Source organism: Bos taurus, chromosome 20 (genome assembly GCF_002263795.3).
Source record: "Bos taurus isolate L1 Dominette 01449 registration number 42190680 breed Hereford chromosome 20, ARS-UCD2.0, whole genome shotgun sequence".
Taxonomy (NCBI): domain Eukaryota; kingdom Metazoa; phylum Chordata; class Mammalia; order Artiodactyla; family Bovidae; genus Bos; species Bos taurus.
The window spans coordinates 23430159-23900751 of record NC_037347.1 but is presented as its reverse complement, the minus strand read 5'-3'; the positions used below and the strand labels follow the sequence as shown (position 1 = coordinate 23900751).

Sequence of the window (470593 nt, the reverse complement as noted above, 5' to 3'; positions counted from 1 at the left end):
TTAGGTTTTAGATCATTAACTTCTGACCCTCTGCCCCTGGAGGCCCAATCTTTCTTGGTTATAACGTGCTTCCCGTTTCTTCTCCTTCAAAATGGAAGTTTTCTTTGAGGAAGCTTCCTTCAGAAGCTTAGAGAAGAACTGAGGTTGGGGAGGCTAGGAGCGTCCTGGCGAGAAAGACTGGATTAGACGGCAGCTTCTTGTCCTGGTAGAGAGGACAGTGCTTCTCTGGCCTGAGTGAATCTTCTTAAGGGGCTCAGATCCTTTGGGACAAGAGGCACAAATAGCATCTAGTCAGCCTTACAGGCATCTCCCAGTGGCAGAAAGCCTGCATACCCTCTGGCTGATGAATTTTGCAGTGCTTCAAGAGATGAGTTACTAGGTGCTGTATTGAGAGCAGATTCTGCCATTTTCATTCCAGAAGAAAGCTAACAGATATATGTAATCAAGGTGTAAATCCTTGTTCCCAGAAATATGTGGGGTGATGTCTTCTAGAGATTCAGGTAAAAGAAAAGGGACAGGTTTCAGGTTCTGGTCAGTGTTACTCCTATTTCCTAGCAAGGTCTTTAGTCTTCAGACCTAAATAGTGTCATTTATAACATGAGAGATTAGTTAAGACTTGCATTTCAAAATGCAGATGCCAGGCCTCCTTGTCTCCTCTCAGGCTGTTGTTGGGGAATCTTTTTTAGAAGGAGCAATTAAATCTTTGGAGAGGAGTCAGGTATCAGACTTCTTCTTTGAGAGGGTGTCTAGGAGAAGAGGAAGAACATAAAGATTCTGATTCTTTACATTGGCCCAGATGGCCATGTGGTACGGGGGGAAGAGCACATGGTCCTAGGGTCAAAATGGTTGCTCCCGTTTATTGGTCATCTTGGAGCAGTTGCTTACCTTCTCAGAGCCTCTGTTTCCCCATCTGTTAGATGTGGGTATTAATACTTGCCTTAAAAGTCAAGTGAGGAATTCCCTGGTGGTCCAGTGGTTAGGACTCTGCTGTTGTTCTGCTGGGGTCCTGGGTTCAATCCCTGGTCAGGGAACTAAAATCACGCAAGTCATGTGATGTCACAAAAAAAGAAAAAGAAAAGAAAGAAAAACAAAAACATTTGAGACTTTCCTGGTGGTCCAGTGGTTAAGACTTCACCTTCTAATGCAGGTGCGGGTTCAATCCCTGGTCAGGGAACTAAGATCCCAAAGGCTCTGCAGCCAGAAAACTGAAACCAAAACAATATTGTAACAAATTCAATAAAGACTTTACAAGGGGTCCACATAAACAAACAAACAAACAAACAAACACAACAACAACTGACAAAAAAGAGTCAAGTGAAAAAGGTGAGAAAACGCAGTCCTTTTTTGAATATAAAATAGTAGGGTCATCTTAAAACTGTCCTTGGGGAGTCAGTACTATCACACTGGCAATACTCTGAAAAGCAGTACCACCATTTTATCCACCTGAGGACATGAGATTAATGGTACCTGTTGAAATGCTTTGTCCTCCTAGAGAGTTTGCCTGTTATTAGAGTTAACTGGTAATAGGGGGTGCCTGAGCTTTGGCCTGATGGCTGTACTCCTCAGGCCATGCCTGCCTGCCAGGCATGTATTTGTGGGATACCTGCCATGCCTGGTCCAAAACAGTGAGCAAGGCTGCCCAGGCCCTGCCCTCACAGATTTCACACTCCATCTGGGTAACAAAACCACTTGTCTTCTTTTAAAATTACTAAAGTGTAGTAAGGGTGACATTTGAGGATCGCCTGCGTGTGAGGTGGACAGATGAAATACAGGACTCCCAGTTAAATTCGAATGTCAGATGAATAAATGTGTAGTGTGTCTCAAATATTGCATTGTACATAGTTATATTGAGAAATTGTTCGTTCTTTATCCAAAATCCAAATATTGCATGGGGTTTACTTATGCTAGAAGAGTATTTGTTGTTTAACTGACATTCAATTTTAACCGGACCTTCTAACCTCTGGCAGTCCTGCCTGGAGCTGTGGAAGCCCATGGTAGAAAAAACTGGTCTGGACTGGAAAGGTTTCCCAAAGCAAGTGGTGGTTAGGCAAAGATAGAAGGATGCGGGTGGAAAGAAGATAGAAGGGAGATTTGGCCGCAAGTATTTCAAATAGAGAAGCAGGATGTGGGAAGGTCTGGAAGAATGATTCTGGAGACATTCTCAGGCCTATCAGATGCAGAATGGCTGGAACACAGAGTTGGGGGGAAGGGAAGAGAATAGGGGAGATAAGAGATAGTAGCTAATATTTATATAAAACTTTTTATGTGCCAGGTACTGTGTTGTGTGCATGCTCTCTCTCTGTATCTATCTATCTATATATGCATATATAATACTTACTCTTCAAAACGCTATGAGATAGAGTATATTATTATCCTCATTTTACAGAGAAGAAAAACTGAAGCATAGACAGAAAGGATCATGAAGATAGTAAATGGCAGAACTAGGATTCAAATGGAGACAGCCTAACTCTTTGCTCCGTAATCACAATGCTCTACTCCTTCAATGGGCTTCCCTGGTGGTAAACAATCCGCCTGCAGTGCAGGAGAGACGGGTTTGATCCCTGGGTTGGAAAGATCCCCTGGAAATGCCAAGGAAATGGCAAGGCACTCTAGTATTCTTGCCTGGGAAATCCCATGGACAGAGGAATCCTGGCAGGCTACAGTCCACAGGGTTATAAAAGAGCCAGACACGACTTCGCAACTAAACAACTACAACTTCAATAGCAAGATCATGCAATTCCTTGTAGTCTACGTTAAATGTTTAGACTTTACCTGGAGCGAAGCCACTGAAGGTGCTTGACCAAGGAAGAGACATGATCTGCCTTTTGTTTTAGAAAAATATTATTCTGATGTGTGGGAAATGGATTGGAGGAAGCGAAACTGGAGGCCTTTAGGTACAGTAATTGTAGTTCAAGCTGAGGGTGTTCTATTTTTCCTATGAAGAGTCTCTAAAATTAATTTCTGCTTGTTAATCTTTCTGGGACCTGGGCCCAGTACATCTTAAGGGCATTAGGTAAATCTAAATTACTTTAAAAACGTAAAACCTAATTAAACCCAGGCTGCTATGATGAAAACTGCTTAGCCAAGATTTGACCCTGCTTATTTTCAGGTGTTGTTTATGAAATTTGCAAGTGAGTATTAATATAATGGAACCAATCTTATCTTTTTTTTTTTCATTTTAGCTTCCATCAAAGCCCCTAACCTCACACTGCCCCAGGTCTAGGATGGGAGACTGAAGGGGGAAGATGGCATTTCCTGGCAATACCTTGTTTCAGCAAACAAAGCAAGTGGGTTGCTACTTAGATATGGACAACTTTGTTAGCACCTCACATGAATCTTAAACTCAGTTTTGATGTCACTAAAAATATTCTCCAGGCAAGAATACTGGAGAGGGTTGCCATTTCCTTTTCCAGGGGATCTTCCTGACCCAGGGATCGAACCCATGTCTCTCATGTCTCCTGAGTTGGCAGGTAGGTTCTTCACCACTAGCACCACCTGGAAAACCTTAAAAATATTGGCTTAAGACTATTTTCTATTCATGTATGTAAGTGCCCAAATTGAGAAGTATTTAAGGTACTTGAAACCAGACAAGTTTTGCTGGTATTTAGTAAACAAAGGGCAGGAATTTTCAGCACCTTTTAAAAAATCCAGACATTTTACTAACACGTCTAAATGTCCACACCTGTTACCTGCCTTCTTGGTGCTTTGCCAGTTACCAGTTCATTAAGGGTTTAGTACACATGCTCAAGTGCTTCTTTCCTCGTGCATGCATGTACTCTTTCTCCCAATTCACATCCATCTGTGGCAATCGGCCCGGCACAGGTGGTAGCATATAATGGTTAATAGCTTTTGATTCTGGAGTCCAACTCGTTGGATTTGAAGCCTTGGTATGCAGTGCACAAACTCTGTAAAGAGGGGCAAGTTATTCAAAACCTCTTTATTCCTCAGCTTCCACAGCTGTTAAAAAACAATGAGGTAGTCAATTCTAGTGTGATTTCAATTCTTTTAAATGTTGGGATTTATTTTGTGGCCGGAATGTGATCTATCTTAGTATGTATTCTATGGGAATTTGAAAATAATGTGTATTTTGCTGTTATTGGTTTTATTGTTCTATCAATGTAGATTCTGTGTTTGATGGTGTTATGGAATTCTATATCCTTGCTTATTTTCTAATTGTTTTATCATTTGGTAATGAAATGTTAAAGTCTCTTAAAAAAAAGTGGTAGTAAGAGTATCCCAATACTTAAGTTCAATACTGTGGCCACTTGATGCAAAGAGCCAACTCACTTAAAAAGACCCTGATGTGAAAGACTGAAGGCAAACGGAGAAGAGGGTGGCAGAGGATGAGACGATTAGAGCATCACTGACTCAATGGACATGAATTTGAGCAAACTCTGGGAGATAGTGGAGGACACACAAGTCTGGTTTTTCACAGTTCTTGAGGCCACAGAGTCGTACACAACTTAGCGACTGAACAACAGTATGTATTAATACTACATTCTTTTGTTCCATCATTATCATTAAAAATAAATGGCATGACATTTGCCACTTAAATAATTTTAAGCATTAAAAAAATTGTTGTGAGGATGAGATAAAGCATATAATGTGCTCATTTAGTGCTCAATATGAGTTACCTGCTGGTATAATTATGAATTTTCCTAGCTAAAGTATGTGGGTTATTTTGCCATCCAGGTTGGCTGAAGAAAATAAAACATGTCATTCAGTGTGTTGATACATATATGTATTACATATATATACTATCTCATATATAGCTGACCTATATGTTGATGTATGTTTATAGTTGCAAGGGGCAAGGAGGCTGCTATTCATATTACAGTTCCACTGGACTGCATTTGAAATCTGAGGCTGATCTTTGAAGTGCTGAATTAGAGATATAACCCTCTAAATAAGCATCACCTTGGATAACATTTAAGAAGTTTTCTTCTGTAAAGTGTATGTCATTTTGCCACATACGAGAAGGAAGATGTAATATTGAGGTGGGTGGTCTCTAGCAGCAGCCTGTGCTTGCAGGACCTGAGTCAGAAGTGGGCATTGAGAACAACTGAAAGAGTAGTATAAATCTGTTTTTTAAATGGCATTTTTCATACACAGATGAATGGAAAGTTACAAAGCGGGGCCCTTAGGAGAGGCCTGAAAGGTGGCGATAGCTGTCATATGTGGACATTAGACAAGAGCGGGTAAGAATAAGACAAGGCCTGGGTATTCTGGGAGCAAAGTTGTATTGCTTCATATCTGGGGCTTTTGTTTTGGATCTTGGATTATATCAGCAAACAGAACCGACAGACATCCCTGCCTTTGTGGAGCTTATACAGGATGGCGGTGCAAGGAGAGACAAACGGTATAGGGACGGGGCATTAAGAGTTGCAGGATTAAACAAGTTGGTCACGTAAAGCTCATTGGGAGGCTTGGAGCAGAGACCTCTAAGAAGTGGGTGGTCGGTCAGAGGGGAATGGAGGGGAAAGCACCCTAGCCAGATAGGATAGCTGGTGCAAAAGGCCCTGAGGTATGAGCAAGTCCCACGTGAGGAGGATTAGCGAAGAGCCCAGTGTAACTGGAGTTGGGGTGAGGGGATGAGCAGGTGAAGTAAAACTGGGAATAGAGCCACGTCCTGTAAGACCCTGTTATTGCCAACATGCACTGAGTTCTCATGCTTTGTTAGGTTGAACTTCTATTTGTTGTAGCATTTAACCATTGCCTGAACTGTATGAGCTAGGTACAGTTCCTGTCCCCGTTTTCCAGATGAGAGAATCTTTAGAGAGGTTAAGGAGCTTGCTTAAAGATTCACAACTAGTAATGGAATACCAGGCCTTAAACCCAAGTCTGCGACTCTAGATTGGACATTCATCCTGATGCTGTTCTATATTTATTTATTGTTTGTTTCCTTATTTGTTTTAAAGATTTTTTTGATGTGGACCATTTTTTTTAAAGTCTCTATTAAATTTGTTACATTATTGCTTCTGTTTTGTGTTTTGGTGGTGGTTTGTTTTTGGCCACAAGGCTTGTGGGATCTTAGCTCTCTAACTGTGGTCGAACCCGCACCCCCTCATTGGAAGGCAAAATCTCAACTCCTGGACTGCCAGGGAACTCCCTGTTCTATATTTACTAAGCACTAAGGGAGAACTTAGAGCAAACTCTGGGAGATAGGAAAGGATAGGGAAGCCTGCTGTGCTGCAGGGCACGGGGTCGCAAAGACACAGCTTGGCGACTGAACAACAATAAGGGAGAACTAGGAGAAGGCAATGGCACCCCACTCCAGTACTCTTGCCTGGGAAATCTCATGAACGGAGGAGTCTGGTAGGCTACAGTCCATGGGATCTCGAAGAGTCGGACTCAACTGAGCGACTTCACTTTCACTTTTCACTTTCATGCATTGGGGAAGAAAATGGCAACCCACTCCAGTATTGTTGCCTGGAGAATCCCAGGGACAGGAGCCTAGTGGGCTGCGGTCTATGGGGTTGCACAGAGTCAGACACGACTGATGTGACTTAGCAGCAGCAGCAGGGCTTCCTAGGTGGCTCAGTGATAAAGAATTGACCTGCCAATGCAGAAGACACAGGTTCAATCCCCGAGTTGGGAAAGTCTCCTGGAGAAGAAAATGTCAATCCACTCCAGTATTCTTACCTGGAAAATCCCATGGACAGAGAAGCCTGGTGGGTTATAATCAGCGAGGTCACAAAAGAGTTGGACATGACTGAGCGAAAAAACAACAACAAATGAAGAACTAAGAGAAGACTTTGAATGCACCCTGGGCCGCTGCTCTAAAGGAGAGCTTCCTTCTCTCCAGTGGGGCATCCTGTGTTAACATAAGCTCAGGTTTCTCTGTTGGATAGGGCAGATCTATCATATCTCTTCTTTCTCTACCACACAGAAAACAAAGAGGGTAGCAATTAGTGTCTTCAGTCCCTGGAGAAACAACCACCTGTCCCAAAAGTAAAGCAAAGCTGGTCCTGTTGAAAAGCAACAAAGAGGAAGGCTGAAGGGCACAGTATGCAGTGCACCTACTTGGATGTCAAATCACAGGCTGCAGATCGAAACAGAGCAGCTGGTGAAGGCCACCTCATCACATGTTTCTCAGAATTTATGAGAAAAGGCACCGAGGGCCTGCAGGTAACAAAGGCACTCAGCGTGCAGCAGGTTAGGCTGCCCTGTTGGGAGCACCGGCCAGTCTCTGAGTGAGTTCAGCTATGCAGATTTGAAATGAATGGACCACATGGATGGATTTTCTCCCCATGTGGCAGGTCTGGGTGTAAAAGTTATATCCCTCAGGAAAAATGTTTTCTACTACTTTTGGTGAGACTGACAAATTTTCATTTTTATTTGGCATTATAATCTGCATTTCTGTATGTTGATTTTGTCTGCTGTTTATGTATCAGCTTCGAGGTATACACGTGTGAATCATTTGTGGAAAATCTGGCTTTTGTTCCGGACATTGTGCTCTCAATGTGTTCCAGACATTTTGTCTGCAGACGTTGTGTCCTATATAGTAACATCAGCTTGTAACTTGAGGATAAACAACAAGGTCCTAATGTATAGCACAGGGAATCATACTCAGGATCCTGTGATAAACCATAATGGAAAAGAATATTTAAAAAGAATGTATATGTGTAAAAAAATTTGTAATGCAAAGACCAGTTAGAGGTTGTCTTTTTGGTGATATGTTCAATACAAGTTTCACATAGAACTGTGAAAACTGTTTTTCTCCAAAGTAACATGTTTAGAGAACTTGCCTAACTTATTTTGGAGATATACAGTCATTCTTAAGTAGCTAGGTTTTCCAGGAAGAGGAGAGACAGTAGCATGTACTCTTTCCTCTAATATGGCTGATACTGACCAGAAATGCTTTTCAGCTCATCTCCCAGTGTTCATTCAGTGTATGCCCTGAGCCTGGCCTCATGCTTTCTCATTAATAACACTTATTATGTGCTTCTGATTAGAAAAGTAATGCATGTTTATTGCAGTACAATTAGAAAAATCTCATAATGAATAGAGAATTTTATGATTACAATTTTATAAGAGAAAACACTGACATTACAGTATATATCTTTCAGTTACTTGTGTGTAAACATCTAAACACATACATACAATACATAATATGTTTTTATATGTACTTTTTATTAACAAAATCAAGCTCTTCATACATATATGTGTGTGTATATATATACACACACACTAGGATATACTATGTCAGTAAAGTTCAGTCGCTCAGTTGTATCCAACTCTTTGTGACCCCATGAACCACAGCACAAGGGGCCTCCCTGTCCATCATCAACTCCGGGAGTCCACCCAAACCCATGTCCATTGAGTCGGTGATGCCATCCAGCCATCTCATCCTCTGTTGTCCCCTTCTCCTCCTGCCCTCAATCTTTCCCAGCATCAGAGTCTTTTCAAATGACTCAGCTCTTCGCATCAGGTGGCCAAAGGAATGGAGTTTCAGCTTCAACATCAGTCCTTCCAATGAACACCCAGGACTGATCTCCTTTAGAATGGACTGGTTGGATCTCCTTGCAGTCCAGAGGACTCTCAAGAGTCTTCTCCAACACCACAGTTCAAAAGTATCAGTTCTTCGGCACTCAGTTTTGTTTATAGTCCAACTCTCACATCCATACATGACCACTGGAAAAACCATAGCCTTGACTAGACGGACCTTTGTTGACAAAATAATGTCTCTGCTTTTCATATATATATATATAGAGAGAGAGAGAGAGAGAGAGAGAGATTTCAATGTTGACCATCTGGTGATGTCTATGTATAGAGTCTTCTCTAATGTTGTTGGAAGAGGCTGTTTGTTAAGACCAGTGCATTTTCTTGGCAAAACTCTATTAGTCTTTGCCCTGCTGCATTGCGTATTCCAAGGCCAAATTTGCCTGTTACTCCAGGTGTTTCTTGACTTCCTACTTTTGCATTCCAGTCCCCTATAATGAAAAGGACATCTTTTTTGGGTGTTAGTTCTAAAAGGTCTTGTAGGTCTTCATAGAACCGTTCAACTTCAGCTTCTTCAGCGTTACTGGTTGGGGCATAGACTTGGATTACTGTGATATTGAATGGTTTGCCTTGGAAACGAACAGAGATCATTCTGTCGTTTTTGAGATTGCATCCAGGTACTGCATTTCGGACTCTTTTGTTGACCATGATGGCCACTCCATTTCTTCTGAGGGATTCCTGCCCGCAGTAGTAGACATAATGGTCATCTGAGTTAAATTCACCCATTCCAGTCCATTTCAGTTCGCTGATTCCTAGACTGTCGACATTCATTCTTGCCATCTCTTGTTTGACCACTTCCAATTTGCCTTGCTTCATGGACCTGACATTCCAGGTTCCTATGCAATATTGCTCTTTACAGCATCGGACCTTGCTTCTATCACCAGTCACATCCACAGCTGGGTATTGTTTTTGCTTTGGCTCCATCCCTTCATTCTTTCTGGAGTTATTTCTCCACTGATCTCCAGTAGCATATTGGGCACCTACTGACCTGGGGAGTTCCTCTTTCAGTATCCTATCATTTTGTCTTTTCATACTGTTCATGGGGTTCTCAAGGCAAGAATACTGAAGTGGTTTGCCATTCCCTTCTCCAGTGGACCACATTCTGTCAAATCTCTCCACCATGACCCGCCTGTCTTGGGTTGCCCCACGGGCATGGCTTAGTTTCATTGAGTTAGACAAGGCTGTGGTCCTAGTGTGATTAGATTGACTAGTTTTCTGTGAGTATGGTTTCAGTGTGTTTGCCCTCTGTTGCCCTCTTGCAACACCTACCGTCTTACTTGGGTTTCTCTTACTTTGGGCATGGGTATCTCTTCACGGCTGCTCCAGCAAAGCGCAGCTATTGCTCCTTACCTTGGACGAGGGGTATCTCCTCACCGTGGCCCTTCCTGACTTTCAATGTGGGATAGCTCTTCTAGGCCCTCCTGCGCTGGCGCAGCCATGGCTCCTTGGACGTGGGGTTGGTCCTCCCAGCCACCACCCTTGGCCTCGGGCTTAGGGGCGTGGGGTAGCTCCTCCCAGCCGGAGCTGACTGTGGCTCAGACCATGAACTCCTTATTGCCAAATTCAGACTTATATTGAAGAAAGTAGGGAAAACCACTAGACCATTCAGGTATGACCTAAATCAAATCCCTTATGATTATACAGTGGAAGTGAGACATAGATTTAAGGGCCTAGATCTGATAGATAGAGTGCCTGATGAACTATGGAATGAGGTTCGTGACATTGTACAGGAGACAGGGATCAAGACCATTCCCATAGAAAAGAAATGCAAAAAAGCAAAATGGCTGTCTGGGGAGGCCTTACAAATAGCTGTGAAAAGAAGAGAAGCGAAAAGCAAAGGAGCAAAGGAAAGATATAAGCATCTGAATTCAGAGTTCCAAAGAATAGCAAGAAGAGATAAGAAAGCCTTCCTCAGTGATCAATGCAAAGAAATAGAGGAAAACAACAGAATGGGAAAGACTAGGGATCTCTTCAAGAAAATCAGAGATACCAAAGGAATATTTCATGCAAAGATGAGCTCAATAAAGGACAGAAATGGTATGGACCTAACAGAAGCAGAAGATATTAAGAAGAGTTGGCAAGAATACAGCGAAGAACTGTACAAAAAAGATCTTCACGACCCAGATAATCACGATGGTGTGATCACCCACCTAGAGCCAGACATCCTGGAATGTGAAGTCAAGTGGGCCTTAGGAAGCATCACTACGAACAAAGCTAGTGGAGGTGATGGAATTACAGGTGAGCTATTCCAAATCCTGAAAGATGATGCTGTGAAAGTGCTTCACTCAATATGCCAGCAAATTTGGAAAACTCAGCAGTGGCCACAGGACTGGAAAAGGTCAGTTTTCATTCCAATCCCAAAGAAAGGCAATACCAAAGAATGCTCAAACTTTGGCATTGTTTGAGCTGCACAATTGCACTCATCTCATATGCTAGTAAAGTAATGCTCAAAATTCTCCAAGCCAGGCTTCAGCAATATGTGAACCGTGAATTTCCAGATGTTCAAACTGGTTTTAGAAAAGGCAGAGGAACCAGAGATCAAATTGGCAACATCCACTGGATCATGGAAAAAGCAAGAGAGTTCCAGAAAAAACATCTCTTTCTGCTTTATTGACTATGCAAAGCCTTTGACTGTGTGGATCACAATAAACTGTGGAAAATTCTGAAAGAGATGGGAATACCAGAACACCTGATCTGCCTCTTGAGAAATCTGTATGCAGGTCAGGAAGCAACAGTTAGAACTGGACATGGAACAACAGACTGGTTCCAAATAGGAAAAGGAGTTCATCAAGGCTGTATATTGTCACCCTGTTTACTTAACTTCTATGCAGAGTACATCATGAGAAACGCTGGACTGGAAGAAGCACAAGCTGGAATCAAGATTGCCAGGAGAAATATCAATAACCTCAGATATGCAGATGATACCACCCTTATGGCAGAAAGTGAAGAGGAACTAAAAAGCCTCTTGATGAAAGTGAAAGTGGAGAGTGAAAAAGTTGGCTTAAAGCTCAACATTCAGAAAATGAAGATCATGGCATCCGGTCCCACCACTTCATGGGAAATAGATGGGGAAACAGTGGAAACAGTGTCAGACTTTATTTTTCTGGGCTCCAAAATCACTGCAGATGGTGACTGCAGCCATGAAATTAAAAGACGCTTACTCCTTGGAAGGAAAGTTATGACCAACCTAGATAGCATATTGAAAAGCAGAGACATTACTTTGCCAACAAAGGTTCGTCTAGTCAAGGCTATGGTTTTTCCTGTGGTCATGTATGGATGTGAGAGTTGGACTGTGAAGAAGGCTGAGCGCCGAAGAATTGATGCTTTTGCACTGTGGTGTTGGAGAAGACTCTTGAGAGTCCCTTGGACTGCAAGGAGATCCAACCAATCCATTCTGAAGGAGATCAGCCCTGGGATTTCTTTGGAAGGAATGATGCTGAAGCTGAAAGTCCAGTACTTTGGCCACCTCATGCGAAGAGTTGACTCATTGGAAAAGACTCTGATGCTGGGAGGGATTGGGGGCAGGAGGAGAAGGGGACGACAGAGGATGAGATGGCTGGATGGCATCACTGACTCAATGGACGTGAGTCTCAGTGAACTCCGGGAGTTGGTGATGGACAGGGAGGCCTGGCGTGCTGCGACTCATGGGGTCGCAGAGTCGGACACAACTGAGCGACTGATCTGATCTGAGAGAGAGAGAGAGAGAGAGCTTGGTATCCTAATGTATTCATTGTCCTAACAACTAAATCTGCTCTTAATGACTTAACAGAAAAAAGCTTAGCTTCTTGCTTTTAGCATAGTCCTTACAGATCAGGCAGCTGTTCTGGTCAGCTTTCCTCCAACCCTATAGTACAGATAGATTGATCAGAGCTGCTTCTGCTTTGCCAGACACCATCTCTGGAGCTCTGTGCTTCCAGCCATGTGTTTAGGAGAGTGAGCTTAACAAATTTGCAGTGGTTTTTTACTGCCTAAGACTAGAATGTGATGCATCATTTTGGCTCAAATTTCCACTGATGAGAAATCTAATCATATGATCCCAACCTAACCCAAAGGAGGCTGGTCTATAAGCTCTTTCTTTGTAAGCTCGGAAAAAGGAAGCAGTGCAGCCCACATATATTGTCTGTGTCCCATCACATAACATGGTGTCATGGCATTTTCCTCCAAATCATGAAATATTCATCAAGATCATGATTTTTAATGGCCTTAGAGTTTCCCTTCAAATGGATATAGCATTCTTCACTTAGTTAAGCATTCCAGGATGTTGCGTGTACAATGACATACAGCTCTCACTCCAAAGTGATTTCCTGAAACCAACTAACCTTAGGTTTTGGACATTTAGTGTGTTGGCATTTATTTAGATAAGATACTCATGTTAGAGATGCAAAAGAAAATTTCTCTCTACCTTAGCACAAACTATACAGTTCAAAACCGTAAACAGAAGGGCAAAGCTACTTTCTATATCCCCAAGTGTCCCATCTCTTCTGTGTATAGAGTGTTGCCTTACACCCTCCCATTTTCCTCTACTATCATTTCTCTTCATTCACACCCTTTTATTTTCTTCTTTCATATGCAAATTTCCACCCCCCACCCCCCCACCCCCGCCAACCCCACTCCCCAAACCAACTCAAGGGGCTTCCCTGGTGGCTCAGACAGTAAAAAGTCATCCTGTAATGCAGACCAGGATCAATCCGATCCCTGGGTTGGGAAGATCCCCCTAGAAAAGGGAATGGCAACCCACTCCAGTATTCTTGCCTTGAAAATCCCATGAATAGAGGAGCCTGGTGGGCTATAGTCAATGAGGTCACGAAGAGTCAGACACGACTAAGCGACTGAGCACACATGCCAGATCAACTCATCTTAAGTTATGCTGCTTGATGTTCCCCCTTTTGTGCTATATTTCATCTCCCTCCCCAATCCCTCTCAACCCTCTTCCCCTCCAGGGATGCCAGGGCTCTGCCCAACAGTATTACCACTCCCCTTATGCCTTTGTCCACAGGGACTTAGGATGAAGGGATATAATGTTAACTAGCTGAGAAAGAGAAAGGACTTGTGTAACCAAGCAAAATTGGACTTGCTTAATACCTCTCAACAGACTGTGGTTTGAGGTAAATTAATAATTCTATTTTACAATTAAATGTGAAATATGTGGGTCTCCACCAGTCTCTAAATTCTTATACATAGAAATTAAGGAGCCCCTGTGACCTTTTAGTAAGATATTGATCATTTGTTTTGGAATACTTTATCTCATAATGACTGTATGCCAAAATCCATACAGCTTTTGAATATATTAAATTGGCCTACTAAAAGGTGTCAATTGAAAGAAAGGCACAACCCAGAAGTTGAGAATTATGTTTTATTCAGGGATGTTACTGAGGAATATAGCCCAGAAACAGCCTCTCAGATAGCTCTGAGGAATTGTTTTAAAGACGTATGGAAAGAGCCAGGAGTTTTTGCTTCACAGAAAAACATGTAGTCTAATATATAAAAAGATGACTGCTAATTACAAAAGAACACATATCTCAAATTAATAATTTTAGTGCTTTTCTGTGTATCTCTCTCTCTCTTCAGTTGCTAAGTTGTGTTTGACTCTTGCAACCCCACGGACTGTAGCCTGCCAGGCTCCTCTGTCCATGGGATTCTCCAGGCAAGAATACTGGAGTGAGTTTTCATTTCCCTCTCTGTTTCTATGTATGGGAAGATGCAAGAGTTTGAGCTCATTGAAATTGTTCCTTTGATAGCCATCGTAACCATCTAGGGCCAGTATCCCGTTTTTCTCCATCCTAAACTCCCTTCAGGGTACACTGAGGAGGGCAGTAAGGCAGTTGGGGTGGGGCTGCAGCAGCTGATGGCTTGATGGCGCAACACTCCTTGTTTTCTGAAATAGCAGACAACATTTTCTTTTTGTCCACATAGGAAAACCCAGTGGATGGACATGGACAGACAATCCTGATTCTGTCTGGCTTTTACTTCAGAGGGTCCAGATACCCGCATTGGACCCACAGTTGCCACACTCACCTGACCCTTTTCTCTTCTGTTATCTAGAGGCTAGAATAGAATCTTTTACAAACATACCAACTAGAAAACTGAGGGGAAAATATATACAGAGAATTGATGTTGTGAAACTAGGAACAGATGCATTTACACAGCACTGATTCCTTCTTCTACAGATTCTAGTCTAAAGCTCTACTACTGACTATTTGTGTGACTTTGTCTTGACCTGGTTTTGGGGACTCTTGACTGGATAGAAATTTAATTTGGTACCATTGTTTAGTAAAATTCCAATTTACTCCTAGATTATATCTTAGTGTTTTCCAGGTATGTGAGGTCTCTACGCTAGACTGAATTTTACTTGTTAGCTACCATACCCATGAATACTGTTGTATAGCAATTCTCTTTCTATATGGCCTCAGAAATTCACAACCTGAATATCAGGGCTACCCAAACCTAACTTTAAAATCTCTTTCCTTACTCCTTTCAATAGTTCTTTACGACTGTCACCCCAGAAGCCCTGCCCTTACTGGTGGACCTATTTTCCTTGGCCTTGTGTGTGGTTTGTCTAAATTAATATGACTGTGACAGTAACGAATCTGCCTGCAATGTAGGAGACCTGGGTTCAGTTTCTGGGTCGGGAAGATCCCCTGGAGAAGGGAATGGCTACCCACTCCAGTATTCTTGCCTGGAGAATTCCATGGATGGAGGAGCCTGGTGGGCTACAGTCCATGGGATTGCAAAGAGTTGGACACAACTGAACAACTAACACTTTCACTTTCACCAGCTAGTTCTTAAGGGTGGTACTTTGGTGAAGTTGTTCTCTGTATGTCTGATTCTTACTTGACGCTTGGATTGGTCTCTCTAGTGCCTGAGTGGCATGGGCTGAGTTGACCGGGCTCTGTTCATTGGAATCTGCCTTTTGTATGTTGTTGTTGTTCAGTTGCTAAGTCATGTAGGACTCTTTTTGACTCCATGAACTGCAGCATGCCAGGCTTTGGGGTCCTTCATATCTCCTGGAGTTTGCTCAAACTCGTCCTTTGAGGCACTGATGCCATCCAGCTATCTCATCTCCTGTTGCCCCCTTCTTTTCTGGCCCTCAGTCTTTCCCAGCATCAGGGTCGTTTCCAATGAGTCCGCTCTTCACATCTGATGGCCAAAGTATTGGAGCTTCAACTTCAGCATCAGTCCTTCCATTGGATATCCAGAGTTGAATTCCTTTAGAATTGACTGGCTTGATCTCCTTGTAGTCCAAGGGACTCTCAAGAGTTTTCTCCAACACCACAGTTCCAAAGCATCAATTCTTCAGTGCTCAGACTTCATTATGGTCCCGCTCTCACATGCTTACATGACTACTGGAAAAATCATAGCTTTGACTATAAGGACCTTTGTTGGCAAAGTGATGTCTCTGCTTTTTAATATGCTGTCTAGGTTTGTCATAGCTTTTCTTCCAAGGAGCAAGTGTCTTTTAATTTCAGGGCTGCAATCTCTGTCTACAGTTGATTTTGGAGCCCAAGAAAGTAAAGTCTGTCACTGTTTCCATTTTTTCCCCATCTATTTGCCATGAAGTGATGGGTCCAGATGCCATGATCTTAGTTTCCTGAATGTTGAGTTTTAAGCTAGCTTTTTCACTTTCCTCTTTTACCTTCATCAAGAGGCTCTTTAGTTCCTCTTTGCTTTCTGACATTTGGGTGGTGGTATCTGCATATCTGAGGTTATTGATATTTCTCCTGGCAGTCTTGATTGCAGCTTGTGCTTCATCCAGTCTGGCATTTCACATGATGTACTCTGCATATAAGTTAAATAAGCAGGGTGACAGCATATAGCCTTGACATACCCCTTTCTCAATTTGGAAGCCATCTTTTGTTCCATGTCTGGTTCTAACTGTTGCTTCTTGACCTGCATATAGGTTTCTCAGGAGGCAGGAAACGTGGTCTGGTATTCCCATCTCTTGAAGAATTTTCCACAGTTTGTTGTGATCCACACAGTCAAAAGCTTTAGTGTAGTCAATGAAGCAGAAGTATATGTTCTTCTGGTATTCCCTTGCTTCATCTTCATCTCTGTGTTCCTGCCATGTTGATTGTTTGGCCTGAGGCATTCCAGCACAGGAGCCTACAGGCTGTGGGGTGGGGCCAGTCTTGGCCTCAGATGACTAGGACAGTTCACACCAATGAATACTCCCTAGTACCTCTGTCACCGGTGTCCTTGCCCAAACAGTGAGTCACAGCTGCCTCCTGCTTCCCCAAGAGACCCTCCAAGATCAGCAGGTAGGTCTGGTCCAGGCTGCTATGCACTGTTTTTTTCCCCCCAGGTCCTGGTGTTGATAGGAGCTTGTGTGCATCCTCCAAGAGTGGAGTCTCTGTTTTCCCCAGTCCTGTGGAGTTCTTGTGATCAAATCCTGCTGGCCTTCAAAGCCAGATGCTCTGGGGGCTCTTCTTCCCAGTGTCAGACCCCCAGACTGGGGAACCTGATGTGTGTGGCCCCAGACTTTCACTCCTGTGGGAGAACCTCTGCGATATAATTGTTTTCCACAAAGTCCTGTGGATCTTAAAAGTTCTCATCATAAGAAAGAACAAAAAGGGATAAAAAAAGAAAAAAAAGGAAAACAATTTTTATAGCCATAGTGATAAATATTAACAAGACTTATTGTGGTGATCATTTTGCAGTGTGCAGTTGACCCTTCAGCATTGTAGGGTTGGGGCACCAACCCTTCCCCTTCCTGCCATGCTACTGAAAATCATAGATAACTTTACTAATAGCCCACTGTTGATTGGAAGCCTTATTGATGATGTCAACAATCGATTAACATATTTTGTATGTTATATGTATTATATACTATATTTTTACAATAAAACAAGATAACAAAAATGTTCTTAAGAAAGCCATAAAGAAGACAAAATAGATTTAGAGTCTGTTTCACTCTAAGATCCCAAGGTCGTGTGTATATATGCATGCTCAGTTGTGTCTCTTTGAGATCCTATGGACAGCCATGAAATTAAGATGCTTGCTCCTTGGAAGAAAATCTATGACAGACCTAGACAGCATATTAAAAAGGAGAGACATTACTTCGCCAACAAAGGTTCGTCTAGTCAAAGCTATGGTTTTTACAGTAGTCATGTATGGATGTCAGAGTTGGACCATAAAGAAGGTTGAATACCAAAGAATTGTTGCTTTTGAACTGTGGTGTTGGAGAAGACTCTTGAGAGTCCCTTGGACTGCAAGGAGATCAAACCAGTCAATCCTAAAGGAAATCAGTCCTGAATATGCATTGGAAGGATTGATGCTGAAGCTGAAGCCCTAATACTTTGGCCACCTGATGCAAAGAACTGACTCATTGGAAAGACCCTGATGCTGGAAAGGATTGAAGGCAGGAGGAGAAGGGGACGACAGGATGAGATGGTTGGATGACATCACCGACTCAATGGACGAGTTTGAGCAAGCTCTGGCAGTTGGTGATGGACAGAGAAGCCTGGCATGCTGCAGTCCATGGAGTCACAAAGAGCTGGACATGACTTAGCAACTGAACTGACTGGACTGTAGCCCACCAGGCTCCTCTGTCCATGGAATTTTCCAGGCCAAGAATACTGGAGTGGGTTGCCGTTTCCTCCTCCAGCAGACCTTCCTGACCTAGAGATTGAACTAGCATCTCTTGCGTCTTTTGCATTGGCAGGCAGATTCTTTACCACTGAGCCACCTGGGAAGCCCAACACCAAGGTCACTTGAATGCGAAAAAACCTTTTATTAACTTAAGTTGCTTATCTCCTCAAGTCCCTAAGCATTTCTGTGTAGGTTAAGCCAAAAAGCTTTTTCAAGTTGTTCTCTATATTCTTCTTTAGTTCTTTCTTGGGCTCCTTCCAATGGTAATATTATCCTCAACCTCAGCTAGTTATTTATCTGCAAATCAGTGAAGGTCTTCTTTTATCCTAAAGTATCTCATTCTTCAACCTCTTAGGCTTTCTGTTTCTTCATCACATCTGTAAGGAGTATTTTTCATTTGGTGCCCTACCTTTTAGTTTGTAATCATTCTCTAAAAATCCTTTGTGGGAATGGATTTGGTAGCTTTGTGACTGTGCAGGCAAGAGTTTTGAACACAGCAGTCCTGGGGTTACTGTCTTTAGAAGGGTCTGTTTGCAGGGCTGGCTCTTGGCTGGAGCCTGAGAATTTGGTTTTTGAAAAGTTGCTTGCATTTCAGATAACGCTTTTTTTCTGCTTGAGGCACTGAATGCCTGCTTTCCTTCTGGGAGTCTGGAATTTTGATAGTTATGATTTTGGTCTTTGTGCCTGTAACCAGCCCTCAGTAAAATCCTTGGACTTTGAGTCTCCAACAAACTTCTCTGGGCAGAGACATTGCACAACACGGAGAAAGCCTTTTGGTAGATTCCTCCAGACTCCCTGTGAAGTGTCTTCCCCTGGCTGATCCTATTGTATCTTTCTCTATCACAGTAGTCCTGCAAGTACCTTTAGCAAACCACTGAATGTGTAGGTGGCTGTGGGACCTCTCAGTGTCCTTCCTTGCCAGCCTTAATTCAAACACTGCTCTCAAAAGCGGGACCTGCTTATGAAATCTGGAAGTCTTTTCTTAGTCCATAACGTCTGTTGACAATACCCTTGCTTCCCAGAAACTCCTTCCTGGACTTTGGCAAGAATGCCTGATGCTGCCCCTCCTCATACCTCATTCATCTTCAGCAGACATTTATTGAATGCCTGTATGTGCCACAGCCAGTATACAGTAGCACGGGAAAGCAGTCAAATGCAGTCTGTGGTCCTGTGGGAGAAGACAGAAGGCAGATGGTACCTTCTGAGGAGAGTATGTGTGTTGAGTGATTAAAAGGGGGAGCTACACTTCAGCAGGGTCATCAGTGAGGAAGTCAGTAGGGTGGTATGTGAAGATAGCAAAGGAGCAGGATAGTCTGTGTGGTAAAGAACCAGAACAAAGAACATGTATATATAATTAAAAAGCAACTTGGCATCTTCTGGGATTCCGAAGGAGCCTGGTGTGGCTGGAGCACTGCAAGAAGAGGTAGAGAGGAGAGGAGTTGGAAGGTAGCGAGATCCAAATCACTTAAAGCTTTGTAGGCATGTTTTGAAGTTCATACTTTAAGGGCAGTGGGAGGCCAAGCAAGGGTTGAATCAGCCAAGCAACAGATAACTTTTTCAAAAGATCATTCTTACAGTTGCAGGGAAGATGGATTAGAGAGAGGTAAGAAGGGGAGGGCCAAATTTGTAGATTACTAGTGATGTAGGTGAAAGATGATGGTGATGTGGGTCTGCGTTATGGCTGAGGAGATGGAAAGGAGTGAGTGGATTTTGAAATATGTTCTGTAAGATTTTAACATCACTTATCTTCTATCTGCTCTCTCCTTTGGTGGTTATCTTCTTCATTCCCACATTGTTAACTATCACCTCTGTGTGAAAAACTCTAACTCTATGATCCTAATCCTGATGTGAGCCACTGTTTTCACATTTTCCAAGGAATGGTTACATTTCAGAAATGTAAATGGCTTCAGAGCCATAATGCTTCTGCCTCTTACTATCAGCCTGATCTTGGACCAGTTATTTCACTTCCTCAGGCCTGTTTCCTCATCTGTAAAATGCAGATAATGCACTACCTACCTCATAGGGCTGTTGTGGAGATTCAATAAGTGAGTATACAAAGAACATTTGGGCACTAGCATGCACACACAAAGTAGTCTATTAACGTTAGTTCCACCAGCACAACTTCACAATTTCTATGTCCTTGTATTTCACAAGTTGAACTGCCTCCAGCACCCTATCTAGCTCTTCCATTTAACATTTTCATTTCTATTAATGGCACTGGAGAGGGATTCCTAACCAGTCACATTTGACTCCTTGCTGTCAATTCACTTCTCACACTGCAAGCAGAAACCTAAAATGAGAGATTGCTACTATTTTTACTTTCATCTGCACATAAAGTGAAAGTTACAGCTTCTTTTATTCATTCATCAACAAATGCACTTGCCCTTTGGCCAACATAGGTCTGAACTGTGTGGGTTCACTTACAGAGATTTTTTTCAATAAATATATTGGAAAATTTTTTGACATTTGTGACAATTTTAAAAACCTGCTGATAAGCCATGAAGCCTATAAGTATTTTTTTAAAAATTAAGAAAAAGTTAGGTATGTCATGAATGTATAAAATGTATGTTAGATAGAACATAGAAAAGTGAAAGTGAAAAGCGTTCAGTCGTGTCTGACTCTTTGTGACCCCATAGACTATACAGTCCATGCAATTCTCCAGTTTGACTCTTTGTGACCCCATGGACTATACACAGAGTACTGGAGTGGGTAGCTGGTCCCTTCTCCAGGGGATCTTCCCAACCCAGGTCTCCTGCATTGCAGGCAGATTCTTTACCAGCTAAGCCACCAGGGAAGCCCTGATAGAAAATACATGTTAATCAGCTGTATGGCTTCTGGGCAACAGTAGGCTAGAAGTTAAGTTTTGGGGGAGTCAAAAGTTACACACAAATTTTTGACTGCGTGGAGGGTTGGTACCACTGTATGGACAGTCAACTATAGTCACTAAGTACCTACTCAATTCTAATCTTTTGTCCTTCAGATACAATTTTTGCCATTTGGTCTACACAAAAATATATCTGAAGTTCCTAGAAGAACTGTACAAAAAAGAGCTTCACAACTAAGATAATCATGATGGTGTGATCACTCACCTAGAGCCAGATATCCTGGAATGTGAAGTCAAGTGGGCCTTAGAAAGCATCACTATGAACAAAGCTAGTGGAGGTGATGGTATTCCAGTTGAGCTATTTCAAATCCTGAAAGATGATGCTGTGAAAGTGCTGCACTAAATATGCAGGCAAATTTGGAAAACTCAGCAGTGGCCACAAGACTGGAAAAGGTCAGTTTTCCAAACCATTCCAATCCCAAAGAAAGGCAATGCCAAAGAATGCTCAAACTACTGCACAACTGCACTCATCTCACACGCTAGTAAAGTAATGCTCAAAATTCTCCAAGCCAGGCTTCAGCAATAAATGAACTACGAACTTCCAGATGTTCAAGCTGGTTTTAGAAAAGGCAGAGGAACCAGAGATCAAATTGCCAACATCCGCTGGATCATGGAAAAAGCAAGAGAGTTCCAGAAAAACATCTATTTCTGCTTTATTGACTATGCCAAAGCCTTTGACTGTGTGGATCACAATAAACTGTGGAAAATTCTGAAAGAGATGGGAATACCAGAACACCTGACCTGCCTCTTGAGAAACCTATATGCAGGTCAGGAAGCAACAGTTAGAACTGGACATGGAACAACAGACTGGTTCCAAATAGGAAAAGGAATACGTCAAGGCTGTATGTTGTCACCCTGCTTATTTAACTTCTATGCAGAGTACATCATGAGAAATGCTGGGCTGGAAAAAGCACAAGCTGGAATCAAGATTGCTGGGAGAAATATCAATAACCTCAGATATGCAGATGACACCACCCTTATGGCAGAAAGTGAAGAAGAACTAAAAAGCCTCTTGAGGAAAGTGAAAGAGGAGAGCGAAAAAGTTGGCTTAAAGCTCAACATTTCGAAAATGAAGATCATGGCATCTGGTCCCATCACTTCATGGGAAATAGATGGGGAAACAGTGGAAACGGTGTCAGACTTTATTTTTTTGGGCTCCAAAATCACTGCAGATGGTGACTGCAGCCATGAAATTAAAAGATGCTTACTCCTTGGAAGGAAAGTTATGACCAACCTAGATAGCATATTGAAAAGCAGAGACATTACTTTGCCAACAAAGGTTCGTCTAGTCAAGGCTATGGTTTTTCCTGTGGTCATTTATGGATGTGAGAGTTGGACTGTGAAGAAGGCTGAGCGCCAAAGAATTGATGCTTTTGCACTGTGGTGTTGGAGAAGACTCTTGAGAGTCCCTTGGACTGCAAGGAGATCCAGTCAGTCCATTCTAAAGGAGATTAGTCCTGGGTGTTCATTGGAAGGACTGATGCTGAAGCTGAAACTCCAATACTTTGGCTACCTCATGGGAAGAGTTGACTCAGTGGAAAAGACCCCAATGCTGGGAGGGATTGGGGGCAGGAGAAGGGGACGACAGAGGATGAGATGGCTGGATGACATCACTGACTCGATGGACATGAGTTTGAGTGAAGTCCAGGAGTTGGTGATGGACAGGGAGGCCTGGCGTGCTGTGATTCATGGGGTCGCAAGGAGTCGGACACAACTGAGTGACTGAACTGATCTGAAACAATCTTGACAGAAAATGGAAAATTCCTCAACATAATCAAGACGGAGTTTCAAAAATCGTAAGTGAAACAAAGAAAACCACTGAAAAATATCTAAGTATGCTTTAGTGTCTTAAAGTTACTGACCTTATCAATTCTATTATCGGTACAAAAAAGATTCAAGAGCAGTGATATCAAAGCTTATGACTGAGGAAAATGGTGCAAATGGTGTCACCTGTGTTGACTGTAGCATTATCCATTGCTGCCTATCCTCCTACAGTACTCTGTCTGTGCTTTAGTGAATGCTGCTGATACAGATGGCAGCCATTAATAATGTATACCTTATTTAGATTTTGACTTTTCCTATCAAGTATTAAACAACTCAAGTTGTATGTTTTTGTGAAAATTTAATTACCACTGGTTTTGGAGCTCATTTTCTCCTCTGGGAGAAAGACCTTTAGACCTTTTCCTCCTCAAGGTTTGAACTCTCTAGACATCAAGGACTGATAAGAGGATGAGGTGGGTCCACAGGGAATCACAGTAGTAGGTTACGATACTACAGACACAGGCTTTGCCCGTAAGGCACATGATGATGAATACCACATGGATGATACCAAAGAATTTATTGTAAATATAGTGGCAAATACACTGAGAATAGCTATCATTAAAAAGAAATTAGAAAATTACACGTTTAAAGTATGTGCTTTTTTTCCACCACCTTTACATTATATGACTAGTACCAACATTTAAGTACTGAAATACTTAATGGGATGGTCCATTTTCACATAATTTCATGACTCTCTTCAAAGCAGTGGATCATGAATTGCAGTTTCAATTATTATTCTCTGTTTTTATCAATTCAGTAATGATCTGGAGAATCTTGTCATCTGGATGGAAGAAGAAAAAACCAATGAATAAATTCATCACTGACTAATTTTTCAGTGTATACACATGTAAACCACAGGTATACTTCATTAAAAGATTCTTTTAAATTAGAATACAGAGTTAACACCAGCAATATTCACTTATAAAACTAGAGATGCCTCTATTATTTCTTAAAAATTCTATTCAGTGTATTTCCTAACTTTTTCACCTAGTTCAAGTCTACTTTTTGACTCATCCATGCACTTCAGAATTAGCCAGGATGCCAACAGTATGGGCAAGGAATAAAGCACTCTTTATCTGTTTTTCCATGTATAGTTCAAAGGAAACAAAAAATTTACCAGGGAAGTGCACTAGGAGAAGTGTGGATGGCAAAGTGACAGACCGCTCTACATAACAAGGGAATCAAACACCAATTAATTGGACAAACAGACTAAACAGGGGCTACGTTATTTGTTAGAGGTTTTCACAGCTGCCTCTGCTTTTAATCAGTTGGTCTGATATTGTGACTTCATAACTACTTTCTGAATAGTTGTAATTATCAGGACTCCAAGACTGAAATTCTTATCTTATTAGACACTTCAATAAGAAAATGGTCTACGTTTCAATGACTGCAATGGAGAAGTCTGATAACTGGGCCCATGGCCTGACACTCAGGCTCTTGGAGGCTATAGTGGCGTTAAATAAAAAGGAGTGAGGGAAGAAAGTTCACTGGCTGCAAGGCGAACATGACAGGTCTAGAAAGAACTATGATTTTCAGTCTGAGGAACAGTATAGTAGAAAATACAAGAGCAACTTCAGTTATTTCTTTTTCAAAAGCTTGGTGTCCCTTAGATCCCAACTTCTCTTACTCTAAAGTCCAGAAAGAGAGGACACTAATGTACTTCATCCTCCCAGAAGTCAAAAATACATGCCTCATCAGAGGGCAGGTTCCACTTTTCCTGTTATGGCAAAGATAAACATTGAAAGCATTTTAAAATTGATTTTTCTTTATTTAAAAGTTGAGGGTCAACCTGTCCTTAATATAATGTATTTTTTGTTGTTGTTGTTTTAGGCTGTTTTGTAGTGCACAGAGTTCCTCAAGGGAAGAGCCCACTTCTCTTAATATGTCAAGACCTGATTTAAGTTTCCAGCAGTACAGGAAAACTAACACAGTTAAATGCTTATTCATTCACCTTCAGTTATAGAAATTAATAAAGTGTGAGACTTCAGGGCAGTAGCACTAGACCAGCAGCTCCCCAACTTGCCTACCTACTAGAATTAATTGGGATATTTGTTAAATATAATCACATTGAACAAATTGATCAATTCTTATCATTAAAAACAAGAAAATGAAACTGATGTGATGAAATGGGAAGGATATAGCACCAACCAAAAAATATTCTTTTCCTAAAAACCAGATTCTAATCAAGTCATTAGATATACTACTAGTTTTCAGGAAATATAGAGAATGTGTATGTATGTTAGTTGCTCAGTCATGTCCAACTCTTTATGACCCCATGGACTGTAGCCCACTAAGCTCCTCTGTCCATGGAATTTTCCAGGCAAGAAGACTGAAGGGGGCTGCCATGCCCTTCTCCAGGGGATCTTCCCGACCGAGGGATCAAACCCATGTTTGCAGAAAATATAGGGAACAGAGAAACATTAAATCAAAGCATGAAGATGCAACTGCCCAAATCCTAAATGTAAGAAATTCTACCAGAAAAACAACCTAGTTTATTAAAAATAATTGCATTTAAAAATGGGGATGGTAGTACAGGGGAAGTGTTACAGATGAAAGGATTATAAAACAGCAATATGGCCACAGGCTTCTCCCATAGAGGAGATTCAGTATGCCTGAGGTAGGTCTTTGGACCATATTTATATATATTTAACAGCTGCCAGGATAACTCTGATGATTTGGCAAGTCTGGGAAACACTATACCAGACTACCCTGGAGGAGGGCATGGCAACCCACTCCAATGTTCTTGCCTGGAGAATCCCCATGGACAGAGCAACCTGGTGGGTTACAGTCTACGGGGTTGCAGAGAGTCAGACACGACTGAGTGACTAAGCACAGCAAAGCACATACCAGACTAAGTGGCAACTCAGGTGTCCCCTGCAGATTTCTGTTGAAGGATTACAGACTAACAGCTCTACATTTGGGAGACTGGTAGAGAAAACATATTGAGAACCTCAGAGAAAGTTTCTCTTTCTTAGAGTCAGACACTTACTTTCAAGAGACATCTTAGGGTTTTCAAGTTTTTTTCTTAAAACAGAATCAATGAGAACTCGTAGCTGCTTGAAAATGACAGCTATCTTAACAGGTGCCTGTTGAGAGATGACAAATTGAACATTAATCCCAGGAGTGTGAATGCGTTTAGAAAAAATCAAGGTAAGCATATATGCCTTACAATGTGCTTTAACACATATTGACTTAAATATAAAATGTTATGGGAAAAATAAATTACCTTCTGCAGCTAAGAGACATAAACTTCAATTTCCTTATTAAGTACCCATAAACTTGATACCTCTTTCCAGAGTATAGCAACCATTTTGCAATTGTTTTCTTCTCTTGTATCAACTCTATGGGAGTGAAGACTACAGTTTTGTTTTTGTGCTTTTTGATTTTATTGCTCAAAAATGCTTCATTTTTTAATTAGCTTTCTGACTCTGTGCTTGTGCTTTCAACAATTTCACAACGATCTTCTGCTCCTCGATAAGGAAAGCACGCTTATCCTGTCGTGGACACATTTAGCACATACAGAACCATCATAGGCCCAGCTGATTGTGTTTTTTCATTTTAGACAACCTCATAAGAACTTCAGGTCTCACAGCATGAACTCCTTGAAATCGGCCTGGGCACAGCCCACATGTGGATTCTGGTGCTTTCCCAACCTTCTCGGTATAAAGGCAAATAATACCATTACCAGGGATTTGGGACAGCCTGGTTTTGTTAGAGGCTGTATTGTAGGACGGCCTCCGACGGTAGGTCAGACACTGGACCATCCTGAATACCTCTAGATATCGTCCCCGGAAGAGGAAGAAAGAGGACTACAGGTTTTAAAATGTAATTTTTAAAATAGCTTTACTAAGGAATAATTTATAGATCATAAAAATTTACTGTGTACAACTCAATGATTTTTAATGAACTTATAGAGTTGTACAGCCATCACCACAATCCAGTTATAGAACACTATCACCATCTCCCCCTCTTTGTGAGAAGTGCACATATTTTTTAAACTGCCTTTAAAATTTACATCTCCAGTCTTAGACAAACAGCTATCATGGTATATCAGAGCAGAATGTATTAGATTTGCTTAAAGTGGTCAATGTTGATAAGTTATAGAGACATAAACTTATTGTTGGTAGCACACTGGTTGGTCTAATTTTTCCAGAGGAGAATTTTAACAGTATGAATTAAATGAATTTGTGTCTTTTTATAGGTGGCATGATATAGCAGAAGGAGCACAAGTCTGAGGATCATATAGTTCTAGGTTTAAACCTTGCTCTACCATTAACAATCCATGTAAGCTATTTAACTCTAACTCAGCTTAAGTGCCTCGTCAATAGAAAGAAATCATCTAACAAGGTTGTTAGGGTATTAAATTAGGATGATCCATGTAAAATTAACTACTGAAGTCCACCACATGGCAAATCATTATTACTGACAATAAATGCAATATGCAATTAGGAATATAGTTTGATTTTAAAATTAAGCAGGTTTAAAACCATACAGGCAAGATAAAATATGGACGTCTTCTATTTAAGTCAAACCATAGGAAGAAATTACGCAAACTCCAATTAAAAAAAAAAAAGAAAAAAAAAATCTATCTCAATGATATTGGCAGTAAAATTTTAAGATCAGTTGTAGCATGTACCTGAAAATAGATCCAGCCATCAACAGAGATAAGGCGTTCCCGATGCTGAACTTCTATATCACCACCAAAAAGTAAAACTGGAAAAGGGGTTATTAGGGTAGTTTCCCTCAAATACACTCGGGCATATCGTATCTGTATTAAAAAAAAACAAAAAAGACACTTCATAGCCTAAAAAAATAAAAAATTCATTTTCTGTTTCATGTAAGCATTTTTCTATAATTTGCTACTATTTTAAATTGTTTTATAAAGCTACATGTCTACATTATGTTGCACAATCTCTTTTATAATAATCACAGTCACCACCTGTGTATTTATACTATTAAAAGGATTTCAAACATTAATTGTAAGGCTGAATTGTATACCTTGAACATAAAGTATGAAAAAGTAGTGTTATGCTAATACTGTTAAATAATTAGTGGAAAGATAAAAATTATGATTAAGTTTCAAAGTGCCTGGTTTCTACAGCAAGGTTTAGCAATGACCATTAGTCAGGAATTTGTCATGTTTTACATATTTAAGTTTGCTGACAGCTGGGATTTACTCAAGCCAGTGCTTGAAATTATGGATCTTTATTAATTTAATGAGCTATGATTCAAAAGGTTGACTGTTTTAATCTACAAATATTTGCTATTAAGTCATCTTAGGTTGCATTGTGTCTCAGACTGCTGTAACATCACGTTTAGTTCTATCCCATTCCATATCCCCCTTATTTGGAGATGTAGAAAAAAGACATGTTTATATTTTTGTTGAGAAACCATGAACATCTTGATTTCAAATATGAACAAACATGAACAACTCAGTTTAAGAACCAAATATACTATTTGGTAGGCATCCAAATTTGTTATGACTGACTTCTAGAATAATGTCCTGAATACTGGAATTTAAGAATGAGCACTTTACCTTCTCCTGGTATAAAAGCCATCCATAAATCTGCAAATCTCGATTAACTGAGGATGGATGTACTTGTGCTTTGCCTTGGGCTGTCTCCACAATGCAAGCCAATTTTTCTGTAATATCAACTGATTTTGTGTAGATTATCTTTCCCACATTGTCATACAGTCCAGCAGTAAGTACAGCTTTAAGAAGGGCAATTTCTTGGAAGGAAAGGGTCTGTGTGGCTCTGTTTCCTTCGAAGCTATTAGAAGTCGTAGATGATAAAAATCCTGCTGCTTTAACCAACTTGATTAACTCCTGCTTTACATCCTAGATTGGTTTGTTAAAAAGAGACACGATCATAATCAGTTAAAGAAGGTGCCAACCTTGTACTTTATATTACTGTTTCCTATCAAAATGGACAGGATTCCAAAAAGCTAAAAAGAGAATTACCACATAATCTAGCAATCTCAATCCCGGGCATATATCCAGAAAAAAATGAAAACACTAATTCAAAAAGATACATGAACTCCAATGTTCACAGATGTTTACAATAGCCAAGACATGAAAGAAACCCAAATGTCCATCAACAGACAAATGGAGAAAGATGATAATACACACACACACACGCACACACAATGGGATATTATTCAGCACAAAAAGAATGAATTTTTGCCTTTTGCTACAAAGTAGATGGACCTGGAGGGCATTATGCTAAGTGAAATAAATCAGACAGACAAAGAAAAATACTATATGTTATCACTTATATGTGGACTCTAAAAAAAATAAAATTAGTGAATATAACACAAAAAAGAAACACAAACATAGAGAACACATTAGTGGCCACCAGTAGGGAGAGGGAAGGAGCGAGGGGCAAGGTAGGGATAGGTGGCTGAGAGGTACAATCTACTATGTGTAAAATAATTAAGTTACAAGGATATGTTGCCAGCACATGGAATATACCCAATAAAACCCAATATTCTGCAGTTAACCATAATGGACTATCATCTTTAAAATTTGTGAATCACTATGTATATACCTGAAATTAATATTATAAACCAACTACATGCCAATTAAAAAAAACTTGCGGAATTTGGCATGCTAAAATGTTTCATTTCTAACCTTATTATATTAACATTTGTCAAATATTTTCCTAATCCATCATGTTACTAAGTAAAACCAGCAGCATGAAGTATATATCTCTGTGCGTTCTTGTTTTGTTTTTTTTTTTTATATTTTTTTGGCCACATCTCATGGAATGTGGGGTCTTAGTTCCCTGACCAGGGATCAAATCCATGACCCCTGCGTTGGAAGCACAGAATGCCAACCACTGGACTGCCAGGGAAGTCCTTGTGCATTATTCTTTGAATAAATAATACTTTATTAGTTTAGCAAACTCTTTAGGCATTTCATTAACGTATCAGTTTATTTTCAGTTTAACACAGCCAATACTTTGAGGAAATGTTTTAATATATTACTATTCCTCAAGTTCCATAAATATATAATAAAACTTTAGTAAAAATGAAAAAAAAACCTGCCACTTGCAGCAACGGTGATGGACTGACAGTATGCTAGTGAAGTGAGGCAGAGAAAGACAAACACTGTGTGCTATCACTGAACTGTGGGACCTGAAATAAACAAACGCATACAGCAAAACAGAAACGGCCGCACAGATAGAACAAACAAGTGGCACCACTGGAGGAAGGCAAAGGGGGCGGAGCAAGACAGGGATATGGAATTAAGCGGCACACACCAGTCTGTATAAAACAGACAGGCAACTAGGATATATTGTACATCACAGGAATTATAGTCAGTATTTTACAATCACTTCTAATGGAGTATAATCTAGAAAATTATTGAATCACTGTGCTGTATGCCTATTATATTATAAATCAACCATATTTCAATTAACATACGAATGTCTAATAAGTGAAAGCAATAAAAATGTGCCTGAATGCATTTTCATTCAGTATATCTACTTTAACAGTAGCTCTGCTTTCAATAGTTTTACTCAATAAGGATGGGCTCATAGAGACACTGAGGAAGAACTACAGAGGACTCTGATCCTAGACTGCGAGAACCTTCTTCACTTGTCTCTGGGAAACAATTTCCTGAAGAACTCTGACCATGTTTATTAATGGCAACCATCTAAACTTGTTGCTTAAAATCTTTTTCTACCTTTAGTAATGCCAATCAGCTAAAATACCACAGGGAGGATGAGTATTTTTTTTAAAAAATCCAATTTTATTTTTTTGCCTTTTTTTTAAAATTGGAGGCTAATTACTTTACATGGGTTTGGGTGGACTCCGGGAGTTGGTGATGGACAGGGAGGCCTGGTGTGCCGCAGTGCTGCAGTTCATGGGGTCGCAAAGAGTCAGACATGACTGAGCGACTGAACTGAACTGAACTGAATTACTTCACAATATTGTGGTGGTTTTTGCCATATATTCACATGAATCAGCCATGGGTGTACATGTGTTCCCCATCCTGACCCTCCCTCCTACCTCCCTCCCCATCCCATCCCTAAGGGTCATCCTGGTGTACCAGCCCTGAGCGCCCTGTCTCATGCATCAAGCCTGGACTGGCGATCTATTTCACATATGATAATATACATGTTTCAATGCTATTCTCTCAAATCATCCCACCCTTGCCTTCTCCCACAGAGTCCAAAAGTCTGTTCTTTATATCTGTGTCTCTTTTGCTGTCTCACAAGGATGAGCATTTTTAAAGTAGACAGGATACAAGTGATTAAAAGATGAAGTTTACATTTAGGATTTCCTTGAGTTTTCTGGTTTGGGACTTAAGGGACTTCAATTCCAGGAGAAGAAAAATCAGACAGACAGTTGCTATAATACCACCAGACTGGTAAAGAACTGAAAACCCTGTAGCCTAGGGGAGGTGAAGACAAGGCTGATAGAAGGAAGGGAGTGGGGGGCAACTTGAAGGTCTGGAGGAAGTGGAGTGCAGACAAAGGAGCGTTGCTTATCTCTCCATATCTTGAACCCAAGCCAGACAACCTTTTAAAATATGAGCATAGAATAGGGGAATTATGTGAGAGGTTAAGTTTATTTTCTGAATGCTTTTATAGCACGTCTGCTCTAAACACCATTTCCCTTTAAATGCTGTACTACACTTGAGACGTATCAACCGATTTTAACGTGTGGACCTTGTGTGGATCATGATTTGAACTAGCTGTAAAAAAAAAAATATGAAAAATCAGGGATATTTACACACTGTATAGTTGACGATATAAAGGAATTATTTTTCAAGGCATGATAATGCTAAAGAAAAAAACAAGTCCTATACTTCAGAGATATATAACAACCTGACATCTGGGATTTGCTTCAAGATCATCTAGAGGGCAGAGAGTGGATTAAGGGGAGTATAAGTAAAACAAGACTGAGCACATGTTGGTAACTATGAAGTGTGAAGTAAGTACACAGGAGTTCACTATACTATTGTCACGTTTATGTATAGTTGAAAATTTCCATGATAATTCAAAGTAACAACTGATTTTCAGAGCTGAGAAAAACTGTAGCATATCCCCAATTCAATTTCTTTTTTTAAAATGAGAAACTGAGACTAAATTAACCTTCTCCAAGCTTGAGCTGTTGAATAGACAACTATCCTAATTCCCAAACTAGTTATTTCTATGAAATCATATTGCATCTTTGACCACTTCCTGAATATAATATGATTGTTAAACACTATTTTGGAAGCAAAGTTTTAACCACTGAACAGCCAAGGAAGTCCCTGTTAAATACTATTTTGAATAACCATGTAATACAGGTTACCTGTTGTGGTAAACAAAACAAAAAAATCACAAATTTATTAATTTAGCAAATGTTTATTAAACACTATGTGTCAAGCACTATCCTAGGCATTTCTTTTCCCAACATAATCCCACTGGTCCACCATATGACCCTAAATTAAGACAGCTGCATTAAGACTTACCTCTAGGGTTAACAGTGATGTTCTATTAAGAAAGTTCTTCCGGCAATATGCTATTTCAGAACGATAGCCTCCTTCCTGCCGTGCTTTTTTCCATCTACGTAAGAAAAATGACCAAAGTTTAATGTTTCCAAACTCTCACTTTCAGAGGTACTAACCATAGCTTTAATTATATTATAATCATGTAAAATGAGGAAGGGCCTTGCCTGTTTTAAGAGCTAGCCAATTTCAACTACAATACAGGTATTTTTTGCTTATGTATAACAGTAAATTAATAACTTCAAATATAAGGTAATATACACATAGTAATACAAAGTACATTGTTCTTAAAGTTTAGGATTATAAAAATACAAATCTCTAAAATAATTATACCTGACAGATGAAGTAACTAATACTAAATTTAAACCTTAAATGTATCTTTTTAATAAAAGTCAAAGATAAATTTTTTAAATAGTTAATACCTCCAGGTTTGACCTACTGACAAAACCCAGATTATTTCTTTACCCCAGGTATGCATTGTAGATCGTCAGATGATCTGAATCTGCCATGGCCAAGGCTGATTTTGCAAGATCTGCTTCATCTTTTCGACCAATTGGTGTGATAAAAGGAGACTTCTCTGTCATAACTGCAGCTAATGTTGCCTGCCCATAAATAAACAAAAAAATTTAACCTTAAAGAGGTACACACTGAAAGCTGATTTGTATTGTAATAGAAAGCAAATCATAAAACAACTGCACTTTCAAGTTGCATGCTTCTTCTTTTGAATTTACTGTGTTCTATAATAGCTAGCATTTTCGTTTTAGTTAGTTACTTTTAGTTTCATTTTATGGAATTTAAAAAATCTATCATTTACTTTTATATTATCTTTGTGAGACAGGGAAGTAATAGCAACAGAATCAGGATTTTAAAAAATGAGTATTTGTGCAAGAGACTGATAGTCTGTCACACAGTTAAAAGAAATTCCTTAATCACAGATCAGAGATCTTGACTCTGAGTCTGAATTTCCATTGCCTACAATGCTCCTTAAATATTAAATTCTTAAATAATCTGGACTATATATCAACCCATTTGTTGTTGCTGCAGCTTTTCAGATCAACTATCATGGCAGTAGATATTTCTTGGACTCAACACAATTCTGGTATATATTTCTGATACTAGGGGAAAAAAAAAAGACTAGAGTAAGTTATACTCTCCCCATTTTGATTTCAAACAGCCTTATTTGTAGTCCCAGAAAAGGCTACAACTTGATAAAGTTGGAATGGCAAAGCAGGCAAGAGATTCAGAGAGAGGCAAAAAGTTTGTTAATTCTGAGATAATTTGAGAAAACAGAATTGCTGGTAATTGCTAGCTCAGAGAAAACCCAGAAAAAGGGAAGGAAGTTTTGATTCTAAAGTGTGGAGTTCAAAACTGTCAATGAATCCATCTACTATATGAATCATCTACTATATACATACACACACACACACACACACACACACACACACAGAAAGAATTAAGTAAATATTTCAAGTGGGATGTTTGATAGCAGAAGTCTACAAGCCAAAACCCTTTTACAAAATAATACCCACAATACACAAGAGTATATGGGTGAAGATACTTTCTTGTATATAAATATAAAAAGTTAAATATTCAAAAATTTTCATTAAGCATTCAGATTTTCTGGCTTTAATGTTAGTATGCTGCTGCTGCTGCTAAGTTGCTTCAGTCGTGTCCGACTCTGAGTGACGCCATAGATGGCAGCCCACCAGGCTTCTCCGTCCCTGGGATTCTCCAGGCAAGAACACTGGAGTGGGTTGCCATGTCCTTCTCCAATGCATGAAAGTGAAAAGTGAAAGGGAAGTCGCTCAGTCGTGCCCGACCCTTCACATCCCCATGGACTGCAGCCTACCAGGCTCCTCCGTCCATGGGATTTTCCAGGCAAGAGTACTGGAGTAGGGTGCCATTGCCTTCTCTGTAATGTTAGTATAGACACTCTATTTAGTTAAAAATTTTTTCCCAACTTAATACCTCCCCAAGCAAAATGATATTTACAGTGAAGAAGCAGCAGTGTTGCTTGTCTTACCACTGGATCCAGGCAGCCAAAAATGGCGCCAAAAATAAGCATCTTGCCAATCTTGACATTCACAGGCAGAGCTGCAAGGTGCTGGCCCAGTGGGGTCAGTTTAGGCTCGTTTAGTTCACAAGCTCCAATTTTTCGGAGTAAATTCATTGCATTGCTGATTACTTGAAGCTGAGGAGGATCTAAAGCTTTGGAGAGGAAATCTTCAGGAGAACCAAGATTGCATTTCTGCAGATTGAAAAAGTGATAAATTTGGATGTGATCAGAAAAAATTTAAAAAAAGATGGTCAAACTGGAACTAAATTTAAGTAAAATTTTAAGCAAAGAGGAGATTTTTCCAGTTGCATATTTTTAGTTTCTTCATTCCTGATTTTTATAGAACCAAAAAATCTAAGAACTGAAGGATATTTTAGATCTTTCATACCAGGAAGCCTTTGGTCTAGTTCAGGACTTTTCAAGACCAGCTCTGTTGTTAGTGGGCCCAGATAATTCTTTGTTTTAGGGGACTGTGCTGTTCACTGTAGAGTGTTCAGCAGCATCCGTGGTCTTGACCCACTAGATGTCCATAGCATGGTCTCCCTCTCCCCTCAGTTCTGACAACTAAAAATGTCTCCTGACATTCCAGGCTTTCCCTGGTAAGCAATATTATCCCCAGTTGAGAACCAGGTTCTGGGCTATGAGTCTGTATTTTAATTTCTTAAAGTATGAGTGCCTATGGCAGATTTAAAGCACAGTGAGTTACTTACAAAATATGGGGGAAGGGGGAATTTCTTAGAGCAGAGTAAATAAAATACTTGAAAATCTAGTGCAACAGAAGGTAAGATAAATTTAGGTCTTCTTTTTTCTTTTTTCTTAGAAAGGGGTGGAGAACAAAAGTTCATCTAAATTCCCTTGGGATTACCATAATATGAAGACATAATTCCTCCAAAGGCACACGCAAGATTTCAGGGACAGAATAGTCCATAAAGCCTTCAAATCTGAAAAATAAGGTAATATAATCCTAAACACATATTATCAGAAATGCCACGCTGGTTTGTGTGTTTTTAATCTCCAGGCTATGCCATACCTTTCTCTTGTGTACATGCGGAAACAGAAGCCATCTCTGACCCGCCCAGCTCTCCCCTGGCGCTGCAGAGCACTGGCTTTGCTGACAAATGTCTCAACCAAAGAACTCATCTGACTGCTCTCATGGTACCTAGAAAAATGTTTTAGGAGATAATATGTAGATAACCGACTTAAATCAAAATCTAAAAACAAAAAGGGAAGTATTTGATTCTAAAGTTGAAGATTAGAATGCCTATTAATTATGCAATAAGAATTCTTTGAAAAAGTGAGAAATTCTGCTGTGAACATCACAATTCAAAGCACCTTTCACAAAATACAGTTCAACCCTGAAAACACTTCCTCTAAAGGTACAGTTAAAAAAAATCAGGAGTATATTTTGTACTGGACAGTCATACTCATTTCCAAATATTGCTAAAGTTTTCTAAGATTAGGGACAGTGTATATAGATTAGAATAGACCACAAAGATGATCTCCCTTATTTGTTAAATATAAACATCAAAACATTTATAAAGCAATAATCTTTCTGTTAAAGTTATTTAACAGTTAAAGTCATCTACTATGCTCCAATTACTGTACTACGTACTTTCAATTTATGAAATTTTAATTTTCCCACTTACATATGAGGAGAATACTGATAATTATAACTGATGTCATATTACTTGCTCAAGACTATAGATCAGAGATTTATAATCTAACTCTGATTCTAAAACCCATGCTTTTTTATAATCCCACAAATAATGCTTTTGTAAAACAATTTATTTTACAAACTAACTGATAAGTATTTATGTCTGAACGTTTTCTTAGCACTTTCCTATCAGTAGCAGTACACTGATATTACTTATGGGAAAACCGATGACATCAATTTTGACATTTATTCTCAGACATTTAAAACTTCCCTACAGCTTCTCTGAAACCTTTTGTTTTGGACAGAATTAGGACATTTGAGATGTTCCCCATGTGATTCTGAGATCTAGTGCTTGTTTTGGCAGTACATGTACTGACTGGGATGGTTCTGTGATGTCTCCTAACAATTCAAGAGTCCCAAGCCCTTTTCAAGTTAAATATGTTTTGATTTGGGAGGAAAATGCAAACTTACTTATTTTCTTTCGTTCTTCCAGTATCAATTACAAATACAACATCTGGAATAGTGATACCTGTCTCTGCAATATTTGTTGCCAAAACAATCTGAAAACACAAAGCCAAAACATTTAGGTAACAACTTTCAGCCATGTGCCATCACTTAAAAATTCTTTAGTTTAGCCAATGCATTTTAAAAAGTGAATTCCAATTATTCTTTACAAAAATTCACAATCTAATTGCTATTGCTGTGTAACTTAAATTTGCTCTAATTAATTTTATCACCTCATTAATTATTAAAGTATTTCCAACAGAAATACTTTTAGTCCCTTAATTCTAGTCAGTCATTTTAAAAATGATACACATAGAATGGGAAAGTGGGTCAGAGAATGGAGACTGCTCAGCAGAAACTTTACAATTATTAGGGAATACTTTCTTTAGTAAGGAGAACTGGTGGGTTGTTGCCCCGGCTCTGCTACTTATTAGCTTTGCGACCTGGGCAAGTCATTTTACCTCTCTGGTCTCAAATTAGGAGGTAGAAATATATTTCTTAGGTCCCTTTCTAGCTCAAAAGTTCTTAATGGTGATGGCTGAATAGCCCATCTTCTTGTGTGTGTGTTTTTTTCTTCTGTTGAGTCTTTGGAGGTGAAACATTTAGGAAACTCTAGGTCAGTTCACTATGTTATCACTCTATCTCAATACTGAATGCTTGCTTATCCTTCATCCTAGGAAAGAGAACCCAGATTATTAAGACTTAGATAGGACCTAGGTGATCAAAGTGTTTAGAGGTGGTGGAATTCTTTTCTTCAGACAAAATCTTTCAGAGAAGCCCAAATGTTACAGATCAGAGCATAACCTATGAACCCCTGGATTTTTCAGAGCACAGTTAGAAAATCATAAATTTAATTCAACCCCTTTTAAAGATGAGAAAGTAAGGCTGAGTAGGTTGTCAAAGGCCACAGACATGGCAGCAGCTTTGGGACAAGAATCTGAGAAACTTTTTCCAAGTATCTCTTCATTCAGAATCCTGAAGACAGGAGACAATGAAAATACCTTAAGATTGTTTCCTAACCTAATGTTCTCTGTGTTGCAAAAATGATCAGGGATGAATAGATTATAGAGAACAAAAAAAAAGAATCCTCCCAGGGTTTAAGTAGCTTCTGACATCAAACATCCTTTGTGTTCTCTTCTTGAAGGAATAGTAGTGACTTTTTCTTCTCAAAAGCAACAATAATGCCATGTTTTTAAACTGCTGCTGCTGCTGCTAAGTCGCTTCAGTCGTGTCCGACTCTGTGCGACACCATAGACGTCTGGCAGCCCACCAGGTTCCCCCGTCCCTGGGATTCTCCAGGCAAGAACACTGGAGTGGGTTGCCATTTCCTTCTCCAGTGCATGAAAGTGAAAAGTGAAAGTGAAGTCGCTCAGTCGTGTCCGACTCTCAGCGACCTCATGGACTGCAGCCTTCCAGGCTCCTCCATCCATGGGATTTTCCAGGCAAGAGTACTGGAGTGGGGTGCCATTGCCTTCTCCTACCACTCCTCTAAAGTTATTGATAACACATAATATAAACACCTAACATAATATAAATATAAATTGAATTTTAATATTGGGTTCATTTTTGATGATATTAGACTGTGGAGCATCTAGAATCTGCCATGTATAGGGCACTTAATAACTGTCTTTGATGATAGGGAGTCATTTTCATGAACTGTTCTCAGGTGGATCACATATAAATTTGATGTACTGAGTTTTACCTTCCTGACTCCTTGAGGAGGAAGTGTGAATGCTGCAGCTTGATCTTGAGTTGAAAGAATAGAATGCAGAGCTATCACTTTATATCTGAAAGTTAAAATCATAGTTCTTAGCAAGAGTTTCTCTTTAGAAGACACTGCAAAGAATAACAAAATTTATTTGCAAATAGGAAGCAATTTAAAAATGTTTTATTATGAAAAATTTTAAACACACACAAAAGTTCTGAGAATAATATATATATACTCATTGATGAGAAAAAATTTAATATGAATTATATGAATGTAGGGTTTAAAGAATTTTAAAAAATATATTCTGATGCCAAAGTGATAATGATAACAGCAGTAATAAACTATATGAAAACAAACACAGTAAAGAGCCAGCTCAGTCTGTGTGGATGATAAGCTGCAGTGCTGTTGGGGTTTTGCACCGTCCCACGGGGTGGGGAGGGGAGTCACCATCTTATTCTTAACTATAAGTTTCCCTCTGCTAAATCATATTAAAAAAATAAAACAAATGTAGAAAAAGTACCTAAAATTTTTAGTAGATAAAATGCTATAACAGAAAGTTAAAATAAGAATTGCTTTGTCATGGACAATTTTAAATAAAGGTGAAAAGACTTTGAAAGCTCTGATCAAGAATTTTAATGTACAAAACACTGCTCTATTTTAAAACTACCAGGAATATAATGAAGATCTGTAGTTACCGTTCTGAAAAAAATCTTCTGTCAGTTGATAAGAGATCATACAACTGTTGAATGTGAGCAAGGCCTGGTAAAAAGATCAGTACTGCTCCTTCAACATTTTTGAACTGAGGACTTCTGTCTGAAATTTTTTGAAAGATACAGTATTCAAAAATAAGGAACAGCATATAAAATATTAATAAAACATCTCCAGTTAGTAGAAAAGTTTTATCAAAACAAATGGAGACACATTAGAAATAGGTACATACCTAAATATGTAAGAAGTTCCAAAATGAGATCCAGGTTGATTTTATGAGGATTCATGTAGAGGATAGCATGCTGTGTGCGACTGCTATACTTTTGGTAAAATGGATTTAAATCAGCACTTGTTCCAGTCTGAACTGGGATGTATTCCTAAAAGAAACATAATAGGAAAAACCTGAACAAAAATATGAAGTAAAGACAAGGAAGGAAAAAACGAGCTACTTGCGTTTATTTAAATCTATATTTTTCTGTCACCATTATTTCATTAAAATATAGCAAGAATACAATTTTTAACAGTATTAAAGTATGATAAAATTTCATCTCTATCCTATTAATTTCACCCAGCCCCCTGAAGTACAGCAAAACTTTTAATCTTGGCATGTAAACACTTAAAGAAATGAAGAAAAACAGAATAATGGCTGCACTGTTCTGTGGCAACTGAAAAGCAGGCCAAGAGTTCGTGATAACTTTACTAAGTAATTTACACCTGCCTCATTCTAGATTCTACTTTGGTTGCTGAGTTCCAACTATCTCCTTTGAAATACTACCTTTAATTTTTTGACGTCTTTCTTTTGTTTCTAATCTCTGTTTCTACAGTTTTAAGAAGATTTTAGTTTTTGCTTCCTTGATTTATCTGCTTAATTAAAAGATTGACTAAATTTGTCCATTAGATGAATGAAATATTGTAGATACAGTGAAAACATGTAAATAGTACCACTGGTCAAAATGCAGGAGCATAGCTTTTGTGATATTCCTAAAATTATGTCATTCAGACTAAACTAACTCTCTATGAAGAACTGTGCTTCCCTGGATGGCTAATGCCAGCACAAAGGCTCTTAAGAAAACCAGTGGCAGGGATCTAGACTCTGGGCCTGCGCCAGCCAATTTAAGGTGTTGAGATAAAGCAAATATCATAAACCAAACAGTAAGTAAAAACAGTAAAAGAGTCAATAAAACAAAGATTAAAGAAATTATCTTTAAAATTTGCTCATAATCGTATCTGTTATTCCTCTAACAAAATGTATTTGAATGCACTGTGCCAGCCACATGACTTTAAAACTCTTATGGTAGTTTGTGCCTTGGATATCATCATCAGATGTCTTTTAAAATGTTTTCTTCTTACCTGATACTTTTTTATTCCCCCTGCTTTGGTTGTAACATTAATGGTTATTTCTTCTTCCTCCTCCAGAAATTTCTGACAATATTCTGAGTCTTTCTCCAGTACAAAGCCTGTTTCCTCTATTATATCTTCAAGATGAAAAACCTGCACAGATGAAGGCATATCAACAGTGAGCTCAAATTCATTTCAGTAAATATCATCTTAAAGAGAACAAGGGATTGCTAGCTTCCTGAATGTTACCACATGCTAATTAGAATATTATGAAAAAAACAATTTTTCTGCATTATTTGGGAATGAAGAACTTGCCTGATATAGATGTGTATCTGTCCCTAGCAGTTCTAGGACAAAGTACATTATGATGTATATTTTTTACATGTGAAAATCAATTTAAAGATTGTTTATCAGCTGAACCAAAAGGGCAAACATTGAGAATAGAAGAAAGCTTCAAAGACAAATCCCCCTCAATTTGAGGGATGGGTGGAAAGTTCAGTTCAGTTGCATCCAACTCTTGGCGACCCCACGGACTGCAGTACGCCAGAATTCCCTGTCCATCACCAACTCTTGAAGCTTACTCAAACTCATGTCCATCGAGTCGGTGATGCCATCCAACCATCTCATCCTCGTTTGTCCCATTCTCCTCCCGCCTTCAGTCTTACCCAGCATCAGGGTCTTTTCCAATGAGTCAGTTCTTCACATCAGGTGGACAAAGTGCTGGAATTTCAGCTTCAGCATCAGTCCTTCCAATTAATATTCAGGACTGATTTCCTTTAGGATGGACTGGTTGGATGTCCTTGCAGTCCAAGGGACTCTCAAGAGTCTTCTCCAACACCACAGTTCAAAAGCATCAATTCTTCAGCGCTCAGCCGTCTTTATACTCCAACTCTCATATCCGACTTCCACATGGTGGAAAAGCAGTTCCTTATTGTTAGGCAGTGACCCCAATCTGGATGTAGATTTGGCTTTGCTATAGAACTGTGTTTTATGCTGTGTACCTGAGGTATGTCATTCAGCACAATCCTTCCAGTCCACCCAAGCTTAGTCAAGGCAGCTCAACTATCTGATTCCCAAGGCCAGCTCCAGGTCCTCTCTTGGCTTGCATTACCTTAGGAATAGTTCTAGGCTCAGACTTAAGGGGGAGAAGGCAATGGCACCCCACTCCAGTACTCTTGCCTGGAAAATCCCATGGACAGAGGAGCCTGGTAGGCTGCAGTCCATGGGGTTGCTAGGAGTTGGACACGACTGAGCGACTTCCCTTTCACTTTCATGCATTGGAGAAGGCAATGGCAACCCACTCCAGTGTTCTTGCCTGGAGGATCCCAGGGATGGGGGAGCCTGCTGGGCTGCCATCTATGGGGTTGCACAGAGTCAGACACGACTGAAGCGACTTAGCAGCAGCAGCAAACTTAAGGGCCTATCTTCTGGGGACACTCACTGGTGGGCACGTAGTTTCTGTTTACATAGGCATTATTAAAAAAACTTACCTCAACAGGATAACTTCTTCCGGAAATTCTCAGAATAGGGCAGTGTGTGAAATAGGTAGAAAACTTTTCACAGTCTACAGTGGCACTCATGAGAATCAAATGTAAATCAGAACGTTTCTGTAAAATTTCCTTCAAGATAATTAGTAGGAAGTCTGACTGGACACTTCTCTCATGAACCTAGTATAAAGAGAATAAAAAAAAACAGTCATATATAAGGTCTGTGTGTGTTATTTGCTCAGTCGTGTTCAACTCTTTGCAACCCCATGGGCTGTAGCCCACCAGGCTCCTCTGTCCATGGAATTCTCCAGGCAAAAATACTGGAGGGGTTGCCATTTCCTTCTCCAGGGAATCTTTCCAACCAAAGGATCATCCTCAGGTCTCCTGCATTGCAGGCAGATTCTTTAACATTTGAGCCACCAGGGAAGCCCTTACATAATAAGGTCTATTAAGAAGTTAAAACAATCAGACCTTCAAATCTACTAAAAGTTAATCAATATTTACATACAGTCAATACATAGAGAAGGTGAGAGAAGCTGTGTTTCAAATGAGGTAGATCTTCCAAATTGAAAATAAAGTCACCCTCTTTAAAACTGAAGTCAGTAAAAATCAGCATATAATGAACAAGATTAGCTATGATAGTAAGACTCTTACCTTAGGAGATAGTCTATAACTGTTCAGCTGATAAGATTAAAGTATCTCCCAAATTTCACTCAGAAGCCAGTGTAATGCTTAAAAGCTCTGCCACTAATATATAATTGAACAGACACAAAACTGCAGCAAGACAGATCGTTTATACACTTTTCTGCAAAGGGGGAATTATTTTAGTATGAATCTGACAGGTTCTATCAACTGCCTAAAAAATGGGTTTTATGCTTTTCGAACAGATGCATTTTAGGGATGAGCACTGTAAACTTGCTAAAGAGCATTAAAACATGGGATGTTGTCAGAACTTAGTATCTGCTGGATGTACTAGTCTATATTGCCATTTGCTGTACTGGATTTATTTCTACCCCATTTTATTTCTTGAGATTTAAAGCAGCATACAAAAGATAGAATACATTGAGATAACAAAAACTAAAACAGGTTTGATCAACAAAAATTAAAATAGGTTTGATCATTTTGCGTGGAAGGGAGGCAATAGTGGTTAAATGTTCAGACTCTGGAATTGCTTGCTTAGGCTTAATTCTTCTTGGCTTGATCAATTAAAATATGACTTTGGGAAAGTTATTCAAATATCCCTGGGCCTATTTCTTCTTCTATAAAACAATACAAATTTCATAGAGTGATTGGCTATCAGAGGAGATCAACAAATAGTACTCAGCATTGTGCTAGATGCTGGGGAATAATGACTGAAATAGTCATTTCAGAGTTTATAGCCTTATAATTGGATTCTGTATAGAATGGCTTGAAATTATATATGAAGGGCAACTATTTTGGTTTTTTTTCAGTCTAATATTCTTTTTTGGTTTTGTTTTATATATATATATTTTATATATGTTTATATATATATATTTTTTATTGGAGTTATAGTTGATTTACAATGTTGTATTAGTTCCTGCTGTACAGCAACGGGTAGCTAATTCAGGTGGTCAGGAAGGCTGCTAAGAGGGAATTGATATCTATGCTGAGAACTGAAATGAGTTTTTAAAAAAGGAGGAAAGAACAGTATGAAAAAGGGAGAGAAGTGGTCATGGGACATAACTTGTGCAAAATCATGGAGGACAGTGGGATCATACTACATTTCAAGAAATGATGCAACAAAAATAATGCCTTGAGCATGAGATGAGGAATGGGCAAGAGACAGAGAGGGTGAGGTGCTCAGTAATCTGTTCATATGAGGTCTCGTAAACTCTGTTAAGAAGCTGAGACTTTATCCTAATGAGTCAGGATAGTGAGTAAGATATTTTAAAGTAGGGGCATCATGTGGTTTGAACTTTGTTTTAAAAAAGGTAACTCTAGCTATAATGTGAAGAATGTAGAAGAGAACAAAACAGAAAGTAGGCAGTTTAATTAGAAGCTTATTAAGTAATTAAATAACATAATGGTAGCATATATGAGGGCAATGCCAGTAAATACAGAGAGAAGTATATGAATGAGAGAAGTATTCAAAAAAATTCAACAAAGTCCAGGTGACCTGATTTAGAGGATATGCAAGAAAGAAGGAATAATTTTGGATATTTTTACTTTACTGGTTTGATCAGGATATTATCTGAAGCTTGAGAGAAATATTTTCTGATAGATGAAACAGATCTGGGGAACCTCCTCAAATAGATGGTAATTCATACAGGTATCATTTTTTAAAATTTATTTTTTGCTACACTGCTCTGCATGTGGGAACTTAGTTCCTCAAGCAGGGATTGAACCTGTGTCCCTGCAGTGGAAGCATGGAGTCTTAATCACTGGATTGCCAGGGAAGTCCCCAAATATTGATTTTTTAAAAAAGAAAATTTTAAATGAGGATAAGACATAAAATGTATACTTTATTAAGTACATTTTAGAGAGGTGGGCAAAAAGATTGGCTGTAAACATAACAGCTGCCAGAGGAAAAGCTGCATAACTCTCACACTGACCATAAACTAAAACAAATCACACAACTATTCCTAATAAGAAAGTCAGAGTATCATCCTAAACATCTTCATAAAGAAGCTCCTGAATAATATAACGAGTTCTGTCCCAGCATCTCTTTCATCATTATATTTAACATGATAATGAATTTCACTGGGTTTTCTCTTATTGTACTGTTCAGTAAGAGGCTGAGAGTATCACACTGAAGCACAGTTCAGTAAATCAGGTCTACAGACTGCTATTAATAATACAAAACCATCAAAGAACAGCTCCCTGCAGTTGGTCTAACTTTTAAATTAGGATTCATTCTGATATATATTTACTAAACAAACTTCCCTGGTGATTCAGACAGTAAAGAATCTGCCTGCAATGAGGGAGACCTGGATTTGATCTCTGGATTGGGAAGATCTCCTGGAGAAGGGAATGGCAACCCACTCCAGTACTCTGGCCTGGAGAATTCCATGGACAGAGGAGCCTGGCGGGCTACAGCTCATGGGGTCTCAAAGAGTTGGACACAACTGAGTGACTCACACATACACAGTTTTTTAATAATTTGGAGTTCCCAGAAAAACTACTGGCTGATGCAAATATTTCATCTTAACTAACAGAAAAAAATTCTCATTATAAACAGACAAATTAGCATTGTAAGTTGATTCTTGACGATACTGCTAAAATCCAGGTATTAACAAACATGGCTACACCCATCACTGCCAGGAGCAGTTACCCACGCTAAGTCACTTCCGTTGTGTCCGACTCTGTGTGACCCCATAGACGGCAGCCCACCAGGCTTCCCCATCCCTGGGATTCTCCAGGCAAGAACACTGGAGTGGGTTGCCATTTCCTTCTCCAATGAATGAAAGTGAAAAGAGAAAGTGAAGTCGCTCAGTTGTGTCCGACTCTTAGCGACCCCATGGACTGAAGCCTACCAGGCTCCTCCATCCATGGGATTTTCCAGGCAAGAGTACTGGAGTGGGGTGCCATTGCCTTCTCCGAAGTTACCCATGGGCATGCTCAATCGAGCTGCCATACATCCTCTTTCTTTCTCTTGAATTTCTATCACTTACCTATTACCGAAATATTGTATTTAAAAACATCTTAAGCTGAACTAGTACAACAACAGGAAAATGGTTAAATAAATTATGGGATATCCAAATAACACACTTCTATAAAGCTATTAAAAAATGGTATTTTTGCAGACTAATGATGTGAGAGAATTATAAAGTGAATATACAAACTATAAAAAAATACATATATAAATGTACAAATGGCAACATTAATTTTTTTCTGAATCATGAGACTACAGATAATTTTTATTTTCATTTTTGTATCTCTCTATACTTCTAATACTTACTAACCAAAAGGAGGAAAATAACCCAGTAATCTATATTTAATATATTAATTAAAAATCTGTTAATTAAATCTATTAATTAAAAATCAAAGAATGAACTTTCACTAATGCCTTCTGAACTTGGTGAATTAAATTCATAAAAACTTTACATCAGGGAAAATTGAAAAAAAATTTTAAATAACTAAAATGCTATATATATAATTTCTTCAAAAAATTATGTACAAAGCAAATCAGTTTAACACACACTAACTGATAAGAGATGTCTGCAGCCAGCTTCCCTAGGCTTGAACTCCTAGCTACAGAACTTACTGACTGTATGAACTTGAGTAAGCTATATAAACTCTGTGTGCCTCAGTTTCCTCAACTTTAAAATAGGGATAATAATATCTATTTCTTTTGATTAAATGAAGGATTGCTGGAAGGATTAAATGAAGTTGTATACATGAAGTCCTTAGAATAGCCCCTGGCATACAGCAAATGTTCTACAGTATTTGTTAAATGTATCAATTAGCATGAGACCTGTTTGTTAGAGGAAATTAACTAATTACATGTAAAGTGCTTGGCATTTAGTAAAAATGAAGAAAATGTTACCTAGTATTAGAAGTAACATCTTTTTAACACAAAAATGTTCAGAATCATTTCCTGAACATACAGCGATAGAATCTACTCACCTCATCTACAATAACATGAGACACATTTGTTAGGAGACCATCTTCTTGAAGTTTTCTTAGCAGAACCCCTGTTGTACAATAGAGTAACCTGGTAGATTCACTAGCACGAGACTCCATCCGGATCTGATATCCACACAAAGAATTCTGAAGGGAAAACACAGAGCCAAGACTGGATTCTCACAAATGATCTGGGAAATAAGCTTTAGAGACTGAAGTACAGGTGCTGGCCCTGCTCCTATATGGAGCAGTCTAAGTAAATCTGTTTAGTGCCATTTATTACTTTCCTATGTTTTCAATTATACCAAACTATAAAATTTGTTTTGGCAACTTAAACAAGAAAAAACTTTTTTCAGAATTTTGAAACAAAAAGCTGTTCTCCTGCTTTGAGTACCATTAACATGATTATGGAAATATTAATAGATTTAATCAATTTCTTATGAAATTATCTTGGAGCAAAATATTGAGGTGCTCAGGAACAGAATTTTAGATCTGCTCCTACAACTTAAGTCTACTCTTCTATCAAGATCTCATAAAAGCTGCAACCATTAAAAACCAGTGGTGCCTGATGAGAATCCTGAAGTCACTTCTATTTCCATCACATTTTCTTTCTTACTCCTTCAGTCATTCCTTTGCTGTGTTTGTAAACATGTCTGTCATCCCCTTAATTTAAATTCCTTATAAGACAGAAATTGTGCCCTTTGTCCCCTTACATGTCATAAGAGAATCCAGAAAAATTTGCACATAAAATTTTAATGAAGGGTTATCTAACTTAAAGATAAACAAAAATGTTAAGTACCTATCTAGAAAGAACAATTCAAAGCATAATTAAATTGAATTACATGAACTTGTAATTCATTATATTTGGTTCTAAACCAATTTTATTAATTTCTACATTTTGCAGTCACTCTGGTTAAGGTTTGGCCAGTTTTGTGTACACTTTTATCCCCAAACACAGGACAACAGGTATTTTAAGTTCCTTTTTCTATTTTTTTTTTATATATAGGATTTGAAAATAGTCTGATATAGTCTTCTATATTGTTTTTTTGCTTCTGTTCATTGAGCTAATGAAAATCATTCAGGAATATATCCTACAGAAAAGATTTCCAGATACTGAGATATCTGGTATTACAATTTACCTGTATGTATTTATATTCTTTGAATGGTCAACTTAGTAACGTAATATATTGGAGTACTCAATTATTAAAGTGAATATATTTTTCCTTTTACATGAGAATTTTAATGATAATTACTTACAATCCTTTTCCTATAAAGGAGAGTGGCATATCATACCTATCAAAGAAAACATGAAAAGCACTTGAGATGTGCTATTGAACAAACAGTATTGGTCAAAATTCATATATGGTACAGGTTCCATTTGGATCCCAAGAGCACAGGTAAGTAATGTCATATCACCATTCTCTGAGGTAGAGTTGAACATTTTACCTTTCCTCCAGGTCCATTTTCACAGCCCAATTCATCACACACTCTTGTGGCTAGACTCACTGCTGAGATTCTTCGGGGCTGGGTGCAGACGATGTTACATTTAGTTGTTCCCCACTCATTCAGGAGCAGATCTTCTAAGAGAAAATGTGGCACTTGAGTACTTTTACCACTCCCTGTTTCACCTGCCACCACCACAACCCGGTGCCTTTTAAGAGTTTCAACAACTGAACTCCTGTGTTTAAACACAGGTAACTGTTGCCTTTCCTTTAGAAGTCTCTGGTACTTAGGTGTGCTTTGCAACTTTCTAAAGAGGTTTCTAACAGGTTCCAAATCTTCCACCTTTTCTGATTCCAAGGACAGTGCAGAAAAATCCTCATCAGAAACTAAATTTTCCCAAGATTCCTCAGGATCTTCAGAGTTTTCTCTCTTATTTTCAGAATGCTGTTGTTGCTGTTGCTGCTGCTGTTTCAGTTTATTCAGAAGTTTGGCAATAAAAAGGTCACGTGGTTTATTGGTTTCCATTTTATTTAATTCTTCCTTTTTCTTTTCCGCATCACTCCATTCTAGCCAAACATCTCGGTAAGTAGGAGGAAGCAACTGATGAACTGACTATAAAGGAAAAAAATAGTAATACGTTGTGTTGACTAATTACTGGATACCAAAATTCAATAGGTTAGAAATGAAAAGAATAGCTATTGCTTCTTAAAATAGCTCTTAAACTAGTAGGTTACTACCGTATTTTAATAAAAGATATACAGCATATCTGGAGTAGGAAATGGTAACCTGCTCCAGTATTTTTGCTTGGAAAATTCTATGGCCAGAGGAGGCTAGTGGGCTATATATAGTCCATGGGGTCACAAAGAGTAGACATGACTGAGCGCACACATACATGCATATGATGCAAATCTATAAACAGCATATATATTCAGGCTTCTGGACTTACTAGCTGTGTGACCTTGGGCAAGTAACAACTTCTTGGTGTCTTAGTTTCTAAATTTGTAAAATGGGGCTAATAATTATACCTCCTTTATATGCATACTCTGAGGTAAACTTTCAGTTAATCAAACACAATGCTTATTCTATGCTATGCTAAATCACTTCAGTCGTGTCCAACTCTGTGCGACCCCATAGACAGCAGCCCACCAGGCTCCGTCTGTAGCCTACCTGGCTCCTCCCTCCACGGGATTCTCCAGGCAAGAACACTAGAGTGGGTTGCCATTTCCTTCTCCAATGCATGAAAGTGAAAAGTGAAAGTGAAGTCGCTCAGTCGTGTCCGACTCTTAGCAACCCCATGGATTGCAGCCTAACAGGCTCCTCCGTTCATGGGATTTTCCAAGCAAGAGTACTGGAGTGGGGTGCCATTGCCTTCTCCGAGTGCTTATTCTCGAACACAATAAACTATTAAACACATGTTTATTATTTATTCCTATAGTGGTGCTATTTCCCTGGTGGCTCAGAGGTTAAAGCGTCTGCCGGGAATGTGGGAGACCTGGGTTCGATCCCTGGGTCGGGAAGATCCCCTGGAGAAGGAAATGGCAACCCACTCCAGTACTCTTGCCTGGAGAATCCCATGGAGGGAGGAGCCAGGTAGGCTACAGTCCATGGGGTCACAAAGAGTCAGACACGACTGAGTCACTTCACTTCACTTCATAGTGGTGCTATTTAAATATGTAGATGATCCACAAAGCATTTCTCAAAGTCCCCGCTGAGATTCTATTTGTATATTACAAGTCAAAGTATTTTACTTTGAACTCCATTGGATGGAATCTAAGTTATCCTGCCTCTGTTTTATTAAGAGCCCACAATTATTTTTGAAACATTGACAGTCATTTCCATCAATTAAGCTTACCTTATGATACCTTATTTTGCAAAACAAGGGAAATAAAGACATTAAGAACTTTTACTGAGAGAAAATGGAAAAGAATTATTATTTGGAATTCCACTTAATCAGTGTCTAAATTTTCAGTAGTTCTAATTCACCAGGAAGAAAGATATACACGTTTATTACAAAGAGAAAATGTTGACAATACTCCCAACCAAAAAAAAAGAGCATAGTGTTCTCTTAAAAGTGCTCTCTTCAGTAATACTTATTTTCATCCTTCCTTAAACTGGAAGCTTTAGTCGATATAACCTAAAAGTGAAAACTGGAACCAATGTCTTATATTTTAAAGTCGAGAGACAATATAACGTTAAAGGAAAACAATTGTTTAAAAACTCTCCTTAATTCAATCACTCTAGCACAGTTTTTTAATCTTTAAATCAGTGTAGCTTGCAAAGCTGGACCAAATGGTTCAGTGCCTCTGGTCCAAGGAGAGAAAGCTTGAACTATGTTTGGAGATGAGACAAAGTCAAAATTATAAATAAGCAAGAAACAAGGACTACTCAGAAGCAGCATTCAGTGAAGAGAAAACTGGCACAAAGGGCCACGATTAAATACTCCCTTCCACATGCAGATAGTTTTATGTTGACAAAATACACCCATTACTCCACAAATGAATTTTGAGACACTTGGATCTATAAAAACTTACCTGCCCTTTCACTAAACGATAAAGAGCTAAAGTAGCTCCCAGGTGCTGAGCCTGCATACCGTCCTCTGTTAAGATCGTAGGGCACACGACCAGGACATCATCTTCAGACTTGATTACCCTCACCCTAAAAGAAGCCAAAGACATTTTAAAATAAAATTGATGAAGTAAAAATGGTCAGAATCCCATTAACACTGAACTGTAGTTTACGTTATTTATATTAAATATTCTCACAGAAAACACTATATTAATACTAGCTAATGATTTATAGGCACTATCAACCTAGAGACGTGGAACCAGCTTCCTGAACACCTACTTAACTCATAAGAAAAAAAGTATCTTCATCTTAGATTTTTCTAAAAGTTCACTCAGTTAACCAAAAACATACCTACATTTCCAGTATCTACCTACTGCAACTTTTTCAAAGGAAGGATTTGGACTCTTGGGAAGATTCTTCCTGACCCAATCGATCAGAAACTGTTTGGGAGATTTTCCAGTCCAGCTTCGAGCAGTATAGTCAAAATTTCTTACATCATGAGGTTCTTTCTTTTTCTCTAAAATGACAAAGATTGGTTCTTTAAAAATGCTTATGTAGTAATACAGAATATCTTTTGAAGGATTAAAGTTCTCTCACTTTTGGGAACAGATTTTTTTTAAGAGAATAGGTGAGAAAAGGACGGACAGACCTGATTCGAGCAAGGGAAAGGCTGGCCTAAAAGGAGATAATAGGATGAGCAAAGTCATGGAGCCATGAAACAATATATGTTTTAAGAATGATACAGCTGTAGTACATAGCTGGGAGAATAAGGTGGAAAGGCAGACTGTGGCAGAATGCAAAGGATCGTCAGTGCCATAATAGAAGGTTTGAACTTGTTAACTGATTAACATTTTTAACCAGAAACTCATATTTTGATCTGTGTTACAGAAAGATAATTCTGGCAGGAGTCTGAACTGGAGAGAGATGAGGCTGAAGCCAGATGTTGGTAATCACAAAATGCTAAACAAATTATTATAATTATTACTTTTCCAAGAAAGTATGTGGAAGTGTAACTTTACTGCCATCTTTTGTAGTTTGTTGGAATACAAAGTTAATACAATTTCTCAATTATATAGTCCTTGATGTTTTACTATTTACAAATTACACTTTGGAACACTCTCCCTTCATTTTACCTTTTTCTTCTTCAGGAGCAGCTGCAGACTTTTCAAATAAATTAAAGTTCAAAGCACTTTCTCCTTCTGTGACTACAGGAGGCTTCTTTCTTTCATTCTGTTGGTATGAAATCTTTATGGCTGGATTGAATACTGGATGATCTTCTAAAGTTTCCATTTCTACCAAAAAAAATGATGCTTATTTTGTTTTTATTCATATTTGTTTTTCATGCCTTTTTACTCTGCAATTTTTTTTAAAAAACATTGCTTCTTTTTCCTTCCTACTAGGAATTTGTGCTAGAAGTTCAAGGCAATTTATTTTCACATTATATATTAACATTTTTAGAACAAATCACTTAACAGATGTAGAAGGCCAGGAAAAACATCTTCACTAAAAGTAAATTCTCATGGAATTATATTCACCTCTCCTTCTTGAGTGGAGATAGTGTTTTATGGTGTACACTTCAGGTTAACTAACTATGGCTGTAGGCCAAATCCAGCCCCGCTACCTATTTCCATATGGTCTGTGAGCTAAGGATGATTTTTACATCTTTAACTGGTTGAAAAAGATAAAAGGAAGAAATATTTGGTGCCATGTGAAAATTATATGAAATTTCAGCATCCATAGACTTTTGTGAAAACATAACCATTTGCTTATGTCTTGTATATGGCTGCTTTTATGCTGTGGTAGCAGAGTTGAGTAATCATAACAACCTGTAAAACTTAAATTTACTATTTGGCTTGTTGCAAAAGTTTGCCAACCCCAAGTGTAAACTGTTAGGAAAGAGAAGACATACAAAAAAGAGGCAACTACCATCCTAGGAAAGCCAATAAAAAAGACATATTAATACATCTAAGAATTTTAAAGTGTTTACCTCTTTGAAATTTCCTTATTTTCTCTTGAGCCTCTTTTTGGCCTTGCTTGTTCTTTTCTAGTTTAAAGGCAGCTGCTTGCTCTTTTGCATCCAGAAGTTTAGCTGCAAGGTGCAAGTACCTTTCATTCTGGTGTTCCAAATAAGATGATGACAAAGAAACGAAGAGCAAGATTAGTTTATCTACTGGCAATGTATTGTATCAAAACCTGTTATCTTTTGATCTTATTCTTCAGTCCAACAAATCTTTTAGCAATTTTTCATAGAGAAATAATACAAACGCGCAAATCTGTAGGTACACAGATGTTCACTGCAGTACTGATTGAAAAGGAAAACTGGAAATCAAGGGTGGTATGCTCTACAGAGAAAACTAGTCATTGGGGGGAAAAGTCAAGAAGCAATAGAATGAGGGTAATGCAAAGAACTGACTCACTAGAAAAGACCCTGATGCTGGGAAAGATTGAAGGTGGGAAGAGAAGGGGACGACAGAGGATGAGATGGTTGGTTGGTATCACTGACTCAATGGACATGAGTTTGAGTAAGCTTTGGGAGTTGGTGATGGGACAGGGAAGCCTGGCGTGTTGCAGTCCACAGGGTTGCAAAGAGTCGGACATGATGAGCAACTGAACTGAATTGAATCCAAATGGAGAAACTTACTTGACATGTTAAATAAAATAAGCAAACTATGGAATAAAATGTAAGTATGAGCTCACTTCTGTAAAAAGAAAAGTTACTTTTACACGTTTTATAAATATATGGATTTAAAGGACTGCATATGCAATAGTACAAGACACTCGCAGCCATAAAACCAAAATAAAACCGAAGCAACGTTGTAACAAATTCAATAAAGACTTTATATAAAAAACAAAAATACACTTTTCTGAAAGCTGCTGCTGCTAAGTCACTTCAGTCGTATCTGACTCTGTGCGACCCCATAGATGGCAGCCCACCAGGCTCCTCCGTCCATGGGATTTTCCAGGCAAGAACACTGGAGTGGGTTGCCATTGCCTTCTCCATTTCTGAAAGCTACCTTCCTATAATCTCTATCTTATGGAAGACAGTCAGGGACATTACAAAAAAAAAAGGCCTCTGGAGAAAATGTGTATTATAAAATTTAACTCTGCTGAGCAAAAACCAAACAGAGAGCTAACCTCAAATTACTGGTTTTTCCTTTAGGTTAGGTTAATAAGAGATGGGAAGCATCAAAGCTCTGGGTAGAGAAGAGGGCATTAGCAGTGCTGCTATGAGACACAACCACTGAGTCGAGGGGAAAAGACACAACTAAGGAAGCACAATTCTGGGACCATTCTGTGTAGAAGCCGTCAGCAATAGAGTATAACAGACAGAAGGATTGGCTATCACCTCAATTTCACCCAAACCACACTCATTCTTTCAATCTTTCCTATCTGTGGCACTGATACCACCATCCCTCTGTTTACGAATCTCTTGCAGTCTTTGGCTTCTTAATTTATGTTCAGTAAATCAGCAATTTCTATTGATTCTTCCTTTAAATGTTTCTCTTCTAAGTTCCAATTTGGGGACCTCCCTGGTTGTCCAGGGGCTTCCCTGGTAGCTCAGTTGGTAAAGAATCTGCCTGCAAATCAGGAAACCCCAGTTCAATTTCTGGGTTGGGATGATCCCCTAGAGAAGGAATAAGCTACCCACTCCAGTATTCTTGGGCTTGAGACTGGGTTCGATCCCTGGCTTGGGCAGATCCCCATGGCAGCCCACTCCAGTATTCTTGCCTGGAGAATTCCATGAATAGAGGAGCCTGGCAGGCTACACTCCATGGTGTCGCGGAGAGTCGGTCACAACTGAGCGACTTTGACTTCATTGGCTGTGCAGAGGCTAGGACTCTGCACTTCTGCAGCAGGGGGCACAGGCTCAATCCTGGTCAGGGAAGCTCTGCATGCTGTGCAGTGTGCTCCCACCTCTCCCCCCAAAACTATACAAATTCCACTTTGGGACTTTATTATTTCACACCTGAGCAAGTGCAAGACTTAGCAAATGGCCTCCCTACCCTTTGCAAATCACATTAATCACTACTAAATTCGACCTAGAAAGTCAAATTCTTGTGGGTTACCTGCCTCCACACAGTTAGCGAGCCTTCATAATTAATAGGGAAAGTTATTTTTTTTTTTTTTTTTTAATTTTATTTATTTATTTGGCTGCTCCGGGTCCCAGTTGCAGCATGTGGGATCCAGCTCCCTGACCAGGGATTGAACCTGGGCCCCCTGCACTGAGAGCTCAGAGTCTTAGCCACTGGACCACCAGGGAAGTCCAGGAAAGTTCTTGAATTCATTTTCTGGGCATCAAAATTTTCTAGTCTCAGTTGAACTCACCTGTTTACTCCTATTTGCTAGTACTCACACATTTTATCCTGATTATGGTTTAATATGCAAAGGTCCTTTGCACAATTCCACTTCTGTACCCTTATTCACACTATTTCACCCATCTGGGCCATTTTCCCATTCCTTGTTGCCTATGCATACTTCATGCATCCTTCAAATCCCACTTCTTTTCAGTAAGGCTGACCAAATGCTCCAATTAGAAGAGACCTCTTTTTCTGAACCTCAAAATAACGTGTACTATCATAAATTGTTTTTGTTTTGTTACTTTAATACAGGCACATGCTTAAAAAAAAAACTCAAGAGGATACAGAAGAGTATAACCCACCCACTAATCCCAGCCCTACTCACTAGTAATAGCTTCTTGTGTATTTCTCCAGATGTCTCCTTTGCATACAAAAGGATGCAAATATATGTGTGTGTGAGTGTGTGTATGTATTCTTTTACTCAGCTGAGTTCATCATACTACACATCCTGTTGTACAACTTCCTTTCTTCCATTCTTAATCAACTTTATAAAGGTATTGAAAACATACCCATTTTAAGTGAATAAGTGAATGTGTTTGATAAATTTATAAATCCACATAACCATTATCATAAAGACATAAATCACTGCCATCATCCCCAAAAGTTTCCCCATCATGCCTAACAGTCAATCTCCTTCCTCCATCCGTGGGCTCAGACAACCACTGATCTGGTTTCCCTTACTAGAGATTGATTTTGCATAGATGACTTTTCTAGAATTTAATATAATGAAATTGTTCAGCATGTACTTATTTGTGAGTTTCCTTCTTATATAATGATTTCTAAAGCTGCTTACAGTGTTTGGCTGTTATTAATAAAACTGCTATGAATATTTGTGTACAAGCTTTTTTTTTTTTATGACATTTTCATTTTTATTGAGTAAATACCTAGGAATGAAATTGTTAGGTCATATGGTAAATGTATGGCTAACTTCATAAGAAAGTGACAGTTTTCCAAAGTAGTTGTACTCCTACAATCAGCGTAGGAGTGTTCGGTTGCTTCATATCCTCCCAACACTTGTTATTGCTGCTTCTGCTGTTAAGTCACTTCAGTCGTGTCCAACTCTGTGCAACCCCACAGACGGCAGCCCATCAGGCTCCGCCGTCCCTGGGATTCTCCAGGCAAGAACACTGGAGTGGGTTGCCATTTCCTTCTCCACTGAATGAAAGTGAAAAGTGAAAGTGAAGTCGCTCACTTAGAAGTCGTGTCCGACTCCTAGCGACCCCATGGATTGTAGCCTACCAGGTTCCTCCGTCCATGGGACTTTCCAGGCAAGAGTACTGGAGTGGGGTGCCATCGCCTTCTCCGACACTTCGTATTACTGATCTTTTAATTTTAGCCATTTTGATAGATGTATAGTAGTATTTCACTGCAGTTTTCATTTTCATTTTTCCCACAACTAGCAATGTTGAAGTTATTTTTACATGTTTATTGGACATCCAAATATCTGCTTTTATAAAATGCCTGTTGTCCTTTTACAACTTCTTTATAAATTCTAGATAGAAGTCTTTAATCAGATATATATATATTGTTATTTTCTTCCTACAACTTGATTTTTTTCACTTAATCTAATATTTTTAGTTTATCTTATGTAGGTTTTCTCTGTCCAGGCAAAGGCTTTCCTTTATAAAATAATGTGCTTTTTAAATTATCTGAATAATTTAGCATACTCTTAACACTTAATCATTTAAAAATATTTGGCGACTGTCTCTTTAGACGTGGGAGTGATGCAATAACATTTATTGAATGGTTATTTTGTGTCGTGTTTTCCCCTAAGTGTTGCATTATTTAACTCTCACATAAACCCTTAGAGATAACTATTTCTTCAATTTACAAATGAGGAAACTAAGTATTAGAAAACTTAAATATTTTGCGAGGAACATCCAACTAGAAGATCAATGCAAATTTCTACTCACAGGGTCAAATTTTTCCTCTTCTAAACTTTTAGAAGTCTCACTCTTTTCTTCATTTTGTTGTTCAGCATATCGCAAAATCCATTCTTTCATATTTACTTCCAATTTTTTTTCATCCTTTTTTGGCTAGAAAAAAAAAACAACAAATATCTGAAAAATCAAAATTAGAAAAAGATGTCAAAACTATCATCAAGTGTCACTGCTTTTATAATTTCTTTACACTCAGAAACAGTAGACACGTAAGTCTCAAAAATCATAGTGAAGGACAAATGAGTGGAACTCAACACTACTTTGTAAGTCTAAACTTACATAGTTCAAAGAATCCATTTACATAAAGAGGCAAAAAACTGACAGAACTGTGAAAAACCTGTATTATTCCTTAACAGTGGTTTTGTGCAGATGCTGTTTCCACAAATTTTTTTTTTAAGCTTTACTGAGGTCTGATACATTAACAATTGTACATATTATTGTGATTTAAACTATTTTATATATATATATATATATATATATATATATATACCCTCATCATTTTGATGAGTTTGGACATATGCTTATATCATGGATGCTAAAGCTGAAGCTCCAATACTTTGGCCACCTGATGTGAAGAACTGACTCATTGGAAAAGACCCTAATGCTGGGAAAGACTGAAGGCGGGAGAAGGGGATGACAGATGATGAGATGGATGGATGGCATCACCGACTCAAAGGACATGAGTTTGAGCAAGCTCTGGAAGTTGGTGATGGACAAGGAAGCCTGTTGTGCTGCAGTCCATGGGGTTGCAAAGAGCTGGACATGACTAAGCGACTGAACTGACTGATACACCCATGATACCATTACTACAACCAAGGTACTAAATGTACCTGTTACTTTCAAAAATTCTTGAGCGTTCCTCTGTGTGTGTGTGTGTGTGTGTGTGTGTGTGTGTGTGTGTGTGTATTGCTGTGGGGAGAGGCATGGTTGTGGTAAGAAAGCTTAACAAGAGATCTATCCTCTTAACATTTTAAAGTACACAATACTGTTCTGTTGACTACAGGCACTATGTTGAACAGCAGATATCTAGAATTTATTGATATTGCATAACTGAAAATTACCATTATGCAACATTTCCCCATTTGCCCCTTCTCCATTTAGCCCCTGGTAACTACCATTCTGTTTCTATGAACATGACTATTTTAGGTACTTCATGTAAGTGACATCATGTAATATTTGTCTTTCTGTGACTGGCTTATTTAACTCAGCATAATGTTCTCTAGGTTCACCCAGGTTCATAGATGTTTCATGATATGCACAGTATTTGTGTGTAATGCCCTAAGGAAGTACACCTTCCAGTATTAATGCCTTTCTGTAACCCCCTTCCACGAAGATTTTGAATTGGCCACATGACTTGCTTCAGCCAATGTGACATCAGCAACAGTGATACAAGCAGAGGCTTGATAAAAATTTGTACACTGGTGTTTACTATCTTGAGATACTTGCTCTTGGAAGCCAGATGTCAAGTAAGAAGTCTGACCATTCTAATATCAAAATGTAAGGGGAAACCTAAACTAATCATGTGGAGAGAGAGATGCCTTGCTAGCAAGATCCCAGCTGAGGCTCTAGTCATGTGAGTAAATAAACCATTTTGGATCTTCTAGCCTGAGGAGATACCTCTTGGATCAGACAAACTGCCTAGCTGAGCTCAGTCCAAACTGCAAAATCATAAGGAATAAAATGTTGGTTTAAGTCACTTCATTTTCGGGTGGTTTGTTATGTAGCAATAGATAACTGAAATGACAATGCTAATGAATTTGCCAAACCCATTAGACATTTTCAATGAGTAAAAACATAACGGCAACCTAATACTTATACTCTTATGAACTGTTACACATTTCACTCGATTTTATACTTTAAATGTTGAATTCTTAAATTACCATGATCTTAGGATCTTCTTCCCGCTTTTTGGTTTTAGGTTGCAATGGAGGTGAAATAGTGGCTTGCGTTTGAGGATACTGGAATTTTGGCCTACTTTTAGGTTGTTGCTCTTCAAATTCCTGACTGAATCCTTCAGGAAGCGCATCTTAAGAGAAATTGGGATAAAAATAATGTACATGATACAGAAAACATACAAATACTTATTAAACACATGCATAAAACCTGTCTAGACAAAGAGCACTTAACTTTCTTCTACTGTTCATCTTCTAGGAATAGAAATCCTACAATGAAAGTTGTTTTATTATCAAACCAGTGGGAACACTCTCTAGACGATAACCAGCCCACCTCAGTTTGGCCATTGCACCCTCAAAGTGCTAGACGCCTAAATTTTCATAAGAAAATCTTAACTCTCCCCTCCTCCTTGGTTGCATGTGGTTGCAGCCTTAATCAGTCATAGAAGCAATTCACATTCCAGGATCTTGCCAAAGATTACAGCCTGAACCCTGTGCTTAATTAAATATTATTTACCCAAAGCAAGATAGCCCTAATTTCTAAACCAAAACCAGGTACACAGCCTGACAGGTTATAGACAGTTAAGAATATGCTGTATAATGTGCACTGTAAAATGGCCATTAACAACTGAAAGCAACACATACAAAAATAATTTTTTCTTGCACAGACTATAATCCCTAAGAAGAATATACCAAAAAGACCAGAAAAAGGGTAAGAATATTTTAAAAATAATTATAACACAGTGAAAAAAAATTTAAGTGCAAACCAAAAGCTTGCTACAAATATCATAAACACAAATTATTTCAAAAGGTTTTATAAACTGAAAGAATGTTATGATAATACTGCTTACCATCTGAAAGGTTTAAACAGAGCCAATCCAAGGCAGAATGAAGATCACCACCATGTAAGAGTGTGTTAGTCATGGCATCTTCAATGTCCTTAGTTTTAAACGAAAATGCTTGTAAAGCCATGTATAAATCCTATGGAAGGGAAATGTGAAAAAGCCATTCTGTCAATTTTCTGTTTTTTCATTACTAAGTGTATTCTCCCATTCATTTTAAAACAGAAATTCTGACACAAATTATAACTTCAAAAGTATCTTTTTCTCTTTTTTTCCAGTTTGAAGAATTATTTTATTTGAGAACTAGAGAATTTGAGAACTACAGAAAAATAAAAAATGACCAGGAGAAATTGCTCATATTCTCTCTATCCAAAGATACTGTCTGCAATGCAATGTGGGTCCTTCAGTCATTTTTTTGTGATTTTTTAAAAAACAAATTTCATTTAACATTGTAACTAAGCATCTTCCCAAATTATTAGAAATTGTTCATCACTTGTAATAGTTACAGAATATTCCACTGGATAGATATACCATAATCTTGAGAGTCCCCTGGATTGCAAGGAGATCCAACTAGTCCATTTTGAAGGAGATCAGCACTGGGATTTGTTTGGAAGGAATGATGCTAAAGCTGAAACTCCAGTACTTTGGCCACCTCATGCGAAAAGTTGACTCATTGGAAAAGACTCTGATGCTGGGAGGGATTGGGGGCAGGAGAAGGGGACGACAGAAGATGAGATGGCTGGATGGCATCACTGACTCGATGGACGTGAGTCTCAGTGAACTCCGGGAGTTGGTGATGGACAGGGAGACCTGGTGTGCTGCGATTTACGGGGTCGAAAAGAGTAGGACACGACTGAATGACTGAACTGAACTATACATTTTCCTACTGGTGCTCACTTGGAATGTTTTCTTTTTCTTAAATCATAAGCCGTGCTTCAATGAACGTGTTCATATAAAAAGTAAAGCTTTTTAATGTACTTTCTAACACATTTTTAGATCTGGGCAAGACTGGGTTGAAATTCAGACTTTTTATTTTGAAAGTGAAAAGTGAAAAGCTCAGTCGTGTCCAACTCTTTTTGACCCCATAGATTATAGCCCATGGAATTTTCCAGGCAAGAGTACTGGAGTGAGTTGCCATTTCCTTCTCCAGGGATCAAAACCAGGTCTCCCACATTGCAGGCAGAGGCTTTACGTCTAAGCCACCAGGGAAGCCCTTTTTACTTTGCTAGTAATTAACAACCTCAGGCTATAATTTATATAATCCTTCTAAGCCTCAATTTCTTCATTTGAAAAATGGGGCAAAATACCTTCCAGCATTGGTGTGTCAGAGAAAATGTAAGCAAAGTGCCCACTACAAGTCCAACAGCATTTGGGGGATGTAATTTTCACATCACTATTTTAATGTGTACGCTTACATTTGGCACTTCTTCCTCATTTTTGCAGATGGAACTAATCTACATGAAATTTCAATGGAAGTTGAAAAGTCAAGGGAACACTCTTACATTGCTGGTGGGAATGTAAACTGAAACAGCCACTATGGAAGATGGTATGCAGACTCCTTAAAAAGCTAGGATAAGACCACCATATGACCCAGCAATCCTACTCTTAGGCATATACCCTGAGGAAAACAAAACTGAAAAAGACACATGTATCCCAGTGTTCACTGCAGCACTATTTACAACAGCTAGAACACGGAAACAACCTTGATGTCCACTGACAGAAGAATGGATAAAGAAGCTGTTACATATATACAATGGAATACTACTCAGCCATAAAAAGGAATGCATTTTAATCTGTTCTAATGAGGTGGATGAAACTAGAGCCCATTATACAGAGCAAAGTAAGTCAGAGAAATATAAATATCGTTACTGACACATATATATGGAATCTGAAGAGATGGCACCGATGAATTTATTTTCAGGGCAGCAAAGGAGAAAGAGACAAAGAGAATGGACCTATGGACAAGGTGGAAGGAGAGGAGGGAAAAGGTGAGATATATGGAGAGAGTAACACAGAAATTTACAATATCATGTGTAAAACAAATAGAAAATGGGAATTTGCTGTATGACTCAGGGAACTCAAACAGGGGCTCTGTCACAGGCTGAAGGGCGGAGTCGGGAGGGAAATGGGAGGGAGGTCTGGGAGAGAGGGGACATGGGTGTATCTATGGCTGATTCTTGTTGATGTATGACAGAAAACCACAAAATTCTGTAAAGCAATTATCCTTCAATTAAAAAAAAATTTTTTTTAAATGCTCCACTAAAAATAAGTAACTTTAAAAAAAGGTTTGCAAAATACCTGTAATTTTTTGGCAGTAAGTCTTCCAGAAATCACTCCCTTGTTATTATTTTGCTTTTTGTGTTCATTTATCACTCCAATAATTTTTTGCTCTAGTTTGTTATTAATTACCACCTATTGAGACCAAAAAGATAGCATCAATTAGAAGATGAATTACTAAATAACATTTAATAATTAAATAATTAGAAGGAATCCGTTTTCTATATCCCAGAATTTCAGCTGAAATCAGATACAGCAATTATACTGGAATACCATTCATTGGATCACATTCCTATCACATATTTTAAGAAAAAATGAGGTATGGTAAAAACAACATCTGGCAAGACAAAAATCCTTTTACAAAGCCTCTTTAAGCCATGTATCTCATGACACTGTCCTTGGACCACCCTTATGTTGCCACCACAGAGACAGATTCCTAAGCCTTATTAAACATACTGAATCTGAATCCTTGGGGAAAGAACCCAGAAATGTGCCTTAATATAAAGCAACCTAAGCACATCTGCCTGAAAGAATGGATGCGACGCTAAAAAAGGGGCAAATCAATTAAAGTAAAAACTTGTATTAACATAAATTGTACTATTAGATTACACAAACTATTTTCGCTTCTACTGTTTGTCTTCAATTTTTTTCCTACTTGCCATTCTATCTTCTGTTGTTTCCATATACTTAACCTAAGATTACGTAACAATCTACCCTCAAATATATCTTCCTTTGGTCACATCTTTAATGAATGCTCACTATGAGCAATGCACAAAAACATACTTTAGGAATTCAGTCTAGCACAAGAAACATATAGAAAAAGAAACTGTAACCCAGCATGTCATTATTAAGAAGACATAAGAAGGGGAAGTAGAGCTTTCTAGCCAGAGAGCCTATGGACAAAAGTCTGGAGTCATAAAATCGTATGGGATTTAGGGGAACAATGAGATGTGAACTGAAATTTTAAGTGGAGCAGAGTAATGGAGAAGGCTGGAAAGGTATTCCAAGTCAGATCTGAAGGGATGTGTATGCTAGACTTAGAAGTTTGGACCTTACCCAGCTCTTCCTTAATTTCTTAGAGGCTCTCAACAGATGATTTAATTTTATCATAAAAGTACTTTTATCATTTACTTTTTACCATAAAAAGTATGATTTACTTTTTATTTTGTATAGATGAATAATTATTGTACTGTTTACAAAACTTAAAATATCCCATCATTTACTTACATTTAAGAGTACAGATTTTTTTTTTTAAGTAACATTTCTTGGAATGACTCAAAACATGGGTACTCACTTTCAAAATAGATTTATCCAGATTTGCAGGACCACCAGAATCATTTGCAGAATTAAAACTGTAAATTTTCGGACCTATACATAACAGACAATAAACAGGTAATTTAATGATCAATATCCATTACACTATTTTAATTTTTGTCTAAAGATCACTAAATATTAAATATTTGATCTCAACTCTTTCTTTTCCACTTTACCAAATAACCCAATACAGAAGTCAGCAATACTGCTCAATTTTTGAAAACATTTTACTGTTTAGCATTCTCTAGGTTAACTAGTTTCTCACAGAGTGCAATGCTTCAGCACTTAGCTGAAGGAAGACCTCTTAGAGGATATTTGATTCCTGGCAGAGAAGATGGGTAACTTTGAAGAGAAAAAGGAAGTGGGAGCACCTATCATGTCTCCTGCTGAGTACAAGGTTGCTGTATCAGTGTCCAAGGCTGCTGAAACAAATCATCATGGACTTGGTGGCTGAATACACAAACATTCACTCACAATTCTGGATGCCAGAAGTCCAAAATCAAGGTGTTGGTAGGACCATACTTCATCTGATGGCCCTACATAACTCTTTTTTCTTGCTTCTTCTGGCGATCCCAGGTGTTTCCTGGCTTGTCTGTCTTGCTCCTAAAATGGGCCTTCACATGGCCTTATTCCTTTTGTCTGTGTCCAAATCTTCCTCTCCTTTCTCTGGACCCTAGTCACTGGGCTTAGGGCTCTCCCTAAATCCAGGATGATTTCATCTTGAGATCCTTAACCATTACATCTGCAATGATCTTCTTTCCAAAAAAGATCATATTCTGAGGTTCCAGGTAGACGTGAGCGTTTGGGTGAATACTACTGAATCCACTATAGTTGTCAAATCTGTTCCAGTCAATAAAAATACTATATGTTATCAGTCTTCTAACAATGACTAACCAGGAGAGAATAAATTTTATTTTCAAACTTTGGTCTCATGACCTCCTTCTCTCTTAAAAATTACTGAAGATCCCAAGTACTTTTTGTTTATGTGGGTTATAATAGTGATATTTATCACATATTGATAAAAGAGAAAATTTTAAAAACATTAATTCATTGAAAATAAATTTTACTATGTGTTAAAATAAGTATTACTTTTATGAAAAGTTTTTTACTAGATTAAAAAAACTGTTTTCTACTTTTGCAAATCTCTTAATGTCTAGCTTCTGCATTTAATCTTCTGTAAAATCGCACATCAAGTAGTCACTGTACATTAGTGAGAAAATATAAATGAAAATGACAAATAACATTTTAGATTATGAATATAGTTTGATCTCATTAAGCCTCAGCTAGAAAGGTGTCAATAATTCCCCAGGATCCCCGAGCACACTTTTGAGAACCACAACTATATAAAAATCATCCTAGAATTGTACAAAACCTAGTTACTCTTTGTTTTCAGTTAGAGAAACCTAACATTTTTTCACTTAGAGAAACCTAACATTAAAGAGTTGCTTATTATAATTTTAAATTCAAGGATTTTAGTCTCTGTTGACTTACATTGGGTTGTTCATTTTAAGACACTAGTAAATATGTTAAAAGATAGTAAGAATTCTGGTATAGTATGGTTTTCCTCATCTTCTGGTCTCAGACTTTACCTTAATCCTAGTAACCTTGTTCATAAACTAATGTCAATGGTAATAAAGTACATATCAGCAGTCTTTAATCATTTCTGGGGGTCTTACCAGTTGTAGTAAATTCATTCACAAATTTAGCATACTAATCAATCCCTAAACCCATGCAAAGGCAATCCACCCCCCTCCCCCTACCACACACACACCCAACCATTAACCTTTTCTATAGATGGATGTTTCATTACCAAGAGAATACTGAGAAACAGTTCAAGGTTGACGTGTTACTGTCAGAGGTAAGACTGTAAATTCCTTTAGTAACTTTTGCTTTATTTTCTTTCTTGTTTTGGCAATGCCACACCACTTGCAGGATCTTAGTTTCCTCATCAGTAATTGAACTCTGCAGTGAAAATGCCAAGTTCTATTCACTGGACCATCAGGAGATTCTGGATTGGTTTTGTTTTTTAGTGAATTGAAGATTGCAGTCAGTTCTCATTTGTCTCCTCCAACCATTGCACCTAAAACATCCAATCATCACTTGCTTGAGGTCAGTTTATACTGCAAACTTCCAGAGGGCAAATAAAAGAAGATCTAAGTCCCCAGAACATCAAGAGGGGAATGAACATTCATACTGCTGTGCATTCCCTGAGTGTCAGTCAGGGTCTCTGAAAATGGTGTGCTTTCATTTTAATCAATACTCTGAGAAACTGAAGTAATAATGAGATCATGCCAGGGATAATACCAATTAAATCAAGTTAACCAGTAAGGCCCTTTCATTTTCAAATTCTTCCTAAAACATGCTAACAAATGTTTTTTAATCAATACGAATAAAAAGTCCAAAATTTGAGATGCATTTTAAAACAATCTGAAACAAGTCCTTCTAAAACGTATTTATACTTCCTGCCATAATACTACTACAATAAGCAAAATTCAAAGCATTTCATGATGTAATATTTATTATGAATATCTATTATTGTGCCAAGAGGCTTGCAGAGCCTACCCAATTCTCTGAGACTCTTAATTTGGTCTCCTCTCCTATCAGCCAGCCAACTTTCAGAATAGAAACCTAACAGCTCCCCAGTCCCAAATTCTGTTACCTAGGAAGGAGTGATGGCACCAGAAGAAAATAGATACCAAAACTTGGACATGAGTAAGCCTATTTTCAAATACAATCCTAAGTCAACAGGCCATGGAATAAAAATGGTCCCCATTCTTTTGCCAAGTAACCTGCATAAGATGTATGACAGTTACCTTTTTTGCTGTTTAGAAACCCTTCTCCAAGTTTTGGTTTTGTTTCAGAAGAAGGGAGTTACTGGAAATTTGACTAGAAATAAGGAAGTTAGTGTGCAGTACGTATCTTCAAGGCAAATGCACTAAGGATTTCAATTTATAATGACTACACGTGGACAATGGAACTTATGTAACTGGCTCTCAGAAATACTTATTAAAGCTGAAGCACAGAAAAACGAAGTAATTTCCTCAAGACGACTCAGTGAGGAAGAAGAGGCAACAGCCAGAATCAGTTTCCTGTTGCCCAATACTCTTAGAATATATTCCTTTTACACAGTATTGCATTTTACATCATACAGGGATTGTAACCATCTACCATCACTAAGACATTCACTGTGAGATGCTGATGCTAGTGATCGGTGGATTGAGGCACCCTGGCTCCCTTCTGCAAGAGCATCCAAATCAGCCAAGAGATGCAGTCAGGAATAAGACCCAGTCTTGTCCTCACAGTGCTTTTCTCATGAAGTAATTCAGCAACTAATTATCCAAGTAAGCTATAAAGAGGAACTACAGAGTATCTGGAGAATAAATGAGAGCTAGCTGACATAATCGAAGCAGTCAGGCTGTCTGAGGAAGTCCACAGAGCCACCGCTACCTGACTAATCCTAGCTAAGGTCTCTTCCCCATTTAATACCAACACCAGTCCCGGCTCTTTCACCCCACCCACACAGACTGTCTTCCTGCTTCATTTCAAGCTCCCATCTTAGGGCCTTCACCTTTGTTCCCTAAGCTCACTCTCTCCAGATGTAGCTGGTTGCTACAAATCATCTCAGCAGGTTTCCTCAGAAAAGCCATCTCTGTTCTAAATCAGACCGCACCACTGATTTATTCTTTACCAAGACACTGTTTTCTTTGATGGCACTTTTTCTGTTTTATTTTGGTGACCTTAAAAAATATTTATAATGGCTTTCAAGACATCAGTCCCCTTGTCTTATTTCCCTCTTAAGATTTGAAGTCTCAACTAGGTTTAATACTTTTCATAAACACAAGCCTTATGGTTGTAAGTAGCCTCCACCAACCTTCAGTGATATAAGCAGTAATCTCAGTTTGTTCTGTTCTTATGGTATCCTCTGTACCTCAAATCTTGCCTGGCACACAGCAGCTCTTCAAGAATTATTTGATGAACAAAAGAAATGAAAAAACAGAAGTGGAAGAACACCTAGAAGTGTGCCAAGAACCATGCTGTAGCACTAGTCAATTTCTACCTGTAGATGAGAGTTCAGTTTTGAGGACATATGCTATGTACAATTCTTCAAATTGTTTGAAAAGACAGAGAGAGATGGAAGGGGAGGAAAATACTAACATTTACATTAGGAACAAAAAAGAGTTTAGAGATAATTTTTTCTGTGTATTTTGTCACTTTTTCTTCCAAGTAAGCCTATTATATAAAAATATCCAAACAGAAAAAAGAAAACAAAATCATGTGGCAATCACATTTTATTTATCTGCTATATATACAGATATTGATTTATGGTTACATAAAATTCTCTACAAATTTGGTAGATAACCTCTCATGTTCTCTCGATTTCTTGGTCTTGATAATTTCTCTGATTTGTCCTTGTCACTTATCCAAGAAATTTTTTGGATGACTATATTCAGAACATTTAAGTAGAGATTGAGGGATATTAATACATATCCACGAAACAGTTCTTACCTCCTATAATTTTGTAGGACAGATAAAATATGTAATTCCTCAGATCTAAATATCAAAAAGAATGATTCAAACAATGATACACGAGCTGTGGAATAGGAAGAATTTTAATAGTAGTTGCTATCTGAGGTGGGTATTACAGGATTCTGGTAGATAGTGTTGGGGATAGAAGCCATTCCATAAGAGAAAATGGCAAGAATCAACACAAGGAGGCAGAAAGCCAACAGCTGAATTTGGGGCAGTGAAAACACAGAGAAAGTGTTACAGGTGAATACCAGAATTAGTTTCCCTCGTGGCTCAGTAGTAAAAAATCTGCCTGCAAAGCAGGAGATGCAGGAGACCTGGGTTCAGTCCTGGGTTGGGAAGATCTCCTGGAGGAGGAATGGCAACCCACTCCAGTATTCTTGCCTGAAAAATGCCATGGACAGAGAAGTCTGGTGGGCTATAGTCCACAGACTCACAAAGAGTTGGACATGACGGAGCATACACACACAATACAGGAACTAGTAAAAAGGCTAGAAAGGGTGGTCTTAGATACAAGCTGAATCGTTGGTACTTTATCACAATGTCAGTAAAAATGCTGTAGAACAACTTGGGAAGTGATATAACCAATGCAGTGATTCTGAAGATCAATCCAATACTTCATGCAGGACAGACTGGAGGAGGAAAAAAGAGCACAGCTAGGGAGATCCATTAGAAGGCTGTGCTCATACTCCACAAATTCATGAGTGCCTAAAATGAGGTGTGAATAGTATAAATCAAAAGTGAAAAGGGGCATACATGGAAGACAAATAAGCAAAGACTATATGGAGCTTGAGAACTGACTGGATGTGAAGAAGAAAGGAAGGCATTAAAATATAACTACTGACATTGAATAAAGAGGAATATGGAAGAACAGAAACAAAGAAGTCACAGGAGAAGCTAGTTTGGGAGGGAGTAATTAGCCATGTTATTAAATTTGACATGCTCACAAAATAGGGCCAGATCTCCAAATCAGTGTAGAAATGGCTGACTTAAGCTTGGAATAAAGACCACGACTGGACGTGCTGATTGAGGAGTCACCTACACAGGAGAAGATAGAAGTAACGGAAGTAGATGAGTTCTTCTGGAAGAGCTGGAGAGGGAATCATACTGTAAGACTGACACGTTCAGCAAGTGTCACATTTTGGGTTTGGGGGACTGGGAAGCCAAAGAACACAACAAATGACTGTTAGAAAGTTCAAAGAACTCAGAGCAATAGCACGAAAAGGAAGAGGCTGATTCACAGAGTAAAAGTGCCACAGAATCGTCCAGAAAAAATACTATGCATTTCTAATTGCAGGCATAGCAATTCTGTAGTTAAAATATTACGATAAGTTGCAGGACAAAGAATTATTATTCATCTTCTAAGTGAAAGTTTGTTACCTGCCTACTTCAGTCTCATCTCCTTTCCTCTTTAGGCAATGCTTACATTCTGAGTATCTCAAAGGCCCATGCTCTTTCCTGACTCAAGATCTTGGCATGTAGTGTTCCTTCCTGCACAGAAATACTATTCTCCCCATTTTTCATGGAGTTAATACCAATCCATCCCCCCAATACCATCACTTTCTCAAAGACACCATCCAATACTCCTCTTTTTTCCCAGTAAAAATCAGATTACCCTGTAAAATTCTCTTTCCTAGCGACACTTAACAATCACAAAGCAATGTTTGTGTAACTATTGCCATTACACTGGCAAGCTCCAAGAGTGGTGATTTATCTATTTTGCTCATCCCATACACGGAGGTTTTCAATACATATTTGTTGGACGAATATTTCTGCAAGAACAAGCAAATACGCTAAGCAGAAAAAAATAGCGTATTAATTGTCCATCTTTTGAAACCAGCTGTAAAAGAGGTCTGTTGATCTGCAGCCAGAACTGGCAATCTCCAAGATGAATTATCAAACCAAAATGCACAAGAAGCAAAAACGCATTGCTGCGATAAAGATCGCTGACAATTTTGACAGCAGATTATACCCATATGCATTGGAGAAGGAAATGGCAACCCACTCCAGTGTTCTTGCCTGGAGAATCCCAGGGACGGCGGAGCCTGGTGGACTGCCGTCTATGGGGTCGCACAGAGTTGGACACGACTGAAGCGACTTAGCAGTAGCAGTAGCAATACCCATATTCGGGGTGTAAGCGCTGAAATTCTTATTAAGTACTGACTTTTCCATAACACGTGGAAGCGCTACATCGTGGCTGAAAATGGTCTGAGAAGCAAGGAGAAAAAGGGTCTGGCTCTGGGAGGTTAACAACTCCACACACTACTCTCTGCATTCGCCTCGCTAGAGGGTGGCTCAGGACCGATCCCTGCAGAAACGAGAGCTAATGCAAATTTTTTTTTGTTTGTTTCTTCTCAAGGCAAATGGAGGTTAGGTGGGGGGACGCTACCGTCGGAACTCTGGAGGCCCGAACAGCCTACACTAATCTAAAACAAGGCTACCAGATGGGGAGACAGTAGCTCTGGGTGTGAAATAAATTTTAAGATCGAGGGTCTGCCCACGTGCTAAAGCTTCTCCCTCGAGACTGGCAGTTGAAGCTCCGGAGGAGTCCGGGGCCTGACCGTTCATACCTTGCTTGACCCGGGGCTCCCTGGTGCTGGCAGCGGCGGCTGGGGCCGGCCTGGACACAGGCTTCTTGTTTTGGGCCTCCCCGGTAGCTCCGGCCTCGGAGGATTTGGCTCTGGAAGCAGACACGGCAGCCCGGACCGCCGCGGCCCCCGGCGTCTTGTGTTTCTTGTTCTTGCCACCCATGTTGCAGCTGTGGCAGAAGACCTCTCCCTATCCAGCTACCGGCACCACTCCCGTACGGCCTCCAAAAGATCTTCACATTCCCCCTGTCCCAAGCCGCCACCTTGCGCCCTCAATCCGGGCTTCTCGGGCCTGGACGACCGCTGCTTCGTAATTGGTCGGGCTCGCCAAGATCCCGCCTCCTCTCCGCCCCAGGTGTCCGCGGCGTGCCGGGAATCCTGGCCGAGGTCCCTTCTTAGCCACGGATGTGTTCTTCCGCCAGTGGGAAAGGAAAGATCAGAGGAGAAAAAGGAAGCGGGGAAGAAGTCTCGGCGACTGCGTTACTCCACTAATTTTATCACCCGCGGGCCCCCGTTGAGGCTTCTCGCAGCCTCACTGTCGTCACTGTCGGTGCGGTCGCGGAGCATTGTGGGTAGGAAGGAAATTGGGTCTCGCCGCTACGAAAGATGGCTGACGCTTTCGGGGATGAGCTGTTCAGCGTGTTCGAGGACGACTCGACCACGGCTCCTGGAGCCAAAAAAGACAAGGAGAAGGGGAAGTGGAAGGGGCCTCCAGGGTCTGCAGAAAAGGCCGGGTAAGGAAGATGATCCCAGTGTTAAAGGAAGAAAATCGTACTGTCTTTTGAAGACCTCGAGAAGTGGGGTGGGTGTAGGGTGTTCATGATAGGAGTAGGGAAGTGAAGGGGGTTGAGAAAAATGAAGAGGAAGGAAGAATGTTGGTTTGAGGACGCTGGGTCTTGGCGTTTCCCGGTGACCGCAGGCAGCGTGGGCTCCTGGCCCTGCAATTCCCTGATGCCGGCATGAGGCCTGACTCTGCGCCTGCCTGAGTCTACCCGGGGGGTCGTGAAGGCATGGCAGCTTTTTCTTAGTTTCCGCACCCGCAGCACCAGCACCAACTGGGCACAGAGCCTTTAATACACGAAACGAACCACCAGTTGCGTAAAGGGTTAAGAGGCTTAGAAACTGTGACTTGGAGAGGACAGGGCAAATAGCAGCAGAAGGGAGAGAAATTCAGTCTCCAAGCTGGAGTTTTCTTGCCCATAATGAGATGATAGCGCCAATCACTAGGGTTTTGATGAAGATTAAATGAGATAGTATGTGTAAAGCGCCTAACAGTGCTTAGCATATATTGGATTCTTAGGTGCTGGCTTTCTTTGATTTCATTAAGAAAAACTAAAAAATTACTGGTCCCTGAAACGTCAATTAAAATAAGATGATTCCTTAGTAATGAACAAAATTTACTCTTGACATTGGAGGAAGATACCCAGTAGATGCTTGAGTTAAGTTAGACATAATTTTACTTTCAAGGAATTTTTATTTGAAGTAAGGAAGTGGAACAGATACATATTTTGAAGAGTAGGAGATTGGAATATAATAAGCTATTATGTACACTGAAGTGCTATTAAAGTTCAGAAAAGTGGTATCTGTTTGTGGTGTCCAGAGAGATTTACATGCAAGAAGCTATCCTAAGTTGAGGAAATGATTCCTTATTGATGCTGAGATTTTTTTTTTTCTTTTGGTAGCACGGGTTGGCCTAGAGGAAGTGTTTGCTTAGGACTACAAGAGATAAAGCAGAGGATATAAATTGGTTTTAGATTATGAGGAGCCTTGAATAACAGGCAGATGACTTTTGATTTTATTTTTAAAAAAACCCAGTGTGTGTGTGGGGGTGCGCCCATTGAACATGTAACTTGGTAACTGGAGAAGTAGAGTGTTAGTTTAGATAAATTAATTTGGTAGCATTTGTTGATATGTTTAAAGAGGAAAGGCACTGATAGTAAAAGTAAATTAAAAAGTATTTAAATTGTCTAATTATGAGATTATAAGGACTTCAGCTCAGGAGGTGACAGAAGGAAGGAAAAAGATATAAAATGTTGTAAAGGAAAAAATTGACAGACTTAATTTAAGGAGAACAATGGAAAGGGGGGTCAAAAGAGATGTTTTGAATTTGGATATCAGGAAGAAGAAAAATAGGGAAATTTATAGGTGATTTTGATTTGAAAATTAATTCGGCTCAAGGCAAAGTGAATTGATGATAGTGTATCCGTATTGAAGCAGTCCATTGGGCAGTTTTAATTTGGATTTGAAGTAATACCAGAACTGAAGGTATATATCTGGATGTTACTTGAATTGGAACTGTTTGAAGTGAAGATTTCTCTGGGAATGTGTAGTTTTCATACACATGACAGAGATTATAGGGACATCAGAACAATCAAAGAATGTAAAATGTCACATGTAAGAAAGAATGACAGAAAGGAGAAAAAAAATAGTCTTCCTCTGTCATTAAGTTAGAGGGTTTAGTAGTTTTGGATAACTTTTCAGGGAAAATGAGGAAGGACAGATTTTTGTTTTTTTCCAAACAGAAGTAATTAATTTCTGTAGTTTGAATGGGCAACTATGATGTTATGAAGATGCATGCATGCGTGCTCAGTTGCTAAGCAGTGTCCCACTCTTTGAGACCCAATGGACTATAGCCCGCCAGGCTCCTCTGTCCATGGGTGTCTCCAGGCAAGAATACTGAAGTGGGTTGCCCTGCTCTCCAGGGGATCTTCCCCACCCAGGGATTGACCCCACGTCACTTATGTCTCCTGGATTGGCAGGTGGGTTCTTTACCACTAGCACTGCCTGAGAGGCTCCTGTTATATCCCTAAAGTCCTTTATTTTACAAGTCTCTTTTTCCCTTATGCTGTTGATTGCTTCTGGAAGCGTAGATGAGAGGAGAATCCAGCTCATTTGTCCTGTATAGTTTTCCACATCCTGAAATTGCTCTTATACTACCATTTAACTAGCTTCTCTATCCTCAATTATTTACTACAAACTGTCCTTATATTTAGAGCTGAACTATCCAATGTATAGTAGTCCTCACCCCTTATCTGGAGGAGAAGGCCCCGACAGAGAGTGAGATGGTTGGATAGCATCACCGACTCAATGGACATGAGTTTGAGCAAACTCCAGGAGATGGTGAAGGACAGGGAAGCCTAGCATGCTGCAGTCCATGGGGACATGGCTTAGCAACTGAACAATCCCTTATCTGAGTGGGATAGGTTCCAAGAGCTCCAGAGGATGCCTGGAACCTTGGAGAGTACCAAAACATGTATGTAGTATTTTTTTTTTTAATGTAATACTATCTTTGAAAGCATAATTTATAAATTAGACATGATAAGAGATTAAAATTATTAATAATAAATTATATCAATCTATAAGTTGAAAACTTTCACCTTTTCACTTAAAGTAAGCACTTGACAGCTTCTCTTTGGCTCTCAAAATTGCCAACATCACTACTTTTGCAGCTTGGGGCCATTATTGAGTAAAACAAGAATTACTTAAACACAAGCACTGCCATGCCAGTTCAGTGATCTGAGAACTTAGACACTAAGTGACTACAAGCTGGATGCTGTGGGCATAGGGATGATTCGTGTCCCATGTGGGATGGAGCAGGAATGCACAAGATTTCAGCGTGCTGCTCAGAAAGGTGTCCAGTTTAAAACTTACAGATAATTTACCTCTGTAATTTTCCATTTAATATTTTTGGACCTCAGTTGACCCAGGGCAACTGAAGCCTTGGAAAGCAAAAACACAGATAAGGGGAGACTGCAGTAATAGCTACTACCTATCAGTAGCTGTTGAGCACTTAAATGTAGCTAATCAGAATTGAGATGTGTTGTAAATTGAAAATATACACTGTATTTTGATGACTTGATATAAAAAATATCCAGTAGTTCATTTTTATTTTTATATATTGAAATTTTAATATGTAGTATATTTGAAGTTAAATATATTAAAACTGGCTTCTTTTGAAGTTATTTTTATATGGTTACTAGAAATTTAAAGTTATGTCAGTAATTGCATGTATATATCTTAAACAGTACTGATGTAGAGACTTGATTAGCTTCAGATTCAGTTGTTTAGATAAGAATACAATATTAAAGAATAATAAAACTCTTCTGAAGGAAAATATTCCACCATGAAATTAGGTTTTAAACTTGTCAAAGTTATAGGAACTATATTTCTTTGTTTTATAGTTATCATCAACTGTTAGTAGGTTTTTATTACAATGGTTTGGTTGATGCTTACTAATTCAGACCGAATAATAAAATGTTAAAATTAGAGGAATCATAATTATCATTTAAATGTCTTCTTTTACTGAAAGCCAAAGATATTAATGGCTTGTCCAAAGGAGATTCATGTAAGTAATATGGGATAACTATGAATACCTATTCCACTAAATTGAGAGTGAGATGTTTTACGTATGTCAGGTTTTGCTAAGCATCAAAGAGTAAACTTCGTTATAGAAAGATTATAGCGTATAGATCAATACTAGTATTCATTGGTTCTTAAAAAAAAAAAAAAACTTTTCTATTGAAATAAAACATGTAAGAAAGGTGTGGAAGTCATGGGACAGATTTTTATAAAGTGAACATGCCAGTGTAACCCCATTTGGGATGAAAAGTAGAATATTGTAGAAATCCCTCCTCTTTTTCCCCCCAGAAAAGTGACTAACATGATAACCACATGTGTTACTTTTTTTTTTTCCTGTTTGTAGATATAATGTAAATGGATTCGTATATGTTATTTTGTGTCGAGCTTTTGCTCAGCATTGTAAAATTCTTAACTGTAGCTCCAGCAGTACTTTTCAAAGTATGATTAAGTTTTGATGTGGGGTCAGAGGAATATTCCCAGTTATCTGAAAAGTCTGCTCCTTTTCAACTACATCAGATTGGATTTTTCTTCATATACTTAAGCCAAAAACCATATCACAAGTTGAAATAGATGAGAGTCCAACTGTCTTCTATTAAGCTAGACATTAAAGGCACGTGGAGTAATAGAAAACATTACCATTATTCTCATTTAAATCTTTTTGGGGAAATACTTATTTTCTGTCAAAAATGTTATTTATGGTAACTTCTAATAGGTCAGTTATGCCTCAGCATTGCCTTGTGCTCAGTCTTATCCAACTCTTTGCGACCCCATGGACTGGAACCTTCCAGGCTCCTTTGTTGATGGGATTTTCCAGGCAAAAATACTGGAGTGGGTTGCCATTTCCTCCTCCAGGCGATCTTTCGCATCCAGGGATTGAACCCACGTCTCCTGTGTCTCTTTGCATTGCAGGCGGATTCCTTACCCACTGACCCATTGGGGAAGCCCTAACTTCTAATAGTTATTGGCCATTTTAAAATGAATAACTAAACTTAAAATTTTTTCAGTTTTAATAGTTAATATGGTAACTATCAATAGATATGACTACATAAACAAAATTCCTTTGAATACTGAATAACTTTTAGACTGGAAAAGGATTCTGAGATCAAAAATTTAAGAGTCTGTGATACTGTATAGTCTGATTTCCATTTTCCTGTAATTGTTTCTGAGCTTCTTTTCATATGCTTATTGGTGATTTGGATATCCTCTTATAAAGGGCCTGTTCTAGTCTTTTGCTCATTTTTAAATTGGGTTATCTTTTTAAATTTGTAGTCTTCCAGTACTTTAGATTTATTTGCCTTTTGTTATATGTGTGTTTTTTCCCACTTTGTCTTTCCTCTTTTTTTTAATTAATTTATTTTAATTGGAGGCTTATTACAGTATTGTAGTGGTTTTTGCCGTACATAGACATGAATCAGACATGGGTGTACATGTGTCCCCCATCCTGAGCCCCCCTCCCACCTCTCTCCCCACCTCTTTCCTCTCTTAATAGTACCTTTTGATTTACAGAAGCACTTAGTTTCAGTGCAGTCCATTTCATCAGAATTACGTTTTGATTAATAATTTTATGTCATTTAATAAAGCATAAAGATAGTTTTCTTGTTTTATCTTCTAGAGGCTTTGTTGTTTTTGCCTTTTACAACTAGATCTAGTATCTATATTGATTTTTGTGTAAATGAGCAGAAGGGTCAGATTGAATTACCCTATGGATGTCTAGTCTACCAAGCACTGTTGATTGTCACTACTTTTAACCGGTAAATCCAACCACATAAAAATTTTTTTCTCCAAAATACTGATATTATGCCATTAGAAAAACATTAAATGTTTATTGAAAGTGCTCATGTAAATGTATAACAATGTTTTATAACTTTTAAGAATATTGTGTTAGTAGTTATGTTAATGTGATAATGTGAGTTGCAAAATATTTTAAAAACAATTTCCAAGAAAATATGAAATGAAAAACGAGTAATGTTCAGTTTTATTAGTTAAAATTAGAGTATTCTGGGCTTTAGCCAGTTTTGGTTTGTAACATCTATTTATGTGACTTTTTCTGGTAATAGTGTATATATTTTACAAAGATAATATTTTATGGGAGTTGCTCTTAAAGTAACAAGTGCTGTTTCAGAATTCATTCTAACTTGTTTGCTTTTCAGAAGATGTTTTGATGGTAAATTACAATCAGAGTCAACTAATGTTGGAAAAAACAAGAGAGATGCAGACTTCGAGGGTGCTGATGAACCTATTTTTGGAAAGAAACCCAGAGTGGAAGAGTCAATAACTGAAGATTTAAGGTAGTATTTCCACTATCATAAATGTTGGTAACTCCGGATGGGTAGTTATTTGAAGTTTTGAAAGTTGCTTATATGTTGTTACTTCATGAATGTGTTTGTTGACATAGAGAAATAAAGGTAAATATTCTTTATATATTCAAATAGACATATAACTAGAATGTTTATCTGTGTTTGGGGAAATGGAAAACAGTATAGAAAAGAAAGATTTTTAATATTTTTGAATCCAATTTTAAGAAAGAGGATCACTGGAAGTGTGGGATAAAAGGAAAGAATAAAACTGACTTGAGAAGGAGTATTAGGAGGAATTAAATTTTCACTCTTGCATGCAGCAGTGGAGTGGCTATGAATCTTAAAACTGTCAATGAGGGAGACCCATGGGTATCTGAGGTTGAAATAGTTGATGTTTCTCTCATTTCAGAAGTTGAAACTTTCTAGATATTGATGCTAGTTTCTTAGATTGACCTGTTTCCTATTGTTATGATCATCCTGACTTTGCTTTTCCCTCCTTCTTTGCTGTATTCTAACTTGGCACTACAATGGAAAATTTACTCCAGTGGTTTTTTTGTTTGTTTGTTTTTTTAACCAGTTAGCTGTTGTTGTAACTAGCAAAAGTAGGTACTATAGATGGTGATAGATGTGTCCCTGAAACATTTAAGCTGCACTGTTTGTCCAAGCTAGTGGAATAGGTTACAAAATAATATTGACAATTTAAAATCATTGTTGCGTCTTGTAGTAACCCTTGAGTTTTACCCAAAGTATGATTATTGATTTAAAGTAAAAATCAAAAGTACAGTCAATGAGAGGATAATAAATCTTGTGCAGAAATACATCTATTTTTCTTTAATTTATTCACAGTCATGTCCTTTAAGAGTCTAAACAGAACCTAGATGAGTAAAACCTAGGATTCTGCTGAGACTAAGGAACACTTAAAAATTATAACAACATCTGTATTAGGCTAGTTTATTTTATACTTTCTATCATATAATGGTTTTTATAAGCATCTTTGTGTTTTGAAGTAATGATGATGCTTTGTAGAGGTACTTTTTATTTAAAATAGTCACTGGAACTAAGTTAACATAATTCTTTGAATAATTACGTGGAGTCTATTTGTTTTGTATTTGTAATAAGAGATGCTAGCTGATCATTTTGAATTCTCAGCCTATATAATTCTCAGTAATTTATCAATATTTTAATGTAATTTTAATAATTTTTTTTTTTAAGTTTGGCTGACCTGATGCCCAGAGTCAAGGTACAGTCAGTTGAAACTGTCGAAGGGTGTACACATGAGGTAAGCACAAACAGTGTGTGATTAAGTTGGTGGTGTAAGTGGGATTTTGCTTTGGATTATCTAGTCTGGTGAGCAAGGGGTTTAGCCTCAGGGCTTTGGAAACAATTAGTAGCTTTTCTGCAGAGTACATAGTCTAGTGGAAGGAGCTGGGGCTTTGTATTCAGATACTGACAGTGCTTTTCCTAACTGCTGCTGCTAAGTCGCTTCAGTCGTGTCCCACTCTGTACGACCCCGTAGACGGCAGCCCACCAGGCTCCCCGTCCCTGGGGTTCTCCAGGCAAGAACACTGGAGTGGGTTGCCATTTCCTTCTCCAGTGCATGAAAGTGAAAAGTGAAAGTGAAGTCGCTCAGTCGTGTCCAACTCTGTGCGACCTTATGGACTGCAGCCCACCAGGGCTCCTCTGTCCATGGGATTCTCCAGGCAAGAGTACTGGACTGCGGTGCTATTGCCTTCTCTGTTTCCTAACTACAGTCTTGGGTAAATTTCTTAACCTCTGATGTCAGTTTTCTAATTTGTAAATTTAGAATAATAAGATTTACATCATGGGGTTGTTCTGAAGATTATATAAGAAAATTAGGTAAGATACCCAGCACAGAGTATGTATTTAGTACATGTTCATTCCCATGCTCCTAAAGTCAAGTAACAGTGATGTTTTACAGGTCCTGTGCTTTTTTCATCTTGCTCTGACAACCGATACATTGCAGTTTCATGGTTTCGCCACTAGATGGTGGTCAAGGATAGCTTGTGGTAACCCTTTATCACTGAGAGTTTATGAACCGAAAGGACATGAGGAAACTGTAGCACTAGTTCTTCCTATTAAGCCCCCTTGCCTTTACCATGTAACCTGACGAGTTATTACTACAGATAGTTGGGAAATCTTACTAGAAGTCTTTATTGAATAAGCAAAATAATTCCAGATTAACAAAAATTGCTTTTGATGTAGATTTGGAGCCTTTTTTTTTTAATACTTATTTTTTTAATTGAAATTTGCTTACATTCCTTTAGAATAGCACTTAGTTTGGTGGGTATAATATTCATTAGATCATACATTTAACACTTACGTGAGACCCTCTTTGAAGCTGTGGTCTTAAAAAGATGGGAAAGAAAAGCCAAACACAAATTTAGCTCTCAGGAGGTCAAAGGTTCCTTCTGTCCTCCTTCATGATTATCCTCAAACCCCACATCCTGTTATCTCCTCTCACTTTTTTAGCCGGTCACCTTACCTTTCACTTTATCTAGGGGTTCAAAGATACCAAGTTGGAGTCACATCCAAGGAAAAGGCACTGCCCTGTTTAGGCTGAGGAGGGCTGCTCCGTCAGTGTTCTTGGTCGTATCTTATCCTGCCTCCACAAAGACTTGGATTACTCCATTTTCCCTTGATTGTTTTTAGTGTTTCCTTTTCTGTTTTCCTTTTCTTATCAGCATACGAATATTTAAAATCTTCTCTTTTGTTATATATTTTCCTTTTAACTACTGTGTTGTTTTCTTCATCACCGTTGTAGTTACTCGTTTAGTACCTATCTTTTGAACGCCAGGCACATTTTATTACTGACTGAATATAAAGAGAAACACCACACACACACACACAAATATATATATATGGAGTCCGTTTTTTTCAGAGGTGTTATTGATTGCTCTGCTTAGAAAATCCCTGCTCGACTTCCTAGCCTCCAGTCATCTTTTAGTCTACTGTAGTTAGGTTTCTTCTTTCTCCATGTCTTTCGAACTATTCTGGCAAAAATCGCCAGTAACTGATTGCTAAGTCTATTTGATTTTTTATTTTTCTGTTGGTTTTCTTTTTTTCTGACTCCTTAGTCCCTGTAGGTTTCTCCTCTCCCTATCTGTCTTATGTTAGTGTTACACTGTTTTCAGAGATTAAAAATAAAACTGATTCTTATACATGTGAAAACACAATTTGTTGTTGTTGCTATTAAATCTCAGAGATGTTAAAATCTTAATTGCTTTGTGTTAATGTTTTTTGTTCATGTCATATCGAGTATCAAGGAGAAATGTGAGGGAAGTGAAATTGGATCATACCATGATTGAGGATCTAGTCCCAAGATTTTCAGATTCAGAAATTTGATTTTGTCAGTGTGCCAGCGATTGTGCTCTTTAGAACAGTCACTTTGGTACTCATGGTATAGTGTAGCAAAAGAAGGACATTTCCTAAAATTAATGGATAAGTAATCCTCTTACTATCAAACTACCTGGGAATCAGAAGCTACTTAGAAGTTTCCTAGAGTCATAAAAGGAGAATATGTAGTCTTAAGGAAAAGATTGATGAAAACTATTCCTGTCCCCCAGAAAGGTTCATTCACTAATAAAAACACCTCTTGAATTTATCCTTTTGTAGTGTGTGCTGGATAAGCTTCCAAACTCTGCCCCTTTGTAGATTCCATTTAGAGTGTCACATTTCTTTTAATACATTCATTATATTAGATATTTTACATTAGGTTTCATAATTTATTGTTTCACTTAATTATAGTCAGGTTCCACTTACCGCTTTTTGAAATGCTGCACACATCATCTTGATTGCAATTGAATTGCACGTTTACCAACAACCTCTCAATATTTCTAAGACAGCTAATCTTATCTCATAATTGTTTGTTGAAATTTTGCTCTTAGAAATGATTTCTGACTTCTTTGTGTACCTTACTTTGCCCTTATTATTTATACACTACTTGGCTTAAGTCTTGGGAATTTAGGTATATTGTGAACTGCTCTGCAGATCTTAATCTTCACTAGAGGAAAATTAATTTCCTGTTCCAGGGAATACTTTATTCTATATAGTTTTCTTTCATATAGTGGCATCCCTTTTTATGTCCATTCAGCTTTTTTGAGTATTCATTAATGTCAAGAAGTACATTAGATACAGAATATACAAAGATAGCTGAGATAAGTCCTAGAACTTAATAAAGTTTCTTTTGGGAGGTAGACTTAAATGCTTTTGATTATATAACTATTAGGTAAACACTTTTTTGGAATGTTGTAACATTTGCATTTGCCTTGTTCTTGAAGATGGTTATTTAATTTTGTAGTGTCTAAGACTGTCAGCAACACTTTAGTTCATCACCTTTATTTTTCAAACCATCTTTAATTATGGTATGCTGAATACATCAATTCTTGAATGGTAAATTTTTTTTTTTAAACATCAGGTTGCACTTCCTGCAGATGAAGATTATCTACCACTTAAACCTCGAGTTGGAAAAGCTGCAAAGGTTTGTACCTTGAGCGGTACAGTTGGTACAGTTGTGTGAGTCTGTTTTCCTAAAAATCTTAAAGGTAAACTTTAAAATGAGATTTTTATATTTCTGTGTGTGTTTGTGTGTATGTGTATGTAGATACACACTCTGAAGCTTCCACTTGAAGTCAGATATGGTGAAAACCAAATCAGTAAACAACCATACTGAAAACCAAGCATCATGTGATAAGATTTTTAAGCATAATTCTCAGCCATTTCAAAGAATCTAATGAAAAGTATCAATCTTTCTCTAGAAAAAAATGCATATGTACAATATGTTTTGCATACAGTTCTGGAGCCTAACAAGCTTCTAATGAAACTTAAACTCTAATGCTGATACTAAATGTATTTTGAATCGCTGATAGACTATAAAAGAGTAGTGTAGGTTTTCCAAGTCATTTTCTTTAAGTAAAAATGGCAGTACTGTGCGGTAAACTTGAATTTTTAAAGTCTGATAGATATATTATTCTGCCTCTGATGAGTGAACTTCATTGAGGACTTGACTTTTCAGACTCTCAGTGTTCCCAGCTGGGAAAGAAAACTACACCTATGTTAGGAGTTGCTGTGGAGATTAATATGTGGGAAATGTGTTCCACAGTGCCTCCCATAAAGCATGTTCTTAATATATGGTAATAATCATGTTGTAATTAGTATATGTGTAAGCATAATAATTGAAAGATTAGACAGCAGAAATAACATATTCTGTCTGATTAAAGTTTTCTTTTTAATTCTTCCTAATTTTCTCTAGTGGACAGAATGTTTCCCAAGTAGACTCATAAATGCTTCCATAACGCTTCTGGGGGTAGCATCTCTTGGTTTTAAGTATGTTCTGATGTGGCAAGGTATCTTCATACATATATTAATTTTTTTTTATAGGAATATCCATTCATTCTTGATGCTTTTCAAAGAGAAGCCATTCAGTGTGTTGATAATAATCAGTCTGTTTTAGTATCTGCACATACATCAGCAGGAAAAACTGTTTGCGCTGAGTGAGTAGCTTTCTTTTTAAATGGGATTTTAGAACTGTTAATATTTGCTGGGTACATTTAGGTGCTCTTGTGTTGGGTGCATAAATGTCTATAAATACTATATCGTCTTGTTGGGCTGGCCCCTTTATCATTATGTCATGTCCTTCTTTGTATGTTGTTACAGTTTTAAAGTTAATTTTGTTTTATGTAAGTGTAGCTACCAAGACTTTCTTTTGGTTTCTGTTTTGCATGGAATATCTTTTTCCATTCCTTCATTTTTAAGACTGTGTGTCCTGCATCTGAAGTGAGTCTCCTATACGCAGCATATGAATGGCTCTTGTTTTTTTTAATCCATTCAACCATTCTGTCTTTTGATTGAAGAATTAGTCCATTTACATTTTATTATTGGTAAGTGTGTATGTACTGCCATTTTGCTAATTGTTTTCTGGCTGTTTTGCAGTTTCCCTCTGTTCCTTTTTTCTTCTCTTGCTCTCTTTGTAGTTTTAAAATAGAATCTTAAGATAGCTTTGTTTCTTACCATACTCTTTAAAAAGTTTAAATTTTCTCTATTTGGTTTCTGTAAGTAAATTTAGACTTTTCATTTCCTTTCTTATTACTCTGGGCTTTATTTGATCTTTTTCTAGTTTTTTAAAGAAAGCAGGTGAGGTCATTGATTTCAGACCTTTCCTTTTCTAATATAGACATTTAGTGCTGTAAATATCCCATCAGTCATGAATATTGGTCATGATTCACTAATTCTGTGTTCATTTTTTCTGTGTTTCATTTCAGGTCTTTTCTCATGCTCTATCTTCAGATTCATTAATCTTTGCTTCTGCATCACCTAATCTGTCCTTAATCCTTTTCAGTGAGACATGTATAGTTTTCTTTGTTAGAAGTTCATTTGTATGTGTGTTTAGTGTTTTCCACATGTCTACTTAACTTTCCTCCAGCTTCTTGAACAACAGAATACAGTTTAAAAACTGTTTAAATATTCCTTCTTACTATTACTTTCATCTGTGTTATTTCCTGATCTGTTTCAATTAATTGACTTTTCCCATCATTATAAATCAGTGTTTTCCTGCTGCTTTACATACTGCTCTGATGTGATGTTTGGCTGTTTTTAATTTCATCACTGACTTTTGGCAGTTTAATTATGACGTGCCTTTACATAATTCTTCTCATATTTCTTATGCTTGAATTTGTTTGGCTTCTCAGGTTGTAGGTTGGTTTGTTTTCATCAGATTTGGAAAAATTTCAACTACTTTTTGCTTAAAATAGTACCCTTTTTAGTACTCAGAGACCTCACTTAAACTTGTGTTAGTCATTTTAAGTTGTCTCAGAGCTCACTGATACTTATTATTTTTTGTTTATTCTCTGTGTTTCATTTTGGACAGCTTTAAGTTTATTCTTGTTTTTTTTTTGCAATGTCTAATTTGATTTTAATTCTATCAGTTTATTTCATCTCAGATTTAGATTTTTCGTGCTAAAATTTTGGTTCGTGTCTCTTAATATTTTTAGTATTTCTTTTAAGCATGCTATTTAATCTTTCCTCAGTTTTCTTGAATATATAAAATACAGTTATACTGTAATGGTAATTTTCTGTGTCCTCATTTACTGATTCTGTTTTCTCATTTTTGGATGCCTTTTCATTTATTTATTTTTACTTCTTATTTGTTATATTTGCCTCCTTATATTTTTTAATTCACAAGACATTGTGAATTTTACCTTCTTGGGTGATGACTATTTTTGCATTTCTATTAATATTCTTGAGCTTTGTTGTGGGATACAGTTACTTGGAGAAAAATATAGTTCTTCCAAGGCTTCTATGATTTTAGGCAGGACTAGAGAAGCATTTAACTTAAGGCTACTTTTCTCCACTTTTTAATATATTTCTTGATATTCTAGCCAGTATCTTATAAATTACGAATTTTTCCACCATGGCTAGTGGGAACCTGAGTTACTCCCAGCTCTGAAGATTGTATCATTTTTTTAGTTCCACTCCATTTGGTGGTTTTTTCCCATTGCTTCAAGTTGTTTCCTAACACTTATTCACTGATGATTACTTATTTAAAGACACCAGAATGTTCAGCAGATGTTCAGAGCTTTCCCTTTGTCTACCTCTTTCCTCTCTGGTTATTTTGAGCTGCAGTGTAGCTGCCATGGCTTCCCCAGACTCCCACTGTCCGCTTAACTTCCGAAAACCTTCAAGGTTCATCTCCTGAAACTGTGACTTGGAAACTCTGTGGACAATAATCTGAGATTATGTCATTTACTTCCCTCTTCTCAGGGATTACTCTGTGATTATTCAGTATGTGAAATCATTGTTTCACATATTTTATCCTATTTTGCAGTTGTTACAGGTGGGTAGGTAAACCCAGTCCTTGTTACTCCATGCTGAAAATAAGTAGATATTTTATGTATTATTTTTAATACATGGTCTCTATTACTATAGTAGTTCTCTTAGCTAATGTGTAAAATAAATATGTATTGTTTGTGTTTTAAGTTTTTTGATAGGTGTTATATTTTCTTCTAAAATGTATGTAAAGACCATTGTTCTAGAGTCTTACTACTTAAGAGTATGGTCCTAGACCAGATGCATGCATATCACCTACTAGCTAAATTAGGCAAAAATCTCACACCCCACCCTAGAACTGCTGAATCATAATCTGCATGTTAACAAGATCACCAGTTGATGCATACATCTGTTAAAGTTTGAGAGGAACTGGGCCATTCTGAAAGTGGGTTCTGCTCTTTAATGTGGATGGGATTTTGCAGTCTATTGCAGATAGACGTCTGTGGGTTAACTTGTTTTTCCTTAATATGTGCAACTGTCTCCAATATCTAGTTCATGGATGTCTTGACCACGTACCCATTAATCAGTCATTCCCCATTCCCTTAGCTCCAGTTTCTTTCAGCCACCAGTCTGCTTTCTGTTTGTATGAATTTACCTTTTCTGGGTATTTTATTTAAATAGAATCATATGATATATGGCTTTTTGTTTATGTTTTATTTCACTAAGGATGATGATTTTAAGATTCATCTGTGTTGTGGTATACATCAGAATTGAGTTCCTTTTTATGGCTAATATTTTGTGACTGATTAATTATATAGTATGATATACCACATTTTGTTTATCCATTCATCAGTTAATAGATGTATGAGTGTTTCCAATTTTTTGGCTATTATGAATGATGCTTTTAGAAATGTTTATGTACCAGTGTTTGTTTGAACACATCTTTTTCCTTATCTTCAGTATATACTTAGGAATGGAATTGGTCATGTTTGATTCTGTGTTTAACTTTTTGAGGGATCACCAAACTGTTTTCCATAGCAGCTGCATCGCTTTATTTTCCCATAGTTATATGAGGGTTTCAGTTTCTCCATGTCTTTGCCAACACTTGTTACTACCTTTTTAAAAAAATTGATTATGTAGTAAATTTATTTTATGATTGTTTTAAATAAAAACTTTTTAAATGTGGATTTTCAGCGTAATATAGGTTAGTCAGAATAATACAGAACATTCTGCAAGGTGAACTAGTTGGGTTTCTGAAAAGAATTCCAGAAACAAAAAAGCACAATAATGTTACTTGTTTCTAGATAAGATTAATGTTCTGTGGGTATTGGTAGTGATATAATCCTATATAGTGTTCACTATTCTAATTTCCAATATGTGAAGTTTATTTTTAAATAATTTTTCTTTCAGTTTTATTGAGATAGAACTGACACAAAGCACTGTATAAGTTCAAAGATTGCAGCATAATGATCTGACTTAACGTGCATCCTAAAATGACTATAATTAATGATGGCTTGGTAAACATCCATCATTTTGTATAGATACAGAACTAAATAGAAAACTTTTTTCTTGTGATGAGAAAAGAACTCATTTAACTTTTTTATATAACTCTTAGCAGTGTTAACTATGTTTATCATATTGTGCATTACATCTCTACTATTTAGAAATGGAAGTTTCTACCTTTTGACCATCTTCATCCCATTTCCCGCCTGCCCCCACATCTGGTAACCACGGATCTGATCTTTTTCTGTAAATTCATTTGTTTTGAAGTATAATTGACCTGAAACACTGTGTTATTTCCTATTACACAACATAGTGATTTGATATTCCTATACATTTCAAGATGGTCGCCATGGTAAGTCTGTTTACACTATGTCACCATAAAAAGATATATAATTATTAGACTAGATTCTCACACTATATCTTTCATACCTATGACTCATTTATTTTATGGCTGCAAGTTTATACCTCTTAAGGTTCCTCACCTGTTTTTTTCCTCCCCTCACTACCCTCCTCTCTGGTGATTACCTGTTGGTTTTCTGTATCTATAACTATTTCTGTTTTATGTTTGTTCATTTATTTTTTATATTCCACATATAAGTAAAACAATATAATATTTGTCTTTTTCTGACTTATTTCACTTAGCACAATGCTCTCTGAGGCCATCTGTGTTGTAGCAAATGGCAAGATTTCATTCTTTTTTATTACTTAATAATATTCCGCACATATACATATACCACATCCATTCATCTGTTGATGACACTTGGGTTACTTTTGTATTTTGACAATTGTAAATGATGCTGCAGTGAACATAGGGGCATGCATATTTTTTCTTACCAGTGTTTCTGTTTTCTTCGGATAAATACCCAGGAGTGGAATTGCTGGATCATATGACAGTTTTATTTTTAATATTTTGAGGAATCTCCATACTGTTTTCCATGTTGACTGCACCAGTATACATTCCTACCAGTAGAACACAAGGATTCCCTTTTCTCCACATCCTTACCAACACTTGTTACTTCTTGCCTTTTTGATAATAGTCATTCTGTTAGTTGTGAGTGTGATATCTCGTGTTTTGATTTGTATTTCCTTGATGACTAATGATACTGAGCGTTTTTTAGTATGCTCATTGGCCTTCTGAATGTCTTTGGAGGAGTGTCTGCTTAAGTCCTTTTTTACTTGCTCATTAGGTTGTTTGCCTTGTTTAGTTGTGATAGTTGTTTTGTATTCTGATACTAGTTCCTTGTCAGATATATGATTTGCAAACATTTTCTCTTTTTAAAGTATAAGTCATCCTTTTACTTTAAGCGTATTTTTTGAGGGACAAATGTCTTTAATTTGACCAAGTGCAATTTGTCTGTTTTCTTTTCATGTTATTTTAAAGAAAGCATTGCCTAATCCAAGACCACAAAGATTTATGCCTATATTTTCTTCTAAGAATTTTATAATTTTAGGTATTAGTTCTTTGGTCCTTTTTGAGGTTTTACATTTCTGTATAATTTATAAGGTAAAGGTTCAACTTCATTTTTTTCATGTGGCTATCCAGTTGCCTCAGAACCATTTGTTGAAAGACTGTTTTCTCCCCTCAATCTTGGCACCTTTTCAGAAGTCAGTTTTTGTTCACAGGTTAACTCTTAATAATTTATAATATATTTTATTTCTTCATCATGGAGAAATTACAGCTTTCCTGTTAAACAGCTGAATTAAGTGTTCTTAACAATGATCGCATGAAGAGTGAAGAAGATCATAAAGGAAAAAAAAGATAAAAATTGCACCAATCACCCTGTTCAGCAGTGCTTTTACTTTGGCATAGTGGTGGATATTTTTCATGAGTTTTGGAATATCGTCCTTCAGATAGTCAGAGCCTGAGTACTGTATATTAGTCTTTTTAGACCTTGGCTGAGGTGTAACTCAAAAGTTTTCTTTTTGTAGGGGAGTTAGAGGAGTGCAGCTTTGGATCTTAGATTATCATTGAAACAGTATCAGCCAATTGCAGAGTAGTCTAATCTGTTAGATTCAGACGCATTGTGGTCCAGTATTACCTAGTTCTGTCCAGTGGAATGGGACTGATTTTTTTTATTGTCCATTCCTTTTTAGAGGTACTGAAGTCAGAAGCTTGTTTCCTCCTAAGGCACAAATTATAGCTCTGACTATTTTTAGTTCAGTTATTTTATCTCACTTTGAGAAGTGTACAGGTGTATAGTAGTTGGTGCATTATCCATTTGAAGCCAGCATATACAGATGTTAGAATTCTGGGCATTAGTGTAACTTTGCTTTAGTTTTTGCTACTAAAGCATAGAGATTTTCAGTATAGGAAATTTTCCAGTGTATGTTAAAACCTGCTTTCGTAGTCTTGGTTTCACTTCAGTCCAGTCGCTCAGTCGTGTCTGACTCTCTGAGACACCATGGACTGCAGAATGCCAGGCTTCCCTGTCCATCACCAGCTCCTGAAGGATGCTCAAACTCATGTCCATTGAGTCAGTGATGCCATCCAACCACCTCATCCTCTGTCGTCCCCTTCTCCACCCACCTTCAGTTTTTCCCAGTATCAGGGTCTTTTCCAGTGAGTCAGTTCTTTGCATCAGGTGGCCAAAGTATTGGGAGTTTCAGCCTCAGCGTTAGTCCTTCCGTGAATATTTGGGACTGATTTCCTTTAGGACGGACTGGTTCGATCTCTTTGCAGTTCAAGGGACTCTCAAGAGTTTTCTCCAACACCACAATTCAAAAGCATCAATTCAGCTTTCTTTATAGTCCCAGCTCTCACATCCATACATGACAACTGGAAAAACCATGGCTTTGACTAGACGGACCTTTGTTGGCAAAGTAATGTCTCTGCTTTTTAATATGCTGTCTAGGTTGGTCATAGTTTTTATTGCAAGGAGCAAGCGTCTTTTAATTTCACGGCTCCAGTCACCATCTGCAGTGATTTTGGAGCCCAAGAAAGTAAAGTCTGTCACTGTTTCCATTGTTTCCCCATCTGTTAGCCATGAAGTGATGGGCCTGGATGCCATGATCTTAGTTTTCTGAATGTTGAATTTTAAGCCAACTTTTTCACTCCACTCTTTCACTTTCATGAAGAGGCTCTTTAGTTCCTCTTTGCTTTCTACCATAAGGGTGGTGTCATCTGCGTATCTGAGGTTATTAGTATTTCTCCAGGCAATCTTGATTCCAGCTAGTGCTTCATCCAGCCCAGCATTTCGCATGACGTACTCTGCATATAAGTTAAATAAGCAGGGTGACAATATTCAGCCTTGATGTACTCCTTTCCCAATTTGGAACCAGTCTGTTCCATGTCCACTTCTAACTGTTGCTTCTTGACCTGCATACAGATTTCTCAGGAGGCAGGTCAGGTGGTCTGGTATTCCTATCTCTCGAAGAATTTTCCACAGTTTGTTGTGATCCACACAGTCAGAGGCTTACTCTGAGTTAGGAGACTGTAAAGAGATTTTAAGAAATTCACCAGGGTTATAGACACTTTTGAAAGCTCTTGAGTCCTGCTGTGGAAAACAGTCTAGTAGGTGTTCAAAAAGATACTTATAGAATTACTGTACAACTCAGCAGTTCCACTCCTAGGCATATTATGCCAAAGAATTGAAAACAAATACACAGATGCTTATAGATGAAGGTTCACAGCAGTACTGTTCACAATAATGAAAAAAAAGGTAGAAACAACCCGAAGTCCATCAGTGGATGAATAGATAAATAAATCTGGTGTATCTGTACAATGAAATAGTACTCAGCTATGGCAGCATTGAGATACTGATGCATGCTACAGTGTGGATGAACCTCAGAAACGTTCTGCTGAGTAAAAGAAGCCAGACTCAGTAGGTCACATATTATTTGATTCCGTTTGTGTAGAATATTTCAGGTAAATTCTTAGAGAGAGAGCAGATTGGTGGAGGCCAGGGAATATTTAGAGGAGGGGAGCAGAAAGTAGCTGCTTAATGAATATGGGGTTTTTGGAGGGATGAGAATTATGTTAAGAATCAGATAGAGGTGGTAGTTGAACAGCGTAGTGAATGTGCTAAAATCCACTCAGTTGTGCACTTTAAAACAGTTTTAGGTTTTATGAATTTTACCTCAATAGAAACCTCCAATGAAGTGTATATTTGTATGTACGTACCAGATTTTGTGATTTCAGTGAGTGGTTCATGGATCTCAGATAAAGATTTCCCCTAGGAATTCAAGAACTCAGGGTAAACTCCAATGTTAGCTGATAAGTATAACAAGTACATTTTCATTTATAAGTCTGATGCTAGATTAATATATTGGGACCAGGTTGTTTACCTAGGTAATTGAGTAGCTTTCCTGACCCTGTTTATTTTTTTGTTCTATGTAAAGCTTTTTTTAAAAGCATTAGCTTTATTATTATATAATTTAAATATTATGAAATCCACCCATTTAATAAATTTGTACAGTTGTGCAACCCTCAGCAGTTTTAGGGTGCTGTCCCTAGTTTTCTTATGAGTGTGTGCATTCACCCTGCCTCCATCTCCAACGCTGGCGCTGATCCGCTTTGCCTAAGTAGTTTTGCCTTTTCTAGAAGTTTCATACAAATGAAATCATGTAATATGGAGTCTTTTGTGTCTTTTTCTGTTTAAAATAACACTTAGAGGTTCATTCATATTGCATATATCATTAGTTCTTTTCTTTTTATTGATGTCATGTTGCGTTTTATGGATACATGACGTTTTGTTTATTCCGTTGATAGAAATTTGAATTGTTTTGCATTTTTGACCATTCTAAGTAATTCTGACACGAACATACATATACAGGTCTTTATGTAGACACGTTTTTATTTCTCTTGGGTAGATAGATACTTAGATTAGATACTTAGTAATTGTTGGATTTTATGGCAAATGTATATTTAACGATTCAGTAAATGACCAGACTGTTTTCCAAAGTGGCTGTACCATTTTGTATTCCTGTCATAATGGATAAGGAATCTTATGTTTCTCTTATGTCCTGTTTCTCTTATGTCCTAACCACCTCTTGGCATAATCTTTTTTGATTATACCTGTTTTAGTGTGGATATCTAATGATGTTCCACAGTGGTTTTAAATTTCTTTGATGACTAATAAAATGTTAAGTATCATTTCATTTGCTTATCACCCATTTGTATATCTTAAATGAAATACCTATTTCAGTCTTTGCTGATTTTTAAAATTGAATTGTTTGTCTTATTGCATCATAAATAATTCTTTAAATTATCTTAATGGTATCATTTGTAGCACAAAAGATCTTAAATTTGATGGTCAACTTCTCGTATATTTTCTTTTATGGATTGATCATGCTTTTGATATCAATACTTAAGACATTTATGCCTATCCCAATATCACAAATATTTTCCCTTTTATTTTCTTCTTGAAGTTTATAGTATTAGCCATTCCACTTAAAGCTGTGATTTCCTTTGAATTAATTTTTATGTATGATGTGAGGTAAAGGTGGGGTTTAAATTAACCTTTTTGTATGTGGATAATTGTTCCAGTTGAAAAAAATGATGATTTTCCCACTGAATTGTCTTTGAATTGAATTGACTGTTGAAATCCTAGTGAACTGACCATAAATGTATAGGTTTGGCTTTGAACTTGCTGTTCTGTTTATTTCTGTGTCTATCCTTATACTAGTCCATGCTATCTTGATTACCATAGCTTTAAAGTATGTATAAAATTTAGGTAATTAGAGTCCTCTAACTTTATTCTTAAAATTGTTTGGGCTCTTCTAGGTCCTTTTTGTTCCTCAATAAAAATTTAAATTAGTGTATTAATTTCTACCCAAAACGACTACTTGCATTTTTATGCTGATTGTGTTGTATAGATTAATTTGGGGAGAATTTTCATTTTAACATTATTATAGACTCTTCCAGTCCATTAGCATGGTATATTATTTATTATTCACATCTTCTTTAATTTCTCTCAGCAATATTTTGTAGTTTGTGTACAGATTTTATATATCTTCCTCTTTTTTAACACATTTTTTCTTAAATCTCTAAGTATTTTATTGCTTTGTGCTGTTGCAAATGACATTCTTAAGTTCATATTTGGGTTGCTAATGGCTTGTGAAGTACAGTTTATTTTTATATGTTAGTATTTTATATTGTCACTTTGTTAATAAAGTGGCTTACTAACAAGTTATAGTAACTTTGCATATTCCATAAGATTTTCTACATAGTTGGTCATATTGTCTGTGAATAAAGACAGTTTTTTCTGCTTCTTGCTGATGTTTTATCCCATCTGTTTCATTTTCTTATTGCATTGGCAAAATCCAGTGGAAATCCTTGAATGTTCCTGATCTTAAATGAATAACATTCAGTGTTTCACCATGAAGTGTAATTTAACTAGCTTTTTCCTAGGTTCCTTTTATCAGGTTGAGTAAGTTCCTTTCTATTCTTAATTGGGAACAAATGAAAGAATTAAAAAAACACCCATTTGAATGGCTGTTACAAAAAGATAAGAGATAACGAGTGTTAGCAAGTATGTGAAGAACAGGAAACCCTTGTGCAATTTTGTGGAAATATAAATTGGTACAGTTACTGTGGAAAACAGGGTGGTGATTTCTTAAAAATTAAAAATAGAATATAATTCAGCAATCCCACTTCTGGGTATGTATCTAAAGGAAATGAAGCCAGTATCTTGAAGCAATGTCTGCATTCCCATTATTCACAATACCCAAGACAAGGAAAGCTTTGTCTATCAGCAGATGGGTGGATGAAGAAAATGTAGTTTCTGTCTGTCTATATCCATATACATACACACACACACAGAGTCAGTCACAATGGAATATTATTTAGCCATCAAAGAAGGAAATCCTGCTGTTTGTGACAGCATGAATGGACCTTGAGAGCATTATGTTAAGTCAGATAAGTCAGAGAAAGACAAACACTTGTGATCTCAGATGTGGAATCTAAAAAAGTTGAATTTATTGAAACAGAGTTGAATGGTAGTTTCCAGGGACTGAGATGGGCAGGGTGGGGGAAGTAGGAAGATGGTGGTGAAACGAAACAAACTTCTGGGTATAAGATGAGTAGTTCTGGGTATCTAACATAGAGCATGGTGATTACAGTTAACAGTACTGTATTATATACTTGAAAGTTCCTAAGAGGGTAGATCTTAAATGCTCTCACCAGAAAAAAAAAGGTAATTAATGAGGTGATAAGGATGTAAATTAAGCTTATTGAGGTAATCATTTCACAATATATATGTGTATCAAATTTTACAGTATATAGTTTAAACTTCCATAATGTTATAGATCATTAAATCTTAATAAAACTGGGGAAAATAAGTGTATTGAGGATTAAAAAAGAAGCATTGTATTTTATTAAATCCTTTTTCCATCTGTAGAGGCAAGGATATGGTGTTTGCTTTTTATTCTTTTAAAGTGGTACATTACAAATTTCCTGTTGTTAAACCATCCTTATATTCTCAGAAGAAACCTAGATGTTTATGGCAGTTGATCATTTTATATAATGTTGCCAGTTTCAGTTTACTCATATTTTGTTCTGGAATTTCTTTGAATCTTCATGAGAGATTTGGATATGTAGTTTTCGTTGTTTTTTTTTTTTTAACAAGATCTTTGTCTATTTTTTTTTTTTCATCTGAAATTCATATTTATCGGGGTATCTTGTATTTTTTTAATTAACTTATTTTAATTGGAGGCTAATTACTTTACAATATTGTAGTGGTTTTTGCCATACATTGACATGAATCAGCCATGGGTGTACATATGTCCCCCATCCTGAACCTCCTTCCCACCTCCCTCCCCATCCCATCCCTCAGGGTCATCCCAGTGCACCGGGCCTGAGCGCCCTGTCTCTTACATCAAACCTGGCCTGACAGTCTGTTTCACATGTGGTAATATACATGTTTCAAAGCTATTCTGTCAAATCACATCCCACCCTTGCCTTCTCCCACAGAGTTCAAAAATCTGTTCTTTACATCTGTGTCTCTTTTGCTGTCTCACATATAGGGTCATCGTTACCATCTTTCTGAATTCCATATGTATACGTTAATATACTGTATTGGTGTTTTACTTCACCCTGTATAATAGGCTCCAGTTTCTTCATTAGAACTGATTGAAATGCATTCTTTTTAATAGCTGAGTCTAGTTTTGATATCATGTTAATACTGACTTCGTAATATAAGTTGAGAAGTGACCCTCCTGGTCTGTTTTCTCTAAGAGTTTGTGTAGGTTTGGTATTTTCTCTTTAAATGTTTGACAGAACTTATTAATGAAGCCATCTGAACTACCTAGGCTTTTCTTTATGAGACAGTAAAAGTGAAAGTTGCTTAATCATGTCCGACTCTTTGCAGTCCCACGGACTGTAGCCTGCCATGCTCCTCTGTCCGTAGAAGTCTCCAGGCCAGTATACTGGAGTGATCAGCCATTCCCTTCTCCAGGGGATCTTCCTGACTCAGGGATCAGACCCAGGTCTCCCACATTGCAGGCAAATTCCTTACTGTCTGAGTCACTAAGGAAGCCCAAGAATACTGGAGTAGGTAGCCTGTCCCTTCTTCAGCAGTTCTTCCTGACCCATGACTCAAAGCAGGGTTTCCTGCATTGCAGGTGGATTCTTAACTAGCTGAGCTACCAGGAAAGCCCTTCTTTATGGGAAGATTTTTAAATTTCAAGCTCAGTTTCCTTTCTTGTTGAGTCAGTTTTGGTAATCTTTGTCTTCCAAAGAGTTTCTTGAGGTGGAATTAGATTGATTTTAGATTATTCTTCCTTTCTAATATTCATGTTTAAAACTTTAATTTTCCCTCTTATTACTGCTTTATATGCATCCTATAAATTTTGAGTTTTTAATTTAATTCATTCTTTAGTTTCTCTTTATTTCCTCTTATCTTTATCTTTCAAGTATTTGTTAGTTTTTCCATACATCTTTCTATTTTGGGGTTTCTAATTCAACTTCTTTGTGGTTGAAAAAGATACTTTATAATTTCAATAATTTGATTTAATGATTGATGTGGTTGTATTTATATTTGCCTTTTGTTTTTTAGTAATGTCTCGTGTTTTTACAGCCTTCTATTATATTTAACAAATATTTTTTAGTATACCATTTTAATTCCTTTAATTTTTTTTAACCTTTGAATTACATGTTTAGTGATTATTCTCACAGCCACAATCTCTATAAAATATTGGTAGCCTTATTTCTTCTTGTCTGTGCTATTTTTGCTACCTATATATTTCAGCTATATATGCTGTGTGTGCATGTGTGCTCACTCAGTCATGTCCAACTCGCAGCCTCATGGACTGTAAGCCCACTAGGCTCCTCTGTCCATGGAATTTTTCCAGTCAAGAGTACTGGAGCAGGTTGCCATTTCCTGCCCAGGGATCTTCTCAACCTAGGGATCAAACTTGAGTCTCCTATATTGCAGGTGGATTCTTTGCCACTGTGCTACCTGCTATAAATCCAGTATAATACAATGTTAAAATAATGTTTTTGCTTTAAATAATCTTTTATGTTTTAAAAAATACTAATTGAATAAAAGAGAAGTATGTAAAGTCTTACATTTACCCACATATTTATTATTTTAAGCTCTATTCTTTTCTCTGGATTCTGGTTAAAGAATTTTTTAAAAATATTTCTTGTATGGTTGATGTTTTAGCAGTGAATTCCCTCAATTTTTATTTGAAAATGTCTTTGTTTTGCTTTTATTTTTGAAAGGATAATGCCACTGAATATATAGTTCTTGACTGACAATTTTTTTCTTTTGAATATTGGATAGTCATTCTACTGTTTGACTATTGGATAGTCATTCTATTGTTTCATTCTACTCCATTTTTTCCCATCAGAAGTAAGCCTTAATTATGGTGGTGGTCTCTTGTATGTTTTGAGTTGTTTTTCTTTTGCTGCTTTGAAGACTTTCTTTTTGTCTTTGTCAGTCAGCAGTTTGTTTCTAGATGTGATTCCAAAGTTTTTCCTGCTTTGGTTCATTGTGTCCATTGGATCTATGAAGTGAAGTTGCTCAGTCGTGTCTGATTCTTTGTGACCCCATGGACTGTAGCCTAACAGGCTTCTCCATTCATGGGATTTTCCAGGCAAGAATACTGGAGTGGGTTGCCATTTCCTTCTCCAGGAGATCTTCCCAACCCAGGGATTGAACCCAGGTCTCCTGCGTTGTAGGCAGACGCTTTACCATCTGAGCCACCAGGGAAGGACCTGTAGATTAATATTTTTTAAAAAACAAGTTTAGAAGTTTTTTTATTGTTATTTTTTTTTAAAAATGTTTGTTTTGCCTCTTTCTCAGTTTGGTACTTCTGTTGAAACACACAGGGCTTCCCAGGTGGCACTAGTGGTAAAGAATCTGCCTGACAATGCAGGAGACACAGAGACGTGGGTTTGACCCCTGGGTTGGGACGATCCCCTGGAATAGGAAATGACAGCCCACTCAGGTGTTTTTGCCTGGAAAATTCCATGGGCATAGGATCCTGGCAGGCTACAGTCCATGGGGCCATAAAGAGTCAGACTCGACTGAGTGCACACACACACATACATTGGAACACTTGAGGTTGTCCCACTAATCTTTGACTGTCTGTTTGTTTTTCTTCTGTTTCTTTCTTTCTTTAGCTTTGATAATTTCTATTGATTTATCTTCATATTTACAAATTCTTTCTTCTGCCTTCTCATATCTGTTCTTGAGCCATCTAGTGGATTTTTCATTTCATAATTGTATATTATTTTACTTTTCATCTATAAAGTTTTCATTTGGTTTTGTTGTTGTAGTTTCAGTTCTCTATTGAGATTGCCCCTTTGAATCACTGTCCTGTGTCCTTTAATTCTTAGAACATGGTTTCCTTGCATTTTTTGGACATGTCTTTTACAGCTTCTTTGAAGTCTTTGTTTGATAAGTCCAACATCTGGGCCCACTCAGTTTCTCATGACTGCTTCTTTTTCTTAAGTGTTGATCACACTTTCCTGTTTCTCTTTATGACTTCTCGTTTTTTACAGCATCTGTATATTCTTTTCTCTTTGATGTATATTTCTTACTATTCATATTTCACCATGTTTGGACAACTTTTGATTTTTTAATTATTTCACTCTTTGGGGGCATGATCAGGATGAACATTGTTTTTGTCTCCTGAAATCTGTCATAAGCCTATTGTTGGTAGGAACTGTATCTTAAATAAGGAACATGTACCACAGTGCTAAGTTTAGTCCTGATTTCATGGTGTGTATTTAAATATTTAACTCAATTGAATTTTCTTTGAAAAAGAAAAACTATCTTGTAGTGCATTAATCTTTATGAAAGAACTATTGGAACTTGGTACAATTTCCAGTCAGGGACAGAGTTGATAACTAATATAAGTGCAAAGTGGATATATATGATTAACTTATTTGTGAAACTCAAAAACAACTCATTTTCCAGTGTTTATTAAATATTTATAGTCTTTAGGTAAAAACTGACAGGTAGAGGCTCTGTCACCCCACTCCAGTACTCTTGCCTGGAAAATTCCATGGACGGGGGAGCCTGGTAGGCTGCAGTCCATAGGGTCGTTGGGAGTTGGACACGACTGAGCGACACTTTCACTTTTCACTTTCCTGCATTGGAGAAGGAAATGGCAACCCACTCCAGTGTTCTTGCCTGGAGAATCCCAGGGACGGGGGAGCCTGGTGGGCTGCCGTCTATGGGGTCGCACAGAGTCAGACACGACTGAATCGACTTAGCAGCAGCAGCAGCAGCAGCAGAGGCTCTGTAAACTTTTAGAGGTCCATCTGCAGAGCCAAAGGTATTTTGCTTCCAAGAAATAGGGTAGCTATTAGTAATTCATTGATATTAGTAATTAAATTACATTAACTCCAAGACACCAGAGTTAAAAATGTTTTTTGTTCATTTAGACCACTGTTCTTCAGATTTGTCATGATTATTATTATAGTTTGTTGAAAGTGAATAGAATAAGACATTAATATTTTACAGAGTCTTTAGATAATGAGGAAAAATTTGGACACAATTTATAAATTAATATAATTTATAAAATCACATACTTCTAAAGAGTTTTTTGTAAACAGTTTATTCTTACTTATTTTCACATTTTTAGATATGCCATTGCATTGGCGCTAAGAGAAAAACAACGTGTAATATTTACTAGCCCAATTAAGGCCCTGAGTAACCAGAAATACCGTGAAATGTATGAAGAATTTCAAGATGTTGGTCTGATGACTGGAGATGTTACTATTAATCCTACAGCATCCTGTCTTGTTATGACCACAGAGGTAATTTATATGATGTCTCATCTAATTTTTCCTTTTTAATTTAATTAATGTGATTCATCAGTTAAAACAGCTAATGTTTTATTACTTGCTCTATACAGGTAAAAGGCAATACTTTCTGAGTATATTTACTTGAAAGGGGTAGTAGAGTTTATCTTACAACAAATTGTTTCAGTTTAGTGTAAATTTCCATTATTTCTGTCATCATATAATAAAGTTGCATAAAGTATTTTTAAAGGATATTGCCAGTGACATGATAATAGTTTGATGATTTTATATAGTTTCAATGATTGGAGTACATACCTTTGAATAAGTTGTGGGACCTTCTTTATTAATTTTTTTTTCTTTTGCATCTGAGTGTTGATACAAATAGATAAATAGCTTTTTAAAAAATGCCCAGTTATGTTTAGCTTCTTCCCATAATCACAGTTAAGTTTTGCATATACTTATGATGGACGTGAGTCTCAGTGAACTCCGGGAGTTGGTGATGGACAGGGAGGCCTGGCGTGCTGTGATTCATGGGGTCGCAGAGTCGGACACGACTGAGCGACTTATCTGATCTGATCTGATCTGATAGCATCTTACATTTTGGACACTTAGCTGTCTTTACTAAGTACTTTTCTACATGCTTGAATTACTAGAGAGCATAAATTAGCTTCTGGTTTTAGAGTCAGCCGAAAGCATTGCTCATGTTCATCTTGATCCCCAAGATAAGTTTATTTTCCATTTTCAAAACTTTCTTCCATCCATAGAAAAATTTCTTTAACTCAGAAATCTGAAGAACAGTTGCTAGGAAGTATTCATGTTGTTAAGATGAGGTAGAAAAAATCAGTAGCAGTATGAGATTCGTTGTGTTAGATAGAAGATGATTTTAAGTTACTTTTGTTTCCTAGCAAGTGTAGGTCTTGAGTGAAGTGCTTTACATAAAAAGGATGCAGCTTCATATTCAAGGTATATGGATATGGAGTTGATAGTAATTCTCTCCATGGATTATATATGATTACTAACTTGAGAAGCAAAGGAGTATTATATACTTAAGATATGTAACGGTCTAAAATTATTTTAATGTTTCTGTTAAAAAAGAATATACAAAATTTCTTGTTAGAAGAGTTTTTGGTATGTCAGAATCCTGCTAAATCTTCTACTTCTTTTTTAGATTTTGAGAAGTATGCTGTACAGAGGTTCTGAAGTTATGCGAGAAGTTGCCTGGGTCATTTTTGATGAAATTCATTACATGAGAGATTCAGGTATATTCTGTAGTGTTATTGAGATGTGTGCCATGTTATTTAGGAATGAAATTAGGAATTTTGAACAAGTTATCTTACTTATGGGTAGAGTTGTAGTAAACTAAATTGTGGATAACATGATATAGTTTTTCTGGTTGGACCTCATTCAGTTACAGCTTCTTGAATAGTAACAACTTCTGGGTGAGAAAATGCAACTTCAGATTTTAAAATGAAATTAAAATTAGTTTGCTTTTAATAGAGAGTTCTCTAATATATCTAATATTAAAGAATTTCCAAAACTGCTGGCCTACAGAGTTAACTTTCTTGATTTTTATCAATTTATTTTAGTTTTTTAAAAAAACTAAGAAATGCATGTTTATGATTTAAACAATGAGAATTATGAGATAAAAATGAACAACAACAAAAAAAATCTCTTAACCTGAACTATTGCACTACTATAATGGAAAAGTAAGTATACTTGGGATTTTAGGTAGAACGTGGCAGAAATTAACATATTTAAAAGTTAAATGTTTAATATGTACACACTTGAAGCTTAGTTTTTATTTGGCTAAAGCACTGAGTTAACCTGTATTTATAGGAAAAATAATACAATTTAAAGAAATCATTTACCCTTTGTAAAATTTTACTCTTACTAAATTCAAAAGATTAAATTATAAAGTTATTTTTGTTTTTAAATTATGAATCTTTTATTGATTTGTTCATTTGGAAGGAAATTCTCAAATGGATTTTCCTGTTTGTTTTTTACATTTTAATAAAAGTGACTTATAGTTTTGTTGTTTATCAGATCCTTTCATCTCTAGAAATCATGAGGGTAATTTAGATGAAAGGCACTGTGGTATAGTAATAGTGTTTCTTTGAAATCTGTTCTGTGACCTTCTGTAAGCCAATAACTTCTGCTTCTCTAAGTGAGATGGAAATACTGTTTCCATTGTCCTGGGATTCTTGTTAGACTGAACAGGATTCAATTTGGAGCTGCTTTTTTTGCAGGCCGTTATTTCAGAGTACACTGTGTTTATCGTGGTCTAGTCTACTAACTTTCTACTAGATGCAGTTCATGGTTAGAAAGTAGTTTACAGTAAGGATCTGTGGCTAAAAATATCTTTGCGTAAAGTGATCTGCATTTCTGATAATTGAGCATGAGAGAAAATGATAAAGTGACATTGAATTCCAAGGTATATTTGTATTTTTCAGAGCGTGGTGTCGTATGGGAAGAAACTATTATTTTGCTTCCTGATAACGTTCACTATGTCTTTCTTTCGGCTACTATTCCAAATGCCCGACAGTTTGCTGAGTGGATTTGCCACTTACATAAACAGGTATTTTCTTTGTCTTTTTTGATGTTTTCAATACTTAAATATTACAAGTTTGCCTTTCTTTTTTTTTTTTTAATTTTATTTTATTTTTAAACTTTACAATATTGTATTAGTTTTGCCAAATATTGAAATGAATCCGCCACAGGTATACCTGTGTTCCCCATCCTGAACCCTCCTCCCTCCTCCCTCCCCATACCCTCCCTCTGGGTCGTCCCAGTGCACCAGCCCTAAGCATCCAGTATCGTGTATTGAACCTGGACTGGCGACTCGTTTCATACATGATATTATACATGTTTCACTGCTATTCTCCCAAATCTCCCTACCCTCTCCCTCTCCCACAGAGTCCATAAGACTGATCTATACATCAGTGTCTCTTTTGCTGTCTCGTACACAAGGTTATTGTTACCATCTTTCTAAATTCCATATATATGCGTTAGTATACTGTATTGGTGTTTTTCTTTCTGGCTTACTTTGCCTTTCTATATCCTATACTTTGTTCCTAATGCTACCTAGAATAAATAAGACATTTTAATGTAAATCTACTTTTCAAAGCAAGCAAGCTTATCAAAATCAACTAAGTTTTTATACGTGTGAATTTCTGAATCCAACTCAAACCCAGTACATCAAAATCTCTGAGAGTAGGATCCTGGGTCATGAAATTTTTAACTTTCAGAAGCTCCCAAATTGATCCTGATGACTTGCCAGGTTTGTAAACTACTGCATCTCCTTATACAGGGAGCCATGAATACTAGTAGAAAATTTCCTCTAAGACCTTGGTACCAGAAGAAAAGCTGGGCCTCTCTTGAGAGTGTGGGCTTGCCTTGTGGCTCAGCTGGTAAAGAATCTGCCTGCAATGCGGGAGACCTGGGTTTGATCCCTGGGTTGGGAGGATCCCCTGGAGAAGGGAAAGGCTACCCACTCTAGTATTCTGGCCTGGAGAATTCCATGGACTATAGTCTATGGGGTCGCAAACAGTGGACAGGACTGAGCAACTTTGACTTCACTTCTTGAGAGTGTGATTTGATTTTTCTCATGTAAACGCAGACTTTTTATTGACTGCTTTTCCTTTTTGCTTTTCTAGTCCAATTTTAGGAGCATTAAAGGACCTTATGACAAGCATTTGTTCATGTATTCTTTATTTGATTTTTCTGCCCTTATTTTTCCTTTATACCAGAAGGTTCACAAATTTATTTTTATCCATTTATTACCTCTTTAGTGGTATTTTTGTAACACCCATGTTGCTCCTGTAGGATAGAATCTCAGTGAATCTTCTGGAATAGATCAACCTCTTGTTTTAGTAAAGCTGTAAAAAGTCTCTGTGGGGTCGAGAAGTCCCATTTTACCTCAGTACATTCTGTGTTGCCATACTGCTGCTGCTGCTGCTAAGTCACATCAGTCCTGTCCGATTCTGTGCGACTCCATAGACGGCAGCCCACCAGGCTCCTCCGTCCCTGGGAATAGAAGTCTTCCTTAATTACAGCATCATAGGTCTGAAGTATATGAAATCATTATGGAAACTCTAATCATGTATTTGTCCTTGATTTTAATTTTCTTTGTTTTTACAGCCTTGTCACGTAATTTACACAGATTATCGGCCTACTCCATTACAGCACTATATTTTTCCAGCCGGGGGAGATGGCCTGCACCTTGTGGTTGATGAAAATGTAAGGGAGTAATTATCATTCTTATTCTTTAATATCACATAACTGCTTATACCCGCTTTTCTTTAAACTAGAGAAGAACTGTTTTTTTTTCCCCTAGTTTTTATAGTCCAAAGTTATTGTTGATTTTCTTTGTATATGTATTTTTATTTCAAAAATTATATTTAAGATGTATATTTTTTAAATGCATGAATTAGATTCCCCTCCTTTTCCAGTATTTTTAAATGCCTTGAAAATAAGGGGCTCTGTACATGTTTCAGATATCTTATGGTTTTGCTTTTTCTAGTTTTATTATTAAATTATTTATTTGAGGAAGCTTTGTTTTGAGGTAAAAAAAAGTTTGGATTATGATTAAGTATTAGTGAAGTTATATAGAAAAATATTTGTGATGCTAGGGTGACTTCAGAGAAGATAATTTTAATACTGCAATGCAAGTACTTCGAGATGCTGGTGATTTGGCAAAAGGAGATCAGAAGGGGCGAAAAGGAGGAACAAAAGGTAACTTAGAACTTTGTTTTTGAGAATTTTACATGAAAATTGTATTTTCAAATTACATTTTTTAAATAACATTTTCCCCCCTCTGGAAGCTATATAGATGTCTAGATAGTATGTGATAAAATTGAATGAGTAGAAATTTATGTCTTTTCTACATGACATTTGTTGAGAGATAGTTCATTTTACAATTGACCTGTTAAATTATGCAATTCAGTGGTTATTAGTATAGTCAAAGAATTATGCAGCTGTCATCACAGTCAATTTTTTTAATTGAAATACAATTCACATACTATTGAAGTCACCATTTTTTAAGGGTGCAATTAAGTGGGTTTTAGTATAGTCAGAAAGTTCTGCAACTACTTTGTAATTCTAGAACATTTTCATTAACTCAGAAAGAAACCCCATACCCATTCGTGGTCATTGTTTATTTTCTCCCAACCTCTTCTCTACCCCTCAACCTTAAATAATCACTAATCTAGTTTCTATTTCTGTTTTCCTTTTGTAGACATTTCATATAAATGGAATCATGATATGTGCAGTCTTTTGCATCTGACTTCCTTCAGTTAGCTTTTTTTTTCCAAGTTTATCTATGTTATAGCATATATCAATACATCATTCCTTTTTATTGTCAAATAATATTCCATTTTATGATTTTATGACAAATATCTATTCAAATTTTTGATGCATTCAAAAATTAGATTTTCTTTTTGTTGTTGAATAGTAAGGATTCTTTATATATTCTGGATACTAGGCCTTTATCAGATATCTGATTTGTAAATATTTTCTCCCATTCTGTAAGTTAAGAGTATCTTTATTGCTGGTGTCTATTGAAGTACAAAAGTTTTAAATTTTGATGAAATCTAGTTATCTGATTTTTTTCCTTTTGTTGCTTGTGCTTTTGCTATCATATCTTAAGAATGCTTTGCCTTACCCAACATCATGAAGATTTACTCCCACATATATAGAAGAGTTTTGTAGTTTTACAATGAAGTCTGTGGTCCATTTTGAGTTAATTTTTCATCATAGTTTATGTACTTTTTTTGCAGGTCCATCAAACGTATTCAAGATTGTGAAGATGATTATGGAAAGAAATTTTCAACCTGTTATTATTTTCAGTTTTAGTAAGAAAGATTGTGAAGCTTATGCACTTCAAATGACCAAATTAGATTTCAACACAGGTACTGTATAATTTCAGTATTGCTTTGATGCCATGTGGAAGTGAATGTAAATATATTTCTGGTAAGACAGCAATTGTGTATTGCTGAGATTTGCAGTTCACCTCACAGTTACGGCAGTAATTCTATCACATTTGTAAAAGCTTTAAGGCTCAATTTACCATTTCTTTTCCTTTCTTCTGTCTTTTTTTGGAAGATAAGTATATATCTATATATAAAATATTTGTTCTACATGAAATCCAAAGAACCCTACTAAGAAGTATTAGACTCATGCTCATGCCTTCTTATACTTTATTGCCATAGCTCTTGGTTACTGTGGTTTTCTATCTGATTGCTTAAGGTTAGTCTCTTGGTCAGACTATCTTCTGTTATGTTTCATTCTTCTGGAAATCCAAACCAGGAAGACCTGCCCCTGTACCTAACTGTGGCATAATTTTTGAAAAAAGTAGAAAAACTGATAGCAAGTCAACTTATTATTCCCACATATTAACTGTAAATGTAACTACTTAAATATCCTAGGCAAAAATTGCTGCATGCTGAATATCAACCCAGTTGTCATTTACTTCAGCCTTTTACATATCTAATCCTATACTGCTAAGTCGCTTCAGTCGTGTCCGACTCTGTGCGACCCCATAGACGGCAGCCCACCAGGCTCCCCCATCCCTGGGATTCTCCAGGCGAGAACACTGCAGTGGGTTGCTATTTCCTTCTCCAATGCATGAAAGTGAAAAGTGAAAGTGAAGTCGCTCAGTCATGTCTGACTCTTAGCAACCCCATGGACTGCAGCCTACTAGGCTCCTCCATCCATGGGATTTTCCAAGCAAGAGTACTAGAGTGGGGTGCCATTGCCTTCTTCAATCCTATACAGTGAGAAGTAAATAATATTTTCAGTCATCCAAAATCAGCTTTCAGTTTTCTTGTTTTCTCTATCAAGGCGTAGAACTAATCCCATGTATTTTTAAAAATTGGCTGCACTGGATCTTCTTTCCTGCACATGGGCTTTTCTCTAGCTGTAGTGAGCAAGGGCTACTCTGTAGTTGGAGTGTTCAGGCTTCTCACTGCAGTTGCTCCTCTTGCTGTGGGTCGCAGGCTCTAGGCATTCGAGCTTCAGTAGTTGCGGCACACAGGCTTAGTTGCTCCGCAGCACATTGGCTCTTAGTTCACTGGGTGGATTCTTAACCACTGGACCACTAGGGAAGTCCCAATCCCATGCATTTTAAAGCTAATTTTTACTTATCCATGGGTAAAAATAACATGGCAGATAACCCATATGCCCACCTAAAGCCAATATTTTTTGTCTTTCTTACTGAGTCAGTTGCTCTACTTAGAAATATTTTCTTATCACTACCAGTGCTGCATGTGCTGTTGCAGGGTTTTGTATTGATTAAGTCAACAAATATTTTTTGGCTGTTAACTTAATAGTCACTGTAAAGAAGGCAGTATAAATGGTTAAGAGTATAGGCTTTGAAATTGTTGATCTAACAGTTAATACCAGTGCTCATTATTTGCTGTCTGTCTCACTTTTCTCAATAGTGAGTAATAATAATTCCCATGTCCTGCAGTTTTTTCACTTAAATATTGCATGTATATAGTTAGTGTAGTTATTGTTACTGCTTTTATAAGAAAGCACTTTTATTCATGGACTAGCTGCTACATCTGTTTTTAAAGGCAGTGAATTTTATTTAATAATTATGTGATAAATTTGATGTGCTTTTTCTTCTGTCTTAAATCCTGAGTCATTACTTTTACTCTTCATGACTCTGTTCTTTGCAGTGTGGAAATTTGGTATCACCAACTCACTTAGATGTTTATATACCGTTGAATTTTCTCTCCTAGATGAGGAAAAGAAGATGGTTGAAGAAGTTTTCAGTAATGCAATTGACTGCTTGTCTGATGAAGATAAAAAGCTCCCTCAGGTGTGTTTAATGTCATTAAGTAGAGTGTGGATATTAACAGATAGTATATATTCACTTTGTAGTTCATGGTTTTGTTACTGTGTTACATATTGCACTGTTTGCACACTTCAGTAAATATGTTGCATTGTGCACTGAAATGATACCTTAAGTTTTATTTTGAACTTCGAAGATGGTGACGGAAGGAAAGATTTGCTGCCTTGAAGAAACTTTTCTCTGAAAGCTAGCATGGTCTGGAAATTACTGCTTCTGTTCCTAATACTACAAAATTTTTAAATGCTAATTTTAAGTCAGTCAGTTTCTTAATTCATAAGGGTAGCAGACACAATAAAGTACACCTAATGAAAATCATATTTAGTGAAAAACTTGATTTCTGCTTTTCTTTGGTTAATTAAAGTGGTTTTTTCTTTTGGCTTCCCTGGTGGCTCAGATGGTAAGGAGTCTGTCTGCAGTGTGGGAGACCTGGGTTCAATCCCTGGGTCGGGAAGGTCCCCTGGAGAAGGAAATGGCAACCCACTCCAGTATCCTTGCCTGGAAAATCCCATGGACAGAGGAGCTTGGCAGGCTATACAGTTCATGGGGTCCCAAAGAGTCGGACACGACTGAGCGACTTCACTTTCACTTTTCTTTTGCCTGTAAGAATTGTCTTAGGAGTTCTAAAATATACTCATGCCTCGTTGCCACTCCAGAGTTTCTGATTTAATTATCTCGTGTGCCCTGATTATTAGAATCTTTCAGAAACTCTTGTTCTAATGTGCATCCAATCCTGAGAACTAATTTTTTAGTCCAACCTAATACTGTGTGAAAGTTTTATTTTGTGAAAAGAAAAATTGGAAGGTCATACTCTACAAATGATTGCTTTGATTTGTGTGGTCTTTACAATAAGACTGCACTGCTTGTTTGTTGGTATTTAAAATAGTATTTAACTTACAGAATCTTACTGTGATTTTTCTTTCCAGCTGAGTTAATAGTATCTAAGGGCTGAGCCATGTCTTTATATATCCTTGTCATTCTAGCACACTTCTTTTCTTGGTTTTATTTTGAGAGAAGAGCTCCTTTGGATTTATTATTAGTTAGAAACATAGAATATTGATGGCAGAGACCTCTGTGAAGTGTGTTGTCTGTTTTCTTGGGGAAGGACTGCCTGACAAGTAATGCCTTTGTGGAGTGGCCAACAGCCCTTGTCTGAAAAGGGCTTGGGCATCTTGGGGCACATGTGTGTGCCCATCGCAGCCTTCACTGATGAGTCACACTGGCCCGTGAAGTCTAATTAAAAAATTTAATGGCATTGAATAGTGTTAATGAGATGGACCTCTAGAGTAATTTATTTGTTTTAAGATAAAGTACAGGTGCTAGTGGTAAAGAGCCTGCTGCCCAAGCAGGAGACATGAGAGACATAGGTTTGATCCCTGGGTTGGGAAGATCCCCCGGAGGAGAGCATGGCAACCCACTCAAGTATTCTTGCCTAGAAAATCCCATGGACAGAGAAGCCTGGTAGACTACGGTCCATGGGGTCGTGAAGGAGTTGGACACGACTTCACGACTAACAACCAAATATTTATATTAAATATGCTTTATAGTTATTTATCCCCTTTTGGTTTGAGTTGGCCAGTATTTTTTGTTTATTTTGCACAGATACGCACTTTGCCATTTAATAACCATTAATTTTTTAGGAGGAGATGAAGTGATGCTGGAAAGTTTGAATGAGGAAGCAAAACATTTATAAAGTTTATTTAAAACATATTTATATTAAAGCTGTGGCAGAGTTACATTGTGTTTTGTATTTAATAATCTGGGAATATAGGTTTGGTTTTTGCTTTTTTCTGAAAAAGTTGTATAATGTTTCTTTTAACAGGATTCTTTCTTGATTACTTACTTTGCTTTACTTGGTTAGTTTCACATTTTAAAAGTTCTTTTCCTCACATCTTTTAAAAAATATAATTTAATCCAATTGTAGGTTGAAAATGTACTTCCTCTCTTGAAACGGGGGATTGGTATTCACCATGGTGGTTTACTTCCTATTTTGAAAGAAACTATAGAAATTCTCTTTTCTGAAGGATTAATAAAGGTATGATTTTATTTTTACTATTATGCCCTAAAGTTGTGTTTTGTGGGCAGTTTGAAAATTATCAAGAACACTGTTCATAGGCAACTTTGTTTTTGTTATTGTTGTTGTTTTTAAGTAAGTTGAATGGAATGACTTGGGTGATGAACTTGATTTTTGTGTGCAGTATTACGCTTCATAAGTTTGGGACTATATGTAGAAGTCATTTGTTTCATTTTCTAGTCTTTATTGATTTGGCCGCACTGGGTCTTAGCTGCCACATGAGGGATCTTTGGCTGTGGCATGTAGGGTCTCTTAGTTGCAGCAGGTGAAGTCTTGGTTGTGGCATGTTGGATCTAGAGTCTTAGCCACTGTGCCTGCCACCAGATAAGTCCCTCTTTTCCTAGTCTTAAAGTAAGAAATGGTATCATTACTGAATACAGTGTAGAATTTTCCAGGTGTTATTTAATGATCACACCTAGAGTTGATTCTGTAAGTGAACTCCTTTCTTTATACAGATTAAAAGGACTAGTTTAGAGAAAACAAGGAGAGTTGCCAGTTAGACTTGTCAAAGAGCTATTTAGGATGTTCTCATTCAAATTGAAGAGAGTGTAACTTAATTTTTAATATTATGTCAATACCTGTACCCAGTAACAGACTATTGAAAATGGAAAACAACTCCAAAATGTTGTCATAAACCTTTATATGACTCAAATTATTTTATGTTTAAAACTCAAATTAGAGATTTGTCATGAGAACTTTAGTACTAAATAGGATATTTAAAAGAAATTTATTCACCCTAAAAAGACCATACTTGAAGTATTTTAGATAAAGAATTGGTCACTATTTATAACTGGGTCCTGGTAAGGACCTGTTGATGTTCTTACATAGATTGCATATTTTGTTTAGGTCCATTTTAAGAAATCTTTTAAGTATAGTGTAGAAGTCAAATCGAGTAACTGTACATAAAGTAAAACATTAAAGACCCCCATTGCCCTTCACTTCCCAGAAATATCTACTAGGATACATAGAAATAATACTTGATTTAATTTTTATACAAAAGTGATTATATTACCTATATTATTCAATTTTGTCATATGCATTGCTTTTCATTCATTTTAATAATTGAATAGCATTCTGTTGAGTTGATGACATAAAGTTTTTTTTTTTTTATCTCGTTAGCTATTGATGACAGTTTAGATTATTTAATAGTACTTCAGTGACTTAATTTGTACACATACCTTAATTTCTACACATACCTTTGTGTGCTTTCTGTTGGTAAAGTCTTAAATGTGAACTGAAAGTGCCGCCAATTTTGAAAGGTGTCTCTAAAACCACTGAATCATCAAGGAAGAAGCCAGGAAATCTTAATATGCTTAGGAAAATATTGTACAGCCTAATAATGCCTTGTCCATTAGGCTGGTAATAGTCTCTCCAAGTTACCACCTCTGGAATTAAAGAAAGACTGTTTTCCCTGAATTAAAAATTTTGGGGGTGGGGGTGTAAGGTACATTAAATATAATATAAATTTATAGTAATATATATAATTATATGTAAATTTAATAATTTGAGTATAAAATACTAAAATATACCTGGAGTAGCATGTCTTATTTTTGTATCATTTCATTAGCAACTAATGGAGAAGGAAACAACAACCCACTCCAATATTCTTGCCTGGAGAATTTCATGGACAGAGGAGCCTGGCGGGCTATAGTCCATGGAGTTGCAAAGAGTTGGACACAACTGAGCAACTCACACACACACACACACACACACACACAAGCAACTAATTTTAAAAATTAATGATTTATTTATACTTGAATATGAGACTAGTTTTTCAAGTTTAAAATATGTGTTTAATTGTATAATTATTCATTCATTTAGGCCTTATTTGCCACTGAGACTTTTGCTATGGGGATTAACATGCCAGCTAGAACTGTTTTATTTACAAATGCCCGAAAATTTGATGGGAAGGATTTCCGATGGGTAAGTAAAATAATTCATATATTGAAGTAACTTGAAGGTGTTAAAAATCACCTAAGATGATTTTGGCTCACATAGCCTTTGAGATTTTCAGTTCTAAATACTTAAGAATTTGTATGTGAGCTAATAATTCATTAAGATTAAGTTTTCAAATTCATTCTATCACTGTTTTTTAGTCAAAAATTACTTTTGGTGAAAGAGTTTGGTGATAAGTGTACAAATGAGCCATGACTGTTGTAATGCATTTTAAATATATCTAGAATTTTTATTTCTTAAAGTTTGTTATTTAAAACACCTCTGCTATAGTAGATACAATTGTAGCTCACTGTTTGCACAAATGTCTTTTCTAAAGCAAAAGTTGGGATCATGAGTGAAATGGTGAATCTGAGTAAAAAATAAATCCTTAATTCAGAGGCAAGTAACCCCTTCTTACTAAACCTAAACTATGGGCTTAGAACTATGGTAAATGCTGAGGATGTTAAATTTAACACAAAACCAAACCAATTTCTACTGTGAAGTGACGTAGTGCAGGTGAAAGTTATTTCGTGGACCTTGAGAAGTACATACAGGAAGAATAAAACACAAGAAAACAGTCACTTGTATATAAGGGGTCAGGAAAGATTTCATAAAGAAGGCAATCCTAAAACTGAGCAACAAACAGCAGATGGGTATTTCCCAGGCAGTCAGTGGAGCATCACAAGAGTGAAAAGCAGGTGGAGGAAGAGAGATTTCTAGTTTTGAATATTTAATGCAAACCAAAAATTCATATAATGTGGCATTTGGAGCAAATTATTAGCTATTCCTTTAGTTATTAATGATTTTTTTCTGCTTAAAGAAATATCTGGCAGTAGTTGCTAATCACCAGTACACTGAAAAATCTCTTGGTAGATTTCTAAAGGCAAAGCATTTTTCTTGATTTGTTTTGAAGTGTGTTGGATGCTAAACAGAAGAGAAATGTAAGTATACGGAGTCAGTACCATTTCTTTTTAGAAATTTTTACATAGCGTTCAAAAGCTTTATGTAACTTGTGACTTTTTAAACTGAAAGAAGACTAATTCATGTAGAATACAATTTTTAATGGTAAAGTGGATAAAGTCTTCCATGTTTTATATTTTAAGTTACTATACATTTTTAAATTCTTCATAATTTATCGGTTTAAAAGTAGTTAGTTCTTTGAATAAAATTAATGCTACAAGAAAATAAATAAGTCTTTTGTTACTTTACATACTCCTTGGCCTCCATTGGACCCCAGAGAAGGATATGGAGTCATGAGGGTAGTTGAATTTTAAAAAGGGACTTTTTCTTGATGATTCAGGAACATAATTATAAAATCTAAAGAGCATAATTTTAGATTATGTAATGCCCTTTAGCCCTGTTGAGATTTATCAGACTGCCATTTTGAAGTGTTCTTTTCTAATCTTAAGGTTGGTCTCAAGTTGTTAGGTTTGTTTCTACTGCTATCAGTAATATGCCTTCTAGTAGTATAGTAGTTCATAACCCTTCCTGAGCCAAACATTTTTTGAAAGTCTGGAAATGCTGCACCCTTTGCACAGGAGAAGAGTATGTGTGCTTACAGATAAAACTGCCCGGTGTTCAGTTGGTTCAGTTTTACCCTGGCAGACTGTGTGTGGGAGACTTACTAACCTTTCTCCTTTAGGTAGTTCTTAGTGATGAATGGCCTCTTTTGGATGCCAGGGATATACCCTGAGAAAATAGAAATTGTGCTTTATGTGTGTGTTAATTTTTATATTAATCCCATTTGGAAATTAAGAACATTTATGATCAAGTCAGAATTGATACTTAGTAGATTTGGGGTCATTGTTTGCTTTCTTAAACTTTGCTGTTTTCCAGAATATCTAGCTTAAAGATATTTTTTGCACCAGTTAATTAACCAGTATTTCCTTACAGCCATTTGATCATTACGGAGCTAAAATTTTGCAACATTATTAAGTATTGCTTTTTTGTCTTTTTACATAAATCTTTCCTAAAAGTTCATGTTTTTAATCTTGTTTCTTTTCTTCAAATGTATAGCTTGTGCTTGTGTATTTTATGATAAGACAAATCTTAAGAATATGTTTTTTAGCAGATTTTCTCCTAAACTTTGATTATTTTCATTCAGATTTCCTCTGGTGAATATATTCAGATGTCTGGTCGTGCTGGAAGGAGGGGAATGGATGATAGAGGAATTGTAATTCTTATGGTAGATGAAAAGATGAGCCCAACGATTGGAAAACAACTACTTAAGGTAACAAAAGTTCGTCTAGTCAAGGCTATGGTTTTTCCTGTGGTCATGTATGGATGTGAGAGTTGGACTGTGAAGAAGGCTGAGCGCCGAAGAATTGATGCTTTTGAACTGTGGTGTTGGAGAAGGCTCTTGAGAGTCCCTTGGACTGCAAGGACATCCAACCAGTCCATTCTGAAGGAGATCAGCCCTGGGATTTCTTTGGAAAGAATGATGCTAAAGCTGAAACTCCAGTACTTTGGCCACCTCATGTGAAGAGCTGACTCACATTGGAAAAGACTGATGCTGGGAGAGATTGGGGGCAGGAGGAGAAGGGGACGACAGAGGATGAGATGGCTGGATGGCATCACTGACTCGATGGACATGAGTCTGAGTGAACTCTGGGAGTTGGTGATGGACAGGGAGGCCTGGCGTGCTGCAATTCATGGGGTCGCAAAAAGTCGGACACGACTGAGCGACTGAACTGAACTGATGCAGGATTTGTCGTTCCGTGATAGGCTTATTTCATTTAGCATAATGTTCTTAGAGTTCATCTGTGTTGTTGCATATTGCAGAATTTTCTTCCTTAAGTCTGAATAGTATTCTGTTAGGTGTATTTAATGACTGTATATATTTTACAGTCATCCTTGGTATTCTCAGGGGATTGGTTTTAAGGACCCCCCCCCCCCCATAGCAGAATACCAAAATCCAAGGATGTTCATGTCTCTTATAAATGTCATAGTATTTGCATATACCCTGTATACATCTTTTTCTTTAAATCATCTCTAGGTTTTAGTATGGAATACAGTGTTAATGTTATTTAAATAGCTGTAAATACAATGTAAATAGTTGTTGGTGCTGCATGGCACATTCAAGTATTACTTTTTGTAACTTTCTGCAATTTTTTTCCCAAGTATTTTCAATCCACAGTTGATTGACTCCTCAGATAGGGAACCTGAGGATACTGAGAGCAGGCTGTATAGCCATATTTTTTAGTATCCAAATTAGAATATTGTAATAGTGAAATAAGGGAGTATTAATGATTATGCCAATATATCATGTGTAAGTTGGGGTTATCCTGGGGTCACTGGATGCAGTGTTACAATGCTGCTCCTGCTAAGGCGCTTCAGTTGTGTCCGACTCTGGGACCCCATAGACAGCAGCCCACCAGGCTCCCCCGTCCCTGGGATTCTCCAGGCAAGAACACTGGAGTGGGTTGCCATTTCCTTCTCCAGTGCATGAAAGGGAAACGTGAAAGTGAAGTTGCTTAGTTGTGTCCGACTCTTAGCGACCCCATGGACTGCAGGCCTACCGGGCTCCTCTGTCCATGGGATTTTCCTGGCAAGAGTACTGGAGTGGTTTGCTATTGCCTTCTCTGGTTACAATGCTATGTTGAGTTTAATGTGATGGAGAATTCAGATAGGTGTATTCTGTAACAGCTGGAATATAAAAGAAGAGCTTGAGGTTGGAAATAATCTCTTATAATATTGAAGCATCAAATTTCTTAAAGGTAGTAAGAGTAAAAAAGAAAAAGAATAATAAAAAGTTGGGCTGTTTGCAAAATTACAAAGTAGATGGAAGTTGACTTTCATTCCTCTTTCTGAATAATGTGGTTTTCATATAATTCCACATTTCCCTTTGGCTCTATTTTCTAGGAAAGTGGATACAAGTTAAGGTTTTTAGGGACTTACTAACCCCCTACGGTAAATGGCTCTTGATTTTTCAGGAATTAAGGAATATGATCATTTGAGACTGTTGAAAGTTCAACTCCTTGTCATAAAATCCTGTATGCGTATATTTATAATTCTGAATGCAATAAGGCTGGCTTATGGATTGCAGTTTAAAAGTTCCCGAATACCTTAAGAGTATTTGCATATTTTGCTATGCCATTTAGGGATATGAATGTTTTGTGACACTTCTAAGTATTCTAGCGTGTGTCTTCAAGAAGTTGGTCATTTCTCCTATACAACTACATAATCATTTTCAATCTTAGAAAGTATTTGCATTTAGAAAATAATATTCCTGAAGAAACATTGTAAGAAAGGTTTAGATCTTTAGAAAGTATTTTGGATATAAACCATATTGCAAATTAAGGTCACACTATTTTGTGATAAATGTTTTATTTTGCCTGGCCCTTCTTTGGTAATAGCTACAGTTAGGGAGAGAAAGAGGAATTGTCAAAGTGTGGATAATGACCTATAAATTTGGGGGAAATACTAGAAAGTTTTATGTCATTCTAGGAAACTGAGAGTTTCAAGATAGCTCATTTTTATCCGAAATAAATATAGTATGCTCTGTCAACATAGGCTAGGCTATGCTACTATAACAAACCTAAATCTCAGTAACTTAAAGGTTTGTTTCTCTTAACCTGTTCATCGCAGGTTTACAAAGGAGACTCAGCTTATTATTGGTTATGGATTCAAGCTGATAGAGAAACCACTGTTTTGAATATTAGCAGTCACTGTGCCAGGAGGGAAAATACAGCTTTTCACACCATCAATTAAATATTTGGCCAGAAAGTGATGTATCACTACACTCGATTTGCCCTCCACACTGAGGGCAAAATGTGTAATCCTGTCAAGTGCCTAGAAGGCAGACAGCTAAATGTATTTGGCCAGTAGTATATTAACTAATACTGTCTTATTTAGTTATTTTTACCCCCCTTCACTTTCCCAAAAAGCTACTCTTTAACAACTTTGTATGGGTCATTTAAAAGAAGGAACTGAGTATGTTTCTATAGTATTCTTTAATGTAGACTAAATTATTAAGCAGTTTGAAGTTAAAATGTTTGTGTGAATTTATTTGAAAAACCTATAGCATTAACATGTTTTTTTCTCTCTTAGGGCTCAGCTGATCCTCTAAATAGTGCTTTCCATTTGACGTACAACATGGTTTTGAACTTACTACGAGTAGAAGAAATTAATCCTGAGTACATGTTGGAAAAATCCTTCTACCAGTTTCAGCATTATAGAGCAATTCCAGGAGTAGTAGAGAGTAAGTATAAAATTACTGTAATAGCTTTATTTAGCTAGGGGAGACTAAATAGCAAGGTTGATGTGTTGTTGACTGCTTTGGCCCTTGGTATTTTTCTGGTAAGCCAAGAATTGGTTCTTACATAAAAGTACAGTAATGTTCCACCTGGAAAATTTTGAAATGAAAGTAAGAAAACCCTGTCAGAACATGATGCTGGTGCTAATTCAAATGTAGTATACTTTATTGTTACAGACATATCACATGGTAACTCATTTGTGAATAATGATATCAAAAAATTAAGATAATGCTTTCTAAAGTCCAAAAGTAAGTGCTCTGTGGGTAATTATGTTCAAGCACAGTTCTGTGTTGAGTATTCTGTGTTGAGTGTTGATCCTTATTTTAGAAGATATGGCTGATCATCATTTAGAGCTGATTAAAATCTAAAATAGAAGAAAGATTTAAAATGCTGGTTTGGGTAAATCTTGTAAAAATAATGCGTAGTCATAAAGAAAAAAACACAAATTATGTAAAAGATACAAAGGCAATTGAAGCTCAGTTGTGATCTCACAGTCAGCCACACACAGCCAACTGTTAACACTTTGGGTTCTCCCTTTTTTTTTCAAACATATTTTTCATACTCTTTTTTAAAGTCAGATTTAACAATGCCTTGGTAATAACAGCAATGCTATTTATAATATCAATTGTTAAACATTTACCATATGCCTAGCATTTTGTTAAATGCTTTACATTCACTGACTCACTCATTCTGGCTTTTAAAAGTTAATTTCAAGTATCCTTTGAAAGTGTAGTTTTTAATGACTACATAATTTCACTTTGTAAATGTCCTGTGAGTTATTTAATAGGCAACAATACCTTTTCATCAAAAGTAGGTAGGACACTACCACTCAATTTTCATGTAGCTAAAAAGTAGACAAAAGTATAATAATGTGCCTTAAAAAAGTGAAGAAGACTCTGAACATTCAACTAAGTTAAATTCACATTTTTTTTTTTTACCCTTGCCTAGATGAGAGATCATAACTCCTCTTAATTTCTTACATCTTAATTAAGAGCAGCTTCTTCATTACAAACTATAGCTCTGGAACAAGCTTTGACATCATTTTACAGCTATAAAAGAAATAAGGCATAAGAGAAGTTATCAGTATATTAGGTTACACATTTGATTGGTGACAGTTTGAGATTAGAATCTTGGTCCTGTTCCTAACTAAGCCATGCTGTTTTTATTAAAGCATGGATTGTCCCTTTTTGATTATAAGAGTAGATGTTGTAACTTACCTCAGAGAAGGCAATGGCAACCCACTCCAGTACTCTTGCTTGGAAAATCCCATGGATGGAAGAGCCTGGTGGGCTGCAGTCCATGGGGTCGCTAAGAGTCGGACATGACTGAGCGACTTCACTTTCACTTTTCACTTTGATGCATTGGAGAAGGAAATGGCAACCCACTCCAGTACTCTTGCCTGGAAAATCCCATGGATGGAAGAGCCTGGTGGGCTGCCGTCTATGGGGTCACACAGAGTCGGACACGACTGAAGCGACTTAGCAGCAGCAGTAGCAGTAACTTACCTGCCAAACATGGATGAAAAAACACTTGACCTGACTTATTTTAAGAATTGTCTGTGTGTGTTGCTCGATCGTGTCCAACTCTTTGTGACCCTATGGACAATATAGCCCACGAGGCTCCTCTGTTCATGGGATTCTCCAGGCAAGAATACTGGAGTGGGTTGCCATTTCCTTTTCTAGCAGATCTTCCCAACCCAGGGATCGAACTTGGGTCTCCTGCATTGCAGGCAGATTCTTTACCATCTGAGCCACCAGGGAAGCCCTTTCTTAAATTTCCAGAAGCAAAGCCATTGACTGAATCTTTAAAACACATCATATAAAATTAATCACAAATATATAATTTTAGATCACTTTACATTTTATTGGGTTGGCCAGAAAGTTTGTTCAGTTTTCCATGAGACATTGCAGGAAAACTCAAATGAACTTTTTAGCCAATATTTTCTTGTTAAGTATTTAATACAGTTTGTCTTGATAATAAGCCACAGCCTTAGCAAGGAGAAAGGATGATTCTTGTATCAAAGAATTGTGATTTTAAAGGAGCTATAAATCTGCCTTCATGCAAAAAATAATATGTGATAATAGAATTAAAAAATCAACAGAATTTAAGTACAGCGTGGATTTGGGTTTAAATTAAGGAGGTATTGAAATTAGATTGATACTGAAGAAGGAAAGTCATTAATTTTACTTTAGTTTATAGAAATTTCACATGGCTGTTGTTGAATCAAGTATGTAGTTACAAGCCACCTTAAATATTTTCACTAAAAAGAATGAAACTTTAAAATACTCCTCCAAGGCAGTTGCCACTATCATTCATGATTAAGATAATTATGCATACACATACAGCCAGAAAGACTGAATAACCAAAAGAAATAGGGTGTACCTTGATGCACTTACTTTTGCTTTTTTCCCTTCTTTATAAAAATAGTGTATTTGAACAGTTATTAAATTACTTAAAAAAAATTGAAATATAGTTGATTTATATAATATTGTGTTAGTTTTAGGTGTACAGCAAAGTGATTTGGTTATACACACATGTATTTGTATAAATCTATATTCTTTTTTAAAAAATTCTTTTCCATTATAGTTTATTACAGGTTACTGAATATAGTTCCCTGTGCTATATAGTAAAACTCTGTTGTTTATTTTTTATATGGTAGTGTGCCTCTGTTAATCCCTTGCTCCCAATTTTTCCCTCCCCAACCCTTGCTATTTGGTAAAGTTTGGTAAATTACTTTCTAAACTTTACCTTCTATTATTCTTTTGTAATTCCATAGGAAATATCCCAGATATAGTAGAGGACAGTGGCAGAATTCTCCAAGTATTTTCTCAGTTATGTTGGTGGAAACGTAATTGTGGTTTTGCTTTGTTGAACTTTGCTGTTTGGTATTGGAATACATTCTTAAATAAATGTGGTTATTTATATTCCTAAATATTCAGATTTAATTTTAACCTTTTTGTTTATTCATTAATAGATAATGTTATGGTTAAATAGCAAGAGCTGTGGAGTTAGACCTGGGTTTAAATCCAGACTGCCTCAGCCTTGATGTTGTGTTGTGCTTAGTCACTTAGTTGTGTCTGACTCTTGTGACCCATGGACTGTAGCCCACCAGGCTCCTCTGTTCATGGGAGTCTCCAGGCAAGAATACTGGACTGGGTTGCCATTTCCTTCTCCAGGGGATCTTCCTGACCCAGGAATCGAACCTAGGTCTCCTGCTTTGCAGGCAGACTCTTTACCAATTGAGCTACCAGCCTTAGTTTGCTTTTTTATGCAATTAGAATAATACCTAGTTCATTCAACTCATGAAAATTAAATAAGATCATTTATGTTAAGTGCTCAGTAAATGCCTATTTTATTAGTGTTAGTAATGCCATAGATCAGTAAAGCCATTTAAACCTTTCATAAAATTTCCTCAGTACTGGGGGTAGCATTTCATTTCTCCATCTCTCACAGCTCCATCTATTGCACATTTTATATGATACAAATATGTATTTTTGGAACCACCATCTCTCTCCCTCAAAAGGGGAAAATTGGTTGGAAATTGTCCTAAGAGTTATGGGCATATCTCACATGCTGTTTCCTAAGATACTGAGGCTTTCTTATGGGAGTACACTGCAGGGAAACCAGCTTATACCCAGATTCCTCTACTTTTTGATTGGCTAGAAAGAGATAGTGTCCTTAATTCGGGAAAAAGCAGGCTGCACCTAAATTAACTTCCTAGAGTGATATGTAGCCGTAGTTAGAGTCCTGTGTACAAAACACATGTGATTTCTTAAAATGTCTCTCCAACTTTTGATTCCTTAGTTAAGTAGTCTGAGAACAGAAATGCTTTGGAGTGGAGGATGGGGGCCTCAGGCAGTCTTTGTGTGTGTCATCGTCCATAAACAACCCCTGTTGGTGCTTGTTAGTGTTCTACTGGTACCTGCAGTGTCACTTTGTAACTTTTGGTAGGGCAGCAAGATTAGCATCTCAGTGTATAGTTTTCCTTCTCATAGAACCTCTTATTGACTTCAGCCCACCAATTTTTTTAAATCATATCTTTTTCTGATTATGTTTACTGCTGTAACATGTGTTAAGAATAGCCTTCTATTCTCAAGTGAAAGGAACATGATTCTTGTAAGAAGTAGGGCAGTTCATTAAAAATAACCAGGATGATGCAGTATGCCTCAGAGGGTGTCAAAGACCAGAAGTTAGAGGTCGAAAGAAAAAAGAAAAGTAAAAAAAAATCCAAAGAGCATGTCTCAATACTTATGTAGACTTTTGCAGCATCTTGACTCTGGTATCACTAAAAATAAGCAATTAATAAAAATAAATAGGCTTAGAGGAGGAGGAAGTAGTCTTCAAACTCTGGGTCTCCTTACACATCTAGTCTCCAGCCCACTTTATAAATGTCTAAATGTGTTTTTCTTAAATTGTGGTGCTCGAAGGTAAATCGTATATTCTGCGTGGGGTCTGGCCAGGGACAATAGAAATGTTGTTACTGCTCTTTTTGATTTTTCTAAGAAAGAAGTCCAGTGCAAGAAGAACGATAGAGAAGAGTGTTGACCCAGGGATTAATTTTTGGCTATGCTGCGTCTGTTGCTACTCAGACTTGTTCTTTAGTTGTGGCAAGCAGGGGCTCCTCTTTGGTTGTGGTGCATGGGCTCTCATTGCTGTGGCTTCTCTTGTTGCAGAGATGGGCTTTAGGTGCATGGCTTCAGTAGTTGTGGCATGTGAGCTCAGTAGCTGTGGCTCGCAGGCTTTAGGGCACAGGCTCAGTAGTTGTAGCGTGTGTCATTAGTTGCTCTGCTGTATGTGGGATCTTCCTGGACCAGGGATCGAACCCGTGTCTTGTGCATTGGTAGGCGGATTCTTCACCACTTAACCACCAGGGAAGCCCCTGTGTCAGTTGACTTTTAACAAGTGCTGCTAGGACAGTAGGATAGCCACATGCAGTAAAGTGAATTTGGACCCCTACTCCACACCATAACTGAAAATGGATGGAAGTCTTGAATAGCTGAAACCTTAAAACTTTTGAAGAAAATATACGTATAAATCCTTATAAACTTCTGTTTCCCAGTGGATTCTTACATAAGACACCAGAAGTACAAACAACAAAAGAAAAATTGAATAAATAGGATTTTGTCTAAATTTTGAAACATTTGCACTTCAGCATACACCAGCAGTAATAGAAAGAAAACCCAAGAAGTAGAAGAAAATACTTGCAAATCATGCATCTGATAAGAGTCTGGTATGTAGAATATATAAAGAGCACTTAGAACTCAGCAACAAAAAGCAAATAATCTAATTTTCAAATGGACAAAAGATTTGAATAGACATTACTCCAATAAAAACACATAAGTACATGTAAAGATGCTCAACATTATTAGTCATTAAGGAAATGCATATAATAACCACATTGAGATACCACTTCACACTCACTAGGATGGGTTTTTTGTTGTTGTTGTTTTTTTAAGTAATTGACAAAATGGTGTGATCACTGTAGAAAATAGTTTAGCACTGGTTCGATCCCTGGGTTGAGAAGATCCCCTGGAGGAGGGCATGGCAACCCACTCCAGTATTCTTGCCTAGAGAATTCCCACGGACATAGGAACCTGGTGGGGTCACAAGGAATCAGACACGACTGAACAACTAAGCACAGCAGAGCAAGTTAAGTATAGAATTACCATAAGACCCAGTGGTGCCATCTACTCACGGGTATACATAAGCAAAAGAGTTGGAAATATGTTCAAACAAAAATTGGTGTGTGGAAGTTTATAGGAACATTACAGCCAAAAGGTAGAAATAGTCCAAATGCCCATCAACTGTGAAACAAAATGGTATACCCATACAGAGTGATGCTATTTCACCATTAAAGAGTGAAGTACTGATACATGCTACAACATGGATGATCTTTGAGAAAAGAAAGTGAAAGTGAAGTCGCTCAGTCGTGTCTGACTCTTTGCAACCCCCATGGACTGTAGCCTACAGGCTTCTCCATCCATGGGATTTTCCAGGCAAGAGTACTCGAGTAGATTGCTGTTTCCTTCTCCAGGGCATCTTCCCGACCCAGGGATTGAACCCAGCTCTCCCGCATTGTAGGCAGATGCATAACTGTCTAAGCCACCAGGGAAGTCAGATCTTTGAGAACATTATGCTAAGTTACGGAAGCCAAAGACAGAAGCCACACGATGTATGATTCCTTATATATAGAATATCTGGCCTAGGTAAATTCATGCAAACAGAAAGGTTGCTGGGGTCTAGGGGAAGGAGAGAATGAGTGTTTGCTAAAAGGGTATGGAATTTTCTTTTGGGGTAGTGAAAATATTCTAAAACTACTTGACAGTGATGGTTTCATATATTGTGAGTGACATACATGTCATTAATGGTAAATTTTATGTTATGTGTGTTTTATGCCAATAAAAATACTGTTTGTTCACAGTGGAAATGAGCAAGGAAGGTGGGGCTGCACTAGGTGAAAGATGGCATCATAGATGTTTAGATTAACTAAAAGAACAATTGCTGAAAGGCTAGTGTTTTAGCCACTGACTGAGTAGAGATAACTAGTTAAATTTGTTGTCTTCTGTTTTAGAGACGTAGTACCAGGTGATGGTGGAAGCCTAATGAAATTAGCAAAATGGATTTTTTGCAGAGTCAAAGCGCCATATTAAAAGATCCAAAATAGTGCTATTCAATATAACTTTCTGTGGAAATATTCTGTGCTATTCAAGTAGAGAAGTCAACACCCACATATAACTGTTGAGCATTCTAAATGGTACCAGTGCGACTGAAGGACTATTAAAGAGAAGGGAGAAACTAGGCAGCATGCTTTATGGGTGTTTCTGTATCTTTTCCTTAAAGCTTTTAATCTGTGCAATATGTAGTAGTACAGTCCCTACAATTATAGTAGTCAAAGATGTATCCTTGGTATAATCTACATAAGATGTATTTTTTGATACTGTATATGTGTTTTATTTATAGAGGTAAAGAACTCAGAAGAACAGTATAATAAAATAGTAATACCAAATGAAGAAAGTGTGGTCATCTACTACAAGATTAGACAGCAGCTTGCCAAATTGGGTAAAGAAATTGAAGAATACATTCACAAACCAAAATATTGCTTACCCTTTCTACAGCCAGGTCGTTTGGTAAAGGTATGTCATTTTTATTATAGAATTTTCAATATTTAGTATTTTTTAGATAAAGTAAAGTAGGTAGATGCTTCCTGCTACAGTAGTTGATCTGTATTAATTTTATTGTTTAACCTGTTTCACATGATACTGATTAAGGAAGGAGGGGTCATTTGAAGGCCTTTTAATCTCTACTGGTTTTCATTTGGGGGAGTATAAACTGAAGTAGACAGTTTGGGAATTAATATGAAATATTTCTAGTTAAGAAATGCTGTTCAAGAATAAGGCAGTTTTAAGACCTGGATGAATTCATTAGTTATCAAAGATTTCACATATATTCCAAACAAATATAAGATACCACTTTTTCAGTTTTTTGCCAACTGAAAGATTCCTGTTGCTTCCTGGAAAGCCTGTGAAATTTGGCAGTGATTTCTTTCTGTAGTGTCAGTGTCTTTTTTTTTTTTTTTTAATTTAACAGGGGTCTTTAAAAAAAATTCTATCAGGAAAACTGAGAATGTTTTATTAGCTATAATGTGGGCATGACATCTAAATTGCCTTTTAACATAAACACTCCTTTTGTACTTGCTTTACTTTCTTTTCAGGTGAAGAATGAAGGAGATGATTTTGGTTGGGGTGTAGTGGTGAATTTCTCAAAGAAATCAAATGTTAAGGTAAACTGTTGTCCTGAAAGTAGAATTGTATATAAATTTTTAGTGAAATGTTTTTTCAGGGTCAGAAAATCAATCAGATTAAAAATAGCATTACCTTAAGAGAAGCTATAATAAAGTCTATATAAAGTCTATATAAGGAATTAATTTTTCAATTAATCATAGATTTTATCCTTAAAGTGATATGGTTATCTTCCTAACACTACCACAAATTTTAATTTCATGACTGTTTTACATTTTTTCTCTGAGTTCACCAGTCCTTTTTTATACATTTCCTATAAATTGAATATTAGAAAAAATTAGCATCTGACACTGAAAATTAGAATTTCGATTTGGGTGTATATCAGAGACTAAAAAGCAAGACCTTAGGAAAGCTGGTCAATTTTAATTATTCTCTTTAATACATATGAAGGCAATAATAAAGTTGATTTTGGTCATTATTTATTTAAATACTTTGAAAATGTCACTTACACATAAAATCAAGGATAATTTTAATAATGTTAGAAGAATAATCACCTCAATTAAATCAGCCTTCCTGTCTATTATATTTTCTTTACTAGTTATAGGCACCGACTAAACAGGTGCCAGTAAGTGACCTCAGGCAAGACAGTTTGTATCTCCATGCCTATTTTTCCTTATTTTTAGAATGAAAGGTTTGCATAAGGTGACATTTACAGTGTTTTAAGGTTGAGCATTTCAAGAGTTTGTTATCATTAACTTATTAATCCCACCTTTGTGTAAAGGTAATTGAGAATTAAGTTTTGGAATTGAAAGTTAGTTCTGAAATATGTAAAGGGAATTTGAGATACTGATGCCATTTATTGTGGAGAAATAAAATTCCTAGTTTTGTGGTAGGTGTTCTGATTAATGGTCTATAGTTAATCCTACTGAATAGCTTCTTAAGGATATTTAGTTTACTAGTACCATCTTCATAGATTACTTTCATTAGCAATTATTAATTTACAAAAATTTTTTTCAAAGTATTGTCATACTCATCGTCTCATTTTATTCTAATTTATGAAGCATTCATTGACTACAGACACAGAATCCCTATACTTACTTATTTGGTGAACATAGCAAATAGTGAAAATAACATGGCAATATATGAAATAACTTCAGTAAAGACAGAAACAGAGTGCATTTAGAGCAGGAGGAGGAAGATATTTTGGGTGAGCTGTTTGAGATGGCACCTGAGGAGGAAGAGAATTTTTGAAGTTTTAAACAGAACCTTAAACACTGAGTAGAATATCATTTCATGGATATTCACTGGTGGAAGTAGTATGCAGCAGGGGCAGAAAACTTCAGATTAAGGGAAGGAGAAAAATCAAAGTATTGAGATTAATCACCAGAAGTACTTAAAATACAGATTTTAAGTATGTTGGGTCTGGATTTAAACATTTGAAGGCAGTAGCAGGGCATTGAAGGTTAATTGGTTGATTGATTTGCTTGGCTTTTTTTTTTCTTTCAGTTTTATTGAGATAGTTTATATATAGCATTATATAAATTTAAGGTGTACAACATAATGATTTGACTTACATACATCATGAAATGATTATCACAATACATTAAGTGAACACCCATCATCGCATGTTGAAACATTAAAAAAATTTTTAAACTTTTCCATGTGATGAGAATTCTTAGGATTTACTCTCAACTTTCATTTATAACCTATAGCACTGTTTATTATATATATCATGTTGTACATTATGTCCCTAATATTTATCTTACAACTATAAGTTTGTATTTTTTTATTACTGTCATCTCATTCCTCCTTCCCTCAACCTTGCCTCTGATAACCCAAAATCTGATTTCTTTCTCTGTGAGTTTGTTTTTGAAGCATAATTAACCCACAACACTATTAGTTCCTGTTACACAACATGATATATTTCTATACATTTCAAAGTGTTCACCTTGATACTTTTAGTTGTCACCATGAAAAGATATAGGCTGTATTGCCCACACTGTACAGTTCATGCCTATGAGTTATTTATTTTATAACTGAAAATTTGTATCTCTTAATCTCCCTCACCTACTTCTTTCCTCCCCCTCCTCCCCTGTCCTCTGACAACCATCTTCTCTCTGTATCAGTGACTTTGTTACCATTTGGTTATGTTTGTTGATTAGTTTTGTTTTTCATATTCCACAGTTAAGTGAAATCATCCCATATTTGTCATTCCCTACCTGGCGTATCTATCTCATTTAGCATAACTCCTTCCAGGTCCATCCATGTTGCTGCAAATGGGAAGACTCATTCTTTTTTGTGTTTGTGTGTGTGAGAGACATCTTTATCCTTTCCTCTATCAGTGGACTCTTGGCTTGCTTCTACATTTTGACTGTTGTAAGATATACAGTAATGCTGCAAAGAATGTAGGGGTGCATGCACATTTCCTTTTGGATAATGGTGTTTTTGTTTTCTTCAAATAAATACTCAGGAACAAAATTGCTGGGTCATTTGGTAGTTATATGTTTACCTTTTTGAGGAACTGTCATACTGTTTTCCATAGTGGCTGCACCAATTTACATTCCCACCAACAGTGCACAAGGGTTCCCTTTTTTCCACAAGTTCTTATTTCTTGCCAGTTTGATAATAGCTATTCTGTCAGATGTGAGATGATACCTCATTGTGGTTTTGATTTGCATTACCCTGATAATTAGTGATGTTGAGCATCTTTTCATGTACCCAATGGCCATGTGTATGTCGTCTTTGGAAAAATGTCTACTCAGCTCCTCTACCATTTTTTAGTTATATTTTTTGTTTGTTTGTTTTGATATCAAGTTGTACGTTCTTTAGTCACTAAGTTGTGTCTGACTCTGAGACCCCGTGGACTCGTGTGTAGTTCATCTCACTTGCATGTAGTTTGCTGGGCTCCTCTGTCCATAGCATTTCCCAAGCAAGAATACTAGAGTTGGTTGCTATTTCTTTCTCCAGGGGATCTTCCTGACCTAGGGATAGAATCTGCATCTCCTGCTTGGCAGGAGGATTCTTCATCATTTGCAGATATCTTTCACCATTCAGTAGGTGATCTTTAAGTTTTGTTGATAGTTTCCTTCACTGAGCAAAACCCTTTCAGTTTGATGTAGCCCCATTTAAAAAAATTTTTGCTTTTATTTCCCTTGCCTGAAGAGATAGGTCTGAAAAAATGTTACTAAGACCAGTGTTAAAGACTTCACTGCCTGTGTTTTATTCTGGCAGTTTTATGGTTTCATACCTTACATTTAAGTCTTTAACACATTTTGAGTTTATTTTTGTGCATAGTACAAGAAAGTAGTCTGGTTTGATTCTTCTACATATAGCTGTCCAGTTTTCCCAACACCATTTGTTGAGGAGACTGTCTTTCCCCTCATTGTATATTCTTGCCTCTTTTGTTGTAGATTAATTAATTGCCAGTATAAGTGTGGGTCCATTTCTGAACTCTCTTCTGTTCCATTGATCTGTGCCCTCCATGCTGTTTTGATGACTGTAGCTTTGTAGTATAGTTTTGAATCGGAGTGTGTAAGATTGTTTTAGTTATTTGGGGTCTTCTGTGTATCCATATGGCTCACATCGTAAAGAATCTGCCTGCAATGCAGGAAACCTGGGTTCTCTCCCTGAGTTGGGAAGATCCAAGGGCATGGCAACGCACTCCAGTATTCTTGCCTGGAGAATCTCATGGTCAGAAGAACCTGGCAGGCTACAGTCATGTCAGTTGTGTCTGACTCTTTGCAACCCCATGAACTATACAGTCCACGGAATTCTCCAGGCCAGAATACTGGAGTGGGTAGCTTTCCCTTCTCCAGGGGATCTTCCCAACCCAGGGGTCAAACCCAGGTCTCCTGCATTGCAGGCAGATTCTTTACCAGCTGAGCCACAAGGGAAGCCCTCACTTTACCAGGTAGGAAATAGCTAAAAGTGAAGTGAAAGTGTTATTCGCTCAGTCGGGTCTGACTCTGCCTGCCAGTCTTCTCTGTCCATGGAATCCTCTAGGCAAGACTACTGGAGTGGATTGCCATTCCCTTCTCCAGTAACTTCCCTGGTGGCTCAGTTGGTAAAGAATCTGCCTGCAATGTGGGAGACCTGGGTTTGATCCTTGGGTCAGGAAGATCCACTTGAGAAGGAAATGGCAACCCACTTCAGTATTCTTGCCTGGAAAATCCCATGGATGGAGGAGCCTGGCAGGCTACAGTCCATGGGGTCGCAAAGAGTCGGACACGACTGAGTGGCTTCACTTTCACTTTAATGAAGATAATGGTGACCTCCCTCAAAAGATCCCATGCATGTACTGCTACACTCAGTGCCCCCAACCCTGCAGCAGGCCACCACCTACCCACGCCTCTGCTGGAGACTCCCGGACACCCACAGGGAAGTCCAGGACAGTGTCTTGTGGGGTCATTGCTCCTTTCTCCTGGGCCCTTTCCTGTTGTTCAAGCTGGATTTAGAAAAGGCAGAGGAACCAGAGATCAAATTGCCAGCATCCGCTGGATCAAAAAAGCACGAGAGTTCCAGAAAAACATCTATTTCTGCTCTATTGACTACGCCAAAGCCTTTGACTGTGTGGATCACAGTAAACTGAAAAATTCTGAAAGAGATAAGAATACCAGACCACCTGACCTGCCTCTTGAGAAATCTGTATGCAGGTCAGGAAGCAACAGTTAGAACTGGACATGGAACAACAGACTGGTTCCAAATAGGAAAAGGAGTACGTCAAGGCTGTATATTGTCATCCTGCTTATTTAACTTATATGCAGAGTACATCATGAGAAACGCTGGGCTGGATGAAGCACAAGCTAGAATCAAGATTGCTGGGAGAAATATCAATAACCTCAGATATGCAGATGACACCACCCTTATGGCAGAAAGTGAAGAAGAACTAAAGAGCCTCTTGATGAAAGTGAAAGAGAATGAAAAAGTGGACTTAAAGCTCAACTTTCAGAAAACAAAGTTCATGGCATCCGATTCATCACTTCATGGCGAATAGATGGAGAAACAGTGGCAGACTTTATTTTCTTGGGCTCCAAAATTACTGCCAATGGTGACTGGAGCCATGAAATTAAAACACTTTCTCCTTGGAAGAAAAATTATGACCAACCTAGACAGCATATTAAAAAGCAGAGACGTTACTTTGCCAACAAAGGTTTGTCTAGTCAAGGCTGTGGTTTTTCCAGTTGTCATGTAGGGATGTGAGAGTTAGACTATAAAGAAAGCTGAGTGCTGAAGATTTGATGTTTTTGAACTGTAGTGTTAGAGAAGACTCTTGAGAGTCTCCTGGACAACAAGGAGATCCAACCAGTCCATTCTAAACGAGATTAGTCCTGGATGTTCATTGGAAGGACTGGTGTTGAAGCTGAAACTCTAATACTTTGGCCATCTGATGCGAAGAGTTCACTCATTTGAGAAGACCCTGATGCTGGGAAAGACTAAGGAGGGAGAAGGGGATGACACAGGATGAGATGGTTGGATGGCATCACCGACTCAATGGACATGAGTTTGAGTAAACTCCGGGAGTTGGTGATGGACAGGGAGGCCTCGCGTGCTGCAGTCCATGTGGTTGCAAAAAGTTGGACACAACTGAGCAACTGAACTGAACTGAGTCAGTTCAAGGAAAACAGCAAGCCCGTCTTCCACAACATTAACCAGTCCAATCTTACTGAGTGTCTTTTAACTGAGCAAAGTCTTCTTAGTGTCTTTCAATTGAGGGTAACCCACTCAGTGTCTAAAGTGAGTCAAAATCTTCCCAGTATCGTTCAGCTGAGTTTCAAACATAACCTACTCCTCCAAAGAAGAATTTATTACCAAATATCTTGACTCCAAGAAGGGAGACAGACCCAGTTGACCTCTGCTAGTACCAAGACTCTGGTTCTTCATGAAATTCAGACAAAGGAGAGAAGTCCTTTACTCCAAGTCTGTTTGTTGGTCACCAAAACTGCCATCAGGAAAAAACATGCATACCCTGCAAGTTGAGAATTATGTTTAATATGGCAGACTTACAGAGGACTTAAGGCAAAGAAACGACCTCAGATAGCTTTGAGGGATTGTTTTGAAGAGGGAAGGGTGGAGTCAGATACATAGAAAGTTTTTGTAAATGAAAACTAATTAGTCAGAGCTACTGCTGTTAATTAAAGAAAACCAGACACCTTCAGTTAATGAATTTAACACTTCTCTGTGTTTGGGAAGATGCAAGAGTCTGGGCTTATTCATATTGTTCCTTTGATATGCACCTTAACTGTCCTGTTTTTCTCTGTCCTGAATCCCCTCAGAGTGAACCATTGGGGTGGGGTGGCTGCAGAGGCTGATAGGTTGCTGGCTGACAGCCTGTTTTGTCTTAATCCTGAGTTCCCCTCAGGATCCACCATCAGGGGTGGCTGCAGTCGGTAATGGATGCACCGTTCTTGTTTTCTCATTTGGCTGGTGACATGACATTCTTTGTCCGCAGAGAGAAAATGCATACTTCAGAAGAAAATACTTTAAAGCATTTTAAGGAGATAAAAATGTATCATCAATATTTTGTGTTGTTTCTTTACATTCTACAATCTTGATTATCAAAAGTATATTTCTCTTATGTGAAGGATGATATTATAAATCTATCTTTATCAGATAGAAAACGTTTGCTGAGAAAAGCTTTATCATCTTAGGAAATAAATGTAACAGCAAGTTTTCATTTAATGCTGCAAAAAAGGGGGCTTGGAATGATTTTCCATACTCGTACTTGAGAATATCTCTGTAATGTTGTAAGTGGTTTTGGTAGCTCAGCATACCCTGTCTTTGCTTTGTATCTATACTACACTGAAAATTGTTTTAAAACTCCTTTAAAAATAATCATATTTGAAAAAAAAAACAAGCTGAGACAAAACTAGTTTCCCTTTTGAATTGGAAAACGGTTTATGCTTTCTTTGAAGAAATTTGTGCTCAGGTTTAATTGATTATGATTATACTTTTGATTTGTTTTGGAGATATATTTTACTGTTCTTAGGCAAATTCATAGGTTAGTACAGAAATAGGTTGTAGGCATGAATTAATGGGTATTTCTTGACAATTTTTGCATAAGTCTGTGCAGGAGGGATAGGAGGAGATTGAGTAATCACTTCTTTCCCTGTTCCCCTCTCAATCAAAGTAACTACCCCTTGTGGGGAAGCTACCTGTATTTTTGGTGGGAATGTAAATTTGTGCAGCCCCTGTGGAAGGCGGCATGGAGGTTCATCAAAAACTAAAAGCAGAGTTGCCATGTTGTGCTGTGCTTAGTCGCTCAGTTGTGTCCACCTCTTTGTGACCCCATGGACACATGGGAGCCCGCCAGGCTCCTCTCTCCATGGGGATTCTCTAGGCAAGAGTGCTGGAGTGAGTTGCCATGCCTCTCTCCAGTGGATCTTTCCAACCCAGGGATTGAATCAAGGTCTCCCACATTGGAGGCGGACTCTTTACCATCTGAGCCACCAGGAAAGCCCAAGAATACTGAATACCAAAGTTGCCATATGATCCAGCAATCTGACTCCCATCATATATCTGGACAAAGCTATAATTCCAAAAGATACATGCACCCCTGTGTTCATTATTCACAATAGCCAAGACTTAGAAACAGTCTAAATTTCCATCAACAAATAAATGAATAGAGAAGATGTGATACATGTATACTATGGAATACTGTTCAGCCATAAAAAGAATGAAATAATGCCCTTCACAGCAGCATGAATGGAACTAGAGATTATCATACTAATGAGTCAAAAAGAGAGAGACAAACATGATATCATTTATATGTGGAATCTAATATATGACCCAAGTTAATCTATCTAAAACAGATACAGACTCACAGAAATAGAGACCAGACTTGTAGTTGCCAAGAGGGAGAGAGGTAGAGGAGGGATGGAATGGCAGTTTGGGATTAGCAGGTGCAAGCTATTAATATAGAATGGATAAACAACAAGGTCCTACTATGTGGCACAGGGAACTATATCCAATATCTTGTGGTAAACCATGATGGAAAAGAATATAAAAAGAGTGCACTGTATGTATAACTGAATTGTTTAGCAGAAATGAATACAGCTTTGTAAATGTTGTAAACTGTGAAAGTGAAAGTTGCTCAGTCGTGTCTGACTCCTTGCAACCCCATGGACTGTAGCCTGCCAGGCACCTCTGTCCATGGAATTCTCTAGATAAGAATACTGGAGTAGGTAGCCATTCCCTTCTCCAGGGGATCTTCCCAACCCAGGGATCGAACCCAGGTTTCCTGCATTGCAGGTGGATTCTTTACCATCTGAGGCACCAGGGAAGCTATAAACTGTACTTCAATGAAAAAAATAACTTCTCTATTTACCTAATTTTATACAAAAGAGATTATTCAAATATTGAATCAAAAACTAAAATAATCTACTTTCATTGTATTTTTCATCTTGTTTAATTAGAATTATTTGAAGATACATATTTATTTTCTGATACTAATCATTCTTTTGGTTTCATTTTCTAATTCTAGCATAAATTGCGGAGAAGGCAATGGCACCCACTCCAGTACTCTTGCCTAGAAAATCCCATGGGCGGAGGAGCCTGGAAGGCTGCAGTCCATGGGGTCGCTGAGGGTCGGACACGACCGAGCGACTTCACTTTCACTTTTCACTTTCATGCATTGGAGAAGGAATGGCAACCCGCTCCAGTGTTCTTGCCTGGAGAATCCCAGGGATGGGGAGTCGGACACGACTGAAGTGACTTAGTAGCAGCAGCAGCATAAATTGAATTATAATAATAAGCTTATTATTATATCATTAGAAACTTAACAATGGCATATCAGGTGACAGTAATCATACTATTTAAATTCATATCAGGTAATTCCTCTGTTTTCTCATGCTCCATGTTGAAGAATGAAAAGAGACAGGCTTCATTTCATGAAGGAAACATTGTTTATATGCCAGTCATAGTGCTAAATGCAAGAACATAATTACTGTACACATGGAACTTGTAATTGTGTGCCAGTTTTTGAAAATTAATAAACTTTTATCCCGTTTTTTTTTCTAGCCTAATTCTGGTGAACTGGATCCGTTATATGTAGTAGAAGTACTTCTGCGCTGTAGCAAAGAGAGCTTGAAAAATTCAGCTACTGAGGCTGCAAAGCCAGCTAAACCTGATGAGAAAGGAGAGATGCAGGTTTGTACTTTACTTCATTTCTAGATTTCAGATATTTATAATCACTGGATTTCCTGAATGTGATTAGAATAAACACTCTCATGATTTCTAAATTGGAAGTTTTCAAGGTTTCTTAAAGCCATCTAAAAACCAGTAGGATGATTAATCCCTTTATCAAATTATGGCAGGATAATTAGTGACATAGTGAAGGATAAAGAGAATTTAATAATGAAGCTGGAATTTACCTGGGCTAAAAAGATGTTTATCATTAATTTGTGATTGTTTCATTTTACACTTTATTCCATCCATACTCTTTTTTTTTTGCATTCCTATGAAAATAATGACTGAAAATAGCCAGTCTTTTGAAAATAAGTTCTAAGTTTCCTTAAAATAATTTAATTTACATGTCCTTTTAATTAAGTGCAAAGCATTCAGTTTGCCACATTAGAAACCCATATTGAATGTCTCCTATTTTATTTTAAAATAAATAATATAGAGTAATTGTAAGTAAACCTAATTGAGGACTTTTCAAGTATCTTTTTGTAGACCAACATACTGAAATTTTGTTATTTTTAAACATTGCTTTAAGTACGTGGTACATTGGCTAGGTCTTTGAAGGAAGGTCATTGTAATGATACTTGTCATAATAGGCATTGGTTTGTGGAAAGTAAAATTGGCCACTGCAGCATCATAGTCTGCTGCTTTGGATTGATGAAATGAATGTGAGACTCAGAGTTGATAGTATTAGAAAGACTATACTGTTAAACATTTCAAAATAATCATTTAAAAGCCTAGTGTTATCTATAATTTTGAATACCAGCTAGGTTTTGGTCTTTGTTCCTTACTCTTATTTGTTCTCTAGAATTCCACCACCATTGAAACTTATATGATTTAGTTTTCCCTAACATTTATCAATTGACTGCTTGCCTAAAATTAGGCTAAAATTCTCCCAATCTAGCATATATTCATTGTAGCCAAAGGAATCTTTTAAGTTGCTGCAACTTGGAATGGCAAATATATGGCGTACATCCCAACATTCTCCTTCTCTCCTGGCATACACTGATAATAATTCATGGTTCCCTTTTACATTCAAAGCTTAGACTCTTTCTAAGAAAATGATCTGTTGAGTAATTCATTGGAGTTAGTATTTTAGGTGAAAACTGTTTGCTGTCTACTGTGTTCTAGGCCCATATTTTATTAAGCATGCACATGTGTACCTGTTTTACTTAAAGATAACGAGAAACTTTGCAGCTCTTAATAATACGATTTCATTCAGTTCAGTTGACAATCCCTACAGAAAAGCCTTCACTGAACCCTGGGCAAACTGAGTGTCTTTCCTCTGCTGAAAAAACATTTTCTATTCAGTTTACTTTAGCATGTCTTACTAAGGAAATTAAGGTGGACACGCGTAAGCATGAATTGCATCAGTACACGTAGTCTCTGACTTTAAGGGGTTTAGAGATACAGAGGGAGCATTTTGTGCTCAAAGAGGTGACTTATCGAAGGTGTGTGCATGTTGTAAGCTTATAAAAGAAGTAATGAAATTTAGGCAAATTTTTAGGAATGTTAGAACTTTTTAAAGATACATCTGCATTCCAAGATAGGAAGCAGCATGTGCAGAGCACAGAATAGCCCTCTTTAAAAATAACTCCTAGTTTTTCTGTCTGATGTGGTTGAATGACAGAGGCATAGAATGAAACAGGAAGGAAAAGTATACCTTAAGAAGTGGAATACATATATAATATTATTTGCTTTTGTAAATTATTATTTTCAGTAGGACTCCTGGATATAGGCAAATAATGCCATAGGCAGTTTGTAAGGAAATCTCATCTCTCAACTACAGTGATTGTGTAGCACTATTTAGGGTTGGTTTGAATCTATTTCCTTTACATGAAATATGAGGAGGAAATGGGATTTCCATAGTTAGCTTTCCCTTCTCTAATTTTAAGTGTATGTAATGCCAAATTTAACTTTTCATCAGCATTTGTGTAAGACTTTGTAAAGTGGCTATTTCTTTTGCCTGTGAAATAAATCTTGAATTTATTTTTCCAGGAAAAATAAGATGCCTTAGAATATAGCTAGCTTTGGATAGTAGTTGATTAGTAGAGGTTAACACTTTCAACAGTGTATTCTAAAAATTACTTTTATCACTGTTGCTTTGCCAGCTTCAGTGTGATGATGAGGGAAGGGTATTCTTGTCAGGAGAATGCATGGAGGAAGATTTGAAAATAGTTGGTTTTCAAGATTATGTCTAACAGAGTCATTCTGGCCCATCCAGAGATTACATGAATATTTCATGGCCATCTACACTTAAATAGTTTTCCCTTCATTTGTAGTGCTGTAGTACTTTTAGATATTAAAAAAGCACCAATTACTGAGGATGCAAAAATGAATGAAGTACGGATTCTGTTGAGGGAATCACTTATTTTTATGTACCATTTGTTAGCCTGTTTCTTAAAGCTTTGAATTTGTTTTTACGTCTTAAATATAGTTCTAGGGACTTCCCTGATAGTCCCGTGGCTGGGACTCTGGGCTTCCAGTGCAGGGGGCCCGTGTTTGATGCCTGGTCAGGAAACTGGATCCTACATGCTGTGACTAACAGCTGGTGCAGCCAAATAAATAAATATATTTAAAACAAAATAATAGTTTCTATTAAGGTATAAGCTTCCACAGTGGTTACTATCCACTTATTATACCTGCCACATAATGTAAATGCAGTTTTCTTATAAGGATTCAAAGTATATTTAAGAAATGGCAGAATTTGAAAATGTGCAGTGTTAATTGTTATATGTATATAACTTTTCTGTTGGTAGGTTGTTCCAGTTTTGGTGCATCTCCTGTCTGCTATCAGCAGTGTTAGACTTTACATCCCTAAAGACCTTCGACCACTGGACAATAGACAGAGTGTTCTAAAATCAATACAGGTATACACATTAATTTTATAAATTAAATATAAATTGTATGTAAATATATATAGATTGTATAACAAGGAAATTGATATGCTTTTAAATATATTGCTTTCTTTCAGAAAAACTATAAACACTGCCAATAGTGGCAGTTATTTTTAAGAAACATAGTGGCAGCAGATCTACATGTAGATTGCCCTCTCTTTGAATCTACCAACAAGTGAGTCTAAAGGAGGGCTCACAAAGTAGAACGTGACCACTGCTGTATGTTAAATACATTTTCTTTACTGGTTATGAATGAAAGTAACTATAGAGTGTGTTAAAAGTTTTTATATATAAAATTATGTGCCTGGACTTTTGATTAATACATGGATAAAATAGTCTTATGGAAAATTATTAGTTGGTTAGTAAATAAATATTTGAAGAGCATTTACTATGTAGCAAAGGCCATATACTAAAATCTGAGAAAACTGGATGCTTTTCGTGTAGAGTAGGAATTTTTAAGCTGTGGTCCATATGTGGGCTTCTTAAAATGAATAATTCTCTTAACAATTTTACAAAAAGTTTTGTGGGTAACCTTTTTTTTAAATTTCTAACTGACCAAATCCTATCTTACGTTTAAGGCCTATCTAAGACCCTGAAAGTCTTCCAATGGGATATCAGACTGTAATAACCTCTCTCTTCTCTGAATTCACATGTTCATTATATTTAATAGTTAAATCATGTTAGGGAAAAAAAGTGTAGCAATGAGGATCTGGATCCCTTAAAAAGTTTGTCTTTTTAAGTCTTTCGACTCAGTACCACGCTCCCTAAGAATCAGCCCAAAGAAGTAATCAGAAAATTGAAAAAAATTTACACTTGAGATGTTCAATTCAGGATTCTTTATAATGGCAGGAAGTTATAGCAGTAAATGTACAGGAATGGGTTTTATCAATAAGTTGTGCCACATCCAGAACTTAACTAAACTCTAAATATTAGAAGTATTGTGCATAGGAAAAACATAAAAGGAAATACTGATTTAGCTTAGTCTTAACTAATATTATCTGTGAGGTGAAAAATGAATTTTAAATATTTTGTTTCAGGAAGTTCAGAAACGTTTTCCTGATGGTGTTCCCTTATTAGACCCTATTGATGACATGGGCATTCAGGATCAAGGACTGAAAAAAGTTATCCAGAAAGTAGAGGCCTTTGAGCATCGAATGTATTCTCATCCTCTTCACAATGATCCAAATTTGGAAACTGTGTATACACTTTGTGAAAAAAAAGCACAGGTATGGCAGAAACATTTTTATCATAGAATTCTATGTATTTCACTATATGAGAGAGTATATATATTTTTTCATTTTATTTTTCTATTGGTTTCATCAGCTAAAGCAGGAGGATGTCTAGCTATCAATTCTTACTAGCAAAAAAAAAGTCGATCACTTTAATTGAGATATCATTCAAATAGCATAACATTCATCCCTTTAAAGCATACCATTTAGTGGTTGTTAGTGTATTCACAGTATGGTCTGCAACTATAACCACTATCTAACTGCAGAACATTCTCATTACCCACAAAAGAAACCTCATCCCTATTAGCAGTCACTCCCCATTTCCCTACCCTCCAGTCCCTGGCAGCTGCAGATCTCATTTTTGCCTTATGGATTTGCCTGTTGTGGAGCTTTCATGTAAATAATAAAATATGTGGCCTCTGTGTTTGCCTTCTTAGTTAACGTCTTCAAGATTCATCCATATTGTAGCATGAATTTGTATTTTATTCCTTTTTATAGCTGAAAAATATTGCCTTATATATGTTATACCACATTCTGTTTACCATTCGTCAGCTGATGAGCATTTGGAGTTTTTCCATTTCTTGGCTGCTATGAATAATAGTGCTATGAACATTTGTGTACAGTTTTTATGTGGACATATGTTTCCATTTCCCTTAGATGGAATTGGGTTGAATTGCTGGGTCCTAGAGGAGCTCTGTGTTTAACTTTTTGAGAAAGTGCCAAACTGTGTTCCAAAGTGCTGCACCATTTATGTTCTCAGCAGCAGTAAAGTCCAGTTTCTCCACATCCTCCCCAACATTTGTTATTGTCTGCATTTTTAATTATAGCTGGTCTAGTGCTATAAAGTAGTAGTTCACCTTTTTAGAGTAACTAGCTGTGTTCTCCAACCAGTTAAAGCATTCTTATAAGCCATTCTGAATAATGAATTCGGAAAAAGCTTGTTGAAGTGAACACATTTCTTTCCACTATCCACTTCTCTTCAACTAGAATCTCTTGTATATCCAAATAGCATTTTCTCCTTGAAGTTTATCACTCTTTGCTTTTGTGCTTTTTCAGCTTTTATCACATGCCACTCTTCCTGTGTTTGTCTTTCTGTCTCACAAACTAGATTTTAAGCTCCTTAGGCTCAGGTGTTTCATTTTAGCTTACTTATACTCTTTCATATCTCTCATAATGATCTGTTTTTATGAAGTAGGTGCCTGGTATTTATTCAATAAATAATGTGAGTAGAAACTTCTTTGCCTAATAAAGTAATGTATTCAGCTCATAGTTTTAACAGCACTGCCCCTTCCTAGCTTTTTGTGAACTAACATGATGTGGCCTGTGCTGTGTTGGGCACAGCAAGTATGTTCTCAGTGAACATGTAGCATATATACTATGCTGTGGCCCACCGTGAAGGTTTCCTCTCAAAATGAGGAAACTGAGACATTAAAAGCTTGAGCATGCTCAGAGTGTGCTAGTATGATCCCAGCCTACCCATCTCTCACCAGGACCTTGCAGCTCCCTCCCTGCGTCCAGTTACTCCCTACACCAGAGAATCAACTTTAATAGTTTGAACACAAGAACAAAGAGACCTGAGTTTGGTTGAGTGATAACTGAAGAGTATCTGTGGATAACGTGACTTGAAGCCCCAGAGAAAGGGATTATCTGAGCTACTCAAATATAACAAAAAGGCCCTAGTGTCTGGCTAAAAGTCTGGCTAAATGAACTTGTTATAAAGACTGCAGTACATGCAAAAAGTGCTTATGCGGGAGCATTAAGCTCTAGAAGTAAGACCTGAAACTGATGTGGGCTGTGTTTTTACTTTTGCTGAGTAGTGTCATACACCAGAAAAGACTGAAAGGAAAACCACAGCTTGTTGTGAGATTATAGTAGGTATCTCTCCTGTTCCCCCTTACTTATACTGCAAGAAAACTATGAAGAGTTAACAATTTTATGACGTTCTAGAGAGTGCAAGATAAACTTAACATTCCTTAGCCCTGCCTAGGAAGCCGTTCAGAATCTGACTGCTCAACTGTCAACATTTTAAGTCCTCCTACCCTCTGACCCAGCTTTCTACAAAGTGAGGCAATATGAGGATGTTCTTGTATCATTGTTTGAAAAAGCAAGTGAATATAAACCACCTCTGTGTTCATCAGTAGAAAGTTAGATACATGAATTATGAATATCCACACAGTGGGTATCAAAATGACCCTTAAAAAGAATGAGGTAACTGTATATGTACTTTTTGGAAAAGAAATCCTGATTGTATTAAGTGGGAAAGGAAGCTGATCACACTTTTGTGGGGAAAACTGCTGTACCTGTGTATTCATGTATTTACAGACATGGATAATCTATTCTGTGTTCTTTGAAGGTATGTAGAAAAAGATCTAGAACAGCATCATGCAGTATATAATACAAGCTTCTCACATAAAAGTCTTTAGTACACACTTTTTTTAAAAAATGAAAAACAGGTGAAATTAATTTTAATGAGATTTTTTTATTTAACTCAGTATATCCAGAATACATTTCAACATGTAATCAGTATAAAAATTACTGAGGTAAAAATCTTAAATAGTAGACTCTCTTCTACCAACCTGTAAGCTTTGTATGCCTCTGGGTATTTAGAACAGTCTTCTATGCTAATAACATAGGCACATCTTAAATTAAAGAAACTTCAGAAGATAATTTTTTTTTCTGATAGGCCTAATAAACATGCCAGGCGGCATAGAGGTAGCATGTTAGGTGACGTATAAAGCATTCCTTCTTATCCTCCTAGCACTGGGACATGTCAGTTCATAGCAATGTAAACAGTTGCTAAGAGTCCAAATGCCATCAATCCCAAGCTTGGGTTTGAATCCCATCTTTTATTACTCTCTCTCTCTCTGTGATCTTGACCAGTTTACTTGGTAATCTCTCTCTGCCTCAGTTTTCTCATTTGTAAAATGCACGTTTATGTCTGCTATAAGAATTAAATGAAATAATGTAAAGCACTTGAAGAATCAGGATTCATAGTTAGCTGTCAATAAATTCAATTACTGACCACCGTCGTTGCCTTTAACTTCTCCTCAGTTGAAGCTTAATAAAGCATCTGCAAAATACGAGTCTGAATTTCAGCTTCTCAGTTCCTAAACCTTCTATCAATGTTTTTCTGAACTTCAAGCCTCCACTTTAGGATCCCAGTGTTTTCTTGCTTTGTACTGTCAGCTCTGTCACAGTTGATGGGTATATAACATCTATGCTGCTGCTGCTAAGTCACTTCAGTCGTGTCCGACTCTGTGCAACCCCATAGACGGCAGCCCACCAGGCTCCCCCGTCCCTGGGATTCTCCAGGCAAGAACACTGGAGTGGGTTGCCATTTCCTTCTCCTATAATATCTATATATATTATTAATTCCATTAATCTACAGATTAATGGAATTTTAAAACACATTTAATCTAAAATATGACCTCAAAATAACATTTTCCTTTTAAGCTTTCATCTCTGTCTACAGAATAAAGACTTGTTTTCTTTGCTAAATCCTTTTCCAGCTTTTAGGCAGATTTTTATGCAATTTGAGGGCTTAAAAGAAATTGAGTTGCCCCTAATTCCGTAAGGATGAAAAGTTGGAGCTGATTTGATTGCTACCTCAGATAACATCATCATTCTTGTATAATATCCTGGAATAGTAAGAAACTGCTATGTTCCTCTCCACCCCTCCCCCAATATAATATTTTTTGATTCATTTCATGAGTAAATGTAATTTTTATTCTGTTTACTTTATCATTGAACTTCTTTTTACTTTTGTATGCCTTAGATTGCAATAGACATTAAATCCGCAAAGCGAGAACTAAAGAAAGCAAGAACTGTCCTACAAATGGATGAGCTCAAATGTCGCAAACGTGTTTTAAGGAGGTTGGGATTTGCTACATCTTCTGATGTCATAGAGATGAAAGGACGAGTAGCTTGTGAGATAAGCAGGTAATACCTGGTTGTTCTAGAAAACTGATTCTAAAGTAGAATACTGATTTTAAAAGAGGGCTGTTAATCTTTTGGAAAAAGAACTGTTTTATTAAAATACAGGTTTTGGCCATGAAGTTGAGAAATTAGGGAGAATAAAAATCTTGGATCTTACTAATTAATGCAGAAACCATTAGTATCTTCATGTTTCCTTTTTCTTTATTTTACAGCACTGTGGAATTTTTATGTAACTGTAGTCTTAGTTTACACATGAATTTTTATTTTAATTTTTTTGTAGTTACTAACAGTTTCCCACCTTGAAACTAAAATCATTGTCCTCTTTTATGTAAAGTTTTGGGCTAACGTAGCATATTATATGCCACAGCTTAAAATCAGATATAATCTTTTGTATATTAGATATCAGCTGTTTATTTTGGTAATCTTCTACCACATTACAAATGACCTTAAAGCTAAATGACTTAAAGCAGAAGTCATTTCATTCTCTCTGATTGTTTCTGTGGGTCAGAAATTCTAAGACTGGCCCATAAGATGGTTCTGGCTCAGGATCCCTTGTGACTGCCATCATTTTGAAGATATTTTGCCATAGTCAGTTATTCTCTGTGAGTCCATAAAAGACATCTCAAAATAGTTTTTATGTACTCACCAAGGCCCTAATGTATGGGGTCAGAAAATTACAAGCCTTTGTAAATGCTTTTGGACATTCCTGATGAAGACTTACTCATATCGTTCTTGTGGATCATCTAGTTCAGATACGACTTCAGATGTCTGCAGGGGCCAAGATTCTGTGGTAAACAGAACAGTTGTAGGCCACCAAAAGGAGGCAGCAACTACCCAACCCCAATTAGTTATTAAAAAATAATGTGATATCAGAGTCTAAGTTAGAAAAGTCAGATATCTAGTTTCTTTCTTTCTTTTTTTTTTTTTTTGGTGAAATCTCTTGATTTTTAAATGTTCACAAAATATTTCAGAATTATGTTTTTAGGTTCCTATGCAAGCTAAATATAAAACACTTCGTGTTAGATTTGGCCCACACGCTTGTATTGAATAGCTTTCCTTTAACCTTGATAAAATTAAGCTTTCCTGCTTTGTAATTAAAGAAACCTAGGCAGTATAAAGTTAATAATTTATGCAAGATTAAATTTAGACTATAACATCGATCTGCTTATTTAAATGCCGAGATTAATGTTATTGGAATTATTTCTTTGTGATGTTATATAGTACTCAATAATTATTAAATTGATAGCAATTTAATTTTATTTTAAATTATTAATATAAATTTAATATATTATTAAATAATTGATTTATTTCTCGGGTATCTGCAGCTAGATTTAGTCTTGGGAGAAAGAATATTTAGAGAGATAAAGATAAAAATATCACATATCAAAGCGCATTACTTTCCCCCTGCTTTGCCTCTCCTTCTGATCTGTCTTGGAGAATAAAATCACTGCAGGCAAAAGCTGAGGAGTCGTCCTAGATTCCTTCTCACCCTTCCTACTCTCTTTGCACATCTTCATGATTGTTTTCTCCTATCTCTGTGCTGTTTTAACTGTTCCCAGTAACTGAAGTGCATCCCTTTTATAAGTTTCTGCAACCCATCCTTTATTCTCTTGCTTTCAGAATTTTCTTTCCAAAGCATAAATCCTAGCATGTCATTCTTCGGTAAAAGTCTGTCAATGATTCTCTGTTGCTTTTAAAATAAATTCCATAATTGAGTATATTCTTGCCCTTTCCTGTGTATCCCTTCTGTTGCCACATCCCACACGTTTCTTTCATTTAGCATGACCTTTCCATCACTCCCCATTCCTACATGTTTTTTTCAAGATCTTCTGAAACTTGCTTTGCGTTTCTTCAGATTGATTTTAGTCTCAACTTTTTTTTTTTTTTTGCGTAATTGCCTATACAAACCTCTACTAAATTGCTGTCATGTGCTTATTATCTTTCCCATCTGCCTCTCCCACATTAGACTATAGAAGTAGTCTTATTTGTATTTTTGTCCTTTTGTTTTTTCTGTTAGGAACTTAACTCTGTTTATCATTAGGAACCCATATTTAGCTTTTGACTTTTGTTTTTGATTAGTTATTACCGTAAAGCTAGATGGTTTGTGACTTTTAGAAATCTTAGGAAGTTTGCAAAATGTGTGTCTGCTATGGATACATTCTAATTAAGATTTCTAATAAAGTTGTTTTTCATTTTCTATTTTTTAAAGTTATTTGTAAAAAATAATTCAAATTTAATTGAGCTACAAACAATGTAAAAGGTCCTTAAACCTAGGTAATAAATGCTAATAGCTAATTTTTATGGTATTTTGAGAGTCAAGAAAACATTATTTATTTACATGAATATCTGTTTTGGTGTTTGCTAGGATGAGCTCTTTATATGAGACACCCATTTCACATTTACTATTGATTTATTCATAAATATGAAGACCTGCCATTTCCTTAGTTAGACAAGTCTTAATTTAAAACTGTATCTTAAGGATGTGTGGCTATATATATGTGTTTTTGTATTCTGATATTTGGAGTTTCTTTTTTTTTTGTGGTGGTACAGTGCTGATGAGCTCCTTCTAACTGAGATGATGTTTAATGGCCTTTTCAATGACCTATCTGCAGAGCAAGCAACAGCACTACTGAGCTGCTTTGTGTTTCAAGAGAATGTGAGTTTATGTATTTAGCACATCTTATTTATTTGCATTTTATAGTTTAATTTTAATATTATGGATTTTTAAATTATAAAATGACTTTCATATTTTCATATTAATAGTTATATTATCAGAAAAGAATAAACTAGAATTTTATTTATAGACAATCATTGTTAGTCAGATTCTAAGTTATAAATTTGTTCCATAACCCAGTGCATTATTTGAAGGTCTGTGTTAGTCAGACAGTCCTAGAAGAAAAAATGAAAATTAGGCAAACTAGTGAAAATGAAGAGAGTGAGACTGAATTAATACGCCTCTTCTCAGTTTTGGAGAGTAACTATGAGGCAGCTGATTATATCAATAGTAACAGCTGAAATCTTTGATTTCATAGGCAAGATTTGAGGTAATGGCCATAAGATTCTCATCAATAATCTTTTCAAGTGAGTAGACTTTGAAGTTAGTTGACTTTCAGCAACTTTTAAGAAATAAAAATGAAGTGCTAGGTGGACCATGAGAACACTAATCATCCATTGTGCTCAGTCGCATCTGATTCTTTACAAACCAGTGGACTGTAGCCCACCAGGCTCCTCTGTCCATGGAATTTTCCAGGCAGGAATACTGGAGTGGGTTGCCATTTCCTACTTCAGAGGATCTTCTCGACCCCAGGGATCAAACCTGCGTCTCCTGCATCGGCAGGTAGAATCTTTACCACTGCATCACCTGGGAAGCCCCTTGAAGTGAAGTCAGTGAAGTGAAGTCGCTCAGTCGTGTCCGACTCTTTGCAATCCCATGGACTGTAGCCTACCAGGCTCCTCCGTCCCTGGGATTCTCCAGAAGCCCCTTACTTTAATTCAAAAGCCAGTGTTTGTTTAAAAGAGTAAAATACATGTTTCACATTTCAAATTCAAGATTTTATTCATTGTGTATAAAATTGATGAAGTAAGATTAAGACAAGGACATTCGCCTTCTAAAAATAATGTTATGTAAATTTTTAGATGACCTTTTATCATATATTTAAAATTTTATCATATATTTAAATTTTTTAAAAAGTAAATTGTGTAAGACAAATTTGTTTTTGCAATTCTGCCATTGATCTATTTATCCAGTAACTATTTCCTTATTAATCAGATCAGTTACATAACTTCTTGAAATAGGTGTGGGCACGTTTCTTTAAGCTCCCTGATTGCAGATTAGCATTACTACTATAGTGGCAATGACAACAAGTAGGACACTAATTGAAAAATGATTTATGCTCTCCTAAGAATGCTGTGCACTTATGAAGTAATTTAATCTGCCTGTGAGGAATGCATTTCTTTATGAAATATTATGTTAGGCTGTTTTCCTTAGGTTCAAAATCTTACTACATTAATTTCTGAGATAATTGTTAAGAACGTTTGTCAGGTTTTCTTTGAACAGATCTAAGGTTTACAGATTGTTTGGGGGTTGATGATCTTCTGCCATGGCAGACTTTGTCTTCTGGCTAATTTCTTATACTCTGTTGTGTTTTTTGTTTTTCATTTGGCACAACAAAAATCCTGTCTTTTGAGAGGCCAAGTGTGTTACCTCTTCACAGGAGTTGGGCTTCACCAAACCATAGTTTTTAAATCTTGGGGCAGGATGTCACTGTGTGTGGTAAAGATTTGTTCAGTGAAGCCACACTCTGCTGTATGTGCTGTCATCATGCTTCCCATGGTGCCGTCAACAGCAAAATGGATCATTGTGTTGAAAGTAACACGGAATGTCGTTGATACTTTTAAAAGTATTTTCTAGCCAGAGAAGAAGGTAAATATAGTAAGATATTGGTTATCAATGCTGATAATTTCTATTTTAAAATGTGTTATTTCTAAAACTGTGCCCTTATTTTTATATCATTAGAAGTAATATAGAATTACACAGTCTTTATAATGTAAATAACAAGTGTCTTTCAGATGCTTATTAATCACCCACTGCATGCACTGCAGAGACCAAGACCCGAGAGAGACAACAGAATTTTTTGCTTTCATGATACTTTCGTGTATGCTAGTCAATGAAGATAAAGAAATCAAGAACAGACATATTATGTCAGAAGGATGAGAGGTTTGGAGAAAAGTGAAGCAAAGGAGGCAAATAGAAATCATTTGGGGGGGCTGCATTTACTATTTTAAATAAGGTGATTAGAAAAAGCCTCACTGATAGAGTAAAATTTGAATCAAGACCTAAAGGAGAGACGGGGCAAACTGCATGTACCTGGTGGGAACGTGTTGGTAAAGTGAGAGACACTTAACTTACTTATATCATGACCAGTGCCTTCTGCTTATAATGACCAGGAGAGAGGAGAGCAGTAACTGGTGACCAGGGGATGGATGCAATATCAAAGATATTTACAGTCTTGCATACTTTTCACTAAACTGAGATACTGAGTTCATTCTGGCCATTTTGCTTTCTCATTACTTATCATAATTTTTTTGTTTTAATAGGAATAACACAGAACCTGGTTCATAATTTATTATATAATATATACCTGATACAAATCAAAACCAAGTCCTATATAAATACTGATGCTTAAAGGCAGATCTGTTACAACTAGCCTGTAGTTTGGTTTCTTACTTAATTTACCTATAATTACTTTAAATCCTGTCTCACACATATATACATAAATTTCTTGCAATAATTTTTTGTATAGTAAGTCTACCTTTGTCAAAATTAATTGTTCCTTAATATTAGATTAGTACAAAAGTAATTACCGTTTTGGACCCTGAATTTTAAATCATTATAACTAGGCTCAAGTTCATCTTTATTAACCAAAATAGGAACCATTACAATTAACATATTTGTGCCAATGAGAAATAAGTTTGTTTATTCCTGTAGCATAGAAATCCATGCTTTGGGATTTGATGAACTCATGGGAAGCATTTTTTGCATCTTGCTGGTTGTGGAAGCATTTTCCCTTCAAAAAGTTGTAGAGATGCTTGAAGAAGTGGTAGTGAGTTGGTGAGAGGTCAGGTGAATATGGCAGGTGAGGCCAAACTTCTTTCAGCTTTTGAAGCGTTGGTTGTGCAACATGCAGTCAAACGTGATTGTGGAGAAGAATTGGGCCCTTTCCGTTGACCAGTACCTGCTGCAGGCGTTGCAATTTTGGGTACACCAGATGTAATGGTTTCGCCAGGATTCAGAAAGCTCTCATGGATCACACGAACAGCAGACCACCAAACAGTGACCATGATCCTTTTCTTGGAGCAAGTTTGGGTTTGGGAAGTGCCTTAGAGCTTTTTCTACATCCACCCAGTGAGCTAGTTGTCTCTGACTGTCGTGTAAAATCCACTTTTCGTTGCACATCACAATCCAGTCGAGAAATGGTACATGGTTGTTGGGTAGACTAAGAGAAGATGACACCTCAAAATGACGAATATTTTGATTTTCGATCAGCTCATGAGGTACCCACTTATCGAGCTTGTTCACCCTTTCACTTTCCTTCAAGTGCCACATGAGCGTGGGATGGTCACTGTTGAGTTTTTGGGCAGCTTCTTGTGTAGGTGGAAGAGGGTCGGCTTCAGTGGTCCTCTCAGGTGGTTGTCGTCACTTCTGATGGTCAGTGGCTGCTCTCTTCATCTGCAGGGCTCTCGTCGTCTTTGCCAGACTTCCTGAACTAGCACTGCACTGTATGTTCATTAGCAGTTCCTGGGTGAAATGCATTGTTGATGTTGCGAGTTGTCTGCACTGCTTTATCACTCCTTTTGAACTTGAATAAGAAATTTGCTTGAATTTGCTTTTTGTCTAACATTATTTCCATAGTCTAAAATACAAATAAAATAAACAGCAAGTAATAATTCATTAGCAAAAAGCTTTATAAAGCAAGAAATGAGCATTAAAATGATGTATAACAGAACCACATTTGACTAGTATTCCAATATCAAATGGCATAATTCAACAATGCAAAACTGAAATTTCTTTTATACCAACCTAATAATATCTTTATACTAATCACAAGTCTGTAGGGTTTGAGTGCCTTAGAATGTTAAGAACGGAGAAGGCAATGGCACCCCACTCCAGTACTCTTGCCTGGAAAATCCCATGGACGGAGGAGCCTGGTGGGCTGCAGTCCATGGGGTCGCTAAGAGTTGGACATGACTGAGCGACTTCACTTTCACTTTCATGCACCAGAGAAGGAAATGGCAATCTACTCCAGTGTTCTTGCCTGTAGAATCCCAGGGACGGGGGAGCCTGGTGGGCTGCCGTCTATGGGGTCACATAGAGTCAGACACGACTGAAGTGACTTAGCAGCAGAGTGTTAAGAAACCAACACACAGAATTGAAGCAGCTTGTCCATGTTAATTTGATTGGTTAGTAATAGACCTTAAACTCTTAATTTTTCTAATTGAAAAATTGATGGACTTTGCAGTAATAGAAAGAGAACAGTAAGAACAGTGAAACTCATTTAAATTTTTGTCTTCAAACAGGCTTCCCTAGTGGCTCAGATGGGTAAAGAATCTGCCTGCAGTGCAGGAGACCTGGGTTCAGTCCCTGGGTTGGGAAAATCTCCTGAAGAAGGGAATGGCAACCCACTCCAGTGTTGTTTCCTGGAGAATTCCATGGACAGAGTAGCCTGGTGGGCTACAAGGCTACAGTCCCTGGGGTTGCAAAGAGTAGGACATGACTAAGCAGCTAACACTTTTCAAAGTGGTTAGAGAGTTAGAAATACCTAGGTAAGATTAAAATTGAAGGCATTACTTCCAATGTAGTTTATACAAGATTTTTAGTTTTCACAGGTTAAAAGTTGCCTAGAAGTCAAACTGTTTAAAAAATCAAAATATGATATAACAGTTTATAAATGTTGATGTAACTAAACTACTATGCATGTTTACAATATTTGCTCCTTCAGTTCCATTTATGGTCACAAAAAATAGCTAATTTAGCACACTTTGAAAATTTAGGAGTGTAGTATTTTCCTCTGAAATGTAAAAGAATAGTATAATTCAGGATGACATGAGTGATAATTTTGCTGACATAATTAAGTTAATTAGAAACTTTAAATGCTAATGACTGAGGTCTTATCATTTGAAATGAACAGAAATCATAAAAGCTTTGTTTTGTTTGTAGAAGTAAATAGTATATAATGCATTTTAAACTTGAGTTTTGTATATAATCTTCCCTTTCTTTTATAGTCTAGTGAGATGCCCAAATTAACAGAGCAGTTAGCAGGACCACTTCGTCAAATGCAGGTAAGATTTTTTTGAACTACGTATTTTAAGAATAGTATATTGTGAAATAAACATTTGTGACAGTCTAATCATAGACCACCTGACCGGCCTCTTGCGAAACCTATATGCAGGTCAGGAAGCAACAGTTAGAACTGGACATGGAACAACAGACTGGTTGCAAATAGGAAAAGGAGTATGTCAAGGCTATATGTTGTCACCCTGCTTATTTAACTTATATGCAGAGTACATCATGAGAAACGCTGGGCTGGAAGAAGCAAAAGCTGGAATCAAGATTGCCGGGAGAAATATCAATAACCTTAGGTATGCAGATGATACCACCCTTAAGGCAGAAAGTGAAGAGGAACTAAAAAGCCTCTTGATGAAAGTGAAAGTGGAGAGTGAAAAAGTTGGCTTAAAGCTCAACATTCAGAAAACGAAGATCATGGCATCTGGTCCCATCAGTTCCTGGGAAATAGATGGGGAAACAGTGTCAGACTTTATTTTTGGGGGCTCCAAAATCAACCAGATGGTGACTGCAGCCATGAAATTAAAAGACGCTTACTCCTTGGAAGGATAGTTATGACCAACCTAGATAGCATATTGAAAAGCAGAGACATTACCTTGTCAACAAAGGTCCATCTAGTCAAGGCTATGGTTTTTCCAGTAGTCATGTATGGATGTGAGAGTTGGACTGTGAAGAAAGCTGAGTGGCGAAGAATTGATGCTTTTGAACTGTGGTGTTGGAGAAGACTCTTGAGAGTCCCTTGGACTGCAAGGACGTCTTACCAGTCCATCCTAAAGGAGATCAGTCCTGGGTGTTCATTGGAAGGACTGATGCTGAGGCTGAAACTCCAGTACTTTGGCCACCTCATGCGAAGAGTTGACTCATTGGAAAAGACTCTGATGCTGGGAGGGATTGGGGGCAGGAGGAGAAGAGGACGACAGAGGATGAGATGGCTGGATGGCATTACGGACTCAATGGACATGAGTTTGTGTGAACTCCTAGAATTGGTGATGGACAGGGAGGCCAGGCGTGCTTCGATTCATGGGGTCGCAAAGAGTCGGACACGACTGAGCAACTGAACTGAACTGAACTGAACTGAATCATAGTACTTTTCATTCCACAGAGACAGCTTCCTTCCAATTAAATATATCATTTGATGTTAGTTTTGTCACTTAATACTATTTTGATAACATCATTTGTAATTTTTATTTTAAAAATGAAACCATCTCCCTCACCAAAATAATAAATTATATAGAGTTGCTTTGAGTACAGATTTACCATTGTATAATATAGATAAACTGTATCAGCAATTCAGTGCATGCACTGTTTTCCTTGATGTTAAGAATGGCATCTTGATAGATAGAGTTAGTTCAATTTGTTTTACATTTTTCTATCCTCGTTTATAATAAATTTTAAAATCAGGTTTTAAGATTATTTCTGGATCCTCAAAGGCATATGTTTTTGAAACCAGGGACCAGTTTTATGGAAGACAAATTTTTCACCATCAGAGTGAGGTGGGAAGATGGTTTGGGAATAATTTTACATTTAGTGTGCACTTTCAGTTCAGTTCAGTTGCTCAGTCATGTCCGACTCTTTGCGACCCCATGAATCGCAGCACGCCAGGCCTCCCTGTCCATCACCATCTCCCGGAGTTCACTCAAACTCACGTCCATCGAGTCCGTAATGCCATCCAGCCATCTCATCCTCTGTCGTCCTCTTCTCCTCCTGCCCCCAATCCCTCCCAGCATCAGAGTGTTTTCCAATGAGTCAGCTCTTTGCATGAGGTGGCCAAAGTATTGGAGTTTCAGCTTCAGCATCATTCCTTCCAAAGAACACCTAGGACTGATCTCCTTCAGAATGGACTGGTTGGATCTCCTTGCAGTCCAAGGGACTCTCAAGAGTCTTCTCCAACACCACAGTTCAAAAGCATCAATTCTATAGCACTCAGCCTTCTTCACAGTCCAACTCTTGCATCCATACATGACTACAGGAAAAACCATAGCCTTGACTAGACGGACCTTTGTTGGCAAAGTAATGTCTCTGCTTTTCAATATGCTATCTAGGTTGGTCATAACTTTTCTTCCAAGAAGCAAGCGTCTTTTAATTTAATGGCTGTGGTTACCATCTGCAGTGATTTTGGAGCCCCCCAAAATAAAGTCTGACACTGTTCCCACTGTTTCCCCATCTATTTGCCTTGAAGTGATGGGACCAGATGCCATGATCTTCGTTTTCTGAATGTTGAGCTTTAAGCCAACTTTTTCACTCTCCTCTTTCACTTTCATCAAGCAGATGATACCACCCTTATGGCAGAAAGTGTGCACTTTACTTCTGTTATTTTTAATCAGCTCCACCTCTTAGATCCCAGAGTTTGGGGACCCTTGGTTCATAATAATGAATTGGTATCTTTTATTATTTCTTAGGAGGAATGATTTTGTCTATCACTGTAAGACAGTGCAATAGAGGAATGAAGAGTGAATCATAAAAATGATCTCTTTAATGGAATATTTAGCACTTTTTCATGTTACTAAGAAGTTTAAACTCCAGAACTAGTGAAGTCTTCATAGGCCTGGGGGTTTTTGACCCTTTCAGTTACCAGGAGAAAAGAATGACTACCTTCTTATTGTTAGGAAAAGAAAATCTTAAAATGTACCTTTTTTAAAGCTTTGTTGCAGAAAAACATCATTTTGCCATAGGATTTTTGTTTCTCTAAGGCTGTTCTGTTAGGATTCTTGCCTAGAGAATCCTGTGGACGGAGGAGCCTGGTGGGCTTCTGTCCATAGGGTCGCACAGAGTCGGACACGACTGAAGCGACTTAGCACTTAGCAGCAAGGCTGTTTTGTTACTGTTGTCTTTGTTTTGTTAATGAAACACATTAGTTAAATGTCACTCTTGAATAGTTTTAATGAGTTTTGGTTATTGTACAAAAGGTATTACTGGGTGAAAATCATACTCTTGATTTGTTTTTTTCTAATATAGTGAGAAAGCTTTGCTGTTTGATTACTGAACAGTGGGTCAGGCAGTGTGGCTACTCAGAAGCAGAACATCCAGATTGTAGGCATATTACTACCAAGGAAGAAAAAGGAAACTTGTAGAATACCGGCTTTGGAAGCCTAAAAAGAAAGTGATATGGGAGATCATAAGTAAGAAATTTGAAGCATATCTTTTCTTTTCAAAGGAATGTGCTAAAAGAATTGCAAAAGTTTCAGCAGAAGCCAAATTGGAAATTGATGAGGAGACTTACCTAAGCTCATTTAAACCTCACTTGATGGATGTAGTGTACACCTGGGCGACCGGCGCCACATTTGCCCACATCTGCAAAATGACGGATGTCTTTGAAGGTGTGGTTGAGTTTTCTATATATATACTTCTTTCTGATATAAGAAATATACTTAGAATGACATTGACTTACCAAAAAGAATATTATATTATTTTTAATTTTGGATAATAAAAGGAAATCTTCTGCCCATGTAGGGGTTTCCCTGGTGGCTCAGTGGTAAAGAATCCACCTGCAATGCAGGAGACCTCTTGCAATGCAAGAGATGCAGGTTCAATCCCTGGGCTGGGAAGATCCCCTGGAAAAGGAAATGGCAACCTTCTCCAGTATCCTTGCCTGGGAAATCTCATGAACAGAGGAGCCTGGCGGGCTGCATGCAGTCCATGGGGTAACCAAAGAGTCTGATTCGGTTTAGTGACTAAACAACAACAACCTAATGGCTTGCTATATAATTCCACCAAATAATAGCATAGCTGAAAATGCTGTCCATTGCATACAAAATCAAATAGGTACTTAATTTAACTGAAGAAAAATTTTAAATGAAAAAGTAAAGGTAAAGGAAATACAAAAGGAGTAATTATAAGTGAATTATAAGAAGCAAATAATAGGCACAGTATATAAAGAAAGCCATATTTAGAAATTCTATAATCATTGCAAAAATATTAGCTTATGTAGATATATATAGTGGTAAATTCTGTATACATTGAACTTTCTTAAAAATGAAAATAAATGAGCTTGGACTTCATAGCAATTAATGTAAGATACTTAAAATATTATTATTTCTTATCTATTTATTTTGAGATAAATTATTTTTAACATACCCTGAATTATATGCTTTTCACCCGATATTATTGAAGACTGACTAATAGATTACTGAGTTTATGAATCAGTGATTTTTGTAATGCATAGATTAAACATCACAAAATCAGCTGTGAGCCTGTACTTCACTGCATTGAATTTTATGGGTTTTAAGGTTTTAAAGATGAAGATCCCCTGGAGAAGGGAAAAGCTACTCACTCCAGTATTCTGGCCTGGAGAATTCCACGGACTGTATAGTCCAGGGGATCACAAAGAGTCAGACACGACTGAGTGACCGTCACTTTCATTTTTAAATTAATTGTGTGCTGTTTTAGTCCTTTCCCTAAAGTTTATTTCTAAACTTCCATTAAATGGTCATTAGTATTATGGTCCCAGAATCTTTCTGTGAATACTGTACTCTGTTATGAGGATGGTGATTATTTATTAGGTAAACAGTGTGCCAGGCATTGTGCTATAATCAGCATTTTATATACTTTAAATCTAATCACCAGTGGCACATCTGAGTAGATACTATTTGCACTTTGCACAAGGAGACTGATTTAGAAAAGGTAAATAATTTGGCCAAGGTCGTGGAGGTGTACCACATGACGACAGTATGTTTGAATTCTGGACTCTGTGACTGCCCGCCACATGGTAGTTGATTACTTCATCTAAAAACCGTAATACCTCATCTTTGAGTTTTGGATCACCAAGAGGATTCTTAAATACTGCCTAGAATTGTGCCATCTCCATCCTCTGAAAATGCTGTAGGGATGGTCAGAAGGCCTGTCATAACTGATGGTGTGAGAAGAGGAACACGTGACACCCTCACCTCACTTAACCCACAGAAACCCAGGGGGTGTATGACAGCTTGTGTGTTTCAGAGATACAAAGGCAATCAGGTACAGGATCACCACTCTTCAGTATAACTTCTTTTTGGAAGATAGGAATGAAACCGTGACTGTTCTGTGCCCAGATTCTAGAATTACTAATATGCTAGCTCATATTTGTATATCTGCTTCTCTGAGAAGGTAGGCACAGCGGCATGAAACAGTAGTGGTGCATTGTGTGGTTTATTTGTTTAAGAGAAATGAAGGAACAGTAGACCTAGAAATAGAGGAAGCCTTGTAAAATTATCTTTATAGATTATTTTTCTATTCTTTGTACTTAAGTGGGAAAGTTATCACGGTATGGAAGATAAATTGTAAAGTGTTAAAATTGAAGGTAGTTTGTATTTCTGCCACCTATGAGTTGATGTTTTCCCCCACATATGAGCAATTCCTGAAATCAATATTTTTACCTCTTTTCAATTCCTTGGGGCTGTTTTGATGTCACAGTTTGCTCATGAAATCTAAGGTTGAAAATTAAGGGATTCATAACTATAAATTGAAATTGGGTCTAATATCAACACAGTTTTCATGGCACCATTATGTCAGCTCTACCTTTTCTTTCTAAAACTAGAATAGACTATATATTGGCTCATAAAATATGTAATTAAACAGCAAAAAAAAAAATACTGAGAACCTTGGGATATTAGGATATTATTTCCTTTCTCTGGCATACTGTGTCTCCTTGCCACAACCTTTTTTTTAAAAAAAACTGTGGTGGTGTTTACTTTATCCACTTCAGAATAGCCATTCTCTCCTCGTCTTGTTACGGCACATGCTTGATATAATTGGAAAAGTACTATAATCACAGCTCTACCCCTAGTATAGTGTGTCTTTACTTTTATAGGCAGAAAATGACTACATTGGAACTTTTCAGTGTGCTGCGGTCAAGTGTCCAATCATGTCATGAGCCTCAGAGGTAGTTTTAAGAACTTTTCAAACATTAGCTGGAGCTAGTTAACCTTGAATGGTGGGTACTATTTATTTGCCTGTACAAACGCGGTACGGTGCTCTTCCCTGTGTAGGACGGATTTGCTTTCCTTTAAGCACATGCCGTCAGGAAAGCTGCTGTGACAGATCATCATGGGAAACTGCTCGCTGCAGTGCTGACGTCTGTCAGGGGTTTCTAAGCAAATGCTCTTTTGTGCCTTCCCACTCTCTGCCCCGCCACAAGTTCTTTTCATGTGTCTTTCAACTAGCATAGCTTTACCCTTCCCTAGGAGAGGATACATCAGTGTCATAAGGGATTTTCCAGCTGGGTTGTTTTTTTTACATTTGCTAATAGAGTAGCATTTTATTAGTATGTATCTTTTCTCTATTTAACTTTTGGCACAATTTTAGTACTAAATGACTTAAGAATTAGCACCTGATTCTTACTCTTTTGATGAATAATTAACTGAGACCCTAGTGGGACCAGGAATTGTGCTGCGTGCAGTACAGGCAATAGTCTCTGCCCTCCCAGAATGTTTTCAGCCTGAGCTGGGATCTAATATGGTAAATGATTGCAGGAAAGTGTATTTATGATTCTAATCTCAGGCCTCAGTAACCACTTAGATAGGAGGTATTATATCAGATTTAGGGCATGAACTGGAGGAACCACTTTTGGGAATGCCAGCAAGTTGGAGGTAGAAATAAATACCTCTCCAGGTAAAGAAATGTGTTGATTTCTTCTATCCTCAACTAGAATGTTTTGTTCAAGAACCACATGAGCCTGATGTTTGTAAAACTGCCCTCACGCTTGTGTGCTCAAATGTCCTTCAATCGGGTGGATAGTTAAATTGTGTTTTATTCATACAGTGGAACAGTACTCAGCTAGAAAAAGGAGTGAAGGACTGATTCGTGATAGTATATGAACTTGAAACACTTTAAGCTTCTAAGTGAAAGGAGGCAGACACAGAAGCCACCTACTGGATAATTTCATTTATGTGAAATGTCCAGAATAGGCAAAGCTATAGAGAGACAGAAGTAGATTTGTGGTTACCATGGACTGGTGGTGGGTGTGACTGCTTAATGGACTTGGGTTTCTTTTGGGTTTGATAAAAAGATTCTAAAATTAAATAGTGGTTATGGTTGTACAACTCTGAATATACTAAAAACCACTGAATTTGTGCACTTATTTAAAAGGGTGAATTTGTGTTTGTATTGACTCTACCGGATCTTAGCTATGGACACTCGGGGGTCTTTGTTGAGTGGGGCGGGGGGATCTCTCATTGCAGCATATGGATTCTGAGTTGTGGCGCTTAGACTCTGTAGTCGTGGCCCTGGGACTCAGTAGTCGTGGCGCTGGGGCTCGGTAGTCGTGGCGCTGGGGCTCGGTAGTCGTGGTGTTGGGGCTCGGTAGTCGTGGTGTTGGGGCTTTGTTATAACCCTGGGGCTCAGTAGTTGCAGCTCATGAACTTAGTTGCTCTACAGCATATGTGATCTTAGTTCCCCCACCAGGGATCCAACCATGTCCCTTGACTACAAGGGAAGTCCCCAAAGGGTGAATTTTATGCCATGTGAATTATTATCTAAGTGTGCATTCTTCCAGAATGGTGATATAAACCTAAGTATAAAAAAGGGGTAGTGACGCTGGGGCACATGCTTTAAAGTGGTAGATTTTGTGTGTATTTTACTACAGTTTCATTACTATTAAGGATTCAGTTTTACTTTCCACTCGGGCAAAACCAGAAAAAAGGTTCGTAATAAACCATTTGGTTGTTAGTGTGTGTTTTTGTTTCTGGTCAGCTTCAGATAGCCTGGGAGGAAGGGTGATGGCCTTTTATCTCTTGTCTTACACTTAATCTAGGTGGTCATAATTGATGAGGCAGAAAGATTTCTAAAACTGGGAGTAAGGAGAAGCCTTGGATTACGGAGAACTGTAGTAGGTAGGAAGTGTACTGGGAGATTCACCTCTTTCCAGGAGTCTTCATGAGTCTCCATCAGGAATAAATAGCCCTTATGCTGCATGCAGCTGTGAACGGTGTGTGTGCACACAAGGTGATTTCTTGACAAGACTGAGGCCGACTGCCACAGCCATTGTATGTGCAACCCTGTGTCTCCTGGCCTCACTTCTTAATTGTTCTCATCTCATCTGAAACTGTCAGAACTCAGTTTTCCAGAAATTGAGTTGGCGTGAGCTATATCTGGCTATATCTGAAGTAAATATATATTTACTTCATATGTTTGGTCTCTGATAGCTTTTGCAGATTCTGGCTGTTAACATGCTGTTGCTGCTGCTGCTGCTGCTAAGTCGCTTCAGTCGTGTCCGACTCTGTGTGGCCCCATAGACGGCAGCCCACCAGGCTCCTCCATCCCTGGGATTCTCCAGGCAAGAGTAAAGGAATGGAGTGCCATTGCCTTCTCCACTATTAACATGAGTTTTTCAATTTGCAGAAATACGTAAACAATATCAGGTTATCTATGTTTCCTGGGACACATTTGAATTCAGTCAAAACAATATTTGTGAGCACAGGCAGCTGACTGGCAGCCTGCACAGCAAACATTTATGAAGGGCTCCATTTCAGTTCCAAATGGCCTGCGGAATCCATTCTTTGCTTTTTGAAGTGCTGTATATTTACATTTTTAACCATTACCTAATTTTATTTTCTTCAAATAGAAGTGTTGGCAAAACACACATTTACTGTCTAGTTGCACGGGTAATCTGATGTTCTTTACGTTCTCCGTTCCAGCCCCCCGACCCTTTAGACACCCAGTGCTATTGCGATTGGATTTCCTCTTTCAATGCAAAGCAGTACTAGAGCTCAGCATTCTTTGCACTGAGAACAGAAATAACAAATAGAGCCAGCATTTATTGAGTTCCTATTGTATTACTGCCACTTACTAAGCACCCTGCATACATTATTTCATTCATTTCTCATAATAACCCCATTTAGGTTTAAGAATTATTATTATCTCCACTTTATAGGTGAGTAAACTTGAAGATTTTCACAGGTTAATAGAGAAGATTTGAAAGGAAAAGAATGAATTCACTTTGTGAAACTGTTGAGTTTGAGGTGTCTGTAATATGTGTGGGTGATCAACTTTTTGTTGATCCAGTAATAGCATCTAGGTAGAATTAATAGCATTGTTTTGTTTTTGTAACAGCTGTTTTTTATAATTGTGGCCTAGAAGTGAGTAACTTTCACTTAAGTAAAAAATGTTACAGCAAAAATGAGTGACGTGCTAATGACTGAACTTCATGAAATAGTATCTTTAAAGCTAAAACTTAGGGTCCACAAATGATTATCCTGGTACAGAAATATCAGACCATCCAGAACCTTATGTTTGAATCAGGGCTGAAACAGACTCACCAGGGCTCCTATTGGCATTTGAATGAATGGTATTAGATTTGGGGGCAGTAGAGGAGCACTCTTCCTCCTGGGATGCAGGGGGTCAGGGATAGGCTCCTCACCTGCCCACAGGACTGCAGCCCTTGTTATTATGTTGCTTGTGCCTGCACTGGGGTGCCAGTAAAGGGCAGTAAGAGCTGAAACACACATCCAGGGGAAGAGATAAAAGTAGGTGCTGTCCATTTATCAAGTCATGAATTTACCAGTGGGTCTAGGGGATGCCACCTTCTGACCCCACAGTGGCTAGTGGCCAACCTGGCAGCTTCCTGTTCTTAGGGAATAGGCTAATACTCTTACCTGTATTTGTAAAGTGGTTGAAGGTCCGAGATTCTTCTTCCAGGAACTCTTAGCCTCACAGTTTAAAAGGGAAGCCATTGCTCTAAAGGGTGAACCTGAAAGTCATTAACCCCTCTAGGGTTTCTTGTTTGTTAAGATGGTGGTAGGATGTTGGAAGTAGCCAATGACATAGTCTCCTCCTACTTGGGAACATCTTTTGTGAAATCATTTTTGTTGTTGTTGTTAAAGGTTACTAGTAAAAGCAGCAGCAAGCCTGTTTTTCATTTGTTCAGTTAATTTTCAAAATCTTAATATAGCTTATTGGTGTTAGAATCAGTTGTCTCAGTAACAGAAAGTAAATGCCCAGGTAGGTATGCTTCCTCATTCTCTTGGAGACCTGCTATGAAGGGGCCCCACTACTGCTTAGAACTTCCCTTCTGAGCCACAGTTCTCTTTCTAGTCATGTAAAGAGAATTAGGATGCAACTGAGATTCTTGTGTTTCTGTCTACCATTATATGTACCTCCAGGTGGATCAGTCTAGTAATTCATTCTCTAATCCTGTACTTCAGTAGCAGAGTTCTCCTGGACAAAAATTGTATCATTTGGTGTCTTCAGAAGCCATAGTCTGTAACCTCAGGATCACATTAAACTTTCCTAGTAATAGATGTAGCCCCAGCAGAGGAGGAGGAGATTGTTGTGCACCAGCTGGGTATCTGACACTTGGAACATTCTGCCTCATTTAGTTTATAGTGTTTCCCTAGCTCGCTAATACAGTCCCTCAGGCAGTAGATGGCACATCTGAATCGTAATCCCTCGTCTTCCTCTCCAGAGACTGTGGTCTCTGGCTCTGAGGCTCGTCTTACAGGCGATTCCAGATCCTCACTGCTCTCCTTGCACACCTTCCTCACTTGTGCCAGCTTTGTGGATGATCACTTCTGCTTCAGAGGACAGGCAGGTGCCAGTAGGCTGTCTTAAGCTAGAAACTCATGTGCATATCTCTTGTCCCTTACTCTCTCCTCTTCGGTGGAAGTCGCTCTCGATTCCAGGGCCGCCTTCCACTCTTCTGCACCCTCTTCGTTTTGAATCCCATCCTTTCTGCTGCCACTTTGGTAGTTTGTATTTCTCATCCACATCTTCTCCAGTTACCAGCATAACATACCGTGTTTAAGAGCAAGAGCTTTAGGAGTTAAATCTCCATTGTTTTTCTCCCTTGGGCACATTGGACCATAATGTGGAGGGCATTAAAAGGTAAAAAGAGCCCTGAACACAGTACAATGAGTGTTTTACAAGATACATGTTAATAAATTATTCCAGTGTTACAAGGCACTGGCACCCCATTCCAGTTCTCTTGCCTGGAAAATCACATGGATGGAGGAGCCTGGTGGGCTGCCGTCCATGGGGCCGTTAAGAGTCAGACACGACTGAGCAACTTCACTTTCACTTTTCACTTTCATGCATTGGAGAAGGAAATGGCAACCCACTCCAGTGTTCTTGCCTGGAGAATCCCAGGGACAGGGGAGCCTGGTGGGCTGCCGTCTATGGGGTCGCACAGAGTCGGACACGACTGAAGCGATGTAGCAGTAGCAGTGTTACAAGGAGTTAAATAAGAACCTGAAGTGTGAGGTCACAGCTTGCATACCAGAGAGAACTGATACTCCTCTGTATTTCAGGCATTAAAACTAAAATCCAAGAGTTTTCAACTTAGGTAGTACTTAGAGAAAGAATCCAGAGGCTCCTCCTCGTGCAAGCCTGACGGAAGTGCAAGTGTGTTTACAACTTCACCTTTGATGCAAACACTTGTCTCGGGGAGTCAAATCCAAATGGGAAGGGACTGATCGCCTCTTCTATGCTTCATTGAGGATACACTGTGTGAGGAAATTATTGCTGAAAGAGCCTGTTTAAGGTCCAGAAGAATGATCGATTGCACCTTTAAAATGAAAATCTGCTTCTGTTATTCCCTTCCTTAAACATTCTCCATTGCGTTCTCTTCAGAGGGTAGTATCCAGAGGCCGTGGTAGGCCACGCCCAGGGCCCACTGTGGTCTGTTGGGCATTTCTGCATTGCCTTGGTGGTCTTGCCTTGTCACGGCCTGACAGTGACCTTATGCATAAAGGACCCAAATCATATGTCACCTTTGCTGCCCTTCACCCATGTTGTTCTGTCCTCTGTTCCCAGGGCATTTTGTGTACTTCTGTAAGAGCAAGTATCAACACATTATAATAAATTCACGCCTCTCTCTACCATTAGGCAAAGACGGGAATTAAACTCTTCATCCTTGTGGCCTTCCTGGTGCCTAGCAGTCACTAGTCAAGTTTACTACTGATTTACTGCAGTACAAGTTCCTCAGAGGACTGTTGGTTAATCATCCCATGTTCGCCTTCCTTGTGTCTTAACAAAAGTTCTGCTTTTCCTGATTATTTACACTTTACAAGTGATTTGTTTGCTTTTCTGTCCAGGCAGCATAATTCGTTGTATGAGGCGCCTGGAAGAACTACTTCGACAAATGTGTCAAGCAGCAAAAGCCATTGGAAACACTGAGCTGGAAAATAAATTTGCAGAAGGTCAGTATCCAGCCCATAAGGTTTTTCTAGTAATTTTTGCAAATCCTGTTGAGATTTGACCTCTTGACCACAACCTAGGAGAACATTTCCAGATATTCTTCACTGGATTGCCATGGCAGGCCACCTAGTAGCATTCAAAGAAAATATCAGTGTGTGTTGGAAACAGTTTGTAAATGAATATAGATAAAATCTCAAAATATTTATTGTGCACTTATTGTGTGCCAGGCATTGGTTTAAGCACCAGGGAATACAGCAGTGAACAAAAAAGAGACAAACCCCTGCCTTCATGGCGCTCACATTCTAGTGCAGGGGGTGGACAGTAAACAAGTCAACAATTAAAATACATCAGGTAGTGATACAAACGAAGGAAGAGACAACAGAGAATTGAGAGATGGATATGATGGCCTAGAGCCCCTCCATATATACTTGATGTACTGGAGCAACAGGCCTGTGTGGCTGGAGCACAGTGAACAATGAATCGAACAGCAGGGGTTGGAAGAAGAAAAGAATGGTCCTGTAGGCCCTAGCACTCAGCTTTTTCCTCTGAGGTGATCAGAGGTTTTGAGCACAGGAGTGGCGTGCTCGGGCATGGGTTTCACCAGGCAGTTCTTGCTGGTGCATTGTAGGCAAGTCTGTCGATTAGCTCGGTGGAAGCAGGAAGACCAACTCGGGAAAGGCTGGCTACATCATGGCGGTAGTGCCGGGGAGGCACACGCGCTTGCACATAACTTCACGCCATCTGTCTGCTGGCCGAGAAAAAGGACTGAAAGCACCAAGAATAGAGACACGGTGCTGCTCTGAGTTGGTTGACCACAGTCAAACCTACTGATTTTGCTATCTACTTAGTGTTCTAAGAAGTTTGCAGAAACTGGCTTACGTTATCAACATTGTTAAATAGAGCAGACCTATTGAATCACTGTGGGTTTAAGTCTAGTTTTGTAAACTTTCGAACAGTTTGTCCTGCCTTAGCCCAGAAAGAATTTCACATGGTAACTGAAATATAGTGCCTTCCATTGTAGGCTGAAAATTCATGCTTTGGGGTAACTAACTTCTTTTGACAGCTTATTCTTTCCAAGTCTTTAAAAATAATTTTGGACACCCCTAGCCCCGCCACACATGGGGTACTGTAGAGTCAGGATTCATAAGAACAGGGGTCTGGTTTCGAAGTTTCCCGTTTCTCAGAAATGGCTATGAACTCCTCCTCTAGGTGTCTTTCAGACCAGCAAGGTTTTGTATTTTCCGAATTGCCTTCTCCCCAATTTAATGTGAGTTGTTAAAAAACCCCAGTGGATGGGCATTACATTCTTTGTGGTCTTGAAAATTTACATCATATTTTCTTTTCCCTTAGGAATCACCAAAATCAAGAGAGATATTGTGTTTGCTGCCAGCCTCTACTTATAAACAGTCAGCTAAGGAATGTGGAATTATAAATTGGTCTCCACCTGTCTGATTACAATCAACTACAAATGCCTATAAGTATTGATTTGGTTTTCCCATCTCAAGACAGTTGTCCTGAAACATTTTAATATGTATTATATTTAAATCAAGCATCATTCTAAGAAAGCATATTACATACACATTTGTACATAAGCGTTACATTTTTTAATAAAACAATGTACAGGTGGGGCATTGTTTAGTGAAAGGCCGTTGAAATTTTTTAAAATGAACTTAGAGCTATTAGATAACCGTTGTGTTAACTGTAACTATATACACACAGGTAAAGTAGGCATCCAGGAGGTACAGTAGCAGCAGTCCCTTAAAGGCTTGTACACCGGGAAGAAAGACGCATCTTCTTGCCTTCTGGTTGCAATCATTTTTCTTTAGAAAGCAGGCCAGCTTCATCTGGGCACTGTGCCACCTTCAAGGCTGGTGACTGTTTCGATAGTGATTCCCCGTCGTTGGTGTTTCGTGTAGAGTTGTATGAGAATCCTCCTCTTTTCTTTCTTTAAAAGGAGAACTTCTCTTTTTGAAGAAATCTGATACATATACAGCCTATGTAGAACAGATAACATTTAGAATGGGGCAGAGTATCAAATGATAAAATTTTAAATAAGTTGAAAAACCATAACAAAAATTGCAATAAGCAGTGTTCAAAAAATAAAAGGATATGCATTACAGGGTAAAAGTTAAGGGTACTAATAAATTAGTGGCTGGGCTTCCCGGTGGCTCAGTGGTAAAGAACCTGCCTGCAAAGCAAGAGATGCAGGTCCACTCTCTGGGTCAGGAAGGGCCCATGAAGAAGGCAGTAGCTACTCAGGCCACTATTCTTGCCTGGGAAATCCCATGGACAAGAAGAGCCTGGCAGGCTAGAGTCCATGGGGTCACAGAGAGACGGACATGACTCAGTGACTGAGCAGCAACAACAAATTAGTAGCTAACAGGCATTTTTGTTAAAGACATTCTGAGAGTTGCTTTGTTATGTCTTGGGCAAAAAGCTTCACTCTGCCAGCCAGCCCTTAATGAAAAAAAAAAGTGTCGTTCTTCATGTAAATTATTTTCAATTTATACCAAAAAGAAAACTGTATACCCAGGGCTTTTTACTATTTAAAAAAAAAAAAAACTTAGTAAAATTTTTTAACAACTTCTGCAGAAAGTAAATAACCTAGGTATTATTTCCTGTCTGTCCTAAAATGACTTTTAATAACATTGGGGTCCTTACTCAGTAGCAATTATTGAGCCACATTCTCTGCCTTAACATAGTTTTCTCATTGGAACCTTTTTTTCTACTTATTTGTCCAAGTGTTTGTCAATTTCAAGATGTAGGCTGCTACCATGGATACTTACAACTAATATTGCAACCAGAGCTCCTTGAATGAGTCCAGTCAACACATCACTCCAGTGGTGTTTGTAATCAGAAACTCGAGAAAGGCCCACATAAATGGATGCAGCAACAAGACCAAATTGCAGTGTAGGGCGTAAAAGTCTTGCCCAGTCTCCCTTCATTCTGGCTTGAAGGTAAAGCTAATAGAAAAGATAGGGGGAAAAAAAGTTTAGTATACCAACCGAAGACTATATTTTATATTAAATATCACATTTCTAAAAGATTGATGTTTTAAATGATAGCATTAAGTATTAATGATCATTAATCAGTGTTATATATGGAAGAAGGCTTTAGGCAAGCATTCTTGTACTCATGAATACCTAAAAATTAGTCCCAAAATAAAACGAAAATACACATTGCCCTAGTAACAGTTTACAAGAATTTATTACCTGTCTAGTGCTCTAGTTAGACCACTCTCCAAATTATAAACAAGGTAAGCGTCTCTGTGTGTATAACCTAGGATTTCAGGGGCTGCTCCTTCCCTTCCATTTTGAGTTACAGTGGTCATTAATTCAGTCTTGGGATCAACTGCTACTGCTCTGAGCACAGGTTGCCTTACCCTGGGCCAGGCTACTGTATTTTCTGCCCAGCCTGTTTAGGAACTAAGTTTGCTTAATTCACCCAAACAATTTACCTGAGAGTTCTCTAGCCTCAAATTATTTAACATGAGTGACTGAGACTAAATAAGTATTCATAAGTAAATACAATAATCTGCCTAAGTAAATAATACAGTCTGTAGTTTAGTCCTGATCCAGTAAAAGTATTCTTTCAATAGCACCTGTACCCTTTAAAGTTCTATGATTTTTCCATACACTATCAGACCTGAGAATCTCCCCTTTGCTGTGTCAGCCTGCCCTTGACTTTGGTGCATCCCCAAAGACTGTAATAAAGAACAAATTTGGAATAGTTTCCTATGAACACCTTTCAGCAAATATGGTCTTTTTTTCCCCTAACTTCTATCTAATAATATAATTCTTAATATTCATTTTAAAAACTCTGTTCAATAATTTATGGCTTATCAGATCAGATCAGTCACTCAGTCGTGTCCGACTCTTCGCGACCCCATGAATCACAGCACTTACTTAAATGCAGTCTGCAGAAAACAATTTATGTGGCTGTGCCCACTGACCCTGCCTATTTAAAGTAGATAGATAAGTCCATTCCTAGTTCTCTGGGCACTGCTGTGCATGTTCAGTTCTTAGCACCTGGCAAAGACACAGAGGTGGTCTAACTTTATCAAGTACTTTATAGTATAAACATCTAATCCTAAAAGAGCATACCAGTTGTTTAACTGAGTTGAACTAATTAATAGGCTGAAGTGCTTTTGGCTTTCTGCAGAGCTCCTCTCCCCTTTTTGGTTTGCTGCTGTTGAAGCTATAAACAAGTACAGAGTAAGAGGCTTGTCTCAAGATTCTGGAGGTGGCTAGATACTTGGTTCTAGATGGGGCAAAGTTACTTAGCATGTGCTAGGCTGAAGCCAGTTAGGTACCACAGCCGTGCCAGATAAGATTCACCTCATTAGTTCTACCTGGAAATTTTTTGTTCATTTTAAGGAAAACAATTCTTTAACTAGGAGCCAAGTTTTATATGTTATTATCCAAAAGTTTAGTTGTCTCTCTTCTAGTTCCTGTTAAGCTATCTTTCCAGATGATGGTTAAAGGCATCAGCTATTTAGACTATAAAAACATGTACTTAGGAATTACAAATACTTGACACGAATGCAGACGTATTAGGGAGAACTGCACCCATCCCTGCTAGGAACACAGTTAAAAAACAACTCTCAAATGGACTTAGGGATTTATTTTATACTTCCAACATAAAGGAAACTCAGGACTTTCAAGGTTCTTCCTCAATTAGGATTCTAAAATCCCTCTGTTTCTTCCAAAGAATTCTGACTTTGACTTTAGGTAGCCCACACACATATGTTAAGTAAGTATTATTTTGCCCCAATCTCTTCCTCAACATCCCTGTGAAAATAACATTCGCTTATGGATCAATAACCAAACACACTGCAGTATACTCTAGGTGAGATCTTCCGCCTCTAAGTACCTAATTAAATAAGAGTCTGTGTTCATCTCTTGTGGGAACTAATGGCCATGGCTTGAGTAAAGGCTCTTGTTACAGAACAATTCTCAGCTCTTGAGTGAGACTGGCTAATTGAATGGGCTTCCTGTTTGCCTGTTTTGTTATCTCTGGGTCCAAGGCACTTGATGTAGCAAAAGCCAGGCACCACCTCTAGCCCTGCTCTTCCCTGTGAGGACTTTGGTTTCAGTAGACCCTCAAGAGGTAAACACACTGACTTTGTTGAAACTTGGGTCACCTGAGTTGCATGGTTGACATGCCCTGAACTCCAGACCTTGACAACTGACCTCCTGTGTTGCCAGCCGAAAGTCTGTCCTACATAAGCAGGTCCAAGAAAGCGTACAATGCTGACTTTCTGGGGGCTCCACTTCCTAAGCCTTTCTCAGGTTCCACAGTGCAGATCTTTTAAGCTCCCACCCTCGTGCAGATCTTTTAAGCTCCCACCCTCGAGAGGCACTAGAGATTCAGCTTCCTCCTACCACTCATTTAACGCTTTCCAAAATCTTTACCTCTTGCTTATTGTCTCCTTTTCCATTCTTTGACTTTGTGGATTTATATATCTTTTTCTATTCTACTCCTTGTCTTTTGACAGGGGAGAGGAAAGCATGTATGTTCCTTTAAAAACAAGTCTCTATTCCTCCATCTTTCTCTGTCTCCGAGAAACTGAATATCTGATATATCTCAGCACTGCTATATCAGAACTAGATAGGGGGACTGCTCATGCTTTAATGCCAGAGTTGAGAATAAAAAGGCTTTGTAACCTTTGTTGCCTTTGCAACCTCCACTCTTCCCCTTCTCCCTATACACGCATATGTTAATCACATATGTACTACAAGAAGGAAAGCATTCAATTGCTTATATCTTAAGATTTAGAACTTCCAGAACTCCATATCCAGTCTGTGTATGGTACCAGACTGGCTGGCTCAGTGGCAGCATCTACAATTTTCAAATTTCCCCAGTGGGGGAAACTGCCAATCCACAGACAAACCGAAGGGCACCACATAGCCCTGACTGTGAGAGGGCACACAGTATGACCTGCAGCAGACTTGGCCCGGAAATCTGCTGGGCTGCATCTGCTCTCGGGTTTATTTATGAAGGAACTGTTTAGTTTTCACAAGTTGTAGAAACGGTACCTAACAGATACATGATGGGCTGCTGGCAAACAAAAGCTATGGTTAGACAAGAACGAGCCATTTAATAGAAAATGGAGAAGAGTGGCAGCCACACTGGAAAAAACCAGGTGGCCAGGGAGACAAGTGGAAATTCAACTTCCTGGTGAAGTAGAAAGGTCACAACTAGAAATAAAAGACAAGCTTCTGGCAGGACAAAAGCAACCTGCAGCACTTCACTAAGGTGCTCCCCAGAAGCAGAGGCTTCACACTGTGATACTGCAGGTTCAGGAAGCCCCATGGCAGGACAGCAGAGGGACAGAGGATGAAACATGCAGCTACCAGTTCTGTCAGCAGAGCAACCCACAAAACTCCAGACAGCAAAGGAAGACTTGTTGACATAAAAAGGCAGGCTGAAAACGGGCTACCTGGAGAAGGAGATGGTGTCCACTCCACTCTTGCCTGGAAAATCCCATGGAGAGGAGCCTGGAGGGCTACAGTCCATGGCCATGAAGAATTGGAAACGATTTCGCAGCTAAACAACAACAACAAAACCTTGTTTTCTTTGGAATCCTAACTCTAATAATCAGAATTAAACCTGCTGTCATGCCTTCTGTGGCAGGTTGATACCCTACTACTGCTGTCATCAGTGGTATTTCTGATGCTGTTTTTCTTAAGTGACATGTTGAAACAAATAGCAGTCAAAGTTCCCTGGTGAAATGCCTTTGGGTCAAGATTTGGTCAGATCTTTGTTCTGGGCTCCAGGTGACTTCCCTGATGGCTCAGTTGGTAAAGAATCTGCAATGCAGGAGACACAAGAGATGGGGTTCCATCCCTGAGTTGGGAAGATCCCCTGGAGAAGGAAATGGCAACCCAGTATTTTTGCCTGGGAAATCTCATGGGCAGAGGAGCCTGGCAGACTGCAGTCCGTGGAGTCGGAAGGATCAGACACAATTTGGCAACTAACCCACCACAAGCACCACCAGGTGGCTAAGGAATGTAGGCAGGATCCCTTCCCACAACCGGTCAGCAGCCCCACTGTGTGAGCTGGTTAAAACTGTCTTGGGGGGACTTCCCTGGTGGTCCAGTGGCTAAGACGGAGTCAATCAAGAGCTCAGAGCCAATCTGGTACAGCCACTGCGTGTGCAGAGCCTAGTTCAGTCAGCAGAAACTAGTTAGAAGAGACCTTATGACTCGACCAGTATCCTCCATTAAAGGATCTAGTTATACAATCTCATTTTAAAAATTCAATTAAACTGCTGAATAAGGTATTTTTTGAAGCCAGTTTGTTTCTGCCTTTCCTCAATTGACTGTAACATGTAACTCCTAAATGCTGTTGCCTCATAAAGTCTCTTACTACAGGCACATCTGTATTAAGCCATACCTGGAGATGTGGCTTTGGTTTCAGACCACTGCAATAAAGTGAATATCATAGTAGCGCAAGTCTCATGAATTTTCTGGTTTCCCAATGTATATACAAGTTATGTTTACACTATGCTGTATAGTCCATTAATGTGCAGTGGCATTTTGTCTAAAAAAAAGTACATACCTTAATTTAAAAATATATTATTACTAAAAAGTACTAACAATCATCTGAGCCTTCAAGTAAGTTGCAATTCTTTTGCAACACTAATATGAAAGACCACAAATGACCATAACAAATAGAACAGTAATGAAAAAGTCTGAAATATTTTGAGAATTACCAAAATGTGACACAGAGACACAAAGTGAGCAAATGCTGTTGGAAAAATGGCTCCAATAGACTTCCCTGCAGGGTTGCCACAAACCTTCAATTTACATGATAAAGTGAAGCACAATAAAACGAGGTATTCCTATATTTTACTCTTAAAATAAGAGGGTCCCTCCACCCAAATTTCAACTAGAGTCAAGGGATTATTTTCACATTTTTAAACAGTTATTTGAAATGTGATCATATGGACCACAGTCTTGTCTAACTCAATGAAACTATGAGCCATGCTGCGTAGGGCCACCCAAGATGGATGGATCATGGTGGAGAGTTCTGAGAAAACGTGGTCCACTGGAGCAGGGAATAGCAAACCACCTCAGTATTCTTGCCTTGAGAACCCCACGGACAGTGTGAAAGGTCAAGAAGCAACAGTTAGAACTGGACGTGGAACAACAGACTGGTTCCAAATTGGGAAAGGAATACATCAAGGCTGTATATTGTCACCCTGCTTATTTAACTTATATGCAGAGTACATCATGTGAAATGCTGGGCTGGAAGAAGCACAAGCTGGAATCAAGATTGCCAGGAGAAATACCAATAACCTCTGATACAGGTAACACCACCCTTATGGCAGAAAGTGAAGAAGAACTAAAGAGCCTCTTGAAAGTAAGAGAGGAGAGTGAAAAAGCTGGTTGAAAACTCAACATTGAAAAAACTAAGATCATGGCCTCTGGTCCCATTACTTCATGGCGAATAGATGGGGAAACAATGGAAACAAAGACAATTTTTAGGGGCTCCAAAATCACTGCAGATGGTGACTGCACCCATGAAATTAAAAGATGCTTGTTCCTTGGGGGAAAAGTTATGACCAACCTAGACAGCATATTAAAAAGCAGGGACATTTACTTTGCCAACAAAGGTCTGTCTAGTCAAAGCTACAGTTTTTCCAGTAGTCATATATGGATGTGAGAGTTGGACTATAAAGAAAGCTGAGCACCGAAGAACTGATGCTTTTGAATTGGGGTGTTGGAGAAGACTCCTGCGAGTCCTTTGGACTGCAAGGAGATCCAATCAGTCCACCCTAAAGGAGATCATCAGTCCTGAATATTCACTGGAAGGCCTGATGCTGAAGCTGAAACCCCCAATACTTTGGCCACCTGATGCAAAGAACTGACTCATTTGAAAAGACCCTGATGCTGGGAAAGATTGAAGGCAGGAGGAGAAAGGATGACAGAAGATGAGATGGTTGGATGGCATCGACGACTCGATGGACATGGGTTTGGGCAAGCTCCAGGAGTTGGTGATGGACAGGGAGGCCTGGCGTGCTCCTGCCCATGGGGTGGCAAAGAGTCAGACACAACTGAGTGACTGAACTGACTGATTTGAAAAAAAAAAAATGCAGCTGAGATTGCACCTGGTTTACAGAGCCTAAATATTACATGACCTGTAACAAAAAATTTGCCAACCCCTGAACTAGACTAACAACAGCATGCTCAACACAAAGAAATACACCTTGGCCTAAGACCATGCCAAGTACACTGTTGTTCCACCTTCATGTGATGAGAGACCTGGCCAGAAGAGCACTGAAAGGCATGCCTTAGTTTTCTTTAGGATTCACAAAATTCCTAAAGTTAAACCTCAAATCCCTCCTTAAATTGGGCGGGTAAGCACTACCTGAGCACAGCGGGGGGCAAGGCCCAGATGTGAGGCAGTCTGACAGGGAGGGAAACCAAGCTGAAACATAACACACTGAGAGGTACTTCGGTTCCCACTGGAGTAATTTATACAGAAAGTTCATAACAGCAGTGATATAAATAACCGTAGTAATTTACAAACAAGCTTCTATAACAGCAGTGATATAAGCAATCTAGGGTGACAGTCTCCCTATGACAGTGCTGGGGAAAACTGTATATTCCTTACTGTACTGAAAAAAGTACGGTTTCAGCCCATGCCTGTTTTCCTGAACAATCAAGTAAATTTGGAATCTGGCATTTGGCAAAAGTCAAGGGAAGTTAAGAGTCAACTGCACATCAATTGACTATATGGAAAGAAGCCCTGCCCTTTGCTCCTACCAACCTAGGTGTTTTTCAGGGGGCTAACTCCTAGCACTGTAGGGTGTGCTAGAGAAGAACGATGGTCAGGTATTTTAAGGGACATTTTTAACTAGAAGTTAATTTCTGGGTATCAGGAATTGACAGGGAAGTTTTGGCTATCAAAGACTATCCTCAGGATTTAAATGACTACATCTTCCAAATCTGGGACTGACCCATGATGCCAAGATGCCTAGGAGAACAAGATGAGTCATTGCCTAAGGAATGTGTGTGTGGCAGGGGGCAGGAGGGTAGGTAGTGGTTAAGTGATGTATATAAATATGAAAGCTGGAAAGCAAGGAGACATCCATGTATTCAGGGGCTGAAATAAAAGCTAGAGCCTACATCTACATCAAGTCAGTATTTCCACTGCTCAGAGTCGGTGAAACCCGTGCGTGGCTGCTGTAGCCTGCCTGCTTCTCCAGAGTTCTTGGTCTATGATAGAATTTGTTGTTGCATTATACCTGTAAATCTAAATGGCTCATACAGATCCAATTACCAAACTAGAGTTGAGGTAATTTGCCCTCTGCTGTTGCTGCTGCTGCTGCTAAGTCGATTCAGTCGTGTCCGACTCTGTGCAACCCCATAGACGGCAGCCCACCAGCCTCCCCTGTCCCAGGGGATTCTCCAGGCAAGAACACTGGAGTGGGTTGCCATTTCCTTCTCCAATGCGTGAAAGTGAAGTCGCTCAGTCGTGTCCGACTCTTTGCGACCCCATGGACTGCAGCCTACCAGGCTCCTCCGTCCATGGGATTTTCCAGGCAAGAGTACTGGAGTGGGGTGCCATTGCCTTCTCCGAATTTGCACTCTGCATATATCTTTAATTTGCCTCTTCATTTGTTCCTGAGTGTCCACGGGGAAGGCTAGCCATCAAGGCCCTCTCTAGTTTTATCCTCCATACATTAATTTCATATTTCACAAAAAAAGCTCATTAAATGTTTCTGTTTGAGCAAATATTCAGATATTTTAAGGTCAAAGGAGCAAAGAAGAGCAAAAATAATTTTAAGGTCTAGAGTATGATACATCTGAGAATATTCTTTGAAATTAAAGAGTGGGTTGAAGTTACATGTTACATCTTACTTTCAGAGATCTGTATCACCTGACCTTCAAAATAACTGGACTAGGGTTCAGCTCAAGAAATCAACAAAGCAAGGGAGCCTGATTAACAAGAGATTCCCAGAGAGCTTATAGACCTTAGCAGCTCCTCCCAAGGCCCCTATTTCCCCATTTGTGAAAGGGGTGGCAGTCATCCCTCTTCTGTGTCATGGGGGCTATCAGAAAGACAAAACAGAGTAGTGTAAAAGCAAATCATCTTCAGTATCAACCAACCTCAGATTCTTAGGTCTCTCTCATGAAGAAGGACTTAAAGATAATGACACACGAGTGAATAACAAACCACAAAAGCAGCCCTGGTGGTGTCTGGCGCTGGGGCATACAAACATTCAAAAGCCAGTCACTGTAGTCACAAACTCTGCTTTAGGGAAAGTTCTCAGGATATGTTAATAGCTCCAGCCTTTCCCTTCTCCCCCTGGTCCCACGCCCTATTTAAAAAGAGAGAGAAAAAAAAAAAATGGTGGCTCCCTTTAGGAAAAATGGTAGCTTTTCCTAGTAAGATAAATGAACTGAACAGTATTTGTTGTTACTACCATCAAATAGCTCTTCCCTGATAGCTCAGTTGGTAAAGAATCTGCCTACAATGCAAGAGACCCTAGTTCGATTCCTGGATTGGGAAGATCCCCTGGAAAAGGGATAGGCTACCCACTCCAATATTCTTGGGCTTCCCTTGTGGCTCAGCTGGTAAAGAATCTGCCTGCAGTGCTGGAAGGTTGGGTTCAATCCCTGGGTTGGGAAGATCCCCTGGAGAAGGGAAAGGCTACCCACTCCAGTGGCCTAAAGAATTCCATGGACTGAACAGTCCATGGGGTCACAAAGGGTCGGACATGACTGAGCGACTTTCACTTTCGCCATCAAGTAAGTCACATTTCCCATGGCACAATTTCAAAAACATTTGGGTATTTTTTAAAAAGGAAGTTCTGAATTTTGTTGAATTGCTACAGTTTCTTCCTCACAAAATTAACACATGAGGAAAGCCTTGCAATTTCCAGAGATGTTGAAGAAGCCAAAAATTAGCATTATTGAAAAGGTTTTGAAGTTGTAGATTTGAATTTTATGTAACACATCTGTAATTTTTACATGTTATAAATTTTATGCTTTTAATTTCTGGAGTTTGGTTTTTTCAAATAAAAGTAAGATTCTGGTAAAACTGATACTAAATTCTTCCTAAATGAAACCAACCAACTTCCAGCGGGGAATCTTAACAATACACATCATGAATCTTTCCACATCATAGATTTAATTATTATACAGTACTTGTGATCTTACGGGAAAGGGTAACTGAAAACAGCCAGACAACAGCAAATTTACACAGCACAACTATATAAAAGTCCACTTACAAAGAAAAATTACAGCTGATCTGTAAGGATAGAGATCTCCTTTTCCCACCAAATTTTGATAATTTTATACATAAAGAGACAGAGGATTGATAAAAATAAGTCAGTTAAATTGACCTTTGAAAACCCCTTGTAGTGCCCTAAAGCCTGGTCTTCCACTAATTGCTCTCGATACACATTCATCTCTAGTTTTATATGCAAAATATGGGTGCCAGTCTTCTCTAACTCTTCACTGCTGACTTTGTATAATACAAGTGCAACTAAAATTGCTCCTGCAGGCTGTACTGATGACAAGCTCCTGAAGCTGAAACCTTTCTAGTCCATGGAAAGCAGTCTGGGCAATGTTTCCCCAAGTGGAAGGAAAATAAGACTTGCTCAGATGAGAGCAACAGAGCTGCCATCACATCCAATAATCACAATTCCTCACCCCAGCAGCCCCCCATGCAGGGAAAGCCAGGCCACTCAGCACCCACACTGTGCAAATGAGGCCAGGACTCCGGCTCAGGGAGAGGCTACAAGGAGCAGCAGCACCACCTTGGCTTGATTTCAGAGCAGTGACCTGCTGAGATGACACAGGAGCTGTCTGTATATTCCAGAAAACCTCTTCAGAAAACATGGCCCAGAGTAAGGGGACATGTCACCTAATTCTTAGCACCAGACTTGCAGACCTGATCTGTTTAGGATTCTACCACTGTCAGAAAAGTGACAAGTAGCTTTGACCACTTGTCTGCTTCAAGAGTAAAGATTCCCTCTTATCCTGAAGGTTGCCAATTTGCAGCTTGCTATACAATGCACCTGTCTGCTGCTTCTAGATGAAGGACAAAGTCATTTCAAACAATTTTAACTGGCCTTGGCAGAGTACAGGCAGCCATCCATTCCTCTTCTGAACTTAGTGCAACAAGCAGTGGCTTCCAGTTGACTTGGGCAGTTAGGCCAATGAGAATGTCAGAGGCATTCGCACAGGAGAAAACACCAAACCCGAATATATGAAGTGCCCGCACACATAACCCACCACCAACAGACCCAAAGTACTTACTGCCACGAACATCATGCAGTACATGGAGAATGAAGAGTGGCCCGAATAAAAGGAGAGTCTAGAAGAGAAAGAAGAGAAACATTAATCTTTCCTCCTAGAGACTGAGAATATTTTTTATTTCATAAATCTCACCTTCCCATTGTATATAGCTCCCTCCCCTTACCTTTGAGGGTGGGGCGGGAGGACAGTTAAACAGGAACTTTAAATGAGTCCTAGGAGGGTCTTGTGTGGATTACAATAAAACGTGGAAAATTCTGAAAGATGGGAATACCAGACCACCTGACCTGCCTCTTGAGAAACCTGTATGCAGGTCAGGAAGCAACAGTTAGAACTGGACATGGAACAACAGACTGGTTCCAAATAGGAAAAGGAGTACGTCAAGGCTGTATATTGTCACCTTGCTTATTTAACTTATATGCAGAGTGCATCATGAGAAATGCTGGGCTGGAAGAAGCACAAGCTGGAATCAAGATTGCCAGGAGAAATACCAATAACCTCAGATATGCAGATGACACCACCCTTATGGCAGAAAGTGAAGAGGAACTAAAAAGCCTCTTGATGAAAGTGAAAGAGGAGAGTGAGAAAGTTGGCTTAAAGCTCAACATTCAGAAAACGAAGATCATGGCATCTGGCCCCATCACTTCATGGGAAATAAATGGGGAAACAGTGGAAACAGTGTCAGACTTTATTTTTGGGGGCTCCAAAATCACTGCAGATGGTGACTGCAGCCATGAAATTAAAAGATGCTTACTCCTTGGAAAGTTATGACCAACCTAGATAGCATATTCAAAAGCAGAGACATTACTTTGCCAACAAAGGTCCATCTAGTCAAGGCTATAGTTTTTCCAGTAGTCATGTATGGATGTGAGAGTTGGACTGTGAAGAAAGCTGATTGCCGAAGAATTGATGCTTTTGAACTGTGGCGTTGGAGAAGACTCTTGAGAGTCCCTTGGACTGCAAGGAGATCCAACCAGTCCATTCTAGAGGAGATCAGTCCTGGGTGTTCTTTGGAAGGAATGATGCTAAAGCTGAAACTCCAATACTTTGGCCACCTCATGTAAAGAGTTGACTCATTGGAAAAGACTCTGATGCTGGGAGGGATTGGGGGCAGGAGGAGAAGGGGACGACAGAGGATGAGATGGCTGGATGGCATCACCGACTTGATAATCGTGAGTTTGAGTGAACTCCGGGAGTTGGTGATGGACAGGGAGGCCTGGCGTGCTGCGATTCATGGCGTTGCAAAGAGTCAGACACGACTGAGACTGAGCGACTGAACTGAACTGAGGAGGGTCTGAGGTCTGATTGCTACATGATATCATTTTATTGATACTTTCAGGACGCGTAGTGAGTCACTGACAAATTTGCCAAGCATTTCTAAAGGAAAACGTGACAAGCTATACCAGCATAAATGGCCTGAGTTTCTCACATAAAAACTTACATGACCATAATTTAAGTTTTATTTTCCACTTGAAGGGTGTGTCCCTGAATAGCAGTAATAAATACTTTCTTTGGAACACTCACAAGTTGAGTACTTTAAAAAATAATAATTTTAAAGTGATACTTTAGCATCTTGCCTTAGATTTCCCACAAGATTAAATGCTTTTGCTTGACATTTATTTTTAAATTGTGCACTGATAGTCCTGTACCAGATTAACCATGTCTTTCAACATTATATTCTATAAACATCTAGGTATCATCTTTCTACCTAAAAATGACAGAATGCTTACAAAATTTAATTTTATTGCACTTAAGAATAAAATCACAAGGAACAGGTTCTGAAGTATTTTACTTATTATGCCCTACTTGGTTCAAAAGGAATTTGTTTTCCCCAATACATAAAGGAGAAAAGACTCCTAAAACACATGCCAACTAAGATTTATGTAATCAAACTTGATAATTATTCTGGGTTTAATATACATAAAACAAAGAATATAAATCACTTTTAGCCTTCCCAACCACTTGGCTGTCAAGAGATCAATTATTTTCATATTTCATACAAAACTAATTGGTTAAGTCCCTAGGAGATACAGCATCTTATTATGTCCATAATTCACAAATGAACAAATAATTATATGGGCACTTTAATAAAATCCAAAGAGTAGTCAAAATGTACACTGTTTTCATCATAGTGACCTCAGCTGAAATTCTGTCCCTGGTCTAAGAACCTGCTTTGTTCTTGAGGTTTTAACCAATCTTAGACTCACTTTAATATAGCCAATCTGATGAAATTACCTAGTTCTCCATCAAAGTTTAGGAAAGACTTTTCAAAAAGAAAATTTACAGAGATAAGAATATATTCTGAAATGCAGCTGTTTTCATCAGCTCTGTGGCCTGGTCTACTAAACAATGAGCAAGTAGATTAGTCTTGACTACGTAACTTACTGTGAATGGGATTCTATTTCAAATGGCAAATTTAAGATGATTTTTTTCCTATATACGTCAGCCAGGTCATCCCTTTCTCCTGGGAGAGCTCATTAAACTTGGTCTAAACCTCAATATCATAGCCTTAAGAGCGTTCATTCACAGCCATCCACCCACCCCGCGCCCACAGGGTCTGAGTTCCTACTCCTCAATTCACCACTATTCCATCTCTGTATTTCAACAGTGACATCAGTGTTCAGCCTTATAAAATGCAAAGACAACCAAATCCAGCTTTTATCAGTCATCAGAAGCAATCAACTCACACAAGGTGCTTCTTAATTTTTTAATGGAATTTACTAAATATTCTGGGGCTCATGGGAAGACTAACTCACAAAGAATCTCCTCATCATCTCATGGCTCTTCCCCTACCACCTGACTTTCTTCCTCTCTTCTTCCTAAGTCACAAAACAATTACAACTTTGGTTATGCTTTCAGTTTGAAAATTTTTTGCGTTTGCATTACGCTTGAATGATGATACCTAACTACAGAATATCTAGGCTGATGACTTTTTTTCCTTATCCCTTTGAGTATATCATACTATCTTCTGGCTTCTACTTTTGCTTTAAAATATGAGCTGCCTTTCTGGGTTATGTGTCTTTTCTCTGTAATTGCTTCCTCTACTGCCAAAGTCTTCAATATTCTGCAGTTTTGCTATCATGTTTATAAGTATGAATTTCCTTTGATTTACCTGATTTAGTATTCGTTGGCTTCCTATGTCTGAGGATTTGTACACGTCACCAATTCTAGATCAGTCTCAGTTATTACACCTTTGAATTATGTATCCTCCATCCTATTTTCCAAGATTGCGATTCAACATCTTAGACATTTCCATTCTGTCCCTCCATATCTCTTAAACTTTTCTATTTTTAATCTTGGTCTCTTCAGGTTTATCTTCCCTCCCTTTACTGTGTCTAGTCGGTTAATCTGTTTTTTCATTCAAATTACTATGTGTGTATCATTTATAGGTCTTTTTGGATCATCTGCAAATCTGGTGAATTTTGGTTCTCATCATCCTGCATCATATTCTCAATCTTACTTGCTCCTATACAGCAGATATGTTGATTTATTTCCTATAGAGTAATTCTAGTATCTGAATCTTTGAGATAAACTCTAATACAGTTTGTTTATATAGTTTGTTTTTCTGCTGACTCTCATATTAGATAAGAGCTCATATTCTTGGGACTCTCAATCTGAGGACTCTTAAAAGTATTGGCTGAAAGAGCATTCTTCCAGATATATGTGTTCTCCTCTGCTAGATTCACTATCAGTCCACTTCAATTTTTTTCTCTAAGCCACACAGATAGTACGAATTCTGACTCCAGAAGAGTATGAGTGTGGTATTATGGTTAAGGATTCTTCTTGATGGGTTTCTTCTGGGAGGATGTTTCCCTTTGGGAATCCTTATATTATCCACAGTATATTATATTATATATAATCCTTATATTATCTGTCTTTCTTCACTGCTCAGCCTTTATCTCCTGTGCCATGTTCAGAGACTGTCACAATTCAGGCTTTAGGTGACCAGGAATTGGCAAGTACTTTCAGAGCACACTTCACATCTAAAGCATTAACTGACTCCAGCCTTATAAAAATTCCTTTACTCTTCCACCAGCTCAGCTATTTATTTAAAAGATTTCTATGTGTTTTAAATTTATATATTTTTAGTATATAAAGCAAACACGTGCATATGTATACTGTGACATATCATCTACATGTTTAGTGGCGGGCTTCCCGGGTGGCACTAGTGTTAAAGAATCCGCTTGCAAAGCAGGAGACACAAGAGACGTAGGTTTGATCCCCGGGTTGGGAATATCCCCTAGAAGAGGAAATGGCAACCCACTCCAGTATTCTTGCCTGGAAAATCCCATGGACAGAGAAGCCTGGTGGACTACAGGCGGCCACAAAGAACTGGACATGACTGAACACATGCATGTGTTTAGTTGAGTTGTATCAGTAAGCATTTCTAATCCTACATGTTGCCAGAAATAGAAGCAATCTTTTTTAAAATCTTTGTTTTTAAAACAAGACTTAGAACTAATAAAATGTTATCTAAAATAAACTGCTCTACTAGGAGAGACAACAGTTTGGCAACAGTTTGTTTTAATTTATAAACATTATAAAATTTAATTTACAAAATTAAATTATATCATTAATATAATTATTATTTATTAATAATAGTGATGTTATATTAATATTAATTATATATTAATATAAATATTATAATATGTTAATTTAATTTCTAAAAATTAATTTATTTGTTTTTAATTATAAAGTGGCCAGCATTCACAGAAGTTGCCAATTATTACTATTCTACCAGTTCACTGAGTATGCCAAAGTGACTCCATTGCAAATTAGGAGAACTTCCTTTTTTCTCCAAAAATCATCCTGAAATCAATTCCTAAAGCATTCGAAAGATGAAAGATTCTCAAAGACTGTTAATGGTTACAAGCCATTGAGTACCATCTATGTTCAGGTACTTATTAATACACAGTATTTCCACTCTACAAAAACACCGATAACAGGAACTATCAAACTATTTTACACACAGAGAAAACTGAACCTACCAGAAGTTCAACAACTAACTCAAAAGTCATATCACTTTGAGATTTAAATCTGAATCTTCCCAACTCTTTCCCACCATGCCATGATTCCACTCCCGTAAATGGCAGGCAAGCCAGCAGCAGCATTAATCCTGCCATCTCCAGGCAGTGAGCACCCATCAGAAGAAACAGGACTCCCTGCTTATACAAGGCAACACGTGTGAAGTAAAGTGACACTTACATGATCTGTGATAAAATAAATATTGTTTATGTGTAAATAATCATCTTAAGCAAATACTAATATGTGCTTTGTATGTTCTAAAGCTCAAATAAAAGTAAGTCAAATTGCAAAATGAGGCATTTTCTCCAAATAGTATTTCCTGATTATACAGTTTACATAACAACATATTATGGACATGCTTAGCTTGAAGGACATGTTAAATTTCCCTTCAGCGATAACCTTTAAACATGGACTGATCCTGTAAAACAGTTAAGCTATGTCCCAACCAAATACACATAGAAGGAATGGACTCTTAATGACCAATTTCCCCAGTATTTTATTTCTAAAGGGTTTTTTCCAACCAGTAACTTTTAATAAATGCTTAAGCAATGAGATATCAAGTTATTATCTTAAAAAAATTCACACCTAAGATACTTTGCCATTCAAGTGGGTTATGAAGGTAAAATGAGTACTTTTATATTGAATTGAAAAAGCTCACACTTGTTGGAGAGGGGTCTGGCAACATCTATCTAAATGTATCTATCTATATATAAAAGCAGCATATTTCTTGACCCAGTAATTCTACCTCAAGCCATCGCGGCATCCTAGAGAAACAGCAGGAGCACAAAGATGTCTGCTACAACACTGCTGGCGACTCAAGGACCCAAGAGAACAATCCTATCACTAATTTTCTGAACACAGATCAGCTAAAAAGTAACTATGTAAACCAACAAGAGTATTTTAAAGGGTCATTTATGTAAACCACATAAAACTGTATTTCACATTTAATATAAAACTACATAGAAAATGACAGAAAGGATACACAAACTGTTAACAGTGGCTCTGGGGAAAGTTATCACATGGAGACTGAAAAACAAAACCTTTTCTATTTTACAGTACACAACCTGTTATTATACGGATAACATATATATGAAAAATATTTTTTCAATGGTAATCAAAGTATCTTCGATGTGTATGCTATAAATTTCCTACAAACCTCTTCCCCACTACACACCCCCCCACCCCCAAACTCCTCTTCCTGATTAACAGTTTCGCTGAGAGCTGCTCTGCCAAGTGAGCTACTACTTGGAGAACAAAAGCGATCAGACTGTCCTACAGAGTATCTCGCCTCTAAAGTGTACAAAGACAAGGATAAAAGTAATAAATGGTGAAGGAACACAGATGATCCCAACCAAGCTTATTTTAAATAAAATACAACAAAAACTAATGTTAATTCATCTTATATCCTTGAAGCACCCAGACTGACAACTTATTTCGTGAGCAGTGAAAACCCTGTCATACATTCTTTGAATTATTTTTACAATGATTTTAATACATTTCTATATAAAGCTGTTGCTACATTATATGGAGTCAGTTTTAGCCAAGCCACTTTATGCATAAAAGTGATAGGCCTATCTGACATAAGTCACATGTGACTATTCAATTTTACTCAGTATTAAAGCATCAAATTGGAGAAGGCAATGGCACCCCACTCCAGTACTCTTGCCTGGAAAATCCCATGGACGGAGGAGCCTGGTAGGCTGCAATCCATGGGGTTGCTGAGAGTCAGACACGACTGAGCAACTTCACTTTCACTTTTCACTATCATGCATTGGAGAAGGAAATGGCAACCCACTCCAGTGTTTTTGCCTGGAGAATCCCAGGGACGGGGGAGCCTGGTGGCCTGCCATCTATGGGGTCGCAGAGAGTCAGATACAACTGAAGCGACTTAGCAACAGCAGCAGCAAAGCATCAAATACCACTGCCCAGCCACTAGCATCAGTTAATCATATACTGAACAATCAATATTATATCATGAACCTTAAAGGAGAGAAACTAGCAGGACCATGGAAAATGAAAAAGAGGGAGGAAAAAAGTAGGACACAATTGGTACACGTATAGGGTATTTTTAACTCTTGATTTAATGAACCATTTGATGACTAAAAACAAACAATCATGTGTCATGTGTTTAGGGAAGAATACTGCAAAAAGCAGGAGTCTGGACAGTAGGAAGTGGCTAAGAACCTCCAAGATAAAGGAATGCAGAACTGTGTGTGTCTTGAAAGTCAGATGATCGCAAGAGGTTCCAAACTCTCAGCAGGGAAATTGTGTGACTCAAGCAACACGAGGAGAGAGCAGGTGTGACAGAGGGCAAAACATGCATAGCTATACTAACTAGGGGAAGAGAGCTCACAAGTTTTCTTTGACATGGGGGAAAATTCATGACTACATGCAGAAAACTCCAAATTACCAAAGGCATCTTATATAAGACAGTTACAAAGGAAACAACAGGGAAGTGGTAGATTAAGCAAAGGAAACACTGAAGTTCACCAATGCAGCAACTAACAATGCCTTGCCTGCCAAGCCCATCTTTAGAGGGAGGTCACCATTATCTTCATTATCTCCACCATAGTTTGCTACTGCTGCTGCTGCTAAGTCGCTTCAGTCATGTCCAACTCTGTGCGACCCCATAGATGGCAGCCCACCAGGCTCCCCCATCCCTGGGATTCTCCAGGCAAGAACACTGGAGTGGGTTGCCATTTCCTTCTCCAATGCATGAAAGTGAAAAGTGAAAGGGAAGCCGCTCAGTCATTGGCCCCAGGTAAATAGAAGGGAGGGAACACAGCTCCACCCATCAACAGAAAATTGGATTAATGATTTACTGAGCATGGCCCCTCAGAACAAGACCCAGTATCCCCCTCAATCAGTCTCTCCAATCAGGAAGCTTTCATAAGCCTCTTATCCTTCTCCATCAGAGGGCAGACAGACTGAAAACCACAATCACAGAAAACTAAACAATCTAATCACATGGACACAGCCTTGTCTAACTCAATGAAACTATGAGCCATGCTGTGTAGGGCCACCCAAGGCGGATGGGTCATGGTGGAGTTCTGACAAAATGTGGTCCACTGGAGAAGGGAATGGCGAACCAATTCAGTTTTCTTGCCTTGAGAACCCCATGAACAGTATGAAAAGCCAAAAAGATAGGACACTGAAAGAGGAACTCCCTAGGAAGGTAGGTGCCCAATATGCTACTGGAGATCAGTGGAGAAATAACTCCAGAAAGAATAAAGAGAGGGAGCCAAAGCAAAAACAACACCCAGTTGTGGATGTGACTGGTGATGGAAGTCAGGTCCAATGCTGTAAAGAGCAATATTGCATAGGAACCTGGAATGTTAGGTCCATGAGTCAAAGCAAATTGGAAGTGATCAAACAGGAGATGGCAGGAGTAAACAGTGACATTTTAGGAATCAGCAAACTAAAATGGACTGGAACGGGCAAATTTAACTAAGATGACCATTATATCTACTACTGTGGGCAAGAATCTCAGAAGAAATAGAGTAGCCATCACAGTCAACAAAAGAGTCCAAAATGCACTACTTGGATGCAATCTCAAAACAACAGAGTGATCTCTGTTCATTTCCAAGGTAAACCATTCAATATCACAGTAATCCAAGTCTATGCCCCAACCAGTAATGCTGAAGAAGCTGAAGTTGAACAGTTCTATGAAGACCTAAAAGACCTTCTAGAATTAACACCCCAAAAAGATGTCCTTTTCATTATAGGGGACTGGATTGCAAAAGTAGGAAGTCAAGAAACACCTGGAGTAATAGGCAAATTTGGCCTTGGAGTACAAAATGAAGCAGGGCAAAGACTAATAGAGTTCTGCCAAGAGAATGTGCTGGTCATAGCAAACACCCTCTTCCAACAACACTAGAGAAAACTCTACACATGAATATCATCAGATGGTAAACACCAAAATCAGATTGATTATATTCTTTGCAGCCAAAGATGGAGAAGCTCTATACATTCAGCAAAAACAAGACCAGGAGCTGACTGTGGCTCAGATCACAAACTTCTAATTGCCAAATTCAGACTTAAATTGAAGAAAGAAGGGAAAACAACTAGACCTTTCAGGTATGACCCAAAATCCCTAACGATTATACAGTGAAAGTGAGAAATAGAATTAAGGGACTAGATCTGATAGACAGAGTGCGTAATGAACTATGGACAGAGGTTTGTGACACTGTATAGGAGACAGGGCTCAAGACCATCCCCAAGGAAAAAAAAAGCAAAAAAGCAAAATGGCTGTCTGAGGAGGCCTTACAAATAGCTGTGAAAAGAAAAGAAGCAAAAAGCAAAGGAGAACAGGAAAGATATACCCATTTGCATTCAGAGTTCCAAAGAATAGCAAGGAGAGATAAGAAAGCCTTCCTCAGCCATCAATGCAAAGAAATAGAGGAAAACAATAGAAAGGGAAAGACTAGAAAAATCTTCAAGAAAATCAGAGATACCAAGGAAACATTTCATGCAAAGACGGGATCAATAAAAGACAGAAATGGTATGGCCCTAATAGAAGCAGAAGATATTAAGAAGAGGTGGCAAGAATACACAGAAGAACTATACAAAAAAGATCTTTATAACCCAGATAATCACGATGGTGTGATCACTCACCTAGAGCCAGACATCCTGGAATGTGAAGTCAAGTGGGCCTTAGGATGCATCACTATGAACAAAGCTAGTGGAGGTGATGGAATTCCAGTTGAGCTATTCCACATCCTGAAATTTGATGCTGTGAAAGTGCTGCACTCAATATGCCAGCAAATTTGGAAAACTCAGCAGTGGCCACAGGATTGGAAAAGGTCAGTTTTCATTCTAATCCCAAAGAAAGGCAATGTCAAAGAATGCTCAAACTACCACACAAATGCACTCATCTCACACGCTAGTAAAGTAATGCTCAAAATTCTCCAAGCCAAGGCTTCAGCAGTACGTGAGTCGTGAACTTCCAGATGTTCAAGCTGGTTTTAGAAAAGGCAGAGATCAAAGTTCAAATTGCCAATATCCGTTGGTTCATAGAAAAAGCAAGAAAAACATCTACTTTTGCTTTATTGACTATGCCAAAGCCTTTGTGTGGATCAGAATAAACTGTGGAAAATTCTCAAAGAGATGGGAATACCAGACCACCTGACCTGCCTCCTGAGAAATCTGTATCCAGGTCAGGAAGCAACAGTTAGAACTGGACATGGAACAACAGACTAGTTCCAAATAAGAAAAGGTGTACGTCAAGGCTGTATACTGTCACCCTGCTTATTTAACTTATATGCAAAGTACATCATGAGAAATGCGGGGCTGGATGAAGTACAAGCTGGAATCAAGATTGCTGGGAGAAATATCAATAACCTCAGATATGCAGATGACACCACCCTTAAGGCAGAAAGTGAAGAGGAACTAAAGAGCCTCTTGATGAAAGTGAAAGAGGAGAGTGAAAATGTTGGCTTAAATCTCAACATTCATAAAACAAAGATCATGGCATCCAGTCCCATCACTTCATGGCAAATAGATGGGGAAACAGGGGAAACAGTGGCCGACTTTATTTTGAGGCTCCAAAATCACTGCAGATGGTGACTGCAGCCATGAAATTAAAAGACGCTTACTCCTTGGAAGGAAAGTTATGACCAACCTAGACAGCATATTGAAAAGCAGAGACATTACTTTGCCAACAAAGATTCATCTAGTCAAGGCTATGGTTTTTCCAGTAGTCACATATGGATGTGAGAGTTGAACTATACAGAAAGCTGAGTGCCAAAGAACTGATGCTTTTGAATTGTGGTGTTGGAGAAGACTCTTGAGAGTCCCTTGGACTGCAAGGAGATCAAACCAGTCCATCCTAAAGGAGATCAGTCCTGAATGTCCATTGGAAGGACTGATGCTGAAGCTGAAACTCCAATACCTTGGCCACCTGATGCAAAGAGCTGACTCATTTGAAAAGACCTTGATGCTGGCAAAGATTGAAGGCGAGAGGAGAAGGGGACAACAGAGGATGAGATGGTTGGATGGCATCACCGACTCGATGGACATGAGTTTGAGTAAACTCCAGGAGTTGGTGATGGAAAGGGAGGCCTGGCATGCTACAGTCTATGGGGTTGCAAAGAGATGGACATTACTCAGTGATTGAACTGAACTGCCAATCCCCTTTTTAAAACACGTTGAACAAGGATACCACTTGCTAAAAGGGAAAAGATCTCAGAGTAAGACGGTAGGAAGAGACACTTCTAAATCACTTTCAGTTGTTTATCTTTTTTAACAGGCAGGATTGCTACGTAGAGGCAAAATTTCTAGTTTAAGCCCTCTTCCCAAAAGACAACACCAAGGCCAAGAAAGTCTATTAGCACCTACCTAGTATGCTCCGCTTCCAACCCTAACACAGACCATGAAATCACCACTAACTCTTGGTCACCAGGGCCAAGAAGGACAAGTCTCAAGACATTAATAAAACTATCTTTAGGTTTGCACCAATGAAAACTTCAGATATGAGCTGAAGCAGACACTTTCAGCAGCAAGAGAAGTGGTAAAGGCCCACAAAGATGTAAAATTGTTAGACCCCAAAAGGAAGCTGGCCAGAGAGGTCACTCTTGGTGCTTTTAGATTAGACCTGATGATATCAGTAGAGCTCATGCTACAGGACTGGCAAGAGTTCCACTTACAGAAACCTTTCTACATAATGCAAAAAGCAGATAAGTCACATTTCCTTTAGTATTTCAAGTCCTTCTGCTGTTAAGAGAAAAGAAAATGATATCAGTTCCTATAATGCCCATTTTAGTGTATATTTAGATTAAGTGGAGGAATGCTAAATATTTTTTACAAGTATAAAAACAGAATTACTCTCCTGTTTCAAATCCTTCATGAGCACAAATTACTGAACATAGAATAACAGACCCTTCATAACCTCAGATATGCAGATGACACCACCCTTATGGCAGAAAGTGAAGAGGAACTCAAAAGCCTCTTGATGCAAGTGAAAGTGGAGAGTGAAAAAGTTGGCTTAAAGCTCAACATTCAGAAAATGAAGATCATGGCATCCGGTCCCACCACTTCATGGGAAATAGATGGGGAAACAGTGGAAACAGTGTCAGACTTTATTTTTTTGGGCTCCAAAATCACTACAGATGGTGACTGCAGCCATGAAATTAAAAGATGCTTACTCCTTGGAAGGAAAGTTATGACCAACCTGGATAGCATATTCAAAAGCAGAGACATTACTTTGCCAACAAAGGTTTGTCTAATCAAGGCTATGGTTTTTCCTGTGGTCATGTATGGATGTGAGAGTTGGACTGTGAAGAAGGCTGACTGCCGAAGAATTGATGCTTTTGAACTGTGGTGTTGGAGAAGACTCTTGAGAGTCTCTTGGACTGCAAGGAGATCCAACCAGTCCATTCTAAAGGAGATCAGCCCTGGGATTTCTTTGGAAGGAATGATGCTAAAGCTGAAACTCCAGTACTTTGGTCACCTCATGCAAAGAGTTGACTCACTGGAAAAGACTCTGATGCTGGGAGGGGTTGAGGGCAAGAGGAGAAGGGGATGACAGAGGATGAGATGGCTGGATGGCATCACTGACTCGATGGATGTGAGTCTGAGTGAACTCTGGGAGTTGGTGATGGACAGGGAGGGCTGGCGTGCTGTGATTCATGGGGTTGCAAAGAGTTGGACACAACTGATCGACTGATCTGATCTGATCTGATCTGATCATAAGCCCCACCAGTCTCTCATCTGCTACCAAAGTACTTAAAATTCCCAATGCACACCATGTTTCATGCTCTCTCTGCTTATTCATCCTCTGCCTGGAACAGGCTTCCCACTTTTCTTTAATAATTACTATATAAGAGCCACTCATTTCCTCCAAGAAACCTTTCTTAAACAGCTGCTGCTGCTGCTAAGTCGCTTCAGTCGTGTCCGACTCTGTGTGACCCCATAGATGGCAGCCCACCAGGCTCCCCTGTCCCTGAGATTCTCTAGGCAAGAACACTGGAGTGGGTTGCCATTTCCTTCTCCAATGCATGAAAGTGAAAAGTGAAGTCGCTAGTCTGTAGTTATTGCCCTTTCTTTCACCACAAAGAACCGACCAACAACACTCAATGAATAAATCTGTCTTAGCACCAACCTTCTTAGAGTAAAATCATCTATAACTATACCTTCTTCTTCTAATATAGTAGATGGGTAGAGGTGGAATAAGACATTTTAAATAGGAATTTTGTATTTTTTTATTACATAAGATACGTTCATAAAAATTCAGAAGGTACAGCTAAACAAAAGAAAAACTGCTGGCAAACTCCCATCCTCCCTGGCTGAGATCCCATCTTAATTCATCTTGTATCTCTAACATCCAACAGCAATATCAAGCACAGAATAAGTTCTCAATTTATTTTTTTAAGCTAAAGTAGAACTTAATTTCTTGAATAATCATTTTGATTTAGTTATCCCAGAAAATATTAAATTCACATACTTCATATTTTAAGGACTTCCCTGGTAGCTCAGATGATAAACCGTCTACTTACAATGCAGGAGACCTGGTTTCAATCCTTTGGTCGGGAAGATCTCCTGGGGAAGGAAATGGCAACCCACTCCAGTATTCTTGCCTGGAAAATCCCATGGGCGGAGGAGCCCGGTAGGCTACAGTCCATGGGGTCACAAAGAGTCAGATACATCTGAGCAACCGCACTTTCACTTTCTTTCGTATTTTAAACATTACATACAACTCCACCTTTTCTGCCCATCACCCCCCAACCCATCATGCACCAAGAATAAGGTATCACTTTAGTGGCTCCATTAAGAAGTATACTTTAACTATCTTGTGTTTTGACAGTTGTAAAATGCATAAAAATAAAACTAAGGAAAGTAAGTTATCTTTGCATGATAACTGTATCATGTAATTAAAAACTAAGCTTAGCGTGTGGGCTTCCCTGGTGCCACAGAAGTAAATCATCTGCCTGGCAATGCAGGAGATGCCCAAGACTCAGGTTAGATTCCTTGATTGGGAAGATCCCCTGGAGAAGGAAATGGCAACCTGCTCTGGTATTCTTGCCTGGAAAGTCCATGGAAGAGGAGCCTGGAGTGCTACAGTCATGGAATTCCAAAGAGCTGGACACGACTGAGTGCATGTGTGCGTGTGTACACACACAGCTTAGTCTATGCCAATAAACCGTGGCAAGCCACATGAGATAAATTATGATTTTTACAGCATGCCCTCTGCTGTGTTTTCCCTTATGGTGATTAGGATTCTGATCTTATCATCAATGTTCAGGAGAATTAGGAGTTTCAGTGTCAAAGTGTTATGAGTTTAAACATGCAGTACCTAATGCACGTTTCCCAACACATCTGGCAAAGATTTTAACAATGCATATAAAATGTCCAGAAACCTTTTTTACATTATGATCAAAGGCAATCAGATTAGCGGAGCAAATGATACCCACAATGATGAAGTGACAGGTATATTCTGTTGTAAATTAAAAAAAAAAAAAAATTAAGTTGTTTAAAAGCATTCTCAAAGCAAAAGTAAGTGGCCAAAGCCCAAAGCAAAATGACAAGGGATGACAAACAAGGGAAATGGTCTTAGGTATTGTCCGAATGCTACTTTCCATTACCTATATGAAGACTTTTCTCAGTTTTTAAAAGACTCATTTCTATCCTTCAATAAAACAAAATCTTGAACATTGCCCAACTTCTTCATAAGTTTCCAAACATTAACTCAAAAGCCAAACATTGCAGCTGCAATAGATTACATAAAAGAAAAAGAAAAATTTACCCAATCCTGTGATCTTTCTCTCTCAAGAAAAATGGTTTAAGCTCTTTTATTATACAAATGAATAGTAATAATATTATTAGATGTTATCTAGTATCTTTCCAAACCTCACTCTCCCAAAAGAGAATTTAAAAACCCACAGCAACACAACCATTTCTGTTTGCTTACTCAACAGAGAATGGTGTCATAAGGAAGTCAAGATCCAGGTACCTAGTGGTCATTTATTACTGACTGGTCCCCTGGTGGCTCAGATGGTAAAGCATCTGTCTATCAATGTGGGAGACCTGGGTTCGATTCCTAGGTCGGGAAGATTCCCTGGAGAAGGAAACAGCAACCCACTCCAGTACTCTTGCCTAGAAAATCCTATGGACGGAGGAGCCTGGTGCAGACCACTGTCCATGGGGTCGCAAAGAGTTGGACATGACTGAGCTATTTCACTTCACTTCACTTCAGTAACCTCTTAGGAAATTAGCTGGTCCAGGTGAGATGAGTTGCCATTTTGGTACAGCAGTCACAAGACAGAGCAAGGTTTGCTCCTAAAACTAATGTATGGAGGCATTACTTGGTGATCTTGTTCAAGATGGAGAATTTACAGGTAGGGCCAATGGTGGGATGCAAGATTCTGTTGTCTAACAAGCTCTCAGGTGATACCCAGTCTGCTAGTCAGAGCAGAGAACCACACTATGAATGGCAAAGGGAGAGAAATGTGAAGAAAAGTAATTCTGACCTTGAGTAGGAATACACTTGGGCTTCCCTGGTAGCTCAGATGGTAGAGAATCTGCCTGCAATGCAGAAGATCTGAGTCTGATCTCTGGGTTGAGAAGATCCCCTGGAGAGGGGAATGGCTACCCACTCCAGTATTCTTGCCTGGAGAATCTGATGGACAGAGGAGCCTTGGATGGCTTACAGACCATGGAGTTGCAAACGGTGGGACACAACTGAGCAACTAACATTTTCACATTTTTTTAGGAATACACTTAGGATTAAGTCAACAGTGTGGACACTTTATGAAGATAGCCACATCCAAGAGAATGATGATGCTTTTCGTGTTTTCCATCTTCTCATTACAAAAGTTACTTAAAATAGAAAAATACTTTGTTTTATTTAAAAAATCATCACTCTAATGCAGATTTCAATTCTTTGAATATGTAGCTAAAAAAAAAAAACCATACATTAGGCTCATTTTGCTGTTCACAAACTCAAATTCCTTCCTCTCAATAAAAATATTTATTTGCTATTAGACAAAAATATCCAAGGGTATTGTTCACATTTATTTTGAATGAAAACTTACACTTGATCACTTGATCCATGGGGTTTATCATTATATTTTAATCTGGAAAAACTTCTCACTAATACATCTATAAAACTGTTTTTCACATTTTAAATGGGGCAATGTGGCATTCAAGGGTTCTAAGGAAAAGGTACACAGCATCAACATGATGTAATCAGTTGATATGTTGATATGATTTAGTAGCCTTTTAACATTTAAGATAAAGCACTGGTTGATTTATTAAAACCCAAGGATATCTTTCATCTTAATATATCCACTGCTAAGACCTACATTCTAATTAAAAAACTGAGAAGAAAATCCAAGGGATAATTAAAAAACCACAAAAAGCTGAAGTATTTGTTAATACTAATTCTTTAAAAAGTCATTTAAAAGAGAGGAAGGGAATTCAATGAAATGTCAAACATCTAAAACTGAAGAGTATTTGCTAGTATGGTGTGTGGTGGGGAAAGGATTTTTGATTGTTTTTAAAATAACTTATGGTACACAAATATTCATCAATACGTACTGGCAGGATATCACAGAAAGTGAAGACAGGCTCTTATCTTTGCAAACTTGCACCTTAGCCAAAACAGATTCACACCTAGACTCAACTCACTCTGCCTCTCAGGAAAAAGAATCAAGCACCAAGTTAAATCTAAGGGGGGAGAATCTTTTGCTTTTATTGCCAAATTAAAATTATATGGAATGTATGAATGCAACACAGGCTAAATCAGAAGTTTGCATGAAATGTATGGAGTTATTTAATTAGGTATCAGTTATTAATTAGGGATCATTTTCATTTTCTAGAAAAGTTCAAGATCTCCTTTACAAAGTACCAAAGCACACCAAAAATGAAACAGATTATACCAAAAGTCTAATAAAACATGGCTTGTACACTCTTAAGTAGCCAGCCTTTAATCATGTTGCTCCCTGGGCCTGAGACATACTCCATCCCAATTCTACACATTCAAACCTTACTCATCCTCCAAAATGCCTTCTCTAGAAGAAGTATAACCCTCCTCTGATTTCATATAGCATTTTATTTTCACTCCTTTAAGACATGAATCACTTTCTATTACCCATAAAATCTCCAAACAAGTCTCAGCTCCTACGTAGTGGGTGCCACAAGAGCAACAGGCACACCTTATTAGTAGCTCCTACACTAACTAGGACTTAAGAGGAATAGGTATTAGTTCAATTTAGTACCTTCCTGTTATATATTGAAGCAGTGGTTCAGAGATCAGCAGCCAAGGCACCATCTGGGAACATTTTTTTAGAAGTGCCAATTCCTGGGCCCCACCCCAGACCCAATGAATGAATCAGAAACTCTGAGGGTGAGGCCTAGCAATCTGTATTTTAACAAACTGTCCACATGATTCCAATGTGGTTAATATGTGAGAAACATGGGGGCAAAAAGAGTCAGGGTGGTATGGGGGTGAAAAAGCGGTCACCGCTACAACCAAGACTATTAGGCACTGCTGTTCAGAACAGAGGAGGTGGAAACAGATATTGGTCTTGAAGTCATCCCCTATTAAATGCACTGATAGCTAAGGCCCTTATAGTGAAGGATCTTTTAAAATCATCCTTTCTTTCATTCTATATGTTGATATTTCCATACAGATATGACTAAAAAAAGGCTGTCTAGTTTACTGATACACACATGTATAAACAACACAGATCAGCTTGAATAGAATAAATGAATCATTTTGAAGGCATAAAGGCTTATCCAGTGATGTTTACAATTAGGCTACACAGAAGAAGTCATTCTCTCAAAATATAAGGCAGGTTTTACCAGGTACTCAGAGAAGGCAATGGCACCCCACTCCAGTACTCTTGCCTGGAGAATCCCGTGGACGGAGGAGCCTGGTAGGCTGCAGTCCATGGGGTCGATAGGAGTCGGACACGACTAAGCGACTTCACTTTCACTTTTCACTATCATGCATTGGAGAAGGAAATGGCAACCCACTCCAGTGTTCTTGCCTGGAGAATCCCAGGGATGGGGGAGCCTGGTGGGCTGCCATCTATGGGTTCGCACAGAGTCGGACACAACTGAAGCGACTTAGCAGCAGCAGCAGCAGTTACCAGGTACTTGGTACCACAGCCAATCAGTCTAGTTATAATTGTTTTTCACTATTATAGGAGGCACACCCTCCAACTTCAAGTTTATTTACTTGCATGCGGGCTGCATTAAAAAGAGAAAAGGAGATTTATTTCTCCCACTCGACCAAATATATTCCAATTAAACATCTAAGCAATAAAAGCTGCTGTAATTCAAGCAGAAATAACTTCGTATTGAATATCTGATTCATACAGCCAGAGATTAGACACTCAGAACTGATCAGGAACACTGAGCTTATGCTTAAACAAATGTAATTTAAATAAAAGCTAGAAAAAGAAAGTTGAATCTCTCAAAGAAGCCAATAGTTTCTATACTGTAATATCATAAATAGGCCTGCTCACCGTGCACATCTTACATTCACTCCACCTAACAGGGTAAATATCAGCTCTCACAACCTGAGATAGCAGGTGTCATACAAAGTCATATTCCCATATCCAAGTGACATAAAGCAGTCGTTCTCAAAGTGCAGTCCCAAGATCAACAGAAGCAGCAACAGCTGGGAACTTATTAGAAATACTAATTTTCAGACCCGATCCCAACCTTCTGAATCCAACACTTTGAAGATGAAGCCCCAGAAATCTGAGTTTTAAACAAACTTTCCAGGTGAATCTAATGAACCATTAATGTGAGGTGCCCATTGATTCTCCAAAGAGAATTCTGACCTGTGAGGGGAGCTACAGGTTTAAACTACCTGGGCTCATTAGGAATTTGTTTCAGAAACTGAGAGTAATGCTATTATCATTAACATAAGCAATGGAAATTAAATGTCCTACTGTTCCAAGTGTTAAGTCCCTTTTATTTCACAGTAAATTCACAGGTATTGATTTTAAACAGTGACTAAGACTCTCTGGCTATTACAACTAATAAATATTCTATTATAGGCCATTATGTTCTCACTTTTATGTTTAGGACCCAATGGCCACTGCAAATGAAGCCTAGTAAAAATCCTGAGACATGAGTGATATCAGAGAGCAAAAGAGCATACACATGAGCAGAAAGGGTGGAGGGAAGAAGAGAAAAAGAAACAAGAGAACAAATGGGGAAAAAAATCAAGACCAAAAACCAAAATTGCAAGAGGATACTCTCATCCTAAGATGTAATTCTGACTCATTTATAATCAACAAAAATGACTCATTCCGGGTGCCTGTTCCCTTCTCTCCGTCAAACATTATAATTAAAAACTTACATGGGGCAGGCTGTGGCGATAAATAAATTAAAAGAGCAGACTATACCATAATCTTAATAAACATATAGGCAATTCTAGACTGAAATGTTTTTCCATTCTTGGCATCCTGACTTTAAAATTCAAGAGAAACAGAATAGGAAAGTCTGTATCCAACCAAACTATGTTCCCCAACAGAATAGCAATGCAAGCCACAGTTATGTTCCAATGTTATACGGCTCTGAAACGATCAACAACCAATTCATTCTGGAAACACTGATGGAAATCACATTTTTCTCATAAGATATAGTCTTCTTAAAATTTCATCTATATGTCTGGTTTTCCCTTATCCTTGTTTCAGAATCTCAAAACTTACTAACAGAAGTTCTTCACTGAAAACTACAGATAATAATCATGTGTAATATACATAGCTTTGCAATTTGAGTTATCCAGATATTTATATTGTTTTGTAAGATGGCTTTCCTGACTCTTACATAACTGCATATGGGTTGATGTAGAAATGTTAAGTGATGATGGGTGAAAAACCCAAGTGTACTTAAGTCAAAAGTTCAATCAGAGTAACAGTACATGTTGGCCAATTTGGGTACACTAGAAAGAGACAGAGAGTATGACACATATGGGCTGGAAAATGTAGTTCTTTTTATACCATTTAAACTAATTATATTATTTCTAATTTTGCCCAAATGGTTGCGTAAGAAAGAAAAATTTCTCAGTAAGATAGGTCATAATCAAAGTTTGAGTTAAGATTTATATACCTGAACCTGAAAAACAATATATGTGTGAAGAATTTGTGTCCTTTAAGAGTCATTTACAGGCTTCCCTGGTGGTCCACGAATTAAGAATCTGCCTTGCAATGCAGGGGACACGAGTTCAATCCCTGGTCCAGGAAGATCACACATGCTACTGGGCAATTAAGCCCATGCCACAGCTACTGAGCCTGCGCTCTGGACTTGTGAGCCACAACAACTGAGCCCCCATGTTTTGACTACTGAAGCACCCTAGGGCCTGTGCTCCACAACAAGAGAAGCTACCACAATGAAAACCCCACGTACTGCAACTAAAGAGTAGCCTCTGCTCTCCACAACTAAACAAAGCCCAAAAAAAGCAATGAAGACTCAGCACAGCCAAAAATAAATAAAAACATTTTTTTAAAGAATCATTTACAAAAACATTTTCTGGAGAGCAAACCAGTCAATCCTAAAGAAAATCAACCCTGAATATTCACTGGAAGGACTGATGATGCAGCTGAAGCTTCAAAACTTTGGCCACCTGATGCAAAGAGCCAACTCATTGGAAAAGACCGTGACACTGGGAAAGACTGAGCACAGGAGAAGGGGATGATAGAGGATAAGATGGTTGGATGGCATCTCCGACTCAAAGGACATGAGTTTGAGAAACCTTGGGAGTTGGTGATGGACAGGGAGACCATCTGGGAGACAGTGGAGGACAGAGGAGCCTGGCGTGCTGCTGTCCAAGGGGTCACATGGACACGACTTGGCAACTGACCAACAACAGGAACAATCAAAAAGCAGGGATTCTTCACACTAGTTTATAAAGTATAAACTGACTTACATACTTTAAGTACCCAGCAAACACACTTTAAATTCAAGGATTCAAATGAACTGAATGTTTTATTTATGGAAAGTATATACTATCCAAACAATAAACAATATAGCCAGGAGACTGGCTATATATTATTATCAGACAAAATAGACTTAAAGCAAAGGATGTTTCTCGAAACAAAGAGAGACAGTTCATACGGAAAAGGGTACATACCATATGAAAAAAACAGAAATGTTATACACTGAACAACAGAATCACAAACATATGAAACAAAAGCTAACAAAAATGAAAGAACAAAAGCAATCAACAATTACAGTTAGAGATTTCAAATTCCTACGAATAACTGACAAAACATCTCCGCAGAAAATTCATACAGACATATATCAAAGGGTCAATTACAGACAGATATGCAAAGAGCTGACTCATTTGAAAAGACCCTGATGCTGAGAAAGATTGAAGGCAGGTGGAGAAGCGGACGACAGAGGATGAGATGGTTAGATGGTATCACCAACTCAATGGACAAGAGTTTGAGTAACCTTGGGAGTTGGTGATGGACAGGGAAGCCTCGAGTGCTGCAGTCCATGGGGTCGCAAAAAGTCAGACACGACTGAGCGACTGAACTGAACTGAAATAACTCACTGATCAAAGAGGAAAACACAAAAGAAATTAGAAAATAATTTTAGTTAAACAAAAATGAAGTTACAATATATAATAATCTGTGATATAGCTAATGATCTAGGTTTTTACCTTATGAAACTACAAAAAAAAAGAAGAGGAAATAAAACTGAAAGCAAGCAGAACACCAGAAATAGATGAAATCAAATACAGAAAAACGATAAAGTCAACGACCCCAAAAGAAACCAATAAAACTAATAAAAAGAGTAATAAAACTGATAAAACTTCTGGCCAGACCACTCAAGAAAAAAAGAGATTAAGACAAAAATTATCGATGACAGGAATGTAGGAAGGGTTAGCTCTACACTTCTTACAAACAATAAAAGGCAATAAGGAAAGAGAAACTGTAAACAACTTGATGTCAACAAACTTGATAATTTAGATAAAATTTACAAATCTCTTAAAAGACAAATGATGACAGTTCACCTAAGAAAGAGATAACTTGAATAATCCTCATCCACTTTAAAAAATAAAACCATAGTTTACAACATTCCTACAAAGAAAATTTCAAGTCTAAGTGTATTTAGTGGTGAATTCTACCTAACATTTAATACCAAATGTTGATACCAAATCTAGCCAAAAACTTCAAAAGAAAACTACAGACAAGTAATATTCATGAACACAGAAGTAAAAATCATTAACATAACATTAGCAAATTGAGTCCAGTTAATACAAAAAGTATAATATACCATGACCATGTGAAGTTTATCCCAGGAATGAAAAGTTGCTTTAATAGTCCAAGATGAAAAGGATACACTATTTTAAGAGAAAAAAGAAAAGCAGTATGACCTCAACAGCCATAGAAAAAGCATCTGATTAAACACACATTTATGACAAAAATCTAATAAAGCGCATCTACCAAAAACATACTGGTACTATATTTAATGGTGAAAGACTGAGTGCTTTCTACCTAAGGTCAGGAACAAGACAAGCATACCTTCTCTCACCACTTCTTTCAACATTGTATTAGCAGTCTTAGCCAGTATAATACAGTAAGGAAAAGAAATAAAAAGCAATATAGAAAAGGAAAAAGAGAAAAACAACACTGTTTATTCACAGACAATATTAAGAGGAACAGAGAAAATCTTGAGGAATCTATACAAGAAGTTACATTAGCAAGTTTAAAGGATAAAAGGCCAGATAAAACCATATAAAAGACTTTTTGTTTATTTTAAATACAACTAGAAATCAATTTAAATGTTTTTTTAAAAACCTTTCATAATCACATCAAGAAATCTTAAAAATTAGTGACACATTTAAGCAAAATGTATGCAAGACACGGACACCAAAATCTTAAAACTACTGCTAAGAGAAACAAAAGAACATCAAAAAAATGGGAAGATAATATCATATTCATGGATTAGAGGACTTAATATCAAAATGGCAATTCTTTACAAACTGTCAAATTAGAAGTAACCTCTATCAAAATAAAGGCTTCCCTCATAGTTCAGTCAGTAAAGAATCTGCCTGCAATTCAGGAGACCCAGCTTTGATTCCTGGGTTGGGAAGATCCCCTGCAGAAGGAAATGGCAACCCACTCCAGTAATCTTGCCTGCAGAATCCCATGGACAGAGAGTTCTGGCAGGCTATGTCCATGGCGTCACAAGAGTCAGACATGACTTAGCAACTAAAGTGAAAGCGAAAAGTGAAGTCACTCAGTCGTGTCCGACTCTTTGTGACCCCATGGACTGTAGCCTGCCAGGCTCCTCCGTCCATGGGATTTCCCAGGCAAGAATACTGGAGTGGGTTGCCATTTCCTTCTCCAATAGCGACTAAAGCATTACCATTAAAATAAGCTTCCTTTTCTCCAACCAAGCCACTTTATCCCTTCCAACCCAATTCCTTCACTGTATATTCTGGAATTCTATACTGTATGTGATATGTGTGTGTTGGGGGGAGGGGTTCCCTGTTGGCTCAGTGGTAAAGAATCTGCCTGTAATGCAGGAGATGCAAGTTTGATCCCTAAGTCAGGAAGATTCCTTGGAGGAGGGCATGGCAACCCACTCCAGTATTCTTGCCAAGACAGTTAAAGTTCTCTTTACTTCCTTATGTCTTCAAACTCTTCGCTGAAGCTCACTACATCTACTAGTCATCAAAGAGCCTTTCCCTAAGACAGTACTTGGCTCTACATCACTATCAAAGCAGAGAATGAGATATCCATATCCTATACCTTAAGAGTCCACTGTTGGTCTTGATTATCTTCATCTTTCTTCACAGCCATTACTGGACCAGTCTTTCCCTCTTATAAAAATAAAAAGGTTGCTTACCTAAGCTCAAATCAAAATACCACCTTCCACTATCTACTTCTCAACCAGTTTCCACTTAAGTCACTTTCCCCACTTCATTAAGACATTATACCCATATCAGTCCTCGTATCATCACCTCAGAGCCTGTCATTCAACAACCTGTTTATTCTTTGGCCTTGTTAACAACAGGGAGGTTCTCTTCCATTGTCAGTTCAGTTCAGTAGCTCAGTCATGTGTGACTCTTTGCGACTCCATGGACTACAGCACACCAGGCTTCCCTATCCATCACCAACCCCCAGAGCTTGCTCAAACTCATGTCCATTAAGTCAGTGATGCCATGCAACCATCTCATCCTCTGTTGTCCCCTTCTCCTCCCACCTTCAATCTTTCCCAGCATCAGGGTCTTTTCAAATGAGTCAGTTCTTTGCATCAGGTGACCAAAGTATTGGAGTTTCAGCTTCAGCATCAGTCCTTCCAATGAATATTCAGGACTGATTTCCTTTAGGATGGACTGGTTGGATCTCCTTGCAGTCCAAGGGACTCTCAAGAGTCTTCTCCAACACCACAGTTCAAAAGCATCAATTCTTTGGCACTCAGCTTTCTTTATAGTCCAATTCTCACATCCATAAATGATTACTGGAAAAACCATAGCTTTGACTATATGGACCTTTGTTGGCAAAGTAATGTCTTTGCTTTTTAATATGCTGTCTAGGTTGCTCATAGCTTTCTTCCAAGGAGCAAGGGTGTTTTAATTACATGGCTTCCATTGTCAATATTTGTTTATTGTAAATCTTTCCTGCTAGACTAAGCTCCATGAAGACAGAAATCAGAGCTGTCTTGTTCACTGCTGAATTCTAAGCACACAGCATAATGCATACTATTAAATAAAGTGTTTTTTCATCTCCATTAAATGGAAATATTGAGGACCACTAGCAAGCCTGTTTTGGAGAAGGAAATGGCACCCCACTCCAGTATTCTTGCCTAGAGAATCACATGGACAGAGGAGCCTGGTGGGCTGCTGTCCATAGGGTTGCACAGAGTCAGATACAACTGAAGCGACTTGGCACGCATGCATGCATTGGAGAAGGAAATGGCAATCCACTCCAGTGTTCTTGCCTGGAGAATCCCAGGGACAGAGGAGCCTGGTGGGCTGCCGTCTATGGGGTCGCACAGAGTCGGACACAACTGAAGCAACTTAGCAGCAGCAGGCCTGTTTGACTTACAAAGGAACTAACAAGGACAATAATGTGTCTGGGAATCATTTACAAAACACAATCAGAGGATGTTTTTCTGAGAGAAAGTATTTGTTGGATGAATAAATAAAGGAAAATGGTAATAGCTATCTTAAAATCAAGAAGATCAAACATAGAATAAGTAAGATTGACAATTCTGAGATTTGGGGTGAGGAACTGGCTCTGCTACTTATTAGTGGCTTTTTTGTCTTTTTAAAAGAATTTTATTATTGGAGTATTATTGCTTTGCAATGTTGTGTTAGTTTCTCCTATATAACAAAGTGAACCAGCTATATGGTACACATATAGCTATATGGTATATGTATAGCTGATCCCCTCCCTCTTGAGCTTCCCTCCCAACTGCCCACGCATCCCATAGAGCACCAAGCTGAGTTTCCTCTACTATAAAGTATCTTTACTCTAGTTAACTATTTTACACATAGTAGTGTATTTACATTAGTGCGGCTTTATTCAATGTTACTGGGCCTTTGTCTGCTCATCCATAAATTGAAGGCATTAGACCTTTTGGGTTCCAAATATTCTCTTTCATCCATGTCTAATAGCACTCCCAATGTAGAAAGTAGCCCAAGTGTGCAATAAGAAAGCAATCTGAGGTCCCAGATCTATCAATATATGAATGAAATTAACTTAAAAAAAAAAAACATACTCTAAGAATACTAAGAGATCTAGCAGAGCTCCATTACATAGTTGAACTAGATCAAAAGTTAGCAAACTATATAACCCATAGGGCGGCCACTATCTATGTAGTAAATAAAGTTTCATTGAAACATAGATACACTGGTTTGTTCAAGGACTGTCTATGATTCTTTTTTTCTGTTACAAAGGCAGAGTTGAACAGTAGCCAACCAATGGCCCACAAAGCCTAAAATATTTATTATCTGGCATCTTAAGAAAAAGTTTGCTGATCCTGGACCATCTGATCTAAAGGGTTCATTTTACATTATTATACACTGAAGATGAAAAGAATTGCATTAAAATGCTCTTAAACAGAGTACTGGGATAAAACAGGAAAAAAGAGTAAGTAGAGAAAATAGATCAAACATGATTTCAATTCACCTCCCAGTGATTATACTTACTAGCTTCTCTCTCTTTAAGCTACCGGATAGCTCATCTTCCAATCACTGAAACCTGGTATTTCAGGAATGCACAAGATAAAACAAGCATTAAAAATTTAACACGCACCTGCCCTCCTTCACTTTTTGTGCATTCCCTCGGCATATGTAGTTTTCAATGTAACCATCACTGCAGTTGATTTTTGACCAGTCTGGGTCACAAACATCCAAGAAGTGAGGCCGCAGTCTGCCTATCGAATACTTGGCAATATCAGTCAGGGACTGACTAGCAGCTGCACCAAATAAAAATGTTCCAATGGCTTTGTAAATAGTGGCTATGTAGTTATTCCTGATAAAGGAATTCGAGTGCAAGAGGCTAAAATAAACAGACAGGGTTTCTCCAACAATCATCTGAAAAAAAAAAAAAAAAACAGAAAAATAATGTTAAAGCAGCATCCAGGCACATCAAACAAAGTATAGAGAAGAAAATGGTAAATCACAATAAAATGTTTGTTTTAAAAATACCTCCCTCTCTTTTTCCTTTTCAAATGGAGAACTTAGGATTCCTAATTCTAGACCACAAAAAAGGTGTCCTCAATTGATACTGCTCACAGAGCATTGACAAAGCCTAAATAATTCCAAAGTCTGCCTTGAAACAATAAGGCCTTACTTCTTGTATTCAAATAAACCGAGCCTTAATAAGTAGACAATGATGTACCATGGAGTATAAAAACAATGGCTTTTCAAAGAATACAAACTTTCTGATTAGAATATCCCTTACATAAGCACTTTTACCTCAGAGTCTGCATTTGCATCAGACATTACTTTGAACCAAAAATATTCATCATGTTAAAAAAGGTAAAACATTTTTAAGAGAAAAAGCTAATCTAATAAAAGCAGGGATCTAACACTGAGGTTAAAGGGTACAGAGGGCAGAGATCAGCTGACAAGGTCTCCCAGTCCTGCCTCTCCAGGAAACCTTTAGGGCTGGCTTTCTTAACAAGTCTCATTAAAAGACCAAATACACACTTGATGTTCTCCTTCAAGAAAATATTTCAAGTGACTCCTTCCTCTTTATTTTTCACTGACTTTGTAAAATGGGAATCATAGCCTTCTCAGATACTAGTAGTGTGTGTAAGTGCAAACCAGTATAATGGGTTTAAAGGCATAAAATGGTTTTCAAGTACTTTACAAATTCACAGACCAATATCCTAAGAAATCTGAAAAAATACTGAATGGCAACCTTATAAAAAAAATAATAAGCCACACTCTAGCTACCTGAGACCAAAATAAACACTTAAAACAAAAAATTCTGCTTGCTAATTTATATTGGGCATGGATATAAATCACAAAGTTGTTTCACTTAAAGAGTTTCACTGCTTCATCTTAAATTTATATAAACAATTTTACAAAGCATTCAAACATTTCCATTTAGCAACTATTAATTGTCTTTGGGGGTGAGATAAATGGTTGTCTCCCGAAAAGGATTTCAAGAACCTGATATCAAAAATTCTTTCTTCATCTGGCTCAATGGCTCCTAGAATTCCATAATTACAATGTTGTAACTTTGACAACTAGACTATGAACTCTACAAAACCATGAATTTTTAGTTGAATAGAAAGCTACCACCACCACAGAGGCCTAAAACAGCTGGTGGTCAATACATTTCAATTCAAGGTGCTACCTCTTGGGTAAAAAGTAAACATTCTTAAATATATTAAACCCCATAGGAATATATTCCTCGTTATAATCCTTAATGTGGATGACTTAATCAAGCCTTTGCTGAGCACAGGTCTCACAGGAGAGAAAAACCACATTCACTTCTGGGGATACCATACCTCCACAAGTGTGCTTAGGGTACTCCCTGGTGACTGTCCTAGAGGCCTTGAATTAAAGTATATTACATCTCCTCAGGCCATTAAGGTGTTCCAGCAACTGCCTTGATAGATAAGCAGCAAGACAAGATATCTCTAATGTTTTGTTATGGAGATGACCTTCGATAATTTGAAATATATACCAAGTATACTAGTCAACCACAATTTGAGCAGTGAAACTTACACTTTTCAGCTGTCAGTTCTTCTTGTGTAAGCACTCAACTACTGGCTAAAAACAAATATTAATTTTTGTGAGTCTTCCTAGTCATAATGATCATTGTTTAGGGCCACCTAGACTCTGGTTCTTGCCACTGATGACTGAAAATCAATTCACTAGTAACATTCAGTGTACTGGACACAGATTAAAAGTTGACCTACAGATGTAGAACATGCTGAAACTTAACCCTTAACACTTAACCCTTAATTCTTAACCCTTAACCTTATTCTGAAACTTAACCCTTAACCTCAGAGGGACTCTAAATCTAACAAATGCTAGGTCAAAGTACATCATTTTTTTTTTTTATTATGTATGCCATCTATTGAGAGAAATAGATAACAGAGATATTCTAAATCAAATGCAGGGAGATGTCTGTGCCTTCCACCAACACATGACAGCCATATTTTCATTTCATTTTAAAACCTTATCTTGCCCTTTGAGCCATTTAGGCCAACTCAGCCTCTGGTGAAGTTCACACTTAAACTAACTGCTCTAATCGTAAAGCTGGGATTGCTTGTCAAACATTATTTAATCAGATTAAGGATAAATTATTAAAGTACTAAAGATGATGTTTGGGGGAGTAGAACAAAATACTTTTTAAGATCAAAGCTAGTAGCTATCTAAATCAGAAGGATTTAATCATTTAAAACCTATGTACCAGAGTATTTTCTCACCATCTTTATATCTCTGTCAACCAATATAATTTTATATGTCTCTACGCTGTCACTCTAGTTCTGTGTCTTCCACTCAGGACCCACCTTCCTAAAAGAATAGTCTAAAATCACTCACTGCCATACTTCCACTCCTTCCTAAATATCTCTAAATACCCCTAAACCCTTTATTCTACTGAACAGCTCTCCAAAAAGTCAAAATGGTCTCATCAGATCAAAGAGATTTTTATCAACCCAAATCTTAACTTCCCAGTAGTATATGACATCACTGACCATTTTGTCCTTATTGAACTTCTCCCTTGGCTTCTGTGATACTATATTAATTCTGATTCTTTACCAGGTTCCCTCAATCACTCATATATTTGTGGATCACTTGCAAGTCACATCAAAGGCCTGGTTTGAAGTCCCAATCATAGTCCTGATTTTTTTAAAGAAATGATTTACTTTCTAGAAAACAAAATTAAACATAAACAAGTCTAACCATGTGCTACCTGAAAGAAGTTGAGTTAGTGAATAATCTGAAATTATGTTAAATTAGTACATAAAACCACTGCCAGTGTGTGTCTTTGTTGATATAGTTGAAATGAAAAAAGTACTTGTACAGCACTTTTAAATAGTCTGTTCTTTTTACACTCAACTTAGACTTCCCTTGTAACTCAGTCAGTAAAGAATCTGCCTGCAATGCAGGAGCCCCGGGTTCGATCCTTGGGTTGGGAAGATCCACTGGAGAAGGAAATGGCAACCCATTCCAGTATTCTTGCCTAGAGAATCCCATGGATAGAGGAGCCTGGCAGACTACAGTCCATGGGGTTTCAAGAGTCAGACACAACATAAACCACCACCACACTCAACTTACTTGCTATTTTGTAAATATAAAGATAACCTTTTCACAGGTGACGGTGAAATAATCAAAACTTTCAAGTGAATAAAATATACATAACAAGTTTTTCCTAACTGAGTGTCTATGGATCCTGCACTTGCTATGCAGGCTGCACAGCACCCTGTCCTTTGGCAGGCCTCTGGTCTGTAGCAGATTTCTGTAGTTTTGCTCGGGCAGCATCCTTCTTACTGAGACACAAACAAAAGTAGAATTGAAAGACAAGTACATTTGTAGTAGCATTTGAGTACTTGAATCTTGTCTAAAATCAGCTATTATTTGCAGAAAAGTCCTGCTACAATTTTTATATGTAAAGAGCTGTTAATCTCTCAGAAATATACACTTAAAAAAGAGTCTACTCGTACTCCCTCTTTAATAGAAGGATCATAGGCTTTCTTTCTTTTCATATTAAAAACTTAGTGTAAAGATGTGTCTAGATTAAATGGGCCACTGATTTTTTAAAACTTCACTATATTGTAGGCGAGTCACCAATATTACTATATAATCACTCCAGTTTCATTCCAGCACCTAGGACATGCCAGTGTCCATGGCAACGGCAAGGATAACAAGATGAACAAGGCACCATCTCTGCCTTAAGGAGCTCACAGTGTTACAAAACAAACACTTGTATAGCAGAGATGTTCTTTTATTAATTATACACCACAAATTAGGAATTGATTAACTTTTAGTGCTAATAAGGAGCTGTGATTATTCTGCAATCAGACATTAAATTTCTAAATCCAGAAGTTTTGCTTTGTTTTTTAATAAACTTCAGAACAGACAAGATATATCTTTTTGGCTATTTATCTTTTTGGCCTATCTTCTGGATGAGACCATATTATCTGCTTTTAGCATAAATCTTATTTCTAAAATTACAAGATATATAGCATAAAATTAAAGTCATAGAATCTCTGAGTCAAGAGATAATAAAAATCATCTAGTCAAATCACTTGAAATCTTCTCCCCAACCAGAGCACATTCTCTAGACATTCTCACCTGAAATCCTAGAAAACAGTAATTATTAGTTTTAATACCAGTAAAAATGCTTTCATATTCACTGTTAATTATGTATAGAACTTAGGCTTTTCTCCCCTATTTCTGCCATTATCTAAAAATTCTTTAAATATGGGTTAAATGAAGCCTTTTAACATCTGTTAGTAATTTTTCTTTTCTAGAACTCAGTAACTAGAGTCAGTTCATAAACAGTCTCAATAAATCATAAAATAATATCCTAAGTATAAAGTATGCTAAAAATACATTGATACAGTATTCATCTATTGTATTATTACTCAAACAATAGCAAATTAGAGCTAAAAAAAAATCAGTGACTTGGAAAAGATTAGCATAAAACCATACGTATTTAGTAAGGTTCTTGTAATTATACACTGTTACTCTTTTAGCCCCACTTAAAATAGCTGAGATTATTTTGATCAAATAACATAAAAAGTTAAAACACATGTTTTAGAGGGTTATACATTTAATCATTAACAGCTAACATAAAATTAAAGCCAACTGCCCAAAAGTGATAAACTTGGAAAAGTGGATTTAACTTACAACGATAATACTGAATGGAATGATTATTCCACCTAATAACGGGTAAGGTATGGTGTCTTCTTTGTAAGGGTACTTGATGGACTCATCATTACAGAATAATCCTCGTTGGAAGGGGGTATGCCTTGAAGTAAGAATTGCAAAAGGCAATCCAGCTAGCAAAAGGAATAAATGAAAATATCATTAAAAAGGAATATCAAAACTAATTAATGGCAATAATTATCCCAGAGATCATCTTTAAAAATATGTTTGCCATGAAAACAGTAAGAGCACATGGAAAAAGAAAATGCAGCAACACATGCAACAGAAGTTAGAAAAATTACAGCTTAGGGTAAAGATTTTTTTTATACAAAAACAATGCCTTCAAGTCCTCTATTAAACCAGTTTAACCAAGAAAAACTTCTTCTCTTTGTTTCTACCCAAATACACTAACCTGATTTTAGAGGAAGTAAAATCTCTTCTCATGCTCTTGTTGTCATTTAATCAAAGGCTTTTCAACACTATTTTCAAACCACTTTGTCAGGATCTTTTCTTCCAAAAGAAAAGCAGCATTCTGACGTTCTCCAGTTTATCTTGATATTACTTGATATTACTACCATATCACAAGTCATGGTCACTGGCTAAGTTATCAGAGTATCTAAAGATTATCCGCTCATTTCTGTACTGTCTACGGCAAGTTTAGAACTGCTATGAAAAGGAGTGTGAACTTAAACCAGGTTTCTAAAGAAAAAATGGACAATGAAGTCAAGCGTAAAAGCACCTAAAAGAGCTCTCTCTTTTGTCTTCATCAAGATCATGCCTCACACTCATCACCTAAGATGTCTAAACTTTTACCTAAATGTGAACTTTAAGAATTCAGTCCTCCTTTATTTCATCACTGCATCGAGCATCCCGATTAAAACGGCAGCATACTGACTAGGACTGCTTTCTAAGAGAGCTTAGCAGAAACCCTCAGTGTGAGTTCTGCTTCAGGACTTTCCCAAGGATGGACCCATTCACCCAGCAGTAATACCATAACCATTTAGCTAACATACTCACTGGACATTCAAGTGTTCTTTCCATGAAGCACCAAGTCTTGACAACCATTTACAGTTCTCATCAACTCCGCTAAGCCCTAAAGACTCAAAGACAACCAAGCTTCTGACACTCTGCCTAATGCATAGACTACAAATATCAAATGAACTGCCTGATGCGTCGACTACAAACATCAAATGTGTTCAATCTTCAAGGGTCAAATGAAAAGGGGAAGCCTGTTCCTGGTTCTTTTTATTTATCTTTCTATTTTTCATTAAACTCTGAATATATGAACCAAAGTTTATTTCTTTGTGTTAACCAATTTGTCATGCTATTAACCCACTAGGAGTCTTTATGATGTGAGAAGTGACCAAGCAGGCAGAGTAGGAAGACCATAAGCTTGTGAGCTCCTTCTGCAGGCACAGCAAAATTACGATTATTTACAGAGCAACTACCCATAAGAGTGAACTGAAAATTATCAGGAAAGATCTTTTAAAGCTAAAGATATAAAGAAGAAATCACAAGATAAGCAGAAAGGGTGAAGTATGGTCATCACCCATATTTCCAGTGTATACAATCCACAAATGGGAGAATAAATTACAACTGCAGAAGTCCTCCCCAAGGAGCAAAGTGTCCTAGCTCCACATCAGGCCCCTCAGCCCAGGGGTCTGCACCAGAAAGAACTCCCCTCCCACTGCCCAGACTGTTTGGCTCTGAAAGCCAGTAGAGCTTCCTTTTTGGAGAATCAGAGAGTTGTGGGAAATAGAGACTTAAGTCTTAAGAGAGCACACACAAAATCTTATATGTTCCAAGATCCAGGGCAGAAGCAGTAATTTAAATGGAACTTGTGGAGGACCTACTTGCTCATCCTGAAGAGCCTCCCAGAGAGGCAGAAGGCAACTGAAACTCACTCTGAGAACAAAGATGCTGGCAGCAGCCATTCTGGAAAACTCATTCCACCACCAAGACACAGGTGTTGTTAAGGGTCACTTTAGAATCCTCCCTCTAACCAATCAGTGAGAGACCAGGCCTGTCTACCAAATAACACCAGCCCTGGGATGCACCAGGCCAGGCAGCTAGGTGGGCAGGATCACCAGCAGGCTGACACTATAGAGAACTCCCTGAGCCCCCAGCCAATTCAGGACATGACCCCACCCACTATAGGACCCAGGACCCAGCCCCACCTACAAGCGGGCCACCATAGCACTGGGACCACTGGAAACCACACACACACACACACACACACACAGAGCTAGTCATCTGACCCAGCCCCATCTACCAGTGAGCCAGCACTAGTCCCAGTCCTGGCTCACACACCGGGTGTCAGGCACCAGCCCCAAGATCTGTGAGACCCCAACTCCACCCACCTGTGGCAGACACCACCCTTGAGACACCCAAAGCCCTGCAGTCACAAACCCTGGGCCCAGGAATGCCCACAGAGGGGCCAACGCTAGCTGCAGAAACTTCAGGCCCCACAGCGAAAGACTCCAGGACCTCATTCTGCCCAACAGTGGGCCAGCACCAGCCCCATGTCCTTTTGGGCCCCCACACCAGCCACCAAGCCCCAGAACCACCACAACCCCCCACAGCAAGTTGTGTAAAGTCCTGGCCCACCCACTAGTAGTCTGGCACCACCCTGGACACCCAGGGCCCTGGTCCGCCCAACAGCAGGCCAACACCAGCTCCAGGACACCTTAAGCCTCTGAGCCAGCCATGTCAGGATCCAGCTCCAACCACCTGCAGGCCAATACCAGGACTGGAGGCCACATAGCCAGCCAAGCCATGACCCAGCCCCACTCACCACCCAACCTCACCCACCAGCAGCTGGTAGCCTTCTCATAAGACAGGGTCTGGCAATCAGTGTGACCAGGCCAACCACACACACCAGTAAGACAGCCACAGCTGTCAATAAGGCACAAGAAACAGCCCTATGCAGCCCACATAGAGGGTAGCATTAAACATACAGCTCTGGTGATTAGAGGGGAGTCCGCTGCTGGGCCGTGTAGGACATTTCCTACATAAAGCCACATCTCCAAGATCAGGAGATGTAACCAACCTACCAAATACACAAAAATATAAACAGTGAATTAGGCGAACTGAGGTGACAGAGAAATACATTCCAAATAAAGAAATAAGATAAAACCCTAGAAAAAGAACTAAGTGAAGATAAGCAATCTATACCCCCCACCCCCGCCAAAAAAAAGAATTTAAGGTAATGATCAGAAAGATGCTTGAAGTACTTGGGAGAAGAATGGAAGAACAGAATGAGAAGTTAGAAGTTTTTTTACAGAGTTGGAAATATAAGAACCAAACAGAGCTGAAAAATACAATAACTGAAATAAAAAATACTCTAGAAGTAATCAACTGTAGATTAGATGATACAGAGGAACTGGCAGACAGAATTATGGAAATCAGTGAAGGTGAACAGAAAGAAAAAAAAAAGAGGACAGTTTAAGAGACCTCTGGGAAAACATCCAAGTCCAGGAAGCACAGAGAGTCTCAAACAGGATCAACCTAAAAAGAATCACAACAAGAACATTATAATTAAAATGGTAAAAGTTAAAAATAAAGAGAGAAAATTGAAAGCACTATAGTAAAAGCAACAAGTTACATACAAGGGAACCCCCATACAGCTGTCAGCTAATGTCTCGGCAGAAACTCTACAGGCCAGAAGAGAGCGACATGATGTATTTAAAGTGATGAAAAGTAAAAACCTAAAACAAAGAATACTCTACCCAGCAAGGCTTTCACTCATATTTGAAACAGAGCTCAAAAGTTTTACAGACAACCAAAAGCTAAAAGAGTTCAACACGAAAAGAACTCAACTCAACATCAGTTTCTACAGGAAACCAACTTTACAAGAAATATTAAAGGGACTTCTATAAGTGGAAAAGAAAAAGCAACAATCAGAAAAATGAAAACTATGAAAGAAAAAGGGGCTTCCCCGATGGCTCAGTAGTAAAGAATCTGTCTGCAATGCAGGAGACGCAGATGAGGGTTCAATCCTTGGGTCAGGAAGGTACCATAGAAGAGGAAATGGCAACCTGCTCCAGTATTCTTGCCTGGAAAATTCATGGACAAAGGAGCAAACAGTTGGATACGACTGAGTGACTGAGCACACACGCATACATAAAAGGAAAATTCTCATTGGTAAAGGCAATATACAGTAAAGGTGGTAAATCAACCATGTTTATAAAGCTAGTAGGGAGGTTAAAAGACAAAAGTAGTGAAGTCATCTATAGCCAAGATAAGTAAAGGGATACACAAATCCGAAGAATATAAAATATGACATCACAAACGTTAAGGAGGTGGATAATAAAAATGAAGGTTGGTTAAAATGCATTCAAACTTAACAGATCAGCAACTTAATCCTGGTAACCACAAACCAAAAATATATAATAAATACACGAGAGAAAAGAGTCCAAATATAATACTACAGGTAGGCATCAAATCACGAGGAAAGAGAACTAAAGAAGAAAGAAACAAATAAGGACCACAAAAACAACACCCAAACAATTAACGGAATGTCAATAAGTACATGTGCTGCGTGTTAGTCGCTCAGTCATGTCTGACTGACTCTTTCTGACCCCATGGACTGTAGCCTGCCAGAATCCTCTCTCAATGGGGTTCTCCAGGCAAGAATACTTGAGTGGGTTGCCATTTCCTCCTCCAGGGGATCATCCTGACCCTGGGATCATCCTGACCCTGGGATCAAACCTACCTCACTTACCTCTCCTGTATTGCCAGGCAGGTTTTTTACCACTAGCACTACCTGGGAAGTCCAATAAGTACCCACATATCAATAATTACTTTAGATATAACTCCTTCAATCAATAGACAAACTATTGATACATAGTAAAAGAAGATCTATATATACACTGCCTACTCTTCAGATCTAAAGACACAGATTAAAAATGAAGACAGGCTCTTCAATACATGGTGCTGGGAAAACTGGATAGCTAAACTAAAAAGAATCAGTTCGGTTCAGTCGCTCAGTCGTGTCCGACTCTTTGTAGCCCCGTGAACTGCAGCATGCCAGGCCTCCCTGTCTATCAACAACTCCACAGAATGTGGTCCACTGGAAAAGGGAATGGCAAACCACTGCAGCATTCTTGCCTTGAGAACCCCATGAACAGTATGAAAAAGCAAAAAGACAGGACACTGAAAGATGAACTCCCCAGGTCAGTAGATGTTCAATATGCTACAGGAGATCAGTGGAGAAATAACTCCAGAAAGAATGAAGGGATGGAGCCAAAGCAAAACAACACCCAGCTGTGGATGTGACTGGTGATAGAAGCAAGGTTCGATGCTATAAAGAGCAATATTGCATAGGAACCTGGAATGTTAGGTCCATGAATCAAGGCAAATTGGAAGTGGTCAAACAGGCAATGGCAAGGGTGAACGTCGACATTCTAGGAATCAGCGAACTAAGATGGACTGGAATGAGTGAATTTAACTCCGATGACCATTATATCTACTACTGAGGGGAGGAATCCCTTAGAAGAAATGGAGTAGCCATCACAGTCAACAAGAGTTCAAAATGCAGTACTTGGATGCAATCTCAAAAACAACAGAATGATCTCTGTTCGTTTCCAAGGCAAACCATTCAATATCATGGTAATCCAAGTCTATGCCCTAACCAGTAACGCTGAAGAAGCTGAAGCTGAATGCTTCTATGAAGACCTACAAGACCTTTTAGAATTAACACCCCAAAAAGGTGTCCTTTTCATTATAGGGCACTGGAATGCAAAAGTAGGAAGTCAAGAAACACCTGGAGTAACAGGCAAATTTAGCCTTGCAGTACAAAATAAAGCAGAGCAAAGGCTAAGAGTTTTGCCAAGAAAACACACTGGTCATAGCAAACACCCTCTTCCAACAACACGAGAGAAGACTCTACATGTGGACATCACCAGATGGTCAACACCAAAATCAGATTAATTATATTCTTTGCAGCCAAAGATGGAGAAGCTCTATACAGTCAGCAAAAACAAGACTGGGAGCTGACTGTGGCTCAGATCATGAACTCCTTATTGTCAAATTCAGACTTAAATTGAAGAAAGTAGGGAAAACCACTAGACCATTCAGGTATGACCTAAATCAAATCCCTTATGATTATACAGTGGAAGTGAGAAATAGATTTAAGGGACTAGATCTGATAGGGTTCCTGATGAACTATGGATGGAGGTTCATGACACTGTACATGAGACAGGGATCAAGACCATCCCCAAGAAAAAGAAATGCAAAAAAGCAAAATGGCTATCTGAGGAGGCCTTACAAATAGCTGTGAAAAGAAGAGAAGCAAAAAGCAAAGGAGAAAAGGAAAGATATACCCATTTGAATGCAGAGTTCCAAAGAATAGCAAGGAGAGATAATAAAGCCTTCCTCGGTGATCAGTGCAAAGAAATAGAGCAAAACAACAGACTAAGAAAGACTAAAGATCTCTTCAAGAAAATTAGAGATACCAAGGGAACATTTCATGCAAAGATGGGCTCGATAAAGGACAGAAATGGTATGGACCTAACAGAAGCAGAAGATATTAAGAAGAGGTGGCAAGAATACACGGAAGAATTGTACAAAAAAGATCTTCACAACCCAGATAATCACAATGGTGTGATCACTCACCTAGAGCCAGACATTCTGGAATGTGAAGTCAAGTGGGCCTTAGGAAGTATCACTACAAACAAAACTAGTGGAGGTGATGGAATTCCAGTTGAGCTATTTCAAATCCTGAAAGATGATGCTGTGAAAGTGCTGTACTCAATATGCCAGCAAATTTGGAAAACTCAACAGTGGCCACAGGACTGGAAAAGGTCAGTTTTCATTCCAATCCCAAAGGAAGGCAATGCCAAAGAATGCTCAAACTACTGCACAACTGCACTCATCTTACACGCTAATCCCTGGAGAAGAAAATGGCAACCCACTCCAGTATTCTTGCCTGGAGAATCCCATGGATGGAGGAGCCTGGTAGGCTGCAGTCCATGGGGTTGCAAAGAGTCGGACATGACTGAGCGACTTCACTTTCACTTTACATGCTAGTAAAGCCATGCTCAAAATTCTCCAAGCCAGGCTTCAGCAATATGTGAACTGTGAACTTCCAGATGTTCAAGCTGGTTTTAGAAAAGGCAGAGGAACCAGAGATCAAATTGCCAACATTTTCACTTTCATGCATTGGAGAAGGAAATGGCAACCCACTCCAGTGTTCTTCCCTGGAGAATCCCAGGGACAGGGGAGCCTGGTGGGCTGCTGTCTATGGGGTCGCACAGAGTCGGACACAACTGAAGTGACGCAGCAGCAGCAGCAGCTGGATCACCGAAAAAGCAAGAGAGTTCCAGAAAAACATCTATTTCTGCTTTACTGGCTTGACTGTGTGGATCACAATAAACTGTGGAAAAAAGAATCAAACTCACACCAAAAGAATGCTCTCTCACACCATGCACAAAACAATAAAAATGGATTAAAGACTTAAGTGTCAGACCTGAAATCATAACACTTCTAGAAGAAAACATAGGCAGTAAGCTCTTTGACATCAGTCTTAGCAACATTTTTTTGGATATGTCTCCTCAGGCAAGGGAGACAAAAGCAAAAATAAATAGGACTACATAAAACTGAAAAGCTTTGCGTAACAAAGGAAACTATCAACAAACAAAAAGTCCACCTACCAAATGGGACAAGGTATTTGCAAATGCTATACCTGGTAAGGGGTTAATATATAAAGTATACAACGCAACATCAAAAAAAAAAAAAAATCTGATTTTAAAATGCCAGAGGATCTGAACAGACATTTTTCCAAAAGATGTATGGATGGCCAACAGACACACTGAAAAGATGCTCAACATCACTAATCATCTGAGAAATACAAATCAAAACCACAATGAGGACATTCTTCGTGGTACAGTGGATAAGAATCCGCCTGTAATGCAGAGGACATGGGTTCACTCCCTGGGAAATGGGTTCAATTCCCATTTTCCCATGGGAAAATTCCACATGCCTCGGAGCAACTGAGCCTGTGCACTGAGCCTGTGCACCACAACTACTGAAGCTAGCACACCTAGAGCACGTGCTCCTCAACAGGCGAAGTCACCACAGTGAAAGGCCACAGGGAAGAAGAGCCCCCACTTGCCTCAACTAGAAAAAGCCAATGCAAAAGCAATGAAGACACAGTGCAGCCAAAAATAAAATATATAAATAGAATTTTTTTTAAAGATGCTCACAAGGTTCCCAAAGCTATATTTCTAGTAAATGCAACATTAAAAAAAAAAATTAAACTAGAGCTGACTTTGCTAACCATCCCTTATACTACTTATCATATCTGAATTCAGGTTATACTCAGATTTACCAAATAGTCTGCATGCAGAGGGAGGGGTGAAATTCCCAAGTCTTTAATACAAATACCACAGTTTGCAGCATAAATTTTTGCACTTAACAGTACACACTATGGAGGTTAATACTTAGATCTATAATTTTAATTGCTGCCAGCTGTAAGTAATAATTAAATGCTCATCCTTCAACCAATAACCATACTCTTGGCTTAATAAGCAAATTTATTTCATATTTACAAAGAACCACCATTTCTAGAATTCATTTAACTTATACATAATAATGGAAACTTGCAATGTCTACAATGCATATTTCTGAATTGGTTGAAGGTTCAATTAGCATTTCTCTTAGAGGAAGAAATGATATGCAGTAAAGAAATTAAATCTATATGATTAAATGTCCAAAACTCAGTAGGCCTTATTTTGAAGAAAAATGTGTATTAATAGACCCAACTGTATTGAAATATGTTCTTAATCATATCCATTAACATTGTTTTTTTCCCTTGGACCATAAAAGAAATTATTCTTAGATGTAGAAAAAAAACTATGGCAAACAAAATCACAAACAAGTATAGTTAGTCCATTTTTAAAAACAGGAATATTCAAGTGGGCAAATATTAAGTGAATCTCTAGTGCAAGGAATTCTGTGAGAGGATACAAGGAATACAAAATTGAATAAGGCACAGTACATAATGTCAGCAGAGAATAAACAGATGCAAAGAGCTATGAAGTTTCAAAAGAGAACAAGAACTGGTGAAGCTCTAAGTGGTGATGTTCAAAAAGATGCTGGTTATCAGAGTCAGAATCTCAATAGAAGGCGTCTGGTATAGAGACAGAGATCTGGGAATATAAAGTATCCCTGAAGCCAAAAAAGAAAAAGAAACTGTGAAGACGGACATGAAATAAAAAGAACTGAAAAGGGAGGCATGAGGCAACAGCAATATTAAAGGGATGAGCATAGCAAGAGGATCCACTGAGGCAGCAGCCTTGGTGGGCTGGGAGGGAAAGTCAGGAGACAGCAGTATCATTGAGGCCAAGTCTGAAGGCTGCATTTCAGGAGGTAGTGATTGGTCCACAGTGTCCAATGGGTTTTCAATTGCCAAACTTAGTAAAAGTGGTTTCAATAAGGAAGAAGGGATGGAAACCAGATCACAGAGGTTTTAACGAGGAATAATTAAAAAAAAGAGCATGAATCTACCACAAATGCACACTATCCTTCTGAGAGTTTAAGAGACTATATTACAGAAGGCCTCAGAAATATTTTAAACTAATACTAATATTTGCAATCTCTCATATAAACCCATGAGATGTATTACAAAGTCACTTGTTTAGTCACTATGTCTGACTTTTGTGATTCCATGGACCATAGTCCACTAGGCTTCGGTCTGTGGGATTTCCTAGGCAAGAATAGTGGAGTGGGTTGTTATTTCCTTCTTCAGGAAATAACAGACACAGAGCTCAAACCTGCGTCTCCTGCACTAGCAGGCGGATTCTTTACCACCAAGCCACCAGTGAAGCCCAGATATGACAAAACCTAAGATTAAAAAAAAGCTTGTTAGGTTTTGCATAGTTTCATTTTCACTAAATAAATAAACGTGAATGCAGACCACACCCTCCCCCACCAAGAAGGATGGAGAGGAAGACTAAATCACCAGTTGTTCACTGACCCACTTAGGGCTGAAAATGATGAGCTAGTCCAGAGTCCTGCTCTGGAAAATCTGGAACTGGAACAAAGACTGACTCAGAGCTGGCAAACAGCACTGGTCCATGCACAAGAAAGACTGGCTGCAGAAGAGGTTGAGACAAAGCAGGTCTCCAAAGAAAACTGAAGTGCCTAGTCTGACTGGAGACTGAGAAAAGGTGAAAGCAGCTTTGGTTCCCCGCTACCAAAGGGCTGCACTGATCTTGCTATTTGGGGGTTGTTAAAGCACCTTGTATGCTTTCAACAAAAGTCAATTTTTCTTAAGCTGGTCATAGAAGGATCTGCTCCTTGCAACCAACAGAGCCTAACAATTATAACCATTCCCCCTACTTTGAAAGCATGTAGGTTATTGTTTGATTGCCCTATATAAAGCTATAATGAACATTTCTAAAAACCAATTCTTTTTTGCATTTCTAATTATTTCCTTAGAATATATTTTCATGTGAGATTATAGGCCAAAGGATATAAACATTAAGGTCCTTGATAAGCTATTCAGAAAAGTTATTTTAACCACCAATTTATTCTACCAGCATAGTATACAAATGTGTAGATCAATGCAAAAATTTAAAGATATGTGATGCTATCTTTGACATTTACTGTAGATTTTAGGGCAAAAATGGAGGGTTCCATTTACTCTTTTACCTCTTCAAATCAAATACACTTTTCCTTTTACCTGAAAGATTACATTTCTAAAACAATCCCTTTTCATTTGTCAAATGACTGCATTTGTCATGTAATGTTTCTCTTAATACTTTAGTTTATAAAATTCATTTTCATTTCCTTTTAAAAAACAATTGAGGTACAATTTATATACCAAAAAATTCATCCACTCTAAATACATAATTCAATGATATTGGTAAATGTATAGGGTTGTGCAACCATCAGCACAATTCAGTTTTAGAACATTTCCATTACCCAAAAAATTCCCATGAACCCATCTGCATTCCACCCTTGTTCCCACCACCAACCGCAGGCAACCACTCATCTGTTTTCTGTACCTACACAGATTTGTCTTTTCTGAACATTTCATAAAAATGGAATCATACAATGTGTGGTATTTTGCTAGTGGTTTATATCATTTGTTGTTGTTACTATTCAGTCGCTAAGTCATGTCTGACTCTTTGCAACCCCGTGGACCGCAGCACGCCAAACTTCCTTGTCCTTCACTATCTCCCAAAGAGTGTTCAAACTCATGTCCATTCAGTTGGTGATGCCCTCCAACCATCTCATCCTCTGTCGCCCCTTTCTCATCCTACCCTTGATCTTTACTTTTGAGGTTCATCCATCTTGTAATATGTATTTTTTTTCTTTTTATTGCCAAACAGTATGGTATTATATGTATACATTACATTTGGTTTATCCAGTCACCAGTTAATGGATATTTGGGTTGTTTTCAGTTTTTGTCTATTATGACTAGTATCTCTAAAAACATTCATGTACACGTCTGTGTGGACATTATTTTCATTTCAAATGAGTAGACTCCCAAGAGTGGAATGCCTGGGTCATGTGGTAAGTTTATGTCTAACTTTTTAAGAAATTGCCAAACTGCTGTACCACTTTATATTCCTACATTCAGCTTTTTAATATGCCTAAGTGGCTAATCATATTAGCCCATTTAAGAATTAGATTCTATTCCAAGTAAACTCACACTCGCCCACAAATAAATATAGCATTCCACCTTCTGTAAGTGAATATTTGTAATGGTTCAAAAGAGAGGTGGTGATATGTAACTCATTGTTTCCTCAAACTAAATACCACAAGAATACTTCTCCATCCTTTTACCAGAGACAGGAAAAGACAACATAAGATCACAGTCACACAACATCTTCTTCAACTTCCTCTTGCACAAATAATCAGGATCTTGAAACCATAATATTAATGCTAACAACTGTGTTAAAAAGATTGGGGACAGAGTGTCTAGCAAAACTGAGAAACTATGGTTAAAAACTTTTTTACATGTGAAGGGAACTCTTCCCCTGAAAACTACACAAATGCCTCCAGAAATATTTTTAAGTTTCATCCATGGTATAGCATAGATTGGCATTTTGTCCTTTTTATTGCAGAACAGTATTCCATTATGTATACATAAAACCTATCAGTTGTCCAGGAGAGAGTGGTATGCAGCTGTAGAGTCATTAATAGCAAATATTTGAGGGTTCCATTGCCTCAGAGCTAACAGCAGTAGGCAACAGCCTGAGAAATCCTGACACAAAGATGTTAGGCATCTCCAGATTTGCTGCAAAGTCTGGTACCACACCTCAACAGCCTGGGAAGATGGAAACACCCTACTAGGAGACCAAAAGACCTCAAACAGACCACAATGGACGACGGCCATTTGTGAACTATATGACAGATCATATTCTTTTCCTAATGCATGAACAAGAAGGGAAGGATATAGAGAGAGACCAAAAACCAAAAGAACCCAAAGGTACAAGTCAAACAGTAGGATAATGTGTCTATGATTATCTTTCCCATCTGACTGTTCCCCTAGGCTAAGTAGGTATGTGAGGGGGGTTGTATATTTAGTCTACCTTCTCTATTAGGTCATTTGTTTATTCACCAATGGGGAAAATTCCAAGTAGAAAAAAAGTCAATTTTGAAAATGCAAGTTGTCAAAAGATACTAGAGGCTACCTAAAAAATAATCGTATTTAATAAGACAGTAAAAAGAATATGGCAATGGCTTATTTTTTTCTCCTGCTTATATTTAAAAGAATGAAATTGTGGTGACTATTCAAGAAAACCTGTGAAGTTACTCTGCCCCATTCATGCATGAATTGAAATGCACTAGGGTACATGGGGGTATGTGATAAAATGCAGTTCAGGAAACAGAAGGAATGGACCAGAAACAAAAATAATTACTGAACTACACCAAACAAACAAGAGCCATAAAGGGAGAATTGAGATAAGTGTTAAAAGAAAGAAAATTGGGACTACTGCATTCTTCTATCACACAGCACAAACGCATTTCTTCAGTTGTAAACACTTAACAGCATCACTGTATATACAACATACACTCAAATCACATGTAGTGCTTTTATGAGTGTGTTTCATTAATATTAATCTTCACTACAGGCAGGGTTTTTAAAACAGAAGAATAATTATTTTCAACCTGCTTAACAATTTATAACTAAAATAAACTGAAGCCAGAACATTTTTTCTATTTGTAAATTCTATCACCATATCCTGGGTTTCCCAGGCGGCACTAGTGGCAAAGAATCTGCCTGGCAATGCAGGAAATGCAGGAGACCTGGGTTCGATTCCTGGGTGGGAAAGATCCCCTGGAGGAGGTCATGACAACCCACTCAAGTACTCTTGCCTGGAGAATCCCATGGACAGAGGTGCCTGGCGGGCTACAGTCCACAGGGTCGCAAAGAGTCAGACATGACTGAAGCGACTTAGCACACAAGCACACATCACCATATCTGAAAGGAAAAACTCTGAAACAGTTTAACATTAACTACATTTGACCACAATTCAATATATAGACCAAAAGGTTAAGGAACTCAATCCATAACCAAAGTCTTAAGAATGTAGGAAACTTAAGATGTAAAAATAACTGTTATTTTTGTCAACATTAAGGGACATTGTAATTCAACTAGAGAAAATAAGATCTCAAAGAGATTTCTCTATCTTTGGCATTTTCTCTATAAAGAAGCAATCATTCAATTCAATTATTTAACAATTAACTGAATTCCTACTACTCTGTTCAAGATATAGGCTTGAGTTGGGGAGGGACTTATAGGTAATGGTACAGGTCTTACCGTGGTCAAATTTGGATTTATTTTGAAAGTAGCATCAGCTGGACTTCCCTGGTGGCTCAGACGGTAAAGTGTCTGTCTACAATGCGGGAGACCCGGGTTCAATCCCTGGGTTGGGAAGATCCCCTGGAGGAGGAAATGGCAATCCACTCCAGGACTATTGCCTGGAAAATCCCATGGACAGAGGAGCCTGGTAGGCTACAGTCCATGGGGTTGCAAAGAGTTGGACACGACTGAGCGACTTCACTATAGTCACTATAGCATCAGCTGCATTTGCTATGGATGAGTTGAATATGTACATATAGTAGTTATTGGTGAAGATGCAAGCAGGTCAGTTACCATCTGCAGTGATTTAGGAGCCCAAGAAAAGAAAGTCTCTCACCGTTTCCATTGTTTCCCCATCTATTTGCCATGAAGTGATGGACCAGATGCCATTATCTTCATTTTCTGAATGTTGAGCTTTAAGCCAACTTTTTCACTCTCCTCTTTCACTTTCATCAAGAGGCTCTTTAGTTGTTCTTCACTTTCTGCCATAAGGGTGGTATTATCTGCATATCTAAGGTACTGATATTTCTCCTGGCAATCTTGATTCCAGCTTGTGCTTCCTCCAGCCCAGCATTTCTCATGATATACTCTGCATACAAGTTAAACAAGCAGGGTGACAAAATACAGCCTTGACATACTTCCTTCCCAATTTGGAACCAGTCTGTTGTTCCATGTCCAGTTCCAACTGTTGCTTCTTGACCTGCATATGGATTTCTCAGGAAGGCAGGTCAGGTGGTCTGGTATTCCCAGCTCTTTAAGAATTTTCCACAGTATGTTGTGATCCACACAGTCAAAGGCTTTGGCATAGTCAATAAAGCAGAAGTAGATGTTTTTCTGGAACTCTGTTGCTTTTTCTATGATCCAACGGATATTGGCAATTTGATTTCTGGTTCCTCTGCATTTTCAAAATCCAGCTTGAACATCTGGAAGTTCACAGTTCACATACTGTTGAAGCCTGGCTTGGAGAATTTTGAGCATTATTTTACTAGCATGTGAGATGAGTGTAATTGTGAGGTAGTCTGAGCATTCTTTGGCATTGCCTTTCTTTGGGGTTGGAATGAAAACTGACCTTTTCCAGTCCTGTGGCCACTGCTGAGTTTTCCAAATTTGCTGGCATATTGAGTACAGCACTTTCACAGCATCATCTTTTAGGATTTGAAATAGCTCAACTGGAATTCTATCACCTCCACTAGCTCTGTTCATAGTGATGCTTCCTAAGGCCCACTTGACTTCACATTCCAGGATGTCTGGCTCTGGGTGAGTGATCATACCACTGTGGTATGATCTCTGTCATGAAGATCTTTTTAACTATAGTTCTGTGTATTCTTGCTACCTCTTCTTAATATCTTCTGCTTCTGTTAGGTCCATACCATTTCTGTCCTTTATTGTGCCCATCTTTGCATGATATGTTCCCTTGGTATCTCTAATTTTCTTAAAGAGATCTCTAGTCTTTCCCATTCTATTATCTTCCTCTACTTTTTTTTGCACTGATCACTGAGAAAGGCTTTCTTATCTCTCCTTGCTATTCTTTGGAACTCTGCATTCAAATGGGAATTTGACTCATTCGTAACTTACAACAATGAAAAGAAAATCAAAACAAAAGAATTCACTGGATTTACCTACTTTAAGCAAAACAGACCCACACCACAATGAAGACAATGAGGGCCTGTCAAAAAGAATGTAAATAGACTTGGTGGAGTTAAAATCCCAACTTGGCCTCTTAGTAACTAAAAAAAAGAATTACCTAGCAACCTCAGAGAGTGGTTACGAGGAAAGAATCTATAACACAGTAGTACTTCAGACACAAAAGACACTCAATAAATGACAGAACAAACACAGCCTTCCAATACCACATATGCAAAAATTCTAAACCAGTGAGTACTCAATTATAATCTTAGAGAACAAGCAAAATTTTATAGGTACCTTCATAGTTGCTCCTTCCATCTCCCTGTCCAACGATTTCTTTCTGGATCCCACAGAACAGTTACTCTCCACATTGAAAACAGGAAATCTGCTGCTAAAATAATACCCGGGCATACTCCCCCAACTTACAGAGAAATTAATTTGAAAGAAATCTCATTTTTTCTCTCAAACGTTGCTAGCTTCTAAGAGGATGCTTTTAGGTATATCAGAAGACTAACACTCAAGTATAAGAATGTATCTGATTGAAAACATGCTTATTTAACTAAATATATGATTGGTGCAAATGTGCTTCAAAAATACAACAGCCTTTATTGAGAAAATCAGTGAATCATTAGACTCCATACTTAATGTCCTGCCAGTGACCTCTGCTTATATTCCCCTAGATTTAATAAGATCCCAAACTAAATCACCTCTCATACCAGTCCAGCCCTCTAAGCCAAGACAGCCTTTGGAAAGTCTGATTAAAAAAGATTCCTCACTGCTGCTCACTGGAAGCTCAGATGGTAAAGAATCTGTGCACAAACAGGAGACTGGGTTCAACCCCTGGGTCAGGAAGATCCCCTGGAGAAGGGAATGGCAACTCACTCCAGTATTCTTGCCTGGAGAATTCCATGGACAGAGGAGCCTGGAGGGCTACAGTCCTTGGGGTTGCAAAGAGTTGGACACTACTGAGCGACTAACAACACTCAACCAGCTACATTCCCTGGTGACAGAGAGGCAGCAAATGGGAACTGCCTTCTGAAAGTAGGTTACCTTAATCCCACACTTTGAACTGGTGTTGACCGTTCAGAATCCAAAAACAGATGTAAGAACACAAAAGATTTTATTTCTGTGAGTAAATAGCATTTTGTTTCTTGTCATGTTAGAAACACAGGTTCATGATAAAACAGTAAGTGGCCATTTTTAAAATGTTACCTCATTCTCACTCTAAATGTGGAAGGGTAAAGATAATTGACAAAAGTGGTGGAGAGCTTTATAAAATTCTTATTTAAAGATGGAGCCCACAATAATTTGGCTAGAATATTAAGTTATTTTCCAGAAAGCCAGATAGGCAATATAAGCTCTTAGTAACTACAAGGGAACACCAAGATGTTCTTTACAGGATAATACTTTTGTTCATACGCCACAATTATTGAATAAGGTAGTAAAAAAAAAAAAAATTCACTGTACTGCACTGGACATGTTTATTTTTTATGGCTTACATCACTAACCCTGCACTCCATTCACAAATGAGTTTAGTTTCACATAAACAGTTCTAAGTCTACACTTTTAACTTTAGGATTTTCAAATATTTGTTTAAAGTAACTAGATAATAGGACTAAGTAATAAACAATGTTAAATCAGCTTTCATTAAAAGGCCTGCAATCCCTTATTTTAAAACCCAAAGCCCTCAAAACCCTAGTTCTTTTACAACATTTTGGGACCAAAACCTAACCTGAACTTACCTAGTGGCAAAACTTAACCTGAACAGATGAATGCCTTAGCCTTTATTTACCCCACTTATTTTGACTAGTCTTACTTCACTATTTAAAAATTAACATCTTTGATATACGGTACTGTTCTAAACCCTGCTGAAGGCATTATATAAGGTGTGTGAATCATATAACCTTTCAAAAATTCAAAAAATTCCGACTAAAAGAGTTCTGGATAATGGATGGTGAACCTGTATTTAGACAAAATCTTCACTGTTAAAAGATCCTTATGAATTCAACTCATTATTTTTCAGAGAGCCAAAAGAAGTTAATGGATTATATAGGTCTATTACATAATAAAACTTGAAATGGTAATGGTCCTTTACAAAAAATGAACTAAATGATATCCCACATGTATTTTTTTTTAATTATAAGATTGTGACAAGATTTCAGTTGCCTCTTTGCTTTTTTCACTATAAAAACTGAAAACTTACACTGAATTTATAAGTACTATCATGTTTTCTAAATTTAAGTCTTCACTAGATACATATTGTCATGGAGAACGTAATGGCACCCCACTTCAGTACTCTTGCCTGGAAAATCCCACGGACAGAGGAGCCTGGTAGGCTGCAGTCCATGGGGTCACGAAGAGTCAGACATGACTGAGCGACTTCACTTTCACTTTCATGCACTGGAGAAGGAAATGGCAACCCACTCCAGTATTCTTGCCTGGAGAACCCCAGGGACAAGGGAGCCTGGTGGGCTGCCGTCTATGGGGTCGCACAGAGTTGGACATGACTGAAGCGACTTAGCAGCAGCAGATACTGTCAAACACTTTCATAAAATGAGTTAACAGGTGAAACATATGAAGCAAAGCCCTGAAATTTTACTTTTTATATCTTACCAAGTAATCTTATTTCTAGCAACAATGTATCAATTATTCACTATGAGGATAATTCCTTGTAGCAATCATTACTAATATTATTTAGACAAAGAGCACTGACATTTCACCAAACATTGTGAACATAATTTTTTTCTTTTCAAAAATTTTAAGATTAATATACTTTTATTTCTTAAAGTAATTTTAGGTTTATTTTAAAAACTGAGCCAGAAGTAAAAGATATACTCCCTCTCTACAACTACCACCCTTAGTGTCCTCTATTTCAAAAAATTTTTATTGGTATGGTATATTTTTTATAAATGATAACCAATATTGATACATAAACTAAACTGCACAGTTTACAATTAAAGGTTGTTCTTTGTATTGTACAGTCCTGTTCAGTTCAGTTCAGTCGCTCAGTCGTGTCCGACTCTTTGCGACCCCGTGAACTGCAGCACGCCAGGCCTCCCTGTCTATCACCAACTCCGGGATTTCACCCAAACCCACGTCAATCGAGTCAGTGATGCCATCCAGCCATCTCATGCTCTGTCGTCCCCTTCTCCTCCTGCCCTCAATCTCTCCCAGCATCAGAGTCTTTTCCAATGAGTCAACTCTTTGCACGAGGTGGCCAAAGTACTGGAGTTTCAGCTTCAGCATCAGTCCTTCCAAAGAACACTCAGGACCGATCTCCTTTAGAATGGACTGGCTGGATCTCCTTGTAGTCCAGGGGACTCTCAAGAGTCTTCTCCAACACCACAGTTCAAAAGCATCAATTCTTCGGCATTCAGCTTTCTTCACAGTCCAACTTTCACATCCTTACATGACCACTGGAAAAACTATAGCCTTGACTAGACAGATCTTTGTTGGCAAAGTAATGTCTCTGCTTTTGTTATAACAAATATGTAATTATAATTGTAATCCATCATTACAATATATGGAACAGTTTCCTTCCCTAAAAATCCTCTGTACTCCAACTGTTCATTCTTCCTCTGTCCTCCCACCAACTCCTAGTAACCACTGATTTTATTATCTCCATAGTCTTGCCTTTTCCAGAAAGTCATATGGTTGTTATTATACACTAGGTAGCCTTTTCAGATTGGCTTCTTTCATTTAGCAATATGTATTTAAGGTTCTTCCATGTCTTTTTATGGCTGGATAGCTGATTTCTTTTTAGCACTGAGTAATATTCCATTGTATGGAGGTACCAGAGTTTATCTATTCACCTATTAAAGGACATCTCAGTTGCTTTCAGGCTTTGGCAACTATGAATAAAGCCACTATAAACATCACATGCTGGCTTTTATACAGACATAAGTTTTCAACTCATTTGGGTAAATATGCAGGAGCTTGAGTTCTATAGTAAGACTATGTTTAGTTTTGTAAGAAACTGCAAAATGTCTTTCAACATGGCTTTACATTCCCCTAGTAATGATTGAGAACTGCTGCTCCACATCCTTACAGCATTTGCTGTTGTCACTGTTTTGGATTTTAGCCATTATAATAAATGTGCAGAGGAAACTCACTGTTGTTTTAATTTACAACTCTTTAAAGAAATAGGATATGGGGCATTTTTTATATGCCTCTTGGCCATTTCTATATTTTCTGCATTAAGGTGTCTACTGAGATCTTTTCCCCACATTTTGACTGGATTGTTTGTTTCTGTTGTGCTTTAAGAGTTCCATTATCAGATATATGTTTTAAAAACATTTTCTTCCAGTGTGTAGCTTTATACAGAGCAGAATTTTTTAATTTTAATATTTTAATTTTAATTAAGTACAATTTATTATTTCTTTCATGGACCATACTTTTGTCTAAAAACTCACTGACAAATCCAAGCTGCAAATTCACTTTTAACTACAAAAAATTTTCAAGAAAATGTCATCAGTTCAACCGATTCATTAGGACCTAAAAAGGTAGAGTATATAACATCCCCAGCAAGAGTTTTTAAAATAGTATTTATGAAAGAGGAAAATTAATGTATGAAATATCAACACAATGTCTTCACTTTTACCTAAAGTATGACAGATGACATGCCCAAAATAAGTCATACTGAATACTCTACTTTCAAACTTGCTGGTCCACAACAGAAAAACACAGACATTATCAGACTAGTATTTTCATGTACTCAGAGATGAAAGGTTTATTTTTTTAAAAAAAGAAACATTTTGCCTATGCTATAAAAAAGGAATTAATGAAAAAGATAAATTTGACCTTTTCATATGTTTTAACATAACTGTATGTTAATCTCATTGCATGCATCAAAAATATATTTGGTCATTTTGCCAGTTCAATATTTAACAAATTTAAAAATTATGTCAATTCTGCTTTAAAAAGTAGTAATAGTAGAGGTGTAACTCTGGCTGCAAGTTTAGAGTTTGGGTGGATTCTGGGAGTTGGTGATGGACAGGGAGGCTTGGCGTGCTGCAGTTCACGGGGTTGCAAAGAGTTGGACACGACTGAGTGACTGAACTGAACTAAAGAAGACTTAATTCCTGGTGGGAGGCAAAATGAACATTTTCATTTCAATTATCTCCTTATCACATATAATTCACTAGAAAGAGATTTTAGAGGATCTCAAAAATCAGAATTCCCATCCAGGAGTAATATTTAATCCATTCAAATCCTGCAGATTTGTCAAGATACATGCAGTAGAAAAGTCAGAAGATAATGTCCACTAATTTAATAAAGCTATACTCAGTGAAGCAGTTCTTGGACCACTTAACCTTAGCAAAGGTATTCCATAACATTCCCAGAAACTATTTTTAAAAAGAAAATTTCATGAGCAGATATTTCCCCCTATGAATCCTTTTAAAAGCCATAGCATTTGGAAATGCAGTGGAATTTGGTAAGCTTGGCTAATGTGAAACTAACTGAGCTTTAGTTTTCACTATTGGCAGTATATATTCAATATTTACATAACTTCTCTTTCTTTTAGGTTCATCCAATATATTAAATTTTATCAAAATATTTTTAAGTGTTCTGTAAAATGGATATACAACAAATACTTAATATGTCAAATTTACACATTATCTCTTCCAAAGGTAGTATAAAAAGTTGTTTTAAACAAAGAAAATGTCTGTGATTATAACAAATTACTTAGGGAAGCATCTTATACTACTTCATTTTGTGACAGTTACATAGAGAAAGAGTGCTGGAATACATGAACTGATTAAAGCAGAGCTTTTCATAACAATGCAGGAAAAAGTACAGTTCCACATCGGAATAAATAAACAAGGAAATAAAATTTTTTCCAACCTAAGAAATGAAGCTCCTTAACACCGTCTTTCATTCTAATAGACATTCTCCCATATTTTAAGATACCTTTAATCAGGATTACATATTCAGTATATACTATCCCATTCTTTTCAAAATAGCTTTTGAAAAGCTATTTTAATGAGGCATCTGATGCTAAGACATGACTTGAAGACACACTGTATTTCCAAAGACTTAATCTGAATTTTCATGGTAGTAATTATTATTAAACATAATTGACAATCTTATTCCATTTCCAATTTAATGGAATTAAATATTTCTATCTGTATTTATTAAACACCCATTACATACCAAGCAATGTGCCTGGCACTAAGGATACAAATGGAGCAAAACAGACCATTCCTACCCTAGCAAAGCTTACTGCCTTGTGCTGACTGGGAGTAAACTGGGAAAAGGCAGCACAGCACTTATGTCAACATGGAAACAAAGGAGCTGAACTCTTCAAGTGTGGGCAACAGGCCCTTTTGATACCAGTGTTTTGGACTAGTACAGGAAAGGTGGCACAAGAGACTTGCCACGCCATAAAACCCAAAAAACACCACTGTCCTCCTACAGTACAGGGCACTTACGGTCACTTTTGCCATATACAGCACTTTAAAGAAAGAAAGACAGAAAGTGAAGTCACTCAGTCGTGTCTGACTCCTTGAGACCCCAAAGACTGTAGCCCACCAGGTTTCTCCGTTCATGGAATTTTCCAGGCAAGAGTACTGGAGTGGGTTGTTGCCATTTCCTTCTCCAGGGGATCTTCCTGACTCAGATCAAACCTGGGTCTCCCGCACTGCAGGCAGACGTTTTACCATCTGAGCCACCAGGGAAGCCCTTATACAACACTTTACTTATAGATTATTTTTACAGTTTATTAAAAAAAAACACACATTAACCCATCCATTCTTTCTTCTTCATAGCAATTTTTTTTTTGCCATCTAAGTAGCTACTCAAAAAAGTAAAAATTGGGCCTAATCTACCTCCTTTGGGACAGTCACCTAAAGAAATATGATTTTTTCAAACTATATGCCAAAAACAAAGAACTTGAGAAAAATTCAAATATCTATAGTAAATGATCTCCTTCATCTTCCTAAACATTGCCAAATCTCAAATTTTACAGATATAGGATAAAATAATTCAACCCCCAAACTTATCCTGAATTGTCTTTTCCCTCAGACATTAATAAAGAGAGTAAAGTGATTTTTAAAAATTAATCTGAAAGCAATTAGAATACCAAAAAGAGGAAAATATTTCTTTGAAAATAGGGGGTGGGGGGAGCCAGTCTGTCCTACTGTGGAAAAACAAGGCTTCAGAGTCTGCTAAGACAATAAAAAAAATTAAGTCAACTACCTGGGGAAGGCAAGTGACAAGAGACAGTGATTAAAAGAGAAGTATGGCATCATCTCTGCTGGACGGTTCAAGACACTCAAGGAGGTAAACCTTTACTTTGCTTCTTCTCATCTAATTCCAGCTCACACAGAGAGACATACGGTAAAGTGCAGAAATCAGAGACAAGGATAAAGAAAGTAAGCACAATACCTTAAGTGCCAGTCTTAAGCTAGTCTGTGAAATTTAACCTAGAAGGAAAGTTTCCAGTTGCCTAACATAATGAAACCCAATATTAACTTACAAACCGATGACCTTTCTAAAATACAGTACAACTTTAAAAAGTGATATAGTTTTGATATATTCTGAGGACTTGCTTTTGCACATGTATTAACACTCTTTCTGATGAGCTGTTTTCTCAAATTTAACAAATAAATCTCTCTCCTTTTTTATGGGCTCAATTTCCATTTAATATGATAAAACAAACTTAATCTTAGTTTCAGCTCTGCCATAAAATAGCTTACTGGGCTTGAGCAAGTATCTGGGTTTCAGTTTCTTTACTTGTATACTGAAAAGGGTTGATTCAAATGACTTAAATGAATTCTTCATTCTAAAATAATCATTCTATAATTCCTTATGATGGCATCGAGTTGTTTGGGGCAATATCTCTCTTTAACTGGAGAAATACTGCCCTGGACTGAAGCAGTGGGTATATTCTTCAAGTAATCACTTACCACATCAACACCGGTGAAGACAATACTATGGATTTACCCCCACCCCAACTCGATCACTTCATACAGTCTCCAGCACAACAAACCCATCACTACCTACTTATTAATTTACTTACAGAGGAAATGGGTAAACCAAGTCCCACTGTGCTGAGGACAGTGGTTGTGATGGTACCGTCATGGTACGGATACTGGATGCTGTTGTCTTTACAGAAAAAGCCTCTCTGAAATGGATCTATTTGGCCCAAATTTAGAACAGCCATAGGCATGGAAGCTGTTAGGGAAGGGAAAAAAAGATACACGTGGTTAAATTCAATTCACTTCATTAGGAAGTAAAGTCTACTGAATGGGATGCAAATTTTAACTATATTTTGCCATTTCTGAAAAAGGATCACTATTCCATTATATCAAAGACTCAGGAAGGAGGCAACCATGCAGCATTAGCTCGTCCGTATCAGCCCCACCTTTATCAAGTTTAAATTCTCTTATTTGCGTTGACCTCTGATTTTAGGGACAGTCAATAAAAGAAACCCCCAGGGAAGAGAGAAAAGATACAAAATTTTGTTTCATATTAAAATTTAAATTAACAGGGGTAGAAAAAATAGAAACTGTAAGGACAGAAACAAGCCCTTTATTTTCCAAAAACAAATTAAAGATGGTTTTTATTAGCCCTGGCAGGACTCCAAAATCACTTTAACAAGCTATATAGGAATAATGTTCATTTGAAAATTTTCACCCAAATAAAATGAAAGACCAAAGAGAAGTTAAATAAAGTTAGTAGCTTCTTAGCATGTTTAAATTTATCACACTTTTAGGCTTTGTTTTATACAATTTAAACATTTAAGCATCTATTTACTATATCCTTGACACAAGGCTATGCCATAATAGAGGGAACAATAGTGTAAAACAGGCACTCAGTTCAAGAACCTAAATTGTACATGTGGAAACAGAATGCATACTCAAGAAATAGTTTTGAAACTAATAACACTAAGACAGATTTTTGAGGGATGATTAAATTGTTTTATATCTTGATTGTGATGGTAATTCCACAACTCTAAACATTTGTCAACACTCATAGAACTGTACCCAAAAAAGTAAATTTTACTGTACGTAAATTTTAAAAGGAACACCATAAAAAAAAAAAGATTAATTTCTAAAGTGGTATAAAAGGCCCTATAGGAATTCAGAGGTCAACGTGAACTGGAATAGTCAGAAAAGACTATTAAAGAACAGGCAACTAAGTTGAACTTAAAACAGCACATAAATCACAGGCAACAGGAAGGGACTCAGGAAAGCACTTAGTAGTAGAGGGATGCAAGGGCAGCATGACATCACACCAACAAGAGCACAGAGAACCAGAGAGAAGTTCTCAAGGTACATAACATTTTATAACAAATGTGTACTGCGTGCTCACACATGCCAGGCACTAGGCTCTAAAGATTAACTTGATTAATCTTAAAGATAATTTCACTTCCCCCTTTTTTCACATAAAATTATTATGAGGCTTTAAGAAATGGGGGAACTTGCTGGAACTAGTAAGTATCAGAACCAAGATTACAGCACAGGCTGTCTGTTCCTAGAGTCAGTATACATATAGTGCCTCCCATGGAGGCCAGTGATGGGCTAAATTAACAGAATTCTGACAAGGAAGATGACTTAAGTGAAGGGGAACTATCCTTTGAAAAAGTTTGTTCAATATAAAATATATGCTGTGTTCATAATAAAATCTCAATGCTAATGAAACAAAATCTTCGTTTATGCAGATTACTCATAATTCTGCAACTGTGTGGTTTTTCATGGGAGGAAGACAGGTTGAGATTTGGGGGTTTAAAAAAAGAATCATGTTTTTAAAATACTGGCCTAAAAAAGGATTTGTCCTGTAGGAAATAAAATATCACTGTCCTCTTTTGTACAGGGTTAGTAACAGGGTAAAATAAGAGGTTTTAAAAATTAACTTAAAAAATTAGAAAAGGGAGCATTAATACAGCTTTGAAATAATCTACTAATTAAATGATAAGCAGTGTGCTGACAGTGAAAATAGAAAAAGATGCATGGAAGAGTATTTTGAATATCGAAATGACTTGACTTGAGGACTCATCACAATTGTTGAGGCAGACCTGAAGATGATACTTCAGGCTTCAGAAGTAAGGAGAATGACAGTCCCATTGACAAAAATGTGAAGTTGGATGGGGAGCTGGTTTATGATGAAAGAAAATTAGTTGAGTACTGAAAATATTGCCTTTGAGATGACAAAGGCACCTTCTTAAATGCTCAGCCTCATCTAGCCCTTAAAGCTCTGATCAACTGAACCATTTGTTGTTGATGGAACATACTATGTTTTCAAAACTTTAGGTATCTATGTATATGTTCAGCCTTCTGGTGGGCATATCTGTCCTCTCGTTTCAAGTCCAAGCCAGGCACTCCCTACTTATCTGTCCCATGGCACCTTGGACACACATACATTACACAGTATTTTAAATTACTTTTTGCATTCTGTCAACAACTTGAAGGCAAAGACTATATCACCCTTGTATCCCCTGACCAGGCATAAAGATGGAGTTTAATAAAAATTTACTGAATGGCTACGGGAACATAATACAGGATGAAGATGAGAAGTAGAGAGAGATTTGCAAATTGTTAGCAAACTGTTGGTAACTTAAGCCAGGAGAATGAAACAGCTCTCAGAAAGCCTAAAGTCAAGACTAATAAAGATTTAAAAAAAAAAAATCAGGTAGGGACTAATAATCATAGTGAAATCATGAAAAGAGACTGCAGGAGAGATAGGAAGAAAAGATGATTACACACTCTAGATGGCAGGGGCTATTGTCTGTCTCGTTCAGCAGAATACATTGGCCATTCTTTAAGCACAAGAATGAAAAGAGAAGTCAATGTTGTTATACAAAAGCCAATGAAAGTAGCTTAGAGTATCAAGTCTATATCTAGGTAAATGTAGGATTTTAAAGCTAAGACTGAGGATGAGAACTGAGTAAAGACAATGAGGTCTGAGGAAAAAGATCGTCATATTTAACTCTGTGAGAGTATCTTATACCACCTCCATTAACACAACAATATCTTTATGAAGAAAATTCAATAATGAGTTTCAATATTGAGTTGTCATTGTCTAAGTACGAATCTCTTTCTTCAAGTTTAAATATATCACAATGATTTCCTCTACTGCTCATATGATTTATATACATAAACACGCATATGCATCCATACTCCAATGGACTGAAGTGCTTCTGCCCCCTGCCAAATTCTTATGTAGAAGTTCTAACCTCGAATTTTACTATAATTGGAGATAGGATTTTTAGGAGGTAATTTAGTTAAATGAGGTTATAAAGGTAGGGTCCTAATCCAATAAGATTGGTGGCTTTTTAAAAAAAGGAAGAGAGAGATCTCTTTCCACATGCACACATCTAAAGAAAGGCCGTGTGCGGATACAAGAAAGTGGCCGTCTGCAAGCCAAGAAGAGAGAGCCCTGACCATGCTTGCACCCTGATCTCAGGATCCCAGCCTTTAGAACTCTGAGAAGAAAGTTTTCTGTTGTTAAGCCACCGAGTTTATCGTGTTTTGTTATGGCAGCCCAAGCAGACTAAGACACACACATACACACAGGATAGCCATCCCCCTAGAGTACTCGACTCTAAAAAGCAATGAAATATTTCTATCTATACAGAAATTAATTTCAATGGTAGTTTTTTAGGGTAGTAATAGAGTTCTGTATCAAAGGTAGTGTTATAGGAAGATTCTTTTCAAAATAAACTCTTTCAGAGGACATATACTCCTTCCTTAATATATAAAGGCTATAGAAACATTTTTTGACCCTAATCATAACTCTAGAATATTTTTTTCTTAATTAAAATTCTCTTAAGAGAAGTCACTTTTTAAAATCTCAATTCTGCTAATAAACACATTTGTTAGCCACTGTATGTCTGCTGTTAGTGCATCTCTTCTAAGCTATATTGAGGAAGACAAATAAATGAATACCTACATTCTCCTCCAATTAAGTAATAACTGAAATAGCTCACATTTTATATACAGTACATATTTTCTTAAAGACAGGTTTTACAAAACAATCCAATGGAATCAATCTAAAATGCATTTTAAAGAGAATTATAGTTAATTTCTAGTATGTTGAAGCAAAGGTAAAGAAAAACAAGTTCTAAGTTAACTTTTTGAAAAGAATGAAATATAAATCTAGATGTTATTAAAATGACTATACTGACTTCAGTACCCACTACCTTCACCCATTTTCTCAGTTTCAGACATCTAAATAAATTATGCTATACCACAGGCACATTGAAGTGTCCATCCTCTTGAAGATCTCACTTTATTCACTCAGACATTTCAATTCCTGTTACATGACAGTCATGGTGCCAGGAAAGGAAAAAAAAAAAAAAAAGACTAAAAAAGGCAAGGAGGAACTTCCCTGATGGTTCAGTGATTAAGACTACACTTGAGGTGTGGATTTGATCCCTGGCTGGGGAACTAATAAGGTCCCACATGCCATGTGCAGTGAAGAAAACCTTCTTTTTAATCCAGTTTAAAAAAAAAAAGAAAACAGAAAAATTAAAAAAGAGAAGGAATGAAAAAAGACCTCACCAAAAAATTTTTAATAAAAGAGAGAGAAGTGCTACTGGAAAATAACACAGCTGTAACTGCAAACAGAACTGAAGCTTAGATGACTGTGACAATGCAGCAGTCAGGATCCCAGCAGTAAACTGGGGAACTTAAGAAGAGCTTAATAAGGGACTATATACAAGGTATGGAGGGTGTGGGTAAAGCTAAGCGATCATATTAATACAACCTCCTGAAGGGGCAACCATTCGTAGGCCTAAAAGGTTCGGAGAGCTATGACCTCTGGGAGGGCCAACATGACAGGATTTGGCAAGAGAATGCCAGGAGAAAAAACACACCCCTCTCTTCTTCCAGTGCTTCCCTGCATCAAACCCATCTAGAAGCCAGAGGGCAAAGTGAGTTTCCAAGTACTGAGGACAAGGCAGACAATGATGAGAGCAGATCCACACAAGGAAAAAGAAGCTATCTAGAACCTAAAGGCAGACGATAAGACCAGTCAGGGTCTCAGCATGGAATACAGAGTAAAAGTAGATAACTCGGGAGAGGTTTTAATAAAAGGACTATTCACAGAATCTATATTGAGACTATGTATTAAGAAGTTTGGACTTTATTCTGTGGGTGACAGGAAACACCCAGCCCAATCTGTGCCTTAGTGGGGGAAAAGACTCATAAAAATTGTATAAAGGAAAAAGAAGTGTGGATTTAGAATAGAAGGAAAGTCCAGAGGCAAGAAATACAAGTGTATATAACATGTTGAGGGTTGAAATAAAGAAATAACAATGGGAATAGAAGAAGAGACAGTTCTAAAAATGTTTAGGAGATTTTTCCTACAGAACTATATGGACTGTGTCTCTGTGTATACATGGATGTGTATACGGCATACATGGATGTGTATACTGTATACATGGATGTGTGTCTCTTCTCTTACATACATATACATACACCCCTATCTTCAGCCTTTGGACTCTCTACAGAATACAGTTTTCAGTTTTCCTTCACCCTGAGTAGATTACTATCTCATAGCCTTCCCTCCACAATCCCGCTTATAGTAAGCACTTCAAGGAATGTACACTGAATGAATAAACAAGCAAGCAAAAGCCTCTGTGGCACATAATAATTCTGTATAATTATAAACTTAGGTCTTGAAAAGTTTTAAGTTATTTTTCTCTCCACAAAGACCCAAGTTAAAACAAACCAAGAAAAGAACAAAAAGCAAAGAAACAAAATTGGATAACAATCTTAAGTCCAAGAACATGCTAGGGAAGCACTTCTAATTCTATAGTCTAACAATTATTTCTCAAGCTTGTTTTCCACTGGGAACAGAGAGTGCTAACAAAGATAAAAAGACTGATATACCCATGTTAACTATATAAGGAATTTATGATTCAGTAACTCCTGGAATCCTGGAGGCAATTTCTGTATAGTCCAGCGTTATCTCCAAGCAAAGCTTCAGACATGGCTACTGCAGAAGCATTTCTATCAACAGCACCCCTTACTCTTTTCTCAATGAAAAAAGGAGTTGGGGCCCCAATTCAATCCTCTTTACTGATCTACCCCAAACTGATGTCTATAAATTCCCTGCAGGAAAGCAGAAGTAAAATGAAACCACGAGTAAAAATCAATAATACTTCAAAATAGGACTTTACAAATAATTAACAATCAGCTCTACATCCATCTTTTCCTAATCTCTTCTCTAGAACCTCTAGAAACTATCAGACCTGAAATTTCATCACAAAGCACACAGTAACATATGCTACTCCATAACGGAAGTGCTCAATTCCCAACCTCAGCACCCATTCTGTACACCTTCACAGTTAGCAAAGGACTTCATTCCAAGACTCCCATGCAAAATGTTGTCACATACTGTACAACTTTACAGTGAATACTACAGGATAAATCATAATGTAGTCTCTTAACCACCAGTAAATCTTTGCTCTTACAGAAGCACCTAAAATAATTGGGGCAGCCTAGCTTACAAGACTCTTAAATAGCAACCTTGCTAGTCTTGTAGTAATTTATAAACCTGAATGGAAACTAACATGTATTGAGCACATATGATAGATCACTATCATGCTAAAGCAGCTGCACATACACTACAATTGTATATTATCTTTACACAAAGCATAGTTATACTTCAGATGTCCTACTATACAATCTGGAAAAAATTTTAAACCCAATCAGTAGCATGAGTATGAATCATATACACAGAAATATATGTGTATGTACATACACTGTTTAGTAGGCAAAATCTCTAAAAACACTGTATTTAGTGTAATTTCACTTATATAAAACAAATTACTTGCATTTATGTTCAAATATACATTGGAAAGCCTAGAAGAATACACAACCAACTTTTCAGTAGTTATCTCCAGATGGTATTAATACAAATTAGGTAGAAATCTCATTTTCTACTATATGTGCTTCCATGTTTGAATATTCATAATAAAACAAAAGATCATGATCATTGATTTTGAACTTTAAAAAATGCTTAATCCACACCTTTTTCATTGTGCTTCCTAAAATTTCTATACATGCAACTTAACTGAAAAAGTCCTATCTATGGTATAGAGATTGTATGAAACCAGGGCAAAGAAAAAAGCCTATTTTTCTAGTCTGTTAAACACAAAAAATAAAGTAACAGTAACAAAGTAACAGAAATTATCTTTTGGCTTTTATGCCTGATTGACAGGTTCTCAGAAAAGTAGCCCTACAGTGAAATAGTACTTCTGGGGTTTTTCCTATCTTGCAACTTTTGAGAGCTATGACGATTTACCACATGTGAAGTAGGTAAATCATAACAGCTGTAAGTTTAATATCTCCTAAAAAGTGTACAAAACAAATTTCCAAAGTCTGTGACATCAGAAATTTGTTTTTGAGAGTGAAAAAGTTGGCTTAAAGCTCAACATTCAGAAAACGAAGATCATGGCATCCAGTCCCATCACTTCATGGCAAATAGATGGGGAAACAGTGGAAACAGCGTCAGACTTTATTTTTCTGGGCTCCAAAATCACTGCAGATGGTGACTGCAGCCATGAAATTAAAAGACGCTTACTCCTTGGAAGGAAAGTTATGTCCAACCTAGATAGCATATTCAAAAGCAGAGACATTACTTTGCCAACAAAGGTTCGTCTAGTCAAGGCTATGGTTTTTCCTGTGGTCATGTATGGATGTGAGAGTTGGACTGTGAAGAAGGCTGAGCGCCGAAGAATTGATGCTTGTGAACTGTGGTGTTGGAGAAGACTCTTGAGAGTCCCTTGGACTGCAAGGAGATCCAACCAGTCCATTCTAGAGGAGATCAGTCCTGGGTGTTCTTTGGAAGGAATGATGCTAAAGCTGAAACTCCAGTACTTTGGCCACCTCATGCAAAGAGTTGACTCATTGGAAAAGACTCTGATGCTGGGAGGGATTGGGGGCAAGAGGAGAAGGGGATGACAGAGGATGAGATGGCTGGATGGCATCACTGACTCGATGGATGTGAGTCTCAGTGAACTCTGGGAGTTGGTGATGGACAGGGAGGCCTGGCGTTCTGTGATTCACGGGGTTGCAAAGAGTAGGACACGACTGAGCGACTGATCTGATCTGATCTTTTAAATTATGAAATATGCAAAGGAATATTACTTTAGTGGGTCTTTCAAGTTTCATATTTTTAGAAAAGCTCAAAATTGATTCAGTTTTAATAAAAACCATTAGTCTGATAGAGGAGAGAAGAAACAATTTCATTTAGGGTAAGGTTCAACACAATTTTCTGTGGTGACGAAAACGTCCAATATAATGTACTGTCCAATACAGTTGCTACTAGTCGCGCATGGCTAATAAGCACTTGCTCTGTGGCTGCTGAGAATGAAGGACTGATTTTTAATTTTATTTTAATGACCAACCTAGACAGCATATTAAAAAGCAGAGACATTACTTTGCCAGCAAAGGTCCATCTAGGCAAGGCTATGGTTTTTCCAGTGGTCATGTATGGATGTGAGAGTTGGACTATAAAGAAAGCTGAGCACTGAAGAATTGATGCTTTGAACTGTGGTGTTGGTGAAGACTCTTGAGAGTCCCTTGGACAGCAAGGAGATTCAACCAGTCCATCCTAAAGGAAATCAGTCTTGAGTGTTCATTGGAAGGACTGATGTTGAAGCTGAAACTCCAATACTTTGGCCACCTGACGCGAAGAACTGACTCATCTGAAAAGACCGTGAAGCTGGCAAAGATTGAAGGTGGGAGGAGAAGAGGACAACCGAGGATGAGATGGTTGGATGGCATCTCCGACTCAATGGACAAGAATTTGAGTAAACTCTGGGAGTTGGCGATAGACAGGCCTGGCGTGCTGCAGTCCATGGGGTCACAAAGAGTTGGACACAACTGAGCGACTGAACTGAACTGAACTGAACTTCATCCTAAATAGCTACATATAATTAGAGGCTTTATAATGGATACTGCAGATTTAGGGGGTTAAAGATAAACTGAGGTTGAGAGCCAACAAATTTTACTAAGACTTAATACACAGCAAACCTAACTTTGATTCCCTAACTTAAAAGGAAACAATTATGAAGTACTTGAGTAAACATAGATTTAACTGTGAGCTAACGGTCAGAATAAAATTCCCCCACAAAAATACTCTTGGCTTGCTTCCTTTAAAGAACCTATCCCTGTTGCATTCCTCAAATTTTAGAACCCTGAATTGGTTTCTCTCTCCAGGCAACTAGCCTTCTTAGACGGGGAAGAAAGAGGGCCAGTCAAGTAATGTGGGGGTACTCTCCTACCCTTCACCAACCTCCAATCTTCCCACTCTTCTGTCCTGGAGTAAGAAGGTCCTTAATCTCTAAGCCAGCAGAGTGCCTTATTGTCTCTGGATGCCCAAAGTCTGCCTTTATAGCATTCCACCTTCATGGCAGCTACCAACTGTGGCATCACCAATTCAATGGACATGAATTTGAGCAAACTCCGGAAGATAGTGAAGGGCAGGGAAGCCTGGTGTGCTGCAGTCCATGGAGTCACAAAGAGTTGGACACAACTGAGCGAATGAACAACAACAACCAACTGCTTATTACCTCCAGAATTATTCCTACTCTTAGTGGAGGCCATGAACACTCAGCTTAGCTGTATAAAAATACGACTACTCAAAGACATTTAAGTTTTGGTAATTCATTCCAAGTCGTACAATATTTATGCTTATAAAATACCATATAGTTTTAAATTTCACTTCACTAAAAGCTAAATTCTGTTCTTAGTATACCGCCTGACCATCTACTTCTAACCTAAGGAATTATCAGGAACACTATCTATCTCTCAAGAGGGTAATAATCACTACTGTTAGAACAGGAAAAAACAGAATTCTTTCCTGGTAGGTTTCTCAATTTATCCCACATAGTGAGGTCTCTAAAGTAGCAGTTCTTTAACTTCTTGGGGTTCCCAGACTCCTTTAAGTTTTTAATGAAAACACAAGAACTTCTGCCATATAGTTTTACAACCTGTACACTGACATACCAAAAAGGTCATCTATGGACACTTCTATTATAAAGGTATAAGAAACATAATAAAAATAATACTGTAAAGGCCACAGACCTAAGTGATCAGTAGAATATGACCTCAGAAAAGCTAGAATTAATTCAACCTGATATTACTATATCTTCCCTTAATTTTCTTTCCTCTTCTCCTCCTTCCAATTTTACCCTCTTCCCATCACCCCTCTTTGCTCTTAACAGTTCATTTCCTTATTTGGCTATTTTATAGAACTAAAGTCATTTATGGCAGAAAGTGAAGAGGAACTAAAAAGCCTCTTGATGAAAGTGAAAGAAGAGAGTGAAAAAGCTGGCTTAAAGCTCAACATTCAGAAAATGAAGATCATGGCATCTGGTCCCATCACTTTATACCAAATAGATGGAGAAACAGTGGAAACAGTGTCAGACTTTATTTTTTAGGCTCCAAAATCACTGCAGATGGTGACTGCAGCCATGAAATTAAAAGACGCTTACTCCTTGGAAGGAAAGTTATGACCAACCTAGATAGCATATTCAAAAGCAGAGACATTACTTTGCCAACAAAGGTCCGTCTAGTCAAGGCTATGGTTTTTCCAGTTGTCATGTATGGATGCGAGAGTTGGACTGTGAAGAAAGCTGATTGCTGAAGAATTGATGCTTTTGAACTGTGGTGTTGGAGAAGACTCTTGAGAGTCCCTTGGACTGCAAGGAGATCCAACCAGTCCATTCTAGAGGAGATCAGTCCTGGGTGTTCTTTGGAAGGAATGATGCTAAAGCTGAAACTCCAGTACTTTGGCCACCTCATGCGAAGAGTTGACTCACTGGAAAAGACTCTGATGCTGGGAGGGATTGGGGGCAGGAGGAGAAGGGGACGACAGAGGATGAGATGGCTGGATGGCAACACCGACTCGATGGACGTGAGTTTGAGTGAACTCTGGGAGTTGGTGATGGACAGGGAGGCCTGGCATGCTGCAATTCATGGGGTCGCAAACAGTCGGACACGACTGAGTGACTGAACTGAACTGAACTGATTCCAATGTTATGTTTCCTGTTCTAATTTCAAAAGTCAAAGTTTATTTCTTTAAAGAAAAGAAAAAACATTTGTTGAATACCAACTATTTGCCAGGTATTTGTCTATATTCTATCTAACAATCCACGATGGGGAGAGTATCCTCCAAATCTGGATGTTTGAAAATTTACAAGTCACTAAATCAGAGAAAAGTCAAGATATAAATCACAAAACAGTTGGGTACGAATGAAAATATGGCAAGTAAAAATTTAAAGTATAGTTAAAATACTACACGTGAAAATGTAGTTTTAGATTTATGTATTAAAAATTAATGAAACAAACATTCAACACAATAACTTTTAAAAGCTCAAGAAAGTGGAAAAATATAGGACAGAAATTAATGAAACAGAACAAGGAAAAATCAAATCAATAAAACCAAATGAGATTTTACAGATTAATGAAATAATCAGGCTTGCTAAAGTTTAACAAAAGAAAAACAAATACAGCAAATTATTAAAAATTTCAAACAGCACTAACTATATCTTAGAACTAAATTTTATCAGAAACTCATGGATGTTAAGCAACTCACCCAAGAGTACAAAGATCTTGGGTGTGTACTAGGACAGGTACTAGAATTACAGTTGGTAAATAGGGAAGTCAGAATTTTGACAAAAAGTTCCTCTTCTTTTCATATCATACCACCTCTCTTAGAATAACTATCAGGGTCTCAGTCTCCTTACAAATGAAAAAGAATGACATTTCTTAGGTCTCTTTTCAATCCATGATTCTATGAGCTTAAGCTGGTCTGTATATAAACAGTTTATTTCCTTATGTTGGTTCGATTGGGGGTGAAGGCAGAGTTGCTCTGTGTGACCAAGAATACATCTCAATCTACTACACTGAACCATCCTAATGTGTAAGTGCACTTTGCAAAACTTGAAAGAAACCTCAGCAAAACTTACAAGAAAAATAAACAGCGAACTTACAAGAAAAATAAACAGTGAGGTAACTGCTTCTAGGAGCTGATGCTTTACCAAAAAGGTAATGGATAAAACCCATATGTAAGAAATATTCTCCCTTCCAAAAACAAAATCCAACATATGTAAATTTAACCATGTTTGTTCATTTCCCTACATGTACATTTGGGTCTAACAAATAAGTCTACAGTTACTTTTGTGAAACTTGCTTCAACAAACCCTTTCATTTTCTCCTTTTAGCAGTCCAAGGTTAAAAGTAAATAAAATTTTTGGGGCTTTTTACTACTTAGTGTTACCTGAGCAGTTTTTAGAAAGTTCTATTCATTCCAAATTTAAGGAATGTTCTTTATTTGGTGTCCAATTCAGTTTGAATAAAATACATTTTGGAGAGAAAAACATGCAATATTTTTCTTGCTTTCTTTGGAAACAGGTGTTGCACATCTTTCCAGAATCACATGAAAACTCTTCCTGCAAATTGACAGGAGTTGTGTGTTATTTTTAAACAAAAAGGGTTCTCTTCTCCTCCTCTATAAAGGTAAAGAAAGTTTTTCAAAATTTTACCAACTTGAACAAGTGAAACTAGGAAGTATGCCAGGTAAGACAGTCTGTTTCCTCTGCATATCAAATGCTGAGACTCCTTGATTCATATTCCAGATCATTTGACAAATGTTTCACATCTAGCTCACAGCTAGACATTCATATCTGGCACTCAAGAGAGAATGCAGACTAGAGATGAATATCTGAAATTTCAATTATAAAAGGGATAGCTGAAGCCATGAGATCTTACTAAGATCAGAAAAAGTGGCAAGAACAATAATCTAAAGAAAAAAGAGACAGCTAACTAATAACCCACCTAGGTGGCGCTATTGGTAAAGAACATGCCTGCCAATGCGGGAAACAAAAGAAACGCAAGTTGGATCCCTGGGTTGAGAAGATCCACTAGAGAAGGGCATGGCAACTCACTCCAGTATCCTTGTCTGGAGAGTCCCATGGATGGACGAGCCTGGCAAGCTACATTCCATAGGGTCGCAGAGAGTCGGACACAACCGAAGTGACTTAGCACACACGCATGCCAATTAATGAGAAATGAACTACCAGGTAAGTAGGATAAAGAACATGAAAGAACAGTGTCAAGGAAAATGAGGAGGGGCACTTCTCAAAAATGCCAGTAATGTTTTTACTTAACTCCCTGACAGTATGCTAGGTTTCTTTTAATCACTTTAAAAGGTAAATGTTATTACATCATTTTGAAGATGAAGAAACTGGCCCGAGGGAACTTAGGTTGCAGGATTGTGACTCAAAACCCACGTCAATGAGGCCATGAGCTTTTTGGGTTCAGATGGTCTTGACAATTACAGATGCCACTTAAAAAGAAGCAGAGCAGAAAAGGAACACACAAGTGGTAACTGATGAACCATGACAGAAGAACTGCAGTACTCTGAGTGAAAACAGAAAGACTGAAAGAATTAGAGAAAGAGAGTAAGTAATTGGGTAAAAAAACTTTTAAATGTCTTGTGATATAAAAGGAAGGAAAGGGGAGAATTTGGTCTACACCTTGAAGGATAAATAGAGCAAAAGAAGGGTGATGATTTTTTTGCTCTTGTCTATGGTGCAAAAGATGTGACAGTGAGCTGATGCAGTGAAATGCAGGTAGTGGGAGAGGAGAACTTGAGAATGAGGATGAATGGCTGGAGCTGAATCCACAGGAGATGAAAGGAAATGTAAACATACTGAGCTGCTGCTAAGTCACTTCAGTCGTGTCCGACCCCATAGAGCCCACCAGGCTCCCCCGTCCCTGGGATTCTCCAGGCAAGAACACTGGAGTGGGTTGCCATTTCCTCTCTAGTGCAGGAAAGTGAAAAGTGAAAGTGGAGTCGCTCAGTCATGTCCGACCCTCAGCAACCCCATGGACTTCAGCCTTCCATGCTCCTCCGTCCATGGGATTTTCCAGGCAAGAGTACTGGAGTGGGGTGCCATTGCCTTCTCCAAAACATACTGAGACAACTCATCAAAAGCAGGGTTATACTTGTGGCTGATTCATGACATTGTATGGCAGAAACCAGCACAATATTATAAAGCAATTATCCTCCAATTAAATATAAATTTTTTTTAAAAAGGGTTGGTTACTGTTAGGGTTTTTGTGTTGTTGTTTTTTTTTTAATGTTTCCTATTTGATTTGTATTGCTCTGCAATGTAATCAGGTTCTGGTTACTCTTGGGACACCACATTCAGTATTAGTACACTCCCCTTGGCCCTTTGGCCTTGATGGAAACATGTGACAAAGGAAGAAAGGGAGCTGAAACAGTGTGAGCACCTCTGTGGATCTGATACCATACCAAACACTTAACAATAATTTTCATTTAATCCTTACAATACTAGAACACAAGCTCCAAAAAGGCAAAAATTTCTTTTGTTCTCTGATATACCTCAAGCACCTAAGACAGTTCTTAGTACAAGGTTGGCCCTCAACAAATATTTAGTGAATTAACAAAGAGTCACCATGCTATTACTATCCCCATTTTAAAGATGAGAGGATGACTCAAAGAGGATAAGTAACATAATTAAAGTCATACACATAATAAGGGTGAAATTAAAAATATTTAACAACTAGTACACACCAGCACGGTCATTCAGAACAGATGCCAGCTGGTGCTAGAGGAGCTGGGTTCTGCTTCAACCTTTTAGTTGTAGAATCTTGGGTAGGTCCATGGGAGGGTTGTGGGTGAGGGAAGGTAAGACTCAGATGTATACTGTCTACCAGTTTTGATAGTAAGTGATGCGTCCAGGACTCAAACACACACTTATCTGACTAAAGCCTTCTAAATGAAGTAGCAAATGGGACCATTTGCAAAAAAATGAGGAGAGTAGGAGATAACTGGAGTTTAATAGAGTAGAAAAACTGCAATGGGAAACAAATAAATTAAAAACTGATAACTGAGCTCAATCTGTTGCCAGACAATTAGGGAAAAAAAAAAAAAGATAGTCCAACTGTGGTAGGGTAAAGTGCAAGGAGGAATAAGAGAAATATGAATGGGCAGAGCAAAAGTACAGGATGAAGATTTTCAATTCCAGGTAATTAATTTGGATATGCTTCAGTAAGAAATGAAAAATCAACACTGGCTTTGAGCAAGAAAAGACTTGATGGAAGTTGTACCTCAAGATGAGTTTGTGCGAGGTAGAGAGTGAGAAGGTGAAGAGCGGGAAGCCACGTGGGAGGGGTCCGTGGTCGAGAGCACTATATATTTGGGTGTGATTCACAGAGATGGCACTCAAAGTATCCAGGGGCAAGAGTTCAAAGAACAGTGCACCCTCAACTTTTAGAAATACCTACATTCTGGTCACTGGCTTGTAGTCACTACCTCTCTGTGGCTGACATGGTTTTACTATAAAAAGTACTTAGTTATCGTTTTGGTTTTCTGTTTAAGTTGAAACAAAAGGGAGAAAGTACAGTTTAGATATAAGTGACATTTACCAAACAAAGTTTTACTCTTTGTGGTTTTCTGTCAATAATTACCTATAATATCCTCAACCTTGGAGTCTCTTAGTTCATTAAGACACCTAAAATAAATTTGTGTATGTATTTAAACAGCTTTTTAAAAAATCCAAGACAACTATATGGGCAGGTTATTTTAATATATACCCTGAGATTTCTGCACAAAAAACAAGTTAGCCTATTTATTTATACACTAACAAAAATAAAAAGGAGAAGTTGGTCACCTGTTGTTACTGCCCCAGAAAGGCACACAGTGCCAACTGGCCAGGAACAACATTCATTCCTTCCACTCTCTCCTAGTAACAGCTGTTCTCTTTTTTTCTTCAAGCTGGCAAAGGTCACATTCAGTAGCAAACTTTCCATGCAGATTTCTACATGCAAAAAGCAAGGAGAAGGCTGACGTAACAGGGTGTGGGAAGAGACAGCTGATTTTGTTCTATTTTAATTTCTCCTGGGCATTTACCAGGAATATATTTTGGGCTTCTTTGATATCTGGAGCTATAACTATTAATCATTTTTCAGCAAAAAAAAAAAAAAAGCATTCTGTTTACATGAAACTGGACTTGAAGATGATATAAGCAAATTTTGAAGTAGGCAAAAAACTATAGCAAAATTGTACAGTAATATTTACATCATTAATGGCTGCCTAATTAAAATGCATTAGGCTAAGTGAAGAGGCCAAATTCAAAAGACTGCATACTGTATGACTCCATTTACTACATGGCATTATATGACATGCCATTTATATGACTTTATAGGATGGAGAACAGACTAGTGCTTGTCAGAGGTGCAGAATGGTGGGAGGAGCTGACTAAAAAAAAGAAATATGAGGGAATTTAGGGCGGCAACAGACTAGTTCTGTATCTTGATTGTGTGGTGGTTACATAACCCTAAATTTTAAATTGTCGACAATTCACAGAACTGTATCCCCAAAGAGTGAATTTTACTATATACACTTTTTTTAATGTTAGCTTAAGCCTCACATCACCTCTCTCTACTCCTTTTTTCAAATCTCTTCCACAAGCTCCAAACAAAAACCCCACCCCCTCCACCCAGCTAACACCTACTTGCCATTCCAGCTTCTTTCTATTCAGTTCCTCCTGGAATCTTTCCTTTGGTGTGGCAGGGTGGGGTCCTAAACAGAGCTGAGGCTTTGTAGTCAGATACACCTAGTTGGGCTTACTTTTGGCATTCTCCCAGTTACTACTTGAGTGAATATGGGCAAATTAACTAGCTCAGTTTCCTCATGCAGTGAATGCAAATAAATAGAATTTATGTACCTCCCTGTTGTAAACAAATTAAATGCTATTCCCTGATCTTTCTCCTCTGCCTACTGCCTTCAGAATCACTTTCTGAGTTTCCACAGACCTGATACTTACATAAAATTATCACAACACTTAACTCATGTACTGAAATTATTTATCTCTGGCAAATAAAATGGCTCGGTATCTCTCTGACTCCTAAACTCACAGAGGCCAGCATGTTCACTGACAGATAGTTAAATTGTTTGAAGAATATTGTGTCAACCTGATCTGGTCTTACTGTTAAAGAAGGAAATACTGGAAGAGAGAGAATCAGGAAGAAAAGGCTAGAACACCCTGAGACAGTCTGGGGTGGATGACTCAAGAAGGTTTTCCAAAATATCTACTAAGGTGTTACATACTGAACTACAGCACAAAAACTGCAGATAACCTAAATATTTAAAAACAGAGGTAAAGAGGGTTATGCCAAAAACAATGAAATACCACATAACCATTGAAGGTAACTTCGTAGAAGACTATGTCAAAAAGAGTACACGAAGTAACATCTCAACTTTTTTTTAGAGCACCGGTTTTTAAAAAAGTGTTAAGTTCATAAATATAAAAAGATACATAACCAAAATGTTAAAAGGCGTCATCTCTCAGTGGTAGTGAGATTAGTAATGATATTTATTTTCTTTTCTGGGCGTTTCAGAGTTTACCAATTTATTACATGTTAATTCTAGAAAATTTGGAAACCACAGAATAATTATTTTAAAAGAAAAAACTAATCTAGATTTCACTAATGATGCTATTCCATGTCCAAGACTCAGATGTCCAAAAATGGGGGTAAAATACATCATGCTGAATCCATATAGTAACATCATGTATTTCCAAAGTAAAATAGATTATAAACTATATACCTTTGGGAAAGAAACAAGATATGAGCAGTTCCTCTATTGAGAAAGTTTTTTAACTTGGAAGATCTATGAACAGATATACAGGAATATTTCATCAAATATTAACTACTGTATCTTTCTTTGAAAGTTTATTAAGAGACAACAAATTTCAGAAGACAATATAACATAGTGAATCAAGGAGAAAGTTCCTCCTTGAAACACAGTGTCTATAGAATTTATTTAGTCTTTAGCTTAAAAAAATGACACGTGCCTGCTTAGTCGTTCAGTTGTGTCCAACTCTCTGTGACCCCATAGACTACAGCCCGTCAGGCTCCTCTGTCCATGAGATTTTCCAGGTAAGAATACTGGAGTGGGTTGTCATTTCCTTCTCCAGGGGATCTTCCCCATGGGATCATAAACTACACCCCCCCCAACCCCATATCCTGCACTGCCAGATGATTCTCTACCATTGAGCCACCTGGGAAACCCAAAGAAATTATGAACTGTAGGGATTTATCCAGGTATTATTTAAGTTTGTAAAACAAAGCATCCCACATTCAGGTGAGAACACCTGATTAAGTTATTTCTCTCTCTGAACCAACGAGACTTCCAGTCTCAGAAATCCCATCCACAAACTTCGCTTAACCAACGAAATCTCCTTTTTCAGCAACTAGGCAACCGACAATTTCTCCCATTCAGCAGGAATGCCTATATTCCAAAGAATAAAAGTGTGTGTTTACTATTAATATTATAGTGATTCTTGAATAAAACTAACAAGCTCTAATGCCTTTATAGAATTTCTAGAATTGTTATCATCTAAAAAAGTATATACATAAATGCTTCTTTAGAGACTATGGATGGTGGTGGCTGGTGGGCAGATTTTAAATTCTTTAAGGAGACTGCATTAGCAACTGAACTTGTAGAAAAAATATCTGACAAACTTGATTTCACCATTTTGGTACAAATACGTGTAAGAAGTACTTAACGAATCAAAACTACATGGTATTTGGCAGAAACCAACACAACACTGTAAAGCAATTATCCTTCAATTAAAAATAAATTTAAAAAAAATCAAAACTACAGTTAAAAAAGTTTAAACAACCGAACAAAATCCAGACCTAAGATCTCAACTGCTTTTAAGAGTTCACGTGCCCCTACCAATTAAAAAAATGTACTGTGTATTTAAATCTTAATTTATATGGATCCATCATGTCTACTCTGAAATTATGCCAAATGGCAAGGTTCCAGAAACTAAAATAAAGTTATACTAAGGTGTGTCTCAGAAGGAAAACATAAAAACTCTAACTTTGGCAGGAAGTGACCAAAGTAGCATATCTAAATTAGTAAGCTTTGTTTAAAACACATGTGCTTTTTTTAAAAAAAAAAGGCACACAAGCCAAAAAGTTTTGTAAAATTCTTTTTTTAATAGTTACAATGACTGCAGCAGCAAATCGTATATCCATCTTCCCAAAAATCTATGTTTCTACCACTCAAGTTAAATTTTATACAGAAGATAAAAGTTATCTTTTGTATAATTTTATACAGAAGATAAAAGCTGCAAGAAGGAAGAACTCCCACAAACTATTCCTTTCAGGCCAAGAGCAAACATGCAATGCTGAAACTACACACTAAACAGCAGCTACCATGGGAAATAAGAAAGAAAGACAGGCAGGTAACAGTTTGTTGACTGCCTACTAATTCTTATTTATTACTAACAAATCTGTGAAGTAGACAGTAGTCTCTCCATTATTCAAGTGAAGAAACTGAAGTTCAACAAGACTAATAAGCATCTGTGTGACCAAAAGCAAGAATGCCTAATAGAAATAGTACATGTGTGCTCAGTCATGTCCAACTCTTTGTGACCCCATGGACTGTAGCCCACCAGGCTCCTCTGTCCACAGGATTATCCTGGCAAGAATACTGGAGTGGGCTGCTATTTCCTGCTCCAGGGTATATAGCTGACCCAGGGATTGAACTGGCGTCTTCAGCAGCTCCTACAGCAAAGCAGAATTTTGAAACCAGTCTACCAGGCTTCATATACCAAATTCCACCGTATCTGGTTAACAATTACTTTGGAAAGCATGGATATCAAATAATCCATTGTTCTCAGTAAAGACGGTTCTATAAGAGGAATTCAACTATTCCTATACCATTGGCCTAAAAACGGTTCCTTTATCTAGCAAGATCATTCTTCCCTCACCTGGCGTATCACAAGAAACCATGACAACCTACTATCCCAGACTACTAGCTACTACACTCTCCTTTCTAATTCCAACTTTTTAAAAAGAACTACCAATACCCACAAATTTCCACTTCACCAATTACTCACTTCTCAGCCCACCACGATTTAAAAATGGCTTTACATAAAGTTATCAGTGACCTTAGTGTAACTAAACCAAATGGATACTTTCCAGGTGTTACCTTACCTTTCAGGAGGATGTAGACATTGTTACCACGCTCTTCTTGAGGCACTCTCTTCACTTGGCTTTCCAGAAACAGTCTTCTGGTTTTTTAAAGTGTCCTTTCCCTCTCAGTCTTGGCCTTTTTTTATTTCTTCCAACCAATCTGAAGCTCAGTCCTAAACCTGTTTTTTTTTCAATTTATAACTTCTTCCTGAGATTTCATCAATTCTCATGACTTCAATTACCATGAATATGCCCAGGACTCTGAAAAGTCAGACAGTTCCTCTGAGCTTTAGATCCATTTATCCAAACAAGGACCAGATACTCCTTCTTGGAAACTTCAAAACTTCACGTAACATGGTGAAAACCAAACTCACTATCTCATCTCCATCCCCATTCCCATTTCAAATGGGTTCTCTCCTAGGGCTCCCCAGTTTAGTTATTATAGAAATCTATCCAATTATACAAGCCAGAACTTTCAAAACTATCTTTGATATTTCTCTCTCTCTGACTCTCCATTTTTCCTATGTGACCAAAACTGGTCCATTTTCTCTCCCAGATACTTCACAAATCCCTCAACCTTCCTCCATCTCTACCAGCACCTCTTTACTTTCACTACCATTATCTCATTTGGACCCCTGAGACAGCTTCCTAACTGATCTCCCTGCTGCTGCTGCTGCTAAGTTGCTTCAGTCGTGTCCGACTCTGTGCGACCCCATAGATGGCAGCCCACCAGGCTCCCCCATCCCTGGGATTCTCCAGGCAAGAACACTGGAGTGGGTTGCCATTTCCTTCTCCAATGCATGAAAGTGAAAAGTAAAAGTGAAGTCGCTCAGTCGTGTCTGACTCTTTGCAACCCCATGGACTGCAGCCCGCCAGGCTCCTCCATCCATGGAATTTTCCAGGCAAGAGTACTGGAGTGGGGTGCCATTGCCTTCTCTGACTGATCTCCCTAAATCCATTCTTTTCCAGCTCCAATCTATTATTCCACCCTGCAGCCAAAGTCATCATTTTAAAAAGCTACCCTATCCTTCTTATTCAAAATCCTGTTTATAAACTCTCATAGTACCCAAACCTCTCCTTCAGAGCACTTAATGGTTCATTTTTATATTTATTTGTGTGATTATATGCATCTCCACTGCCCACAACAGAACTAAGCACACAATGTGTGTAAGAACGAATACTACCAGAATAAACAAATGCCTACTACATAATGGACACTGCATCACAGCCAACAAGAACGTACAGATGAAGACCCAGTCCTTTTCAGATAAAGAAACTGAAGTTGTGAACTTGGGTGATTCACCCTAGTAGGTGATCAGACCTGTACCTTTCCAGTGTCCATATTCTTTAAATTTTATGCATCCTATGAATACAAAATAATTTTGTAAAACTTTTATACATTAAAAAAAATAAATGGGACTAGTATCTTGATAAAATAAAAAATATTTTAATAAAGTTCTGTTGAAATTGCAAGGTAACACCCTACATTTAAACTGCAACAGTTCATTCTCTCTTATTTTTGAGTAATTAGTTTGCACAGATATGATGCTAGCCCCCTTAAACAAGTACCATTCACACCCTTTATTATAGAAAGTATTAATAAGTTTTTATCTCCTATAACATAAACATCTTCTTCTGAATTATATTCAGATAATACACTAAAATATGTTTATAGCTAGCCCCTATCTGAGCTATAACATTTCTGTCACAACTCTATTTGATATATCTGACAGTTCAAAATTTCAAACCCCTCTGCTTTTAATTTATAAAACATTCAACCAAGTTACGCCATCTTCCAATCTCAATATTTTATTCTTTTTAAAATTTTATTGATTGATTGACAGGTAAATGGATTGACTGATTTTTGCCACACTGGGCAGCTTGTAGGATCTTAGTTCCCTGATCAGAGATCAAATCCATATCATGGCAGTGAAAGTGCCAAGTCCTGGGAATTCCCTGGTGGTCCAGTGGCTAAGACTCCATGCCCCCAGTGCAGGGGGTCTGGGCTTGATCCCTGGTCAGGAAACTAGATCCCGCATGCTGCAACTAAAGATCCTGGGTGCCACAATGATCAAAGATCCAGTGTGGCCGCAACTAAGACCCAGGACAGCCAAATAAATAAATATTTTAAAAGAGAAAGAAAGAAAGCACTGACTCCTAACTACTGGACCACCAGGGAATTCCCCTCCAATCTCAGTATTTCATTCTTAATTATGAAAAGTCTGAGGACATGAAGCAAGGGTAACTATAACAAAATTTTTTCAGCAATCTGTTCTCTTTCCCTAGTAAATTCTAAACATAGGTTGAATTATCGTTGACCAACCTAAACAACAAATTCTTTACTTCAGGAAATTTAAACCATTGTAAATGTGACCCTTAGATTTATCCAACTAAAAATCAGAATCTCCACTATAATCTCTTTACTGGGAAGCACTTCTTTACTTATTCTAGGCCTCGTGAGGCACCGTCATGATTAACCCTATTGTCCTGCTTTCTCTCAAGGAAGCTTCATCCTTTCCTAACTTCCTCTTGCAAGGTAAAAACGGACTATAGCAATATTCACTTCTTCATTTAAAAAAATTTTTCTTTTCCTCACTTTACTCTTTGCCTCCCTTTTTATCAGAAGAAATTAAGTTAGCCAAAGCCAAGATCAGGGCTGTCACAACTACTGAATAGCTCAATGCTTTTAAGTATAAGCTTTAAATTATTAGCAAACAAAAATATGATTCTTAAATAGGACTCAACTTCAATAGTTCTTGTAACTTTGGCCATAGTATTTTACTTCTGGTGTATATATTTCCAATTGGTGGTAGGTTTCCAGGGTTATTGGGCAGATGAAATCCCTTAACTGTTCAACGGAAGCTATATGCCAATGCCCTACAGAGTAATGCATCATTCTGCCAGCCAACGCTACACAGAAACATTAAGGTCTCACCACTCCAATCATTAACTGACTAACAAACTACAAGACTAGTACTGAGGAAAACAGAAACATAATCTTAGATAATGTAATTATTTTATTTCAAAGAACATCTCTCTCCTATTTCCTATTAAATATTCTGCAAGTCACTGGAATAGAATAGAGCACAGGCAAATACAAAGTTAGAAGAGATTTCCCTGGTATTTCAGATGTTTGCCAAAAGATTTTGACAGTCTTAGCTGAAGATAAACTGCTACTGATACAGATGACAATCTCCTGATATTAAGCAGACTAGATCTAACCTAGTCTAACTGTGATTTATTTTTGTATTTTTTTTTTAATTTAATGGCAGTTGAACGTCCTTTTTCATCTTTTTTAAAACTGAAAATCTCCCTTCACTGAAATTTCAGTGAGTCTGACCAAATCATATTCTGCTTTGGCTTCTCAAGGTGGCATATGTCACCACTTCTAACAGTATGGCTGACATAAGAGTATCCAACTAGTTTCAAGATTTCGTAAGTTATTTGGTCACTGATAAAGTCATATGCCTATGTGTGGCAAAAAAGAAACTCAAGCAGGGGCCCTACATTATTTGTATCAGGGACCATTTTTCCTATGTCACTACTTTCTGAATACTTCAGTCAGCCTTCAGATTTTTCCTGTTTTCTGCTGACAACATTCCCTTCACGACCTGGCTAGATCAATAACAGATCTCCTACAAGTGTGCTGCCTTGCTCAAAATGCCCCGTTTACCCTGCGTTCTTTGTTTTCCTACCCTAGTGTCAAATGCCCAAATATGTTCTGCAGCTATTGACTCTCCTTAATAAGAAAGTTTGCTTACCATTATGACCCAGAGAGATAGATAAGGCAGACATTATTCTCATTATAATTTACACATGAGTAAACGAAACAGCCCATGTGATCAGAGAGAACAGCAGAAGCAAAACTAGAATGTGACTTAAAAGCCAACCACGTTCACTACCAGATCACACTTTGAACCCTTTAAATAAATTACATAAACAAAATTGTTATTCAGTGAAAAATCATCCACAATGTCAAATCCTAAGCAAGGCAGGGAAGTCTAATGCAAAAAACTTATCTTCTTAAAAGATAATTTATTCATTGTTAGATTTGGTTAGTAATTAAATTACAGTCAATGGCAGAACTTAGAATCTCACTCATATTCATATAGATATCCAACACTAGCTATAAAGTTGAGTATTACCCATAACTTGCCTAACAAGTTTTGATAATATCATAATGTAAGAGACCTCTTCTCCAACTAGGCCACTGGGTTAGACATAGACAACATATGAGAAGGAGCATATTCAAAATTTCTTTCTCTTATCAATGCCATTTTTTAAAAATATAAAATATAATAAATGTCACTTGCTTCTGCTACACTGTATAACTATACTAGGTATATTTTCCAAATCAATTAGGATGTCATTTGAAAAACTGTTTAAATAGGCTTTTTAAAGAAAAATATTGTAAATATATAATATTAAAACATAAAATATTATAAAAGTATGGATTTTAATTACATTTAGCCATACATTTAATTATAGAGTCATACTGCCTTTATGATATGGAAGGCTATCCTAAAATTAGGCCTATCCCAGAACACTGCAGGTGGATGTGACCACTATAAACATTTATTTCTTAAACTTCATGGAAAGAAAACAAGGAAAAATTCTTACTGATCAAGAGAAGTTATGAAAAGAACCTGTTATGTTTAGCTGTACTGCAGCCATACTTCAGCCTCAACTGCAAGTTATTAGGTTCTGACTAGCTCATATTCAAGAAATAAAATATTCATGCTTTAAAACGTGAGTACCAAGAGAAGTTACCATTACCCAAATCATGCCATTTCCACTTCACACACACCTTTGTTTATTACTATTTCACTCAACTACAGATATTCATATTGGTACCTTGTCTATGAGCTGTGGAAATACTGCTCACCTAGAAGTAAAATGATAAGATCTCAGTGAGGTATCTGATTCCAGAAAGAAACAGGTTAGGAGTAATCAGAACATCTCCCATAGTGATCTGGGCACGAAAAACTGAAATATGAACCAGGTCCCAATTCAAATGCTATTTAAACTGAAGCTAGAACTACACTAAACAATGTCCCAAAAGAAAACTCCCCAGTACATGGTATCAAATTTAAACAACAGACGGGATCAGTGGCCAAATTGGGTTATTATCTTAATAGTGATAATGATACAACGGGACAGACCAGGACTATGTTAAACACTTCACATACACTCTCTCACATTATCTCATCTAATTTCACAGCACTATGAGGAAGACACTATTATCATTATCTTTTTCCTCATTAGGTGACAAGACTTATGGAGAGGTGAAACAACCTGCCCAATGTCACACAGTTAATAGCAGAGTTAAATTCCAACCCCCAGAAGAGTGACTGACTCAAGTATCTTGCCTACTCATTCATGTAAAAAATATCTGAATGCCTAACATGTATTACACACTTTCTAAGCACTCATATCGGAGAAGGCAATGGCACCCCACTCCAGTACTCTTGCCTGGAAAATCCCATGGATGGAGGAGCCTGTTGGGCTACAGTCCATGGGATCGCTAAGAGTCAGACATGACTGAGTGACTTCACTTTCAGTTTTCACTTTCATGCATTGGAGAAGGAAATGGCAACCCACTCCAGTGTTCTTGCCTGGAGAATCCCAGGGACGGGGGAGCCTGGTGGGCTGCCGTCTATGGGGTCGCACAGAGTCAGACATGACTGAAGTGACTTAGCAGCAGCAGCAATGTTCCCCAAGGTTTACAGTATCCTGGCTGGAAAGTAAAAGTGAAGATCTCAGGAGCAATTGTCCTGAAATTCACACAGACTTCATTAAAATACCTGCTTCTCTCCCCTTACAGCATCTGTGTACCCCTTGGGGACAGAGACCCTGTCTCACTCACTCTTAGTACCCAAGTGCTCTGACATATCAGGCACTCAGCTTACCATATGGTATTGTCATTGTTTGTTACAAGTCTGTTTTCCAGAGTAAGCAAGAAGCTACTTGAGATCCATGAGTTTTATTTTTTCACCCATTTTTGTATCACCAGTGCTAGGGCATACAACAAGCCTATTACTTCACAGTTTTGTGATGATTTCATGAGTTACGTAAAACATTTACCACAGGCTCATTTATGCATTGAATAAGGAATAGTTTTCTTCTTATTTACCTCTCAAGCACCTACGAAGTCAAGCCCTCTTTTCCTGCTGACGTAAATGAACCAAAAGGCAAGGCAGAACCTGGCTTAACAAGCTGCCAATTAACTCAAGAGCTCATCCGCTACACATTTCCTATATGTCATTTTCCTAGGCACCCCACCCTGAAAAACAGACACAGGAAACATTTCCAAGAAGTGACAACTGAGAACTAAACCATGAGGTTCTAACTATATCTACTGGAATGAGTTAGCAAAGGTGACTCTAAACTCTACACACGTGATTCACATGACATGCAATAAAGTACAAAGGTCTTCCTTTCCTGGGTAAAATGGCCTATAACAACAGTGCTATTTGGAGAAAAAAATCTATGAGTATATTAGTGATCTGGCTTTCCAGATGGCACGGTGGTAAAGAACCCACCTGCTAATGCAGGAGACACAGGAGATGTGGGTTTGATCCCTGCATTGGGAAGGTCCCGTGGAGAAGGAAATGGCAACTCACTCCAATATTCTTGCCTAGAGAATCCCCATGGACAGAGGACCCTGGCAGACTATAGTCCAAGGGGTTGTAAAAGAGTCAGACACAACTAAGCGACTAAACAACAACAAACTTTACTGATCAGGGCAAATCGGTTATATCTTCCAGTATGATATACCCTCCGAGCAAACTCTTAGTAGTTATTAGGAGTTTGATTTATGAAAAATTAAAGTGCCTCCTTTGGACAGCAGATACATGCTCAAAACATAAGCAGAAACTGACTATGAAGCCACATTATATGGAATAAAGATAGTCATAAAAGATTTAGCCCACCTAAAATAATCACTGCTTTTACAGCCAATTAATTCCCTCAGTCCCTCATTTCTTACCCTCTTCATTTCTCAATCTGGACAGTCAATCTGAATTCAAAAGTTGTAACTCTTAAAAATGCATTTCCCAATTCCCAACCATGCCACTTCTTACCTGGATTCCATTGGCAGTTTCTCAGCTACCTGAGGCCTTAGTTCCACCATCAACAGAATGAAGATAACTAAGCTATCCTCCCTGAGCAGGTTTTGATAGACCTCATAGCCACACACAGACATAGAGCACTAAATGTCAGTTGTTATTATTATCCACTTTGACATTTAGAAATAAGCTGCAATAGTTACTATTAAGAACACTAGGATACATACTGTATTCCCGCCACACTGGCCTCTTTTCTGTTACAAATGCCCTTTGCCCCTCAACACCTGCTCTTTCCTATGCCTGGAATCATCTTCTTTCAGCTCCTCCATGACCAACTTACTTTCATTCTTAAATCTGAATTTAAATATGCCTTCCTCAGAGAAGCCTTCCCTGAGATTATGACCCTGACCCCTCAATATCTCACTCTCTTCTAACCTTGCTTACATTCTTTCATGGCATTCACAAATATCTGTAACTATTAGTATAGAGACCTTACTTATCTTTTTCACAATGAAATTTACAACTCCTAGCATTGTAAATATTAAGCACGCATGTGTGTGTGTGTGTGTGTGTGTGTGCTTAGCCATGTCCAACTCTTTGTGACCCCATGGACTGCAGCAATGCCAGGCTCCTTTGTCCATAGAATTTTCCAGGCAAGAATATTGGAGCGGGTTTCCATTTCCGTCTCCAAGGAATTTTCCCACCCAGGGATTGAACCTGAGTCTCCTGCATCTTCTGCATTGGCAGATGGGTTCTTTACCAGCTGGGCCATCAGTGAAGCCCCATTAAGCACATAATAGCTGATAAACAAGTGAACGATGTTGCAACATCAAATATTTTAAAACTTAACATTGTATTCCTAAAGGAAATCAATATTAATATTCATTGGAAGGACTGATGTTGAAGTTGAAGCCCCAATACTTTGGCCACCTGATGTAAAGAGCCGACTCATTAGAAAAGGCCCTGATGCTGGGAAAGATTGAGAACAGGAGGAGAAGGGGGGTGAAAGAGGATAAGATGGTTGGATGGCATCACCAATCCAATGGACATGAGTTTGAGAAAACTCCGGGAAATAGTGAAGGACCGGGAAGCCTGGTGTGCTTCAGTCTTGAGGTCACAAAGAGTCAGGCACGACTTAGCAACTGAGCAATAACACTCTATTAAACACAACATAAAAAATAAAAGTAGTATCAGGTTAACATATGTCAAAATAAATAGCTGAGGTAATTCCCTAGAGATCCAGTAGTTAGGCCTCCATACTTCCACTGCAGGGGGCCGGCGTACGATCCCTGGTCAGGGAACTAGGATCCCACAACCAACACAGCACAGCCAATAAATAAATATCTGATTGAAAAAACAGAAGTAAGAAGGAGATGGGGTATGAAGAGGTATTACACAATAGTCTTTTCTTTGATGCCTGCTTAACCATAGGCAGGAAATCAAACAACAGAATTCATACAAATGAGGGAATACAATTAGAGTCATTCAAAAATTTTAGGAATATTAAGTCTACTTTTTATATGGTGACTCAATCAATTCCAAGGCCTGGACAATAAAAATAGTGAAGGTGACCGACCAGTGTCTGGCTAACTCCATTTTCTTAAGTTGAAATTCAGGACTTAACCACTGTATAAAGTAACAGTTTTTCCATCTGTTTAGTTACACTCTACCACAGACTATACAGATCATTTTCCAACATAGCTGGGATTACCACTACTTGAAGATCATATATGTGGTTTTTACACATGACTGATAAGACACTACTATTTCAAGATGTTCTGTAAGCTTCAAAGACATTCCATGAGTATTCACAGGGAACAGTTTGAAGTTTGTGTTTTTGTCCCTAATACAAAACTATGTTGATGTTATTTTTACTAAAATAATGTTTTAATTATTGCAGGATTATAGAGGATTACTTTTATTTGACAATCATCTTATGCACACGAGTGCAAGGCCTACTCTAAGACCTTTATATTTTCACTCATTTAAGCCTCACAACAACCATACAAGGTAGGTACTTTATCATTACACAGCTGACACAACAGACACACACAGAGGAAATCTGCCTACGGTTGCACAGCTAGTAAATGGAGGAACTGGAATTGAACCTACAGTTTGGATCCAGAGTCCATCACTAGACTATGCTGTCTATCTAATGTTTTAAAGAAAAATCAATAGTTCATAAAGTCATAACCAATGTTAGATTAGTTTCAGTTAAGTAAAACTGAAACAACTCAGTCTGAGCCATCTGGGCTTTAAATCAAGACAGCAAGGTTGAAGGGCGAAGGAAAGCAGGAAGGAAAAAGTGAAAACGGAAAATAAGGTACGTAGAAACAGAAGGACTTCCCAAGTAGCAGTGGTAAAGAATCCACCTGCCAACACAGGAGATGCAGGAGACTCAGGTTTGATCCCTAGGTCAGGAAAATCCTCTGGAGAAGGAAATGGCAACCTGCTGCAGTATTATTGCCTGAAAAATTATGGACAGAGGAGCCTGGTGGGCTACAGTCCATGGGGTCACAAAGAGTAGGACATGACTGAGCACACACACATACAGCAAAAAGGAGGGACAAAAAGAAAGAAAAGAGTTACTTGTAACCACTGTTCATAATATATGAATGAATCCTTTTTCAGAAAGAAAATAAGGGACAAGACAGTGCCTATATAATCCCTAACTAGCTTATTACACAGACTGTATATTTCCATCCTAAATGCTGAATTAAACCAGTAATTTAGGAGGAAATAACATTTCAAATTCCTTTGCAGAAGGGAATTCCCTGTTGTTCCAGTGACTAGGACTCCCGGCTCTCATTACCAAGGGTCCGGGTTCAATCCCTGGTCTAGAAACTAAAATCCCACAAGCCATGGGGCAAAAAAAAAACAAAAAAAAACACAAAAAACGTTTCTCGGGACTTCCCTGGAGGTCCAGTAGTTAACAACACTCCATGCTGCAGGAGGGCCTGGGTTCGATCCCTTGATGGGGAACTAGATCCTACATGCCAGAGCAACCAAAAAAAAAAAAACCACATAAAAAACCTAAAGCTACATGTTAACTAGTTCTCTTAAAATGTAGGTTTTAGTAACTTTCTACCAGCTTCTTTTTAAGTCAGATAAACAGTAACAATTTAAACTTTAATTTCTTATCAAAAGGAATTAGAATAATTTCACAAACTGAGTAACACATAGGGAACTTTGGTAGAATTCAGCCAAAAATGACTAAGCAAGAAAGATATTAACAAAGATTATGGCATGTCCATGAGTTTCCAAAAGGGATTTAATTCAAATAGAATATAAAGGAAAAAATTACTTTTCACAAAAGCTATAGAGGGGAATGTTTTCTGAATATTTCCATACTCTCATCCAAGCAAGGTAAATTCAAGTTTAAAGTCAACTGTATAAAGCCAACTAGAGCCAAATACTATCAGTTTCTTCCAGGCCTCTGCTTTTGTTCCAAACTAGCCATTTAAAGGTAGAAAAAGTCTTGCAAAAGGAGGCCAGTCTGACCCAAGAATATGCCAGTTTGACAAATTTTTGTTCATTTTTTGAGATTCCGTCCCCCTCTCAATGGCTGGGAGAAAAGACAAAAGTTATATAAAACAGAAACAAACAGTAAACTTTAAGCAGAAGCAAAAGAAGTTAGCTTAATAGAAGTAAACAGAAATTGAAATGGCAAGTAATCAGGATAGTACTATGTCCTATTTATTTACTTACTTATTTACCTCTTTGGTATCTAACAGAATTCCCAGCATCTACTAGATAATAAAACAAATGTGTGGGTGAATTCACCTAATAATGAGTAAATGAACAAATAAATGTTAGGAGAAAAAGGAAGGCTGCAGACTTTCAGCAAAGGAGACTCTTTCATTAAATATCTGACTTTCCCTTAAGAAAGTGGCCCAAACTGAGATCAGGAAAAGGAGCACTCCTATGGCTAATACCTAAGGGGCAGAATGAGATCAGCATAATTACTGAAGAAGAATAAGTAATGCGATTCCACAATCACCTGGGGCTTCCCAAGTGGCACTAGTGTTAAAGAACCTGCCTGCCATTGCAGGAGACAGAAGAGACTCGGGTTTAATCCCTGAGTCAGAAGATCCCCTGGAGGAGGGCATGGCAACACATTCCAGTATTCTTGCCTGGAGAACCTGCATGGACAGAGAAGCCTGGCAGCCTATAGTCCATTAGGGTAGCAAAGAGTCGGACATGACGAAAGCAACTTGGAACGCACACACAACCACCTAGTATGGCTGCCAGTGTTCTCTGCTGCCAGATTTTCCCCTAAATTTACTGACTGATTTGGCATAAAGGTGATACCATGTTTGCAGTATGTTGAGGAAACCATGACCCCCTCCCTTCTAAGAAAACCAATGTTGGAGCCCATGAGTTCCTGTTATCATCTGCTTTTATGGGCCAATGTAATTGCTGTCAAGTGCAGAAAGGGAAGTCACCTCAGATCTGTTTTGGACATAACATGAGTATTATCAGTAGCCCCCTGGCAAAAAACAGCACACCCAAATAAAGTATTTAAATAAGAATTTTATGAAGGAACCATCTTCAAAGGTATAGGTAGGATTTACGGAAAGCAGCAGGGAATGGTACCAGCAACATCATCTCTAGGCTAAACGGGCGAGTAGAGGGTTACCAAAACCCAGAAAGATCTGTAACTGTAGCTGGCTGGCACAGATGGCCACTGAATAGAAGCTGTGACCTACTCACAAAACACAAAATAGCTCTGGCAACGCAAATCCAGCAGGAAGAAACTGGGTCTTCCAGGCCTCCTGCTGTTGTCCCATTGGTCAAAGTCAACCAGAAACAAAAAGCAACAGCCTAGTTGCAGTTCACAGCACTAGCCTCCCAGAGCATAGCGCAGGGTGGAGAAAAGATCTAGAGGAGCCAAAAAAGAAGGCACAATATAGAAAGATATTCCAAATGACTGCTACCCAGCAAAACTCAGGCACATAAAAAGGTTCTGCCAGTTCCACCTAAAACTTCCAGGCATCACGAGATACCTGCAAAAAAGTCATACACACAGCTACTTACTTGGGCTCCCATTGCCCTGTACTAAGCTGAGAAGAAAAAAAAAAGATTCTAAGAGTACTCCTGGGGTAACATTTGTCATTTCTGCATCTCTAGACAAAAACAGACAACCCATTTATCTATGATAGATCATTTATAGCACAAATCTTTTTTCTGTACTCAAAGAGCATCTATTCCATACCTTTATTATTACATTTATCATGATGTAGTATAACCTCTTGTTTGTTTCTCCCTCATTAGACCCTAAGCTCCTTGAGGGCACAGACTTTCTAATTCATCTTTATCTTTAGCACCTAACATGAACTTGGAACAGAGTTAGCCTTCAATCAATGTGCACTGAATCAATTCATTGGCAGCCTAATGCCAGAGTGCATAAAATCTAAAATGACTCTCAGCAATTAAGTTTTATTTAGGACGTGGTTTAACACAATGAGCAAAACACAGCTTTCACATCAGCCCACTACGATTCTCTGTACAGCAGCTTTTCTTGTGTGCTCAGGTGATATTTATAGCCTTTTCTACAATCATAGAACTCATTATCAAAGGAGCCAGAGAAAGCTGGCAAGACCACACTCCATCTCAGAAAGGAATCAAATACACATCATCTCTCAAAATTCTCACTCTTTTTCCAAGAAGAGACCAGATCCACTGAAGGAAGTAATAATTTGGGTATATTATGTGGAGGAAATCATGTTTCATAGTGGTGATAATACTGACTTGGGACAGAAATGCTTTTACACGTGTGTAAGCATGCACACACCCGCCCCCTTACATACAGGCATGTTTATCATTTAAACAGACATCACTTTCTGTAATATTATAAAATAGCCATGTAACACAATCACATAACATCATCATATTAAATGGATACACTGCATGATGTTGGGTGATCATTAACAGAACCTGGAACATATTCACATTATAATTAAGAACCACTTTCACATAACCCTGTACTTATGATCTGCTTGATCATCTTTCTGTTGCTACAGTCAACTTTTACCTGTAGTTCTCCAAAGAAAAAGAAAAAACTTAATGCCAAGTTGATAACCCTCTTTGAGCTACCACTATTTTAAAGGCCGCCAACCTCCTATTGTCAGTAAGATGAATAAAAATAAAACTTTAAATGACCCTTAAAGGTGACTTTTTGGCAGTCCAGTGGTTAAGACTCTGCGCTTCAACGGCAAGGGGTACAGATTCAATCCCTGGTTGGGGAACTAAGATCCTGCATGCTGTGCAGCTCAGCCATAAAGTTTAAAAATAAATAAAATAAAATGACTCATAGACCCCACTAGAAAGGTGAGTTTTTTAATAAAAATATATAATCTCCCAAAATTCAGCATGAAAATACTTTGTATCTCTAGAATCACTGTTCTCCTTCACTGTTGTTTATAACAGAATATTGATGCTATTAAATCTAATGTCATCTTATATACCAAATTAAAATAAGCCAGTATTTCACTTTATATTTAGGAAAAGGGAATTCTGAGCTTATCTTGACAATACACTTAATTATTTTAAAACTCTAGCAATACAAAAACAGAGAAAATCTGTTTTTCAAATAGATCAGGTATCTGATACTGATACTTAATGCATAAGTCTCCTAAACAAGCTTTTTCCAAAACCAAAGATTTTAAAATCAGAAATAACAATTTTATCTTTTATTGAGAGTCATCATAAATTCTGCAGCTGTCAGGCCAAGTTAGCAATAAAATTACTCTTAATTCTATTGGACAGTTATGGGATGCTTGCAGCATGTTGAAAACAGACTACAAAACCCCACAATTTTATAAAGTTGTACTGCAATAGTTCCCTCAAATATACATGAATTAAAATAAACAAAACATAGATTTAGTATATGGCTCTGTGTTTAATAACACTGATCTACCTAAGAGCAGTATTATGTTTCATCTATCCTGCTTCAGTGCTTGGCCCAAAGAGAAAACGCATTTGTTTCAAAAATTAGTAACTGCATAAGGTAGGAAAAATGGGAACTTTATATATAACTCTGACAGTACAGTATGTGGCAATAATAGGATAATATCCAATATATTAGAATTTTAAAAATCACTTCTGACAACATTTTCCTCTCCCCTCACTGAAACATAAATGAAATTTAACAAAGCTCCACAAACACTGAGTATAAATTTAAATACATTTTAAAATATAACATATTTACCAAGGTAAACTTTTCATTGCCAATAAATCTGAATATAATTAATGTAATTATGAATATGTCTGGACATCTGAAAGGATCACTTGTGTTTTTATAAAAATAGTATTCCAAAATCGTGTTTCCCTTTCCTAAACGGAATTTCTAAAATTCACTGTGGGGCTATATAGGAAATGTCCTGGTAAACAATAAAGATGTTTCATAAGCAAGACTTTTCCTCAAAAAACAGGTAACAGAATTTATAAAACTTCGGCAAGACTACAAGCACCTAAATGGTCAGGTTTGAGGCAGGGGAGACGGTACTGGATTAAAAGCGGAGGAAGTTTCCTCTCACCGAAAAGCCATTATGCAGACCTGCGTCTAGGATGCTAAAGTCACAGCTCTCCAACGCTGAGAGCTCGCCAATACTATTACTTCGATACTCAAACATGAGGACTACCCGAACATCGAGCAGGTCTTCTGGTAAGTATTTTTTTTCCAAAACGTATAAATAGTTCAAAGATACTGCCTTACACAATACATATGAAGACGGTGAAAATCTCTCCTTCCAATGCCTAGACCTTACCCAGATGACTTCGATTCTTTTTCGTCAAAAGAGCAACTGGCGACCAGAAGCCCTACGACTGAACTCTTCAGTCAGAAAGACAACGCCAAATTCGCTGCAGCCAAAGAAACGTCCAATGCTCCTTGTGGGCTCTCACAGGAGATGGAAACCTACACGATGACGAGGTCTGTGCAGAGAAGGAAACAGCAGGTCTGGGGCACACCACGCCAACCCCATCCCCCTCAAAAGTAAGCTTCTTCAAACCTATAGGCAGAAACCTGGTATCATCACACCCACTTACAGCCTGACAATTTACAAGCCGGTAACACCTTCTAATTAGGAGCGTTCTAACCTTTTATAGACGAAAACTTAAAACTGCTTCCCACAAGGAAGATAAACCTGGCACTGGCGCCAGTTACTGAGAATTCCCAGTGCATCAAAACCCTCCGGTTTTGTCACCAAACCTGATGAGCCAGTGACCACCAAGCTTCCCTACATCAGCGAGGGGAGGACCCCACCCTCTCTGCTGGGAGTGAAACGGGAAACAGAGGACAGGAGAGCAAGGGATGGAGCGCAGAGGCGTGAACAGCATCCAAGCAGGGTGGGCTCAGCGCACCGGCGGGCAATAGAAAGGCAGACTGACAGCAGCGGCCACGCGGGGATGCGGGCTGCGAAGCAGGGTCCCCGGGCTGCGGAAGCCGCCCCAGCGTCTAGCCGGGCAAGGCTCGCGCGTCAGGCACACGCCCCCCACGCCCGTCCGCGATTCCCGGCGAGTCACCTCCCAGCGGACACACGCCCGCACCCCACCGATGCACCCCACCCCGGGCTCGCGCGCACACGCCCCTCGGGCCGGCGGCGCGTACGTACCCAGCAACACGCAGAGCACATCGAGGGCCACGTACGGCAGCCGCGTCTTGTCAAACATGGTCTCCGCACGGATTGCAGAGGAGGCACCCGATTCAGGAGACCGGGCCGGGGACTGGCGACGGCTCCTCCCAGCCAGGGGAGAGCTGCTAGGGCTGACGGGGACCCCCGCGGCGTTCTGACGGGCAGCAATGGCGCCCACGACCCCTCCCCTCACAGCTCCCGCAAGCACTGGGTCCGGGCCGAGACGCTCGTGTGCCAGCCGCGGCGGCTCCGTAGCCTCAGGCCCTCCTCGGTCGGCCCTGGCCCGCCCTGGCTGTTGGCTGTCCACAGCCAGGCACCCTCTCCAACAGGCGGGGCGTCCGGACTCGTGCTTTAAGGATGGGGACCGGTAGGCCCCTCCCGCGGGGCAGCGCGGGACCTGCCTGCGCGCGGCCTCGCGGGCTGAGGGAGCGCAGCGGCGGCGGCGGGGCGGCCAGTGAGGGGCACGGGGCGGGGCCGGGAAACCCCGGCTCGGGCGCGTCAGCCAATCGGCGCCTCCGGTCCCGACCTGCGGAGCCCGCCCCTCAAGTGGGACGCGCGGCGGACGGGCGGAGCGTGGGGGCACCTCCCGTGCAGTGCGAGGGACGTTGTTCAGACACGCTTTCTGCTGGTGTCGCCGAACCTGGCCTTCTGATCTCTGGCCACCGGTCGTTGGTGCTTCGGAGAAAGAACTGGACCCACCCCCACCCCGGTTGCCTGCCAGCTCTCCTCATCCATGGGGATTGGGTAATAAAGAGAAACGGGGTTGTCAATGACAGTCTCTCTCTCCTTGTCTGAACTTTAGTCAGGCTCCTCCCAGCCCTCTACTCACCTAGGCCTCCATTGAGGCCTTCGAATCTGGCCGGGCAGAGCCCCGTATTGGCGTGAATTCTGCTAAGTCATCCTTGCACCTTTAGTATCTGGTTACCTTGCCTATGCTATCAGAATCGTTTATATATAAAGTCCGTTAGTATATAAGTCCTCGGACCTGCCTTTAAGCAAGCATCCCGCTATCCTTAATGTTTTGTCTTAATTTCTCATCCACTAACCCCCTCACTCTTGTTTGTTGGCTATAATAAATTTCCTGGTGTCTTTGCTGTATTCGAGGTTGAGCACAATTTCTTTCTCCTGTTGCAAGTTATGATCCCCTATTGAAACAGTTTTAAATAGACTGTACCTCACCATTTTAACAAGTATCAGAAATGAGTTTATTTCACTCACCCCTCATTCCCGTAGGACCCTAGCAAAGTAACCTGTAACATCAGGATGTTGATAATCCCTGCTGTGTGTTCTAGTCAAGAAGTGTGAAGCCTGGAAAAAAATAAATATGAAAGTGTTTTCCAAAAGATTAAACCCTCTACATATGTTAACCATTGGTAACTTTCCTCCACATTCATATCTTACCTTCATCAAAGACGTTAGACAAATTGAAAACTGTACTTGACTGCTTTGGACTTTCTCCACAGAAGTGTACAGGTGGCACACAAAAGGGGCGGGGATTACACCTGGGAGCCCTGGCAACACTTCATAGGAGGGTGATAGTTACATTGTTCTTTCCTGTCTCTCCCCCACATCAACAGCCATTTTCTTAGGTGAGAAGATAATGAACAAGACAGTATGTTTTGCCTTTTGGAGGAGTTACAAATAATAGCTTTAAAAATAAATCAACAGGGAATTAATTTCCTGGCAGTCCAGTGATTAGGGCTCCACACTCACTGACCAGGGTCTGGGTTTAATCCCTGGATGGGGAACTTAGACCCCACAAGTTGCTGAGTGTGGCAAAAAAAAAAAAAAAAAATCAACAAAGTCCACTAAAATGCATTGTCATGCCCTGTGATTTTAAAAGGGATGTGCACTTGCACATATAAGCAGTAAGTCCTCAGTTGAAAGAATGATTAAGAAATGTCATTTTGTTTTGGGAAGTGGGAGGTTTTGTTAGATTTTGGAAGGAATGTGATTTGTTTTGGTTTATTTTCACGATTAGTTTCTAGTGTGATCACTGGAATTGAGAATGAGTTAAATAACCTTGAAATGATAGTGAAAATAACAAAAAGGAGATAATTATTATATAGTGACATCATTAACACCCTCTTGGGGTAGGTTCTAGTGTGTCCCTGGATTGGACATAAAACCTTAGAGATTTTCTTAAATGTTTAACAAAAATTTGTCCTGGAATCTGTATTTTTCCCTGTGTAATACAGGCATCAAATATAAAAGCAAAGTAGAGTGCACTTGGGAAGAATAGTCCTGAAGAATCTCTGAAGAAATGAGAAACTAATTTCCTTTCTTCTTGTATTACTACTACTACTACTACTACTAAGTCACTTCAGTCATGTCCGACTCTGTGCGACCCCAGAGACGGCAGCCCACCAGGCTTCCCCGTCCCTGGGACTCTCCAGGCAAGAACACTGGAGTGGGTTGCCATTTCCTTCTCCAATGCATGAAAGTGAAAAGTGAAAGGGAAGTCACTCAGTCATGTCCTACTCTTAGCAACCCCATGGACTGCAGCCTACCAGGCTCCTCCATCCATGGGATTCTCCAGGCAAGAGTACTGGAGTGGGGTGCCATTGCCTTCTCCTCTTGTATTACTAAGCCTTTTGAAAAGGAGACTGTAATCTGCACCGTCCATTTCACTTTCTCTTTAAATATTTGTGTATTCTCTCTTCTGTCCCCACTCCTTTCCTTGCTCTATTCTTTAACATAATGTTATTGGTAAGTCTCCTGTCTTTTCCAACAGTACTTGCTTCTTTTTATTTTATAAAGTTTCTGCAAAGTGAATGATATTCACCTTGTAAAATTTAACGAATAAATTCCCTTAGAGTATTTGTATGTAATTATGTCCTTTCTCCCCACTTGGACTGAATCAAATATAATTTTTATTATACTCAAGAAGCTTTGTGAAACTAAAACAATAAAAAATGTAAATGTCTGGTTCCCTGGTACATGTGTCTCCCCCATCCAAAAAGCTTTACAATCTGCTATAATCTTTTTTGTACTTACTGTCTTAACTATTTGTTATTAAAATTTTTTATTATGTAATCTCTGATACATAGATATACCTATAAGTAAGTTATAAAACATAATAGTGGATGACTGGAATCCACTACTCAATGCCTAGAGCACTGTGGTATCACTGAATCTATCTATGTGTTCAATCCCTTTCTTGTACTCTACTTCAGGTGAGGTAACCACTATCCTGAATTTTGTGTTTATCTTGTTCTTTGTTTTTTTCATGTGGAAAAACACATGGCCACATGTGTACATGTCACTTTGTATAGCTATCTTATATTTTATCTTTTAAAAACATATGCCATATATGTAGTCTTTTGCCCTTGATTTTTTTCACTCATTTCTTATACCGATTGATGTTGCTGCAATCATTGCAAGTATATCATATAAATGTATCATTCTATTCATTCTTCTGACAACGGCCACCTGGGTTATTGCCATTCTTGCTATTACAAATAATGCTGCTGTGAACATTCACCTACATGTCTCCTATGTGGAAAGTTGTGGAACTACTTTCATGGGGTTTATAAGCATCCAACTTCACTAGAAAATCCCAAATTGTATTACTAAGCATTATACCATCTTACCTATCCCTCACCAATGGTAGATACGACTCCATATTTATATCAACACTTAAAATTTTGAGAGTTCTTAATTTTTGGTAATTTAATAGATGCAGTGTCTATTTCAATGTAGTCTTATTTTACATTTCCATGATCACTAATGTGGTTGGGCACCTTTTCCTAAATTTATTTACCAAAAATATTTCCTCTTCTGTCAATTACCTAATCATGTTTTTTGCCTATTTTTCTATTAGATTTTTTTTCTTATTTTTATCAAACTATAGAAGTTCTTTGTATATTCTTGATAGCAATTCTTTGTGTTGTAAATTTTTCCTTCTAATATGTGGCTTGTCATTTCATGTCCTTTATGAGCAGCTATGTGCCAGAGTTATTGTAAATGTAATGTAAGCAGAGGTCTACTGGAAGATTTCTGTGAAATTTTTTACTTTCCTGACCAAAGAAAAACACTGGTTTTCCTTCCCTCTTCTTTCTGCTTTCCTTGAACAGTATTTGAGTTACAGCAGCCACCTTGTGATCATGAGGGAAAGGTGAAGAAGAGAAACGCTGGTCTTTTTAATCTTGAGCTACTAAAACAACCAGCAACTTGGCTACCTCCAGATATTTTCTGATGTAAGGGAAAAATTATTGCTTAAGTCTCAAATATTCACAAGTGATACAAGGCTCAAGTACTTTGATTACTATTTCTGAGAAATCACATATCATATTACTCTAAGAAAACCTTTTACTTGAGCTAATTAATTGAATTTTTGGTCCTTGAAACCACAAAGTCCTGAAAAAAAAAAAAAAAACAGTTCGAGTAGCTGGAATGGATGTTGAAGAATGGTTTGAGCATAGAGGCAAAACAAGTGACATATTCTGAAGTCTTTGAATAGGAAAGGCAGTGAAACAAGGAACTCACATTGAGGACTAGTGGAAGATAAGGTTCTAGGACTTCCCTGTTGGTGCAGCAGATAAGAATCTGCCTGCCAAAGAGTTTGATCCCTGGTCCAGGAAGATTCCATATGCTGCAGAGCAACTAATCCCATGCGCCATAACTGAGCATGGGCTCTAGAGCCTGCCAGCTGCAACTGCTGAGGCTGCGTTCTGCAACTACGGAAGACTGTACACCCAGAGCCTGTGCTTCACAAGAGAAGCCACCGCACTGAGAAGCCGCACAGTGCAACTCAAGCAGCCCCCACTCACCACAACTAAAGACAGCCCTCACAAAGCAGCAAAGACTCAGCACAGCCAAAAATAAATAATTTTTTTAATTATATAAAAAAAGAAGATAAGGTTCTAGAAGATAGGTAAAGCACTTTGTAGCTTTAAAGTGTGTCTGGAAGCAAAAAAACTGTTTAAAATATATAGCAGTGTGCTGAAAACCGTCATTCAAAACAAGTAATCTAGTAGTGAGAGAAAGTCATAATTTCTACAGTGGGTTGTAAATTCAAGACGAATAAACTTTATTTTGTAAATAATAAACTTTATTTTGTAAATCATGTTATTTAGTTTCAGGTCCTTTTTGTGTTTATTTCCATTTTGTTTTCTCCTGTGGTTCCCAAAATCTTGTTTATGGCTCCCAGCCCTTTCTTAGCTTTGCTGCAGAGTACTAAAGGGAAAGTCTTCTGTTATAATTGAGCCAGTCTACCAATGTAAGAAAAAGTCATTGTGAGAGTATTTATCTCCATAAAAGGAGGTGAATCCCTAGGATCAGAGTTGGAAGCCTAATGGGTGGGCAAACCAACTCCACCAAGATTTTCTTTTACAGAGACTCCTTCAGTGTCAAGCTTGGAGGGCCTGTTTTCTGTTTATTTTCTCAGATGACAGTATTCCTTAACAGGCTTATGGTAATCAAATATTAAAATGTAAATGCAACTGTCTGATTTAGGCAGACATGCAATACATATTGTTTCTAAAACATTTCTGTGAATCCACATCTATTATTTTTGCTTCCCTACCACCCACTCAACCCCAAATCAACCATGGTTCTCTAATCTATTAATAACAAGGAAATGAACCTGATCTCGCATGACTTGTTCTTGGCTCAGATGTTCACCACTTCCCTTCTCTAGGATGCTCACAAATTATTTCTTCAATGATCCCTTAAAAATATATATCACCAGAGATAAAGTTAAATTCTTATAAAATATCTGTACCCTCAAAGGTATCATATATATTTTTCTTTAAAAAAAAATCTTGGGTAGGATTGCCATCCAGTTACTGGTCTTTAAACAGAATCCACCTTCTTTAGCTGTTTTGGACATCAAGAAAATTCTCCCTTCTCTCACCTTTTAACTGCTTTTCTGTTCACAACCACCAATTTGTGCTTTGTTAAATCTCATGCTTCTATTGATATAACTAGTTAACTCCTTTAAAGCAAAGTGTGTAAGCCTTCTTCAGCTCTGTATCCCCAGCTCCTAGAGCTACACTTGGCACAATGAAGTCACACATAAGTTTTTATGTTAAATTGCTTGAATAAACAAATGAGCAGAGAACAAAAAGTAAGCAAGAGTTTAGGAAAGACACAAGCTATGCCTCCCATGCTTTCTGTTATTTAAGCTTGTCTGAGGATGGAGGTGGGTTATAGGATTAATTTTCCTGCCACTATTCTTACAGGTTCCTGACACCACTCTATAAGTAATTTTTTGGGTCCTCGATAATGTGAACTACAGTTGACCTTTGAACAATTCAGCGGTTAGGGGAGCTGATCCTCCCCTGAAAACCCAAGAATAACTCTGCTGTCAACCCTACTTATCCTAGGTTCAACATCCATGCATTTTACCGAATGGGAATCATGTAGTGCTAAAATCAAGTATGAATTTAGTGGGAAAAAACAAGTAGAAGTGGACCCCAGCAGTTCAAACCCTCATTGTTCAAGGTTGAACTGTTCTTTAAAAAGTGAATCTATCCCCTTCCTCTAATTAGAAAAATGTAATACTAATATTGTCCCTGATATAGTCAGTTTTATGGTATTTAAAAGTTCTAAAAAGTCACATGAGACAAACACCTATCTTTATGTCTAAATTACCAGTCAGTTCAGTCGCTCAGTCATATCCAACTCTATGACCCCATGGACTGTATTATGCCAGGCTTCCCTGTCCATTGCCATCTCCAGGAGTTTCCTCAAACTCATGTCCATTGAGTCGGTAATGCCATCCAACCATCTCATCCTTTATTGTCCCCTTCTCCTCCTGTCTTCAATCTTTCCCAGCACCAGGGTCTTTTCTAAGGAGTCAGCTCTTCACATCAGGTGGCCAAATATTGGAGCTTCAGCTTCAGCATCAGTTCTTGCAATGAATATTCGGAACTGATTTCCTTTAGGGTTGACTGGTTTGATCTCCTTGCAGTCCAAGGGACTCTCAGGAGTCTTCTCCAACACCACAGTTCAAAAGTATCAATTCTTTGGCACTCAGGTTTCTTTAGTGTCCAACTCTCACTTTCATACATGACTACTGGAAAAACCATAGCTTTGACTAGATGGACCTTTGCATCAAAGTAATGTCTCTGCTTTTTAATATGCTGTCTAGGTTGGTCATAGCTTTTCTTCCAAGGAGCAAGCGTCTTTGAATTTCATGGCTGCAGTCACCATCTGCAGTGATTTTGGAGCCCAGAAAAATAAAGTCTCTCACTGTTTCCATAGTTTCCCCATGTATTTGCCATGAAGTGATAGGACCAGATGCTATGATCTTAGTTTTTTGAATGTTGAGTTTTAAGTCAACTTTTTCACTCTCATCAAGAGGTTCTTTAGTTCCTCTTCAGTTTTTGCCATTAGGGTGGTGTCATCTGCATATCTGAGATTATTGATATTTCTCCCTGCAATCTTGATTACCAATGGAGGTTATCATACTAAGTAAACCAGACAAAGACAAATATTATATGATATCACTTATATGTGGAATCTAAAAAAAATGATACAAATGAACTTATATCCAAAACAGAAATAGACCCACAGACATAGAAAACAAACTTATGGTGACCACAGGGGAACAGGGGGAGGAATAAATTAGGAGTTTGGGATTCACAGATACACACTTGTTGTTCAGTAACTCAGTTCTGTTCCACTCTTTGTGACCCCATGGACTGTGGCACACCAGGCTTCCCTGTCCTTCACCATCTCCTGGAGTTTGCTCAAACTCATATCCATTGAGTCGGTGATGCCAACCAACCATCTCATCCTCTGTCGTCCCCTTCTGCCTTCAATCTTTCCCACCATCAGGGTCCTTTCTAAGGAGTCAGTTCTTCGCATCAGATGGTGAAAGTATCGGAGCCTCAGTTTCAGCATCAGTCCTTCTGATGAATAATCAGGACTGATTTCCTTTAGGATTGACTGGTTTGATCTCCTGACAGCCCAAGGGACTCAAGAGTCTTACACAACATCACAGTTCAAAAGCATTAATTCTTTGGTGCTAAGCCTTCTTTATGGTCCAACTTTCACATCCATACATGACTACTGGAAAAACCATAGTCTTCCTCATTAAGATCAGAGTCAGAATAGTGCACTGGGACGACCCAGAGGGATGGTATGGGGAGGGAGGAGGGAGGAGGGTTCAGGATGGGGAACACATGTATACCTGTGGCGGATTCATTTTGATATTTGGCAAAACTAATACAATTATGTAAAGTTTAAAAATAAAATCAATCAATGAAAAAAAAAAAAAGAAATGCATTTCTAGGAACTTCTTAACCCTCAGAGCCAACTTTCCTTATTTGAATAACAAATTTCATTTAACTTACCTTTGGATTTTTAAAACTCTGTGTGTGTTAGTTGCTCAGTTGTGTCCAACTCTTTGTGGACTGTAGCCTGCCAGGTTCCTCTGTCCATGGAATTCTCCAGACAAGAATACTGGAGTGAATTGCCATATCATTCTCCAGAGGATCTTCCCAACCCAGAGATCGAACTCTGGTCACCTGCGATGCAGGCAGATTCTTACCATTTGAGCTACAGGGAAGTCCAGAAACAATATTCTTTGTTAAATCTATGGCAATGATACTCAGACTTTACACATTAGAATCATCTGCAGCGTTGCTTAAATACACAAGTTCCCTCCCCAACTCCCAGAGATTCTATTCTAGGATTTAACTCAAGCATTGTTTTATCATGTTTAACAAGTGCCCCAGGAGATTCTGAATTTGAAACCCCATCAGAATTTGAAAACCTCTGGTCTAGTTGGTCCACATTTTCACTCTCCTGACAAATTTTAATAAAAAGAACTACTTTCTTCAAAGTAATTGCTATACACTAAGACTAGATTGCGGAGAAGGCAATGGCACCCCCCTCCAGTACTCTTGCCTGGAAAATCCCATGGACAGAGGAGCCTGGTGGGCTGCTGTCCGTGGGGTCACTAAGAGTCGGATACGACTGAGCGACTTCACTTTCACTTTTCACTTTCATGCATTGGAGAAGGAAATGACAACCCACTCCAGTGTTCTTGCCTGGAGAATCCCAGGGACGGGGGAGCCTGGTGGGCTGCCGTCTATGGGGTTGCACAGAGTCGGACACGACTGAATCGACTTAGCAGCAGCAGCAGCAGCAAGACTAGATTGAAACATAGTGATTAAACATCTGGGCTCAAGAATCAGGTTCACTCAATACACTTGAGCATATTACTTCAACCTTGCTATGCACCAGTTCCTTATTTGTCAGATGAGAATGGTAACAACAGTACCTCCCTCTTAGATTTGTTGTGAGGATTAAATGAGATGATACATCGAGAACTTTTAGCATAGTGCCAAAGCATATAGTAGGTGCTCAATAAATGTTGGATGTTATTATTCAAAGATTCCTATCATTTAATCAGAATCAGGTTAATAATGTATATCCTATTAACCTTATATAATCACGATGGTGTGATCACTCACCTAGAGTCAGACATCCTGGAATGTGAAGTCAAATAGGCCTTAGGAAGCATTACTGCGAACAAAGCTAGTGGAGGTGATGGAATTCCAGTTGAGCTATTTCAAATCCTAAAAGATGATGCCGTGAAAGTGCTGCACTCAATATGCCAGCAAACTTGGAAAACTCAGCAGTGGCCACAGGACTGGAAAAGGTCAGTTTTCCTTCCAATCCCAAAGAAAGGCAATGCCAAAGAATGCTCAAACTAATACACAATTCTGCTCATCTCACATGTTAGTAAAGTAATGCTCAAAATTCTCCAAGCCAGGCTTCAGCAATACGTGAACTGTGAACTTCCAGATGTTCAAGCTTGTTTTAGAAAAGGCAGAGGAACCAGGGATCAAATTGCCAACATCCACTGGATCATGGAAAAAGCAAGAGAGTTCCAGAAAAACGTCTACTTCTGCTTTATTAACTATGGCAAAGCCTTTGACTGTGTGGATCACAATAAATTGTGGAAAATTCTTCAAGAGATGGGAATACCAGACCACCTGACCTGCCCCTTGACATCTGTATGCAGGTCAGGTAGTGACACTTAGAACTGGACATGGAACAACAGACTAGCTCCAAATCAGGAAAGGAGTACGTCAAGGCTGTATATTGTCACCCTGCTTATTTAACTTATATGCAGAGTACATCATGAAAACTGCTGGGCTGGATGAAGCACAAGCTGGAATCAAGATTGCCGGGAGAAATATCAATAACCTCAGATATGCAGATGACACCACCCTTATGGCAGAAAGTGAAGAAGAACTAAAGAGCCTCCTGATGAAATTGAAAGAGGAAAGTGAAAAAGTTGGCCTAAAGCTCAACACTCAGAAAACAAAGATCATGGCATCTGGTGCATCACTTCATGGCAAATAGATGTGGAAGCAGCAGTTGACTTTATTTTTGAGGGGCTCCAAAATCACTGCAGATGGTGACTGCAGCCTTGAAATGAAAAGATGCTTCCTCCTTGGAAGGAAAGTTATGACCAACCTAGACAGCATATTAAAAAGCAGAGACATTACTTTGCCAACAAAATCTGTCTAGTCAAAGCTATGGTTTTTCCAATAGTCATGTTTGGATGTGGGAGTTGGACTATAAAGAAAGCTGAGTGCCAAAGAATTGATGCTTTTGAACTGTGGTGTTGGAGAAGACTCGAGAGTCCCTTGGACTGCAAGGAGATCCAACCAGTCAATCCTAAAGGAGAGGAGTCCTGAGTGTTCATTGGAAGGACTGATGTTGAAGCTGAAACTCTTAATACTTTGGCCATCTGATGCGAAGAGCTGACTCATTTGAAAAGACCCTGATGCTGGGACAGATTGAAGGCAGGAGGAGAAGGGGACGATAGAGGATAGATGGTTGGATGGGGTCACCGACTCAATGGACATGGGTTTGGGTGGACTCTGGGAGTTGGTGATGGACAGGGAGGCCTGGTGTGCTGCAGTCCATGGGGTCGCAAAGAGTTGGATATGACTGAGCAACTGAACTAACTGACTGAAGGACAATGTCCTGGGGCACTCCAAAGTCCTGAGGCACTCAAATCTCCAACTCCTTTGCAATTGTGTTAAATTCAATGTTTATGAATTTTGCTGTGAAATGGATCTATAGATAGCACTTCCCAAACTTTCAAGTGGGGAGGGGGGTGGCAGTGAGGGTGGGGGTCTGTGACACGAGTCTGAGCTCTAGAACCTTGCTGCTGAAATGGTGCCCTCGACTGGGAATGTCCTCATTACCTGCTGCTTTCAGAAAGGCACACTTAGATGCCACTCCAGACCTACTGAGTCAAAATCTGCATTTCAAATGATCCCAAGTGATTCCTGTGCATGTTAGTGTCTGAGAAGCACTGCTCTAGAGATTCCCAGGTTTCCTTGATAATTGAATATGCAGATTATCTGATGTCTTTTTTGAAATTCTGATTTATTAAATCGGGTAACTTTTAAAATTACTCTGTGTGATTGTTATATTTAGGGAGGAAACACTGCTGTCAAAAAAGAAGCTATCGGCAAGAATTTGTGAGATAATTGGTTTGTAGCTGGACCAGCCTCACTGCACCAGATTCTCCCTCCTGTGCACCAGAGCTAAGTTAATAATTTAGCTGCTTCATATCTCAGAAGCTTCCCAGTTCCTATCCATGTGAATTCTTGTGATAGATCCCTTTGTTTTCTCCAGCTTGAATCTATATACCTAGCTTCAAAACAGGCCTAGCAATGCCACAAATTACATTGATGGGGTTTTTTGAGGGGGTGGGTTTTTTTTTTTTTTAATTGAAATCTAGTTGACATACAATGTTATATTAGTCTCAGGTATACAGCATTGTGATTCCACATTTAAATACATTATGAAATGATCACCATGATAAATCTAATAATCATCTGTGCCCATACAAAGTTATTAAAATTTATTGACTACATTCCCTTTGCTATATATTATATCCTTGTGACATACTTACTTTATAACTGGAAATTTTTACCTCTTACTCTCCTTCACCTATTTTGCCCACATCTCTTCTTCCTCCCTCTGGTGACCACCAGTTTCTCTATATCTATGAGTCTGTTTCTCTTTTGTTTTGTTTGTTCATTTGGGGTTTTTTTGTTTGTTTTTTATGTTCCACCTGTAAGTGAAATGATGTCATATTTGTCTTTCTCTGTCTTACTTTTTCACTTAGCATAATACCCTGTAGGTCCATTACCTTCGGGTTTTTTAAAATATTTGATACATATATAGAATATTTGTAATATGTGCAAACTGTAAAGCATGAGAAAATAAACACCTTAGAACTCACTACACAACATGAGAGTTAAAACATTTCCAATATTGTTGAAGTTACCTGGGTGTTCCTTCCCAATCCCCAACCCCCAGCCTGTTCCATTTTCTACCCCCACTAACCCATAGGTAACTGCATTTTAAATGTTGTCTTTATCATTATCTTTATTTAAAAGAAAATCAAGACTTTACCACATATTTCCCTGGTCAATATTTTACATGTTTTGAGCTTTATATAAACAGTATCATATTGTGTACACTTGTAAGTGGGGATTTGCTTTTCACTCTGTTGTTTCTACTGCTTATTCATTGTCACTAATGGATAAACTTCTCTTTATGTAAACATGCCACTCATTATTAATCTATTCACTTACTAACAGACATCTGGATGTTTTCCTTTGGACTTTTAAAATGCACTTATAAAGTACACTTATGAATAGTCTTGTATATGTTTCCTGGTGCTCTTTTGCAGGAGTATCTTTAGAGCGTTTAATTGGACTGGAATTGCTAGGTATTGTGGTAGGCTGACAATGGTCCCCAAAGATATGTTCACATCCTAATCGCCCAAACCTGTGACTGTTACTGTATATATTTATAGAAGAAGCATCTTTGAAGAAGTGATTAAATTAAGGGCCTTGAGATCAGAAAATCACCCTAGATCATCCAGGTGGGTTCTTCTAAGTGGGAGGCAAAAGGAGATTTGACTCCAAGACAGCAGAGGAGAAGATGCCCTGTCAACACATTGACTCAGTCCAGTGAAACCTGAACTGTGAACTTTGGACTTCTGGTCTCCACAGCTGTGTGAGATAAATTTCTGTTGTTTTAAACCACCAAGTTTGTAGTGATTTAATAGGAAACTAACAATATATTCAGCATTACAAGGTAAAGCCAAACAGTTTTCAATGAAAATTAGCAAGTATCCAGAAGGTATGATGTGTCAAAGTCATGTATCAAATATTAGCTCTAGAAGTGTTAATAGTTCCAATATTCCTACATAGGAGGATTCAGGAAGTGTGCCTTAAACTTGTGCTTACATAACACTTCCAAAACAACTGAGAAAAAAAAATCAAAGGTCTTATCAGAGAACATGGGTAGAGAGTGTAGATTGCCACTGATTGATACACTCTCAGAGTATTATTTTGCATGCTTGCTAATAACAATGGAGTTCTTTTGTTTGGCTATATTATTCTCTTACTGTTGGAGACCTTGGAAAGGTCATCTTCTTGGCCCCAGGTCAGGGAGGCATAACCAGTTCTCAGATGTGTGAATGTGGTTTTAGAATTGCTGGCAGGCCATGTGTTTACTTGAATGATTTCCCTATTTATGAAGTCACTTTTGTTGTTATACCAGGGGCAGGTGTATATTGGAGCATTTCCTGACCTCTGTACCTTGCAGAAACAGCACTTCTTTTCATGACAGAGCCTCCAAGGACAATGAAGGGGTTGAACTGTAGATAAGCCCTCTGTGCCCTTTACTCCTTGCATATCTGTGTTGAGTCAATACAATTATAAACTCCCAGTCTTGCCAAACTTCTGATATTCAAGGATATTTGTTACTGCTGCCGACAGTGGTAGTTCACAAAGGGTTAAAGCGTGAGATTTTTTTTCAAAAATTGCATTCTAACAGTAGGAAAAAGGAAGGTGTGTTAGTTTTCTGCTGCTGTTGTTACAAATTACCACCAACTCGTGGCTTAAAACAACACAAATTTCTTATCTTAAAGTTCTACAGGTCAGAATTCCAGTTTGTCTCACTGGGCTAAAATCATAGTACTGGCAGGGCTGTGCTCCTTTCTGGAGGATCTGGGGAGATACATTTCTTGGGCTTCTTCTACTTCTAAAGGCTGCCCATATTCCTCCTCCTCAAAGCTGGCAACATTGCAGCTCTCTGAACATTCTTCTAATAGTTATATTTCCCTCTGACCATATCTGGGAAAGGTTCTGAAATTTCAAGGACACCTGTGATTTTAGTTTGGGCTCACTCATATAACCCAGGAAAATTCACTTCTCAACGTTCCTCATTTAATTACACCTGAAAAGTCCTTTTTGTCATATAAAATTACATATTTACAGGTTCTAGTAATGAAGACATTATCTTTGAAGGGGTTAGATTTGCTTAAACAGGGAAATAGAGAACAAATGCCATGTTTATTTAGCTGCAGGTACTATAGACACATAAGCCATATAAGCAAATTGTTGTGCAGAGGACCCATTAGAGCATTTCATTCCATTTACAGATTTTTTTATTACAGTATAATCTATGTGCATAAAAGTTCATATATTACCCGAGTATAGATGGATACAATTTTTATAAATGAACACTTCCTTATAAACTATACCTTCAAATGGTACAGAATACTGACCTCATTTTAGAAATTTTGCAGAAATTCTAACTGGTCTAACTTCTGGTGCTGTAAGTTTTATATGTATTTCAGCTTCATATCAATGGAATTAGATGATATGTACTCTCAAAATCAATGAACTATCTTAATATCATGGAATTGTTTGATATAGACTTCTACTCAATATAATTTTTGTGAGATCCATTCATTTGTTGCATGTAGTTATAAATCATTCTCATTGCTGTAGAGTTTTCTGTTGTAAATATATTTACACAATTTATTTATCCTTTGTATTGTTTATAGGCACTTGGAGAGATTATAAGTCTGGGGCTATCCTGACATGTGCCGCTAGAAACATTGTTGTGCATGTCTTTTGGTGAACATATGAACACATTTCTATTGGATTATACCTCAACAAGGCATGCATATGTCCAGTCTGAAGTGAATATTGCCAAAACAGTTTTCCAAAATGTTTTTTACCATTCCTACCAGGAATGTAAGAGAATTCCGGTTATTCCACATCCTCATCAGTACTTTTTCTTTATATCCTATCTTTTTCTTTTTCCTTTTTTGGTGCCTATCTTTTTATTTATAGACATTCTTGTGGCTATGTAGAGGTTATGGTTTGGATTTACATTTCCTTAATAACAAATGAAGTTGATAACTTTTTATGTCAGAGAAGGCAATGGCACCCCACTCCAGTACTCTTGCCTGGAAAATCCCATGGACGGAGGAGCCTGGTAGGCTGCAGGCCATGGGGTCGAGAGGAGTCGGACACGACTGAGCAACTTCACTTTCACGTTTCACTTTCAGGCATTGGAGAAGGAAATGGCAACCCACTCCAGTGTTCTTGCCTGGAGAATCCCAGGGACGGGGGAGCCTGGTGGGCTGCCGTCTATGGGGTTGCACAGAGTCAGACATGACTGAAGCAACTTAGCAGCAGCAGCAGCAGCAACTTTTTATGTACTTATCAGACACAATTATATTCTCTTTTATGCAGTGTCTATTCAACTCTTTTGTTCATTTTTTCTGTTGAGTCGTCTTTTTCTTATAGATTTTTAGGGGGTCTTAGTATTTCTGGAAATAATCTCTTTGTTGATGCAGTATTATTATTTATAAGAAATACATATATGATCATTCAGATGAGCAAAATATATGTTCTGTATGTATTTGGTCTTCATCCATAGTTCATAGCTCACAGCTCCCAAAACCCTTGGAATTTCCTAAGCATTGAGAATGGTAAAGTGAATGAGGTGACTTTGGGAAGCACTAATAGATGCCAAGAGAACCAATCTTGTGATTAGAGGATTAGAACTTTAGTTCCCACCACCCATGCCCCACTTTTGGGAGAGGGGCTAGAGGTTGAGTCAATTGCCATAACCAATTATTTAATCAACCATGCCTCTGTAATACAGCTTCTATAAAAACTCAAAAGAATAGGTTTTAGAGAGCTTCTGGGTTGGTGAACACATGGAGATTTGGGAAGAGTGGTCCCCTTGGAGAGAGCATGGAAGCTCTGTGTCCCTTTCCCACTCCTTATCCTATACATCTTCCATTTGGATGTTCACTTGTATCCTCATCACCTCCTTTTCTAATAAACTGGTAGTCCAGAAGTAAAATGTTTCTCTGAGTTCTGTGAGCTATTCTAACCAATTAATCAAAACTGAGGAAGGGAGAGTGGGAACCTCTGATTACCAGCCAATCGGTCAGAAGAACAGATAACAAAAAACCTGGACTTGTAATGGGCATCCAGAGTTGCAAGGGATTGTTGGAAACTTCCATTTGCACAGCCAGTTGGATAGAAGGACAGGAAAACTGGGTACGTAACTAATTGCCTAAAGCAGAGGGTAGTCTTGTGGGACTGAACCCTTTACCTGTGGAATACGATTCTAACTCCAGGTAGATAGTGTCAGAATTGCTTTGAATTTTCAAACAACCTGGGGGCATTCCAGAACTGGTTGTTGGTATGGGAAGCCTACACACACACACACACACACACACACACACAGATTGGCATTGATCTGGGAAGTCCTTTTCAGTTGGATATATCAGTTGATTGTCTTTTGAGAAGCAGAAATTCTTAATTTTCATGCAATCCAGACCAATGTGTCAATTTCTCCCTTTATGGTTAGCATTTTTGCTGTTCTTTATTAAAAAAATACTTTGCTTTATATTTTAATTTTAACCTTGTTTTCTTTCTCAACTTAAAGCTGCTGGGGCTCTGATGTAGAAGGCCTGTCCCCCAAATAACTGGGCTGGATCACTGATGTTGCAAAGATTAGCCTAAGGAACTTCCCATGAGACTTCTTTTTTCATTGCCAGACCCTAGTGTCCCTTGTACCCGTTCCTCATTGCACCAAATTAGAAATGTTACAGAACCTTGCTTAATACACAAAATACAGATTTTACAAAGGAGTCTGGTACCCAAAATGAAGTTACTAATGATTATCATTAGAATAATAATAAAAGTAATAATAATAGTTAAAGAAAAGATAAATGCTCATTCTTTTAGAAATATATGGATAACAAAAAGAAAAAAGATTTAAAAATCAATCATAATTCAATACGCCCAAAACAAATACAATTAGTATTTTATAACCTTTAGATAACTTTGTATAGGGACAGTTGCTGGAAAAGCCCCTGATGCTGGGAAAGATTGAGGGCAGGTAGAGAAGAGAGCAACAGAGGATGAGATGGTTGGATGGTATCACTGACTCAATGGACATGAGTTTGAGCATATGCAGGAGATAGGGAAGGACAGGGAGCCTAGCATGCTGCAGTGTTGGGGTCCTTTAATGGACCAGAACCTGGTGGTCTGGAGTCAATGATAAGAAAATGAAAGAGAGAGAGAGAGAGAAAGAAAGAAAGAAAGAAAGACAGACAGACACGGGGACCCCAATCAACAATGGTATAATTGGCCGTAAACATTAATTTCCCTGATTTAGCTTGACATTTATCTCAATAAACAGGAGTATATTTAAAGTCTTTATAAGTAAACCCCTTACATTTTAACTTTTATCTTTTTCTTAGAGTTTTGGTAGTATTGACATGGTTTCTATAAAAGGACAGGGCAGTAAACAGTCCAAGCAATGTATGGAAGTTTCTTTTTGGAGGCAGGACGAAAGCCCATGTTTGTCGACTAACTTTAATACATAATTTTGTCGGGCCCATGCATAAAGGAAGGATTTCATAGCCTAGAGAAATGTTAGTCTTCCTTCTTTCTCAGGATGAGAGGGCCCCTCCAAGCTCCAAGGAGGGGGCATATGTGTTGAGTCATTAGTGGATACGATTGGTCCTATATCTGTCCATTCTATAACCTACAATAAAAGGCAGGGGGGTTAGGTATACAAGCCCAATAAGTGTGATCAATCAAGTCAGCCTGAGCAGGGGAAGCAAAAGCAAGCAAAGCAAGCATAGCAACAAAAATATTTTCAGGATTCTGAGGCATTCCCTGTTGAGAAATCAGATTTTCAGCTTGATTAGTAAGGGTTTTTATCTGTCTCCAAGTAGGGAGATCATAAGTTTGATGACACTGAGTGAGGCATTTTTTGGAAAATTTTAAAGCCACCATGGCTTGTATTGGACTTTTTTCCTCTTGGGGTTTTTGTTGCATATTGTGAAACAGGCATTGAAGTTGATGTTATTTTGTTTTAAGAATCTCACAGACTGGAACAGAAATAAAGCTATATTAACAATAGTTATAGGCTTAAAGAATATATTGCGTTAGAATCTAGTAAAGTCTGCTCTGGATAAGGAAGATAAAAGTGTTCCTGTGTACTCCAGGAAATAGGGAAGGACAGGGAGCCTAGCGTGCTGCGGCCCATGGGGTTGTAAAGAGTCAGACATGACTTAGCAACTGAACAACAAGAGACAGTTACTAGGCTTATCATGGTGATCATCTCATAAAGTATGCAAACGTCAAGTCACTATATGCTAGTAGATCTGAAGCTAACATAACATCAACATTGTACAAGCTAACATTGTACATCAACATTTAAACTTTATAATATTTATTTGTTTGGGTGCTCAGGGTCTTAGTTGTGGCATGTGGTATCTTTAGTTGCGGCATGTGGGATTTAGTTTCCTGACCAGGGATTGAACCCAGGTCCCCAGCATTGGAAGTACAGAGTCTTAGCCACTGGATCATCAGAGAAGTCTCAACATTTTAATAATTTTTGACTTAAAAAGTATATGTCCTAGTTATTTAGTGATAGTGGTTACATGAAAATTTTGATTTCATGGAATTTTAATAAATAAAACTTATTAAATGTTCCAACTTACATTGAAAAATTAACCCATTAATCTCAATATGTTCTGCTTTCTCCTAAATCTTGCTATCCCAATAACAGCAGCATTTCAGTTTCATCGGAGCATTAACACTTTCTACAAAACTGTGCATGCTTAGTCACTCAGTTGTGTCCAACTCTTTATGACCCCATGGACTGTAGCCCACTAGGCTCCTTTGTCCATGGGATTTTTCAGACAAGAATACTGGAGTAGATTGCCATTTCCTTCTCTAGGGGATCTTCCTGACCCACGGACTGAACCTGCATCTCCTGTGTCTCCTGCATTGCAGGCGGATTCTTTACCTGCTGAGCCAAAATTGTGGTAGAAACTTGATGTAACAGGAGTCTGATATTTTGTACCTCATTAACATGCTTTTTTTTTTTTTTTTTTGCCAGAGATACTGACAAATATTCATTGCCAGGTAGATAAAATAAATTCTTAGTTTATAGTCTTGGTTTTCTAGTTTTTAAAAAACTTAACTTAATCTCTAAAAGATACTATACAGTTCCAGGAGAAAAACAGTATGGGTGCTTAAAAATAAAAATCAATAGCTTTAGAAAAATAAGCTTTCATTTTTTTTTCATGCCAGAAGTTTTTGTTGGATAGGGGTGAAAAGCATCTTTTTCTAATTTTTCACTCCTATAGTCAGTAAATTTATTTTGAATACTATTCATTTGTTTGGTTGCACTGGGTATTCATTGCTGCACACGGACTTTGTCTAGCTGGGATGAGCCAGCCTACTCGTCTTTGTGCTGCACAGGCTTCTCATTGCAGTGGTTTGTCTTGTTGCGTTGTGGGGCACAGGCTCTAGTCCTGCAGGCTTCAATAGTTGTGGTGCATGGGCTTAGCTGCCCTGTGGCATGTGGAATCTTCCTGGACCAGGGACTGAGCCTGTGTTCCCTGCCTTGGCAGGTGGATTCTTTACCACTGGACCACAAGGGATATCCCCCATCAGTAAATATTGATTAAGCAGTTATTACATCCTAGACAGTCCAGTGATATGGTTTCCAGAAGACACTGTGCCTTGGTGACTTATTTTGAAGATCACAAGATACAGTCTGTGGGGAGGCAGCAAGCCTTATCACACATTTGGGAAATTCTGAGGAATACACCCTAGGGCCCTAGCCCATGATTGAGGCCCTGTCTGCTTTATTCTTCACCACCTACTCTGGAACTATATCACTTATATCTACTTAAGGAGTGACTGGAGGCCTGGTTCTGAACCCTAGCTTGTTCTGTGGATGGGGTCTTATATCAACCAGGATCCAATAAAGAAAACAGAAACTGTTCAGAGTATTTTATTTTATTTTTATTTATTTTTAATTGAAGGATAATTGTTTTACAGTATTGTGTTGGTTTCTACCAAAAATCAACGTGAATCAGCCATAGGTTTACCTGTATCCCCTCCCACTTGAACACCCTTCCCATCTCCCTCCTCATCCCACCTCTCTAGGTTGTTACAGAGCCCCAGTTTGAGTTCCCTGAGTCATACAACAAATTCCCATTGGCTATCTATTTTACAGATGGTAATATATGTTTCCATGTTACCGTTCAGAGTATTTTAAATAGAGAGAATTTAAGAAATAGAACTGGTTACACGGCTGATGGAGTAGTTGAGAAATTAATATGGAATTTAAAGCATTCCAGATATTAGCAGCAGCAGAAGGAAGGCACTTCCACTTCAAACCTGAAGGTATGGAAATGGAAAATAGTATGATTAGAGACTGGGGGCTGGAGTCAACTTGTGGAAACAAGAACCACAGTGGGCCTGTCTGTTGGAAGCTGAAATGGTGAAGAAAACACAGTCGCAGTTAGAGGAGGCTAAGACGGGGATAAGGGAAAAAATGCCCTGGCTTCTTCCTTCTGCCCTCTAGACTCATGCCAATATCTCTCACTGACTAATCCCACTGGGAAGTCAGATTATAGGTGCCTGGGAAACAGCCCGCAGGAACAAGATATCCTGCTGTACCAAGCAGAGCAGAGAAAGAGTTGAAGAGGAGATCTGATAACAAGTAGCTCAGAACTGGTATAGGACTGGTTTGAGCATCTTGGATGCCAGATGCTTACCTGTCTTATAGTTTACTCTCAGCTGAACTCTGCACACGAGCCCTCCAGAGTTCCCTAGTATCTCTTGCTGGAACTCCCTATTGCCAATTTCTTGCCCAAGTGCACATTGGAATCACCTGGAGACCAGATGATTCCTGGGCTTCTCCCCAGACATTGAGGAAGAATTTTTGGAAGTGAAGTAGAAAAATTAACATGTTTAACACTTCAAGATGATTCTGATGTAGGTGGTCTGTGGAGTTTTTGTTTTTTTTTTATCAGTGCTTAAAGATGAGGCTATTCTAGTCCAAATTTCTATATTCTCCAAGTTTTCTCTTCTCCTACTAGAACAAAACCTATTGTGCTGAGGTGGACTAGCCTCCAAGTAAACATACACTATTTAACATATATAAACAGACTGAACACAGTATAGTCAAGTACTATACCCCAAGGTGGGTGACCCACAAAGGGAGGATCACCACGATTGCAGAAACTCTCTCTAAAGAGCAATGGGTCTGAGTACTACATTGGGTTCTCAGATCCAAGGATCCTGCATGGAGAACACAAGTCCCTAGAATGTCTGGCACTGAAGGCCAGCAGGGTTTGTGTACAGGAGAGCCAGAGGGCTCTGGGAAGCCAAGAGTTCTTTCTTAAAGGATACACACAAAACTGCACAAGCTCTCAGACTCAGCACACACAGAGGCAGTAATTTGCAAGAAATCTGAGTCAAACTCACTTGCTTAACTTGGAGCCTTCTGGAGAGCTGGAAGGCAACTAGGACTGCCCGTGGGGACACAAACACTGGCAGCAACCATTTTTAGGAGCACATTCTGCCACAAGGACACTGGTGCTGGCAAGGGCCATTTTGGAGCTCTCTTGCTAGGCTATTGGGTTGGGGTCTTACCCACCCACCCATTGATGAGCACCAGTCCTGGAAGCCCCTGTGCCAAGCAGCCAGTGCCCCAGAACAAATCCCAACCCACCAGTGGGCTGGCACCAGCCTCAGGACCCTGTGGACCCCATAACCAACTCTCCCAAGACCTGACCTCAGACATCAACAAGCTGGCAACCTTCACACTTGGCAAGGCCTGGCAACCACCTGGGCCAGGGGCAGCCCCACGTACTAGCATGCCCACAGAAGTTGGCTACAGCGCAACAGAAAGGTCTATGCAGCACATAGAGAGGGCACTACTAGAGCATATAGCTCTGGTGTCCTAAGGGTGCCCTAGGACTTCTACATAAGGCCACTTCTCCAAAATCAGGACACATAACCCACCTACCTAACAGTAACCCATAGAAATGAAAATAGAAAATCGGGCAAAATGAAATGACAGAGGAATGCATTCTAAATGAATGAATAAGATAAAACCCCAGAAGAAGAACTAAGCAAAGTGGAGATAAGAACTGACAGAGAGTTCAAGGCAATTATCATGCAGATGATCAATGAACTCAGGAGAAGAATGAATGAACACGGTAAGAAGTATATTACAAGATATAAAAAGAACCAATCAGAGTTGAAGAATACAGTACTGAAGTTGTTTTCTTTAAAATTTAAAAATACTATTTTTTAATGACCCAGCAGGAATCAACAGTAGATTAGATGATAAAGAGGAATGGATCAGTGAACTGGGAGACAAAGTAGTGGAACTCACCCAAGTTAAACAAAAGAAAAAAAATTTTTAATGAGCATAATTTAAGAGATCTCTAAGATCACATCAAGCATACTAAAATTTGCATTATAGGAGTCCTAGAAGGAGGCAAGAGAGAAAGGAGCAGGAAACTTACCTTGAAAAATAATAGCTGAAATAATTTCCCTAATCTGGGAAAGGAAACAGACCTCCAGGACCAAGAAGCACAGAGAGTCCTAAACAAGGTCAACCCAAAGAGATCTACATCAAGACACAGTAAAATTAAAATGGCAAAAATTAAAGATAAAGAGAGAATCTTAAAACAAGCAAAGAAAAAGCAACTAGTTAAACACAGGGCAATTCCCATAAGATTATGAGTTTACTTTTTTTTTTTTTTTCCAGTCGCCCTGCACAGCTTGAGGGATTTTAACTGTGGCCCCTGCAGTAGAAGCTCAAAGTTCTAACTTTTGGACCACTAGGGAACTTCCAAGACTATGAGCTTACTTTTCAGCAGAAATTTTGCAGGCCAGAAGGGAGTGACTCAGTATATTTAAAGTGACGAAGAGAGGGTTGGGGGAAACAACAGCAATAATGCTCTAACTGGTAAGGTATCATGCAGAGACAAAAGTTTTACAGACAAACAAAAGCTGAAAGAGTTTAGCACCAATCTGGCTTTATACCGCCAAACTGGCTTCACAAAAAAAAACATTAAAACATTACAGGGACTTCTCTAAGTGGAAAAGAAAAGACCAAAACTACAAATAAGAAAATTATGAAAGGAGAAAAGAAATCTCAGTGATAAAGGCAGATATACAGTAAATGTAGATCAACCAAGCACTTATAAAGCTAACAGGAAGGTCAAAAGACAAAAGTAGTAAAATCATATGATCATCTCAGTAGATGCAGAAAAATCTTCTGACAAATTTTTACATTCATTTATGATAAAAAAAAAAAACTCTCCACAAAGTGGGTATACATGGAATATACCTCAACATAATAAAGGCCATAGATGACAAACCCATACCTAACATCATTGTCAGTGGTTAAAAGCTGAAAGCATTCCCTCCAAGATCAGGAATAAAACAAGGGTGTCCACTCCTGCTACTTTTATTCAACATAGTATTGAAAGTCCCAGCCATGGCAATCAGAGAAGAAAATGAAATAAAGAAATTCAAATTGGAAAAGAAGAAGTAAAACTTTCACTGTTTGCAGATGGCATGATACTATACACAGAAAATCCTAAAGATACCACCAAAAAACTATTGGAACTAATAAATGAATTCAATAAGGTTGTGCAATACAAAATTAATATACAGAAATTTGCATGTATATATACTAACAACTATCAGAAAGAGAAACTAAGAAAAACAATCCCATTTTCAATTGCATCAAAAAGAATAAAATACTTAGGACTAAATCTAACCAAGGAGGTAAAAGACATGTACTCAGAAAACTATAAGGCATTTATGAAGAAATTGAAAATGATACAAGCAAATGGAAAGATACATTGTGCTCATAGATTGGAAAATTTAATATTATTTAAATGACCATGCTACCCAAGGCAATCTACAGATTCAATGCAATTCTTATCAAAATCTCTACCAGATTTTTTTTTTTTTTTTTTAGTTTTTATGACTTTTCTTAAATCCTTATGAAACAGAATACAAAATACTGGCAATGACAGTTGGTGTAAAGGAAAATTTCTGTGCTGTATCAGTTCACCTGGTACAGTGGAGTTAAAGTGCTTGGATGGTTTTTCCCACACTTTAAAACAATTAGAGCTCTTTTTTTTTTCTTCTTTTTTACACATCTTTACATTGAAGCACTCCAGGGCCCTCTTCTCCCAGTGCCCCAGTCACCATAATAGTTCTGACCAGTCCTCCAGCCCTCACTGTTGATGTGATACAGGAAGGAAGTGGTTATCCCACCTTTGGGGGGAAAAAAAAACTGCTCATAGCTCAGCTTTCCCAAATAAAATGGCCAGGTGACTGAAGCCATGGTATGTTTCTCTCCACCTGAAGTTCTGTCCTCTTGCCCAGCAGAAAGGATGCATCTGCCCAGTAAGAAGGATGCATTCCCAGGTGGGGCTCAGGCTTAGCCAGATCCAAAGCCACAAGGAAGTGAGGCACAGGCCACAGAGGTCAGCAGATGGGAGACTGCAGGATGTTACATGTTATTTTCCTTCTCAGGTAGCAGCACCATCTTCCCAGCAGGGGTATTCCCAGCCCAAGGACCACATTCACAGAAAAAGAACAGATTATTATAAAATTTATATGGAAATACAAAAGACTCCAAATAGCAAAATGATCTTGAAAAAGAAGAAGAAAGCTGGAGATATGGTACTGGCACAAAAAAAAAAAAACAAAAAACCAGACATATGGGTCAATGGAACAGAATAGAGAGCCCAGAAATAAATCCATGTTTATATGGTCAATTAAGCTACAACAAAGGAAGTAAGACTATACAATGGGGAAAAGACAGCCTCTTCGGCAAGTGGTGTTGGAAAAACGGGACCACTACATGCAAGGAACTCAGACTGGACTTTTTCACATTGTATACAAAAATAAGCTCAAACGAATTAAAGACTTAAATATAAGACCTGAAGCCATAAAACTGCTAGAAGAAAACCAGACACCAGGCTTAGAAAGTTTTTTGGATTTGTCTCTTTATTCAAGGGAAACAAAAGTAAATATAAGTAAATGGCATAACATCAAACTAAAAAACTTTCGGCACAGCAAAGGAAAACTATCAACAAAACAAAAAAGCAGCCTGCTGAATGGGAAAAGACATTTGCAAAGGACAAATCTGATAACAAATCTATACAAAAAACTAGTAAAACTCAACATCAAAAAGGCAAACAGTCCAATGAAAAAATGGGCAGAGGACCTGAATAGACATTTTTTCAAAGACATGCAGAGGGTCAGCAGACATGTGAAGAGATGCTCAGCATCTCTAGTCATTACAGGACTGCAGATCAAAACCACAATGAGATACTGCTTCACACCTGATATCAAAAAGAAGGAAGTGTTGATAGGATGTAGAGAAAAGAGAACCCTTGTGCCCTCTTTGTAGAATTGTAAGTTGGTATAGCTACGATGCTAAAGCTGAAACTCCAGTACTTTGGCCACCTGATGCGAAGAGTTGACTCATTGGAAAAGACTCTGATGCTGGGAGGGATTGGGGGCAGGAGGAGAAGGGGACAACAGAGGATGAGATGGCTGGATGGCATCACTGACTCGATGGACGTGAGTCTGAGTGAACTCCGGGAGTTGGTGATGGACAGGGAGGCCTGGCGTGCTGTGATTCATGGGGTTGCAAAGAGTCGGACATGACTGAGCGACTGATATGATCTGATCTGATCTGATCTGATCTGATAGCTACTATGGAACAGTATGAAAGTTCCTCAAAAAATTAAAAGTAGAACTATCACATGATTCAGCAGTCTCACTTCTGAGTATTTACCCAAAGGAAAAAAAGACACTAATTCTAAAAGATGTATACACCAATGTTCATTGCAGCATTATTAAAAAACAGCCAAGATAGAGAAGCAACCTGAATGTCCACTAATAGATGAATGATAAAGAAAATGTGGCATATATATATACAATTTTTTTGGTAGAGTTCCAGAGAATACCAAGGAGAGATAAGAAAGACTTCTTAGTGAACTCTGAAAAGAAATAGAGGAAAACAATAGAACAGAAAAGACTAGAGGTGTCTTCAAGAAAATGAGATATCAAGGGAACAATTTATGCAAGGATGGGCACGAAAAAAGACAGAAATGGTAAGGACCTAACAGAAACAGAAGAGATTAAGAAGAGGTGGCAAGAATACACACAAGAATACACTATACAAAAAAGTTCTTAATGACTCCTATAACCATGATGGTGTGGTCATTCACCTAGAGCCAGACATACTGGAGTGTGAGGTCAAGTGGGCCTTAAGAAGCATTACTATGAACAAAGCTAGTGGAGCTGATAGAATTCCAGCTGAGATATTTCAAATTCTAAAAGATGATGCTGTGAAAGTGCTGCACTCAATATGCCAACAAATTTGGAAAACTCAGCAGTGGCCACAGAACTGGAAAAGGTCAGTTTTCATTCCAATCCCAAAGAATGTTCACACCACCATACAATTGTGCTCATTTTACATGATAGTAAGGTAATGCTCAAAATCCTTCAAACTAGGATTCAGCAGGATGTGAACCAAGAAATTCCAGATGTTTAAACTGGATTTAGAAAAGGCAGAGGAACCAAAGATCAAATTGCCAACATTTGTTAAATCATAGAGAAAGCAAGGGAATTCCAGAAAAACATCTACTTCTGCTTCATTAACTATGCTAAAGCCTTTGAATGTGTGGATCACAACAAACTGTGGAAAATCCTTAAAGAAATGGGAATGCCAGACCACCTTACCTGCCTCCTGAGAAATCTGTATGCGGGTCAAAAAGCAACAGTTAGGACGGGACATGAAACAACAGACTGGTTCCAAATTGGGAAAGGAGTGCATCAAGGCTGTATATTGTCACCCTGTTTGTTTAACTTATATGCAGAATACATCATGCAAAATGCTGGGCTGGATGAAGCACAAGCTGGAATCAAGATTGCCGGGAGAAATATCAACAACCTCAGATATGCAGATGATATCACTCTAATGCCAGAAAGCAAAGAGGAATTAAAGAACCTCTTGATGAGGGTGAAAGAGAAGAGTGAAAAAGCTGGCTTTAAAGGTCAACATTCATTGGTCTATATTTCTGTTTTTGTGTCAGTACCATACTGTCTTGATGACTGTAGCTTTGTAGTATAATCTCAAGTAGGAAGGTTGATTCCTTCAGCTCCATTCCTCTTTCTCAAGACTGCTTTGGCTATTTGGAGTCTTTTGTGTTTCCATATGAATTGTGAAAATTTTTGTTCTAGTTCTGTGAAAAATGCCATTGGTCATTGATAGGGATCACATTGAATCTTTAGATTGCATTTGGTAGTATAGTCACTTTCACAATATCTTCCTACCCAGGAACATGGAATATCTCTCCATCCGTATATGTCATCTTTGATTTCTTTATTGGTGTCTTATAATTTTCTGTATATAGTTTTCTGTCTCTGTAGGTAGGTTTATTCCTAGATATTTTATTCCTTTTGTTGTAATGGTGAATGGGATTGATTCCTTAATTTCCCTTTCTGATTTTTCATTGTTAGTATATAAGAATGCAAATGATTTCTGTGTATTGATTTTGTATCCTGTGACTGCTAAATTCACTGATTAGCACTGGAAATTTTCTGATAGTATCTTTAGGGTTTTCTATGTATAGTATCAAGTCATCTGCAAACAGTGAGAGCTTTTTTTCTGAGAGCTTCTTTTCTGATCTGGATTCCTTTTATTTCTTTTTCTTCTCTGATTGCTGTAGCTAGGAATTCAAAAACTATGTTACATAATTGTGTTGAGAGTGGACACCTTTGTCTTGTTCCTGATCTTAGGGGAAATACTTTCAGTTTTTCACCATTGAGAATAATGTTTGCTGTGGGCTTATCATATATGGCCTTTACTATGTTGAGGTAGGTTCCTTCTATGCCGATTTTTTGAAGAGTTTTAATCATAAATGGGTGCTGAATTTTGTCAAAGGCTTTTTCTGCATCTATTGAGATTATCATATGGTTTTTATCTTTCAATTTGTTAATATGGGATATCACATTGATTGATTTGTGTATATTAAAGAATCCTGGCATCAACTTGATCATGGTGTATGAGCTTTTAAATGTGTTGTTGAATTCTGTTTGCTAGAATTTTGTTGAGGATTTTTGCAACTCTGTTCATCAGTGACATTGGTCTGTGGTCTTCTTTTTGTTGTTGTTGTCTTTGTCTGATTTTGGTATCAGGGTGATGCTGGCCTCATAGAATGGGATAAGATAGAAAGCTCAGAAATAAACCCACACACTTATGGGTACTTTATTTTTGACAAAGGAGGCAAGAATATACAATGGGGTAAAGATAGCCTCTTCTATAAGTGGTGCTGGGAAAACTGGACAGCTACATGTAAAAGAATGAAATTGGAACACTTCCTAACACCATACACAAAGATAAACTCAAAATGGATTAAAGACCTAATGTAATTACCAGAAACTATAAAAGTCTTAGAGGAAAACATAGGCAGAACACTCGATGACAAAAATCAAAGCAAGATCCTCTATGACCCACCTTCTAGAGTAATGGAAATAGAAACAAAAGTAAACAAGTGGGACCTAATTAAACTAAAAAGCTTTTGCATAGCAAAGGAAACTATAAGCAAGGTGAAAAGACAATCCTCAGAATGGGAGAATATAATAGCAAATGAAACAACTGACAAAAGATTAATTTCCAAAATATATAAGCAGCTCATATAACTCAATACCAGAAAAACAAACAACCCAATCAAAAGTGGGAAAACGACCTAAACAGACATTTTTCCAAAGAAGACACACAGATGGCTAACAAACACATGAAAGGCTGCTCAACATCGTTCATCGTTCAGTTCAAATCAGTCGCTCAGGTGTGTTCGACTCTTTGCAACCCCATGAACCACAGCACACCAGGCCTCCCTGTCCATCACCAACTCCCAGAGTCCACCTAAACCCATGACCATCGAGTCGGTGATGCCATCCAGCCATCTCATCCAGTCGTCCCCTCTCCTCCTGCCCCCAATCCTTCCCAGCATCAGGGTCTTTTACAATGAGTCAGCTCTTCGCATGAGGTGGCCAAAGTATTGGAGTTTCAGCTTCAACATCAGTCCTTCCAAAGAACATCCAGGACTGATCTCCTTTAGGATGGACTGGTTGGATCTCCTTGCAGTCCAAGGGACTCTCAAGAGGCTTCTCCAACACTACAGTTCAAAAGCATCAATTCTTCGGCACTCAGCTTTCTTCACAGTCCAACTCTCACATTCATACATGACTACTGGAATAACCATAGCCTTGACTAGACAGACCTTTGTTGACAAGGTAATGTCTCTGCTTTTCAATATGCTATCTAGGTTGGTCATAACTTTCCTTCCAAGGAGTAAGCGTCTTTTAATTTCATGGCTGCAGTCACCATCTGCAGTGATTTTGGAGCCCCAAAAATAAAGTCTGACACTGTTCCCACTGTTTCCTCATCTATTTCCCATGAAGTGATGGGACCAGATGCCACGATTTTAGTTTTCTGAATGTTGAGCTTTAAGCCAACTTTCTCACTCTCCTCTTTCACTTTCATCAAGAGACTTTTTAGTTCCTCTTCACTTTCTGCCATAAGGATGGTGTCACCTGCATATCTGAGGTTATTGCTATTTCTCCCAGCAATCTTGATTCCAGCTTGTGCTTCTTCCAGCCCAGCGTTTCTCATGATGTACTCTGCATATAAGTTAAATAAGCAGGGTGACAATATACAGCCTTGATGTACTCCTTTTCCTATTTGGAACCAGTCTGTTGTTCCATGTCCAGTTCTAATTGTTACTTCCTAATCTGCATACAGGTTTCTCAAGAGGCAGGTCAGGTGGTCTGGTACTCCCACCTCTTAGAGCAATGCAAATCAAAACTACAATGAGATATCACATCATACCAGTCAGAATATCCATCATCAAAAAGTCTACAAACAATAAATGCTGGAGAGGATGTGAAGAAAAGGGAACCCTCTTGCATTGTTGGTAGGAATGTAAATTGATACAGCCACTATGGAAGATAGTATGGAGATTCCTTAAAAAGCTAGGAATAAAACCATCATATGACCCAGAAATCCCACTCCTAGGCTTATACCCCTAGGAAACCAAAACTGAAAAATACACATGCACCCCAATGTTCATTGCAGCACTATTTACAATAGCTAGAACATGGAAATAACCTGGATGTCATCAGCAGATGAATGGATAAAGAAGTTGTGGTGCAAATACACAATGGAATATTACTCAGCCTTAAAAAGAAACACATTTGAGTCAGTTATACTGAGGTGAATGAACCTAGAGCCTATTATACAGAGTGAGGTAGGTCAGAAAGAGAAAGACAGATATTATAAACTAATGCATATATATCAAATCTAGAAAGATGGTACTGATGAATTTATTTTCAAGGCAGCAGTGGAGAAACAGACATAGAGAACAGATGTATGGGCATGGGGAGAGGGGAGGAGAGGGTGAGATATATGGAGAGAGTAACATGGAAACTTACATTACTACATGTAAAATGGATAGCCAATAGGAATTTGCTGTATGTCTCAGGGAACTCAAACAGTGACTCTGTATCAACCCAGAGGGGTAGGCTGGGGAGGAAGATGGGAGGGAGGTTCAAGAGGCAGGGGACATTGGTATACCTATGGCTGATTCATGTTGATGTTTAACAGAAAACAACAAAATTCTGTAAAGCAGTTATTCTTCAATTAAAAAATAAATTAATTAAACAAAAACTCAACATTCAAAAAACTAAGATTATAGCATCTGGTCCCATCACTTCATGACAAACAGAAGGGGGAAAACTGGGAACTGTGACAGATTTTATTTTCTTGGGCTCCAAAGTCACTGTAGATGGTGATGACAGCCATAAAATTAAAAAACACTTGCTCCTTGGAAGAAAAACTATGACAAACCTAGACAGTATATTAAAATGCAGAGATATCACTTTGCTGACAAATGTCCATATAATCAAAGCTGTTTTTTTTTCCAGTAGTCATGTATAGATGTGAGAGTTGGACCATAAAGAAGGCTGAGCACCAAAGAATTGCTGCTTTAGAATTATGGTGCTGTAGGAGACTCTTGAGAATTCCTTAGATTGCATGACGATCAAACCAGTCAATCTTAAAGGAAATCAATCCTGAATATTCTCTAGAAAGACTGATGCTAAAGCTGAATCTCCAATACTTTGACCACCTGATGTGAAGAGCTGACACTTTTGAAAAGACCCCTATGCTGGAAAAGATTGAGGGCAGAAGGAGAAGGGAGTGAAAGAAGATGAGTTGGTTGGATAATATCACTGACTCAAAGGACATGAGTTTGAGCAAGCTTGGAGATAGTGAAGGACAGGGAAACCTGGTGTGCTGCAGTCCACGGGGTCACAAAAAGTTGGACGTGATTTAGAGACTAAACAACAGTAACAAATACATACAATGGAACATTACTCAGCCATTACACAATGAAATCTTTCCATTTGCCACAACACGGATGGTCAACACCGAAATCAAATTGATTATATTCTTTGCAGGCAAAGATGGAGAAGCTCTATACAGTCAGCAAAAACAAGACAAGGAGAGGACTGTGGCTCAGATCATGAACTCCTTATTGCAAATTCAGACTTAAATTGAAGGAAGTGGGGAAAACCACTAGACCATTCAGGTATAACCTAAATCAAATCCCTTATGATTATACAGTGGAAGTGAGAAATAGATTTAAGGGCCTAGATCTGATAGACAGAGTGCCTGGTAAACTATGGATGGAGGTTCGTGACATTGTATAGGAGACAGGGATCAAGACCATCCCCATGGAACAGAAATGAAAAAACCAAAATGGCTGTCTGAGGAGGCCTTATAAATAGCTGTGAAAAGAAGAGAAGTGAAAAGCAAAGGAGAAAAGGACAGATATAAGCATCTGAATGCAGAGTTCCAAAGGATAGCAAGGAGAGATAAAGCCTTCTTCAGCGATGCAAACAAACAGAGGAAAACAACAGAATGGGAAAGAGTAGAGATCTCGTCAAGAAAATTAGAGATACCAAGGGAACATTTCATGCAAAGATGGGCTCGATAAAGGACAGAAATGGTATGGACCTAACAGAAGCAGAAGATATTAAGAAGAGGTGGCAAGAATACACAGAAGAACTGCACAAAAAAGGGCTTGATGACCAAGATAATCACGATGGTGTGATTACTCACCTAGAGCCAGACATCCTGGAATGTGAAGTCAAGTGGGCCTTAGGATGCATCACTATGAACAAAGCTAGTGGAGGTGATGGAATTCCAGTTGAGCTATTTCAAATCCTAAAAGATGATGCTGTGAAAGTGCTGCACTCAATATGCCAGCAAATTTGGAAAACTCAGCAGTGGCCACAGGACTGGAAAAGGTCAGTTTTCATTCCAATCCCAAAGAAAGGCAATGCCAAAGAATACTCAAACTACCGCACAGTTGCACTCATCTCACACGCTAGTAAAGTAATGCTCAAAATTCTCCAAGCCAGGCTTCAGCAATATGTGAACCGTGAACTTCTAGATGTTCAAGCTGGATTCAAAAAAGGCAGAGGAACCAGAGATCAAATTGCCAACATCCACTGGATCATGGATAAAGCAAGAGAGTTCCAGAAAAACATCTACTTCTGCTTTATTGACTATGCCAAAGCCTTTGACTGTGTGGATCACAATAAACTGTGGAAAATTCTTCAAGAGATGGGCATATCAGACCACCTGACCTGCCTCTTGAGAAATCTATATGCAGGTCAGGAAGCAACAGTTAGAACTGGACATGGAACAACAGACTGGTTCCAAATAGGAAAAGGAGTAGATCAAGGCTGTATATTGTCACCCTGCTTATGTAACTTATTTGCAGAGTACATCATGAGAAACGCTGGGCGGGAAGTAGCACAAGCTGGAATCAAGATTGGCAGGAGAAATATCAATAACCTCAGATACGCAGGTGACACCATCCTTATGGCAGAAAGTGAAGAGGAACTAAAAAGTCTCTTGATGAAAGTGAAAGAGGAGAGTGGGAAAGTTGGCTTAAAGCTCAACATTCAGAAAACTAAGATCGTGGCATCTGGTCCCATCACTTCATGGGAAATAGATGGGGAAAGAGTGGAAACAATGTCAGACTTTATTTTTGGGGCTCCAAAATCACTGCAGATGGTGACTGCAGCCATGAAATTAAAAGACGCTTATTCCTTGGAAGGAAAGTTATGACAAACCTAGATAGCATGTTGAAAAGCAGAGATATTACTCTGCCAACAAAGGTCTGTCTAGTCAAGGTTATGGTTTTTCCAGTGATCACGTATGGCTGTGAGAGTTGGACTGTGAAGACAGCTGAGCACTGAAGAATTGATGCTTTTGAACTGCGGTGCTGGAGAAGACTCTTGAGAGTCCCTTGGACTGCAAGGAGATCCAACTAGTCCATCCTAAAGGAGATTAGTCCTGGGTGTTCATTGGAAGGACTGGATGCTGAAGCTGAAAATCCAGTACTTTGGCCACCTCATGCAAAGAGCTGACTCATTGGAAAAGACCCTGATGCTGGGAGGTTTTGGGGGCAGGAGAAGGGGATGACAGAAGATGAGATGGCTGGATGGCATCACCAACTCGATGGACATGAGTTTGAGTGAACTCTGGGAGTTGGTGATGGACAGGGAGACCTGGTGTGCTGCGGTTCATGGGGTCACAAAGAGTCAGACATGACTGAGTGACTGAACTGACTGAACTGAACTGGATGGATATAGGGGTGTTATGGTAAGTGAAATAAGTCAGATAAAGGCAAATACCATATGATCTCTCTTATATATGGAATCTAAATAACATAACAAACAAAACAATGAAAAAGACTCAAAGAGAACTGGTGGTTGCCAGGGGGGAGGGGTGTGTTTCAAGGAGATTAAGGGATAAAAATCTCCAGTTATAAAATATATAAACCACAGGGATGTAGTACACAACAGAAGCAGTATGACCATTAATATTGTAATAACTTTGCAGGGGGAAAAATGGTTACTAGACTTACTGTGGTGATCTTTTCATAATGTATGCAAATATCAAATCCCTATGTAGCACACCTGAAACTAACATAATATATAGTACATCAACTATATTTCAGTTAAAAAAAATGAGAAATGAGATTCCAAAAGATAGAGTAGGGAATGGTTTAGGAGTCTAACATTAGTTAAATTCCAGTTATTAGATAATAAATGACCTCTGATTATATTTGAACTCAAGATTTGGGTTTTAAAAATTGTATCTACCTATATGTTTTTATATAATAAGAACTTTTAGTACAGTAAGAATGAAAAATTATATAAGATTATTCTAAACCTTAATTAATAACTCAAGAAAGCCTAAGTGAAGGGAATATTAAAATTATACTGGATTGTGTTCATTTCAAATTTGTTAGAAACTTGAAATATGATACTAAGTACAAACAGCATATTTGAAATGGTGATATGATTGGAAGTGCTAGTAAATTTAGTTAAAATAAGCCTAATAAAAAAAAACAGAACATTTTCTGAAAACCACACAGGAAATAGTGTACTCTGATTGAAGCTTGTCAGTTTATAAGAAAAAGGTTGGACTTTCTAAGAAAAAGGTTGGACCCCTTCTTGATTAAATTCAAGTTAAGGAGCAAACCAGACACATCCATCCCTTTCACAAGGAGTTCACAGATGTTCTGTTAGATTCTAAAATGTTCTGTTAGTTTCTGCTAATATCTATTGGCCAGAAATGGGTCATATTGCCAGTGTCATATTGCCACCTTAGCTGCTAAGAGTCTAGGAAAGTCGTATTATTAATTAAAAGTACTACTTCCCTGAGTGGTGGTGGTGAAATGGAGCTCTATTTTTAAGAAAGGAGAGACACTATCTGTTTTGTAACAATGTTACAAAATGTTTACTGTATGTTAGAGTGTTTATCAGAATATGTCTGTAGTGTTAAGCCAGCTGTTTGAGTGAGCCTAATTATGTGCATTAAGGTCAATAAAGTTAGTTATAAATTCCCTTAATAAATATTGTTTCTTGGGAAAAAAGAGAATTGGTTTTTTGTTTTTTTTTTTTTTTTTGCAGATTTGGGCCTTCTCCTTATCAATATCTCATCTATTACTATGTTTCATTTCTTGCTTATTTCAGACCCAACTGTTGTATAAGAATGTACCTCAAAGACCATAGTACTGGGGAAAAGAGAAGGCTGAAGAAGTGAAACTCAGCCTGGATCTAGCTTGGGCCTGAGCAAATTTTTTCTTTAATGTTTTACATATTAGTTTTCTGTATAAACTTTTATTTGAAAAAAGTGTTCCATTTACTCATTTTTAAAAATCCTGGATTATGGACAGTGCTTTACAAAGAACAGATTAATAAAAGTTTCCAGAATTGCATGGTCTAATACATTTGATGTTTCTGGGAATCAGGCTCTTAAAAGAGGTGTAATTTAAGGCAATTTGGACACTTAGGTTTGAACAGGCTCATTAGTCTTTTCACTATTGTGTTCATTAATGACCATGGTATGAAACTATCTGATACCTGTTAACCAGGGACATTGCATGCACAAGCCAGGGGATGAGGAACCAGGGCAGCAAAGATTACGATCAGCAAACACTGTGGTTTCCTAGGTTAACTACTAAAGAACTGTTTTAGCCTCCTCTGGCTCTGACACGACTATTTTAAAGAGTATTTTATTGAAGTATTAGCACATGCAGACTAGTATATGCAGGATGGACGGAAAAACAATATGACTATATTTTAAAGAGACTTTTGCTAAAATCTTAGGTGGCTTAGATTTGCTGTCAAGAAATATTTTTTCATCTTTGAAATATTGGCTTATTCCCTGAGTACAATTATGGAATGTGCCATTTTATATCTTTTTTCCTATCTTTACAGGTATAGAGAAGATTTTAAAGTTGCTCATGTATTTTTTGGCCTCAAATAAGACATGTTTTATAAGCCATATTGAGTCTCACACAAGATGTTGTTAAAGTCAGTCACTAGAATTAAAAGTTAAAAACAGTGAGGGGTAAGTGTCCCATGTATACAGTATTCATATGGTTAGAAGTAAGAATTCATTTGGTAAGAGATTTTGCAGCCATTGAAACGATATTTGCAAAGTTAATGTGGAATCATGAAATGATATAATCTTTAATGGAAGTGAAGGACATAATTATATATGATGCAATTATTATTTTACTTTAAAATATATGTTCAATGTCCCTTGATCCAACAATTCTATTTCCTAAATAGATGTGCAAAGATAAATAGACAAGGATGTTTACTCCATTTTTTACAATATCAAAAAATTGGAAACAAATCTTTATCAGTAGAGATTACATAAAATATACCATGGTACATCATTCAATGAGATACTAAATAGTCATTTTTTAAATGGAGTAGATACATATATCTGGACTTTGATATTGTTGTCTGGATAGTGTTTGTGAAAAAAAGGAAATGATAGAACAGAATATATAGTATAAGCCATTTGGTAAAAAATTGTCATTGTATATAATAAATGATGTGTAGTAGATATATATTAGAGACTGTATGTATATATCAATTAATTTATGAATTATATGTCTACATAATATATATATATATATAATCTTGATATAGACTTGATATTATAAAGTATTGTGGATTGGGACTTTAGGAAATGTTAGTTTCTCCTTCATTTCTTATTTTAATTAATTAGTCAATTAGTTTGCCTGTGCTGGGTCTTCGTTGCTGTGCGGGCTTTTTTTCTAGTTGCAGCGAGTGAAGCTACTCTCTAGTTGCCGTGTGTGGGCTTCTCACTGCGGTGGCTTCTCTTGTCCTGGAGTGTTGGTAACTAAGTTGCTTGAGCTTCAGTAATTGCAGCACATGGGCTCAGTGGTTGCGACTCCCCGGCTCTAGAGCACAGGCTCAGCAGTTGCGGAGCACAGGCTTGGTTGCTCCATGGCATGTGGGATCTTCCCAGACCAGAGACTGAACCCCCACCTCCTGCATTGACAGGTGGATTCCTTACCACTGAACCACCAAGGAAGCCCTCTCCTTTACTTTTTATGTTAATTGTTTGTAGAAAGTATGATGATTGATAATATAATGCTATACATATGATTTACAATACAAAATACATAAAATTTCTGCCTAGAAAAAGATGTTACAATAATTGTTTCTAGTTTGGGAACCATGAAAGGTTTTTAAAATTGTTTTGTGCTCTAATAAATTCTATTCCATGTGTATATGTGTACTTTTTCTTCCTTTTTGTTTTTTGGCCGTGCTGGGCAGATTGTGGGATCTTAATTCCCAGACTAGGGATCAAACTTGTGCCCCCTGCAGTAAAAGTGTGGAGTCTTAACCACTGGACTGCCAGGGAATCCTTTTAATTTTTTAAAAAGGAAGAAAGTAGGGAGGCAGGGAAGGAGTTGTTAGGGATTAGATTAGGTCATTTAAACACCTAAACATCTTCTATCTCCAATTTATTCTCTTTTGTCACTGACAATGTTATGTTTTCAGGATGCAAATGCAAAATGTGCAATTAGATGGATTAGGCTATTTAAGAAGGCCAAAGTGGCAGGGTCAGGGGTGGCGGGTGGGGGTGGTGGTGCTGCAGAGTGGACAGCATCAGGGATAGATCCACTGATTGCTTTTGCTGGAGGTTTTCCACCACATGTGTTCTTACCACTGTATTAATCATACAAACTGCTGACAGTGGAATTCCTCATAGCAGAGGCCACTTGCTCCAGGGGCACAAATTCTCCATTTGCTGCTAAGGAAGCATCAATGCATCTGACTCCAAGCTAGAGTCAATTTTAAACAAATAGTGGCTTTAAGTTTTCTAGAGCATTAGACTCCTGAGGCAATAAGTTCTTCAACCATATGACATCAGCTTATTTCTCAGAAGAACTCCCAGCTGAGTTTTTCTCAGAAATGTTGACCATCTGAGGCAAAGATGAAGACACCAGTTCCTCCCCTCAGAAATTCCTTTTCTGGTAAACTCTCTTGTGGGCAGATTTTAATATGCCAAGAGTATGGAGCAGACTTCAGATGTCCCAGAATGTGAATTCCATAGGTCATGGTTCATAAATGGACTATGGTACCACCCACGGGAAACTGCAACCAGGATCTCTATTTTTCCAGCACCTACAGCTCTGCTGACTTTCCACCTTTCTAAGAAACGAGGGATGGGGGCCAGGGATCAACAAATGGCAGCCAGATCAAAATTCCAAGTCACTAACCAAAACCACAGCAGGTGAGGTTTGCCTCAAAACCAGAAGCACAACCAGATTTATGGCATGGGAGTCACCAAACAGCAGTATTGTTTTGCAAGGAGCTTGCTGATGGAAATAATTTCATTGATGGAAAATCATCACATTGCTTCACTTCTTTGCAGTTGTGTTTTTAATTGGTGTGCCCAAAGGCTTTGTGGCAGGAGTTGCAGAATACATAAATAAGGTCATTTCATGACATAAAGTCTTTTCAAACGCCAAAAGTCGGAAAGGAAAGAAGAGTTGATTCAAATGCCACAGAGACAAAAATGTGTTTTTCTGGGACAAAGGAAAATGAATGATTTAAGTTTGTGGCAAATTTTAGTCTCCTTCCTGCACACACAGAGACAATCTTTTTTAAAAATTCTATTCAGCACTTGGGTACAAGCACAGGGTGTACCCAGGAAGTTCAAATGTTGGTTATCGTTATTAATACCCTTGTTTTCCTCACTTGCTTATTGCCAAGTAAAACAAGGAATTAAGCACAAGCTGCAGCAGCAAGCCGACCCCGAGTGTCCTAGATAGGAAAGGCCCCATCAGCCTTTCCGTTTCCTATAGGGCAGGGTTCCTGCTCTTGTAAGGATGGCGCCTTGGAGAAGATTACCAAGGGTGTCATACTGGCTACTGTCTCATTTCTCCGGATAAAAGGGTTTCCTACACTTCCCTGGATATGACGGAAACAGAAACAAATGCTCCCTAGAAGATGGTTCGTTGTTCAGTAGTCAGAATAAAAAGAGATCCTGAAGGATGCTCTTATCTCAGTGGCTGTGTTTTCTCTCTGGAAATGCAACCTCCATCTGGGGCCAGGTGTGGTTTTGTGTTGTTTTCTCTGGCAGGAGGGGGGTTGTGGAGGGGGCGTTGCAGACTTCTCCTATCTTTGTAGACAGTTCACAATCAGTTTTGAGACTGGAGGCTAAAGCAGAGATGCTGTGCTCCCAGAGGCATGCAGTTTTCAGTTAAAGTGGCCAAAGGAATGTCCCAGCCAGGCGTTTCTACCAACGAGGCAAGCTAAGGGATTCTTTCTACTTTTTGGAACTTCACTGAACTGTGGAAGGAAGAAATGAGTATGGTTTCATTTTTTCCCTCCTTCTTTTTTTAAAAGCTGAAACAGGAGCAGAATTGTAGCTGTCACAAACTGACTAAAATTTTTTTTTTTTTTTAACAGTACCAAAGTCTTTAAAATCCTTGGAACACTGGTGAGAACTAATGTTTTTGTTGGGACCTTTACATTAGTGTGCAAGTTACATGTGCATGGTGCCAGCCGCTGCCCAGAGGCTCCACATCTGAGGAGAGTGGGGAGAGCGAACCATTCTAGCCATGGTCTGGAATAACTTAACACTGCAGCGAAAAAGTCTTCAGCTCAACAGTCTGAAAGTGGATGAATCAGAATGAGGTTTGCAGCAAGCCCAAGAATGCCCTTGACATTCAAACCATGCACTCTAGCCTCCCTGACTGCGACATGTAATTCTACTCTTTCTACACCCCTCCGTGGACTGTCTATGCAAAGTCAGAATTCAGCTCGTAGGCCTTAAAACCCTGTGAGGATTCTGTTTCTTAGAGATTAGCCTAAGACCCAGTTGCAGAGGATTGATTTCCACCCTCTCCCTAACGGAAGCCACCAAATTTTTAAATATATAGAAAAAAGGAGCCCATGTGACTTGAAAAGTTTACTTTAATCAGATTAATGCCAGGATGACTTAGCATTTATCCAGTAATTGGTTCCCAAACTGAAGCTTTTTTTTTTTTTTTTTTTAATGAATCTATGGATCAGTTTACTGGAATGTTCACTAGGTGCTGTTTTGCATTTGTAAAATATTAACTTTTCATAGGGCAGTTGAGCAAACTTACATAGAGGGTGACTCGGGAAAGTCAATCAGAGTATGACTGTAAAGGTCATTACCTGACTTAGAAAAATAACAAAAGGTGAATCAGCAAGGTCATCTTTCATGTGGGAAATATGGTTGGCTGTTATTGTCAAAGTGTAATATTTAGAAAGTGAAAAACTTGGCCCTCAATACAAATATTTAAGTGAGCATGTGCCAAATGTTTATTTACCTTATTGGTTGGGGAGCCATCAAGATGGTAAAACTAGTTCATAAGAGAATTCAAGAAGCTAAGTATATGTAGTTTAGGAAAGAAAGAATCTAGGAATAAGATTGCTATAATTTTTTTTTTTTTTAATGGGGATGTAAAATGATGCAACCACTTTGGAAGACAGTTTAGCAGTTTCTCATAAAGCTAAATATACCCTCACCATATGTCGACTGAAAAGAATGCACAACCTAAAAGCTGAGAGTTGTTTTATTTGGCGAACATACTGAAAAACTAAAACTTAGGAAACAGCCTCTCAGAGAGTTCTGGAGGACTGTTTCAAAGAGGTAAGGAAGGAACCAGAATATAGGTATCTTTGAAAAAACAAACACAGGTAGTCTAACATCAAAAGTTTACTGATAATTAAAGAAAAAAACCGGACATCTCAAAATAATTTAGTTTCTTTAGAACTAAAAGAATTTAGTTCTTTTCTGTGTAGGGGAAGAATGTGAGAGTCTAGGCTTAATGAAAGTATTCCTTTGATATATGCCTTAACAAGATGCTTATCAGGGCAAGTATTTTGTTTTTCTCTTTCCTGAATGCCCTCAGGGTGCACCATCAAGAGTGGCTGCAGTGGCAGATAGCTTGTTGGGTGCAACATCATTTGTTTTATGTTATGGCAGGTACCATTCTTTGTCCACATATATGATTTGGCAGTTGCAAATGAGTTGAGAACTTACGTCCACATAAAAATCTGCATGCAAATATTTAGAGAAACTTTATTCGTAAATGCTAAAAGCAGGAAGCAACCAAGATATCCCCCAGTAGGTAAATGGACAAATGAATTGTGATATATTCATGCAATAGGTATTATTTGGCAATAAAAGAAATGACCTCAAATGACATGGAAAAACCTTGAGATCATAGCACTAAGTGAAATTAGCCAGGCTGAAAATACTACACAGTGTAAGATTCCAGCTCCATGACATTCTGGAAAAGGTAAAACTGTAGAGACAGTAAATAGGTCAGTGGTTGCCAGGGGTTTGGTGGGGGGATGGTGGTGGTGGTGGTCAGGGTTGAACAGGTGAAGCAGGGGAGATTTTTAGGGAAGCAAACTTTTCTTCATGATACTGTAATGGTGGGTATATAACATCATGCATTTGTTAAGTCTCATAGAACTGTACAACACAAAGAGTAATAATGTAAACTATAGACTTTAGTTAATAATATATCAATATTGGTTCATCAGTTATAACAAATATTCCACACTAATGCAAAATGTTATGAATAGGAAAGACAATGGAGGTGAGGTGAAGAGGAAAGAACAGTATGTTGAACTGTCTGTATTATCTGTTTAATTTATCTGTGAACCTGAAATTTCTAAGAAAAAAAATTTGTTCTTTAAAACTTGTTTAATGCCCTTAGGGTAATAAAACCATAACTTCTGAGCTTCCTTTTTCTATCCAACAGAAATTATTTATGATTCTACTCTAGAAAAATCATTTGACACAATCTTCTACAAGTTTATGTCTAATTTCACAGAGCAATTATTGCCCTTAGCAATAATAAGTTCAACAAAAGTGCATTTCTCTGGAGTGTGTGAGTAGGCCTGTGACAATGCCAGAGTGATACTGAAGGGACAGACATACAGTCATCCTTTTGCCTTATTTTTAAAGCTTTGAATATTTTTTCTTAACATTATAACATGTCCTACTTGTTAGAGGAAAATTTTTGCACATTTTTTTGTCAATCTTGCAAATGCATTTCCAAATTATGAGTTAGTTGTACCTGTCAGGGTCCAATCAGGAATCAGAACAATTATTTTAACAGAGAGAATTTAAAGAATTATTTATCAAGTGCTGAACAAAGAGAGAGCATTGAGGTATTACAGAAGTAAGTAACTTCAGGACATGATTATCATGCCTAGGACTGGAGGAACAAAGCATAGAGGCTGGATTATTAAAAGCTGTCCCCATGGAGGTGTCACCTGAAGATCTAAAATGCCTTCAGAACTCAGAGGAGGGATCCAGAGGAGTCAGGAGCCAGATTTCTGGGAGGGGGTGGGATGGATCTTATGGCTTCACTGAGTGGGTGCAATGTCTCTAGTGCTAGGAATGCAAACAACTTGTAAACTGGAATCCACTAGAAGGAACTGCCACTGCCAAGATGAAAAGCTGTTTCCAGGGTGATGCTGATAGGAAGAGGAAACAAACAATAAGGAGCCAGTAACTTGTCCCCTTAGAGCTTCCATTGGCAGAACCAATCAGGGGGCCCACTGGCAAGGGAGAATTGTGGTTTGTATCACAAAGCAGTGAACAAAAGGGTGAGTCTGAGGCTGAGAAAATAGTTTAACAAGCAACACACTGCTCTAACTGCGCTCAGTTGTGTCCGACTCTTTACAATCCCATGGACTATAGACTGACAGGCTCCTCAGTCCATGGGATTTTCCAGGCAAGAATACTGGAGTGGGTTGCCATGCCCTCCTGCAGGAGATCTTCCCGACCTGGGGATCAAACCTGTGTCTCCTGTCTCTCCTGCATTGGAGGATTCTTTACTGCTTGAGCCGTTGGGGGAAGTCCTACACTAACTGGGACACTTGTAATCAACATGACTGTTGTGAAAAAGCTTGAGTTTTGAGGTCAGACGGACTTGATTTTGAATCTTGCTAAAATGTTCTACTAGTGTGTTAGTTTGGAGAAGGAAATGGCACCCCACTCCAGTGTTCTTGCCTGGAAAATCCCAGGGACGGGGGAGCCTGGGGGCTGCCGTCTATGGGGTCAGCAGTGTGTTAGTTTGGGCAAATTCTGTACTATATTTAATGTCTCTAAGACTTCATCAGAGCGCGGGCGGCTGCGACGGCGCGCTGAGCGCGGGCGGCTGCGACGGCGCGCTGAGCGCGGGCGGCTGCGACGGCGCGCTGAGCGCGGGCGGCTGCGACGGCGCGCTGAGCGCGGGCGGCTGCGACGGCGCGCTGAGCGCGGGCGGCTGCGACGGCGCGCTGAGCGCGGGCGGCTGCGACGGCGCGCTGAGCGCGGGCGGCTGCGACGGCGCGCTGAGCGCGGGCGAGAGGAACTACCTACCCCACATCCGAGGTCAGGGGCAGCCGCCGAGAGTGCCAGGCTGTGACGGCACAGGAACGGTCAAGACGAGCTACCCCACGTCCGAGGTCAGGGGCGGCAGCCAAGAGGAGCTACCCTGCGTCTGAGGTCAGGGGCAGCGACCAAGAGGAGCTACCCCGTGTCCAAGGTCGGGGCGGCAGTCAAGAGGAGCTACCCCACGTCTGAGGTCAGGGGCGGTGGCCGAGAGTGCCAGGCTTCGATGGTGCAGGAACGGCCGAGAGGAGCTACCCCGCGTCCGAGGTCAGGGGCGGTGGCCGAGAGTGCCAGGCTTCGATGGTGCAGGAATGGCCGAGAGGAGCTACCCCATGTCCGAGGTAAGGAGCGGCAGCCGAGAGGAGCTACCCCTTGTCCGAGGTCAGGGGTGGCAGTTGAGAGGAGCTACCCCACGTCCGAGGTCAGGGGCGGCGGCCGAGAGTGCCAGGCTGCGACAGAGTAGGAGCAGCCAAGAGGCGCTACCCCATGTCCGAGGTCAGAGGCGGCAGCTGAGAGGAACTACCCCACGTCCGAGCTCAGGGGCGGCAGCCGAGAGGAACTACCCCACGTCCGAGGTCAGGGGCGGCAGCCAAGAGGAGCTACCCCGTGTCCGAGGTCAGGGGTGGCAGCTGAGAGGAGCTACCCCGTGTCCGAGGTCAGGGGTGGCAGCTGAGAGGAGCTACCCCGCGTCCGAGGTCAGGGGCGCGGCCGAGAGTGCCGGGCTGTGACAGCACAGGAGCAGCGGAGAGGAGCTACCCCACAGGAGCTATCCCATGTCTGAGGTCAGGGGCGGCAGCCGGGAGGAGTTACCCCACGTCCAAGGAGCTGTGACTGTGCGGGCACAGGAGGGCCTAGAGGAACTATTCCACGTTCAGGGTCAGGAGGGGCGGCGGTGAGGAGATACCCCTCGTCCAAGGTAAGAGAAACCCAAGTAAGACCGTAGGTGTTGTAAGAGGACATCAGACAGCAGACACACTGAAACCATAATCACAGAAAACTAGTCAATCTAATCACACTAGGACCACAGCCTTGTCTAACTCAATGAAACTATGAGCCATGCCCGTGTGGGGCCACCCAAGATGGGCGGGTCATGGTGGAGAGGTCTGACAGAATGTGGTCCACTGGAGAAGGGAATGGCAAACCACCTCAGTATTCTTGCCTTGAGAACCCCATGAACAGTATGAAAAGACAAAATGATAGGATACTGAAAGAGGAACTCCCCAGGTCAGTAGGGGCCCAATATGCTACTGGAGATCAGTGGAGAAATAACTCCAGAAAGAATGAAGGGATGGAGCCAAAGCAAAAACAATACCCAGCTGTGGATGTGACTGGTGATAGAAGCAAGGTCCGATGCTGTAAAGAGCAATATTGCATAGGAACCTGGAATGTCAGGTCCATGAATCAAGGCAAATTGGAAGAGGTCAAAAAGGAGATGGCAAGAGTGAACATCGACATTCTAGGAATCAGCGAACTCAAATGGACTGGAATGGGTGAATTTAACTCAGATGACCATTATATCTACTACTGCGGGGAGTAATACCTTAGAAGAAATGGAGTAGCCATCATGGTCAACAAAAGAGTCTGAAATGCAGTACTTGGATGCAATCTCAAAAATGACAGAATGATCTCTGTTCATTTCCAAGGCAAACCATTCACTATCACAGTAATCCAAGTCTATGCCCCAACCAATAATGCTGAAGAAGCTGAAGTTGAACGGTTCTGTGAATACCTACAAGACCTTTTAGAATTAACACCCCAAAAAGATGTCCTTTTCATTATAGGGGACTGGAATGCAAAAGTAGGAAGTCAAGAAACAGCTGGAGTAACAGGCAAATTTGGCCTTGGAATACGGAATGAAGCAGGGCAAAGAATAATAGAGTTTTGCCAAGAAAATGCACTGGTCATAGCAAACACCCTCTTCCAACAACACAAGAGAAGACTCTCCACATGGACATCACCAGATGGTCAACACCGAAATCAGATTGATTATATTCTTTGCAGCCAAAGATGGAGAAGCTCTATACATTCAACAAAAACAAGACCAGGAGCTGATTGTGGCTCAGACCATGAACTCCTTATTGCCAAATTCAGACTTAAATTGAAGAAAGTGGGGAAAACCACAAGACCATTCAGGTATGACCTAAATCAAATCCCTTATGATTATACAGTGGAAGTGAGAAATAGATTTAAGGGCCTAAATCTGATAGATAGAGTGCCTGATGAACTATGGAATGAGGGTCATGACATTGTACAGGAGAAAGGGATCAAGACCATCCCCATGGAAAAGAAATGCAAAAAAGCAAAATGGCTGTCTGAGGAGGCCTTACAAATAACTGTGAAAAGAAGAGAAGCGAAAAGCAAAGGAGACAAGGAAAGATATAAGCATGTGAATGCAGAGTTCCAAAGAATACCGAGAAAAGGTAAGAAAGCCCTCCTCAGCGATCAATGCAAAGAAATAGAGGAAAACAACAGAATGGGAAAGACTAGAGATCTCTTCAAGAAAATTAGAGATACCAAGCGAACATTTCATGCAAAGATGGGCTTGATAAAGGACAGAAATGGTATGGACCTAACAGAAGCAGAAGATATTAAGAAGAGGTGGCAAGAATACACAGAAGAACTGCACAAAAAAGATCTTCACGTCCCAGATAATCACAATGGTGTGATCACTGACCTAGAACCAGACATCCTGGAATGTGAAGTCAATTGGGCCTTTGGAAGCATCACTATGAACAAAGCTAGTGGAAGTGATGGAATTCCAGTTGAGCTTTCCAAATCCTAAAAGATGATGCTGTGAAAGTGCTGCACTCAATATGCCAGCAAATTTGGAAAACTCAGCAGTGGCCACAGGACTGGAAAAGGTCAGTTTTCATTCCAATCCCAAAGAAAGACAATGCCAAAGAATGCTCAAACTACTGCACAATTGCACTCATCTCACATACTAGTAAAGTAATGCTCAAAATTCTCCAAGCCAGGCTTCAGCAATATGTGAACCGTGAACTTCCTGATGTTCAAGCTGGTTTTAGAAAAGGCAGAGGAACCAGAGATCAAATTTCCAACATCCACTGGATCATGGAAAGAGCAAGAGAGTTCCAGAAAAACATTTATTTCTGCTTTATTGACTATGCCAAAGCCTTTGACTGTGTGGATCACAATAAACTGTGGAAAATTCTCAAAGAGATGGGAATACCAGACCACCTGATCTGCCTCTTGAGAAATCTATATGCAGGTCAGGAAGCAACAGTTAGAACTGGACATGGAACAACAACTGGTTCCAAGTAGGAAAAGGAGTATGTCAAGGCTGTATATTGTCACCCTGGTTATTTAACTTATTTGCAGAATACATCATGAGAAATGCTGGACTGGAAGAAACACAAGCTGGAATCAAGATTGGCGGGAGAAATATCAATAACCTCAGATATGCAGATGACACCACCCTTATGGCACAAAGTGAAAAGGAATTAAAAAGCCTCTTGAAGAAAGTGAAAGAGAGTGAAAAAGTTGGCTTAAAGCTCAACATTCAGAAGACGAAGATCATGGCATCTGGTCCCATCACTTCATGGGAAATAGATGGGGAAACAGTGGAAACAGTGTCAGACTTTATTTTTCTGGGCTCCAAAATCACTACAGATGGTGACTGCACCCATGAAATTAAAAGACGCTTACTCCTTGGAAGAAAAGTTATGACCAACCTAGGTAGCATATTCAAAAGCAGAGACATTACTTTGCCAACAAAGGTCCATCTAGTCAAGGCTATGGTTTTTCCTGTGGTCATGTATGGATGTGAGAGTTGGACTGTGAAGAAAACTGAGCACTGTAGAATTGATGCTTTTGAAGTGTGGTGTTGGAGAAGACTCTTGAGAGTCCCTTGGACTGCAAGGAGATCCAACCAGTCCATTCTAAAGGCGATCAGCCCTGGGATTTCTTTGGAAGGAATGATGCTAAAGCTGAAACTCCAGTACTTTGGCCACCTCATGCGAAGACTTGACTCAGTGGAAAGGACTCTGATGCTGGGAGGGATTGGGGGCAGGAGGAGAAGGGGACGACAGAGGATGAGATGGCTGGATGGTATCACTGACTCGATGGACGTGAATCTGAGTGAACTCCGGGAGTTGGTGATGGACGGGGAGGCCTGGCGTGCTGCGATTCATGGCGTTGCAAAGAGTCAGACATGACTGAGCGACTGAACTGAGGACTTCATTTCCTCATATAAAAGTAGGGACACGAAAACTTATCTCAAGGGGCTTTTGTGAGCATGAAATAAGATCATGTATATAAATTACCTAGTGTAGGGGCAGAGTCAGGATTCAGCCCCCAAAACTAAATGATAAATAAAAAAATAACACAGTTTGGTGGATAGGAGGGAAGCCTGTGTGGTTATGAAAAGGCAGCATAGGGAATTCTTGTGTGATGCAACTGTGTGTGTGTGGTGATGCAATTGTGTGTATTTTGACTGTGTGGTGGATACACAAAACTACATTGATGTAAGCTTAAACACACACACACACGTGCTGAAGTCCAGGTAGAACTGGATTGTATCAATATCAGTATCCAGGTTGTTGTATTATAGTTTTAGAACATGTTACCACTGGGGGACACTGGGCAAAGTGTACACAAGATCTCACTGTGTTATTTCTTACAGTTTCATATGGGCCTACAATTACTTCGATTAAAATTTCAATTAATAATAATAACACATATTGTCACTGATGCTGAGACCACCTTTTATGATGCCCTTATATTAACTGCAAAATGAGGACAATATCTCCTGGGGGTATATTCATGCTGTACTCAACATTTTAAACGATGTTTCTAAGGACATGAGAATGAATAGTTTGAGGTTTTGATCCCAATGGATTTAACTTTATTATCATAGGTAAAAGCTACAAAAGGAGATCAAAGTGGAGCTGGTATTGCCAAGAGAATGCTCTTAAATGGAGCTCTTAAGGAAATGTGACTTGGGCAACATATCAGCTTAGTTGGAATCTGAAGTTTTGACCTGATGAAGTTATCAGAAACACTGGTTAGAAACTCAAAATACTTAGCGGACCTTCATCCTAAAACACCTTGGCTACCTGATGCAAAGAACTGACTCATTGGAAAAGACCCTGATGCTGGGGAAAAATGAAGGCGGGAGGAGAAGGGGATGACAGAGGATAAGATGGTTGGATGGCATCACCAACTCAATGGACATGAGTTTGAGCAAGCTCCAGGAGTTGGTGATGGACAGGGAAGCCTGGCGTGCTGCAGTCCATGGGGTCACAAAGAGTTGGGTACAACTGAGCGACTGAACTGAACTGACCCAAAAATACCTCTTGACGTAAATAACTTATCAGACCCCTACTTTAAATTACCTAGCGATTCCTTAAGGGCGAATATTTTCTTGTCAAAGTTGATCGTAATTCTCTTCAGGCAACTTTTAGCAACCTTGTGACTTTTTGGCTTTATAAGTTCGGACTCTTTCTCTTCCTGGGAACATTCCTTCAGTGTTACCCAAATCTGTGTCTCCCAAACTGCAATTCCTAAGATCCCAAACAAACTCTTTTCTGATTTGCAGCCTCGTGCATCATCATCATTACCATTACTTGGTTGGGAAATCTTTATTACCTTCAAATGATATCTGGGCTCTACACAACTTAATAAATTGGATACTTTGTAAGATTTGGTACAATATCCCAAAACTTAAATGCAAAGCTTGGAGCAACACAAATTGTTTAGTCTCTGTCAAACAATTACTGAAAGTGAAACAACTGAAATGTGTTCCAAATTACCAAAAAAAATGTTCTTTCTGGTCCAAATCATCCAGAAACTTTACTGAAATTCTCTTTTGTGTTTGGACACAGCCAGTAAACTAAGCTTAGTCATCGTTTTGAATGTCAAGATGAAGTGACATTTCAAAGAACTCAACTGGTCCCACAGATAAGAAAGTTTTTAAAAGTATATGTCGAAAAGATCTTGCCAAACAGCTGAAGTAATAGATGAAACCCAGCTGGTTTCCTGCAGAGCTTTATCGTCTCATTCTGTGGATTCGTTCTTATGCAAGTTGTGGGGAATTTATTTGGATTGGGCTATTTTCCTGCTGTGTGCTTGTGGTTGAAATAATAAGTTGTTCTGAATCAGTTGCCACTTCTCTAAGGCTCTCCTGTGATTAAAGACATATCTGAATGGATTTCTTTGCTTATGTCAGGCTTACTGACCCAAAAAGTGACTGAGAAAAGTGATAAATACACAGGGCAGGTTTTAATGGCCAGACAAAAACAGAATTATTCTGAGAACTCATTACTTATCTCTACTGTGACAGATGTTAATGTGGTATCTGTCTTTTCTTCAGACTTGGAGCATCTCTCCCAATTCTATAAGTGTCAGAAGTCAAGAAGAGAGAAAAAAATAATGATAAACCCCTTTCTCTGTGGCTTCATATCACAGTCCCATCTCATCCTTTGTGTGTGTGTGTGTGTGTGTGTGTGTGTGTGTGTGTGCACTCAGTCATGTCTGACTTTATGCGATCCCATGGACTGTAGCCTGTCAGGCTTCTCTGTCCATGAAATTCTCCAGGCAAGAATACTGGAGGGGGTTGCCATTCCCTTCTCCAGGGAATCTTCCCTGGCTCTGGGACTGAACCTTCATTTCCTGCATTGGCAGGTGGATTCTTTACTGCTGAGCTACCAGGGAAGCTGATCTCATTTCACAGTCAACTGCAAATTTATGATGAATCATGCTCCAGGATGCCATATAATTCTACCACTGAAATATAGTTAATTGCTCGGATTAAAATGGCTTTTCTAAAAAGGGGGGGGGGGAATCCCACCAAACTCTTTCATTGGATTTATCGAATTAGCGACTTGTTTTGAACTCTTAACAATGGCATACTATTATTGTACTCTGAACAGAGTGGGTGTTCCACAAATCCTTGTTAATTATCAGAGATAAGAAGTGAGAAGAAAAAAATCTGCACATGAGACTATTCCAGTTGGAATTTGATGAAGACTTGTGGCTTAAACAGATTCCAACTCTCTTCTTTGAAAATGTTTCTATTAATGCTATCGTTTTAATTAAATATATTCTCTCTGTACAGCAAGAGCTATAAATTATATCTCAGAATTTCCCAAGATATCTTACAATTGTGACATGAGGTCAAACCACCAAAAAGACAATGGAGTGAATTGATGAACAGAGGAGGAAATTGCATGCGTGTCTGGGCTTCTTCCTCTCAGGCTCCCACAAGCTCTACTGAGAAGAGGCTGCCAATGGAGCACAAAGGTTTGCCCTTTGCTGCAAATAACTGTGCTATTCTGAGGGCATCAAGGACTCACAAGGCAATGAAGCAGTGTGTTTGTGAGCTGAATTAAGTCATAAACAATTTAAGATTCCAGCAAGGAAGTTTCCAGTGGATCCTGCAAATCAGGATGAAATCAGTATTAGGTGAATGCTTTTATAGAACAATATGTGCTGAGAGTGAACAGAGAGCAGGAATTCATGATGGCATTTCTGGGTCTGAATCCCACAGAGACAAGCTAGTTTGGCCCTGATACAAGCATGCAGATTTCTATTTCTAGTCAACTGTGTCACCAAGGACAGTTGTTAGGAAAGGGAGAAAGGAGGAAGAAATCCACACACAGCCATCACCCCTGGAAAACTGCGTATAAGCTGAGCAGGTGTTTTTATAGTCAAAAGACAGAATGTTAATTAATAATCAGAAAGTTAATGCAAAATTATCTCAAATTAATCTTTTTTCTACTATTGGGATCGTAACATTCTAGGCCATGCCAGGATATAAAGTTGGTGGAGACGATTGTTGTTATGGTTGTTTTTCTAGTCAGCTTATTTCCTGATGCTCCTATTTTTGCTAATGGTACTGTCACCAACTCAATGGACATGAATTTGAGTAAGCTCCATGAGTTGGTGAGGGACAGGGAAGCCTGGTGTGCTGCAGTCCATGGGGTCGCTAAGAGTTGGACATGACTGAGTGAGCAACTGAACTGAACTGAACCATCATTTACCTGTCATCCTGCCTAAAACCTCAAAGACTCAGCTTAAACTCCTCCAATAATCACCACGTGTGTGTGTGTGTGTGTATGCTCAGTCATGTCTGACTCTTTGTGACCCCATGGATTGTAGCCTGCCAGGCTCCTCTCTCCATGAAATTTTCCAGGCAAGAATACTGGAGTGGGTTCTGTTTCCCATTCCAGGGGATCTTCCTGACCCAGGGATCGAACCCACGTCTCTTGCGTCTCCTGCACTGGCAGGTGGATTCTTTACCATTGTGCCACCTAGGAAGCTCCCAGGTGCCACATGTAGTTAAACAATGCAGTCAGTCTATGATTTTTTGCTTCTTGTGTGGATTGCTCTGACCTCTCCAGCCAAATGTTATACTCAGTACTGGGTTGCTCTGAATTTTGAAGAACCTTTTTTTTATCACACTTACATTCAGTTTAAAGCTTCATTGTTTGACACTGTGGCAGAGAATTATGGAATTCAGGCTGTGGTCAGTTATTGATCATCATCCACTGATCTATACATTTTAGAACCTGTTGGGTTCTATATAGTAAATGACTTCAGTACATGATGCAATTTGACTTAGGTGAAAAGTACTGAAGTATGGAATATTTTGCAGAGAGGAGTTTAATAGACTGATTTGTACTTTGCTATTCAAAGTGCAGTCCACAGTCTAGCGTTGTTTCATCCAGAGCTTGTCAGGAATGTACATTCTTGGGTACTCCCCTGGCCTCATTATTAGCATTGGCATGTTAACAAGGTTCCCCTCAGGATATGTGAACAGTAAAGGCTGGGAAGCTCTAGGACAACCCCTATCTTGAGGTACAGAATGACTGTACGACAGAATGAAAACAAAGAGGCAGGGTGCGATAGTAGAAATCATGCTGAAACAGAAACCAGAAGTTGTGTGTTCCATGTCTGTCTACCAGTTGGGATCCTGGAAAAAAATCACTTAACCATCCTGGGCCTCATTTTCTGATCTTTCAAATGGGAATGATATCTCCCTGCTATTTCATGGTGGTTGGGAGGTTTGGGGGGAAATGTCAAAGTGGTTTAAAAATCATGTAAGTTTTTTTTAAATTTATATATTTTAAAATTACTTTTCTTGGGATCACACAGCTGGTTTTAGCTCTCCTGAATTCTAGTCCAGTTACTACAGAATCTAGAAGGCCCTTGGCACTGCAAGAAGCAGTGCTGGAATAATCTTTTAAGAAAAGAATTTAATAATTCATCTCAAGAGTGTTTAAATGTGTTAAACCCCCACAGCCCTGTAGTTTCTCTACTGGGAAACTAGCTTATGGAAATAATTGAAAACAGATGAAGAATTTTAAATAATTATGTTCACTGCAAATTTACTTATTATAGGAAAAAACCCCTGCAAATCTAAATGTCCAACCATAGGGAATGGTCAAATACACTGTAGGATATCACAGGACAGTATGTCATGCAGCTATTAAAATTTTTGTCTGAAAAGAGTTTTCAAGAATGTGAAAAATGTTTGATATAATATTGAAACAAAAAGGAGGTAGGTCATAAAGTTTATAAGTATGATCTCAACTATGTTAAAAAAAACATGTGTGTAGGGAAAAGGCTACAAGGAAACAGGAAAATATTAACTGTACTTTCTTCTGAGCTGCAGCATGTTTTGTTCTGCTCTTTATTTTGAGGGGCTTCCCTGGTGGCTCAGACAGTAAAGAATACGGCTGCAGCGTGGGAGACCTGGGTTCGACCCCTGGGTTGGGAAGATCCCCTGAAGAAGGGAAAGGCTACCCACTCCAGGATTCTGGCCTGGAGAATTCTATGGACAGACAAGCCTGGCAGGCTACATCCCATGTGTCAGCCCTAAGAGTTGGACATGACTGAGTGACTTTCTTTTTTTTAGAATGATATTGAGTGATTTTGATCAGTGTACGTGGACATGCCTAAAATAGATTAAGAAAAGTGATAGTTTCTCTAATGATTGTGCAATGGAAGTGAAGTTTTTTTGTTGTTGTTGGTTAATAACTGTGGCTACCTTTAAAACAATTTTTTCTGTCTTTGTCTTTCTCTCTTCCTTTCTCTCTGAATAGAGCACCTGTGCACAAGTTAAAAAAATTTGAGGTGGTTCCTGCAGTACAATTAGAGAAACTATATAGTAAATCTCTCTCGTATGCCATCCCTTAAGCCAATTCTCCTCCCCAGATACAACCACTAGTATCAGCTTCTTCTGTTTCCTTCCAGAGCGCATGTACACATTTCTCCCCAAATAGTAAACTATAGATTGCTCTGCATCTCTTCTTTTGAAACTTTTTTGTTTTAAAAGAATTTGAACCTTCAGAAAAGTTACAAGACTAGTAAGATGAACTCTTGTATTCCTTCCACCTAGACTCATCAATTAACATTTTTCCACAATTATATTTTCTTTATATATATATATATAAAATTCTGATTATTTGTTACTATTATTATTGCTGAACCATTTCAAAGTGAATGGCAGACATCTTCATCCCTAAATACCTGTTTGTGTATCTCCTAAGAATAAGGACAGTTCAGTTTTCCTTTATTATTAGTTTTGACTCTGCCTCCAAACTCATGCATAACCCCAAGTTGAAATTCCCAGGAAGCAGCACTTGTCTAGAAAGCTGTATGAGAAGTCAGTTTTGTTTTCTTTCTTCCCTCCGAATAAGTCTCAGTTATCTCCACAGCTTGTAGGCCGAATGCTTGGGGATCTTAGCAAGTACTTGGCCTATCAACTGTTCTTTAATAAGCATTGCTTCCTCTAATGGACTGGGTATATACTAGGCCTTTCATCATTGGTTCTCTGCTTTACTTATTCATTAGAGTCTAGATGGTACCAGTGGATGTATTGGGAAGCCATGGATGTCATCCAAGACAGACCTAGATCTATGTTGTCCATGAGGCTAGAGAGCACCATCTATGCTCTTCTGAAGACCCACTCATATGATATGGGACTCCTCAGATGACAAACTGGTCTACTTGATTTTGTTCTCTGCCTCCAGACCCATCCTGACATTTGTGGAACCCAGGGCAAAAATACAAATGTAGGCTTACATACAATGTTTTCTAAATATTGAAAATTAGAAATTACGCCAACATACTGTACAAAGCATATTTTATCCTCTTTCCTTTATAATCATACCTTCGTATTGGCCTGGAAGGCTGGCTTCAAATTTGGCATTATCAGAATTCTTAGAGTTCCACACCAAAAAAATATGGAAAACCAGCCTCTGATCTGCTTACTATTCTTTGCACCCCTTTCCCAACTCATGACCCATTCCTGGGATTCTTGCACAAACACGTCTTGCAGACAACCCAGTCACCCATCCCTTCATAGAAAAATATCACTTGACTCGGCAAGTGTACACCACCAGCTCAGTGATCTCTGGAGGTCATATTTAGGGAAGAGGTCTGTGTAGGAAGCAAATGCAAGGGCCTGTTCCAGTTCCCAGATGCTTAGCGCATGGTCTAGAAGTGGGTGAGCTTGGCTCCTTGGATTTCTGGCCCTGTGGGCAGGATGGTGGCCAGAGGAGGACCACAGCTCAGCCCCTAGATCTTGTGGCTCAGGAAATGCCCCTTGACCGGACCTAAGGCAGTACCATCTGGCTCCTTGCCTATTTAGTACCTCATCATGCAGTATGTTGCTGAAGAACTCCCCGTGACTTGGCTTTGTGTATATTCTTTGAAAAAATGTTGACAATTTGTTGAGTTTTCTTGGTGGCAAGCTTCTACAAGGACTTTGCCATCTTCAGACTTTCCCAGCAAGATATGTAAAACTACGAAATACTTTATGCTTACTTTCATGTCTGTGTGTTTCAGTAACAAATGGATTCATAGATGTTTGTTGTTGTTCTAAATAAATATATTTATTTCCTTTTTCTTGTATAAAAGTAACATATGCTTACAGTTTAAAAAAATCCAGACATTTCTTAAAGGTAAAAAAAAGGATGCAAAAAAATACTTATAATCTTACCATTTAGGAAGAACCACAACTTATATTTTGGTAGATAGCCTTCTAAACTTTCTTTTGTGGATACACATATACATGATTTTTATACAAAGATGAGATTATTCATGCAGTTTAGTGATGTGCTTTTCCTTTTCCACTTCAATAAATACAAATTTGCTTCATCATTTGTAGTGACTATAGAACATCTACTATATCTGTTTATTCAATAAATATTCATATATATACCTGTCACTGAGCTAGAATCTTCAAATGCAGTCCTAGGTAAGTAAGTCTTTAAAAACACAAACTTACCATAAATCATTAAATTAACCTCCTGTAGCTGAACAGTAAAGTTCTTCTTTAGCCATTGTAAAAAGAGTTAAGATAAATATCCTGTACATACATTTTTGTGCCCTTCCCTGAATAGTTCCTTAGAATAAATTCCTAGAAGTATTAATTGCTTGATCAAAAATAAATAATATTTTAAATATTGATCCAAATGCAGATTGACTTACTTTCAGAGAAGTTGTTGCAGTCAACATCTCATCCACAGCACATACTGTTCCATGTTCTTGCCAACACCAGGTATTAGTAATTTAAAAATTTTTTGCCAATCTAGTAAGCAAAAATTAAAATAAGTGTTATTTCCTTCTCTTTTGTAAACTAACATTTCATATCCTTAACCTTGAGATGTTCGTCTTTTTCTTAGTGATTTGTAAAAGCTATTATGTACATTCTGGGAATTGTCATGTATTTTACAAATACTTGTCAATTTTTTTTGTCTGTCTTTGAACATGGTTGTGGTATTTTAGCCATATTGAAGTTATTTTTTTCCCAAATAGAACTAGCCATAACTTTTAATAGTGATCTTTTAATAGTTTTAAAACTCTTAATAGTTTATTGAGTGGGAAGAGTTTGAAGTGATTAGGTTCCAGGCCTTTGGGTGCAGAAACACCAATATAAGCATGCAGATCTCCTGTTGAATTTTTGGCAGAGTGAAGTGAAGCCCTCAGGAACATAGGAAAGGAACAGTAGAATGACTTGAAATCTTCTTTTGCGTGGGGCAGCTGTAGTGTCTGTTGGGTGGGAGATGCAAGCTAAGTGGTTTAAAGAGGTAACAACCAGTTTGGCTGTAAGAAGCCTGAGGAGGAAGATGGGGTGAGAGAGAGAAAGAGATGTGGTGGCTGTGGTGAGAAGTGGAAATTTGGGGAAAGAAAAAGAGGTTTACAGATAATTTTTGGGAAGTTTGTTGGTATGATAGCCAGTTCTCACAAAACCTGTAGAATACAAACCGCATTACTCATCTTACTTTGAAGTTGGGCTTGGACATATTTTTGGATACAAAAGTGGAAGATGGACCCCAAGGCAGCTGTTGCTGAGCCCAGTGCCAGCCCAAGGCACCCAGTATGTTTAGGGTCCCTGGTGTGGTCATGCTGAGGTTGACTCCCCAACCCTCAATCCATTGCTACATAATTAATCCAAGTCGCTCATGGTAACTGCTCCCTCACTCGGACTCTGTTGAAGAATTTGTGCCAATGAGATACCAGGGAAGGCTTGCTGGGGCTTTCAGAAAGAGAAGAAAGTGTTTCTCTTCTTGAAAAGGAACAGGAAAACATGTCCCAGGTTGTATAGCCTCAAGGGGAATTTGCCTTAGAGAGAAGCTCAACAGGTAGTTAGCAGAGAGACGGGGAGAAGCTGGGGCCTAAAGACATTGTCAAGCCACTGAACCCAGCAACCCTGAAGTCTGCCCACCCTGTCACATGAGGTAATAAATAACTTCAAACCTGTGGTAGTCAACCTCTGTTACTTGCAGCTGAAAACATTCTCACACACACAGTAAAGTCTAAACAAGCTAGAGCCCTGGCAGACTGCTGAATTCCTGAACAGATTATTAGCCTGGACTCAGAACAGACCAGATGTTTAGATTGGACCTGAACTAGTTTAGCTCCCAGAACATGCTGTGTTCTCTTTCCAGCTCAGGGTCCTTGCGTATGCGCTTTCCTCTTTCTCCTCACTCTGCTTTTTGCGTCCCTGACTTGGGCTCAACTGCAGGCCTCTAGTAGGGAGCAAGGGCCCAGAAAGATTTCTTTGGCCTGTCACATTTGAGTGGTTGTTCCTTCCCTGTACTCCCACGGAGCCATGTGCTGTATTGAATTGCCTGAATCTCCCAGAGAAGGCAGGGATATATCTGTGTTGGTCACAGATTGGATGAAACTTGAAAACAGTACATTAAGTAGAAGAAGGCACAAAAGACCACATGTTGTATGATTTTATTTTCTTTGTTTATAAGAAATCTCTAGAACAAGCAAATCCGTAAAGGCAGAAAGTAGACTTGCTGTTGCCAGGGGCTGAAGGGAAGGGAAATGGGGAGTGACTCCTGTTTGGTATGAGATTTCTTTTGGGGATGATAAGAATGTTCTGGAATTAGATAGTGGTTATGGTTGCAGATAGCTGTGAATATACTAAAAACCACTGAATTGTATGCTTTGAAGACGGGGGAGGTGGAAATTCCCTGGCAGTCCAGTGGTTAGGACTCCTTGATTTCACTGCAGGGGGCGTGAGTTTGATGCCTGGTTGGCCAAATGAGATCCCGCAGGGCTAATATAAAGGGCAGGGGGAGGGAGGTTATGCTTTGTGAATTGCGTCTGAATTAAAAAAAAGAAAGCACCTCCCCACTATTTTCCTGTTTTAGATGATGAAAGCAGCTAAAAGAAAATGAAAAATATATACTCATTTGTTTAGTGAAATACTTAGAATTTTACAGTAAAAAATGTCATCCTAATTGTAGTATGTCAGTACTTCATTCCTTTGTGTGGCTGAATAATATTCCATTGCATGCATATATCACATTTTATTTATCCATTCTCAGTTGATGGGTAGTTGTGTTTCCACTTGCGGGCTATGCTGAATAATGCTGCTATGAACATTAGTAGACACGTTGTTTTGTGAACATATGTTTTCAGTTCTCATAGGTGCACACCTAGAAGTGGAATTGTTGGGTCAAATGGTAACTCCCTGTTCAGCTTCTTGGAGGAACTGCCAGGCTGATTTCCAAAGAGGCTGCATTGTTTTCCATTCCCACCAGCAATGTGTGAGGGTTCCAATCGCTCCACATCCTAGTAAAGATCCATCTGAGTAAATTTCATTTAGGCAAACAAAATGCTGACCTGGAGAAACAGGAATGATACACCTCATACGTAGCTAATGTGCATGAGTCAAATAATCAGTAATGACCCCGCCAATGTGCCTTTTAACATCCAAGAGCTCATGAAGAAAAGGCAAAAGAAAGGCAAATGACTAACTTGGGAATGAATGATTGATGTTATCTGTCAATTTTTTTTTAAAGCATACATACTAGCTAAAGAGTCTGCAGTAAACTTGAAAGTTTTACAGCAATGGCCTTAGCTTAAGCTTAAGCCATCCCCTGCTGGGGTTCAGATGTGTCTGGGCCTGTTTGGTGAACTGAGCTGCCAGAAACTGATTTTTAAGAGGAAGAATAAACTTGGGAAAGAGAACTAATTTAAGGGGAGAGAGACTTAAACAGAAAAGCTTGTTAAGCTTTTGTTAGGAGGCATAGTTCCAAAAACATAGGACTCCCCAAACCCTGGTCTTACCTCCATGTACCCAGGATTGAGTCCCAGAAGAAAAAGGCCTGTATGTAAAATCTGAAAGCTTGATTTCCATGGTTTGACTGTTTGTGTCCTCTTAAAATTCTTATGTTGAAATCCTAACTCCACCATGTGATGGTAGTAGGAGGTGAGGATTTGAGGAGGTGATTAGGTCATGAGCTTGGAGCCCATTTGGTCATGAATGGGCTTAGTGCTCTTACAAAAGACCCCTCACAGAGTTCCCTAGCCACCTGTGTCATGTGACAGCAAGAAGTCAGAAGTCTGTAGTGCTAAAGAGGGCCCTCCCCAGAACCCAGCCAGGGTGGCACTCTGATCTTGGACTCAAAGCCTCCAGAATTGTGACAAATTTTTGTTTTTATAAGCCACCTTCCCAGGTGGCACTAGTAGTAAAGAACCCCCTTGCCAAAGCCAGAGATGTTAAGAGACATGGGTTTGATCCCTGGGTTGGGAAGATCCCCTGGAGGAGGGCACGGCAACCTACTCCAGTATTCTTGCCTGGAGAATCTCATGGACAGAGGAGCCTGGTGGGCTATGGTCCATAGGGTGGCAAAGAGTTGGATACCACTGAAGTGACTTAGCACACATTAGCCATCTAGTCTGTGGTATTTCTGTTGTGGCAACCTAAGTGGACTAAGATAATTATTCTCATCAAAAACTCTAAGACCCTGGATGAAAGGTATTACTGCCTTAATATTTCATTCATATAGATATGTTACATAAAAGGGAGGAGACCTTCCCCCATTTTGTCCCCAAACTTCATGACATCCAGAACAGTCCTCTCTATGTTGGTACACTGAGGCCCCTGTGTATTAGAGGTGGTGGCAGTGGCAATGTGCCCGAAGGAGTTGTTGGCTGAGGATGTTGGAGGCAAGCTTGAGGCACCTTCACACATTTGCCTGGGGAGTGTGGGCTGGGCAGTTTATATCACTGGGGAGGGACAGGGCAGAGGAAGAGAGTGATGGCAGCCCATGGTGGTTCCGAGCTTTTTGATGAGTCCAGGTGAGATGCTCTCTGGGGATTCCCAGAAGGGACCCTGGTGGGGACTAGAGGTGAGGCTAGGAACAGGAGACATATGGATCATCACTATTTGTATTTTCAGAGTACACAGCAATCTGGCCAGCGTGGCCTAGGGAAATACAGTCTAACCGCTATTGGAAAAAAAAAAAAAAGGGGGGGAAATAAGTAGGTAACAGAGGAATGAGCCAAATTTGAAATGAATGGCTAAAAACACATTGTTCTTTTGGGATGACTGGTAATCTTGTAAAATAATAATTTTTCCACCCCAAGAGTCTGCTATTGTGATAGCTGATGTAATAAAGCTGTTTAGTGGCCTTTCCCACCATAGGTTGCTGTGTTGTTCTCACATCTGGGAACTTTCCATTGCTTCAGAGTCAAACTTTCCCACAGTTTTGTATCTGTTGACGTCTGAGGTTATAGATGAAAATGTAACTAGCGGTCAATGGCAGGAAAAGTAAGTGGCTGATAGAGTGTGTAATAATAAAAAAATGAAGCAAGTTCAATTTGATCCAAGATGTTGAGTTAACACAAAGCCAGTGCAATAGAACTGGCGAAGGTAGCCACATCCTGGGTTCTCCCATCTCATGAGGGAGGTAAGGGAAACATGCGTCAGTGCTGCCTTCTTGACCCCAAGGGAATGAGACCTTGTGATCACACCTGTATGTTTCTAGGAGGATGACATACAGTAAATTCAGGCCAGTGCTCTGTTTTGAAGATATCATGCATTATTATCAGACTCATTTTCTATCAAAGGACACTTTCCAACTTTTAAGAAAGAGATATTGGGTTGGCCAACATTTCGGTCGAATTTTTCCATAAGATGTTATGGAAAAATTCGAATGAGGATTTTGGCCACCCGTACAACTCTCACTCCATGAAGTTCTTGAACAAGTTTGGGGGAGGAATGGGGAGGTGTTGTTGGAGGAATACCTGATGAATCATGATCAGAGAAGCATATTCCCTGTGTGCGTGGGTCAGGGGCAATAGAGCCCAAGCACCCCTGGGCTTGACTGGGGAGGGGCCATGTAGCTCCACAGTCCCCACAAAAAATCAGACAGGCTGAGTTTTGATCTCTTTTAGGTATTGGTTCTTGTCTAAAATGTATATTTGAATGTAGGGATTTGCTACCAAAGAAAGGGAAAAGAGAGGGTGTGAGAGAGAGAGATTAAAATTGAAAGAAGCCCCTTGTGCAAATGTTATAGTTTCTCAGGAGGGGCCTTCTCCTGGTTGAATCCTGGATGTTAATCACAGTCACAGCAAACTCCGTTGCTGTTTTCCTTACTCACACCGGGAATTCATCTGCTCCTGGCTCCCAGCACACAGTCTTGGCAATACTCGTCATGGCTGCTTTGTTTCTGAGCCGCGTGGTGGAAACTGAGCAGAGCCCTTGGCTGGAGCCGTCACATCAACCCCTGGCTGACCTTCCAAACTGTACATCTCCACGTAAAGGGGAAGGAGGCTCAGGAGCCCTGGAGAGGAGAGGGCTGACTGGTCCCGTCCAGAACTGGGGAAGCTCTGCTCAGGACAGCGGAGTTTACCAGAGTCAAGGAAGAGACACCAGCGATTCCTCTAGGGGTCAGAAAACTTATGGAAATGCCAAAAGATGACAAATCCAGAGGGCTTGGAAATTTGGTCACTTTTGCACTCAGCTCCCTGACCTTTGGAAATGACGCATCGCAGTATTGAGTCCAAAACCAGCTTTGATTGATTTTTGTCTTCAGCTCTGCAGTCAGGCGTTTTAAGACACTGTAGAGAGGTCTCCTAATGTTTTCCACACATCATAATGGCATAAAACCAGGAGAGGAATAGTGACAGCCAGAAAGAATTACAAATAGGAATAGAAGACAAAAAAAATGTGTGTGTGTGTGTGTGTGTGTAAGGGTGGGGGGACTTAGGGGGACATCTGTGGGCTTAATAAGTAACTTAATCTGACAATGCAAAACTTAACCAGTTAAGAGCAAACACAACCAGTGAGGTCCCTGCCTCTTAAGGAGCGCTTACCCCTTCCTCGGGCTTTTGGGCTCTTGAGCTAGCAACAGGCAGACATGGCAGTTTCTGCTGGCTTCAATTCTGTCTGGCCTCTGGAACAACGGCCAAGCACTTGATCATTCAGCATTCCCTGGTCCTGAGCTTCCAAAGGCTACACGTGGCATTATTGGGAGCTCTTTGTTATTAGTGGGCCTGGAATTTGCCTGCTGCACCCACATCTGGCCCCCAGATGGTGGGATTGACCCAGGTGTGCACTAAGCTGTAGGTTCCCTGTGATTATGGTCAGTCTGCCCGCCTAATCTTTTGCCTGGTCTCTGATTTTTTTTTTTAATTTGTTTTTTAATGTTTGCATTAAAAATATTTTTAATTGAAGGATAATTACAATATTGTGTTGGTTTCTGTCACGCATCAACATGGATCAGCCATAGGTATTATACGTATGTCCCCTCCCTCTTGAGCCTCCCCAGCTTTCTCACTGGGACAAGATCTTGGTTCAGAGCTAGCTTGGCTGCCATGCCTGCCCTGGCTCCTGCCAGTCTGCTCATGCCATCTTCTCTCACTGCCTGTCCTCAACCCTACAAAAAAGTTGAGGCAACAGTACAACGGATAGCTATATATCTTTCATTTAGATTTACTAGTTGTTAGTACTTTGCCACACTTGTTTCTCTTTCTTCATCTTCCCATACACACAGACACACACAATTGTCTTTTTCTTTCGGCAGCACACCAATGGCTTGTGGGATCTTAGTTCCCCAACATAGGATTGAACCCATGCCCCCTGTAGTGGAAGTTTGGAATCTTAACTACTGGACCACCAAGGAAGTCCCACATAATTATCTTGATAATGTCTTTTATGGCTGTATATTTTCTTCAGTTCAGGATCCAATTAAGGATCACACATTGCATTTAGCTATCATGTTTCTTTAATTTTCTTTAGAACAGGCCTCTCTCTTTAAAAATCTTTCTTTAAAAAAGGTGTTTTTTTGAGTATAGTTGATTTATGATGTTGTGTTAGTTTCAGGTGTACAGAGAAATGAATCATTTACATATATACATATATCTACTCTTTTTAAGATTCTTTCCCCATGTAAGTCAGCACAGTATATTGAGAAGAGTTCCCTGTGCTATACAGCAGGTTCTTATTATTTATTTTTTACTTAATAGCGTGTCTTGACTTTGATATTTTTGAAGAGTTCAGGACAGTTGTTTTGTAGAATGTCCACAGTCTGGATGTCTGAGTGTCTCTTCCTGGTTAGATTCAGTGGGGCCACAAGGTCCTTTTTCCATCCTCTGCATTGCTGCACACGCAGCATTTCTGGCAGTAATACTCTCTAGGTCTGACTTCCTCTAGGCGTAGGCTGTGCCCAGTGTCCACTTGCTTCTTCTCTACATCACTACACAGAAACCACCTCCCCACCATCCCCACCAGAGGTGATGCAGCGAGAATGGCTGAGGAGCTTGTGTGCAGGGCAGACCTGGTCTCCCAAGGGCCTGGCAAGGTTGCTGCCACCAGATACCACTCTGACTACTCAGCCCAGTGGGAAATAGCTTGAATCTTCTTTGGCTCCCACTTTCATTTGTCACAGATGAGTTCTCAGATATCCTAGGCTCTTAGAACTCTGTCATAGCCCAGTGGTAGTCAGGCTGAGGAAACAAACGGGGCTGAGATCCCACAGAAGCAACATTTTAGAGGTCCCATAGGTCTAAAGGCTCTGGATCTAAACTTTGATATGTGGACAAAACTGCTGTACCCTAGTGGAAACTCCAGGTTGCTGTGATGGGCTTCAGAGACAAGAAGAACCAGGAGAAGTTGGGACCAGACGTCTGGCTGAGTGCAGGGATTTGGCAGATATTAATGTTCTGCCATTAGCAAGGAAACCAAGTTCCTCCTTGGAAAGGAAGCAGGGGTACTATAAGTTCAAAAAGTCAAAGTCAAAACCCAGACCCAGAGCTCACATGGATTGGAGGAGACCTGGAACTAGGGGTTCCTCCAAAGCAGGTAGCCTTTCCTATTATCCTATGCATACCATGACTGAGCAACATGCTTGATGGATGGGAGACACCCAACCCTTGCTATTGAATGAATGGATGAATAACTAAATTTAGATATAATTTCCAAAGAAGCAAAGTCAAATTTAGTATCCAAGAGTTCGATTTAATTGGGAGGATTTAAGAGTCTGTATCTGAGGGTATATATAGATGGGGAGAGATAGCAGAATATAGGGGAAAAGGCAATGGCACCCCCCTCCAGTACTTTTGCCTGGAAAATCCCATGGATGGAGGAGCCTGGTAGGCTGCAGTCCATGGGGTCGCTAAGAGTCGGATATGACTGAGCGACTTCACTTTCACTTTTCACTTTCATGCATTGGAGAAGGAAATGGCAACCCACTCCAGTATTCTTGCCTGGAAAATCCCAGGGACGGGGGAGCCTGGTGGGCTGCCGTCTATGGGGTCGCACAGAGTTGGACATGATGAAGTGACTTAGCAGCAGCAGCAGCAGGAGAATGTAGAATTTTGAGAGACATACACTGAGGGTAACTGAGTTGGAAAATGGAGTCGAGCCACAGTAAGTTGTTGAAATGTGTTATAATTCACCCTCGATTCACCTAACTCCAGATTTTTCTTTTATGATGAGCTCATTGGTGTCCTGGTTTTGTTCAGCTACTGTGTAGCCAGGAACGTGCCTATCCCATCAGGCACATGATCTGCCTCTGAGAAGCTGGGAAGTGGAGCCACAAAGATGATTTTTTCCCCTTCCCTGCCCAGTTACACGTGGCAGAAACAGAAGGTGAGATGTGGACACACTCATACAGTATCCAGGCTTTTCAAACATTATAAAGTGGCATGCAAGCTCACTCTCTAATATCATAAAGCTGGGAGGGAAGTCCAGAAGTGGGAACAGAGAATTTCCATGGAAAGAAAGCTCAGGAAGCTCCTAATAAAACATAGCTTAAACATAAAAATTTGACACTTTATTAAGAAAGGAAAATAGTGAGGGGTCGGTGACTGAGCCATGGACTGCGTTCAGCATCTGGAGAGCTGGAAGCTTCCGACGAGACCTGCTAGACTGATACAGGGGCTCTGGAAGATCCCCTAATGGATGTAAGTGCTGTGTAGGGGGAAAAAAAGACTTGTCAGGTGATTCAGAAGAAAAGTATTTTTAAGTTGAGAAGAGTGCAATTGTATTACCATCACCACATTTAGAGATGAATAAAAAAGGCACAGAGAAAGGAAGTGGGCTGTTACTGGGCCTCCCATAACTACAGTTCAGCTCAACTTCCTTATATAGGTTTCTTTTTTGCACACATGCTCCTAGTTTAGGTTTCTAAAATCCATGGCTTTTATTTATAGGTTAAGCACACCCCAATTTTTCTAAATACTGAAGACGATGCTGGCCAGACCTTAATTTGGGTTATCGCCATGCCTAGTCCCCCTCCCTCCTGCTTTCCTGTCTGAGTCCCTTGAGGAACCTAGGTGCCCTCTTCGTTCTCTAAACTTCTGCAACTTTCTTATCCCCGTCTATCCTTCCTTTCTTCTTTCCTTCCTTCTTTCTATCTTTTTTTTTCTTTTCTTTTTTGCCAACGTGTCAGTACAGCCGAGCCCTCCTGATCCCTGTTGGCTGCACAGACGCAGCTCCAGCTCTGTCCTTCTTTTACTGGGGAGCTGATGTCAGCCAGGTTGGATTACAGCCCGGCAGCCGTTCTGCTGCTAATGAACTGGCATGGAGAACAAAACACTGCAACTCTCCTGGAACAGTTTTGTCATCTATAGTTGGAGCGCAGAAAACCTCGGGGTTTGGAAAAGAACAAATGTCACTGGAGTTTGCTTATTTGCCTTTGGGATGTCAGGACCCCCAGTTCACCACACCCTGAAAGTTTATCTGATTACAGAACTCCTGCAAATAACAAAAGGTTAAAGGAAAACCCCACCCTTGTAGCATTTCCCTACTCATTTCCCACCCTCCAGGACTGGCTGGCAGGCTTGGGTCAGGAAAATTTTTATATTTATAGTCCTGTGAATAAGGGGACCAGACTTGGCCACTTCAGAAAGGCTGAGCGAATCTTGGAAAGCTGGGATTGAAAGAATGCTTAAGGAGCATTAAGGCCAATAGTCTCCTCTGAGTATGAGAAACTGAAGCCAGAGAGGTTGCTGAGTGTTAAGGGTTGAATTGTGTCTCCTCAAAGTTCACGTATTGAAGTCCTAACACCCAGGATCTCAGAAAGTAACCTTATTTGCAGATAAAATCTTTACAGACATACAAGTTAAAGTGAGGTAATTGGGGTGGGTATAATCCAATATGAATGGCGTCCTTATAAGGAGGAGAAGTTTGATCTATACAGGGAGAACGCTCTGTGAACAAAGTCTGCAAGCCAAGGAGAGGGGCAGGGAACAGATCCTCATCTCACAGCCTTCAGAGGGCAACAGCCCTGCCAACACTTTGATTTTGGGATTTCTAGCCTCCAGAACTGAGACAATAACTTTTTGTTCTTTAAGCTCAGTTCATGCTACTCTTTTAGAGCAACCCTAGCAAACTCTTGTATCTGAAATCTCAGTTCGAGAATGGCCACACAGGTTTGGTCCTCTAACTCCCTTGTCTAAGGATTCTTTCATCATATTGCCACCTGGATTAGATACATACTATTAAAGTACTGCATTAGAGAAAACAAGAGTACTTTTCAAGAGGGACAGTTTGTCTAAGAATTTGAGGAGCAATGTCTCTGATTGTCCATGCTAGAATCTAGCTGGCAAATCCTTGCTAGAATCTTTATATGTAAATGTGTAAATCATAGGTCATGGTGAAACAATATTTATTCAACCAAAGTGACAATAAAAGGTTTTTAAGGGCTTTCCATTGGTGCTTGTGGTAAAGAACCCGCCTGCCAATGCAGGAGATGTAAGAGACTCAGGTTTGATCCCTGGGTCAGAAAGACCCCCTGGAGAAGGGCACAGCAACCCACTCCGGTATTCTTGCCTGGAGAATCCCATGGACAGAAGAGCCTGGCAGTGTACCGTCCATGGGATCACAGAGTCGGACACGACTGAATCGACTAAGCACGCATCCACGCATGGCAAATACAGATCATTTAGAAGGCAAATGAATTCACAGTTTGTTATCAAAAGTAGCTCAGCATTCCAAGAAAACTTTGTGCTCTTAACAGAGGGAAAGTGAACCAAAATCCAGTCCTGCGCTGGCCCACTCTCAATAACAAAATTTATTTACCTATTTAAGTTTAATCCAATCCCCGGCTGCAGTGTACAAAATTATTTTCTCAGGGCTCCCTTTCCACAAAGCTTCCACAATTTTCTGTGTCTATTTCAGTTTATCTCTTATTTTTCTGTTCCATTTAGAAAACCAGCTCTAAGTAAAAGTCCCTCTTTCCCTTTAAGAAAATGTATTTCCATTTCTCATACCTTCTCTTGTTGAAAACACACATCCTACTTACCTTGCATACTGACATGTTTCCTTTATTATTTCTAGTAGCTTTAATTACATATTACAACTTTAACCATTAAAAACTCTCTAGTTAAAACCAACAAGCAGCAAGTAACTGTGAACTGTTTGTCATACCAACATTTCCTGGTTGGCAAAATAACCTCTAGAAACTTACATTGTCTGGTAGCATAGTTTCTTTTCTCAATGTGGTGCCAGACACATGTCTAATAAACCCCAAACATCTTTAGTTTTCCTCTTGTAAGAACACAAAAGTAGACCTGTTTAGCAATTAACATTCCAGTATATTACTTTATTTGAAATCACCTGGCTATCCCATGAATTCTCTTCATTTAATTTAATTTTAGCAACACTCTAAAGTTTCAAGTTACCGAAAATCTGGAGAAACTATTTTAGATAGACATATCTAAAACATAATTACTCCTGAAGAAGTCACCTGAAAACTCTTATCTCATTTACCTTTATTTTATCATATGGAAATAACATACCCAGTTATCATACCAGCGGAATGGCTGATGGCTTGATCACTGAAACAACCCTTATTTGTTGATATGGCAAGTGACATTCTTTGTCCACAATGAAAAGATTGTCACTGTTCTTAGGTTTTGTCTTTTTAATTTAAAAGTGTTTTAAAAATAAATGTTTAAATGCTCATGCTTTTACAAAATACGATTGATTGAAGATACTATGTTTTAAATAATATGCTCATTTGCCAGAATTAAAAGCTGCCAATCATTTGCTGGTGTCTCTCTTACTGGGCAAGGGGTGAGGGGAAAGTGTCATGAAATCCTAAATTCTGGGAGCCACTGATCACAAGCCCACAAGGGTTCTCTTTCCCTCTATTAAGAGCACCAAGTTTTTTTGAATGCTGAGCTACTTTTAATAACAAATTGTGAATTCGTTTGCCTTCTAAATGATCTGTATTTGCTGTGTGTGCACGCGTGCTAAGTCAGTTCAGTTGTGTCCAACTCTCTGTGATCCCATGGACCATATACTGCCAGGCTCTTCTGTCCATGGGATTCTTCGGGCAAGAATACTGGAGTGGGTTGCTATGCCCTTCTCCAGGGGGTCTTTCTGACCCAGGGATCGAACCTGAGTGTCTTACATCTCCTGCATTGGCAGGTGGGTTCTTTACCATAAGCACCAATGGAAAGCCCTTAAAAACCTTTTATTGTCACTTTAGTTGAATACATAAATATTGTTTTACAGTGACTTATGATCCTGTTTAACCAGGTGTTTTAAAACCTCCTCTAGTAAAATTCTAAATAAAGTTCTTTTGACCTCCAGCTAACTTTGGGATACTCCAAAGGGCCCCTGAAACATCTCAAGAGACATATTAAATTAACTAGGATTATTTTTGTTAAATTACATGAAAACATTGTCAAATAAGTTGCGATAAACTTCTTAGGTTAGATGTCTTTAATATATTACAAAATTTAGAAGGATTCCTAAAAGTCTGATATGTCTTCGTATAATGTTATCAGGCATAATTCTACTTATTACCTTGTAGAAATATCCAAATTCCTTGTCAATTGCATTGTAATCAAATCTTTACTCATGTAATTTTAAGTCTTATTGTTTATAATCATTGTTTTACTCTGATGCTTTTATAAAATGATCTTCAAGAAGATTCATAAAAAGGACTTTTTGATAGTTATGTTTCTGATAACTTTTTAGATCATACCACTGAACTGGGTAAGAAATTACAAAACTCTAATGGCGGGACTTCTCTGGTGGTTCAGTGGCTAAGACACTGTGCTCTCTATGCTGAGGGCCTGGATTCAATCCCTGGTCAGGGAACTAGATTCCCCATGCTGCAACTGAAAGATCCTGCACGCTGCAACTAAGACCCGATGCAGCCAAATAATAAAATAAATAAAACTCTAATGGAAAATCTGATGACTTCATCCAGATCAACAGGAATTAATTACTTAGGACTGATGAACTAATAATATGGTTTATACTTTTATGACTTTTTTTCTGAAATATACTGCCTTTTTTGTTTCCTAGAAAACCTTTCCTCTTATACAAATTATGACCAACAAAAAATTGATGAAGTATACCTTTATAAAAAAGATGATTTATCTTTTTATCTCTACCTGATCATTCCAGAACTTGGCTTCTCCAGCTGCCTGCCCTGTGGACTTAATGGCTTATCGTGACCAGGTTATAACTCACTATACAAATCGTTGTTTTAATGTGCTCTCTCTTGTTGTTTTCAAACTATTTATGCCATGTGCCTCTTTCTGCTGCACTATGACTTTATTAATGTTGCTAGCTATATTACTTATATCCTGTTTTATAAGACTGTTGCCTCCTGCATTACACAATGTGTAATCAGGCCTCCAATAAAATTAATGATGTCTGAAGACAGTTGATCATATATATAACTCTACATAGAGTAATTGTCATAGTGCAAGTCTAGCTGTAAGAGGAGGCAACAAGGGGAAATATTTCTTGGATTATACTAAACTAGTAAGATCCAGAGAATTTTGGGTTGTTAGCACAGAATGGCCCATCAACAGAATTTTCATCTGGTCTAGGAAGAAGACTTTCTAGTGTGTTGGGACAAAATTGCTCATGAAATGCCTACCCAATGTTGTTTGATTTATGACCAAGATGAGGCCCTGTAGACAAAGAATATTGCCTTATCAACAACAGGATGTTGCAACTATTCGGTCATCAGCCACTGCAGCTGCCCCCGGCAGTGTACCCTGAAGGGAGTCAGGATGGAGAAAAGCAAGATACTGGCCCTAGGTAGCCAAGATCAAAGGAATATCATAGGAGTAATTTCACTAAACCCAGACTCTTACATCTTCTCATACATGCTAAGTCCATCAGTCTTGTCGGACTCTTTGGGAACCCATGGACAGTAGCCCACCAGGCTCCTCTGTTCATGGAATTTTCCAGGCAAGAATACTGGAGTGGGTTGCCATTTTCTACTTTATCTTCTCATACATAGTAAAGCACTAAATTCATTAACTTGAGTTGTCTGTTTTAAATTAACAGTAATCGTTTGGTGTTTGACTACCTATTTTTTGTTTGTTTGTTTTGCCAAAGCTCCTGTGCACTCTGACTCCTCCCTCACTTGTTCAGCACAGTCCCTCAGAACTATCTGAGACTTACGTCCTCAGTCAGTCTGTCCAATAAAACATAATTCACAGCTTATAGGTTGTGATTTTTTTTTTCAGTCAACACCATCAAACTACGTTTGATAATCCTGAAGTGAAATACTTTTTGAAACAAGGTTATATTTACCATTTCTTCAAGTGGAAAAATCACAACATAATATTTTATTTATCACTGCTGCCTCTGGTACAGTTACTGGCACTTGAGCCAACCTGTCCACTGTCCCAGGCTCTTTTAGCAAGCCCGGAACCCCATGGCTTCAGCTAGATGATGTCAGATATGACAGGGATTTTGTGACCCAGGATTCACCACTTTGCTTTATAGCGCCCTTGTCTCTACAAAAACAGAAGAATCTTTCCATCTTTTTAGCGAGTGAAGAATTAAAATTCATTGTTGCTAATAGGAAGCTCCTTAAAATGCTTTGTTTGCTAGTATCAGTTTTCAAAAAGATATGTCCTCCCCCACTACGAAAGTGATGTCTTAGTTTGGGTTCTTCCAGAAGCAGATTCTCAGTCACGGATTAGCGTGCAAGAAGGTTTCTGGAAGGTGATCCCGGTTGGGGGAGGGGGATATAAGACAGTTAGGAAGGGGATCTTGGTAGAGGAAGGGAGATGTGAAACAGAGGAGCAGTTCATAGGGAGGAAGCCTTAACGAGCCCACTGCCACTGGGGCAGCTGGGAAGCTCTTGAAAACTGCAGAGTGCCCCTGAGAGTGTTGTAGCACAATTCCCACCTGTCGCTTGGTAAGTGCTGCTCCTGAGGGCATAAATCGCCCAGCACTTGTCACTTGCCTGATGCCCAAGCCACGTGAGTCTGCAGCCAGAGCAAAATCTTTAGGAAGAGTCACAGAAGTCGCCTGCTTTAATCATAGCAGAGAATGTAGGTGGGGGACCAAAGGCATCTGCTGTCTGCACTTATGCAACCTCTGAACTCTTGATATGAAATCATATCATGGACCCTCCCCTTTGACAGAAAAAGCAAGAAGAACTATGACTCAGCTGTAAAAGGAAAAAGGAAGGGTCTTCTTCCCCAAAGAGCCACATCCTAATTTCCCACGGGTGGCCGGCCAGACCGCCTTAGATAACTCTTGTCTCAAATCTGTGGGCAAGACCACTGATGCACATCATGATGATAAAATGCATATATTCAAGACAAAAATCTTCCACTAACACCATGGGACTTTTACTAACGATGACCTAGACCAGAGATGGCAAACTGACTACACCTGTGTGTCAACCCTGATCCATTGTTGGTGGCTACCCAGAGAATTGTATTGAGAAGAACTTGGAAAGTGTTCATCTTTCAATCATTTCTGACTCTTTGAGACCCCATGCACTGTAGCCCTCCAGGGTCCTCTGTCCATGGAATTCTCCAGGCAAAAATACTGGACTTGGTTTGCCACGTCCTTCTCCAGGAATCTTCCCCACTTAGGGATCAAACCCGGCTCTCCTGCATTGCAGGCAGATTCTTTACTGTCTGAGCCACCAGGGAAGCCTGAAGAATTCTGAAGCATGGAAAGGAAAAGTGGGTTGATCATGGATTAGGACAGCTGGATACCAGTACATAAGGGTGCAAAAAAAAAAATCACCAAAAAACTTCAAAATTCCACATATAATGAGGCAGAGAGAAAGTTGTGTTTTGCAGATCTTTTCAGGAACATTATATATGTACATATGCTACTGGAGGGAATATTTTCATAAGACCCTTGGAGGTTGTGTGTGGGTGAGACACACAGTGTAACCTTCAGAAGGCAGCATGCTCTAGTTAAATCATGAGTAGGAATCGGGTTGGAGAGGCAATGGCACCCCACTCCAGTACTCTTGCCTGGAAAATCCCATGGACGGAGGAGCCTGGAAGGCTGCAGTCCATGGGGTCGCTGAGGGTCGGACACGACTGAGTGACTTCACTTTCACTTTTCACTTTCATGCATTGGAGAAGGAAATGGCAACCCACTCCAGTGTTCTTGTCTGGAGAATCCCAGGGACGGGGGAGCCTGGTGGGCTGCCGTCTATGGGGTCACACAGAGTCGGACACAACTGAAGCGACTTAGCAGCAGCAGAAATCGGTGGGTGGAGACAGTCTACTTTTGTGGGGTTTTTTTTTGGCTGCTTTGTCTTAGTGGCAGCACACGGGCTTCTCTCTAGTTGTGGCGCCTGGGCTTAGTTGGTCTGCAGCGTGTGAAATCTTAGTTCTCCACCAGGGATTGAACCCATATCTCCTGCATTGGAAGATGAATCCTTAACAGCTTGACCACCAGGGAAGCTCCAAGTCTAGATTTTATTGTTGACATGGTAGGCAAAATTACATTTAAAAGTCTTTCAAAATGTCCTAAAGTCACTAGTATCTGGGCCCTCAAAAGCTTAAAGGCTGTACAGCTAAGCCCCCAAATGCGTATATGATACAACTGTTCTACTGTAATACATGATCCTTAACTAGCGTTCCAAGGTGTCCATAGGGGTCAGGTCTGGTAAGCTGAAGGCTTTGATTTTGCTGAGTGGTGGTATAACCTGGTGGCTTCCCTTAGCTGCTTTTCTTACACTTCCCACACCTAGTGCTCTGTTCTTCCTCTCATTTTCAATATTCACAAAATGAATGTTAGGTTCCCATCTCACATAGTACAGAAAATTACATTTCAGATAGATTAATGAGCTACATGAAACTGACCACAATTATTTTAAAAACTTAAATGGGGGGGGGTGTTTATCTGGTGGTCCAGTGATTACCATTTGGCATTTTCACTGCCATGGCCTGAGTTAAATCCTTAGTCAGGGAACTGAGATTCTTCAAGCCATGTGGCATGACCAAAATAAGAAAAAAAAAAAAAAAAAAACTTAAAAGTTTGAAAATATCCAGTGTTGGCAAGGATGTGCTGTCATGGGTACAATTTCCTAAGAGGACTATTTCTACTAAAAATTTTACTTAATTTCTGGTTATCTATTCTGAAAAATACTAAGTAAATACTAAGATACCTATACAAAGTTATTCTTTGCAGTATTATTTATAATAGTGAAAAAACCTGGAAATAACCAAGATAGCCCTCAAAGAAATATGGCTAAATAAAGATGCCTCCTTATAGGATGTTACACAACTTTTTAAAAAATGAGGTAAATGTATACACACTGAGAGGGAAACAGTTCTAAGACACATCAAAACTTAGTTGAATTCAGTGTCTTCATGTGTAAGATGGGGAACTTGGACTAAAAAAATCTCTTAGATTCCTTCGTTCTATAAAAAGGGAAGTACATCATATCACTCAAGAATTTTGTGCTCCCCGAAATAGAATTGTGCCCTGTTCAACTTTTTCCCTTGGAAAAGCTAAAATTCACAAAACCAATAACTCCCTCTCTACTTTTTCTCCTTTCTCAAGGTTAAATCTTTCTTTCTCAATTCAGATGATCAAAGCATCTGAATATCTAAACATCAATAATAGAACTCTGAGAGTAAATATGTTCAGATAGATTTACTAAGCAAGAAAACCCTGAATGCATGGGTTTCATAGATAATACTCCAGAGCCAGCAATTCAACTGTTCACTGTCTACACCTTCTGTGTGCTATTGGTGACATCGATCAACAATGACCTGACTGGCCAGAAGAGGGCTGTGTTTATATGGGGAGGGGAGGCCTATAAAGATGTCACCAATGACTGGGATGTCCTGGACAAAATCGGTTCCAGTTAGAGGGGATTCCAAATTTACATGTGTCAAAAACAATCTCCTAGGAACTGATAACATGGAAAGGATTTCATTTTAAACAAGCAGGAAAGATAACCCAAGGAAGCAGAAGTTTCATTTCCATTCTGACTAGATTTCCATAACCACTTGAGAACCCAGAGTTCCTTTGTTGCCTGGGTAGGAAATCTGCTTAACCTTTCTGGGCCCCAGCTTCCCCATATGGAAAGCAGGTATGGAACTTCTGACTCATCTTTCGGGATCATTTTGAAGAAAGGTGAATATTAGAAAAGGCTTCTGAAAACAGAAGAGGATACATCAATCACTGAAGGAAAACGAGGACATAGAACATAACAATAAATTATCTATTGCCTAAGAAAGTCCTGGATCCAATATAGACAATCATTTTTGTTCTTATTTACAGCCAGAGAGGCCTCTGAAGTTCATTAGAGTCTGGAATTACTTCATACACTGCACTGGAAATTTCAAAGGAAAATTTCAAGAAATTTTAAAGGAAACTTCCAAATCCACTAGCTGGTCTGTTCTTCACTAGATGTCAGCTGGATCATTTACTTTTAAAAATCGGGCTGTATTTTGCACTGGTTGAGCCAAATTCTGCCTCTATCTCTGAGCAGCTCATGCTGCTGTCAGTGTAGCTGTGTGTGGACAGGAGAAGAGAATGTGGCCCATTGTCCTTCCAGATGCAAATTATGGTCCTGATTCAACAAAAAACATCTGTCTTCCACACAGGCCAAGTAAGAACAGACTGTGAAGCCAGACTGATCTTTTGTGACATGGCACCCCACTCTTGCAGGAATTCACATTGTGGTTGGTGATTAGCTAAAAAAAAAAAAAAAAGGATTCTGAGAGGCACATAATTTGTAATTTTTCTGTTTTGAGGACTGTGCCAATGCTAAAATTGCAATTCAATTTTACTTAGAATAAACATAGTTTTTTGAAAGAGAGAAAGGATTTTGAAAGAAGAAACTGTTACTGGTCTGACATGGCAGTACATGACAAAAGTTCATGCTTCATTACATCATTCTCTCTGGACCTTTGGCAAACCGATAACCAATAAAAAGCAGCCTTAGTAATATACCTGATTTCATAACTTTCTGTAGTCACTGATCATTCTTTCATTGAAGGTATGAATGGCTGAGATTAAGTGTTGGTGGACTACATATAGATCACACTCTTCAAATTAATAAAATACATTTGATACCTATCTACTTGTAGAATAATACTATAATCTTATAGTTCTCTATTCTTTGTGTTCCTACCCCTCTCCCAGCATTTCAGCAGCAGTGAGGGCTTCTGTTTTGTATTGCTCCTAATGTAGAGTCTAAGCAGCTAAAATGCAGAGAAAGAAACTGACTCAATGCCTAGCTTTGAGTTTTAAAAACTTGACTTTGACGATCAAGAGGAAATATGGAAGAGGGTGCCCAAGTCACTGCACCATGGTTAGTAATGAGTACTCTAACTGATGGGTTTTTGTTGTTGTTGTTAATAGTAGTGTTAGAAAATGTTTTCTGTCATTTTATGACTATTAGTCATTTATACTTCTTCTTTTGTGAATTATCTATTTTTAAGTTCTTCCCACTTTTGAACTGGAATTTTAGATTTTTCTCCATTATTTACTTCCACGTTGATATGTCGTTATATGTAGCCAATATTTTCCCAGCTTGATATTTATTTTTAAATGTAGCTTATGATTTTTTGATCTGTAGAGTTTAACAATTTATGTAATCAAGTATACAGCTTCTTCCCCCCTACCCCCAACCACCATATAATTTCTTCCATGGCTCATAGTTCTTATCCATTCACACCTGAGACAAACATTCACTCATACTTTCTTCTATTTTGTTTGTTGCTTGATTTGTTACAACAAATTCTTTTTCTAGCAGGTATCTTATTCATTCCATTAACAAGTATATCTTGAGTGTCCCATCTGTGTGTGACAAGGTAACAAGATAAAACAGTCAACAAAACACCTAGAGAATCAGTTCAGTTCAGTCGCTCAGTCGTGTCCGACTCTTTGCGACCCCATTAATCGCAGCACACCAGGTCTCCCTGTCCATCACCAACTCCCAGAGTTCACTGAGACTCACGTCCATCAAGTCAGTGATGCCATCCAGCCATCTCATCCTCTGTCGTCCCCTTCTCCTCCTGCCCCCAATCCCTCCCAGCTTCAGAGTCTTTTCCAGTGAGTCAACTCTTCGCATGAGGTGGCCAAAGTACTGGAGTTTCAGCTTTAGCATCATTCCTTCCAAAGAAATCCCAGGGCTGATCTCCTTCAGAATGGACTGGTTGGATCTCCTTGCGGTCCAAGGGACTCAGGAGTCTTCTCCAACACCACAGTTCAAAAGATTCAATTCTTTGGTGCTCAGCCTTCTTCACAGTCCAACTCTCACATCCATACATGACCACAGGAAAAACCATAGCCTTGACTAGATGGACCTTTGTTGGCAAAGTAATGTCTCTGCTTTTGAATATGCTATCTAGGTTGGACATAACATTCCTTCCAAGGAGTAAATGTCTTTTAATTTTATGGCTGCAGTCACCATCTGCAGTGATTTTGGAGCCCCCCAAAATAAAGTCTGACACTGTTTCCACTGTTTCCCCATCTATTTCCCATGAAGTGATGGGACCAGATGCCATGATCTTCGTTTTCTGAATGTTGAGCTTTAAGCCAACTTTTTCACTCTCCACTTTCACTTTCATCAAGAGGCTTTTTAGTTCCTTTTCACTTTCTGCCATAAGGGTGGTGTCATCTGCATATCTGAGGTTATTGCTATTTCTCGCGGCAATCTTGATTCCAGCTTGTGTTTCTTCCAGTCCAGCGTTTCTCATGATGTACTCTGCATATAAGTTAAATAAGCAGGGTGACAATATACAGCCTTGACGTACTCCTTTTCCTACTTGGAACCAGTCTGTTGTTTCACGTCCAGTTCTAACTGTTGCTTCCTGACCTGCATACAGATTTCTCAAGAGGCAGGTCAGGTGGTCTGGTATTTCCATCTCTTTCAGAATTTTCCACAGTTTATTGTGATCCACACAATCAAAGACTTTGGCATAGTCAATAAAGCAGAAGTAGATGTTTTTCTGGAACTCTCTTGCTTTTTCAATGATCCAGCGGATGTTGGCAATTTGATCTCTGGTTCCTCTGCCTTTTCTAAAACCAGCTTGAACATCAGGAAGTTCACGGTTCACATATTGCTGAAGCCTGGCTTGGAGAATTTTGAGCATTACTTTACTAGCATGTGAGATGAGTGCAATTGTGCAGTAGTTTGAACATTCTTTGGCATTGCCTTTCTTTGGAATTGGAATGAAAACTGACCTTTTCCAGTCCTGTGGCCACTGCTGAGTTTTCCAAATTTGCTGGCATATTGAGTGCAGCACTTTCACAGCATCATCTTTCAGCATTTGAAATAGCTCAACTGGAATTCCATCACCTCCACTAGCTTTGTTCGTAGTGATGCTTTCTAAGGCCCACTTGACTTCACATTCCAGGATGTCTGGCTCTAGGTGAGTGATCACACCATCGTGATTATCTGGGACGTGAAGATCTTTTTTGTACAGTTCTTCTGTGTATTCTTGCCACCTCTTTTTAATATCTTCTGCTTCTGTTAGGTCCATACCATCTCTGTCCTTTATCAGGCCCATCTTTGCATGAAATATTCCCTTGGTATATCTAATTTTCTTGAAGAGATCCCTAGTCTTTCCCATTCTGTTGTTTTCCTCTATTTCTTTGCAATGATCTCTGAGGAAGGCTTTCTTATCTCTTCTTTCTGTTCTTTGGAACTCTGCATTCAGATGCTTATATCTTTCTTTTTCTCCTTTGCTTTTCACTTCTCTTCTTTTCACAGCTATTTGTAAGGCCTCCCCAGACAGCTGTTCTGCTTTTTTGCATTTCTTTTCCATGGGGATGGTCTTGATCCCTGTCCTCTGTACAATGTCATGAACCTCCATCCATAGTTCATCAGGCACTCTGTCTATCAGATCTGGGCTCTTAAAGCTATTTCTCACTTCCACTGTATAATCATAAGGGATTTGATTTAGGTCATACCTGAATGGTCTAGTGGTTTTCCCTACTTTCTTCAATTTAAGTCTGAATTTGGTAATAAGGAGTTAGAGAATAACAATAGGCAGTTACCAAACAGTAGAGGAGGGATGGGGAAGGTGGTTTGGCTGCTCTTGGTACAGTTTTTTTTTTTTTTTTTTCTCTAATTGGAGGATAATTGCTTTACAATATTGTTCTGGTACAGGTTCAAGCCCAGTGAAATTGATCAGGGTTGAGTGCCACTGAAACCTTTCTAAACCTTAGCTGGTTTTTTTTTTTTCCCTCAGAAAATTCCCTTGTGTTAACTTGATAAACTAAAACAAGTTCTGCTGCAGGCTAAATCTGATTAATTTAACCATAGAGCACGAACCATGCCCCAGGTACTAGGCAAAAAGCCATCAGAAACAAAGGATCTGAGAGAACTACTTGAGAAGGTCTTACAGAGAAAACAAAATCAACAACAACAACAACAAAATAACGAAACAACCTTCACCAAGATTTCAAATCAAGATTCAGAGTAGCAGAGCTGTCTGAGGTGATTTAGACTTGGCCTTTGCATAATAAACAATAAAGGAAACAGAACAATCAGTGAATGAGAAAAAAAGGAGAACAGTCTTAACTGTAGTTGAAGAGAGGCTCCGAGTATTTCAAGAGAGTGTCATCACCCAAATTTAACCTGACACTACCTTTGGGCTCAGCATGTGGCCTGGGAGGTGCTGGGTCCAATGGGCAGGAATTAAAACTGCTCTGTGGGAGCATGATTTGCTGCTAGGCCTTGGGCAATGGCCTGACTGGAGGTCCCAGGGCTGGCTTGTCCCTGGAAGCTGTCCCAGTTGGGCAGCTTATTGCTTAGTGTTTCAGAGCTGCTGTGTGCTGGACTTGCTCTCACATTTCATGCTGTCCCCTCCCATGGCACACACAGAATCACCCTTGGACATTCAGTCGTAAGAAATCCCTGGAAAATTGACAAGGGAGGGATGGGGAAACTGCAGCCTGCTGCTGTGATTTGTAAGTTGGTGAGTCTGATTGTTAATTTTATGTCATTTTGGCTAGGCTGTGATGTTAGATATTTGGTCAAACACAGCTGGATGTTTCTGTGAATATCCTTTTAAGATGAGATTAAATCAACAGATTGAATAAAGCAGATCACCCTCCATAAGGTGGTGGTGGTGTTCAGTCACTAAGTCATGGCTGACTCTTTATGATCCCATGGACTGTAGCATGACAGTCTTCCCTGTCCTTCATTATCTCCTGGAGTTTGCTCAAATTCACATCCATTGAGTTGGTAATGCCACCCAACCAAGGTGGGTGGGCCTTATCCAATCAGTTGAAGGACTTAAGAAAAAGACTCACATCCCTTAAGGAAGAGGAAATCCTGCCAACAGACTGCCTTCAGTCTGGAGCTGTACACTCAACACTTTCCTGGGTCTCTAGCCTGCCAGACTGCCCTGCAGATTTTGAATTGCGAGCCTCTACAGTCACATGAATCAATTCTTTAAGTTGTCTTCTGATCTGTCTGTCTCCTCTTGGTTCTATTTTTCTGAGAACCCTGACTACCATGGTGAGTAAAGAGCACAAGTAACCCTATTTTGGGCTTAGAATAAGAAAAGAACTGAGGAGTAGTACATCTTTACTTTTTATTTGTATGAGTGAGTGTTGGGTGCTGTTACATCAGACTTTTTGTGACCCCATGGACTGTAGCTTGCCAGGCTCCTCTGTCCATGGGATTCTCCAGGCAAGAATACTGTAGTGGGTTGCCATTTCCTTCTCCAGGGGATCTTCCCAACCCAAGGATCAAACCCACATCTTCTGTGTCTCTTGCATTGGCAGGCAGATTGTTTACCTCTGAGCCACCTGGTAAGCCCTTTTACTTGTATTGTATACATGTTACATAATCATAGTTCATCAAAAGAGTCAGGACTAACTAGGACTAAATAGTCCTGATTTGTATGATGTAATTAAATGCATCAATATTTTGTGTTTCTATGATTTCCAGATGTGTTATCACCCACACTCACTTGAAAACCACTCATCTGACTATACAAACAAAGCAAGAATTCTTTCCCCAACTTTCTGCTATGCTTTTCTCCTTAAGTTATACAGCCCCTCGGTAGGAGGAGTCTGGCCAATTCCATCAAGTGGTTTCAGAAATGTAATGATATAATCTTGAAACTGAGCATTTGTACAGTATTTCAGTTTCGTAAGGTGTTTTTATATAGTGTCATATATATTCTTCTAAATAACTACATTAATTAGGTTAAAGAGACGTAATTATTCTAATCACCTCCATTTTGTCAAAGAAGAAACTGAAGACCAAGAAGTATGAGTGTGTCATAAAGCTAGTCTATAGAGTGAGACTATGGCAAAGCCAGGATTAGAAACCAGTTCTCCCATGCTTCACATAACACTTTTTCTTACCACCCAAACATGCATATCATCAGGTAAGCAAACTCTTTGCCAGATTAGAGTGCAAACTCTGCATTCTAAAGAGAAAATCTATTGTCAGTGATTTTTGACAATGAGATGAGAGGAAAGGGAAGCTAGGGCAGTGGGAACCATGTTTAGTTAGGACTGAGGATAGCTAGAGAGCTGCAAGTTCAGGAAGTAACTGGTGAGTCATTTCCATTTTTCTTTTCTTTTTTTTTTTTTTCATATTTAACATTGTAGCTTTTATTTGACCCAGGATTTACAAAATCAAACGCAAAAAGACAGGAAGGTTCTTTAAGAGTAAGGAATGCTGTTGTTATCTTCACAGGACCATTATACAGTTTTGTATGGTGTCAGGTTCTTTTCCAGACTCTGTTCTCTTTACCTTGATGTATAATTGTATTATTTACAATTTACCATTTCCTCTTTACTATATATGATAGAATACAAGCGAAGGGTTTTCATAAACTGCATGTCCTCTGGAAGTACAATCAGAAGGCTAACTCGTTGCCAGTACCACACTTGTTTACACAATTCCTTCCCCTTTCTTTTTTCTAATTTTGCTAAAAACAAAAAAGAAAAAACACACACACACAAAAACACCCCCCCTTCCTTAAAACAAAACCAACAAACAAAATCCCTGGGAACTTCCCTGTGGCTAAGACTCTGCACTGGCAGTGCAGAGGTCCTGGGTTCAGTCTCTGGACAGGGAAATAGATGCCACATGCTGCACCTAAGACACCCACGAAGCCAAATAATAAATAAATAAATACTTAAAAAAAAAAGCAAACGCAATGAAGAACATAAAAGCACCTGGGTTTTGATCAGCATAATACAGTAGTTAAATTTTACTTATTTTCTATTTAGTTTTTAGTAAATATTAAACATTTTTTCTAATAATGCAGGATATAAAAATATAAAATAAGTTGACAGTTAACTTGCCAGAGATTGAAGCACATCAAATGTTAGATATGATAACTAATTCTAAAGAACATTAATAAAAGTTTTAAATAACTAGAATCAAGTACTTAGAATGTATGATTTACAGTAAAAGTCAAATCATAATACAGTAAATTTTACTTTTCCATTTTGCTTTTAGTAAATATTATTTTAAATATTTTTGTAATAATACAGGATATAAAAACATAAAATAAGTTGATAGTTAACTTGCCAGAGAGATTGAAACATCAAAAGCTGGATATGAATTCTAAAGTACATTAATAAAACAGTTTTAAATAACTGCAACCTTCAGCTACTTAGAATGTATGATTTAGAATAAAAGTCAAAGATTATTGATGCTATGTTATAAGCTTCCATGTTTGGGGAAAGAAATATGTAAAGGGAGATAATATTCAGCCCTGGTGGTATTTCATTCCAAGAGATATTGAATCAAATTAACAACCACAACCACAGCTTTTTGGTTTTGTCTCCCCACAAGCTAAAATGTGGGGGAATGTAGAAAGTGACTGCTATTATGTATGGGCTTTTTTAAAGGATGATGAAAATATTCTAAAACTGTGGTGATGGTTTTACAAGTTTTTAAATGTACCATATAAACTAATGTATTGTACTCTATTTTAAAGGGTGAGTTTTATGGCACATGAATTCACTCAATCACTTTGTTTTTTCTACACGCCCAGGGACACACGGGAAAAAAAAAAAAAACTGTAAAGAAAAAAGGAGTTGAATACCACCACGGCCCAGGGAAAGTAAGGAGGATGGTAGCGGGAGGACAGAAGGAAGGAAGGAGAGGGACATGTGTTGCTGACTAGTTCTCCCCTCCTCCGTTCAGTATACATGTGCACACACTTGCACACGTATGCATGTGCATACACATGCACACATACACACACACTGTGATAACCAGTGACAAGCAACTGGCTGCTTTATGTTACGGATAAAACCATAACTGCTTTGTTTTTTAAAAAGGTCTCCTCCTCTTGTAAATGTTGCCCTTGCTTGCCAAATAGTTGGTATTTGTTGATGAGGTTTTTCCTTCTGCTCTTGCTTTTTGATTTTTAAAAGCAAATTTTAATAACTAGTATACAGTCTGTGTCACATCTTCTCTTTTGTAATTTAAGTCATGCTGTATGGTATCTGTAAAGTCATATTTATTTTATTCTGAAAAATAAAATCTTTCTCAGTGTAAGTATTGTGGTTACCTTGTCAAGTATTTCACAAGTATTACAGGGTTGAACTCTTACAGTCCACGCCTTTTAGGTGTTCTCATGGCTTGCTTTCTTTCTTTCTTTCTTTCTTTTTTTTTTTTAGCGTTCTTATTGACTTATAAGGCCGGGAGGACCAACCCCACATCCATGGAGCAGTGGCTGCGTGGGCACAGGAGGGCCTAGAGGAGCTATCCCACGTTCAAGGTCAGGAAGGGCAGTGGTGAGGAGATACCCCTCGTCCAAGGTAAGGAGCAGCAGCTGTGCTTTGCTGGAGCAGCCCTGAAGAGATACCCCACGCCCCACGTAAGAGAAACCCAAGTAACGGTAGGCGTTGCAAGAGGGCATCAGAGGGCAGACACACCGAAACCATACGCACAGAAAACTAGTCAATCTAATCACGCTAAGACCACAGTCTTGTCTAACTCAATGAAACTAAGACGTGCCCGTGGGGCAACCCAAGACGGGCGGGTCATGGTGGAGAGATCTGACAGAATGTGGTCCACTGGAGAAGAGAATGGCAAACCACTTCAGTATTCTTGCCTTGAGAACCCCATGAACAGTATGAAAAGGCAAATTGATACGATACTGAAAGAACAACTCCCCAGGTCAGTAGGAGCCCAATATGCTACTGGAGATCAGTGGAGAAATAACTCCAGAAAGAATGAAGGGATGGAGCCAAAGCAAAAACAATACCCAGCTGTGGATGTGACTGGTGATAAAAGCAAGGTCTGATGCTGTAAAGAGCAATATTGCATAAGAACCTGGTATGTCAGGTCCATGAATCAAGGCAAATTGGAAGTGGTCAAACAGGAGATGGCAAGAGTGAACGTCAACATTCTAGGAATCCGCGAACTGAAATGGACTGGAATGGATGAATTTAACTCAGATGACCATTATATCTACTACTGCAGGCAGGAATCCCTCAGAAGAAATGGAGTAGCCATCATGGTCAACAAAAGAGTTCGAAATGCAGTACTTGGATGCAATCTCAAAAACGACAGAATGATCTCTGTTCGTTTCCAAGGCAAACCATTCAGTATCACAGTAATCCAAGTCTATGCCCCAATCAATAACGCTGAAGAAGCTGAAGTTGAATGGTTCTATGAAGACCTACAAGACCTTTTAGAACTAACACTCAAAAAAGATGTCCTTTTCATTATAGGGGACTGGAATGCAAAAGTAGGAAGTCAAGAAACAGCTGGAGTAACAGGCAAATTTGGCCTTGGAATACGGAATGAAGCAGGGCAAAGACTAATAGAGTTTTGCCAAGAAAATGCACTGGTCATAGCAAACACCCTCTTCCAACAACACAAGAGAAGACTCTCCACATGGACATCACCAGATGGTCAACAACAAAATCAGATTGATTATATTCTTTGCAGCCAAAGATGGAGAAGCTCTATACATTCAACAAAAACAAGACCAGGAGCTGACTGTGGCTCAGATCATGAACTCCTTATTGCCAAATTCAGACTTAAATTGAAGAAAGTAGGGAAAACCACTAGACCATTCAGGTATGACCTAAATCAAATTCCTTATGATTATACAGTGGAAGTGAGAAATAGATTTAAGGGCCTAGATCTGATAGACAGAGTGCCTGATGATCTATGGACTGAGGTTCGTGACATTGTACAGGAGACAGGGATCAAGACCATCCCCATGGAAAAGAAATGTAAAAAAGAAAATGGCTGTCTGGGGAGGCCTTACAAATAGCTGTGAAAAGAAGAGAAGCAAAAAGCAAAGGAGCAAAGGAAAGATTTAAGCATCTTATTGCAGAGTTCCAAAGAATAGCAAGAAGAGATAAGAAAGCCTTCCTCAGCGATCATTGCAAAGAAATAGAGGAAAACAACAGAATGGGAAAGACTAGAGATCTCTTCAAGAACATTAAAGATACCAAGGGAATATTTCATGCAAAGATGGGCTCGATAAAGGACAGAAATGGTATGGACCTAACAGAAGCAGAAGATATTAAAAAGAGGTGGCAAGAATACACAGAAGAACTGTACAAAAAAGATCTTCACGTCCCAGATAATCACGATGGTGTGATCACTCACCTAGAGCCAGACATCCTGGAATGTGAAGTCAAGTGGGCCTTAGAAAGCATCACTACGAACAAAGCTAGTGGAGGTGATGGAATTCCAGTTGAGCTATTTCAAATGCTGAAAGATGATGCTGTGAAAGTGCTGCACTCAATATGCCAGCAAATTTGAAAACTCAGCAGTGGCCACAGGACTGGAAAAGGTCAGTTTTCATTCCAATTCCAAAGAAAGGCAATGCCAAAGAATGCTCAAACTACCACACAATTGCACTCATCTCACATGCTAGTAAAGTAATGCTCAAAATTCTCCAAGCCAGGCTTCAGCAATATGTGAACTGTGAACTTCCTGATGTTCAAGCTGGTTTTAGAAAAGGCAGAGGAACCAGAGATCAAATTGCCAACATCCACTGGATCATGGAAAAAGCAAGAGAGTTCCAGAAAAACACCTACTTGTGCTTTATTGACTATGCCAAAGCCTTTGACTGTGTGGATCACAATAGAAAATTCTTCAAGAGATGGGCATATCAGACCACCTGACCTGCCTCTTGAGAAATCTGTATGCAGGTCAGGAAGTAACAGTTAGAACTGGACATGGAACAACAGACTGGTTCCAAATAGAAAAAGGAGTACGTCAAGTCTGTATATTGTCACCCTGCTTATTTAACTTATATGCAGAGTACATCATGAGAAACACTGGACTGGAAGAAACACAAGCTGGAATCAAGATTGCCGCGAGAAATAGCAATAACCTCAGATATGCAGATGACACCACCCTTATGGCAGAAAGTGAAGAGGAACTCAAAGCCTCTTGATGAAAGTGAAAGTGGAGAGTGAAAAAGTTGGCTTAAAGCTCAACATTAAGAAGATGAAGATCATGGCATCCGGTCCTATCACTTCATGGGAAATAGATGGAGAAACAGTGGAAGCAGTGTCAGACTTTATTTTTCTGGGGTCCAAAATCACTGCAGATGGTGACTGCAACCATGAAATTAAAAGACACTTCCTCCTTGGAAGGAATGTTATGACCAACCTAGATAGCATATTCAAAAGCAGAGACATTACTTTGCCAACAAAGGTCCATCTAGTCAAGGCTATGGTTTTTCCTGTGGTCATGTATGGATGTGAGAATTGGACTGTGAAGAAAGCTGAGCACCAAAGAATTGATGCTTTTAAACTGTGGTGTTGGAGAAGACTCTTGAGAGTCCCTTGGACTGCAAGGAGATCCAACCAGTCCATTCTGAAGGAGATCAGCCCTGGGATTTCTTTGGAAGGAATGATGCTGAAGCTGAAACTCCAGTACTTTGGGCACCTCATGTGAAGAGTTGACTCATTGGAAAAGACTCTGATGCTGGGAGGGATTGAGGGCAGGAGGAGAAGGGGATGACAGAGGATGAGATGGCTGGATGGCATCATTGACTCGATGGACGTGAGTCCGAGTGAACTCCGGGAGTTGGTGATGGACGGGGAGGCCTGGCGTGTTGTGATTCCTGGGGTCACAAAGAGTCAGCCAGGACTGAGGGACTGAACTGAACTGAACTGAACTATTGACTCATAAGGGCTTTCCAAGTGGCACTAGTAATAAAGAACTCACCTGCCAATGCAAGAGTCTAAGAGACTTGATGGATGGGAAGATCCCCAGGAGGAGGGCATGACAACCCACTCCCATATTCTTCCAGAGAATCCCATGGATTCTCTTTAGAGAGGAGCCTGGCAGGCTAAGTCCATAGTGTTACCAAAACTAGGACACAACTAAACCAACTCAGCATGACACACCCTGACTCATAGACTCAAGCAGCTTAATTTCAACAAAAAGATGATAGACCTCTATACTTTTATATAGAAGTAGAGGGATTCTGAAAACTAAGTTTCTTTCTTTGTAGCTGAATCTAATTAACTGGCAGTAGGTCCTGTTTCAAAGTCTTAGTCATTTGCCCAACTTTTTATTGCCTGTATATTATATTCTGGGAAGTAGAATCAAAGTCAGGAATTACCAGTTACATAGTCTGAATACAAATGTTAAATAGTTTGAATTGATAGGAAGACTGTCCTTGTGGAAAAGAAAAGCAGGCTCCTTAAGAGAGAGATGGAGAGATAGCTACTTCCCCCTCTTTTCCTAACTGTATCTTGACTTCTGTTTATTGAAGACCCCGAAGTGCAAGCCTGAGTCTCACCTTGTGGCTTATCAGCATCATGGGCTGCACCTGTAGCTCCATTACTATTCTTCCTTGCTATGGACTGTTCACTGCAAGGTGTCTGGCTACTGCTATCTCTCATTGAAACACGAAAAACACCAAATGATGGTCTTTTCACATCAGATCTTGAAGTATAGTCTAAAGGAAATAGATGTAAAGTGGTGTTTTTGTCTCTCCGTGTAAAAGGAGAAAATATGCTTTTGCTATTGTCACCCTGCTTATTTAACTTATATGCAGAGTACATCATGAGAAACACTGGACTGGAAGAAACACAAGCTGGAATCAAGATTGCCAGGAGAAATGGCAATAACCTCAGATATGCAGATGACACCACCCTTTTGGCAGAAAGTGAAGAGGAACTCAAAAGCCTCTTGATGAAAGTGAAAGTGGAGAGTGAAAAAGTTGGCTTAAAGCTCAACATTCAGAAAACGAAGATCATGGCATCTGGTCCCCTGACTTCATGGGAAATAGATGGGGAAACAGTGGTTGACTTTATTTTTGGGGGCTCCAAAATGACTGCAGATGGTGACTGCAGCCATGAAATTAAAAGACGCTTACTCCTTGGAAGGAAAGTTATGTCCAACCTAGACAGCATATTCAAAAGCAGAGACATTACTTTGCCAACAAAGGTCGTCTAGTCAAGGCTATGGTTTTTCCAGTGGTCATGTATGGATGTGAGAGTTGGACTGTGAAGAAGGCTGAGCACCAAAGAATTGATGCTTTTGAAGTGTGGTGTTGGAGAAGACTCTTGAGAGTCCCTTGGACTACAAGGAGATCCAACCAGTCCATTCTGAAGGAGATCAACCCTGGGATTTCTTTGGAGGGAATGATGCTGAAGCTGAAACTCCAGTACTTTGGGCACCTCATGCGAAGAGTTGACTCATTGGAAAAGACTCTGATGCTGGAAGGGATTGGGGGCAGGAGGAGAAGGGGACGACAGAGGATGAGATGGCTGGATGGCATCATTGACTTGATGGATGTGAGTCTGGGTGAACTCCGGGAGTTGGTGATGGACAGGGAGGCCTGGCGTGCTGCAATTCACGGGGTCGCAAAGAGTCAGACAGGACTGAGGGACTGAACTGAACTGATAATCAATCATACTTTCGTCTGAAGTTTCAGATAATACTTCAGTAGGTAGTTCTTCTCCTGGAGAAATACTGGAAAGGCTCCAATGGAAATCAGTGTCAGTTCCACGCTTTGGTGTGGAGATCCTCTGTGGGGAGGTCCTCTGTGTGAAAATGGATTTGCTCTGTGGATGGCCACGCCTGGCATCAGGAAGGCTGGAGTTATCTTCAAATCCATACACAGTTTGAGGGCCAAGTGTAGACGCTGAAGGAACAGGACTAGATGACTTTGGACTGCCACTGCTTATTGTGATAGTCTACTGCTGTTAGAGGAAATCTTCTCCTGAGGGCTCTCTGGCACCTCAAAGACGTCCTGACTGTAAAATGGAACCTGAAACTCGGAACTGTGTGGCTATTTCTTTTTCCCTCTAGATTTCATCTGTTTGGTGTTCGTTTGCATTATCAGTTTGACAGCCACATGCCTCTCAGGTCCGGCGGAGGGTCCCTGATGGAAATAACTGACTCGCTCTTTTGAGACGCAGGGACGGAGTCGTCATCACTATGAGAAAAAGAACGGCGAAACTGTGGCTGTTTCCTCTTGAGCCTAGCCAAAAGCTGCTTGTTTTCTTCTCTTAATTTATTCCTTTCTGCTGTGAGCTCACACAAAAGCTCACACAAAAAATTTCAGATTTTGTTGTTGGATATCATAAAATTCTTGCTGTGGCGTATTTCTGTACCTTTCGTTTACTGTAGAGCGATCACATACTTTGGCATTTAATTGACCTCACAGGTCATGGATAGTGTCATTCAGGGCTCTCCGTTGCTCCGTCGAATCTTTAATTCTGGATATGGAGCCTGTCCACCTCCCGTCTGACAATCGCTCTTTCCTCAAACTGGTTACTTTACCCTGAAGTCGGCGTGGCTCTCTGGCATGGAGCTGTTTTAGTGTTAGCCAAGTTTTTAAAAAAATCTTCAGAAGACACATCACAGAGGCTAATCTGCATTTTGTCTCCTTTGGAAGAGTTCTGCCCGCTTTCGCTGTCTTCTTCACCCACGTCCCTCGCCTTCATCTTGATTCCCCGACTGGGATTGGGAAACAGTGGAGACAGGCACCAATGGTGGAAGGGCCGCGGACGGAATGACAGTTTAAACTCTTCTACAGATCTGTGAAGCGGCCTCAGGGCACTGCGTGGGCCATTGGGCAGGCAAGAGGACGGATCAAAGATGGCTCGGGGTGGACCGGAGGGCGCGGTTGTGGGGCTGGAAGGAGACACCAGCTTCCTTTTGCCGAGAAGAGCGAATGCACATGGGAGGGAAGATGGTGCCTTCCTCCATTTTTCTATAGACTGAATTTCTAAAGTGTAACAAGAGACTCAAGGCTTTTATTCCTCTTTTCTTCTTCAGTTTGTCAAAATAATTCAAATGGACCCTACTCTGAAAGTAGTTCCTAATCACCCAGTCAAAATTAACCACTGTCTCTTCTGTGTGGTCATTCATATCTTCTATTATAGGACTAATATATATGGCAGAAAGGGAGGAGGAGCTGAAGAACCTCTTGATAAGGGTGAAAGAGGAGACTGAAAAAGCCACCTTAAAACTAAATATTAAAAAAAACTAAGGCCATGGCATCTGGTTCCATCACTTCATGGCAAAAAGAAGGGGAAAGTGGAAAAGTGGAAGCAGTGACAGATTTCCTTTCTTGGGCTCTAAAATCACTGCTGATGGTGACTGCAGCCATGAAATTAGAAGACAATTGCTTCTTGGCAGGAAAGCTATGACAAACCTAGACAGTGTGTAAAAAGCAAAGATGTTACTTTGCCGACAAAGGTCAGTATAGTCAAGGCTATGTTTTTTCCGGTAGTTACCTGTGGTTCTGAGAACTGGACCATAAAGTAGGCAGAGCACAGAAGAACTGATTCTTTAGATCTGTGGTATTGGAGAAGACTCTTGAGAGTCCTTTGGACAGTAAGGGATCAAACTGGTCAATCTTAAAGGAAATCAACCCTGAATACTCATTGGAAGGACTGATGCTGAAGCTGAAGGTCCAATACTTTGGCCGCCTGATGCTAACAAACAACTCACTGGAAAAAACCCTGATGCCGGGAAAGGTTGAAGGCAGAGGAAGCGGCAGCAGAGGATGAGACAGTTGGATGGCCTCACCGATGCAATAGACATGAACTTAGGCAAACTCCAGAAGATGGTGAGGGACAGGGAAGCCTGGTGTGCTACAGTCAATGGGGTTGCGAAGAGTCGGATACAGCTTGGCAACTGAGCAACAATAATATGAGACATGTATGTGTCCCTAACTAGACTGCAACTGTCTTAAGGGCAAGATTGGGTCTTTCTCTGCACACTCATTCAACTGAGATTACAGGCCTCTCTTCTGTTGCAGATAATGTGCCAGAAACAGTGGATACAAAGGTGAACTTCCTTATCTGGATGGTGAAATGTACATGGTGAGTAATTACAATTCTGCTGCTGCTGCTAAGTTGCTTCAGTAGTGTCCAACTCTGTGCGACCCCATAGACGGCAGCCCACCAGGCTCCCCGGTCCCTGGGATTCTCCAGGCAAGAACACTGGAGTGGGTTGCTATTCCCTTCTCCAATGCATGAAAGTGAAAAGTGAAAGTGAAGTCGCTCAGTCGTGTTCGACTCTTAGCGACCCCATGGACTGCAGCCCACTAGGCTCCTGTGTCCATGGGATTTTCCAGGCAAGAGTACTGGAGTGGGGTGCCATTGTCTTCTCTAGTAATTACAATACAATGTGATAAATGCTTCAATAAAAGCATGTGTACAGGATCCCAGTATCCATCTGTTTATGGCAGTGCACATATGTCAATCCCAGTCTCCCAATTCATCCCGCCCCTGCCCTGTGTCCACACGTCCGTTCATTGTCTACATCTATGTTGCTGCTGCTGCCTGACGACAGGTTCATCTGTACCATTTTTTTAGATTTCACATATATGTGTTAATATATGATACTCATTTTTCTGACTAACTTCATTATAATGCAACATTCTAAAGCAACTATACTCCAATTGAAAAAACATGTGCCAAGTGGAAAGCGCAGAAAGGAGGGCACCTAATCTATTTGGAAGGGAGTTAAAAAGGATGATTTCCAAGCAATGCCCTGAAAAATAAAAATTTGTGAAGTGTACAAAAGAAATAGGGCATGTCAGGCCCAAGGCACGGCATGTACAAAAGCAGATGAAATAACAGCATGACCAGTGACAGAATTAGCAGTTTTGTATGAACTGGTGGAAAGTTGGAAAGGTAGGAAGACTGTAATAAAAAGGACCTTCATTACCAAGCTACAACATTCTACTTTATTCTCTAGGTGTCCTTCCCAACCTGCAGCCACAGAGTTGTTTCAAAATTGATAATGTAGACTGCTGCTGCTAAGTCGCTTCAGTCGTGTCGCGTCTGTGTGACCCCATAGACGGCAGCCCATCAGGCTCCACCAGCCCTGGGATTCTCCAGGCAAGAACACTGGATGGGGTTGCCATTTCCTTCTCCAATGCATGAAAGGGAAAAGTGAAAGTGAAGTCGCCGACTCTTAGTGACCCCATGGACTGCAGCCCACCAGGCTCCTCCATCCATGGGATTTTCCTGGCAAGAGTACTGGAGTGGGGTGCCATTGTGACTACATAAGTCTAAAAGATGTGTGAGTGTGTGTGTGTGTGTGTGTGTGTGTGTGTGTGCGCGCGCGTAGGCAGTGGGGAGTGTTGTTTGTAGATGCTATAATATACTCAAAGCCATATAAGTGGTATAGAAGTTATAGTAGCTTTTTGTATTAATCAATAAACACTAAAGGGACTTCCCTGGTAGTCCAGTGGTTGGGAATCTGCCTTGCAATGCAGGGAACGTGGGTTTGATCCCTCGTTGGGGAACTAAGATCCCACATACTGCAGAGCAACTAAGCCCTGGCACCACAACTAGAGAGTCCGTGTGCCACAACAAAGGATCTTGCACAATGCAACAAAGATGCCACGTGCTGCAACCAAGACCTGATGCAGCCCAATAAAAAAATAAAAATAAAATTTTAAAATACTAAAAACTGAACTGCTATTATGTGAGGGTCCAAAGGGTTTTGTTATTAATATCAAAAGGGAGCCTTAAAGTCATGATAAGTCAGTAAAAAGATATCCTTTTAAGAAAAAAAACTTTTTTTTCATAATACATGATACATTTAAAAGCTTTAGAAAACACACATAAACAAAACAGGAAGAAACCCAGTAGTCCTAGCACTTGGAGGTACCTGATTCATATTTGTTATATAGATATCCAAAAATGTACACAAATGTTTTAAACTCTATACATATTAAATTGTAATCGCTTCACTTATATTTATAAACATCTTATTGACACATTGCATATGTGCATTTGCATCGTGAAAATAGATACATAGTATTCCATAATTTATCTTCTATTGTTGGATGTTTAGGTTGTTCCTAATTTTCCCATTACAAATAGTAGAGATGAATATCTCTGTGTTTATCCTCCAATTAGGATATACAACCAGAAGGGAGTCCAAGTGTACCAGCATTTTGAGGCTTAGATGCATATTGTCAAATTACCTTCAGAAAATCTGCACCTAATTTTACACCCACCACTGTGTGTGAGTGTTCATTTCCATACCTTTGTCATGATATAATAAAAATAAAATAATAATATTAGTACTTGATAAATAGAAAATATTTTAAGCTACTTTTCTACTACCATGGTTGAACTTTAAAAAAAAAAAAAAAACTGCTTCAGGGGATAATTTACATATCATAAAATTTAACCAATATAAGTTTACAATTCACTGATTTTAGTAATTATACATTTGTGCAACTATTACCACAGTCCTCTTCTAAATCATTTCTATAGTCCTAGAAAATCTCCTCCCCATGGCCATTTAGGGCTTCCCTGGTGGCTGAGTGGTAAAGAATTTGCCAGCCAGTGCAGGAGATGTGGGTTCGATCCCTGGATTGGGAAGATCCCCTGGAGAAGGAAATGGCAACCCACTCCAGCATTCTTGCCTGGGAAATCCCATGGACAGAGGAGCATGGTGGGGCCACAGTCCATGGGGTTGAAGAGTCGGACATGACTTACTGAATAAACCATCACCACCATATAGCCACTTCTAGAGAACCCCTGCTCCCACCCTCAGTCTTAGGCAACTGTGATTTGCTTTCTGTTCCTATAAATTTGCTCTTACTAGACATGTCATATAAATGGAACCATACAATATGTAGTCTTTCACATCTGGCTTTTTTCAGTTTCATGTTTTTGAGGTTTATCCATTAGCACAGATCAATGTTTCGACCCTGAACTTTTTTTCTCTTCATGTTAACTTGTAGTTGTTCTTCTGAGTCATCTGTTACAAAGGCCCTTGCCCATTTTTCTATGGGGACTGAAGGTTTTTACAGAAGAGGGACATAATCAGGGTCATGTTACATAAAGAGAATTCTGGCAGCACTGGGAAGGATGTCTCTATATTGTATTTCCAAATCTGGGACAATCAATAGGCCTACTGCATTGAATTAGGCTTTATCATCTACAGTAAAGAAGTATAAAATGAACTACAAAAAAGAACTATAAAATTATAAAAGTTTATTTGAATAGTTTCCTTAAAGAGTGTCATAAATTTCTAATTTAGTCTCTAAAAAAATATTGCAAGTTAATTCTTCAAAGTTGATTTTACTTTATTGTAGTAGAAACAAGTTCTTTGTAGAACAAAGTGAAGTGTAAATAAATGTTGCCTTACCCTAGTGTTGCTCTTGGTGGCTTGTTTTCTGCATCAAGAGCCCTTAAAATGTTTTTCTCATTTCTAAGATTCATCGACAATTAAGTTCGCAATTTGACAAACATTATCTTTGAACTCTATTATTTCTGTAAAGTTAAAAGGAACACCCCTCCCCATGCTCCCCCACCCCTGCAGAACCCTCCCCCAAGTAAAAACTCCCTGATCTAAAAAAGAAAAATGTCCCATTGTGATTCCAAATTAACCATTACTGAATTTGTACCCCATGCTATTTTGCTAAATCCAGTTAGACCCTTCCTGAAACAAAGGCTCAGATCTTATACAAGTTGCAATTCTTAAAGGTAACAGAGACACTGAAAACTTAACATATCAGAGGGCTGAAGCTTTTCTTCATTCCATCTCCTCTGGTCTTCTAAATCCCATCTTCAGAGCTGTCTGAGGATGATTTACCGTACAGCTAAAAAAGTTAAAGCAAGGGATCTTCATTTGTATGGGGTTCTCTGTAGTTTTTATGTTTTTCCTTAAGAGGTAACAACAAATTATATAACCTTCATGTCCCACAAAACCTGGATTTGCTGTATAACCAACAACCTCTATCCCCTATTCCAAAGGTTCTTTGCAAGTTGGTCCTTTACTTCATGGGTTGAGTGTAGATATATTTCTACAAGCCTTCTCTTCTGTGATTTGTAACAGATATCCTTTTAGAAAGTTTGTCATGCAAATCATAAAGTAACAACATACACAATTAGAATCTCATCACTTCAAGAGGTGATGCATGTTTATTCTATGGTCCCTTTCCGTTTTTGTCCACACGCCTACATAGTTCACTTTACAAAGTCCACATGTTTACATGTCCACACGCCTACATAGTTCACTTTACAGCATCGCATTTATTGCACCACTGTTCTATATTCATCTCTTCCAAATGTGTATGATGTGGCTATGTCACAGTCTTCACCAGAAAGAGGGCAGCAGAAAAGGATCACAGCCTGGTACTTCATGGCACCAAGAAAAAATGACCAGCTGCCAGAGTTCAGGGCTGGGCAAGAATGCTGACTGTCAGGGCCACATTTGGCTTGTCACCACAGGATACTCCATGCTTAACAGGGCCCGGCATCCGGTTAGTATGTAAATATCAACCAAGGGACTAATTCTGAACCTGACTGATCCAATATTGTTGATTTTTGGGGGGGGGGGGGGGGGGTGGGGGTTAATGTAACTCCCAAGTAGAAACAAAAAACTTTTAAAAATAGCAATTACTGTTTTTCATTAAAGTGGAATCTGCATCACTAATTCACTGACTAAACAAGTGTATAAAGTGTCTGTTGGGAACAAACACAATTGGATTACTTGGACTATCGTGAGAGACCCAAAGGAGGAAAATTTTGCATAGTGTGCTCTTTCTAAACCCTATCCCAATCCTGTACTTTATGGCCTGAGATGAATGAAGAGAAAGGAGAAAATTTTAATCTTTTAAAAAGACATAGCCTTATTTTTATCTTTGCAGAAGAGTTGAGAAATAATGAAAAAAAATTGGGAACAAAAGGAATTTTAACTTAAAGAAAACAGAGCTCTTTATTGCCTTTAATGGCTCTGTAAGATTATACCAGAAGCTGGGCTACCCTTATCTGAAGTGCCACATTCACTGTGAAATGCTCTTAGAGGGAGAAGTCATAACAGTTTATTGTTCAAAAAGGATCATTTTAGGTTTCGGTTAACATAAAGAAGCATATAACTTTTTCTAAGATTTAGAACATGAAGGAGGGCGCTATGTGGCCTGTTGTGAGACACACTTATCGGTCACTTGGATGACCTGATGTGACACATGCAGAGTCACTTGAGAAGTTTGACCCAGCAAAAGATGGACTCCTTCTGTCCTGAGGTCAGTGCTAGTAGGCAATAGCATTTCCTGGCAAAATTCAATTAAACAAAATCCCAGAGTTGTTTTTCATCAAAATAATTTTGATTTAATTTCTTCTTTAATATAAAAGGACAACAAATTACATTTCAGAGAATACTGTTTAGGTTATGAAGTTCCCGTCAGAGCTGTTTTGCAATACATGTTTATATAATCAGAAGTCAAGTCGGCAGTCGACTGTGAAACTGGGGCCAGCCAGGCTGCGTTGTGTGCGTTCCACTTTGGACAACAAACTAATGTACCGTTCTATTGTTTAGGTATCAGTGAGGTTTGGATTTTGTTTTGGACATTTGAGTTGGGATGAGAAAATGAACCAGCAGCAGCAGCAGATTCTAAAATGCAATAGGTCAGTGCTTTGTAAAGAGAACAAGCAACATCAATATTTCCTGCTCTAATCACTGGGTCCAAACATTTGACATTTTGAATACTGAAATTTAAGTTTTGGGGGAGAAAATTTTATAGAATCTTTCTGTTCATATTGCCCAGTGTATTACTGATTATTTCCCCTATTGATCAATTGTACTTTGCTGTCCAAGATTCACAGAAGTGAACAAGGCAGTGCGAAAAGGCAAAAAGAACAAGAAATAGCGCAGAGAAGCAGTTAAACCTCTTATTTAGAGGCAATTTGCCAAAAGCAATTACGCTTTACAAGATCCCACTTGACGGTGAATGCATCAAAGATCTAAAATCTTGGACAGTTATCCTTGCCGCTTTACCACTCAGCTTCCTTACCTGCCCTCCCTAAGGATCCCAACTGGAAGGGATCTGTTTTTCTTGGTCTGACGGTACCCTGTGTCACAGTTAACTGTAGGCATAGCTCCTTTACTAGACTACAAGTTCCTTTAGGATATCAATGATGTCTTATACATATTTGCCTCCTCCGAAGTACTCAACATTGCAGTGTCGAGGTTCAGGGCAGGCTACCCCAAGATATGGCACAGTGGTACACTGATTATTCTGAAATGAAGTTACTTGAGAAACAGCTGGTAGGAAAAAAAGATATAAAAAACACTCATTTCCTCCTCCTTCATGAAAGCAAGAAGTAAATCTCTCAGGTGAAGGAATCCTCCCTATACCAGGAGGCTAGAAAATATCCTTATCATCAGACTTAGGGAATTCAAGGCTTAAACAAATACCTAAACAAACTTGTTACTTCCTCATTAGTTTGCTATCCTAGCATACATTAAATCTTCACCACTTTCTTTGTCTAAAAATGATATATAAAGAGCTTGCTTTGATCATTTGGGGAATCTTATTTCTATGAGAATTCCACATATGTGAATTAAATTGTTTTGTTTTTTTCTCCTGTTAATCTGTCTTGGGTCAATTTAATTATTAGACCAGTCAAAACAACAAAGAAGGATGGGGGGAAATTTCCCCTCCCCTGACAATGTTATTCAATTATGTGTGGAGTAAGTTAAAATGTAGATTAAAAAATTATCCTAATAAACTTCAAATAGAACCAAAAACTCTTCTGTCTCTCCATTTAGAGTTTGCATTGTATTTGCAAAGTATATTTAGGGTAAATAAAGTGAATATTTCCCTCTAAAACAGTCTCTTTTATGGGTAAGTTTATTCTTTCCTCCACTGCATTCTTTGGGTGTGAAGATGAAACAGGTTTTGGATGAATACCCACACATGTCAGATGTCAAAGCATATTTCTTTGTTTTTTTCTGGCTTAGTATTAGGATACTACATATTCATCCAGAGCCTTTCCAAGGAAGAGCTCTCCAAACACTTAAGTTTTAAAATGTCCTTGATTATGTGTTAACTAAGCTAAATTCAAAGAAACTAAAATAAATCACATCAGAGCAAAAAGTAAAAGAAATTTTAATTAGAAAATTCAAAGAGATGACAGTAGAAAAAGGTCTAAAATTCATTGTAGAATGATTGGAATGGACCTTATCTCATCATTCTAATGTGTGAGCCAGGACACACAGACTCACACAAAGAATGTTCCAACCAAGCTAATCACCAGGCCAAAGGAGCTGGCTTTGTAAAGAAAAACCTAAGGAGGCAAAGTCACTCAGCATAAATCTAACATAGGGTTTTGGAAGTTCTGAATTAGCAAATCTCTCAAAGAAAACAAAAAGCAAATATCCACATTGGTTTTTAGTTTAATAAATAATATATTCACTTTCATATTCACTTTATTAAATGGGAAAAACAAATCATTTTTTCTATATGTTAAAACATTCCAGTGTTTTAACTTCATTGAAAAAAGGCAATGCAAGTTTGTCTCTCATGTTTTTAAAGACAAGGGAGGAAACGGGATAAACAGGGATCTCTCAAGGTCTGGTTTTTGATTCCTGTGTCTCCAACTGAACAAAACTCTCAAGTCACAAAGATGCTCAGGCACAGACACACTTTCTCCCATCTTATACTCCTGTTCTGAGAGAGGTTAACACAAAGATCCAGATATTTAATGCAGATTTTTCTAATCCTTAGAATCTACCAGCAGTTTTTGCTAAAAACAAACAAAAACTTTAGAAAGACCGTCTCATTCAATAAACATAACTACGTTGAAGAGACTACTAGTGCATATTAAGGTTTATAGAGATGAAATGACATAACTTCCAAGATTGACTTTAGAAAGTTTCAGTGGAAAAGAAAAACTGGGGGATAGGTGAGCAATGGCAAAGTCTTATAATTACTGTACTAAATGTAGGGGATGAGTATATGAGGAATTTGTCATTTTTTTTCCCTACTTTCGTGTATGTTGGAGAATTTTCATAAACAGACTTTTTAAAAAAGAGCTTAGGTAATATATGGTGTATTAATGGCTCAGATGGTAAAGACATCTGCCTGCAATGCAGGAGACTCAGGTTCGACACCTGAGTCAGGAAGATCCCTTGGAGAAGGAAATGGCTACCCACTCCAGTATTCTTGCCCAGGAGAATCCCACGAAGATTGGAGCCTGGCAGGCTACAGTCCATGGGGTTGCAAAGAGTCAGACACTACTGAGTACTAATGCTTAGGCAATATAGGTCATCATTGTAGGTACGGGTCTGTGGACTAGACAGAAACCTCTGCTGAAAGAAAGAATAGCTGGTCTTGAATATGGGGCTCTTTACCAGGTTTAAAAAAACATTTCATCTGTTTTTCTCATAGGAAGGAAATAACAAATTTATGTATTATTTTGGAATTGGGTATTAACACAGTACTGTTTAATGTGACCATAAAATCAGAGAAAACTACCTTTTCCAGCTGAACATAGAAGTTTCATTACATGGAAAACATGGATTTGGATTTTAGTTTAACTTTTAGTTTGAAAGGAAAAGAGAAGTTTTAATTACAAGAATTTAGATTCCCTAATCCTTTTCTCAGATCCAAGTAGCTTTTCTTATGGGGATTTAACCTCTACCCTGTCAGTTACTTCTGTGGTGGCTCAAGTGGTAGATAATCTGCCTGCAGAGCAGGAGATCCAGGTTCAATACCTGGGTCAGGAAGATGCCTTGGAGAAGGGAATGGCAACCCACTCCAGTATTCTTGCCTGGAGAATTCCAAAGACAGAGGAGCCTGGCAGGCTACAGTCCACGGGGTTGCAAAGAGTCAGACATGACTGAGTACCTAACACTTTAACATTGCCAATTACAGAAGTAAGCTGTGTGGGGGTGGTCTCCTTCTGGAGGTCATACTTTAAACAGAAGTAATCCTTTCCTGTGTTGAAGAAATCACTTTCACCCCCTGCAAAGAATATACTTTTAAGGAGGTCTCACTCCTTCTGACTCCTCTCTATTCCCTTAACACCTTATACATCTCTCTCTTCCATGCTTCTTACACTCTTCCTCATTGGTCCAGTCATCAAATTCTACGCAATCTTCAGGGATCCAAAAAAAGCAAAAGAGCCCACTGGATCTTGGAGGGCAACCATACGTGTTCCTATGGAAACTGGGGCTGGGGAACTAGAACTGGATCAGAAACAAAGAGGAGTCAGACTGCAACAAATTCCCCTAGTTCCTTTATTTTGTATAAGTTTCACAACCATGGGGTCTGTATTAACATTGTAGATTTTTTTTTCCTGTTTTAAAAACAGATATTAAGGACTCACATAAGAATTCTACTAACACTGATGTCATGGACACTTTTTAAAAAATGAGGTATTTGGTTTACTGTCCAAAACAGTAAAGGTTTGGGCAAACTGAAGAAATGATCTAGCAAGTAATAAAATGAAACTGAATCACTGAAACAGAAATGGGACCTGGCAATACAGTTGCTGTGACACCCTGAGAACCTTTATTGTAGCCAAAATAAACCTACCCACCTTACGTCTCTAAAAGTAAAACCTAGCATGATTTTTCCTAGAGGCATATGTTTCTACTTGGAAAAGACAGTGAGAATGAAGAGATGAGTGAATATGAGAAAGGTAAAGAGATTAAGACCACTCTTACTGCCCTTTTCCCCACTCTAATAATAATTACTGACTAATGGACCCTTATTTCCTTGTTATCAAATGACCTTAGGAAAATATTTACAGTCAGAGCAAGAACAGCATTTTCAAGTGAATTTATGTGGAACCGTTGTCAAAGTTCAAAATACCATGAAAGATCTTGAGAAGGCAGTTGACTATTTCACATAAAAAACTGAACAATCAGGTTAGCCAGGCCCAAAATAATGATGAAAACGTGAAAGATTACTTTAGGCCACGTGAGACGGTCTTCTTGGTGGAGGGAAATTATATAGATGAGAGATGGATATATGAATACAAAGGCCAGGCCACATGCTGCTCCTGAATACCTGCAGAATAAAAAAGTTTTTAGGTTAATAATCATTCTGCATTTTTCTGATTTACAATTATGGTAAATATAGGTTAATTTAAACCGTCCTCAATTGGATGTTACAATAAAATTATTTTTGATTCATTTGTTGTTGACATAAAGCATCTGAGTTTAAAACTTATTTTACTTGCTAAGTTAATATAAAATACTATTTCCTGTTCATCTTTATAGCATCTGCTTGACAGAGTTTTTTATTCATCTCTCAAGTCTCTGTAGTTCCTCTGTATCTCAGTGATTATGGCTACTTCCTCAGAAACATCTGGAGATAGGCTTCCTATCTTTGATCTTTTATAAACTAATTATAAATTCTGAGTTGTTGAAGGACTGCAAGCATCTGCTTAAGACTGAGAACAGATGAATGTCTTGTTGGTATTCAGCATAATTATCAAAGATAGTAACAAAAATACCTAAACACATGACTGAGGAACCTACACTTACTTCTTTCCTTCCCTATACTTAATTTCCTTATAAACAGCTTAAAGGGAACTTGTAAATCCATTATATTTCACAAGTGTCAGGCTAAAGGTCTCCTCTTTTGTCTTTCGCTACTTTTATAGGAAAGGGTCTTCAAAAAAAGTAACTCAGTCCTGCTTTCTACAAGGTTAAGGAAGAAAAATTGGATCATTATAAATTTCAGTTTTCCATGAGAATCTGAGGTCACAACTTTAATCCCAGTCTACTCAATCTATCACAATATATTCGGAGAATGGATATTAAGCAAAGAGCCATCTGGGATCTAAACTTTCTGACTACAATTGACACTGAAATATGTTCTTGAGTAGAAATGGATTAAGAAAGTTGGGACATAGCCTTGACATATTAGAGACCTTCCAGGTACCCCAAGAAGTTATATGTTTCATATTAAAAATAACTTTATTTTGGATAAAAATACAGTGGAAAATTATGAGAAAAAGAGAAGGGGAAGGTACCTAAGGCTAAGGAAAATGGTGCTTCTAGAGTGAGGAATAAGCAAAAGTGGAAGATAAAGAGCCCCTTAACTGACACCAGTGAACTGCACTTGAATGTTAGCAATTTTAAATACTCACTGGAATTTTAAACAATTATATTAAGACAACAACAATAGGAAAAGCATAAAAATAAAGACCAATATGTAAAGGGGCAAAGTTGCCTTACAGTCAGTACCTTATGATTCCTCCTATGTTTGGGTAGAAACAGGCCATGATCACTCCAGCTCCCACAATAAACAGATTAAAAATCAACACGTGGAAAATGCTAAAAGTTGAGAAGAGAGTTTGAAGAAAGAAAAAATATAAAAACAGGCAAATTATAACAATGTGAGAATGAAATTCATTTCTATCATCTCTAAAATGAGAATGTCTTAAACTTGACAATAAAATTACAGCATAAATAGAAGGCAACAGGAGTACTCAATACTGGTGGTGGGACAGTGATATTGGCCCTTTCCTGCAATTATATAACTAGATTAAACTCTGTAGGAGCAAACTGGTCGTGTATATCAGGGTTTACATTCTTTCATCTGTAATTCCATTTGGGTGGAATATCATAAGAAAATTAAAAAACTATTAACATAAAGGTATTTGTAAAAAGAACTGCTGCTTTTGAATTGTAAAAAGAATTGATGCTTTTGAAACTGTGGTGTTGGAGAAGACTCTTGAGAGTCCCTTGGACTGCAAGGAGATCAAACCAGTCAATCCTAAAGGAAATCAGTCCTGAATATTCATTAGAAGGACTGATGCTGAAGCTGAAGCACCAACACTTTGGCCGCTTGATGCGAAGAACTGACTCACTGGAAAAGACCCTGATGCTGGAGGCAGGAGGAGAAGGGGACAATGGAGGATGAGACGGTTGGATGGCATCACCAACTTGATGGACATTGAATTTGAGCAAGTTCCAGGAGTTGGTGATGGACAGGGAAGCCTGGCGTGTTGCAGTCCATGGGGTCTCAAAGAGTTGGACACGACTGAGCGACTGAACTGAACTGATTTGTAAAAAGATAGAAGCATCCTAGAAATATGGCAGGGCAGCAATTTACTTGATGGAAACATTTTAAAATGTTAAAAATATATAATCACTGTTACCTAGATGGTAAAAATCTATCTAGGCAACTTGAGGAAAAAGCTAGTTAGATTTTTACTACACAAGAAAATCTTAAAATGTTTGAAAAAAATATCAGAAAGAAATACACTATAAGGGAGTAGTGATTGTGTTACAATTTGGGATTTGGGGTAGTTTTTCTTCATTTCTACACCTGATAAATTTCGTATGTTTTATAGTATTCCTTTGTAAAGTATTATTTTACTTTTATAATTAGAAAAATAAATTTTATCAAGGGAAAGGCAAAATGGGCAGGTTTTTATTTTTCAGATTTAGTCACGTAAAGCTATTCAGTATTTACCATGAGTAGAATATCAGCTAAGTAAATTGAACTAGATGTTAACAATTCAAGGCTTGTGAAATCAATTTTGGGACAGAAATAATCACATGGTAGATGGAATGTGATGCTTGAGAAATATCTCCATTTCCTCCCAAAATGATCCTTAAAAGTCAAAGTTACATATCAAAGCAATATTTTGAGCCCAAGTTATCAGAGGTTAATTAATCCCTGGGAAAGATTACAGAAAGAATTAAAAATGAGGAAAATTATTTATACAAATAAATGGTTAGTCATGTATCTTGATGAATTACAAAGATATTCAGGCTTCTAGATCTTACTATTTATCTAAAAACTCCAACCTTAAAATTGCTTCAGAGCTTTGAGACATTGGCTGGGCCTCTGTTATTTCTGTATTGTAAAAGGAAACAATTTTGTGTATTTTTCCAAAGCAGTGGTTCTCAAAGTGTAACCACGAACCTCAGGGAAGTTTCCAATTCCCTTCCAGGAAGCTCTGAGGTAAAAATTATTTTCCAGTCAGACAAAACATGCTTTGCAAAAGCAATGGTGGGTAAACTGCTGCCCCCTTAGATTGGATAGAGGTAGCTGCAACTATCTCTGTATTCTATACTGTATTCTTTACTGCCAAACATTCTCAAAAAAAAGTTTTATTAAAAATTGTCCTTGTTAAAGGACTGAAAATTATTAGTTTTTTTAAATCTCATACTTCGGTGTTGTTTTTGTTTGTTTTTGGATGCGCTGGGTCTTCACTGCGACCCGTGGGCTCTTCATTGCAGTGCATGAGCTTTCTCTAGTTGTGGTGCAAAATCTCATACTCTGAACAAACATCTTTTTAATATTCTGTATGATCAAATAGAAAGTATATAATACAGCACATCTGCTGCATGCTGAAGTACAATGGCTGCCTCGAGGAAAAGCACTTGTGCAACTGAACTGGGGGACAACCGTGCTGTTTTTTCCAAAGACCGTTTTTAATTGAAAGACAGACAAACTATGTTTCTTTAGATCTGGGTATGTGACAGACATTTTCTTAAAAATAAATGATATGATCTTATCATTTCAAGAAAAACAACTGGTAGTTTGTGTTGCCAATGATAACATTGAGCTTTCAAGTAAAAATTAGAATTTGGAGAGCTGGTATTTGCTACCATGAGAGCGGGACAGTATTGCAATATCTAAGACTTTTATAATGCAACTGGTGGTGATAATAGGGAAAGTGGGGTTTGATAATATATAATGAAATGGGTCAATATTTGGAAGATCTATAGAACTCAGTAAACCAGTATTTTCCAAATGACTAAACCTAATGTTATAAAATCATACATGGGTAGAAGATACAAACTGTAAGACAAACCAGTGGCTTTTAATGTAACTGAGTTTCAGATTCAACTAACTTTTAAAAACTACCACCTGTCAAGGTTTGGCACAGTAGCAAAGAAAAATACCCACAGTGATCTGGAAAGGCTATTAAAAGTACTTCCTTCTTGCTCCAACTATGTGTCCATGGGAGGGTGTATCTTCTTCATATATTTAAATAAAAATTACATATTACAACAGAATGAATGTAGAAAATAGGATAATTCAATGATCTACTAGCAAATCAGACATTAAAGAGTTCTGAAATGTAAAAAAATTTTTTGGAAATTGTTCGTTTTCAAAAATATCATTTATATGTTAACAAGTAATGGCTTTATTATTGCTTTTTAAGTAAATTAATAAACATTTTAAAAGTTTGGTTCTAATTTTTCGTGTTAAATATTGATGGATATAACTCACATAAACTAAAGTTCCTGGGGGGTCCTCAAATAAACCTTAAGAGTGTAAAGGGGTCCTGAGATCAAAAAGTATGCTCCAAAGTATGCAGAGTACTTGCAACTGTAGGATAAATGATGTGTTCCTGATGGTAGGGGAAGAAATGTAATCTGAATGAAAGAGGGAAATTCCAGACTTTTTCCAAGAAGAGAAAACATTCTAACAGCCAACATTATGCAAAATAACAGCAGAAAACAGGAATAATGCATTTACCTAGAATTTTTTTTTCATCTATGACTTAAAATGTATTTATTAGTAAATACGGCAGGGCATATAAACACAATAGGATTCTTACATTTACTGAAATCCAATGTGAGAACTGTAGTTGCTGCTGTTGTCAAGGCCAGAGGCTTGGTAACTCTTGACGTTGGCTTTTAAAAGTTTTTTGTTTTTAAAACTACATACTTATAACCAATTATTTGTTAAATGAGGGGAAAGACTGCATTACTTTACTTCAAATAAACTGGTTAAGACCACTCGTTTAGTTGGTTACAGCAAGTGTAACTTTTTTCAAATTTTATCCAAAAGCTTTCTTCATTTAAGATAATTTATTCCCAATAAAATAGGTTAGGACTAGGTACTTTTTACTGCTGCTTCTGCTGCTAAGTCGCTTCAGTCGTGTCTGACTCTGTGCGACCCCACAGACGGCAGCCCACCAGGCTCCCCCGTCCCTGGGATTCTCCAGGCAAGAACACTGGAGTGGGTTGCCATTTCCTCCTCCAGTGCATGAAAGTGAAAAGTGAAAGTGAAGTCGCTCAGTCGTGTCTGACTCTTAGCGACCCCATGGACTGCAGCCCACCAGGCTCCTCTGTCCATGGGATTTTCCAGGCAAAAGTACTGGAGTGGGGTGCCATTGCCTTCTCCAAGGTACTTTTTACTAGAATAATCTATAATAAAACTTAATGTAAGAGTAGGCATTAACCAGGGGCCCACAAGGAAGTTTCAGTAAATAGAAACTTCTCTTGGATAAGGGTGACTAGCTTTGAACAGATTTTTCAAGAGGACTCAAACTCTTTCATCGCCAATAAGAGATTAAAAATTATAGCAATCGTTACAGAAGCAAATAATAATTTAAACTTGCTATGTATCTCACGTTCAATCCTAAACCATTATTGTTTATGTAAAACTGCATGACTGGTAATAAATATACAAGTAAATACCAATAACTAAATGAGTTGCTTCTCATTAGCCATACATTACTAACACAGGTACTACTACATACTACTAACTTCTTGGCAAAGAGTAGATTAATAGCAACTAAATCACAAGATAAATATAGCTGATATCAGAGCTAACATAACTACATGGGCAGGAATTAACTTTAAATCATTCTGGACAAGGGAGCGGCTTCTATTTTTAAAGCACTTCTGGGAAAAGAACACCAAAGGTCTATCCTTAGTAATCATTTTCATTAGGCAAAGTTTCATAGCAAAAGGATCAGTCACATTTTAAACTGACCTGTTTGCACAGTCATTTGTTGCTTGGCACATCTTGCTGGTCAAGAGAAGAGCCCTTACCTAGGATAAACGTCACCGAAGACATGACCCAGTAGCTGGACGCGAGCCAAGTAGCCTAGAAGTGGATACACAGTCATCATCTGGAACAGCAGGAATATTCTTGCAATGAAGGACAGGATGTCACTGCTAGGGAAGTTGTCTAAAAAGTTCTAATCCAAGAAAGACAATAAAGTAATGTCACAAGTCAAATTCAATATATACAAATTTATAAAATGGAGTTTTTTGCTTATTTTGAACACAGGTGCCACTCAAATTGCATGGTTTTGTGGGCTGGCGCCCGTTCACAAACTATTTGCTAACTATTACTCTTCAATAGCTAAGTACAGAAATTAAAAGTAAGTATTTAGAAACTTAAAGAAATTCGACATTGGCATATTTTTGTTTTACAAAAGTATCAATCTGCAATTCATTTGACATTGAAACAACAACAAATAAGACCTTATTTACCACTGATAGTTTGAGAACTACTGCTCTGTTAGTATATGAGGTTTAAGTATAAATTTGTTTCAATAAATTTAAATAGCTAATTCAATGCTATTTCATTCTCAATAATTCTCTTATTTTTTCTCCTCTGATGCACTGTAGCATTTTTAAAGATTATAGAATAAAGTGAGAGTATATCTATTACTATCACTATTATCTATAGTCTATCAATAAATAGAAAAGAAATTTTTTCTACTTCCTTTCATGATTCTGTTCTCCATTTTCATTTGGCATCTAAGAAAAAGAAAGCCAATCACTCAGATTTTTTTTCCCTTTCAAATACAAATACCACAGATATTCTTATTCCCAAGGGAGTGGGCTTTATATGGGATTTTTCATATCAGGGGAATTTTCAGCAAACATTTGGCTGCCAAAGAACTTTTGGAATCAAGGAAATCAAGAGAACATTTCAAACTATCAAAGGAGCAATAAGTCAAATCTATTTATCTTGAAGAGATGAGAACATTATTACCACTATTATGCTGAAATAACTTTATAATTCATAGGTAATAAATCATATTTTGTACTCCACCACACTCTTAGAGGAATTTCTTCTGACTAGAATGAAAATCACCTGTGAATGCTACTTTCTCTGAGAACTTCTTCAGTTACATAAAACTAGAGATTATGCTATTCCCAGGTTTATGATGGGTCAAATCAAATAATATTATTTATGGCAGCCTTTTAGTAAAAGAATGTTTCTTTTATTCTTTCTGTCTCTTCCTCTCTCTTTTTTTTTTTAAATTTTATTTTATTTTTAAACTTTACATAATTGTATTAGTTTTGCCAAATATCAAAATGAATCCGCCACAGGTATACATGTGCTCCCCATCCTGAACCCTCCTCCCTCCCCACACCATCCCTCTGGGTCGTCCCAGTGCACCAGCCCCAAACATCCAGTATGGTGCATCGAACCTGGACTGGCAACTCGTTTCATACATGATATTTTACATGTTTCAATGCCATTCTCCCAAATCTCCCCACCCTCTCCCTCTCCCACAGAGTCCATAAGACTGTTCTATACATCAGTGTCTGTTTTGCTGTCTTGTACACAGGGTTATTGTTACCATCTTTCTAAATTCCATATATATGCGTTAGTATACTGTATTGCTGTTTTTCTTTCTGGCTTACTTCACTCTGTATAATAGGCTAGAAATAGTTTTTCTTTGCTTTTATGCTTGCCACCTAGTACCAAAATGAGTGTCAAATCTATTATCAGGGACTGATGAATTAAGAAACCAGTTTATTCAGGACATTTCCAGATCTGGACTTTAGAAAATCAGGGAACTGAATATAGTCTCTGTGAGGGTTTATAAATTCAAGACTGCTACTAGCATAATTATCCACACACACAGAAAAATAAGAAGCAAATAACAGGAATCATTTATTTGAGTACCACAGGTACCAGCAGACAGAAGGTTTTCTGAGAGACCTTCTAAAATCTATGGAGTATCTATTATGATATTTAATGGAAGAGGAAACTGAAGCTCACAAAGAACGGGGAAGGTGCCTGAATTCCCACATGTATGGTAAATAGAAGAGACTGGATTCAAACCCAGGCCTGTCTGGTAGTATACATTGCTACTGTATCACACTGCTTGCTTTGCAGATATGAAGGTGTAAACAATCACACAGAGAGGGTACACAGTGCCTTACCTGCTCTATACAATCTTTGGATAATGGTGGTGAAGGAAATGAAGCAAAAACCAGGACTCCAATATAGAGATAAGTTAATGTCACCAGCATATAAGCAATGGACAAGTCCCTCACCTGTAAAGAGAATAAAATTCCCACAATGATGAATAAATTTTTAGTATGTCTGAATAGGCTAAATAATAAGTGAAAGTGAAGTGGCTCAGTTGTGTCCGACTCTGCGACCCCATGGACCGTAGCCCACCAGTCTCCTCTGTCCATGGGATTTTCCAGGCAAGAATACTAGAGTGGGTTGCCATTTCCTTCTCCAAAATAATAAGACTGACAAATAAATATAATATTTATTTTTGCTCTCTCTGTGTAAATATATATCTCCTAGGTATCCAGGTTGCTCAGAGACATTTGTTAAAACAAAATTCACAGACTTTACAACTAGTCTGACAACTTTTTAAAAACTATCTGGAGTATGTAGACTAAGTTACCTGTTGGCAGGCTTAGAAAGTTAACATAAATGGTGGTTATCATGAGTGAAATTTGGACTTAATTTTGAAATGCAATTTATTTACCAAATTTTAAAATATTTAACTAAAATATAAAGCTAAGGGACAACAAGAAATCAAGAATAGGCTGCTTTCTGTATGACCTATGGAATTAAAAAAAATTTTTTTTTCTTTTTAGTGAATTAACTTTGTAGATCATCAAAGCATGCCTAGACCAAAAGAGACTGGTATATATTAAAATATATTTTATAAAATACAAAAGCTAGTTAAAAAGCAGACAGTAAGCAGGTATTAAGGACAAGCTTAATAAACCTAAACAGTAAACAAAAGGAAATCAAAAGGCAGCTGTTCAAACAGCTGCACAGTGTTATGATTGGAGCCAGTAAACAAATGCAGAACATTAAATAAAGTGGACTGCTTTCTTCCACTGCTGTTCCCACCCTCCCAACCATCCCCATGCAAAGTAAAAAGCTCCAAGATATTTAATGGAGCCAGCTGTCAGATCCAAACAGAACAGATCCCACAGCTCATAAATCTGGTCTCCATCACCACAAAAGTTATGGCCAAACAATTCAGCACAACTAAATTATGGCAATAAGCTTATTCATTTTTCATTTTAAACACAAATTACTTTGAAAGCTAAGAAAACAGATAAGAAAAAAATTATATACAATTTTGCTCTAGTTTGATACCACAGTAAGAAAACTGGACATGTGGTATTAGGAAACGTTTCTGATTTGGGGGAAACGTTTCTCCTTAAATGGGCTACAGCAATAGTAGAGAGTTCTAAACTTAAATGTTGATAAATTCACTTCAAAAGCAAGTAAACAAACAAACTATGAGAAACCCAAAAGTCAAGTCTAAGTTGACAATCAGCTTGAAAACAAAACAGGGATTTCAATCCCTAAATTAGATGGTAGAGGCTTCCCTGGTGGCTCAGATGCTAAAGAATCTGCCTGCAACACGGGAGATTTGGTTTCGATCCCTGGGTTGGGAAGATCCCCTAGAGAAAGAATGGCTACCTAGTCCAGTACTCTTGCCTGGAAAATCCCACAGACAGAGGAGCCTGGCAGGCTACAGTCCCTGGGGTTGCAAAGAGTCAGACACGACTGGGGCGACTAGCACTGTCACTAACACTTTCATTAGGCTATGGAACTACTGGAACCTGGATTATGGAGACTGCTTCCAGCGCTTTAAGAGTTTCTAACTGTGTAGGGGTAAACAAGGGGAAGACGAAAACACCTCCAGAGAAGTTTCAACGTCTCTTCTCTAGTTCTTGAAGCTCTAGGGCCCATCCCAGGCTAGACTTCAGTCACCCTTTGAGTTGCCCGGTGGTCTTGTGAGGTGTGAACAGAAATGGACCAGGCAACCCCCATATTCATAACAATGGGTAGGTGTCTCACAGAGTGATGTTTGAAAGTCATTCCACCCTCAGCTTACTCAGTATTACTCAAGAAGAAAGAAGTTTTGCAAAACACAAAATCTTGGAAGGCCAAAATGGTTGTGTCAGAGAGCTATGTATCCATATAAAGAGGGACAGCTACCATTTTATGGATAGTCTTTAGTCTGTATACCACCTGATCAGCATATTATTTTGGGCAGGCTTTCTGCAAAGATGTATAGCTTAGCAAACTGGGGAAAATCGGCAAAGATGCAAGGGCTTCCTGATGAGAGAGTTTCCCCCTTCTGCTTCCCTGTTCTTATAGCACTGCATACACATCTGAAATATAGCATCTACTACCCTATATTGTAATCATCATTAATTTTTATTATAAAGGAATCTATGATATGAGGATATCAACTGGAAAGAAAATATTCTTGCACACTCCGAAGTAGTCAAGGTTAATAGTTCTTCTATTATGTTGGTCTTCTAATTTTTCTATATCCAAGTTGGTCCCTACTACTAGACTATGACATCCCTGAGACAAGGACTGTGTCTTCACCTTTATATCCCCAATGTGTGCATGCGTGCAAAGCCGCTTCAGTTGTGTCTGACTCTGTGTGATCCTATGGACTGCAGCCTGCCAGGCTCCTCTGTCCGTGGGATTCTCCAGGCAAGAATACTGGAATGGATTCCCATGCCTTCTTCCAGGGGCTCTTTCTGACCCAGGGATCGAATCTGCATTTCTTACATCTCTTGCACTGGCAGGTAAGTTCTTTACCACTAGCGCCACCTGGGAAGCCCTATATCCCAATACCCAGGACAATACCTGGCACACAGCAGGAACTCAGTAAATACAGATAAAAATAATCATGTTGTCTACAATTATTAAGTGCTTCTAGGTACTAGGCTCTGTACAAAGCAGAGTACATACATTATCTCATTTAAAGTAGGTATAATCCTTTTCTTCATTTTATAGATAAATAAATTAGTGCAGAGAGGTTACAACACTTGTTCATGGTTACACAGTCAGTAGTTGGTGAAGTCAATATTCAAACCAAAGACTTTTTGGCTCCAAACTACATGCCCTTAGCTACTACAATGGAGAGTTAACCAGTTGAATAATACCTTTGTGTCACAGTTAATAAACAATAGGAAAGAAAACAGTGAAAGAGAGGTACCAAATAACGAGTAACAAAAGATAACAATAAAGTACACATACAGATGCAAGAGAAATAACAATGATTAGAAAAGATCTATTTCTCAGTGATTTAAATGTACATTCAGTAGAACTATGTCAAGAGTTGTAAAATAACTGTTTTCATCTGAAAATACTCTAATGAAAGAAATGATGTTTTAATATAAAAGCAGCTGAGGTTGAGCACGATCCTGGGAAACATGCCACCTATGAATAGCATGCACACATGTGTGCTTTGAACCCAAGCCATCACTATTCTAGGCCTGGAGATATGGCCTCTTAGAAGCCTCTTTAATGGAAAACGGCAGAAAAAAACCCATCTTTTAGAAAATGAGGCTCAAAGTAAAAAATATTTTTAAAAATCAGCACAAGTGACCATAAGAACTGGTAAATGTGTCAAGAACCCTGTACATTAATAAAGTAACTTACTCTGCCTCACAAATAAGCAGCAGCTGGCAGGGCTGGCAGTACAGAAGTAATGACAGGAAGGATGCCAAGTGGGGCACAAGTGGGCCTGGGAGCACATTCTGTTTCTCAAAAATGGTTTATAATCTTTCTGTTCCACATACTTTTCATAGTGACTATCCAGCGGAGCATTTACTGAAAAAGAGACAGGCCTACCCCAAACATTTACATAAAAAGTACTGCAGACATACATATAGTTGAGTAAACTACACAAGATTCATAAGAAGAGAAAAGTAAATAACAAGATATGAGCACCTTGAATAGTTTTAAAAGAAGTAAGCAGGGAATAAAACTAAATAAAGATAGGCAAAACAAAACAAGCATGGTATAGCTTCTGATTCAAACATGATGAGGAAATAGGAAGAGGGTGGTCCACAGATCCAGGATGGTTATAGAGCAAATATATTCTGATGATGAGGAATGAGTTGGATGATCTTCAACTCTACAACTTTCTTTGGGGTAAGGTATGTCTTACTAAAGAACAGAAACTATATCTCATTTAGTTACATAGGTAAAAATATGTTTAGTGAAAAGAAAACCTCATGAAATTATGTCAAATTTGGAAAACCTGGAAAATTTGAGCACTACCCCTGTTTAGGAGCCTCACTATTCTTTACAAATGTCTTCAGATCCAAGTACAACTATAGTTTATATAGATGAGAATGAGGCTTTTTCTATTCTTATGTTTTCTTTTCTATTTTCAAAGTTTTTTTCTTTTTTTTTTTTACTGATCTCTGAATGACTAACCCAAAATCAACATTAAAAATTCCAAGTTCCTGACAAGCTTCACATTTTCTGCCTTAAATCTCAAGAAAACATTATATCATGGTATTAACAAAACTTCAGTGACTCAAATTACTTACTGAAACCTCCTTGAATAAATCAAATGACAAAGTTTTCTCAGAATATAGTATGTATTTAGCTTAATTTATACAACGAAAAATGAAAAGTGTTAGTCACTCAGCTGTGTCCGACTCTTTGTGACCCCACAGACTGTAGCTCGCCAGACTCCTTTGTCCATGGAATTCTCCAGGTAAGAATACTAGAGTGGATAGCCATTCCCTTCCCCAGGGGATCTTCTAACCCAGGGATTGAACCTGCATCTCCTGCACTGCAGGCAGATTCTTTACTGCTGAGTCACTGGGGAAGCATTTTATACACTGGTTTCAACCAATTAAGACAGTAAGAAGACATCATCCATTTAAACTTTTACTTCTAAGCCTTTAAAAAACTATTTTCCACAAGTGACTAAAGTTGAGCCAAATTTTATTACCTGAACCTCACATACTAGTTCTACAAAATGCTAGTCCCCCAACTCAGTAGAAACAAGAACTCATTTATGGTTGTTTACATATGGAATACAGATTGCAAGGTCCATTGAGTGATACAGTATGAAAGGCAGGACTCTTCCTATGTACTTTGGGGACCATAAGACAGAAATATTTACCTCTCTATTCAGTCTGCTTCTCGCACTGAGGAATGCATACCTTCAGATAAGCTGATGTGAATTTCAAGAAAAGCTATTCCTCTTAAAAATTTTCAGGACCAAAACTAGGTATAGACAGTCTTCTCTTTCTATGGGAGTATGAGATTGTGTCATGGGGGTTACCTGGTGGCTCAGAAGGTAAGGAGTCTGCCTGCAATGCAGGAGACCTGGTTTTGGTCCCTGGCTCGGGAAGATCCCCTGGAAAAGGGAATGGCAAACCACTCTAGTATTCTTGCCTGGAGAATCCCTGTGGACAGAGGAGACTGGTGGGCTGCAATTCCTGGGGTCGCAAAGAGTTGGACACGACTAAGCGACATGAGACTGTGAAAGTGCCCCAACACCTCTTTGAGGAAGATGCCTTTGCAGCTGCAGCACTGTTGGGGTCGGCCGGCTCCTCCCTCATGCTGTTCACTCACTGGGAACAGGTGAGTCAGGAAGCTGCGTTGCAGCCAAGGCTTGCAAATACTGGGGAGATACCTCACCAGGAAGAATTACAGGAAAACACCTCACCGAGGAAGAATTACTCCAACCAGCCACAACATAAAATCTCTGGAGAAGGGGTGTGCGGACTAGATCAGAGGCACAAAGGAAAATAATCTAAAAGTGAAAGGACCAGTTCAGATGCCAATCAAGACTCTGGGAGTCACTAGGAAAAAAACTTCTTGAGGTGAAGGTTTCTAAGGTGTTAAGATTTTCTGAAGTTGATTCCAGATGAGGATCCATAAGTGATTCATTGACTTGTACAGTCCTTCCTGCATTGGCAGGTGGATTCTTTACCACGGTACCACCTGGGAAGCCCCCAGTTACTACTTTATGCAAGTTGAAATCCTGTGGTAACCTAAATTTGAACCATGTTGTTAGGGGGAGCTGATAAAATCTAACTAAGCCACAAGCAACTGAAATTCATGCATATGGGAACTGTACAAAGTGAAGTCTGCCTGTAACTTAACTCATTGTTTTAAGACTGTTTTCTAGTAAGACAAACTAATTATGAGTACAATAAAAATATACATGAGTGTTTAGGATAAGATATGAGATTCCACTAAAATTGTTTTCTTCACCCCCAGATTCTCAGGTATACAAGGTGTTCTCTCTCATTAAGGGGACTTTGGTGGTGAAGTTTGAGAAACACAGCCTTATGGATAGAATGACCCAAAACATGAGAATCCAACTTCACAAAATTGGTTTCTGTGGTACTTGGTTTAAATTAGCATTAGAGATCAGTTGAGTAGGATAGAAAGGTATCCTGGCTGAAACCAAAGTATACACTGTTAACTACATACACTATTCCTGTGATGATACAAAAGATATCTTCCACGTATCTCGAAACTTCCTAAAATTTGTGATTGGCAGCTTAGTTCAAGTGGCAAGTAGTCAGGAAATTTGTGAAGAAGGTGAGAGGGATTTAAAAGTAAAAGCCATAAAGTATATTCTCAATTTTTCCTTTACACTCCAAAGTTCCAAATGTTCATTTAGGATAGTAAGATTTTCTTCCTATTCCCTCCAAAGATTTAAAACTGTTTATGACAGAAGTACAATAATATTAAACATTTCTAAAATAAAAACTGAATCTAAAGTGTGAGGGTAATAGAAAAAGAAAAAAACTGCAAAAATACATTTGCCTAGGAAAAGTTATAGAAAATGGTAAGAGACCTTAATTCTTAAGTTTTCCAAAAGTCAAAGCAAAAATAGAAACAAGAATAGTTATATGACCCTTATTATCAAATAATGAGTTCATTAAGGAAATGTTTTCCTAGCCTTGAACAGAGAAAATTTTCTGTCTACTGTCTTTACATAAAGGATGCTGAGCAATTTAACAAAGAATATCTCAATTACAGTTCTTATAAAACAATGAAGCAACATTAAACACATGGCTTTCTTGTATTACTATGAACCCTTGATAAAAGCTGCTTTTAATATTAAAATCTAGTACAGTGATGAGAGAAGAGAGAAAGAAAGAACTGATGTGGTTGAGTTATTTATTGTTCAGAGAGTCTAACTTGTCAATATCATACAAAGAAATCTTGGAGAAGACTTAATATGTTCACATTGCAAGACAAATTTAAAGGCACTAGAAAAAGCATGAAGGATATTCTCTCCTGTTAGCAGAAAGATCCACAGTTGCAAAGGGTCAGACATGACTGAGTGACTAACACTTTCACCTTTCAATAATTGTATAGACTCCTATTAGAACTTCATCATGATTTTCGTTTATATGGTTAGAAGCTATCAAGCCAAATTCAAATTTTACTAACAAGGCCACAGGTAACTGGTTAAGTTCTGCTTTCTTTGGGTTTAGTTTGCTCTTTTTTCCCCCAGTGTCTTAAGGTAGAAGGTTAGATTACTGATTTGAGATTTTTTTTTAATGTAGGTATTTACAGCCATAAATTTCTCTCTAAGCACAGTTTTAGTGCATCCCATATATTTTGATATGTTTTATCTTGTAGTGAACTCCGGGAGTTGGTGATGGACAGGGAGGCCTGGCGTGCTGTGATTCATGGGGTCGCAAAGAGTTGGACATGACTGAGCGACTGATCTGATCTGATCTTCATTTTCAGTAATCTCAAAGTACTTCCCTAATTTTTCTTGTAATTTTTTCCCTTGAACTCATTAGTTAGGAGTATGTTGTTTAATTTCCACATATTTGTCAGTTTCTCAGATTTCTTTCTGGTATTGATTTCTAATTTCATTGTGGTCAAAGAACATACTTGGTATGATTTCAGTCCTTTCAAGTGTATTATGACTTGTTCTGTGACTCAGCATATGGTCAGTCTTGGTAAATGTTTCATGTGTTTTTGAAAAGAATGTGAATTCTGCTGTTGTTTAAGACTTTTATAAATGCCTGGTAGGCTGATAGTGTTTTTCATGCTTTCGATATCTTTACTTATTGTCCATTTGCTCCATCAATTATTAAGGGAGGGTTGATGAAATCACTAATTATTAATATAATTGTGGATTTCTCTACTTCTTACAGTTAAGACAGTTGCTGTTTCCTTTACTTGGAAGCTCTGTTACTGGGAGCATACATGTTTAAGATAATTATGTCTTCTTGATGAACTGGTCCTTAAAGATCATCATATAATGTTCCTCTTTATCTTTGGCAATACTCCTTGTTCTGAAGTCTGCTTTGTCTGATATTAAAATAGCCTCTCCATCTCTCTTACGCTTAGTGTCTTCATGATCTCTTTATATGTAAAGTAAGTTTCTTGTAGACAGTATATAATTAGGTTTTGCTTTTAATCAGACTGACAATCTCTTTTAATTGTAGTATTTAGACCATTTTTAATGTAAGTATCAACACAACTGGGTTGAATCTATTATCTTTCTATTTGTTTTCTATCCAGTAGTCATATATGGCTGTGAGAGCTGGACCACAAAAAAAGCTGAGCACCAAAGAAATGACTCTTTCGAATTGTGGTGCTGGAGAGAAGACTCATGAGAGACTCTTGGGTTGCAAGGAGATCAAACCAGTCAATCCTAAAGGAAATAAACCCTGAATATTAATTGGAAGGACTGATGTTGAAATTGAAGCTCCGATACTTTGGCTACCTGATGCTAAGAGCTGACTCATTGGGAAAGACCCTGATACTAGGAAAGATTGAAGACAACAGGAAAAGAAGGCGGCAGAGGATAAGTTGATTACATAGCATTACTAACTCAATAGACATGCATTTGAACAAACTCCGGGAGATAGCGAAGGACAGGGGAGTCTGGCATGCTGCAGTCCATGGGGTTGCAAAGAGTCGGACACAACTTAGTGACTGAACAACAACTCTCTTACACTTAATGTCTGCATGGTATATCTATATTTAAAGTAAGTTTCTTGTAGACAATATATAGCTTTTTTTTTTAGTCAGACTGACAATCTCTTTTAATTGTAGTATTTAGACCATTTTTAATGTAATTATTAATATGATTGAGTTTGAATCTATTGTCTTTCTATTTGTTTTCTATTTGTACCATATATTCTTTGTTTCCTTTTTCTTGTTTTCTTTTAGATCACTTGGGTATTTTTAAAGATCTCACCACTAATGGCTACCAGCTATACATCTTTTTTTTTTTCCTTTTTTTAGTGAGTGCTCTAGAGCAAACTATTATGGCCCATGGATGAAATATGGCCAACTGTCTGTTTTAGTAAATATAATTTTCTTGTAACACAGGCACTACCCACTTGCTTACATATTATTTATAGTTACTTTTCGTGCCACAATAGTAGAGTTGGGTAATTGCAATCCCATGGCCCATAAAGTCTAAGATATTTACCACCTGAACCTTTAAAGAAGAAGTTTGCTGACCATTGTTTTGTGGTTTACATTTAAAAATTAAGGTTTAGTAACAAAAGTCAATTCCTCAGGTAATTACTCACATTATTTTCTTGGTTCTTGTTGTTCTTCAAGAGTGTGATAATACAATTATGAATAAAGAAAGCAAGGGTAAGCACCCCAGTCAGTTGTGGAAACTGAAATCTTATCTCTAGGAGAAAAAGAGAGAAGAAAAAACATGCATTAAAACTGACAACTGGAAAATGAGTACTAGTAGCTGAATAAAATGCCTTTATAAAGTTCCTCAAGGCTAACATTATACTTGAACAAATACTTGAAAAGGGAAAGAAGAGGAATCAAGAAATCATGCCTGTGGGGATACTTTATCATTTTTGGCCAAGCTTGGCAGCATGTGGGATCGAACCCATGCCCCCTGTGTTGGAAGCATGGAGTTGAAACCAGTGAACCACCAGGAAAGTCCATGTGAGGGTACTTTCTATTAGTTGTTTCTGTTTGAGGTCATACAACTAGTATGTTGCAGAGCAAGATCAAATTCAGGGTCTGAACGAAAAATGGGCAGAAGACCTGAATATACGTTTTTCAAAAAAAGATACACAGATAGTCAAAAGGCACATGAAAAAATGATCTACACTGCTAATCATCAGAGAAATTCAAATTAAAACCAAAATGTGATACTACCTTGCATCTCATACAAAATGGCTATCATCAAAACAGAACTACCATGTTGACCCAGTAATTCCACTACTGGGTATTTATCTGAAGAAAATGAAAACACTAATTTGAAAAGATAATGCATTCCAGTGTTCATAGCAGTTACTCTGAGGTGTTCCAACAATATAAGTTAAAAAAAAAGCCCCATTGAGACAGACCTCAACAGAAAGATACTTTCTAACAAGAAAAAGAATGATCACTTCAGATCAACAGCATTATACTTACATAATTATAACAAAGCTCCAATATTTTAGAAGATGATAAAATTATCATTTGTACATGATAGGCCTACCTCAAGAAATAAGAAAAATCTCAAATAAACATTTTTATACCTAAAGAAACTAGAAAAAGAACAAATAAATCCCAAAGTTAAAAGGAAGAGAAATAACAAAGATCAGCAAGAAATAAATGAAATAGGGATTAAAGAGATAATAGAAAAGATCAACAAAACTAAGAGCTGGCTTTTTTTGAAAGATAAAATAGATAAAACTTCAGCTAGATTAACCAAGAAAAAAAAGAGAGGATTCATATAAGTGAAACTACAAAGAGAAGACACCACAACTAATACAACAGAAATACCAAAGATCATGAGACTATGTGAACAATTATACACCAAAACACCAACAAATTGGACAATCTAGAAGGAATGAATAAATTCCTAAAAACATGCAAACTCCCAAGACTGAATCATGAAAAAACAGAAAATCTGAACAGACTAGAGATTGAATTAATAATTAAAACCTTCTCAACAAACAAAAGTCTAGGACTAGATAGCTTCTCTGTGAATTCTACCAATCAAGAATAGTATCCTTCTCAAGCTCTTCTAAAAAATAAAAGAGAAAAACACTTCCAAACTCATTTTACAAAGCCAGAATTAACCTGATACCAAAGCTAGACAAAGACACTACAAGAAAAGAAAATTACAGGCCAATGTCCCTGATGAACACAGATACAAAAATTCTCAATAAAATATTAGCAATCCAAGTTAAACAATTCATTAAAAGGATTACATACCATTATCAAGTGAGATTTATTCCAGGGATGCAAGTGTGGTTCAACATGTACAAATCAATCATTGTAATCAATGATACCACATTCAATCAATCAATACACCACATTAACAAATTAAAGAATGAGAATCATATGATCATTTCAATAGATGCAGAAAAAGCATTTTACAATAAGCTTAAGTCACTCAGTCATGTCTGACTCTGCGATCCCATGGACTGTTGTAGCCTGCCAGGCTCCTCTGTCCATGAGATTCTCCAGGCAAGAACACTGGAGTGGGTTGCCATTTCCTTCTCCGGGGCTCCTGTAGGGGAAATTAGAATTGGATGCCACAAGTCCAGGGGAGCCTCCTGGGCATGTTCATTATCAGAATGTTCCTCTCCTTTGTAAAGCATTTCTGACTGTTTAATTGTGAACCATTCAAGGGCCATTGCCCTTCTGATCTTAACATATCTAATATGCACCCCAAAGATCTTTCCCCTGGTACACATGAAATATTTCCCATTTTTATAAGCTTTATAACACCAAAACACAAAAGATGCAGACAAATTCCAAGAAAAACGGCACAGATTCCAGCATCGATGAATATAGATGAACTGATTCCCTGATCCTATAAAACAAATGAACTAATTGCAACTAGGCTACCCACCCCCTCAAGAACTAGCTTCCAAATGAACCAGTTCCAACTGGACCAGTTCCCAAATCAGGTAAATAAATGTACCCTACAAATGAGCTAATATCAACTAGGGTGGGCCTGCCCCATTAGAACTAGTTCTCAACGAACCGGCTCAGAGTAGAGTCCAACAATACCTCCCCTTTGCAAATGGGTACCCAACCAAATTGGCTTGTCCTGTAAAGGAAAAGCCCAGATTGATGGGAAAAAATGTTTGCAGTGTGCACACTGGAGGGACTTACCCTCCAAAATCGAGCCTGAACACCAATTTATGATATTAACTCTCAAATAACTGGGTATGGAGGGAAAGTACCTCAACATAATAAAGGCCATATATAAGACAAACCCAGAACTAATACCACATTCAATGATGATAAGCTAAAAACTTTTCCTCCAAGAACAGGAATAAGACAAGGATGACTACTCTTGCCATTTTTATCCAACACAGTATTGAAAGTCTTAGAGCAAGAAAAGAAATAAAAGGCATCAAAATTGGAAAGGAAGAAATAAAACTGTCTCCATTTGTTGAGGATATAATACTATATACAGAAAACCCTAAGAATGCCACCAAAAAATTTTTAGAACCAATACACAAAATCAGAAAACTTGGGGGGTATTATTTCAACATACAAAATCTGTTGTGTTTCTATACACTAATAACAAACTATCAGAAGAAGAAATTAAGAAAACAATCCCATTTATAGTAGCATCAAAAAGAATAAAATACCTAGATATAAATTTAGCCAAGGAGTTGAAAGACCTATAAAATCTGTAAGACATGATGAAAGAAATTGAAGACACAAATAAATGGAAAGTGACTCCAAGTTCATGAATCGGAAGAATCAATATTGTTAAAATGTCTATACTACCCAAAACAATCTACACATTCAATGCAATCTCCATCAAAATTTCAATGACATTTTTCACAGAAATAGAACAAACAGTCCTGAAATGTGTATAGAAACATAAAAGACTCCAAGCAGCTAAAGCAATCTTGGGAAAGAAGTATGAAGCTGGTGGCATCACACTTCCTGGTTTTAAACTTTATTACAAGATACAGTAATCAAAACAGCATGGTATTGACAAAGAACAGACACATAGATCAGTGGAACAGAGTGCTCAGAAATAAATCCACACACATACAGCTGATTAATTTATGACAAAGAAGTCAAGAATATACAATGGGGGAAGAATAGCCTCTTCAATAAATGCTATTGGAAAAACCGGGAGACACATGCAAAAGAATGAAACTGGGCCCCCCTATCTTAAACCATACACAAAGATCAACTCTAAATGGATTAAAAACTTGAAAGTAAGACCTGAAACCATAAAACCCTGAGAAGAAAACATGGGCAGGACGGTAAGCTCCATGATACTGATCTTGGCAGTGATATTTTTATTTCATGACAAAAGCAAAGGCAACAAAAACAAAAATAAACAAATGGAACCATATCAACCTAACAAGCTTCTGTAGAGCAAAGGAAACCATTGACAAAATGAACAGGCAACCTACAAAATGGGAGAAAGTGTTTGCAAATCATGTACTGGATAAACAGCTAATAATCAAAATATATAAATAACTCATATAACTCAATAGCAAGAAAATAAACAATCTGATTGAAAACATGGGCAGAGAACTAAATATGGACATAACCAACTATAGTCAGTCAAAAAACAGACAAAATTAATCTTTGGGGTTAAAAGTTAGAACAGTGGTTATCTCTGCAGGGCAATACTAACTGGTAGGGAGAATGAGATGGATTTCTGGGGTGCTATTAATAGTAATTTCTGATTTTGAACAGGGTGCTGGTTATCTGATTTGTTCAGTTTGTGAAAATTAATCAAGCTGTACACTCAGGAACTGTGCACTTTTATTATAAATGTATGCTATACTTTAATTAAAAAGTTCAAAAGCAAAAACAACAAAAAATGTGGGGTATATATATACTATTTAAAGTACATGTGGTTACAAAATTATGTTTTTCTGGCTGCAGATTAACACAATGCTGCTATCAAATCACCCCATAATCCTTGAAAATCAGTGTCTGAGTCTCTTTTTGAAGTCAGTTTCAAAGCATTTAACAGCTTTTCATTTTAAAAATGTAATCTTAATTGCAGTCTTAAATTGTTAAAAGTTAAACAGTATCACAAGGTTTCTAACAAAAACCAGTTTCATACCTTTCACATTTCCCATCCTGAATCCTGTTTCCCAGAAGCAACTAATTGTAACTCTTTTTTTTTTTTTTTAGATGTCAAATATTGTTAATTTTGCTTCACTGAGTGCTATATTTTTATATATTCCTTTACAGAATGTTGAAGTTTGTTTAGACAGGCACATACATTACTTTAATATCTCTTCTATCCTTTCAGCATATGTTTTCTCAAACAGCTTTATTGGTATTTAATTCATAGATGATATTTAATTCATATATCATGGTGCAGTGGTAAAGAATCTACTTACCAGTGCAGTAGACCCAGGTCTGATCCCTGGGCTGTAAGGATCCCCTAGTGGAGGAAATGACAACCAAATCCAGTATTCCTGCCTGGAAAATTCCATGGGCAGAGGAGCCTGGAGAGCTGCAGTCCATGGGGTTGCAAAGAGTCAGACACAACTGAGTGACTGAGCATGTACACTATCATACCATTCACCCATTTAGTTTACAAACTGGTAGTTTTTAGTATATTCAGAGTTGTATGACCAGCACCAGGATCAATTTACAACAGTTTACAAAGAAACTCCACATTCATTAGCCATCATTCCTCATTTCCACCTAAACCTCCCATCCCTAGTCAATCACTATTCTACTTTATGTCTCTGAAGATTTTCCTATTCTGAATATTTCATATGAAAGGACTCAGTCAATATGTGGACCTTTGAAACTGGGCTCTTTCACTTAGCATATATTCCAGCTTCATTCATGTTGTGGCATTAATTAGTACTTCCTTTCTTTTTATGACCAAATAATATTCCACTGTATGGATATACTACAATTTATCCATTCATTGATGAACATTTTGGTTGTTTCCCTTTTTGAACTATTGTGAATACTGCTTCACATGCAAGTATTTCTTTCAACACCCTTTTTCAGTTCTTTTAGATACATACCTAGGAGTGGAATTGCATGTTCATATGGTTATTCTGTGTTGAACTTTATAAGGAAGTGCCAAAGTATTTTCCATAGGACTGAACCTTATTACAATTCCACCAGCAATGTATAAGGGTACCAATTTTTCAACATCCTTGCCAACATTTCTTTTCCATTTGTTTAATTATAGCCATCTGAATGGGTGGAAGTGGTATCCCCGTAACTCTTTTAACTATTTAGCATATCTTAAATTTATAATCTATTTTTAAGTAATATGCTTATATTCCTTTTTCTTTACTTTTAAATTTTAGACATGAGCCATTGATTTTCCACCAGAAGGCTTTAGGACTTTTATATCACGATCACCCTTCACTTCCCCATGTCTTATTCCCCTAATATAATCATAATTCTGATTTTATAAAATCAAAGTTTTCATTTTTATGATTATTATCTGTTATTCACAGTTAAGCTATGGAATCTATTACTATTATTACACTCTTCTTTCTTATATAAAATACTTGTGTTGACCTGTATTATTGGAAGTCATAGGTGACTTTTTTCCTTTTCGGTTGCCTAATTTTCTAGTTAACACTAATTCTTCCCTAAAATCTCCAAAATAATGGAAAAACTCCACTCTATCTATATAACACATCAATAACCTTTTCCATTTTATTATTATTATTATTATTTTTAATGCCTCTTGGAGCCATCTGTCTACCTGCTATAATCTGGGCTGGCTGCTCCCTAGGCCTGCTGCACAGCTGTTTCCTAGGATTTCCCTTCACCATCATTCTGGGAATTTCTTGATAGTCTACTTCTTTTTGGTGAAGCACATTTTGCAGTATTTTCCTGAGAAAGAGTGCATGGAAGGTAAAATTTTGTGAGACTTTCCAAAAATACCTTTATTATATACTCTAACAGTTGGATGAGAGTATGGTGGGCTTTAGGATTTTAGGTCAAAATAATTTATTCTGAGACCTTTGATGACCTTCTATTGTCTTTTTCTTTCAGAGCTGTTGTTAAAAAGTCTGATACTCTTCTGATTCCAGACCTTTTGTACAGACTTGTGCTTAGTCCCTGAAAGCTCCTCTCTTTATCCCTGGTGTTGTGAAATTTCATAATGATACGCTTTGGTGTGGGTCTTATTCACAATGTTTTGGGCCCTTATGTATAGAAACACATGTTCTTCAGTTCTGAGGAAATTTCCTCACCATGTTCTCTCTTCTCTATGGTACTATTTTCAGTTGGATACTGGACCACCTAGATTAATTCTCTATTTCCTCATCTTTTCTGTCCTATATTTTTCCTTTCTTCCTTCCAGTCATCCATCCATCCATCCATCCACATTGTCTAGTCTTTTGAGAAGGTTAGCTTTATCTTCCAAATTTTCTTTGAATTCTTAATTTCTATCCATATTTTATTTCCAATGGTATTCAAATATTGTTTCATGGATATCACTGTCTTTTGTCACTTTGAGGATGTAATTTTTTAGAATTTTGCTTTTGTTCCCTCATTATTTTCCCTTTAGGTTCCTTTTTTTTATCTTTCTTGTTTTATTTTTATGTAAGAGGTTTTCCACAGATATCCAGTGATATTCAGTTATATTAACATTTAAAAGTGAAGCACTAAAAAAAAAAAAGCATACTTAGTGGACATCTAAATGGTCTGAGACAAGCAAGGTACCTGCCATTTCTTTGACAGAACCCAAATATCTGAGACTCCAGGTCTTCTTGGGCTTACTGGTTTCTCCTGAGGAGAACCCTCTATTTTCCTATGCTATCAGCATTCTGAGAGGCAAGGTGTAAGAAAAGAGAATTGGAGGGGTAGGAGGTGGGGTTTGGCCTCACCATTCAGCACATATGCTTTCACTTAACCCATTTTCAGAACTGAGTCTTATTCCTACCCTTCTGTTGAGCTTGGCAAACCGAAGTCCAGAGAGTATCTGATTTAGTTTCTTCCATCTCTTGCTAGATTGAAAAGGGAAGGGTGATGGATTATATCTAATTATTACTGATACAAACTTTCAAGGAATTCTCCCATTTTAAGCCCTTCTCCTTATCTTTGCTTTCAGAGTTCCCAAATGTCTCCACATACTGAGGCTTTCAAGGATTGTGTCATTCACATTGGCCCCCTCTCTACAGGTATTTACATTTCAGCTTTCTCTGCTTTGCTGTCAATTACCAACCACGTATCAGCTTTCTAGCTTCTAAAAATCTGTTGCTGTCTCTCGTTTGCTATTGTCTCTTCTGGAGAATTTCTTTGTGCTTGTTTTTTACATTTTTTAAAATATTGTTTTAATGGGATTTGGGAAGGAGTAGATATAAACCCATTTTCTCAGTTATTTATTGAGTACTCACTATATGCTAGAAGTATCATAGGTCTTGGGGATACAATACAGAAGCATAAAAAGAACAAAGACTATTTCTCAGAGGGTGAACATTCTAGATACCCAGATAAAAATAAATAAATAAATACAGATATTTCATAACATCTGAACTTCCCAAATTCAAGAACCAAACAGATTTAGAAACATTTTTAGGTAAGTCTCTTGTTATCTTAATGTCTGCTACTTTCTATCTGAAACTCGGGAGCCAAGTTGATTAGAATAATGAATATGCCTCAATACTCCAACCAGTCAGAATCAGGAATTTAACATTTAGATAACCAGGGATACTTGCATATAAGATTTGGTAGTGATGACAGTTCTAAAGAAAACAAAGAACAAGAAGGTGTGAGAGGTGGTACAAAGTCAGGGAAAACCTCTCTAACAATACCAATCATGTAGAAACCTGAGAAAAAGGACATTTTATGTACAGGGAATACTGAGTGCAAAGACTCTGAGCTAGGAGCGTGCTTGGCAATTTTGTAGAGCAGCAAGGAAGGCAGTGTTGTGGAGTAGACTGAATGAATGGGAAAGTAATAGGGAATGAAATCAGAGAGAAAGCCAGGAGTCACATTCAACAGGGCCTATAGACAATGACAAAGACTTGCCTCTATTCTGAATAAGATGGGAAACCACTAGAGGCTTTTGAAGGTTGTGTCTTAAAAACAAACTCTGTCTGCTAGGTGTGGAACAGACTATGGAGGAGACAAAGTGGAAACAGTGAGGTTAGTTATGAGGCTACTTCAATAATCTGGCTGAGAGAGTAGGAGCTTAACATAGTTCTTTTTTGGTAGAAATGATAATAAATAATCATATTCTCAATTTATTTTGAAAGTAGAAGGTCAGTTGTGCAGATATTGGTGGAAGGGAAGTGGAAAAAAAGAACAGTTAAGTATGACTCCTAAGTGTTTGGCCTGGTCAAGTGGTAAACTGGGGCTACCATTTTCTGAGAATGAGAAGCCTGGGAGAAGAGCAGGTTAAGCAGGCTGGTGGGAGGGGGTGGATGAGGGAGAAAACAATTATTGGATTTTTGTAAATTAAGAATACAAAGTGGACATCCAAGAAGAAGCATATATGAGTATGGGTTTCAGTAGAGAGATCTGAGCTAGAGATAAAATTGGGATTGGTCATCATCTATGATGACAACATATGAAGCCAGGTGACTAGGTGACATTACTTAGGGAATAAAGGTAGAGAGAAGGGGGGTTTGTGTCTAAACCAGATGACTATCATTTAGAGGTCAGAGATAAGAAAAGGAACAGTTATGTAGAAGAGTCAAGAGAGAATAGGGTTTTAGAAGTTAAGTAAATAAAGTGTTTTAAGATGGAAGATGTGGCCAAATGTGCCCCATGCTGCTAATAGGTTGAGTAAGAAGAGGTATGGGATTTGGTCATGGGGTTTGGAAAGATGAAGTCACTGGTCATCAGGCATGGAGTGACTGGAGCAAAAGCCTAACAGAAGTGAGTCCAAGGCAAAATGGAAGAAGTGGAGACAGCACAGACAACTCTTACAAAGTTTTTCTTTAAAAAGAAATAACAGTTACAGGGAATGGGGTTATACGAGTTTTTGTTTTTAGACTGGGAAACATGTTTGTATACTAGTAGGAATAGTTCAGTAGGAAAAATCTGATAATGCATGGTTAAAAAACAAAGGATAACAGCAAAAAGTAAAGTCCTTGAGTAGGCAGGAAAGGATAGAAGGAAATACATGAGCAGGTTTTTCTTGTTATTTTTCCAATTACCTGGGAAGAAGTACTGAACTGAAAAATGAATTTTTAGAAACAAGAGTACATGAAGATTCAATTAGACCCAGAAGTTTATGAGAATTCCTCATCAGGACAATAAAGATTCACAGCCTCCAAGTTCTCTGATTTTTAATCAGCTTTTACTGAGAAAGATTTATGACATATTTTCTTTATTGAAAAATTCTTCAATCACAGTAAGTCTCAGAGCCATAAATATTTATAAAAACTCCTTTCAGTCCTCATGATTCTCCTTTCATATCATTTAGAAATGAAGCAAAGTGAAATAAATGGCTTGATAACTACTTAAATATGTTTCTCTTTTCCATCTTCTAAATAACTATTAATACTCTCCCTTTCTTTCATATTTATCTCTAATGTTCTATCATTAGCGGGAACTTTTATCACTAAGTCTAAATACAAATCATTATGAATCTACTTTTAGAAAATAGACTATTTTTATTAATCAGTGGAAGAAGTAGCTTAAAGTTGCCATTTTTATCACTATCCAATTTTAAATATAATCTGTGAGAGAAGGATGCCTTTCAAGCCCCAGTGCTTCCTTTATCCTGAATTTAAATAGACTTTTTAGTCTTTGTGGGCTTCTAATAGAAATTTAAAAAAATAAAGTTGATGCAGCCAGATGAACTAAAAATACATAACCATGGTAACATAAACAACGACTTCCAATGATCACCAACTCAGCACACTTGGAAAACTCAAGAATGTTGTAATAAATGAAACAAAGGAAGACAACTCTAATTGTAGGCTTTAGAGACAAACCTGAGAAATTGAATAAAGACTTGAAATCTACACTGCAAGAATCAACAGTTGAAGAATGGAAGGAAAGCAGTCTTCCTAAACCAACAACAGGATTTTGTACTACTTTCTTTTTATCAGTTTTTAAGATACAGGCATAATAGCCACTTGTATTTTCTAGTCTGTCTCCTCATTTAGCATTATCCGTTCATTGCTTTGGACTTCCCTGGTAGCTCAGCAGATAAAGAATCTGCCTGCAATGTAGAAGACCTGAGTTCGATTCCTGGGTTGGAAGGATTCCCTGGAGAAGGGTTAAGCTACCCACTCCAGTGTTCTTGGGCTTCCCTGGAGGCTCAGATGGTAAAGAATCCTGCCTACAATGCGGGACACCTGAGTCTGATCCTTCGGTTGAAAAGATGCCCTTCTATCATGTTCAAAATACTCTAAATTTGGGTGAAACAAAAAATTGCTATGGGGAAAAAAAAAGAAGAAAAAGAACACTTAATAATCACCATCTTAATTAGTCTGAAAAACATCAACATTAAAAGAAAAAACCCATAAAGGGAACAATGATGTTAATTACCAGCATTTAGTTCAGTTCAGTTGCTCAGTCACGTCCGACTCTTTGCAACCTCATGGAATGCAGTACGCCAGGCTTCCCTGTCCATCACCAACTCTTGAAGCTTGCTCAAACTCACGTCAATTGAGTAGGTGATGCCATCCAACCACCTCATCCTCTGTCATCCCTTTCTCCGCCTGCCTTCAATCTCTCCCAGCATCAAGGCCTTTTCCAATGAGTCAATTCATCACATCAGGTGGACAAAGTATTGGAGCTTCAGCTTCAGCATCAGCCCTTCCAATGAATATTCAGGTTTTGATTTCCTTTAGGATTGATTGGTTTGATCTCCTTGCAGTCCAAGGGACTCTCAAGAGTCTTCTAAAACATCACAGTTCAAAAGCAACAGTTCTTCAGCACACAGCTTTCTTTATGGTCCAATGCTCACATCCATACATGACCACTGGAAAAACCATAGCCTTGACTAAACAGTCCTTTGTTGGCAAAATAATGTCTCTGCTTTAGGTTGGTCATGGCTTTTCTTCCAAGGAGCAAGCATCTTTTGATTTCATGGCTGTAGTCACCATCTGCAGTGATTTTGGAGCACCCAAAATAAGGTCTGTCACTGTTTCCATTGTTTCCCCATCTATTTGCCATGAAGTGATGGGACCAGATGGCATGATCTTCATTTTCTGAATGTTGAGCTTTAAGCCAACTTTTTCACTTTCCTCTTTCACCTTCATCAAGAGGCTCTTTAGTTCCTCTTTGCTTTCTGCCATAAGGGTGGTGTTATCTGCATATCTGAGGTTACTGTTATTTCTTCTGGCAATCTTGATTCCAGCTTGTGCTTCATCCAGCCCAGCATTTTGCATGATGTACTCTACATATAAGTTAAATAAGCAGAGTGACAATATACAGCCTTGATGTATTCCTTTCCCAATATGGAACTAGTCCGTTGTACCATGTCCAGTTCTAACTATTCTTTCTTGACCTGCATACAGATCTCTCAGGAGGCAGGTCAGGTGGTCTGGTATTCCCATCTCTTGAAGAATTTTCCAGTTTGTTGTGATCTACACAGTCAAAAGCTTTGGTGTAGTCAATAAAGCAGAAATAGATGCTTTTCTGTAACTCTCTTGCTTTTTCGATGATCCAGCAAATGTTGGCAATTTGATCTCTGGCTCTTCTGCCTTTTCTAAAACCAACTTGAACATCTGGAAGCGCTCAGTTCATATACTGTTGAAGCCTGGCTTGGAGAATTTTGAGCATTACTTTGCGAGCATGTGAGATGAGTGCGATTGTGTGGTAGTTTGAACATTCTTTGGCATAACCTTTCTTTGGGATTGGAAAACTGACCTTTTCCAGTCCTGTGACCATTGCTGAATTTTCCAAATTTGCTGGCATATTGAGTGCAGCACTTTCACAGCATCATCTTTCAGCATTTGAAATAGCTCAACTGGAATTCCATCACCTCCACTAGCTTTGTTCCTAGTGATGCTTCCTAAGGCCCATTTGACTTCACATTCCAGGATGTCTGGCTCTAGGTGAGTGATCGCACCATTGTGGTTATCTGGTCATTAAGACCTTTTTTTTATATTTTTATATAGTTATTCTGTGCATTCTTGCTACCTTTTCTTAATAACTTCTGCTTCGGTTAGGTCCATACTGTTACTGTCCTTTATTGTGCCCATCTTTCCATGAAATGTTCCCTTGGTATCTCTAATTTTCCTGAAGAGATCTCTAGTGTTCCCATTCTTTGTTTTCCTCTATTTCTTTGCATTGAATCTCTGAGGAAGGCCTTCTTATTTCTCCTTGCTATTAACTCTGCATTTAGATGGGTATGTCTTTACTTTTCCCCTTTGCCTTTAGCTTCTCTTCTTTTCTCAGCTATTTGTAAGGCCTCCTCAGCTAACCATTTTGCATTTCTTTTTCATGGGGATGGTCTTGGTCACCAAGTTCTTGATGTACTGTGTCTATCAGATCTAATTCCTTGAATTTATTTGTCACTTTCACTGTATAATCATAAAGAATTTGATTTTAGATCATGTCTGAATGAACTAGTGGATTTCTCTACTTTCTTCCATTTAACTCTGAATTTTGCTATAAGGAGTTCATGATCTGAGCCACAGTCAGCTCCTGGTCTTGTTTTTGCTGAATGTATAGAGCTTCTCCATCTTTGGCTGCAAAGAATATAATCTGATTTCGGTATTGACCATCTGGTGATGTCCATGTGCAGAGCTGTCTCTTGTGTTGTTGGAAGAGGGTGTTTGCTATGACCAGTGAGTTCTCTTGGCAAAACTCTGTTAGCCTTCGCCCTGCTTCATTTTGTACTCCAAGGCCAAACTTGCCTGTTACTCCAGGTATCTCCTGACTTCCTACTTTTGCATTTCAGTCTCCTATGATAAAGAGGACATCCTTTTTTGGTGTTAGTTCTGGAAGATCTTGTAGGTCTTCATTGAACTATTCAACTTCAGCTTCTTCAGCATTAGTGATTGGGGCATAGACTTGGATTACTATGATATTGAATTGTTTACCTTGGAATCGAAGAGAGATCATTCTGTCATTTTGAGCTTTCACCCAACTACTGCACTTTGGACTCTTTTGTTGACTATGAGGGCTACTCCATTTCTTCTAAGGGATTCTTGGCCACAGTAGCAGATATAATGGTCATCTGAGTTAAATTCTCCCATTCTGGTCCATTTTAGTTCACTGATTCCTAAAATGTCAATGTTCACTCTTGCCATCTCCTGTTTGACGACTTCCAATTTACCTTGATTCATGGATCTAACATTCTGGGTTCCCATGTAATACTGTTCTTTACAGCATCAGACTTTACTTCCATCCCTAGTCACATCCACAACTGGGTGTTGTTTTTGCTTTGGCTCTGTCTCTTCATTCTTTCTGGAGTTATTTCTTCACTCTTCTCCAGTAGCATATTGGGTACCTACTGACCTGGGGAGTTCATCTTTCAGTGACATACCTTTTTGCCTTTTCATACTGTTCATGGGGTTCTCAAGGCAAGAATACTGAAGTGATTTGCCATTCCCTTCTCCAGTGGACCACTTTTGTCAGAACTCTCCACCATGACCCGTCTGTCTTGGGTGGCCCTACACGGCATGGCTCATAGTTTCATTGAGTTAGACAAGGCTGTGGCCCATGTGATCAGTTTGCTTAGTTTTCTATGACTGTGGTTTTCATTCTGTCTGCCCTCTGATGAAAAAGGATAAGATGCTTATGGAAGCTTCCTGATGGGAGAGACTGACTGTGGAGGAAACTGGTTCTTATTCTAATGGGTGGGGCCACGCTCAGGAAATCTTTAATCCAATTTTCTTTTGATGGGTGAGGCTGTGTTCCATCTCTGTTGTTTGGCCTGAGACTCCTAGACACTCAAAGGCAAGTCTGGCTCAGTCTCTTGTGGGCACAATGCTCCTTTTTCCTGGCCCTGGTGTTCATAAGGTTTTGTTTGTGCCCTCTAAGAATCTGTTTCCCCAGTCCTGTGGAAGTTCTGTAATCAAATCCCACTGTCTGCAAAGTCAAATTGCCTGGGGGTTCTCAGTCCCTTTGCCCAATCCTCAAGTTGGGAAATCTGTTGTGGGTCCTAGAACTTTCTTAACACTGCGAGAATTTCTTTGGTATAATCATTCTGCAACAAGATGGAGGAATAGAAGAACGTGTACTCATCTCTTGCAAGAACTCCAAAATTGCAACTTGCTGCAGGAGGAGCCTGGTAGGCTACAGTCCATGGGGTCGCTAGAGTCGGACATGACTGAGCGACTTCACTTTCACTTTTCACTTTCATGCACTGGAGAAGGAAATGGCAACCCACTCCAGTGTTCTTGCCTGGAGAATCCCAGGGATGGGAAGCCTGGTGGGCTGCCATCTATGGGTCGCACAGAGTTGGACACGACTGAAGCGACTTAGCAGCAGCAGCAGCAGCAGCAGCTGAACAACTATTGACAGGAGAATGTTGGATCCCACCAAAAAAAGATATCACCATGTCCAAGGGCAAAGGAAAAGCCCCAACAAAATGGCAGGAGGGGCGAAATCACATTTAGAATTAAACCCCCTACCCACCAGAGATGCTTCCAACTGTATGCGCACCAGGACCCAGAGGTCCCACAGAGACTGAGCCAGACCTGCCTTTGAGTGTTTGAGTGTATCCTGTGGAGGCACGAGTCAGCAGTGGCCTGCCACAGGGACAGGGGCTCTGGCTGCAGCAGACCTGGGTCACGTGGCATTACCCACCATAGAACCACCAAGCAGATGACCTACAATTACTAGTATTTCCAGATATATGTATTACTGACTATGTTCTAAGTCTCTAAAATTCTAGGGTTATGCCTTCTCAGAGACGTCTAGAGAATGAGTTCTTGATTTTTCAATTGCGTTGTGACTTTTAACTCCCAAGTAGAAATGACAAAGGGTCCTGGTTATCCCCAACTGCAAGAAAACCAAAGTAATTTCAACTGTATTTCTGGTTTTAGCTTAACAGCATTAATAAAAAGTGCTCATCATCATAAAAACTTCGATTATTTGTTTTATAGTAACAAAAGCTAACAATAGTTAACCAAAGATCACATTATTGTAATTCATTAATTCTTTACTTGGCTGAAATAGCTCACCTGGGACAAAAAATTCTGTTGGCATAAACCAATGAAACTCCAAATGAAATCCCAAGCGAATAGCCTTCCAAGTGACGAGAAAAATCAAGTAGAGAACGGATACTGTGCCTGCAAGGAAAAATTCAGAAACCATTAATCATCTTTGTTTTACAGACTATTTCAAAATCAAATTTTGTTTCTACACTTTCAGCAAAGTTTGGAAAATTAGCATTAGTATTTATGCCCAGGTGAGATCTAAAGAACAGAAACAAACCCCAGAAGATATCAGAAAACAAAGCACAAAACTATGTAGTAGGCCTAAGAAGTTATGAGCCAAATTTAGGTTCTGATACATGTAGAGAGTTTATTATAAGGTTATTATTAAGGTTATTTAGGAAAAAAACAAAACACAAAACTGACTTTTTTCTAATTTGTCTGCGCAGCATGTGGGATCTTCGTTCCCCAACCAGGGATAGAACCTGCACTCCCTGAATTTGGAAGCATGAAGTCTTAACCACTGGACCCCTGGGAAGTCCCTGACTCTTATTCTCTGTATTAAAAGTTAGAGACAGCAAACAAGTTGGGAAAATCTGTCAAAATATTTAGTGTAAGATGGTAGAAAGTAAAGAAAGAAAAGTAGTAAATGTGGATCATAAACTTATTTGAGAAAGGCAGTAAGTCAAATAGTCCATGAATAATCTGATCTAGAATCTAGATGAAGTTTTGGTTGCATAGTACTACTTGCTCCATGGAAAGATTTCAGATTCCATTCACTGTGTGTACAGTGAACACCTACTTTATGCAGGGTAAAGTGGGCATTCAGAATTTCAGGATTTTTTAGTAGGCTGGAAGTTAGAGGATTTAAGGAATTAAGTCCAGTCACTACTGAGCAGAGTCAAGAGATCCAGGATGGTTTTTAGAGGAATTAGATTCTGATTTCTCTAAAGAAGCTATATATAGTTTTAAAAGAGAAAGTTTTGCCATAAGGAGGTAGAGAATAATTTAACCTGGTTAGAAGCCTAGTGATTGTTTTGCCCAATTGAGCAAGTTATTTTGTAAGTTCACAAGCTAACTTTTAAAGATCTGTTCCACAGGAAAGTTGGCCAGCAAATCAGGAAACCACAAATGAGCTCTATAAGCTCTACTGTGGGTTTGGAGGTTAGCTGATTCAGAAAGGATGCATACAAGAGCCTGAAGCTTGCTGCTGCTGCTAAGTCACTTCAGTCGTGTCTGACTCTGTGCGACCCCATAGACGGCAGCCCACCAGGCTCCCCCGTCCCTGGGATTCTCCAGGCAAGAATACTGGAGTGGGTTGCCATTTCCTTCTCCAATGCATGAAAGTGAAAAGTGAAAGTGAAGTCGCCGAAGTCGTGTCTGACTCCTAGCGACCCCATGGACTGCAGCCTACCAGGCTCCTTCATCCATGGGATTTTCCAGGCAAGAGTACTGGAGTGGGTTGCCACTGCCTTCTCCAAAGCCTGAAGCTTATATAACCACAACTCTTCATTTTCTGTGTGTGTCTGTTGTAGTCTCATGGTGAATTTTATTATGAAGCTAAGGTATAGAGAAATATCCTTACTTCCTTCTTTGGTCTTTTGAAAACCCCAAAAGCCATCTCTTTGATGTAATCTAATTTTTTCATTCTCTAGTCTGCCTACCAAGAGACCATATGTACAGGGAGAAGGTGAAATCTTATTATCTATTTAGGTTATCAGTTCTTTGTGAATGATACTCTTGTCTTTAGTTAACCAGATCTGAGCTTTCATCGGGGTTCCTTTTATGAAATTTCTTCAGTGATTTCAGAAATTTCTGAAAAACAGGTCTCACAAAAAGAAGTCTGATCCTTTAAAGAGGCAATAGTGTTGAAAAAAAAGAGCGAGCACTGAGGAACAGAGAAAAACCAGAATAAGCCTAAGGTACTTCAGCTAGAGGACAATATTCCAGGTTCAAAGTCAAGTGATGGGGGCTGTCCTAAGATGGTGGATGAATAGGACAGGGAGACTACTTTCTCCTCTGAGTAAATTCCACAAAAATGCTGAATGCTGGCAGGAGACATCAGGCACCCAGAAAAGCAGCCCATTGTCTTCGAAAGGAAGTAGGAAAAAATATAAAAGATAAAAAGAGAGACAAAAGAGGTAGGGACGGAGCTCCGTCCCGGGAAGGGAATCTTAAAAAAGAGAGAAGTTTCCAAACACCAGGAAACACTCTCACTGCAGAGTCTGTGGCAAGCCTTGGAACCACAGAGGGCAACATAACTGGTAGGAAAAATAAATAATTAAAACCCACAGATTACGTGCCCAATGGTAACTCCCCCAGCAGAGAAGCAGCGCAGACGCCTGCATCCGCCACTAGTATGCGGGGACTGGGCAGGGAGGTGCAGGCTGCATTGCTTAGAGTAAGGACCGGGCCTGAATGCCCCGAGGGCAATCTGAGGGAACTAACTTGGGATAGCAAACCAGACTGTGGGATAGCTACCACATGGAAAAACCCTAAGACGCTGTCAGGCCCACTCACAAAACAAAGGACTGACTAGAGCTAAGCAAAAAGCCCTAATCTAAGACACGGTCAGGGCCGCTCACAGAATAAAGGACTGAGCAGAGCTAGCCTGCTGCAGGCCGGCCCATCCCCCTCCGGTGACAGGCAGGCGAGGGCAGCCAGAGCCAGAAGGGGGCAATCACGGCCCCAGAGAGGCATTATCTACCAAACTCCAAGCAGGCTTTGTTGCTAACCAAGACTTCTTGGGATTCTGGACGGTCAACATCCACCTGAGAAGGTGCGCTGGTTGTACACCCAGAAAACCAAGCAGCAGGGATAGGGGAGGCAATAAGTCACAGCGACTGCGCTCACCAAACACCTGGTCACCTGAGCTGCTGGGACCTGGGAAGGGCACAAAACGCAGGCCCAACTGAGTCTGTGCCTTTGAGGAGTACCTGAGTACCTGAACCTGAGCAGCTTAGATCTCAGACGTGCATACAATCCAGGGCCGGCCTCAGACAGTTCCCGGCAGAGCAACCTAGAGCCTAAGCAGTGTAGACAGGAAAAGCACACATGCAGTGAGCGGGGGCAAACCCAGTGTGGCTGAGACACTGTGAGCACACACCAGTGTTATTTGTTTGCAGCATCCCTCCCTCCCTACAGCGCGACTGAACAAGTGAGCCTAAAAAAGTATCCACCACCGCCCCCTTGCTTCAGGGCGGAAATTAGACACTGAAGAGACCAGCAAACAGAAGAAGCTAAAAGTCACAGGTGCAATAGATTAAAGCCCTGTAGTTAGCACCAACTACATAGGAAGGGACCTACAGATCTTGAGAAATATAAGCTGGATCAAGGAACTATCTGAGAATGAATTGACCCCACACTGCCCACAACAACACCAGAGAAAGTCCTAGATATATTTTTACTATCATTCTTTGATTTTTTTTTTATTTTTAAGTCCTCTATTACTCCTTTAATTTTCATTTTTATAACCTACTATTACTTTGCAAAAAAAAGAGACCCTATTTTTTAAAGCAAACTTCATATATATATTTTATGATTTTTGTGACTTTTTCTTTAATATTGAATTTTTGAAAATCCAACCTCTACTCTAGATTTTTAATCTTTGTTTTTTGGTATTTGTTATCAATTTTGTACCTTTAAGAACCCAATCTTCAGTGCCCATTTTTACTAGGGAGCGAGATTACTGGCTTGACTGCTCTCTCCCCCTTTGAACTCTCCTTTTTCTCCACCAGGTCGCCTCTATCTCCTCCCTCCTCCTTCTCTTCTCTACCCAACTCTGTGAATCTGTGTGTTCCGGATGGTGGAGAACACTTAGGGAACTGATTACTGGCTGGATCTGTCTCTTTCCTTTTGATTCCCCCTTTATCCTCCCGGCCACCTCTGTCTCCTTCCTCCCTCTTTTCTTCTCTGTATAATTCCGTGAATGTCTCTGAGCGGTCCAGACTGTGGAGCACACATAAGGAAGTGATTACTGGCTAGCTTGCCCTCTCCTCTTTTCATTCCACCTCATCTCATCCTGGTCACCTCTATCTCCCTCCTCCCTCTTCTCATCTCCATGTAACTCTGTGAACCTCTCTGGGTGTCCCTCACTGTGGAGAAACTTTTCATCTTTGACCTAGATGTTTTATCAACGGTGCTGTATAGATGGATAAGTCTTGAGGCTCCTGTAAAAATAAGACTGAAAATCAGAAACAAGAGGCTTAAGTCCAAATCCTGAGAAACCAGAGAACTCCTGACTCCAGGGAACATTAACTGACAGGAGCTCATCAAACACCTCCATACCTACACTGAAACCAAGCACCACCCAAGGGCCAACAAGTTCCAGAGCAAGACATACCACGCAAATTCTCCAGCAACACAGGAACATAGCCCTGAGCTTCAATATACAGGCTGCCCGAAGTCACTCCAAATCCACTGACATCTCATAACTCATTACTGGACACTTCATTACACTCCAGAGAGAAGTCCAGCCCCACCCACCAGAACACCGACATAAGCTTCCTGAATCAGGAAACTTTGACAAGCCACCCATCCAACCCCACCCACAGTGAGGAAACTCCACAATAGAGAGAACTCCACAAACTGCCAGAATACAGAAAGGCCACCCCAAACACAGCAATATAAACAAGATGAAGAGACAGAGGAATACCCAGCAGGTAAAGGAACAGGATAAATGCCTACCAAACCAAACAAAAGAGAAAGAGATAGGGAATCTACCTGATAAAGAATTCTGAATAATGATAGTGAAAATGATCCAAAATCTTGAAAACAAAATGGAATCACAGATAAATAGCCTGGAGACAAGGATTGAGAAGATGCAAGAAAGGTTTAACAAAGACCTAGAAGAAATAAAAGAGAGTCAATATGTAATGAATAATGCAATCAGATCAGATCAGATCAGTCCCTCAGTCGTATCCGACTCTTTGCGACCCCATGAATCACAGCACACCAGGCCTCCCTGTCCATCACCAGCTCCCAGAGTTCACTGAGACTCACGTCCATCGAGTCAGTGATGCCATCCAGCCATCTCATCCTCTGTCGTCCCCTTCTCCTCCTGCCCCCAATCCCTCCCAGCATCAGAGTCTTTTCCAATGAGTCAACTCTTCCCATGAGGTGGCCAAAGTACTGGAGTTTCAGCTTTAGCATCATTCTTCCAAAGAAATCCCAGGGCTGATCTCCTTCAGAATGGACCGGTTGGATCTCCTTGCAGTCCAAGGGACTCTCAAGAGTCTTCTCCAACACCACAGTTCAAAAGCATCAATTCTTTGGCACTCAGCCTTCTTCACAGTCCAACTCTCACATCCATACATGACCACAGCAAAAACCATAGCCTTGACTAGACGAACCTTTGTTGGCAAAGTAATGTCTCTGCTTTTGAATATGCTATCTAGGTTGGTCATAACTTTCCTTCCAAGGAGTAAGCATCTTTTAATTTCATGGCTGCAGTCACCATCTGCAGTGATTTTGGAGTCCAGAAAAATAAAGTCTGACACTGTTCCCACTGTTTCCCCATCTATTTCCCATGAAGTGATGGGTCTGGATGCCATGATCTTCGTTTTCTGAATGTTTAGCTTTAAGCCAACTTTTTCACTTTCCACTTTCACTTTCATCAAGAGCCTTTTGAGTTCCTCTTCACTTTCTGCCATAAGGGTGGTGTCATCTGCATATCTGAGGTTATTAATATTTCTCCCGGCAATCTTGATTCCAGTTTATGTTTCTTCCAGTCCAGCGTTTCTCATGATGTACTCTGCATATAAGTTAAATAAACAGGGTGACAATAAACAGCCTTGACGAACTCCTTTTCCTATTTGGAACCAGTCTGTTGTTCCATGTCCAGTTCTAACTGTTGCTTCCTGACCTGCATACAATTTCTCAAGAGGCAGATCAGGTGTTCTGGTATTCCCATCTCTTTCAGAATTTTCCACAGTTTATTGTGATCCACACAGTCAAAGGCTTTGGCATAGTCAATAAAGCAGAAATAGATGTTTCTGGAACTCTCTTGCTTTTTCCATATCCGCTTTTTCAATATCCGCTGGATATTGGCAATTTGATCTCTGGTTCCTCTGCCTTTTCTAAAACCAGCTTGAACCTCAGTAAATGATATCAAAAACACTCTGGAGGGAACAAATAATAGAATAATGGAGGCAGAAGATAGGATTAGTGAGGTAGAAGATAGAATGGTAGAAATAAATGAATCAGAGAGGAAAAAAGAAAAACGAATTAAAAGAAATGAGGACAATCTCAGAGACCTCTGGGACAATGTTAAACGCCCCAACATTCGAATCATAGGCGTCCCAGAAGAAGACAAAAAGAAAGACCATGAGAAAATACTTGAGGAGATAATAGTTGAAAACTTCCCTAAAATGGGGAAGGAAATAATCACCCAAGTCCAAGAAACCCAGAGTCCCAAACAGGATAAACCCAAGGCGAAACACACCAAGACACATATTAATCAAATTAACAAATATCAAACACAAAGAACAAATATTAAAAGCAGCAAGGGAAAAACAACAAATAACACACAAGGGGATTCCCATAAGGATATCAGCTGATCTTTCAATAGAAACTCTTCAGGCCAGGAGGGAATGGCAGGACATACTTAAAATGATAAAAGAAAATAACCTACAGTCCAGATTACTGTACCCAGCAAGGATCTCATTCAAATATGAAGGAGAAATTAAAAGCTTTACAGACAGGCAAAAGCTGAGAGAATTCAGCACTACCAAACCAGCTCTCCAACAAATGCTAAAAGATCTTCTCTAGACAGGAAACACAAAAAGGGAGTATAAACTTGAACCCAAAACAATAAAGTAAATGGCAACAGGATCATGCTTATCAATAATTACCTTAAATGTAACTGGGTTGAATGCCCCAACCAAAAGACAAAGACTGGCTGAATGGATACAAAAATAAGACCCCTATATATGTTGTCTACAAGAGACCCACCTCAGAATAAGGGACACATACAGACTGAAAGTGAAGGGCTGGAAAAAGATATTCCATGCAAATAGAGACCAAAATAAAGCAGGAGTAGCAATACTCACATCAGATAAAATAGACTTTAAAACAAAGGCTGTGAAAAGAAACAAAGAAGGGCACTACATAATGATCAAAGGATCAATCCAAGAAGATATAACAATTATAAATATATATGCACCCAACATAGGAGCACTGCAATATGTAAGACAAATGCTAACAAGTATGAAAGGGGAAATTAACAATAACACAATAATAGTGGGAGAATTTAATACCCCACTCACACCTATGGACTCCACCTATGGATAGATCAACTAAACAGAAAATTAACAAGGAAACACAAACTTTAAATGATACAATAGACTAGTTAGACCTAATTGATATCTATAGGACATTTCACCCCAAAACAATGAATTTCACCTTTATCTTAAGCGTACACGGAACCTTCTCCAGGATAGATCACATTCTGGGCCATAAATCTAGCCTTGGTAAATTCAAAAAAATTGAAATCATTCCAAGCATCTTTTCTGACCACAATGCAGTAAGATTAGATCTCAATTACAGGAGAAAAACTATTAAAAATTCCAACATATGGAGGCTGAACAACACGCTGCTGAATAACCAACAAATTACAGAAGAAATCAAAATATGCATAGAAATGAATGAAAATGAAAACACAACAACCCAAAACCTGTGGGACACTGGAAAAGCAGTGCTAAGGCGAAGGTTCATAGCAATACAGGCATAGCCTCAAGAAACAAGAAAAAAGTCAAATAAATAACCTAACTCTACACCTAAAGCAACTAGAAAAGGAAGAAATGAAGAACCCCAGGGTTAGTAAAAGGAAAGAAATCTTAAAATTAGGGCAGAAATAAATGCAAAAGAAACAAGAGACCATAGCAAAAATCAACAAAGCCAAAAGCTGGTTCTTTGAGAGGATAAATAAAATTGACAAACCATTAGCCAGACTCATCAAGAAACAAAGGGAGAAAAATCAAATCAATAAAATTAGAAATGAAAATGGAGAGATCACAACAGACAACACAGAAATACAAAGGATCATAAGAGACTACTATCAGCAATTATATGCCAATAAAATGGACAACGTGGAAGAAATGGACAAATTCTTAGAAAAGTACAACTTTCCAAAACTGAACCAGGAAGAAATAGAAAATCTTAACAGACCCATCACAAGCACGGAAATTGAAACTGTAATCAGAAATCTTATAGCAAACAAAAGCCTAGGTCCAGACGCCTTCACAGCTGAATTCTACCAAAAATTTAGAGACGAGCTAATACCTATCCTACTCAAACTCTTCCAGAAAATTACAGAGGAAGGTAAACTTCCAAACTCATTCTATGAGGGCACCATCACCCTAATACCAAAACCTGACAAAGATGCCACAAAAAAAGAAAACTACAGGCCAATATCACTGATGAACATAGATGCAATAATCCTTAACAAAATTCTAGCAATCAGAATCCAACAACACATTAAAAAGATCATACATCATGACCAAGTGGGCTTTATCCCAGGGATGCAAGGATTCTTCAATATCCGCAAATCAATGTAATACACCACATTAACAAATTGAAAAATAAATGCCATATGATTATCTCAATAGATGCAGAGAAAGCCTTTGACAAAATTAAACATCCATTTATGATAAAAAAAAAAAAAAAAACTCTCCAGAAAGCAGGAATAGAAGGAACATACCTCAACATAATAAAAGCTATATATGACAAACCCACAGCAAACATTATCCTCAATGGTGAAAAATTGAAAGCGTTTCCCCTAAAGTCAGGAACAAGACAAGGGTGCCCACTTGCACCACTACTATTCAACATAGTTTTGGAAGTTCTGGCCACAGCAATCAGAGCAGAAAAAGAAATAAAAGGAATCCAAATAGGAAAAGAAGAAGTAAAACTCTCACTTTATGCAGATGACATGATCCTCTACATAGAAAACCCTAAAGATTCCACCAGAAAATTACTAGAGCTAATCAATGAATATAGTAAAGTTGCAGGATATAAAATCAACACACAGAAATCCCTTGCATTCCTATACACTAATAATGAGAAAATAGAAAGAGAAATTAAGGAAACAATTCCATTCACCATTTCAACGACAAGAATAAAATACTTAGCAATATATCTACCTAAAGAAACAAAGTGAAAGTGAAAGTGAAGTCACATCCATGGGATTCTCCAGGCAAGAATACTGGAGTGGGTTGCCATTTCCTTCTCCAAAACAAAAGACCTATATATAGAAAACTATAAAACAGTGGTGAAAGAAATCAAAGAGGACACTAATAGATGGAGAAATATACCGTGTTCATGGATCAGAAGAACCAATATAGTGAAAATGAGTATACTACCCAAAGCAATTTATAGATTCAATGCAATCCCTATCAAGCCACCAACGGTATTTTTCACAGAGCTAGAACGAATAATTTTACAATTTGTATGGAGATACAAAAAAACCTCGAATAGCCAAAGCAATCTTGAGAAAGAAGAATGGAACTGGAGGAATTAACCTGCCTGACTTCAGGCTCTACTACAAAGCCACAGTCATCAGGACAGTATGGTACTGGCACAAAGACAGAAATATAGATCAGTGGAACAAAACAGAAAGCCCAGAGATAAACCCACACACCTATGGACACCTTATCTTTGACAAAGGAGGCAAGAATATACAATGGAGAAAAGACAATCTCTTTAACAAGTGGTGCTGGGAAAACTGGTCAACCACTTGTAAAAGAATGAATTTAGAACACTTTCTAACACCATACACAAAAATAAACTCAAAATGGATTAAAGATATAAACGTAAGACCAGAAACTATAAAACTCCTAGAGGGGAACATAGGCAAAACACTCTCCAACATAAATCACAGCAGGATCCTCTATGACCCACCTCCCAGAATATTGGAAATGAAAGCAAAAATAAACAAATGGGACCTAATTAAAATTAAAAGCTTCTGCACAACAAAGGAAACTATAAGCAAGGTGAAAAGACAGCCTTCAGAATGGGAGAAAATAATAGCAAATGAAGCAACTGACAAAGAATTAATCTCCAAAATATACAAGCAACTCCTGCAGCTCAATTCCAGAAAAATAAATGACCCAATCAAAAAATGGGCCAAAGAACTAAACAGACATTTCTCCACAGAAGACATACAGATGGCTAACAAACACATGAAAAGATGCTCAACATCACTCATTATCAGAGAAATCAAAACCACAGTGAGGTACCATTTCACGCCAGTCAAAATGGCTGCAATCCAAAAGCCTACAAGCAATAAATGCTGGAGAGGGTGTGGAGAAAAGGGAAACCTCTTACACTGTTGGTGGAAATGCAAACTAGTATAGCCACTATGGAAAACAGTGTGGAGATGCCTTAAAAAACTGGAAATAGAACTGCCATATGACCCAGCAATCCCACTGCTAGGCATACACACTGAGGAAACCAGAATTGAAAGAGACACGTGTACCCCAATGTTCATCGCAGCACTGTTTATAATAGCCGGGACATGGAAGCAACCTAGATGTCCATCAGCAGACAAATGGATAAGAAAGCTGTGGTACATATATACAATGGAGTATTACTCAGCCATTAAAAAGAATACATTTGAATCAGTTCTAATGAGGTGGATGAAACTGGAGCCTATTATACAGAGTGAAGTAAGCTAGAAAGAAAACACCAATGCAGTATACTAACACATACATATGGAATTTAGAAAGATGGTAACGATAACCCTGTATACGAGACAGCAAAAGAGACACTGATGTATAGAACAGTCTTTTGGACTCTGTGGGAGAGGGCGAGGGTGGGATGATTTGGGAGAATGGCATTGAAACATGCATAATATCATATGTGAAATGAATTGCCAGTCCAGGTTCAATGCATGATGCTGGATGCTTGGGGCTGGTGCACTTGCATGACCCAGGGATGGGGAGGGAGGTCGGGGGCGGGGGGGCAGTTCAGGATGGGGAACACCTGTACACCCATGGCAGATTCATGTTGATGTATGGCAAAACCAATACAATATTGTAAAGTAATTAGCCTCCAATTAAAATAAATAAATTTATATTAAAAAAAGTGATAATTCTGTGTTTATACTCTTAAATAGAATCTGTACGGAAAAAATATTCCATAATCTTCCTTAGTAAGTTCTAACATTTCCAAACTTTAGAATTGAGAATTCCTATCATATTCACTTTGGATCTCTCCTGCCTAAATCTTTAAGTCTACTGCCACTAGTTGTAGAGGAAATGAGGAATAGTTGTTCAGTAAGGACAGAATGGAAATCCCAGTAACTCATCTTTAAAAGGGACTTGGGCTTGAGATTGCCATCTCTATTTTTCTCTGTGCCAAACTTCATCAAGAAAAGCAAAAACTAGGGCAATATATGTGTGAACAAATTAAATACAGAAGAACAGGCCTGGAAGTTAACTATTTTGCTGGTCAGACCATATTCCCACAGAATTCAGCATGTATTCTACTATACAGAGGCTCTATAACACAGTCTTTGGCTTACCTAGGATGTTAAATTTTGAAAAAAATGAAGGAGATTTGAAATTAAGCAGTGGCAGAAGGAGCCCTATGAGGTAAAAGGGCACTGTCTTGGACTTATTCCACCACTTTTCAAACTGCTGGAGTTCCGAGTTACTAGCATAGAAAATCACAGAGCTGTTGTCAGGATGGCCACCGCTCCTGGCACTTGGACAAATCACTGCAACAAGGAAGTAACAGATCAGAGGAGGCAACAAAAAACAATGAGACTTATACTTGCTCTACCAACCTTAAGTTTTACCATGTATTAAGTTTCTCCTTTTTGGGAAAAAAAATAGAGGGTTATGTTTAGATATATGTGGAGTATTTTCAAATTTTTAAATTATTTATTTAAAAACTTTGAAGTATAGTTGATTTATAATGTTGTGTTAGTTTCAGGTATATAACATAGTGATTCAGATATTATTTTTCAGATTCTTTTCCACTATAGGTTATTACAAGATATTGAATATACTTTTCTGTGCTATATAGTAGGTCCTTGTGGTTTATCTATTTTATATGTAGTTATAATCAGAAAACTTTTACCTATAAATAATTAAAGGTAGAATGTTAGAAAATTTTGAGGTATAGCCTTGATTTCTACTTTCTACTGGAAACTATACAATTATTCTACCAGCTATCCTTCTGTCCCACTGCCAGAGAGAAACTATCAGGTTGGATGATATTTGATCTTATTATTACAATCAATCATATAAGACACATCATTCAAGGTAATTGTTCGTTTTGCTAATAACCCACACAAAGTCCAGAGAACAGGTTTCTTCTAACATTAAGCAAAATTGATGGGTTTGGAATAAAAAGCGGACACCATTGAAACATTGCCATGGTACTGCCAAAATCTAATAATTGCCTACAGCTTAAGAATCTTGAATCCCAGCAATCCAGAATAATTGTCCTGGATGTTTCTCAGGCCTTAGAGCAGCTGAAAGCCCAGATGATATCCAGAGAACTGGGAAGTGAATAAAATGTATTTTTCCTAACACTGATCTACAAGTGGCAGTGTCTTCTGTTTGCAGAGAGAATACAAATCATTCTCACTGTGCTTCTAAGTTCATAATAGTACTTTTGCTAATAATCAGCTCTTTGTAAAGAATGTTTAATGCTGTAAAAAAATTCTGAGCAACAATTTTATTCTCTATCTGTTATATGGCATGCCACAAAGCCAAACAGTTTTCTTAGTCAGCACTTTTAACCTGTATTTTTTTCCTTCTATGCTCTGGACAAAAGTAAATTAACTTGAATTTTTCCTGTGCTAATTAACTAGAGTGGTAAAGAACACAGGTTATGGAAGTAAACTGATTGAATAAAGAATCTTCACTGTCACTCTACACACAAGTCACTAAATTCTCTGTGCCTTGGGAAGCCCAAGAATACTGGAATGGGTAGCCTATCCCTTTTCTGGGGGACTGTCCCAATTCAGGAATCGAACCAGGGTCTCCTGCACTGCAAGCATATTCTATATCAGCTGAGCTAGCTACCAGGGAAGCCCTCTAGAAAATGAAGAGAACAGTACTACCTTATGAAGTTGCTGTAAAACATTTAGAACAATGCTTGCATACAGTAAGTATCCAATAAATGTCTGCTGTAATTTCTAATGTTTACTGAAATGGATTGCTTGATGCTCTGTTCAATACTTTGTTTAAAATAAACCAAAGAATCAAGAAGTGCTACTATCAACTTAAGATATCACTATGCAAAGTAAACTGACTTTGCTGATAATGCTCTCCAAATTTTTAGTGTAATTCTAATATTCATGAACTCAACAATGAACTGACTCTCTACTCAAGAAATCCTACTAGATAGTAATATACTAGTTTCATCAATTGATATCAGAGTAGCTACAGTAAATGAATTTCAGTTTTAAAACCGGTATGTTTCTTGGGCTTTTGAAAATTCTGAGGTAAGGAACAGGGTTCAAGAGGTATGTGTTTGAATTATATGAATACATTTTAGTATAATTAATGAAAAGTATGTGTGTGTGTATGTGCATTCACAGAAATAATGCTGGTACTTCACTCATTTTCTAGCATTAACAAATGACAGATTAATTAATTTAATTAAGGGGTAAAGTAAGACACTGAACAGCAAACATTGGCATGTATACTTCACAAGAGAAACTCTTGTCTGTCCATTATATCCCAGAGCCTAGAACAGTTTCTGACACATAATAGATTTAATAAATATGCATTGAATGAATTGTCCTCTTAGTGATCAATGTGTACCTCCATCAAAATATCAATTCAGTATCTCTGAAACCTAAACACATAAAAGCTTTAGGTGATGTTAGTTATGCTGTTACTCAGGTTATATTAACTTTTCTATTCATTTTTCCCATTACTGCTATACTGGATAAACACATGGGCTACAAACATTTATTATTTTTTAATTCTCTTTATTTATTTAATGTATTTATTTGGCTGCACTAGGTCTTAGTTGTAGCACATGGGATCTCAGTTCCCTGCCCAGGGATCAAACCCAGGCCCCCTGCACAGGGAACTTGGAGTCTTAGCCACTGGACCACCAGGGAAGTCCCCAGATGTTTATTTTTAATAAATTAATTAAAATAAACTTTTCTAAGAAATTGATTTTTTTGGGGGGAGGCAAATCTTCAATTTATTTTTCCATATTTCCTAGCCTTAGTTCATTATTAGGAAATTTAGGGCACACATTTATATATCTTAAATATTACTAACTAAAATGATCAATGTTTAAAACTAAATTAACAAACTGAGAACAAAGGTCCTAGATTTCTAAAACAATCAGCAGTGATAGAGGTACTTGAAAATATTTATTGATCATAAGCAAATATGGATACTGTGGATGTGAGCTATAACTGTGAACTGTATAACATGAACTAAATATTGTTTAGCTTACATTAACACAAACTTTTGTGAAGCTGTTTTTTTTTTACCTTACTGGTTATCAACAATTTAATAGTGGCTTAGTTAACCTAAAGATAATGATTTTATGCTGGTCATTTACCTAAAATAAAGTTATAGGTTCTACCTTATATCTTTTTTGAAAAAAGGTGATGAATAAAGAAATAAGGCAAACTTTCAACTCCAAACTACTTACCAGGGTTGCTATCGTTGGTACTCGGTATAGAGTCTGTGTCATTAATGTGATGAATAAAATCTAAAAATTATGAGGAAAGCATAATTTAATACTGAGTGGAAGATGTTAAATCAATCACCCTCTAAATTTTCTTTATCTATAAAAATCTTTTAAGATCTAATCTGTGGTAGTATTATTTAATACACAGAACAAAGACTACTTCATTATTAACATAACTTCACCTTCTTTTCTCTGCTTTATAGGAATGATGTCATTGGTGTCACAGTCTCATGGTGGAAAATTTTTATGAGTGAAGATTTTAAAAACAAAACAAAACAAAAAAACCACTCAGAAGGCTGAAGTTAAAAGTTCTGGAATAAAGATAATGTGTACAATTTCTTATCCTATACTTACACTGATTTATGGAGGTATAGTTATATCTTATATAGTAAAGTTCTAAAACCTGCAAAAGGTGGAAAGCCACTACTCAAGACACCTGAATTTATCTGAAAAAAATCACTTAAAGTTTTGACAAAATATAGAACAGCTTTTATAAAGTGAAAGCTATATACTAATTATTGATCACAGGTGCCACTAAGTTTTACTAAAAGTAGCAGCAAAATAAAAAGCTAATGCAGATACCTGGACATTCATATCATTCTATAGTAAATGAGAGAATGGGTTAAAAATATGTTTTTTATTTGCCTGAGGGAATTTACTTTATTCTATTTTATGTTAGCCTTTCATAACCTTAGTAAGCATTAAAGAAAGTGATGTAAAACTTAAATAAGATGATTAAAAAAAAAGCTAGATTAGATTTTAAGGTCATAAAGTAAGTTATATTTGTGAATTATTCATCTCCATTATATGCTTCTCAAGATAGAATAAAAGAAGTAATCTATGCTTAGGTTTTTATAATGTCTCCATGGGTTACTAGTGATTCAAGATAGGAAGTTATGGATCTTTACATAATTACATAATTCCTGATGCCAAAGATTTACATAAGGCTAGTAAAAACCCTGACACCAAGTATACTAGGTTGAATAGAATTCTCCCAAATCCATGTCCACCAGGAAACATAAAATGGACCTTATTTGGAAACAGAGTCTGTGCAGACATAATCAAGCTAAGGTTAGGTTATACTGGATTAGGGTACACCCTAAATTCAATGATGGGTGTCTTTAACAAGAACAGGAGATTTTTGGACATAGAGACCCTGGGGGAAGATGGTCATGTGAAGGCAGAGGGTGAAACTGGAGAAATATTACTAAAGTCAAGGAATGCCAAGGACTGGTAGCAGTTGATCATCAGAAACTAGGAAGAAAAAGGAAGGGTTCTTCCCTAAAGGCTTCAGAGGAAGGAGAGGGCCCTACAGACACTTTGATTTCAGACTTCTAGTTTCTAGGACTGTGAGAGAATAAATTTCTCTTATTTTAAGCCAGTTATGGTCATCTGTTGTTATTTCATTGCTAAGGAAGTCAAGAAACACCTGGAGTAACAGGCAAATTTGGCCTTGGAGTACAGAATGAAGCAGGGCAAAGGATAATAGAGTTTTGCCAAGAGAACACACTGGTCATAGCAAACACCCTCTTCCAGTAACACAAGAAGACTCTACACATGGACATCACCACAGATGGCCAATAATGAAATCAGATTATATTCTTTGCAGCCAAACATGGAGAAGCTCTGTACAGTCAGCAAAAACAAGACAGGGAACTAACTGTGGCTCAGATCATGAACTCCTTATTGCCAAATCCAGACTTAAATTGAAGAAAGTAGGGAAAACCACTAGACCATTCAGGTATGACCTAAATCAAATTCCTTACAATTATACAGTGGAAATGAGAAATAGATTTAAGGGACTAGATCTGATAGACAGAGTGCCTGATGAACTATGGAATGAGGTTCGTGACATTGTACAGGAGACAGGGATCAAGACCATCCCAAGAAAAAGAAATGCAAAAAAGCAAAATGGTTAGCTGAGGAGGCCTTACAAATAGCCATGAAAAGAAGAGAAGCAAAAAGCAAAGGAGAAAAGGAAAGATATACTCATTTGAATGCAGAGTTCCAAAGAATAGCAAGGAGTGCTAAGAAAGCCTTCATCAGTGATCAGTGCAAAGAAATAGATTAAAAAAAAAAAAAAAACACAACACAACAGAATGGGAAAGACTAGAGATCTCTTCAAGAAAATTAGAGATACCAAGGGAACATTTCATGCAAAGATGGGCTCAATAAAGGACAGAAGTGGTATGGACCTAACAAAAGCAGAAGATATTAAGAAGAGGTGGCAAGAATACACAGAAGAACTGCACAAAAAAGATCTTCACGACCCAGATAATCATGATGGTGTGATCACTGACCTAGAGCCAGACATCCTGGAATGTGAAGTCAAGTGGGCCTTAGAAAGCATCACTTCAAACAAAGCTAGTGGAGGTGATGAAATTCCAGTTGAGTTATTTCAAATCCTAACAGATGATGCTGTAAAAGTGCTACACTTAATATGCTAGCAAATTTGGAAACCTCAGCAGTGGCCACAGGACTGGAAAAAGTCAATTTTCATTCCAATCCCAAAGAAAGGCAATGCCGAAGAAAGCTCAAACTACTGCACAATTGCACTCATTGCATACGCTAGCAAAATAATGCTTAAAATTCTCCAAGCCAGGCTTCAGCAATATGTGAACCGTGAACTTCCAGATGTTCAAGCTGGTTTTAGAAAAGGCAGAGGAACCAGAGATCAAATTGCCAACATCCGATGGATCATCAAAAAAGCAAGAGAGTTCCAGAAAAATATCTATTTCTGCTTTATTGACTATGCCAAAACCTTTGACTGTGTGGATCATAATAAACTGTGGAAAATTCTTCAAGAGATAGAATACCAGACCACCTGCCCTGCCTCTTGAGAAATCTGTATGCAGGTCAGGAAGCAACAGTTCGAACTGGACATGGAACAACAGACTGGTTCCAAATAGGAAAAGGAATACGTCAAGGCTGTATATTGTCACCCTGCTTGTTTAACTTATATGCAGAGTACATCATGAGAAACGCTGGGCTGGATGAAACACAAACTGGAATCAAGATTGCCAGGAGAAACAGCAGTAACCTCAGATATGCAGATGACACCACCCTTATGGCAGAAAGTAAAGAAGAACTAGAGTCTCTTGATGAAAGGGAAAGAGGACAGTGAAAAAGTTGGCTTAAAGCTCAACATTCAGAAAACTAAGATCATGGCATCCGGTCCCAGGACTTCATGGCAAATAGATGGGGAAACAGTGGAAACAGTGGCTGATTTTATTTTGGGGGGCTCCAAAATCACTGCAGATGGTGCTTGCAGCCATGAAATTAAAAGATGCTTACTCCTTGGAAGGAAAGCCATGATCAACCTAGACAGCATATTAAAAAGCGGAGACATTATTTTGCCAACAAAGGTCCATCTAGTCAAGACCATGGTTTTTCCAGTAGTCATGTATGGATGTGAAAGTTGGACTATAAAGAAAGCTGAGTGCTGAAGAATTGATGCTTTTGAACTGTGGTATTGGAGAAGACTCTTGAGAGTCTCTTGGACTGCAAGGAGATCAAACCAGTCCATCCTAAAGGAGATTAGTCCTGAGTGTTCACTGGAAGGACTGATGTTGAAGCTGAAACCCTAATACTTTGGCCACCTGAGGCCAAGAAAAGATCCTGATGCTGGGAAAGATTGAAGGCAGGAGGAGAAGGGGACGACAGAGGATGAGATAGTTGGATGGCATCACTGACTCAATGGACATGAGTTTGAGTAAACTCTGGGACTTGGTGACGGACGGGAGGCTTAGTGTGCTGTGGTCCATGGGGTTGCAAAGAGTCGGACACGACTGAGTGACTGAACTAAAGTCATGTGTGCCTCTTTTGCAACATAATGGACTGTAGGCCACCAGCTTTCACTGTCCATGGTCATTGTCCAAGCAAAAGTACTGGAGGGGTTGCCATGCCCTACTCCAGGGTATTTTCCTGACCCAAGGATCAAACCCACATCTCTTATGTCTCCTGCATTGGCAGATAGGTTCTTTACCAGTGTCACCTGGGAAATCCTATATATGTTTGAATGTATATACTAAATATAGATGTATGCATATATATATGAATCATTCAAAAAATAATAACTAGATAGGAAGAAGTTTTCATATTCATGAATGACACAACTATCTAAATAGAAAATCCAAAGTGAATTTACAAAATTATAAGCAATAAGAATTCAACACATTTGTAAGATTCAAGATAAATATTAAAAAATGAACTAGGTTCTCTTATAATGGCAACAAATAACCTGAATTTTTTATAATTAAAAAATACACCACTACTTTCTGGGAAGATGGAAATGTTTCATGAAGGAGGTGTGAGTGACATGGATGTATCCATTTGTCAAAATTATATGGCCAAGATGTGTATATTTTAATTAATGAAAATTCCATATAAAAAAGAGAATAGTATTTATTATGATATAATAATAATATTATATATACTATTATATATAATAACTATATTAGTTGAGGTGGAGAGTGAGTATAGGTTGAGATCATGTTTTCTAAACGGATACCATTACTTAAGCAGGAAAAAAATTCATTCTTAGGCGATGCAAACAATGCTTAAAACATCTTTTGGAACTTAGAAATATTTTACGTTAATTAGAGAATTTGAAGGAATATATTCACCCAAAAATAAGGTTTTGGGAATTAACATACATTTTATATTTGTGATCAACATAGAAACCATAGAAAACAAACTGAATCAAGTATATCTCCTAGAATCATAAATATTACTTTTTACTTCATTAATTCCAAGTCCAGAATTTAAGACTGAAACCAAAACATTATAGTAGTTATTATATTTGAAAATAATTATGCTAAAGCATATGATATGGATACTTACTAAAAATAAATTTTCCAGTATTAAAAAGAAAATTAGACATAAGCACCCAATACACTATCATTGCTCCAATGAGAGATACCAAGGAGAAAAGGAGACTTGACCACTGCCCAAAGGAGCCAAAATAATATCTGCAGACATCTGGATATTCCCAGGTAGTGGTATCCACTGATGCTAGATAAAATATAAAAGGGGAAAATATAATTAGATGTCAATTATATATTCCATATTCATAATTTGTGTTCTCTAAACTGATTCAAAATGTTTAGCAAAAGATTATGGGTGGGTATTTCACCACCAGGCATTAGACCATCTTATGAAATAACAGTAATTAAAACATTAGATACGGCAGATTATCACAACATTGTAAATCAACTATATGTCAATAAAAAAACAAAAACAAAACAAAAAATTATAGAACAAACATAGAAGAAGAAGTTAGGCCAATGAAATAGTACAGATAATCTGAGAAGTGGTGGTGGCAGTGGTTTAGTCCCTAAGTTTTGTCTGACTCCTGCGACCCCTTGGACAGAGCAGTCTGGCAGGCTACAGTCTATGGGATTCTCCAGCCAAGAACACTGGAGTGGGTTGCCATTTCCTTCTCCAGGGGATCTTCCCAACCCAGGAACTGAACCCAGATCTCCTGCATTGTAGGTAGATTCTGAGAAGTAGATTAAGGTAACTAATAATAGCAAGTGATAAACCAAGGCTAGAAAATAATCAATATGGGATAGAAGACAATATCCAATATTTGGCATACTTAATAATGGAGAAACGTTTTCTTGAGTCATAATTTACATAACATGCCAATTAAAATTTCAGACAATGAGGGAAGTGGGAAAGGTAATAGAGGAGTGAAGGATTAAGAGGAATGAACTATTATGTATAAAATAAGCTACAAGGATCTACTGTATAACATGAGGAATATGGAAAATATTTTATAATAACTATAAATGGAATATAATCTTTAAAAATTGTGAATCACTGTATTGTACACCTGTAACATTTAATATTGTACATTGACTATACTTCAATTAAAAATTTCAGAAAATTAAGTTAAAGAATTTAAAAAATAACTGAAAATTTAGATGACAATATAAAAATAGAAACTGAAAGATTGTTCTTTTCTATCAACTGAAGAAATAGAAACTACAATGGAAAAGATAGCCAGATATAAACAAACTAATATGATACAAAAGCCATTTCAAATATGAATACGAGAGAAACTGACAAGACACAATAAAGGGTTAACTGCCTACTTCATATAAAGAATTTAGGAGATCTATAAGAGCACCAAGGGGCTTGTGGATAAATGGGAAAGGGATATGATGAAATAATACAATTAAGAAAAACATACCACTGCTTGGTAGAGACAAAAAAACTGGAGGCAGAGCCTGGTTTGTTGATTCTCATTTGCTGAGACTGACTGAAATAATATACATCTATTTAGGTCCTAAACTACTTTAAAACAATCTAAAAAGTTATATCCCTGATCTAGAATTTATAGAAATGAGTGGACATGCTGGTACAACTTTGAGAATTGATTATAAAGGACACATTGCTCACATTTTCATATTTACAATTTTCACTTTTAGGAGATGCCAATATCTAGATCTTTTGGTAGGGATAGGTCAAAATGAGTCACAATTAACTGATAAGAATCATAAAATTCTCAATTTAGTTCTGGCAAAGATCTTATTTTTAAAATATGACTTTTTAAATTATTCTTCTGAGGAAATTAGCACCAAAGTAAATGAATTCTGCAAAGTACTAGCCTCTCAGAATTTCAAAGAAAGCCACTAAATTTATTACCATATCAGTTCTGCCAAATGCTATGAATTATGAGAAATAAACCTTTAGGCAGAAAATAGTTAACACACTTGTGAAATGTGTGTTATCACACATCAGTGATCCACCTCAACATCAATTCTCATTAATATCCACATCATTTATTTTTACAATGGTAAATTCTTACATATCATAGATCTTGATTTCACTACTCTGTAGCAGCAATAAAGTGTTAGAAGGCCCATCAGCATGATGACACACATTCCAGTAGTAAACCCAGCCTGTTTAAAAAAATAAAAATATAGAACAACATGTATCATGTCAGAATAAATTAATATGCAACCATATTAAGTTACTCTAAACAATTATCATAAATATCTGATAGCTAATATAAAACTAAATATAATAATCTATTTCTTTAATAATTTTATGTAGACTTATGAAAACTTGGAAAACTCACAATACAAAGAGAAAAAAATTCTAATACAAAGTGTGCTGAAAATTATATTACCTGTTTTATGCCCCAAGGAATACTTAGTATAGATGTTCCCAGCATGGTATTCCAAATCATAAAACTGAAAGCAGAGTAATAGTAGTAAAACATAAAGTTTGACTCTTCAAATATTTTAATTAAGACAAAAATTAAAATAATCAGTAATTTTTATTTACACATAATTTAAGTTATGCTCCAAAAAGTATTTTAACTCACATGGTTACTAAACTGGTGTTTTTACCATATCCTTCAGTGTAACATTGAAGTTTATAAGCAGAACCCAGTGGGCTATATACGTAGCACTCTTCTGGAGCTGGAACTACATGATCTGGGGCAATCTGGTTAAAAAAAAAGTAAAGAAATGTTAGAACCAGTAAATGTTCAACACAGGATATTTTCTATACAATAAAGTACCTGACTATAGACACACTTCCAACTATCAGGAACAAATAAACAGTGTGTACCCCTGATTAAAACATAAAAATCACTTTTTAAATATAGTAAGATCTAAAGGAGTAAGAGTTTAAATACTATAAATAATAAACTGTTCATCTCAAATGAGAATGAATTCTTAGAATATGCAATGGTCAAAGTATTTTTCTCTTTACTTTTACAAGACAGGAGGAAGAAGAGCCACAAAGACTGAAATTAAGTAATTCTATGTGGAAAGTACTGGGCTTTAAGTGAGGAGAATTTTAAGAATCAAGTGGGCATCAAATTCCTATGTGAATGTGGTTTTAGAGAAGAGGCAGGCTGGGAACTCAAACTATAAGAAATTGAGGAGTCAAAAGAAGGGTAAGAAAAGAATAAAAAATATAGACTGTTCTTTTAAATGCTTTGGTAGTAGAAGAAAAAGGTAAGCTAAAGAGGCTTAAAGTAAAGGCAAGACAAAGATTCTTAAAGACAGGAGATGTAAACAGTAGGGATGGAACCAATAGAGAGAGGTTGAAGACACACAGGAAAAGAATGATTAAATATGTATATATTTCTCATACACATAGCTCCCACTTGACCCCGACACATTTCTTTCTACCTCCCTATTCTGGGAGTTAAAAGAAATATGGTTTCCTGATGGAATTCTGACCATCTCACTGAGAATTGTCCTTTGAGAATATGTAGTCCTTACATATAATATTAAAGACATAAGAACTGACTGGTATAAAGCAAGAATCTTTTGTATCAGTACTTACTACATAAATCTACAACTTTGTGCTAGGTACAATGCTAGGTTTAGTGTTCAAGAAAAAATAATATATGGCTCCTAACTTCAAGAAGTTTAAATTTCAGTTAGAAAACATATAAAACAATTATATAAGGCTATAAGAATAAAAATTAAGTGTTCAATTCTGGAACACAGAAATGACAATAATAATAACAACAATAATGGGGACTGGAATAGTTGGGAAAGACCTCAAGGAAGTGACAGAATATTAGGCTTCAGTAGGTAGACAGGATACGAACTGATGCAAAAAGAAAGAATATCAAATCCTTCTCTTTTTATGCATACAATTTTTGGTGCCTTGTGGGGAAAGAATGTCTTGAATGCCATGCCTGTGGCTTTGTAAACAATTATTTCTTAGAGCTACAAAAGCATATATAGAAATAGGTCTGCCGCCTTCTCTTTACCCTCAGTCCTCTAGGGTCTGAGCTCTGCTGTATTCTACTATGGAGTAAAATAAAAAGGGACAGGACCATGTCTGCATCAGGCAGGAGATAAACTATGATATCTACCAGAGCAAGTTCAGAAAAAGTGAAAATCTAAAGCTATCAGGGATAGGATTAAAAAGCTAGAGGATAAGAAATTATTAGGAGATATAGAAAAACTGGGAGATTGGATCCCACACTCTGTCGGTGGGTCTAGGACAGTGCTTTTCAAACTTGAATATTTTTGTGATTCACACAGAAAATTTGTTAAAATACAGATTTTGATTCAGTAGATCTGGACTAAGGGCTGAGAGTCTGCCTTTTTAACATGCTCTCAGTGATGCTGGCCTGTGCAGGCCACACATTTATTAGCAAGCATCTGGGAGATGTTGGTAGTCAAATGATTTACTACCCTTCTCCAATTTAGAATAAAAATATTAAAGTAAGTGGGGAAATTTTCAGAAATAAAAGTTATAACTCTGCAAAGACCTGACACCTGTGGTTTCATATTTCTCTTCCTTTAAAAATCTTTTAAGAAAAATAATTTTGGGATTCTCAGAAAATGAGCATGGATGTATACACACAATCATTAAAATGGTCATATCATATTAATTTTAGGTCACTGTTGATATACTTTGATTAACTAGACTCATCTCTCTGTCAGTTAACAAAAGGGATTCAACTTGGTGTACAGTGCTGACAATTTCCAGGCAATCAACATACACTCAGAGTTAGACTGGCTCAGCTGGTATCTCTGAAGTTTGCTTCTGAGAATACAGCCTCTAGGAGGTCTGAACTAGACCTGGAGATACTGGATTACTTCTACTCCCCAGAGGGCTTAGATAATTCTCATATGGCACTAAGACTTTACCATAACTACTGACGTAAAGACCTAGAATAAGAAAAAGTGAAAAAATTGGGGGAAACAAATGATCCCACCCAGAATATTTTGAAAGTCCCTACTTTGACTACACAAAAAGATATCTTAGGAATTCACAAGGCCTAATATGAGACATCTGTGCTCAAGTGACTAGCTCAGTCCTTGCCCCTTGTAAACATCTAGAATGTTGAATTCCCTTCTCCCTTTTTATTATTACCTATAAAAATCATTTTTTTCTCAGAATGTTTCATTCTTCTTTAAACTTTCAAATTTCTGAACATCTCATATGTGGTAATTCTTATAAGCATGAAATTACTTATATAGTTTTGAATCTAAGATAATAATACAGATTTAATAGGAAGATGTAGCCTTCAATCTGATTTTTTACAGTCTCTTCCTATGGGCAGTTTTTACATTTTAAATGATTCAAAAACAAAAGCAGAAAAGAATATGTGACAGTAGGTGGACTGCAAAGCTTAAAATCTTTAATATCTGCTCTTTGACTCTTCCAACCAGTCCATTCTGAAGATCAGCCCTGGGATTTCTTTGGAAGGAATGATGCTAAGGCTGAAACTCCAGTACTTCGGCTACCTCATGCAAAGAGTTGACTCATTGGAAAAGACTCTGATGCTGGGAGGGATTCAGGGCAGGAGGAGAAGGGGACGACAGAGGATGAGATGGCTGGATGGCATCACTGACTCGATGGACGTGAGTCTCAGTGAACTCTGGGAGTTGGTGATGGACAGGGAGGCCTGGCGTGCTGCAATTCATGGGGTCGCAAAGAGTCGGACACAACTGAGCGACTGATCTGATCTGATATGATAAATTTCAGTTTCTCATTCCTATAGAAAATATCTCAAAAATTTTTCCATTATACCTACAAACTGAAAAATTGAATAGACTAAGCACAACTTATTATTTATTTTATTAATCAATGACCTAAACTACTTCAATAGTTCATCCTTCTCAAAGATTTTAGGATTATGGATTAGCAGAATTCAATCTAACAAATCTCTAGGGTGTTGTAAACATAAAGAGATTGTTTCAAATTTCTCTATGCCAGGCTAATAAGAATGAACTAGTCTGAGATGTAAGATGTATTAATTAGTATCTTTGACTTTCCATGATGCCATCCTTGGAATATGGCCAGCAAAAAGTTCAACCACTGGGAGTTGCCCTGACTTATGTTCACTGTTCATTTCAACTTCTTAGACAATTAGCAATGCTTTGCCCCTTACCAGTGCCCTGTCTGCAGGAGCGGTGAGCCGGCTGTAGTAATGAATCCTCTTGTTCATGGCAGAGGCATGGTCGCTAACCCTCTGAATGACATCATTCACACTGACGATGTTTGTGGGCTCTATATAGAAAGGCCTAGAGAAGGGAATATACACTTGACAAAGAACGTTCAGGCAGAAATTCTGGAAGTCAGCCATTGAAGAAAATGACTTCTTGTCCTCCATTAGAAATGGGATGTACCAAGGCAAGGCATTCACTTCTCACTTTTGGTGGGAAAAGAAAATGTCACAAAAGAAGTATTATCCAATGTATAGAATAAAGCTTTTGTTTCATAAAGTTCTTACTTTAAACACACTTTTTTAAACTTAAGGAATTTAGCAACAGAGGAGACATAACAGAAAGAGCTTCAATCAGTTATCAAAAAGACATATAGCAGCTGTCGGTTTTCAACAATGAAACTTAGGCACAGCTTTGAATATTCTCTGAAAAATGTTTGGCATTGAATCAGACAGATTACAGACAAAAACATTCCTCTATTAAAGAGTCTCTACTCCTTTATGGGCCAAAATTACTTCCTATGATAAATACAATTCCTATTTCTTGGTTCATGTACTAAGGATTAGTGATCTCAACCAACTCCCTTATGAAACTTATCCAAAGTACTATCAAATGGAACATCAAGACACTAGAGATATTTTGTCTCATTCTACTTTTCTTAGATTTCAGTAACATACCATTACATTACTATTTATATGCAATGTTTTCTCCTCATAACTGTGTCCCAATCAACCATAGATTCTGATTTTCAACCATCATGTTCAGTCATTAACCCATTCAGTTCCTTACTGAAACTCTCTCCATTTGCTTTCTTTCCAGCAATAAACTACTTTAAATGGAAAGATCTGCAGGGGTGCATGAAATGACTGTATTCCTCAGATCCCTTGAAGTTACAAATGAATTGTCTCCCAAACTGTATAGAATTTGCTATTTCAGATTGTACATAGATCCAAAATAATAAAGGGGAAAAAAAGCCAAGAGATTTATCACTGGTTCCCTGTAAGTCTTCTACATTCATAGTTCTGAAATAAGCTTAAAATTTCTTAAAGTATGGTAACCATTTTTGGAGACACTGTTAATCTAATCTTGCAGGAAGCACTTGAAAAACCAAGTGACTGGAATTTTAGTTTATGCAATTTTTCCAAATAACTCTGTAATATTAGAGAAGTTAAATTTAGCCTAGTCTCTCTAGTTAGCATACAGTATCTTTGAATCTTTTGTTTATTATTTACTCTCCACCATAGCACCTAAATATGGTGGGTACTTTCTAGTTCAATTCAAAAAACATCTAAGAGCATTTCCTAGAGCAAATAAGTAGATATAGAGATCAATATGATATATTATCTATAGTAAGCATATATTTGCTAAATGAAATCAGTGATGTCAATAAATCTCAAGGGGATACACTGAAAACAAGAGTCAGAGGCCAAATAAACTATCCTTACTTATAAATTTGGTAGCCTGAGATAATTACCACTCTTTTGAAGGCATTAGGTGTTCTAAATAATTTACATCTCTACTGTAGCACTCAGTAGTATTAAAAAAAGCAATATAAAAACATTTATGTCTGGGAGACAGTGAGGGGTCACATTCTACAGGACATTCCCTTCTTGTTTTGTAAGAATGATATCCCACAAAATTAAAAAACAAACTACAGCTTTAAGGCCAACATAAAGCAGAGCTTTAAGCTAATCAATGATAACTAATAGAGACTAATAAGCATGACATTGACAGAAAGAGATGAGAATGTTCTACTCGTAGCTTGTTACTCTGAAAATTCAATGGTATTAATATTTAATACCAAGCACTAAGTTGGCTCGAAGGCCTGTTAAAAAGCAGTCCAGGAAGTGTTCCAATTTCTTGGCTCCTGGCCTCTTACAGAAGTGTTAACTGTACCAGTTTAGTTGGCTTGGGTACTCAGAGAGCAGAATGACTCTGAAAGTTGTTCTTTTTCAACAGTTTTCATCAAGATGCTGAGTGCCTGTTCAAACAAATATTTTGGAATCTTTTCAATGCAGATTCTTTTTAAAAATATACAACTCAGCATATTTTAACTGAATTATTAGAAACATATGCTAAAGCTTCATCTGAGAAAGCAAAAAATATGAATTATATTTCTAAATTGAACTTTTGTTGAATTTGAAAACACTTTTAAAATTGAAACTATACAGAGAATATTCAGAATAAAACATTTTTTGAAAACTTTTTCTTTTGAACAGTTTCACATGAATGCTCCCTATCAATGGTACTTCTCATTTGAAATGCAGCTCAACTGTGTCACACTGGAAAGAAATTATAATATTTCATGCACAAGTTATGTTTATCTCACCTTAAAAATATTTATGGTCATGCTACAGAAAAAAAAATGTTTTTAACATTCAGCAAAATTTTTAAAATATTTAAAAATGTGACTCAAAACCCTGTATTTTCATTTAATACACTTATAAACAAAGAAACCTTATTTTTACCTAACACCTTTTCTAGGTTCCACTCCTTAAATTCCTTAAAAATTTTTGGCTTTTAAATCTGTCTCCACCCTTCTACTGACCAGTTACGCTTCTCTGAAATTTACTAACAATTCCATGACTCTTAAGAAGGTTCATTCTCACAATGAAGACTCTTGATTTAAAACTATTTCTTTATTCACATCTCTATGGAAGATGAAACTCTCAAACACCTACCAAATTGGAACTGTTTGTTAGAAAATGAAAAGAGAATCAAGTATTCACAAAAACCCCATGCAAATAAACATTCAAAATAATGAACCCACTGTACTTGTTTCTACCTGTTTGGTAAAACACTGTGTATGCTGGGCAGCTTTTCAATAAAGAAGACAGAAAAGAAGTTAATCAAGCCATTGTGCCTAGATATTTGCTGCTATAAGAAAAATATTGGTAATTTCTGGCTTATAGACACATTTCTTGCTTCCTCTGATGCCTAAATAACATTCTCTTCCACAAAAACCCTGCCCTATGCTCCAACTTTACTCAATGTCTCCTATTAGGGAAATTAAAATGGAGGAAGTCTTGTTCAGACTTCAGAAGCAGGAGAGCAGGCCTCTGACCCACTTCTGACCTGCCTGGGTACTGCCCGGATTCCATGCCTGCCTGCAAACACAGCAAGTCAGGCGGCACTTTAGATAAGAGAGCAGGTTTCGAAATTCTTGAGCCCCTGGAGGTCTGGCCAACACCCTGGGGTCTAGCAAAATTCTAGAGGTGAAACAAACAGCATTGTAAAAGTTAAAAAAAGTCAGAGCTGCATTTTTGTGTCTGGAATTATAAGTGGGAGCCCTTGAAACTGCAATCTGAAGTCTCACTCGTGATTGGATGCACTGCCTGGGACCTTTTCCCAATTGGGACTCCAGATTGCTGTTAATGAGGGACTTCCCAGCACTGTTTAAGTCTGGAGGTTGGCTGGCCTAATTTGGTGCTGTCTCTATTTTTTCTATTTCTCTTCTTTTAATGACTGTATGTTGAAATTAAGTCAAATAATCCCCTATTAACTATTGAAATTGTGTGTGATGAGTGGTTTCTTTAACAAATCCTTTGAACCTAAAAGGAAAGTAAAAATTTCGGTAAAACATCTCCAAAGGTTGAGCCTATATAAGCTCTTCTCTTTTTATTAGGGTTAATTACTTTATTGGTTCTCTAGTTTATGAAATATTGTTTAAGTGCCAACAAAGTATTAAGCACTGTGTTAAATATTAAATAATCAACAGGACATAGAGCCTCAAGGATCACAGTCTACTGGAGAAGAGAGGTAAGTGAGCAATTTCAGTTCAGAGAGGAAAAATAGAAAAAGAGAGAAAGTGATTATGAGCAATAATAGGAGCAAAAAGGTTGTGTGATGCTGGGTACGTGCAGAGTACATAGAAGGGGAAACTAAATCATGTCTGGCAGACCACAAGAAAACTATTATTGAAGTGAATCTGAAAAGATACAAAGGAGTTAATCAAGGATGAGGAAAAGAAAAAAAATTGTGCTTTAAAGAATGGAAAAGTATGTAGAAAGAACCCAGAAAGGGAGCAGGATAAATGTTTTAAAACTACAAGTAGTAAGAAGAGAAGTAGTGAGAGACGAGGGAAACCTGGGTTAGTACCTGGAGGACTTCACATGCCAATAGACATAATCCTAAAGGGACAAATTCTCAGTCTTCTTAGTTGATTCCTTCTCAAACCCCCAATCCTTAAATGTCAGGGTAATCCAGAGTTGAATCCATTTTCTCTTCTCTATCTACACTCAGTCTCTTGGTGGACTCATTTAGTCCCATAACTTCAAATATAATGTGCATGCTGATGGCACTCCAACTATTATCTCCAGCCTGAACTCCGATTCACATATCATAACTGCTCTCTGCTACCCCTCTACCACCCCATCTCTAGGATTTGTGTACCACACTAACCCCAGTACCTTCCTCACCATTCCTGACACACTGAAAGCATGCATCTACTTTAGGACCTTTGTTATTACTTTAAACAGAGGCTCTGAAGGCCTTTCTCCTAAATGTTTTCATGGCTTGCTTCTTTACTTCTTTCAAGTCCTTCCTCAAGGTCCCCTTTCTCAATGAGACATTTGGTTATCCTTGTCACCCTACCTAAAATTTCAACCTCTGTTCTCCATCCCTGTCATTTCTTATACCATCTCTGCTTTTCTGCCTTACATTTGCTCTCTAGCATTTATACTATCTAGCATAATATGTACTTTTTATTTACTACTGATTACCTCTAATAAATAAAAGCTTCACGAGAGCAGGGATTTTTGTCAGTTTGGTCACTACTCTATTCCCAGGGCCTAGAACAGTACCTGGCATATCATAGGAGCCCAATAAAATACAGTGAGTAAATACATTTTGAAATCACTTTAGAAATATAGAAGTTGGAAAAAATACTACAAAGATTTCCCATATACACTTCATGCAGGTAAACCCCCAATGATGACGTCTTATATAACCACAGTATGACCATCAAAACCTATATTGCTTTTATAATCAGAAAAAAAGTTAATCAAAAATCATGAAGATAACGTTTTTAACTTTTCTTTAGTTTAAAAAAATTTTAAATAAATACCTGGGGGAGAAATGATGGAGGGAATAATCAAAGTATCAAAAGCTATAAAAAATGAGAAGCAGCAACCTAAAGGAAAATTAATTTAGTATGGTATCCAAAAGCAAATTAAAGACTTTTCAGGATTAGAGAATGATTGTGTCAAGTGCTACTGCTAAGTCAAATGAGATGAGGACTAGTCTATGAAATGACCACTGGTTACCTGCATGTGAGCAGTTTTGGCGGAGTAGTTAGAGCAAAATCCTGAATGAACTGGGTTCAAGAGAAAAGTTTGGTATGGTGAGTACAAATAATCCTTGCAAAGAGTTTTCTGTAAAGAGGAATGAGAGCAATGAAGTGGTAGCTGAAGAGGTAAGTGTAAATACTATAGGAAAATGCTTTAAAAGCATAGAAAATATAAAAATCACCTATAATCCTACAACTGGTTATCATTAATAACACTTTACCAACTTCCATCTCATGGAAAAAATATAATGACACAGCATAATATGTTCATCAGAATGGTAAAATTTAACAATCTCACAATATCAAGTACTAGTAGGAGGCAGAACAATGGAAACTCTACTGGGAATATAAGCTGGTAAAACCCCTGTGGAAAAGAGTCTGGTACTATCTAGTGAAGTTGAATATGAAAGTGAAAGTGAAGTCGCTCAGTCGTGTCCAACTTTCTGCGACCCCGTGGACTGTAGCCCACCAGGCTCCTCCGTCCACGGGATTCTCCAGGCAAGAGTACTGGAGTGGGTTGCCATTTCCTTCTCCAGGGGATCTTCCTGACCCAGGGATTGGACCCAAGTCTCCCGCACTGCAGGCAGATGCTTTAACCTCTGAGCCACCTGGGAAGCTGAAGTTGAATATACATATACACTGCTGCTGCTGCTGCTGCTAAGTCACTTCAGTCATGTCCGACTCTGTGCGACCCCATATATACTATTACCCATCAAATTTACTCCCTGGGATATATCCTAGAAGAGTTCTCGTATATACCAGGAGACACATACAATAATGTCATTCTTTGTAAAAGTCCCACAATGGAAATATCCCAAATGTTCAAAAGTAGAATGAATAAATAAACTGCTGATACTTATAGAATAAAATGCTAGAAACCACTGACAATGAAAGTAGTTATGTACCACTTGGATGAAAACTATAATGCTCAACAAAAGTCACAAAAGAATATACACAGTAGGATCCCATTTACATGAGATGCAAAAACAGGTAAAACTGAATTCAGTATTTAGGGATACATAGACAATAAATAATAAAGAAAAGCAGGAAAATGATCACATAAATGTCATGAGAGTGACTACCTATAGGGAGGCAGAGGGATGTGTTTGGTGAAAGACACACACCTTCAAAATAGCTTCAAAACAGCTGCTGTGCAGCTAATTTCTAGACTTCACTGTTGGTTGGATGGGTGTGGGCTTTATGAATTTTTAAATTGTACATATGTACCATACACTTTTCTGTATACTGTATATAACATATGATTAAAAAGAACTTTAAAAACAGATCTTAAAGTAACATATTCTTTCAAAATTCAGTAATGAGATCAAGAGGGACCCAAAAATTCTTGTGTACCAAACAGAAATTTGCTGGTTATCTTGTGGCAAAATATCTTAAAGATTTGTTAAACTTAAATAAGAATTAGCTACCTTTTTTCTGTAACAAGACAATTGTTCCAATGTTGACCTCTTCTATGATGACTTGTGGCTGTCAAGAGTATGCTACATAGGTACCCAGAAGGTATCCAAAACTAAAATAACTCCCCACATACCTAATCTGTCTCCCTTCAAAGTAAAGATATTGTAACAATGACTGAGAAAGAAGTTGCTTTTTGAAAAGTAATTTATTGCCATTCTGAGTGACATTTGGGATTCTGGTTCCCTGACCAGGGATCCAACCTGTGTACCCTGTATTGAAAGCTTGGAGTTTTAACCCTGGTCTATCAGGGAAGTCCCTGAAAAAGCAGTTGCTTTTTAAAAAACTCACATTATACAGAAAATATTCTGATAATGGATATTTTAAAATGTTTCCATTGTTACATGATTTTATTGTTGAAAATAATGTCTGTCACCAATAAAACTCAAAACTGCAATTTTATAGGCACGGATTAAAATTTTTCTAATGTTTAAGAACTTCCAAAGAATCTAAATGGTCTTTGAACATATTATTAACCACACAAAAAAATCAAAGTAAAAATTGTAATAATGAAGCAAATGACAACACCAGTATCTAGGTATTAATTTTGTATAATACTAAGTATTAATATCTTCACTAAAAAGTATTCAGAGTATAAAATGGCTAAAAGTCAGTGACATTAAACATTCAATTTATTTCAAACATGAAAATTTACATTTTGCATAAAACAGTATAAAAAACATTATAAAGTTATAATTCCAATGTAAATTATTAGATCTGAGTATATCTAATGATTCTTTCTCCTTTGTATCCTTCTCATCAGAGTACCTTCCAAATGGATATCCCTGAAGTATTTAGCTCCCCTCTAATGTACTTTCAGACCCGTGAGGTAGCTCCTCCATTCTGGCCAAGAAGCTACTGGCTTGCAACAGTTTTGATTTTAATTCCAGTTAACCTGAGAAGGATGATTCTGTTAATTTCTCCCTCCCCTCAGGAAAGAGATTAGCTGCTTTCTGAAGGCTCTCTCTAAACCAGTGTGTTTTTTTAAATTTTTTTCTAAAGGAGAGGAGAGGTGGGAGGATAGACTGGAGAGAGAACCAAGAAAGGTGAACAATGCTACCGGTTGTTTCCAAGTTAACAGTATTAAACCAATAAAAACAGGAGTATTTGGGGCTTTAAAAACATTAATAACAAGGAATACCAGAATACACAAACTAGCACAGCAGTCACTAAATGTGATTGAGTCATATTGAGAAGGATAAAAATTTACCAGGCAAATTTCAACAAAAACTTCCATATATTATTGTAGGATGAGCAGAAATGAATTTCAAATTATCTTGAATTACTATTGTGGCAAGGTGTTAGAAGATTTTCAAAAATAATAAAGCATATTCTATTGTTATTGTTAATATTATAAAGTAAAAATAAAAGTTTTAATGTACTGTTAAGTAAAATTTAAAGTTATTTCTACTGGGATTCCCTGATAGCTCAGTTGGTAAAGAATCTGCCTGCAATGCAGAAGACCTGAGTTTGACCCCTGGGTTGGGAAGATCCCCTGGAGAAGGGAAAGGCTACCCACTCAGTATTCTGGCCTGGAGAATTCCATGGACTGTATATTCATGGAGTCACAAAGAATCAGATACAACTGAGTGACTTTCACTTCTTCAAAGTTAATTCTATCAAGATCATTACATAATTTTTAAATTTCTATTTTTGTGTTTTATAATATACATAATACAGAAGTACACATACAAAAAAATAAAAAATGAAACAAAAAGAAAAAAAAGTACATATACACACATATAAATATATACAGTTCCAATTTTTCAGCTTATTTTTTTTAACTGATAAGGTTGGTATGATAAAAAAGTAAATGCTGATAAATACCTGGCTATGGGTATTTACCTGATAAATACCTGGCTAAGGTTATGGGTTCTTTATTTTAAAATTCTAGGCTGTTACTTAGTCACAAGTAAAAATCTTTCTTAATGACACATGGACAAAGAACTTGACCTGAATATCAATTCTCAGGACTATACAGTTTAATTAAATACAGATGCTGCTAAGAATGAATTTACAAATTCTTTCAGTGCAATTCATGGTTTCAAATTTTGGTTTTTAAAAACCCATAAATTGTTTTAATTCAACTGTGCTGAAATTAAACAATCTCTTCTTTCATGGCTACAAAATGATCAATAACATAAATGTAAGGTTCTTTTTGTTTGTTTTGATTTTAGTATCAGCACTGGAATGAGGCCAAAAGAATTGTATAAATAAACATCAGGAACTTTCAACAAAGTTAAGATGCTAGAAGCACCTGTAAGTATATACAAACATAACAGTTCTTCAGTTTTTCTCTAGGTTGATATAAAACAGTAACACCACCACCACCACCACCCCATCCTATTTTTTACCTAGAAAAAGCAGTTCCAACAGAACACCATGAGTGACATTCTACAAAGTAAGATTGAAGTGAACTCGCTCAGTCGTGTCTGACTTTTTGCAACCCCATGGACTGTAGCCTACCAGGCTTCTCCATTCATGGGATTTTCCAGGCAAGAGTACTGGAGTGGGTTGCCATTTCCTTCTCCAGGGGATCTTCCTGACCCAGGGATCGAACTCAGGTCTCCAGCATTGCAGGCAGACACTTTACCCTCTGAGCCAATGAGGAATGTGAAATTCCCAAGAGGGCACACTCTCCAAGCACATTCTTTCTTTTGCTCATTTTATCAGAATGCTACAGTAAGTCCCAAATTGTCTCAATTTCTTTAACTGCAATAAAGTAAGAGTATTATTAATTTTTGGAAGAAAAGAATGTCTTAATTATAAATTATAACTAAGATATACTTAATTATATACTTAGTTGTAATTATTTATATTAATTATAAATAAGTAATAATATAAATTATAGATATTATAGGCTTCAACCCTCAATGTCACACCCATTATTACTCTCCTTCTTACACAAATCTACCAAAAGAATTTCTGGAAGAGAAATAAAATTTCTAGTTTCAAAGCCTAATTACTCCCCATTAAAAAGACAAAAAGCAGGGGAAAAGAAAATTGCCAGGCCAGAATTTTAACTAAAATTTCCTCAAAAGCTGGAAATGTAATGAAATATTTCAATAAGTATATATATTGAGACAAGTCTTATTTTTGATATATACTTATGATTCTTCAGATGAACACTAGAATTGCTTTCTTCATTACCTTAATTGTTACCTAGTAATTGAAAACACAAAAAATTCATCTACTCTTTAAACAGATTACCAGAGAAAAAGAGCCTTGCTCTTATTCCTCTCCCATAACTTAAGAAAGGAATACTAAGGCGATCAAACCAGTCAATCCTAAAAGAAATCAACCCTGAATATTAATTGGAAGGACTGATGCTAAAGCTCCAATACTTTGGCCGCCTGATGCAAAGAGCCGACTCACTAGAAAAGACCCTGATGCTGGGAAAGATTGAAGGCAGGAGAAGAAGGCAACAGAGGATGAGATGGTTGGAAGGCATCACCGACTCAATGGACATGAATTTAAACAAACTCCAGGACATAGTGAAGGACAGGGAAGCCTGGTGTACTATAGTTCATGGGGTCCCAAAGAGTCGGACACAACTTAGCAAATGAATAACAACAACAACTTATCAAGCTTTAGAAATCTTTATCATGACCCTCAAGAAAGGTAAATGGGGACTTCCCTGGGGATCCAGTGGCTAAGGGCTGCATGCTCCCAGTGCAGGGGGTTTGATCTCTGATCAGGGAACTACATGTGTGGGATCCCACACACTTGCAACTAGAAGTTTGGATGCCACAACTGAAGATCTTGCATGATTCAACTAAAACCTGGTGGAGCCAAATAAGATTAAAAAAAAAGGTAAAAAGACACTAGAAACAAATGGTCTACATAAACTGGCCTTCAACCCAAATGGCAAACACTGTAGTAGCCTGACCAGAATCCACTGTTGGTTGTATGCCATGTTACTTAGCAAACCACTCCCAAAATAACCGAACAGTCTGATAAGGCAACAGTCCAACATGAAATCTGCTGCCAACTGGCTCTTATCAGCTAATTCTACATATAGGAAAGTTTTATAAACAATTTAGTGAAAAAGAAAATAAACAGTGCTAGAAAGGGGATTCTGACACAGGAACTTCCACGCATAGATGGCAGGAGTATAAAGTTGCACAGCCTTTCTAGATAACAATTTGGCTATATAGTAATATATAAAAAAACCTTAATTCTGCTTTCCATCCTTTTATTCTAATAATTATACTTTTGAGACTCTACTAGAAGAAATCAAAATATGGTATAAATATGGCATGTAGAAAGCTGCTAAGCAAAGCATTATTTAAAATAATTAAAATTGTGAACAGCTTAATAGTTAAACATTGTTAAATTATGATATGGTTAAATAAATAATATGCATTTATATAAAATGATATTTAGAAATAATTCTTAATATGGAAAAATGATCATAGCTTTTGGGGGCATTTCAATGATCCTTAACGATAATTTTTATTGTAAAATTTTTTACAATTCCTTGAAATCTGGTACTTTCCCCTTACTTATTATTCTTAGCCTCAGTCATAATCCCTAGAATTTATGGCTAAATTATCTAAGCTAAAACCCTTAGAAAACCTTGCCAAAGAACTCTAGATGTGCTGCAGAGGCCTAAGGTTCAGGGAGAGGCTGGAGACTGTTTAATTATCTAAAAGGCTCATTAGATTAGAACAACTATTAGAAGCAACTGTGAGGGTGGAGAGAAATTAAGGTGAGTGGACCTTACTTTTTTAACTTTTCCAGAAGTACCAGTCCCTACAGTTGCTTACACCTAAGTCCAGTCCCTCCTTGCAGACCAGAGGTTGTTAGTTACAGCCAGATAGGACAAGTCTGGCCCATAGTCTGTTTTTATCAATAAAGTTTTTATCAGAACACAGCAAGGCCCATGCAGTTACGTGTTGTCTATGGCTGTTTTCATTCTACAATGGCAAAACTGAGTGCATGTACATATATTATTATATATACATATACAATATACATATATATAAATACATATCAAATATTTATAACCTCTCTTTTACTTTTGCTGAGTGTCTATCTCCTTCCCCAGAGTGTCTAGCACCAAAAGGAGCTTAGTGAATGCTTACCGACAAAAGGAAGGGATAGAACAAAAGAAAGGGAGGGAGGAAGTAGACAGCAAGGGACAGAAGCAGAGAAGGAGAAAAAACAGGTAGGCAGGCAGACAACTAAGGAATATTTTGCAGAAGTAACAACAACAAGTAATAAAAATTTAAATTGAAAAAGTTAAAAAAATTAAAATTGTATATAGTATATGATCTCATTAAAACATCATTGAAAAGGACAGGAGAAAATATACTAAAATGCTTTAACAACACTTGCCTCTGTATGATAGGTTTATGTTTCTTTATGCTTTTGTCTTTTTCCAGAACCTTCTCCATACAAGAACAAAACAAAATCTCCTCTTAGAGAAAAAAGATAAATTTATCATCCTATAGAAGTACAGTTGACTTAAACACTGTTTGTAAGAAAATGGGTTTTCACTTTGTATATACTATTTTTATCCTATATTATGGGAATGCTATATTTTCTGGATAAGCTGTTTTTTAATAAAAGTCATACACTGTTTATATTGAGGATAATACAGATGTTATATAAGAAAATTAAAATCACCCATTAGAAATAACCAGTTAACAGTCTAGTATATTTTCAGATAAGTATAGACCCACATACATGCCCTCTGCACTCAGGTGCACAGAAACATGAAATTAGTTTTACTTGCTTTTGAGCTTTACATAAAGTGTAATAACACAATGTGTGTTTTTCTGTTTAGCTTCTTTCGCCAACATTATCTTTCTGAGGTTCATCCATATTCTTGTTTGCAGCTGTAGATTGTTCATTTTTATAAATGTGTAATATTCCATTACATGAAAATATGATTTATTTAACCATAGCTGGTTGGTGGGTATCCAGGTTGTTTCCAGTTTGGCACTCTTATGAATAACTTATAATCTATATTTTTGTACATGTCCCTTGGTGAAATGTTTCTATTGATTACAAATAGTGTATACTAAATGCTAGCAGATAATTACAAACTCTCTTGCAAAGTGATTATACTAATTTACACTTACTCTAGTACTGCATAATCACTCCTATTGTTCTACATCCTTGCCTTGATTTGTTTTCATCATTGACTGATTTCTTACTTTAGGTTACTGTTTTCTGTCTTTTGTTCCCAGATTTTCTATCTGGGCCCTTTTTTAATTCAGCAAACATTTTCTATGAGTTTGGTTCTTTTTTATATTTTTAGCCAGTGCCAAAATTCTCAATCTTATTTCAGTTTCCTTGAACATATTAAAAATAGTCTTTAAAAGTCTGTTTCTGATAACTCCATCAGCTGGATCATCTGTCAGTCTTTATTGTATATCCAAGTCTCCAATTTCTAATCATGTTGGTTTATCTTCTCTGCCTAGCTATTTTTAAGTACCTGGCATTGTACTTAATGGAATTTTAGTATACAGAAAATAGTATAAATAAGTTGAAGGCTTAGAATAATATTATTTTCTTTAGAAAGGATGTACATTTGCTTTGGGGAACCAATTTAAGACACTTAGCAGACCTAGATTACTTTAATTCAATTTTAGGAACTGAGATGAGTTAAAGTTGAGCTACAGTCTCTGAAAGAAGACCATTCTATTTCCTGTTCAGTCATATTTCTAGGCTTTTCAGCTTGAAGTTTGCAGGGGCCTGCCTACTTTTAGTGAGCACTGAATTCCAATTTTTCTCCCTGTGGCCTTGTAAAGCTGTCAAAAGTTCTGTCAATTTAATAGCTTCTCAGCTAATAAACTTAAACTAGAATTGGCAGATACTCTTGAGGAAATGCTGCACTTCCCTTTCTTGGTGCCCTCCTTCTTCGAGATCTAGATCCTACTGTTCTTGTCTTATCAGTTCTCCTATGTCCATAGGCACATTAAAAAAATTGGAGGGGTGGTAAGTTTTTCTAGTTATTCTAAGCAGTTGGTTGGTCCAAATTCCCTAGTCTGCCCTTGTCATAAGCAAAATCTCCCTTGTCCTCTTTAATTAAAAAAAAAGTAATAGATTAACAAGACTTCCCTGGCAGTCTGTCTAGTAGGTCTAGTAGCTAAGACTCCACATTTCCATGGCAGGAAGCATGGGTTCAATTCCTGGCTGGGAACTAAGATCCCACATGCTGCATGGCATGGCCAAAGAATTTAAAAATAAGTAAAATAAAAATACTTTATTAAAAATGATAGATTATTAAAATATTAATTCACATACTGTAAAATTTACCCATTTAAATGTGTGATTCAATAGTTTTTAGAACATTCATGGAGTTGTCTCTCAAGCACCAAAACCAATTTTTTGTTTTTTGGCTATGCCATATAGAATGTGGGATCTTAGTTCTCCCATCAGGGGCACCACTTGTGCCCCCTGCAGTGGAAGTGTGGAGTCTTAACCACTGGACTGCCAGGGAAGTCCCACCATAATCAACTTTAGAACTTTTCATCACTCCAAAAAGAAGTTCCATTATTCCCTCTCGCCAGTATCTGCAACCATTAATCTTCTTTCTGTCTCTATTGCCTTTACCTAATTTAGATAGTTCATATAAATTGAATCATATATTTTTTTTGTGTGTGGCCTCTTTTATATAACATGTTTTCAAGGTTCATATATATTGTAGCATATATTGACACTTTAATCCTTTTTTTATGGTCAAATAATATTATGTTGTATGGATATACTACATTTGGTTTATACATATATCAACTGATGGATATTTGGATTGGTTCCACTTTTGGCTATTATAAATGTTATGGACATTTCTTTATATTTGTTTGGACATATGTTTCAATTCTCTTGGGTATATACCTAGGTGTAGAATTGTTAAGTCAAATGATAATCCTGTATTTAACATTTGTAGGAATTATCACACTGTTTTCAAAAGTGGCTATACCAGTTGCAAAAGAAGTCATGGGTATGAAATGAATAGTATGGGAAACAAAGTCAGTGTAGTATCTTTGTATGGTGACAGATCATAACTAAGCTTATTGAAGTGATCATTTTAAAATGCACAGAAATGTCAAATCACTATGCTGTATAAGAGGAACGAACTGCGTTACAGGTCAATTATACTTCAAAAACAAACAAATTCATAGAAATAAAGACTAAATAGAAATAAAGACTCTACCAGAGGCCGGGTAGAGGAGGAATGGAAGAAGACAGGCAGTGAAAACATATAAACTTTCAGTTACAAAATAAATATGCACTAGGAATATAATGCACAACATGATAAATACAGTTAATACTGCTGTAGGTTATATATGAAAGTTGTTAAGAGAGTAAATCCTAAGAGTTCTCATTATAAGGAAAAATATTTTTTTCTGTTTTTAAATTTTTGTATCTACATGAGATGATGGATGTATATTAAATTTATTCTGATAATCATTTTATTATGTAAGTCAAATCATTATGATGTACAGCTTAAACTTATAAAGTGCTGGATGTCAATTATATCTCAATAAAACTGGAAGGAATAATGAGTGGCTATATCATGTTTCAATTCCACTAGCAATGTTTAAGGATCATGCCCTCTTTTTAAGCAATTATTTTTAACACCCAAATTTACTAGCCTTAATAAAACAGACCAATTATGTCTCAATAATGCTGAAATAAAATAGAAAATATTTATAAAATTATTCTCTAACCATAATAAGTGAAGTGAAGTTGCTCAGTCGTGTCTGACTCTTTGTGATCCCATGGACTGTAGCCTACTAGGCTTCTCCTTCCATGGGACTTTTCAGGCAAGAGTACTGGAGTGGGTTGCCATTTCCTTCTCCAGGGGATCTTCCCGACCCAGGGATCGAACCCAGGTCTCCCACATTGTAGGCAGACGTTTTACCCTCTGAGCCAACTATAATAAAGGAGAAACAAAATGAAAGTAACATACTAAAGTAATAACAATTTTAATATATAAGAGCTAGGGTATAACAACACTCAAAGACAGGATGAAGACCAATGGCTACATCAATTTATAATAAATAAGCCAGAATTTAAGAGAAGATTAGAAGCCATTCTATGGAAGAAGTACAATAAAATAAAAAACCAGAGGCATTGGTAGACATAAAAACTAGTGTTAGAATAAATAACAACAAGTCAGATATGAATTTGATAAAAGAGAAATAACCTTAATTGAAGTAGTGATACATGCCAAGTTAAATTATAAGCTAACTGAAATAGAAAAAATGAGGAAGTGTGATGATGTTGCAAATGAATCAAACTTTTTAAAATAAGTATAGCACCAAAGTAATTTTCTATGTCACTTTATAGAAAAGTATTTCTTAGCTTGAAATGTTGAGGCATTCACTTATCTCTTAATATTTAAAAGCCCTTAGAAACTATACTTGGGGACAAAGAAATACAGAATAGATTGCAAGATGAAATCTTAAAACAAGAAGCCATAGGAAAATTATATAGTAGACTTTTGGAGACAATTTGAGATTAAGACTAAAATATAACAGGCAAGACAAAGATACATAATCTCAGTATGTTTCTTTTATATCAATTCCTTATCTTTGGGCTACAGTCATCCATTAGGCTTTTGACAAGATCCCTAAATTTCATGAGCCTCCAACTTAAAATATTTGATTTTGTCTGTTTGTTAAAAGGAGTTTTAATTTCCTTTAATAAGAAAATTGAATGAGTTTGCAATGGGTTTCATCACTTTTGCAGTAATGATATAATTACTTAAGAAAGGAAAATCCAAATGGAGTTGGTATTGCTGAGAGTTTTCTGAAAGGGAGCCAGGAAGCCATTAAGGAAGTATGAGTTATGCAAGTCTCAGCTTGGATGCAGTCTGACCTTTTGACCTGATAAGCAAGTTATTTAGAACATCTGCCAGAAACTCAAGATACTTATCAGACCCTTACCCTAAAATAACCAGTAATTTACATCTAGGACCCCTATCCTAAAACAACTTGTGATTCCTTAAGGATGAATAACAATTCTTTCCAGGCAAGTATTAACAATCTCATGGCTTTCTGTCTTTATAAGGCCCTGACTTTCTCAGAACACTCTTTCAGGATTACCCAAATGTGTGTCTCCTGAATTATAATTTTAAGACACCCCCCTCCCCCACCACCATAAACTCTTTTCTTATTTGCAGCCCACTACACTTTTTTGGCGGGGGCGGGGTTGATACACTAAAATCCTTTTCAACTATATACTTGGAGGTGTTATAACACTAAGTAGAACTGAGTAGACAGAGAAAAATGCTAGGCCAACTCTTCATACTCTTTCCTCCCAACAAAACACGCTTGATTGACTGGCCCTAACGAGCACTAGTCATACTCCATTATTAGGCTTCCTCTTTCTTCAGATTTGTCCAAATAATGTTAATGAGGGAAGATGAAAAGGAAGAAAATAAAGAACTAGTTTGCAGGCAAGGGAAGAAACCATCAAATAGGACAGACAGATCTAGGGAAAGAAATGGAAGCACCTCAGAAAAGCAAATATAAATGCAAAAGGACAGTTAAGCAAAGACATCTGGAAAGACTGGCAGAAGTAAAAGAACCTATGAACTAGAGAGAATAAAAAGGTTCCAATGAAACTCAAAATAAGATCCCATTCTAACAAAGTCCATAGTTAGATTTAAAGCATCTCTAAATCCATGGCCAGGATTGCCCTCTTTAAGCATTTAGCAAAAAGAGTTCCATTGGAGAAAAATAATGGTGGAAAGTAGGGAGAAGAGAGGTGAGAGAAGAAGACTAAAGAGGGAGAGAAAAGAAGAGAGGCAAGAAGAAGGGAGAAAGGAGGAAGGAGAGGGAAGGGAACAAAAGATATAATATACAATCAGCAAATTGGTCCTCAGCTCCAGGGTACTGATATGTGGGCATGGTCAAGGGCCCTGGTCCTGCCTATTTAACACGGAGGGCAAGTTCCTCAAAATTCAATTACACAGCTTTGGAAACCAACACTCCTGGAAAAACTACTTTACTAGATCTGTATAAATCCCCAACTATGAAACTGAGCCTCAATAATCAAATAATCACTTCCAATCACTGTTGTTGGCCTAGGACACGTTAATAGATAAACTCTTCACTTTGTTATGTGCTTGCTCACTCTCACCCGGTAGCTCTCTCTCTCTCGGACCACAGATAACAAACAGAGTCAATTCAGGTTGCTATCTAGTGACAGTATTAATGACAGATAAAAGTGAGAGAGGCCAGTTTGCACACGGGCAGACAAATAAACACTTTAAAAAAATAAGGGCCATAAGCATGCTTGGTATCTTTGAAGGGCACCCAGAAGACTGCCTATTTTAAATATCTACCTCTACCCCACTGGCTTACCAGAGTCCTTGAAATGTTATTAGAAAAATCTAATCCTTAGGTTAGGCTTTTATATTTCTAGAATTCTCCTTATTAAAATGCAAATAGTCATGAAAAAGTAACAGACTAGATCTTTGACACATCAGATTGCTTGCCATCATAACATTAACCAGACAACAGAGCTGGCACCAATAGGATAGATAAGCATTAGTGAATAAGGGGAGGAAGAAAAAGTATAATTTACAATGAATTGTTTAGAGGGAATTTTTGAGTGAATTCCCTGAGAAAAACTGGACACACAGAGATGAGTAAGAAAGCTGTAGGTACTGGGAGAAATGCAAGAGGAAACAGAGTTTGAGAAAACTGAAAAAGGGAAGTTCAAATCCCAATTTGGTTTCAGGCTGGCTGGGAGGGTCAACTCCCAAAGGTTATAATCCCAGAGCAGCAGCTGAGCATGAAGCAATCCTGAATACCAGCTCTAATATCTGGTTACCAGAAAGTCTGGGAAAAGCAGCAAAACAAACTCTAAGGCCAGTGACTCCCAATGGCATATAACAAATACAGTATAGGAGATTTCTAAACCTCTCTGTCCCCCTACCCACATTCTTCACCCCAAACCAGGTGAAAAACTAATAAGGGAGGGGAGGGGAGGCATGCAGAGAGAAATATGGATTTGTGTAATTTGCAAAAATTCTCCAAATGATCTAAATGCTTATGATTATGACATGTATGGTTCCTCTACAGTGACAAGCTCCTTCATCTACCTAAGTCTAATCAGATCCCCAGTCCACCAAAATGATAAGCAAGTCCAACACACTTTCAGTTCCAAATATTTCTTAAAATTTTTATGTTTGAACTAGAACATGATTTTGATTGCCACCTAGTGGAAGAGACAGAGTCAACCACAAATTAAACTGAGAATAAGCAATCTAAAAGTATCAAATGTTATTTTTTATATTCTAACAGCTGAAGACAGTTTCCCAAAGTGTGGCTATACGAAAGATGATTTTAGGTAGCACAAGGATAAATGCTATTTTAACTCCTTTGTATTTACTGCAATGTATATTAGAAAAAAGTATAAATGATACTTCATCATTTCACAAACATGTGAAGATAAGGCTAAATTAACATTAATTTTTTCAAAGTTAATAAAAAATACAGTATATCTGAAATTTATGTATATAAAATGAAATAAGCCACATTTTAGTAGAAATAACAGTATTTTAAGATATTCCTGTTTTTTCCCCCATCAAATAAGTTCCTGAAATTATTTCACAAGAAAATTAGCATTCAATACTGCTAAACTCCTATAAAAATTTGCCTTCCTTAAAACATGCTTACCTAGACAGTTATCCTATGATTGAAAATAGTTGATTCCCTCTTATTTTGACAAATTTCATTATAGAAAATATACTTCCATTTAATCTAAATGGTTAAATACTCAGAGAACTGTTTGAACTCCTGCCAACCTATTGCAGTGGAATGCACTTTAATGACCTGTGTTGTATCGTCACAGTGGTCAATTATTTATCATAGAATTCAGAGGTTTCAAGAAAGTTCCGAGCATTTAATCAGCATTCATTACTCCTTCTATTCACTGAAACATACAAGTGAAAATTACAAGATTCATTTCATTATCTTCTCTGATGACCACTTTAAATGACAATGATACATTTCTCAAGTGATAAATTTCATACTGCTCAACCTGCTAAAAAAGACTAAAAAATTAAGTATCTGGAAAATGGAAACAGGATTATCAAGAATAGTTTAAACCAATCCTCTTTCATCTCCTGGACTGGAAACTCCTTAAAGCCTTAAAATCAGCATTTTTTTGCCATCATAACATTAAACAGACATTACAGCTGGCACCAATTGGATAGATAAATAATAGTGAATAAGGGGAGGAAGAAAAAGTATAATTTATAAAGCATTGTCTAGAGGGGATTTTTGAGTGAATTCCCTGAGAAAAACTGGCACACAGAGATGAGTAAGAAAGCCCTAGGTCCTGGGAGAAATGGAAGAGGAAACAGAGTTTGAGAAAACTGAAAAACAGTTCAAGGAATAGGTGGGGTTGTTGAATAGTTGGGTATTTACCTAACAGTAACTGCCACATGTCCCACCTAAAGCACTCAGCTTCTTTCTGAGGAGACAACACTCTTACAGTTTCCTATTTACTCCCCTGGACTCCTTTATATATATTTGCAATATATATAACTTGTTAATGTCTTTACCCAAATGGCAGTATACTATATACACTGACTGCTCTGCACTTCACTTTTTTCATTTAACAAAATAAGTTGAAGACTTGTTCCATTTTGATATGTAATAAAGTCACTTCCTTCTTTTTAATGGGTGAAAAATATTCCATTGTATCAAGGTACCATAATTTATCCAGTCCTATAAGAAAAGACATTTTTGTTGTTTTCAATCTTTTGCTATTACAAAGAAACAGTGCATCAAACAACTCTGTACATATACTATTTGACACTGCAAATTAATGTTTAGAAGTGAAACTGCTGGGCCATGTAAACTTTGGCATTGGTTTCTGGCATTTTTTTTGGCAAGGGGCAGATCACATTAATTTTGTGGGTTAAAATTTAAAGAGCATGACACTATATTTTAGAGTCTTCCCTACTGAGAACAGAATATCCCTTTTTGTTACATGTAATACCTTATTAACTAGAACATACATACTTAGTCCTTTCTAAAATATGGAGGCATCTAATAATCCAGGACATCTTTTAATCACTGTCAGCCAGGTGGCAGTCATGAAAGTAACTGCTCCTGGTGGCATGACAGTTCATCTGTGGTCATTTCAATGATCAAACCATTTAGAGACCATTCGCTTTTCACTTTAATGAATTGGAGAAGGAAATGGCAACCCACTCCAGTGTTCTTGCCTGGAGAATCCCAGGGACGGGGGAGCCTGGTGGGCTGCCGTCTATGGGGTTGCACAGAGTCGGACACGACTGAAGCGACTTAGCAGCAGCAGCAGCAAGGAATAAATATGAGCCACAGTGTTGTTAGAAAGCTTTTTGTGACACCTTCTGGTAAGATCAGGCAAGTACAAGCATCAAAACTAAAAAGTATCAGTGATTTGGAAGAAAATTCTTTCAAGAAATACTACACTATCAATGCTCTTAATCGTAATATGGACAATTTTGTGTGAGCAGGAAAAAATAATGATTTTTGATGACTGCAAGTCAAAAAGTGATTCAGAAGAAGCAGGCTGTATGTGAAGAATCAGATTGTAATATCTTAACTGATATATTTTGTTTATATTTTTGATTTTGTAATCGCACTAGAATTCTAGTAGGTACAAAAATAAAATTCTAAGTTCTAAGAAATTGTTGCATCAGAGGTATGGGCAGCAGTTTATGTTAATTTTATATTAAAAAAAAAAAAAAAAAGAACAACAAAAATCAGTACAACTTTTAATCAGCATCTCAGATTTGAATAAACATTGTGCTGTTATTTTAGTATTTTAGAGTTTCTCTCATATAGATTTTGCATATTCTTAAGGCTATTCCTATGTATTTTATCTTTTCCTCCATTATATTTTATTATTAGAATGCTATTGATTTTTGCGTATTTTGTAAACAACCACCTTACTGAATTTTTAATATAAACTGTTATTATAAATTGCATTTATAATAATTTTTCAGTGGATTCTTTTGGATTTTCAAGGTAAGGAATGAAATAAATTTTAAACTCTAATTATCTTAAACTATCTGCTAGAATTTAAACTCAAAGAAGGTAAGGATTATAAATTATTTTTACTGTTCTATTCCCAGCACTTCCCATACTTGTGCTCAGTTGCTCAGTCATGTCCAACTCTTTGCAAACCCATGGACTGTAGCCCGTCAGGATCCTCTGTCCATGGAATTCTCCAGGCAAGAATACTTGAGTGAGTTGCCATTTCCTCCTCCAGGAGATCTTCCCAACCCAGGGATCAAACCTACATCTCCTACATTGGCAGGTGGATTCTTTAACACTGAGCCACTGCGGAAGCCTGACCGCGTAATACATCGCACAGATCAGACAATCAATATGTATTTGTTAAATGAGTTACATGCATATTACTTCATAAAACTTACCTCAGCCATCCCTGACAGAGATACGGAGTTTAGTCTAAAAAGTCAAATATAAGTGAGAAAATGTATTCATATATATTTCCTTTTATATACAAACATACAGACCCTGTAAGAAATTAGATATTTTATAATAAAATCTCTATATATTTGGTTATAATGAGTTCTATTTTAATAACTAAAAGTCTTAATTATAAAATAAATGTTTTATTTTAAACACTTACCTTTTAGATCTTATATCTGATGAATCAAACTGGATATTCATAGGTCCAGGATTTATTTCATGATCTCCCTCAGGGATGAGAAGATGCCTAGAATCACTATCCATATTTGCCATTTTTCTCAGACTGTAAGCACTAAAGAAGTCAGTCCTGTAATAAATCAGAAAAGAGAAATAATTTAAAGTTTAATATAAGAATTATTTTACTACTGATAGGTAATACATTTGCATGTATAAGAAATCAAAAACACAGGAATTTGCTGAAGATATCTTAATGAGATATATGTCTAAAATACTTATATTATCAGAAACTTGCTAAGTTGAAAAGGAGTTACTACTTATTTTTCAGCTTAATAAAAAAAGAAGCAAGGCAATCCATTTCCAGTAATAAAACAGATTAGGCTATTTGGGCTCATTTTCCTGCAGAAAACAACTGAAAATACTGGATAAAATATTAAATTTTTTTTTTTTGAAAATAGGAAAAGCAGGCCATTTGTAGGTGAATTTAAGGAACCTAGAAAAGTAAGTAGCTCAAACAAGTTGGTTCCATTCTAAAGGTATTCGCTGTGCCAGGAGAAACTGTGCTGGGGTTTTCAAGATCTTGTGGAATAGTAGCGAAATAAAAAACAAACCCCAAAATTCATCCAAAGTAAGGAACAAGTATAGTAAGAAATCACCCCCTATCCCTACTTCCCATACAGCTGTGACTACAGAGCGCTTCACCATCAGATTAGGAGTTAACAGGAAGTAATCCCAAGGAGATCCAACCAGTCCATTCTAAAGGAGATCAGTCCTGGGTGTTCTTTGGAAGGAATGATGCTAAAGCTGAAACTCCAGTACTTTGGCCACTTCATGCGAAAAGTTGACTCACTGGAAAAGACTCTGATGCTGGGAGGGATTGGGGGCAAGAGGAGAAGGGGATGACAGAGATTGAGATCGCTGGATGGCATCACCAACTCGATGGACATGAGTTTGAGTAAACTCTGGGAGTTGGTGATGGACAGGGAGGCCTGGCGTGCTGCGATTCATGGGGTCGCAGAGAGTTGGACACAACTGAGAGACCAAACTGAACTGAACTGAATCCCAAAGAAAGGTAATGCCAAAGAATGCTCAAACTACTGCACAATTGCACTCATCTCATACCTAGCAAAGTAATGCTCAAAATTCTCCAAGTCAGGCTTCAACAATATGTGAACTGTGAACTTCCAGATGTTCAAGCTGACTTTAGAAAAGGCAGAGGAACCAGAGATCAAATTGCCAACATCCGCTGGATCATGGAAAAGGCAAGAGAGTTCCAGAAAAACATATATTTCTGCTTTATTGACTATGCCAAAGCCTTTGACTGTGTGGATCAGAATAAACTGTGGAAAATTCTTCAAGAGATGGGAATACCAGACCACCTGACCTGCCTCTTGAGAAACCTATATGCAAGTCAAGAAGCAACAGTTCGAACTGGACATGGAACAACAGACTGGTTCCAAATAGGAAAAGGAGTATGTCAAGGCTGTATATTGTCACCCCGCTTATTTAACTTATATGCACATCATGAGAAATGCTGGGCTGGATGAAGCACAAGCTGGAATCAAGATTGCTGGGAGAAATATCAATAATCTTAGATATGCAGATGACACCACCCTTACGGCAGAAAGCAAAGTAGAACTAAAGAGCCTCTTGATTAAAGTGAAAGAGGAGAGTGAAAAAGTCGGCTTAAAACAACATTCAAATAACAAAGATCATGGCATTTGGTCCCATCACTTCATGGCAAATAGATGGGGAAACAATGGAAACAGAGACTTTATATTCTTGGGTTCCAAAATCACTGCAGATGTTGAATGAAGCCATGAAATTAAAAGACAATTTCCCCTTGGAAGAAAAGCTATGACCAACCTAGACAGCATATTAAAAAGCAGAGACATTACTTTGCCAACAAAGGTCCATCTAGTGAAGCCTATGGTTTTTCCAGTAGTCACATATGGATGTGAGAGTTGGACTATAAAGAAAGCTGAGCACTGAAGAATTGATGCTTTGAACTGTGGTGCTGGAGAAGACTCTTGAGAGTCCCTTGGACTGCAAGGAGATCCAACCAGTCCATCCTAAAGGAGATCAGTCCTGAGTGTTCATTGGAAGGACTGAAGTTGAAGCTGAAACTCCAATACTTTGGCCACCTAATGCGAGGAGCTGACTCATTTGAAAAGACCCTGATGCTGGGAAAGATTGGAGGCAGGAGAAGGGGATGACAGAGGATGGTATGGTTGGATGGCATCACCGACTCCATGGACCTGAGTTTGGGTAAACTCCGGGAGTTGGTGATGGACAGGGAGGCCTGGCATGCTGCGGTCCATGGGGTCGCAAACAGCTGGACACTCTGAGCGACTGAACTGAACTGAACTGAAAAGTGCCTCACTCCCTCACAAGAGAATCGCAAACAAGTTTTCTTGACACTGACCACAGCCTGTGTGTGTGTTTGTATGTGTCTGTGTGTGTGTCTGTGTAGAGGGAGATATTACATACTACAAACTGTACCTCATGGATTTGCAAGGTGATCAAAGAACACTTAAAGCTGTGAACATAATTTCAGGTTACTTGCTTGGTAGAGCTTATAGGTAACTGGCTGAAGCAAATGTAAATCTTTTCTTTGAGGATCCAGAAAACATTGATCCTAGCCCTCAAAAAAGACCTGCAAACAGTTTTTCAAGAACAATGAACAGTACACTGTCAAAATAAACCAGCATATAAAGAAATAAAATGCTATTAGTGAGAACCAGAAGAAACAGCAGAAATAGTTTCACAAAGGCTTCAACCACATTTTTATTATCAGAATAAGATAATAAAACAATTATGATTCCTACCTTTAAACAAATAAAGGAAAAAGTGGATATTTTCAAAAAGTAACAGCATGTTTGAAAAGGACAGAGTGAACTCTTAGGCCCAGATAAATAACAACAACAACAAAAAAATAAAACAAAACACAACAGCCAAAATTTAAAAGTCAATGGGTGTATTTAAAAGTTGAAGAAAGGATGCTGGCAACATGGTAGAATAAAAAACTACCTTCATCTTTTCCCGTCAAAGTACAACCAGTAAAACATCTATAAACACAACAAAACTGCCTCCACCCAACACACTAGGATGCTGGAGAGTTCCATACATCTGTACATCTAAGAGTAAGCAGACTAGATAGAATATATAGAAGAGGGGGAAACTGAGGGAGGGAGAAACCAAGAGAAGAGTGGCCCTCCAGCTCTAGCAGCTGAAACTGCAGCCCCAAAAGACTGGTTGGCAGCAGGGGAGGTGGGCACACGACTCCTGCCTCAGCAGCCGCCATGAACAAACAGGCCAAGACAGAGAACCTTACAACACTGCACCCAGCATAGGTGCCCCTGCAATCCTGGCTCTTCTCTCTCTTCTCCCTTCCCCTGCAATGTCAGAGCCTGTAATTCAGGAGACCCTGGATATGACGTAAGAGACCACCATCCCGGCTATAGCAGAAGGCAAGGCACCGACAACCCAGGAGGCACAAGAAGCAATAATGAGTGCCCAAGGTAACACTGCTAACAGAGGTGATGGAGGATGGAGAGTGAAGATTCAAATATAACTACAGATAGTTCAGGTAAGAGAAACCAAAAGATTGTGCACCACTTACTGGAAAACAGAAGAAAGGCCTCTAATTTCTCATCTATTGAATCTGTTATAATCAACAAAAAAGGTGTTTGCCACTTGAAAACTGTCTGTGGAGAAACAGCTCATCAGGCACCATGAACCATAGTAACACTGCACTACAAAATGACAATTCTCCAGAAACTAAATGTAAAGTAATGAAATATTGTGACGTAATTGAAACAGATTCAAAATATTGGTCATGAAGAAACTCAACAAACTAAAGAAAACTCAGAAAAGCAGATTCAATAAGCTCAGGAATAAAATTAATGAACAGAAGTAATACTTTAACAAAGAGATTTAAACTCTAAAAATAGAAATAAATGAAAATTCTAGAGCTGAAGAATTCAGTAAATGAAATGAATTACAAAGCAATGGAAATAGAGCAGACTGGATAAAAGACAGAATCAGCAAGCTTGAAGATAGAAATCTAGAAATAATACCAGTAGGAGAGGAAGAGAAATAAGATTTTTTTTTAAGTCAGAAAATTCTACAAGAGCTGACTGACTCTTTTAGGAAGGACAACATTAGGACATTGGGTATCCCAGAAAAGAAAGAAGGGAACAGAGTTTATTTAAAGAAATAATAGCTGAGAATTTCCCAAGCCTGTGGTAAGAATTGGATATACATGGCTATGAAGCTAGGAGAACACCTAATAACCTCAATGCAAAAAGATCTTCTCTAAGATGCATTATATTAAAACTGTCAAAAGGGGCTTCCCTGGTGGCTCAGTGGTAAAGAATCCATCTGCCAGTGCACAAGACATGGGTTCCATCCCTGATCCAGGAAGATCCCACATGCCAAAGAGCTACTAAGCCTGTGCGCCACAACTATTGAGACTGTGCTCTAAATCCCGGGAGCCACAACCACTGAAGCCCACGTGCCCAGGCATGCACGCCACAGTGATGAGAAGCCCTTGTACCACAACTAGAGAGTAGTTCATGCTCGCGGCAGCTAGAGAAAGCCCATGCAGCAATGAAAACCCAATAAAGCCATAAAAAATAACAACAAAAAACTGTCAGAAGTGAGTCACAATGAAAACATTTTAAAGGTAGCAAAGGGAAAAAGGATAATAACCTATAAAGGAAGCTCCATTATACACAGAAAATCCTACACTGCCACCAGAAAACCACCAGATGTCATTGATGAATTCAGTAAAGCTGCAGTATACAAAATTAATATACAGAAATCGGTTGTTAATTCTACACACTAACAATGGATGTGAGGAGAAGGCAATGGCACCCCACTCCAGTACTCTTGCCTGGAAAATCCCATGGACGGAGGAGTCTGGTAGGCTGTAGTCCATGGGGTCGCTAAGAGTTGGACACGACTGAGTGACTTCCTTTTCACTTTTCACTTTCATGCATTGGAGAAGGAAATGGCAACCCACTCCAGTGTTCTTGCCTGGAGAATCCTAGGGGCGGGGGAGCCTGGTGGGCTTCCGTCTATGGGGTCGCACAGAGTCGGACACGACTGAAGCGACTTAGCAGCAGCAGCAACAATGGACGTGAGTCTGAGTGAACTCCGGGAGTTGGTGATGGACAGGGAGGCCTGGTGTGCTGCGATTCATGGGGTCGCAAAGAGTCGGACACGACTGAGTGACTGAACTGAACTGAACTGAACAATGAATTACTCAAAAGAGAAATTAAGAAAATAAGTCCATGTACCATTGCATCAAAAAAGAATAAAAAACCTAGAAATGAACTTATCTAAGGAGGCAAAAGACCTGTACTCGGAAAACTACAAGACACTGATGAAAGAAATTGAAAATGACACAAATAGATGAAAAGATACACCATGTTCATGGGTTAGAATTAATACTGCTAAAATGACCATACTACCCAAGGCAATCTACAGATTCAATGCGATCACTATTAAAATACCAAGGGCCTTTCTCACAGAACTATAGAAAAATAATTTTAAAATTTGTATGGAAATACAAAAGACCCTGAATAGCCAAAATAATCTTGAGAAAGAGAAGAGTTAAAAGAATAATGTTCTTTGACTTCAGACTATACTACAAAGCTACAAAAACAAATAATAATAAAAATAAAAACTATGACATAGGCACAAAAACAAATAGATCAATTAAACAGGATAGAAAGCACAGAAATAAACCCATGCACTTATAGTCAATTACTCTATGACAAAGGAGGCAAGAATATAAAATGGAGAAAAGAATTTTTTCAAAAAGTGCTCAGAAAACTGGACAACTACATGTAAAAGAATGAAATTAGAACATTTTCTCACACTAAATACAAAAATAAACTCAAAATGGATTAAAGACCTAATATAAGACTGGAAACCATAAAACTCCTAGAGGAAAACATAAGCAGAACATGCTAACATAAATTACAGCAGTATTTTTTTATCTGTATGCTAAAGCAAGAAGAAGGGGATGACAGAGGACGAGATGGCTGGATGGCACCACTGAATCAATGGACATGAGTTTGAGCAAACTCCGGGAGATGGTGAAGGACGGGGAAGCCTGGTGTGCTGCAGTCCATGGGGTCACAAAGAGTTGGACGTGGCTGAGCAACTGAACAACAAATGCTAAAGCAAAGGAAATAAAAGCAAAAATAAATATGACCTAATCAGAATTAAAGGTTTTGCAGAACACGAAGGAAATCAAAACAGACAAAACAGACAGTGTACTAAATGGGACAAAATATTTGCTAATGGTATGACTGATAAGGGGTCAAAATTCAAAATATATAAACAGCTCATACAACTCAATGAAAAAACCAAACAACCCAATTTAAAAATGGGTGGAAGACCTGAATAGACATTTTATAAAGAAGACATACAGATGGCCAACCAATAAAGATGCTCAATAGCATTAATCATCAGGGAAATTCAAAACCACAATTAGATATCACCTCACACCCATTAGAATGGTTATCATCAAAAAGGTAAGAAACAACAAGTCTTGGTGAGTATGCCAATATAAGGGAACCCTTATATACCGTTGGTGGGAATGTAAATTGGTGTAACCACTGTGGAAAACAGTATGGCTACTTCTCAGAAAAACTAAAAATAGAACTACCATATGACTCATTAATTCCACTTCTGGGTATGTATCTGAAAAAAAAAAAAATGAAAACGTTAATTCAAAAAGATACAGGTACCCCAATGGTTAGAGCAGTATTACTTATAACTGCCAAGACATGGAAGCAACCTAAGTGTCCATCAACAGATGAATGAATGGATAAAGAAGATGTGGTACATGTACAATGGAACACTTTGTTGTTTAGTTGCTAAGTTGTGTCTGACTTCTTTGTGACCCAATGGACAGTAGTCCATTAGGCTCCTCTGTTCATGGGATTTCCCAGGCAAGAATATTGGAGTGGTTTGCCATTTCCTTCTCCAAGGGATCTTCCCAACTAAGGGGCTGAACCTGGGTCTCGTGCATTGGCAGGCGGATTCTTAACCACTGCACCAGGGAACTCTAGATATTTCCTTAGTAAGTAAGTAGGTGTTAGTCGCTCAATCACATCTGACTGTTTGTGACCCCATGGACTATAGCTCACCAGGCTCCTCTGCCCATGGAATTCTCCAGGCAAGAATACTGGAGTGGGTAGCCATTCTCTTCTCCACAGGATCATCCCAATCCAGGGATCAAACCTGGGTCTCTTATGTTGAAGGCAGATTCTTTACTATCTGAGCTACCAGGGAAACCCTAGGCATTTCCTTACTATATCTGACTCTTTGTGACCCCATGGACATATCTGATTCTTTGTGACCCCAGGGACATATCTGACTCTTTGTGACCCCATGTACTATAGCTCACCAGGTTCCTCTGCCCATGGAATTCTCCAGGCAAGAATACTAGAGTAGGTAGCCATTTTCTTCTCCAGGGGATCATCCCAATCCAGGATCCAACCTGAGTCTCCTGCATTGCAGGCAGAATATTTACCATCTGAGTCACCAGGGAAGCCCTAGGTATTTCCTTATGTAGCAATAATCCTTCTAGCAGCAGTGAAACAGAGGAAAAGTCAATAACCAAGTCAGAGTAGGGAAAAAAGTTACCTGCTTAAACAATGGTGGAAATACAGGGTTACACTTCTGACTTATTTTGCTAACCAATGCTCTCCACTGTATTGGTTCCTAAACTAAACTAGGATGTGGCTGAATTTACAAACAGGATTCTTTTAACTCCCAGAGATGATACTTTCACTGATTATTGAATGTTAGGAAACCAGAAAAGAGGAAAATCTAGAAAGGTTCTTAAATTTCAGTCAGCCTTAACAAAAAGTAGTAATCAGGGTTAAGGAAAATATGAAGGACATTCAGGAATTGACATAAAAGTTCCAGTTTAATCACAAACATCTTTTTTTTTTTCTGAGCAAATCTGAAATTTGCATTGTCAAATTAGCCTTTTATTCCAAACAAGTAGAAAATTGATATTTCAATGATTTAAAATAAATCATGAATGAGTTCAAAGTTCAAATTCAAAGTCCCCAGTGCCTTTCAGAGATTTATAATATTCAAATAAATATGAAGAATTGTAATAAAATTGATAATTTTCAGTTGCCTCAACTTTAAATTCCCCCAGAAAGCTGTCTCAAAGGAAATTTAGTATCTTTTTTGAAAGTCTTGATGAGAACTATAAGATATCTTAAAATCTGATGAATTAGGTTGAGAGGTGAACTGGAGTTTCATAGCTAACATTACTTAGATGGTAACACAGGATAGTGCTGTCAATGATTGACTAAACAGTTAAATATTCCAAAACATTATTTTTGTCATAGACTAACACTAACACAGGAAATTAAATACACAAAATGACATAAACAGACATATTCACTATTTCATTCAGTCCTCTGACCTTTAAAACAAAGTCCCAGATGCAAGATTAATGTCAAAGATAAGTCATTTAATAATGAGCTCCTAATCATTTAAGATTGGTTTTAGTATGGGGTCCCAAGACCAAAATAGCTTATTAATAACTTGCTTGCTAATACCTATGCTGAAACATTATCTCCATAAAAAGAACATAGAGAACAACAAAAGGAAGCTCCTGTAACGTCTTTTAAAAGGTATTAACTATGAGCATCACCATATTTCAAAGAATGTCAGTCCTTTCCACTCCAGGTTCAGAAACTTCCTTTCACAATTCTTTGAGAAAGCAAATTTATAGTACTGGGTTGGCCAAAAAGTTCCTGCGGTTTTAAAGCAAAAACAGAAGACACATTTTTCATCTCTTTCACCAACAACTTTGTTGAACAACATATTCACCAATATGCAGATGAAACTACTCTAATAACAGAAAGTGAAGAGGAACTAAAGAGTTCCTCTTGAGGAGGGTGAAAAGGAAATGAAAAAGCCGGCTTAAAACTCAACATTCAAAAAACGAAGATCATGGCATCTGGTCTCATCACTTCATGGCAAGTAGATGGGAAAAAGTGGATGCAGTGGCAGATTTTATTTCCTTGGGCTGCAAAATCATTGTGGACTGTGACTGTAGCCACGAAACTAAGATGTTTGTTCCTTGGAAGGAAAGCTATGACAAACCTAGACAGCATATTAAAAAGCAGGGATTTCATTTTGCCAACAAAGGTCCATGTAGTCAAAGCTATGATTTTTACAGTAGTATTATACAGATGTGAGAGTTGGATCATAGAAAAGGCTGAGCGCCAAAGAACTGAGGCTTTCAATTGTGGTGCTGGAGAACACTCTTGAGAGTCCCTTGGACAGGAAGGAGCTCAAACCAGTCAATCCTAAAGGAAATCAACCCTGAACATTCATTGAAAGGACTGATGCTGAAGGTGAAGCTCCAATACTCTGGCCACCTGATGCAAAGAGCTGACTCATCGCAGAAAAGACCCTGTTGCTGGGAAAGTCTGAAGGCAGGAGGAGAAGGGGCAGCAGAGGATGAGATGGTTAGATGGCATCACAGACTCAATGGACAAGAGCTTGAGGAAACTCCGGGAAATAGTGAAGAACAGGGATGCCTGGCATTCTTCTGTCCAGGGGTCCAGGGGGTTGCAAACAGTGGGACACAATTTAGTGACTGAACAACAACATTCACCATTTTCTTCCACTACCCTCTGACATTTTTCAGGCAATTTTATAATTCCATCTTCCCAAAACTTTTTATCTTTTTGAGCAAGAAACTGTTTCAGGTGCTTCTTACAATCTTCCAGGGAATTGAAAATTTTCCATTAAGAGAATTTTGGAAGGACTGAAATAAATGGAAATCTGAAGATGCAGTGTCTGGTGAATATGGCAGATGAATCAGACCTTCCCAGCCAAGCTGTAACAGTTTTTGTCTGGTCATCAGAGAAATATGCAGTCTTGCGTTATCCTGATGGAAGACTATGTGTTTTCTGTTGACTAATACCAGATTCTTTTCTTTGAGTGCTGCTTTCAGTTGGCCAAATGGAGAGCAGTACTTGCTAGAATTAATAGTTCTGTTTTCCAGAAGGAGCTCATAGTAGAGACTTCCCTTCCAATCCCACCATATATACAACATCATATTCTCTGAATGGAGATCAACCTTTGGTGTGGTTGGTGGTAGTTCATTTCACTTGCCCCATGATCTCTTCCATTCCACATTACTGTATGGTATCCAATTTTTATTGCCCATCACAATTTGTTTTAAAAATGGAATTTTCATTAAACAGAGGATTGAATGCAGAAATATGGTCAAGGTTTTTTTGCCTAACTTACATGGAACCCAAACATCAAAGCGATTAACACAACCAAGCTGGTGCAAATGATTTTCAGTGCTTAACGTGGATATTCCGAGTATGTTGGCTATTTCCCTTGTGATAGAAAGTTGACTGTTTTTAATTAGTGTCTCGATTTGATCACTCTCAACTTCAACTGGTCTACCTGACTGTAGAACATCATCCAACAAGAAATCTCCAGTACCGTACTTCCTTGATGGCTCAATGATTAAAGAGGCCACCTGCCAATGCAGGGGACACAGGCTTGACCCCTGGTCTGGGAAGAGTCCCCATGCCATTGGGTAACTAAGTCCATGTGCCACAGCTACCAAGACTGTGCTCTAAAGGCTGGGAGGCACAACCACTGAGCCCATGTGCCGCAACTACTGAAGCCCGTGCACCCTAGAACCTGTGTTCCACAACAAGAGAAGCACCGCAATGAGAAGCCCACGCATTGGAGCTAGACAGTAGCCCCTCCTCTCTGCAACTACAGAAAAGCCCACACAGCAACAAAGACCTAGCACAGCCAGAAAGAAAGAAAGAAAGAAAGCTCCAGTACAAACCACAAACCATTTTTTGTCACATTTGATCAGTCATGCCACCTTCTCTACACACTGCACAAGTCTATTCTTGTGTTTCAGTTGCCTTTTTACCTTTCTTGAAATAATAAAACATAAAATGCCAAAAGTGTTGCTTTTTTCCTTCCATCTTCAATATTAAAAAAGCTACACAAAAATTCACCAATTTTGATGAATTTTTTTTTTGATGCACACTGATATGACAGCTGTTACAATACAATCTAACAGAACTATTTCAAATGAAGTTAAAAACAACAAAGCACTACTATAGCACCTTACATAAAACAACCAAATCAAGTTTTTGGCCAACTCAATATATATGCCAAGATGCTAGCAACAATCTGCAATAATAGGCACTGGCTTTTGCCCAAAGAAATGGATTATGAACCCACCATATAAGTATTTATGACTGAGAATTACTATTAACTAATACTTCTGCATATGGTAGAGTTTTAGATTCAGTTTATATTATATTTATATTCAGTTTACCAGGCTGGGGGTTGATAATTTTTTTTCTGTTAATGGCCAGATAGTAAATATTTTAGGCTTTGCCAGCCATACAGTCTGTGCAACTATTCAACTTTGCCTTGTAGCACAAAAGACAATATATAAATGAGCAAGCACAGCTGTATTCCAGTAAAACTACATAAAAAGTAAATACATTTGGCAGTGGGCCAAGTTTGGTCATAGTTTACACACCTATTCAGTACGCCAATATAAAAGCAAACGGGGGAAAAAAAGAAAAGCAAATGGGGGACTTTACCATTGATCCAGTGGCTAAGAATCTGTGTTCCCAATGCAAGAGGCCTGGGTTCAATCCCTGGTCATGGAATTAGATTCCACATGCCACAACTAAAACATCCCACATGCCGCAATTAAGACCTAATGCAGCCAAATAAATAAATATTCAAAAAAAAAAAGCAAATGGAATCATACCATTAAAAAGGCAGCCTGGTAAAAGCAGTTTTGTTATGTATATGTATGTTCTTTTATGTATTGTAAGTCTATAACTTCTATAAAGTCCAGTAATGGACTTATCCAAACCTCTTCCTTATGAATTGCTTAATGGTCAACCGCTAGGAGCTATAATATTTAAATTCTGATGTGACAGTTGGATCAACAAATCCTTCAAGAGGTGTAAATTTGACGGTGCTGGAAGAGAATGTGGCTTAATAAAGAAATTACCAGTTAAAACAATGCAGTAGCACCAAAGAACCTCTTCTCCCACAATAGGGAACACTATTATAAATGCTCTCAAGTTATGTTTAGGGAGGAAGAAAGAAAGAATACTGGTAAAGGACTTAAATTTAAGTGTATTATAAAATGCTGGCCTGGTAGAGATTTTTAACCTCTTAATGATTTTTTTTTTTACTTTTATGGTTATATCTTCTTTAAAAAAAATAATAATATAAATCATTCATGCATTCCCATCCTCCTATGCTGTTTATCCTTTATTGTAACTATTCAGGGCATTATGAAAATCACAATGAACAGCAACTACTTTTATGTATGTAACTTGAGATATGCAGCATTTAAGATTGAGAGAAGAAATCTAAGGCTAAAGGTTCTCAGAGCTCTAGTGGGCACACAGTGGGAAAGGTGAACTTTATTTTCTTCCAGTCAAAGAATCTATAGCTTACATTTTAGTTTGCTATCGATCTGTCATTTTAACATGTGATGCAAGGAGATTTTTGTTCAAGTTAAAACAAGGTTTCTTTAACCTATTGAAAAGTTTAACGGCTTCCCAGGTGGCCTTAGTGGTAAGGAATCCGCCCGCCAATGCAAGAGAGGGAAGAGACGCTGGTTCAATCCCTGGTTCAGGAAGAGTCCCTGGAGAAGGGCACGACAACCCACTCCAGTATTCTTGTCTGCAGAATCCCACTGAGAGAGAAGCCTGGCGGTTTACAGCCGGCCCATAGGGTCGCAAAGAGTCTGAAACGATTGAAGCGACTTTGCACTCACGCATTGGAGTTTAAAGCCTTTCTTTCCCTTCAGGGGTTGCCTGGTTACCTTGCATATGACAGAGTAAAAAGATAAAAGAAGGGCGAACAGGTTAGAGTTTGCTAATCTACTGATGGCAGCAATAGATTAAGGCAAGGCTTGAGAGTCATGAAAATTAGGTTTCAGTCAAGCTGGTCAATAACTGGTTGTCTGGTGGTGAGCGAGTCAATTTCTTCATCTCGGTGTGCCTGACTTTCCTCATCTGGAAAGTCTCAAAGCACTTGATAGCAACTCTCAAAGACCCCTTCTAGCTGTTATTCTAAGACAGGAAGATGTCAAGCCACCTACTATCAGGGCACTGCTGCTACTGCTGCTAAGTCGCTTCAGTCGTGTCCGACTCTGTGCGACCCCATGGACTGCAGCCTACCAGGCTCCTCCGTGGGGTGCCATTGCCTTCAGAACACTAGCTCTCACAATCGAGCCGGGGGTGGAGGTTGGGGAGAAGAGTGACAAGGACTTACTGGTCTGGCCCTCACTCCCCACCCCTCGCCCCCGCCATCTGCGGTTAGGATCACATCAAGGCATCAAAGGGGTTTCCCCCCCACCTCCCCTCTCTAGCTCTCTCCTACTCCCATTCCTATAATTCTGCCAATTCTCCGCCATCCTCCTCTCACCTGGGTGTTCACCCACTGTAACCATGTCTTTTCCTTAAGGCTCCGGCAGACACGACTCCCACAGCCCCTTGAGTTCTCCCAGTCACGGAATGAGTCCCTTGCTTTGCTCGCACCCGAACCCTGCAGGGGCAGGCGCCTCCCCTCCGGACAGGACTCCACGGGCCCCAGCTTTGGCCTCACCGCTCCCGCAAGAAGCCACCGTTCCGGAGCGTTTCCCCAAAGAACTTCCCCGGGTGACAGACCGCTCCGATGCAAGCTCAGTAGTTCAGGCCGCTTCTACCCTGTTCCCTCCGCTCCTTCCCCGGAGGTGAGTTTGCAAAACCCGGAACGTGCTCTACCTGAGCAGGCCAAGCCCAGAAACTCAGAGTGTTTGGCGGGAAGAAGGACACCCCTTCCCCAAGCTTCTCAACTTGCCACAGCGAGGCTTCTCGTCCCCAGGACAGGAAAAGGCAAAGGCCTAGGTCGCGGGGGCCGGCGGGGGATGGAGTTCTCAGAGCACCAAGCCGGCAGCCGCAGTCAAACCTCCCGCCGTCGCGGACTACAACTCCCAGAGGGCTCTGCGACAACCAACACGCCTCCCGCCGCAGAGCCCAACCCTCCTTCTTCAGCTTCGGCTTTGGCTTGGGCTTCGGCTTCAGGAAGACGGGCGGCCGGGGTAGGCAGATCGCTTCTCCCAGCCGCCTGACGTCCGCGCTGGAGTCTGTTGTCTGTCCGAGGCCCTTAAGGCGTCGAAGCGGAGGGACGCGATCTCCTGCAGTCGGTACCACCCCGGAGGCCACTGAGAAAGGGCCGATGTGATATTTCTATCTAGGGCGGACTTCCCACTGTATCTCATCTCGGGATGTTCTGGCTGATGCTCTGTACTCTCATCACGTGCTTGAACCCTATGGATACCAAGGGAAGCTGCTTTGAAAAATAAATAGTTGGATTGGCACTTTTCCTTCCTTGTCTCGACACTTAGGCTTTTTTTTTGTTTTGTTTTGTTTTTTTTTAATTTTTAACGTGTTGGCAAATTACTCACTAGCCGGAAAGGGGATTTGGGAGGATTTTAAACACCCCCTCCTCATCCCTAACAGTTTCTCCCAGAGCCACCCCAAATAAATATACAACTAAGTAAAATTAATGTGCTTGTTATTAAAAGTCAGCTTAAGGTAAGCCTTCTGAAAAGCATATGGTGATACCTAAGCTCTTCCTTGGAGAAGGCAATGGCACCCTACTCCAGTACTTTTGCCTGGAAAATCCCATGGATGGAGGGGCCTGGTAGGCTGCAGTCCATGGGGTCGCCAAGAGTCAGACACGACTGAGCGACTTCACTTTGACTTTTCACTTTCATGCATTGGAGAAGGAAATGGCAACCCACTCCAGTGTTCTTGCCTGGAGAATCCCAGGGACTGGGGAGCCTGGTGGGCTGCCGTCTATGGGGTCACACAGAGTCGGACACGACTGAAGTGACATAGCAGCAGCAAGCTCTTCTTATATAGGAAGCCGGTGAGTTTTTTTTTTTTGGAAGCAAAACAACCAGCATAAATACAACAATGTAATATGTTAATGGAAAATGAAATAACCCAAATTTAATAAATATCTAATATTGAGTGCCAAGCATTTTACATGCAAAATATCTTTTAAAAATATTTTATTATTTTTGGCTGTGCTGGATCTTTGTTGCTGTGCGGGCTTTCTCTAGTTGTGGAGAGCAGGGCTACTCTTCGTTGCAGAGGCTTCTCATTGTGGTGGCTTCTCTTGTGGAGGACAGGCTCTAGGTGTGCTGGCTTCAGTATTTGTTGGGCTCAGAAGTTGTGGTGCATGGGCTTAGTTGCTCTGCAGCACGTGAAATCTTCCCTGACCAGGGATTGAACCTGTGTCCCCTGCGTTGACAGTTGGATCATTATCCACTGTACTCTCACATTCAGTATCTCTCTAAGTCTTTACCATGATTCTAGAAGTGTATATTACCGCTATTTTACAAATAAGGAAGCCATCCTAGAGAATTTAAGTGAGTTACCCAAGGCACAGCAACTATTAAGCAGCAGAAGAGCTGGAAATCAGACTAAGGTCTTATTCCAAAACCTGTGCTCTCAAACACTGCCTCTGGTATTGAGGGTTTGACAAATGCAAGGCAGGTGATGTGATGAACGTTGCCTTTAAGGTGCATGCTAAGTCACTTCAATAGCGTCTGATTCTTTGTGACCCTATGGACTGTAGCCCACCAGGCTTCCCTGACCATAAGATCCTCTGGGCAGGAATACTGGAGTGTGTTGCCATGCCCTCCTTGCCTTTAAGGTAGATAAAAGTTATTTTGCTAATGGTATCCTTATTTAAAAACTTTTACAACTGCTCTCTAGATCAACATTACATTCTTCAGATCAACAGTACATTTCTTTTGATAACTCCAGTGACAGCAAAATGTTCTTTTTTCTCTGCTTTTCAAGCTGAGAAAATATTTTTAGGCAAGGCTGAGAAGTGTAAAAGGAAATGGTATAGAATGACATCAGCAAAGATAGCTGAATAGGGAACTTGAAAATTGTCCCTCCCACAAAAGCAATGAATAAGCTGGCAAAACTGTCAGAATCAACTTTTTTGGGTACTCTGAAATCTAACAAAAAAAAATTACAGCAACCAGGGAAACACTTAAGGAGAGACTGCTGAATTTCGGCAAGAGAGCTCTATGATCATCTCCAGCTTGTCAGTGGCCTTGAAGACAGCAGCCCACATTCCTGGCTTAGGTTGACAGTAACACAGAGGGCAACACAGACCTTATTCTAAAGGATTCCATGGCAGTCCAGTGTTAAAGAGTCCCCAGTTTTACTTCTGAGAGCCCCTGTTCAATTGCTGGTAAGGGAGCTAAGATCCCACAGGCAGTGCTGTGAGGGCAAAAAAAAAAAAAAAAGATAAAGAGTTGTAATTGTGTGTTTTGACCTATCTGGTGGTTCCCTAAAAGTTTGACTCAAGACTGTCCTGGAGCCTCCCCAGGACTAAGGCAGCTAGCTTCCTAGGCAGTGTTTGTCAAAAGGGTTTAAAATGTATTAGCCACTGCCATCAGGGTACAGTATAACAGATGAGACAAACAATAAGCAGGCCAAAAGCCTGGAAGGAAGAGGCTAGGAGAGCAGATACTTGGGGAATAAGGATTTTGAAAAGCTTCCTCTTATTCTGGGAAATCCAGAAGGCCACATGCCTACCTTGGTCTGGACATATACTCAGAAAAGACCTGAGAAGACCCTGTCAACCTAAGCTCTCACTTCTGGTTGACCTTTAGAGTTGGTGCAAGGAGGAAATGAAGACTACTGCAGAAATGTAAAGTATCTAACTAAGCATTGAAGGAGTGCCCCAGTGACACAACTAATTGGCAAGCACTGGAAGAGTTTTTTTGAATCTTGAGTGTTTATTTTTTGCTTCTAGGCATTTAATAAAGACATCTCTGCTAAATTACTAATTGAATAGTTCTGGAAGTTTTGGCCACAGCAATCAGAGCAGAAAAAGAAATAAAAGGAATCCAAATTGGAAAAGAAGAAGTAAAACTTTCACTGTTTGCAGATGACATGATCCTCTACATAGAAAACCCCAAAGACTCCACCAGAAAATTACTAGAGCTAATCAATGACTATAGTAAAGTTGCAGGATATAAAATTAACAACAGAAAGCCCTTGCATTCCTATACACTAATAATGAGAAAATAGAAAGAGAAATTAAGGAAACAATTCCATTCACCATTGCAATGAAAAGAATAAAATACTTAGAAATATATCTACCTAAAGAAACTAAAGACCTATATATAGAAAACTATAAAACACTGGTGAAAGAAATCAAAGAGAACAGTAATAGATGGAGAAATATACCATGTTCATGGATTGGAAGAATCAATATAGTGAAAATGAGTATACTACCCAAAGCAATTTATAGATTCAATGCAATCCCTATCAAGCTACCAACGGTATTCTTCACAGAGCTAGAACAAATAATTTCACAATTTGTATGGAAATACAAAAAACCTCGAATAGCCAAAGCAATCTTGAGAAAGAAGAATGGAACTGGAGGAATCAACCTGCCTGACTTCAGGCTCTACTACAAAGCCACAGTTATCAAGACAGTATGGTACTGGCACAAAGACAGAAATATAGATCAATGGAACAAAATAGAAAGCCCAGAGATAAATCCACGCACATATGGACACCTCATCTTTGACAAAGGAGGCAAGAATATACAAAAGATTAAAGACAATCTCTTTAACAAGTGGTGCTGGGAAAACTGGTCAACCACTTGTAAAAGAATGAAACTAGAACACTTTCTAACACCATACACAAAAATAAACTCAAAATGGATTAAAGATATAAACGTAAGACCAGAAACTATAAAACTCCTAGAGGAGAACATAGGCAAAACATTCTCCAACATACATCACAGCAGGATCCTCTATGACCCACCTCCCAGAATATTGGAAATAAAAGCAAAAATAAACAAATGGGACCTAATTAAACTTAAAAGCTTATGCACAACAAAGGAAACTCTAAGCAAGGTGAAAAGACAGCCTTCAGAATGGGAGAAAATAATAGCAAATGAAGCAACTGACAAACAACTAATCTCAAAAATATACAAGCAACTCCTACAGCTCAATTCCAGAAAAATAAATGACCCAATCAAAAAAATGGGCCAAAGAACTAAATAGACATTTCTCCAAAGAAGACATACAGGTGGCTAACAAACACATGAAAAGATGCTCAACATCACTCATTATCAGAGAAATGCAAATCAAAACCACTATGAGGTACCATTTCATGCCAGTCAAAATGGCTGCGATCCAAAAGTCTACAAGCAATAAATGCTGGAGAGGGTGTGGAGAAAAGGGAAACCTCTTACACTGTTGGTGGGAATGCAAACTAGTATAGCCACTATGGAGAACAGTATGGAGATTCCTTAAAAAACTGGAAATAGAACTGCCTTATGACCCAGCAATCCCACTGCTGGCCATACACACTGAGGAAACCAGAATTGAAAGAGACACGTGTACCCCAATGTTCATCGCAGCACTGTTTATAATAGCCAGGACATGGAAAAAACCTAGATGTCCATCAGCAGATGAATGGATAAGAAAGCTGTGGTACATATACACAATGGAGTATTACTCAGCCATTAAAAAGAATACATTTGAATCAGTTCTAATGAGGTGGATGAAACTGGAGCCTATTATACAGAGTGAAGTAAGCCAGAAAGAAAAACAGCAATACAGTATACTAATGCATATATATGGAATTTATAAAGATGGTAACAATAACCCTGTATACGAGACAGCAAAAGAGACACTGCTGTATAGAACAGTCTTTTGGACTCTGTGGGAGAGGGCGAGGGTGGGATGATTTGGGAGAATGGCATTGAAACATGTATAATATCATATATGAAACGAGTCGCCAGTCCAGGTTCGATGCACGATACTGGATGCTTGGGGCTGGTGCACTGGGACGACCCAGAGGGATGGTATGGGGAGGGAGGAGGGAGGAGGGTTCAGGATGGGGAACACGTGTATACCTGTGGTGGATTCTTTTTGATATATGGCAAAACCAATACAATATTGTAAAGTTAAAAAATAACATTAAATTTAAAAAGAGAGAGAAAATATATATAAATAACCAGAAAAAAAAATTACTAGTTGACCACCAAGCTAATGGAATGGAGTGGTCATGCAGCAAAGAAGGCAGACTTTATAGAATTAGTTAACTGGTAGTTAAATCTCCTTGAAAAAGACCCTGATGCTGGGAAAGATTGAAGGCAAAAGGAGAAGAGGGCAGCAGAGAATGAGATTGTTATTAGATAGCATCACCTACTCAGTGGACATGACTTTGAGCAAACTCTGGGAGACAGTAGAGGACAAAGGAGCCTGGCGTGCTGCAGTATATGGGGTCACAAAGAGTCAGACATGACTTAGCAACTGAACAAGAATGGCAGTTAAGGCTAGAAGCTTGATCATATTTAAGCTTGATTTTTAAAATCAAGTCTTTGTAAGTGGTATTGTGTACTTCCCATCATATTAGAAAGCACATTTCTGGAAGTCTCATTTGCGATATTAAACTACTCAGTGGGCTCAAATATTTTTTCTTTCAAAATTCTCCTTTAGCTTTTCACCATTCTTTGATACGGAGAAGGCAATGGCAACCCACTCCAGTACTCCTGCTTGGAAAACCCCATGGATGGAGGAGCCTGGTAGGCTGCAGTCCATGGGGTCGCTAAGAGTCAGATGTGACTGAGTGACTTCACTTTCACTTTTCACTTTCATACATTGGAGAAGGAAATGGCAACCCACTCCAGTGTTCTTGCCTGGAGAATCCCAGGGACAGGGGAGCCTGGTGGGCTGCTGTCCATGGGGTCGAACAGAGTCGGACACAACTGAAGCGATTTAGCAGCAGCAGCAGCAGCAGCCATTGATGATCATCTGCTAGATCAGAGGTTCATGTCACCTTTAGTGTCTGAGTAAGTTTTTCTCCGTGTCCTTGTATCCATTTACTAAGTAGTTAGATCCAAACAAGTTAATATGTGTTTATGCCCTAACAATTTTAACCATTTAAATACATATGTAAATTTAAAGAAAACTATTTTATTTTATTCTTAAAGAACCACAATTGCTTACTAATTGGGTGTATATACCTATTGGGCACTGTGTAACTTCTCAAACCTGGAAATCAGATGGGACATCACTATCTTCATGTCCTGTCCCACACTGGATTTTGCATGACACTTACTTGACATCATAGCAACTGTGGCAAACTCAATTTTCCAAAGATGTGATGTTAGCCAAAAGAATTAGCTTGATCTAATGTTAAAACTGTGAAGCATCTCAAGCTGGTTCACATGGCATCTGACAGATGTTGCTGTGTTTACTAGCATGTGTGATGGGTGCAATTGTACGGTAGTTTGAGCATTCTTTGGCATTGCCTTTCTTTTGTATTGGAGTGAAAGCTGACCTTTTCCAGTCCTGTGGCCACTGCTGAGTTTTCCAAATTTTCTGGCATATTGGCACTTTCACAGCATCATCTTTTAGTGTCTAGATTGTTACAAAATTATGCACATCTGCTCAGCCAGCAGAAGCTCAGGGCTTCCAGGTGGCACTAGTTGTAAAGAATCTGCTTGCCAGTACAGGAGATGCAAGAGTCGGAGAGTCAATCTCTAGGTCGGGAAGAGCCCCTAAAGTAGGAAGTGACCACTACTCCAGTATTCTTGTATCGAAAGTTTCACGGACAGAGGAGCCTGGGGGGCGGCTATAGTCCATGGGGCTACAAAGAGCTGGACACTACTAAGCACACACACACAGCAGAATTCCCATCACACTCAACGTTCCTCAGACAGCTGCCTCAACTCCAGTGAAGTACTTTGGTTAACTGTCCTTCACATAACTCTTTTACCTTGTAATAACCTTACCCTGATTATTTCTCCTCCTTCTGTCACTCATCAAGTACCTCATGACTGCTTAATGCTGATGGATCACCTCCTGAATTCTTATAATGATCTAAAGGAAATTCCACTGTGTAATATTTCTTTCTCATGATTCACTGATGGTTCTTATTTGAAAGGTGACAATGGAAAATATTGTGTTGGGTATGCTATAACAACTCTTTTTGATGCTGTTGAGGCAGCATCTTTATCCATGACTACTTCAGCCCAATACACTAAATTATATGCTCTTACATGGACTTGTACTTTAGGCAAGGACAAAACTGCCAATGTTTATATCATTAGTAGACATGGTTTTGAAGTAGTTCATGATTTCAGAATGTGGAAACAACATGGCTTCCTTATTCCAGTAGAAGTAAAATTTTAAGTGTTGGTTTTTTAAAAACCATGTTTTGGACCAAATAATAATCCAGCCTGCTGAAGACTCTAGAATTCCCACTCTTCACTACTATATATGAATTAAACAATTAGTATACTGACAAAATAATAGCCTTCATGAATCAATACATTAACAAGGCTGCAAAAAATGCCTACCTCACTTGTCTCACTTGTCCAAAGTACAAATCTGGGAAGCTGGTTTGTATTGCATCCTGGACAATTTAAACTGCATTGTGGACCATTTGAGGTCTGGCAAGTGGATTTCATACAAGTTCCTCCATTTAATGCATATATGTATGTTTTAGATATGGTCTATATGTTTTCACACTGGACTGAATGAAGCCTTTCTTTGAAGACAGACTACTACTTCTTCTGTGGTTAAAGTCCTTTTGAAAAAGATCACCCCTACCTGGGGAAGTCTTCTAGAACTATGAGGAGCCCATCTTACTGGCCAGGTGCTTTGACAAGTCTGTGCTGTTTGGCTGGCTTTATATCACTTTCACTGTAGTTACCATCCTTAGTCCTCTGGTTTAGTCTAACGCACAAAGGGTGTTGTTTAGATTCAATTGGCAAAATTCAGAGAGGCCTAAAGCCTTGCTATGATTCCTCTAAATGCCGGGAGCCAGCAAGAGACATTCCACTCGTGACAAAGGTCATGAGGAAGGAGGCTCGGCATACGCAAAGGCGGGATCGAGCCTCAGGAGTCCCCCCATATATTCTCGAGCATCTACCCCCAAAAAACCAGAGTCTGCCTATTTTATTACTTTGTGCTCTCACCTCTGACTTTACTGGGGGCTGTCCCCTACCACCATCTCGTTCTCTCTGACAAAGAGTTAACTTACAGCTCCAATTAATAAAGTTCCTGGGCAACTAGGAGTGTTTAAATCCAAACCCCTCAGATGGCTCTCTAACTCACCTGACAAGTTTACCCAGACTCCTACAGCTATGCATACAATTGTTTACAGTCTCCCAGCCTCGAGAGGCAAAGGAAGCTTAAGATATTCAAATAGCTTAGAGCCTCTCAGAGAGTTAGAAACTGTCAGAATAAAACTAGTAAAAGATTTCATTGATGAACCAACGCTTGCTGCCAAGTTTCCACATCCCCTGAATTGTATCCTTGAATATGTATTAATTAATAGTTGGTATGTAGAAAAAATAAGTAGTGGCCTTGGTGTTAGTAACTTTAGACCCTTAAGGTAATAAATTCTTTCCTTTGTTGTAAACCCATTACACATCCGCCCTATAGGAATGCAATTTTATCTTCAGAAGATGGTGCCAAACCTTAAAATAATTACTCTTAGAGAAAATAAGTCTTACGGTTGATAAGTCTTTGTCAAGAGTCATAAAATGTTAATAAGCCTTCTGGCCAGAAGATGATGTAAATCACCTAAACCATTTGTATTCGATAAATTTGTAGGAAAGAAACCCTGGTTTTTTATAAGGATCAAAGACTGCTGATTTTGCATCCCCTATTATCCTCTATGTGTAACTTAGGGTATATAAGCCCCTGTTGAAAATAAAGCTACGGGCCTTGCTCACCAACGCTTGGTCTCCCCATGTCATTCTCCCCCTTAACTTCCAGCTGAGTCTCCATCTGGAGCGTGGATATCCTCTACAACCATTTATTTGCCTGGGCATCTAAGACCCACTCGAGAAGGTGTCTAAGGTGGGGCACCTTCCGCTATTCGAGAGGGCGCCTGAGGCCTCCGTGGTCAGAGCTAACCTGGTGTCACGGGTTATATTGATTTTCCGCGTAAACCAAGCTACTCAGCTTCTTTTCTCCACTGAATTTTCCTACTGAGCTATCATCATTCTATTACTCTTTATATCTTTGATAAATAAATAAATAAATAGTCGCCGAAGCCGTCTCTCTTTCGAATACCCCGGATCAGCCGGGGCTGGACCTCGGCATCTAAATCTCACATCCATTCCTTTTGGAATTTATAAACTCTTAAAGATAGTCACAGTATATCCAATGAACTTGGCTCCTGCTTCTTTTGATCCACAACTGATAAAAGGAAAGGAACTCCAGTATTGCAAATGCGTAATGGCTTCTATTAAAAATAACCATGTTTTGGTAGATCAGTCTTTTCAAATGGCACCCTTGGGAGACAAAGACCTTAAGTGTCACAACTTGCAACTTGGAGATTTCATCTATTAGAAACGATACATCCAGAAGAACTCTCTTCAGTCTTGTTGGAAAGCCCTTTATTGAATACTCCAAACAACCCTTGTGCCTCCAGACTCCAAAGAATAGACTCTTGGATTCCTGAGCTACACCTAAAGAAAGCACCAAACCCTGACTGAAACTGCACGTTGTCTGGTGACATGAAAGTGAAGATTTTCCAGAACTGAAGCAGATGACATCTGATGAGACAACTTTCCCTAGATATGTAGACCAGGCCTGTTGGAAGTTTGTTCCCAAACCTTTGATGGTGGCATAATGCTTCAGAAGATCTCCAATGTCTATGATTTTGATAACAGGACTTTAGATAAAAAGTGCTTGACAGTCTTCCCTCCTTCCCCTCCTTGTTACTCAAATGTGACATTAATGGGTTTCCAATCTAATGTGAGACACTATGCCCAGTAATGGTCCTTTGTGACACTGAGGGACAAAAAGCTGTTAGAACTAGAAACCCTGACTCTTGATCAGCAATGCTTTCAGAGAAAAATCCTGATCAAAAGGGGAAGATGTAAAAAATTAATGAACAGAAACCTCAGTTAAAGAGTTGGGAGACCAGAAGGGGGAGCTCTCGTAACCTGTGATGATAATAGAACCCAACAGGAAGAGGAAAGACTCCTTTCCTGACAAGGACTCAGTGAAAAGCCATGAGCTGTTTGTTTTAGTCGTGATATGTATGTTTGTGCACTGGACTGAAGACTTTCCTTGAAGACAGACTACCTCTTCTGTGGCTAAAGTCTTTTTAGAAGTGGTTATCCCTATCTGGGGAACTCCTCTAGAGCTATGAGGAACCCATTTTATTGGGCAGGTACTTTGACAAGCCTTTCTCCTCTCTATAAAAGTGTTCTCCTTCCTTTGCCACGCCAGGACTTGCATGTGGTTTGGGATGGCTGCCGACCCCAAAATGCAGTTCTCTTCTGATCCTGAATAAACAAATCTTTGCTGGAGAAATATTTAGCAGTGTTTTTGTTTCAAGTCAACATTAGTCTATGTGCTAGCATGTGTACTGCTAATGGGTTTGTCATAGTTGCTAAGTTTTTTCAGTGGGCAGAGTACGGAAGTCTTTGTGTTGTAAATTTTTTATTTTATTTTTTTAAGGAGATAATATATCATGAGTTCATACGGATACTTCTAGTTCAAATTTAAGAGTATAGGGTTATTTCTTAACCTCTGCTTTTCTTTTTCAATTTCTTTTCTCTCACACTGAAAAATCTTACTTCTTAAACAATAGTAACTTAATTATGTACCAGTTTATTACTGACAATATGACTACAGAATTGGTGGATTTTATGCAATATTTTTTGCCTTATGATATATCTCACTAGGGACATATGGTCAAATTACTATATTTTAAAGCATTTGAAATACATTTCTGTGTGGTTAAGCCACTAACTAAATACACATTTATTTAAGTGCATTTGTTTTTTTGCATTAACTTTAAAGATTGCCTTTTTAAATTTTGATTTGATTTAGTTTTATAATTTTGTATAACAATCACATGGTTTCACAATCAAATCCACTCATTCAGAGAAGTCTGACATTCTTCTCCTTCTCAACCTATTCTCTCTTAGTCATTTTATAATTTTTGGCTTGTCCTTCCATTAAAAAAAATACAAGCAGATATATCTCTTTAGATATAAGCCAGCATACTTGACCTAACATACTTGACTCCACTAAAGCCTTTGACTTTGTGGATCACAACAAACTGGAAAA

The 470593-nt window shown here is 38.4% G+C and overlaps 5 protein-coding genes and 1 pseudogene across 22 annotated transcripts; 2 read left to right on the top strand and 4 right to left on the bottom strand.

Moving 5' to 3' along the window:
- Window positions 1-23290: 23290 nt before the first annotated feature.
- DHX29 (DExH-box helicase 29) lies at window positions 23291-70603 on the bottom strand. The gene is made up of 27 exons (NM_001206134.1): window positions 70059-70603; window positions 62942-63015; window positions 61669-61782; window positions 59380-59509; window positions 58517-58662; window positions 56610-56732; window positions 52326-52452; window positions 51472-51630; window positions 50690-50855; window positions 50305-50428; window positions 47777-48385; window positions 46334-46477; window positions 41750-41926; window positions 40272-40412; window positions 39154-39298; window positions 38909-39026; window positions 38208-38292; window positions 36473-36561; window positions 35378-35506; window positions 35213-35288; window positions 34315-34539; window positions 32757-32893; window positions 32256-32349; window positions 28329-28631; window positions 27429-27560; window positions 25782-25878; window positions 23291-23573 (listed from the first exon to the last, which is right to left on the bottom strand). Exons 1-27 carry the CDS (start codon window positions 70237-70239, stop codon window positions 23518-23520), a joined length of 4101 nt encoding a protein of 1366 aa, NP_001193063.1. The 5' UTR covers window positions 70240-70603; the 3' UTR covers window positions 23291-23517.
- LOC107131567 (large ribosomal subunit protein eL34-like) lies at window positions 25885-27415 on the bottom strand (annotated as a pseudogene).
- A 49-nt stretch (window positions 70604-70652) lies between the features above and the next one.
- On the top strand, window positions 70653-161893 carry MTREX (Mtr4 exosome RNA helicase). 2 transcript variants are annotated; one of them, NM_001099012.1, is given in 27 exon segments: window positions 70653-70810; window positions 76586-76723; window positions 77945-78011; window positions 81168-81230; window positions 82130-82242; window positions 98051-98225; window positions 99379-99469; window positions 100661-100785; window positions 102348-102446; window positions 102839-102941; window positions 103985-104116; window positions 105950-106029; window positions 107984-108094; window positions 109955-110056; window positions 112173-112298; window positions 115118-115268; window positions 122284-122456; window positions 123035-123103; window positions 132078-132206; window positions 134999-135109; window positions 136174-136362; window positions 140141-140304; window positions 142852-142957; window positions 148084-148140; window positions 151299-151461; window positions 160147-160251; window positions 161600-161893. In NM_001099012.1, coding segments are annotated over 27 exon segments (3123 nt in total). In that variant the 5' UTR covers window positions 70653-70682; the 3' UTR covers window positions 161653-161893.
- On the bottom strand, window positions 160436-264397 carry PLPP1 (phospholipid phosphatase 1). Of its 2 annotated transcripts, none has more exons than XM_024981405.2 (6): window positions 263955-264299; window positions 228319-228473; window positions 199776-200056; window positions 173527-173584; window positions 163036-163212; window positions 160436-162243 (listed from the first exon to the last, which is right to left on the bottom strand). In XM_024981405.2, the coding sequence occupies exons 1-6, from the start codon at window positions 264010-264012 to the stop codon at window positions 162112-162114; spliced, it is 861 nt and encodes a 286-aa protein (XP_024837173.1). In that variant the 5' UTR covers window positions 264013-264299; the 3' UTR covers window positions 160436-162111. The 2 variants fall into 2 exon arrangements, with proteins under 2 accessions (XP_024837173.1, NP_001073798.1); NM_001080329.2 differs by lacking the exon at window positions 228319-228473 and adding an exon at window positions 204839-204990 and having other exon boundaries at window positions 161835-162243; window positions 263955-264397.
- Window positions 264398-307410: 43013 nt separating this feature from the next.
- LOC132343219 (craniofacial development protein 2-like) lies at window positions 307411-356092 on the top strand. 3 transcript variants are annotated; one of them, XR_009491934.1, is made up of 4 exons: window positions 307411-307840; window positions 347083-354565; window positions 354666-354729; window positions 355610-356092. XR_009491934.1 is itself a non-coding variant. In XM_059878871.1 (2 exons), the coding sequence occupies exon 2, from the start codon at window positions 347757-347759 to the stop codon at window positions 348690-348692; it is 936 nt and encodes a 311-aa protein (XP_059734854.1). In that variant the 5' UTR covers window positions 307411-307840; window positions 347083-347756; the 3' UTR covers window positions 348693-356092. The 3 variants fall into 3 exon arrangements, 1 of the variants encoding a protein (XP_059734854.1); XR_009491933.1 differs by having other exon boundaries at window positions 347083-354729; XM_059878871.1 differs by having other exon boundaries at window positions 347083-356092.
- Window positions 356093-357849: 1757 nt separating this feature from the next.
- SLC38A9 (solute carrier family 38 member 9) lies at window positions 357850-459341 on the bottom strand. 14 transcript variants are annotated; one of them, XM_059878747.1, is made up of 16 exons: window positions 458884-459341; window positions 445367-445513; window positions 422931-423063; window positions 419385-419506; window positions 419187-419250; window positions 418863-418956; window positions 416891-417061; window positions 412010-412069; window positions 408900-409094; window positions 397406-397513; window positions 381953-382059; window positions 372560-372673; window positions 370421-370569; window positions 365861-365950; window positions 364577-364676; window positions 357850-358478 (listed from the first exon to the last, which is right to left on the bottom strand). In XM_059878747.1, the coding sequence occupies exons 2-16, from the start codon at window positions 445477-445479 to the stop codon at window positions 358434-358436; spliced, it is 1665 nt and encodes a 554-aa protein (XP_059734730.1). In that variant the 5' UTR covers window positions 445480-445513; window positions 458884-459341; the 3' UTR covers window positions 357850-358433.
- Between the last annotated feature and the right edge of the window lie 11252 nt (window positions 459342-470593).

Bases quoted from the DNA above. Each gene is read 5' to 3' on its own strand.
- DHX29 (NM_001206134.1), bottom strand. From the start codon at position 70,239: ATGGGTGGCAAGAACAAGAAACACAAGACGCCGGGGGCCGCGGCGGTC. The intron at 41,927-46,333 runs GTGAGTAGATTC...TCTTTATACTAG, and splicing joins CTCATGTTATTGTAGATGAG to GTTCATGAGAGAAGTGTCCA. The intron at 34,540-35,212 runs GTAATCCCAAGG...TTCAATCTGCAG, and splicing joins AATTATGTCTTCATATTATG to AAATGCAATCTTGGTTCTCC.
- MTREX (XM_059878727.1), top strand. From the start codon at position 98,139: ATGTATGAAGAATTTCAAGATGTTGGTCTGATGACTGGAGATGTTACT. The intron at 100,786-102,347 runs GTATTTTCTTTG...TTGTTTTTACAG, and splicing joins TTTGCCACTTACATAAACAG to CCTTGTCACGTAATTTACAC. The intron at 115,269-122,283 runs GTAAGTATAAAA...TTTTATTTATAG, and splicing joins AATTCCAGGAGTAGTAGAGA to AGGTAAAGAACTCAGAAGAA.
- PLPP1 (XM_024981405.2), bottom strand. From the start codon at position 264,012: ATGTTTGACAAGACGCGGCTGCCGTACGTGGCCCTCGATGTGCTCTGC. The intron at 228,474-263,954 runs GTACGTACGCGC...CTTCCCTAACAG, and splicing joins TGTGCTCTGCGTGTTGCTGG to CTTCCATGCCTATGGCTGTT. The intron at 200,057-228,318 runs GTAAGTAAATTA...TTTTTTTTTCAG, and splicing joins TTGGTTTACCCATTTCCTCT to ATGATTGTTGGAGAAACCCT.
- LOC132343219 (XM_059878871.1), top strand. From the start codon at position 347,757: ATGAATCAAGGCAAATTGGAAGTGGTCAAACAGGAGATGGCAAGAGTG.
- SLC38A9 (XM_024981320.2), bottom strand. From the start codon at position 445,479: ATGGCAAATATGGATAGTGATTCTAGGCATCTTCTCATCCCTGAGGGA. The intron at 417,062-418,862 runs GTAAGAATTTAC...TATTTTATCTAG, and splicing joins GAAATCAAGATCTATGATAT to CATCAGTGGATACCACTACC. The intron at 370,570-372,559 runs GTAAGGCACTGT...TTCTTGGATTAG, and splicing joins CCAAAGATTGTATAGAGCAG to AACTTTTTAGACAACTTCCC.